This window comes from Anguilla anguilla, chromosome 9 (assembly GCF_013347855.1).
Source record: "Anguilla anguilla isolate fAngAng1 chromosome 9, fAngAng1.pri, whole genome shotgun sequence".
Classification (NCBI taxonomy): Eukaryota; Metazoa; Chordata; class Actinopteri; order Anguilliformes; family Anguillidae; genus Anguilla; species Anguilla anguilla.
Window position 1 is genome coordinate 21,995,629 of NC_049209.1, and position 576,716 is coordinate 22,572,344.

The window sequence follows — 576,716 nt, forward strand, 5'->3', positions numbered from 1 at the left end:
AAAAAACATTTTTCAGCCGCTCGCCCTCCAACTACTTTGGCTGTAGCATGGAGGTTGAACGGGTGAGTATGATGCCCAGACAGGCATCTAGCGTGACCAGCGCAATCTCGCTGCTCATTCTCTTTACTCTCCCTATGTTCATCCTCCCGTTAAATAAAGTTAGTAGAAAAAACATTTTCACCCGCTCGCCCTCCAACTACTTAGGCTGTAGCATGGAGGTTGAACGGGTGAGTATGATGCCCAGACAGGCATCTAGCGTGACCAGCGCAATCTCGCTGCTCATTCTCTTTACTCTCCCTATGTTCATCCTCCCGTTAAATGGTTAATCAAACCATAATATTTATGGTAGCATAGAGGTTGACTGGTGGAGTGCAGTGTCCAGTCGGGTGTCTTATCGTCCGGTCTGCCGTTCGTCCTTTCGTCCGTCAGTTCGTGTCTTTGAGTCGGTTTGTCTGGTCGCATGTTCGGCCATTCACCCGTCCAATTGCCCGCCTGTTCGGTCGATCGGTTGTCTGTGCTTTCGGCCGTTCGCCTACTTCCATTCGATTGCTCGGCTGTTCGATTGTCCGTTCGTTCGTTCGTCGGTCCGGGCTTTTGAGAGCGTTCGTCTGGTTGCCAGATTGACCATGCGTTTGTGCAATCGCCCGGCCGCTCGTTCGTTCGATCGGTCTTTCGCCGGCTCGTGCGTTCGTTGGGGGAACTATTTGGACATCTGGAACGTGGCCGACGCAATCTCGCGGCTCATGATTCCTATTGTGCTCACCATAATCACCCTCTCGTTAAAACATAAAATCGTGTACATGGTAGCATGGATGTGGACTGGTCGAGTATGTTGTCCAGGGACAACGGAAAGTAGCAGCGCAATCTCGCTGTGAAAGACTCCTCTTTTGCTCACCAGAACATACTCCCGTTAAATTAGCAAACCTTCATCCCGGATTATGGCCACGATTGAGAGTTGTGCTCGACAGGCGTAGGCCCGTGCATGCCCTTGGTCTCCCCCGACCAACCACGCAGTCTATGTACTGTGATGGGGGGAGCCATTGTAATATTCTACGCCCTAACCCTAACCGTTGCTGTAACCATAACCCTAACCATAAGCCTAGCTGTAACACTAACCCTAACCCTAAGCCTAACCCTAGCTGTAACCCTAACCCTAACCCTAGCTATAACCCTAACCCTAGTTGTAACCCTAACCCTAACCCTAGCTGTAACCCTAACCCTAACCGTTGCTGTAACCATAACCCTAACCCTAAGCCAAGCTGTAACACTAACCCTAACCCTAAGCCTAACCCTAGCTGTAACCCTAACCCAATCCCTAGCTGTAACCCTAACCCTAACCCTAACCCTAGCTGTACGCCTAACCCTAATCCTAGCTGTAACCCTAACCCTAACCCTAAATGAAACCCTAACCCTAACACTAGCTGTAACCGTAACCCTAACCCTAGCTGTAACCATAACCCTAACCCTAAGCCTAATCCTAGCTGTAACCCTAACCCTAACCCTAGCTGTAACCATAACCCTAACATAGCTCTAACCCTCACCCTAACCCTAGCAATAACCTTAACCCTAACCCTAAGCCTATCTGTAACCCTAACCCTAACCCTTGCTGTACCCCTAACCCTAACCCAAAATGTAACCCTAACCCTAACCCTAGCTATAACCTTAACCCTAACCCTAAGCCTATCTGTAACCCTAACCCTAACCCTAGTTGTAACCCTAACCCTAACCATCTCTGTAACCATAACCCTAACCCTAACCCTAACCCTAACCCTAACCCTAGCTGTAACCGTAACCCTAACCCTAAATGTAACCCTAACCCTAACCCTAGCTATAACCCTAACCCTAGTTGTAACCCTAAGCCTAACCCTAGCTGTAACCATAACCCTAACCCTAAGCCTAGCTGTAACACTAACCCTAACCCTTGCTGTACCCCTAACCCTAACCCTAAATGTAACCCTAACCCTAACCCTAGCTATAACCTTAACCCGAACCCTAAGCCTATCTGTAACCCTAACTCTAACCCTAGCTCTACCCCTAACCCTAACCGTTGCTGTAACCATAACCCTAACCCTAAGCCTAGCTGTAACACTAACCCAAACCCTAAGCCTAACCCTAGCTATAACCCTAACCCTTGCTGTACCCCTAACCCTAACCCTAAATGGAACCCTAACCCTAACCCTAGCAGTAATTCTAACCCTTCCCTTAACCCTAGCTGTATCCCTAACCCTAACCCTAGCTGTATCCCTAACCCTAACCCTAACCCTAGCTGTAGCCCTAACCCTAACTCGAGCTGTAACCCTTACCCTAACTCTATTTGTAACCCTAACCCTAACCCTAGCTCTAACCCTAACACCAACCCAAACCCTAGCTGTTACACTAACCCTTACCCTAACCCTAGCTGTAGCCCTATCCCTAACCCTAGCTGTAACCCTTACCCTAACCCTATTTGTAACCCTGACCCTAACCCTTGCTCTAACCCTAACACCAACCCGAACCCTAGCTGTTACACTAACCCTAACCCTAACCCTAGCTGTAACCCTAACCCTATCCCTTGCTGTAACCCTAACCCTAATCCAAACCCTAGCTGTAACACTAATATTATCCCTAGATGTAACCCTAATCCTAACCATAGCTGTAACCCTAACCCTATCCCTAGCTGTAACCCTAACCCTAACCCTAACTCTAGCTGTAACCCTAAACCTAACCCTAACCCTAGTTGTAACCCTAACCTTAACCTTAGCAGTAACCCTAACCCTAACCCTAGCGGTAACCTTAACCCTAAACCTAGCTGTAACCCTAACCTTAACCCTACCCCTAACCCTATCTGTAACTCTAACCCTAACCCTAGCTGTAACCCTAACCCTAAACATAACCCTAGCTGTAACCCTGACCCTAACCCTACCTACAACCCTAATCCTAGCTGTAACCTCAACCCTAACCCTAACTGCAACACTAACCCTATCCCATGCTGTAACCCTAACCCTAACCCTAAACCTAGCTGTTGCCCTAACCCTTACCCTAACTGCAACCCTAACCCTATCCCTATCTGTATCCCTAACCCTAGCTGTACCCTTTCCCTAACGCTAACCCTACCTACAACCCTAACCCTAACCCCAGCTGTAACCCTACCCATAACCGTAACGCTATCCATAATCCTAACCCTTACCCTAGCTCTAAACCTTGCCCGAACCCTAGCTGTAACCATAATCCTAACTCTAACCCTATCCCTATCCTCCACTGTAACTCTTACCTGAACCCGTGCCCTAAGCCTAGCTGTAACCCTAACGCTATCCCTATGCCTAACTCTAATCACAGATATTTCCCTAAGCCTATTTGTAACCCTAACCCTTTCACTAGCTGTTACACTAACCCTAACCCTGCCTGTAACCCTACCCTTAACTCTACACGTATCCCTAACCCTATCCTTAGCTGTAACCTTAACCCTTAACCCTAGCTGTAACCCTAATCCTAAGCCTAGCTGTAACTCTAACACTAACCCTAACCCTAGCTGTAAACAAAACCCTATCCTTAGGGTTAGGGTTACAGTTACAGCTAGGTTTAGATTTAGGTTTGCAGCTAAGGTTTGGGTTACGGTTACAGCTAGGTTTAGGGTTAGGGTTAGAGCTAGCATTAGGGTTAGGGTTACAGCTGGTGTTAGGGTTAGGTTTACAGCTTAGGTCAGTGATAGGTTTCCAGCTAGGGTTACGATAAAAGTTAGGGTTACAGCTACCATTAGGGTTAGGGTTATGGTTATGGCTAGGGTTAGGGTTAAGGCTAGGGTTCGGACTTCGGCTATGGTTAAGGTTACGGCTAGGGTTAGGGTTAGATAAATTGTGCTAGGGCCAAAATTAGTTTAGTTTTGTTTTCAGCTGCTTTAGAAATGATTAGTACAAAGGTTACTCTTTGATTTTGGATTATCAAAAATATTTCACTAGTGAGGTGTAACACAATTGTTTTTCATCAATTTTAGTTGATCTGGTTCACAATTGTAACTCTAATCCTCCCCTTAATCCCAACCCCCAACCCTAACCCCAACCTCAACCTTAATTAATAACTCTAAGAATGTCCAGGCACCAATATTGAAAATGTTTAATCATCTAAATCAAGGGATAACCACCATGTTAGTACGTTCATCTGAGTATATCCATCCTGCTTTGCCTTGCAGAGTGTTTTTTCTCACTCACCATGCCTAACCTATAAAGGATGATATGCAGAACTAGAGAATAAGCATAACTATAATGAATAATAACACTTTCCTGGTATGGAAAGAGATACTGGGAATAGATGACTGCTTACAACAGTATTTTGTAATAGCGAGCGATGCTCACAGAAAGGATATTTATGATCAACCATCCATGAACCATAGTCAACCGCCCGGGTAATTTTAGGCTCACATGGGCTATTCTCGATTTGGATTTCACAGTTAGCCAAGGACAAAGCACAGGTAAATCACATCTGAATTCAAACTGCTGTGTTAGTGCCCATGCTGTTGAATACTTGAGAGACAAAAGTCATTCTATGGCACAAAACTAATACAATATTCCTGCTATACACAATACTCCCAAAACAACATATATAATGCTAGGCAGCCATTTATAGTGCAGCTTTAGAATTTTTTTTCCAGAGAGCTGCTGAAGGCATCCATTTTATAAAAATAAAAGGATTTGTCATCCACTATGATTGTGAAACAGTTCTAAAGGGTATGGCTACATTAATTGAATGGTTCAGAACTGCCCTATATACATAGTGGGCATGCCTTGAATGCAAAAGGTGGTTAAATGAAGGCAAAAAGCTCCGTGTTGACGGTCGTCCCTTTCCTTTAAAGACCTCTCAAGACTGTAATTAAAAAGAGAGATGTGCCGTAGCTGTCCACAGTGCAAACAAGTCTCCTGAAATCTCCCTGAATATTTATAACCCTGGTCAACCGACTTCTAAATGATGTGTGCCTTTACTTCAGTGAGCTGTCAGGATACAAATGAGTACCACAGCATTCCACTCTCTCATGCACATCCACCGCATAATAAACCCATTTCACCCAACAGGAAATAAAAAAGCACTTGCAAGTTTAATGTGGAGATTCATAAAAATACATGCAAACCCACAGATACAGACACACACACACTCTCACACACACACACACACACACAGAAAAGCACACACATTTATTCATGCATAATTACAAAAGATACACAAAACAAATGCACACAAGACCTGCAAACAAAAATATTATCACATACACACACACACCATACACATACAGACAAAAACATATACAAAAACTAAATATACACTCGTGAACAGAAATTCTGTTGGCATACACGTAGATAAACACATAGACAAAAAGAAAACACACCACACATAGAAATCACACAAAAAAGACACAAACATACACTCACACACACACATGCACAAAGACACCTGTTTGAAATGGACTACTTTTGCATGTTTAAATGCAAGTCATGATCATAAGTCAAGGTAAGGATTGAGCCATACAGGAAAAGGGCAGCATTCAAGCTGAAATTAAATTAAAACTCAATCTCTAACCTGCCCTTTCTTTAGTTCAAGCAAACCATCACACAATAAAAAAGCTGAGTTTCCATGTACATGAACACTGACTCATCTGTCCTGGAGTATAAATCTGAAGCATCGACAGAAAACAAAATAAAATAAAACAGTGACAATTTTCTTGTCAACAGAATAAAACGGGAAGTAAATCTACCATTGTGGAATATAAAGAAATCACTAGTTTTATTTAAAATAACCCAGAACCTTCTGTTACCTTGAGACCAGAGATTTCAAAAATAAAAACATTGCTTACGATATGGCAGGTCAGTATTCTCTTGCAGAAACAGTGCCTTGATCTCATATTGAATATAGAAATGGTACTATAGTACACTATATTCATGGACAAAATGACAGACAACAATAAGTACCTTCGTTTTAGCTTTGTTGCCGACTGGGTTACAGTGATGCCCAGCAGGGTGGCACAAGAGCAGTTAGAGTTTGCCCCCTTGCTGGGGGGTGAGCAGTGCTGTTGTGGTCCATTCAGATATTTGACATTTCAGTTTCTGCAGGACCCTGGACAGTGCCAGTCCCAGGTCGCAGGCACGGTAGCCACTGCTGCACATCAGTGAGTGGTGGGTTTATTTAAGACATGCAGTACTCCACGTGTTCTTGAAAGGAGAGAGTTTACTCTGACAAGGGCTTTCCTTACGGGCCACTTTCCTGGTATGCTCACACTGGCGGTGATGCCAAGAGCAAAGGTCCAACTCGCTTTTAATGGGTTTTACTGTTGGTTGAGCTCGTTTAGGCAAGCCTTTGTCATCTCTTTGACTGTTTTTACAGTTTGTTATATTTAGAGGTGAAACACCCAGTGGTGTAAGGCCACTGAAAGGCCCCTTGATAAATGCAGTAGCCAATGCATCCTTGCCTTTCTTTACATTACACCTTTCACGTTTCTTTAAATCTGCTCATTTTATAAGCACGCCAAGTGGCCAAAAAAAAGGCCCAGGGCTCAATTCTCAGCACGTTTTATACGACCTGAAGTTCAGCTATCAGCCATGTCAGACTGTATACTTATCTTATCTGTCATCCTCTTTTCCTTCAAAATGCGAGAGGAGACACTGATTAGGCATTTTTGCGGCAGGGGTAACGGTGGAAATACTTCAGCTGCAAAATGTAGGGTCACCAAGGTAACAAAAGGGTCTTTTTTATCTTAAAACATCTGAACGGAAGTAGACTGGATGAAAGGAGGCTGAGAGAGCTCAGAAGCCTCTCAGATCACAAGACAAAGACAGATAAAAGAACGGAGTGAAAGAAACATGTTTGTGGAGAGAAGCGGAAAACAGACCAGAAGGCAGAGAGCATGGCTGCCCTTCTCTTCGGCACTCGCGTTTCCATCGTCTTCTTTTCACAAGCAAAGATGAAAAAGGTTGGACCCTGAGAGACACCTGTTCGTTCATTCAATGATTGTTTTGTTCATTAATTCTGTTAAAGGTTCTCTCAATGGCAGAGCTATGCCATCATTAGGATGGCTGGTACCATAGAGACAAATTAATTATGGGAGTGGTAGTTCTGAAACATGACATGACATTTTTACAAGCTAGCAAATTTCACAAAATTTTACAAAAAAATGGCAAAAACTCCTTAAGCGAGCGCAGGCCTAAGAAAGTATTTTATCAGAAAAGGCTTTGTAGCACCAAGCAGTCATATAAACTGAGATTGACCACAAACCTAGTCCATTTTACTTTTAGGGTCTGAGATACAATAATGTAAAACAAACTCTGGCCCTGTTGTTGACAGGGCTGCAAAATGCACAGTCTTTTTTTTTTTTTTGATCATGTCAGTTGTATTACCTTGGGTGAACTGCAAGGACCACATTTCACAACTGAGCCTCCTTGCATTCATTTCCCCATTTGTATACGAGTCTCGTGTATAAACAATACAAAAAGATGGCATTTATAAAAGATTAACAAAATTTGACAATATAAAAAATACCTCTCTGGCCTTGTCAGCGCTTAGGATTGTCATTGATTTATAGAATTATGTCACAACACTGAACAAATGATTCAGTCACAAGGAAAACTTCACCCCCAGATGATTGAAGATCCATCAGGCACTGCCTGACTGAAGTGTCACAGCTTGCACACTCATTAAAAACTGCAGGACTACCATAGCTTCCAATAGCATATGTGATATATATGTCCAGTAACATTGCCCAGCTGCTTCAACACACAGCTGCACAACAATAGTGCCCTGAACTTAGCCATTGTACTTATTTTTCTCCCTTGTAATCACAATGTATTCAAAGAGTATGACAGAATCTCACTAGGTTAAAATACAAATTCTACATAGATTTAATCAGTACAAATGTGCATTAATGCTATGAGGAAGGTATATTATGTGGGCAGAATAGGCCCACTCTGACCTACTGTATTTCCAAAAGAAGTTTTCTTAAATGCTTGCAGCGCCCTCTGCTGCACAATATAAAAACAACTCAGCAATGTTTGCTGCGTCATTCTAAAACATGTTCCAACAGGAATTTTCTTAACTTACTCCTTAACATGCTCAATGGGTCCACTGGACACTAATTCAGCATTCCAAGCTCAAAATATTAACCGGCCCCTTCAGTACATTACAGGCATTTAGCAGACGCTCTTATCCAGAGCGACTTACACAACTTTCACATATCATTTACATAGCATCCATCATACAGCTGGACACATACTGAAGCAATGCAGGTTAAGTACCTTGCTCAAGGGTACAATGACAGTGTCCTACCCAGTAATCGAACCTGTGATCTTTAGGTTACAAGACCAGCTCCTTACCCATTATACTACACTGCCCCTTCAAAGTTTTGCTATTTTAGAGTGCGCTTCTATATATGTCATTTTAAGTGTGCATCCAATGAGTCGTTAGAAAGGTAGCTAATGTTAAACTCGGTCAAAATGCAGAAACTGGAACTTTCTAAAGCGTGTGTGTATTTTATTATTTTAGTGCTTATTAATTTCACCGCTGTCTGCAGTACTAATGTTATGCAGTTGGTCTGTCATGTCTTTAGCAAGGTAGCTAACATTAAACTTGGTTAAAATGCTGAAAGCGGAACAGTCTAAAGCGTGGGTGCATTCTATTTCTATTTCAGAAATATAAATGACTTTCCCACAAAGAGTACAGATGTAAAAGCAATGGTTTAAATGTTTTATTTTTAGTTACCCAGGAAGGCAGTGTAATGAAAGATTTTCATGAGTCCGAGGGGGGTTCAAACTTATCCTGTCAGTCATACAAACGTGTCACAGGCAGACGTGCTACCAAAGTTTTGCTGTTTTAAATGAGTGCACTTCTATATATGTAATTTTGCGTGTGCATCCAATGATTTTATTGTGGGCATAAAGCATTTGTGATAATGTAATGCGGGGGGGGGGGGGGGGGCGGTTAGGGCTTGTGAATTCTGTCAGTCAATGAGATCAGAATGTACAGAAATGAATGTTTTTAAGAACTGAGATCCTGTGGTCATTACGGTAATTTCTGAAGGGTACCTTGAAAAGAATTAGAAGAGGAAGAATCAAAAGAACCCTGAAAAGTGCCAACTACACATCAGTGCAATTAAATGCAAAAACACCCATTTAGATTCACAAGCACATATAAGCAGATATGCTCTTCTCTAAGCATTTCAGTGGTTTTACATGTAGGTTAAACATATTAAATATGAGCATATATTTCATATTTAATCTAAAATAATAAAAGAAAGGCAACTTATTTCTAAATTGCACTGAAATGAAGTTAAGAGTATAAGCTTTCACATTACACATTCACAGATGGTAGTTTATCTAGGGTACATTTCATTTGGCATCTTCCCAGCTCTGTGGCATTTGAGAAGGTGTATTTAGCTTGCCTTAATTGCTCATTAACTAAGTAACAGTAAGACACTGTTTTTTTTCTTTTCTTTTGGATTTATTTGACAGAAAATACCATAAAAAACATTCAAGGGGATGTGGCTACAATACTTTTTACAGCAGCTCAGTCACATTTGTGCAGTTAAAAGCAAAAACAATCATCAAATGAAAATCAGTTGAAGCATGTACAAACATCAACCTTAAAAATCCTTTTAGAATGCACGTTCCGCTTTTTTCAAGTAATGAAAAAAAGGCTTCCATACTCTGTCCCATTTTTGTCATTTCAAATGACAACTTGGTGCCATACAAGTTAGTGTTAAAATCGTCACATCACAGCAACTCACCACAGCTTTGCCTTCAGCTTGTCCCCATAAATGCTGCGTGCGGTTTAATTTGCATGCGGTTTAATTTGCATCGAAGTTCTCATTAACATTAGATAAACAGGCAATTGTGACACCCTATGGAAAAAAGACCCAGCACGTGAATATTGCACCTTTGATCACCATCTGGCATTTACAGCCGCAGAAGAGTTGTAGCGCACCTGTTCAAAATGATCACATTTACACTGGACTACGCATTTTCCCCCCATATTAGTTCACTTTTAAAGTCTATAATCAAACCATCACAATATTGGCATTTCAATCACAAGCAAGGAATGGAGCCAGTCATAAACAAGCAAGGATTGTTTCCCAGGCGTCAATGCCCCTCCAGCAAGGCCAACAGTAAGACGACAGGCGACCTGAGTCACCCTGTAGTCTCTCGTTTAGGTCCATCTGTTTTTGCATTTGGCTCATCGTTAGAAGAGTGTGATTATGGATGGTGATGACTGCTACTGTTATCAAGACAATCTGAGGGAAATTGCTTTTGTCAAAGAAGCTTGGAAAAGAGGGAGGGAGAAAATGAACAAGGGCAATGCAATCTTAATATGAAATGATATTTGGCAAACAAGAAAACTGCAACCATTTCAAAGTATATATTGACCAGGCTGATATATTCTAAAAGGCTGTGTCATTATTCTGAAATATTTTTGCTTCTCGGTTCTGTGTACAATGTTTGCTCTCTTTCTTAATAATATCCATTTATCGACCCTGACATTCACGCAAACACACGGCAGAGAAACAACAGAGCAGAAGTAGAACTATTCTACTTGGTAATTAATTTCTCGCAGTATAAAGGCAAACAAATTACTTGTGTGGGTCTTACGAACATGAGGTGTCCTTCATGGCCGCATGAAAACTAGGAAACTACTCATGCTTCTGGGCTTTGTCGCTGTTGTCCATGTGACCATTGGTGCCGTTGCTAAGCTTTCCCTGCGCAAGAAGCTTCCTGATGCAGTCGTGGGGTCCCTTGCCCTGGAGAGCCGAGGGGTACCTGTAGGAGCCCCCAATTCGATCCCACAGGGTGAAGTACTGCCCATAGTTGTAGTCAAAGAAGAGGTGGTGGTCCGTGTGGTGGGCGGAGCCATTGATGACCTCCACCAGCTGGCTGGGGACCCGGTAGTCACCGTCGTGGATGGACACGGTCCAGATATTGACAAAGACGTACAGACCCAGGTAGAGAACTTTGTGCAGGGGGAAAAGGAAGGGGTAGACGTGGTAGGGAAGGCCCTGCAGGAAGCCATCCACCGGGTGGAAAGCATGGCTGGCAAACGGTGTTGGGATTTTCCACACGTGGTGGGGCTTGTGGAAGTACTGCAGAAGAAAGTAATAAACAACTTCAACAAGATGAAGCAAAACACAAATGCTGAACTATACTGAAATACTGGCATCTCACTGCCGATCTAGGCTTTTCATTTTTTCTACAGTCCAAACAGTACATAGCCAACATCTTGCACCAAGGCAAGACAGTTCTTGAAAACCCCAAGTGGCTTCAATGCAACTAAGAGTCCTGGTACCCTATTCCATGCACTACTAAAACTTTACCAAAATGAAAAGCAAATGGGCCTATACATTTCTTCAGGTAGCCAAAAAAAACAGTTTAATATGGTGATAATCACTTTTCAAAAAAGCAGTGATCATGATGCGGAAGATAACATGCATGTTATTGGGGAGAAAAAAAAATGTAAATCTACGGAGGATTTTAAAAATCTGGGCAATGCAATTCAAATAACCCCTTAATCCACTTAAGTGTGAATGCGTAATTTGATTTCTGCCCCACTATGGGCAGTTATTTTATTTATAAATTGATCATTTTATGATAATTTTATAGACATGCCAGACATACACTGACTTCTGAATGCTTTGTATTTTCAACCAGAAACTTTCCCAACATTTTATTTTCTGATATAACCACCCTAGGAGCCATATAAATAGAGCTTTGAGGGAGTATCTTTCTTCTGTGGGAATAAAGATTCCTTGCCAAACCAATCTCTCAAATCTGAAAGGGATTCACCTTGTAAATCAGCCTGTGATGGAGAAAACGGTGGATCCAATAGATGCACATGTCAGTAAAAAACAAGAAGGAGACCATACTGAGAATCAATCCAGGCCAACCTAAAAAGAAGTAAGAACAGAAATGAATAAAGCCCTCTAAATCTTACGCTCTGACTGTGGTGTCTGACTGTGCCAACACCACACACACACAAAAAAAGTGCCAGACGGACTCCTGAGGACCTACCAAGCGCAAAGTCGTCGACACGGTCATAAAGTTTGCTGTATCCTCTGACCTCAGCAAAGAACAGGGCCACCGTGGGTATGCTGATACAGGGCAAAGAACTCATGGCATACTTAATCTCTCTTCGTACCTGGTTCTGCAGAGCAACAAAACCCACATCATACAACCACTTCATTCATATAGGCATTTCACTACGTTTCATTAAACATTTTGAAGACAACAAAAAAGGTTGTAAACTCTTAAATCCTGGTGTTATATGTATGACTGCATAGATTACACATTGACACACACATGCATAAATGTATAAGTTCAGTTTCACTTCAAGTGTCCCTCAAAAAAATTAAGACAAAATTAGACAAATGGTGAACAGCACTCAAATAATAGAAATAGAAAAATGCACCAACCGGCAAAAACTGAGGGTGTTTCATCAAGTTATGGTCAAAGATAAAGTAGTAGCTGAGACAGCCCAGGCCCAGGTATAAAACAGCTGCCCCAATGTTGGTTACCACCAGCAGGCCAAGGATCTGCCTTAAAGCCTCATCCTCTGGCCAGGAGGCAGGGTACACATAAGGAGTAAAGAAGTACTGGTCCGCAACATTCAGGACAAGATCCATCCTTGTACCTTTTGGGACAGAAAATGAGCAAGGTTCACAGCTATCTGGTCAAAAACATTAAATTAACAAACATATTTGACGTCTACACAAAGTTTGCTGAAAACGTTTTAAGTAATTCCGTAGAAACCACGCAATAAAGGCCATTTTTGGTCCATCGAGATGTTGATTTATTCATCATCTTGTGACCTCAGCATGAAAACGTTGTTTGTATGATCAGGAGACAACCACTGCCATCTGAATGCACAGCGACTTACTGTGATGGACTGGGCTGGGGATAGTTGCCATACTACGGATGAGGGCATTCGATTTTTATTTGACTCAAGAAAATCGTGTCAAGCCCATCCGTCGCACACAATCACTGTGCATGCTTTATATTCATTCATTTTTGCTTGTCCAGAAGTCCGAAACGTGCACAGTAAATTAAGGACAATAACAATACATTACTGATTTGTTGGAAAATTGATATACAGCTGCCTGCACAAGCAGGGCCAATTATGCACTGAGAGTTTTTTAATTTTTTTAAATGCTTTAATTTTCACGGTTCTTTACTGCTTGCCTTGTACGGTGAATTCGGTTTGATATTGCAAAAGCACAAACCACACCCATCTGGCACTTCAGACAGGCTAAATCTTGCATCAAAGTATTTGGAAAGATTTAAATAGGCTATATCTGAGATAGGACTGTGTAAATGCAATTACTAACGTTACAACTACAAATTCGGAGTAATGCTGTGCATAGTTGTGTGTGTGTTGGGTAAACAATGCTATTGGGATTACGCATCACAATAATAGACAACTTGAAAGTTTACTTTGACCTGGGAATAGTTATCCGTTACATTACGCATTTAGCAGACGCTCTTATTGAGAGCGACTTTTTACATAGCATATACATTACTGAAGCAAAGCAGGTTAAGTACTTTGCTCAAGGATACAAGGACAGTGCACAGTGCAATCGAACCTGCGACCTTTAAGTTACCAACTCCTTATCCATTAGCCTACACTACACTGCCACCTCATTACTGATAAACGCAACGCGATCAAAGTAAAATCGAATGCGCTCATGGAAGGGCAACGTAGCACGATATTTGCCATTTACAGTCCGTCGTACACAATCATTGTGCTTTCAAAAACTATTTTTTATGTCGAGATCCCGAGATAAATCGAGATAACTGAACCGACACATAATATAGCATGGTCTCTCCAATGACTTCTGAAACATGTCCTATTTATTTTTTACATAATACATTAACTGACAAGCCAGAAAAATGTTTTCTTTAACCGCCGGTAGAAATATTTGTGCCCGATCATATGTATCGTAACGTCTCAAATTGAAAACCTTACTCCAGCCAACTGATCAAAGTTGGCAACCCAGGAATCCACTTTACTGGCCCCGTTTGTCTACAGGATTACAAAATAGTGCCAGTGTGTAGTTCCAATACCATGCATTGCCCGCTAACGATTTCCTAAATATAAAGTAAAATGTGCTATATTGCTAGCCACATCTTCCCCGCAATTCGTGTATTCAATCAGCAAACTGCACGCCTTCCTAGGTAGCAAGCTTGGAAACTAGTTAACGTTGGCGTAATAATGCATCTAGTTGTACGGCTACTTGATAGCGAACGACAGCCTGCGGTCGTAATTAACCAGACAGAATACCCTAACTACATATCCAAAATATCAGCATACAGTGTTATGCTAATAGAAACAACAAACACAAGAATTCGATTCTTTCAAGTGAAGTAAAATACAATTTTCCTGCGCCATACCTGGTCCGATTTACCTAACTAGTTAGGCAGGTGGCTTGATCTCTCTCCCAACACAATCACATAGACCGAGCGTAGCCAATTACGTTTATTCTAGCGTTAAACCATGACGTATTATACATACAGCCAATAGAAATGCAGGGCGACCTACCGAAAGGTTGTTTCTTTTCATTTGATTGGACAGTAGCCTGGTCTGATCATGGTGCAAGGGCTTGCTAAACATTTAAAGACACATAACTACCACATTGGTTACGAATAGTAGTATCACAGTTCAGAAAAGACAAAAATAACACTTATTTAATCGGTGTATAATTATTCATTCAACAGAACACAAGCCATTGTAAACTAGTTAGCAAACATAAATTATTTTGAAGCACGGGTAATTTCGTTCTTTTTCCCGGATTTATTTTGAAGGGCTCAAACGAGCGGAAATGCTTAGTGACGTACAACTTCAGCGACCAGTTCGATCATGTGAAAACGCGCAGTGTGTTAACCCGATATCCCCACTACTAGGCTGCCTAGATTTCTGGGTTTAAGCTAAATCGGAGGTCCTGTGGAGTGTTTAAGTCCAGTATTAACAGCGAAATCTTCACATTGGTGTATGATTGGTTTCTGCCGTGCCAGCTTAGGATGGACAGCGAAGTTCAGAGAGATGGAAGGGTCCTTGATCTCACCGATGATGCCTGGAGAGAGGACCGCTTGCCTTACGAGGATGTCACGATCCCACTGGTAAGTGGCGTTAGCTAGGCAATAGGTGTCTCTTTAACCTATTTACCGTTAATTCTTCTTTGCTCACACATATATAGCGTGCTGGCTTGGCTGGTTCATTTACACAGAGCTAATCTAGAAACCAAAGTTGCTAGGTAGCTAGTCAAGTAACAGTAGCTGTTGATTTGACCAAAAGCCGACTTAGACAACTCTAGGAAATCCTTTAGCTCGCTAGCTAACCGATTATTTATCTGCTTGCGTTCGCTAGGTGCTGAAATAAGTCATATCATGTCAACTACAAACGCCATTTATCACGTCTAATTCCGGAACCTGTGGGTCGTACGGTACCTAAGAAGCGACTTATACAATAACCAACTGTGTAGATTTGTACATATCACGGCTGCCCAACATTGTTCCTGGAGATCTACCGTCCTGTAGTTTTTCACTCCAACCCTAACAAAGCACATCTCATTCAAGAGTTATAGATCCCAAATTAGGATTGAAATGGAAACCTACAGGATGGTAGATCTTCAGGAACAGGGTTCGGCAGCACTGTAGTATAGTAACGTTAATCGTAAATTGACAAACTTAACCAGAGAGGAGGGAACCAATTTGACATCAGCAGGTGAAGCGCTGAAGGCATATAAAGGAAAACCTGCATATTCTTGGCCCTCCATGGCACATGATTGGGCACCACTGGTCTAGCGCATTGTATAGGCCAGCCCTCTTCCTGGAGATCTGCAGTCCTGTAGGTTTTCACTCCAACCTTAATTTGGCACACCTAATTTTACTCAAGACTGGTGAATGAAGTGTGCTTTGTGAGGGTTGGAGTGAAAATCTACAGGACGGTAGATCCCCAGGAACAGGGTTGGCCAGCCCTGGTATAGGGCATGTTAAGTTGCTGTTAACATGCCCTAGGGGCCTAAAACTGAAATAATTAAATTGCAGATATAGTTCTCTACTCACATTGACCAATGTTAATGCTGTTCCATTCTCGTTTTAGAGTGAACTCCCTGAAGCAGAGCAAGACAATGGTGGATCCACGGAATCAGTGAAAGAACAGGAAATGAAATGGTCGGATTTAGCGCTACAAAGTCTCCATGAAAATACTCCAAATTCCGGAAACTAACAAATCAAATAAATCCACGACACTTTACCACCGAGACCCTGAGTTACTATGCCATACGAGATGATGTCCGACAACTTGACATTTCGAGCTGCATGACATGGTACGCGCTGTAATCACCTAAGGAACAGAATGACTTTTATGTTTCCGTAAACTTCTCAATGATCTGCACATATATTAAAATACGAATTGAATTGACATAGGGTCATGAACTGAATGCTCTTATGGAGAATCTCATACTTAGTGCCAGAATCTTTATGCACATTAGATTACATTAAAGTTACTCACTTGGTCTCAAAAGATGTTCATCGCCTTGCTGCAGATTTGTGTTCTGTTTCCATGCAGTTTTGAGTGGCTTCCAGTAAGCAGAACCTAAAAGCCACTGGTGTGTGGGATATGTACATTCATACTGGTTGACCACCAAGGAAAATATAATTGTTTACATTTTATTTGTGGGTAAAAAAACAATTACCATTAAGTTAAATTACCATAAAATTTTGTGTCTAATATGTATCTGTATTTGTTTTTTATGTGTTTTGGTTTTCAGCAGATAAGGAGTGCTGAATCTAATGTCCATATTAATGCCTAATTTGGATGTGTGTCTGATGTACTTCAAAAAATAAAAAGGGGGACTACATGCATAAAACTGCAGTACGAATTGAGGGTTAACAAAATGGGGTTACAATAGACACGGCCAAACGCATGAAACCAATCCATTTGTTTACATAGCTAGTCTATTTATGGTTTGGTATCAAAGTGTGGATATATCGTGGACTGTTTTAGCACCACTTACATTTTTTGTTAACTCTTAAGTTTCTAGGAAATAGCTTTGTGGAGAACATCTTAGCTGCAGGTGATGCAGCAGTGGGTTTTCACCCACCCCTTTACATTATACTTCAGGTTTCTTACCAGTAACTGAGGAGTTTTTGCATTTGACAGAAAGGTGGCTCAACTTTCAGTTGCAAATTTTATCAAGTTGTGGGGCATTCATTGGTTGGGTTTTCAAATTGTTTAGACAAATTATGGGAAGACGATAACTTGGGGGACTATGTATTAAAAGGACTAATTCCTACATTGCGTTATCAATATGGATGCAAATACCCTTAATTAAAACTGACAGTCTGCACTTTAACCTCATGTTCATGATTTAATTTGATATCACAATGTGCTGAAGTACAGAGCCAAAACAAAAAATGTGTCACTGTCCAAATACTTACGGACTGCACTGGATGTCAGCAGAAAAGTTTTACTTATATTAAATATGGTTAATAATTTGAAGTCAGTTGTGAAGAAGGAATTAAATTCAGTTTCATTTTAGGGGTTACATTTATTCAATATTTATTTAGTTTCGAGTCCATTCAAGTCCTTTGAAAAAAGGTAATTGCCCTGAAATAAAACTAAATATTCAGCACAGTTTTTTTTTTAGAACTATTCTTTAACATCTGTGGTTAATACTCTCTCCCTCCCTCAAATGCTCAAGCAAAAGCTTCACAACGAGTGTTTGGTCCTCCTTGCAGTAAAGTGAACCAATTATTACCCAAGGCATTGCAATTTTAAAATTAGACTGGACAGAAACACAAGTTTTATTCCAAAATTACAACGGAGATTCAAAACTGCATTAAGTCACTGAGTAAACAGGTTAAGTTACACCTAAGTGGTGACTGTGCCACCTTAAAGAACTACGTCAGTCCAGTTGTGTACTGATTAATATGCTCCTGAACCCAATGCGGCAGTGATTTACTGATGGTGAGCCATTGGGACTGGTCATGTACACACACAAAATGGGAGAGGCATGATGACATACACAGGTCTCCCTTGACAACGTGTAACATCCAGGAAGTACACACCGGAAATCAACGTACACAGAACTGTTCTGCAAGAAATGATGTGCATGCATTTCTGAAATGCGAAAATTTTAATCCCCATTACCCCACCCAAAACCCTCCCAAAAAAAATTTGAAAACTAAAAATCCCTTATAGCCAGTAGTTTTTTTTATAACATACATTTTGTTTTCCATTTGCTGTACCCTTTTGTTATACACATACATACACTACAAATATACATACATATATGTATATACACACTCACACACACATACACACAATTATATATGATCACCCATTATTCATAAGTCACAGCTGTGTGGCATTTTAGACAATGGAAGAAATTTATGGTACATTCACTTCAGTAAAAAGTCTGCAATATATATTTTTTCCCCATTTTCTTTACATTTCATTAAAAATACAAAAAAATGAACATAAATGATCAGGAGACAGTCAGTCCACTGTCCTGCAGAGGCTGCTGCGTTTTATTCCCAATTTCCTGTGACCTTTTAATCTCTGTAGCGCCCTCTTGTGGCCCATCACTCTGCGCGTACCTCTGCCTCAGGCCTCTGCATGGACAGCTCTGCTGCAACAAAAGCCCCCTGCCCCAGCGCGGTGGAGTACGCTCTGTTGTTGTTGGGGGGCGGGGGGAACGTGCTGGCACCCCCTCGGGCGGGCGCGGGAGTCGGCGTCTGAGTTTGCGGGGGCTGAGGTGTGGCTTGGTAGTCGTCCAGGTTGTCGTAGTGGGACATCACGGTCATGGTGCTGTGTCTCTGGTTGTGGGCGTGGCACGGGTAGGCCCCGCCGTGCTCTCCCCGCTCTGGGTTGTCCGGCAGGTGCGGGTGGGGCTGGGGGTTGGGCGGGTGGTAGAGCGGTCGCTCTCGGGCGGCGTGCGAGCGCTCAGGTTTGGGGGGAGCGGCCGGCTTGGCGGACGGCACGGCCGGTGGCGGCTCTTCGTCGGTGTAGCCGCTCGAGGGTTTGGGCCTGCCGGCATGCCGCTCTGGCCAGTGCCGGCCGTCGGCGGCGTCGCTCTTGGGTTCGGGGCGGAGCGGCTCAGGCTGCTGAGGGAGGTGCCGTGGGGGGGGAGGGGGCGCGGCCTGGGCCGAGGGCTGGGCCGGGTGGTCCCGCCCGCCCATCCTGGAGCTCCTCTCCTTCGAGGGCAGGGCCGACCTGTCCCCCGTCCCGTTGCCCTGGCAGTGCTTCTCCGTCTCCATGTACACCAGGGCCTCGGGGTCGGAGTGCATGTGCCGGGGGGCGTAGCGGCCCTCCTTCCCCTCGGCGCCGGGGGCCATGAGCACCACTTTCCCGGGGTCCGACTTGCTGCGCAGGTGCAGGACCTCCAGGCTCCCCAGCTCGGCGGGCCCCGGGAAGGGTCCCACGTTGTCGTACTGGGACATGACGGGCCCCTTGGCCTTCTGCCGGGCCCTGCTCTCCCGCCGGATGGAGTGCACGCGCAGCCGGTCCGCCTCCTCCGGGTCCCAGGCCAGGTAGAAGGCGGCCCCCTTCGTCCCGCCGTGGGACGGGGGCATGTCGCGGCTCACGAAGCTGTGCTCCTTGCCCGCCGGCAGCACGTGGCGGGACAGGTAGTGGTAGCCGCCCGTCTTGCCGCCCGCTCGGCCGAGGTGCGGCGCCAGGTCGCGGGCGCTGAAGGAGTGGAAGTGGCGCAGGCGGATGGTCCCGTAGGGGTCCACGTCGTAGTAGGGCGCGTCCAGGGGGCCGGCGCCCGAGTAGGGGCTGTAGCGGTACTGCACGCGCCCGTTCTCGAAGTACGGCTGCAGCTGGGTGACGTGGTAGTCGGCCTGCGGCGCCGGCGCGTAGGGCTTGCACTGGTGCGCGGGCCGCTGGTAGTAGAAGAGCTCGTCGTCCGGGGGCACCTCGGTGCGCGAGATGGGGACCGAGCGGATGGCGGCGCTGGGGGGCACGTGCAGGGAGTGCACCCGGCGGATGGTGGGGTACACGGTGGCCCCGTCCATGGGGCCGTACCCCTGCGGGTGGTGCCCCGGGTGCCCGGCGTGCCCGTGGACGTACTCCCCCCCCCGGTGAGGGGTCCGGGACTTCATGGAGTGGTGGAAGGACCTGGGCCCCAGCGTGGCGTAGCGGCTGTCCACGCGGGCGCTGTAGGGGATCTGCGGCTCAGACTTGGACACGTAGGACGCGTGCGGGGGCACGCTGTCCGGCCGGTAGTGGTGGTACCCCAGAGTGCCCTGCCCAGCCGGGACGGCCCTCTGGTGGTAGTAGGGCTCACCCGCGGCCTCCATCATGGGCTCCGGGTGGTACAGGTAGGCCGGCTGGTGGGTGGAGGACTTGCGCGGGGGCGGGTGAGGGAGGGCCTCTTCCACCGAGGCCGGCATGGAGGCCTCCGCCAGGATGGCGTGGAAGTTGGAGGCGTTGGCGGCCTCGGCGCGCGACAGGGCGGCGGTTGCCAGCTTGCTTTCGATGGAACGAACCGGCGGGGCAGGGGGCGTGGTCCCGTGGGTGTGGTAGAGCAGGACCGGCTCCGCCTGCCGGTGGTCTGGCTGTATGGCCTCCCACGGCTTCTCAGCAGGGTCCGAGGGAGCGGGAGTGACCGGGGTCCCCCAGGAAATGGGCTCGGGCTGCGCGGCTGTGATTGGCTGTTCTGGGATAGGCTTCTGGAGCGTTGGCAGCAGCACGGTTCCACTCTCCTGAATCTGGAATGGAACAGACGCAAGGCAGGCTGTCAGCTGAACTGCAAAATTCACTTTCTAAATCTAAATGGCCTCAAATTAAATAAGATGCCACTCAGTTTCCTCTAAACCAGGTTGGGAAAGGCCAAAAATCAAGTCTACAGCTGTCTTCAAAAATTAGTAAGTAAACACTAAAAATGTTTAATTTAGCTACATTCTATGTCAACTCAGTCTAACGCAAAAAGTTTTGGCGATTCATGATTCTGGGTAACATCTTTACGCCCTGCTAATAATCTGTCACTTACTTCTGTGCCCCTCTGTAATGCAGGCCCAGCCTCCTTGCAGGTGGCTGCAGGGGGTCCACTGCTGGGGACCTGGCCTGCAGCAGGCTGTGGCCTCTCTGGGCTCCTCTGGGGGGGGGACGCGCAGGCTGGGGGGCTGGTGGGGGTGGCGGTACACTGGCTGGGCGGTGCCGTTGTGACACCGATACCGTCGAAGCCGCTGAACTCTTGGCTGGCACAGGCGGTGGCGGTGGTGGGTGACCTGTCTTTGGTGACTGGTGCCTGGCTCTCTATGTGCGTGGAGACAACCGGGGCCGGAGGGGCGTCCGTGGTGGCGGGGGCCGGCTCCTCGGGGGTTGTGGGGGGCTGGACGGGGGGTGGGGGCGGCCACTCCAGGAAGTCCAGCGGGCCCTCGGGCCTGAGGGGGGAGACGGGTGTCGGGGGCGCGGAGGGTCTCCTCTGGGACAAGATGGCCGCCTGCTGCGCGGACTCGGCCAGAGCCAGGGCCAGCATGCGGGCGGCGTTTTTCGGAGGGGGAGGAGGAGGGAGGAGGGACACTGAGCTGACGGGGGCAAGGCCCTGTGGAGAGTCCAGAACTACGGCTCCTGAGGAGGGACAAAACAGGGGGAACGGAAGTTGGCGGTGGGCAATCGGCAAGGCAGAGCAGGAAGGGGGGTGGGGAGGAGAGGAGGGGGAGCTAAGAACGTGAAGGTTCCCTGTTCTTTTCCTGAGCTCACCTGCACCAGGGACCCTGCGAACAACGAACGCTCCCATGCATAGCGTTTAAGAACCAGAGCAAAAGCAAAAGGGGGGAGAAAAAAAAGTACTCTGCCCTGCTGAAGGACACCGGCGCCCAACAGAAACGAAACACCTTCACAGCGACACACTTATCCAAAGATGCTTTTTTGTTTGTTTTGTTTAGTTTTTTTGCTGAAAGAAATGTACTGATAGACAATGCGGCTGCTCACTGGGGCACAGCAGAGCCCACTAACCTGGCTGCTTCTGACCGCAGGCGGGGCGGCTGGGCTCGGGGAGGCCGGGCTCGGGGCGGTCGGCGCCGGCTGGGTCCCGGCTCTCTGGGCCACCGGCGCTGGAGAGCTGGTAGAGCAGCTGGTACTGGCAGCCGTCGCTCCCCGGCTCCGAGGGCGCGGGGCGGCAGCACCCCCCCCCTCCCGTGGGGTCCCAGGACCCCGGCCGCCCGGCGTCCCATGTCGGCCCCGCGCCCTCGGAGGCGGCCTCCGAAACGACGGGCTTTCGGCTAGATTTGGGGGACGGGGCTCGCGCCGGCTTCCTGGCCATGGAGGAGGAGGAGGAGGAGGCGGCGGCCCCCTTCTCCCCCAGCGCCGGGCTGAGGTCGGGGGACAGGAAGGGGCAGGCAAACTTCTCCGGGGAGGGGGAGGCGGGCTCCGAGCCCCTGGCCCCGCCCCCTGCGGGCGATTCGGGCGCGGGGAAGGCGGGCTCGGCCGCGGGCAGGCTGCACTGGAAGGACATGGGGTCGAAGTCCAGCGAGGCCATGCCGATGTCCGGGGGGCTCAGGTCCACCTCCTCGCTGGAGCGGGGGGGGCGAGATGAGAGCAGGCACGCGGAGGGGGCCCTCGTCCCCGTCACTCTCGCCCTGGGTCAGGTTGTCGTAGGAGTTGCACTGCTGCCTGTCCAGCAGCTCCCCGTTAAAGGAGGCGGACAGGGCGTCGCTGCTAGACCGGGGCCTCCGCGGCCTGTACACCTTGGATTCGCCTGCAAGGGACACAAATACCAGTAAATACAAAGTAAACACACAATACAGTTACATACAAGTCTGTAACTTAGCTAATCTTTCTCATCTGTCAGACAAAGACAGGACCAGTGCCACTACAAAATGAGTTTGCATCTCAAAGTGTGTGAAAATACAAACGTGTCTGCTCACCATCCACATTGTGTAGAGAGCTGAGAGACTCTTCGCTTTTGGCTGATCTTAGAGTTCCTGTGTCCCCTCTGCCACCTGGGAAACAAGGAGAGAGAGGGGCTCTGGCATCACAAGAATGGCACTCCTGGCAGAGGAAGCCTGGTGCGTGACGACTGGTCGGTTGGCCGGGGGGGCGGGGCGAGAGCTCACCGCTGAGGGCCATGGCTTTGAGCTCGTTGGGCTCGCTGGGGTTGCGCTGCAGCTTGCGCTTGGACATGGACGAGGACTTGCCCAGGTTGAAGAAGGAGCGCCAGCTGCCCACCGGAGACTTCTTGGCCTTCACTGGGGGCCTTTTCCTGTGAGGAGCCCGAGAGATTCAGCATCCACACCACAACGCACCCATGCAGTAACTCGCAGGCTGTGCCATGATTGGATGAAAGTCCTGGCTGTTGCCATGATTGGCACTGACTGTACAGCTGGAACAATTATCCCTCACCTCTGCAGCAAGCTAGTACTTCACATTTAATAAAACAGCCCTTTTAGTTTACTGGATTCTATAAAACAACTTAATTATGCCGGGAACAGCAGCTCGTATTAGTAATAGGGGCGACATAGCTCAGGAGGTAAGAGCGGTTGTCTGGCAGTCGGAGGGTTGCCGGTTCGATCCCCCACCCTGGGGCATGTCGAAGTGTCCCTGAGCAAGACACCTAACCCCTAATTGCTCTGGTGAATGCGAGGCATCAATTGTAAAGATCTTTGGATAAAAGCGCTATATAAATGCAGTCCATTTACCATTTAATTAACAGTGAAATATCACTCCAAAATAGAAGGGAAGTACCTCTCCATGGGGAACTCGATGACGGTGTGGAACTTCCCCTGCAGGGCGGCTGGCCCCTCCCCCACCTCGATGTACTTGCTGTCGGCGGTGACGGGGGAGTTGATCTGGGCCTGGGTTCGAGCCTGGGCCTCCTCCAGGGTCAGAAGCTTGGTGGAGGGCGAGGACACCAGCAGGGACTTGGGCCGGGACAAAGAGTTGTGACCTGTGGAGGGGAAGGGAGAGAGAGAGAAAAGGAAAGGCGATAGTAAAAGATAGAAAGAGGGTGAGAAAAAGCAATGAGAAAGAAAAGAAAGGAGTACTATAACACTATGACTGCATGCGTGGAGAACTGTTGTGTGAAAGACGTCATCAGGGAAGGCTACTTCCACTCTGTTGTTCTGTATTATCTTTTGTTCAATCTTGGCTTCACCACATTGCCTACAGCGTTCCAAGAAAAGCTGCATTAGCTACGTTTAATTTTATTTTAAATTAGTCACCACCATATAATGCATTAACCTTCGGCTTCTCTGTTTTTTTTTCGGGAGGGGAGGGGGGTGGCTTAAAAACATTTCCAATTACTGAAGGGGGGCCTGACCAAAAAACTTTGGGAACCACTGCACTAGCCTGAGGCTTGTCTTGATTATTTACATTGTGAAGAAGGCCTTAATACCATTTCATGAACTTTCCATTTCACATACACATCATACAGGAAATCAGAGGTGCCAGACAGGTGACCCAGGGTCTCCATACATCCCTCCCCGTGCACTCCCCACCCACCCACCCGGCCCAACCCTCGCCCCCCAGCGCTCCGTCACCCACCTGCCCCCTCCCGGATCAGCGAGCTGAGCTTGGGGCTGAAGAGCACGTCCACGTGGTTGAGGATGAACTCCACCACCACCGACTGGATGCGCACCTCCATGAAGGCCGCCGTGCCGCTGAAACAGGCCGACTCGATCTGCTTGGACCTGCGTGGCGGGAAAGAGCGGGGCGTAAGGGCAGGGGCATCAGAGCGGGGCGTAAGGGCAGGGGCGTCAGAGCGGGGCATAAGGGCAGGGAGTAAGAGCGGGGCGTCAGAGCGGGGGCGTCAGGGCGGGGCGTAAGGGCAGGGAGAAAGAGCGGGGCGTCAGAGCGGGGTGTAAGGGCCGGGGCGTCAGAGCGGGGGCGTCAGGGCGGGGTGTAAGGGCAGGGCGTCAGAGCGGGGTGTAAGGGCGGGGCGTAAGGGCGGGGGCGTCAGGGCGGGGCGTAAGGGCAGGGAGTAAGAGCGGGGCGTCAGAGCGGGGTGTAAGGGCCGGGGCGTCAGAGCGGGGGCGTCAGGGCGGGGTGTAAGGGCAGGGCGTCAGAGCGGGGTGTAAGGGCGGGGCGTAAGGGCAGGGGCGTCAGAGTGGGGCGTAAGGGCGGGGTGTAAGGGCAGGGCGTCAGAGCGGGGTGTAAGGGCGGGGTGTAAGGGCAGGGGCGTCAGAGCGGGGGCGTCAGGGTGGGGTGTAAGGGCAGGGGCGTCAGAGCGGGGGTGTCAGGGTGGGGTGTAAGGGCAGGGCGTCAGAGCGGGGTGTAAGGGCGGGGCGTAAGGGCGGGGCGTATGGGCAGGGGCGTCAGAGCGGGGCGTAAGGGCAGGGAGTAAGAGCGGGGCGTCAGAGCGGGGGCGTCAGGGCGGGGTGTAAGGGCGGGGTGTAAGGGCGGGGGCGTCAGAGCGGGGGCGTCAGAGCGGGATGTAAGGGCAGGGGCGTCAGAGCGGGGGCGTCAGAGCGGGGTGTAAGGGCAGGGCGTCAGAGCGGGGTGTAAGGGCGGGGCGTAAGGGCGGGGCGTAAGGGCAGGGAGTAAGAGCGGGGCGTCAGAGCGGGGTGTAAGGGCAGGGGCGTCAGAGCGGGGGCGTCAGAGCGGGGTGTAAGGGCAGGGCGTCAGAGCGGGGTGTAAGGGCGGGGCGTAAGGGCAGGGGCGTCAGAGTGGGGCGTAAGGGCGGGGTGTAAGGGCAGGGCGTCAGAGCGGGGTGTAAGGGCGGGGTGTAAGGGCAGGGGCGTCAGAGCGGGGGCGTCAGGGTGGGGTGTAAGGGCAGGGGCGTCAGAGCGGGGGCGTCAGGGTGGGGTGTAAGGGCAGGGGCGTCAGAGCGGGGGTGTCAGGGTGGGGTGTAAGGGCAGGGGCGTCAGAGCGGGGTGTAAGGGCGGGGCGTAAGGGCGGGGCGTATGGGCAGGGGCGTCAGAGCGGGGCGTAAGGGCAGGGAGTAAGAGCGGGGCGTCAGAGCGGGGGCGTCAGGGCGGGGCGTAAGGGCGGGGTGTAAGGGCAGGGGCGTCAGAGCGGGGGCGTCAGGGCGGGGTGTAAGGGCAGGGGCGTCAGAGCGGGGGCGTCAGGGCGGGGTGTAAGGGCAGGGCGTCAGAGCGGGGTGTAAGGGCGGGGCGTAAGGGCAGGGGCGTCAGAGTGGGGCGTAAGGGCGGGGTGTAAGGGCAGGGCGTCAGAGCGGGGTGTAAGGGCGGGGAGTAAGAGCGGGGTGTAAGGGCGGGGAGTAAGAGCGGGGCGTCAGAGCGGGGGCGTCAGAGTGGGGGCGTCAGGGCGGGGAGTAAGAGCGAGGAAGGTCACGCTGGCTCACCTCAGCAGGTTCGGGGCCCAGACGATGGCCAGGTTTTTGCTGTGCATGTTCGTGACGTAGCTGAAGGTCGCCAGATGGGACAGGTGCCGCATGAGGAACTCAAGTGTCCTGGAACGAGGAAGAAAGTTAATTAAGCTTTGTGCTCTGAATTCAGCTTTGTGTTCTTGTTTATATATTACACCACTAAGGTCTGCTGTGACAACAAAGTTCCAATGTTTTTATTTTTATTTTCCAAGCCAATGGAGTTCCAGCGATTTATTTTTCTTCAGAAGTTTGCAGTGTAACTGGTTATTCATGTCTAGAGCCACCAGAAGGAGCTGCTTCATTAGCCTGTTTACATCTAACGGCTTAACTGGCTGGATGCTGCCAACAGGAAAACATCATCAATCATCAATTTTGTAATGACTGTTAGATTGCAGTATGACATAGACACACAAATATTTTCTAAAAAGAATGCTTGGCAATGATTAACTTCATAATGCATGAGAAATTTTGGGATTTCACACAGCGTAGTCACAAAGCATATACATGTACAGATAAAGAATATGTAAGCTCAGATCCACCGCTCGCAGTACTCCCTTTCAGCCAGGAGAGGGCACTGTGGGCTGCACTGACCGGTAATGCGGTGGAGGGAGCTGCTGGATGACATCATGGATTTTGATCAGGCGCTCCTCATCTGTGGCTGCTGACACTGCCTCCTGCAGAGAGCGGGGGGGAGAGGGGGGGGACGGACGACACGCATCAGCACCCGTCTCTGAAAAGTGCTTACCGCTCGCAGGGGGACCCCCCGGCGGGGGACAGGAGGACGACGCAGATGGGAGAACACACTCACACCTCCTCCACCCACCCGTTTCCATAACGACCAGCAAACACTGGCAACTCAACGACTCCTCTTATTCACTTAAATGGCGCTTTTCCCCCACGCGCCACAGCCTGGTGTTCCGTGCGTTCCCAGCAGCCTCTACTGGCGGTGGAGAGACGGACAGAGAGGTCGCGTGTGCTAGCACAGCCCTGCGTGTGCTGCGGTCACCTTCCCAAAATGACCTGCCCCGTTTGCGTTCAACAATGTGGCAATGTACAGCAAAGCCAAACGCGCAGTCAGGGGCAGAAACAGATTAAGAAATTATGGAAATTGTACCGCAAAATATTCAAACTCGTCTATTTTGCATGGCTTGTATAAGTCTTCCCATAGAATGATCTTATTTATATAACCCTCTTGATATGTCATATCGTGTGCGTGTACGTGCGTGTACGTGCGTGTGCGAGTGTGCGTGGGCGCGTGCGCAAGAGTGTGGGCGGCTGAGAAGGGGAAGCCTCATTCCTGCAGGACTAAAGGCATTACCTAAGACTCTCAGCTTTCTCTGATCCCTGCACCTCGACAATGCTCCCGTTGCCGGGATACGGGTCGCCACGGGCTGGTTTCTGCGAGAACGGGGTGGTGCTTTTGAGCGCTGGAACTTACGGAGAATTTCTCGTAGAGCTGGTATGTGAGGAGGGGGTTGGGCAGCTCGCGGAAGTAGAGCTTGCACAGTGACCCCACGCAGTGAATGTCCTGAATGTACACGTCCTTCGTCAGGTCTGGGATCTGCTCCGAGTCAAACTCATGCCTGGGGGGGTGGGGTGTGGGGGGGAAAGAGGGAGAGAGGAGGAGTGGGGGGGGGGGGGGAGTAGAAAAAGGGAGAGGGTAAGCATGAGGAATGGAGAAAGGAGGGGAGGGAAAGGTTGAGTGAAGGCATGATTGAGAATGAGTGAGCAACAAGAAGAGTGGGAGGCAGAGGAGAGTGAGTAACAGAAGCAGGGATGGAGGAAAAAGACAGAGAGAAAGGGAAAGATCCATCATCTATAAAAGGGCACCGTCTAAAAGATAAGACGTCCCAGTAATATGCATTTTAAATCATTCATTTTTCATGCCAGTACTATATATGTCATCTTAAAGGGCTACTGAACTGTAAACAGTGTGAACACACTTTCCTGCCCAGAACGTCAGAGGCTGCCCGAACAGACAGCCCTGATAATCCACATAAGCAATATGCTCTGACCCTAACCCTAACCCTGTGAAAGCTGAGAAAAGGGGGTCAAAACAAGAACGAAACGTCTGAAGGCAGCTCCTTTACCACCTGAAAGGTTAACCTGGGGACGATGTGCGGCGTGCTGGAATTCCACACAGCGGTGGGAACAAGGAGGATGCTTTTGCAAGTCTCAGCCAGTCAAGAAAATAGTTGAGGACTGCCCCCTTCCACCCGCAGAGTGCGAACTCTGCTCGAGCGCTAGCGCTACGCGCCGCTGATAGCGGGCAGTCTGCCGCAGATAAGCAGCTCTGAACAGAGAGCTCTTCTCTCCAGTCTGATAAGAGCGGTGGGCGGCGGTGAGTCATGGCCGCATTACGGACTCTCTTCTCCTTCTTCGGCTCCAGGATGCAACATGCTCTGTTACCCTCCCGCTTCGTGCGGGTGAAAGCCGACTGACAGCGCGGCCCGTTCCCCTGCCGGTGTTACGCTGGGGCGGCGGGGCGGCAGGGCGAGGGCCGCTTCTGGCCCGCGGCTCGCCTCAGTTAAGGCGCGGCCGGCGCGATCGCGCGTGTCGCCGTCCGCTGCGCTGGCTTCCTATCGCCAGCAGGCCTAAAAGGCAGCCTGCCCTGAAGGTGCGTGTTCTCTGCTGAGCAGAGCTGACAGCAGGAGCTGTGCACCTGTGCTGATGGTCCTCCTGCCCACGCTTAGTGTTCAGGCTCCTAAAGGAAGGACACTGAGTCTGTGCTGATGGTCCTCCTGCCCACGCTTAGTGTTCAGGCTCCTAAAGGAAGGACACTGTGTCTGTGCTGATGGTCCTCCTGCCCACGCTTAGTGTTCAGGCTCCTAAAGGAAGGACACTGAGTCTGTGCTGATGGTCCTCCTGCCCACGCTTAGTGTTCAGGCTCCTAAAGGAAGGACACTGTGTCTGTGCTGATGGTCCTCCTGCCCACGCTTAGTGTTCAGGCTCCTAAAGGAAGGACACTGAGTCTGTGCTGATGGTCCTCCTGCCCACGCTTAGTGTTCAGGCTCCTAAAGGAAGGACACTGAGTCTGTGCTGATGGTCCTCCTGCCCACGCTTAGTGTTCAGGCTCCTAAAGGAAGGACACTGAGTCTGTGCTGATGGTCCTCCTGCCCACGCTTAGTGTTCAGGCTCCTAAAGGAAGGACACTGTGTCTGTGCTGATGGTCCTCCTGCCCACGCTTAGTGTTCAGGCTCCTAAAGGAAGGACACTGTGTCTGTGCTGATGGTCCTCCTGACCACTCTTAGTGTTCAGGCTTCTAAAGGAAGGACACTGTGTCTGTGCTGATGGTCCTCCTGCCCACCCTTAAGTGTTCAGGCTCCTAAAGGAAGGACACTGTGTCTGTGCTGATGGTCCTCCTGCCCACCGTTAGTGTTCAGGCTTCTAAAGGAAGGACACTGTGTCTGTGCTGATGGTCCTCCTGACCACTCTTAGTGTTCAGGCTTCTAAAGGAAGGACACTGAGTCTGTGCTGATGGTCCTCCTGCCCACCCTTAAGTGTTCAGGCTCCTAAAGGAAGGACACTGTGTCTGTGCTGATGGTCCTCCTGCCCACCCTTAAGTGTTCAGGCTTCTAAAGGAAGGACACTGTGTCTGTGCTGATGGTCCTCCTGCCCACCCTTAAGTGTTCAGGCTCCTAAAGGAAGCCCCCTGCTGAGGAAAGCAAAGACTTCCCTGCTAAAAGTGCTCAGTGGCAGATTCTTAGGATTGAGGCTAGGGTGGGGACTCGAGGAGGACGTTGAGCTCAGATGAGATAATGTTGGGGGTGGCTGGCAGGGCTTATATAAAGCACAGATTTCTGCTGAAACTATGGCCTTGCTTGAGCTCATTTGCGTATGGAAGAATTTCCAGCTCAGTGTTAAGGGCCCTTGAATCAGGAATCACATGCTGACAAAATACAGAGCAGTGACAGTGAGATCAGAGGAGCTGAGACCTTTAATATATACAGTACTGTGCAAAAGTCTTAGGCACCTGTAAAACAAATGGTGTGCAGCTAAGATGCTTTCAAAAATAATGAAATGAAAGGTTATAAATATCGAAAAAATAATATAAAGAGCAGTAAATAGTTAAAAACGAAATAAAATCAATGTTTGGTGTGACCACCCTTCACCTTTAAAACTACATCAATTCTCTTAGGTACACTGTCCGGCAGTTTTATAAGAAAATCGGCTGGTAGGTTGTTCCAAGCATTTTGGAGAACTTGCCACAGTTCTTCTGCAGATTTTGGCTGTTTCGCTTGCTTCTGGCTCTCCAGGTAATCCCAGAGACCGTAGATCAAGTTTTTATCTGAAAAGTAGTCTATTACTTAAAATATTACTTTATTTAACAAAATACAAAAATGTTTTCATTTTTTGGAAAATTCATGTTTGGAAATCTCAAATTTGCTCTTTTCTACTGACACACTAATGCAGAAAACAAAAAATAAACATCTAAGACCAAATATATACTATATATTATATTTAAAAATCTAGGGTGCCTAAGACTTTTGCACAGTACTGTATGTGTGTGCGCACAGTGTGTGTGCGTGTGCGTGCGTGTTTGTGCGTGTATGCAGGTGAGTACAACCGTGTGAGCTCACATTTGTGTGCGAGTGCATGCATTTGTGCGTATACACATGTGAGTGCATATATACATAACTGTTTCTGTATGTAGGTACATATACAAGTGTGTGTTTGTATGTATGAACACTGAGTATGTACACACATACACATGAATGTGAATATGCAAGTGTGCATTTGTGTGTATTTGCCACAGAGTGAACTTCAAATGCACCATAAGATGGGTAGTACAGAGCGGACAACTTCAAAGGCACTGAGCGTTTATATCTTGAATTGTTCCAGTGCCGTTAGAGCATGTTAGCTCAGTGTTAGAAAGTTTACATTTTGACTTTATCACTTTTTTTCTCTTCAGTTCTCTTGTGAAACATTTTGAGGAATGCCGGTTTTCCACGCGTGCAAGCAGATGCCAACGTTATCACTGGAGAGCTGATCAAGCAGCATTTTTCCCCATGTCCGTATCACAACCTCACTCGATTGTCAAAACGGACACCAGATTAACACACCCTAGGGCACACTATAGGACACTGCAGGAGGAGATGGTTAAACATTTTACTAACATCGGAGCTTAAAAACATGCTTAATCATTCAGAGATGTTCCTTAACGTTTTAGCATTTTTGCTAACGATTAGCAAACGTTTAGAAGTCACTCCCCTAGCGCATACGCAGCGCGTCTTACCGCAGCTTCTGGATATTGGAGGCGATTCCTGACAGGCGGTACATCCCGTCCACGATGCCATGCTTCTCTATGAACTCGGTGCAGCTCTTCAGGACCTGGGGAACTGGAGCAGAGATGCAGAGCTGTGAGGAGTTTGTAATGGGAGCCATTCTTACCTGGGAGTGAGGTGCTGGGCCCTCGGGGTGATGGGAAAATGGCACAGACAGAAAAGGCGTAGAGCCAGTCGCTAGATAAGGGTCCCTGCGAACGCAGGCGCAGCAGCAGGGCGTTGAGCCGCCGCCTGGGGCAGACGCCCGTCTCCGCTGGCTCGATCTGTGCTGAGCGAGGCCTTTAATTTCCTCCTCTCTGCTCCAGTCCCCCGCTCTGGGGCATTGGTTACGCACGTGCTTTCGTCCGCAGGAAGACCTTCAATCCATCATCAACAACTTCCTTTTCCAGTCAGGAAGACAAATGCAAATGGGTTTGTAAAGGAGGGGGGGATCCTGTTTTTAGTGGACAATGGTTGCTATCAAGGAAACAAGGTAGTGCTGCTGGCCTTATCTGGACAAGATTATCAGATAAGACAACATTGTACTGTCCACAAGGAACAACTCAATGGCCACATTACTGATTCATAGCCGCTTGTTTTTTTAACCATTCCTCTGAACCACATTCACACTTCAACAGTGTGCTTCCCCTATCACACGCAAGTGCGACTGCTGACCTGCCCAGTTCTCCCAGTTAGAAGTGTGTGTGTGTGTGTGTGTGTGTGTGTGTGTGTGTGTGCGTGTGCGTATGTACGTTTGTGTGTGTGTGCGTGTGTGCCTGTGTACATACGTTTGTGTGTGTATGTGTGTGTGCGTGCGTGTGTGCGCTCACCCACCCTCCCCAGATCACAACAGAGACCCAGACCCTCAGAGAAGCAGCTGTTCCCCAAATTCCACACATAACACAAGAGGAGGAGTGGATATGGGGGGGAGAGGGGGCAAGCAAAGAGGTCATCCCTCCAACAGGAGAGGGGGAAAAACTCAGCCCAAACTAAAACCCACTCACACTTTTCAACGCTTTCTACAGTGCCAAGCAACTAGGGGCAGAGGCACAGGATTCCGAGGCTAAGAGGTGCAGCTGTTCACTTCACTTCAACTTAGTAACTCTGCATGTTTACGAATCTGCAAATGAGTTCAAGTGAAGAGTGTACATTGATACATTAGACAAAAAAGAACAACCACAATCTAAAAAATGTATTTAGTTTAATCTTATTTCATTAGTAAGCCATTTAAGTAAAATTTAAAGAAAAGCAATGGAGACTGGAAAGTGACAGAAGGTTAAAGAGTTGTGGTCTTTACGATGGTGAGTGACCTGTGGGCTCTGGACATGCCTCTAAATTTACACCATTTCCTGCCTTTATCAGGTTACTGTGGGCATGCAGGGCTCTGCTGTGTTACTGGTAAAGTCGTGCTCTGGAGACATCCATTCTGAGATCACACAGCTCTGGGGACAGAGTGGACTCCAGGCCAGTGTGCTGCCTTTATGTGGGGCATAAAATGTACAACACGAACTCAAACCTCAACCTAAAAACGACCATCGCAAATGGAAAGGGTGCGCAATCCGGTTCTGTGAATCTGGCACACTGTACCCCTGAGCCGGACCCCTCTTCTCCACTGTGAACACTGCGTGGCTAGCTCTCCAGCACAAAATGGCTGCCGCGCCTCTCTCATGAGAAAGGTGCTACACACTTCTTGGTGAAACTATACACTCCAAACACCGCACGGCTTAGTCAGAGCACCTGAGAAGACCCTGAGCCGGGTAGTCCCTGCTGGCTTACGGGCGCGGCCGAGAGACCTGCTCTCAACACAGGTTTTCATAAACAAACTGAACCTCCGCCCTGCCTTGCCTCTCCCTGGTCTCTTACGCACACACAGAGGATGTCAGCAGTTCCTATTTTCCAGTTTCAGCTGCGCTGGTGTGGAGATGTTGATGTGTGTATGGTAGCGATCAGGATCAGTGTGTATGGGAACAGTCTAAATGACTGACAGGCCAGACCCAATGGGAGCTGTCAGTTACAGAACGGGTGGTGAAGGAGTGCAGAGTGCCTGACCTGAGTGAGTGAGCTACGTGAGGAAAAGCAGGCCTAATGTGTGCTGTTTGTGGGTTGTGTACGGAAGGCTAACCTGGGTTTTGTTCATGTTCAGCAGTACTACACTGGAGTATCTAAAGGGCTGCTCCTTACTCCTGGCTGCAACAGTTAACATCCCTCAGAGGAAAGGCTCAGAGCCAAAGGCTGATCCCTGAGCAGACGTTTCTCATGTGTTGGGCTACTCCAGCTCATCAGTGACACACATGAAGACATGCAGACTCTGCAGTGGACGAGGCCCAGGCCTGTTTCATGCAAAGTCTGTCAGAAAGGTCAGGGGGAGAGGAGGGCAGTGCCCTGGAATACCTCACAGAGAAACTGATGTGTTAAACTAAACAGCCAGAGAGGGGGGAGAGGAAGAGAAAGGATCGACAGAGAGAGAATACCTTCCAATTGTACAACATTTAGACCGTTGACATGCCTTTTACAGTGCTACACTGCCTTCTATCATGAACCCAAATCAATCACACATGCTTGAAAACGCGAAAGGGAAAAAGAACAAGAACAAACAAAAAAACCAAGACAGTGGCTAAACCAGACAACAGAGTGCAAGTGTGAAAGTAAGTGAGAGAAAGTTAGGGAGAGAAAAAGTGAGAAAAAAAAACAGAGAATGCAAGGTGTCTGTGATCAGTGGAGGGGAAATCTTCCAACACAGCATTCTTAACCATTCCAAACCAACTTTAAGCCCTTTGATGCTCATAGGTTGCCCTGGCAACATGGTGTGGGGCCCACCGGGGGGTGTGTCCAGTCCTGGCATTAGTGGGTGGTCGCCACGACGCTCTCTGCTTCAGAGACCAGCATACCAGCATGTTGGGGGGCGTACACAAAGAGAGGAGCGCTTTAATGGAGATAAAACTACACTCGTGGCGTGAATTACACCGCAGAGCGCAGAACCCCTTGTGAGCAGTAAACATTTACCTATGCGCCTGCTCCACACGGGCTCTGGAAACCACTCACACATCACTCTAGTGGATCTTAAAAGAATCCCCAAGGATCCAAAGGCCCATTCTCTCTTGCAAAAATAACACTAACACCAACTCAGAGACACATTACAAATTTCAGCTTCATCATCTACTGAGCTCAAGACCAACCGTGAATAGTGAATGTCCTGCCATAGTGCAGGAAATACAACAAATGAATACAATGCCTACAGGCACGCTGTCAACATAGCATGAATTTGAGTTCTAATTTAACTGAGCTCAATATGTATAATAATTATGGCCGGGTCTTCATTATGGAAGTCACGGGCATCACAGATTTGGAGTTTTTTTTGTTGCCATTTTTCGTCAGTGCTATCTGTGACTTTTCAGCACTTTTTAATGGTAACTGCGAAGCTTAACAAATCACACTTGAGCTTAACAGTCTCCAGGGTGATTTGCATAGCCTAAGCATCTGAACCATATTGCCGGACTGCGCTGGGATCAAGATTCCTGTCCTAGTCGGTTGTTGCACTGAGATGTTTCATGGCCCCTGTCAACGGCGTAGATGCCAAGATCTCATTCCTCGTCACAGTAACGTTGCCAGTGACAACAGGCACTCCATCAAAGACTCAAACCTTGCAGCGTACAACATGTTACACCAAAACAAACTTTACAGAAATAAAAACAGACACGGTAACCCTACTTAATTATATTAGCAATGCATTTTTAGCATGCTCCATTTCTAACAACAATCTTCTAAATTAAAGGCAAAAACATGCTCTTTCTTTCTCTGATTGGCCGAAGCAATTAAGTGCACCAGCCTATCAACGAATCAAACTTGCAACTGAATGGATATTTTTTAAAATAAATTCAGGCACGTGTTACTGTTGCAACAGTTATTCATGTTATTTCAATTGTTTCCCACTGCAGCACATGAGATCTATTAATTTAATAATGTTTTCTTTTTTTAAGCACTGTGATTTCTGGCACTTCTTTCAGTACTCAGTGGTTTTCAACAAATTGACCGTGACTGCACCGTGACTTTAGCCAATATTTTCCATGACAGACATCCAGCCTTAATAATAACAACACTCTAATCTGTTATAGACCAAACTGTCATCATTCATGTGTGTGTGTGTGTGTGTGTGTGTTTGCTGATGGCAAAATGCGGGACCAAAAACAAAGGTCCAAATTCTCAAATTTAAGTTTGAACTTTGGGGGAAAAAAGTAAGCTCAAACAGTTTCACAGCTCTCTAAACCACCTGGATGGCAGAACATGAATGAGAAGAGGGCTTCATCAACCCTGATCTATCACGTGATGTCAGTCCTCAGCTCACCTTTCAGCCTCCACAGAAAAGCACTACGATTGGTTCAGATTAGTTCATTGTGGGCATTCCTGTAGCCTCAATCTCCCATCACCCCCTCATTCCCATGTCAGCACGAAAGACTTGCAGGATTATTTATTCTGGGCTATATCCTTCTGTTTTTAGACCTGCGCTGCACAGACACACTGCAAGTTTCACAGATCATTACATCATGTGGACTGCCTGTTGAAAGCAGCGTCTGCGAGCAGATTTAAGCCACCCAGATTGCGTACGCATCGGCGAGCGCGCGCACCGTTAGCCCCGGCGCGTGTGCCAGAGCTGCGCGGCGGCGGCGCTCACCGTCGTGGCCCGAGTTGAGGAGGTGCTCGCCGAGGTCGCAGCCGAACACGCGCTCCCGCAGGATCCCCCGCTGCTTCAGCTTCTGCTTGGTCGGCCGGGACTTCATGAAGGTGCGCAGGAACGTGATCAGCTTCCCGTGCTTCCTGGATACTGCAAACCAAATGCACAAATTCCCCGTTATTCCACAGGACAGCCTACAGGGTGGCGCAAAAAAGGCGTCCTGCTGCTCCATCTGTGCAACCAGCGGTAAGGGGGCTGTGTAGATTCAAGTAACATCCGCCCTAAACCTTGGCTCTCAACTAACTGCAAGTATGTTTTTTTTCCTCTCCAAAAACACGGTTTGGGAGAGTTTAAGGATCACCACAATTAATGAAAATAAGTTTTTTTTTTTTGCAAATGTATCACTTTTTTGACAGTGCAAAAGACTATAGACATAATTTTAGCTAGCGAGTAGTGATGGGAGAGAACTGCAAAATGAGCTGAGCTATCATGTTGAGGCATCAACGATTTGCTGATTTTAACCAATCACAGTTTTGAGATGAAGAGGAGTGTCCTTCTGATTAATTCCAACAAGTCAGTGACTGACAGCACACAGTAGACCCACCCACTATGGGGCTCATAAAGCCTCAGTTTCCCCATCACCAGTGGGTTGCCAGAGAGATGGAATGCTTCTGTGGAAAACACTGGATCAATGGAACAAAGAGGTTCTATCAATATTCCCCATTTTAAGGCTTTAAATCCATGTCTTGAATTTAGAAAACAACCCAGAGGATCAGATGAGCTGGCTGGGGAAATAGATTATTCACAGCAAAGAACAGCCTTTTGATTTAAAGCCTTTAAGTACTTTAAATCAAAAATCTGAGGCTTAAATAAAAAACCGAGGTAGTCTGTACTTTCAGAGCAGTCTAAGAAAAGAAAAAAAAAACTTTTCCTTTAAGAGAACGGAAGTAGGATCAGGCATGTCTGCTTTGCATAAGCTTTTGTTATTCTGCTGGGAAGAGGAATTTCTTAAATCCACTACATCGAATCGTAAGTCACACAGCAAAACATTTCCCTGAATCTGAAATTTGCATCTTCAACTGTAGCAGAAAATGTGTCTGCCATTGAGGTTTCAGTAGACTACCATCTCTCCCTGGAGACACAGAAAGTGGTTATTTGAAATCAAATGCCTGCCGTGCCAAGAAAGTGATTAATGATGGTAAAAGTTCACCCGAGGGCCAACAACTGCCCTTCAGTTTTGCTTATTTTTTTCCTGTTAGAAAAATTTTAAATGATACTAAAAAAATCTGTTGAGAATGTATTATTTTGACAAGTTTTCATAGGTATGTACATTAAACATGCAACCAAGATAATTCCGCAAAATTAGCCAAAACTGAACCAAAGGCTTTTATGGATCAAACGAACAGTCTGCAACTGCAGCCAAGAGCTAAAAACTTTATTGGTCTCATTGGCTCATTCCCATCACACCAAAACTCTGATGCAATTGTTCAAGAAAAGACTGGGTTTGGGAGGGACAGAGCAGCAGATAATTATTAGAGATGAGAGCATAACTTTCTTGGCAATTTGGCATGCATCGATACAGCAATTTAGGAGGGCCTACTGACCTACATACAATTTACCTACAGGCGGTGACAACCTGAGATATCAGTATGTCTTAAAGGATAAATCCGTCCACTCTCAAAACAACAGGTCATGATAAAAGGTCAGTGACTGCGCAGGTTGGGCAGGCAAAGCAATCAGCTTCAAAGGGATGAACAGAAACATTAATGATGTAGAATGCATCATGCCAAACATACCACACCCACCCATGTCAAGTCAGTTACAAACTTAAAATCCCTCCATTCCCCTTATTGTCCTCACTTCAATTAGCAGTGGGCACAGGACAGGGAAGCTCACAAGTACTTTTTTGTCAGATTTAATGAACAATGAAAAGAGAATTAAAATAATAAATAAAGGGAGGGTCGGTCAGTTCTCCTTCCAGCTTTGTTACGGCCCATGTGCTGCTTCTGGTCGGGCCAGTGCTGACAGACACAGTCACGCAAATTACATCCAGCAGCCTCGCCCTGGAATTTGCATGCAGGGCTCTTGGACACAAGGAAAAAAAAACGGCAAGAGATGGGCTCGGAGAGTGAGCGGTGCATTCTGGCAAACTCACGTTACAATACCAATGATAAGCCAGCCTCAAGCTTGTGCTGTTATTCAGAGCAGAGGCCAAGCAGTCACAATGAGCATTTATCGTTTTTGACATTTCTTTCACTCGTTTATTTACAAGGAAAAGGGACCTTGTGAATGAATGAGCGAGCCAAAACGCTTGACGTCACTGTTAAACTGCGTGCAGCCTTCGGAAAAATGAAGACGATGGAAAATGTACACAGACATGGCATTGAAAAATTCTCCACATGGAACGGAAAATGAAAACAAATGTTGTGCACAAACAAAGCATGCACTGCTGCTGTCATTGCACACATGCGCGCACTCACACGCTCACACACTTTTTGCTGTTCTCAGAGTGTCATTTCCACGAGCACTACTGCAACTAATCCATCACTGACAGGAATATGCTGCTGTAAGCAAAGTTCCTGATTTCAATCTTCAAGTTGCATTACACACCTATAGAATCCTGTCCAGTTTTTTAAGGCCACTAAACACTGAACCCTCTACCCGGCCAGACGGCCACTTGCATTTGCTTTGTTTTAAATATTGAAGCCACTGCAGGGATTATACAGACAGCTTTTGATTTTGGGTAGGAAAATCTGGGAGATGTGCTGGCCTTTTCTTTCTTTCTTTAATGGGGGGAAAAAGGGAGAATTCCACACACTCCAAGTCATTACAGCTGTTGCTGGACAGCGTCACACTTCAGTCGGAGGCCAATGGTGAACTCTGGGACAGTGAGCTATCAAAACTGTTGTGATTAGCGTAGCCCAAAACTTGCATAGGAGAAAATGAGCGCTGGATGAAGTCACAGCAAAGCCAGCTACCACAGTAATTGCAAACATCACGCTCTCTATCTCCAGATGACCCTGAGTGTTCCATTGCATCAGGCAAGACCTATCCAAAGGATCTGTTCTGGACTCCTTCAAGGACAAACCTCCAAGTGCATGGGGAATTGATTTTCCCCATAAACCCCACATTTCCAGAAGATTCCCCATATCAGCCACAACCAAAACACACTGGGTAAAAACTGGGTATTCTCTCTCAGGGTTCTACCTTTCCACACATCAGCCTGACCATCCAGAGGGTACATTTCTTTTAGGTATGTATGTGGGCACACCCCATTCTCCCAAGGAAATGCAACTGGAAACAACGGCAAAACCTAACCTGGACATTCAATCTAACGTGGGTGTCGAGGTGAATCAGTTCAAAATAAGTAGCAACAATAACCATCCATATAAATGCAAATGAGTTCAGCATTCCTCGCTGTACAGCAATGCCGGTAACAAAGCGAACCGTGGGTACCGGGGGGGATTCAATGACACCAATTTCATGCAGATGACAAATGTGGGAAGCACATCTGCCGGCTGCAACGTGGCTGAGAGAGACTGACCTCCATCTGTGTCTGGGAGAGCGAGCCTGTGTCATAAACAGGGCAGAATGAATGATTGTTCCAGGCCTCAGTTACTGAGGAAGCAGCGCCCGAGGCCAAGGGAGAGAAGAGGGCCAGCGTCCATCATGAATGTGTTTTCAGTGCTCAACAATGCAAATAGTATTCAGAAGGAGGCTATAAGAACATGTGTGTTGGGGGGGGGGGGGGGGGGGGGGGGGCAAAGGCATGATTATTCCCGTTTATCTGGTGCTCCACTTACAATCAACCATCTTAGCCTGATACTAACCAAGTACCCTGGGTGAGTGCATATACTGTCACACACCCACACCCACACACACCCTCCAGTAGTATTTTTCAGTGAGAGTGCTGTCCTCTCGGTGAGGAAAACCAACTACATAAAACCAAACAAAACCAGAACAAATCTAAATTGCTGAATCAGCTAACCAAAACAGAATTCCTTTCTCTGGACTGACTTGTGCGGATGACTTACCTGAGAGAAATACCACCAGAAATACCAAACCTACCACAGTACGCTCCTGCTATGGACAGAGAAAAACGGTGGCGCGTTTTGTCTTCATACACTCTCAACTCAACTGTTTTCAGAAGGCTACTATAAAAATATACAAAAGATTAACAAGAATCAGATGATCCCCATCAATTTTGAGCCTTGATTTTCACAGGGGTTTTACTATAAAAATCTAAAATGTGCTTTGTTCATCATTTCATGATTTAATGGCTCCGGCCCCTGCCCTAACTGCAGGTCAACTCGTATCTTCCACATGTGGACTCACTGGTGAGGATGACCACAGTAGCTGACTGATACTAGCACCAGTGCTGCTTGGGCTTAGTATGAAGTTGTGCAGGCGCCATTTCTCCAAGAGAACACTCCTCCGGAGAGACCTGCGAGAATGTGGAGCGTGAAGCCTGGGAAATATCAAAGGCTTCATGTTCACAAGAAAGATTTGGTAATAGTGGCTAAAAGTAGCTTTGGTGACCCATACAGTGTGTGGCTTTTGTTAATATTTGGACATGGCATTGTGCTTTCATGAGGGCAAGAGTGGAATAATCATAAATGAACTGAAATAGGATTTCAGTGTGATGTGTCAACTATCTGGTTGGAATATTATTTCATTTTTGTTACTGGATGATTCCCCTAACGTTAATAAATTGGAGGCCTATTGCCGCCTAAGTGCTAGATAGGCAACACAAATATATCATGCAACATTTTTGTATTAAACTAAATTATGCATTCTAAAGATTGCTTGCCAAACAGCTATTGCAAAGACCTTATCTTCAGAAACTAACATTCAGGAATGTTACAAAAGGAGAGGGAAAAAAAACTATTCATAAAGTGTCCAGACTTGGGTTAATAATTCACAGGACTTCAGACTACTAGCCTTGAAAAGTTCACGTAGAACTCCTTAAAACTTCAGACATTTAAAATATAGCTTGACCTACCTTTAAAAATCATATAAAGAATTAATGATGACCATAGCCAGCGATTGTGCAACCACTAGCACCTCTATTAAAATGTATCCAGCAAATAAATGTCACAATCTATGTAAATCACAACAGTATTTATCGTATTTTATTCTCCACGAGTTTAATCATCTTAATGCTTTAGTCTCTGTGGCAAATAAAACGCATTCACGAGCCACTCAATTGACTATTGTATGAGGCCAATTCACCGAACGAAGCCGAGGGAAAACTCCATGGGAGGCCAATTACTGCTCTTATGGTAAGAGGTTTGGTTAAGGCTTTAGCCAACTACATAACGTAATATCTGATAATACCATAACGTAATATATGTATAATGTTTTTTTTACGTTATATCAAACAATAATACAACAATATCCCTCATATCATAACAGGAAGCACAGCTGACCGTGTGTATAATGTATTTGACTTTGCATGAAAGCAAAATACCAAGAACAGCTAATAAAAGCAGAAGCGCGCATGCACATATACACGCATATATTTAACACGCACACACCATTATTGATGTAGACATGAAAGTAAAAATTACCTAATGATAAAACGAAAAATTGACCACTTTAAGGAGAAATTTAACCAACTGTCAATAGCAATAGTTCTTTATCAAAACCAGCACTAATTAAGCAGAAGATGAATATGTCGAAAACAACCCTTAACAGAACTTTCGGAATAAACTTCCACGATCAAATAAAAACAGTGAGTTTAGTTCACTAACTAGCTCACTAATATAACGCCGCCTAACGGCATAACTCTATATAAATTAATCTAGAAATTAACAACGAACCAAAACAGTGTCCTTCTTACCTGGATTCCTAATTGTAAATCAGTTTCAGATCCTCAGTTTACTCCAAAACGGTTGCTAGCAAGAGGTCAGTTACTCGACAAATATGCACCCGTCCGAGAACCAGCTCAAGAGAAATGACAGTGATTCAAGATTCAACGGGATCCCCGTGTTGTTTCAAAAGGCTAACACCACTTTTAACCAATGGGAACTCCACCGGTCGAGCCTACAAATGCAGCGCAACCTGAAGTGATTTTCATTGTGCCAGACAAGCCTCGCTCTCACGACGCATGTCTTAAACTGTCATCCACCAAAGAGCATAAGCTAGAAAACTTTATCCTTTGTTAAACTTTTGAGTCTTCCCTCTGTGCTGCTGAGTCCGACCTCCGGAGTCTCACTGCAACTGGCTTCCCCTCATCTCCACCCCGCTCAAAGCCAGAAAACGCACCGCCCCCGTTCCACGTCTGAGCTGAGTATTCCAGCTACAACAGGACGAAGCCATTATCCAATCAGAAAGCAAATAACGCCTCTAAAACATATTTATAAATTATCTCCGATTACGCGTAGTGCGCGATACAACGGTTGCTTCTTGAATGTAAACTCATTTTGTTTTGTTTATTACCCCTCAACAAACTGGCAGTACTTGCACTCACAATACGTCAACTAAAATTAAGCACAGCCCGTCTTTCGTAAAAGCAGAGGGCGCAAGGCGCATGAAGGATGCAGACTAATCATAGAATGATAGACCAATTATTTTATATTAAAAAAAGAAGAAAGTTTCAAGACCGACCTCTCCAGCACCGCTTTGCCCTGAACAGACCACTCCATAAACCACTAAATGGTCATTGACAATGCAGCCGCTGTACATCTTAGTGTGGAAATTGTAGCGTAAACGGTCGATTACTGTTAAAGTTCAAATACCATCCTCGAGCCAAATGATTGCACAAATGTCATTAGCTACCCCAGACAATCACAAATAGTTCCGCCTGGATTCTTCAATAGAATACCATTTCAAGTAGTCCATGCACTATTACTGATATCTACAGCAGTACACCATCTATCGGAGGAAAAAATACTTGGACATGGATTTGGTTGCTGTTATCTCGCAGTTGCTCAAAGACTATATATGCCTAATATAAAAGGTCGGTTATTTACTGTAACACTCGCAAATTGCTAAAGTGCTTAAGTAAATGCATATACGGCTGAGCAGTTGGGAAAATAAGGTTAATCCTTTCTTTTTAAGTTTGGGAACATCTTAACTGGGTAATTTAATACAATCTCTCTTGTATCAAGGTAGTTAACAAGATTCCTTTCTTGCTGCTTGAACTGATGCTTGATGGAAATGATTAGGTATTTGATGTTGCTGAGTTTTTGTCTCTGGAACTTGCTTGGCACCCTGCCCAAAGAGGCTGTCATCCGCACGAACTCGATTTTCTCTGGTCGCAAACTGTATTGAGACCAACAACAGGCAGTTCTCTATTTACTATGAAGAAACTTCCTCTGTCACACAGCCAAGCTCCGTTCAATGGGGTACTGAGAGTGGAGTAAGACCAGGCTGCCATCACAGTGTTGTATGGACAAGGAACGCCTTGTTCCTACTGATCAACAATGGAGTATATGAAAATATGAATGTTACATAATATACAATTATTGTGGTCTTCTATGCATAACCAGGCAACACATGGGTCCTGATGTGCACATGGCCCAAGATACACCACGCCACAGGTTCATCCAAGGCTCCCAAAAACATCTGAGGTACAGCATTCTCTTATGTGGTCCAATATTGAAAAAATAATTAATTAATTTAATAAGGCAGAGTAAACTCTGAAAAAGTACAGGGAGTTAGAATTCCTTACATAAAACAAATTTGAATAATGATCGGGTAGATAAGAGGAAATTACTAAATGTGCAGGAGATCCACATCAACAAACCTGTTGTATTTCTTCAATTTCTCAAGTTATTTAAACTTGTGTACTAAAGAATGAGAACCACTGAGATCAATTTAATCTTAACAGCATTATATCATTCTGAAACTTTAAATGAGCAGCATCCGTTTAGAAAGGGATTTCTGAGAAACCAATTTATTAATTTCTTATTTCCTCTGCTGCAATTAACTATCAAGTAAGCCATCATTAATGAGTAAAAACAGTACTATTAGCAATGACATAAGGATTCCAAGATCAACGTTTGTCATAGTACTTGTTGCAAACGTTCACACAGCTAGGTAAAGGAAAGAGAAAATGAACAGACCCCTTTTGCATAAGCACAAGTATGATCCCATCACAAAATAAACTCAGGTGTCATTTGGATAACACTCCTGGCAGCTTGCTCAGCCTTACTCCCCTTTTCTGACACCGCCAGTTTCTAACCATCCAACCCTGTGCCAGATCTCTGCAGCACAGACAGCGAAACCCCTCGACTTGATTAAACAGGAAACGTACAGGAACCCCCTGGGACAGCTGGACGGAGATCCAGCTGTTTCACTCGCACCTCTCTCTCCCTCTCAGACGTGTCCAAACGTCCCAGCCCGTTCAAAGACACAGCTGCCCCGTGTTCTCCAGACCGGACGGCTGCTCTGCCTGGGGAGGAAGTGGGGGATTGGGGGAGAAGTAGGGCGGCTACATCTGGACTCACACCTGCCACAGCGGGCCGGAGGAGAGAGGGCTGTGTCCCACAATCAAGGGCTTGTGTGTGTGTGTGTGTGTGTGTGTGTGTGTGTGCGCACGTGCATGATGGTGCATACTTGCACAAAATTAGGTTTTATTTTTTTTGTAATTTCCTTGTTTCCAATATTTTTTCTTTTTCTCCCACAATTTGGAATGGCCAGTAAATTGTGTCAACTAGAATGCTTAACAACAACCTTTATTTTCCTTCTCCACCAGCTTAGCTGTGTAGCAACTGCGCTGAAGGACTGCACAACTGGTGCTGCTGGTGCAGGCAGCTCACAGCTGCCATACTTCCTTGACTGGCACAGTTACTTCCTGAACCATTAAAGTAGCATTGTAGCAATTTGCTTCACAGAAGTATTCAAAATTTAACATTAATGATGTCCACTGTCTTACAAAAGCAAATGGGACAGGATTTGTTTAGCTAAATTATGTTGGATGACAGCTTTAAAAAAATTTTTTTAAATGGTGGTCTGTGTTTGTAAAAGGGATCATAGACCAACATGCCAGTTGGGTAGACAGACAGCTAGTTAAATTGGCTGGCGGATGGCTAGCTTGCTTAGTGAGATGGCATAACATTTTGCATCCTTATATTTGAAAAGCTTATGTTTACAAAGACGAGTCAGCTACCATAACGGTGTGTTTCTTAATTCTGATATAAGAATATCCTGCAGTATGACATCCTTATGCCCTCAGCACCATTATAGCCTGTGTCACTACTAACCAGTCTACACTAGCATTCTGGACCCAGGGGGGCAAGTCATTAAGCAGTATATGGATATAAGCTTATTTTACAGTATCCAAATAACTCCTCAGAGGCAGGTTTTGCCATTATTCTGGATTTGGACCACCCTTTTAAGCAACAGACTTAATCAAAGACCCCCTAAGCTTATTAACTCTGTGTGGGGGAACGGAACTCGCATTTTTCACAACTTAGAACCTGGAGGAGGGACTTAAGTATTCAAGACCAGTAATGGCAGTCTAAATGACTTCATTATTGAACTTTCATATATTCATAAATTGTGAGTGAACAACATCATAAAACAACCAAAGGTAACTTGGACAGACCTAAAGGGACGATGATCCCTATTGAGAGGATTGCATTTGCCCTTTTCCCATTTAAAAATGTCTGTTTAAGTGTAGCTAAACCTCCATGAGCACTGCAGAATCCAGGCCACAGAGGTCATATTTGAGCACATCTGGGTATCTATAAGGAGTGCGTCATTTCATTCACTGTGGAGAAACTACATCATGCGTTCTGAGGACAAAGCTCACACCCACAGGATCATTTTACAGCCCTCTACTTACAGCTTTGAATAAATCACCAGAGTAGGTTTTTGCTGTTTATCCCTCCCCCACCCAAGTTAAGCCAAACACGGATACATCTTGAGAAGGTTTTCTGATCTACAGCAATGGATTAATGAGGACCTTTCAGCACCATGACAAACTACTCTGTCACTCTGCACAATCAGAACTGGAAACAGAAAATCATCTGCTGCTGTGTGTCAGGAACTGTGAATAAAGAATTTAAACAAGTGCTGTTCCGCCCCAGTGTCCTTCTAAAACCCCACAAAAACAAATATAAAAATAGAAACAATCCACAATTTACTTACTGTATATTCCACGAAGTTAATGGGGCAAACAGAGAAAATCTTCAGAAGTTTTTGCAGTCATGAAAAGCAAGCCCACCTCTTTGTGTTTGCACTCTCAGGTGGGAAGAGACAAAGTTGTGTCTTCATTGTGAAGGTTTGAAAATAGTCTCAGCTAACACAAAATGTTCTCACAATGTTACTGGAATGTTTTCTCAATGTTATAACATTGTCACTACATGGCAACAACTTTGTGAGAACGTTCTGTGTTAACTGGGGAGTGAGAGGAGAGAGGAACCAGGAAGGGCGTAGCAGGCTCCGCCCCACACAAACGAGGCTACTCCACACAACCTGTGCTGCACCTCTCCTCACTCCATTCAACTAAAGCACATCTAACGAGCACTGAGGTCTAAACCCATTAGTGAACTTAAAGAACACCCACTGTCCTTTAAATGCATGGGTAAGCTTTTTGGTTGGATGAGCATGTATGGCTGGATAATGTATGTTTGGTTGGATAAGCCTTTTGCCTTGAAAAGGCAGCTTACTTTTGTGCACAGTAAGGCCAACCGTTTCCCTTGGATTGCCGATTTCATGGTACAAATTTCTAAAGGAAAGGAGCTGCTCATATATGAATATGAAACGGTGACAGCAAGATGAGCTACCTATGTGAACTGGAGTATGTGATTTAATGTTAGTATACTGTAAAAGAGATGATCCTCTCTAAAGTTTTACTAGCTCAGTTACATTTCTTTTCCTCTTTATGGCTTCAGATTTTCAGGGTTTATTTTCCCCTGACACATAAGGACAGCAGAACTCTGTGACAACACAAATCTAACCTGCATGAGTTTGTGCCAATGGGGAGTAGTTAAGGCGTTGGGGGCCCAATAATGGATGGAAGAAATCAGGCTGTCAATCTCTGACTTGCCCAAACCAATCAAAAGTCACTGGTCTAAAAATCTAAACAATATGTATGATTGGTTCAGGAGTGATCACTCATAAAGGCTTCAATCCATTTTGAGGAGTAATGAAGCTTTACTTTCCACATTTTACAGCTTCACATTTCATAACAAAATATGGTATTTTAAAATCACAGAATATGCCCTGAAAGGGAACCATTATAAATAAGAGGACAGAAATGTAACTGAACGCTGATTCCATGCGGGCCTCAGCTCTGATGGCTGAACGCAGCGGTGTTAGGAGGAGAGAGACGGCGACCGGCGAAGCGTGTTAGTGACGTACTGACTACGAGGTTAGCTCTAGTTTACAGTAACACTGGCAAACCAAGGAACCGACTTCTACCTGAGCTTATCCTGTAGTGGTTGAGAGGGTCGGGAACCCATGCATTATCCTGCTTAACACTCTCCATTTCCAAATCTGCATGCAGTCAGGGCCCGGAAGGGAGGGGAGGGGGGTACAGGGGAGTTGGGGGTGCCAGGGGGGTACAAAAAGGGAGAAAATGATTTAATTTGATTAGAGATCACATCAGGAGGGATAGCAGGTCTAGCAGTCATATCCTGTCAGTCACATTTTTATACAGAAGGTTCTATTTTTTTGACTAAGGTTTTGTAAAAGTTACATAAATGATATTAAAAAATCTCCAGGGTTTAAATAAACTATGAAAAATTTGGAAACTGCGTTACATGTTAAGACCGCATTGAGAGACATTAACTTCACAAATAAAATAATACAAACTGAAGGACTGCTATGCTGAAGGTGCTGTGCTTTAACTTTTATCATTTATGAATTGGTTAAATAAATTCTCAGGGCAACAATGGGATGTTCTTAAAAAGGGGGACTAAAGTGAGTGTGTGATTGCGTATGTGTGAGTGTGCCTGTGCCTGTGTTTGTGTGCCTGTGCGTGTGTGCTTGTGTGTGTGTGTGTGTGTGCGCGTGTGTCTCTGCCTGTGTGCCTGTGCCTGTGAGGGAAAGTGTGAGATATACCAGCACGTACAGGGAGGGAAGAAACTCCAGGATGCAGGCCGCAGACCAGAGCTGGGGGAGGCTGGCGGGAGGGGACACAGCGAGACAACAGCATTAAACATGCGGTCGGGGACGTGGGTGGGGCCACAGGCGCGTCAGGTCCAGGGGGACGTGTGGAGAGGCGGCGGCGCGGTGTAGAGGGACATGCTAACCCCAAATTCTCTTAACCACTGCGCAAATTAAGAGCCTTTCCCCCCCTTCATTTGCTGGAATGCCGGCATGTTCCAGCAGTCCCGGAGGTCCGATCTGAAAGACGAAGGTCTTGTGACCACCGCAGGGTTATTTACTCGTGATCTTGGTTCTCGCTGCTATGGACACTGCAAGTAGTACTGCTGCTACCTGGCGTAGGTAGGCTGCGGGGCTCTTCTTATTAAAAAGCTAAACACCTTATACAATTTCCTCCCCTCGGCTCTAGCCAATGAAGTCCTCTTTAAGTCTGTCTTACACGGGCTTGTGGCTTTCTCACTCTGGCAAAATTAACAACAGCGCTCACATCCTCCGGCATTTCCCTCTTACGCGCAGACCACACCAAATGATTACAGCATGACTCGCGGGGATTCGCCCACTCGAGGTCAGTGACAGCCCGTTTTACGCGTTTTGGGTCTAACGTGCAGAGAACTTTACGATGTTTTGAGAATGCCAAATATGACGTAAGCTGGCTTTTGGAAAGTTCTTGTGCTACCCAAGAAGAGGCCTAAAAGAAGAATGCTCGCTTCACATTCTGCTTATAAGCTCCGTTTCAGTTACCTGTCAGTTTGTTTACTTCTGACACGTTGCTTCAGTCCCTGGCAGTGTATTTTACTTGGTTTTCTAAACTTTTCCCCTGAGTGAACAGAAATGTCATTTTGGCCGCAATTTTTTTGTTTGTTCATCCAGAAGCGAGCTCCTTCCAATTTTAAAAGAACGCCACTGTGCACACAGAAGTTCCACTCTCTAGGGAATAGTGAAGGATTGTCAGGTAGCGGTAATTCCAATGTGTGGATGCCGTTTAAGTAAAAGCATTATGGGTAAATGATGAAACAGGTAAACAGTTCAAGAATTTTCAGGCAATTGTGTGTAATACGCAGTCACCAATTAAATGGCCTGTTCCATTTTAAATTCCTTTTTTACAAGGAGCATGGACCTGATTTGACTGAAAAAGCTGCTTTTAAAGGGAAACCAAATCCCTGTCAACTGGGTACAGGTCCTCCCTCCTACAGCTGGTTAAAGTGGTCTCTGAGCAATACAATGTTCTTGCAGGCAGGATTTGTGTGGTTCACCAGCGATACAGATACAGGCTCCAGTGGAGTCTATTTTTATCAAACAGTACATCCAAGTAATCCCCATAGAAACAGTTACAGTGATACCGAATGATACCAAACACTGCAGCGTCTATATGCTTTATTTCATTCATGTTAATGTCCTTGGAAGGCCAGCTAGGACACTCTCTTCAAACCCACCAAGACCAGTCACACCATCATATGGCTTAGTAGCAGTCTACTTCTACATTCTGTGCTCCCACAGGACAACTCACCATCTAAAACACATCAATACATGAAACCCTCTTGCATCACTTATGGCTTTCAGCCTGTACGTGTAATGTGTGTACTTTCACTCATAATTAAGACACTGAAATGTATCACAGGGAACAGCAGTGCATCTGTGAGCCACGACCAATTCCTTCAAACCCAACAGTCACAGCCTCTGTTTGGCATCATCATGTGACATTTTGGGAGGAGCACAGTACCTGGTTTTGGCACAGAGTTGGTGACAGACTGGGGAAGCTTGTCATTGATCAGCTCCACACACTCGCTGGGAAAGAAGCCAACCTACAGAAAGATGGAGAGATAAAAAGAGAGAGAGAAAAAAGACAGTCAGGGTGACATTCTCCACTTAACACTAGTAATAAAACACCATCGCACTTGAATCATTTTCTCAGGCATAATTACGAGCCACATCCTCCATAGGGCTTTTGGTGATGGGGTCAGTGTAAGCATAACGGCAGCACGTCTCTATGCGGCTTCTGGAGCCTCTCTCTGGGCAAGAGGCCGTGCGGGAAAGCGGGTTCCGCTTTGGGGCATGCCAGCTAGCGCGAGGGTGTCTGGATGAGCCCTGGCAGCTGTCTAGCCCTGGTTCTGGTTTAATCTGTGCCATGCGCCCCGGGGCCCGCCGGGTACGGCCGGGTCAGGATGCCGCCGCGGCACGAGCGCTGCCGAGACCCGCGGCCAGACCTGTCAGTATGTCATTTCCTGTGTGGACGCCATTTCCACATCTGCCATGAAAAATAATACGCATACGAAGCTATTTTTAAAGCAGGTTTTATGTGGTTTTCAGATTCCTTTCCAAATAAAAGAACACAAAGTAAAAACAAGACAGAATACAGACAGATTTTTAAAAAAGAAAAAAGAAAAAAAAAACATTAACCTGGAACCAGTGTTTGTTTTAACATTAGTGTTGAAGGTTAGGGGAAAATATCACATCATGCCGAAATGTGATTTAATGCTGAAACTGCTTAGCTGTCCCTTAGTCACCTCAGAATAAACGCCTAAATTTCACTGATTAAGAAAACAAGATGAAGCAAAGTGGCAAACTTCATTTCTGCTCAGGCCAATTTCATCGGCTTCTGAGCAATGGCTGTGCTTCTGCAATTCAGTGAGCTAGACTTAAGATGAAATTCATAAAACTCCTTTAATCCACAAAATGATGGTCAAAAGTAAAAAATAAGTTAAAATGTCAAAATCTGAGATGCAGAGTAGGCTGTAATCAGTCTCTCAGAGCTCCTATAATGTCAGCCCATTTACCTTCCTGAAGAACGGTTAGCAAACATTAGCCACCCGATTCTTACTTGTGAAAGGCTCTCTTTCTGTACGGGAAATGAGCTGAGGGGGTCAGTGAGCAGGGCTGGGAGGACACGTGGATCTCGGGAGCTGGGAAAGATGCGTGATTACGAGACTCAAGAGGTCAGCATTTGGCCTAGCAAGCTTTAAACCACATTAGCAGCTTAAAAAGGTACACTGCTTCATAAAATTAACTTTCTATCCCAAAAACATGCCAGCCAAGAACATGACTAGGGCTCTTTCAGAAACAATCAGAGGGGATAGCAAATAACTCTAACTGAATCTGTGACATGACCTGGCCAATAATGGACCATGAAGCAGGGAGGCAGGCAAGTGTCCACAGGTATTCATATTTCATCTTCATGCAGCATGAAAAGGCGACTACTTGTCACCAGCATCAATGAAAAATGAAGGAGGCAGTGAACAGCTTTACCAGTCAGGGGGGATAAAAAAAGATAAGGATAAATCCATCCATACAATTCCACCTGATTTTCCGCTGAATACTACACTCTGGTTGGCCACAGCTGCTGTGTCACTTCCTGACTCGATCAGTGACATAGGCAGTATTCCTGCGTGGGTTTGGCCCCGCCCCCCAAACAATTCTATTGTGGATGCAACGTTGCCCACCAACCCCGGGATAAACCTGACGACACTGAGGGGGACAGAACAAGACATTGCAGTTTCTCCATGCACTGGGAAACTGCACTAAAAGGACTCGTCTTGTTCTTGCTCAAACTCCAGTCGTCTTCAAGGATGTCATAAATCTTGTAGATAAAATGTTGTAATCTCAAGGCTTCAAGGTTCAGTGCCCTTAGCAAAGAGGCACAATGTTAGTACTACCCAAGCAACACCCACACAGCCCACAAGGTCTGCAGTCCTATTGACAGCTGGGGAGGGGGGGGGGGGTGACAGAGCTCAACCTGGCTCCGCCTTCGCCAGAATCAGTCCTGCGCAGCACTGTTACAGATTCACATTCAGAGCCATACATGAACTGAATGGGCTCAATGTATCCTCACTACTTATTTCAAGCCTCTCAGCATGATATAGATATCAGGTGCTACACACATACCAACATGTGGGCATACATAAGCTCACACTGAGCATAACCGTTTAGTTTTCTGAATTACTGTTCAATATTTGCTCCCCATTGCCCAGTTCAAAACACCACCATTCTGCTGAGAATACATGGTAAGCATGACTTCCAAAATACATGCCTTAAGTGTATGTTCTCGTTTTCGTTTCCTCAATGTAAGTGAGGAATGTTCTCGTTTTCATTAATTTGTCTCTTGATCCAAGGGCTCTCACTGAATGGTTCAAATTTTCTCAGATGATTGGTGTGTTGATTACTAGGGGTGTGCAGAGACGTCATTATCTGTATCTGTTCAACCAACAAAATGATCTGTCTGTGTATCTGTATTCGGATAGAAGACCAGAAGTGGGCATTGTTTATACCGGAAGTCACGTTAAATCGGGCAAATGTTGTATTTTCTAACCTAATATTCATTGGCAATGCAACTGTTGTGCCTTCAAAGCATCAAATTGATTTAATATTGGCATATAATTAATTATGAAATATATTTCCACATCCTCATACTGTACTTTTCATCTCTCTCTCTCTCTTTTATTTTTAACTAAACTAAGTTTTACAAACTGTCTGATGACTGTTTCATGCAGGCTATATAAACGTGGACAACCTGGGGAAAAATATTACTTCATTACCAAGGTTGGAATTGAAATAAAAAAAGGAATATAGGCTACCAGTCACAAAAGTGAAACGAAATGGTTGTCACGTTGAGAATGGTTGCTCACGCTCACCCTCCTGTCCACTCATATTTATTGACATGAATCCCATACAAGTATGATTGCGTGAAAATAATTGTTAAATTTAATGCAAGATTAGGCCTACAAATCTGCTACTGTACATATCATCATTCTTAAGTTTCAAACATGCTGAATTAAAAACATCATCTGGCTAAAAACATCTCATATCCCTTTTTCTTGAAAGACAGATTTCTGTTTTATGGTTAATATGCTGATTATGATCTGATTATAAGCCTATGCATATAATAGCTCATGAACCACCACACAAGTTGATCGTTTGTTTTCGTGAACGGCCGAATGGTGCATCGTTTTAAATGTTGCTGCCGCAAGGAATTGTGGGACGGCATTATCTCCTTTCCTTTCGAAAAGGACGGTCCAGTGTGCCATATGCTAAAGAAGATAAGAAAGCACTGAAGCACCTTTCCTTAGTATTTAGAGAATTCGACCAGCTCTTATCATGGCTGCCACTTAGATACTACCGGGTCATTTCACTCAGTTAGGAACCTTCCTAAGCAAAAAAGACTATTCAGACGCAGCCAAAATTTTGTAGCGCATTGATTTTAGAATTGTTAAAAGCCCGAGGTGTCTCTTTACTGAGAAATAACTTATGGCGAGGTATAAAAAAAAAATAAAAAAAATAAAAAACCTGGACTGGAAGAAAAAAACTGGACTGGAAGAAAAAAAACCTGGACTGGAAGAAAAAAAACTGGACTGGATGGAAAAAAAACCTGGACTGGAAGAAAAAAAACCTGGACTGGAAGAAAAAAAATTGGACTGGATGAAAAAAATACGGAATCCCCTAAAGGTCATGGTGGGGATTTATTTATTTATTTTTAGCTACTTTTGCATTCCCTCGCAATGCTTTTACATTACCCCGCAACGTTTGACATTCACAACAGTTACACGCAGGCTACCTTTCCTTGCAACTCTGGTAATGCATCTTGCCCTGGCTCTACATTTTGGACGGTGTAGTGGCATGCGCCCTTTTGTACTGTCTAATGTTGATAAAAACGGAATGTCATCGCTCGCAGTGATTTCTTAATGTCGTTTTGTTATGGGTGTTATGTAAAGAATAAACACGCCGAACTGTCCCGTTATTGGAAATTATACAACCGCTTGGCTGAATACTCCATTCTGATTGGTCCAAGGGTGGGCATTATTTAAGCAATAGATCACAACAGGCCGTGGTATATGGTTATATCACGGCCTGACGCAAAGCGGAGTCTCAGTAAAGGGACACCTCAGCTTTTTAACAGTTCTAAAATCAATGCGCTACAAAATCCAGCATTCTAAAGCAGTTTAAACAGCAACATTATTCTTTCGCTTTTGAATTGTTGTTACATCCCCTCCCCTTTTCAATGTCCAATTCACAATTGATGGCAACGTTGGATCACATTTCTAGTTATTGTTGCTAGCTTTATTTATGCATTCCGCAAATCGGAATCGTCCCTTATTTGGACAATAGAACAGGCGTTGCGCATTTAACTCATGGCTACGGGACACATTTTCATCCGTATTTTTGTGAACGATTGCGTTTATGGTAACCACTGTTTTGAAGACAAAGAACTAAGAAGTGTACCTGAGCTTCATCCTCATTTCAAATAACTTTTGCTGGAAGGAAGGCTGCCCTTTGAGTGGCAAGGCTAAATGGTGATGGAGGGAAGCCTAGTTCAACCGCCACTGTTGTTTAAAACTCATAATTTTCCCCAGAATTCTCACCACATATCCGCTGACATGATGCTGAACCAAGGAATCTCAGAGACTGACTAAGACTTAGAGCCAAGCTGAAGACCAGAGACTCACCGACTATGTGCTGACTACGGGCAACTCAACTTAGAAATCTTGATGAGTCCTGGACTCTCCAACAAAGAACCGCGGTTCAGCGCAGTGCAAACAGCTGTGATGGTCAGCAAAACGACCTCAGAGAAGAAAAACAACAACAACCGTTTCACTGACTGCCCGGTTGTGCGACCGCGTTCTCCGCGATTCCCCTCTGTCCGGTGCAGCTTTCAGTCCCTCCCCCGGTGCTCCTGGCTGACTAGGTCAAAGGAAGATCCGCCTTTGTGTCTTCCGACGGAAGCGGCTAACGTGAGCCAAACACTGTGGAATCCAAACGGGTCAGCAGAACTGCTGTGGGACAAAGACGCTTCTCACGCATGCTGCCTGTGAGTGAATGAAGCCCTCACCAGGCTAACGAACTGTCCCATTCACAGCCTCAGCTGAGGACTGTGCTGAGGTGGAGAGAGAATGACGTGGTACAGGGGTGGAAAGCCTGGCGGGAGACTCACCTGAAAACCGTGCTTCCCTCGCCACCAGGTGGTGTCCTCTTTGGGGGGCATGTCGATCACCGAAACGATGTCTCCGACCTGGGACGGGGGCACAGAAGGGAAAAGGGTCAGCCCACCCATAAACAACACAAAACAGCCCGTTATGCAGCACACATGCAAACAGCGACTCCACCCCCAGCCCTGTCCGTCTGCCCGGACTCCAACCTCAAAGGACAGCTCGTCCGCTGCCTGGGCGATGTAGCGCTTGATCACATGGGCGGCGGCGATGGCCGGAACATTGATGGAGGATTCCTCGTGTACCAGCAAGTGGTTCCCCTTGTTATCAATCTTCAGAAGGGAGAAAAAAAAAACAGGGAAATTATGATAATTGAGATTAATCTCCAAAGGGCCTGTGATTCCTCCTTTCTTATTAAACAGTCAATGTTTAATCAGCCATCAGGGCACAGCTTTGAGTGCCTCTAGCTTTCACCTGTCAGCTTCAGCTGCAAGCTAAAAGGCTCATGAGCTCTGAGAAGCACAGAGCTGCATCCTCACAAAGGCACACCTTTACAGTGGTTCTCTCCTGAACTCAAACTCACTCCTCTGTGACCACTCCCCTTTAACCCTTTAGCTCCACTCCTCCCTTTTTGTGTGGGATCATTCAGTTGGAAGAGGCAGGCTGCCTTTACCACAGCACAAAAAAACTACCCCTCTCTAGTAAGAGAATGAGCAGGGCAAGGACACTGAGAGAAAGTGCGAGGAGAGCAGGAGGAAAATCAACAGGAAAAGAAAAAAGACAGGGAGGTCAAAAAGGGTTGGAGGATAGAGGGGAGGTGGAGAAAGATGTCGGAAAAATAAAAAGAGGACAAAGCAGGTGGAGAAAGACAGGAGTCAAAAACTGGAAGGAAGAGAGGGCCAGAAGAGTGAGAGAGAGTAAGTGAGGAGACGACGAATACCTCCATCCATGTGAGGGCAGGCCCACAGTTTATTTTGTTGTCAGCGATGGCTGACAAGCGGGAGAGGTAAGCCATCAGCATCTGGGAAACTGTCTGTGAGGACACAGGGTGAGAGAGAGAATCAAATTAATACCAATCACAGTACTTTTCCTCAGGAGAGAAATGTCATGTCAGTGACTGACAGTACATAAAGCCCCACCCTCTCTCATCACAGCCTCAGTCTAACACAAAGTGAGAAAGGCTCTGAGGTTCTTCTGGAGGGATACGTTTTTTTAGACAAGTGATGCGCAAGGTAATATATTTTACTGTGAAGTCCTTCGATCTAAAATCAACAATCCACAAGAGGATCTGCAAGTGAGGTGGAAAAAGCAATAAAGTGACTTTTCACTCAAGGGGCTGTCTTCCATCCCATCAACAAGCAGGATAAAGACGGGAGTGTACAGAAAACTGATACTGCAGCGAAAGCTATGTGAACTCCCCCTCCTCTGACACGCAATCTCATCAACACAAATTCATGCGCTACACCGGCCGAAGCCGCTCAGGGACCCGCCCGCTGGAAAGGACGTCGGACAGCGTGCGAAAAGCGGGCAGTGTGCGAAAGCACGCGAGTGGAGTGGGAGGGAGAGCGGCATGCGCGGACGAACACGCGGACTCCTCACCGGCGCGTCAAATCTTAACGGAGAGGCCCTCTGGCGCCTGCCCCCGCTCCTTCCGGCAATTACCGACGGGGATCCCCCCGCCCGCCAGGCACGCCTGTGGACGGGGGGGTGGGTGAGATCCAGGTGCAATCATCCCAAAGGACTCGCTGGTTTCTGAAACACGGCTCTAATAAAGGGGAGCGGCAACGTGGGAGTAGCGCCGCAGTCCGCCGCGCGCGTTTGAGGGGATATTACCGCCGTAATGTTTCATGTCTGTGTCTGCCCGTGAGACTGCTTTATGGCGTACAAAATGGGCCCTACCCGTTCATCAAAATGCCTCGCGGCGAGGCTGTGGAGCTTGATGATATTTTGTCCTAAGGAGAAAAGCAGTCAGGTGCAGCAATTAATGAGCTTAACTTTGTTAGCAAAAGACTGCAAACTGTAATCCCAGCTAGAGATGGTGCATGTGCAGAGGTAGAGGTATCAAAGGCAGCAGGAGATCCACCACCATCCATCCCCCTTACTAAAAGACCCAAGCCAGCAAAAACCAGCATGCCTCTGCAATACAGAGGGTATAGTTTTTATAAAGGCAGGTTGAATTTGCTAATAATTTCGTATTTACTCATTAAAGTCAAACAATACAAATGTGTTGTACTGGCTGAAGAACAAAGACATTATTTGTCTAAATAATGGGAACCAAATGGTAAAAAAAACCCCATAATCTCAAAGCCCATAGTGGAAAATGGTAAAATTATCCACCAACTCCCTGGAAGCAGCAGCCAAGAGACAGTCTTGTGGCGTAAAGTACAGGTGTTCGACAATGATTTTTCCCCAGCCGAAACGGTGTTAGTATCATGCCAATTACTCAGAGGCTTTGGGTCAAGAAAATAGCCCTGTAACACCCTTCCACTTCTGTCAGCTGTGTGATGTTTGTGGCAAATCTGGAGTCTGGGGGACTGAGAGGGGATCCATTTGAGCTGACTGCTCCAGCAAGCATCCCCACGCAATAATTTGAGCTGACAGGCAGGCGGATCCCAGAGGTTCGGTTTCCTTTTAACCTTCGCAAACGAACGTAAGGGAGCGGGGATTTGAACGTAGGCTGGAGAAGGCCTGCCTCTATTTATACTGTTTATGTGTCCCCATCGCCAGGGCGATCACCCGTTCCCACAAACATGGCCAAGCTCCGCTGCCACAGAGCGCTGGGACAGGGTGGGGTGGGGGGCAAGAGAGGCTCTGAGGCACAACGCGCCCCCAAACCTGCCAGTCGTCCCCGGAATGACGAACAGCCCTGTAACGGCTCCAGATGGCCCCCTTGGAGTCATCGGCAAGCGGAGAGGTGCTGAAAGAGGAGCCGTCTGAAGCTTTTCAGCGCCAGCACATCAATATTTTCAAAGCAACAAGTTTGGCAGATCAGCCAAGCCAAAGGGAATGCTATTCATGGTCCAACAATGTTGCACACTTATGAAAAGGGACTCCAAAGAACTTTCGGGTGAAACAGAAAAGAAAAAGCACATTTATGCAGAGGAAAAAAGTAAATAAAAAAAGACTACTGTCATCGGCCATAAGAGACTGGAACGAACAACATCTGGCACATCTTCCCATTCCGGCAGCCACTGAGATCAGTATTTTCTCAATATTTCGCAATTTCTCATTACACGGTGGGTAAAACTTTGTGACAACATACTATGACTGATGTCCTGATCCTGGCGCATAGCTGCCTGAGAGTTATGGTTCCCTAGATGAGACTGATGTTGCAACCTGGTGCACATATAAATTCCTTAAATTCTCCAGTAAAATCCTTGCAATACAAAGGAATTTCCTAATATATTGCATGCAAAATGAACTTGCTCTAAGAAGAGCCCCCTGGATAAAGGTCACATGTGCACACATTGTGGCAGGACAACAGATCAGCTCTCAGCTGACCAGCCTCAAGCTAGCCAGCCCTGACGGTGACCCTGAGAAAAATGGCCGCCCTTCAAGCCCCGCTGGGCCGGACAGAGCCGACACGCAGTCCTGAAAGAGCCGTGTTATCCCCGCTGCGCCGGATCGGAAAAGGCCCCGGCCGTGGCACCAGCCTGGAGAAATTAAACGCTCCGCTGGAGGCCAATCGGAGAGCGCTGGTGCTGGTTTGGAGCTGGTCCAGATGGCCTCGCGCCCCGGGCCTCCTGGCCTGTGGCCACACACTCTTCCCGGGACGTGAGCTGCCGCTTACAGCAGTCGAGAGCATTCGGGCCGTAATGCCCGGGGTAGGCACAGCCTGCTCAGCCAGGTGAGAGGACTGCACCGCTGTGATGCGATTCTAACGTTGGGCTAATGCCTGGGAAACATTTGTTGCATTTTAAAGCAGAGGTCATTTCAAAGACCACACATGCAAAGCAGAAAGGAGACAGGAAGAGAAGGACATTTTGGGGAAATAGCTGAGGACCTGGCCTAAAAGCCCTGCTGGCTGTGTTCCCATAGCACTTTTGCAATTCATCTTTGTAAATCCAGACCAGGGCCAAGCCACTCTGTATTATGAACAAAGGGCTAGTGAACTCATAACCAGAAGGTGCAGTAGTCAAGGATCTGGGTCACCTCACAATTTCAGGCTATACTGTAGTTCCAGGTACAGGTACTGGAGGGAGGACTGCATAGCTAATATCATATGTGCTCTTCATTTAAACGACAGGACATTTACTGCCGTTTAAATAGAGTGTCTCAAGGGCACAAGGGCTGCGCAAGGGAACTGAACCTGCATCCTCTTGACTACAAAAATGGCTCCTTCACCACCACATCACACCACCTTTTTACTGAAAGAGCCAAGCCTTGGGTGAGCACACAGATGACTCCTCTTCCCAAAAAAAACACCTTAAGCAAACAACTTGACCAACAGGACAATGTGTTCACAACAATCACTGTCCAGAGGGAGGATGGTGGCTGTTTTGAAAATACCTGTTTTACAGGTCTTACAAAGCTAAGAAGAAGGTTTAAGAAGCTGGTAAAGCAGTATAGATAGTGGTGATAGATCGTGGTTGGGTGCTTTTTTTGGTTTCTCGGCTGCCTAATGTGGCGAATACCGTGGCGGTTTCCCTATTGCGGGTGGGGAATGGGGGGGTGTGAGCCCTGGTTCAGCGTAGCGAGAGGCTTCCATTACCCCACGCCCGCAGTGGCTGACATTAACAGCCGCCGCATCATGGATGTGCCCATATTCACTGGGAAAATGAGCCAGAGGGGTCAAGCGCACTTCACTGAGCATAAAAGATGAAATTCCAGCACCGGGGAGGCTGATCGAATGCTTAAACACCGGAGGTACGTTTGCGAGGACCTGCCACACGCTCTACAACACTGCATTTAAACAGTCTGAAAACAAACCGCTGAACCACGCCATATAAAGTAACTTCCCTGAAGTCAGATACTTGCTTGAGGTAGTGTAAGGTTTACAGCATATTTAAAGGCTCAGAATCAAAGGAGGAATGTGGGTCATGATAGCCCAGTGTTTGTGCTTCCCAGCCATGCACACAAGTGTGAATGGATGATTCAAATCATTAAACAGCAGTAAAAAAATGCAAAGTATCCCAGATATTCACAACAGGGCTTTGCTCATTCATGCACGGATCAGTGATACAGACGCCAGGATGAATGCCCATCTGAAAGGAGGAGGGATCCGATTGGGCGGGGCTTCTTACCTCAGCTCGGTCCCTCAGGCTGTCGAAACGGGGAAGCTCAGGGAGCTGGGAGAAGCGTCGGTCGTAGATACACAGGTGGAGGTGCTTGTCAAGGACGCGAAAGTCTTCATAGCTGCGCCTCACAATCCAGCTACGGCCCTGCGGCAGAGAAAGAGAGAGAGAGACAAGAGAGAGAGAGGAGAGAGAGAGAGAGAGAGAGAGAGAGAGGAGAGAGAGAGAGAGAGAGAGAGAGAGAGGAGAGAGAGAGAGAGAGAGAGAGAGAGAGAAGTGAGAGATGGTCATTTTGGGACAAGACAAGTCAGATACTTTCTTTTACATAAAATTAATAAAACACGTTGTCACACGCCAGCATGACACCGTTGGTTGCCGCATGGAGAGAGAGAGAGCGCACCCACACAAACATGAAATAAAATAAACTCAGTCTTCACCCTTCCGCCTCACGGGTTCCAGGCAAAAACAATTAACTAAAACAACAAACTAAAATAACAAAGACAAAAGAAAGTAAAACCGAGCAGCAACTTTTCAGTTCCCCGCTTGTAGCTGGCCAGATTTTCACCTGGCCAGCTTCTCCAACTTTTCAGCAGCAGTTCACTTTTCCCCATCTTGTTAAAAGAAACAAAACAGAATTGAAACACAAATAAAGAGACACACTCTTGGTGTGAGCTCCTGGTCTCGGCCCCGAACTGTGGAGAGCTACACACCTTTAAGCACCTGGGCTGATTAGCCAACACAACCCAGGCGCGTGTGCTCTCTCCACCAGCCGGCGCAGCCGAGACCAATCCGCCTCTCCGGCGGACCGAATGCCACACACATCATTGACAAAGATGGTCAGTTTCACTCTGACATCTACAAAGGGCACAGCCCCAATGTGTTACTGCTTACCATGGCCTGAGAATTCCCTTGATTGCAAGGCACTGCACGTCCATTCAGTTATTTAAAACATTAGTTGCATAACATTTTGTTATCCATATTGCAACCTCTTTCCCTTTGTTTCAATGTTACTGTTCATTCATTGTTATTGCTGGCATTTTTGCAACCAGCAGCAGGTGCCAAGTTCACATTTGTGCCAGTCCAACGATTCCTGGGCACTCCCTCCCCCCTCCCTGTGGCTGCTGGGAAAACCTTGCTAGCCAACCACAGCAGGGGCAGTATATGACATCTGTGGAATTTCCATATGCCAGCAATGGGACATTGGACACATAACACATGAGACAGTTAATTAGAATGGGAGAGACAGAAAATCATAATATAATAATATAATTATAATATAAGCATAAATTGCCAGTAAAAACAGCCAGTGAGGCCAGTGATTGGTGGTCTTTCTTTCATTTTAAGCATACGTATTTTCATTTTAAACTTGAATTAATACATACACAAAACATTCCTTCCTTTAACCCCCCTTTAAAAAGCTGAATTCTAGTCCCTTTAATTTCTTTAAATTGTGTTTTTTAAACCATTATAACAGACGTTAATGTTATTATCTTTGTTTTTATTATTATTGTTGTTAAGAAGCCATGAGCCAAATATTTTTGCCTCTTAATGAACACCACACGGAATTCCTTCTCCTTCGTCTGCTGTGCGCACGCACACACAAAGCACACGCACGCACACACAAAGCACATTCTTTGCCTGACATACAGCTTACGGTCATATTACCTAATGAAAAAAGATACATACATGGGTGCTGTTTCTGGACTGATTTAGAGTTATAGCTGGCCGCCACAGAAACAGTCAGCGGCACAAAATCATTCATATTACATATCCAAGCCGACTAAACAACTCTGCTGTCTGGCTATTTTAAAAGAGGCATGTTTCACACTGAACAGCCAAGTCTTCAAGTCTGCCCCCAATCTTAAGTTTGAAAAACAACTTCCACCCCTCCATCTGTGATTTTAAAAATGGTTTCCCCCGTCGTAAAACCCGGGACGGCCAAAATTAAGCAGCCACACTGCACTCTTTAACTTTCCTTGTAATGCTTAAATAAACATGAACTCTCACACAGGCGTTTACCTTCTCTAAGCCAGCGTGGAGCTAGGCCTTCAGTGTTTTGACAACATTTTCCATTATCTGGCTGAGCAGACAAAACAAATAGAATTGATTCTCTTTTGGCTATTTATGAAGCTTACAGCACAGAAAACAAGCCCTTAGCAACCACAGAACGTTGCCACTCCTCTATTGGGCGCATGTCCTTTAGTCCACTAGTGTAGCATTTGTACAAATTAATATTACAGGCTGTCTAACATATTGCATTCCTTTACATTCAGCAAAAATGGATTTACAGTGAGTGAACCCCTGGACTCTGAAACTCCACCACATCACACTGAACAATATATAAATCACTGCAATCGATTTCTACGTTCACGCTTTTCTTTTTTTTGCCTTTTTCTCCCATTTTCTCCCCAATTTAGTTGTTATACAAAATTCCCTGTGTGTATCACAGTCCTGGTCGATGTGCTGTCCTCTGTCGGTCTGAGGAGGGCGTAGACTACCACATGCCACCTCCGATACATGTGGAGTCGCCAGCTGCTTCTTTTCACCTGACAGCGAGGAGTTTCACTGGGAGAGCGTAAGGTCTCCCCCAGATCCCCTCCCTGCTGAACAGGCACCCCGACTAACCAGTAGGAGTCGCTAATGCAACGACGAGGATTCATACCCTCACCGGCTTCCCACTCATGTGCCTGTGTGTGTTTGCGGGGAGGAACGTCTGACGGAAGTAGCGCTGCCGGCGACTGAACCCAGGTCTCTGCGGTGGTAGGCGAGTGCTTATACCTCTACACTACCCAGACGGCCCTTTCTACGTTCACTCTTGATAAACAAAAACACCTTAGAGTCAGCTCTTGGTCCAGGATTTTAATCTGAATAAAAGGATCTTTAATCAAATGGAAAAGCAACACAAATTGCCTCTGGGTCCTAAAGGGAGACACGTATGCTATGCTAGTATGACATGGCTCACGCAGCCTGACCAGGTTGGTGCTGAACTTCCCCTTCAGCAGCACTAAAATGTGGCAATGTTGATTTCAACCTTTTTTGTTACAGTGATCCTTTTGTCAGCTGTTTTATGAATACTGGCAGTATATCTAACGTTTAGCATTCGCTAAATGAGCATGCAAGCTCTGAAGCCTTTCTGCTCGGGTGCTCTGCCAGTCCTGTCCTGATGAGAGGGCTTAGATAACACATGCACCCACAATACTGACGATCTCTTTTACTTTCAGCGTTTAAATTGAAAGTCACATTCCAATACAGCCAACAATGTAGTCTGATGTCACCAAACCCCCCTCCCTCATTAAGGTGAATTTTTCCCCTTTCTGCACAATCACATATTGATTTGGTGCAGTTTCTAAAACCGGAAATGCGCCCGTGACACTCACTGCTATTTTAAATTAACTGCAGAAGATATTTAGATAAGTCTGACTGCAGGGGCGTGGTTATGTCAGTGCGTTCTTGTCCCAGCTCTGGAGCTGGTGGCTTTAACAGAGTACACCCCCCCCCCCCACACTCCCCACCCCCACCCTTTCCCAACTCCAGCAGCGTCCCCCTGGTACAGCCCCGAGCGTGATGCCAGCTCAGGGACACTGTGTCCCTCTGTGATAGCACGTGGCTCCAGGCCCACACCCCAGCCCGTCCCGCAGTGCGCTCCGAAATCTCTGTCCTCGCAGTGACCTTCCTTCATAATCATAAAGAACAACCCCTGCGGGCACGCCGACGAGCCATTATCAGGCTGTAAAGCACAGTTCATAAAGAAGGGCTCCTAGATCCAATTTAAAAAGCGCAGAACATGGTGAACTTCGGGGGCCTGTGGGGTCAGTCCACTGGTGCGGCTAATGACCTCGGGTCCTCCGCCATCTCCTCCTGATTTGAACTCGGCGGCTTGAGGCGCCGTCTCTGCTCAACGTTTCTTTCATTTTCCCCATCACAATCATTTTCTAGCCCGAAACTAGTTCAAAAGACATGAAAGACCTCAGTGGGTTTGGGTTCACAAAAAATGGAGTAAGAAGCCTCTTATCGGTGGACAGGGTACACGGACGGAGCGGTACTCCATCCTCATTACTCTCTCTCTCTCTCTCTGAGACACCAGCTCTGGGCGTTCCAGCTTCGTTGATTCCCTGCCCCACTTTAAAACTCTGTTTTGTTTCGTTTTATTTTGGAGTCTCTGGAACTAAAGCGATCTTTCCTGTGTGCTAGGCCTTCTCCCTGCACAGGGCATTCAGCCAGCATTTCAAAAGTTTTTTTTTTTTTTTTTTTTTTAAAGGGGGAAAAAAAAAAAAGAACAGCCCTGTGGATTGGGTCTCCCCTGAAACAGAGAGCCAGACTGTTCAAATTTCCAAGGACAAAGCCAGGCTTTCCCTCGCCATTCCCAAGGTCATTCGCATGGATATAGTGGGAAAAACCAGGCACAAAAAAAACACAGGAAATGGGGGGGGGGTCTTTAAGCATACCCGGCTGGTTGAGGTATAACCAGACCCCCTTTACTGCTTCAGTGTTATTAGTCATTGCAGAGACAGCTGCCACAACAGGCAGTACTGTGAAAAGTGAGACGCGGAAATCCATCAAATTAGCCCCGCTGCAGTATACTACATACCTCATTTCAGGGGTACAAAATACTGAGCGGAGGTGCCAAAATGAGGCAAAGCTTTGTGTGTCACGGCTTGCTGACATCATGTGAACTCTCTCAACGTGGTCAAACAGTGATCTCACCAAGGCTCCTCTCGTCACTGTGCAATTCTTAAAGGGCCGAGCCTTTATTTCCTCTATGGCTACCATTTCTACATTTTTACCCTGTCCAGTCTCCTGACCAGCTCTTCGCATATACAGGAGCTGCGAGTCGTGTCTCGTAATATAACAAACAAGTGTGTCAACGGACACTGTGAAATGAGTTTAAGTGCTAAAACGTAGCAGAACTGCAAATGGTCAGTGGACTGACTGACTCAATACGACCAGTAATTCTGATGAACTGGACGTGAGTGCCACAGTGAGTGAGAGATTGTGTATGAGTTAATGCGCGAGTGGACAGTTGAGTGTGTGTGAATGTCACACTGCAGCAGACAGCTGTCCTACCTGACAGCAGATCTGGACCAGGTATACCAGCTCCTTCAGCTCAAAGCCATTCCTCGTCACTTCATTCTGCTCATCCGCCAGAGCCAGCTGTAGAGACAGAGTGAGAGAAAATATAAATATAAACAGAAAATATAAATTTGCAGAATATCTAGTCACTATTAAAAACACAAAACAGAAGCATATCCCAACCAAATATCATGTCAGTGACCACAGCCCGGCCATTTAAAAGGGCCAGCACAGGCAAACCTGGCTAGCCAGGAAGGACAAGCTATGCGATCAGTGTACAAGCAACAAGCTCAAGAAATACTAGGAGAAGGGGCAAGAGCCCCACAAGCAGCCAGATATCTAGCCATGAGTCACAGGACGAGGGGCACAAAGGGGACAGTCTTTGCATTAACTCATTAAAATGTTAATCTATTGACAAGTTATTTTGTTTACACGTTTAAAAAAGGGTAAGTTACCATAATCGGTCCTTTTTCACCTGTACTACACTTGTTTACATGTTTATATGTTTATAGAGAGATAGACACTAGCAGACAGTTGTGTGAAGTTGAAACAAGCATCATAAACACTCAGACAGGGGCTGAGAGGGGTTAATGCTAAGTAAAACAACGCTGCCCTGGGACTCCAGCACACTGGCATGCTTTAGGGAAGAGAAGTGCAGCTGCCAGGTTAAACGCATCATCCTGACTCCATCTTTTCATCTCGGCTCGCTCAGAGAAACAGGGAAAACGAGGCTTGAGGAGACAGAGATGGAAAGAGAAACAGAGAGAGAGGGAGAGAGATCGAGAGGAAGAGTGCATGAGAGAGAAAGCTAGAGACAGTGTAGACTATACACAGAGAACAAGAGAGAGAGAGAGAGAGAGAGAGAGAGAAAGCGGTCTCCAGCTGAGTGAAAGGGTCATGTGTAAGAGCCATAAAATATAAATGAGAAAAAAAGATCATTCCATTCGCCGAGGGCTCAACTCAGCAGGAGAGAAAGTGTTTCTGGAGAACAATTATCTCCATAGACTCCAGTACTCGCAACACACACCATGGGCACTTCTCTGGAAAAAGGAATGCTAGTTCAGATGTCCTTACATTCACTCATTATTAGAAGGTGGGATAGTGTGCTATTATGCATAAAATAAGTGAACAAGTACTATGAAACAGCCTGGGGAAATTTCTGCTGAGCTGAGCAGAAAAGACCCATCAAAACCGGGGAGTTCTGGTCACAGTATATAATTGGGTGCGCTTTATGAAGTGCTATGAAAGCGAGCCTTGCATGTTCCAACACACAGCATGTACTGAAGCTCTGGCACCAGCTTGCAGCTCCTGATGAGGGTCATTAGCACTCTCCGTGCCTTGCTGGGAGTCAATCACTCCTTTTGTGGGAAATCTTGAAACACTTCCTGCCATTACCCTCCTCCTTGGAATGTTTTTTTTGTTTGTTTTCATTTCTTTTATTCACCTTTTTTCCCCCCTCCAGTTAGAAATTGTGCCAATTTTGGGTGCTGTGTGTGTGTGTGTAGGTGGGGGGATGGGAAAGGGGGGCACTTCCAACATCACGTGGTCCAAGCCCTGAACTGGAACCCCCAAGTGAAAAGGAAGAGAGGGTGGCCAAGACACACCTGACAACATGAGCTAGAAACAGAGCTGAAGACGGCCAAGATGGAGTGAATGAGCTGCAGAGGACTGCCCTGATTAAGAAGTGATGGAGAACAGTTGTTGATGGCATAATATGCTCCATGGGAAGAGACAGGCCTAAGCAAGTAAGTAAGCGGGGGATGGTTTCAGGATTTAAGTCAGGCATGTTAAGAGGTAAAGAACTTCTTCTTTTTCACTGTAAAAAATGGGGATTAGATGCCTTTATGACCCCCAAGACAAAGCCAAAATTTCCCCGAAGGAATGCATCACATTTTGTTGGCTTGTAACTTAGCCTAACTCAAACCCGTCGCATCCTTGCACAACTTGTACTTGTACTAGCATTAAGCTGCTTTATGGACTAAGCCACTAGGGAGCCCAAGGCAGAACTTTCTGTACCCTGGTGAGCCTACAGTATTAATTCCACATTACCAACTAGTCACCAATGAGCAGTGAGAGACACACTCATTACATTACTCCACTGGCATTTAGCAGACCCTCTTATCTAGAGTGACTTATGTGAATTAAAATTTTATTTATTTATTTATTTATTTATTTTTTTAAAACATGGTATTCATTCGTACAGCTGGATACATACTGAATCAGTTCAGGTAAAGTACCTTGCTCAAGGTTCCAAGGACAAGCCCAGCTCTCTAACCATTATACTACACTATCACTCGATACACTTATTACAATTCTACTTAAGTCTACTGGTCACAAACAGTAATTTCTGTACTTCCAAAAAATCAGTATCTTCTGGCAGGATACATAAGGTATCTATTTCTATCTATCTATTACAAGCGCTACTCTGCACAAGGTCTTGGTTTTGCTAAGTAAAAAAGGAAGGTATGGCATTCAACGGTAAGAAACTACATATTTACTTAATATTAAAACTATAATATCTCTAATAAAATATTAGCAACTCCATTAATATCATTTTATTTCCATTAAAGGTATTTGATTACACTATCATTCATGCACTGCCCTGCTCCTCATACAGAACACAGCCATACAGTTCGTCTGCAATCTTTCCTAGCATGCTCATGTCGCACCCCTCCTCATTTCACTTCACTGGCAGCCCCGTTGCAGCTTGCATCAAATGTATAACCTTGGTACCAGTCTATAGGACAGAAGCTCCACCACACCACCAATCAATCTTCAAAACCAATGCCTCTCGATTCCACAGCCTTAAGGGAACTGGCTCTTCCCTCCTGGCGCAGTCATTTCTCCCAGTCATGCCCATCTGTACTGGCCCCACAGTGGCGGAACAAACTTCCCAGTGGACAGTTCAGCAGAAACTGAATTGGCCACCTTCTAATGCAGAGGGAAAACCTGCGTCTTTTGTACCGATTCAGAATACTGTACTTTTATGGTTTGAGGTAATATTTTATGGCTTCATATTTCTCTTTTTATGGCTTGTTAAGGAAGAAGTCTATATATATATATATATATATATATATATATATATATATATATATATAGGCCTATATAGAATTTGTACTTTGCTTCTTGGTTAGAAAACTTGCACTTGTGCTTTACTGCATTTTTACTTGCTGGTCTGGGAATGTTAGCCAGTCCTGGCTTTACTGCTCATATCAATCAGGTGAGTGCACTTATGTCTCCTATGTTGTAAGTCGATTTGGATAGCAGCGTCTGCTAAATAAATTTAATTTAACAATTAAGTAATTTGTCAACACAAGCGAGTGTCCTAACTCTCTTTTTGGCAAGAAGGAGTATCATTTTTTTAAGGCAGCGCCCCAGCTTGAGCATGTTTTTCAATGTAGCATTTTTCTATTGATCCTGTATGAGGCTGGTCATTACCATGAAGCCCCACAGGAGAGGACTGTGCAGCACTAAACCACAGCTGCCAGCGAGCCTCCCTCCCCCCACCCCCCCCATTCCCCTAACTGGCCTTCAGTCCCGATGCCTCATCAATACTCCGTGACGTGACTGGTGTGTGACAGCACTACAGCGTCCAGCTGCACTGGCCGGTGGCCAGCGGCTGAGCTTCCTCTCTCAGGACGCCCGCAGGCAGCCCGAGCGCTGGCGGTACGGAGTCGCTAACGGCACACGTCTCCCCCAGCCGTCCTCGCTGCACGTCATCACGCCGCTCTGCGTTTCGCCCCGGCGAGACGTCCGCGTAGCGGCGCCTTGTCGATGTCTCTTCCAGGGGGCGAGTCATCGACCGCGACGGGCGCTGACCTCATCAAAAAAAATCCATCTCCATAGCGGCTGTAAATGCGCATGACCCCAGCAGGTTATGAACAGAAAAGTACACCCCCCCCCCCCCCAAAATGGTCCTCCCAGTGAGAGTTGGCGAGTTCATCCCTTCACCAGCCACGCATCCCACAAAGCGCTAATTTCACATAAGGAGCAGCACTTTGACAGGCAGGGCACGCTTCCTTTGCTAGACGTTGTTTTAATTTAAAATTTGAACAATACACGTCCGCACCGCCGATCCCCGAACACCGCGCCGTTTTCAATCAGCGCTCTGACAATGGCTTCCCGGAATCTCATAACGTCCCCGCAGACGGGGCAAATGACAGGACCGTGGCCAGCCAAGCGTGACCGCGTGTTGTGAGGGATTAGGATAATGAGCGGCAAATACAGGGATATCGCATGGGGTTCAACTTAATAGGTCTGGTGGCAGAGTTCCAAAAAAAATGGTGTGATCTCACACAAGTCAATAAGCTCCGTGGTCTCAATCGAGCCACCTTCCCCCTGCCGGTTTACCAGCTGTCCCCATTGCCTCCAAGATTTAAGCCATCTGAAAAAAATACAACGACCAAATAAATCAACAATAAAACAAAGACCTAAAAACAACCGACTAAATTCAATGCAAACAACATTTTGCTGATGAAATAAATGGCAATAAAGAAACTGATCAAAAATTTAAAGCATTGCAGCCCTTCTTGCCCCAATCTGAACAGAAGAAAAAAAAACAAAAAAACAAAACAAAACATGGCATTTCCAGGTAATGCACTTGACTCACCAGCTGGTTTTGGATTTGAATCAAGGGGAAGACATGGGAAGCAAAGCATGTATACTGCTGGGGCTCGGTGTCCAATGTCTCACTTCATTGGTACATGCTCCAATTAGCCCCTCAGTGTACCACTTTTCATAAACCCTTAGAGAAATTAACTACTACACACATATATTTTAAATTTGTGAAAAGGGGAGAAAAAACAACAACCGAAAATAGCAAGCATCTAAAAATAGCCTCATTGACCATCCCCAAAACATGTATCAGAGACGTGACGGTAGAGACGGGGGAGTGCATGCAACACCAGGACCAACACTAAAAAAAACAGACTTTTTGGTCAGCTTGAGTATTTTCCTTTTCAAAAGTGACACAGCCCTACTGCTAAAGACCTTCCGGTCAAGGGACACTTGTGCTGGAACCAAAACCAACTGTACGCGATTAGTATTGTCTTTGGAGCTGCGCATGTTATTATCCGTTTATAGCCCAGAAGAACCCAAATAGATATCTCAAGGCAGCACATCTGTCCCAAAAAACGATGGCTAAAGACAAAGAAGTGCTTGTTAGAGCTTACAAATTAAGAGACAGAGAGAGCCACTGTTAAAATGAGGACACACATGGAATGCTTTGTTTCCCATTAGCGTTCACTTCATTAAGGAAATGGCAGGGTCTGGGAATAGTGCTGCAGTAATCACCTTCCTGTTTACATCGGCAGCACAGCTCTGAAAACACCGAAAATCCGGCAAAAAGGACCCAGTTATTCACCCCGGTTTGATCCGGCCACAGCAACCACAGCTTCCCGATCGACTAGCCTACAAAACAAGCTCCGAGAGGCAGCCGCTTCTGAGTGGCAGAGCTGTTTTAGAAAACGAAACGGGGCTCTTGGGTGGTGGGGTGGTGGAGGGGGTACACATGCACAAGATTGGAAATGCTTTCCCGGTTACCTTTCGGGAGTCGAGTTCAAAAAACTGTCCGCGCATCTGATGCCGGAAACGCACTCCCAAGCCTGCTGTTCCACATGACATGCTGCCATCCATCCACACACACACACACACACACACACACACACACACACACACATAAACACACACACAACCCATCAGCAGCTGGGCTCACTCAGTAACGGCAAAACCACCAAGGAGAAAGACGGACACGCATCTTCCTTTGTTGAAGTGAAGAACCAGGAGCAAGACAGCACACAAACTCGCTTCATCTTAAAACCTCAGCAGGTTGCAAACTGAGGCAGCTTTGTTAACACTTTATTCAAGCACTGCTTCTCTGTGGCAGTGTTTTATATGTTTGCATTTTATTCCGCTGTGTTAAGAGCATTAGGGCAGACGGGAATGTTTTTGCACGAGCGAGGGTTTGTGCAGCGCTGCTGTCCTGCCTACATAAGAGAAGCCCCAGAGAGAGTAAACAATGCGCGCACAGGACCCAAGCCTCTAAATCAGAGCTGCACAGTTGTCCCCACTTTAAGATTCCCCTGCTCTGATACTCTCTGCACAGGGCTACAAATTCCCCCCCCCCCCCCCCCTTCCGACTGTCAAGTCTTTTTGGATCGCTTGGACCTACGGTTTTAGCCGTCGGAGGTTTATCAGATTTCAAGTGCTCGTACAATGAGAGAGCGAGCGAGAGAAAGGGGGGCCGAGAGAGAGAGGGAGAGAGAGGAGGCGATCGATACTCACGGAAGCAGAGCCCGTCTCCTGCTGTTAGCGCGACCGGCCTTTTGTTCACGCTGGGACGCTCATTCCGAGTTGGGGGTTGAGTAAAGAGCTGTACTCCCGACCGTCTGGATCTTTTTACTCCCACAGTCAGCCCGAGAGCAGGGCACGGTACCTTTCCATCCTTGACTGTGTGTGTGTGTGTGTGTGTGTGTGTGTGTGGGGGGAGTACGCTTCTTGCAGAAAGCCCCCTGCTCCCCTCCAGACAAATCCACACGCTGGAACACAGATGTCAACCTCCCGCGCTCCAGAGTACCCCCTCTGTTCCCCCCCCCCCCCTAGTCTGTGCTTCCCTCGCTCCCTCCCTCCCCCTGCAAAAAAAAAAAAAAAACACACCGAGTGGAATCCCTTCCACTGCTGGATTTGAAGCAAGACAGGCTGCAAGCAAAAGAGGATGCAACCAAATCGTGGAGGATTTTAAACAGGTTTCAGGTTTTCCTTTATTTACTTTTTGCTCCTGCTACTGTGATGCTCTTCTCTATCTGCCTCCCTCTCTCTCACTCCCAAACTCTCCTTATGGCCAGCTTTGTTCCCTAAGACACGGCTGTATGCTCGATTTGCTGTGACCGGACAGATGATGAAGAGGAGACAGAACAGAGAGAAGATGACAAAAGCAGCCTTTCCTCTCCCCCCTTGAACTCGGGTCTTTCTCTCTCATACATGCTCCTGTTTTCTCTATCCTGTCTCTCCTCTCTCACACAAAACACACACAAGCGGACACATACATAAAAACACATGCACGCACACACACACACACACACACACACAAACACAAAACCCCCTTTCCCTCCCTCCCTCTACAATGGTACAGTCCCCCAGGACAAAGCAGGGATAGCTACACAAGCCAAACTGAGCTGTGGAAAGCAGCAGTTGAAAGACCCCCTCGTGGTCCTTCTCTCCTTCAGCACAACCCTGACCCGTCCCTCCCCAAACCCCACAGGATGCTGTAATAGCGGGCATCCAGCATGTGTCTAACCCATGCTATCATTGACAGAATATCAACCCAACTTGCCCAGTGCATGCTTAAAATTAAGCTCTCATAGCAAACCCCCAACCCAACAACCCACTCCCCCCCACCCCCCCCCCCCCCCCCCCCCCCTCCCCCCCCCCACATTCCCTGCCCCCCAGCATCCTACCATAGCCGTAGCTCTAGTCCAGTCACAATTCCACGTGCGAAAAACATTTTGTCTCAGTTTCCCCTCTGTTTTGTCTGGGAGGCTTGGCTTTGTTTGTTTTCACGTCTGTGTAATGACTTAAACACAGTGTGTCTGCGATTCCAAGGGGCGGGCGGGGCGGTTTGGAGTAAGCATGAAAACAAACACAGCGGGCCACACATCGGATCAGAGGCCAGAATCCTTCCTGAAAACCTCCACGTGCCAAAGGTCAATATCATTGCAGATTGCAGCACCTGCAGGCAGACTGGCCATCGTCACAATGCCCACAGTGTCAACTCAGACTGTTGCCACCGGTTACAGCCAATTACAGTCAAGTAAACTGAGAAACAGGAAACTGAGAGGCTTTTGCTCTTATCCTGACAAATAATAGTTTGTTTCAAGAAAGCCCAAATAAAAGGTGCTGGGTCCATTACATGAGGGCCTGTGTTGTTTCCGCTGCTGGGCGAACACTGTGGTTGTAGGCAGTTTGGAACCCAGCCCCACACCAGGTAACCAGGCTACAGAACCTTAAAATCTTTCGTTTGAGAAAATGATCGCTCACCCTAGAGAACAAAGACGGCACAGTGAAGTCAAAGATGGAACACTGGATTCCAAAGCTGCTCATGCAGGAGCCAAAAGTCACTAGTCAGAGACGGCTCGCGCTGGAGTGAAAGGAAACCCGCTCACACTCTAGTCCCAGAAAATCGGCACCTTGCTTGCACTCAAAGGCTGAGTAACAGACTCCTCATGCTGGAGTCAATAACTATTCATGCACATGTCAAGGACAGGTCACTGTCATTCACACAAAGCAGTCAAAGCAAACCAGCTCAAGCTGTTGCCAATAGTCAAAGAAAGCCAGCACTTTTTGGAGTCAAAGCCAATGGCTTCAGCATTAATGACATCATCTGTGCCATCACATCTGAGGATGATTACAGCACGTTCCAGGGAAATGGAGAAGAGGAGGAGAAAGCCACATGTGATGTGAACAGCCAAAATGCACGGGTCTCTGCAGGCCTTGCCAAAATGAAAAATATCCCCCCGATGGCTGGTTTGACCACTGAAACACCATTAAAGAAGCATGTTTGTTTACTGCTGGTATGACAGTTTACAAGTGTGCGTGCATGAGAGATTTTTGCGTGAAAGAATATTTATGCACATGTTTGAACTGAATGAAAAACACTGTGCCTGTGGGAGTGGGGATATGTTTATGTGCTGAGGAGAAGTGAAAAGGCTGAATATTACAAGCTACACTGAAAGAAATACCAGGGCTCGGTGCAGGTGTGACATTTCAGTCCAAACCCAGCGCAGGCTTGACACATTTAAACCTGACCCTACCCAAGCCTAAAGGCTACTGACAATTATGAAGACCGGGCCACCCCAAAGACAAAGTCTACAAAAACAGTGTCACTGCCCCAAGCCCAGACAAACAATTCTGAGTGTTGCACAGGGACAGTGCTCAAGCATAAACCTACAAAACAGTGAAAATCAAAACCCTAAGGTAAACATTACAATGACAGAGCAAAACATGCTAGCGAGCCAGCTGACTTGTGTGTGCACAGCAGAAACACTACAAAACAGAAGAATCGATGACCAAACACGTAGTAAAAGCTGACTATCTTGTGTCCCAGAAACTAAATAAATACACATAAATTGCTCGCTACACAGTTATGATTCCATCAGTGATAACATTTAAGTTTGTTAAACTCCTTGCTTACATTGTACATAGTATCATAAGTTAGGGTATCTTGCAATACACTCGCTTACAAGACAGAGCAGTATTTGTATTTCAAGCAGAGCCATACATTTACATTATACTGACTTACATTTGCCGCAAGAACAATCCACCTTCCACAAAATCTTACTTCAAAAAGCACGTTCTTGTTGTAAGCAACTGGCCATACGCCGAGATTGTTGGCCATATGCCGAGATTGTCCAGTGAGTGCGTCCTGACAGGAACATTAAACAGATTTCCAGTTATAGGTCTGCAGAGCCACAGCTGGCAAGTAGCTATCAACGCAGCTACTCTAACTGTAGCTAGCTCGGTACTACACTAGTCTAGATCAGGTTTTTGGTACAGACTTCAGTCCAGTCCTCCTCTGGACTCATGTATTTAATGATCAAAAACAAATGAAATGGCTCCAAATTATCAATGAGCGACGGGTGAATTTTATAGTATTTGACTCACAGATAAAGTAATAATACCTTACCAGAACCAGGCACAAACCACAGATGCTAAAACTGGCCAGACATATAGCAACAGAGCCTTACAGGCTCGGGTCAGGTAGAAGTAAACTATAGCCTACCTCTTGGCCTACTCTCTTTACTACCTTCTCATAGAAGTTTGTTAGATTCATCAAGAAGAAACTTCCCCTTAATCTCAGCCAGACGACCAAAACAAATAATGGATTTACAATCTCAGGGATTGCTGCTGACACATCAACCTTGTGATATAAATCGTTGATATAAAGACAGTGGAATTACAGGCGAGACATGACGTGCGAGCTAATAAAATGCATCCGTGCAAATAAAATGTAAAGACCTGATGTTGTGAGTGCTGTCCTTCTCACTGGAATACAGTACAATGGAGAGGAAGACCATGATGTGAGTGCAGGTTGACAACAGCACGCGGGGTTGGAAATGCAAGAGGGCACAGCTCAGTCTCAGTCACTCGGCCAGGTTTAATGGAGACAGTCAGCGGTGAAAGACTGCAAAGACAGAGAAGCTGAGAAGCTCAACCTGAGTGAGCATGCCTTGCTGGAAAACAGACGAAGGGCCCTTTTTTCACTTTTCCATGATAATTCAACGGGACAAGCCCGGAAAGTTCCACATGCGGAGACTTATGACTATAACGCACCACGTATCTTGGAAAGAATGATGTGGAGAGGAATGCTGCAAGAAAGAAAGACTGGGAAAGGGGAGGGGAAAAAAGACGAGAGAGGAGTCAGGTTTCCGAAGCGAAAGTCACTGGGGGTATCCTTAGGGTTACACAATGGCCTGCAATCTTCAGGCAGTGAGAGAGGAGCCAAAGATTCACCCACATTTTTAGTATTATGTCTGTGCGTTTGAGGGCGTATATGAGACGGAGGAATTTCAAGTGCTTAACCTGCTGTGTAGCAAAAGGAGACACTAAAGGGCACTTGAACATCACTCGATCTTGACAGAAATATCAGATAGAATTCCAAGATACTGTATATTCCTATAGGCCATATCATACAACCACACAAATCACAAAGGGGACAACACAGATCCCATTTCCACTGCATGAATGAAGATGAAGTTCGGGTGCCATGTCATCAGTATGATCTGATATCCACTGAGGTTCCACGCACAGCCAAAAATATCATTTGAAATATCATAATCCAAGGGTGACCTAGTTTACAAAGGAAGACTTTTATGCCTTACGGTAACAAATTACTCTTGTACAGAAGAAAAAACATTCAGCTCAGAGGGTGATAGATTACCACGTGTGATAGCAGTTGACAGCTTGGTTGTAGTTACTTTTATTATCATAAAGCAGATTGTCGGGAAACTGAAAACACTGTAAATATACTCGTGCAGTAGAGGCTGTAGAGAACATGCCATATAGGTTGCAGGTAAAATTCTGTTTGGCTCAACTCAGACTGCCTTTTCGAACTAAAGGATGTCACGGTAAATAAGTGTCAGCGTTTCAGTGGATTCATCTGCAATAGAACTACACTACACTTCAGAGGTTGAAGGGGAAGATTCTGAATGAATGCCCCAGAAACACAAACAGGCACACAGACACAAACTCAGGATTTAACACAGCGGTATTGTTAGGAGGCTACAGAATAACGCGAGTGTTCAAATATCCCCAAATTATGCCCCCAGGGAGAGAATGCTGTCCTTCAGTGCTTCCAGAAGAATCTCTTTTAAAATTCTCATGCACTACAGAGGAGGAAAGGAAATAAAGACTGCTTTTCAACACAGCTGAGGGGAGGGGGGAGGAGTAACTAGATGAGATTAACACACATAGGCGAGAGGAATGATTTATAAAGACCATTATGAAATAAATCTCTTTAAAAAAATAAAATAAATCACAAGCACGCACACATGCACGCACACACGTGCATGCGTGCAGTGTGTTGCAACTGGACTCTCAATGTCTAACTGGAAGAGGACTTGCAGCTGGACAGAACCAGAATATTTGCCTTGGTTGCTGTGACCGATTCATGTCATTGAATCACGTTTCAATCCAATCAACAAAATCTTATTGAATCAAACTCTCTGTCCAATATTCATCAATACTGTCATTAACTTTGATTTACAAGTAAACACAAGTGTTAAATTTTTTCTTCAAACTCTTCAGTTTTAGCATTAGCTCAGCTTGCAAACCTGTGACTGAAAAAAAAAAAAAATCATGGCTTTAAATTTAGTCAAAGTTGAGTACTAATGTGGACTGAATCCCAAACCTCTCTGTACAGAGTCATAGGAGCTCTGCATCCTATAGAAAGCCTTTCAGAATGGAGAGCAGTGGTGTTGTGATGCTGATGTGTTCTGCCCTTTGAACAACGTGGTGTTGTCATTGGTTCATATCAGCCACCAGCTGTGTGACTGACAGCGAAACACTCTCCTGCAGTTGATGAAACCTTCTCCAAATACTTTGGTGCTGCCTGAAAACTTCAACCAGGCCACGGTTAATTGACAGTGGCAGGCTCTTGCTGGGGCTAAAACTGGACATCACACAGGAGACTGGGGAGCTTCTATCTCTGTACCCACGCACAGCTCTCTGGGTCCTGGGTCAGTATTGATGTGCAACTGACACGGTTGGCTTGGACCAGCTGGGCTGCTTCCTTAAGGGATGGGCATGTAGCATGCTCATTGGCTATGCACCTGACCCAAGACATATAGGACAGTCACTTTGCCTTTGTGAGTGAAACCTAAAAGCAGGGCAAAGGCTCCCACGGCAACGTCCTTAACCCACTGCTCTGTAAGCACACCTGCACAGACTGACAGCAAAAAGTGGCCCAGGTGTGAGAGAAATGGCTGGTGCTTAGCAACAACACCCTTGGCAATGCTGGAACCCATTTAACATTCGCTGGAATTTGTTTTCTTTCATCTTCTTTCTGAATAGGGAAAATGGATACTGGATGGATATTAATCAGTTTAATTGAACTAAAGCTTGTAAATTGACGATGCAGTAAGATTCCCACCCATACCTGAGAAAACAGTAAAGATACGGGACTGAAACATTGCTTCGTTGTCTTCTTGACAAAGCCCAACATCTGGAAGAAATTCTGAGACCAGAGATGGGGTCAAAGTTCAAAATAGTGTGGATCGCATGGGCAATGACGTCCCCCCCATAGCCACCATGATTGCCCGGCACAATTGTAACTTATTCGTTTTAAATTATCCCAACACTACAGCCAAGACCGATTACGACAGCAGAAGGCCTCTTCATGTTATGAGGTAATAGTTTAGTTGGATATAAATGTGCGGGGTGGGGGGATGTGTGGATCTAATACACGTGCGCTTCAGGTGACCATGTCAGTGTAGCAGTAGGCCAGTAAGTGGGGGCTGACGGGTCCTGTATACCCTGCTTGGCTGCTTGGAGCTCGCTTGGCCTGTAGACTGTCTGCAGGAGGTGGTGAGGAGACCCACAGGGCTGTTTCCTGCCCCCCACCCTAAGTCCCACAGGGGTAGGGCACGGGTGAAAAATAACCCACCGCTGAGTCTAAACAGAACCCCTACACCCCTCCCCCCAAAACCTATGAAAGGTAACCCCTCTCAGCCCCGCATTCCTGCACTTTCTCACAGTCTCTAAGAAGCAGGACGGCTGGATCAGCAGAAAGACAAGTCAGAGGAGGAGGAGGGACAGAAACAAAAAGAGAAAGGGTTGGGGGGGGGGGGGTAATCCAAGCCCAAGGCCCACTTGTGACTTCTGACCTCCTCACAGGAAAGCAGACAGCAGGACAGGGGGCAAAAACATGCACTCCCAGAAGAGCCGATATAAAAACAATTATAAACAGTCTTAATAGAACAGCTACTCTAACAAGTCAGTCACACGGGCAATAATTTGAATAAGCCAGAAGTGGTGGAGCTGCTTTCAGGTTCTGGCTGGTGTTGGAGCAGACAGAAGTGGTGGAGCTGCTTTCAGGTTCTGGCTGGTGTTGGAGCAGACAGAAGTGGTGGAGCTGCTTTCAGGTTCTGGCTGGTGTTGGAGCAGACAGAAGTGGTGGAGCTGCTTTCAGGTTCTGGCTGGTGTTGGAGCAGACAGAAGTGGTGGAGCTGCTTTCAGGTTCTGGCTGGTGTTGGAGCAGACAGAAGTGATGGAGCTGCTTTCAGGTTCTGGCTGGTGTTGGAGCAGACAGAAGTGGTGGAGCTGCTTTCAGGTTCTGGCTGGTGTTGGAGCAGACAGAAGTGGTGGAGCTGCTTTCAGGTTCTGGCTGGTGTTGGAGCAGACAGAAGTGATGGAGCTGCTTTCAGGTTCTGGCTGGTGTTGGAGCAGACAGAAGCGTGCCGTGCGGTTTCACGAGCGATGCCTGTGCTCGGAATAGCAGCCGCGGCGGCTCACCTTTCCCGCGTGAGCAAAGCCGAGGGGAAGGCGCTCTCATGAATTAAGCCTTTATTTTATTCCTGGGATAATCTGGGGAAATTGGGCAGCGGCGGCGGCACGGGCCGCGGAGCAGACGCCGGCTGACGGGGAGGAGTATCGGTAACACGAGGCTTCTTCCACCCCCGAGGGCTTCTCTGAGCCGCCTGGGATCTGCTGCTCGCACACAGCCGCTGGCAGCTGCACAGTGTGTCTGTGCGTGTGTGTGTGTGAGTGTAGTGTGTGTGTGTGTGTGTGTGTGTGTGCACTGGGGCACCGGCCCCCTAAATGCGAAATAATTATAAAATAAAAATTGTTTACTCGTACAATGCGCCTGGTAGTCTGTCAGTGCCTGTCAGTATTCATAAAAAATTGGTTCCAAAATCAAATTGTATTTGGTTAATTTCTGTGTGATTATAGCCTACTTCCTGGGTGAAGGGCGCCGGCCAAATGAGTGTGTATGTAATTCCTTCAACTTTTGGCAAGCAGGTGACCTGAGGCTGCTCTCTAAATGGCTGCTTCAGATTTTCCACGGGGCGCAGCTCTCTGCGCCCCAGACACTCCCACTTTTATTGGCAGCGAATTGGTATTGTTTTTTGTTTTTTGATCTAATGTGATCGGACAATTCTCGACGCTATCTTTCATGTTCACGCCAGCCATTAATATAACTACGGATGCGTGACTGTCACTCCTGCTCCTTAGCTAGCTGACCAGTACTTTGGAACACAGGAGATGGCAACTTCAAGTAGAACCGCGGAAATCAAAGAAAATTGGAGAAAGAAGTTAAACAAACTAAGCAGAGTAAGTAATTTATGTTGTTTTAGGCTACAGGAATTAGCTGTTTGAATAGTTTTTGTGTTAAGAAATAAACAGGGACTTCCTATAAACAATCATTTCCCGATGATTAATAAATGCCGATGTGTGGCAAATTGCATCCACGTGAAAGTGCTTTCTTCATTTGCGCATTAGGCTATAGAAACTGCAGGGGGCTCATTTATAAAATGAACTTGCGTGCATACGTCAAGTGATGACCTGACGTAGAGCGACGACCGTTTCCACGGTCAAATGTTGAAATTTTTTAAATCACTACTTTCACGTGATTTTCTATGCACGCGCCACACAGTTGATCTGAAATACGTTTTGTAAATGAGGCCCCAGATGTAGTAACCTAGTATTGAAGTTCACCGATGTCCTCTATTCTACTGCCCGCTCGTGGAAAATAACGCGTAGGACAGTTTAGAGGGAGAGTCACGTGCATATTGTGCCCGATAATAAGCGGCTTATTTTCTTGAATTATAGGCAAATGATATTCGAATATATTCGAACTCTAACTAATTACAAAAGCTAATATTCAAACTCAATTTCATGGCACTTTTGACAGCCTTAATGTACGCGCATGCACATAAATGTGTGAGAGCGTGTCTGCGTATTCCAAACGGAGCATCATCACTAAGCAAAAAACAAACTAAAGGCCATAAAATAAACAAATAATCAAGGTGCTAATAAGTAGAGGCTTTCTTCCAAAGCACACTTCAGCTCTGTGCAAACTGAACCTGATAATGACGAGAAAACATAATGTACTAGAACACTGAGGGGGCTCAGGGACCTCCATTAATCATAGAGAGCGCGTGCTACCGCTTTATCACTGTCTGATGGATGGAGGGAAAGCAAGAGAACAAGGAAGTGGGGAGATGACACAAAGGAACAAAGAACTCTGCCAGTGACCCCCCCCCCCCCCCCTCCTTTGCGTTAGACGGAGCGGTGCACTTGAGGCCCCTCCCCGTTTTAATTTCACAGGCCACTTCCCACCCTTGCTGAAGCAGCTGAGACGGGGGGGCATTATTGCAGCGCATTCGTTCACCTGCCGCACGCTGACCGGGATAATGGATTCAGGCGGACTCGTTTAACTGAGCCGCAGAGACCGCGCTGAGCCCCGGAGAGCAGCAGCCGAGAGCAGCCCACATCTGCACATGCTCAGTGGCTCGCAGGGTCTGGAGAGAGACTTAATTCAAAACATTTTTTTCTCAAGACGCTCGCATGCATCGCCACAAAGGGGACAAAACTCAGTCAGAGGGCTGCTGTTTTGGGTTGTATTTCATGCGGCTTGGGGAGTGGGAAGTCTAGATGAGAGGCAGATTAAAAAAAAAATATATTAAAATTTAAAACAAAAAACAAAAAAACTCTTCCCGACAGTTCCATGGCCACTGTGCGGGGTGGTGCCCTGGAAATGTGCCTCTCGTGGGGACCAATCAGGAGAAGCAGTAGCTGAACTAGATGTACAAGCGGACATGCCAACATTTTATATAGATACACACATATATTATTCATAAAGGAAACCACTTTAACAGCCTATCATGCATTTAAATCATCTGGAGATGCTTCTTGTATCTATTATTGAGCCAGTGCCTACATTAAAGGCAGAACTAAAGACCGATGTGATCTCTTTCCATGGTATTAAATTAACCTTTCACACACCTCGATTTGTGGGTTATTGTCTTCATCCCTTAAACATGATGAGACACAAAGGGGGAGGGCGGCTGTGGTTGAAACGGCTCCCCTGGCCAAGCGTACCTGTGAACGCTCCCTTTATGGCAGACCAGATTTTTATATTTTATTTGTTCGCACCAGAAGCAAGTTGTCCCAGGTGACTCCAGGGCAGGTCTGAGTGAACGCTAACTGGAACCAAGTGGGTTTCCACAAAAGACACTGGCAGGAGATGTGTCAGAAGCTGAACCGCGTTGGGACCGCAGGGACAGTGCTGGAAACAACCCTGATAGCAAATGACTACAAACAATCCATTTCATTTACATTCCTGACACAGTAAAATGGTCTGTTTGTGCACAAACCCTATGAGGGACAAATGCCTTTTAATAGGGCCGTCCTGCCCATGTATGCACAAACATGTGCAAATCCTACTGTCCAAACTCACTTTTATTGTTAGGGGTGTATGACCACTTGGGACAGGTAGGGAATAGATCGCTGCCAAAACCTAGCCCCCTGCCAAATGCCCAGACGGACAATGTTTTTGGCTCAGTTGCAGCTCACTATGAGACATCTCCAATCGATGAGGCCTACGGCACAACAGTAATGGACTTCAGATGGGACTCCTCTGCTCATCTCTTTGGGTAATAATAGTCTAATGGCTCCATACTGTGGATGGGTTACCAACAAATCCTGAACTGGCCTTTGTGCATACAAAATATGTTGAGTTGTAGTAGAACATCTTAAATATGTAGGCTACATATATAATTGGCACCTGCTTGTGCAATGCCAACTCTTAACTCGTAATTGGTTAAAGTCTCCGAGGCCATGAAATTGTATGGCTCTTCCTTAAATGCCTCAAACACTTTGGGAATACTGTCCAAGCTAGCTTCTAGGTTTGGCCAACACAGATCCCCAACCAAAGTAGTTTCCATTCACATAAAAAGAAAACATCCCACCAAAAAGTAACAACATACCAAAAAAAATGCAAAAACAAATATTATCAATTCAACACCGTGAAGGAATTAGTCACCCAATGGCTGAAAGTCTGACAGAAAACTACATGTCAATCAATCAATCAATCAATCAATTTTATTTGAATAGCGCTTTTAACAAAGGAGCTTTGTCACAAAGCAGCTTTACAGAGAACCGGCCCCCAAAGAGTAAGCCTAGGGCAACAGTGGCAAGGAAAAACTCCCTGACTGATAGCAGGAAGAAACGTTGAGCAGAACCGGACTCAGAGGGGGAACCCATCTGCCGCGGGCAGGCACCGGTTTGTAATGGCATGTCATTCCTGGCCCACGGTCAGGGTGTGACATTTTGCAGTGAGCTGGGCAGATCACCTCGTACAGGTAAGCTGTTCAAAGGTCCACTGTCCGCCCTGGCCTCTCTCAGTCTCCTGAGCCTGGGGAACAAGCACTGCTCACAGCGGCCTCTCCTGCGGGCCTGCGGGCTGTTCAATCGCTAATGTTCCGAGGTGCTACTTTCTACCAGACCAGAGCCTGGAAGTGCTTCACTTTTTCCAAAGCCTCCTGGAAATTACCGAGGCATGCCAGACTGAAATGTGGAGAGAGGGCGAGAGAGGGACAGGAGAGGGAGGAGGCCAGAGAAGAGGAGAAAGAGGGAATAAATGACATGGTGAAAATGTGCACGTTGTTGTCGCATTTTTAGAATGTGACTAGAACCCAACTGAGTGTGAACCATGCAGCTCCAGACTGAGAGCGGAAGACTCCAGAAGCACTCCGCTCTGAAGAAAAAACAAAAAAAAATCTGATTTAGAGTTGGATTGATGTGACGTTAAACTGAGGCATTCTTACATGCTGCAAGTGTCAGACAAAGACAAAGTCTCCATTCCGTGATGGCATTGCAAAAGAGATGCAGAAAAAGCAAAAGCTTGATCAAAAGGATCACAGGACAAAGCAGCTATTTGGATAATAGCCAAATATTAAATTAGCACAGCATATACAGTACAGTAGGAAGAGATTCCAAATCATCCATGCACTTGACATTGAGCTAAGTGTACGTCAATAATGAATTCAAAGAGGAAAACCAGTAAAAAGAGAGGAAATATTTATAGAGGTAGTCATTTGTAGGGATGAGATGAGAAGGGTCTGCTCTGCAATGCTTCAGCTGAAACCTTGAACTCGTGTGGGTCACATGACAAGAGCGCCACTGCACTCTCGGGACAGCAGAGAATCGTTAAAGGAAGGTGAGGTGGGGGCCAGGCACCAGCCAATCAGAGAGCGGCCCCCTTCATTGTGATGGATGAGCACTCCCTGTGGACGGAGATGGCTGTCCGTCAGAAGCCAAGACGCACGCGAGGGGGTGGCCCTTGTGGCCACTCCTCTGGGATGCCGTCTAGACCCACCAGTGTGGTAACAAAGACTGGCTTAGTCCATATAGTATGTGTGCACAAGCAGGGCTGCTGTTGTTAAAATGGTAAACCAAACTGCAATTCAGTGAATTCATATTATACACTGTATATATAGTGCCATAATCAGGTTGACACACAGTGCTGCACAGTGGACGATTTTCCACATGGAGTTAAAAAAAAACAAAAAAAACAATATATTAGATCAAATACTGTAAACTCTTACTTAGCCCAAATATGCAAAATAGGTATACACACATATAGAAAGAGGAACAGCACATGAAGACACGGAACAAAAAGGAGGTCAGCATGTTACTTAAACCTCTGTCAATGCCTGTACTTTAGGCCTGACAACCATTACAGCTCCCCATTTTAATTCCACAGCACGAAGGCCGAATCAATCTCCCCAATGGAGTCTGTCCTTCAATGGGAGTACAAATTCACCTAAGTGTCACAACCAGACTTAAATCCAATATTTCAGAATATAATGAAATAATTCAGTAAAGGTAACACTATTTTTTAAGTGTAAAACAACCCCTGCTTAGATGTGTTAGTTCAAGTATAAGTAGCAAACACACAGCAGTAGGACTGAATGGGGGCTTGGAAAAAAGTGCATTAATCAAAGCACTCACTAGAGGGCGCAGATATTTTAGAGGTAGACTTCAGTGGTACTTTATACTGTTACAGTGAGATCTTTCATTCAGATACAAAAAGATCTGTCCATTAGTTACCAAGTGAGTGAGATCTCCTTTAGTTACTGAGTGACAGTAAGATCTCCTTTAGTTACTGAGTGACAGTAAGATCTCCTTTAGTTGCTGAGAGACAGTAAGGTCTCCTTTAGTTGCTGAGAGACAGTAAGGTCTCCTTTAGTTGCTGAGAGACAGTAAGGTCTCTCTTAGTGAGTGACAGTGAGCTATGCTTTAGTTACTGAATGACAGCGAGATCTCTTAGCTACTCAGTGACAGTGTGATCTCATTCCTTCAGATGCTGAGTGGCAGAGAGATGTCAGCCCTTTTAACGTGTGACAGTGATGTGACAGATCTCATAATCTGAAGAGGAGACGGGGCTAGGGGATGAGTGCTGGAGAGGAAAGTGTGTTTGGACAGCCTGACAGGAATTCACATCAAGAGGACTGATCTGCGAGCACGACTAACGCTCACTCTTCCAGTGGCCACTTCTGGCTAACCATTTCTCTCACTAGTGCTAGCACGCTTCTTTGGCATGACAATAAAAAAAAAAACATTTCTGTTGCCAAAGTACAATGAAATCCTCATTCTACACCAGAGAAATCAAAGGGTTCCTCAACCACACTGTCAAGCAATGGAGAAAAATAATGATTCATTTAAATGTGCAAATGTGTCACGATGCATTCTGTTCCCTGCAACGTTTTCTCTCTTCTTCCTCCTCAATAAGTGCATTCATTTTGTTTTGAACAGAAATAAGCCATAATGATGCCCCATTTTCGCTCGCACACTGTAAAGAGAATAATTAATGTTTCAGCTGCCGTCATGTCCTGGGGGGAGGGGAAGCCGTTCCTGCAGTGCAGGGCCAAGCGACTGCTGCCCTCCACTGGAGTACATGTGCAATTACAGTGCACTGCAAATAAGATGGGGGGGGGGGGGGGGGGGGGGGGGATGCAAACAGCTTTAACTCCACTTAGACATAACAGCCTCCCTTAAATCTTGTTTGAGCACACGGTATAGATTGGCGACACTGGTTTGTTTTCAGCAACAGAACGGGAACTTGACCGGCGGTTCTGTCGTGATTACGGTGAGCCTGAGGTGAGTGCCGCCGAGCGCTCTCCCTGACTGAGCCCCGACCCCCGGTGCTCCGTCCCTCCTCATTAGGGGGATCAGTATTCAGAGCACGGCCTGCTCTGGACACCGCGAAGGTCTGATCGCTCACGATTTTCCACATCCCCGTATGACTTCAAAACGGGGATTTTCTGCACTCGGCGTGTCTGCACTCCGAGTGTTTTTCTCTACTGGCTGCTCCTCCCACACAGCCAGCCTGGTGGCCAGTTCTCCCTGTAGCACCGCAGGACTCTCAATCTCCCAGGCTTGGATCACCTTATATCCCTCGAGGGGCTTCTGTAGTATACTAGATATACTTTCAAGAAGACATACCTTCAAGAAGGGAGCAAGAAATGACACTGCGGGAGGCATTTGACAAAAACAAAAAAGGGCCATTTAATGGCAGGCACTGAGGAATCTGATGAAACACGAAGCACTGCATTCACGCTGTCTGTAATTACCGCAATTAGCACTGGCACTCATCATCTGCATGGGTAATACATCCTTCAGACTGAGCTCCTCACTCCTGAAACAATTCAGGAATATCTGCCTTAAGCCCATTTACCTATTTACATTTACATATTTTTGAGTCTACCATCACTATTCAAATCCACATAGGCATGTGATAACTGGACTCCAATTAACCAATGGAAACAGAAGTAAAATGCTAATCAAACTGAACGTTCCATCAACAGAACTGTAATACCAAGAATACTCTTCTGGAAAATGCACCTACAAAGACAGTTTGGTAGCTTATTGTAAGATAATCTTATAAAATCAGATGGAAAATAAGTGTTATATATTGAGAGATCTCAGAAACAGACTCAAAACTGAGCACAAGTGCTGCATGTTCATCTGCGGTGGAAGAGGGAGGAGGTAAGACTCGTTTCATTCTATTTTATTCCCAGGAACAGAGAATGCAGGGAAAAAAGGGAACAGCAGGTGGAGCCCCAAGTTGGCGCTTGAAGGCCACGCCCAATTCTGGGGCTGATCGGTCCCCGCATCGCACCGGCGCTACCTCCGTTTAAACAGCTTGCTAATAAACCTAGCTACCAAGCCAGCATTTCATTACAAGAAGGTTAAACGGTTAAAGTGGCTATCGTCATACCTTGAGCTCTCAGTGCAGTATATTCCAAGACAAATGAGAATCTGCAAGCATTGCCTTCAACACAAGCCACTGCACCAACGCAAGCCATTTCCTCCAAACCGTGTGACATCAACTCCCACAATCCCTTACCTGTATTGTTCCGAAGTCAACGTTCTCGTAGTGGAAGTGGGCGCATTCTGCCAGCTTAGGAAAGTGGCCCTTGGTGAAAGACAACCTGAGGAGGAGACCAGCGGAGTGGACAGTCAGTGAGGCTGGAAGGTGGGGCGTCGGGCGGAGGGGTGTCAGTCAGGGCGGGCCGGAGGGTGGAGGGGTGTCAGTCAGGGCAGGGCGAAGGGCGGAGGGGTGTCAGTCAGGGCGGGCCGGAGGGTGGAGGGGTGTCAGTCAGGGCGGGGGCGAAGGGGGGTCAGTCCGGGCGGGGCAGGGGTGCGGCGGCGCACATACTTTTTGACGTTCTTGACCTTCATGCTGGCGGTGCTGCTGCAGGATCGCAGGAGAGGCTCGGCACCGAGCTCAGGGACCTCTGCGCTGCGGGCCTGTCAGCATGGAGACAATCAGACAGCACTAATCAATCCATAGTCCCCCGCAACACTCAGCCATTCACACGAGCAGCAGTCAGGCAGCACTAATCAATCTACTGCTCGCCGATCCTCCCGCTCAGAGCTCGCCAAACTAGTGAATAACACGGGGAAAGGGTGGGGTACCCATTACATCAATATATTACATCATATCTAGAGAAAAGCTGGGAAAACAATCCACTACCCTCTGACCAATGGGCGCATACACAAAATGCAGCGTGTGTGTGTGAGAGTGAGTGTGTGTGTGTGCGCGCGCGTGTATGTGAGTGTGTGTGTATGTGAGAGAGACAGAGAGAAAAATCGGAAAAACGCCGTAACACACAGAAAAATAAATGAGTGAAAGCCAGACGAGCAGGACTTGGGTGATGACCTTCACAGGGAAAAGTAGCAGATTCATTGTGAAGCCACACATCATCACATCATGTACTTAAGCAGCATATCAAAATGCACACCCAGGGTCAAGTCAAGCTGGACCTAGGAGATCCCTGATAAGGCGCTGCTTTGAGTCGTGCTGACATTCAACTCAAGGAGAGAAAGACCAGAGTAAAACAGCCCTGTGGTTCAGCTGTCCTTATAAAATATTCACACTGTTTTCTTAAGTAGCTGTTTTTTCCCCCCTGTCTGGTGGTAAAGCGCTGCACCTTCCACCACAGCAGTGAATATTTCTCAAGTGGTAGATCCAGAAACTCGCACTCCTCTCCCACGGTAGAGCTGGAACCAGGCTGGCATATTAGACCACATTTCCACTGCACAGCTGCAACCACCCTGGCTCATTATATCACTTTCCACTACAGAGCTGGAGCTAGGCTGGCTCCATACAACCCTTTGCCACTGTACAACTTGAACCAGCAAACCGCATTTCTAGTTAAGACCAGTAAACAGGATGGGTCACAATCATTGGTGCAGTGTTGGGAAGCAGTCTACATACTTGGGCTACGTGCACATAATATTTGAAATGAGAGCACGACACGACAAATTGACAAAGTCTAATATGCATGAAATCAACATTTTCTGAAAATATCAAAAGCTGGATTTTATACTCACCAAATATTCCTAATTTATTATCTTTTATAAGGGAACTTTAAACAAGATATGCAAAAATGAATTTACATATTCGGTAAATAATATGTTTCCATCCCTATCAAACTCATTAGCCCACAAAACTCCTTTCCACAGCCAGTTTGACTGTGCATTTCTGAACCAAACGAGACAACGGCAGTGTTTCCATGGAGACGGATTCCTTCTTTTAATACCTGAATACTGACAACATGAAGCTGAATTCGTAAAATCATCATTACTTCAACTTATTCAACAGCTCCGAATCAGGGCAAAAGATAATTACAATACATTAGTGATAGTAGACTCGGGAACATCTTATCGAAGACAAGCTAATGTCTTACGTGGGACTGTCGAAAACTTATCTTTGAGAACACTCCATTTCATCAATCACAAAAGAGATTAACAACACATTATCTTTTAATGAAAACTCGGTCTGCTCAACATTTTTATTCTTTTTATGCAGATTCAATCCCAGCACAATGCGCATGAATAAAACGCTAAATGGACAGATTGAAAATGTGATAACACTGCAGCTGGCTGCTTTTCACAGACAGAATGCCATCTTTATTTACGTTTATTTGCTAATTCAGGGATCTGTGCGATTTCATGTGTGACTGGATACATGTGTTCAAGAGAAAGAGAGCGTGTGCGAGTGAGAGCCTAGCGTGTGTGAGTGAGAGCCTAGCGTGTGCGAGTGAGAGCCTAGCGTGTGTGAGTGAGAGTCTAGCGTGTGAGAGTGAGAGCCTAGCGTGTGTGAGTGAGAGCCTAGCGTGTGCGAGTGAGAGCCTAGCGTTTGTGAGTGAGAGCCTAGCGTGTGCGAGTGAGAGCCTAGCGTGTGAGAGTGAGAGCCTAGCGTGTGTGAATGAGAGTCTAGCGTGTGTGAGTGAGTCTAGCGTGTGTGAGTGAGAGCCTAGCGTGTGTTAGTGAGAGCCTAGCGGGTACGAGTGAGAGCCTAGCGTGTGCGAGCCTAGCGTGTGTGAGTGAGAGCCTAGCGTGTGTGAGTGAGAGCCTAGAGTGTGCGAATGAGAGCCTAGCGTGTGCGAGTGAGAGCCTAGCGTGTGCGAGCCTAGCGTGTGTGAGTGAGAGCCTAGCGTGTGCGAGTGAGAGCCTAGCGTGTGCGAGCCTAGCGTGTGCGAGTGAGAGCCTAGCGTGTGCGAGCCTAGCGTGTGTAAGTGAGAGCCTAGAGTGTGTGAGTGAGAGCGTAGCGTGTGCGAGCGAGAGCCTAGAGTGTGTGAGTGAGAGCCTAGCGTGTGTGAGTGAGAGCGTAGCGTGTGCGAGTGAGAGCCTAGCGTGTGTGAGTGAAAGCTTAGAGTGTGCGAGTGAGAGCGTAGCGTGTGCGAGTGAGAGCCTAGCGTGTGTGAGAGAGAGCCTAGCGTGTGTGAGTGAGAGCCTAGCGTGTGTGAGTGAGAGTCTAGCGTGTGTGAGTGAGAGCCTAGCGTGTGTGAGTGAGAGCCTAGCGTGTGTGAGTGAGAGCGTAGCGAGTGTGAGTGAGAGCCTAGCGTGTGTGTGAGAGCCTAGCGTGTGTGAGTGAGAGCCTAGCGTGTGCGAGTGAGAGCCTAGCGTGTGCGAGTGAGAGCCTAGAGTGTGTGAGTGAGAGCGTAGCGTGTGCGAGCGAGAGCCTAGCGTGTGTGAGTGAGAGCCTAGCGTGTGTGAGTGAGAGCCTAGCGTGTGTGAGTGAGAGCCTAGCGTGTGAGAGAGAGAGCCTAGCGTGTGCGAGTGAGAGCGTAGCGTGTGCGAGTGAGAGCCTAGCGTGTGTGAGTGAGAGCCTAGCGTGTGTGAGTGAGAGCCTAGCGAGTGTGAGTGAGAGCCTAGCGTGTGCGAGTGAGAGCCTAGCGTGTGTGAGTGAGAGCCTAGCGTGTGTGAGTGAGAGTCTAGCGTGTGTGAGTGAGAGCCTAGCGTGTGTGAGTGAGAGTCTAGCGTGTGTGAGTGAGAGCGTAGCGAGTGCGAGTGAGAGCCTAGCGTGTGTGTGAGAGCCTAGCGTGTGTGAGTGAGAGCCTAGCGTGTGCGAGTGAGAGCCTAGCGTGTGCGAGTGAGAGCCTAGCGTGTGTGAGTGAGAGCCTAGCGTGTGCGAGTGAGAGCCTAGCGTGTGCGAGTGAGAGCCTAGCGTGTGTGAGTGAGAGCCTAGCGCGTGTGAGTGAGAGCCTAGCGTGTGTGAGTGAGAGTCTAGCGTGTGTGAGTGAGAGCCTAGCGTGTGTGAGTGAGAGCCTAGCGTGTGCGAGTGAGAGCCTAGCGTGCGCGAGTGTGAGCCTAGCGTGTGCGAGTGGGAGCCTAGCGTGTGTGAGTGGGAGCCTAGCGTGTGTGAGTGAGAGCCTAGCGTGTGTGAGTGAGAGTCTAGCGTGCGGGCGTACCATGGCGCTGATGGTCTCCTCCCAGTCGGGTCTCTCGCGGGGGTGCATGCTCCGGGCCAGCTCTGGCACCATGTCGTCCTCCTCAGGGTGTCGGCCAAGCCTCAGGCCCCTGGGGGGGTAAGAGAAGTCGGGTCAGGGTCGGGCACTGACACTGCTACGTCACTCTCCAGTGTGTTAAATGGCCTAATGTATGCGCGACTGAGGCTATGCAGCTGAATACAAGCATTACAATGCTAATGCTGTAAAATCTAAATACTTTTTTCCAAGCTGCTATTTTTATTTGCATTTCATAAAAATTAAGGCTTTCATTTTCCGTATTGGCATTAAACTGAGCCTTTGAATAATGTTCACTATAACTGGAAACTGCAACCCCCCCAGGAACATAATTCTGAACTGGAATGGGCCTGGCAATTTGGCAGTCTTCAAATGGAAGCTGTATTGACGCATCGATCTCTACGCAACAATGGATGCACTCAGCTATTCATGAAATAGGGGGAGAAAAACTAAGACGTGGGCATATTGCAGTGTGCTCTACTTCTCCTTCTGCTAAGATGACAACACACTGCACTGTAATACAGAGGCTTCTGCTGATGGCGTGTACTGCGAGCTGCATAACCCCCAGCAGGAATAGAAATCTCTACATGCACACACGCACGAACACACACACACCCGCACATGCGCTCTCTATCGCTCTCTCAAACAGATTTCACACACACATTCCCTTTCTCATACTCACCTCCTTCCAAACATAAACAAGGTGTTTATCAAGCTGAAATGCAGAGGGCTGCACAAACACTGACATAATGAAACACAAGCACTAAGCTAACAATAAGCTCAAATGGGTATGACATTTTAGGATACTGATGATTGTCACTGGCAGAGTGTGCGACTATGCGGCATGTTGGAAGCTGTGCAAGAAAAACAAAGGCATAAAAAAACAGAAAGAACAGAATGGGCGGGGGGGGGGGGGGGGGGGGGGTTTCTGCTACCTGATCCTCACGCACACACACGCTCCTTTGGTCTCAATCTCCACCCACTTCTTAAGGATACTGCTGGGCAAGCAGGTTGAATAAACTCAATAATAGTCTCTTTGGTACCTGCAGTTTGGGGGGGGGGGGGGGGTCATTAGCATGCTGTTCAGTTCGGGGATAATGTCAGGAAGTAGGACCTCGCTGGCGCACACAGCTGGCGAGTCTCTTCCTCGCTGCTCTTTTAACTTACTATCGCCTTCTCATCAACGGTTCAATGGCGAACACCGATGTACACGTGACTCGTGACAGAGCAATAAAATACATTGTGGCGATGGAAATGTGATGCACCAATCCCGCTTCTTCCCAATACTAGTTCCGTGCAGACAGGAGGGCACAAACGACATGCGTCATTTTAATACCCTTGGGCTTATCAGTACGTGGATTTCGTTTTTTGCGGAATGTTTAAGAGCAAATGAAACGTTCATCGCGTGCAATCTCTGCTCAAAACGGGAGGTTCAGTCCTGCTCAGTGTGTCAAATTCAGTTCTGCACGCGCAACAAACATGTGCTCCTGAAAACCTTCTCTTTTCCATTTTTTCATGGAAATTTACAGTCCAAAAAATAGAAGACACAGTACAGTTTCTGGTCCTTTCAGGGGAACATGGTGAGCCCCCGCACAGAAGAACCCCCCACCGGAGTATCACAGCAGCGGCAGCAGCCGGCCTAAGGGCCGGGGGCTCAGGCTGCTCTGAGGGAAGGGGGCTCAGGCTGCTCTGAGGGAAGGGGGCTCAGGAAGCGCTGCCCACACGCGTGCGTGCAGAGAGAGGCGGCACAGCTCCGGGGTCCCTCCGGCCAAACCCAGCATCATTTCAGAGGGGTGCGTATGCCATTAGTCAGGCCGTACGGATGTGTCGCGCTCTCTTTAAACGAGCTAGAACTGACCCCAGTGAGGTCACATGAGCGCAGCGGATGAGGTCCCGTCCCATACTGGCGGGTCGATAGCCTCTGTCGTTCTCACGCTGGGCTGTGCCTCGCACATGAGCGAATATAAAATCGAAGAGAACAAACCGGCATGCAGCGGATTGATCCTCCTCCATCAGAGAGGACAATTTTAGTTCGACAAGCAAGAGAGAGGGGGGCACAGGCTTTTCAGGACAAACAGAGAAGGGCAGCCATCGAGAGGACACGGTGGACATAGCTCAGTAACATGTAGAGCTCAGGGTCAGGGACGGAGGCGGGAGTCTGCAGAAGGACGGGGGGGGTAAACTCTCACCCTGCCGCCGTGGGCCAGGGTGGAGGGCCCTGCTGGCTGCATCTGAGCACGCTCACGCCAGGGGCAGGGGAGGGGACGGGGGAACGCAGGCCCAGTTTGGGCTTGCCAGCGAAAGCACAGATGTTTCGCGCCTCAGGCTTCTTCCACAGTCTGTCCTGGCCAACGGCCTGCTGGGAGTTTTGGACGCCGGGTGTTGACACAGGTAGGGCAGGCAGCTGGATGTGAATGTAAGGAATCTCCTCTCCGACACAGTGGAAAACTTGATTTTACAGATCAAAGGAGCGGGGATGTTTGCAGGAGACGGGCTCTTGCTAATGCGGAGCTCCAACAGTCTGTTTCTGGCACCTTTACAGAGATATATCCACCGCATTTATATTTCCCTTTTATCTCACGACGGCCATCTTGATTAAAAGATCTGAATTATTTGGTCATTCAAGCTGTTAACAGACCCTTTAAAGGGTGCTGTAAGGTAGAAAACAAATGTGTAAACTTCACTGAAACGCTTAGACAAGTATCAACATGCGAATACTAAGGAGTAGAGTAGTGCTGGAGATGAAGTAAAGGGAGGGGGGAGGAACCTGTGCACTAATAAAGGTCAGCTCCCCAGTGGGATGCTAAGGCCACATTAATATTTCATGAAAATACAGTTTTACACTAAGCAACGTGACACTTTAAAAAGCATCTGATACTCTGTTGATCATACAGAAAAACATCCAAAATGTGACACATCGGAACTAGATCATGCCGTGCATTGATGTACTCATCAGCGCAGATGAAAATCCCTTTGGATTCAGCCTTTTTAAAGTCTACAGATATATGACAGCTTGAAACCCATCAGTGTGCATTAAAACTAGCTAAATATTTCATGAAAACACTCCCCCTTCAAATCAACAGATGGTTAATGTGGTTGAATGCTGACAAAAAAAAAGTTAGGCTGAGCTGTTTTTTCACATGGTCAATCAAACTAATTAGTGACTCCAAATGTGAGAGGTGGGCCTACCTGACTTATTGGGACACACTAGCAGGTGATAGCAGCTAGAGGGCGCTGTAGCGCTGAGCTGCTTTAGCCAAAGGGACTGGTGAGCACTTGTTCCCACAACTGCAAGCGCCAAAAACCAGACAATTTCCCCATAGTACGCATTAATACAAGATGCCTGCCCGCACATTCATTCAGCAACCGATATGACTACACTGAAAGAGTGTGAAAGTCAAGCTCATGAAAAAAGGAGTGTTTTTGTTTTTCGTTTTCTGTGCGTGTGCATTCATGATCAGTAATACAGTATGCATGCTTCATCAGGCACCAGGTCTGATGTAATACTGTTTGCACAGACAGAGAAGCTTACTGGCTGCAACAGACTGATGGAATGACCCGTAGGCTTGTTTACAGCCTACAGTAAAATCCAATTAACTTTAGTTTACATTTTGACCGCTGCTGGTCTTTGACTAGTCCAGGAGATTTAAAAAGGAAAGACCAGAGTGAGAATCGTGCACGGGCCCGATGACGGACGAACAATGGCCCGGCTGCTTTTCCGTCACGGCGGGCGAACAAAGCCGGCGCTTTGGCAAACCTAATCCCCTGCGCCATAATGGCAGCGAGAACACTGGCACCTGAAACGCGAGCAGCCGCTAACGTGGGAACGGGAGGGCCGGCTCCGCGGCTCCGCGGCTCCGCGGCGCGGGAAGGCTTTCGGCGCGAGCGTCACACGGGCACAAAGGCACTCCGCCCACATCTGCCCCCGCAGGATCAGCGGAGGTGGAGGGATCGGGTTGCCCCGGCGATACCCCCCCCGGGAGCCTCCGCTCAGGATCTGATCTCAGATCAGGCCTGAGGCAGACTAGAGAACGGAGTGAGATGTTCCAAAGGCAGGGGAGGGGGGGGGGGGAGAGGGAGAGGGAGGCGAGAGAAGAGAGAGAAAGAGAGAGAGAAGCGAGAGAAGAGAGAGGGGGTGGGGAGAGAAAGAAAAAGAGCCAGCAGCTAGAAGACAGAATGGAGAGGGAGAGAGACAGGGAGAAGGGGGAGAGAGAGAAGGTAGAGGTAAGAGGGGGTGGGGACAGAAAGAAAGAGAACCAGGAGCTAGCAGGGAGAGAGAGAGAGAGAGAGAGGGAGTATTGGAGCAGTCAGACACCATTTGGGTGTCTCAAGCTGAACAGGGGCAAGGGTACCCCTCCTCTGTGCTGGGCGGACGGCTTCCTGAAAACAGAAACAGTTTTTTGCTTTCTTTCCCTCTCGGTGAATGCCGTGCTAACGCCTAATGTATGCTAAGCTGGTGCTGCCATGGCAACCCCGAGCGTATAGCGATGCGGAGCCGGTTCAGCCAAAGGAGGGGGGACTTGAATGGGCCGGACGGCAATCCTGAAAGGAAGGGACCGCTCTGAGCCCAGCCCATGGGCCAGGGGTTATCCTCTCTAATGCACTCCCACAGCATTCTGAGGAAGTCAATGTGAACACACCACCACTGGGTTGCCTGTCAACACAGACCAGCACTTCTGGTTATGTGATTTCAAAAAAATAAATGTGAATTCATAAATTACCACATAATCTTGAAACAATTATATAATAAGAAAGTATTACATTGTTTGAGAACCCCTAGGGGAGAGATTAGCAGTAGAACATAAATCAAGTACTTCAATCAAACACTGCAGCACCTGTAAGCATTCTCAGAATATTTTTTGATTAAAATAAACAAATCTCCGAAACAGTCTCTCACTGACCTCACTCTCTCTCACAGTCTGCCTTAAATCTGTACTGTGGAGAAAAAAAGTGTGTGGACGCACCCAACACAGACACACGCACACACACAGACCTCACTGACCCCATCCCCCACCCACACGCACACACGTGCATACAAAACCAAAAGAATGCACGACCTGCCCCCACGCGCAGACACAATCGCTCCAACTTCGCTCAGCCGGTCCTGCCCTCCGCACGCATGCCGCATGAACATAAACACAAACGCGCGGCGCTGACGCGGACCCACAGAGACGCGCGCGCGGCGCACAGCCGTGCCGGAGACGTGACGGGAGGAGGCGCGCGCGCTGTACCTGTCAGCGGAGTCGGGGGTCCCAGCAGCCCCCAGCAGTCCCGCGCCCGCGCTCCCCAGAGCAGCAGCCCCGCTGCCTGCCTCCATTACACCGGCTCACTGCTGGAGCTGCCTGTCAGAGAGGGGAGGGGAGGGGAGGGGTGACACCAGAGAGACAGGAGAGAGGGACAATCACAGAGGGGATGAGTTAGAGACAGAGAAAGAACATGGGGAGGGAGAGGGAGAAAGGGAGGGAGGAGAGGACGAAGAGGGAATTTAGGGAGGACATGAAGGAGAGGATAAGTGGAAATTGCAGCAGAGTGAATGGAAGGACAGGAAAGAAAAATGGAAAGGAAGAAGAGAAGAAAGATGAGAGGGGGAAAGTGAAGAAGAGAAAGAGAAGATGAGTGATCAGAATTACATGTGGGTGTTGGTAATCTGAGCTGCGTGCATACTAAAGCAGAGGTTTAACCCTTTCATTGGCCACTTCATAACTTCAGCCAGTGGGTACAAATGCTATTGACAGCTTCCAACAGACTTTCAGAAATGACCGTTCCTGAAAGAAACTTTACACCTTGCAAAATAGACACTGCTTAACACTGTTCGTCCTGTACGTTTCCATTTTAATTAACTGCTTTATTTCATCGCAAGCTAGAAAATTTAATCTTGAATAAACAGCATATTGACACGGCCATTTCAACAAGATGGAAGATTTAAACATCCTGTTCAAAGTTCACCATCTGCACAGGTCAATACAAAATCCCAGCAACACATTTTAGTAACATAGGTCATTTGCAGTCGTGAACCACATGAACACATCTCATACTAATCAAATTCAGGCTAGCCAATTAAAATTTTAACAACTGCAAGGTGTATCTTTAAATTGCTGTCACCATAGAAACCATGTCCTATATTCTAGTCTACATCTTGAATTTCTGTTTAAATGAAATGACTCCTGGGTGAATCCTTATGCTATGCAGAAAACAGTAAAATTTGTTAAGATGTAAAGTATGCCAATGTTAAGTGAGTGGAAAAAAGGAAGTCACATCTTAATCATAATATGAGGAAAGCCTTTTTTTGTTAATTGTTCATGATAAACATGCATTTAAGCCAGCCTTTACGCAACAAATCTTTGTTACACGTCACTGCTATTGAAGTATATATGTATGTGTGTATATATATATATATATATATAGAGAGAGAGAGAGAGAGAGAGAGAACTGGTACTGTGGGCATCAATAAATGAAGGATAGCTGTCCTTGCTGGTTGACGTAAAATACGTCCTTTAATAAATTCCTTTGCCTGGCGTGGCACTGTACGAGATTAAATAACCGAGTCAGAAGAATGGGGCGAATGGGAACAGGAATGATAAATCATGCCTCATCAATTTAAGACAAAATATAAACCCCCGCACACAGCAGGTATTCTGACTATTGCCAGTGAGAATTCACAATGCTCAGTGGCAGAGCGACAATTTTATCAGAGGAAGGCAGCCCGAGAAATTTCAGAAGCCATAAAACACCCACACACGGCATCCGAAGCAGCTTTCTCTTGATTGAGAGACGGATTATTTTTCCGGAGCTACGCTAGCTAATTCCACTGCCGTTCAGGATCGCTTCATTCAAATCGTCCAATCAGCATGACGTTAGGTCCCTTTGAAATCAAGCTATTCTTTACTAGAAGCGCTTAATCACCTAGGAAACGATACGCATCGAATCCCTTCCTCTTAATGTTGCTGTGTCACGGCTCTGCGTGTTGGGCCTGCTCAATGTACAATTCATGCTATTATTTTCATTACTTAGTTTCCCTCACGAAGCTTACGCTTGCACAGGGCGAACAAGCTCACTGCTAAAGAAGCGAATCAACTTTTACAACATTAATATGCGTCAAAAAAACGATTTTACGCATAACCAATTGTCTACGTCGCAGATAATTAAGGCAAACAACTTCAGCTTCTCTCAGCCGAAGCGCATTTGTCGAAAACGCGCAATACACAGGCAGGTATCTAGCACATTGAAGACTTAACAGCTGTAACTAATATTGCTACCAAGAGTATCATTGTCAAGAAAGACTGGTCTTTTTGTTCTGCTCAGCTTCATTTTATCTGCAAGAGCACTGTGGCATTCAGAAGAGTGAGTGAGTGACCTACCAAAAAACCTACAACCGTTCGGCAAAGGGCTGACCTAGCTGGCGGTAGCGTCATTTTCATTCTCTAATAACAGTTAACTTCAAGAATAAAAGGTGACATTCAGACAGCAACGCTACTGTCAAAGAACAGCATCTCCTGGGACTGCTTTGAACCTGGCCTTTTAAAAACTCTGAATTATGCATGAGTGGCATCAGTAAACAATGTGTGGAGGACATTCAATACAAAATCAATAGCAGGGGAAAAAGGGAGAAATTTTGACCTTTATTGATTTTAACTGAAATGCTGATTGCTTGTAGGAAATATAGGGGGAAACGGTCACTGCATGAGAGCTTGACCTGTCAGATTAGGTCACAGTAACAGCTCTGAAAATTCCCCCAACTGCACCTTTAGAACACATCAACAACTAGCCTGAGCGGTCCGCAATTTATTAAAGCAGCCGTAATGACCTATCATCACTGTCATCCTGTGTCTGCAACCGTTGCTTAACTCCAGGGTGTTCCTTTTCACTTGGTGATTAGTCATACCTCACACTCACATCATTCAAAGGACAAATGAGATCACAATCGCCCCAGTTTCATTTGCTTAATTTAGGCCTACGCGCCAGACAAGGTTCCCTGCTCTCTCAAACTTTTTTCAAACCCTCTTTGCACTCAAGAATACGTGTGCTGTGTGTGTGCTTAAGTGTCACTGGTAGTTGGTACGGTTACGCAATTAATTTCAACATATTTCAGGTGACAGATGCGTCAGTCAAAGGCAAAAGTCAAAGTGCTGAAGAAAATAACATGGTTTACAGTGCCACCAATCACACCAGACAGACACTTCACACTAAATATACCTTCCCCCTAAGCCACGTCAGAATAAGCACTTACCGCTTACATCACATACAGCTAGCTGTGATAGGTGAATTTACTATCTACACTGAACGCTGATCAGAACAATATAAATAAATAAACGCTATGTACCCTATAAAATGTCATATGGTGTGAATACAGCCTCAGGCCTATTCACAGTACCCGCCAAGTGTTGGATACCAAAAAGCATTCTGGAACACTGCAATGTACAAAACCCCCAGGAATGAGAACAACACTTAAAATGCAGAGCAGTTTGACCCATTAATTTACAAGAAGCAGGTTTAGTGTACTGTGTGAAAGACATCTGTTGGTGGTACATTACATCCTAATGGCTGGAATAGCTGTGCTATGCCTCAGTGCAGCCATTTCTATTCTATTCGCTATCTTAGTCGAGAATAGAGGAAAGTTTGCTCGTAAAAGTTATTGTATTATTGGGTTCATGCTTTTAATTTACCATTTTTAGAATAGAAACATGCAGTCTAGTAACCCATTTGCAAAATCATGCATAATGCATGAAAAAATAGACCAATGTGAAGTAAGAAAAAAAAAAGATCACAACTGCGTTCAGCCATTTGAAATGTACAACTCATTTGTTGCTACAGGGAAGGTTTGCTTTAAGGGCTATCACTCACCAATATAAACATTCACAAACTTAATTCAGCAAACATCTATCCACAAAACAGTACAATAGTCAAAACAATGGCTTCTCTGAGCTTTTGACAGGCTGAACTTTTGAAACCTCGACCTAGAATGGTATTCCACCTCGTGTTCACCTGCGTGGAGGGAAGTGCACGCCATTTCTTTCTGTACAGCTGTGGGGGAGGGTAGGTGTCGTTATTTGGGATTTGATCTCATCAAAATTTGACTGGATTTCTTTGGCCAGATGTCGCTCCCCTCCACCACCATCCCTCCCCCAAAATGTATAAAATGCAGGATCAGGTTAACAGGATTACCTGACACACATGCATGCAGGCTAACGATGACATCATCTCAAGTGGAGTAACAGGAGGTTACCACAAGCCAGCAGATTCACTGTCTGTTACTCCACAAGACCAAAAATCTTTTCAACTGCAACAGAGTGTAAATCTTAAGCAAATATTTTCAAAAAGGTCGAGTCTTAAAGTGATACAATGTACACAAACAGACGACACTGGACAGTAAGTTCAAGCTAAATTTAAGGATGGCTGCAGACTTCAGCTGATATTGTTTGTGATTAAGCACAAATGTTCAACACATAGCAGCAGTTGTACAGGCCACAGCAATATCCTCAACAATGCCCATCTTCCCTGATCAAGTTACTTAGCGTTCCAACAGCATTAGCAGACAATGTTCTTTGTGGTACTGTGCAAATGCACGCAGAGCACAGGAATGCGACTACTGCCGCAGACTATTTATTTCCTCAGAACAGGTGCTGCAGGCCTCTCTTTCAGATGGTGAAAGTTAAATCTAGTCAGCAAACTTAAAACAGAGCAAATAAGCAATTAGTGGAATGCAAGAGAGGAGAGGGGTGAGCAGCTAACTGCGTGCTAATGCTATGGGAAGCCAGGTCTGCGGAACAGAGCGAGCAGGAGTCTCGGGTTCGGGAGAGGAAGTGAAACCAAAAAAAAAAGAAAACAAGAGGCATGATAACGCTCTGCCTCGGTAAATTACACGCTCTGAACACGCTGGCTTTGATAGGATTTAGAGAGATAATTTGTATTCGGGTGTGGTTGCAGAGCCCCGTTGCAAATACACGAGCACACTAGCGCAAACCTTTCATCCCGGCTACGTCAGTAGGGCTGCGTTTCTGGTATCAGACCATGGTCAAGATCCTCTTTTTTTCCCCTCTCTGGGGGGTGCAAAATGAACCACACGAGAATAGTTTCACTAAAAACAGGGCCCGCTGCTGTCAGTGGGACACAGGAGTCCAGATACCACAGAGGCAGTCATCCTGAGCAACAGCTCTGTATGATAAACACCCGTGTTTCTCCTGCATGTCACGAGAGGGGCTAAATCAGAAAAGATAATGTCTGTTCGGTCTTCGGGCTTCCCACAAATGTGTTCTTCAAGGATATTAGCGAGTGTTTGCCAAAAAGTCAGACTCATTCATAGTCCAACATGGTACCTCAAGTAAATTAATTTCCAACCAAGAACACCAAATCCACCTCCTATTCTGACACTGACCAATTCACATCACTTCTCACCTTGTTATAATACAGGAGCTTTGATTTGATGTTTTAATATAAATGCCCTGACAGGTATTTCTCAACAGACAGGATTGTGAGGAGTGAGTCAGCAATTCTGAGCTTTGTGTGAGACAGGAAGGACATTTATTTATTCCTGGCCAAGTTCCTGTCCGGGCACCTGCTGTTACCTCTGTGTGCCCCAAAGCAGCCATTGCCAGGGAATGTTTAAAGTGCTTCTTTTCTGCCATAGAGGCAAAGAATATAAACTGAATATCAACTGACACTGAGCAAGACAAAAACATGTTCGATATACACAGAATTTAAAAAAAGAATCTTACTTTCATTTTAACTTTCAATGTAAATTTACTTCAGACACACTGAAAATGCACTTAAATAAACCCCTACCCACAAGCCCTGGCCATTAATATAATGTTGGCAGCTCATCCTTCCACCATTCGTTTTGCTTAGATATTCTCTCAGCCCCGTACCTTTGTGCATTCTGGTCCCGTTTCACACTACCGTGAGGAGAAAGGCATTCTGATTTACAGGGACTAGGCTTCTCTGTATCTGCCACAGGCCTATAATGAGCTGGAAACTTCCACAGCGTTCCGCGAGCCTGTCGCCGCTAAGATCGAACGCGGTTCAAAAGATTTGCTGCCAATCCCAAGGGTGAGTCCATTAGAACACAGTTGGTGCTTCATCAGCCTCAGCGAAGCAGAGGGACTTTTTATTATTTTTATTTTTGTAGCCTGCTGCTCACTGCGCACAGCTGGGACTGCTTAACATATCTCTGGGTAGCGTGCCAGTCCCCGAAGGGCACTGCATGTTATTTGGAGAATGTTAGCAGAATCAAGGATGAAGACTGCAAAGAGGAAGACTGCTCCAGAACCCAAATATGACAAACTTTGCTTTGGGAAAGGAGGATTCTGGGAGAGGCATGCAGATCTGTGTATTCGGCATGCCTGAAGAAGAACAGAGGCTAGGGACGTGTTGGGGCTTTGTTTACATGCCTGGTAAAGAGAAGCTATTGATTTAAACATTTTACACACTGATGCTTTTAGATTTTGTGAGCTTGGCTGAGACACAGAAAATGCCCTGTACTGGAAGATAGGCTAATGTTCCACATTCCACTTAAGCGCTTATATGGGAGTTGAGGGCATTACAGTTCCCAAAAGGGCCATTTAAAGGATCCATTTTCGAAGTTGAGAGCTTTCTTTTACTCATTTTGGTTTTACTTTTGATTATAACAACTGAAACATAAAAGAAAATCCACATCAGCCACTGTTTTATTTACAAACCCTCAGCAACGTAATCTCTCTGCTGGTGTCAGCTCAGATGGAAAATTTCAAAATAAATACATACTCAGTGTTTGAAGCATGGCAGCAGTCGAGATTAATTCAAAAGTTAGGGTGCTATAAATCATTTAAAAAACATTTTATATTCTGCCGCATTCGAAACACCCCGCACTGCAGACCCTAGATGAATTGAAATAGGAGCACAATGCACAATGTTTCATTTCAAAAACATTTGAATGCTTTTGTTTAATATTTAATAAAAAGCTAATGACCCTACATGTTTGGAATTGTTGTCAAGCCTGAACCTTAGAAACAACTGAAAAGAATTTGAAACGTCCAAGGGATGCACCTCTGACAGCGGAACATGCCCGTGCTGCAACCGGGCGGGTGCTGACAGGGGTGTGTGTTCACGGCTGATAGAGGAGAGATTCTGAGTCCGGGGTCGTGTCCGTCAAAACGTCACTCATCGATCAGCTGGCGGTGGGAACGAGACCCTGTATACAAGGGGTGAGGGGGGTGGGCGTTGTGATGAATGGAACCGGGTTCTCTGTGCTGCCGCGATGATTCGGGGGGGAAGCGGACGGCCCGTGGAATGAATACGGGTGGGGAATCCTGTCCTGGAGTCTCCCAGACCTGCACAAAGGCCCCGGGCTCAATGGATTAACAAAGAGGGCTTTCCACTCAAAACAAGGCATCCGGGACCCGGGGGCCGGGGGATGGGATGTGTACACAGTAGCGTCTGAAGAGGTCGATGGACGGGCGGCGTCCCATCGCTGGCCCGCAGGCTCTCGAAGAGCAGCCCAATCAGACGGCTCCGCACACACAGTTGTTCTAACGACAAAATCTCATCTTTCTTTTTAAAGTTTTGCTTTTTTTCTACTAGTTTTCTTCACAATTAAATCTATTGCTTTGACACTGGACTTGTGTTAATATTTTCCCTTCAGTATTGTGTCTGTGTGTGACAATGTTTATAAAACCTTTGTTTGTAGGTTTTTTTTCAGCGATAGTTTGTATGGCGTTATGCCTGTTGACCAAGGTCAGGTTAACAGAACAGGTTAACCTCAGGTCGAAGACTGCAGGTTAAGGGAGTCGAAGGCAATAAGGCCAATTCGGCACCTTCTGTGTCATAAAATATTAAGGCAGAACAGAGGTGAAAAGAAGTCTGCATGCTCAGTACAGTTCTTCTGAAGGGAAACACCGACATGTAGGCGTTTTGTCTAAATGTCTTCACAGAAAGACATTTGTTTCTCCAAGGTTTATGACTAACTAGCGCCACTTTGCAAAACTCCCCGTGCCCACCCGGTCTCAAGGTGTTTATACTGTAACAGGGCCATTTGAAATCCGTCTCGGCATTGTGCTGTTCAAAAGCAATGGAGGGGAAAAACTCAAACAGTGATAAATCTGGTGAACAGGCCTGCTGCTACCAGATTAAAACTCCATCCTGAATACTCCATCAGAGAGCAAGTGCTGTAATCGTAAGCTCCATTCGTCAACCGCCCCGAGTGAAAAAGACAGGTTGTTAACTTCATTTTGGGGCGGAAATAGCACTTTCAATACCTAGCAGTTTGAGTCATTCCAGGTTCTGACAAGAAACAAGTTGGTGGAGTGGCCTGCAGATGGCCTCCATTAGGTTCTGAAGCCTGTATCCAGTAAGGCCTGGAAGGCTCACAGTGCCGTTACCACCTGTCTTATTCATTCCCTTCATGGCCCAGTGCATTGGAGTGCGTATAATGAGTCTCAGGATTGGAATGACCACGGGCTGCGGTGAGTCCTGTAGAGCTTCGACCCCCCCCCCCCCGCCCCCCGCACGCCCCTTTTCATTCCTCTTCTTCGTGTCAAAAGCTATGCACCCTTCAGCCTGTCAGTCACTGTGAGGAATTATCTGGAAATGACTCATCCAAGATAATTCCCATAGTCCTACGCCGCCACAGACAGGCTCAGGGTGCAAACATGCCTGTCCACTCGCCTATTATTCTGCTTCGACCTCCCGGCAACAATCTCTGACCTGTACCCTCGCTCGTCGACTTTGATTAATGCTCCGTTTTCTTTTGTTTTCCTCCCCACCAAAAAGCAAAGAAAGACTGATTGAGTGACTCAAGACAACAGAAAGTTTAGCTGTGGCAATAAAATGATCACACGTAAATCTTGCAAATAGGTGAAGCAGGTTTCATGTTCTGTTTTTGAATCCCCAGGTTAGAGCTTTCCTAGCTCGTACCATGCTACTCGTAGCCTGGCATCACTGCTGGAAAGGCTTGGCTCAAATACTTCAAATACTGTTAGTGTTAATCAGTTTAACCACCAGGGTCCAGGTTGAACTATGCGGTTGTTCCCTGTACTTGGACCGGTACTTCTCTCTAGGGGTTTCGTCATACTTGTTCCTGGTTATGGTTATACACTTTGTTGTACGTCGCTCTGGATAAGAGCGTCTGCCAAATGCCTGTAATGTAATGTAATGTAATGTACTTCAGTTTTATGCAAGTTTAATATATCAATTTGGTTCAGGAAATGAATAATACAAAAGTAGTATGAAAACAATGAAAATAGGCCTTTGCTGAAATGAGTCCTTCTCGTTAATCTGTACCTTACTTGTTGACAACAGCCCAACGCACGCGGAGAGTTCCGGAAATAGCATACCTGTTTACGATCATGCCTTCCCCCTGCCACGAGAGGCTCAGGAGGAGCCCGCACAAATCTCCCCACGCAAAGGTTGCATCATGAAATCAAGCCCACTCTCTTATCGCAGCCAGCATTAAACAAGCGAGGAAAGTAGGGCAGCCAGCATGCAGCACATATATGGAGCCCGTTTTAATATTCATGGCGAGAGGGAGGGAGAGCGAGAGCGTGCCGGGTTAGCGGGAACCGGCAGACGTCACCACGCTCTGGCTTTAATGCCGAATCCCTCCCCTGGGAATCTGAGGAACGGCTGCGTGTGGGGACCTTCTGCTGCGGTGAGCCCACTTCCTCACCCTGATTCGCGAAGGGTGTGGGGACAGCCTGGCACCAGCGGTGGCGGTGAGAACAGCTGCGGCAGGCCTTATGTGGGGAGCTGGGAATCGGAGCACTACATCATCAGCATGCGGGGGTGCAGCTGAGCAAAGGGAACCATACGGACTCACTGGCAAACTGCACACACACACAAACCAACAGAGACAAAGACACACAGACACACACACCTACAAGGTGCTTCGGCCTCACCCAGCCACACACAAACTGCACACACACGCACAAACCAACAGAGACAAAGACACACAGACACACACACACCTACAAGGTGCTTCAGCCTCACCCAGCCACACACAAACAAGCACACACGCACAAACCAACAGAGACAAAGACACACAGACACACGCACCTACAAGGTGCTTCAGCCTCACCCAGCCACACACAAACTGCACACACGCACAAACCAACAGAGACAAAGACACACAGACACACGCACCTACAAGGTGCTTCGGCCTCACCCAGCCACACACAAACAAGCACACACGCATGTGCAAGCACGTGTTTTACCCAGTTTGAGCCAGCCAAACACACACATATACACACACACACACACACACACACACACACACAAGAGCAAACACACGCATGTGCAAAACACACACAGAAAAACACAAGGCGTTTCAAAAGTGAGTCGATAAATTATTTTTTCTCCCTTTTCGGAGAGGCAAACCCATTACCACATCAGAGGACAGCTCGGAACTCGGCTGAGAACTTTCGGGGCCTTCAATCAAGAGGAGGGAAGAAAAAAGGCAGCCGACGCTGATTATTTCCCAGGTGCTTGAGACGTTATTGCCTGATCCTCTCTTAGCCCCTGTCTTCCCTGGGAGACGCTTCCACTGCCATCCTGTGCCTCTGAAGAAATTGGAAATGATAAAGCACTGCAGCCTGCCGCTGAGCACCTCCCCTTCCTGATCAAAGTGAAGAGGCACAGATGGTGGGAAATAATAGGAAATCTAAAAGATGCCGGCTTATCAGTAGATGAGATGTGCTACAAACCTATTTAGAGGACGCGTCTCAGACAGAAGCAGAATTGTGTAAAAACTTTTTTCCATGTACCTGATTAATGTAAATTGTTCCCGAGTAGGTGAGAGGGACGCGGTCACACAAGTTTTGGAGACCGGCTGGCCTTCCCCATTAAGGGCCGATTATCGATTACAAATTGGCAAATTAACATGAACTGTACTGCACTGTATCTGTGCTTGTCTGCGATCAACTACATGGCCATCACGGTGTCATGTTCACCACGCCATGTGATGGTAGAAATCCAGCCATTACTCAGGGACAGAAGCACGGATTAGCCATGGAGCCCTGGGGACACGCGGCTCCGGCACGGGAGCCTAATGCGATGGCCACGGCTGCCAGAAGACACGGCCGTTTGGTAAAACGTCGATTCAGAAGCCCTGCGGCACCGGCGTAAACCTCCACACTACCAGGCCATTTTCCATTCCATCTCCCTAAAACTAGATTTTACCATATGGACTAAAATGAAAAGGTTATTTGATCGCTGACTCTCTCTAGGAGGAGTTTCACAACTGCCACGGCCTTTGCTTGCATGGGATGAACAGAAAAAGACTCTTAGCGGGTGAGAAAATCACTGGAAAACAAAAGGAGGAGGATCTGCTGTCCGCTTCCGGTGGTTTGGGGTTTTAATCCAATGCATGGAAGCATGGAAGCCAGGGGGCAGACTGCAGGAGCAGTTAATCTGCATGCTACATGAAGAGACCCTTAATTAGACTACACTGTACAAAATTAGTTAAAAAACAACACAAAAAAGCAAGACTTTATACAGCCTTCAGCTTTCAGAGATAAAATAAAAATAGCTACATAACATTTACTTTTTTAAAAATGTTCTCAAAATGCTATGAGCAAGGCTTGACAGTCTGCAGCGACAGAGAAATGGGAGTTTAATTTCATTTTCATGACGGAATCCTAACTGAAAAATCTCTTTATATTTTGTATGTGTATGTATGCAGGTATCAGTGACCACTTAATTAGGTCACCTGCCCGTTAACATAGGCTGCACCTCCAATCAGAGGGTGACTCAAGCCTAACAGAACAGGAGTGCAAAGCCCCGTTTCCCATAATCCACTACGGCTCAGTTTGTGCATATGCTCACCGGTGCTGATGAAGTTTAATTACTCACTTGTAACAAGCCGGCATTCGAGCACGCACACAGACCCATTAGAGAAAAGCCCACCGTTGTCTGCCACCGTTGGTAAGCTGGTAAAGGCCACCCCCCGAAGCCCTGATAAACACAGGGGCACAGACTGGCTGAGGGTGAGAAGGGTCATACACCAGTCAGTGGCACAAGGACTCAGGGATGAGGAGGCGCACACTGTCAGTCTAGCAGAAGACTGTGATTATGAGTCAATGAGGAACCGTCCCAGTGGTGGGGATGAAAATGCAAAAAAAATCAAATACTAATTAAAAGAAAACTGGTTCAAAAGGCAAAAGCAATCAATCATCAATCTCAGGTACATGACAGGCTACCCAGTCTGGCACGTGCAAGAGGAGGAATACTTGCATTGGGGGGAGACTGCCCAGCTCCCCACTTTCTCAGCTACAGAGGCACAATCATTTCCTTACACTGGGATTAAAATTTTTTCTGCTCCCCTTCCATGAGCGAGTGTGCTTGATCCATTTCTCTGAAAAGCGCTGACCCTAATTCTGGGGGTGGTGCATATCCATTGGGTAATTTACAGCTGGGCTGAGGAGGAGGGAAAATAGAGCATAGCCCACAGGACTGCAGCTCGTTTGAGTCACAGCCGTAATGCAGAGCAGCAGGGCATGGCATCAGAGTCCAGCAACCAAGCATGCAGCCCCGTTTAAGAGCGACAAACACAGACCTGTACTCCTGCAGAGCCTACAGCATTCACACAAACACGCACGCACGCAAGCACACATACATACAAGTGCACACACAAACACACACGCACGCACGCAAACATTCCCGTATAGACATCACATGCCGCTAAAGAGCCAACAACAAAACGATCCCTTCTCACAACAAGCTAAATCCCCCCGGCAGCCTTCCTGAAGCACCAGTGAAGCCACAGAAGAGACAGCGTGCTAACCCCCAGCATGCAAGACAATCAGCTCAGCACAGCTGTCATGTAATTTAAGACTAAATCAATACAGGGGTAAGTACGAGACCCCCCCTCCCTCCCTTCCAGAAACTTCCTTCCCCTCCCTCGAGCTATCCCACCATAGTCTCGGTCTCGGTACGGCTGCCGCTGACGCCGCTGAGCCGGCTCGGTGGCCGAGGCGGGCAGGTGGAGCCGGGCTCAGTAAACAGAGCCGCGTCGCGCTCCCCCGAGCGCCCCGCAGCCGGCAGCCAGCAGGCAGAGGGGTAAAAACACATCTCCATCCGGCGCGGGCCCGCTCCGCTCGAGTGCGTCCACGAGCTGGGAGGGCGCCCAAAAAGCCAGGCATGAATGCTCCTGCTGTTCGGAGACGCTCCGCGGACCAGGAGGTCACACAGAAACCGAGCTCTACTCTTTCAAAGAGCCCATCTGCGGGGAAGACGGGGGTGCGGGGCAGGGAGGGGGGGGCTTCGTTTATGAGAGCGTGGCCCTGACATTTCCGCCCCGGCCGCGGTTCACACGGGGCTGCTGCCAGCCCCCGCTGTGGGAATACTCCAGCCACGCTGTGGTCAAGTGCACTCCACCGCTACGGCCCTGCAATTAGGGTGTGCTGAGGCGTACACACTAGGAGTACATGCTCCTGCAACAACTGCAGGGGACTTATTTACAAAAACAACAAAAACACAACTATCCTGAAGAAACAATGAAAATCCACCAGCAAATGAGATTAACTGCAAAACCCAAGGGAACCAGAGTCATGAGCCTCCAAAGCAGACAGCCCAGCAGCTCTCGCGACAGAGAGGAAGCTGCTCTCAAAACGCAGGCCAGCTGCTCCTGAGGGAACGTCACATCTGAGGCCCGGAGTGCAGCAATGCATCCTGGAAGGGTGCGCGTGGACGGGGGCGAGCATGGCGCGTAGCATTACCTTTTCTCTGCGCGATCTTCAGAAAGGCTTGAGGAAGGGAACTTCGGAAATCCCGCAGTGTGCTCCTGGCAGTCTGTCCATTTCAGTACGCCATCTCCTGTAGGGGAGAGCGCGCGTCAGCCGAGGACAGAGCAGACGCAGGCGCAGAGTCCTCTCTGTAATCACGGCGGCCGTACGAGCCCTTTATTGACAGGGCTCACGCCTGAAGGCTTTCAGCCCATCCGGCTGCTGCATATCCGCTCTCCCTGTGTGCATGAGCACAAGTGGAGCACTGTACCGAGCTCACAGTGGAACAATGTGTGACGAACACGCATTAAAATTATTTAATTGCTGCCTCGACTATTCTCTCTCCGTCCCTGCATGCACACATAAACAGGGAGGCAGACAGGCAGGCACACACATACATAAAAATACGCACTCACAAACTGAAGCAGAAGAACAAGAGCCAGAATTGCTTTTCTGAACCATCTTTTGCCAGCAGAGCTTGTGAACAGCATCAGAGGAGTGGGTGGCAGGTTTATGACTGAGCGACAGCAGTGGATTAATAATACAGGATAAAACTCAGATGAGAGACAAACAAAGGCACAGGAAAGCTGCCAATGGCCACCTGTACCACTCTGTGTGTGTGCGTATGTGTGTCTGTGTATGTGTGTGTGTGCGTGTATGTTTCTATGTGTATATACTATACTCCTGGAGAAAGAAGAGCTGGTCTATGAGAACCTGATCAGGTCACTTTCCCTTTCAAAAGAAGAGAGCTGGTTTGAAGCTGCTGGCGAAGTACCTTACCCTACATGAGGGATGGCGCTGGACGAGAATATGGTTTGGATCAACCACTCACAGATGGTGATGCCGGGTTACTCCCACAGTGCCTCTCCACAAAACTGATGAATCAGAATGCTAAATCCCTACAATGAGGTGTTCTCCGAGTAGCATATACACTGCTCTCAAGCAAATTACAACCGTCCAGTAGCCCCACTACCTGAAGCGTTGCTTCATGCTTCAGTGGCTGATGCAAAGCAGTACTTTGATGGGAGACAAATGGCAAACAGGGGCAGTCTTCCCACTTAAACTGAGCAGAAAAATCAACACCCCATTGAGGTGATGGGAACACTGTGCTCTGGGAGATGCTGTATTTCACGAGATGGTAAGCAAAGTCTCATCCTGGTCAATAAAAAACTCCATAGCAACTTTCACAAAGATTATGAGGTCCCCTGGTGTCCTGAAAGAACTCCCAATCGGGCCCATTGATTTATCGCCCAGTTAAATGAAAGGAACTCTTTTTCCTGATGTGGTGAGTATTCTTCCACGAAATGTCTGCTGTGCATCACAAATGTTCAGTCTATTTGCATCTGGTGCACAAATGGCGTACGTGAAAATTTACGCTGTATGGCGCCACAGACTGCACCATTAACAAGTTTTAGTCGACACATGCAAAAAATGTGCTTGCCAGTATTTCCAACGCACCAATATTTCTGTCCTGGAACTACAATAGCAACACAGCCTTTCTAACTGGTTCTCCATCACAGAAGCTTCTAGAACCCATTTCTAAGGCTCTGTAACGGAACTAAAATCCTGAAAGTCCATGTTGTCACAAGACTTGTTGGCCGTGAGTTTAAGCGAGCGGAAGCGACCTGCAAGCAGCAGCGAGGGCACGAGCTGCATCACAGAGCATTAACCAAATCTGTGGACCTATGAGGAAAATGACAGGCAGGACGTAGGAGGAAAATGACAGGGCTGCCTTTGGCTGATGACACGCACTCAGGGAGGTCCTCACCTAGGAATAAACAAGCACGTGTTTTCAGGGTCACGTGCCTCGTAATGGGTTCACCAGCACGTCTCGTTAGCAACGCCGAACAGAAAAATGCTTGCTTGATTGATAGCTACCCTTGTCCCTCTCACTTGATTGCCTCCAGATTACTGGAGTGAAGTTAAGTGCTTGTGAGGCAGAAAAGATGATGTACAATCGAATACTACAGCATTTCATTCGGAATAACACTGAACCGCTGTTCCCATCAACAGTACCTCAGTAATAATTCAGTTCAGTTTCTTATCCATAAAGCCTAAATCTTTATTCACTTCAGTTCTATGACCAAGAGCTTTTGCTCACATTTCATTCACATGTTGATGCAATTTTTTCTTCTTTTTTTTTTGTCTTTGCTCAGGTATGTTTTAAAACATGAACTGACAAGCTGCTTGGGCATTCATTTTCCACCTGGCATAGTGTGAACTATATGATCTCAGAATGATGTACAGTCAGGCAGAGTAACATGACCACACTGCCAAGGCTGGGCCCTATACCCACAGGCAAGAACCTCAGCCTTGGCTATGAGATCTGTTGACTGACTAAAGGCATTCAGTAGCAAAATGCCTTGCCCCACCACAAGGTGTAGGGTAGTTTTAAATCTGCCAGGACTAAATTAGAAATCTTTCCCATTAAATTAATCCTCTCAAAGGCTTACACAGGTACTTAAAAAAATAAAAATAAAAAAATAAATATACACACACACACATATTTCCAGCTGGATATTTTCTATTGAAGAAATTTTGGGGTATTTTGCCGAAGGGCACAACACCAGTGCCTTTCGGTCACAATCCCTGTTGCCGAACCACATACACACTGCCAGACTTCTTTCTCTCACTGCTCTGAAGGCAGGCACTCTGGGCCATTGAGAAGGAAAAGAGGGATGGTCAGGAGGCAATAAAAAAGGAAAGGTGACTTGGAAGTTTTGAGTAATGCCAGAGAGCAATGGACCAGACAGCAGAGTGGTAAAGGGAGATTCCCGGGGATCGTCCGTTTGCCCACTGGGTGAGGAAGATGCACCAAGCAGACGGGATGGCCCGACATGCTGATTTCCGGCTGACACTGGAAGATCCATGGAGTGGCGAGGAGAACAGGAGCGCTCCGATGAGTGTCCCCTCGGCCAGGATGTCCGTCTGGCTGGCGCGGGCCCAGAGACAAAACGGCAAGCGCCAGCTCCTGGACAGAGAGCAGAAGGCAACCTGTGGCCTCGGGACCTCCGCCAGCGAGGACCGACTGAAACCAGTCCTCCAAACAGCAGGTGGGGCACGTTCAGTGGTGGCGTACGGGAAGTGGTGAGACATGGGAAGCGGCAAATCGGTTTCACAAGAGCAGTCAGTCCACGCACAGGAGAACAACACTCCAACGCCAACACCCAGCATGACTGCGCAACAGAACAGTTGTTCCCTAACCAGCCAACGATACCAGGCAACACAGCGTAGGCCTATGCTCCTGGCAACAAGTAATAGCCTATAACTTTCTAAGTAGGGCTGGGTAATGTTAGGAGCCTCGAGATACAATATGTAGCAGACACACGTGAATTTGGAAAACCTTTTAAAAACCAAATCGGATATGGAGGAGAACATATTGTTGAGGACAACGTTAGTTTATTGTGAATAGTAAAAGTGTTGTAAAGAAACAATATAAAGCCAGCCAAGAAAAAAAACATAAGCCTTTTAAGTTCAATGAGCCCCCACACAATTTATTAGGCCCATGTACACAGAAATAGTAATGAATGCATGGGCAGTCATTTACAGAGGGCCATGGTGTTTGAAATCAGAAAGCTGGTGCTCAAAAGCAACTTTCACATCAGCAGAATCATTACAGGACAAACTGGTCAAGTACAAACTCATTCATGTGATGCAAAACGTGGTTAAAAATTATTTCCAAATGGAGTTTTTGCAAGGTTTTCAAAAATAAAATTAAAATGCGGATACATGCTGTGGGTATTGGGTGGATGGATGTTACTGTGAACAACCCTTTTAGCTGCAAAGGGCTCAGAATTTTTGTACTTTATATAGCCTAATCTTACAAGCACTGTGCCAATTTTGAACAGCTGTGAGGAAAAATCACACACAAAGGAAGCCACCATGCTTTCAGCATGCGAATGAAAAATGTTAAAAAAGCACGGTCCTACCCAGTTTGAAAGGGTACATTTAGGCATTTCAGTGGTAACACAATACAGTAACCCATCAGACCATTTGCCTCAAATCTACTGAGAAAGGATCTAAAAAGTTGCTCAATACACCAACGCAACCCCTCCAAAACTTACCCCTCATCTTTAAGTCACCAGTTAAAGTAAACGAACAGTAAACTGCAATATTAGCCATGACTCGTCAGCTAAATAAAGAGGAATCTTGCCACTCATCTGCCATTCCTCTCTTGCCCTTTCCCACTTGTTTGGTGCACAGCGTGGCCCAATTCGGTCGGATTAAGTTTCTCACAAAATTTATACCAAATCTGAAATTTTTCCATTAAAAACACTACTGGAAACCTGCTTTGGTGCAGCTAACATTCGGTTTTGACTGATGAAGTTCCATGGGGATGGAGCCAAAATTGTCCCAGTCCCACTTCTTGATAGCCTCAGGCTCACTTGGGTCTTGGTCTCACTAGGAACTGTGAATGTTCTTGGTCACGGGATTAGTCTTTCCCATCTGAACATTTGTTGTCTTATTTGTAGTCCTTTGGAGGCCACCACTGGACAAAAGTAAGTTTTGTTTAAAAGGAAAATAGACATGCTGACTAAAATTTTTAATTTCTTAAAACAGTCTACATAAATGACAAACTATCTGTTCTAAAATGCGTAGATTAAAGGTTAAAAAAGCGTGATCCAGGGAAACATTACGGCTTGTCTGCAAATCGGAAACAAACACAGAAATACATTACAGACCGGCAAATGTACAGATGCACCAAGATAAATAATTTAAAAAAGAGTTCAAAAATAAACAAAAGCAAACTTGAGTCAGTGTTTAAAAAAAAAGTTTGAAGGAGACAAAAATGGAACTGAAATAGACACAGTCATCTTTCAGCGCGGGATATGTATCAAGGACGACTTTGCCCTTTTCCATCTTTTCCCATCTTTTATCAGACCATGCAGCTTTTTAATAAATGGACTTTACAGTAGAAACGAACAGTTCCAGCACTCAGCCAGATAGACACATAGATGATAGACAGCTGATACGGTCTCCTGGACACATGGATTTAGACCACAATTAAGTACCAGATGAAGTGAACTGCAGCCAAACAATAATGCAGCATCATCTCTGTCAGTACGCAAGTGCTGTCCTGGGTACAGTTGACTCTTGGCTAGTACAGCACAGTGTGGCAGGGATAACTGATTTCAATGACATCCTTTTCTTTCTATCCGCAGTGGAAGACAATCTAAAAAGAATCTTTGAACAGCTCTTCAGGAAAACACAGAAGAAAAATGATAAGAAAGTGGAGGAACAGAGGAATCAGGTTCTTCAAATCCCGCCATCACAACGGTCTTCCCGGTCTGCCGAGGGTACCTCCCAGAGCAGGAGGATGAGCAGAGGTTTAGCCACACTGCACTGGTCGCCCACGTTCTTACACCATTTGGCATAAGGGATTTCTGGTCAGAACTCACAAGCGGGTCCAAGGAGGATTCCCGATGGTCGATCGAGAATGGCATCACATGGCGGATAAGGCGGCATAATGAGAGAGGGGCATAATCCCTCCACACACGAACCAGCCGAAGGGTCATTAATGCTCTACTTGTCTTATCAATAATTAAACAACTCTAATTAATGCAGCAGCAGTATCCCCGACTTCTTTGGTTGCAAGATATTCACGAAAGTTGCCTTCCTTCTCAAAATCCCTGAAAAATACACCCAGCTAATTCGCACTTCAGCTCATTCAGTTCTGAGCCAATTTGCTTTTTACAGTCACACCCAACTGGGTTTTCAATAACAAAGGTGCTTTCTTCGCCTATACTAATGAATGACAAACTGGACTTCCAGAATGGAAATGTGTATGAAACATAGTGAAATTGGCAATGTTTTATATAATCAAATAAATTCACAATAGCACGCATCATTTGATCCAATCCTGCTTAAACTGAATAGAGTAAGTGCTACAGTAAATGCAGGAATTTTGAATAGGTTTTTTTTCCCAAAATCCAAGCTCTAGCTCACCTACCCTGAAATGAATCCAAACCCAGACCTAAAATGGTGAGCTTTTCCCCAGCAAGCAGATTAATCAAGATGGGATTTAATTTCTGCATGCATGTAGCAACGGCTTCAAAGCTCGCAGAAGCTACAGCACCAGCAGCTGCGCAAGGCCTCTAGGCCATGGCTCAGCTGAAATGTCCCAGCGCAAACTGAACCTTTCCTGGAGACCCAGGCAAACAGGTGCCTTCAAGTAAGCCAATGCAGGCCCACTGAAATCCTATCTAAAAGGACCACAGACACAAGTCAGCGCCAGAGGTGGGTTTTGAGACCTCATGCATTCTCTGTCAGAAATGCGCAATGCATTTTTAATCAGGCAACCGTAGCAAATATCTACCGAAAATATTGAAAACATGACCACCAGGGACAGTGGTTGGTTGGTCATATCAGGGACTAATAATTCAGTCCCATGAGAGCCTTAGCCTTAGTACACTCCAGGCATGTTTAATCATCCAAAACACTTATCGGCATTTCATTTCTGAAAAATGGAACTTCCCATACCAATTAGACATACACAACCCAACATGTTAAATGGGATAAGGCACTATTAATGTTTCAAAGAACAGCCCTGGGGACCCTTGAAGGAGAGCTCTTCATAAAATCAAGGAGCCTGAAATTGAGGGTAAAGGAGGTCAAGGTACTGCTTCCTTCTTCTTGAGGAGTCCTGCCATGTTTGCAGGCTAAAATCCAAATCTGACACATGGGACTACCATGAAACAAACACATATTGCTCTGTGTGCATGCTAGTTTGATGTATGAGCTCTATGCAGCTCCAAAGGAATATTATTTAGCACTTTAATAATGTAATTCTAACATTTATTTGCAGAAACAAGTCTGCCTCTGTGTTATTTATTCATTATAAGAACTGTGTTGCTGCCAGTTCTGGGCACATGTTCCCATCCTTTCTGGTACTCGTGTGACGTGCATTTAACCTCCACGGCCATAATGGCCTCTTAAGTCACAGTGGATAACAGCATCCACACCAAATAAATAAATAATGCGAGTAAATATCCCCCCATTTAAGATTTTAACCATTAGCCTGATCCCATGGTAGTAAAACAGATACCCGCGCTGAAATGCAAGTGCTCATGGACCCACCAGAGCACATCATCATTCGCCTGACATCATTCATGTGAAAAAAAAAGATAAAAACTGCTAGCTTGCATAATTGGTATTTAAGCTAGACCTGGCTGAGAGCACCCCGCCTCCTCCTTGTTCAATGTGCTCCAACTCTCACATGTAGGGCCACTACCTCATAGCTCAACCTTTAACAGAAAGGTTAAAGAACAAGAGTAAACCAAGCTGCATTCAAAACAAAGTAGCGTTTAAAAATACTGACGTCTTTCACACACAAAAAAAAGAACCTGCATGGTGGGCCACATGGAAGACAACATCCCCACAAAAAAGAAAATAAAAGTTTTGTTTTATAGTAACCATGAAATAATCGAATATGACTATGATTGGCAGCTCTGTTTCAGGCATCACCGAGCAGGTCAATATGGCATCAGACCTTATCAAACAAGAAAACATAGCTTTTGCTGAAATTACTTTGCTGGTACATGAAAGGTCTTTGAATCAATGCGTTCCCACTGCCATATCAACTAATGCCTGCCTATCCTCGTCATCATTCATTATTATCTCATAACTTTGCTCCATTTTTCCGATGAATATTTATCACTTCTGCTGAAATTCGTGCCCCGACTGGGAGGACATATTTATTTTATTTGTATTAATGGAGAGGGGAGAGGAGAAAGCATTTTGTGCTCATACATAAGAGATGGAGGTCATTTATTGTCTACATTTTCCATACCTATGAGGTAAGTGGATGGCTAACAGGTAGCTGAAGCGCTGTTCTATGTACAGATATGATTAGATACTTAAAAAAACAAGACTTGCATTATCATCACTGCCACAGTGAAGCTCTTGGCGAGAAAGACAAAACGAGAGCCTCAAAAAAAAAAAAAAAAAAAAAAAAAAAAAAAAAAAAAAAAAAACCTTTTTTGTCTCATGGGTTAGCGGATATAAATACGAACGCCACCTTGGGTGACCTAGTGTGCACATTCTGATCTAGATATAAACGTACGTGATTATCTCACCCGTTATAATCCACACTGATCCATGCGGGAGTCAAAGCTGCCCTCTCACAACGGCATGACAGAGATCTAGGGCAAGGCAGAGCAGACACAAAACCTGGAAGAGTACAGGGACGAACGTTACAAACAGATGGCGTGCAGTTCCAACTCTGTCGCAAATGGAAAAATGCTGTTTTCACTGCAGCAGACACATGCGAATGATGTGCAAAGCGGTAACGGCTCCACTAAATACAAATCATTAAGGAGACATGAGCTAGATTTATTGGTGTTAATTATGTTTACATTTTCCATCACAGAGAAACGGGCAGATCTAATCCATGTTTTCATTAGCCTACAGGGTGCAAAGCTATATTACCTGGGATCCATCAGATTTAACAGGTTTAATTTCTGCAAGCTTTTACACAAGCATAAGGCAATGGTTGAGTGGAGCTGTAAGTCCAGATGCCTTAATTCATTTTCCTCTGGCTGTCAGCCTATATGCGAGAAACATGTCAGAAAATGTGACATATTATGAGACTATCTGGACTAAACCATGGCCTTTCTTTGGGAGGAGAGAGAACTGGACAGACACTGGGGCAGTTATGCGTGCAACTTAATGATGTGCAGCAACAGAGACACTGCCAGGCTGGCCCTGTCCGATGGTGACCGCTCCTTCCGGAGTCTATGCATGCTGGATCCCCAGCTGGTCTCTGATTACTGTGGTTACCCAGTGCCATCCGAGTGGACTTTAAAGGAGACACTCTGATGCAGCCAGAGGCGTCTCATTGATCCCACACACTGTCTGATGTGGTTACAACCAAACATGGGAAAGAAAGGCCGCAGGAAAGCGTGCACGCGTTACTTTTGCATTTGAATGATTTGAAACTTTGGCTTTGTTATAAGAACAAAAAAAGATACAAACACAATTAAATAGTTTAATTCAATTAAACTTTCTCAACTGAATTTAAATAACGACAATGATATAGCCTAGTAGCCGATTACAAGAGCACACACTTTAGCCTACCTGTGAATATTCAGCACTCAATAAGGAGAGGTTTAGCTTGCTAGTTTATCTTGCTTATTTCCGAGACATTTTTTGGACTACATGCAAATTGACTATAAGACTTGGTTAGTCAGACATTGGAAGCTATTTAGGCTTCATCTGTGTGGCTGCACATTTTAAATTTGAAACTAACGGAATTGGTATTAGAAGATACAAATGAAAAAAATATAATTGGCCTGGAATGTCTTGTTTACCTAAAAAAAATAAGTTGACCTACACATTAATAAACGGATATAGGCAAGAAATCACTTCACAAATCGTTCTAGAACCATATGCCAGATTCCAGAACCACGACAGCTGTTTGGGCCAAAGCTCTTGTACATCTCTGCTCTACTCTTCTTCTTCTTTAGGAACTTGCCTTGCGGGAACATTCGAGTGAAATAACTTCACATTATCATGGCTCTTCTTACAGGGAGCATATACGCATATTTGGAGTTATGTGAACCACCCACACAGATGAGTAAGATGTTCTCTTCCTGGTTCTAGCCTTCCAAGGTACTCTCCAACAACGGGAGAGGCTAAGATGACTCACAGGCAGTGAAGGGCAGTAAGACTTATAAATTTCGAATGAATAAACCTTGAATTTGAGCAAGTTCACTGGGGAACCAAAATGAGCAACCCCTGAACAGCATGTAGGCTATACTAATCAAAGCAAAGGGTTGTGACCTGAATTCCCCTGGCTTAACCTCTGATAAACTGATTTAAGCTGAAAAGCCTGAGCCCAATATACACTAGCGATGAGGTGTCAGGAAACCACAAGCAGTCAGATGTTGAATCAAACTGTATCAAACATTGTGCTTTGCAGCAGAGTGTCTAGCTTTCGACCGGTTCAAACCAGTCAATGATAGACAACTCGTTGTAGCTCCGTCCATTTCAGGGTATATGAAATCTTGCATTCTCATCATTAATATACACACAAAAAAATCTGTTAAATTCTGAATTTGCCCCAGTAGGAAGGCTCACGTGCCCATTTCCTTTTCTCCCCTCTGCGGTCCAAAGGCTGAGGTGGTAGTGCACAGCACCTCGCATCTTCCCCGAGTTGCGGTGTGTGGGCTGACACATTAGCAGACCCTCCATCCCCACCATTTGCATCTCCGACAAATTGGAAGCAGCAGAAAAAACAATAATCCAGAGCGGTTAGGGCTCCCGCTCTCTGACAGCTCTTAGCCGATGACTCATCGCTCGTTTGCCGCTTGCCGCAGACCAGCCATTGAGCACCGGGAACGTTTAGAGCCACGCTGCCTCGGAGAAGACCTCCTGAAATTATGGCCGAGCAGTAGCCTTCTTCAAATAATGCATTATTATTTTGATTTAAAAAAACTCCAGTTAGTACACAGTTATTTCAGCAAATAATCTTAAATTGGCAATTATTTGTACTTTTACCAATACGCAATACAACGTGGAGGTGGAGTGTTGCAATATATCAACAGATTTTTAAATGTAATATCAATAAGGAATGTTGGTACTTATGTTTCGTTTGACCTTTCGCTTATAAACCTACTCATCTTAGGAGAAAGCGGAAGCGGAATGTAGGTTCAGCTTTCTCTTTTACATTTACACATGAAGAACGTTTCCTCTGTTGTAAATAGTCTTCTGTCTGATCTGATGTTACATCAGAAGCCACAGAGAGTGGCCTACCACCTGGACTTCAGAGTACACTCTCTGTATCCTCTGATGTAACATCAGAATAAAGACGATTTACATACAACAACAAAGGAAATGTTCTCCAAACGTAAATGCAAAAGGGAAAGCTGAACCTACATTTTGCTTGTATCCAGAGTAACCATTTAGACAAATTTTAAATCACAGTCCTTTCTTTGACCTTTTTGCTGCGTGCCAATATTGCAACAATCTATCTCAATTCTCATAACCCTATTCGTCAGTGCTGTCCTCGGTTAATCAGCATTTCTGATGGCACCACCTGATGACTGCAGAAACAGTCTCTGGACATCTGTCACCGAGTGCCCGCTTGCCGATAGGCGCATAATTAAATGACAAATCTCAGGAACTCAATTTCTTTCCAATTACCGAATCCTCCTGCCGTCCTGCACCTCGGCTTGTGTACAAGAGGGTGCGCGGAGACGAGGGACCCGGGCAGGCAGGGAGGAGACGCCTGAATAATTCACGAGGACACGCGAGGAGATAAACGCCGAGCCCTGTTCTTCGCCGCATAACGGCCAAACAAACGCAATCGACAGGAACAAACAGCTTCAGATGGACTGTCCGATACAAAAAGAAGAGGAGGTTTCTCTCTAAGCTCCTCTCAGTAACGCGGCGGCCCATGAAGTCTAAAAACACGGACAGCGCGCGACTAAACCCTAACATTAATTCCCCGCACGCAGCGGGTCTTCTCATCTACGTCAAAGCAGACGGTCAACTCGGCTATAGCTGCAGCCATGCCACTTGAACTTGTTGTCAAACAGGCTTCCTAATTTTAGTCCCTGACAGTATGCAGACACATCACTAGTGAAAATGCGGTCACGAATACTACCTCTGGACATTCATAACTGGAGATTGGCTGAGACAGCTGCCAAATCATGCAGGCCATGGCATTCCCATGGTCAAGCGCTCCAGCTTTAAATGAAAGTATCATGTGCATGCTTAAAATACTCCGGGAGGCTAACCGATGTGCCTGTGATTCACAGCGTCAGAACAAACGATCTGGGTTTCCTATATTTGACCCACATCGTACCCCAGGAAATTGACACTTATCGCCACCTGACTCGCTTAGGCTATACTGTCTGCCATGGTCTCTCCTGCAGAGGCTGCGGGCTGTGGGGAGCCGCTAAGCTGTAGTCTCCAACTCTTTGATTTGAACAAATCGCACTGTTCCGCGGTAGAAAGCAAAATGTTCTGATTGGCCCTTACAAGTAAGTCATTGAAAGCATGTTGGTCCAACCAGCTATGGGGTTCATGAAGCTTCAATGTTCACATTGCTGTTAACACACTTCTTGGCTGTGAACTCCAGTTATAGATAAAATCCAGATTCATGAAAGACATGTATGAATCCCCCAGCAGCAGAAACAATAGTCCACTGTGGTGGGTTCCTCACATAGCCCTTGTGCAAACAGAAACACAGTTAGCTAGCTTCCTCTACCAACTACCTGATATGAGCTCATATCAGATACTTTGGCTCAACTGGGTTTATGTTGAGGAAGCACTGGACCCTTTTAAATAAGGACAACATGGTTGTTCCAGACTGAAAAGGTGAGAAATCCACAGCAAACCTGCCATGATCCTTGGCATGCACAACAACATGGCCCAAAGAGTAAAGATTTACACATTCACTGATATGGAAAATAAATGCATTGCATGAAATGCATTGCTTGGAATTTCTGTCTACTTGTTACAGCGAGCTCAGACACAAAGGTCTCTCCCTGTCCTCTGGTTTTGGCTCTGGGCTAGGTGGGATGACATCATTTTCTGTAGCATATTCATACATTCCAGTTCCTGGTTGAGTTCCACAGAATTTCACACATGTGATTTCAGAATGACAATGCTATTGAAATTGGGATTGACATCCACCTACCTGGGCTGAAGCAAAGGAAGAGACTGGTGTATTTGACAGCTCTGGTAGAAAAAGCTGGTCAGCGTCTTTCCCCTTGTTCTGCCAGAGTGCCCCCTCCTTCTCTCCATGCCCAGCCAAGAGAGCTCTTCATGGGGGTGTGGGGATTTGGAGAAGTGTGTGTGGGAACCGGCACATCAACATTCTATGCTTTCCATCTCATTCTCTCAGTCCAACTCTCTACTGGAGTTTAATTAATGAGTAACTGTCATCTATGGCTGGATAGGCAGACTTTTTGAGGGTTTTGCAACTGTGTGTACCCTATTAAACTCGAACACAAAGTTAGTTTTCTTCCTATTACATCTTGAGAAAGTCATTCTTAGTCACTCTTACTCATCATAAGTTATGAACTCAGCCCACCCCCATGTGTGCGTGCACACACACACACACACACACACACGCACGTACGTACGTACACACAAATGGCAGGGCATCTATTAAGTAATTTTCACTGACAGTCCACACACTCAAGACTGTGTGGGAATGGGAGTGAATACTAAAAAGAGCAACTTGCAGAAGAGACCAGACAGATGCCATGATGCATTAAACATTAACTGGAGCTAAAATCCAATTAGTATCAGGTGTTGCTTTACTGACAACAAAATGCATCACCAGCTTGTCTCATGCTTCTGGTGTTAGTGGAGTACAATGGTGAATTAATATCACTTAGATCAGTCAAATAAAGGTTTTTTTTTTGAGGATTCATTTTCCGTGGTGCAGGCGATGGTTTGAACTGAATGCTGACCATGTCAACGTTGCCTGCGGCAGCTATACAGGCCGTAATCGCCAATAGCAGCACCCACGAAGGCATGCACAATCGCCACACCTCATCACGCGGGAGTGACCGCTCAGCTGGGGGACTGCAGAGGGAAAGGAAATGGGGGCTGGCTGCACAAGTTTCAGACACTCATGCCAAGCTGGACCCTCCCCAACTGACTAAGGACTTTTCAGTGCAGTGACAACTGGGAATTCTGAACTGGAATAAGATGACACACGAAGGTTAAAAAATAAAAATATAAAATTTTAAGACATTTTTCGGGGTGTCTCGTGACGTGGCCTGTAGAGCACTGTCCACATGCTCATTAAGAGAGGCCGGCGGTTTGAATCAGACTGCGCGACCTTCGTCCTGTCCAATAAAGCTGAAAAGCCTACAAAGATATATTTTAATAAAAAATAAATGATGTTTTCCAAAAAAAAGTCAAGTAGATTTTTGGCTGAAATAGAATAAGCTGAGAGAGATCTCCAAAGAAGATTCTGATGTATAAATGAACATTGATGCAACAATGCTGTAACAGATCTGAGCATCTAGCATTATGAAAAATTCAGGCAACATCTGGTTGCTGGTAAGAGGGAAAGATACTTTGGAATCTGAATGTGCATCTGAATTCTCCTCCCGTCAGTCATCTGTAGAGCAAGCATAGAGCCGAAAGCTCTGTTCCCTTCCCTTGGAACACAAGGGCCGCATCTGTGCGAGTGTTCGTGGGAGACCCCTTCCAGGTGCCTGTGCCGCGCTGCCTCGTGTTCTCCGTCACCCGCCTCTCCAGTCCCGAATCCAAATCCCCTTTGTGAAAATGCTCCCTCATTATCCTCATCCAGGAATGCCCTGGAACCTTTCCAGCCTCCACATGGGAACCCTATGCGGGAAAGAGGAATCTGCAGGAATATTTTTTTATGGGGGGGGGGGGGGGGGGGGGGGGGGGGGCTTTTCCAGCTCTGTGCGATATGTCGGGCCTTCATCACCGAAGGGGACTGGGGGGGGGGGGGGGGGGGTTGGTATTGTGTGCAATCCCAGTAATTAATGAACATGCGGGAGGGGAGGGGGGGCCATAATGCCCGCTTTGCCGTAGCACAATGCGCTCCCCGTCTCCGGGGCTGGGGTCAAAGTTCACCTTTGCGCCTCCAATAGCCGTAGACAAACAAGGAGCCCTTTGATAGAGGCTCCGCTCTCACGCAAGCTGAAAGAAAGTAGCTTAGCTGAATGAAAGCATGCTGCAGAATATGAAAAAGGGATGTTTTGCAATGTTTTTCCTCATACTGCTAGGCATCATTGTTACTTTTTTAAGAAACACCTCAACACAAAAAAGAAGTTTCCTTGGTTTGCAATGTACTCTTGAAAACCTCAACTTTTTAAGGGCAAAAAGATTGAAGTTCAGTCCTTGCAGCCCTCAGTAACAGAGCACACGACTGCATTCAGGCAACAGAGGACACACAGGAGACCGCTGCCCTTGCACGATCCCATTTTCAGCTGCCGCGTCTCAAACTTCTGTGAAAAACTGCACTGTAAGACGCGTCAGGACTGCTGCGCTTGTACTGAAGCAGAAGGGGAAAAAGATGAGTATAACTACCGCTACTAAAAAAAAAATAAACAAAAAAAACCATACACAGCAAGACAGTGAAAGGAAAGTGCTGACTAAGACCAGCAGCCGAACAGCTGGGGTGCATGAGAGTTGCGAGAGGTGCAGCCCACTTTTTTTTTTTTTTTGTCTGTGTCAGTTTCAAGGTGAGATGTTCCTCCCAGTTTAGTGCAGTTCAGCATCCATGTCCATATCGTTGTCTGTCCATCTTTACTTCCTCCTCCTCTCACTCTCCCGTCATCCAGTCATCCTACACTCCCCCCCCCCCAACCTCTCCCTTCTTCCTCCCACTCGTTCTCTCTCCCTCTGTCCCTCCCTGCCTGCCTCGGTGGTGAGAGGGCTGGGTTAGGCTGCAATGCGACAGGCTAACTAGGTCCTTCCCGATTCCTCACTGACCCCAGAAAGCTCCTCATAACTTCCATCACAAGCTTGCAAGATGCAGAAGACATGTAAATGCTGAACACTGAAGCCTCAAAACACAGCCCCACCACTCATCTCATCTCTCACTGACCTGCAGGCTAAAAGGGAAAAGAAAAAGCACAACAGCTTTGCTATTAAATAATGCATTTCTGTGCTGTACAACCTGCGTGCGGCTGACGGTGGCCTTTTTTGTGATCAATATTTTTTATTCACAAAAATAACAACGTCAAGCTGCTTTTAAAATTAGGTTCTTATTCTTACAATGGTCTCAGGGGCTGTACTTGATAATGTCATCATGACCCAGCTCGCCACAGCTGGTGCTCAAGAAATGAACTTTGAGGGAAGTCCGTAATTTCGCTCCATGTCCTCTCACTCAATTTCTTTCACAGGAGAACACTGAACTACCAAATCAATGTTGGTGCTGATTGTACTGAACATTTCGCCCTGGAATGAACCAATGCCAGAAGGAAAAGAGTCACTTTGTGGCAATTAGCCTAATCTTTGAGGTGTTCGTTTTTCTTTCTTTATCGTGATGGACTGAACAGCGTTTTCTCTTCAGATGACTTGGCACTTTTGATTGAATCTTGGGGTTTGTGCCGTTGTGGCTTGGTAAGGTAATATAGCAATGTGAGGAGGCTCGCTGTTAAGCTGTTCTTGCATAAATAAAATGTCAAACCCTTCCCACTGGGCTGGTGGGTGGTGCTGGAAAGAGAAAATCCTGGGGTTTCAAAATGTAATAAAAATGATGTCATCAGAGGAGGCTGAGGGACAAATCCTCACACGGTACACAGCCTCATACAAAATCCATTCACTTCATTTAAAAGTGATTTCTTAAGAGCTACAAATGACTCAACCGTCAAATTTGATTATTTAAACAATTCACGACTTTCAACTTTCAAGTCGCATTCAGATTATGTGCTGCTGTCTGTATTAATCACAATGACACTACTGGCAAACAGCTGCCTTTTGTTTCACATTAAATCTGCAAGTCACACTGTATTAATTTCAGAAGAAACTGTTTGCACTGAGCTAAAACATTAATTTCTTCTCAAGCTGCAAGGATCCTTGTGTTGTCTCTTTTTTGAATGGTCTATAATGTCATTCTTGCAAAAGCGATTTGCATGAATTGTTAAATGCCTATCTCGGCATTTACACAGTGCTACATGGTTCAGACACATTTACTAGATACACGGCTAAAGATCTGAATTAGGGCTGTCCCAGTAGGGTAGGGTATCAAGACCAAAATCAGCTAGAACTGGGAATTTGTGCGCTTCAAATCCGTTTATCTAATCCTGAGAATTTATTTTAAATGGCATTTGCAATGAGCTAAATGTAAAGAATTCTACTCAACTGCCAGGACCTGTTGCGCTTAAGTCTACGTCGCTGGTTACGTAGCTTATGTAGCGACGTGCCTGTAGAGCAGCGTTGCCATATTGGGTGGATTCCCGCCCAACTGGGGCATTTTCATGTTATTGTGCAGGGAAAATTAATTTGGGCAATGTCATAATTTGAGCTATTTTTTGGTATATTGGGCAGTATATTGGTATATCTTCCTCTGTCAGCTCATCATTTACATTCGTTGGTGCAGTTTGTTCCTCCTCCACCTATTCCTCATTTGGTATTCTACCTGAAGCCAGCCAATTGACCTTGAATGAATGATTAACAATGTAGTCCACCAACAATGGTTGCTATGTACTACTCCCTCCAACATCTAACTCTGACACTGTCTGCAACAATATAGCTGGGGGTGGGGCGGTTCATTTTATTCCATTCCCCAAGCCGAAGACAAGAGCCTGTTGTGGATAAAACTGGAGCGACAGCGTGCTGTGGTGACCTGCAGGAGTGACAGCGTGCTGTGGTGACGTGCAGGAGTGACAGCGTGCTGTGGTGACGTGCAGGAGTGACAGCGTGCTGTGGTGACGTGCAGGACTGACAGCGTGCTGTGGTGACGTGCAGGAGTGACAGCGTGCTGTGGTGACGTGCAGGAGTGACAGCGTGCTGTGGTGACGTGCAGGAGTGACAGCGTGCTGTGGTGACGTGCAGGACTGACAGCGTGCTGTGGTGACGTGCAGGACTGACAGCGTGCTGTGGTGAGCTGCAGGAGTGACAGCGTGCTGTGGTGAGCTGCAGGAGTGACAGCGTGCTGTGGTGACGTGCAGGAGTGACAGCGTGCTGTGGTGACGTGCAGGAGTGACAGCGTGCTGTGGTGACGTGCAGGACTGACAGCGTGCTGTGGTGACGTGCAGGAGTGACAGCGTGCTGTGGTGACGTGCAGGAGTGACAGCGTGCTGTGGTGACGTGCAGGACTGACAGCGTGCTGTGGTGACGTGCAGGACTGACAGCGTGCTGTGGTGAGCTGCAGGAGTGACAGCGTGCTGTGGTGAGCTGCAGGAGTGACAGCGTGCTGTGGTGAGCTGCAGGACTGACAGCGTGCTGTGGTGATGTGCAGGAGTGACAGCGTGCTGTGGTGATGTGCAGGAGTGACAGCGTGCTGTGGTGACCTGCAGGAGTGACAGCGTGCTGTGGTGACGTGCAGGAGTGACAGCGTGCTGTGGTGACCTGCAAGACTGACAGCGTGCTGTGGTGACCTGCAAGACTGACAGCGTGCTGTGGTGACGTGCAGGACTGACAGCGTGCTGTGGTGACGTGCAGGACTGACAGCGTGCTGTGGTGAGCTGCAGGAGTGACAGCGTGCTGTGGTGATGTGCAGGAGTGACAGCGTGCTATGGTGAGCTGCAGGAGTGACAGCGTGCTGTGGTGAGCTGCAGGAGTGACAGCGTGCTATGGTGAGCTGGAGGACTGACAGCGTGCTGTGGTGATGTGCAGGAGTGACAGCGTGCTGTGGTGAGCTGCAGGAGTGACAGCGTGCTGTGGTGAGCTGCAGGAGTGACAGCGTGCTGTGGTGAGCTGCAGGAGTGACAGCGTGCTGTGGTGAGCTGCAGGAGTGACAGCGTGCTGTGGTGAGCTGCAGGAGTGACAGCGTGCTGTGGTGACCTGCAGGACTGACAGCGTGCTGTGGTAAGGCAGCTCACACAACACAATAGTGCTGCACAGAGGCTGAAGGAAGGCTCCAAACAGATGATGACATCATTGTTGACATCATGGAAGCCTGCCACCATTTGGGGAAAGTGACAGAAGTTTTCTGAGGACACCTCAAAGAACACGCGCCTTTCACAGCGTGGCGTCGAATCTGCTGGCATTCCTCAGGCACGCGGCAAAAACTTCAAACAACTGCGAAAACACACGGGTGCATATGGGATGCACAGGGCCATCTGAATCAATCTGGAACATTCATCTCATAAAAACAGTCCCTACTGATCTAAAGACAAAAATAAAATTAGCAAGCTGATATTTCTGTCCTCGCTGCTAAAATATTCTTGCAGGTCTTCTGTGGCATGGAGGACATCAACTTTCATTTTCCCCACAATTTGAATAGTAAATAGAATAGAATAGAAAAATTCAGTTCCCACAGAAAATCAACACTTGTGCAATAATTCAACGTGTAACTTCACTTGCATGAAAACAGCTACGCGGCAGGATGAAGAATGCAGTTCATTTCGGAAGGACAACACCAAAGCTATTTCACACAGAGGAGAGTTTAGGCTAAGTGTTTTGAGCTCAAAACAGGAAGAGCATTTCTATTTGGTTTGCATGGGAAGTTCCTTCCCTGCACAAAGGTGGGAACCCATAACCTTCTCAAAGCAATCGCATCCTGTGAATTCACTATGGACTAGAGATCCCACTTGTTGCCATGGTTGCATTATCTGATCAGTCAGAGGTCTGGAGAATGACTTAAATTAAAAGTGCGCAGCAAGAGATTTCTCTTCCCTCAACTTCCTTTAAGGAAAATACTGGGGAAGTCAAAGAAAAATACATTTTGTTGAATGCATTAGAAAAAAAATATGGGAGTAAATTAAGCTTGTGAGCTGCTCCTTGCCTGATGTAACATTTGAAGATACCTGGTGCACTAAGCCTGGCAAGAGGCACTTGAATAATTGAATATACCTTTTGGAATGACAGCTCAGGGAAAACTGAATGTTGTCGTGGCATTTTGAGAAAAGGACGGAGGATGAGCTGCTGATATCTGTCATTTCTGTAGACTAGCTGCGTTCCTCAGCAGCTGCATTCTTTTTCTCTTATTTTTAAAAATGCCCTTTTCCCATTTTGGAACGGAAATTATTGCCACAACCTGACAATTCCGGAAAGAACGGTCAAGCAGGTAACCCTTCTCTGATGTCACTTGCTGCTTTTCATCACATTGCAGTCTACAGGTCAAATGAACCCTCCCATTCCCTGGGCGACGCTAGAACCAATCGTGCATGGCCCTGTGGGGAGGCCGGTTGGTCGACACTGGCACGGTTCAGATTCATCACCAGACCGCGAAGCCCATCTGTGTGCTGGAACAGCGCCTTAACAGGATGAGCCACCCGGCAGCCCCCGACAGCTGCGTTCTTAAAGGGACATTTCATACCCCATTGGCCTCGCTTGTGTTCATTGTTAGCAGAGGCCAAGTATTTGCCAATTACAACGCATTTTGAAATTCATTAAATACTGACACAGTTCATTTATAAACGCAAAATGGCCTGTTTCTTTTTCTTTGTTTCAGCATTGTTTGTTCACTCATGCCTTCCAAATCCCTGGTACTTGGGGAAACAGTAATTGCAAATAACTTTTGCGTACAATTAAACCTCATTTCCATCACTGTCTGAGAGAGCAGATAAGCGGGCATTTGGTGAGAATGGGGTAATTACCTTGAGTCCCAAAGCAAGATGCATTTTCTTTATTTGCTATTTTTTGGCATAGCTAATTTCAGAATGTTCCACTCATAGTGGCGGTGGGGGTGGCCCGTCCCAGATGAGTAATTCAGCGGTGTGGTGCTCACCCTGCTTACACTTAGCTGCACCCCCCCCCCCACCCCGACCCCTATGCATTTACCCCCTCAAGTCTTTTAGAGGTCTTGTGGCCTTCAAAAGGTAGGTGCGGGGCTGGTTCAGTTTTCCAATTATAAGAGCCCGAAAGGCCAAGTGGCAGACATTACCCCAACATCACGCCACTGTCAGCACCCCCTCAGCCTGCCCGCCACCCTTCAGCACCTTCCCCCTCACCCTGGAGATCAAAACCCTCTCCACACGTTCCAGGGAGGCGAGGGAGGAGTGTGAAGAGTCGCATTCTCACCGCCGCTTATCGCGCGGACAGAAAATCAAATGCCAATCACAGCGATGTGCTGAGAGCAAAAGGACATACAGTTCAGGACAAACAGCCTTTGGGGGGGGAGGGGGAGATTCATTGGCCACAGGGGTAAACTAAACACAGAGCCTACAGTGTGAATGAAAGGCTGAAGAGCACAGCCTAAATGGATGGGGGGGGGGGGGGGGGCAAGGTGCCACCGTGCCAGATTCCGCATCCACCAATTAGGGAGCTGGGCATGGCCAACAGTGCTAATCACAGGAGGAGAAAAGCAGGCCCTGCTGTCCCAGTCTCCGTGGAAACAAGCTTCTATTTTCATTCAGTAAAAAATAAGACTTTATAATGATGGAAAAACTTGCATGTATCATCTATACAAGTGGTACCTCCCAGCCAAGATGCGTTCTAAAAATAGATTCTTCCCAGCGCTAGGGATCCATTTGGAATAGAGCACATTGTACGATCACTCGATCTGTGAAATAACTGAAAATCGCCATCCCTACTAAAAAGCTTACTTAATTAAAGCAGATATTTTTTTAAAAGTGCGCTGGAATAAAGCATTTCTTTTAAATGTTATTGTTCCTCCACAGACAAGGTCTGACAAAATAAGAACAGATGGCTCAGTCTAATTCCACATCGAACTGAAGAGACCATTAGGGTTGAAGATGAGAAGTGGCTTTGATCTTCCAGCCTTTCTCAAAAGAAAAAAAAAAACTCTTCTGCCACTGTGAGCAATCATTTTAGAATCCAGGGAAAAAACACCATAGCATTTCTTATACTCCGGTGAGGGACTTGCAAATGCAGTGTTCTCAAAGCTCTTTGAAGGACTCCGAGTCTGAGGAGACTGCATTCGATATGTATCTGCATATCACCAGAGACGTATCGATTGAATAGAGGGCATAAAGCAGCCCCCTGGTGGGCTTCTGAGACGCTCAGTCTGCATGAACACACACTGCCAGAACGGGATGTTCCCAGCAGCCTCGGTTCCAAGCCTCAGCCGTCATTAACTGACAACAACCGCGTCCAGTGGTGGGTCACAGCGGATGTCAGCTCACCACGGAGGTGGGTTTAAGTCAGGCTTCCTCAGGCCACGGATTTAGGGCTCCATGGTTTTGAGAAATGCAGATGGGACCTCAAAATGCAGTATGGAACATGGACTCCACTAATTCATATGGAGCCCGGCAAATCTTGAAAATACCAGAGCATTTCAATGGAATGTGTTTACTAAGGAATCCACTACGTGAAACCGAAAATTATGATGTTCTGAAACACAAAGTAGTAATGTAGTCCACAGATGCACGCAAAACACCCTCAACTACAGGAAATTCTGCCTCCTAGCGGAGTCGAGCTATAGCCAACACGGCCAATCGCCTGCCTGTTGCGACTGCTGCAACAGCCTCAAAAAAATGTAGAACTACCAATCCCAAGGTGTCAAAGAAGGCACAAAGTCGATTCATTTTGCTGCAATTCAGTTCTCGGTTGTTGAAGCATGGCTATTAAAATTGCTTTTGAAAGCTGTGGGAGAACTATGAACTACAATCATGCATTCAAAGGACACCTCCAAATGTGGGCCAGAGAAAAAATTGAACTGTATTCAGGAAAACATGGGGCCCTAAAAGTAGTCAGTGAAAGATGCACTTCTTTGACTGGTACCAGCTTTCTTGTAGTTCCGTGAGGTCTGTGGGTTGTGAAATCAAGCAATACCTCACAGAGGTAAAAATGTTTCTAGAAACAATGTGCTTTTTACATGAGGTAAAAAAAATTTATGACTTCTAAGCTCTTTGTAGCACACATTAAATGAGAGGAGGCAGTTGTACACTGCCTCACTAACTTGATCTGAATAAGGAGAGACTGTAATATACATAATGTAGTCTAGTTTAGTGCAAATTCAGTTTAGTCTAATCAGCCAGTTTCAGCCACCAGTCCTTATATATAGTTTAATCTTTGAGGCAATGGACCTGGTTCTTCTTTTTAACAACTAAAGGAGAACAGTGACTCAACCCTGAACAGTCTGCATCATGAAAAATCAGGTCCATGCTCCATGATGGGAATAGCTACATGGGCACTATTCACTGCAGGTTAGACACAAACAGACGCGTCCTACTGGACACCTAAAAATACATCACATCAAAATGCATCTCACATTTTAAAATATTTTGTATAACAATGTGAAAAAGACAAAGGCTTAGAGCTCAATGATAAACAAGCAAATGTTTTCCATTGCAGGCCACATCCAAAGACACTTTCTGTCAGATATTTTAATACCCTTATCAGTCTTTTGCAAGACAGAGGGTAGATACAAAACAACCACTTCAACTGACTCACTGTAAAACCGTTCCCTGCATTATGGCAATGTTTATCATTCTAAACAACACCCTAAAGAAATGAAAATATGGAACATTTTCAAATGGAATGTCTGGTTGTAACTTTTTGAAACAGCAGTAGTCTACAGAAAAAGAAAGTCCATATGAAGAAAGCAAGCAAAACGGCCGGGATATCTACAGAAAACTAAATACTTGACTCTATTAAATATGCAAATTATGACATGGGACTCATGGTGACTAAATTGACATAAAAAGAAAAAAAATGATAAGCAAGTTATCATTACATTAAAAAACTGAATAATATAACAATTTGGAATGTACAAAAATATAATATCAAATTAGGCCTACAGCCTGACCAATTTGGTAATTTTATTTGGGCTGATGTCAACATGGCCAAGTCTGCCAACTACCAATTAGCTAAAACTTACTATTAGCATGACCAGCATCATCAAAATGCGAAATAAATGCAGAAATCAAATGCAAAAAATGTGAAATACTGCACAAATATGCTTGAAAATGAAACTCAAGTAAATGTTAATAAAACCTGCTTGTTAAATGAAGTGGGGGAGTGAGCATAAAACTGTTTTTTTTCCCCCCAAACATTCCAGCAAGTGAGCACTTTTCTTGTCAAAACAGGCTTCAACAAAGGCATTTCAGTACAAAACTTACTGCTAATGTTTTTATCAACTCCAACCCACGTTAGGCCTAATTGCACTTCTCTGGTGCAATGGCTCGTGTAACTCTCTCGGTGGAGTGCAGAGTGAACAGAAGCAGTGGCTTGGCTGTATGGGCCCGAGGTAATTATTCAGCATTCATCCAAAATGAATAGAGGACGTTGCAGCAATGGGATGGGCCAACAGATATGACTGGGCATTCCACGCTAGGGAGAGAAAACTAAAAAAATTCCGAACGCCATGTCAGCCCATGGGAAATCTGAGGCCAGTTCATGTTTGACAAATCATTCTCACTTTACCGGTGTTACCCTGCAGCACTCAAATTCAAAAACCGTAGTGCAATATCCATGGCGGGCTATGACAGGGAGTACCACATTTGCATTCCAATACATCTGAACCACGTATTCGTGTTACGTGTTCACTTGAATAAATGACAGCGCACTGAAGCTGTCGCAGTTCTCAATAGCCATTGTGCTCGGCAGAGCACACGCTGAGCGGGGGGACTCAGAATTCCCCCCGCTCGCATCAAATCCGTCAGCTGCGTGAATGGGAGCTACCAGGCTAGCGCGTTTTAAATAAGCTGCCGGACCAGCGAGCTTATAAATAAATAAATAAATAAAGCGTGCGATCGGCCGCTCGCGGTTCACAGGGGCCGTTTATATCCGCGGTGCAGACTTCCTCCGCTCGGCAAAAGTGCAACGGGATCCCTCTATAAACGAGACCGGATCGGAGATGCACCTCCGGCTCATTTTAACCAAGCTAACCAAGTGGAATTCTGCATTTAGCCGACCCAAACAAGACTACCATCTGATTATAAATGCTGTGATTAAACACGATCTAGACAGGGGCATGTGTGCAATCATGTGAAGGCCACAGTGCAGCATTCGATAAACAGATTCACATGTTTAATACCTAGCAAGTCAAGTGTTTAATACATGGAGTCACTTAACAGAGGGCAAACAGAACAGGCAGAATGAGTGGTAATGGACAAGCTGACCTGCCAGTCCTTGCTTAAGAGGAAAGGCACAACGCACAGATTTGGGCATCAGACATCGTTTGAATTTGCTTTGAGTGGATGCCATTACAAAAACATTTAAAATACCTATTTGGCATTACATAGATGTAAATGCTATTAGATGGGTCAACCAAACTGTCTCACCTTCCTAGTTGCTTACCATACATTACAGAAACAGAGCCATTTTTGCCTGATATCCATACCTTTTAGAAGCAGCACAATAAAAAGCATTAACTGCAGAGCAGCTGTGACTCATTTCGGCTAGGCCTGGCATAGTTCAGGGTAAGGCCAACAGGAATTGGAAAGTGAGCCTCCCTTGTTTTCATGATTGGAGAGGAAATTCCCTTATCGCATGGGCAGCATTAATAATGGGACAGGGTATGAAACTACTTAAGACAACAGGAAACATTTTATATTGGATCAGTTTCCACACAATTCTGCATATTTTTATTTCTTTTATGACTTCAGGGCCCAGAGTCTTCTTGTTTCACACATAGTATTTGCAGTGCATAACATGTATGAAATTACCAAGGCCTGTTTTCAATGACATTACAAATATAAAAAACATTAAAAATATTATATTAAATATAAAAAAATATTTAAAATATTAAAAAATGAGAACGCAAGCAGTTCTGAAAAATTCACAAAATTAACTGGATCCCCAAACACAGGCACAGATTACCACCCTAAAGAGAGTCTGCCTGATGCATCGTGGTCACTAAGAAAGGCTACTCACACACTGACCTCTCCCACTGCCAGTAGTGCAGTCACTCGTATTATTATTGCTGAGCTGTACAACATTAGTTTATGTAATTTACCTTAACGACTATTGATCACTCATTTGTTAATTTGTTAACATTAAAATAAATCGATCAAAGGAATTATTGTACATTTGCCTCCCTAGTGAGAGTCGTAACAAGATAACTGAATAGTTCCAGCATTAACTAATGGTTACACTGAAGTGTTACACCAGCTCAGCCTACCTTCGAAAATATTTTCAGAACACTTGTCATTTGTCAATAATGTGCTGTTGACATTTCCCAATAATTATAATTTATCTTTGAGTATAGAGGTGAGGTTCCATTAATTTCAGTCTTGTTAAAGATATCTTTACATGAACATGTTAGCTTGTACGGAATACGACTGACTCATATTAAGGCGCATGTACAGTATGTGTATACCTGCAGAATAAACCATATATACCTTATAAAATGAGATTTGCAAATACCAGTTGTGAAGAATTTACTACCTTCGAAAGAGCATTCCCTGCAATACCTGACTGTACTGTGTCGGTGCTGTATAGCCTACATTGTATGGCTCTCTTTTAATTTAAAAAGAATCTTTCCAGTTGTGCTGGGGTGGAATGGTTAGGGAACTGGGCTAGTAACTGCGGCTGTTAGTTTGATTCCCAAGTGGGGCACTGCTGTTGTACCTTTGAGGAAGGTACTTAACCAAGCCTACATTTTATCACCAAATATCCAGTTATGTATATTGACTGTATGTAAAGAATGCAAACTTTTCAGTCACTCTGGAGGACAGCATCTGTGTAAATTGATCATCGTTAGGGTTTTTTTAATCCATTTTAAGCTGCTTAAATTAGAACTTTAAGTTTAATGTCATATCCACAGAGCCACCACCAGAAACCTTAAAGAACTAAACTGGACTTCAGATGAATCCCCAGAGAAGAAAATGAATTATAAATAGAAAAAAACACCTTCTTTACATGCACTAAAAGGCTAGGTTGAAAACCCCCTGGTTGCACGTGCTCATGTCATCGAATTTCCTTTCAAAACTGCAGCCTGTGGCAGCTTTTAGGAGTGAGAATGAGGTGCCTAGGGCTAAAGACCTCTCGTGGACAATGAGACCAAGCTATGGTTAACATTTTACAGATATGTCACGCCACAACGTAATGAACGTACAAACACTTATGGTGCCTTTGACGCAGTTTCGTCTTCACGTAAATTATTTATTTGATGCTAAAACATAAAATATAAGTGTAGCTTGAGGCTAATTCAAATCCAGGCACTTGCACTAAACCGGCCTTTCTGGCTCAGAAAAAGGGGGCGGGGTTCAGACCAACTAGCGAGCCTTTTGGACGTTTCTGCCCCTAACTCTATCCATATCCCGTTCTGCGCACCAAAGCTCAGTCAGAAAACAAATCAAACATTAGTGTGGAAAGTACCCAGAAATCAAAGTAAAAATAATAATACTAAAAAAGGGACCCGTTTATGATCTGCTTCACTCAGAAGTATCACGCAACCCCCGTCTATACTGCAAATGTACACTATTCTGAAAGACAGGGTGAGATTATGGCACTTCCAAGCAAAGTAACGATAACCACAATCCGAATTTACATATAAACTACTTTCATAAACTAGCTAACGTTACTCTTGGAATTAGAGTTTCCTCAAGCAATCAGATAACGTTAGCTGGTAAATAGGCTTCATTTTACTGCACTAGTCATATGCAGCTGATTTAGCAAAGAACAAGGCCATTTCAGCACCACGTCAAACGGTGATCACACATCTGAAAATAGCTAGCTACATAGCTAGTCTAATATAGTTGAAAGCATGGCCATTATAGACGTTTGTGAATGCTGTTCGCAAATGGCTAACGTTAAGTTAGTTAAGAAACACGGGGTTTAATAACGCTAACGTAACTTATATTGCCTGCTATTCGTGGACTTGCCACTGACGTAGCTTGCTAACATTGGTTAGCTAACATAGCTTCTTAAACAGTACTTTAACTAATTTGAACAGTCATCAATTAATGTTAACAGATTAACGTTAACACTTCAAACGTTAAAAGTGAGAAAATCTTTCGTTCTGTTTTATGTCTGTGCCCAGCGAGTTACGAGCCATTTCCAATATATATTTCAACGATTCGCTGACCGGGCGCAAACGAGGATGTGTTGCATGTTTTCCCATTCAGAGCTAGTCAGGTCGCTAGGAATCACAAACAGCACGCGGGCAATAGTTTGTCAAATAAAAAACTGCAATCATAGGCAAGTTCGTTGGTTAACTATTTAGTTATCACTGTAACGCACCCTCTTTCAGCTATTGCTAGCAGTAACACTAGGCACCTAAATTGGCACACCCTCTGAATCCATGCGGTATTCAGTTAAAATAGCAAACATTACGAATAAACGCAAACTTTTTCACAGAAATGACCAATTTTTTATTAAACATCACCACGCCACTGTCGTTACGTAAGATAACCGTTAGCCCACGTTACTTACCTAAGTTAGGTACATTTGTATAGGTGTTAGCTAACATAAGTAAAGATAGCTTCCTATACACGCGAAGCGAGCTAACGTTAGCTAACCAGCCTAGTCCAACGTTCACCACAAAAAACGCAAAACCAACAAGGTAACGAAACACAAGGAGCGCGGTTTGCCATCTTACCTGTGAGTGGTGAAAAGCTGTTTTTCTGACTCGCTTTAGCAGTGTTTTTTCTTATGTTCTTCCACGACAGCTGCAAAAGCACAGCTTGACCCTCCACCGCCAAAAAGCCGCATTATAATAAAACGAATGGCAAAACGACCAATTTCACCTTACGCTAGACACGGTCAAAAAAGAGCATTCCTGAGTCGACGGTTCAGATAAGCGGTATGATAAATCCGTGGTAAAATTCCAATCGTGAGAAGTCGATTCAGACTAGTCAAGGAAGGTAACGTAGGTTGCTAGCTAAAAGCGCCCTCCTGGCTTTAAAACCAGCTGATTTAACGTTGTGTTCTCACTCCAGTGTGAGCAAAATGAGTGACGACACGTGATTCTTTCATCTGACCCGTCCGCAATGAGTTTATCTCCTTCTATGTTCAGTCAGTGAAGGGCAGCTAACCGGCTAGTTATCCAGTCACCTAAACGTTACCCAGCTAACGTTTTCCGCTGTGAAGCTGCCTCTTCGATGCGGACCTTCTGCTCTGCGTCCGAAAGTGTGTGCGCGCAGACCAGTTTCTGAACGCGCAGGACTGTGAGTACGCGCCTCCATGAGAGCGAGCAGAAGTTGCGGAGGTTGAGTGCGGTTTACTCGACAAGGTTATGATGACATTATTATTGTTGTCTTTGTAAATCAATTAGTATAGTCGTAGTACTACTACTACCAGTAGTAGTAGTAGTAGTAGTAATAATAATAATAATAATAATAATAATAATAATAATAATAATAATAATGTGCCATTTCTAATTAACTTGTCATTTATTGAACATTTATTTGCAATAACATGTATTTCACAGATCATTAATGTACATGCACATGAGTTTTTGCCGGAGGTTAGTCCATGGAGGGGTCTTTTTTAAAAAAAAGAATCAGGTACTGATTCTCAGATGTGACAATGCCTACAGTAACTTCAATCTGACAGTGCTAGTTCAAGTTTTATTTATTTATTTATTTATTTATTTATTTATTTATTTTAATCAAGGTAATATGTATGTTGAAAATCGTTGGTGGATCTCTCTATTTATTGGTTTGTCAGACTATCTATCAATCTATCTGTGGCTAGGTTGGTGATCTGTCAGATTTTTTTTCAGATAAGTTTTTAAGGTTAATTCTCAAAAAACAGAACTTTTTGAATACAAGTACTGCACGTATACATAGACTCCTTTTGTAAGTGAATCACCAAAGAACATTGCTGGGAAAAGATTCTGACCAGTGACAAAACAATAGTTTCAGATTTGTTAGACTTTAAGAACGAATTGTATGTTTATACAACAGTCCCATCGTGTGGAATTATTCTGTAACTACATCACACATTTGTAGTAAAACTGTCCATGGAAGTTTTCTTCAGCTTGACACTAAGTGACTTTCAAAACTAATTGAAGGTCCTTTGAAAAGATAACATCAAATACTTCATTATATTGTCATCCTTTGGGGGCTTAGAAAGGCAAACATTTAAACCTCTTTATCATTTCCAATAACTATATATTAATAAACAAACATAAACAAGTTTTTTTGTAAAATTTTATTATATCAAAATACAAAACATTTCTTGAGCAGAGTAAATGTTACATGGGACTTAAGCATCTGAAAATGTCAACTCAGTAATTTCTGCCCAGATTGCATGGCATGGTGGGGCAGAGGCTTGCGACATCATCAATGCAACACTGCCTTCATTGGCAGGGCAAACGTCTCCATGGAAATAGAATGTTAATGTCCTACAGCCTCTCTCTGGTACTCAGCAAGACCTTGAACACACCAAGAAACTGGTATAGAGAATCTCCCATCCTGCTTCACTTTATAGGTCAAACAGGAAGACCGCTGTCCTTAATTTGGTGTTACAATTTGTTGTTTTACATCCACAAAATGAAATAGGGCAGTAGAATGTTATAACAGTTCATGGACAGAACCAGCAACCAGAAGGTTGCATGCTTAAATCATGGGTGGAGTACTGTTGTTAACCCTAGAGGAAAGAAAGTAAGCTGAACTGTTTAATTGATTAACAAGCTGTTTAAATGGATAGTATGTCAATGTAAGCATTATATGTTCCCCAGGTCAGGGGCACATGTTATGTAAACAAATAAGGAAAATGGTAATTCCATGTTAGTAATAGATGTCAGCCCAGCTAAAGCATTTTCTTCTATTTCAACACAAGCATGAAACTGCTGTGAAACCAAAAACATAAAGGAGGCCTATTAACTCATCCATGGGAACCTTGATGACTGGATACACTGGAAGCTCACTTCTTATTTCCAATTAATCATATGTATGTATGTATGTATGTGTGTGTGTATGTGTGTATGTGTGTGTGAGAGAGAGAGAGAAAGAGAGAGAGGGACAGACAGACAGACAGACAGACAGACAGATAGATAGATAGATAGATAGATAGATAGATAGATAGATAGATAGATAGATAGATAGATAGATAGATAGATAGATAGATAGAGTACAACTTGCAGTAAACTTTCCTTTCTGGCAAGTGTAAAGTTATCTCCATTATCAGAAATCATCATTTTGAAAAGACTTGGGAAGAGGTCAGGGATCTGTGGAAAGACTATGTCCAGATTTCAACATTGGCTGAGAGTCGGGATGTCTGAGATGATGTCAGATGAAGGGTAGCCATTTGCTTCTCAACATGTATAAGAGACATTCTCAGGTGGGGTGTGTTCAACCTCCTGCTGAGCAGAGACCAAAACATGCAAAAACAATACAGCAAAATATTATGTTACATAAGGCTTTGGTACAGCACCATATATACGTTTTTCCTCTCTTTAACAGAAAAAATGTATCTGGGGAAAAATAAAAGGTACCTGAAATGGTAAACATTAACCCTCTGGCTGCCTCGACTTTATTTTAAATTATTAGTAATGACGTGAATTAACCCACTAAACAGAAATAACCAAAGTATGTGAAATCAACCCACATTTTGGATTTGAAAGTGTTTTTGGGGCAAACAAGTACATGAAATATACAAAAAAAGTGGTCCTTCAAAGTGGTACAAAAAAAATAAATAAATACATCGCACGATAAAAATCAAAACAGTAGCCTATAGGCTAATCAGCGTTTGTTGGAAGCACGATCAAGAACAGACATACAGTAATCATACAATTTTAACCAACAATATGTTTTAACATCTGTTAAACTTAAAATGTTATTTTTGTACGCATTAGTAGTTAACGATGCATGATAAAAATATATATAAAGGCAAAACATGACGTGTATAAAGCGACATTACATTCTCATGTGTTCAGTGCTGGTAAACTTTGAAAGTGTACAACATAATCCTTGTGTATTTCTTACAGAATAATAGGCTATGTAACAATGTTTTAATATTCATGGCGAATGTGTTGTTAATGAATGCCAACATGAGAGGCTACCTCAAAAAGTTACCAAATCAGATAACGCGTACAATAAAAGCATAATATAGGCTATGTAATCTAACTGGTTAAAGTTGAGCTTACGGTTATAATGCGTCTCCCTCGTTTATGCACAACAGGTAGACCATGAAACATAACAACCAACGACAGTTAAACGGAAGCCAATGATAGTGGCAAGTCCCCCTTTCCGTCAAAATGAACACAGCGTGGACTGTGATAGGAATATTTGGGGGAGACAGGGCTAACAGTGCATTAGACATCTGTATTGCATTCACTGGAGCTTCCGTTTCATCAAACGCTGAGCGGACAGAAAACGGAAAGTACGAATAAATAAAGCCAAATTACGGTGAAGTCTAGAGGACACCAGAAGGGTAATATCACTGCAGTTGTGTGCTTGTAAACAGTGTTCAGACAATTTTTGTATTTATAAACCTGTAAAAAGTATGTGAACGCGTGTCGTTACCACCAGTACCGGCACTGGAAAAATCTGAGCTTGGAAGGAACTTGGTTTTATTTAGACAAATAATCCAGTGTCAAACAATGACAGTAATAATATTTATAATAAAAAGCATGCTTATAACCTCTTTAAGTCATTGCTTATCGGGTGCTAAGAAACCCTTCAAATAATACAGTAAATATGTTTCCAATCTATGACTCATCCCTTTGCTCTTTTCATTTTTGAAAGGGACAATTTCCAAATTCATTTAAATTTCAATGCCTAAATAGGTAAAGCGGGCATTTGGTTTCCTTGTGATTCTGGGGATTTTTATCCTCGCCTTTAGAGGCTTCGCACTTTTTGATGATACGGTTCGTAGTTGTAATACATCTAACCCCCAGTTTGCCCAGCCTCTTTGCATGATTAATCTAATGTCACTCTGCTTGTCCCACATCCATAGTAAATACAATGAACACTCAGCACAACACTAAGATTAAACGTATTGCCTGCACAACTACTGACTCTGTATCTTTTACGGAAAGTACCATATTACTACTTTCTCTGTTAATTAAAACAGTGCTTACGATGTGAGTGAAGCAAAGTGTTTGACTGTGATCAAGAGCACCACAAAACAGTTTGAAAATAGCACCAGGTGATAATGTGTAGGCCTACAACGCAACTGCAAAGTCGACACGCGCCAACAAAATGTTTCAAGACAATGTTAATATGACACGTCCAGTTTGGAAGAGACCGACTTCTGCAACGTAATACACTGTTTTTTTCTACCAGAAAGCAGGCATGTATTTGTTTGCTGCTCCTCTATCCAACAGACTTCTGCAACCCTGAACCTCTAGAGGCAGGATACATAACCTACCATTTCATAACAAAGAGCCTAAATTGGAAACACACTTGTAGATTTTTTTTTTTTTTGTTCATTTTGTTTCGTTTCTTTAAAAATGTGTAGGACCCCCGATTCTGTCTATTTTCTTTTTCTTTTTCAGAGCAGCTTTAAATAGTATTGTTTACGTACACATACGCAATAAAATATTAACTACCAGTACAGTCTGTTGACTAGAGGAATATTGACTACACATTTGTTGTACTGTGCTGCTGTACAGATCGTGAAGGGGGGTCCATGTTAAGAAAATGTTCCCCAAAAGTCACAAAGAGTTTGAGATATAAGATACAGGGTTCAGGCGCCAATCAGAACGCTCCTGCACCGCGACTGGTAAACTTGGCCCTCAAGCTCTGATAGTCATCTTGGCCATCGACTTGGACAATAGAAGAGACTTGCACAATGTGGGCTACAAACCATACCATGACACGTCAGATGAAATGGCCAAGTAAACCATCATGCCAGGTCCAAGTTTTTTGGAGTTGCAGTCTTGTTTCCTCCACAATTTCCACTGGTTATGATTATCTTTGTTTGTCAGCTTTCAGAAGAGGAGAAAGAAAATGATCCATGATTGCCCATTTAAATTTTCTCTTCTTACAACTTTGGCTAAAACACTATAGCTGTATGGGTACTTAGGCGAGTTAAAGTTGGAGTGACGCAAGGGCCTTTCAAGGTCGTAACAAATTAATTCAACTTAAAAGTTGTTAATAATATCGAATACTACAAATCAGAGGTAAGAAATCCATTACAATCGAAGGTAATCATAACCAGTAATAAAAACAAGTCATCATCCGTCAAGAGATTGTTTGAAAAGACGCACTGCATGGATCAGATTTTGACAACCCAGATCTTGTTATTAAATATGGATTTGATCAAAACCCTGTATCTGCCTCGCACTCTTTACGGACAATTTATATATGTCACTCAGAAAATGTATGGTGTACAATCTGTATTTATTCATTAAATTTTATACAGAACTGAAATTCTGTGCTTCTAAGAAGCCTATGCGTGAATAAAATATCAATATTTATTTAATGTTACAGTATTGCTTAAAGCAGCAATGGATATAAAAATAAAATAAAGTAACTTTCTTATATCTCAAAAAATGACACACTAAACAAACAAAAATAACCCTTTCCCCAAGTGCGGATAAAAATATCCGCAATGGTTACTAACGTTACATTTTGTTATATAATTATATTTAATAATATGAAGTCTTAAACCTAAATTCATTTGTAGCATTTAGCAAAATTTGATTATTCACATTGTAGATATCTATAATAGAGGTCTGCTACATGTCAAGTCACACCTTTCCAATGAAGCAGATTTTAAACAATATATTCCCATTCAACCATAAGCTTCCTTTGTGTGCGCCATTTTAAATTTATACAAAAAATATATTGCCAGACCTTGCTTATATTTACAACGTGAGACAAAAGTGTGTGTCTGAGTGTGCGTCAGTGGTAGACCATGACAGCATATTTCATACTTTTCTCCCTCAACTGTGACCAGGTCCCGGTTTCGCTAGCAAGGCCAAACTGTCTAACTGTTGCCAATCAGCTTCCGCTTCTCTTTCTCTAGATTTGCACCAAATCGCCATGTGCAATGCCATCATTAATATTATGCACCATATTTTTTTGGAAAACGACCTATATAATTGCGCAGTGGCCCCAAACGAATAAACTGGAGAGGGATGAAACATTATTGACTGAACATTTCAAGGATCTGCGAGATTCCTATTAATTTCAGTATATTCTCTTGATCTAGTGAGCACAGGCTAGTAGAGTGGTGAATGGCAACTCTCCAGCTTCGTAGTGCGTTGGTTAGTGATACTGTTTTGAAATAATAATAAAAAATCGGGCAACCTGCGGAGTCAGGCTCTACAGTTTTATGGAACCGAGTAGAATGCCCAATGTTAATTAAATTCTAACAGAGTAGGCTACATATGAGTATAATAGGGACCATAGCCTATATAATCTGTAAGAGTTTATTTAAAACTGAACATTTTACTGTGAAGAATATTGAATGGAGTCCGGATGATGCCATATATGCCTAATTATTTTTCGTAGGCTACAACTATTGCGAAAAAGCTAGTGTTTTACACGCTGAACAACAGTGAAAGACTTGGACTCTATTCTTACTCCAGTTATTTCTGGCGTCATCTCATTAAACGCATGAAATGAAATATTCGAGCTTCAGTATGAAAACATGCACGCGCACGCATGTTGGCCACTTACACACGCATTTACTCAAGGTATACTATAGTCTATGTCATATGTACCTCAGTGTTTAGCAACATAATTGCTAAAAATAGAAATTATTTAAATTAAGACTTACATTTAAACATTAGGCCTACATCTTCAACGCGCCAGACACACAGCACATTCTACCGCGTAGCCTACTTTATTGTCTATTTTTCTCCGTGGCATAAATAAGAAACAGTAACCGTCTTGTCTTTTCTGAATCTGTTACAAAAATATCTTCTGATAAATAGCAACGATGCCCATCTACCTTACCTAACAAGGATAGGTCTCTAGCGACACATATTGGCCGTCAGCAGACGCCGAACACGACCGAATTATACCGCGCGGTCTAGTCTATTATTCTTGTACCATCAGACGCAAACGCGCATGCAAAGGACAGCCATTCTCTCACTCGATATTTATAGCAGTAAATATTATATAGAATCTCATACGTACACACAGTTTCGACATAAAAAAAATGTTTTAAAAAAATCCCACAAAGAATGTATAAGTCTGTCGGCAAAGCATATCCACAATCTAAAGCAATATTTTTAAATGCACGTCCGAACACCTCGCAGTTATGTTTAGGAAAATGTATAAATCGCTGCCACTTTCATAGATGAAATGCACCACATATACTGCATCTTGAATTATATTTAAAAAGCACATATATTTTGTAAATAAACTTCACAATACACGATGAATTGCACGTATGAGTGGCAATGATTGATATGTTGGCCAACTGAAATAAATAGCCTAAAGAAAACCAGTCACTGTGAATTTTAGAGAAAACTTATAATGAACAATAATACGCACGTTATATGCAAATACGTTATATGTAGCACACATCAAGGCCGTGCGGAGACTCTCTCAGGGCCGATGATCAAAGTGAGAAAAGGGCAAAGAAACCTAGAACCTAGTTATTTCACAGAATATATTTTGTCAAAACAAATGAATACAAATGTATGACAGCAACAATAATAATACTTTTTTAAAAATCAAATCAATGGGGCACATCGGGCACTTGGGGCAAAAAGGGCAGGTGCTCTGGTTACCCGAAGCCCTCCCTGCATGAGCCTGCCACACATTAACTTTTACTACACAGGGACTGATTTAGTAATGCTAAGTTTAAACGTTGGTGAACGTATGCAGTGAAATAATTGCCATGGCATAACAATAATTACGCTATGTGAACAGATCTTATTAGTTGAAAGATCATTGCACACAACCAAGCTTGTTATAAAAATAAACAAGAAAGATTGATTGGTGTCATATTACAAATGCATGTGTGGACCTTATAGTGGTTCCATAATGTTTGTTTGTGTGAGGAATGTACGTTTATTGATGTGATTACAGTGATTATACACTGAATATGGACGATTCAGCATTTTAAGAAAAATGGTACTGCAATCATGAGTGAAATTTAAAAAAAATGATTTGCTAACATGATGACAAACCTGACCTGAACACCACACTACACCCTATCAACAATTAATTAATTAATTAATTAATTCAGATAACAGAGCTGCATCCTGACTGTCCAAGCACTGTAGGCAGGTATATGTTCATAAGACCTTCCTGAAAAACCAGGCCCATTCAATCTATCCACTCCCCTGCATGTTACCATATATTGATATTTCCTATTTGCTTATACACTCTTGTCTTAGAATCTTATACATAAGATCTATATGTATACATTTTCCATCATATATATTATCTATGTCTTTTAAAATACATATTCTACAGTGGATGACTGGAATAAATTGACATCAAATAAAGTTAGCTTACTTTTGAGTAATGTTTTTTAAGTTTAGATACTGTCCCTAGCTAGTATTAGCCCAGCATTAGGACAACTTAATTTAGCCTATAGCTTAGGCGACACTATATCAATGAGCACTAAGCAATAATCTGAAAATTAAGTCCTGATCGGGAGAAAATATGTGTGTCAGCCAATGACTGGGTAGGTATTTATTTTGATTTACAGGCATACTATGCAGGATTTCTTTTCTTGCTTTTCTCCTGTGTTTACAATCAAAAGTATCTCCTCCATTCTCGATCCTGCCTACAACCCCATGGTAGTGACGAAGCTCACACACTAACAAAACAACAAGATATTTTCCTCTGGCTAGCAATGTCGTTAGATTTGTAACATCATATTGCAGACTGCTGGAATATAGCGATAGCTACATTCATACCAGTTAGGCAGCCACAAGTATGCCAAAATGTTCGACTGACATCTGATAGCAAAAACATTCACTTCGCTGTCACAGCTAACTTTAGCTTAGTGGTGATGGAACTGACCTACGCTAGCCACTACTAGCACAGCACCAGTGGGTTCCAATCTACCCCAGCCTGCCTGGAAGAACGGCAAAATTCTGTAACATTAGCACATATTCATAAACACATCATTTCATTGTCGCTTTTATTTTTATTGATTTATTATTATAATTTTCTTTTGCATCTTTTCATAGTCTAACTTTGTGTGTCAGACTGAGTTATATAGCAGCAAAGTTATATTGCTCTCCCGCTTTGTAGCTCAATGGAAGGCCACCTTCCCCCAAATCGGTGAAGAAGCCTAAAAGACCTCCAACTTGCTGCCTAGTACAAGCCAACCCCTATAGCAACAAAGGCATAAGACCGCACATTCACCTAAAATGTGAATTTAGTGAAAAATGCAATGTGTCTCTCTGACCACTGTCTGTTGTAATCAAACTGCAGCCGTATCCAGAAAAAATACATAACTTATACGCAATAGTAGGATTTGCCGACTGGTAGACTCACCCCTATTTCCCAGCTAATGATAGCCAGCCAGCCCATATAAGCCGAGAGAAGTGGATTGGAATATAATTTTGTTATTCTTATTCTATTGTTACTTAGTAAAAAATGTAACCCACTACAAATTCACAGGCCATCATGGCCAGCCAGCTAACAATGCAAAACATACCTGAATTTAGTTATCTAATAACGACAGCTACCTAACATTAGCGAACGCTCACCAGCCACTTGGTTAGCGTTAGGATAGCTACCAAGGTGGCCTTATCTCTCCAACACTAACCCAGCTGAATAGGCACCACTGTAGTAGCCAATCCATACACTTTTCAGAATAACAAATGCAGGCAAGCAAGAACTGAACAGAAGTAAACACAGAAACAGAATGCCAGTGCATCATAGTAATGACTGAGCATGGTTGTTTTATAATATTTTCAAGGTGAAAAATCCTGCATAGTATGCCTTAAAACAAAAAAACAGAGAGGAGGAAAAAGAAAACAGCAGTTTTAAGCCGAGCACTAATATGTGTTAATTTTGCCCTCAAAACATATACAAATGCTCCTTTTATACATTTCTTAATTATTTCATATAGCTATTTTCTGTAGTCATCCACATCTTCCTGGCATTCTCTGCCTTGCATTCAGCAAAGTCATGTACTGTGTCAATGTATAAAATATATCAACAAATGTGTGTTTAATATTTGTAAAAGATTCAGTGGCATCTGCCTTCAAAATGAATTAAAATATATTTCACCAATTTGCGGAGTAAATTCACTGACCAAACATTACTCTGAAAAAACCACACAAATGTCTAATGTCTGTAATTCATATTTTTAGATTTAAAAGTAAGCCATTATTTGGGGTCTGTAAAAATAACACATTGATTAATGATGGATAGATTTTCCACATCCAATCAGCACAGCTTAACGTACATGGTAGCCCTTGGGAAACAGTTGGAACAATCGGCACAGGATGCAGGCTTATAAAAGGCAAATGCTATGTTCTGCAGTGTACATATCTGTCCTACTCTCAATAGTCCTTTCCAATCCAAGCTCCACTGAATGTTTTTTTCAAGCTCACTATTACAGATCACTATGCCATGTAGTCACAGACTTTTCACTATTTTCAGTAAGGTTTGCCTGGTATTCTCCACCAAGCTTACAGCTTAGCAAAACTGGAAAGGGCTTTTTAAAGATTCAATTCCAAAGGCCCAGTGTCAATTTCACTGCTACGTTCTTTTGTCCTTAGAAACACATTCTTACACCACATAGGCTGTATTGTCAACCAGGGATGGGAAGTTTCAATTGACTTGGATTACAGGGCCTCATCATTCATTTGCAATTCCCACACTTTGATTGTGCCAGTGATGTAACTGTACTTCCATACGTCTGACTGGTGCACACACAGACTCATGTCTATGTGAGCCTGACTTGTGAACTGCGGTGTGATATTAAGTGGTTGTATGTTTGTCTGCGCTCTCCCAAACAGAGAAGAATTGCAGCAGTGAGCACTCTTATGAAGCAATACAGCACAAGAGCCTTTGCTGTATCATGAATAGAGTCACTGCTACAGGGGTATTATTAGGCACAACGCAAAGCAGAGTGCCGGCAACCCCCTGTAGTCATGACTGTATTCAAGATGCAGCATGACCTCTCATAAAATGGTTACAATATATAGAAGCAATTAATTGTTGACGCACTATTATTTGTTTTGTAATATTAGTTTTAAGTAAGGATTTGTATGTGGAGTGATCCTGTTTACATCTACATCGACATTTACATCCATATCAGGTGATCTGTGTAGTAGTTACAGCCAACAGAAATAAACAGGAACTTAAGATCAGAACTTAAGATAGCCACAGTACAGGCCTGGGAGAGCATCACCAGGGAACAGTCTGGTGATGTCTATGGGTCACAGACTTCCGCAGTCATCAGATGCAATCACGGCTTTAGTGCAGATTATGCTAATTATGTTAATTAGTCTAATTACCTTTGCTCACCTAAAATGGGGGGACTATGTATAAAAAATAATTTCTACAGTGATCACCCAATATGGATGTAAATACCCTCAAATTAAACCACACATTCTGAACTTTAACTTCACATTCATTGTTTCATTTCAAATACAATGTGCTGGAGTACGGAGCCAAAACAACAAAAATAGTGTCACTGTCCCAATACTCCTGCATTTACCTATATATACAATTAGGCATTCCAAATTGAGGAGAAAAGAAATTAAGATTAATTTCCATAAATTATTTGCATTTAAGTGAAATAGATATATATCTGATGTAATATTATGATCTGTCAGATCAAATTTTCCATTTTGTTGCATGAAGTTCAGACGATTCTACCTTGGCTGACCCCCAGAGGTAAAGCGTAAAATTATTACATCAAGAAATGTGGTTTTAGCCAAAGTTTCTACCTGATTAAATTAACCAAAATCCTAAATGAATGACAAAATGAATTATGTCAGTACTGAAACAAAAATAAACGAATGAGACACGGCAAAAAATTGACCACTTTCATAAATTGCTGGCATTTCTAAATTGGAATTAATATTGCAATATAACAGTCAACCTCATGGATATACTTTACATTCTAGAATAGTGTATGGTACCAACAGACACAGGATCAATAGTTAGTTTTTTTTTGTTTTTTTTTTTGTTTTTGATAATGTAGTCGATAAGCTTTTTTGAGTATGAAAGTGAGGAAAACAGCAAATGCATTTACTCTTACTTTTCATTGTTTTAAAAATTATATAAAAGCAAAGTAAGACACTTAACTCTTTTTCAACTGCATTGTATTCAACTTAACTTAACACAGCAAGTGTCTATTTGGCTATCCAATGGAAAACAATTGTCAATGCATTACATTTGTTGGTCTAAAACCAAATCATTCCTATACAAAAGGAAAGTATTTATTGCAAGTTCTACCCCCATTGTTTCCATTTGATAACCGGCAGATTTTCACAATAATGAAGCGTCCTTCTCTCAAAGAAGACCAGGGGTTTGATGAAAAGGTGTCTCTATTCACAAGATGGAAATCACATCTACTGATACTGCTTATCAAAAGACTATGGAATACTCACAGAAAACTTATTTTAGATTTTTATGCTATGGTATAGTACACCAACTTCAATGCTGAAGTCTGGTTTTGCAGTACTACAAGTCAAAAACCCAATCGAAACCTAAATAATGGCTAATTTGACCAAAAACGAAACAAGTAGTAGTAAGTTTTCTCATAAAGTTGTACAACTATTTTCCTTATGCACAGCAACCACAGAGCTTCAATATTAAAGAAAAAAAGTGCCGCCTGTTTAAATGAGTTTATTTAAGGGGAAATTATATTTTAGCTAGACTGAATCTGTCCATACTATTCCTCCATTATAAAATGCTGCTGTCCTTATTTCTCCATGTCAACATGCTGTTATCCTATGCTTAGCCAAAATGTCTGCACACACAGTAAGTTTCGGGGAAGGAATAAAGATTCCTCACCCATCCTCCAGTTAAACAAAATCTGTATGAAATGAAAATTATCACAACCATGTAAACAGATCGAGTTCAAAGTACTTTTTTGTTGCTACAAAATGTTAATGTGTATACATAGCACCTCCTTTGATGTCACATTTTAAAAAATAAATAAACCACCAAGAAGTGGACTACAAATACTTCTGCACCTTCCACTTTAAATTTCCTTGGCTAAAACAACAGAAAAAAAAGTATTTTTAGTGTTCTTGAAATATATTTAAAGTGGAAGCTTCAAACTGTGACTAAAGATTCCTGCCAACTACACAAATGTAACCTCTTCAACCCTTTATCCTTTGAAGCCTACATGATATTAATTTCAGGAGCACACTGCCTTGACAAAAGCTTAGGGGTGTGTCATTTATCACTAAAAGAACAAAATTTTGTCTTCCGCCACATCAAGTGCCAGGCCAAATGTTAGTCATTGACTTTCTGCAGCATGTGAACGATTTGCAAATGTGTATTTTTGTTTCATTTAAGCTACTTAGTCCATTAAAATGAAACTAAGACATGGATAATATGAAGGGACTTAATTAAAGTTTCAAGAGACTTCCCAGCCTTTAGTAACCTAAGGTAACCATCGTTCCACAACTACATAATGTATTTAGTGTGCCCAGCAGTAAGAGCGTAACATGCCACCAGTGGCCCAGCAACCACACACATCTCAGCCCTACAACCTCAGAGTCCTCCGAGCGGGTCAAACGCTCACACTATCCTGACATCGCCCTGCTGCCCATATATAATCATAATATTACAACATCTATGTCAAATAATCAACATTAGATCGCACCAGTAATAAATGAAATGTTTAGAAAAATCACTGTTGTGGAAAAGCACCAATTTGAGCCTTGAGAGATGTTGTGCAGTGGGTGTTAAAAAGCTTGCAGCAGACAGACCTTAAATCAGACCTTAAATCACAAATACTGTTGAGTCACTGTTTCATTTAATGGCAATTTGATCACGGCCCTTTAATGTAGTGCCCTGGATTTGGAAATTTTAAATTATGAGTCTCAAAGCTTTCTACACATTTGCAACGGAAAGGTAGTTTTTAGAACCTTTGTCCAGGGAAGTGGTCTCCAGTTCAGCTACTAACCAATCTGTTGCACATTTCACATAGAAATGCTCATTTTGGGAGAAGTAGAGCCACTTGTTAAACCATTGCAATTAAGGTCATTGTCTACTGACTATATATAATTTAATGATGATTCCCATGAGTTGATTTTGGTTTGTTTGGTTGTATTTACCAGTTCCTTAGGCAGAATTTAATCGCACATTCTGATGCCATTTACACATTTTAGTGCACTACTGACCAGCCTGAGAGTCAGTGATGGACATCTGGCTCCGTTCATGTGACCTGACATTGGTTGTGCTGCTCTTCTTTTTGCATACTATGTATGCACATTTCTGTGACTGGCCCAGGTCTGTCACATGGGCAGCTTCAAACTGTCAGGGAAAAGTACACACTGTGTGCAATGAGAAAAGCAACACAGCCAGAAGCAGGAACAAAGATCACTGATCTGGGATGCGACCCCTGCCCAGGAAGGAGAAACGGACTGGGAGGAACCCGCCCTATTGACACTCACTCCAGCCAAGTTTAGGCCTTGGCTTCTTTTGGTATCTCTCAGGGCCAGCTTTAACTTTAGCCCAGCTGTGTATACTGAGATACAGGGGTGTGATGGCTCTGACCACATGATGATGCAAACATTTGCTAGACTGAATTGCTCTCATCTGAGAAATGGATGGTCACAAATAGGTCAACAGGACTGTACTCATGACATCCCACAGGAGTCATAGTATCAGACCAGAAAAACCTTGGTACAAACACACCTCTGGTCAGGTTGACTTCTGTGAGTGGGGGAGGCGGACGCCTGCGGCAATGGGTTGTGACAGCAGAACCCCCATGCAGCATTACCACCACCGCCCCACTGCAGCAAATACGCAATGGTTCAGTCCAGACCAGTCCATGTCCATTCCTACTGGAGAATACACACAAACATGTACAGATTAAGCACCCTTTGATGTTGAGAATCTAAAATAAACACTTCAGCTGCAATAGATGGCCTCTTGTAGCCCCGCTATCCCACAATTGTGTTTGTCCCATCAGTGAGTTTGAGGCCTCTTCATGGTACAGAATGCAGACGTGAGGACTTTGGAGGTGCCTGTAGGCCACAGCTGGGCAACTACACAAAGTAACAACAAACAGCAACAACTTATATGACCCAATGGATGTCAAGGCTACAAATATGGCCAACAAAGACAGTTAATTTAGTTTTACAAATAAAAATAAAAAACAGGCAACTAGATGCATTATGAGCCCTAGAGAGGCCCATAAGAAGCCTTCTATATATTTAAGTTAGAGCTCTCCCCAACATGAAATAAAAAATACTATAGTATCTTATGGCACAAAATCCTATCCTCCTCACAGTACAGTACATGTGTTGTTTTTATTGATTAAGGAAGTGGTAGTATTTTTGGCATTACTATAGTACTTTTTGTGTCTAGGGATAGGAGCCCTCTAAACCAAACATACTGGCAAGAGTGCAAGGAATATGAATAAAATGTGACGACAAATGTATATAGCCACTGAGCACCATAACCAAGATTTTGCTCCAGTGCAATTTTGTTTTTATTTTTTTTGGCTTTTTCAGAAGAGAATAAGCCAAAACCTAATAGTGAAAACACACATGAAAAACTCAAGGCTTCGGTTATAATGATAGCACTTAAATGCTCAACAAGTATTTTTTTAAATCTACAAATATAAAATCTCCCTTTATATTTGACATTCTATTTAGGGTTACATTTGTGTTTGGCTGCAGCGAAGAAAACAACCCTCTGTTCAAAACAGGCGCATCTCTGATTGTGCTTTACATTAGAAAGCCTTTCCTGTGGTTTGACAATATGAAACATTCAAAGGAACCAAGCGGTGCTTCTGAAATTTTAACTAAGGTTTAAGAATTTATCATGGTCCACGAATAGTGAAAGAAGAGAACCAAGGACACCCCGCCTATGACTGAAGTGTGAATTTTACAAAACATGCTTTTGCTATTTTACAGGAATCTTGTGTGTTTAAGTGGAAAATCAACACAGCAAATTATCTACAGGAACATGATAACAGCTTACTGCGAAAAGTTCAATGTTAACTGTTGTTGTTAACATCGTTAACTGTTAATTAACAGATTAAATAAAGAATTCTGCTTTAAATAGAAATACAAATAAATCTGTCTAAGGGAAGGTGTAAGTCCATGTGTTGTTACTAAACCCTTGTCTGTGGTAAACTGTTCAGTATTCTGAGGTATATATTGTAGAAGCAAAAACCCTGTGTTCTACAAATGAGGTGACTGTCCCTAAGGAAGGGAACACCGGCAGACTAAAGCATATGACGGAATGTGAGCAGTGTGATTGGTTGCTGTAAACGACTGTGACCCACTAGACTTTAGGTTGCAAAATCTTTTGATGGTCTGTTAAGTTGCAGGAACACTGAGCAAAGTTTCTCAACAAAATGTCATAATAATACTGTAATAGATTTTTGAAAAAGGTTTGACATACATTTTTAAATGACTAAACATTAAAATAAACGTTTTACCATCTAAATCTTTATACATTCCTAGTGATCTGGTCCCTTGTAAATTAGGCAACCTTTTGAAAGCTACGCCTTCCCCTCTAATTTTCTGTTTTGTTTTGCACTGGAGTAAAACTTTGGAAAAAAAAAATGAATAAAGCACTCTTCATTCAATTAATAAAACAACAACAGTACAACCCCAAAGGGTAAAACCATTGGTTCTGGATGCGGATGGCAATCAGTGATTTGCTGGGCCAAATCAGGTGATATTCAGTGGAGAAGGTTGCAAGGTGAGATGGAAAGGGGTAGAGACATGGTTTTAGCTGGGCGGTCTCAGAGAAGCGTGGCGTGGTCTGGGTCCCCTGTATCCATGCTGGCCAGAATGGCTTTCTGGTCCTCCCGGGGCGGGCGGCGGTACAGCAGAGCGGAGAAGCGGGCGTACGGGTCCTGTCTGGCCGGCCTTTTCTTCTTCTTGCGGAGGTAGAGAGCTTCTTCGGGCTGGAGTACCTGAGAGGCGTGGAGCTGCTGGGTCTGAGAGGGGGCCACACCTGGGAAGGGTGATGACGGGCAGTCAGAGAACCAGCAAAGATGGGCTGGCATGAACATGCGCTAAGCAAAGAGTCAAAATGGCCAAAGACAAAAACTGGGAACACCACACCATTTGGGTTCAAATAACCAGCCCAATATCAATGGTGTAGTAAGCCATTGTTTTATTTTGCATTATACCTAAACATTAAACTTCTTTTGAAAAACAACAACAAAGCATTGAGACTCCTGAGAAGTTGTGGGACTGTTGTGGCTATGAGTCATAGCACTTTCAAGACACTAATCAACATCAAAATTGAATTCTCTAAAAAAGTTATATCCATTGAAATTCAATAAATGTATAAAACTTTTTATTTGGAGCTTAATATTGCATACAGTCACAAGCAAATAAAAAATAGGGGAGTCTATTTTCCTGCACGATATGGTTTCTAGTAGGTTTTTCCCCGGTGTCTCTAGTATTAAATAGTGGGAATTCTTCTTGTCCAGAAAGACAAATGCACCAGCTCCTTTGGGATAATTCCTGTTGCCTCCTTTTGCATTTATGCCCTCCAGCAACCTCTTGGTGACTATCACCATAATATGCTTTCATTAACATTTATGAAGATTAGATAGCCATGAGTACGAAGATGAGTAAGTGATTCGTCACATGGTTGAGAGAGCGAATGGTTTCCGGTGGGTACAGTTGAGGTTGAGTATTATTCATGACAAAGGTTAGCATCCAGGTGAGGTTTTTTAGGAGAGTGAACAGTACAGAAGCCATGATAACCACTTGTCTGGAGTGGCTACAGCTACTGCAGAAGTGATTTACAATAATACCTTCTCACACCTCAGTGGAGGGATGCTGGGTAGTCTGAATCACCTGCTGCATAAGCATAACCTGACTGAAGCCTGCAAGACAGGAAGTGTCCCATTAATCCCTGCCTGACCACAGTGACTGCAGGTCTGCAGCACAAATGGCCAAGGATACATTTTACCAGTATGCAGTTAAACCAATTTGAACTCCAATTTTTACTTTTGCTCCAAATTTCGGATAGTATCCAAAGGCTTGTCTCATCATTATGGTATCCTCCTGTGAATGTTAAAGGGTCCAGGGAAGCAATTTTCCGCCTCCAAAGCAAGGTTTCCAGTCACTCCTTCTATTCAATCTGTAGTCCACCACCTAGGCTCTGCGTAAAGGGAGTGCACGTCTGATATAGCTGGTCCAAGTAGACTGCAGGTGACCAATTGATTGCAGAAGTTTCTTGGAAACAATCCTACTGACTTCTCACACCGTTGATAATGCTATAACCAATTATACCCTTCCCATTGGGGCTACAGTGGCAACAATCAGAACTGGAACCAGGAATGGTCAGGATGTCATATCAGACTGTGTGGCAGGTAGGATGAGCCACCAAGGAGTCTGAAATATATAGCATACACTATACCATTCTCATGTGCTTTTTCTGTGCTCTACCTAGTCGTCATAATAAAATGAATATTACTGCTGTTACTACTACAACCACCACTACTACTACTACTCCTACTAATAATACTATAGAACACTTAGACAGAAGACAAAACATGTTGAGTTCTAAGATTACAACTTCAGATTGTACAATAGACTGGATTATAGTTTTCTGAGGCAAGAGGTAATGGATTTAAAACTTCCATCAAATAGCGTGCAATCACCTGTTTTTCTTCTAGATTTAGAATTGTTGTTGTTGATGACAACCTTCTTGGCTTTTTTTATGCGTTGATATCTCAGTGCGTCCATCCTCTCAGACCCTGCAGTGGCACTCGATGCACCTAGACGTTTTCTGGGAAGAGAACAGGGAAAAATGCCAAATCAGTTTGGGGCAGACCTCATTCTGGACGTCCTGATGTCCGCTATTTGTGTTTCCAGCACCCTCTCCTCAAGTCAAGTGGTGCCAGTGTCAGTGCCATGCTATAGGCAGCCATTGGCAACCTACAAATCAACTCCAGTTACATCCTCTGATTCATCCAAATAATCTGGAATTATTGTTGTTGTTACCATTATAACTATTATTATCATTACTATTATTATTATTGTTGTTGTTGCAAATTTCTTGTGTGACAGAAACAAAGATAATACCCTGTCATACAACATTTTGTGATGTAAAATTGTGCTAAGATTTGATTATGATCATCAAGTGATTTGAAGCCTATATGAGTAATGGCACTTTTCTCAGTGCCAAATCAGCAGATCTATGTGAAGTGCACTTTTCCCATTCATCTATTTTTTGCAATATATTTTATCAACATGGCCAGGTCTAAGAGTGTGTGTGTGTGTGTGTGTGTGCGAGCTGTTGTCTTCCTGTCAAGACTTTGGCACTCTTTTGTTTATTGACACCCTGCAGATGCTTGCAAATACACACACAGGGTTTTCACGAGGCACAGAAACAAGGGAAACAGCGTTATAGGGAGGCTGTCCTTCTGCCGCTGCTGTGGAGAGAGAGATTGGAGGCCATTAGCAGGGGGGGAAAACACAGCTGAGCGACAAAAGCATCATCGATACTGTATGCGTTCATAGACATGGATACTGTCTACAATGGGCTTCACCATGCTGACAGGGGGAGAGATGGCGGGAGGGGGAAATGGCTACTTGGGAACAGTCACAGAAAGAAAATAAACCAAAACACTTGGACGACAAATGTAACAACTTTATTAAGAGACTGGTTCTCTTTTTTTCTCTCTTTTTTTGGAACTGAAGAGCAATATTTAGCGATGGCATGCATGGCATTTTGCACATGGAACATGACTTTAAAGGGGAATACACTCAAAAGCACTTCATGGTGCAGTCAACCACAAATTCAGCAGCAACCAAGCTGCCGTACATCCCATTCTAACGGGCATTTCCCCACTTTTAACACATTTCATCAATACATGTTTATATTTTTGAAGGACACTTGCTTCTCATGGATTTTTGGAAAAAAAGAAAAGAAAATTGAGGCTGTTCTGCAGTCCAAAATATCATTTACAAGTACATGCTTCAAGTATCTGAGCAGATCATTTGCTACACATTAATCACAAGAATGAACACAAGAATGTACTATTACTGGTCAAGTGCTTTGTATTTTCCAGTACTGTAAAAATCCATTTTTGGCACATATGTAAGCATCCAAAAATTGGTGACAATATTTTTTGTGTGTATTATGAATAACTGAAATGTACAGCTTTCAGTTATGCGCATTTCTGTTAAAGTGCAAATACAGTGAAAAATGTACATTCTTTTTCTCTTTCACTTTTATCACCAAGCAGGATAAAAGGTCACCTGTTTAATATCACTCAAAACTGATGAAATGTAAAAAAAGACTCCTTTCAGGTAATGGCTGACTGTCAGTGTGAAATGGCTGGAAGAAAGGAGGGGTGTGTTAAGTGACAGCAATTAAGACCCCGTGGGAGTGAACAGGGAAGTGGACATCCGAGAGAAAGCGAAGGGAAAACAGTTACTCACCTATATGTTCTCATGGTATTTTTTGAGGAAGCCACACTTTCACACAATCATTCTTTTACCCAGATCAAAGTACAAAACTTATTCAAGCTGTCAGTGATCTACTTCTCACCAAGGCTATGCCCCCTCCCCCAAATAAAAGACTAGCTGACTGAGTGAGGGATGTTTTATTGTGGTTCTGGTAAGCAATCAGGCAAGATGAGATTATCATGAGACTTTCAACTCAGTGATATTACATGAAGCAACACACCCCTATTTTTCAATACTGCAGAATTAAAGGCTTTCCATCAAAGAAGTGAGGAAAAGACATCAATGCTTTTGGCACCTCAAGGCTGGCAACCCAACCTGTAAGTCCACAATCAATCAATCAAACAATCAAAATTCAAGTGAAAATGCTTTCATTGAAAATTATGAAATGACTTGTGAGTCAATATTTTCTTCCACCTTATTAAAATCCAATCTCTTTAGCCTTTCTTATCAGTAAAACAATATTCTCCACCCCAAAGCATGCTGTCACAATTTAACCATTGTCAAGTATTCCACTATAGTACAACCATCATCCACATATTACATGGGGCTACAAGGATCCCTTCTATTTTGTAATTCTCATCCACATGTACCCTGAGTATTGTTGAGACCCACACTTTCACTTCAGCACCAATAATGTAGATCTCTAAAAGGCTCCTCAACCCCAGAAAGCACAGTAAATGTTTTCTACTAGAATCTTCTGTTTCAGCTGTTAATAGTTCAGCTGATATTGCTGTAAGCTGTGTACCTCAACTGCAACTTTGCTTCTATTTAGGGCAGCGTAATTCCATGAAAAAAAACATGGAAAAAACACTCAAAAAATTCCCTCAAAAGTAATTTATATGTATGAAACCTTGTTATATGTGGCTATGTTATATGGTCCAATTGGACAGCTCTCCAAAAACATACCAGCATAGGCTATCCATCACCTTTTATGTCCCATGTTATAAATCACAGTTTCAATTTCATGTAATTTCTTAAGAGAATTAGTGCACACCTGGTTAAATAAATTCCAAACCATCTTTCTTTCTTTTCTGTAGCTATACCCACAAAAGCACATTGAGAGGTGTTGTCAGAGCCTATTGTGGCATCATCAAGCAAAGGTGTCGAAGGTCATTTTTACACCTTTAACTCAACAATCTGTTACAAAATTTTACATCGTTGGTTAGCTCATTACACAATAAATTATAAAAAAATCACTGTATTTGATCTTTAAAGCACATTCTCCAATAACCTAACATAAAATCTGTTTCTGTACTAACATACTGTATGGACACCTAATTATTCTGCAATTAGTACAGCGAGAGTACGCAAATTATTTAAGACTGCAGAACTCATATACAAAACTTGAAAGGAGAAAATAAAATACGACCTCTTAAGTTGGCACGGGTATATAGTTGGAGCGAATTAAAGAAAGCAAGACCCGTAGACTCGTATTCCCCTTTAAAGGAAGAGGTGATCATAAGCCCCACCTGCTGCCCCCCCCCTTTCAGACATGGATCCAACCCTTACCTATTGCGATGGAGAAGACCTGGTCACAACAACGCTGCCCAGATAGCTGAGATCAATCAAAAAACAAAGCAGGTCAGACTCCCGAGGCCATTACAATGACCAAACTGTCCCTAATTGAGAATGATGGAGACATTGCAACAAGATGAGAGCGGACAATCGAGCTGCAACATGGTTTTTTTTTTGGGCTGAGTAAGCCTTCCACCTCCCCCCTTGGCAGTTAAACCTGGGGCTCCCTAGGGCAGGGGGTGGGAGAGAGGGGTAGGGGAACAGGCGATCATGCGGTCAGGCCACTATAGAAGAGGATATTCCCCACCACCCCTCGCCTCCACCCTGGTTCCACCCCTCGGTTTGCTATGTTGTTCAGCACACTGCTTACTGTAAGCACTCTCCACATTGCATCACAAACAGCGGGGGTTCCTAAAAAGCCTGAAGTTAGTCACAACAAGAAGTTTGTTTTGCCTCAATTGAGATGGTAATGTAGGGCGGTGGGGGTGGGTTAAGGCGTTGGGTGGGGTCTTGTTGCTGGGTGAAAGAGAGGTAAAGCCATGAAACAAACCAAAAAAAATAAAAATAAAGCACGAACAAAAGGGAAATTGGGATCAGCAAGTGGTTGTCAAATCAGAAATGCAAGTTCAAGTAATTAACTACACAGTGAAAGAATTTGAAGATTTGAAAGGTTGAATTCTCCAGAATTTGATTATGAAAAAAGGTGGCACTTGCTTCACAGCAAAAAAGATAAGAATCCTTAAAGTTTATCTAGTTAAAGTTAAACTAGTGTTCAGAGGATGAAATGTGGATAAAAAATAGATTTTCTTTAAATATGTCAAATAATTTTAATTGGGAAGGGAGGGAAGCCAGAATTTTAGGATTTTAAAGATGGCACTTCATGGATGAGTGATAAAATTAGACACTACACACACAGACACAATAAGCAGCTGAGTGAAATGGGAGCTATTCCTCATGAACTATTCAGATGAACAGAGTGACTTCAGAATAAGAAAGGACATATTTTCTAAATGGAAATGATTTTCACCTTAATATGCAGCTGTTTGTTAAGCGGTTATAGTACAAGAACAGTGAAGTCCTGAGAGCTGTTCTTGATAAAAAATATATCGATCACAGATAATCTTTTGAAAACCTTTCAATATTTTTGGATGTTGAGGTTAGGCATGTGATGCAGTGAAACACAACAACTTATTAATATTTCTGAGAATTGAAGTCTCAGTGCATCTGAAAAATGAGAAAACCTGACTTGGGGGGTTGCAGGGACAGGGACGGCAATCCTTTTCTGCAGATTTGGCGGGAAGGTGAAAGCTACTTCCCCCTGACGGCCTAGTGCACCTACCCAGAAGCTGACAACTGAGGTGGAGAGGGCTCTGATGGAAGCATCTCCTCGTCTGTCCTCCTCTGGGATGGCATCTGCCCAAAAACGTCGCTGCTTTCCATGGGGGGTGATGGGGATTGGGATGGATAGCTTGTGGCGGTGGTGGCAAAGGCCATGTGGGAGCGGTAGCTGGGGCTTGCCCGCCTGCTACCCTGGCCCTGGGCGGGCGAGGAAGAGGGAGACGACCTCCGGGAGAAGCTGGCCGCAGCTGGGGGCTGCAGGGTGATCTCAGACAACTCCGGAGGTATGGAGGGCTGGACAATGCCGGGGCGGGGCCGGGGCCGGACTACAATCTCCGGGGAGCCCTCGTGAGAGCTCAGGGGGCTCTGGGTCAGCGGGGAGAGTCGTGATGGCTGGAGGACCACCTGGTGCATGCTGGGCTCCATTCTGCGAGGGGCCCTGGGACTGAGTCGGGGCCCAGGATCGTACCAGCGTGTGTCCAGGCTACCAAGTGTGCTTGGGCTGCCAATGTAGGCTGCCGGGTCAGGGTAAGGCAATACCGGTACACCCATACCGTGGCTCGTGTGTCTTAGCTGCCCTAAACTCTGTGCCCCTTGCATAGTTAAACGCTTGGCTGGAGGGCCCTGAGGCTTAACCTTGCTGGGAGACTTGCCCGGGCGGCTCTTTGGGGCCTCCAATGGCAGGATGCCAGGGTAAGAGGTGACCTGGAGGGAGGAGGGCTGGAGGCTGCTGGGTGGAAAGAAGTGGGGAGGAGGCATGGTAGGGTCTCGGTGAAGATACAAAGGGTGATGAGGCGGGAGGATGAAGTGGGGCCCCTCCAGACCGGAGAAAGAAAAATCAGGGTGTTGCCAGATGTCCGGAGAGTGGGAGGAAGGAACGTGTGTCAAGGGGAGGGTGCTGCCAGAGGAAGCATAGTGCTGGATCTCCCCTTCCCCCATCTCTTCTGGGATGGTGGGGTGACCAAAGGGCCCCTCAATGGGAAGGTAAGGGGGTGAGGACATAACAGAGCTAAGCGGGCTGGTTTCAGGCATGTAGAAGGGAGGCAGGGGGTCAGGATCCCCGGGGCTGCCAAGGTAGCCGTAGTACTGGCTATGGGTATAGATCCTGTGGTGCGGCGGGGCTCTGATTTGCCCTGTAGCTTGAAGCCGACTGCTCTCCATGATGGTCATACCTTCCATGGGTCTGTGGAACCGGGGACTGTAGGCTGGGGGCTGCATGTAGGATTCCTGGCTGGAGGAAATTGGGGAGATCTGTTGGGGCCTGAGCGTAGCCATTACAGGGGGCATGGGCCCGGGATCATCATTCTCTTCATCCGACTGACGGAACTCAGGGTACAGGTCAGACTCCTCCACGAAGGGGAAGCCCTCGATGCGCCGCAGCTTGACAGAGGTCTCCATTTCGGAGGGGTCCATAACAAAGCGGCCATCGGGGCCTCGGCTGATCAGCTCAATGGGTGTGGTGGCCTCTGCTTCATGTTTGGACACGCTGTACTTCTTGCTTATTATGGCCCTCTTGGTCTTCTTATAGAGGGACAGCTCCTTTTCCTTGCCAGGGCTCTGAGGAACCTTCTTCGCAGGGGGGCCCCGCCCATCTTCTGAAGACTCGGATGGGGGTCCGAGGGAGCGGATGCTCTCAGGGCTCACTTTCCCAGAGGACCTGAGGGAGAGACAGAGTACAGAAGTTCATTCAGTGCAGTACTCCCACTCTCATGGGTCACAGAGGTCAAGAGGAAAGCAGCAAGCTTCTACATTCTCTGGGAAAAAAAGTTCACAGCCAGCCAAATTGAAAATGGATAAGAGTAGCTTAAACCTTCTGCTACAGACACTAATATTGTGAACCACCTTTCAAAAAAACAAGGAACCTGTACATCACCTACACATGGGGATAAGCACCATCAGCACAATAACTCAATGCAATCAACTATTTGTATACACCCAACCACAGACAGGAAACCTCTATTTCATATTCAGTATACGAATAGGTTCCCCATTCAAAAAATGATTTCACAAATTTGAAAGATCAATAAAATATCAATTATGTATCTACTGTTTATGAATGCTGAGTGTTTTTTTTATGAACTTCCAGATGTCTAAGTCCCATTACTTTAGCCACTGAGTAACTGAATGGCAATTCACATTCTTCGACAGCAGACTGGGCAAGAGAATTGTTGTGGTGAGTGGCTCAACCATTTTTCCTATTAACAAAAACAGCACTATGAGGTCTATGGTTGCAGACACACTATTCCAAGTCATGTGACTTTACTGGTCAACCATGGAGTCACACAACTCCTTGTAACACCCCACTCTGCAGTATTGTTTGTGTCAGAGGTGTTCAACAGTCGTTTCAGTGTTTTTCAGTTGCATCACGTCAAGAAGAGGGTCATATCTCATCTGATCAGAAAAAATGGGTGGGGCAAGTGACCTCATCATCAGTGTCACATTCCCTCACCTTATGCTCCCACCATTAATCATGATCTTGTCTTGTCAGGTTAGGCAATGCTCACCAAATAACCTGCTGTGCTGGCTGTACACAGGCTAATGCTCCTTTATTATTTGTGTCAGAGTGTGCTGTATTTAATTTGGAGGGCCACATCCCCAGCCGAGAGGTTTACCTAGAATTGACTGTATCCTGGTTTCACCCTTATGAAAAACCATATGAAATGTGCCTTTTCATGTGTGCAAATCATAAATTCACAAATGAATTAAAATATTCACATATTTTAATTCAAGAAATTCACTTTTCAAGTGAAAAGAAAATGTCACATATGAATTGAACATTTTCGCTTACTTGGCTTTTTTTACGTGAATGAAAATTTAAACTTGCAAAAACAAGATGTGACATGAAATCACGTGACTGAATAGTTCAAACGTGAACTACAATTTTCACATGTAAAACAAAACATGTAACTTGAAATAGCATAAGTTACTTTTTCCTGCTTTCATCTTAAAATTGGCATTATTTATATAGTTCAAGAGTATTCTTCACGTTGGGTGTTCACATGTGGTTTTTGAACATGTGATTTTTTCATAAGGGCAGCCAGTCCAGATAAGACCAATATATAATCAGTAACACACATCCTTACTGTCCCAGTGACCCCTGACCTCCATGCATCAGTTGCATTGTTGGTCAACACACTCACTGCTGGTCTGCATTTCTCTTATTTATTTCTGGATATGTCTTGTCATTACTCAACCTTCCTTGGGACACATACTCTCCAGTCAAAGTGATCTTTACACTTTCACCATTGGTCTCTGAAACAATGTCAGTTTTCACCCACATATTAATGTATTTTTAATTGTTCTAATTTGTCAGTTTTGATGTAAAAATATGTAATTCTGGTATAAAATATCAGAAGGTATCAACATAAGTGAGACTATTCACTCACTGTATAGCTTAAAGTTTGTAATGAAAAAGTGCGCACTTAGAATATATTACATTCTAAGTTGATTTGTAAATTTCAATGTTTCTGTGTGTACCAGTATGTGAATCAAGAGAGTATTCATTAAGAACTGAGGAATAACAAGCATGTTCCAGAAAATAAAAAGAGAAATTAACACCATTGTTTTCATTCCATAACAATTTATTGACAGTAGCAAAAATACAGCTTGTGTTTGAATGTTCATAGATGATCACTTTTTTCCTCCTGAAATGTTGGGTTGAACAACTAGGTTTGTGCACATGACAGTGGTGGTGAAGGAGCTGTACTTCCATGACAATCAACTTTTGAAGCAATGTTGTTCCTTCTGTTACTTCCAGTCCTCCTTCACAATGTCTTCTGAAACCGACTGAAGTGCAGTGTGTGACAGAATTACAGTCTACTGACCATGGATGTACAGCTGAGGGTACAAAGACATGACCGCCATTGGCCAGGCAGCGTCCATAAAGATCCATCTACAATGACTAAAGTAACAGCTAACACTTTAAAGAGATTCAAATTAAATTGAATCACCAAAATTTAAATACAGAATGTGACTTCATACAAAACAATCAAAATACTGCAGATAATAACTCACACTACGTGAGGGATATATTTTGGGAAAGCAGAGTATTATGTTTTCTTTTATACTTTGATGTTGATTTTGGGAAAATAATCTAAATAGTTTTCATATTTCAGTTCACTTAACTGCATTAAACGCACCTCAACTTACTGATTGTCGCTGCAATGGTGATCCCTGTATTGAACCACACCCATGACTTAGTTGAAGAGTTAATTTGTCACAGGATATCGATGCAGATAAAAATGCAAACATAATTTTAACGTCCTGTATTCACAATGAAAACATAACCATAGGTGTCCAGTAAGTATGACCTGTCCTGTTCATAATGCTGGGGGGTTTTGTGCTTCTCAATAATAATAATAATCACTGATGTATGACTTATATATCTATATAATGAATACTGCATGACACTGGAAGACAAAATGCAGCTGCTAACTGAAACACACTATAATTTTGACCACTGTACATAAGCTTACAGTCAATATAAAATTATTAATGAACTAACTTTTAAGTGATATTACGAAACAGAATCTCAGAATAAATAAAATGAAAGACAACTGTAGAGGCACTGGCCGAGAAAAAAACACACTATGAACTCATAATATAACTAAATTTTATGTCACCATTCATTGCAAACTCATTAAAAACAAAAAACAAGTCAGCAGGTGGGCTAGCATCGGCACCCAGCAGAATGACTGGCATGGTGCGGTCAAGCTCGGGTGTGCAGTAGCGTGTTCGTCACAATGAGGCAGTGATTCAGGGGCCGTTTCCCTGTGAAAAATCTGGAAAGATACGAGGCACATTGAGAGGATCATTCTCTGACAGAGTCTCGGGGGCACTCACTGGCACCCCCTGGCATCACATGCTATTTGACCGTGACAAGAAGCCATTTTGGTGATCATGACCACTAGACAGTGAAAACTGTATCTGTTTCCTATAAGAGTTAATGTCAGTTTGAAGATGACAGTGTCACTTCACCACAATTTGCAGCAGGGAGAGAATTTACTGAATCTGTGAAAACATAGTTTTTAAAATAAAAGTTTTACTTATTGTTCGAGATTCGGCAACAGCAAATATCAAGAGGCTACAGGTTGTGATAGGGTCCTTTCTTGGTATCTTCAGCTTTCTCACCCTAAACTGTGCTTTATCCAGTGAGGAATATATACATAGACCTTTCAATTACAATCCTTATGTCATTTCTATTTGCCAAGTCCCAGAAAAAATGTGTTTCACTTTTTTTTAAAGAAAGCATTAGTATTGGTAATACATTCTATGAAAGGTCCTTCATAAGACCCACATAAGTCCACCACAAGCAACACATAAACACTGATAAATTGTTATGTCAACAACCACAAATAGGCATACAGCGTGTTATAGTATGATATGGTGTTATGTGGTATTAAGGACCATTCATAGAAAGCTTTGCCATAAACTTTACTGTGATGTTAAGTTCTGACATATAGATGATTTTTCTGCAGATGAAAAGGTGCTCTTTGTTTTCTGACAGAAACATTTTGTCAGTCACAGGCTCCACACTTGTATAAGTCTATATAACTAGATTGAATAATCACAGTCGTCACCCCTTAATAACCGTGACTTGTTACTCTGGGATATACAGCCTGCCTATGCTTTTGAGGCAGTTGCCAATTTTCACTAAAGGGAGATATTCACCAACATGTGATGCATTTAGCGAAGATGCATTCTCTGAAATGTGGTGAGGGTTAGAAGTGAAACTTGGATTTGCTTTTACAGAAATCACCACACCGTGCCACTATCCTGAAAGTGTAGATAAAAAGTATTTATCAGGGTCAGAAAATGTAACATTGAAGTGAATAATCATTTTATGTCTGTGAATGTAGTGTAGTTGTTGCCAATGAAATTATAACATACAAATCTGTCTTCAATCTATCACAGTAAAAGAAATACTGTAGGAATCTTCTAAAGAGCACGATGTTGGTAGTTAGTAGGCACAAAAAGTACACACACAAAGGGGCAAATCACAACCAAATCAATGAACAAAAAGAATAAAGTGGGGAGTCTTCTCTGGGCTTTGCTAAATCCCATACACTGCAAACCCACAACCACATGTCAAATCCCATCATTACAAGATCAATTCATGAGATCGGTTAAAATATATGGTAAGGACGCCTTTCATTGTTAGACTTGCCTGGACCTTCCAGATGATAAGGACAGCTAAAACTGTACATGGTCTGATTAACAATGACAAGGTCACACACAGTGGCACCCACTGTTACCCGAAGCTTAGCTTCTCAGCACCCGTATTGGCAGGAGGAGTAGAAGGGGGCAGGAGGGTTGTAGGGAGAGGGCATAGCTGGGACCTGTAGGAATAAGTTTGCCATGGTGCAGGAATACAAGGTTGCCACGGTGCAGAGAAGATGAAAAGCAGTAGCAGGGGAAAGGGGGGGAGAGATACCCATGGAATGGGAGGAGTCTGGCCAAAGGGGGGGGGGGGGGGGGGGGAGGAGCCAGCGGTTCAATGCTGCCAAGGCAATGGCCAGTGAGACAGGCCTCTATAGACGCACAGGAAAGTCAAATCTACCTCGACCCCAATACATTTTCAGCATCTGAGCTGTAAGGGTCTTATGTGCCCAGCAGCTGTCAAGCATAAATTAATTTAAAAAACAGCTGATAATTATTGAAAAAAGCTGTGCATGTGCATGATGGATTCTCATAAAGCCATGGCTAATACTGCATTGCTGTACCTGGATTATAATGCCGGCACAGCAGGCACAGTAGTTTAATGTAAAGGGAACTGCTGGCAATGAGAATAATGTCCAAAGCAGGGGTTATATTCTACTCTTCCTTTATCAAATATCTACCTCACGCGTTAAGTGGCTTTATGCCTCTTTGACCTTTACGAGAGAAATGTCCTCACCTGCTGGCCACCTAAGACAGACTATCGCAGAGAGCCAAATGCAGGGACAGCCTCTGTTGGTCATACGGAAATGTAAAGTGCCTTGTTTTTTTTAAAATTAGTCTGTTTTGGCATTGCCTGCGAGTGGACTGTGCCTAGCACCACACATGGAACATGCCGCCAAGCCAGCGCACACTGCTGAATGAGGTGCGGGCACTCACTGAGGACTGGCGGGTGGGGGCCTGTAGCTGCTCCCTTCTGGCCCCTCCCAGTAGGGCTCAATACCAGGCAAGGGGGTAAGAGGAGTCCTGTGGAGGGGGAGACACAATAGAGATGGGAGGGGAAAGTTGGCCATCAATTAGGCTGCACGCTTCCACAGACCAAAAGAGCAGGAGGCGAAAAGAGAGAGAGAGGAAAGGCTGCATGAGAGAGGGAAGAGAGGAAAAGGAGGACAACTGGGTAAGTACTACAGTGAGATGTCACTGATTATAGAGAGACAGTGAGACAGGGAGGGAAGGAGAGAAAGGATGAAGGGAACAAGAGAAAAAGAAAGAAAAGGAGAATGAGAGAGCAAGAGACACAAGAAGAGATGTGGCCGCTGCACTTCAAAGTCTCTGTTTATTAGTCACAATGATTCATACATCATACAGTTCAAAGCCCAGGCATGCTAAGAATATATAATCATCTCATGCAATTTTAAATTAACATCCCTCAGTAGTCTTGGCTTGACACAATAATTTTGCAACTGTATGATTTTTGGCAGACGTTTGATATACTTATAGATTCAGTCGCTAAGCCAGTACATGCTATTAAAACTAAGGTGATGGCATTACATTATAAGTATAAAAGCTACAGTTTGCTGAACAGGCTGGTTCAATTTTGTAGTCAAGAAAACTGCAGCACACAAAACAATCTGATCCTAGATCAGGCGAGACAGCTGAAATAAGGCATTGGCACTTCAACCACACTCCATCATCCACGTAGGGCACCATAAGAGTCGAAGGCAGTAGTTCACAAAAGGGAAGCTCATTATTCTTATTATTAGGCTTGCCAGGATTCAGTGAAGTAGATAGAAATGATGGCTACTACTGACATTTGTTTGTGTTTATTTTCTGGATATCACATAATCAGCCCCAGGAACATCATTCTAAAATGGACAACAAAGACCTAAGTAGCAAATTTGAAAATGATGATTGAGGAATGTTCTCTCTATGCAAAAAGGTGTCCATAAAATCCAGGTAGGTGCTACATGCCAATCTCAGTAAGGTCACTATGAAAAGATCCTGAGATAAGATGAAAAGGGCTAAATAATAATAAAAATAGTAATAATAGATGGTTTTCAATTACATCCCCCGGTCTCACATGTGATTTTGAAACCGTCCTTCTGTCTGTATTCCAGGTCTTATAAATGGGAATGGGAATAGGAATATTTAGGAATGTCAATCAGACAGAGTTGTATGAATCGATATTTACCAGTTTAGTTTAAAGATGATGATAGAATGTTGGCAAGCCCAGTCATACTGCAATTCATCACTGCTGTTACTTTAAGATGCCAGCATTAATAGGCAGATATAAGTGGCACAATAGGTTTACATTATTAGGACCTAAGAGAAGTCAACAGACATCTGGCTACTGTTGCAATGCTTTTCAAATTCAGAATGTTGGTAAGGACTGCTGTGTTGTAAACTATGAGGTAAAATTTATTGCCAACAGTTTGAAATCCTGTAAAATTTTAAATGCCTTGTAAAATAAAGTGTGGAGGTACAGTGTACGGGGTAAAAGTGGATGTTCTCAGGAGTTTGGTTCCAATATACTTAATGTGAAGCACCATAGAGAGAAGCGGTACACTGCTTGTCTTATGAAATAATTCAGAAGCTTTGATAAAATACTGGCAAACATTAGTACACAATTCACTGGTTTTCTCAAGATAACTGTCCACAGACCTCATTAGCTGAATAATAGACAATATCTAGAAGAAACTGGAAACACATCTTGAGGTTTGGAGTGTTTGCAAAATGATGCCACAATTAAGGTATACATTTAACTCTGTAATGGAGAAAAAGCTCAACAACAAATTCCTGTACTGACAATGGGTCTCAGAGTTACAATGATGTACAATTCTAACCATAGCATCAAATACACAGAGGAACTCGTTTATATAATCCAAACATAAGCCAAATCCATAAGTCATCAAAGGTCGAAGTTATTATAACTGGAAGAAGAAAAACACACACAAAAAGTAGGGTTAATAAAAAGAAAAAAAATGCTTTCCTCATTATTCCAATGCAGAATCATTTTTGCTTTGTTTTGCAGCTCATTTTATTCATTTTATAAAATATTGTATAATCAGGAAAATACACAAAGCATTGCAAAAATTCTACCAGAGCTGGCTTTCACATGAGTTTACCATGGTAAAAAAAACCCTTAAAGAAGAAGGTCAAAGTATGGAAAAGCCAAGGCCAAGCATGGTAGGAAGGCGTGTCAAACAGTAAAAGCGGAACACCACAACATGCACATTTACCATGGTAAACTTAGGCAGAAAATTACTGCATGGTTGCCAGACATACATATACGATATACGTGTGTGTGTGTACAGGTACTCTCAACACTGGAAGCATTCTCTGACAGAAACACGATTTTGGACACTGATGCAGGAAATAATATGGTACCTCTTGTTAATAGCCTTCATTTTAAAACACACTTGTCCAACACCGAGACAAATTCATGAAAGTCACCAAAATCTTGTCTATTGCTATTACCGAACCAATTAAGTTTCTCTGAAAGACTTCTGGACTTCCTGATTCATAAATCTGTCAGGTTTTGGACCAGATCATTGTATGAAAGTGTGTGTATATGTACACTTCAGCACAGAGGCATGTATCACGATAAAGGCAAGGAGTCCCCTTCACCAGTTTGTGAATTGTTAAAAAAAAAAAAAACAACTCACATGTACTGTTTGTAATGCGATAATGCACCACTTTTCAACCACTGCTTTTCGGTCAATGTCTCTGAGGTCCTGATCACACAGCAGCATGCAGACAGAAGAGAAACTCAGACTGAAAACCAGTGACAGTGTGACCGTGCTATGCGGCCACTCCAGTTTCAAACTGAATCCCAGTGACACTGTAAATTCTGTTTCCACCCCAATTTCTGACGGCAACCTGCTGACAATGTGAACTCTGTTTCAAACAAGTTTCTGAACCTTTGTTTCGGAGTATGGACACACTACAATATGAGGGTGCTAATGTGACCATTTAAAGCACTGCACTTAGCTGGTCAATCACATTATGGCTAGGGTAATAAAAGCTTAAATATAGAGACACACATGCCCGCACACTCATTCTACTTAAAATTATGTTGTTAAATAAATGCAGAAGTAATTAAATAAACTGTGACAAGCTCTCCAAGATGGACAGCATATAAATTTAGCAGTTACATTTGACATGAACATGTGTAATACAAACATATTCAACTTCATCAAAGTTCCTGGAAAGTGAACAACAAAAATGTTAATTTGGCCGTGCAGTGAAAGTGTGCTGTTTGTTTCCTATTAAAGCAAAGATCAAGACCTCAAATTTAGATGAAGGAACCCAATGTTGCCTGCACACTGCTAGATTCGGTCTGCAAACGAGATCATTCGTACTTCTTATGTCAGAAGTGTGGGCAGGGCTGATCGTGTTAGTATCAAAGTGCTAACTGTCCACTGATCATGCCTACACACCACCCACAACTTTTATCACTGATTATGACACCCTCTTAACTCCAGGTCAAACTCTCTGAACTAAGTGTGCCTTTTATTTACTCTGCCAGTAGTGATAAATTGTATGGTTGATTTGTTGCTGTTAATGAAGCAGTATTCCAAAACAACTAACAAGGGGCTAATGCAGCAAAGCCAGGAGAACAGAGTGAGTGACAAGCAAATCCAGCACACAAAACACTGGAGCCAGAACCACTATAGACACCAGTCCATTAGGCAGCAATGGGAACAGTGAAAAAAGATTGCTCCATTATAGTTCCATTACGTTACCAAGCTTTCATGAATTACAGAAAACCTGGGGACTGGTATCCCCCTCATAATTTAAAACAGTATTTTTCACATTTCATTGGAAGGAAAAGACAGCACGTACAGTATACAGACAGCAAAACACAATATGTGCATATCAATTTATTCCTTTCAAATATATAAATCTCCTTACTGAGTTACCTTTTTTCAAATAAATTCATACGAAAATGAAGCTCTCGACAAACAAATAGCAAAAGGTAGCATACTTTTCACAAAATGAAACAAAATCTAAAATTATAATGTGATGTAACTAATTTAGGAAATCATTGCCTGTATTGTGGATGTGTTATTTTCATTATTTAATCTAGAATGAAAAATAAAAAAGAATATGAAATGAAGCATTTTTAAAATATTCAAAAATAAACGTCTCATTTGAATGAACTAATTCTACCAATGTGCGTACACTATTGCTGGTATTTAAATTAGGCAATGGTTTACTAAAGATTGCTTATATGCCAGGCATGAAATTCTGAGCAAGCCAGTACTTTATACTTTATATTTTGGAAAACTAAAAAGAAAATGTGAGCCAATCAAAATAACTGAATTTGAAATATTAATTAGATAAATTCAATCAATATGCCCAGATGGTAGGAGGTGGAATGTGACAGCAGCTGACATTGATCAATCACTGGAAACCAGAAACTGACATGGTCAGCACTAGCCAGTAAGAGTTTATTATCTTTTGTCTGTAGCTTCAAAATGGCCAAAGCTGTGCAAAACCACCTGCCAGGTATCTTTACTGATATGAACTAAAGCCCATAACACAGCGCTGTCATATGCTTTATTACTTACGGAGTCTCAACGCTTTTTCTGCAGTGTGTGATCGAAAGAGGGGGATCTAGAAGAGAAAATAGAGGGAGGAAAACTGAAGATGAGTTTATTAATGTCTGATCAAACATTTGGAAGGACAGCAACAAGTAAACACTTTCAGCAGGGGCCTGTATGACAAAGCAGGATTACAGAGTTGGATAACTGCACTAAGTTAAACCTGGAACAGCTCTTTTTACTTCAGTTCATGTTCCAGATTTGGGAGTGTTCTAGGTTTTTACTTCTTGCAGTTGTGTAGCGAACTCAGTAATCCTGCTTTCAGATACAGGCCCCCGGGGCTCTCAAATCGACACTGCTCCTGGTTCTGCTGCTTTTGGTTCTTACTTGGCACTGAATTTATCGATTAAATCAACCCAGTTAACTCATGTCACCAGGTTTTTTGGGCCAGGTTACTGAGTTTATGGTGAACACAAAAACCAGCAGAGGCTGCAGCCCCCTAGGATGTATAAGGCTAGAGTAGTCCTGATGCAAAGCATTGGGCACAATCTGGGGGGCAGGTTGGGACAAACTGGGAGAGTGTGAGCGAAATTCCTAAGATCATACTGTACATGCGATAAGTCAGTAGAGCTGAAAATTTACTTAAGGCGTCAAGATAAAGACCCTCAATAGGCTATATCATCGGGGCCTCATATGGTATTTCTGGCTGCAAGTCCATTTCTCTGCAGGTCCATTGCGATGCACTTGTACTGGTGTAGGGCCATTATTGCTGCTCTCTAATTCAATGGCTTGAAAGATTTATGAGCCCATAACCCACTTAATGAGAGAATATATGGTCTATGACTCACCCTTATTAAAAGTTAGCCCTGACATGTGTTCCGGCATATGTTAAAATATGGAATTATTATGTTTTAAATGTATGTCGAAACAACAGTTCATGTGAACTCTACCTAGTGCAAATCATACAATGGGTGTCATATTTGATCTGACGTAGTTGAATGTCAATGAAAAAGTGTTGCATACAGCAAGTTAATTGTGAGTCCTGTATTATTCTGCAAACTGTTTCAAATCCTCCCATGAACCACTATGGGGTCTCCCACAGTTTTGGAACCACTTCTATAGAAAGCCCAGACACACACTGTATACGTTAGTAATTGGAAAATGAGATATCCTGAAACCAAAAAAAAAAAGGAGAAGCAATATGTTTCATCAGTTACATTCCGAATTGAACCAATCAACGTGTTCTGCAGTGGAGAGCAAGATCCTGTGATTGGTTCAAACAAGTTCATTGTTGCTCCACCCATTATAGGGTCCAGGAAACCGCACTCTCCAATCACTAGTCGTCTGGTTCCTATATAACTGCACCCGAGGACAAATCTTTCAATGGGCAGCAGGCGACACTCACCTCGCCTTCTCTTGAGCTTGCGGCGGCGCTGCTTGTTGACAAAGCAGGCTGCCAGCGTGCTGAACAGGATGGCGGCCGCCAGGAAGCAGATGGTGGCCACGATGCCAGCCACCACGGGCCTCGCCAGACCCTCGTCCACTATGTCTGGGGGAGGAAAAAAATCTGAGGGAGACAGAGGGGCACACCTCCAGGGTCAGACACTGGTGTGGTATCACCAGAGATACTGTACAGTTCCAACATGGCAGACCTCACAGGCCTTATGTCCCACGTGTTGCTGAAGCTTTTGTTCCAGCAGTAGATTGTCTAGCGGCTCTAAGTCTCCAGTATCATTTTGTGATATTAGTCAATTTGTGTTAGAATATTTGCACAATATTTACAAAGAACGACTCATACTCCCACAAAGCCACAAACTGTCAATATTATGAAGAATTGTTAACTTGGTATTAACATAAATCAAATGAATCACAGTTTTTAAATCAATGACATTTTAACACATTTTCCAGACACTTTTACAAAACAAAAAGCTGAAAACAAGAACATCCTGATAAGTACAGTCAGGTGTCACAAATGGCCAATGGCCCAGTTTGTATTGAGTGTGAACACACTGACACTCAATATGTTAGTGGTTAAAGGGGCAGTTCACCCAAAAATTAAATTAAGGTATGTTTCCAATTACCCGGATTAGTGTCTGTCCATCCATAGAGTTTAGTTGAAATGTGACACGTTTTCTCGATATAGGCCGCCACTCAAACTGAAAAAAAAGGGCCTCGCGTTTCCATCTTCATGTGGCCTAAAAGCTCCAGAGCTTAATTTGTGCACGGTTTCAACAACGTCTTCTACCGAAGTATGTCAATAATATCCGTCCAAGTCCGATGCAGGCGGACTAGTATAAAATTTAAGTGGTGGGGTCGTGACTTTGAGAAAAGCGACAGTTCGTTCGTTGCAGATTCAATATAGCAACTTTTTAACAACGTACTTTATTAAAGCACAGAACAGATTATAAATTCATGGTTTAGATATTAACGGGTGTACAATTTAGGCTTTGTTGTAAAACATAACATGAAACTCGCTTAGGCTTATGTTAAATACAGACCTTATTTTTTTGCATAAATTGAAAACACTTTGGAAAAACAAACCTTGGAAACCTGTAGAGGGAATCCATCACTAAAAAATACTAACCCACTTCTGGGTATTGAGACTACAAACTGCAACCCTTGGCGTGGTTTGTTTGAAACTATGCAGATAGGCCTATCTGGAGAACTGGTCACATTTCAGCAAACCTATTGATCTGGATGGACAGATACTCCGGGTAAGTGGAAACATACCTTAATTTCATTTTTGAAGATTATACATACAAACTGTACAGCAATGCTGCCTCAAAGCTCCCACATAGGGGTTAAATATTGCAAGTTTTTTTTAAAGGATGTCCATATATTGTACACAACAACTGCAGTCATCAGCATTTAAACTTGGCTTCGATATCTGGCTGCCACACTGGAATGTGGATCTTGATTTTAACACTAAAAGTACTAAAAAGAGAAGCCTATGCCTATATCTTGTATATACGTGGACATTTTCTTATATTTATTATGTAAGTGTATGTGATCGTGCATACATCTTTCTTATTTAAGCTTGTCCATTCTAGTGCAAACTTATATTAAAATATACCTCAAAGATTGTTCAGCACCACAACATTCTTTTGCAATATCAATATTCACTAAATAATGTTCTCGCTTAATTCCAAAAACAAACCATATAAAGACATGTAAAACTACATTTAAAAAATAAAGCTTACAACCCTTTCAGAACAAAAGCTTAGAATAATATAAGCAGGGTCACCATTTTTTCCCAAAGGAGTTTTTGCCTTTGCATTTCAGTCATCCCTCAGCAGTAGCCATCTTTGATTGCATAGAATTGTTAGAAATTAAGCACATTACACCTCCCCAGCCATCCACGTTGGTAAGTCAATTGCCACTTAATTGTGATTGACAGAAATGTTACCACACTATCACACTCCACATTCAGTGTGGTTATTGGAACCACAGACACACGACAGTAGCACATTATAGCGTTCTGCGACATAATTGTCTTTTTAAAAGAAGAAAAAATATGAAATGCTACTCATAATAATGAAAAGGTCTGGAACAGGGGTGGGCTAAAAAGAATATGAATTTGATTAAAACAGACAGACATTAAATTAAAATATAAGGTTTAAAATTAGTGATTAAATTAAATCATAGTTAATTTTTAAACAGTGTCCTCTGTCTTTACTTAGTGTAAACTTAATGTAAACCATTTGAAGAGACAGATCTTTCTGAATTGACGGAGTTGGCTGGAAGTATGGTTTTGCTTTCTGTGCAATCTTTGGAATTAGTTTTTTGCCTGTCCCAGAACACCCCCGGTGACACTGCAGTGCTGTTTTCTCATGCAAATAATTTGTAATAGAGGAGTTTGGAAGAATTGCTCTCATCAAATCCATGAATCTAGACCAAAGGGAGTTTTGTCAAGTCAAATCTGCACACTTGCTTCAGGTTAAAAACCATAATAACCTTAAGGAACTTGAGAGCTGGTTGAAAGAAAAGCAATTTCTTTTGGAGTGCATCTATGCTGTAAAATGTCAGTATCTCAGCAACTTCTCAGATTGTTTTGACGCATTGCATATTTATTGTTCCGACTGAGCTGTGCATCTGCTGAGCCAGTGTTTGGTATTTATTTTTCTGTTTCATGTAGTCTGATATCTCTACTCTCAAATCAGCAGATCATTTCAGAAAGGATTTTGCCATGTTCTACATTTAATGCAAGCTGTGCCCCAAAATTCTTGTTGCACAACAACTCCATAAGCTGCTGCTGCCAGCACAGTAGGATTTAGTGAGATGTTTATTTCCAGGTCCACAAATCTGGAACTGAAACTAGGACTTTATCCAAAAGAGCACAGTACATTTGCCTACTACTGAGTATACTCAATAGTAGGTTTCAGACTCACCCTGGGAATGTTAGGACACAGCAGAATAGCACCTGACCAATCCTGTTTTGCTCGGATCAGGTGGGGGTTTTTATTGGTACGTCAGAACCTTGCTCCATTATTGCATTTCTTAGAAGAGATTTGTAGTGCAACTTTGCAATGTTTAAAAAACTATTTTTTAGCAACTCCCAATACATTATCAACTTTGGTGCAATCTGATGCAACAGTTTTTCCTTGCAATACACATACAGCAATGTGAAAACAAAAGTACACCCGGTCAATACCTCAAATCCATCGGTATATAAGTCTGACTCTAAACTTGGTTGCTCAAAGACATTTTATTGTCTGTCCATGTTCACTTCTTCTCCATGTGCTGGTAAACGAAAGTGCTTTTATGAAGGTCACAATTAACTACTAACTGTATGATTAATCAAGTGATTGTGCTAATCCAGTGCCTAGGGGGATCCTGAGGATATTGATTTTAAAACCAGGTTAAATCTGCGAGTCATGTGCTTTAAAAAATGAGGACACATATTACAAGTGTCAAATCCAAGAGAAACTTATGAATCATTCTCCATGATAAAAGTAGTTCATACACCACACTGCATTTCCTGAGGAAAGGATTTTGCTGGATAAGTTATTTTTTTCCAAGAACGGCTTTGCATGTTGAAAGTGGGTCTGTTCATTTATCCAACAGGGGGCAGCAATGCACTTTCAATTGAGAGACCTAGCAGAACTGGACTAAAAAAGCAAAGAATGCGGCATTGCTCATACAGCATGCCTTGGTTGCTGGAAACCAAATGACGTAATCTCCGTTTCCTAATAATACAGTTTAACCACCTGCTCCCTTACAAAGGATGCACTACACCATGGCACCATTAAATTATGGCTACTCAACTCCAGGTCCTGTGGGCCTCAATGTCTACAGGTTTTTGCGCCAACCATGTACTACACCACCTGATTTCACTAATGAGCTTACTGTACTTCCTGAACCAAAGAGGTGTAGTAATTAGTGAAAACAGGTGGTGCAACCCATGATTGGAGCAAAAACCTGTGGACAACGTGGCCCGCGGCAGCAGGATTTGAGTAGCGCTGCCTTAGGATGCTGCTTTTACTAATTTTGGACAAGCTGCACTTCCATCTCAAACGTCATTTCTCACCACATTGATCTCATTAATTGTGCTCTTGGTTGCGGTATAGTAACGGTCAGCATTTTGCACACAGGTCTTCCTTTTCACTCACCTGTACTCGAGACTCCCACTACGTTACTGGGCTCACTTGTCAGGTCCTCCATCACGGCCATTACACGAAACTCATACCAAGAGTCCTGCAGCAAAAAGAACCAGCTCGTGAAATTGTGCTTAAACCTGGTTTGCCTCTGTGGACGGCTGATGGTGAACTGCTAAATGCTTTCCTGCATTTTTGATGCGAAGACGCCTCGTGTTTTTTTTATCCAGCTGTGGTCCGACTTTCTTGTAATGTAGAGGCATTCCGTCAAAATATACAACTTCTGGTCTGTTGTGTGACAGCAGCCCACGATCAGACTTGGGTGTAGCACAGCGAGTTAGCCGGAACATTCTGGCCATTTTCAATAATGGTGAGACAGGAGGCCCCTTGTCTTGTGCGCCCAATAATGTAGCAAATGGCTCAACATCAACATCCTCCCACGTCTGGTGTCACACTTCTCATCGCTCTTCAGCCCCCAACACCTCAACACTGAGGTCACACACAGAGACCGCCGCACAGGTTCCAGAATATTCTGCTGCTGTCATAGCAACCGCTCCCTCACACATGCACACACACAGACACATGCACTCACACACACACAGACACACACACACAGTAATACAGGTCTGCAGGGGTTGTAACTAGTGCCCTCTGTGAACAACCATGCTAATCAATACTCCAGGGGAGGGAAAGAAAATGTAACTTTCTGAAAATAAAGCTAGAAATGAGACATTAACCATAATTCAAACAAAGCTGAGAAGCAAAGTGCAATCTCTATTTACCGAGTAACAGTGAGAAGCACAGTCTCCACACAGCTACCAAAATTGGTTTGCTGCTTTGGATAGGGACATCTCCTAAGCGCACACAATCGTAAGACGTATGAATTGTGATGCATTCAGGTTCACCGCTTGGAAAAAGAACAACAAAGTGCTGGTGCTGTAAAGATCGTATGGGCAATTACATACATGGGCAAAGGACCCTTAAACAGGACAGCAGCTCTAATGCCACTGGGGGGCGATAATGTCAAAAGAGACCAGAAGAAAACTGGCAGTTTATTCTGAACAGACTTTTTATTTCTGACCTGAACCCATCGGGAACTGTTTGGGTGAGGTCGGACTTATTTTATCAAATACATACTTCAGGTCAGTTTCAGAACGCATTGCCACATTTGCATTTCTATATCCCTAAATAGCACAGGCCAGTGTGTACACAGTAAAATGTCCAATGTTAATTCAACTCTAACAGTGTTAATTTGACTGTTATCTGTTAAATGTTATTAACAGATAACATTTGGCCCACATTCCAGAGTGGGACCGAATGTTACCTGACAAATGTTGAATTAACACTGGACATTTTACTGTGTACATGCTCCCAACATTTTTATTTAATTAGGCAATAATGCACACTATTGCTTGCAATGCTTGGTTTAATTTGGTAATGATGCAACAAGCCTATTTGGATGTACTTAATTTTGTTTGCATAATAAAATGTACTAGCTGAAAATGTTTAATTAAGTCGCATTTGTGGCGTTGCTTGGACAGAAGGCAAGAATGCACTCCATTTTGTTAAGATCTTTTAAACAGAACAGAGTATTAGGCTATTCAATTTGTTGCTTTTGAGAACATGGTTAAATGAAGCAGAGAAATGGGATTTGGGCTTTGCCTGAGAGGTAACATATAGCCTACAAATTCAACAATTTGGGAATTAGCCTATTAGCTGACATTCATTTCATTTACTCAATTTTAGAAATTGAAAGGCCAAAAAGCAATATATTATGCAGCCTACATAACTTTTCCTTAATTATTTTTGGATGCCTATTTAACTATATTTCTTATGTTGTGTTATATTGTGGTTAAACATATGTATTTTATTTTTTTCATCCAATAAGCCAAATCTTACTATGACAGCACTATGGGGGAAAATGGAAATTCTTGTTGTGACTGAAGATATATTTCAGCATTATTTCAGTTGGATCAGGTCAGGCCATTACTGTATATTCAAATTTAAATTTCAGGCCCAATCAAAACTCTACCTGTACTCAAAATCAGAAACATTTTTAAGAACAACATGTTTTGTTGTACATTATAAAGAAAAATGCGTACGGAAAAAACTGCTTTACGGGGGAAAAAAATCATAGTGTCTTTCTGTCACAGTAATGGGGGGCAATTCACCTGAGAAGCACAGACTGTAGTTGAATGTGATTAGCTCAAAAGCTCCCAGACTGAACATGCTGAGTGTTTGCTAAATCTAGACCTTCACCAAACTCTAGGGTTGTTGAAAGGGTACAGTACCTGCTGCTTATAAACATCACTCTGCTGGCTGCTAGGCTCTTTAAACCAGCCGAAGAACAGGTTTCATCCACACACTAGAAAAACTCAAAGCTATTTACTCAATTTTTTCTCTGAAAACTAAATGTCAACTTAAAATGGGTTGCACCATTAAACTTCTGTAACGGTGACAATAGCAATGTTGCTGACAATAATACTAATGCTAATAATACAGAAGCTTCAACACGGTCACGGGTGGGTGGGTATGTATGTATGTGCAGGTGTGTGTGTGTAAGTGCGTGTCTATCTTCAGCTGACTGCATGTCTATAATTATATTTGTCTGCAGTCTTAAGTGTTAAATCTTTTGTCTTGGTGTAACTTAGTCTTATATTTGTTTTCATTGCACAAAATTCCAACATTCAGTTTCCTTCACCAAGCCACTTCTTTTCTCTCCGACCCCCTTTTCTCTCTGTGCTGTCCCTAAGCCCGATGTACACAGAAGGACATCTGCGAGCCTAATTAGTATTCTAAAAACATTATGTTTACACTTTCAATGGAGGGTCCTAAATTAGAACTATGCCACCATGGCATTAATATTTCATACACAAGGACAGTATATGAGAGGGAAAAATGGGCATTTGGGTTACTGTATTGCTCACATAGGCATGATATAGTTTTACAAAAGACTGTATGCAGTTGCCATATTAGACCTGCTACTAACAGTCTTGCTAGTCTCAATAGTCTCTGTCTAAGTATAAATGGCAAGATAACTGTACTGAGCATAATAGGGTGTTACTGTGCACTAGGTTTGGATATGGCTGCAGGCACTGCAGGAATGCGTTCAAAACAATCTGATCTGCACACATTCACCCTGCTCTTTCACTTTATATTTCATTAAAAGTAAAGTTCAAATGTCCACCCCAACTTGCGCCATTGATTTGAAGTTATTTCTATCCCGTTTCCAAAACAAAAGGCTAACCTAAGAATTCCAAAGGTGATTTAACAATATACACACTACTGTGGCAGCATTTTTTCCCCTTTACTCACGGTACTTTAACTAATTAAATGCATTTGTTTTCTGTAGTAAGTGCAGCACCTTAAGAGCCTGCATTGAACATGCCTGCATTAATTATTATAAATATCATTAAGGCAGCGAATGCCAGAGGATGGAAGTTAAAAGGTGTTCAATTATTCAAAAGGAATTTTATTTGAAATAAAGTGTTGGTAAACAGCGTAGCCGGGTCTCCGGTTGCCGGGCGCGGGCGCGCCGTGGAAACGGCGTGGAACGCACCTGGACCAGGTCTCTCGCCAGCAGCTCCGTCTCTCCGGCTGCGATGGCGTCGTCCAGGACGTCCCACCTCTCCCCGAGGCGGAACTCCATGATGTAGCGATCGATTGGCGACGTGTGATTGGCTGGAGGGATCCATGTCAATAGGACTCCCTGCTGTGTCCGATTGGCTGTGAGGCACCTCGGTGGGGTAAGCAGCACCAATGGTTCAGGGGTACTTATAGGAAATACTGAGGAAGAGAGAGAGAGAAACAAGGAGGAGTTTGGAATATTTCTATTGACATAAATATATAGATGAACGACAGCATACTCAAGCCATATCTTTTCAATAGTTCTTTTTCAAATGCTTGGATGGTACACAATACGTATCACTGTATTTTTTGTTAACAAGCAATATGTTTTAAAATGAAGTAACCATCATAACATGACTTATAAACGATGGTTGTTCCTTGTTCATTTTTTCAATTTCTCTAACTACACTGAGAAAGTCCACAGCTTGAGTAACATTATTGCATAAACAGGAAATCATTGGGAAAAATCATTTCAAAGGTGTGTATTTAAATGCAAAAATTGATTTTTCTATGAATTTACAACAGTACATTTGTGCTAACTCATTGATACTGTGAAACTGTGATGACTGGAGTATTTTTCAGGATGGTTATTATGCAAACACATGCACATATCATCACAAACACAAGTCAAGACATGCCTAGCAGTGAGTGATTATTGGAGGCTAAAAAATGTAATGGGGACAATATTATGCAGGGCTACTTCAATATAGCAACACAATCAGTCACCACAAGTATCACTACAGCTAACTGAGGCTTTTCAAAGCAAGTAACACTGGTTAAGCATTTCCAGAACAATTTGAAGGACAATCTCCGCAATTTCGTGAAAAGGCCTATCGTGACTGATATAAAATCACATCACCCACCCCTCGTTCCTTTAGTGCTGAATTAATATCATTTGTACCTGATGAGAAACTAAGGAAGACCTTGCTTACGTTATACAGAAAAAATCATACAGTTGCATTACATATAGTGTACATACATCTACATACATAGAAAAAAATCTGAAATATAAAATATACCTGTACCTATACCACATACAAAGACAGACAGACAGGCAGATATATCAGACGGGTAGATATATAGACGGGCAGACGTACATATAGTGCAGACATACAGCCTGAGCACTATGCCTTCTGTCACTCACCTAGCGTGTTCACAGTGACGACCTCACTGAAAGGCCCTGTGCCCAGCTTGTTCTGAGCCAGGACGCTGAACTGGTACGCCGTCTCGGGCTCCAGCCCCTGCACCAGCAGCCAGTTCTGAGTGCCAGTCACGGGCGTGGAGAGCCAGTCGTGGGGCCCCAGCTGTGCCCTCTTCACCCTGCACCAAGACAAGCGGGCACAAGCGCCCCGCACGGTCATTTCACGCCCTTCATCCGTCGAGACGTTTGGAACTTACACCACACATACTTAGGCACCCGGCTCTCCCATGGGAAAAAATCTGACCCGTCAGACTATTCACCAGAGCCAATTCATGTCAGCCCACGGTGCTGGGTTTGCTTGAATTCAAAAACATTTTTTAAGGTTATTCTCCTCCGTGACCAAATAATGCAGTTTTGGGGTTGGTACAGATGAAAGGACTAGAACTTCCCCGGTTTTCAACAGGCAGAGTGACAGCCACCTGCATGCTCATCTCTCAGTGGTTACCATTAGCGTTCACCTCCTGAGCACTGAACAGGTGACCCATTTCCTTTGCTTTCCAGCTGCATAGAGCCCCGATTGGAGTGTAGGGCTGGACCATGGCCTGGAGGTATGGGGGTGCACCTCCGTTAGCAGCCTTGTATGCCAACATCAGTTTTGAATTCGTAACCGTGCCTATGCACATAGTTTATTACTCTGAATAAGTGTATCACTCAGATTTGATTTGTCCTTATAATAACAGGCATTAAAAGACATTTGGAAGCATACAACTTAAATGAAGATGTGTCCACAAAGGTTAAATTCATCAGCGGACGGAGCACAGAACACAGATCATCTCACATAAGTACCTCTTTAAAAGGTGTCATGTTCCCTATGATTTGTATTAAAATATTCATTGATGGTGAGTAAAAAGGGGTATAATTTCAGCTGACAGAGTGCCTGAATGTGGGGGGGGGGGTTGGATGAAACAGGAGGGCCAGCGCTTGTACTAAATCACAGAAAGCGTACAGCGCATTTACCGTTGACACATATAATGGGGATAAAGGGGGTAAAGAAGCTCACGCACGCATTAGAGAGTGGGACGCGTCTCCCCCCCCGTGCTAACTACAGGTCCGAGGGGCACGAGGCTGTGCTGGGGTTGAGCGACGCGTTCCCTCCGCCCATCAATGTGCGCGCATACGGCCTGGCCTGTCTGTCAGCGAGGCTTCGGGGGGGAAATCTTCATCTCTGAAAGGCGCATCGAAGGGCAGCTCCGGTGACGGATGAAACGCTGTCGTGGCGGGCAGGCGCTAGACGGCCACACGCGCGCGCACACTGAAGCCTAATGCCGTTATTAGCCCTGACAAGAACACAATGTTTTACGACTCCCTGGCAGGGAGGAGAAGAGCACAGACAACTTAATTACGGGTGCCGCTTTCCTGTCAAGATGTTTGAGAGGCTTTTGGAACCAAAACAAGGGCCACTCCTCCCCGGACAATAACTACGGGAGATTTAGATGGATGAACTGAAAAGGACAAACTGAAGGGGAGCGGAGGACGCGTGGACCATACAAACAACGTCCAGATGGTGAACTCTTAATCTAGGGACTTTTTTTCAGTTCAGGGACATAGAGAGATCTGAACTTGGCCATCTCAACTCACAGCAGTGTGGGAGGGAGGTCTTCAACTACTGACCATTTACATCTCAGAGCAGTGTGGGAGGGCGATCTTCAACTACTGACCATTTACATCCCGAGCAGTGTGGGGGGGGTCTTCAACCACTGACCATTTACATCCAGAGCAGTGTGGGAGGGGGGGTCTTCAACCACTGACCATTTACACATCTCAGAGCAGTGTGGCAGGGGTGTCTTCAACCACTGACCATGTACATCTCAGAGCAGTGTAGGAGGGGGGTCTTCAACCACTGACTATTTACACCCAGAGCAGTGTGGGAGGGGGGTCTTCAACCACTGACCATTTACATCCAGAGCAGTGTAGGAGGGGGGTCTTCAACCACTGACCATTTACATCCAGAGCAGTGTGGGAGGGGGGTCTTCAACCACTGACCATTTACATCTCAGAGCAGTGTGGCAGGGGGGTCTTCAACCACTGACCATTTACATCCAGAGCAGTGTGGGAGGGGAGTCTTCAACCACTGACCATTTACATCTCAGAGCAGTGTGGCAGGGGGGTATTCAACCACTGACCATTTACATCCAGAGCAGTGTGGGAGGGGGGTCTTCAACCACTGACCATTTACATCCAGAGCAGTGTAGGAGGGGGGTCTTCAACCACGGACCATTTACATCCAGAGCAGTGTGGCAGGGGGGTCTTCAACCACTGACCATTTACATCTCAGAGCAGTGTGGGAGGGGGGTATTCAACCACTGACCATTTACATCCAGAGCAGTGTGGGAGGGGGGTCTTCAACCACTGACCATTTACATCCAGAGCAGTGTAGGAGGGGGGTCTTCAACCACGGACCATTTACATCCAGAGCAGTGTAGGAGGGGGGTCTTCAACCACTGACCATTTACATCCAGAGCAGTATGGGAGGGGGTCTTCAACCACTGACCATTTAGATCTCAGAGCAGTGTGGCAGGGGGGTCTTCAACCACTGACCATTTAGATCTCAGAGCAGTGTGGCAGGGGGGTCTTCAACCACTGACCATTTAGATCTCAGAGCAGTGTGGGAGGGAGGTCTTCAACCACTGACCACCCACATCTCAGTACAGTGTGGGGCCTTCAACCACTTTCCACGTATATCTCGGAGCTTCTGGATTACACCCCTGAGTTGAAGGCAGAGGGGCAGGAAAAGATCTGCCCTGTGTTCACATGCGCATTAGCATCTGCTGTATGCCTGCGGTGACAGCCTGCCTCAGCAGGAGCGCATCTGTATTCTAATCAGGCCCGTGCTGTCCTTAAAGGATACAGTCCCGGTCCACTTAGCACAGACTGCAAAGAACAGATCCTACAGTACACAGGGAGACTATGCCTTACACTGCATTGACCTTACCCAGGCTACATATGATGACAGGACATGTGTACTGTTCCCAGAGCAGAGACTGGAAAGTGCCAGTTCTGAACCACCATAGTGTAAATGTATGTGTGTGTGCATATGAATATTTATATAATTATACATTATATATTAAATATATACATGCTCTATGTATGTATGTATATATGCATGGATGTGCATGGAGTGTGTGTTTGTCAGTTTTTGAGCATGGGTGTGGGTAAGCATGCTGCTTTTGCCAAAGGACCTTGAAATTACAGCGCCGGTTCATGTTAATCTCCCCAGCACCACGGGCCTCTCAGCATACTGAAGCTGTCCTCTTCTGCCAGCCCTGCCGCTCAAAGTCAGGAACGTGAGCTGCTTGTTCCACTCTGCCCCTCTCACGTCCATCCCTCTAACACCCCCCCCCCCCCCCCCCCTCCTCACTCCCTGCTAAAGCCCCACCCGTCCCATCTCCGTCCCTGTTTGCACATCGTGGAGAGCAAGGTTACCCTCACGTCCTGCCTTCTCTCAGACTGCTGCACTGGGACAGTCACAGAACATAAAGATGTCACGTTGGAACACTTACAATAGATGTGCAGAGGTTGCCTATTCACCCCCTAAGGAGAGGGAGACTGGGAGGACATCAGCGCTAAAATGGGAGAACCCATCGGCTGAACATTTGCGAGATTGAGCATCTGAAAGATGCCCAGTGATGGCATAGAATGACATAGTGTGGATGATAACACGTACATAAACAATCTCAACAGATATAAATTCGGTATAAATCAGCCAAGCGAAAAACAGTGGAGCACACATTCCCACCCCCCCATCATCCGTTATCCACCCCTCCCCCCCACCAACCCACCACCACAAAACAGAGCAGAGCTGCGAAGCAGGCTTCCATTCTATAGGAGCGCAAGCAGAGGGGTCTATAGAATGCGGATATTCAGCGGGAATATCGGCAGTATGGGATTGGCGGAGGGGGAGCGCAGCTGCGCAGGCGTGCGTTATCCGTTCTGCTCCGAGCCAGCGCACACAGAAAAAGCAGATGCTTCACATGACACATAACAGTCCCACACATTCTCAGAACGCTGTCTTCCAAGCTACGACCTTCAACCTTTCACCCTTCACCTTCACAAGACTCACTTTGGTCCTCACTGACTGTCGTCTGGTCGTTTTTAGAACAGTTTTTGCCTCACATGACACCACCTTAATGGAGAGAGGGAGGGCTCTGCGATGACCATGGCTCTTTGACCTTTCCCCCAGGGACAAGACTGTAAAACTACACAGAGCCTTCCTCCTCCATATGAAGGACTACGTTCCGCTGGCTAACAGCTGTAGCTCTGAAGCGGCAAGCTTTGCACATCACCATCTTTGTCTGGAATCAGTCACTTGCAATTCAATATTATTTGGTCGAAATGGTCAATAAATATAAAACATGCTTAGGGGGCTGTGATATATTTTTAGCACTACAATATAAAACGTGTAGACGGCACAGCTGTTGCTGCGACTGAGTATTCTAGTGACATTCTGAATCGTGCTTCATCAGAATAGTGTCAGTGCAGACGGCATCAATCCCTGCATGGCAAGCAGGGTTTGAGTTCTATCACTGCAATGAGCAGTGCCTCAGTTAGCAGACACTACAGAATACAAACACAGCACAATCTCCTTCTTCATGGAGAAGCAAACTAAAATTAACTGTTTTTAACATATAAAAAGGCTAATGAAAACCCACAAATATACTACAGACAAGTCTATGAAAAACAGGCTGTTTCTATTTATGGCGTCTAAAATGAGTGTCAAATGTTATTAAAAAGAAGGCGAAGGTGAATTCATTTCCTCGGCATAGTGTGACCCAGTTTATCATGTGTCTACTGGTGCGGCATATGGCAAGGGTTGCATGTCATTAGCCTTTAAAGCACGTTCCCTTATTTCTTTTCACAGTGATGGAGTGTTTGAAGGCCAGGCTAATTACACACAGCAGTGCTATGTGATTGTCTTTATGGTCTTATTAAAGCGTTCCATATAGGCCATCGTTCATTAGGATTCAGTCCCCAGGACGGTTATGGCCTGATGATTTTGCCCTGATTATATTTGTATACCCAACGGTCAGGGGGCCACGTGTTGTGGATGACCAGTCGGTGTGCTTTACTGTCCTATATGATTACTGTGAGTAGATGTCTCTGCTGCAGGAAACAGAATTCAATAAGACCCACGTCTCTCTCTTGATCTCGGTCTAGCTCAGTCTCTCTCCTGCAACAGCTCTGAAAATTCTTCCTCCAGTAACAGTTGTGCATTGACCTCAAGAAATTAGCTTCAGAATACCTGTAACCTGCCTGTTAGTGGTTAAAATATGACCGGACTGGATACTGAGACACTGACCATGAGCATATAATTAATGAAACCGTGCAAATCCATACTCCGAAACTATCATGTGCCCTGATTCCAGACAAAATCCTGTCTTTCAGGGGGAGTTTGGTTCATGCTGGCAGCAGATGACTGATTCCTTAAAGACCAACTGGCTGCACAGTCAATGCACAGTAAAATGTTCATTGTTAAATCTAAATTTACCCTATTGGACTAATATGTACTCTGTAAGAGTTCAGTTAACACTGGACATTTTACTATGTACAACAGACTGCACCCATGTACTCTCTTCCTGCTCTTCCTGTTCTTCCTCACCTCCCCCCCCCACCCCCATCCCCATCCCACACCCCTCCCAACACTGCAGCAGCCGAGTCTCGCTGGCCATGCCCCACCCCCCCCACGCACCCCCTTGGTGTCACAGCTTCTCACAAGCAGGGTAGAGCTCAGGTACAAATGAGAAGGAAAGAAGCAGAAGCAAAGCATGCAGGGATGACTCACACATGGCCGTACCAGACTGAGAATGTCTGTTCATATCCGCCATCATATCCAGGCTCCCAGGAGACATTCGCCAAGGTCGTCGAGGCCGAAACATGGACATTGGTTGGGGGGTGTGGGCTTGTGCCTGGGGAGACACACAACAGTTTCATCAGCGCATTCATGTCCGTCCTATTCTGGAGATGTGACGGCACGATGAACACAGGTACAGATCTCAGGTCAGTCCAATTCTGGAGATTTCACAGCACTATGAACACAGGTATAGATCCCAGGTCAGTACTATTCTGGAGATTTCACGGCACTATGAACACAGGTACAGATCCCAGGTCAGTACTATTCTGGATATTTCAAAGCGCTATACACACTAGTTCATCCAGCTGAAAACATGGGGCTTGTATAGGCCATGTCTATGGCCACAGACTATTCAAGAGTGATCTTCCCTGTACAGAAACAGGTACCTATCACTGTCTGTCTCTCAGAAACACACACACGCACACACGCACACACTCGTGAATGCACGTGCACACACATATACACTGTTGCACACATTCATACATAACCACAACAATATACTCTTGGCAACACCCACCCAGTCTGAACACAAAAGGCTTAAAATACCACTACATATTTCAAAAGTAAATTCATTTAGGGTCGAGAAAAGTATGCATTGAAAAGATATTTGCATACCTGGCAGAGCCTTTATACAACTTACAAGGCATTAGATAAAATAACATAACCTTTGCTTCATGCCAAGAACATCCGTTTCCATGACAACACTGGCACTTTACCCAGATTTTCCTGTAAGTAAACACATGAGCAATTTTCTAAGCTGTGAATTTCAGTTACATTCAATTTAAATGTAGGAATAGCTTTGCAATAGATAGGCTTCAGTATTACTCATTACTCATAAAGCCTACAAGCAGCACAGATTTACTTTGGTAGAGATTTTGTTCCAGAGCTGAGGACATCGGGCCTGATTCTGACTACGCTGGACAGCTGTTGGGAATTTAACTGGTAAGCAGAGAGGAAGAGATCTGTATTCTGGGAGTGGTAGCGCTCAAGTGAGTTACTTACCTTGAAAGGCTTCTGTAAGCATCCTGCTGTGTACCTGGTTAGCACCCACTGTGTGAGTCATCGGGCAGAAAGATGTCTGCTTAGCACACGAACAGTGTCATGCAATGCAGAATATGGGATGGCTCCACTAACAGGAGATATTGCAGGAAGGAGCATGGGGGCCGGTTCAGGTCTGGGATAGTGGTAATGGAGGTCACCTACATACTCCTTAAAATATTCACATAATCTCCACAGAGCAGCCACACTCCACCTTTGACTGCTTAAGGGGGGGGGGGGGGGGGGGGGGGAGTGGGTGGTAGGTGGGGGCGGGGGTAGAGGTTGTCATAAAGGTCTGCAGATTTCCACATAAAATCGTTAAAGCTTAGCTCCTGGCTGGCATCCCCTCACCTCCAGGGCTGCTGGGAGTTTTTGATAATGATGTCAATTTGATGTGTCTGCTGGCAGGAGGTCATAGGTCAAAGCCATTTAATTTAGAGCCAGGTTTCACCTCAGCCAGGCACATGGATGGGACTGCATCCCATCCAAACCGTGCTCTCCTAAGCATCTTTCCAGGCTAAGAATGAAACCTCATAAAAATGATTGACCATATACCAAGAGTATACGTATCAATTTGTTAGCTTTTAAATCATCTTCTGAGATTCAGTAGCATTCATGTGACTCAGTGAAGAAGCTGGCAATACAACACAACAAAATGTTCTTTCAACCCCCTCGATTTACATGCACTATGTACATCTCACACCTTACTTTGTCAAGAATGTAGGAAATCAGAGTGGAAATGGAAACGAGATAAACTGGAAGTTTACTATGAGATTTTTAAAGATAGCCTGGCCACTTTCCAAGAAGCTGTCACAAAGAGTGGACAAGGGCAAAATATAATTTCCAAAAACTGCCATAGACCTAAAATTCTCTTTAGCAGCATTAATTCTATACTTAACTCCCCTGTTTACTTTGGTGTAGATGCCTCCACTGAATTTCAGACTTTCTGAAATTTTTTGTGAGGTTGCGGTTGAGAACATTAGATCAAACATCACTCCCTCTGATTCTGACTCCTCTTCATATGTGGCATGTCCATGGAATTAAAGTTTGAACCATTTTCTCTCCCCTCCTTATCAGATCTTGTACCTCACATGAAGTCCACGGCCTCTCCGCTTGACGTTATCCCTTCCCGTCTCAATAAAGAGTCATTTAATGTGAAGGTGCCGGTATTCTCTGTATTATTAACACCTGTTTACCCACTGGTATTGTCCCTGCCTGTTTCAAACACACAGTTGTTCAACCCCATCGTAAGAAGCCCACCCTTGACTCCAGAACGCTTAGCAATTTTCATCCTATTTCTAAACTGTTTTTCCTTTCCAAAATCCTGGAAAATGTAGTCCATTTCCAGTCAGTTTTAAAATCCATTTTAAGGTTTTACTTTTTGTGTTTAAAGCTCTTAATGGGCTGGCTCCCTCTTGTATTACTGACCTGCTCTGCCCATACGCCACTCCTAGGCCACTGAAGTAATTCAACCAGTTGCTTCTGTCTGTTCCACAGCCCCGGCTAAAGCTCAAGGGTGACCATACTTTTGCAGTCTTTGCTCCAAGACTGTGGAACAGCTTACCACTCAATATCAGGTCTGCCCATCCATCTGTTTTTAAATCGACTTAAAACACACCTATATGCCCTAGCATTTCCAAATGCCTTATGTTAAGATTTTCATTTTTTTCCCTGTGTGTTCACATTTGTATATATGTGTATTTATTTGGTTCAACAGTTGTTCTTTTAAATGTGATTTAGAAATAAAATGTACTTAGTAATTTACTCACTGTACATAATAGTAAGGTATCAATCAGACACCTCTCAAAAAGCAAATTCAGGAGAAAAAATATGTTAATTCTATCACCATTCTATTAGTCCTCCTAACATGCTTTAAATGTGCATTGGCTGTCTTTAATGCACTCTGTGAGGCATTATGTTAGACTGCTACTGTATATGCAATAGTCTTTTATTGAGTGGCTAATTGATTTGTTGAATTTGCCATTTGCTTCCTTGTTTAACTAGCCTATCCCCAGTATGGATGGGAATTGACTTGTTAACACTGGCTGTAAAACTGTTCAGAGGTGATTTGAAAAGGCGATATCAGGAAAAAATAATGTATTAAAAAAACAGCACAAAACTGAAAATTCTGCAAAGCAGGCATTTATTCCTGTCAACACTTCCTCACCACACTTCCTTTTTTGTCCCACCAGGGAGAATGGAGGATGCGAGGATATGTTTTTTTTAGCCACAATCGAGCAGAGCAGCAGCCAATTACACAACAGGGATTTAACAGGCCTGGAAAACAACTACCCAACACCTGGTTATTGGCAGGAGGTGATGGCTGCTTGGTTGCTATTCAGAGACTGTGAGTGCACAGATCTCTCTAAAGAGTACCCAATTACAGCGCAGCGACAGACTTCAACAACCCCACAAAACAAGACCCACTCAGGCAATGTCAGCATAGTAAACCAACTCATACGGTACAGCCTGACCACTCAGAAATGGGATGAATTATTGGACACAAATCTCTCTTTTTTATTTTTTAAACCTGACATCTACAAAAAGCGTCTGTGATTCCCTGGAGGTTGTAATGCATGATAACTATTTCCATATTCATTTGCCTTAATTTCAAGTGTCACTTTAGCACTTTAGTAAACTGCTGCACATCTGTGGTCAACAGTTTTTGCATTTTTACAGCAGTTAGCTTTTAACACTCCCTTTTACCTTTTATATGTACATGTTTCTTTCACTTCCTTTCATGTAAAATATTTATAATCAGACCTGCAGGATTTACCAGCAAGCAACAGGGCAGTGGTGTTAGTAGAAAGAACCCAGCCATCTACTCAGAAGGTTACAGGCTTGATGCATAGGTCCTGTTTTGTTATGCCTTTGATAATTGCTTCAGCAAGCATCTAGCCAAATAAATGTTAAGTGGGCTATATACTTTTAAGTATTTATTAGTGCACAGTCTCAACTGCACTTAAAACTACACTGAAATTACGATGTTTACCACTTATTTTGATACTAATATGCAACCTGTGGTGCTACCTATGAGAAAACGACAGTTTCTGAAGGGGTTTGGTTGGGTGTGCCAAGGACGCATAAATCTGCTTTGCCGTGGCCATTGGCTCAATGATCTGGCACGTCCAACTAATGACTTTTCCAAGGGTTCATTTCCCATCAAACACTGACATTTTTTCCTTTTTTTTTAAAGAAAATAAATTTTATTCACCGATTACACAGGCAGCTAAAAGGCAACAAGGACATCACTACATGCAGCAGCTCTGGCTGACTGAAGCCCACCCTATCCATGCCCGAATGAGGCCAGCAGTGCCCTGGCTCCCCTCAGTCATGCTCAATGATGCCCAGCCTGAGCTCCATCTTACTTAATGAGCCACGCGGGGGTCTTTTTTAAGCATTGTGTGTCCGCGTTAAGCTGTAACTGTAAGACAGAATGGGTGAAGTGCCTTGAGCTGGCGGCTGAGGGGGACTCGTACCGATCACAAGGAGGTGCGTGCTGGCAGTGATGCTTGTGGCCACGTTGGTAGCGACACACTCCCACTCCCCATGGTCCTCCTTGCTGAGGGATTTGAACTGTAAGCTGCCTCTCGGTAGGACGTTGTGCTTGCTCCTGCTGGGCTTTCCTACCTTTACACAGGAGGAGAACAACGAAGGCATCAGCAGAGAGAGACAGGCAGACTGAAACAGTCAAGGGCAGTCAGACAGACAGACAGACAAACATACAGCTGTAGACACAGACTGCACCAGTTAAAGACAGGCAGAAAAACAGACAGATAGGGAAGCAGATATAGATGTGCAAGCAAGGAAGATACAAAGACATACAGGCAAAGACAGATTACATACAGATATACATACAGACACAAAAATACCCACAAGCCTATACAGACAGACAAGTGAAGACACAGAGAGACAGTGGTGCCACAATAAACACTCTCAGAAACTAAAACAGCAAAGACAGATGGATACTGGCAAAGACAAACAAACAGAAACAGATATGCAAAGACTTACAGAGAGGCAAACGGACTGACAGATAAGAACCAAACAGTCAGAAATATGGGGTCACAACATCATTTGAAAATGCAACAAAGAAAATATCTTGTTGCATAAAAAATTAGCCATAGAAAGCCCAACTAAAGCCTTTCACGAGGGTTCAATCATAAATGCACATTGACCTCCTTCAGTGGCGCACTGACTAGAAGAGCCAGATCCACATGAGTATGTTGAATGTAACTGTGCCAGTGTTCCAGTCATGGGTCTACAGGAGACATTTGCGAGTGGGCTGGGAGAGGAGGCAGACTGCAAGCACAAACAGGGGGGGCCTTTGATTTTTATGTGTACCAATCAAAAACTGGGCGTGCCTTGGACACCCAGTACACAGTGTGCTGGCGCTAGTGCACCGTACGGTAAAATAACAGTAATTCAGGGCCCTTCAGCTGTTGACAAAAACAGTGAACGTTATTAGCCAGGATAGCGGAGGATGTTCAGCGTGCACGGAGGGATCGGAGGTGACCTGCCTTTCTCCATGTGATGTTTGGAAATGGGTCTCCCTCCGCCTCACAAGGGATCACCAGCTCTCTCCCTGCCTCCTGCCGGTATTCTCCTCCCGGTACCACCGAGAATTTAGGGGGATCCTGTGGGACACGGGGAAGAACGCCGTCTCAGCTGCGGCCCAACGCACGGTGCCACGCCCACTGGGCTCTTTTGGGTGGAGCAGTACCCTACTGTACCTTTAGCACCAGGGGGGCCGGGGGGGATTGTCCCATGGTACCCAGGGCGTTGTAAGGCACACAGGTGTAGGTGCCAAGGGAATCCTCTGTCACCTCCGCCACACGAATGCTCCCATCTTCCATTTGGCTCCAACCAGGGTACTGGGACAGAGGAGGACCACAAAGATGTCACAGTGAAAAATCACTTAAAACAAATAAGCTTTTCGTATTACAGCCTCATTAATAATGTAACTAACTCCCCACCTTAGACAGTGAACTCACCGACTGACAGGTTTGGAATTTTACATTTTGACTGAACTTGTCAGCTTCATCAACAGGCACATTTGTAATGTTGTAGTACAGACTGACATTTTGACTGACTGTAGCACTTAGTTACAATGTCATTGGTTCTTTTGTGCCCACTTTACAATGACACTGACATTAGCATTAGTAATTCATTATTTTCACACCCCAACAGTAGCACTTTTAACCATGTATTAGTACTGTCAGAAATGTATGAAAGGACTGAGGGTGGAACCTGTATCCTTTGACTGAGAGCCAAAAGGGGAGGGTGAGAATGTGAAAATGAAGTGTAAAAGCTTATCTCCAGGAGTGTGCAGAAGCTAACCCTTCTGCAAACGAAGCAAAACTCAAAATACGCCATTTCATTAAAATTGTCATATTCTCTACCGTACTGATTGCCTATTGTGAATGGCCTTGATTTTGAATATGGAGGATCTGTGGAGAAATTAGAGGGTAGAGTTGTGTCTGTTTCTGGTACTACCGAATGCTAGGGAGTTCTAAAGATAGCAGGAATATTCTCCAGCAGCGAGGCTGCTGACTGTGCTGTGGTCTTACGTTTAGTGTGCAAGTGTGTGGTGCCTGAACACACGTTTTCCCTTTTCCACTGCCGCAGTTAAACGTGCAGTTTAATCTCGCAATCCCTTTTTATATAAACGGCAGGCAGTTGCTTCAGATATAGCCAATATACTGCGGTTGTTTTTTTCGCAATCTGAAGGCATTTATAGCCTAATGTCTTTTTCAATTAAGGCTGCTTTGTCCTGGAATAAATAGCAGCATTTTTTCCCATTAACTCCACTGAGATTACAACTTAAAAAAGTGATATTCTGAAGCTGCCTGAGTGGGAGTTATTGTTTTTTAATGGCTGTGAAGTGAGGAAGAATGCAAAAGCCATGTGTATTCTTCTTCTTCTTCAGGTCGGCAGGCATTGGGGGCTTAGGTGTGTGGACTCTATTCTGTTCTTTGTGATCTATACGCCTGTCAAGCACATCTGAACCAGATTGCTTGCTCCCTGTCTTGTAATGAGAAAGCAGTGGTAAAATAGTTATGATTTATAAATTCTGAAAAAATTGGTAATACAGAGAACCGTGATATTTTAGGTCATTCAGTCCTAAAAACCGGTACTGGAACAATGCTACTAGAGCACCCTGTCAACCTTTTTTTGTTCACTTTTTCTTGACACTTTAAAACCTTTCATATTGCTCCAACACGCTAAGAGATGCTCATCTATGTCAAGAATATTGCAGTTAGATCAGCTGGGTTTCTCCTATGCGTCCGCCAATCATGTTAGGCCGACTGGATGTGCAGCCAATATGAGGGCAACGTTAGAGTGATTCACCTTCTCCACTCTCAGAGGGAGGCCATCTTTCCTCCACTTGACCATCGTCACGGGCGGGTTGGCATCCACAGGGCACCGAATGAATCCTGGCAGGCCAATGGCCACATAGATGACTGGCGGCATGTTCACGACTCTCGCAGGATCTGGGATAAGGCAGAACCCACAGACACAGACACACACACACACACACACACACACACACACACACACACACACACACACACACACACACACACACACACACACACACACACACACACACACACACGCACGCACACACACGCACACACGCACACACACACACACGAGTGTGTCAGCTAAGGCTGAATAAAAAAACATAATTTAAAGTAGTTTAGGTACTGTGTTGCACAAATGTGAACTGTGTTCCTGTGGAAAATGTTTACATGGGTATACTTTTTTTCTCTGTGGTTACGTTTGTTTAAGTTAATCATCACTACAGATACTCAAATGGCCTGCCACTGGTTGAACAGATGCCCCTTTAGATGACATTAAAAGCAGGCTGAATGTACAGTCCCTTGAAAAAAAGGTCAACCCATTTAAACAGCCTCTCTCTCTCTCTCTCTCTCTCTCATATATTTGTACAGTATACATACACACTATTTGTAGCTCACACGAAGAGGATAAAATGGCACCTAAACAAAATGAGATGGTGCTTCAGCGAAAGCACATCAGTTAAGTCTATTTGTGAATGAAGGACAGTAATAAACCAGTACATGTATGTCAGTCAGATCACATGAGGCTCTCTATGTTGCCACCGGACTCTTTACGGAAAAGTTTCACAGCCCTGTCAAAAATCTAAAATCTAAAATCGGGCCAACGTCATTAGAAATTACACTGGGTGCTTAAGCTGAGCAGACAGACTAAAACTCCATCAAGTAATTAGTTTGTGCAACACAATGAAAATACACTGGATAGACAGTATAGAGTATGGCTTGGATTGAAATTCGTGGTTGAACCCCCTTGATGACATCTATGTATGACCACTTGCACCTCTAATTATATGGCCTTGCGCACCTTATGGAAATATGCGAAAATACCAATTTATTTCAGGATGCGTTTGATCATTATTATTCCAACCGTCAGCATGGCCCTGATAACCTTGTTTTGAATACTCAAACCATGATTATCCCGCTGGTCCCTCAAAAAGAGACAGGATGATGGCTGGTCTGGGTAGGCGGATGTGCTTTTTAAAAAAGGCAGAGCAGAAGCTGAGATGTGCAAAGGAGAAACCTGTCAACGACATCTTACAGTGACACCAGCATGAAGGACACTGACGTTAGCACTGAGAAGACATGAGCACTGCGACTGACTGTGAGGCGTCATCATTAATCGTCGTTTTCTCAGCTGCGTGTGCTTTCATTAAGGACAAGAGGGGGGAAGCCACAGCCGTCTTCACAGGCGAAGAGTAACTAATCAACGGCCAAATTTCAATTTCACTGCTATTTTTCTCTCCATTTTTTTAGCCAGCTGATAAAAATTATCTTTCCATTTAGCTTTTATCACTGATCCCCTGTGATGGAATTCTGTCCTTAAAGAAGATTTGGTGATTACGGCTGTCGTCTTGTCGACTCATTGACAGCAGACATCCGCAGCACATCACACGGTAAGAGGCGCGGGCAGCGGAGCTAGGGCACGCGTGGAGATGCTCGGGAATAAAAGCTGAGTGAAATCCATCTCGCCGTTGCTCAGCGAGGTAGCCCGCGCTATTTTTAGCTGCAGCGGCGCTCTGGGAGTGCAGACAGACGCGGAGCTCTTGTGTTCCCCCCCCCCCTCCACCACCCCCTCCTCCCGCCATTCTGCTGTTCGCCTCTCTGTGGCGCTGTGGTGTCGCGATACCGTCGCGCGTCTCCGGGGGCCCACCGGGTGTCTATGGAGGCCACCTGCCAAGTGTCTGCAGGTGACGTCATTGCAGAAGCGAGGGCTTCCGCTGTGCTGGAGCGATGATGTCACCTCTTCTAACACACCCCCCCCCCCCTCCTGCTCCCCATCCAACACTACAGCAGATAATTATCTCTTTCTGGCATATAGCCACCTCACCTGCATACCCAGCCTCCTCTACCCCCCCTCCCCCTTGACTCAACCCTCCAGGGACTGCAGGAAAGGCCTGCTGTCATTAGATGTCCCCAGAATAATCACAGAAATCACAGAGAGGGGTTTTAATAATGTGGTGTGCCAGGCTCCAGTGTGCTGCAGAGGTATATCCATGCACTTGTCTCTCTCCCTCTCTCTTCCTCCCTCTGTTTCCCTCTCTCTCTGTCGTCTAAAATCCTGAAAAAATCCTTGTTTTCCACCCAGTAAGACATCTTGACTGTCAAAGCAATGTGCGGCTTCAGAGAGGTGCATATGTGGCAGAGGAGGCAAGCGTTACGCTGTTTTAAGGACTATGATGTCACTAGCACAAACCATTGTTATTGGTAGATTGTGGAAGGTTTATTGCAGTATCTGCTTAGAGCTGCCCTCCACAGCTTGCCTCTGCTGTGATGTCATAATCCTCCCTGCTGCACTGCTGGCTCCTCAGGGCTAAACCTTACTCAAACAAAACAGAATTTCAGGTTGGGAGCAATAAAGTCCACCTGCCTGTTGCCCTGGATACCTATTTTTGGGTACGGTATGTTTCATACGCGTCAACCGCACGCCAACTTCTGCACGCTCTGCTTAGCCCTTTGTATCTATCGTAAACAGCCTAACCAATCTTCAAAAAATGTTTTACACATTTGGAAGAAAAAAATTCACTAAACTAAAATTGTTATTGGGGGGGGAAAAAAAATAAAGTAATTTGACAGATCTCCTTCTGGGCACAAGGCTGATGTGATATACAACGGGCTTGCAGCCAGGAAGAAAACATCTGGATTGCCAGCAGACTCAAGGTCAACGATTGTGGGAATAAAGGAGCGCTACAATATGCAGGCTCTCATAAAAGCGAGCCAGTGTTCCAGGGATCAGAGCTGGGGCTAATGTGCCTTGACTTCCAGCAGTCGGGAATTTGCTCAGAGACTGAAGAAAGCCCCTCCTCAATTAAAAGCGATGTGGATGCAGAGTCTGATCCTTAGTCTGATCCCAGTTTAAAAACCCACAGCAGGCTGTTGTAGGCCTAAAAGAAGCTTGCCACTGTTGCACTGCATTGCATTCCATCCCATGTATAGGGCATCTGTAAATGCGTACATTTTATTAATTTATCCACCCCAATGAACAGCGTGCTATGTGTTAGATACAGTAGTAAAGGCTCCCACCAACATTATAAAACTTAACCTTTTCCTTAGAAGGCCACTACCTTCTTCACTAGTTGTAAAAAGCGAATCACAGCACTTCAGCAAAATATTTGCAAGTAATATTAGCAAAATCGATAATTAGGGGGCCAGGGCAGACAGACAGACATCCTCCCATCTGGTGTCCGTCTGTACCGACTCCTGAATGGTGGAACAAATGACCCAGCGTCTCAGAACCTGAGAATAAATGTCCATCTTCAGACACAAAATGAATCCTGGTTCCCCTCTCCTCCCCACTCTAACACTTTTCATCACATTGCATTTTTCTTCTTAGGGCTTGTTATGGATATAATCTTTAGGGTTTTAGCCAGGTCTGGGACCATTGCTCATGTAAATCAGGTGAATGCACTTATGTTCTTCTGTAGTTACTATGGATAAAAGCTTTTTCTAAATTAGTGCAAAGCCTGTCAGAACTATATATACATCATGGTGAAATATATATACTATGTTACAACTCAGCAAGAATCGGATCTTCATGGCATGTAAACAGTGCGTTTTTTCTCATTGATAAGTAGTAATGAATGTCTTTCTGCACATCACTGCATATAGATAATTGTATATAGATTGTACATCATTGTATATAGATACATATAGATATAGATACATATAGTTACAGAACTAGAGACCTATATAATGAATAGAAAAATATATACTGACCCTAAAAATGACTGGTTTCTCTAAAGCATACAGCCAAAGGACCAGGAGCGCTAACGTATAGCCAATGAAATACTCATACTCACATTGCACCGTCAGGTATGCTGAAGCAGACGGTGGGCGGCCAAGGCTGTTACTGGGGCTACAAGTGTATTTCCCAGCATCCTCTGGTTTCACTTGGGAGATGATGAGTGACCCGTCAACCAAAATTCTCACCCTGCGCTTCAAATCACTAGATGGGTAGAAAATAAAGATAGTGCAAACATTAGCAAACTGAACATGGACAGGGAAGGCAAGTATTCAGTTGTCAAAGGTGGACAATGGAAAATGGTCACAGTGATGCTATGTAGCTATTAATTAGTTGCTTACACTATGGAACCAACACAAGGGCTAAAAAGAAAGTGTTAAAATGGCAGCACAGAGAAGTAACTGTCCCATCTTTCTGAAATGCACCAAAATGGCCTCACAGAACGATTTGATCTACAGCATGTGATGCACAGCATATGCTGACGTGAAACTACGAAGTTTCTTTTCATTATGAACTCGGCTGACATACTGTAGTCAATGAACATCTCCCGCATTTCAGCGGGGGTCGGCCCAACTTCTCTGAAATGTCCAGGGGGAAAGTGTAAGCATGAACTGCTTGATGCAGACCAGCATGTAATCAATGGAGGACCTAGGGGAAGTAATGTTTCTCTGACTTCAGCAGATGGTGCATACAGATACAGCTCAAAGCACATCTTCATCACCTCAGCAAGGTACTTCAGATGAAAATCATGGGGAAGACTAATGTGATATCAAAGAACCAGTGTACTGTACTGGGCTGTGGTGTGTAAACTTCCAGATTAGTATAAAAACTGCATTATATCAAAGTACTGTATATGCAAGGACATCGTGGTTCTGGTTTGCTAGGGCATATGTGAGGATGGTGTGGTTCTGGATTAGTACAGTGCATGAGGAAATGGTGTGGTGCTAGATTAGTACAAGAATACATGAATTTGAATAATGTGTGTTATTTTTGAGATTATCTACTAGCTGTATTTATAGGATGTTGTTTTCTCTATTTTTTCCTCAAAAATCGATGATCTGAAGGGAAACTTCCATTTAAAACAGAACCTAGAGTCGCTCAATGAGAACGCTAAACCCCAGGGACAGCGTTAAGTAAGAAATACCAAGCATTTATAGAATGTACTTACTGTGAGCTGAGTACAACCAAATGAACTCTTTCCTTTGGGTTTATTTCTCTCTCTTAATTAACTGTAAGCTTCAATTAGGTAAAAAAAAAAAGTTGTGTGACCATTTTAAGGGGTAACCTACTTACATTTTGTGAACACTTGGTGCTATTCAATTTTGATTTATGTATGGTTTAGAAAACCAGTGAAACAAACTGGTGTGAAAAAAGTGAAATTATAACTGTACATTACAGATAAGCGAGCTCTCTCAAGTCTCGACAACTGAAAATGCCTTCTCTGACAAAATGGCGCCACAGCAACTTTTGCAGCTACAATTGTACCCTCCTCACACTGTTTCCACATGTCAGGGAAGCCTGGAAAATACTGTAGACAGAGAGAAGAACTTCTCTCTGGAGTCTATAGGTCACGCACGAGGAGCTCTGGAATACCTCAAGGCTACACTTTCTTTATAATCAGCTTTAGCCAAGCGTGTGATCACACAAGCACCATGTCACAAGTTATCCTTGTCATGGACAGAAAACCTGCAGTATTTGCACCACAGTGGACCTTGGCCCTGCCCTGCAGGCACAGGACCCTGTGGTTGGCAACAGGACCCAGCCCAACTGAGAATTCTACAACTACTGTAAAAACAAGTCTGCCAACAGGTCGGAACCTGAACTTCTGCACTGTTCAACCCACAACAGTTTTCCAGACTCATACAGTAAGTGAATATGTCAGCCTTGTGAGGCCCGTGCCATCGGAGAAAAAACAAAGCTACGCAAAGGACATGTCAGAGCAGAGGTCATGTTTGAGAGAGTCATGTGGTGGTGGTGGCAACATGCTGTTGGGAGGTACTGATCTGCACACCATCTGGATGGGACATCCCCTGTCCACTACGATATCAGCCCATCCACAAGATTTGTGTAATTATTGAGGGAAACAGGGCTTAAAAGATTTGTAGCCCTTAAAGGGCATGTCTATCAAACAGAAAGAAAAGACTATAATATTTCTACAGTTCCAGTATAACAAACTCCCCCATGGCTGTAAAAACATTTCCTGGAACCTTGGAAATGCATGGCTACTTCACAGCAAGAGCAAACACAGCAACATTTACGCTTTTTGAATTCAAATAAGCCAACATATGTGGAAGTGCTGTCAGATGAACCCCAGAATGCATCTCTCCCCCTCTCCTTATCCCCCCCTTCCCTTACCCCCAGTGACCTTGGACTTGTTTAAATGATGCACTCAGTGATACACTGTGACCTACTGCACATGGGAGAGAGAATTTGACAGAATTGATACGAGGATGATACGGAATGTCTTTTCACATCACCAGTGGCCAAGAGTAGTGAAAAAGAGGGCTACAATTCCGCCAGACCGGAATAAAAAATGGAGAAAAAAACAGACAGGATCCAACCAGCCTGTGCTTATTCATTCAAACACTAAATAATGTGAGTCACATCTAATGCTGTAAAGAGATGATACTTGCATTGACAAAGCTCTATGTGACAGAAACGCTGCAATCAATAAATGTTTTTTTGGCAAACATCACACAGTGTGCAGGAGTTCTCTTTATTCACTTAAGTTTTTGTTTCTCCTGTGCACCTGTGACAAGCCTGTTTTCAGGCGCGCATTTAGCTCTTCACGGACACATCTAATGCCTGCCTTCCATGCAGGGTGCATTCAGCCACATTGCACATCTACAATTATTTTTCCATAGACAGCATGCAGGATTCATAATTAACATAAGGGCTCATTTTGGGGTTACCAAGCTCACAACACTTTCATTCTGAGCTATGCTGCTGTGCTGCTTTGTGTCTAAATGCATTGCGGGAATGAGGATGCTTGAAATATAACTTGTGGTCATTACGCCAAATTAAAGGTCACAAATGGCTGACACACTAAGCATTTTCCTTCACCAAGATCTTTGACTGTAATTTGTTGAACTGAATACATATGCTTACAGTGTGCCGTTGCCATGACAACATTCGGAGAAAGCATGTCCCAGGGTGACATGATCACATGATTGGGATGCCATTAAGCATGACTGTCTGTTTTTCTACTCTAATGTAAGATCAGTTGTGATGTCATAAGGCGTCAACAAACAGAGAAACTAGGAATAAAGAAATGTAGAATGACAAATACAACCAACAGAAACATTGCAGTGCTGAGATGAGCAGACTTCTCAGGACCTATCCTGCGCAATAAAAATGAATTAGCGACGCATTCACCTATATATACATAACTGTCAACCAACTTCACACAAATTTAATTTAAGAGGTCATTCGCTCACCATGAAATAGCAGCAGAGCATGCTATAAGCAACATTCAGTACTGCACAGACTACACCCTAAGCATGTGTCACAAACCTATAATCACAGAGCTCAGACAGTGAGAATGGTACAGTAATGAACCCGATCATAACTTTACTTCTTGAAGTAGACATTATCTTCCTCCCAGAACCAGGTATATGTCAGGTTGCCAGGATACGCCTCAGCTTGGCAGGTGAAGAATGCATCCTGGGATATGTTTACTGTTATGTTCTCCGGTGGCGACACAATAAATGGTGGTCCTGGAAGAAAATAAAAAGTAAAGAGTCAAAAGTCATTTAAAGTCATGGAAACAGGTCACAAAGGCATCAAAGAGTCCACGATAGACAGGCCGTGAATCATTTGGGGGGGTGGGCTAGGTAGAGACAGTTCTAACAGATCATCATCTTTTGAAAAAAAAGTGCTACATTATGAACATAATTGATTGATCACCCAAGTTTTTCTCATCACAAATAACAAAACGAAATTCTCACAGGAAAGTTTTTTCTGACCGATGTTTGCACAAGCTGTACTGATGGAACTGGGTCTCCCAGTCGGCACTGTGGGTCAAAATCCGATCCGGATCACGGGGCACATCGCTGCACAGATAGCTTGGGTCTGAAATGATTGTGTCTGCAACGTGAGAGGCCACTCGGTCCCGCTGCCATTTGTTGTGGCAGGCGTTCATTATGAATTAATAATGAGCACACAAATTTTAAATGTTTGTGATCACAACAGCGTTCAACACTGGTGGTGCCTCCCTAAGTATGACTGGGCTAATCACCAAATTGTGATTATAATATTTCTACCAACAAATCATGGTGAACATAATATACACTAATATTCCATAACTTCTACATAAAAGTATCAGCTGAGCTGGGTCTGAAAAGAGCCTTGTGAAGTTCGGACAGATGCACCACGTACATCTTTTCTGTTTATGTTACAACATGTTGTACAAGGAGCAGATTTGCGCATATAGAGAACATGCCATGAGCATGCCCGGCAACGGCCTTTTTCTTGAGGGTGCAGTGCAGGGAAACAAAAGAAGCATGTTTCCTTTGTACTGCGTGTACTGTAGTGTATTACATAACGTTTGCTTATGTGAAATGAACCCTTCCCCCGTTTCAGGCTTCACCCAAGCCAATGCAAGACTCCAACTTCATGTTTCTCCAGCTGTGTAATGGCTTTTCTCTGTTCCCACTGTCCCCTGTGGCACCAAGTTTTGTTGAGATCACTACAAAAGAAGAGCCATCCTGCTTTACTCAAAGCAGAGCTTTCTGCGGAAGAAAACCAACACCGGAAGGAGAGTCCGTATTTTCAGACAAAGCTCCAAGAAGCATGATGGATCAGATCACATAAAAGGCAGCAAAGTGTATGGGCAGTTCTATGAGGTACATGTTCAGTGATACCGACAAGAAGAGCCAGTTTGTCATTGGTATTATTATCGGAAATACAGAAATACTGATTGTTTTCTGGCCAGTGTTAATGTGTTTTTGTGGTCTGTGTGTTTGGAACTTCCTAAATGTTTTGCCAGAGAACAGACCGCAGGCGACCTTTAAAGTAAGGTGACTCAGTCAGCAGCCATAAACAACCCGGCACTGGCAGCCAAGTTAGATTAGAGGAAATTGTGAGACCGTAACAAGCGTAAGAGGCGATCTCGCTCCCCCCCCGCCCGGGGGAAGGGAGCGGGGAATGAGTCAGCGTTCCCCTCGCCGCCGTCTGAGCAGACGTCTGGGTGCTCGTAAAGCAGCGGGGGCTTCTGGGAGCGCGGCGGCCCAGATGGACGCGGCGCTCCCGTTCGCCGGGTGATGAAGTGCGGGCGAGCGGCGCCGGTTAATCTCCTGGCCCCGCGCCGTCCCCCCCGGGCGACTCGCCGGTTATACGGGCGCCTGTGCCGGAGGGGGGGGGGGGGGGGGGGGGGGGGGGGGGGCCGTGTTCCAGATGCTCGCCGTTACTTAAGCCAGACGGCGCGGCTCGGTCACGGCGCAGGGGGGATCACCGTCACGGATTTTAATCAAGGAGCCGATTCCTCCCCGCCTGACTTTACACTAATGGTGCATGAAATGCTCTCTCAATATGCATTCTGGGAGAGGAGGAGGGGAAAACGAAGAGAAAAAAAAAGCTCAGATACAGAGAGAGGAGAAAAGTAAAAGGGAGAGAAAGAGGGAATATGAGAGACAGGCCTTGAAAACAAGGTGTGTGGATTTCCAAGCCAATCAATGACTTAAATGAACCACTGGTGCTGAGAACACCCCAAAAGCCAGCATACACTACGGGCCTCCAGAACTGGAGTTCTGTGCTCAAATACATGCCCTGGTCCCATTCTCTTAAATTTCTAATTCCCTAAGTCAAACAGAGGAGGGTGGGGTCAGGGTGTGGCATATTGTCAAAAATAGTGAGTCTTGCACAAAAAAATGTCACATTGCAATTTTTTAAAAATGATTAAGAACTGTAATTACAAATGTATTTTAAAAAAAAACCAATGTGTACATATTACATCGTTATGATTGTCTGAGATGTGGAATTTGATTAAACAGATATTTTAATAGTCTACGGCTCCCAAGACTACATTCAAGTAATTGAACCAGACTTATTTTTCTTCTCAAGGCACTGCATGAGAATAGTTTTCTGCATAAATAATCACACTGCAAACAGATCTACACAAACTTACACTTTCAGGCATGACATACTACTATCAATTATTAATGAATTACCTGTTATTTTTGGTAGTGTTCATGAATATTGAATGAGAAAATGAGGTTTGAACAGCATGATCATTGTATTAATGAAAACTTCAAAACAGGTGAAAGAGAGTGATTGTGCGTGTGTGTGTGTGTGTGTGTGTGTGTGTGTGTGTGTGTGTGTGTGTGTGTGTGTGTGTGTGTGTGTGTGTGTGTGTGTGTATGTGTGTGTGCGTGTGTGTGTGTGTGTGTGTGTGTGTGTACACGTGTGCCGGTGTAGCCAGCTGCCAGATCTGGCCTCTCAGAAGCTTCACAGGAAAGTGTGGATCATATTAGTAAATCAGCTGTGAGCAGTGTATGGACAGGACTAGGCTGGGAGAAAAATCCAATGGTGGAGATGTGCTCGAGATGATCCTTTTCTGGATTTTTCATTTGCCTGGAGTTTAGAGTGATCCCCAGGAGAAAGGATACAGCACAGTGCAGTACATTAGGGGGCGTACCTGCGTGTTCTACTCTGATTGACGTCTGGTACAAGAGACTGAACATGAATGTTAAAACTCAAAACAGCCTGGGAATTGATTTGGTCTAGAATTTGCTCCATTAATTCCGTGCTCTCCAGTTGTCCTTGTTCCCCTGTGGAAATCGCTTGTCCGTTTCCGATGTGTTGTGAGCGCAGTCAATACGGCCCATTGCAGGATCAAGTACACACACGCGTGGACGCACACAGTTGGCGCGCTTACCTTGGACAAGCAGGCGTGTGGTGTGGACAGCCTCTCCCTGCACGCTGTAGGCCCGGCAGGTGTAAGCCCCTCTGTCCTCCCGGCTGATCGACATCACCGTCAGACTTCCATCGCTCACCTGTGCGTACGGAGGCATGGTTAGCAACAGACATGAGATTACTGCACATTCGCACCTGCTGTCCAGTAATAATTCCATCCCCCATCACACAGTGAAACAGAATTTCAACAAGGGCGACTGCAATGATACATCAGCACATTGTACTGCTGTTACATTACATCTTGCAAAAGCGACTATGGGGCTGTAGTTTTGTGACAATGTAACCGTAAACGCACCTGGGCGCAAATGGAATGGCTAGTTTCATCTCGCACAAATGGAATATTTTTTGCCTGTGCCAGGTTTGGTAGCTTCGTGGTCAGCAGTAAACCCGTTGGAATCAAGATGGGTTTGGCGCCACGATAGGGGGCATGTCATTGGAAACATCTGTCGCTGTGTTAAGTTTGGTGGTCAGTAAAGCGTTTGCATTTTAAACCAACTCAGACCAGGTTTACTGTGATGTTGTTATGAATGCGCCTCACAAAACCAGGGTCAGAAATGAACTCCCGCCAAGCGCTGAATGTGGGTAAAAAGTTTGGTCTTTGGTGGATGAATAAATTGAGGTCTCCTGCCAAGCGGGCTGGTATCTTTTTCTGAAACCGTTTGACTTTAACCGCTATGTTTATGGGGCTGAGATGATGTGGGAATGATGATATGACCCTCACTGTCCACTGCACCCACTCACAGATATAACAGGCCTGTCGTTGGCTGTTTGACATTGCAGTTTCTCTCTTGAATTTTTCATCAGTTACACTCCATCAATCCTCACTCGTGTGACGCGTAGTTCATTTTTAGCATCTAGCCTTACACATGTGGTAACACATTGAAGGAGTTAAGCCTCCAAAAAAAGAAAATTAAGACGGAAAAAACAGGAAGTTTTTGCAAAACTGACGTTATAATGACATATCAGAGTATGATCCTCACTCTGCTGTTGAGTTGTGGCACACTGACAGAAGCCTAATTTTCTGAAATTACAGGGCAGAGAGGTGTGTAAGGGCACAGAAGAAGGAGATTTCTATGCAAAGACACACACTCATTCACTTAGCATTAGCATGACTGTGAGATTGTATAGTACCCGCAGATTGTTGTAGACTGTACACAAGTTTTGGTACTGGTGGAGTGAAACAGGTAACAACTGGAGTCCTGTCGGGCCAGTATCTATGGCTCTTAATAGCATGTGCTCTGTTCACTGCAATATTAAACATGTACTTAAACATGCCACTGCATGTGAATGCTCAGGTTTGCTGTTCTGTGCCGTGTTGAGGTACTCTCATGGTTGTGTGCACCCCTCTCTGCACATCTTTTAGGTATGTTGCCATAGCATAGTGCCCTGGAGCTTTCCATATTACACTCTGACCTCTAACTTCGTAATATTTTTGTAAATATTTTTGGCTGGATAAAACTAAATTCTGGCTGGTAAATTTTGTGTGTTTCAACACACAACAGAGATGTGAGAAATATTTTGTTTATTTCAATTTGACGATGATATGCAAACTGTGTTCAGATATGCAGCCCACTGTTGGCTAGACATTGCACCTGTATGGAGTTAATCAATGTAAGCTACTTGAATGAAAGACACAAAGAACGTGGGAGACAAGCACCTTCGGCTAGCATTTGGTTGTTAAAATAGGGCCCACCAAGTCCATGGATATTATGACTATTTCTATGTGTCAACATCAATTACATACTACATTTTTGCCATAATTTAGCTTTTTCTACTCTCTTGATATCATTCCTTTGATGTTTTCCAGAGGGGAAAATATGTGTAAAAACATTAGCTTCACCGATTCGATAGGCAAGATGTTCAAGGGCTGATCATGTCTCAGTGTTAAATTAAAAATGTGTGTGAGTTAGTGAATGCGTATGAAGGCAGTATGTTTTGAATGCAACAGAATAAACCTCCACTACATCAAACATCACAGTCTCTGAGTGTCTTTAAACATGGTCCAAGTCTGTTTGCAACATCTTACAGATATATTGTCAAAATGTCTGCCGTGCAGGAAGAGTTTTTTTTCTCTCTTTGCCTTGAGCAGTATCCTGGCAGGAGCCAATTACATGTTACACGTAGGATCCCCGGGGTTATGGAACGGTGCATCTGCATTTCAGAATGTTGTGTACATATTCCAGCCAATCAGAAGCATCAGCACTTTAACATGTGCCACACCGCCAGCCGCCAACAGAATCAGAGGTAGCATTCCCAGCAATATGCAACTGAAGCATGACTGCAGATTTTAAATAAACATGACGGTAACAATGCCAATACTTAACAGTGAGGGCGCACATAAAATCTTGGCAAGTGTATACTCATAACAGTGATGTCATTGCCATTGTGCTTAATGAGTATGTGCAATAAGCAGATCTGTAAAACTTGCCAAAAGTAATTACAGGAATAATTAGAGGATCTAACATTACATAAATACTAATCTGTAATTTAAACAGCCATTATGTCTTGCTCTATGCAGAAAATGTTCAAGAGCAAACGAGGCTATACGGTGTATCATCCAACAGAAGCAAGATGCAAGCCACAATGAAATATGAATTAATTATGAAATCATATGAAAAATCAAATTTCTATGAAATCGAGAGATCAAAAAAGAACTCCCCATTTAAGTAGAGCAACTACAATGTTGAGACAAATGAGGAGGCATGCTAATTAAATGTTAATTAAGATGTACACCTGAACACATGTAAAGGTTCTGATGTTATTGAAGATCTGTGGTAGCATACCCACCCACACAAAGTTATTTTTCTCCACATTCAGACTTTAATTTGTCGCATAAAAATGGATCAATGCACATGTTGTTTAGAAATTAAATGAATGTAAAGGATGTCCACAAATTAGTATACTTAAGTGTATTAAAAATATGATTTTTATACAGTATATTTTGCAACAACAAGGCAAAACCACAATATAATTAAACATAGCAACAGAGATCTACAGTGGATATAGCCTGAATAAGTGTTTGAAAAAAATGTAATAGTAGTACATCTTTTGGGGATGGAAACAAAGTTCTTAAAGTACACTTACAGAAAGTATATTTTCATTTCATTAATGTACATGCATTTTAGTATCCTTCTTGAAAATATACATTAAATATGTATTATTATAAACAGGTTCGGCAATGGATGGACAAGTTCTATACTCAATATAGCATCTCATCTGTGTTATGATATCATTCTACTTCATGTGCTATTTTGATATAATATATAATATATAATTGTATAGATTGTCATGTTACTGCACACAATTTGTACAGTTCATACAAAATTAGTGAATATTTATTAAAAATGTACATTAAAAAAAGTATACTTACAGTATAATATTTTTTGCTTGGGTAGTTATTTTGTTACAATTTCAGTATTACTGATTGCAAATGTGCACATCATCAATTTTTTTTCCAATGTGCATGCATAGAAATCCCCTTTCTCAAAGAAATGACATCCAAACCCAGTTTAACTTAACTCAGCTAAATTAGCCACATTTCCAGCTACTGCATGCCAATGCAGTTGGCATGGTTGGCTGGGAACCCAGCCTCCTTTCCCCCAATTTGGATCGCCTAATTGTGTTTTCAGGCCCACCTCATCATTGCAACATCTCTCACCAATTTAGGAGAGCGCAGACAAGCTGGTGCTCTGGTGTTCTGGTCTGCCTGGGTGCAAATTCTCTGGCTGTCCCATTTTAAAACCCATCTAATTGCAGAGGCTGGCCAAGTCAAGCGTGATATCTACTGCTTCGACCCTTCACCAAGACTTCACCCACAGTAGCCCGTCACCGGTAATGATGACATCCGTCAAGACTCTGGACAAGAACTCCTTTATTTAAATCCACAGAGATCCACTCTGCTTCTTTAACCAGCTTATCTCTGTATTTTGCATGAGATGTCAAACCAAGGTCCTGACTCACTGTGGTCATTAAAGGTTCCATAATTCTAAACAGCAATAATAATCATAATAACAATAATAAAATTAAATGCCAGTTATAAAACCATCAAGTCTAACTCTAAAAGATACCCCAGGTAGTTATTTCTTTGAAAAAATAAAATAAAATGGGGGAACAAAGGGATGCAGATGACTGCTCAGTATACATTAGCTGGCATTCAGGGCTATGTTGATGCCTTAAGCTGACAAGAACTGACATTCTTTTCAATTATTGATTCTTTGAAGATATTAAGCCAGGTATAGAGGATGGAGTGGAAGACTCTCAAAAATGATAGTAAATAAAAAATAGTAGTCCTTTTTTATGGTATCATTGAGTACACGTTACACACACAACTGCTCAGAAAATGAAAATCGTAACAGCACTAGACAAGCGGGCGTACATCCTCTCATAGAAACGCTTATTTCTACTTTTTCCATTTTTTGCAGGTGGCATTAAGATTTCACTGAGCCCCGTGAAAAATGCATAAGGTCGCTTTTCTACCGGGAGATCCGCGGGTAGGTTACGACACGGAGGCCAGCCATTTACCAGACGCGGAAATGTGGAGAGACGTATCACACGATCCCGCCAGTCGCCTACGATGGGTATTGAAGAGAGTGGAGGCTTTGGCCGGTAAATAATTCAGGTTCTCCATCAGCTTTGCTCCGTTACATCAGTAGCAGCTGAGCTGCCTTGTAAGGATCACAGAGCGCGTTTGACTGTAAGATGAAGAGAGGCTGCTCCCCTCCGCCTCCTACGCAACTTCTCCTCTTTAGCGCGGCTCGGCGCACCTGCAGCTGCGCGCAGAGAGTACCGCTCAAATGCTGCTGGCCCAATGGAGTGCGTCCACATCTCCTCCCAGCATTACTGCGCAGACCTGCGATTATGATACGCTGAAACTGGGCTGCTATGCTACAGGTGAAATGTGTGCACACACTGCTGGACTGATACCTCTGGAACCATGCCACTAAAAATTACCTAAAACCTTGCCAGTTCCTTAGTGGAGGGAGGCATTATCAAACGATAGCCCAACTGGCATGAGGGAAACATTGGCTCATTAAATAGAATTAAATGGTTAGGGTAAAAGTATGAGGACGGTAGCCTTACAATGAATGAGAAAGTCTTTTCAGTCAAAAAAATATATTTGTGCCCAATCAGTAAAACCCCTGAAGATTAAAAAGTCAAGATGCTTTTTGCCTGACAAGCGCAAGTGGCACAGACCATAATCTAAACTTCTACAGGCAGATTGCCATGGAGACTGATGGGTGCCTGCAGACTCTAGAGCGGTTACACCACATGTCTATTCCCTGCTCTTCACTTAAAACTGGCATTTCCTCCTGTGTTCCAAATGGATAGAGGATAGACGGATGGACAGAAGGAGACAAAGAGACTCGGAAGACTGCTACGGAGAAGAGGATATGTAGTAGATACATCAGATAATGCAATGGCTAGTGACAAGAGGAGGAGAAGAGGAGGCTTGACCCGCTGCTTGTGAACATTCGCGCACACACTGCAATGCAACCCCGTCACAAATGTGAGCTGATGGCACAAGAGATGACATGGAAATGCTGATTCCATCACATACACTGTTTGTACTGCAACTAAAGAACACTCAGAAACGCTCTGCACAGCATATATTCTGAACTGAAGAAATTCTGAAATTTATGGACTTCCGTAATTACATTTTGTGGCCTGGTCTGATATGCAATCTTTTTTCTTGTACTTCTAAGCAGTACACTGTAATGGAACTATTGACAGGAGACAGAGAGGTGGAGTTTGATCAACAGCTATGGCTAGTCATGAATGGTTATGTCAATAAATGGCTATGGCTACTGTAAGTAATTAATAATGAGTTACCACACTAAAACTTTCCGTTAAGGTTAAGTGTATTACATCAACAGTTTTCAGAAGTGAATTGTTTAAATGAATTTGCTACAGTACATATTTTACATATTAAAAAATAAATCCATATTGCACATTATTCTATAATTGTAATTCAAGTCTAACACCCAAAACCTATACCATGGCCATCTAAGCACACAGTATAAAACTACAGTACCCTGTACAGCTGTACAACTTCTCACATACACACACGTATTCCCATGCACACAAGCACACAAACTCCTAAATGAGTGCATAAAATAACAATATGAATAGAAATGTACCTAAACCTAATATACCTAAACCTTAAGTGTGGGCATTGTGCAGACCTAGAGGAGAGAACCAGCACTGCTAAGCTTACATCTCATGGCATGGTGATTAACTGATTATATAGACAGGCTGTAACATGTAGTGCTACTCCTAATACAGAATACACACCTGCAGATGAACTGTCAGGTACAGTAGCAAAAATAAATAAATAAATAAAAATCTTTTAGCACTCCTCAAGACAAGAGATTATTGTGATTATGATGACGATGGTGCCAAATAGAAGTCGTAACAAATTACTCATAGCCTACTTGCGCTTAAATTAAATACATTTGTACATAAATTTAAAAATTGAGACCAATAAATTCTCCATTCTAAACTGCTCCATGAAACCCTGGCAGGGGAAAAAAACTCATATTGGAAAAAAGATGATTGGTTTAATGAATAGTCGTGCTCCTTCTGGTGCAGAGGGAAGATGGATGTGTAATTGGCCTGTCATTCTCAGCCATGACCTCCGTTGTTTGAAATAGAGCTCAGCACCCAGCTGAAGCAACACACTCGAATCAGCCACTTCACTTTAGAATCATAAACTGTGCCATTAAGGACTGCCAGATCTTATTTCTGTCTTTGGCAGTTCACATGCAATGCCATCAGTCAGACCAGTGCTGTTTGTTTCAAGGGTCTTAATTAACTATTTTTAAAAATAAAAATGCATTTCAGCCGTAAGAACCCATGGGTGCTTATCCGTATCTAAGCCCAGTAAGACACTGTGATACAAATACACCCTGTAAAAAATGTATGGATTTTACAGTACAAGTCTGTAAGACAGCAAAGAAATGAAATTCTAAATGGCTGAAATGTAAATAACTGTATTATTTATGGTGAAACACCGTAATAAATTGAACATTTGTCGGGTATACAGGCTCCCACCATATGCTTAACACATTGTTATTGTGTTAATATAAAATTAAATTTTTTTTTTACTGTGCTCTCAGACATTTCAAACTGGGAAAACAAAACTAACTGCACTCAAAGTCCACAATAGCAGTTAAGTTTGAAACGTTCCATATGGATAAAAATACTTCCAATGAAAGACTGTGACCTGCTGCTGCACCCCATGCACAATGTCTCCTAATTGGACAAGATGGCAGGGCTCTCCAGACACAGCTGCAATTTGAGCGCATGCTTTCCCAGTCTAATTAAAATAATAAATTATTTAGCACAGCATAAAAATTAACAGTGTTATGCTAAAAAAAAAAAACTTTTATTGAGGCAGAATTAAAAAAATAATCAGTCAAACCCGCAGACAGTTTAATATGTTTCAGCAATTATTATCAAGCACAGCCACACAAGAGTGTGCACTGTCCAGAAAGCCATTTCAAAAAACACTCCAGGCATACAAACGCCAGTGTCACAAAGCCTTTCACAGAGAGTATGACGGGATGTGCAGTCAGAACCCTGAAGTGTGCTTGACAATGTCTGGACTCCACTTCCCATCAGCCCTTTTGTGAAACACTCTGTGGTGCCCCAGATTTAGGAAAATGCTGAATCTGCTTTGACTGCCCCCAACTGTGCTCATAACTGTGACAGATGTCTCATGTCTCCTGGCAGAAAATTGATCTACCGAGCTGCCGGGTCATTGTGTTTAACGTGATGTTTCAATTAAGTCACTGAGATATGAGGCCTTTCAGCTTCTTTTAAGGTATTCTCCCATGTGGTGCTGTAAATGTGACTGGCAGGGCTACTCCATAGTAGTTTTAAACAGGGGAGTTACACTTACGACTTAAGGACCAGAAAAATAAAATCTATTTCAATCTTCACATCAAAAAAATGATGTGCTTTTTATTTCAGTTACATACCTCGATTTGTAGCCATGTTGAGTGGACTGAGATATTCTGGACCAACTGATTTCAAGAACAAAATTGGCTCACAGCTAGTACTTAGACTGAGTGTAATAGTAGCATGAATTTTAAGTGAAGCAAAAATAGAGTTAATCAGCCACTCAGAAACAATACGATCACTCACTCTAGTGAGCCTGTTAAATGTGACAGTGCCTCCCTGGTGACCTCCCATTGGCCCGTGGCAGGGGCAGGCAGCGAGGTGGGCAGAGAGGCAGAGGCTGGGAGACAGGGCCCGGGTGGGGATTTGGCCCGTGGCAGGGGCAGGCAGCGAGGTGGGCAGAGAGGCAGAGGCTGGGAGACAGGGCCCGGATGGGGATTTGGCCCATGGCAGGGGCAGGCAGCGAGGTGGGCAGAGAGGCAGAGGCTGGGAGACGGGGCCCGGGTGGGGATTATTGGGAACAGGGAGAGAAAGAGAAAGCCGCTGAGGCCTGTCACTTCCGTTCCATCACAGACCAGGGAGCGCGAGCGGGAGCCTCAGTCCGGCCAGACCAGGGAGCGCGAGCGGGAGTCTCAGTCCGGCCAGACCAGGGAGCGCGAGCGGGAGTCTCAGTCCGGCCAGACCAGGGAGCGCGAGCGGGAGCCTCAGTCCGGCCAGACCAGGGAGCGCGAGCGGGAGCCTCAGGCGTTCGGTGGAAGGGAAATGTCAATCGCTGCACCGCGCACAAACGTTAGGTATGGCCGTCAGTGTGAGGACCGATATACACCGAGCTGAGGGGGTGGGGGGGTCACTGAGGAGAACAGTGAGGAACAGAGGGTGGGGGGGTCATCATTTATGACACAGTTCAAAAGGCTCCTGGGACCCTTCTTCAGCTGGCAGAGGAAGAGTACACGCCATTACTGAGTACACAATAGTACAAGCACCTCCCTGTGGCTTTTTACTTTCTATAGCCATGCCAATAGCTTCTTCTTGTACCAATTACCAACACCCCCGGCACGCAATCTGGCCATGGGACACATAGTGCACAGGCAACACACCGCTCAACAACTGAAACAGGGAGGTGCTTGTACTTTTGTGTACTCAGTAATGGTGTGTACTCTTGTACACGGTTTCAGCTGTGAGATGTACAGGGAGCGCTGTACGCTGCACAGTGCATTGACTGACAGTGGGAGAGAGCTGGGATTCAGACAAAATAACTAAAATGAAATGATAAAATAATTCCTTTGAGCTCAACAGCGTGTTACATAAAAACAAGAATCTGAATGAATGATTCACTTTTCCAGGCTACTGGAGAACTGTAATTAGAGAAATGAAACAATGGAACTGTGACCTACGCTTTGGGGCTTCCCTCAGGAACAGTAAACACACATTTTAAAATGCTTTAAATTAGCTTCTAATTTCAGTTTCAAATGAACGCATGACCATAAATCATTAGAACTGATTCATGGTCATGCATTCATAGACAACAGAACACTGAATGCAGAATAGAGTTAAGAACACCACAGCTAAGTATCATTCAATCAGATGAAGGTCACAAAATCTCAAGTCCAGTCAAGCACGGCCTACGGTCTGTGCCCTACAGTAGTTCCTGTCAGGAAGTGTGGCTATTGAATTAATCTTGTCGGCATGGGTGCCCAGGATAAAAAGAGTAGCCCAGACACCCAGATAAGGTCAGTGGAAAAGGAGGGATGTCATAGGTGGCTTACCTTGTACTTCCTGCTGTTCCCCAGTAGTTCCCCCTCTCTCAACCAGCTCACCACAGGTTTCGGGTTCCCAAAGGCAGTGCAGCTCAGAGTTATGCTGCCCCCTTCCTTGGCCTCCACATACTGCGGGGGCGTGTCTGTGAAAGTGGGAGGGGCTACAGAAAAGAGAAGGAGAGAAAATGTAGTGTAAAACTTGTTTCAGACTCATAAGATTCCACTTCTTTTTATAACAAATACTTTTGAGACTTACAGAGTATGCATTTCACCAACCATACAGAGACAATGAGTAAATATAAACAAAACAAAAACGGCAAGCAAAATGGCCCACCAAATAAAATGAACAAAACAAATCAATTCTAGATACCTCTACCCTCCTGACCCCTCAACACTAAACCATTTTTGCCCAAAACCATTCCCATCTCACATCTGCCCCAGACCAACCCAAACCCACCCCAAAGACCCAGTGGGGGGCATTCTATTCTAGGAGTGTGTGTGGTTTTTGTTTTAGTTCAGCACTAAGACACCTGATTCTACTTACCAAGGTCTTAATTGAAGGTGTCCTTGTGCTGGGCTAAAACAAAAACCTGCGCCCACATTGGCCCCTTTCAGATGAGACTGCACACCCTTGTGCTCCACCATGGCCGAACATACAAAGGGAGAATGCTGAAGCCGTTTGAGTTTAGGTACCCGTCGATGCTGTTCTGAGCACAATCGAGAGGTGACCCACAGCAATTAATCCTGCAGGTGCACCTCAGCGAGACATTTACGGCCACCTACGATATACGAGCTGACTCCGGTAGGTGCTTTCGCAGTCACCTCAAACCGCATTCCCTGTGAACCATTTCCCCTTCTTTCCCTCTGTTTGCATATCTCTGGAGACTTCTGCCTTCCAGGCTCTTGATTTAAGAGTAACACCGTGACCGTGACCGTGACCGCACACACATACACGCATACACGCACGCACGCACGCATGCACTCCCTTTCAGTAGCACACAGAATGAGAAGGTCGTGGGTCTCTGTGCGGGCACCAGGTTTGAGTACTCGGCTTTATTTTCCGCCTCAGTGCATTTGTGCCACGTACTATGTCGGTTTTTCAGAATTTTTTGTTAGTTATATTGTGGGGCGACCTAGCTCAGGAGGTTGTCTGGCACTCGGAGGGTTGCCGGTTCGATCCCCTGCCCAGGGCGTGTCGAAGTGTCCCTGAGCAAGACACCTAACCCCTAATTGCTCCCAACGAGCTGATTGGTACCTTGCATGGCAGCCTTTCACCATTGGTGTGGGAATGGGTGAATGAGAAGCATCAATTGTAAAGCGCTTTGGATAAAAGCGCTACATAAATGCAGTCCATTTACCATTTATGTGGAATATCGACAAAAGCATTACATGTTTCAGCTCTTAATATGTGATTTTAGAAGTCTGCGGAACAGGGAACTAATTGCCCCTCTCGTTGAACCCCACAGACCTTTATAAAAGATTTCCTGTTGTTCTACTGGATTGCTGCAAGCACATTATTGGATCTGGATATTTCCGTGAATTAATTTCATTTGCTGATAATCCACGTCAAACAGGAGTTTATAGACACATATATATCGAAAATCCCATTTGCAAGATGTTATTAAGTACAGTCACTTCAGTTTCTCTTCTAATAAAATAGTTTGCTAATCATTCCAATCATCTGAGATATACCAACTTTCCAAAGTGTTCACTCTCGAAAAGGATGTGTTAATATCCAACACACGTTTGCGTTACTACATACCACATAACCTTCAAAAAATTTTCTGTCAAAGTTACTACTTTTGCTTTACTGTACAAATGTACATTTTATGTGTTACAAAGGGAAAGTTTCTAAAACAGGCCAATGTTGAAAGTAACACAAAATGTGTTCTCCTTACAGTAACTAGACACGGAGGTGTGTTAGAAAATGACACATGATGTGATTATCTGTTATCTTCTTTGCAAGTGTTCAGGGAAAGGTTCTCAGTGCTCTTCTATGTTTAGATCCGAGTGTGGACTGCATTATTAGCATTATTATAAATAAGCTCCAACTCGAAGCAGTGAAATGAGGGGAAAGATTCTCTGATTTCTCAAGCGTGGATCTGAGGCAGGATGTTGGGGAAAGGGAGAGTTTAGCCCAGCTCACCCTTCATTATTTCACTCACGGTGGAGGCATATTCCACTGTCCCCACTGTCCTCCGATTAACATGACCATCTGCCAGCCTCTGCATTTACATACCACAATATCTTAGTCACTCTTTACTTGCCCTTGCAGCTATGATTTACCATACAGTATACAGAGAAGAACAAAACTCAGCAAAGTTAAATGCTTGCAAAATAAAGCAAAGGGAATATTAAACATTAAGAGTTTAAAAAATACACTTCAAGTCACATTTATTCACAATTAAATACAAATATCAATTTTATAGTATGCTAATACTTCTCTCCTTGAGTGCAACCATCTCTGTTACATGTGCCTGTCAAGGCAGTTTTTTTTTTTTTTTTTTTTTTTTGCTTTAAGGCACAAACCCACAAATGCCCCTAAAACATATCTAAAATATCCTAAATTGCACATGAAAACTGTCTGGGCCATTACTAAAACAGCAGAACTGAAATTATGCTTTTAGAACTCCACAAAGTGAACTATTCCTTAAAGTTTACTCTACAAGAATCATTCAGCTGAGCTGGTGGACTGCACAGAGAAAAAAAGGAGAGCATGTCCACTTGTGAAACACCGCGTGAAATGGACCTAAGAATCTAATTGGACGTTTTCTTTTAATGTTTCTGGGAGACAATAAAAGAAATTGGTTTTATAAAAAAAAAAAAAAAAAAACAACCTACTGCATATGCAAATGGAAATTTCAGCGATATCGGTGGGACCAGGGGGAAGCTGGGTGTCCCCATCTGTAGGTACAAACGCAAGAAGGCTTAAGGGCAGGGTTTTACGATAACGCTGGTGGAAAAAAAATCCCGGATTTGGCCCGAGCGTTTGCGAAAAGCCGCAGCAGCAGCTGGGAGGGGGGAGAGCGGCACTCCGGCTCTCGTCGGGACTGACGGCGTATCGCTCGGCCCGGGAAGCGGAAGAGGGCCGCAGTGCTGCAGCAGAGCCCAGGAGCCGCTCCAGCGCGCGCGGCTGCGCGACTCCCAATGACGCGCAGGCTGGACCGGAGGTCATGCTTGGGTGAGCTACACTCAAGGCTCAGGAGGGCGGCAGTGAACTATGATGGTGGCGCTGTGATGGTGCTTTATGAGGACGAGACAATGGAATCTGCAGGTCCAGAGAAGCACACACTCACATGCAGAGGTGTACGGTACACACACACACACACACACACACACACTCTCTCTCACTCACTCATGCAAGCACATCCACACTTGCATACACATTAAAAACATAAAAACACAGCCACAATTTCACAGGCTTACACACACACACACACACACACACACACACACACACGCACACACGCACACACGCACAGTATGTATTTAATGAAAGGTGTTGAACATAATAGATCAATTGTAATGTAATGTAATGTAATGTAATTGGCCAATTTAAGACTGACCTAAGCATGAGGTGAGTGAGTGAGTAAGAGGCTGTTAGCTGAAGGACCTGCGTGTGCATGGGCGGTGTGTGACGTGAGTGAGTCGGAGTCATCAATGAGAGTTTGCTCCCAAGAGCACTGCCTACTGCAGCAGCCTAGCCCTCCCTGTCCTACATTCTGCCTCATTCTGAATGTGGTGATATCATCCCTGAGAATGAAGCAATGCTACACTCCTCTTTGCAGTGTGTCATGTCTCAGCTGAGTTTTTCCCCAGGTGGCCTTGGAGTGTCAGGGTAGGAGAGAGAGGGAGAGAGGGAGGGAGAGAGAGAGTGAAAGAGAGAGAGACCAAGAGAGAGGAAAGGCAAGTTTTCAACTGTATTGCCAAAATATTAACATTCTATATATTTCACACTAAGCTGGTTTATCCGAGGGCAAACTAAAGATAAGATAAGAAGTAAAGAAGGAACACCCCACACAGCATAAACTACTATCAAAAAAATACTTCATGTATACGGACATAGGTCTGTGTGAATGACATAAATGAAAAGCCAGAATGACAGAGTCAGCGAAAGAGAGGAAGGCAAAAAAGCAGAAAGCAAGAAAGTAAGAGGGAAAACACTACAGACAGACCGTCAGTCAGACAGACAGACAGACTGAGGGAGGCTTGGCTGACTCTCAGACAGTCACCCCCAGATGATGAGGCGGTTTTGGTGCTGAATAGAAGCAGTCTTCACAATCCCTTCACTGTCCCCAGGTGGGGAGGAGCAGGAGGGGGGAGGGAGGGGGGACACCTGCAGAAGGAGGGCAGGCCCGGATCCAGCGGCGGCCCTCTCTCTCCGCTTGGCGGGCCGCCCGGCGCGGCCGGCGGGAATCAAAGCGCCAGTGTAGAGCGCGCCTGGGCCGCGGGCACAGGGGCCGCTGTGTGCCGCGGGACACCTGCGTTTGCGCTAAAAGAGCCCATTCGCCGCGGCCGAGGGGGGATTCAGTCTGAATGCCGGCTCTATCACGGCTCCCCTTCCTAAAAAAGCACCGGCTTTCTGGACCTTTCTCTGCCTCTTTATTCCCTCCAGCGCCTCGGGGCAGCTGGAACAGGCGCAGAAAACGAAGGCCTGATTTAGGCAGACTTATTTTTCTTCCTGTGGCCAGTTGCATCTGCATCCCAGAGTGATCAAGTGCGCGACTGAGAGTCATGTAATGGGCAGAGGCCATCTGTGCATTGCGCCTATATGCCAGGGCTGAATATATAAGTGTATTCAGGCAATCACTCACTCACACACACACACACACACACACACACACACGCATGCATGCATAAGGCATTTATACGCACACTTGTAAGCACACATTAGATACACACCCGTGCACACAGACACAATGAACACATTCAAACACGTGCTAACACACAGAGATATATATACGCACACGGTAAATGAAAATGCACACACTGAACACACACTGAACACACACTGAACGCACACTGAACGCACACACAGACATACACACACACACACACACACACACAAGCAAGCGCACACACAAATCACTATCCCTCATCCGCACTACATAATCGTTATTCTGGAGATTTAAAACTGGAGCAGGGGACAGATTACATCATCGGTGTGTGAAGAAATGACACCACTGTGAGCGCGTATCGCGAGCGCAGATTAAAACAGTGCGAAAAGCGGCTAGCTATAACAAGCCCTGGAGGCAGCTGGCAGCAAGGTGCCGAAAATGCACGCAGATGTTCCTGCTCCCCCTCCCCCCTACTCCCCCTGCCACACCCGCAGCAGCACAGGTGAGATCTGATTGGCAAAAACCTATGAAGACCAGGAGCGGTGACAAGGAGTTGGTAGTTTTTAGTGATGTGGTGTTAAATTCTAAACTGCTGCTTCTCATGTAATCTACAAGGTCTTCTTCATGTCATTTCCCTTCCACATCTTCCTCCACTGGCTACCTATACCAGCTTGGATCCAATTCAAAACCATGGTCCTAGCCTGGCAGGAGCTGTCTGAAAGGACTGCTTCATTATATCTTCAAAGATCCTCAGACCCTGCACACTAGACCAGAGGTGGGCAACGAGGGCCATATCTGTTTCTGGTTTTCATGCCAACTTCTGGCCTTAACTATGCAATTAGCCCTAACATTTACGCCGTCTGACATTTTTGCTTCACTCCTTGATAAGCATGTGAATGACAGCCGAAGACTGTTCTTGTGTCCCTGTATGAAACATTTTTCTGTGATCTAATTTACAAGTGAACCAGTGTTGGTTTACACAGTCAATCAGCTCATTTACCCAGGGCAATTGGTGGAAGCAAAAACCTGCATGCACACCGGCCCTCCAGGACCGAAACTGCCCACCCCTGCACTAGACAGACCTCTCTGTTCTGCAAGCTCAGGTCATCTGGCCCCGCCCCCCTGCACTGCCATGTCACGTCTCATGTCTGTTCTGGCCCCGCCCCCTGCACTGCCATGTCACGTCTCCTGTCTGTTCTGGCCCCGCCCCCTGCACTGCCATGTCACGTCTCCTGTCTGTTCTGGCCCCGCCCCCTGCACTGCCATGTCACGTCTCCTGTCTGTTCTGGCCCCCCTGGCGGTAGAATGAGCTTCCCACCACTGTCTGAACAGCAGAAACCCTGCCCAACGTCTGACACGGACTGAAGACCCACTTCTTCAGACTGCACCATGGCTCTCCTGGCTCTTTAGCAATCTGTTTCTTTCTTTTTGCATTTCCCTTTGAGATAATGCTCTAGGTATGGCTGTGTAGAGATGGTCATCTGTATAGTGGTATTTAGTTTTGTTTGTTTGTTTGCAATTCTAATTGTTGGTTTGTTCAGCAAACTTTTCTAATGTAATGTTATTTTATGCTTTGGTCTGAAATTTCCTCAACCCCTACCCTCACTCCCCTGAAACAAAGTTTCAAAGTGAAATCGACTTATAGAGCACATTTTAATTATGTTCAACTCAAATTGAATTATATTGCATGCGTTTTATACACTGCGATAGATTGGCAGCCTGTCCCGGGTGTATTCCTGCCTCTCATCCAATGCATGCTGGGATAGGCTCCAGCACCCCCCGTGACCCTGCTCAGGATAAGCGGGTATAGATAATGGATAGATGGATGTGTTTTATACATTTTACTGTAGACACTAAACCTAACCTCCACCTTCCCCCAACCCACAGGAGAGTGTGAGATAACGGACTCATGCAAAGCTTTTGTTCATTTTATTCTTTGTAAAATTCATGAGCAACACTCAACAAGAATATTTTCATGGAAGAAAAGTCAGTGTGTTTCTGCACACAGAAAACTGCAGGCTCTAATGACAATATTCCACCTAGGAGTTCCAAATGATGTTTTGGAGAGTTAAATGGCACCACATAACAAACAGCTCACACTGACATTTTGCAAACAGGGACATTTGATGTCTTTTATTGCAACTGTGACTATTACTGTACATAGAAGATCCAGACTGACAATAAACAGAAAATAATGGCTAAGACGGTAAATAGAAAAGGCATTTCGTGGAATACATTTTCCTATACTTACAGTAAGGCCATGCCCTGTGCACTATGCATCCATCATGCTGTATTTCAAACGACATTATCACCACACCATAATTCTCATCTGTGGCATGAAATATAAGTATAAAACTGGAGCTTCACTAAGACATAGGGATGAGGCACACAGACCCACACAAATGCATAAACATGCATGAATACATGCACATACACAGGCTCACACACACACATACACACACAGATGCAACTACATGCAAGCACAAAAACGCACACACCAAACACACATACACATGCACACACGTATGCACATACAAACACAAACATACAGACACCAGTAAGCTGAGTTTAGGTTTATGTTTCATGACATAAATCTTAAATATTTATTTTCCAGATGCATTGGCTGGATTGCTGTACACTGCAACATTAAGTAATCTAAGATCACACCTACAGTTTACAAATTATGTTAAATCACAGGAACACATGAAAAGATCTAATAGATCAAATATTAAAATAAATACAAACTCAGAAAACAATTTCTAGATTAAATATGATACCGCTTTCCTAATGCTCTGGCTTGCTCTATGTTTAGAAAAAAGTGAGAATTTATTAAGGACATATTACCACTCACAATTTTCAGCTGAATATATAAACCATACTTGCACCCAATAACGTATACAGTTGTGTAAAACCTTGCCTGCAATATTATGTGTAAATGTTTCAGATTTTCCTTTGGGAAAAAGAACCAAAAATTCCCACATTCAAATCCAGAAAACTGTGACAAATATCAGGAAAGCACTGTGCATGAAATTTGATGTGACTTTCCATGTCTGGGGTAGTAAGGAGAATTTTATGTCAAACAAAGCTGCCAACTTTTTCATGAGTTATCAAGAGAATTTTACCTTGCATACACAACAACACATAGTGAAGGTCAGTGAGCTTTAATTAGGGGACACTAACATGAACCCAGAGACTGTCCTGACTCAAATGTGTGATTTTTAAATGTGTGATCGCCCTGCAGGTGCTGACGTCCTTTTTAATTGTCTGGATGGGCTAGGATGTAGTTGGACTATGTCTGTAAGTTTGAGTACTTAGTAGTACTGTGTCTGTGTATGGTTGCGTAGATAGTAGGACTATGTCTGTGTAAGGTTGTGTACTTAGTAGAACTTAGTAGATCTTTCTATAAGATTGTGTATTGCTCTGTATGAACTTGTATTATTGCAAAGAGATTTGTTATATTAAATTATTTTGATTTACAAAGCTTAACTTATTTTAGTTTAACTATTTGTAATTACCTTACAATATTAGACAAATATCATATTTTCTATTCAAATATTGTGGAAATTCAACACAGAATTAGATGCTAATAATAAAAAGTAATTCGTTTTGATTGGTTATCTTATGTATGTAACATTAAATACACATAACAATTGAAAAGTGGTTTGGTAAAAATAAAAACAAAACAACACAGATCATGGGTTGGAAAAGAAAGCAGGATTGGGTGAGGGGGGAGGGGGGAGGGGGATTCATAACCCATTCACTTGGTGAAGGCAATCAGTGAAAAAAACACATTTTCTTATTAAGGGAGACGCTTTCTTGCCAGAGATAAATTGCATGTGATCAGAAGCGTACTGAAGCATACCCCCCCCCCCCCCCCGCAGAGACGTGCTTCCCCATACTTCCAAACCACTGGGAAGCTACAAAATGCACATCCTATGGCAGAAAGCAGCAATGTACAAAGGTATTAACCAACAGGGTTTTGTAATCTCCATTCAAAATTGAATTTAGTCTAGGACTTTCCAATGGCAAAAAACAGAAAGCATCTTGTTCTCTGGATTACTATGCCAGCATACACACAACTAACACTAGCCAGCTAGCTAGTTCATGTTAGCTAGCTTTAGTTAAGGTAGTTAAACGTAGTTTATGTTGTCTTAACAATCATAAAACAATTAAATACAATTATAAAAACTTAACTTTGTATCAAATATTTCAAATGTATTTATTTTATAAATATGGCTACTTGATTCTACTTGACTACTTCAGAAATTCAAAGCACATGCATGGCACCTGCTCAAAATGAAAAGCAGAAACATATAACAGTTACAAAGTGATTGTAACTGTTTATAATTGATGCTTGTTATTATCTCTTTTATTTTTTGTATTTCTTATACCTCTTGTAATCTCGGCACATTGAGAAAGAGGGTTCCTACCCTCAACTGTCACCGGGAATTTTAAATAAAGGTTGAATGAATGAATAACAAGCAGGAACATATCAAACCACACTGGCTTCAGGTTGTCAACATGTGCAGCTGGAAGCATGATGGTGAACGAAATTGGAAGCTGTCAGACTAAGTGGTGGGGGGGGGAGGGCTCAAGACTGGTCCGGCTGGGGCGAAACCAACGTAGGTCCAGGGGGCCGTTCAGTCAAACTAGGAAGTCATTCATACAGAATTCATTACAAAATACCGGTAAATTTCTTCCATGAATTCCTTGGAATCACAAACTGGACCTGTACAAATTATTTGAAAACTGGACATTGTGGATAAGTGGAAGTGGAAGTGGGGGGTATCTATATGATCTCATTGCAAGCAATGTGTGACATTGGCTCCAGTCTAGAATTTGCCAACTCTTTTTATTATTATTCCTGTATGTATGTTTTTCCCACACCTGTACATACTTGTTTTTTCATTTTATCATCTGTATTTGTGGTCTGCTGGTACTCATACTCATTACACCATGTAAGGTGACCTTGAGCGTGCAGACAGGCATGTTTTGTGGAACTTGAAAGCTCAAGTCAAAATGTCTCAGATACTGTAGATCAGACACAGTGACCTATCAAGCCATATGTAATCTCTCTTCCATGAAATGGGAGAGTATGCAGTTTGCACAGGGTGCTGTTGCAACGCAGGCATTATTCTGTGTCGCGCAGTAAATCTTCACCCATGTACAGTGGCATGCTTTTATGTGACCTAGCAGCAGTTTTGCTTTTAACATATTTTAATATGCTTTCAACATATCAGATGAATATTACTATAAATTCATTACATAATGACCTCATCCTTACACTGCAGAAGAAAAAAGCAAAGCATGAGAGAAATGTGTTAACCATCAACATAAAATCTGGGAAAATATCATGCAAAGGGGGCTATAATGCTAGATAAAAATGCTATAATAGAAGCTAAATGACTAGACTGAGGGTCTGTTAGGAGCTCATTTGGGAAACTCAAAGCAGTTGACATTCAAAGCAGGCTGCTGAAAGGGAAGGATTGAAATGGAAAACCGAGAAGATTCAATAGAAGAAAGAGGGTAAGAAAACTCTGATGTGCGGATATGCGGCGCTAATTAAGAAAAGAGGAGCAAAGGAGAAACAAAGCGGCGGGTTCTGTTACGTGACATTCGGAGACGAATGCAAATCCCGTCTCAAGATCCTCCTAGTTTTCAGCTGATTACGATCTGGAAATCATCCACAGAGACAATTGATGCTGGGGGCCTGCCAGAAAATTCTGCTCCCAGATACCCCCCCTCAAAAAAAATGTCTAACGCACAACAATGACAGCTCACAAGACATAGCCAATGTGCCATGCATATTTTTTGCTTTTTAATTCCTTTCTTTTTTATATAATACACATACGTAATCACCTTAAGAGACCTGATCTGCTTACACATGTAATCCCTCTGCTTTGTCCTTCTCGCTCTGCTCTCCTGAAATTATGGCTGCAGGCTAATTTCACGCAGTCGGGGTTAAAAAAAAAAAGTAGCGACGCAACACTTATCGTTATGCATAATCGACTTAGGGGCTGGCGACAGCGACCATGGATGGTAATGCAGTCTCACTCAAACTGTCCTTTTCCATTCAGTATTTTCCCACACTGGCCCCCCTGCGGTGGCATAGACACAGCAAGCTTTTCTTCAGGACAAACAGATGAAATGGAGCAGATGGGCTCCTTGGAGTCAGGCTCGGTGCTGTATTCATCAACATGGTGCCCACTGTCATTAAGAGTGGCCAAGTTTTAATTATAATGCAATTATCAGACAAAGAGATCAGCGTGTGCTACCAAAATAAAGGCATTATATTGCTAGACAGCACAAAGAACGCTGGTAACTGCACATTCATCCACATTAATTTTGAGTGTAATACAGCATTCTGGGCCTTATAATGTGGTGTATCCAGTTGAGGCACCTAAGCTAAGTGCAGTGATATGATTTATGGTTCAGCTTGAATCTAGATAATGGCATCCAAAATATGGGCAGGGTGACAGTGACCATGCAGCCATCCAACATCGCAGATATACAGAAGCAATAACTTCTTCACAAAAAAGAACCCCGCAAATGCTGGCACTTTATGACACCCCCAATGATATGCATCAACCGCAGAAACCGCATCCCAACAGGAGTGTGAAGGAACAGACTATATTGACGAGAAGTTAAAAAAAAGGTAGGACACAGCCAATCAAGAAGGCTCTTAAAACTGTGATAGTGGGCCAGACCAATGAGTGAACTAAGCTGAGAGCACTGGTTTAAATCAGAGCTTGTCGAAACTAGAATTGTGTGAACATTCAGTTCATTGATACCACGATTCACATAATAAGCAAGTACAGTAACTGCGGTTTTAGGAGGAAGTAGCTGTAGTGTCAAAGACCTTCAGAAGCAGTTTCAGTGAAGAGGCCATCTTTCAGGAATACAGACAGCTACCATCGGCGCCTGGACACTAGATGGGAGAGTGAGGTTCCTCGAGCCACAGTAGGCATGGGCACAGACACAATGAGCTGTCCATCACTGATATGCTTGAACCAACCAGAAGGCCAAATCAATGGGTCACTAATAGCATGTGACAGCTGCACCTGCTTTTGGTTTCATGAGACATTATATTTCCACCACTGCAGGAGAATCAGCCTGCTTTCAGTACCATGGACAGTTACCCAAGATTCAGGGAGACGCAGGGCCTTCAGGACCAGGGACAGCGACCGCCTTCAGCCTTGCATGCTGCATGCTACACTTGCAGTCCCAAATTAGCACGGCTGAAATGCAGTCCCTCATAAAAAGCGGGACTGAGTAAAAGGGGTTCTGCTCTGAAGAAAATCAGACTAGACCCATTGTTTTACCAAAAATCTATTTAAATATGACTTAGTGCACTGTACAGTATATACACTGCGTTTGCGCTGTCCACTGGAATAATATACAGCCTCCTGAGACTCAGCAATTCATTTTTGTCTGTTGTAGGAGACATGAGTCTCTGGTCTTAATCTCAAGAACCATATATCCTACATCACAAGGCTTTCAATAAAAAACTTTTTTTGAAAATATTTTCACTGCAAGACGTTTTTATCATCCAAGACATTTGTATTATGTCAAAAAAGTAAAACATTTTTTTTCTGCCAGGTGTTAGGATATCTCGCAGTGAAAGAGAGTAATGGAACTATAGATGGCTATTTCACTGTTAACTGTGACTCTTCAAACTGCTGTTCAGACAGCACAGAGCAAGAGCTGAACAGAATGTACAAACTGCAGCAGGCTTACAGCATTTGTCTAAACGCTGGAAAAACTGAAAAGAGAATCAAAGGAGTGCTGAGCCGGTTAATCAAGGGCTGAGGATGATGTCATCTTGTGGGATTAAAACACTGGATCCTCAATATGCCATAGTAAGAGTAGCTCATTATTCCCTTCCCTTAAAGAGGCATCAACACACATTGTCACAAGCCTCTACTCCCAGGCACAGTTTCTTAATTAAACACAGAGCCGTCTACCATCTAATTAGCACCTGGCAGACCTGGTGATGATGATGTCATGAGCCAGGCTGGGTAAGGAGTGGAGGAGTGTGATTTTTATCTTGTTCTATTTCCTGTGGCAGAATTTCAGACACACGACCGTGACGGACACCGAAAACACCATTTTGCAAAGTTTGGCAACTTCAAGCACCTCGACGGTAACTCTCCTTTAGAGAAGTAGACCAACTGTCAGTCTTTTGCTCGCAGGATAGTAGATCTGGGACCAGGAATGCTTCACATAATGACATGGCTGAGGCGTCATGTTGGACTGTCTTGCACCATAAATACTGAAAGGCTTTAAAAAAAAATCAATTTGATGGATTTGTGCTTGTTTTTTTAGATTAGCCTTTTGCTTTTTGTGTGTTCAGTGGCTAATTCACATAGAGTACGGAACTGTACCTATTTACTTATTCATCTGTAAGCCGACCAGGGAAATACTGTCACTGTCAGTTTTCTGCTAAAACCCAGCCTCACAAGCCATCTCACAAACCAACCAGAGCAAAGAAAATCACTCAGTGGTAAATAAAAGAAAAAACAAACAGGAAATAAAGATGTAAATTCCTTCCCTCTGTGGGTATTCTGCTAAATCTCTGAGGATTAGTGGTGACCTGGAGTCACGCAAAAATAATTTCACCAAGGTCATCCTGCCAGGATTTGCAGCAGATTTTTGATACCGAGTCTCAAAGGTAGCTTGTGCGCGAGAGCATGCGAGCCGTCTTCTCCACCTGAGCACGCCTCGCTTTGAGTGGCAGGGCTTGTGTGGGCGGGCGACCACGGGGCACCAATACACTGCCCCCGTTTAAGTATTCCCCAGCTGGAATTCAATTACTAAGCCACTGATTGGCAGCCTTGTGGTTTGAGCGTCCGCCACAAATGTGTGGTACACCAAAGATTTTTTAATGGCGCCTTGGCACTGAACGAGACGTGAATGGACAGTAAACCCCTGAAATGAAATACACCCGGGAAGGATTGTAGAACTGCTCGACTGTCAGGATTTACAGCCATTTTCACATACCTACAGAACCGTACCAGGGAGGTAAATTGATTAAATCGAGATTGTCATTGGATTCAGATGATTTAAGTGACAGAAAATGATTGTGTGAACTAGAGGTACAAGCCTGCATCCTGAGCTCTGTGACATCAGGTCAGATTGGCTATGGGCCTGCTGCTAACACGGAAGTTTGTGAATATTAGCATAGCAATACTTCTTCCAGCTGTTAAAAACTATTGACAACAGGGGCGCAAAGCTTCCAGATATTGTCGTGTACCATTATGCTCAGCTAGCTTAAAACAGCTGTATTTGACAGCACGGGAGAGGCTTAAGTTACTCAGAATCATTCTCAGGACTAGGTAAGTTACTCTGAGCCACAGTGACCCCCAGCACTCAGAGTATGATTTACTCTGAGTAACTCAATAGACTACTAAAAGCCTAGCCAGCAGTGCTGCTTTTTATATGAATTAAGGTCTGGCATATATTTAAACGTGAAGGTATCATCTTTCAAATCATAAATCACTTTAATTACTTAAGATCATTGGACCTTTCAATAATTTAATTAACTCACGTATTTCCATAGAGCTGAAGAGTTACTCAGGAAGAGTGCTCAGATATGCAAGTCAGATATGAGATATAATGCTACACTTTGGATGTATCCTTCCACAGGATTAGTTCCCTTTGGCTGATGACCTTATGCATTTGCTCAGCAGGCTAACCATACCTCTTGTATTGCGGAGTGACCGGTGAGAGCAGACCTACTCCCGTTACAGATGCACTTAGTTGCTCTGGATAGATAAATATGCCTACTAAATAATACATGTGAATGTAAAGGTAAAGACACAATGGGATGCAGTGATACAAGGAAAAAACCATCTAGCTTCAGCGCAGCATCCAGCCCATGGGCATTTAGAGCACGGCTACAAATCAGGTGAAAGGGTCAGATTGGTTTATCACTGTAACACTTCCAACCAGAAAGAAAACAACCAGAAAAATGTTGGGGATTAAAACCGCCAATGTGGACCACGCATAAGATGCACTGATATCACATTAACCTGGGGATGCGCTGAAAGCAGCCCCTGGAAAGGCTGAGATTACGCTTCTCCGCACACCATTACCATCGTCCTGAGAAGCCAGCTACCCAACGCAGACACATGGCCAAGCCTCAGTAGCAGAGTCAGCGATGGAAGAGGTCAGTGAAGAGGGTAACAACAGCTAAGCCACAGGGTTTTCCTATAGGGTCTGGCCAGTATAGGAGCCAGAACAGCAAGGCAGGATCTCTAACCTGTTGGTATATATGTGAATATGAATCCTCTGTAGCAACTGACGTCATTGCAACACCCTCCAAAACCTTCAGACACATCCAGAATTTCAAAGAGAAAAATTAATAATGGAAGCAGCACTTCCTGCAAACTTCTACTGCAAGTGCATGACATGATTGACACGTTTGATTTCTTCCGCATCCAGTGTGCTGAAACAATGACATCACGCCCAGGCGAAACGCACCGCCACCGGAGAACGCGTTCACTTGCAAATGAACCATTCCCTTTGACGGCTGAACTGCAAAGCGTTGCTAAAAATAATGGTGGCAAATATTAGCGGTAGCTGCTTGTGTAATGTCGCGCACCGCTGTGTTCTGACGGAGACAGATCTGGGGCCAGGCCTCGTCTATGTGGCGGCGTGTCACCTTCAGGTGGACCCAACGCCATTTGCTCCCACACCCATGATTCAGCTCAACAGGGAGGCTTTGGGAGCCATGAACGCACATCGTTTGGGTCTCTTTGCTCACTGCTCTTACTCATGAACAGGGTGAGCCATGACTATAGGTCATATATAATAAACTCATTTCCAGGAATGGCAGGTAGGATTTTTCCATAAGATTTTCTTTTTTAAACGCTGACATTGTCCTGAGTTCAGCACAAAAAGTAGGTTTGCAAGTACCAACTGATGAATTAACACATTTGCAGTGCGTGGTGAAGATCGAAGGTTTTGCTGAACAATAAAGATTGAGAGGTAGGAGTTTGACTGTTACCTAACTTTACAGCACCTATAAATGCTGCACCTATTTTCCATGTAACTTGTTCCTTTTACTGTCTTACTCAAAAGGTCATCTTGAAACTGTCTGGTTTGGCAAGACCTTAGATAATAAAAGAACATCCAAGAACATCATTCATTGCTTCCCAAACCACAAATGGTTCTTATAACCGTTTCCATTGTCAGTTTTTCATCAAACTCATGCAGTGCAGCCTGGTACTCCTGCCAATATAACCCTGCCTCCCAGCTACACAGAGCTCACTGCATCATCTCCTCGCGGGCCCCGCCCCCTTTTTCCTTAACTGGCGTGACATGTTCCTCACGGCACCCTAGGCAGGCTGCCGACGTGTAAGGGTGCTGAATATCACAGGAACACAGCATTGCCGCGGTGGGCGGGGTGTTCTGGGGGGGGTGAGGTGGGGTGAGGGGGGGTAATCAACTCACTGACAGCCCCAGAAAAGCTCTGCCCTCTTATCACGCCACCAGCAGCTTCTAGCAGCTCGAATGACAGGCTGCGGAAACGGCAGCTTCATCCATCATAATTACATGCGGTGTGCCAGCCTTGGGGAATCTGTGAATATCCAGCAACAGAAATACATTCTTGGACGAGCGCAAGGCGTCTGGTTTTTTTTGGGTTAAAGGCGGTCGCCGGTGACATCATATGATGGGAAAAGGGATGGTGATGTAATTTCAGCTCTTTCGCAGCTCCTAACCTCTCAACACCACCACTAAGGTCCAGCAGTCGAAAGGGTGTTCGCATCTTAAGACTGTCCTTGACCTCAGTGCATGTGACCATACTAACACACTAAATCAGCATAAAGCAATATAGCCAAGAAACATATTTACTGTATCATCCTAGGCACATTAATATGTGGCAACATAGTCATTAATGAGGGGCAAAAATGTTTTGACAAAAACTCAATATTTATCATTATTCTATTCTTAATACAGTACTGTCATAAGATGTAAAAATTGGGCTAAATAATATGTGAGTTATTGCTTACTAGTCAGTAACATAGAAAATTGCTGAATTATCAGGAGATTAACAATACAAAGGCTGCCTGCTTAAAGTTGCAAAGCAAGAAGACCTCTTAATGTACAGCAGTCCACCGAAACATCAACAGTGAAGACAAACTGGTTCAAGCTTTCCCATTACTCACATTTATCACTGTATGTTATCGCTCCGAGCAGCAGAAGTACAGGGCTATTCCTTTTTAATGTAATGAGGGATGCGGCTTTATTAAGGAGATCCGCCTTCGCAGCGAAGCACAGCAAATGGCGATGAGTTCGCCAGCTCTGGCTCCAGGGCACGGCCTTGATAAACTGGCCTGTCACCGCTCCACCTTGTCGGCGATGAGCGGTTCGATTAAAGAGCGCCCGGCCGGACGCGGCATTTTACCGCCTCCCCGTTCTGTATCTCTTCATCAGCCCCCTCTCCCCCGTTGCCTCGCCCCGCTCCACGACCCTGCTCCTGCCCTGTCCCCGGTCGGGCCGGCCGACGATAAGTCGCCTGCCCCCGGCTTTGGGTCCCGCCGGGCCCTCTTTTCCGGATGAGCCGAGCAGCGTCGGAACTCAGGGAAAGATTTAGATGCTATCACAGCTCGCCCTGCTTCCATCTGAACAAGTTGTAATATAACAGTACACGGTGTAACTTCTGTGGCTGGGTTTTCGAAAGGACATTAAAAAGAACAGTGAAGAACAGTGCCTGGCCCAAGGTACCCACAACGCATTTTGCTACACTACGTTGCTGTAAATACAGCAACAGCAAATAAATAAATAAGTAAATAAATAAATAAATAAATAAAAGATGCCAAGGCTGTCATCTTAAGTACCCCTGTAGCAGGCTGCAGAAATAGCAGTCGGCTTGTTCATCAGCAGAGAGCAGGGCTACGGAGGCGTGCTAGGCAGCGTTTCAGGAGAACAGGCCTGTGTGTGAGTGCCGCACTCGGCGACGGTCGTTCCCCGGTCGGCGAAATACCCTCACAGACGGGCGACTGCTTCCGCTCGTAGCGTGCACATGCAAAAATCACCACTGGTGACGAATTACAAAAGGCTTAACATCCTGCATTGCGTTCAGCGCTCACTAGTGAGATTCTTTGGTCACGCAGTGAGGACGATGACGTTCGGAGGGCTTGCTCACCGTTCACCGTGAGGTGCACCCAGCTGCCATTGTGGAAGGTGTCGTACTGCTGCTCCAGCATCAGGACCTTGCACTCGTACCAGCCCTGGTCGTCAGAGCGCACCTGCTCGATCCGCAACGAGGACTTGCCGTACAGGCTGGCTCTACCTGCGCAGGGGAGAGAACAGAACTAGGGGTCAGGAACGGTCACCTTCCAATGACCGAGTCGATGGCCCACAGACCTCAACAAAGCTACTGTGGTGGACAAGACAAATGGCTGAGTCCTGTGATGTTAAGAAATAAAAAAAATAATAATAATTTTAAACAGCATGCAGGCGTTCAGCTTAATTCTTCCACATAAGTTCTAAAATAATGTTTTATCTGCATATGCACCAGCTGATTCTGTTTCAAAAGTAAGAAACTGCAGGAAGGTCTCCCTGAACATGGAGCATTGGCAACATAAATACTGGATGGAAATTCAATAATGCACTGAGTAAATAATGTTCCCCAAGTCCAGGGAAATGTAGCAGACATGCTTAGACATGGGAATGATTGTGGTCAACCTCTTCCAGGCAGAGAAGCAAGGACGGAGGACTGAGGTAACAGAATGGCAAGAAAGGTGTTGAACAGCTTCGCTAACATCAGGTGCATTATTCTGAGAGAGATACGGGTACCCGATGCAAAAAATCAGACAGATATGGACAACAGACGCAAGAAAATCCACCACTGTGGGCGTAAGGCTGGCAATAATGTCAAAAGTGACATTGTCTATTCTTTTTTTTGAGGGGTGTGTGAGTGGGGGGTGAGGGGGGGCGACGGGGGGGGGGGGGGGAGCAGAGAAAGGCAAATTTGACTGTCTGAGATCGCTCTGGCAGGCTTCACAGCAGATGGCAGCCAACAGCATCAGATAAACAAAGAGCTTTCAGAAGTACTCCAGCTGAAATTGGTAGCTCCATAGTGACACTCTCAGCTCTGTTTATTTTTTCTCCATGCCCTTGGAATAAATCTCTTAGCCATGAATGAATGAACTCTAATTTTGCTGAAAGCTACACAGTTGGACCGATATACACATCTCACTACTTTCCCTGCCACTCTAGTCAAGTATTTCCTAATGAAAGAAAAGTCACTACATTGCTGTATGGACATCTTTAAGCAGACCCAAAAGCATATATGGTCACATATCCCAATTAAACCATCAGTATCATAACCGGTGTCAGCACTCCTGCATAAGCGGCCTACTGGATAATCCATTACAATGTTAATTTATAATGGAAACTGTTGAGCTTGGTGAAGCGCTAACCATTACGCAAGTGCAGGACATTAAAGGTACACCCATACTAGGACAATTGGACCTCCACCACTGTATGTGATTGATTTTTACATACCATCAAACTGTGAGTGAATTTTTCCAGAATCCCAAATTCAGAGGTGCAAGAACTAATTCACCTCACATACTGTAGTGAAATGAATGTGTGTATTTTACATTATTAGATTTATTGTTGCCCACTGTTCATGTTATGGCAGTTTTAGTATTTAAAACCAGTTAAATCCAATGATTTTTAATTCATCAATTCACATTCTGAAATGGTATGAGCTGCCAAAACTTGGATGCATCCACCAAAACTCTAGTCTTATTTAGGTTAGTTGGACAAGACTTTTTCAATATCAACCCATATCATCCAGGCATGTACATGTAAAATGTCAACCAGAAAGTTTCTCACACAAAAAAAAAAGCATATCAAAATTTTTTCTGTCTGCATCACACCTGGGCAGGATACTGGGGGATGCTGGGTATTCCTTAAAGATGAATAATGTACCAGGTGACCATTGGTTATAACTATATCTTCTAGTCCATATGTACAGAAGGCATCGTTATGTGCAGACCACCTCTTTTCAAACTCAAAATTCTTACACACTGGCATGAAAAGGATCAGGAATCATCCGCATTCAAGGAAGAATAGAAAAGGCTTTAGAATGCCTCATATGCGGGAAGTGCAAAATAATAGAACATAATGAATTGCTCCAAATCAAGCCTCAGCGCAAATGCCATCCTGTTTTTAATCAACTTCAGAGTGCTGTCCCCCTGGCAGGTGTGGCTCTGTTTATGACAGGTCTCAGGTCTACCATAGAGACCTGGCAGGTGTGGCTCTGTTTATGACAGGTCTCAGGTCTACCATAGAGACCTGGGGGAGGAAGCAAGCGTCAGTTTTTTTTTTTAATGTATATTTTTTCAGGGTTTTTTTTTTTTGGTTGAAGTGCTGAAAATCAATACCGCGGGAGGAGAAATAGGCCACGGCCTGGCGGTAACAAAGGAGAGCTTTAAAAGTCAAGTCTATTTTTATACGGCCGATAAAGATTGGATTGGAGTGGAGAAAAAAAAAAAGACAGAAAAAAACCGAATGGTTGCGGGGGCCGCAGTTTGTCCAGCGGGCCGCTTCTTACCGCAGCAGGGGGGCTAACCGCGCCGTACGAGTCGCTCCTGCGCTCCGGTCACCGTGGCGATCAGCCTCAGCTTCGCCTGGCCCAGGGTATCAGCCTCAGCTCCTGCTGCACACGGGCCTCTGCTCAAGCTGTGCAGCGGCTGAGGCTGAACACAAACCCCGCTTTTCCTGTGCGCGCGAGCACAGGACCGCGGCTCTGCGGCTGCCGTTCTGCTAGCATACAGAGTTAGCGCGGCGGGGCGCCGAGGGGTTGCGGTTAGGGTGGCTGCAGGCCAATCAGCGGTCGAGTAAACGCAAATCAAATCAGGTGGTCGAGGTTGCAGGACTACAATGGGAAAGGCCTGAGAGAGCTTAACTTGCACCATGGCACTGCCCCTTTTTAACAGCCCCCCACCCCCCACCCCCCCCCGCCATTTCCCCAGTTTTGAATCTCTGTCCCACACATGCCACTGCAGCTACAGCACTACAATGACTTTTTCACAATACAGGCCACACAATGCAGCAGGATAGATATAGCTCTTTAATTTGGGTGAAGCTGCACACCCCCTATGCCAGACAAAAAGTATTTTTGGTGCCTGGCAGATTCCCTGAAACCCCGGCAACCCTAGAGGATTGTGTCTCTCCACTGTGAATACTGTATATGGTCATATTCAGCTAATAGGGCTGGGCATATATACTGTATCAAGTTTGTCAATCACTTACAGTAAAAGCTACAAGGCTTGAGGCTGATTGGCTGTCTTGACAACACCCACTCTATATCAGTGCTGATGTTTTTACCCTGGAAGCATTTCACATGCCCTCTGGAGTGTGGATGCTTACTACCGCATCAGGTATGATTAAAGAAAAAGATGAAAGAAAGCCAATATTCTGTGTGGCAGTGATGATTGTTAATACACTTCAAAAACATTTCATAATTGTTACGTTTTAGCACCTAGCCCTATCAGTTAATGATCTAGTCCAGGTTCAAATCTACAAAGCCAGTGCTACGGGACTCACCTCCACTGATTGAGCCAGTTGATGGCATTGACGGCTTAACTCTATAATGGTTACATTTCCTAAATGTGCAGCCGTTGATCCGCACAGACACAAATGATCCTTATTAATAATTGTGCATAGAGGACACTCAGGATGGAAGGTCTTTCTCAATTCAACACAACATTTGGTTTTGGTAATCCATGTCTGTCAATCTCTCAAGCAATGTGGACCGAGTGGCTAGAGTGACGCCCATGGAAAAATAAGGTTATGAAGGTTCAAAGAAGCATTTAGAACACAATCACTTTTCTCTTAGCATTCAGAGATTGGAAAAAAATAAGCAAGACAGTCATACAATCTATCTATCTGACTCAACTTCCTGTGAGGCACATGAATTGGCACAAATGTAAGGAGCATCAATGTCATCATCACTACAGCCTCCAGTGCCCCATTAACCGCCCACGACCAGCCCACTGCCCCCTGCTTCAGCTCTAGCCTGATAATCAGACCATTGTGTGGATGAGGTGGGGCAGGTCAAAGCCGGTGCTGGATGTGGAGCAGGCCAATGGGAGCGCGACTCCTCTCTCACAGCCAGGCTCTCCCTGCCCACTGTCTCCCGTGCCCCGTTCAGCGCCCCCCAAGACAAAGAGCCGCTGTGGCAAGCCCCCGCAACCCGCCGCCCGCTCACAGCCTTGGTGCCCAGCATCCAGCGGGTGAGGGAATCTCTGATGGAACAAAACAGATTCCTCCATGTTCACAGGAAATCGGGGTCATGCAATAAAAAGAGGGGAAATTTTCACGCTGCTCATTTAATACTGCTCGCGTGTGCGGGGGCTGCTGCGTGCTGGGCTGTGGCGAGGGGGCGCCACAACGCGGACGGACATTTAAAGTTTGCCCCAGATGGACGGCAGCAGGAAAGCAGACCTCTTGACAGGCTCCTTGTCTTGCGTCTTGCTACAGCTCACAAGGGAGAGATTGTCTCACACATGAATGTGCTATTGATTCAGAAACAGGGAAAATGCACGACTGTATTTAATGCTGATATACAGTAAGGCAGTCAACGTTCTGAGGCGTAACTAAGCATCGAGATGCCGGAAAAGAGCATGTAGTTATGTATAGTACACCCAGAATAACGCTAGTGTTATTTGGGTAATGGCTGTGGGAGTCAGGCCTCCTCATGTGGGCTTGAAATTGATTTCTGTTCAGAGTTTGAAATTCGAGACACTTTTGATAATGAAAATGTTTTTAGAGCAAACAGACTCCTGATAATTGCAGATGTTCCTTGTGGTGTTCTGCCCTTAACCAGACTGAGTTGACGACAGTAAATGAAGTCGGCTGAAATAACTATGTATAGTGGTGTCTCAATTGTACATTTCAGACCTAAACTACTTTATTTAAGCTAACTTAATGAGGGAACCTGATCTGCTGGTAAAAAAGGGAAGGAAATTTTGAAGGACAAAGATGCAGGTTAAACAGACAGATGCACTCTGCTCTGTCAGCAGTATTAAAACAGACAAGCTCATTCACATTCCCTGAGAGAACCGGACATTAAAAGCACGCTCCCCGTCTGTAGCGACTACTTAAGAACCATCACCACTTCTTTGGTTTTCTAAAATTGCCATGGTTTTACATTTGACATTGTCTCTGCTTCAAATCACTGGAGTACATTTTATGATTTAACATACATACATACATTCATAGAAAACACAATTTCCCCGTTTTTCTTCTATTCACGGCAGAGAACTCTAATCGGCTGCCCAGCTATCATTAGCTTGCAGTCTGTCTACAGACACCAGATTATGCCAACAAGTACAGTATAATCATTTCATTAGCCCTATTATTTTCACAGCTATTATGTCTCCCTTTGTTGATGTGGCTGTGGCTTCAGCTTCACAGATTTCGCAGCTACCCAGGAATTACTGGATTGCTATATGTTGTGTAAGGAGGGAAGTGAAGCCACGTTCAGAAGCAAGGCCCTTCCTCCACTTCAAAATACTCATTTAATGCTCTTAATCAGACATCCAGGGGCAGTGGAGAATGCCTTTTTCCTGTGCTTAAAATGTGCCTACTCTTTGAAATTAGGGGGGGAAGCTCATTCTAATGATCCCTATTTGTAAAAAATTATATTAAAATGCAAAAATAAAATTATCATAAAGTAAATAAAACACATAGCTATATATTTCATGAATGTGCTAAAAACAAAAACAATGCACTTTCATGGCATCTGGTAGCATTCTGTAATACATTTGCACAGTATTATCTTTTATTTCATTTATTCCTAATTTGTCTTTAGGGAAAGAGGGGCACTGAGCTGGAGAGAAACATAAATATTAACATGCAAAAAATATTAAAAGTGACAGTGTCATTTAAAAAATTATCAAACTGGAAACAGGTTTGCTCCTCCGTTATTGTTCTGTGTATAATGCCTTTTAAACTCAATTAAAAAGTATTATCAGGTTCGATTTTATCCGATCCAGTAAAATCTTCCGATACCAAGATGCATGATAATTAAAGCCAAATCCGGAACACAGGCCAGATACCATAAAGTCACAGCTTGTTTGAGCTGAGCTGATATTTCAAGGCAATCGAGGAATAAGCACTTTTCCCATAAAAACTGTCGCCGCTCAGGATGTGACCCAACGACCTGCAGGTGCAGGAGTTCAGTGCTCCAACCTCTCGAGGAGGGTTCTGAAAGGGGTTCCAACACCCCTTTCAAAAGGGCTGCCTTTCATGTTGACAATAGTGAAAGCGCGGGGTTTGATGTGACAAACAGGGTGAGCAGTGTTTCAGCACTCTGTCCCAGTGGGCTCGGTCTTTATCTGATGCAGACGGCCTCTAATCTATGGCCCCCCAAATCAAATGGGATTATTGTTCCCTAATTGCACGTGGCACATCAACTGTAAAATGCCTCTAGCTAAAGGGACAGGGCGAGTGTATTTCCATGGGAGGGCATTGTAATTAACGCACATGCATATGAACTGGCACAATTTAAATTTAAATTAACACTACACTGCTCTTGGACTATTTCCCATGGACACTCATTTTAAATTGTGGTTTGTTTTTGGTTCTCTGCAAAAACCAAAAAAATTTTGGTATTAATCTGACGGCATGTGCATTGGTTTGAGCGTGAACTAAGTGAAATGCCCTTACGGGGTGGATTAGCACATAAAACCATTTTTTCTTGATGCTGTTAATTTCTTGGAAAGTGAATGTCTTGGAAAGCCTTTATTGCAATATTTTACAAAATGGTTGATATTTTAAATCTGCTGCGAAGCATTCGTTAGCATTGATCCTTGATGGCAGAAAGTAGATTCATAGGATTAAACTCCATTGGCAGAGAGAGCTAAACGTTTAACAGCTTCAAGTATCAGGCCTCCATCTACATCTGAGAATATATTCCAAACAAGAGCTCTTTTAAAATTTGCACGTGCCCCAGGGAATGGGAGCAGGAGGTGGGGAGTCAGTGTGAATCATGCAATTCTGAACGCTGAGACTGCCTGCCAACAGAGAGAAGTTCAGAGCCTCTTACCAGCATACTCTGGGTCCACATGGGGAGGGTAGAAGCGGAAGTTGATGAAGAAGGGGATGGGAACTCCAAACTTGAACCACTCCACCACATAGGGCTGGCCGTTCAGGGGGTGGGCCACGTCACATCCCAGGATCACGCTCTCTCCAGCGCGCGCCGTCACAAACTGGGGCTCCTCTCTGTTTCCGTGGGCACCTGGAATGGGGGCATCAAGGAGGACTGCATTGAGCAAAGTGATGATGATGTCAGCGTCTTTACATTTCAGCCCGTTTTATATGCTTCACAGAAATGTGACGTGCATAGATAGTTTCCCATGTCTGAACACTGAAAACTGAAAATGCTCCAAATGCTTGTTTGACATTATTTAAAAATAACCTTCTGACTTATGGCCTCTTTGGACGTTTTTAGTTGTTACTTTCTCATAGATTGGAACTGGGAAGCTAGCTCATTGCAGATTCCCAATCCATCAAAAAAAGGGAATTAAACCCTGTGAGATATCTAGTGTTTAGTTTATGGCCTTAGAGTGAGAAACAATGTAATTGGACAGGACAAACTTGTTTGAGGCCTATAGAATATAATATTGTTACTAAGAATGTCGCCAATGAAAGTCACACTGATACACTCTATGGGTCACACCTCCGGCAAAGTTGTCCCTGAAGACACCAGAACACAAAGCTATTTATGGGGTGTCCGGGTCTGGATTGTCATAAGGATTGTAGTTTCCTTTTTCCCATTGTAAGTTTGAATTCCAATCCACGATATTCGATTGAAATCAACTGAAAGTCCTAATGTCTATGTAAAATTGGTTGTTGAGGCATGCGAGTTGTAATTTACAAACATCACATCTGTTGTTAAAAGCAGGAACACATTTCCATCTTGTAGAGGTATTCATTAGCTGAGCTGAATTACCTCCTAACATTTTCCCGTTTGGTCTTGTTAGAAAGTGGCTAAAAAATCTTTCGATAATAAAATCATGGTGCTCTGCCCTGCTTTCAACAACATAATTAATAAGTATTTTAATTAATAAGTACACTGACAGTTTTTAGATATGCCAGTCCTTGTCATAAATTAAAGGTACCTAACCCCCTTTCCACACCTTAACTCAGCATCACCTAATCAAGCACCCTCAATCCCTGCTGGGCTAGGCATTTAAGATGGGCACAAGAAAAACTTGTGTCTTGCGGTTGGTGAAGAAGGGTTTTCCTCTTTTCATTGTTATTCTAATTGACTGCTTCTTACTGAAATTACTTAATCTGATATCGACTTTATATATAAGTTTGTTTTGACTTACTGGTTGATTCCACCAGGTTACTGTACACTGGCCTACCAACAACAAATTTGGAGATTTAATTTATCATTGTCATTTTCAATGATAATTATTTAATTAAATCACGTCAAATATATTTTATATGTAGGTTGTGAAGGGTTTTAGCATGCAATACCACTTGTGTTCAGTATTCAGAGTCCTAAACATTTTAACAAGGGCACTGACTGTTGGAACCACTGGATTCAGAAAACAAACATATTTTTTACTCAATCCTCACCCCTCAGACAACCCATAGCCGTCCATTGTCAGGGATGTCACTTTAGCCATTGGACCAGGCCCACATTGTTTGACTGAAGGATGTTAAAATTTTACTGATGCATGCAAACTGGTTGAAATACACCTTTTCACTTGTCACTTCTTGAGTTACTTTAGCATGCAATTCAGATGAGGCCAGCACATGGGTGAAAAGATTTACTCTGTGAAACAAAAATACTGTGTTTAATTACAGAAGCACCTAATAAGTGTTCTCTTGAGAAACACTAGTCATTGTACAGGAGTCGAGAGCTAAACAAGCCTGACAGGACATTTGCGCAACAGCCAGGGTTCTGATTAAATTACCAGAAACCACTCTTCTATCTCTTTCCTGACAGTGTATGGAAAATGTAAAGTGCATTAGTGTGCAAAGTGTGAAGTTTGATGCTTTTTTAATGGTGTTTTATTGCTGCCGATGCCAGAGCATCAACACGACACCAGGCTGGTCATTTAACAAGCCCAATGACCCAAGGGTGATTTTTTTGTTCCGAAAGGTTTTATAACAAGAAACTCACTGGTAGTTAGTCCACACACAAACACACACGGCCTACCTAAAGCTGACCTATCGGAATGTTAAAGGTCAATCTTTCTGCCTCAACAGATAAAGGATGTCTTTTGGTTCACATTCTGGTGAATATTGACTTGTGTTGCATACTGTCCGTTCCCACCAATCAGAATTAGGAGAGCAAGGAAGAAACCAATCAGACATGCTCATAAAGCACAATGGGGGGCAAATCATTGCCCCCTGAAAACATGTCCATTGCCCATTATATTAGTGGGGTAGGATCAGGGTGCATTAAAAAGCTGCCCGTGCTACACTGGATCAATAACAACCTTTCGCGCTAAAGGATGACTAAGAAAGGCAGACCATATAAACAATGTGCTGAGACTGTAGTGCAGTGAAGGAAACAGGTTTTCACCGGTTTCAGAAGGTTGCAGGTTTGGCTCCTAGGTGGGGAACTGCCAATGATTGCAGCTGAGCTATTGGACTGCAGAGTGAAATAAATCGATGGTTGGCTGCATGCACTTTGGAGGATTTCCAACTCACCTATAGTCAGTCTGAGCTTTGTAACACATTTTAACATATCACTCAATTGGATTTCATTTTGTTTTCACCATATATTGTTTGATGCATTGTGGAGACCTGAATTCTGACACTAAACAATTATAATTTAAAAACAGTCCTCAGTGATGTAGGTCTACTAGAGCATAGCTTGCTTCAGTGATTACTTGTAGTAGAGTTCATTCTGTGATCCAAAGATGCATTCAACTACAAATGAATAGAGAGGGAAGATCCCATTCAGATGAGTGTTCATTTAATCAAACTCTGTATGTTTTGACCACAAACATGAAATCTTTGATAAATCAGGATAAATTTTCTTAAGCCTGAAAATATTACAGAGGCCCTTGTAACAAGGTTACAGCCAAATAGTGAAAAGAATAACAACTTTTTTTTATAACAACCATATGAAATGACCTGGAAAGGGTTCATTTATGGGGAATAAAGATAAAGATAATTCATTGCGGTATAGGCCTAGCTGACTACTACAATCAAAAACAAAGCATTTAATTTTTCCTCAGCAGGCTCATTTACACTTTACACACATAGCAATCCTACCCTGATACACAGTGAAGTACACTCTAAATGCATCCCATAAGTCAGAAAACATAAATTATTGCCACCTGTAATTCCATGCAATTCAGAGAAATTAATTAAGAGAAGAAAGAAACCATTTAAATATTTTCCACAATTTACAAATAAACATACATGCATTTTCCAAGGAAACACACAATCAGAAATTAATCAATGGTATCATTATTATTATTATTATATTATTATTATTATTATTACCCATCCATCCATCCATCCATCATCTATACCCGCTTATTCCAGTTCAGAGTCACGGGGGGAGGTTGCCGGAGCCTATCCCAGCATGCAATGTGTGAGAGGTAGGAATACAGCCTGGACAGGTTGCCACCAATCTACAGCAGATTATTATTATTATTATTATTATTATTGCTGTTTAAAAATAATAATAATAATGATTATGATGATGACAGGAGAACGATGCAACCAGACATGTCTCCCTCAAGTGTATACCCAAAGTCTCCCCCTTCTCATGCTACCTATTGCAGTATCATGTGGTGATTGGCTGCTGGTGACATCATAAGCTGGAAAAACAAGCCCTGGAAGGGATGACCTCATTGTTTATATCAGGGAGAGCAACAAGCAGTAACGAGCGGGGCCCAAGTCTCTTCCTCAAGAGATTCCGCGAGGTTTACGATGAAAGACACCGGGGAAAGGAGGGGGGCAGTCAACAGCCCGCTCAGCGAAATGGCAGGACGAGGGACAGGCTGAAACCTCTCTCAGCCGACGTCGTGTCGAATATACTGTATCGCCCGTCGTCCCATAGAGGGGGCTCAAACATGCTTTCTGTTGCCATGACAGCAGGCTGGCTGGTCCTGGTGTCTGTTGCATCGCTGCATCTGACTGAACGTGTGCTGCGGCTCGCCGAGGCGACAGCAACAAATGGAGGAGAGAGTCACCCTTGATCTGAGGTCGCAGTGTTGCATAAGTCGCACTGCGTCTGCATCGCTCACAGCATGTTACAATGCGCCACAGTTTACACATCTCCACACAGACAGCGGGCCATCCGTATTTTTAATGAACAAAACAAACAGAACTGATTAAATTTACTCTGTGTTGTGCTCTGCAACATCCAGGGGTTTAAACTGAAGGGTGGGACTGATAAGCTGTCCAGGAATCACTCCCTCATCAGTGGAGGCCAGAGTGCAGTCCGATCAGAGCAGACGGAGGTAAGCTCAGTGACTCGAGACAGAATTCCGGGTGGTAGCCCTAGCGCTAACCCGGGAGATAGCATTGACGTCTCTCAGCCAGATGTAGAAAAGATCCAGACCCAAGAGTGTTCTCTCTAACATGCAGAGGGAAGGAGGGGGGGGGGCAAAGCAAGTAGGTTAGTAGGCTTCCTGTCTTAGAGCTCAGGATGTGTCCGAAAAGACACAGTATAATCGGACAATACACTGAGGATAGATACAGGTGTACAGGGGTATAGGGGTGCACGGTCACCGCAGGGCACTGCTTTTATTGCTCAGCTGGTGTGGAGCAGGGAGGTAATGAAGGAGCAGGTCCCTTTTCTATCCCTAAGAGTAAACCCCATACAACATGTGCAAGGTGGAGAAGCGGATTCACTGTGTGGAGGACCTTGGAACACCTGCAGTTTGAGAACCCTGGACAAAACTAATTTATCTATGGTGGCTGAAACTGCTGCACAAGGAACAGCTGGGAGGGTTGCAGGATACAAAGTGGAGGGCATCTCCCTCTGTGCCCATGACTTTGGCCCCATTCTGGAGGCTGTTTTATAAACCCCACTCTTCAAATTGCTGGAGATGTCCAATGGAAGATTTTACATGGGTGTACACTATTTCCTCCAAACACATGGCAAGGAAATTCAAGTTGAATGTGTCGATTTTGTGAGTAAGAGTAGGGAAAGGTGCGATAAAAGCATGATGCACCCAGAGATAACCTGATGAGTATGCGTTGGTGCTAGGCACAGAGTCCATGCCTGGCACCAGCACCCACATCTGGCTGAGTCCCAGAGGTCAGGGGGACTTGTCTTTAACTTACAGTATGAGAATCTCAAAGGTCTTCAGACTTGTTATCTGGGTTGGTACTCAGAGGTCTTGCGACTTAGAATCGATTGCTAGAGACTCAGAGGTACTTAAACCTGTTACCTAACTCAGTACTCAGAAGTCTTTCACTTAAAAACTGCTGCTAGAAACTCAGAGGTCTCTTGAGACTTGTTACCTGACACGGTACTCCGAGGTCCCTTATGACTTAGAATCTAGCACTGTCTGTGCACCTAGCTCTGAGTGAGATATGGGGGCTGATTCCGAAATTCAAGCATACATGCCACATTGCCCAGGACACCGTCTCACCAAAGAACACACACACCAGCTCTCTTGGGGTTCATAGCGGGGTTCTATGTATTTTCAAAGCGGTAATAGAGCTGGAAAGGAGGATGCAGATAAGGTGAAAGTATGATGGTTTATTAATGCACATAATCGTCAGTTAAGTCAGCTATGTTAATTATGGAAATCAGATTCACATAGCTGAGGTGAACACACTGCTTCAATGTATTTAGGATTTTTTTCTTTGTTTTTCATTATTTATATATTTATTTGTCTTTTTATTTTTGGTACATTTAGGCAGATGGGAATTGATCTGTAAATAAATAAACAGTTCTTTTTCCATAGTTGCTTAAACAGTGCTTTGGAAAGTCTCTCTCTCTACAATTTACTGATTCCTTTGGGGCACTGGGAGACTGGCCCCATTCTTACACTGAGTTGGGCTGTTAACCTCTCTTCTGTTTCTACTGTGGAGCTGGCTCACGCAGGAGCTCACTTACTACCTTTAAGATTACTTCCCCCTTGCATTGCCTGCAGCCAGAGCTGAAAAGTACTGCAAAACTGCTATTTTTAACAGCAAACGATATGCAATTAAAAATTCACACTTGCCACACACTTTTTTTAAACACCTGGTAAATACCAAGTCAGTCATCTGTTTGCTGATTTGGTCAAACCTTTCATTTTCAATGACTGAGACGAGAACTCTGCCCAGATCCAAGATGACCCCCTGGACTTTATCTGTAGGCCACAGCTGAAGCTTTCCCCAAACACTTCATTTCATTACAAAAGTAATAAGTTTATTTCTTCTTTAATTCTGCTTTTCCTGCTGTAACTACCTCGTATTTCCTGTTTGTTGAGCACCTTTCACATCATTGATCCGTATTGTACTCGGATAAACTCAGTTTACTTAACACTGAATAACAGTGTTGTCTGTGGCACAGTTGAAGTGCAATGCAGTTACAAAGCTAATCTGGCCGAGTTATTGTCCAGTTATTGTCGAGCTTGCACAGAAAAGCACCTAAACATGAACAAAGCAAGCCAGTGTGGTTCCAGCTGCGTGGTGGTACAAGAATATCAGTTCCCCTGTTTGACATTTATTGTTGTAATTCAAATTAAGTACCTTGCTCAAAGCGTAGAATCATAGTGTCCCCCCTGGGGTTTAAACCCACACTGTCTATGCTAGAATCCCAATTCCTTAACCACTCCACTAACGGTGGAAACCAACTTAAATGCAGCTGAAAGAGCTTCCTGTTCGTTCCTTCCTGCTAGCTGTCTAAGTGATGTTGCACAGGCTCTTTAAAGTCAGGAGCGTTGCAGCTCGAGAGCTATTTATTCCTCCTTCTCCAGTTCTCCAGTGTCCCTCTCTGTTGTATTTTCTGACAGCCTTGCTTTTGTAACCGCGCCATGCAGCAGTCTCTGTTTCTCTGAACTCTTTGTTTCCAGGCTGAACCAGCGTTTAATCTCTCTCCTGTTTCTCGTTTCCTCCCTGGGCCTGTGAACGCTCCACTCTGGTGTACCCTTCTCCCTTCCCGGTGGATTTCTCTGAGTGCGTTCTTACGTCCTGCCTGCTTTAGCCATGCGGTTCTTTTCCTCGTGGTGCACTGGAACCTGTCCCACACTGAGATCAGCGAGGCTTATTAAACGTGCTGTTTCATCCCCGAGAGCCTCTCTCCACACCCTGCTAGCAGGCTTAATCACTGCTGCTAGCTTCATCCTTAATTCTTCCACTGTGAGGTAGTGGCTACACATGCATACAAAAATACACACAGACACACACATACACACACACACGTACGCAGATACACACACACATGCACACACACATACACACAAACATAGCTCATTGCTTTGACAAGCACAGAAAAATCATTCCTCACCATTTCATGGTGACAACTACGTGAAATCAAATATTTTCAGAGATACACATGGATCAATTTGTGTGTGAGTATGCGCGTGGGTGGTTGTGTTTGTGTGTATGTACATATAGGTCTGCTAGTTTTGTGCACAGAAATTCATATGACCTCTTACCTGTCTTATGCAGTTATACTTCCTGCTTGTAGAGCCTATATTATCACTGGCACTGGCTCCTGACAACACTGATTAAGAGCTGACTTTCAGTTCTAGAAGGCACCGGCTGTAAAAGCTGCTACGATAATTGGCTCTAGAACTCAGTGGCTGCTGAAGACTGTATAACTGTTAAGATATTACTAGATATTCAACAAGTTTTTTAGTGGTTCATTCCGATGGACCACGTTATCACTATAGCAAACCACAACACGGCATATCTTGACAGAGTCCCCTTTAAAAAATAAGAGATTTGAGACAACAGTTCTGCCTTTTTTAGGTAATCAGGGGTAAAACATCGTCTAGCTCTCAATGAAAAGAATAAAACAGCAAGATTGTCTGTGTGAGTAATGTGCGCGCTCTCAAGCAGTGTGCTTACACAGCCGCCTGCAGTGATTCCAATTGAGCTGCTGTCCAGGTAATTCCGCGCACAGTATGACAAGTCTTGCGAGACTTACAGAGGAAACTGTTCTTTAAAAGTAGAAGCACGCTTCTTTAGGACCTTCTTTGGGGCATTTCAATTCAACAACGTCTTCAGAATAGTACTCAGCTACCAACCTGTATCTTGGTGCCATATGACAAGACAACGATATCAATATCAATATTGTTTTATGCCAACATTCAGCACCCACAGGTCATATATACTGGAGTGTGACGGTTGAAAATCTGGCTTATCTTCACAACTGAAAGTATTTTTTGGTCATCCGCTACAGTGGTCTTTTGCTATTGCTGAGCTCGCCAGTGCATTTTTGCTTCCCAACAATGTATCTAATAGTTGATTTTTATGCACCCAATATTTTGGCAATGTCTCTGATTAATTTATTCAGATTATGAAACCTCGTGGCCTGTTTTACTGGCATTGGCACTTTTTCGGATCTCATGTTGAGAGACATCAGCACCAGACTCTAAATATAAATTCCACACCTAGACACATCAAGACCTTTTGTTAGCTTTCCTGTGAATGAACTAATGATGCAAAGACACACAGTTGGCCAAGAAACAGCTCAGCAGCCAAGTAGCCAATTACTTTTACTCCACTAAAATAGGGGACATTTGTGTTAAAAGGGCTTTATTTCCTACACGGATCACCTGATATGAATACCCTAAAATTAGAGCTGACAGTCTGCACTTTATCCTCATATGCATTGTTTTATTTGAAATCCAGAGCACTGGAGCACAAAACTTGTGTCACTGACCCACTACTTTTGCATTTTACTGTAGTAATGTGTTGCAATATGTTATCATCTGTATATACTGCAATGAATTAAAAAATAACAATGCAACATATCTCACACAAAAATTCATTAATAGAATTGTAGAAATTAAAGTGGAAAGAATGGACATATTTTGTCAATATGGTTTCCATTATGGAGATTACAATTAACACTTTTTAATGTTGGTATTTAGTATTACTGATACATGATACACACAGTTTAGGCTCTCATACATCCATGACAGCTCTCTATAAAATACAATAAAAGTTTACAAAAAAATATCTAATATAGCAAATATTTCAATTATCCACTGGAATCCATATTGTCAGGGGTGAAATTCCTGATTTTGAGAACCTAATGTAGCTAGATCACCAGGCAATATCTCCACATGACAGTCCAAATATTTGCTGAGAAAAGTGTACAGTGTACAGCAAACCTGTAGGTGCTTGGCTAAATTAAGCCATCCAATTAAACTGCAGCAGCATATTCACTACAAGTCTCTTTCAATTATAGTTTGCAGTGGAAAGTACAACTGCTAAACAATAGTAATACTGTTAATGAACCACAAGTATTCTAAAAATAGCAGGGGTTGAAACAGCTACTGTGTTTTTTATTTTTATTTCGCTCTGCAGGGAATACTCTTGCTCCAAACACTGTATGATGTTGTTTCATAGCAATAGATGAACGATACTGTGTGTACAACCTGAATCTATTATTATCCAACAGTCAGCAACATGACCTGTAACTGACTGTTAGTGAATGAAAAAGATTGACTGGGAAGTGAGAAGGAGATCTATTGTATATCTGTAGTTTTATATTTGACCAGATGTGAAACAAATGGTTTTCAAGAGCAAATGGATCTAATTAAATTACTTCCTTTTGATCACCACCATACTTGCAGCCCATATTGCCGGCTTCAGATTTACTGCTTATAACAAAAATTCTGTGATGATTTTAGAGGCTAATAAAATAGCAAACTGCAGAAAGAATCTGACCTACTTCAACTCACATTCCACCAACCCCATCTCTCCAACAGCACTACCCCCGAGGATCACCGATTCTGCCGTATAAATCCTCTTTAAAAATTAATCCTGAAAGAGACCGCTTACAGATCCCTTTCTTTCTAATCATTTGTTTTGCTTTCTTATCCCGCTCTTTCGTTTTGCTTCGTTGCTATCAGATGGGAGGACTTGCTGAAGCACTGGTTTAGTGCATTGATGCATCCCATTGTCTAGTATCAAGTTCTGACCATGCCAGAGGTAACTGTGGCTGGCAGTCCTGCAGGCCTGTATGTAAGTGGTCATGGAAGGGTTAAGCAGTAATGGAGGGTTTCATCGCCATAGCGACTAGTTGATCAGTCTTTCTGTCAGACAAGTTTCCTCATATTCATAATGGAATACCATCTTCCTGATTTATCCACAGTTTTTGACATGGTTTACCATAAGATCCTCCTGTCTACTCTCACAGAGCTGGGAGATCTCAGGTACTGATCTTTCCAGAAGGCTGTCAGTACCTCATACACGGTCCCCAGGAGAGTGTACTCAACCAATCCTCAGCCTGTTACACATCTCCAGCTACACCTTGTATTTTTACACTTTATTCAGACAACAGGAAAGAAGAGAGGGTTACAGAGACAGGATCAAAGTGCAGGAAGTGGAATGTTGGGCAATTGAATCCCAGGTCACACGAGGCGAGTGTCTACATATGGATCAAGACTATGAGCTTGTTGCTTTGCGGCATCATGTTTTCATAACTGCACTACAGTTTCCATCTTGCTATCTGTGTTCCACATTTTTTATTATTTAATGCTTCAGTCACCCTGGAGTAGGGCACCTGGCAGAATAAATTAAAACTAATTCAAATAAACAGCACACACAAAAACTGTCATTTACACCGGTTACCGCACAAACCTGGATTGAGCCTGTGGGCATAAGCTGACCCGACGCACCCTACAAAATTGACTAACCAAAATCCCCCCTCAATTAGTCAACAAGCATCGTTTCAATGGAATGAGCTGCTCTGATGACTCGGGACAGATTTCACAGCAGATCGCAACCTGGTCTCTGTGGGAAACCAGCCAAGAGAAGCACATGGCAGGTTAGCTTCATTGCCCCAAAAATTAGGCTCCTCGGAATTGGCCGCGGGGGTTGCCAGCCTCAGCGCCACCTAGTGTTAGGAGGACCTCAGGCTTGTCCAAGAAGGATTCACGGTAGAGGTATGGGTCTTTTGAATAAAAAGCACCTAAGTGCAAATGTGTAGTTGTGGCCATCTCTTCCTTATTTTGAACAGCGACAGGCTCTGGTGCAGCCTGAAAGTGGAACACGGTGTTCCCGTTCCTCTACAGGAAGCGTGACCGATCCTCACCTTGCCGCCGCGACAACTCACGAGCCCCTCCCGCCCCAATCCGCCTCAGTCAGCAACCCCAGCCTCGGCAACCAGCAGCAAGCGCTGTTACAGCGCCACCCTCCATTAAATATTTCATCGGCGTCGTAAATCAGAGCCCGCATGCTTCAATCAGACGGCAGCCCGTGCCTGTGCGGCGCGCTGAGGAGGAGGATGATGATGCAGATCACTGCTCAATGATTTCTTCCATAAAACAGCCCCCGCCTCCGAGATGACATTCAAGGTGAAAGTCGAAACCGAGTCTTATCTGACGATATTAGCCTTTAATAAGCTTAAGGAAGTCCTCGAAAGCGGCCACAGGGCATAATTTTAGAGTAGGGCGGACCGCTAATTTGGGGGGGAGAGTCAGAGGCAGAGAATAACACAACGATTAGGATTTAATGTCCAGTGAATGGCAGTTCTTTTTGCGTAGGTTGATTGCTTTTTACCCTAACTTGCATTCCGCGATTCGGCGAGATCGTCTTGATGGATATTGTATCTGACAGCTCTGCAAATGGTATCGCGACGGCCTCCTCTGATTGGCTCTTCCTTGCAGTCCCCGCACAATGCTATTTCCATTATAATTTCTCATCTGCCGCACAAAAGCGCTCTTATGCTAACCGTAGATGACTGTTGATTCATAGTGGTCAGAACTGCCGAGGGGACCATCAAGCTCTTAAACTCAAGGTAACACTAAATACGTCATTAAAGAAGGGGTAGATAGGAGGAGGTTGCTTTTTTTTGAACAGCCAGAGAACCTCCACGCTTCTCTTGTTTATCTTCAAACTGTGTGTAAAAAATCTAAGCAAGTGGTATTATTATTATTTATTATTTCATCTAAACAGTATAAAAATATAAATGCAAATTGCTTTAAAAATCAAATTAAACGTATAGCATGAAATACATTGGTTAAATTCAAAAGATGCCTTCTAGTAATCAGAAAAGAATATTAATAATCGAAATAGTGTGAGTCAGACAGGATTAACAAGCTACTTTGCTACATATGTCAAACACATTGATTCATGTTCAATTTCAGATAAAGTTAAGTTTATAAGCCAGTTTAAAGTTGGCAGATTTCTCACTGGTGGATGACTTTAAAGAAGACAATAAAGCTGTGTCTGGTTTTCACCCGTTGCTGATTTATTGAGCCTAACTTCAGATGACTGATGATGGGTCGAAACTGCTCTCATCCACTGAGAATATTAATTCTTATCGTACTTTACAACAATAAACAACACCGCTATGTATCTGCTTGACAGCCAATCCAAGCAGTTAATCACCATGACACTTATTGCAAAATTCTAAGAGAATTATGGAATTACATTTTCTTTTTTCTTGCTAATATTCCTCGTTAACTGCAGTATGTTATCCTTCAGATCTCCTTTAAATGTACTGAACGTTTTTTGCTACTTTTTTCCCTACTGTACATTGTGTGCCTTTTCTAAAACCCACTGTTGCAGAAGATTCCAGTAAAACCAACAAGAAATACAATAGGAAGCATCGCTTGTTCAGTTCAGTGTGGGCAAACAGAAATAAAGGTGCAACTGACTGTGAACAGTTTATTGCTGAAAGTATAAAAAAAGAAATTACTTTTAGACAAGCTGCCAAACATAGATCCATAACTAAAGAAAACCCTTTACCAGCTGCACAGGAATCATTCAGTGTGGGCCTAGTGTAGGTATAATGGAAATGTATGGATGAGTCACAGTGCATAAACACAGCTATTGTATTAAAGAAGGAATAGATCCCTTTGGACATCTTTTGTAATTCCCTCCTGTCTTCCTTAATCAATTTTTAATTTTCCACTTTTTTATCTTAAGAAGCTTGTTGTTTCTGCAGTCCTCTCTTTACAAGACCACCATGTCATTTAGAGACCGTGCCTACCACTTTAATCTGCTTTATTCTGCAGAAGAGTTAATCCACTTGGTTTGATTAAGCTTGAACAGTTTTCAGACAGGAAGAGTGTGGATCTAATCAAGTTAAAGTTCAGCGCGTGATGAAAAAGTCTGCTCTTTCCTTCAGTATAGTGCCTTTCTGCTCAAGGTGGTTAAAAAAGTGTGATCAAACTGACTACTGCCCTAAGCCAATCATGAGGCATATACAGTCACAATGGGCCTCATTCACAACTTTTCTTAAATTATTCTTACTTTTGTTCTTAGAAATGTTCCTATGAAAAACCAATATGGAATTCATGACACGTGCATATCTCAGGTGTATGAGATGACGGTTGCTGACGGTTAGTAAATTTCATGCGCAATCCTGTTCATGTGATTAGCATAACGAAACAGCTATGAGCATATAGATAAGAAAAAAATGATGAATGCTGAAATGTTCATGGAAACATTCCTACACGTAGTTTACGATCAAATGTGATCGTATGCATGTTTCGTGAATGAGGCCCATTGTGTGCTGTTCACAACAACAGCTCAAATAACAAGACAAATAAAGGCCAGCCAGGCAGAAGAAAGTTCACAAATACCTCAGCAAGAAAGGACATATCGATGGCAGCTGAGTGATCAAAACTCTCTTGCTCTCTGCCTTAAAGGGCTTCACAGAATGACTGAATATAATTTTACGGTTTTATCACTTCCATTTTGTAGGTGTGGCAATTAGCAATGAGCTGTTTTTCAGATTTATAGCAAAGGTTAAAATGGCCGCTTGCCGTTGAAAGCGGAATGTTAACTGGCCACATTAAAAGCCGTGTGCTTGCAGGATAATGGTCGGAAATCACTTAATTGGGGGCTTCTTGCCGGAGAGGGTGGGGGCTGGGTGTAGAGTCTGCAGTAGTGAGTTTAATTAACACTGTCTGTTCAGTATGTTCTGCATGGTGTGATCACTAGGGCCTTGTGGTCGGGGTGGTATTCGGGGGGCTTGGGGTAGCACTTGCAATCGTGACCCTCAGTGGACGGAAGATCACAAGAGGCATAACAGACCTCGCCAAAGAAGCTCGCGACAGTGAAAGTCAGGGCTGCTTTCAGCACCTAAATCAGGCACTTACTCAAGCCTGCCTGATTTACACAGTGCAAATGAAATCACAGAACCCGCAAATTCAAAATGTATACTTTCAATCACACCGATGAAGGTGACATCCAAAACACACATTAGGTAATGGGGGGTATTTTAGTGCTCCATCAAATGTATACCAATGAAAAAATATATATCAATGTGTTCATATAAAAGAAGGGAGTGTGGGGTCTGGGTATTATGATGTGCTGAGCTGTGCTATAAATTATATAGGGGTGACCTTTTTGAATGAATGTATTTTATTACATGCTTTTCTTAGAAGCAAAAGTGAAGCTTTGCTCAAAGGCAAGAATAAAGTACAGAACTTCCTGGTTCAAAAACTACATCACGCTACAAACCAGGACCCACCGTGGTTTGTCAGGACTGCCAATCAGACATCTAGTGGCAAAGAAGCTGAATCTGACTGAGTGGAGAGAATAAAAGGGGCAGGTTCCAGTGGGACTGCACAGTGCGAAAGCTGTGGTGGCAGGAGTACAGTATTAATTTCAAGCGCCAATGTGTATCAACATCCCAAATGCATTGTGGGAATGATTGAACCAAGGAAAAGTAGATGCACTAGTATTTGGTTAGGGCTCTGTATTCACAAATAGAGGGGTGTGGGCTGGAATCCAGAGGATGTTTCCATTCCCTGCCTGCTGGTTATTCTCTGACCACAGCAGGAATGAAACACAAGGCCCCAGGGGTAACGCTAATCCTCCCTCTGCACCAATCACGTCAGATAGTAAGTTACTGCTTTTTACAGAAACGTGCCATTTTATCGATATATTTACTTACACATTTTTGTTTACGACCTTGTGTTTGTACATGTGTTTGGTATCAAATATACTCTGGATTCATATTTCATCGATAACATAATTCTTAAATATCTGGCAGCTGTAACATTTTTTTTTTCCTATCAGAGGCAGCAAGAGGTTAATCTTCCAGGCAGAAGGAGGATTTATGACTATTGATTGTTATTTATGATTTACAGAATTACTTTTCTCCTATTCCTTCTCTCACTCCCTTCTTTAGAATGATGCCATCGTTTCTCTTGCCGCCACTGTTTCTGTTGTTATTGTTGCTGCTAATGCTACTGAGGTTTTAATGATTCAGTGTGGTTATGTTGGTAATGTAGTTAGGGATGGCTCAATACTCATTCATCCGGGGGAAAAAATATTGGATTTCGCTTATTAAGTTTTAATGGTTGTGTGCCATAATTACACTTTGATTGCTTGCTGGAAAAAAGATATGTCCCTTGTTGAGATAAAAAATTAATCTCAGCGTTCTGTCACAAGGCTCTTTTCTCAAAACCGTGCGACGGAGGTGAAGTATATTTGATGTAAACAACCGCAGCTACAAAACTAAGACAACGCTGTGCATTGCGTTGCTGTGCACAGTATTTCCATCGCCATATAACAGCTGGCTCGCGACAGTCACAATGATGTGGAAGAAACAGCGCTCTGCTCTCTACACTTGTGAAAGTTCAAATTTTAAGCAGTCCAAAATACTGGCAGCAACATGGCAATTTCTGGGCAAAGCTAGGAGAAGAAACCACATTTTTCAGCAAAGTACAATTACAGCTGACTAAAAGAAAAGTATGTTAAGAAAAAAAATCAATAAAATGGCTGTTGGGTGGCTCAGGCCTTAAAGACTCTCTCCTAGGCGCTGCAGATTCTAGCCTGGGCTATCCCGCTAGCTGACCAGTACTACTGTAGGTTTATCCAGCAAGGTTCTTCAGGTTACTGTCACATTAATTCCTCCTAGTGAGGTTCCAGGCCGCCAACACGCTGCCAGACGTTTTCAGATAGAAACGTATCTTCCAGGGACGCGCTAGCTCTCCTGCAGTGCTACAGCATGTGGAGAATGCACACTAGCTAGCGGGCGAGTGCACAGGAGGAGCTTCAGTGGCTGCGCTGCAGACTGTGAGAGTCACAGTCGGCCAGGGCTCTGCGTCTCAGGCTCCCCTGAAAAAGAGATCTCCCTCTCGCCTGGGACTCACCTGGATAAATAAGGCAGAAATAAATAAAAACCTCGAGAGAAAAAATAAATAAATATATGGGAGAGAACGAAAATGTGGCCTACTACAAATTTTCATTAGATTCAGCTCGGTGCTTTTTAACAATTAATCAGCGCATCGTGTAAGATGTTCAGCTGACACAGCAGAAAAGGTTTCTGGATTTAATCAACACTTGTCCCTTTACCTCTGACTTATAATGCAGGCCTAAATCCCAGTAGAAAAAAAAGGCTTACAGCAAAATCCAGCGTAAGCACCCCTTATAACCCAATGCAAATTTGTATCCTATAAACACATTTTATGGGCAAAGAAAGTTCCAACCCCAGGCCATTTTCTGATATATTCTAAAGATTCAAAAATTGGCACTAAAAAGCATCTGGCTGAACAAAGGCAACGTTCGCAGATTTATCCCAGGGGCTGATCTCCAGGGCTGCACGGTGACAGACACTTGACTCCAGCCTTGAACACACACCAGGCACTGGCAGGAGCATGGCTAAATGAGGCAGGGCAATTAGCCCGTGGACCCTGCATAACATACTGCCTGGCTAATAACGGCTGAATGCCTCCGTCAGACGGTAAGTACTGGAAGGTCAGCGCGCTCCAGGTCGTTAACGTTAGTGCTTTCATTTTCCTAATGGAACGCCGCTGACCTCGGATGATCCTGCAGCTTTATAGACGGCTTTTTAATAGGTGTGTATATTTCGGAGCTCAACGGGGTCATGTCAGCCTTGCACTATTACAGGTTCCCAGCTTGGCCACGTTTGTGCCGCTTGCGGTTTGAAACCACGCGTGTCATTACCCGTTTCGACCAGGAAGTCAATAGACAGGAACAAGGGGCCGGGGAAATGCGACATTGAACTTTCGTTTTAAATGAAGCGACACACAAGCATTGCTTTCCCAATAGTGAGTGTTCAGTCTGATGTGGACTTAAGGGTCTGATGTGGACTTAAGCGGACTTGAGACAGTAGCCATAATGACAGAACTCCAGCCAAGTTCCTTTAAGTGTCAGTATTTGCCACACAAATGGAGCCTCCTCTACTCTTCTATTGGTTAGCTTCGACAGCGCTCATCATCCAGTACAGGCTTAAATTCTAAATAAAAATCAACCAGCATGGTCCGAATTTAAACAACGACTTCACCTCACCTCTCAGTCTCCCATGACGCTAAAGCACTTACACCTGGAGACGAGCCTTGTGCTTCGGGGAGACGCCCTCCTGCCTGTTCACCTAATTGCCCCACTCTTTTACCCCAGCCCTTTCACATGTGACACACACGCTGCAGTCTCCTGCTGTCCCCGACGTGCCAAACCCACACCTGCCACCAGCGCTAACGCCGCGCGCTGCTCAGCATCTGGCAGACCGGAATCCATCACCTCAGAAGCGTCGCTGTGATGGGCTCGGGGAGGGAGGGTAAATGAAGAGTAAATGGCCGAGGGCTGAGAAGACAGCAGGGGCCCTTCTACAGAGAAAGGCTATGTTTGTTCTGCACCGAGGCGTCTATTTGTCAGCATCTACATGCCACCATCAAATGGCCGCGTGGCTGAGACACACCGGGAGGTATCTCCACGCCGATGGCCACTGCCCTCACTCTTTTTATCCGCGAAGGGGGCGGGCCCGCCGACAGGGGGCGTAACCACGGCTGACGGAAAGGCGGGCGACCAAAGACGGCATGCTGCATGGGTGGACGGGCCATTGACGGGGGCAGGACCGAAACAGCGACTCCGCACGGCCAAAGGTCGCCTTGGACAGCGTGGTGAGGTCCGCACTGGGGCCAGAGATCTCCACGCAGCCACGCTAACGCTCAGCTGCTCGCTCTGAACCTGAGCTTTCCATTTCAGTTACATTAAAGTGTGGAGAATACAAAGGGGAAATGGGAAAAAAGCTCAATTATTAATGTTCCTCAAGGGACCAATGCAGCTTATCAATAATCGAAAGAGAAAAATGGAAAATATGTGATTAAGTAAATAATTCAAGATTGCTTTATTATGACTACAAAGAACATTTGTTCAGTGTAGTTGAACACTTGTTCAACTATACCGTACACAAAATTTGGATTTCTTACTAAAATTATGCAAAACAAGCATATAATCATTATTTGCCCCATAAACCAATTTTGAATTAAATGAATTATAATCTGCACAAAATGAGGAAACACATCATCAAGTTTACTCTTTATGAAAGAGGGAGCATGAATTGAATAGTACTCAAATAAATGAGATACCAAACGCACAGATCAACACTCTATTGTTGGCCAAATAGCAGTGACAGTATGTCCAGTCTTCTGACTGTGCAACTTTCCTGAATGGCTTGTAGCTTTTGTAATTAACGGAACTCACATTTGGAACTTACATTTGATTTTTCTTGAAGGATGAATGATTCTGAGCTGAACTCAGACTGGAAACGAAGGAGACTGGACCGCACTGAAACCGCACACCATTTCTTTCTCTCATTTCCCCCCTTCTCCTCTTACAGTCTGACACCTGTCACTCAATTACCTCGAGGTTAATCGACGGACGAACAGCTTGGCAGTGAAATGAGCAACCAGCTGCTGCTCCAGAGAACAGATCTTAATGAGACTGAGGGAGGTGCAAAGGGAGAGGGAGAGAGAGAGAGAGGAGGTGGTTCTGCAGCTCCCAAACCTCATCAGTCATCCCTCATCTTGTGGTGGCAAGGATGCTAAGCGGTAGACCACACAGCATCACCACTGCTAAAGCATCTGCGTTTGATACACGGTAGGGACTATGACATTTGAGTCCAGAATGGATGTGGCTCAGATAAGTGATGTGGCTCAAACAACAATGCTAACCTTGCTGGCCAAAAACAGCAGTGCACTTGCTATGGGGAGGCTGATGGTAATGGATGTGGAACTATACTTTATTATGGAGGAATCTCGATGTACTCAGCTGTTATCAATGCTTTGATCAAAGTACAAAATCAACAAGTACAAATCAATAGCATAGGCATTTACATGCGATTTATGGACATGTAAGTACTCAACATAGTCTTACAAAAGTGTAAGTTGATTATTAAAAAGTAGTGCTGAAATAGGGTCTTTTGCTTTGGCCAAATGAGTGAAAAACATGCCTGGTATCTACGTACACACACATATACATGCACACTCACAGAAAAATACATTATATACTCCCACTGCTTTTCAACAGTGGAATATGCTATTTAAAATACAATCAAAATCAAATTGAATATGGGGGCAACCTCATGTAATTTCCTTGAGAACATTACATTGCACTACATTATTTAGGCTTATTTTGCTTGCTTATTCAGAGCAGCTTATATGGTTTACAGTACATTCCTTTATAGAGCAGGATATTTTACTAAAATAATTTAGGTACAACGTCAGACCCCACCTGGGATAGGAACCTGCAACTTAAGTTACAAGTACAATTCCTTGACTACATACTAAGGACAGATGGAGGAACTACACTTTATGTGTTACCTCTGCAGGAGAAAGGGAGTCAGAGAGAGAAAGGAGAGAGAGAGGGGGAGAGAGAGAGAAAGTCAAAGAGAATGAGCTGAAGGGAGAGAGAGGGAAAGTTAGAGAGCAAGAGATGGAGCAGAAGTGAGTAAAGGAGCTTATTAAAGTCACCCAAGGACCTAAATTCGAAGCTCACAGGAAACTAATAGCATGCACTGCCTCTCTTGCACTGCAGCCATGCGGCTGTCACTCAAACAGAAGACATGCCTGAATATTTACAAGGCCCGTGCTTTCCCACAGGCTAATTCCCATGCTAAACAGTCTCCAGTAAGCGTTGCGGGGGAAGGATTTGGGTCTTACAGTAATCTTTATCAGAGCGTGACATTGCCTTCATATCAGTGTGGCGAGGAATGGATTTCTCACCCATTATAACTGCACCCTACAGCATCACCACCGCTCTCTTGCTTTACCAAGGCCTGCAGTAATTATCCAAGACAGCTTTTGTGAATGTGAAGGTAACCTAAGAGTAATAAATCAATGATTAAATTTTGGTAGTATGTAATTCAGATAGCAGTTCATGTACTGTACACAATACATGGTTTGTTACTGGAAAGAAAGGTGAGAATAACTAATAATAGGTAATAATACTGTAGGTAATATGTGAAACAATTGGTTTGCCTATACTGTGGATAATACATTCTCCATACTTATATCAGGCAAGTACAGTATTCCCTGCACTAATCACAGCAAACCAGGTTCGGTCTCATTCAGCGCGGTAAATAATAAATTAAGTCCCGCCTGAGAAAGGGCTGGCTGCCTTTAGCACACGGCACTGGTAAATTAGTGTTAATGGGGTACACTGGCGCGGTCCTCTTCTCATTCTTCACTTTTTATATGCCTCACTTCACCCCCGGGGCATCACTGCTGCTTGACACAGTGTGGAAACAGCGCCTCGCTAGCGTGCTAACTGAAGCGCGGACTCCACCTCGCCGCAAATCTTTGTTTTGCTGTTCTTTAAAAAAAAAAAAAGATGACTGTAAGATGCGCATTTATTCAGAGCTCGGAACTGATTTCGGTTTAGATTTTCCGGAAAACGTCAATAACAACCTCAAAAAGAATGCCGGTTTGGCCGGAACTGCCAAGCAACCACACAATGAGGATTACAGGGCTGATTTCCAAATTTTCACTACTTTCAATGAAGAAGGACTAGGTTACATAAATCCATCAATCGGCTCTTGAGTGGTTTATTCAGTAACGGTGCTCTCCATGATCACATGCACCCGCATTGTGGGATTGATCGTGTGAGTCTGCAGGAGTTGGGCACAGTGAGTTCTCTCCTGAAAATGAGCCTGAACTCCTTCAGGTACCACTACATTAACTTCCAAACAATAGAGCCATGCATCTGCAAGTTACCAGCTGTCATCACTCTTTGGGATTCACCTCTCATCCTATCAGCGCTAGCTCTCCTGAACCGCAGCTAGTGTGTGGCCTGCAGTCTGCAAAATAGCTGTGTGCTCATGGAAAAGAGCGACGGCAGACTGAACACACCTCAGGTCAAATGCTCCTTGCACAGGTGCAGGTGGCACCACGGTGACTCACGCTCCATATTTCCATAATGGCAAGAACACCTTGTGGGTCTTATGAAAGCAACAGCTATTATTCCAACAGTGATAAAAGCAATTCTAAAATGAAAGTAGATAACAATGAACAATTAAAGTGTAACAGAAAAGAAAAAAATTTGAATTGCCCATTCATCGGCTACCAAAAAAGGTAATGTCTCAAGCATAGTGGCACAGGAAATGCTCGTCAGGGAAAGAAGACCGGAGATGAGACCTGGTAGGAAGCACAGGGGAAATGGACTGGGCTAATTTTCATCTCCTGGACTTCCTTTCATTTTTCAGGCAACAAACAGAAGTCGGTCGATTTATAAGCGAGAAAAAAAAGGTTGAGCCAGATGACCTATCCTAACAAGGTCTATGAAGCTTTTTAATTATGAAATTTCCTCCCTGTTTTAATTTCCCGTTAGTAAACAACCTCTCTCAACTTCTCAAATACGGAACAAGTTTTCTGGCTATTTTTTGCCTCTTGAGTTACCACTGTACATCCCAGTCCTGTAGGTCAGGAACACTGCAGCTGACGGGAGTGCACTCCTCCACTGCACTCACCTGCATGTCAGCGCCTGTTCACCTGCACGCCTGTCATGCCACTGAGAGTAAGAAATGTAGCGTAGCCGCAGGAGACCTGACTGCCCATCCCCTACAAGCCCAATTGTGTCCTGCTACAGCTCCTATGCAGCCAGGGCTCAAACCACTGTAACATCCAGCATGTTTTTGTGGGGGAACGCCTTTTCTGGCAGGGCCGCTTTGGATGATGGCTTGCCGTTGGCAGTGATGGCTTCCAAAATCTTTCTTCATTTAATCCCATGTTAAGTGGTACTACAGTTCAATGGGTTAAAGAAAAAAGAAAAACTATGGCAAGCAGGCAGTTTATGCACACGCACGCACACAAACACGCACGCACGCACGCACGCACACACACAAACACAAACACACACACAGAAACACGCAGACATCTTTATCTGGTGCATTACGCACAGACATGAGAGGACTGGCTGACTACAAGGAGAAATTATCCTCATTTCTGATAGTGTTTATCAAAACCTCTCAAGAGACAAACACGGACGCTTGGCTCAATTCTACATCACGGTATCAGTAGGCTTACAAGCCTAACAGACACAAGCTGTAGACCATCCCCCCCCCCCCCAATCCCACCCCAATTCCTCCTCTTTTCCGTGTCGTCCCATTCCGAGAGCTTGTACAAAGTCCCTGTAAACAGCGTGAAATCACGAGCGGGTTCTGTTCCAAGGGCTGCACCGTCAGGGCTCTGTGAGCGCTCCGCGGCGTGACTGAGCGTGACTGAGCGTGACCACGCGCGCTTCCAGCCCGCCGGATCATGCCCGCCCGCGCGTCCAAAGGACTCCTGCCCACTGCCGGGGGCGGCATGTGTGTGCCGCCGTCTGCCAAGTCATGCGTGTGCCGGGGAAAGATAACACAATGAGAGGAGGGAAGGGGGGGGGGTGTGGTGTGTGGCAGGAACTGCAAGACAGACATGCCTAGCACGTTAGGGTTAACGTTTCCTTTTAAAAAGCAGAAAAGGAGAGTGACAGGCAGGGGACACACCACTGCCTGTTAAATGAATTGGGGCTAATTGTTTGTTTTTAATGGCCGTTATTGGCCAGTGGATTGAGAACTCAACAGGTAGCAGGGCTGCCCAGACAATAGGATCCGTGACATTGCTGGGCCGTGAGTTCCTCTCCACCTCCCTCCTGTCTGTGGAATCACAGCAGGTGTGCGACAAGAAGCTGCCAGAGACGTGCTGACTTGCCAGGTTTCTTTAAAAAAAAAAAAAAAAACGCAGGCTTGACACAATGGAATTTTATTGCCGCCCGTGCTTCGTTCTGTTAAACAAGTCAAAAGATAAACTGCTTCAATATCAAAAAGGAGCAACCAACCCACATACACTCTTCCTCAGACTTATTGGCTGAGTGCTGCCTTTTGGGAAACTCTTGGAATCAGTCAGAGAGATATCATAACAGCCAAGAATACTTGGGCCTGCAGGTTGTTTAACCTAATTTGTGTGGCACACGCCACAACAGAAAGTGGTACATATGGTTGCACCATTGTTTTTACAGCAGTTAAACTGGCACGTTCAATGGAACAGAACCTAGAAGAACTGCATACCAATAGAATATTTCATTTCCCTGTTTTTATAGATGTGTATATTAGACAATAGATTATATTATTATATCTCATTGCTGTCTGACATTCGGACATTTCCATAAACCTTTTACAACTATTGGTTTGTCAAGTACGTGCAAGTCCACAGAACAAAGGCTTTGCAATGGGGCTATTCTACAATGACATCAGAGAAGCAATTTCATTACATTTTTGTAAACAGCAAATTATAACAATTAAAGTGACAGACAGCTAATAATCACAATGAGTTGGCTGGTGTACAGAAAGTTTGTGCTGAGTATAATGCTTTGAGGACACAAATGCTACTTTGGATTCACTAAAAGACAGACTCACAGAATGATTCTGTACAGTGGAATGGGCTCATTGAATGGTCCTGCTGTAGACCAGGTTTGTTTAAGTGGTCCAGGTTTCCCCTGGTTACTGCCGCATCACTTCCTCCTAACATTACGCCATGTTCCCACAGGCTACAAGTTGCTGTCAGTAAGAATTCCATCTCTCTTCTGATCAATGCTAGCTCTACTGTAGAACTGTGTAGTTTTTAGTATGGAGAAAAGTCACTGAGTTGTGGGTGAATGCACAGCTACTGAAAGACACCGGGCTAGTTAAAAGGACTCACTTCATGAAAAGACATAAGTCTAATAAAGATTAAAGATGGACTACATATCAGTCACCTACTTGATATCAAATGCCCAGTCAAGGGTGGGGATTTGTGGTAAAATTCCTAATTTAAGCTTTCCACCTTGTAGGAAAATCGGAAACCTTTCCCATGTGACCAAACTGAACTTTTGTCTTTATTGTGGCATAAAATGACAAACTTGGGGACAGGCAAAGGCTAATGGCAGTACTTTACATCCCAGCAAATCAAATCTTACATTCTGAAATGATAAATGACATTAATAACCACTTAGTGTTTTGATAGAATTACCCTGAGTAATGAAATAGTCTGCACAAAAGCTCTCTCTGCATATTTCCCTGTATTACTGAAAGCAGTCTGGCATTTTCACTAGACTTTGATAGAGGGCACAAACTCTATACTCTATGCCTCTGCTATCCTTATGTTGACTGCCCTCCACAAGGAGTGGGGTTCTGCTCACACCACTGCCCTGGCTGGTGGTGGGTGTGGTTTGGTCAAGTTTTCAGCTAAGGCGCAGCATGCGGTCTACGTCGAGCTGAGAGCGCCGCCAGTCGCCTTAGCAGTCAGTAGGGTGAGGGGTGGCGGGGTCACTCAGCGGCAACCTGAACAGGCAGAGCGGCAGCAGTTGGCGGCCGCAGCTTTGTGTGCGTGCGTGCGTGTGGCCGAACGGCAGGCGGGCACACAGAGATGATGCATGCTTTCAGGGCGCCCTCAGACAGATAAAGACTGATAAACTTAATTTCTGCAGATCTATAACGCCGACGGACAGGAAAATGGAGATAGATGAGTGGCTGGAGATGTGGAGATGAATGGGAGGGGGGGGGTGCAGGGTGAGGAGGTGTGTGGGTGAGGGGGGGGGGGGGGAGAGTGGAGGGGGGTGAGTCAGGGCCGTGGGTGGTGAATGAGGGCAGGGTCAGGCATGCATCACGGTGGGGAAGAATGAGATTATTTCCTGGGCAGAAGGCAGGCCAGGGCAGCATGAATATTTAATGTGGGCGGAGGAGACGGGGTGGAGAGAGCAGACTGCGCTGCTGCATCAATGGGAAGAGAGAGGAAGTGGACCAGCCAGGGGGGCGGGAGGGGCACAGTGCAAGGCCTTCTCTCTATGCCAGCTCTCTCTCTCTCTCTCTCTCTCTCTCTCTCTCACTGCCTCCCTCTCTCAGCTGAAAATCACAGACACAGAAAGTATAGCTTTTCCTGTGACAGTACACACACACACACACACACACACACACAGGGCATGTACTGGGCGCACAATACTTATGCAAATACTAGGGCTGTCAACATTCGCATGGAACTGAATTTGAATATATTCAAATATCACTTGCAAAAATATGTATATTGTCGGGTGTAATTATGTATAATAATATGTACTGACACTCCCTCTAAAATAAGGCCTAAGCATCATTGTCCACAAGGGTGTAGTATAGCACAATAGGACATTGCCAACACTGTTCAAAATACAGTGAGCTCCACAGTGTTTCGTGTTTGGGACAAAACACATATTTTTTCTTGATTTGGCTCTGTACTCCATAATTTTAGATTTCTAAACAAACAATTCACATGTAGTTAAAGTGCACATTGTCAGATATTATTAAAAGGTATTCTGAAACATTTAGGTTTCACTATGTAGAAATTACAGCAATCAACACGAGGACCACAGTTGTGCTAATGAGACTCAAGGCCAAACCTTAGGCTTATAAAAATCAACTGTTTAGAACATCATCAAGAAGAATGCACTGGTGAGCTAAGTATGCACAAAGGGCCTGGAAGGCCAAGGACGACCTTTGCAGTTGATGACCAAAGAATTCTCACCATAATGAAGAAAAACCCACAAACACCTGTCCCACAGATCAGAAACACTCTTCAGGAGGCAGGCATGGATGTGTCTGTGAATACTGTATGCAGAAGACTTCACAAACATAACTACAGAGGCTACACTGCAAGATGCAAACCCCTAGTTAGCCACAAAAACAGTATGACCATGTTTCAGTTTGCTAACAAGTACCTAAAAGATTCGGCAGAGTTCTGGAAAAAGGGCCAGTGGACAGATGAGATCAAGATTCACTTGCATCAGAGTGATGGAAAGAGCAAAGTATGCAACACTGTGGTGGGGGTGTCATGGTTTGGGCATGTGTGGCTGCCACAGATACTGGATCACTTGTCTTCATTGATGTAACTAATGATAGCAGCAGCAGAATGAATTCTGAAGCATACAGAAGCATCTTATCTGCTCAAGTTCAAGCAAAAGCCTCCAAATTCTTCGGACTATCGCAAGACTATGATCCCAAACAGAGTTTTTCAAAAATTGGAAAATTCTTGTCTGGCCAAGTCATTCACATAATCTGAATCCAACTGAACATGTGTTTCATATGCTGAAGAGAGAATGTATAGCAACGAGCCCCTGAAACAAGCAGGAGCTGAAGATGGCTGCAGTATAGACCTGTCAGAGCATCACCAGAGAAGATACTCCTCAGCACCTGGTGATGTCTATGGGTCACAGACTTCAAGCAGTCATTGTATGCAAAGGATATGCGACAAAGTACCCAACATGAATAATTACATAAACATAACAATAATTAATATGTCTCAAACATTTTAGTGCCCTGAAATGGGGGGGGGGGGGGGGGGGCTATGTATAAAAAAGTTCTGTAATTTCCACATGGTAAAACCAAAGAGTATAAAAATGCCCTTAAATAAAAGCCGACAATGTGTACGTTAACAACATGTGAACTGCTTCATTACAAATCAAAACCAAATCAAGAAAAAATATGTCTTTATCCCAAACATTATGATGCTCACCACATAATGTTTTTAGTCATTATGCAACAGTTGGGCTACACTGCTATTCAAACAATCGTGTAATTATCTCAAATAACAACAACTAACCAACAAATCAACCCAGAAAATAAAGCACAATGTTTCAGCAATGCAATTTTCCATGGCTCAGCATTTATTAAACACAATAGAAGATGGTACTATAGCGCCCGTGTGTGTTGTTGTTGGTATGGCAGCCATGTGGACCGTTGCTAACGACCGTTGTTTGTTTTCATTTTGTGATGTGACAGGGGACATTATGTCAGACAGCTACCCATGCCACATAAACACTGAAAAGAGACTTGCGTTCATGAATGTGATTTAGTGCTGGAAACACACATGCGTGTGTGCAGATATAAAGATTTAAATTCACATATATACTATCAGTTTGAATGATATTTGAATATTTTTTGACAGCCCTAACATATACTTATTCACAGACTCATGCACGTACATGCATGCACATTCCTGCAAGTTTATGCACTCTACACACACACGCAGATAGGCACGGACTGTGTGCGCTCACATGCGTGCAGGAGGTCACGGGAACGTGTGCGTGCGTGCGTGTGCAGAGAGTAATGACAAAACCCACTTCAATGCCACACGAGCATCATCCTGGTGGAGGTATAGATGGTGTAGGAGCGAGCCGACAGCACCTGCAGAGTGATTCAGAGCCTTAAGGACAGCCCCTCCAAGGCTCTGCACCACTCTAAGCGTTCCCCAGAAGCAGCTCAGAGTGCTTTCCCTAGTACCCAGCCATTACGCAGCAGGTTCCCTTGAAACACCGCATTTCAATCTTGCATTACACACAGGGCAGTTTCTGCTCTAGGGAAGAGAACATACCTTTGGGGCTTGAGGCCTTGCAAGTTTTATGGTTTGGCCCATCTTTTATTATTATTATTATTATTATTATTATTATTATTATTATTATTATTATTATTATTATTATTATTATTAATAATAATAATAATAATAATAATATAAATATAAATATCAATATTAATAATAATAACAATAATAATAATAATATTGCTGGTTTTACATATGCCTAATTTCAGAGATTTTAATGAAACTCATCCACAGTTATAGTAGTAGGTGCTCATTTATACCGAAAACACTGGTGATGGCTTTCATTTCCCGATTGGCATTTCCCATAAAACAAATGAGGAAAACGATGGGGGGGAAAGCTAAACTGAAGGCTGCAGCCATGGACGTGCTCCCTCCATGCTTGCTTATCAGTTATGTGGGTGAACCTCTTTCCCAGTAACTACACAGGATGAACGACAGAAGTAACTGAGCCATCACGTTTAACATGTCTAAATTTAATATACTAAAGGGCGGTGCAGTTGGAAATTTAATTCAGAGAAAGCAATTGGTTGAACATCATGTGTCCATATAAACTTCAGTGTTGAAGTTAATTTTCTCATTTAACTCAATAAAGCAATGATAAACTGATGAGGTGGGTGGCGCTAGTATTAACATCTTTAATAATTTAGCCATCTCTTAACTAGGTCGCCAGCATGAGAACAATTTGCATGATCACCTGGACAAGCAGAAACAGTCCAGTTACGCAATGAAAGTCTAACATTATTTTAAGTGCAGCTGTAAGACAAGCGTGAAGCATACGTAACCTTTTCCGACACATGACAGCACGAGAAAGCGCCAGAATTATTCTTTGTGTTTTATGACGGTTGACGCAAGAGTTATATGTGAAGGATGTAACCATGCATGTTTTATGTACACTGTGGACTCCATAAAGCCAGGCCATAAAGGCAATGCAATGAACTGTAATGCAGCAGCCATGGTCGATCGGGAGGAGCGTCTGGAGAAGAACTGGTTAGCAGTGGATGGTGATGGGGGCTTTAATACAAAGGTCCATTCCAGTCTATTCAGTAACGATAAACTCCATATGCAACCTACATTATATAATACCGTGTTGAATTCACCTGGTCCTTACATGTGGGCATTGAAAGAGCTCAGAAATAATAAAGAGAGGCATTTTTGGGGTACACAAGGTGATGCGTCCACTAATACCTTGATTTAGAGACACCCCCCCCCCACCCCACAGTACAGAATTTAATCGTGACTGTACTAGCACTGGCTGTGTCTGGGAGAGGCACAGTGTAAATATGTAATATTAGTGCTGGCACCCAGCAAGGAAGGGACTCAATTGGCGGAATTTCCTTCACCTAATCACACAAGAAAGTCTCTTCTGTTCAAATAGGTGGCTGCAGCCTGCTTACACCAGCTGAGCACAGAGAGCGGACGTCTGGTGCAGTGGTAGACTGCAGAGTAAAACTATCAACATCAGGTTGTAAAATTGTAAAAATGTTTGTGGGATAAAATGTCATTACGTAATGAACAAAAAAGAACCTATAAATACTGTTCTGCCTCCAGATGCACCTACTGTTTTGGAGCTGAAGGTGGTCGCATGTTTGTTACTGTAAAGAATGTATGATGGTTTGAGAGCTTGCACATTTGCTCGGTTGTACCGTATTTCTTAACGATGTAGTGGCTATGGAAACCATGCTAGTAGCCAGAGGGTGGCATGTTAGCACACTGGTCGTGAAACAGCCGCTGCAACCTTAAGCAAGCTCTCGAAGCTGAACTGCTAGACTAAGTATCTAGCCGTACAAATAGATAATTACATTAAATGTAAACCGCAGCGCGTGCGGCGCTTTACCCTGGATGAGCACGCCGGCCGAGACTGTACATAATGTACTGTAATAATTCAGGAGGAGCCGTAATGCGATTGCTGTGGACTGCAGTTTTTCTCCTCTCTGTCTCCATTCTCTGCAGAGGCCTTGAGCGTAAGCATGAAAATATCTTTAAAAAAACGGTTACCAATCGAGGAGGAAACACAGCCATGAACCTCTTTATGGCAAAAAAAAAACAAGAGAAGCCCTTTCCGTACGGGATAATATGTCTTCATGTACTTAGTCTGCACATGGACAAGCAGTCCAGACTTCGGGTCTGACCCACCGGTCGACCCCGGCCGTGGCATCAGAATGGCATGCTGGGCCAGAGAAGGGGGAGTGTGGGTTACAGGGGAGCTAGGAGCCGCACCGCTTTCCCAGCGGCCATGCTCAAGTGTGCCTGGCCTTGTGCAGCTAATACATGGCCTGCAGCACCAGCAGGAACGGTCAAACATGGCAAAAAAGACACTGGAAATAATGATGCCAGCTCTGCTGTGGCATACGGCAAGAGCGGCAGAATGACAAGAACCCTCAGCAGCTTTAACTGTGCTGGATTGGCCAAAGTGAGCATGCCCACACACTCACACACACAGACACGCACACACACACACACACACACACACACACACACACACACACACACACACACACACACACACACACACACACACACACACACACACACACACACACACACACACACACACACACACACACACACACACACAAACCATCATCTCTCATCATTTGACACTCTCCATCACCACATCTCTCTACAACACGCCCCCTTTCTCGCTATATCAAAGTGCCAAGTGGAAGAACGGGCGTTGTTCATTCTCCCAGCAGCCCTGCAGCCTGACGGACAGAGAGAAGAAACACAGGACTTTCCCCTCGCTCCCCGAGTCCCGCATTACCGCCATCGGCAGATTTAGATTCCGCCTGCATTATCGCCCGTTCCATTACTCCTCTTTGCTCCCATAAAATATTTAGCTTTAATCAGCAGATGTGGCCTGGATGCAGATCGAGTCTAATTTGCCCCGTCCTGTCTTTGCCAGATTCTCCGAGTTCCGTCAGAGACTCTGATTCATTCCACAGCGGGGGCACCGCTGATGGATGGGCCACTCAAATCTATTCTAAGCTGACAAGACAATGATGATGCTTCACTTCTGTAGCTCAAGGCAAGAAAACGATAGCGTCAATATTTCTCTTCTTAATAGCGCAATGAAGGAAAAGAAATCTGGACATTACCTTGAGATGTATGTCTTGAGTCCTTCGGCAAGCATATGCTTGACAATGTCCTACTGTGCAAGGATATTTCATTTGAAGAAAGCGTGTTGTCACAGCGCACACGAATGAGTTCCTCCTCATAACTCTCTGATATAAATGCGATATAGAAATATATACATTTATCTCGCAATCAGTTATTTCTAGCTATTTGTTCAGAGAACCAGGTCAAATCTAGCACCGGCTTCATGCAAGTCAAATGCAAACCGCATTGATTTTAAGGCGCAAATTCTGCATCAATCACACGCAGCGATAGCAATAGGAATCCCATCAATTCAGCTCGTAAATATCACTAACCGCAAGTCCCTTCCCTGGAAGCAGAGCATCCTGACCCAGCAGCTTCTGGGAGAGGAAGCTATAAAAATGCACCGGCTTAAATTCTTTACTCAGGGCTGAACTGATGACTGAACACCCCCGCAGACAGACAAGAGGAAAGTAAAGGAAAAGAGGTGGAGCGATGGATGAGAGAGAGGACACGTAATCATTACCATTCTCGCTATCATTTGCATTAATGCTAATCACGCTCCTGGGAACTTTATGTCTGACTGGGGGCTTACGCACAGTTGCTTATTAAATAGTGTTGCACAGAGCACGAAATGGGTTAACAGCGCACTGTCTCAGATCCAGAGAACTCCAATCACCTTATTCGGTTAATAGCAATTTCACGCTTCTAGCGACAAACTAACTAAAGGAGTGTGATAAAAGTTTCTCTTTTTTTGCTCTCGTCTGCAGAACTGCAGGTAGCCAAATCATTTACATTCACTTAAGGGAAACGGCCAGGCCATTATAACTCAAGCCGCTACGGCCATTTTCTCCCGATGACACGTGTGGTCACGTGACCTCTCACAGCACACCACCTAAGTGAACTGGCAGCACATTCGGATTTGAAGGCCAGGAGAGTGACCTCATGGATTGAATAAGCCAGAAGGCTGCTGAGGCATGGACATCTCAGCCTATTGCTGAGCTAGGGGCCCAGCGGGAGCAGGTTCCAATTGGCCGGGCCAAACCCTGCTCTTCGGGGATACAGGATGTCAGTAGCTTCCATGACATCGTCAATATCCGCTGAGGTGTACACCAATGTGGAAAATTTCTATTTTTAAAATAATAATTTTATTATTTTCAAACAACCATAATACACCCAATACAGTGTATAACCGGACTAAGAAGATAATAAGGAAAAAAATATGCTATTTATTGTGTGTGTGTGAATGTGTGTGAGAAAGAGCATTTTTTGGCATAAAAAATTACTTCATGATTAAAGTCAGGAATGCCATAAGAGAAACTCCTCCAAGAACGTACTTTGAATAAGCAACACTATGCAACACTGTTTCTTTGTTTAATAGTAGAAACTTCCTGCAGCATTTAAGTTTATCTCTCAAGCTTATATCTATTACTGTTATTGTTTGACACAACCGGATATTCAGGCTAAATTGTATTCCTTTATGCATGGGTAAAATCCTGATGACCCGTCTGGGATTCAAACCAACAGCCTCCTGGTAAGAACAGGTCACACCTGCATGTATAGTTATGCGTTAAAGGGAAGAGAACTCCATCCGCTGAGTGCATGCATTGTTCTGTTCATTCCATGGCAGTAAAGCACACTCAGTGCGCGGAAACAGGCTTCCGAGAACAGAGCTAAAAACCGTGCTTTCATCCCAGGACGTTCAATTTCAGCAAAGCATCACTGGTTGTGCATTTCTCCCTTGCTCAGTTCCCCAGCGACCATGCAACCCACAAAAAGATCATAAGTTCTCGCCCCTAGTGTCACCGAGACGTGACGAATATAGGAGGTGTCATGCAGGAAAAAAACACAGAAGAGCAAAGCGACCATTCCCTAGAGGAGGCCACTCCCATGGGCCACGCTCAATCCAATCAAATTTTACCGTGTGCAGATCCACAGAGCTGTGTCCAAATCCTAAGTGTAAAGTAACTAAAATTTATATTTAAAGCTTGTAGATTACTTTGCAGGCACAAGGCTGTTGTTTTGCTGTTTTCTCGTGTGATATACTGGGTATGAAGACACTACACAGTGCAATCGAATCTCCAAGGACACAGGAAAACCGGCCCAACCCCAACCTCCTAGCTGAGGTATAACTTCCTGCTAACAGAAAAGGTGGTTCTTGTATCCTGGTGCTGAGAACTTCCACACATAGACGAACGGACAGACGGACGGACACACACACACACACACACAGAGGGACAGTCTGACATACACACATACAGAAAGAGAGAGAGGGCGCTTGTCTTCCAAGATTCAGAAATTACTTTCAAAGGTTTTTTACTTTTTCAGTTAAAATTGCATGCGCTCATTCATTCCAAGCTGGACTTATATTAATACATTGAACCAACCTCACACTTTACAGAAAATAAAACAACTTACACTTACTGAATATTTGAAGAGCTTGTCAGAGTTGTTAGATTAGACTGCCTGTTTAATAATCACTACAGTTCTAATTATCAGCAAGTGTGATATGGACCATGAAGGAATATCAGAAGAAGAGACATTTGGTATTCATATCGGTAGGCTGTGGATGGCATACATTAATCCAGCCCACATGTCAAATGATGATGGAGCGTTTTTTCCCCCTGTTTTGATAAGACTAAAATAGTTACACATTGACCTTAATGCTGCCAAAAAATGATGCATAATTCATTCACCTCCGCTGCCGCCACCTTTCATCGCACTGCGGTTCCAGGCGACGGCTTTCACCAGCACTTCCTGTCTTGCATCAGTTCATTCCAGATAAGAACCAGAACAACAGGGTCAGTGGTTTTCAGCTCTTACACCAGGGACAGGAAGGGGGGGGGAGGGTGCATACACTCAGTCAGTCCTGGCCCAGATATCCCATTGACTGGCATATGAAGGCTGGCAGCTTTTAAGGAGCTCAGCCGCTCGCCCGCAGCGAGAATCCGGTTATCTCCCATCAGCTCCAATACGGACCCGCTGACGGGTCTCGGTCTGAGTGGCCTGGACTCGGTCCAAACGCACGTCCAATTACCGCGCAGAGACCTGCCACCTCCACAAACGCTGCCATGGTAACCCCCGCATACCAAGACATACATAAATAGCCGCCTTAACACTGGAGATTGAGCGTGTATCTTATTCAGAGAAGCATTCGTGAGATGACCTAAATCTGATCATAAGTGTAGGAGCATGTGTCTTTGCTGTGGATCAGCATCCCATGTGTGATGGGTATTACGTATGAAAGGAACTCCAAAAATTTTCATTTGGGGCTGGCAGGGAGGTGCAGAATCAGCAACAGTGCCTCGCTGCCAGTAAGGTGCCGGCTGGGCTCATAAACGGATGGTTGCGAGTTCAATTCCAGCAATACCACTGAGTAAGGCACAGCATGCTGAAACAGCCCTATCTGCTTCAATAAAGATTGACGGCTGCAATATAGGATTAAAGCCATGTAGATAAGGGCCTCTGCAAAGCAGATAAAATAAAGCAGTTCATAAGCCAAGCCGTTCCATACACTGAGTGCCCTGTCTTACGCCATGTCCAGGCCACGGGGGAATATTGCAAACTGAAGGCTGCGCTGAACAGCCTTTGAGGGGCTGGAGAGTGGGGAATGTCATCTGGGGGAGGCAGGCAGATAAGACTCATAGCCTAGCATCCAACAGTGTAGAGCTTTGACTACAACTACTACCACAGCTGGGCACTTTTAAAAAGGCATATCCCAGAAAGCATGATTATAACAATGAACATTTTTTAATGATAAGATTAATTCACAGTAATAAATGGTGCCCAGCTCCTGTGAAGGACTTGCGAGACTTCCCCATGAGAACTGGGAGCTATGTTTATGTAGTTTTCCCAGAGGAAAACCACACAGGACTTAAGTATGCCATTAAAGTGCATATTGGACATACCTTTCTCTCCTCCCCTTTTGTAACTCCTTAGGTCTGGCTCTCGAGTTGCTGCTGTGCAGCCCTAGACCTGTGTCAGCACCACTGCAGTATTTTAGGGCCTTTCGGGCCATGTAATACTGGAGGTACTGGGCTAGCGACATGACTAGAGAGCTATATCTCTCACTGATGACAACCAGTAGCCTGTGGGCACCTAGCACACTACTGGGAGGAGCTAATGTAGCTTTAACCACAGGAACTCTGCAGGGTTAAATCCACACTACCCTTGGCAGAATGAGGCCAGCATGTATCCCACTCCTGCAGCTAATGACAGATTTGAGATACAAAACATACAGTAACAGTACATCTGCATGGTTTGGCCTATACTTACTCAACATTAAACCGCACCATAAACAACAATTACAAATCTGTATCTTATCAAGCCACCATCTACAAAGCATCTCAGAGTAGGAGCACTAATCCAGGATCAGGTTACTATTGTCCATATCCTAACAATAACCACTATGATTTTGCACGTGAATGCATGTTTCATACTACATAACTGGAACATCTGACAAGCATTTACAGTATGTCATGATGGTTATGGCTTTGAATGGCAGGGTAGGTATATAATAGGTTTCATTACAGAGACAGTTATTGTATATGAGCAATGAGGGCTTTGTCTGTTTCTGGTTTTAATGCCTACTTCTGGCCTTAATCGCTTAATTAGCTCTAACATTTACACCATCTGACATTTTAGCTACATTTAAGCACATGAATGACAGCTGAAAACTGTCCTTTTGTATCTATATGTGATGTTTTCCTGTGATCTAATCTACGAGTGAACTAGTATTGGTGTATACAGCCGATTCGCTCATTTAGCCAGGGTAATTGGTGAAAATAAAAACCTGCATACACACCGGCCCTCCAGGACCAGAATTGCCCATCTCTAGTGGTATAATGTAAACTAGGATCTGTATGAATGTCATCATCAAGTTAGAAAAGGTTTGCAAATATGGTAATAAAGTTGCAATAACATTAATGTAATGATATTTTTAAGTCAAAAATGTTATATTTAATCCATTTTTGGTGTCTGTTGAGTGTTTATTTCTACCGTACATGAACAATTTTTAGAGTTTTTTGTTAATATTAGTAAGCTAGGTTTTGTATACATCACATATGGTAGTAATACAATTTTATTAATGTCCTATATTCGGTCAAATCATAACTGAAAATATGACCATTGTTAAAGTCAGCTTGTCCCAAGGCTAACCTATCGCTGCGAAGGTAAGTGTGGTTCCCAGACGGTACGGTGAGAGTTCCTTGAGATCTCTTGAGATGCTACCGTCTGAGTTCTGAGACTACATTAATGTCAATGTGCCATTCTGCGGTACTCTGGAAAAGTACCAGACAAAATGTTTCTGCACAAATATAAGAACTTGCTCCAACATTCTGAACTCCTGCTCTCTGCTATTTCATCCAGAGCCTGGGTTTTAGGGTCCATGAAGTTACTGTAGGGGGTCCCTGGCCAGTTGGCACATTCACAAATAGAACAACCCCTGCCTAATTCTCCCACACCCACTCCCCCTGGTCCGTGATCACAAATCCTGAACCCAGCCCCCACACCCCAGCCACAATGTCTCCCACCTCCCTCAGGTCCACAATTGCAATCTGAACCTCCTTCTTTTAAAAAACCATTTTATTTTATGATGGAGACCCTCGGATGCCTTCGAGCCTGGGTGAGGGCCCCAGAATCAGAAATGGTTGAAAACCCTGGGTCTAGTGTGAAGTTCCATCTCCAATAACTGCAGCATAAATACCTTTTAAAATGGGAAACTGGGCCTGTTTCGCACACGGAACAACCTGTGGGCATGACGACTGCTTTTCCACGGAGCTGGGCGGCCATTGCGTCAGAGTGAATTTCATGCGCCGTTGGCGCAGGCAGACAGCCAGTCGACTCATTCACCGCGTGATGATATGGGAGACATGAAACCCACCCTGCTCTGGGGATGCTTTGGCTAACTATGTGCAACCCTTTAGGGAGGCAGGCCACTGTTCGCACTGGCATGGTTAGAATCTAAAACCTTACGTACTTTAAATCTGGCTCCTGAGGCCAGTAGTACCGACTGCCGGTTTTCACTCTTTTCCTCCAACGACAAACTGATTTAACCTGGGACACCAGGGGAGTGGACTTCGTGGCCAATCAATCAGTGCCATTGATCGATCAGTTAATTACCAGGTACAACAGAAAGCTAGGAGTACTACTAGCCTTGAGGGGCTGATTTGAGTCTGCCTTGTCACAGCACTAAACACTACTAAAAACCCTCCTGGAAAATATGTTTATTTACTATAAAGTACAAAACTATTTAAACTGTTTAACTATTTTCTGTCACAGACAGTAAAACCAACACAAATTACCCCATTCCTTACCTGTAAATTATGCCAACAAAGGCATACAGAAATGGCCAGAGTATTGCCATTATGTCTGGCAATGGGCAAAGTAGACAGTAAAGCACAAAGTAGCTATATTGTAGTGTTCCCAGTCTCAAGTTTAAAGACTATTCAGGAATCGCTGCAGTAGAGAAGCATGAAAAAGTATGAAGCACAGTCATGCTTACGGAAACAGTGTGTGACTACACGGCCAACACTGTTACTCCCTTTCCTGCTTAGAAACATGGATTGACTGGCACTGGATCTTTTGGACATGTAGGTCTTTGTCTCAGTGGGTCACTTACTTGTAAAGTAATGAAAGACAATGACTTTGGCAGCTTTAAATTACTGCCAACTAGGTTCTGGTGACTTTCATGGATTTCAGTTTCTTAAATGCCATTTATCTCACTAAAATCATTGAATGCGAGATCCATTTTTCAGGGTGATTGACAGAATTCATTTCCTGGGTTCAATGGCACTCAAAGCAATTCCCTAACGTGTTCTGTTAAGGCCAATCACAACATGTCAGCTGACCAATATTAGACATATTATAACATAAGAATAGGAGAAAAATTTATACATGCCAAGCTCTATTATAAGCCTTCACATTATAGGTGGTGTAATACACTATAGGGGGTGAGAGTAGCTGGCCAAAGACTATCCACATATGTTCTAATTAAACAGGTTCCGTTTATTCTCCTGAAGAATTCCAAATTCTCGTAAACCACACTGCAGATCGCAGAAGTACAGCAAACAAAACCACAGCTACTTAAAAAGAACATCACCTACTCGCAACACAAAAGTGATCACGACGAAAGAAAAAACACCAGCGGCAGCTGGCATCCACACGGGCCAAATGCGTGGCACACATTACACACCATCATCTCGTTTTCATTCCAAAACTCCCGCTGACCTAGAAAAGCGAATATGGAGAAGGGTGGCGGTAACCCATCCCCACTCAGAGGATAGGTCTGTCTCGAGCGGTCGCGCTCCCAGATTAGGGCGCTCAGGCGCAGAGGGGGAGGGGCTTGCGGGAGGTGCGAGGGTCCGCAGGGCTGAGGGAACTCAAGGTATCTCTGTCTGCTTCTCGAAGTGAGTGGGCAGATTGCTGCTCTACTAAATCTGCCTCCGACACGGCGACTGCAGGGAGATCTCTCATCAGCCCCCACCTGCTCTGACTGCAGCCTGCACGCGAGTGCACGTGCGCATGAGTGTGTGTGTGTAGGCGTGAGAGGGTGTATGTATGTGTGTATGTGTGCGCATGTACAGGTGTGTATGTGGGTGTGCGTGTGTGTGTGTACATGTAGGTGTGTGAGGGTGTATGCGTGTGCCTGTACAGATGTGAGTGTGGGTGTGTGGGTGTGCATGTGTAGGTGTGTATTCTGTGCCCACATGTGTGAAAAGCACCAGATTAGTCATAATCAGTTGAAATGAGAAAGACATCATTCGGCATATGTTCACATCACGTTTAAAGATGCTACATCTTTCGAGAGTGGGTGCAGAGGAGGTGTAGGTGAATGTGGGTGGCTGTATTCAGACTGAACAATTGCAGCACGGTCTGCTACTGTCCTCCGACCCCCACCCCCACCTCCCCAAGGCCCCCGAACAGATCTCGCCCTAGCTATCCCATAAAGTTCGAGGCACTTTTAGCAGGGAGATTTCCGCTGAGTTTGTGTTGATAGAGAAAAGCAGGGGGACTGGCTCCCGTCCAGTGTAGTGCTGGCAAAAGCAGAGCCATTTGCCAGCTGACAGCTTGAGACGGTGGCAGTACAGCAGTAGGCCTGAGCCTGTGCAGCTCTGAGATTCCAACACTACGCGGATCCACAGTTCCACAGTTCTTGGCCGTGAAGAATGGAGAACAAGGAGCATATGCAGGTGTGTGCACGAGGCCAACAGCCTCGGTTACAAACCCGTGTAACCAAGGCAAGCATAACCATTATGCTACATGCTACAAGCTCATGAGTACAGTAAGCCTTTTGATGGAATAACACATACAGATATGGATATACAGATTTACTGTATCAGTTTCTCTCAACAAAAAAAAAAAAAACTAAGCTAAAAAACAAGACAGTGCAAAAGACCTGGTCTGCTCCTACCTAAAGAAAAAATATGGAGTGCAGACCATTCCTGAATGTTTCACAGGTATTCCGTTCTGTGGCTTATAAAGCCTCAATTGCAATATTAAGTGCACATTGAAAACACACAAAAAGTCACCGATCTCTGCATCCTTTGTAGAAAGGATGACAAAGAGGTCTGAATTTTGAATTAGAATACCAAAAAATCTAGGATCAACACGTATGGCATGGACAAACAGGATAACAGAAAGACAAGTAGTACCACAATACAAACCAAGACAGTACAAAATATCCATTAAAAACCTCGTATCGTTTTACTACATAAAATAGCTCTTTTGGACCTGACCTTAGCGAAGAAATTGCGGTCTATCACAGCAATTACGCACAGGGTCATAAAATGCACTCCCCCTTGTGGACACCGCTGAAAATGCAAGGCTAAGTAAGTCCACCTGGATGAGGTAAACTAGTATACATTATGTTAAGAATAAATAAATATCAGGCTATTTTTTAGATAAATGCGTCTGGAGTTTTGCACATACAGGAAAAACGTGACTAGCATTTATTGCATCCATGGATTTATATAACTAATTGCAAAACAGGTGGAAATTATACATTTTTTGAAAGCAAAAAGCAACGCACAGATAACTACATTAAAATACATTAAAGTACAATTCAAACATTTCAATCATAATCATTCATATCATAAAATAACCCCAAGTACTGCTCTCTCCCTCACACACACACACACATATGCATACGCGAGCGCGCGCGCGCACATTGTAACCCAAAGACACCAACTCTGCAGTCGTAAAGAAACCAGTCTCCAATAGTATATTTTTACAACAGCATTTGGTGTAAGCGGTTACTCATTACTGTTCTACACCACGCTGGGAGCTCGCACGCCCCATTGCAGAACCATCTACCTAGCCTCGTCACAGTCACATTAATCTCCTGACAAAAAGGAATTCACAACGAATGGCTATTTATAGAACGTACAACATACCAATTTGATTACAGCGGTCTGTCTGGCAAGTACTGGGTGCCTTCTTTAATCACCAAAATGTTTGGCTATTAATGCATGACTAAGGAAAATCTCGTTATTCTCTTCCACGAATTTCATTCATATTTTCATCAGCACGCAATATTTTAGTGTGGGGCTTTCCCTTTTTTAACTGTGCAGAATAAGGCATCTATAATTACATCAGTAAATCTTCAACAATCAAAGACTAATCTCTTCTAGAACTATAATTGTAATGCCGTGCGTTTCACCATTTTGGTAGATTTATAGCAGACCGCCTAAAATCCTAAACCGCAAATCGTCTTCGTACCAATCCTTGAGACAAGTGTCCAGCGCTGATTTGGTTAAACTAGAATTAATACAATTGCTTATAATGAAACAGCCCGAACACCTGCAACACTATGAAAATAACTGCTGTGAAATTCAAATAATCACGTATTTATATATAACCTGCATGGCAATTTAAAGTGCATTTGAATAATCTCAGAATAAAACATTTACTGAGCAAAAAAACTTGTGCACGGGAAACATCACACATTGCACTTCAACTCACCTTGAGCTGCCGTTCCGCGGGTGCTGACAACACTTGCTATCAAAGTGGCCACATACCAAATCATAGTACTATTGCCAACCAGAAAGAAACCTCATCATATCTCAAACTGCGCCTTTCAATAAATCTTTCATAGCCGACCCCCCTGAACGGTGAACGCACGATCTGCTTCTGATACCCTTATATTCATGCCCTATACACTTTTTCCTCTGCTCTTTCCTTCATTCTTTCCCTCCCCTTCTCTCCGTTCGCATCCTCTCGTTGAGACGGAGCACCTGCACCAGCGAGACGAAGGCTGACGGAGCTGGCTTGCAAAGCCAACGTGAAACCAAGCATGACAATTTAGCTACTGGATCCGCCTCCGCTACATTTCCATTGGATAGCGTGGGAGGTTTTGGGGCGTGGATTGGTTTCTCCTCCGTCGCTCCTGTGAAAGTACCAGGCGAGCCCTGTTTCAAGGTGAGTTGGAGCGTGAAGTTTCACTGGAACCGCAGTATCATGCGCAATAACAGAGAGCCGAGTTAGCATCTTCTCATCATTTCGCCTTGGCCCTTTTTAACACTGGAATTGCACATGAAGTTCAGCAAAGCGATTCCAGCGGAAAGCTGTAGCCTACACTAGATCCACAATATGTAGAATGACCTCATACAAGTCGGTGCGAGGGAAACATTTACGCTACGCTCGTTGTGTGTTAGGGGCAGCCTCGCCGCAGCCTGCCAATGCCTGAATGACCGTAAACTTGACTTTAAGCTGCAGACTGTTGCTAGCGAGACACGATCCGCAACAAACTGGCGTCTGTCTAAATGCGTAGCATGTTTTAATATATCGATGTCTTACAGTACGAGTAGCATACCAACCGTTTGTCTCCGGAAAATTATGTGATCAGTCAACGTGATAGGCTTTCATTTCCTGCACCTTGCAAATCTTAGCATACTGTTCCAATTGCCCGAGTGTCTCCCCCTGACGTAACATCAAATAAATCTACAATCCAAATTCATTTACATGACGATGTACCGACGCTAGCTGTGCGAATTATTTCCCATTTAAACGCCTGAAAAGCATTTTGTCTCAGGCACGCAGGCACGATGTTGTAGATAGCCTAATAGTTATCAAATATAAATAGACATCTTGCAAAAATCGGTAATCTGTGGTGATTTATCTGCATATTGCCGTAGAAATCGAGCAGCCCATTACAGCCATGAACTCGTGCCATTGCGGTTTGCATTCTTATTCTATTGACGCTTATCTTATATCAACGTTACGGATTTCAAAACGTAACGTTAAAAAGTCAGTTTAATCGCTTCACACTTTATACGGTTTGTAAAGATAATCTAAAATTAAAACGGAGCATTGGACCATGAAGCCAAATACAGCACCAGAAATAGATTCCTTCAGACAGACAGACGGGGGCTGACTCCAGTTCGGACTTACGCAGAACATATTCCTTCTAATGAAAGACACATCAAATTTTTAAAAAAAAGAACCATGTTCTAATTTTTGGCTAATGTGTGTGTGTGTGTGTTGGGGGGGTAACATTCCTCGCCGAAGGGGAAAGTCCATTGTTTAGTCCTACTGTCCAAAGACCATTTGTCAATGGCAATTCAATTTTTGCTCCCTCCTCTAAAATAAAATGGGAATTACTGAGTGCATGATTTAGTAGTAGAAGCAGCAGCAGTAGTAAAAATACTCACATTCATTTTATACTAGAATTCAGTCTAATTACAAATGTGTTTACGAAAGTTTTACAAATATAACCGAAATAACAGTTTAACATTGTGCTAATAACTTCTTGTATTACTCATATTGTAGATTAGATGGAGGAAACCTGGGTGATATCAATCATTAGAAAATGCCCATAGCTCTCAGTAGTAGCTACTAAAAATGGCCTAATTTGGAAATAATAATTTTTATGACCGCTTTTTAGTGTTCATTTCTGTTCTCTCTCTACTGAAGACATTTTTGGGGCCAAATTCACCTAGCAAAGAAATATTAAAGATGAAAATACACAAAACATTTTATTAAAATACAAAACTCTGCCTAACACTTGTAAGAAGACACCCAGCCTATACAGATGTAAAGATGCACTACAGTAAAATATTTACTGTTGCGTAGGGTACCCCAGACTAATTGGGTGATGAGATCAAATGAGCTAAAGCAATCTTTTCATTGTTATTTTTAAAGACTATTTTGTTTTGAACTTTGCCAACTATGAGTCATGTAGTTTTTGTCTGGTATTTTTGGGAATGAACAACAATTATTCGTCATTAGGATCTAAAACTGAAATCTTCCATGTGTAGGCTTTCGTGGCACTCCAAATTCTGTTGTTCCATCTCCCACACCAATTATTTTTCATCATGTGTTATGCAGTGACATAACGTGCATTCATGTCTGTGGAATGTCTTTTAAAACTGATATGATCAATTTAATTTGTATTTCTATCAAGATAAAAGCTGGCTACTTAGCAACAGTTTGTTGCTGCTGTAATAGTATTTCTTATAGTACAGTACATTTTGCCAAATCTTTCCCATTTTTAAACTGATTAAGTCTGTGAAGGGTATAATAGAAGGTAGTGGAACTAATTAAGCCACACAATAATCAGTTATCTAAAAAAAAATAAAAAAAATTTTAGCTGCATTTCAATTTACGAAGTGGAAAATCATATTGTCTGGATTTTTCATTAAATGACCAGATAGACCATCTGCATTAGAATGCAGACTGACTTAATTGTCTCAATTGTGAATATGCTATTACCATCTAAAACAGACATGGAACACGACATAGGGCACATATTTTATATATAATGAGATTATACAGTGCCCACCAGTAGTGATTTATCCAGGGTTTTGGATTTACACCAGGGGACCAACACTCGCTTCACAGCTGAGTGTGTGCCATTCAAACTGTCATATAGAGGCTAAAGCCCTAACTGGCCTACTGTGTGGCTGCCAGCCACTCTCATGGCCCAAGAGAATCACCAGGGATGGAGAGTTCCAGTCAGCAGAGTGTCCCTGGGCTGATTGCTCAATAGTGACACCTCTGGTTGGTCAGAGTCTTGCAAGCCAACATGTACTAAATGACCATGGAGTGTAGGAATGGATGGAAATAAAAAAAATGGTGTTGGTGGGGTGGAGTACAGGACCCTTTCTCTGGCAGTTGGTTGGCCTTGATTGTAAGGTATGTCACCACAAACATTTTTTGGATCTGGCATTCACAAGGCTTATAATAGTGGAGACTGGCCTCATGCCAAGGCGATGAAAGTATTGACTTTTTACTGAGTAAAAAGAAAGGTATCCATCCCAACTGTGTTTCTTTTACATAAAACACAGTTGGTGTGGCAACACAATGTAGATAACTGTTTGCTAATTCCAACTATGGTTGATGTACGACTACCTGCTGAGTCGTTGACTAAGTGTCCGATAAAGTCGACAGACATCTCAGACACCCTCCCTACATACCTCTGTCTCAGGGGTGATTCATATAAACGAGCCTCGAAGTGAGGACTCCAATCTTGTCTTTGAACATGTTTGCCATGAACGCTTTCTTTCAGCCAGCTGCAGATACAACTTTCCTGTCATCTTTACCAAATGTTGTGTCTGCCTCTTAAGGAATATGCAGATTATTCTGCTCCATTGTATTTGCATTTATCGACACCTGAAAGCCACATAAATCATACCAGCCTTTCACCCGGTTTGGGAGGCTGGCTGAGTGGGCAGTTACATAGTGAAATTGCAGTAATCACACAAGATGATGATGGCCCTGATCTAACTTTTCAGCTCTGCATTTGCTTGCACAATCACACACTGCACAGTAGTTCTTTTGTGCAGCCATTCATATACAGTGTTGTTACACATTTTACATTGAAAAGTGAATTACTCCCGAATTACATAAATGCACCTATCCCTCCTATAGGGCATGACTGCATTTACTCTATTTATGGTGAAACAAACAGAACCACCTCCATGATTAGTCACTGCACGGACACTGGTACAGTGTAAATATAAGAAAACTCACGAGGCCTTATCCTTGATGTTCCTACAGGAAAAAATACAACCATAGAACGAGGAGGCACTGATATCAATCAAAGATAACCTTGAGGGAAGCCAATTAGAAATTCTCTTCCATCCATCTGTGCTCAGAGTATGCATTCCATCATATTATCCTTTGTGTTTGATCTCACGTACTTTGCCATTATTAAAGATTGATGGGAAATCTTTGAGAATGTCCTCCTGCTTAGGTGTATATTCTCAGCTTTTATGTAAATCCATTTGGGCTTTTTAAAAATACATTTTGGTTTCACCGTTTAGAAATTACAGCACTTATAAATAGTCTCCCCATTTCAGGGCATCATAATGTTTGGGGAAAATGGCGTCAAAGGGGTTTCTGAGCAGAGATGTTTCTGTACACTTCAAAATTCATCCTGCTGCTGCAGTCAGCAGTCATATCAATATAGACCAGTGAGTCAGTTCTAGTGGCAGTCATACATGCCCAAGCCATAACACTACCTCCACCATGCTTCACAGTGGTGGCATGCTTTGGATCATCAGCAGTTCCTTTCTTTCTCCACACCTCTCTTCTTTTCATCACTTTGATTTTTTAACAGATTTTAGCTAACTTGGCTGTTCTTTTCTTGAGGCTTACCAGTGGTTATTATTCTGGTGTACTGTTGTCTTTATGGTAGTTTTTGATGCATCTATGCCTCTATTCCGGACAGTTTTCTTGATCAATTTAACTGTTAAAAAAGGGTTTTCCTTCACAACTAAAAGCATTCTTCGGTCATCTACTACAGTGGTCTTCCATGGTCTACCAGGGCCTTTGCTATTGCTGAGCTCACCAGTGCATTCTTGCTAATTAAATAATGTGCTATATTTTGACTCACCCAATGTTTTTGATTCATGATGGCCTGCTTTCCTGGCAGTGACACTTCTTTGGTCCCCATGTTGAGAAATGACAACAGACATCAAAATGCAAATTCCATACCTAGAAACAACTCTAGACCCTTTGTTTGCTCTTTTTTGCATGACCTAATGATGCAATAACACACAAATGGCCAGGGAAACAGCTGAGCAACAAATTGTCCAATTCCTTTTGGTCCCTTAGAAAGGGCTCCAATTTGTACGTGGTTCACCTGATATGGATGTTAATAACCCTCAAATTAAAGCTGACAGTCTGTGTTTGAACCTCATGTTCCCTTTTCATTTCAAATCCAATGTGCTGGAGTACAGAGCCAAAACAAAAATATAATAGCACAAAGTAGGAAGATTTTAAACTATTTTCCTCTATGCTGTCCCTTGTTCCCAAAAAACGCATTTTTAAAAAGCCTTTGGAGAGTCATTGGCTTAGTGTGTGTCTTGCATATCAAATAAATCGCTCCCTGGGGTTCAGTTTTGACTTCTCATCTTTTTTTTCTGAGGAACACTGGCATACTGCCAGGCTCTAGTTGGATTCACTTTAAAAACTGTAAGGTAAACTAATAGCAATCAAAATAATTAAGTATTTTTTATAACACTCAAAAGTAAAAGCATTTTACAATAAATGAACATATATTGTGTTTTTACTCTATCATAATGTACTCTAAGACATTTTACAATAACATAGAAAAGCAACACATCACACTAATAAAAACTGCTGATCAGTCTTCAGAGAATAGGCTAATGTGGATTTTAATGACTTGTATAAAGGTTATAAAGGAGCCATTTAATTGAAGAATCACAGAGAACGCTACAGTATGTCATATTCTATCAAAGTAAAGGACTGAGAAAGTATTTCAGAGTGCTCAGTGAAGCAGCACGAGTCCAGTAAAACCCTGTTTGTTCCTGTTAGCTTAGAGGGACAGGGACTCCAAATTCCATTTTGTTCAGGCTGCAGGACATTGCTGGGAATTGAGTGGTAGTTCTACTCTTGCATTGTCCGTCGGAAAACATGGGCTTTACAGCAAGAAAAAAGCTCAGAGAATTTAGAACATCAAAGCGGCTCCATTTTAAATGTAGTTGCTGAATATACGGTCTGAAAAGCACCAAATAGCTAAATGTGTTTGACAAATCTCCCAAGCTCTCTCTTTAAATCCCTGGGTTTGGATCCGCCAATGTAGTTTTGCATTGGCGAATAAAAGGTTTTTGGATTTTTCACTCTCCAAGTATGACTTTCTCTTCGAGAAGTTGCAGAATGATGCGGTGAACCCATCGTTGTGTCATGACGGGATTTGAAGTGGGTTAAAAGAAATGACAAAATAACTTCCTATATGTTATGCATTTTCCATAAACTTTCACAGAAGTCAGATTAACCACAACACAAGCTACATGCAAAGCAATAGTTTCTTAAAATGACAAGACATTCATTTAGCAGATTTAGCAGCTCCTATCCAGAGCAACTTATAAGTGATATATAAGTACATTCACCTGATTCATATAAGCAAGTTACTGACAAATAACTGATCTGGCTAACAACATGACCAGCAAGTAAAGATGTAGCATCAGTAAAGCACTAGCGGAATTTATCTATAATAAGGACCAAAATACTAATTCTATATACATACAGACTACAGAAACCAAATGATGAGAATTCTGCCAATATTGTATCATTGTAAATGGTTATCTGAAGAAAAATATGTTTTCAGTGTACACAAATGCCAAGTTACAAACACATACAAAGATGTTTTTATTAATGTTTTTAGGACTGTGTGTCTGTGGTCATTGTGGTTGTTACTGTGGGAAACCATGGAAAGTGACAACTCTCTGTGCAGTATACTGTAGGTATGGGGCATGCCACCTCACCAAGGCGTAACTTGGTGGGATGCAATACCTGCTATCCCAATTGTCAAACATGTTTGCATTGTTGTTCTTCACTCTGGACTAAAGTGACTGCTAAATGTGAAAATGTAAATAAAATAAAAAAATGTCATTCATTGTAAATTCACGTCTTGTATATATTTATGATACAATGACATCACAATTTACAAATGCTTAGATGCACTAGTGTGCTTAGCCTCTGCATTGCCACTTGCAGCAGATGTTGAAAAAGGAAAAGTTAAGGAATCCCTGTCTTGAAGGTTGAAACTCCATGACTCATGCCAGCACATTCAGTGACTGACTTACCTGCATCTCTAATAAGCTCTGCAGAAACACAAGCTCTCAGCACGCTGCAGTGAGGGAACTAACACACAGGCCTTGGAGCACCATCGCACCTCACAGAGATGACACTCCAGACACCCGTCTATCCCAAATGGTTTCCTTGTGCATCACAGGGAAACCGTGGATGTTAGTCTGTGCTGTGTTTAACTCAAAGGTACAATATTTTGAAACTGCCAAGGGATTGAACTTCACCAGATCCATCAGACGCACAGTGTTACAAAGGGTCCCACAGGCAGTCACAATAGGTGGACAAAGTGGAGGATTTCATTTATACACCATCCACTGCTTGACAACTACGAGCTCGTTCATTCGTGGTCTGCCACCTTGGATGATAAATCTGTGATTGACTGGGTCCTGTTCAAGTGTAGACAACAGAAGGTCCTTGAGTTTGGTGAACAAATCAAACAGCTCATTAAAATTTCAACACCCTTCAAATCTTATCTAGAATCACCATCAGGTACAGTACAGCCTGTCCCACACAATAATGTTGTTTTCACACTAAGTTGTTTAAAGTTAGTAGAAGCTTCCAAAGAAGTCCTTACAGTCTTTAATTGCCGTCTGAATTGCTTCCCTTATTGCAGTGCCCATGGTGTTTGTTCATTCACTCACTGTTGATGATATGAGCAGCACATTTGCTGAAACGTTCTTTGTTCTCCCCAGTCATTCAGCACAGAGACATTAAATTAAACACCAGTTTTACAAATTTGAATCTGATATCAAAATGATTTATGAAACCTGTGTATAGAGCTCAGCCTCCTTCTGTGTGAAACAAATCTGAACCAGTTTAACATTTGTTTTTGTTTTTTTTAATACTGATATTTATTTACTTATTTCCCAAAAACTTTGAGAGGTGGCTCAATAATATTAAATTGATAATGGGAACACAAATTAAAGGATTATTTATGTTCTCTTTGTGGTCCAAAATGTACCAAATACTCTCAGTTTATTCCTCTTGTCTGGATACGTGTCAAGGGGCCTCGATTGTGACATGACCTGGATAATTTCGATGTGCTTTTTTTTGTGTTGGCACAGTGTTGTTGGGGGGATGAGAGGGGGGTATGTCTATCCCATGTGCATTGCACCGACCCCCCCACCCTGGGTGTTGGGATCTACTGACTAGGGAGCAATGAGCCGGCAAGCAACCCCCAATCTCCCTCATCACATCCCCATCCGGTGGCACAAATGACATTAGTCTCAAATACTCTTAAAATCCAATATTTCCTTTGCCTCTCACTGTGCGAAAATGTCCTTCTTTCTCAGTTCAGTGACTCCTGGGTATTATGGTTAGTCAAAACAAGACATGTATTTACGATCCATCTCTGCTTAGAGGCACTGATACAGAATGGAGCGTAGCTTTGAGGTACCAATGCTTCTAAAGACAGAAAACTGACTATATTTTATCTCAACCCTTGTGAAACATTGTTGAAAGATGAAATTTCACTGAATATATTAAAAATTTTACTTTTTCCAGAGCACTGCACACCTAGTGTAGCTATCAGAGACAGACTGTGGGTACTTGACTGACCAGGGGAATAATATAACAAACATTAATATGAGACCTTTTTAAATAATAAAAGTATTATTAAAGTTGGCTGCAGTTGCAACCATGCAGATTGTATTTTTATATATTTTATAGATTCACTTCTCATTACTTTCAAAACATAAAATGTTTTTCAGGCTAATGTGTTTTACCTTTAAATTTGAGTAATATACTGTCAATAAGAAACTGCTTTTGTGAGCCCCACAGAAGATCATTCATGGAATGCAATAATCAAATAAGTATAAACAATTTAAACATTGGACTGTGGTGAGATTGGACCAGAGCCAAAGTTTGTATCTGTATTTTAAAATACAATGAACATAATTGCATTACAGCTGGCTCTCTATTATTTTTGGATCAATAAAACACATAGACTTTTAGAGGCTGGCACATTGGGTGTGCTGTAGGGTTTTTTATTTTATTTTATTTTTTAAAGATTTACAAAAGGGAACACTGTCAGGGGAATCCTTCTAGAATTCATGCATGCTTACACAGACTATGCCCTTTTCACAGTTTCAAGTCTGTCTCATTTCTCCTAATGAAAATCAAATAAAAAATTAAATGACAGAAATAAACATTCAACACTCTGACCTCAATGTTGGCAACATTGTCTAAACTATTTTTTTAACATACCCACAGTAGATACGTAAAAGAAATAGCTACTATGTTTTTCCACATCATTAGATGATTTGTATATTTCAGAACAATAGCAAATATGTCTCAAGGCAACTTGTCTCATCTGTGTTTTTGGGTGCATTTGGGCCTGTTTAATAAAATATCACTTGCAGTAGTGATAGCATTATGTGTGGAATAATGCAATTTATCAGATCACTTCCAGTTTTCTGTTTTGACAAGATGACAGCAATGGCAGATGCTGTACTCAGCATGGCAGAAAACCAGGCCTCGGGACCTAACTCTGTCCATTCAGGGGGGCGTCAAATTTCGGATAATTGGGCCATGTCCTACAGATGCAGCCAATAGGTTATTCCTATAGCCTGTGCACTGACACAGCACAGCCTCGTTCCAAAACTTCCTGCCTCTTAAAAAAAAAACACACTACTTCCCTTTATCTAATCTTTACCCCTCGTAATTATTGTTTTTCTTTATCCACCAGCCCCATTCAACAAAATAAATTACAATTGATCTGACCCTGTTCATGTGGTCAGGGACATTAACCCTGTTAGAATGCAGGCAATATTGAATGCACACATTCAATACACACAATTCATTGTTTATCTTTGTTTTCGTTTTTTTTTTTTTGCTTCAGATTCAGAAAAGAAAATGTGAAGGGCTTTGCGTGAAATATGAAGTTTGCATCATTGCTGTGCCACAGAAAACTCCCTGCAGCTGTCTCAGCCAAGAAGCTTTTGCTTTTATTTTCCAATGCTGTTTGAAATGTTTAGTTCATACTTTATTTCTACTAACAGTGAAGAGAAACTGTACATGTTCCAAATTTAGATTCATTTGTGATGTGTGCTTTAAGCACATCAGAGTAAGTATTCCAAGTGGGATATGCACATAGTTAGTTTGTTATTATTCTTCTATTGCCATCTATGAAACTATATTCAGCTGCACTATCTATCTGAAATCTCCTTATTCATATGACCACACCCACAATATATTTCACAAGAGCTATTCATTCTGAATTAAAAAATGAGAATAGAAGACCAGAGGATTAAAGTGCATATTAATGTGGACATCTAGCCTAAATAATAAATAGCTCTTAGCTCTGGGTTTCATAATTTCTCCCCTAGTCCTGTGCACTCATCCTGCAAAAGACAGTTTAAGAAAAAGGTTTCCCATATTCCTAAGAAATATTTCATGAAGCATAGTATGTTTGCAAGAAATAATATTGTTGTCTGTTTTTTTTATGGTCTTCACTTTGCAAACTCATTGCAGTTTTTTTTAACATAACAGTACTCACATATTTATTTCATGAATTTACATCAATTACTTATAATGTGTATCTTTTTCACATGGGAAAGAACATTGTTCTGAAAGATCTTTTCACAGAGCAATTTAATGTACTCTCATACATTATGAAATTCCATGCATATTGATAGTTCTGTATTAATCTTAGCAACTGAAGTACAATAGTGACAGTGACATTTAATTACAGTGGCACAAGCATGCTCATTTCATTTGCAGCTACATTTGTCATTAATGTGTGAAATTGTTTTCGCCCATGCGCCAAGCCACAAACATGCCACCGATTCAGCATCTTGGTTCTTAATAAATAAACCGAGGACTTGATGAAAATTTATGTTGCTGGGGGTTGCCAAAAATTACAGTACAGTATATGAAAATAGTACTGCATTGGAGAGTGTGGCATTCCCTGATAAGCAATCTTGCTCAACACAGATTTCAACCCTGACCATGTTATTGGCAGCTGTAGTAATGTAGAATGGCTGTAGCATCAGTGAGGCTGGGAAGGACTTACACGGCAAGGTATCCCCCGCTTTATTACGCAAGGGCGATTCTTCAGGTCAATCAAGTGCCTGCAGTCTGCCTCTGCCACCGACGCGAGCTTCGCAGGCCTCTGAACACATATCTGCACAGCAGAGATCAGCCGGTGGACTGCAGAGTGAAAAGAAGCAGAGGCTGGCTGTGGAGAATGACTGGCTGACTGGAGGAGGACGCGAGTGTCGGAGGAGGGGCTGGCTGACGTGTGGCTGGAAAACACCGTGTCAGCGGGACAGGCCGACAAGGCGTGCTTGGACAGTACTTGGAGAAAAGTATTGAGATAAAAAGTACTCACTGTTGTATAAGGATGCATAGGAGAGGGGCACATGGGCTAGGATCGAGTTCACTCACGCTACAGTCCTTTTACACAAAGACCAGGAAGAAAACAAAATGCACCTGAGCCAGTGGCATGAAAATGAGTGGCATGAAAATGAATGCAACATGTTTGACACTGCATTATATTAAACTGAATGTGGTGTCTGCAGGCAGGGGGGAACTCTATAGGAATAGCCTGAATGCCAGACATGGGGGTGTGGGGGTGGGAGAGGAGAAGTACAAGCAAAGTGACCTATCTGGCATTAAACAGATGTATCAGTGAAGCATCCTTGTCCTGAAGACAATAAAAACATGCTGCTGTGAGCCAGAAATAAAAGCTGACAAGGCCATTAATTTCTCAGCTGTAATGCATTGTTATATTCACTCCTCTTTAGGGATAATCGCTCTTCAAAGTTAAATGCCCAAAATTAATGTGAACCAACATTAAACAGTAGGCTTGACAGCAGCAACTAATCATTTCAGTAAGTTCCATCTCACAATAATGTTTAAAAGATGGCTATATGCATACAAACTCTTTGGCCAAGGGCTTTTTTGTTTTTAAATACAAGATGAATTTACATAAATTTGCAGAGCCACCTAAGAGGTTGTGCTGAGAAAACGTACGTTAGCCAAATACTAAGCATTTCAAATAGCCAACTGCACATGGCAAGCTGTAGACTGCTTGTTCGGTATACTCCCTCTGAAACAGGGTTTACACAGGACCAGAAAATGATGCAAAATTGTATCCATTTTATCACTATTATTAGGATGGCAGTGTCATATAATGGGTAAGAAACTGGTCTTTTAACCTAAAGGTCACAGGTTTGATCCCCAGACACTGCTGCTGTATCCTTGAGCAAGGTACTGTACTTAACCTGCATTGCTTCAGTATACAGTACAACCAGCTGTATAAACGAATGCAATGTAATGCTAAGTTGTGTAAGTCGCTGTCTACTAAATGCCTGTAATTAGACTGCAATGTATGAAACAACAAAGCACCACCTACAGTGAGCTCAATAATGTTTTGGAAAGAAATATATTCTTTCTTTGTATTTGGCTCTGTACTCCACAATTTTAGATTTGTAATCAAACAATTCAAAAAAAAAAAAAAAAGTATTTTATACACTTTGGTTTCCATACACACAAGAAATATTCCATATTATATTTGATTTATAATTATATTATTAAATAAGAATACTACATATTTTCCAGATTTAATGTATAAATCTGAACAAACAGGATACTTACTAAATATTTGATGCAGATACAGAGTATCTGTTACCTTTAGTCAATTCAGTTTGTCATAATTATACCTGGTTGCGGCTGTTCCCTGCACTTGGACCGGTACTTCTCTCTAGGGGTTTCGTCATACTTGTTCCTGGTTATGGTTATACACTTTGTTGTACGTTGCTCTGGATAAGAGCGTCTGCCAAATGCCTGTAATGTAATGTAATGTAATGTAATACCTTAATATTTAAATTACTGAAAACACACTAAAATGCATTTTACTTCATGTTTTGGCATGGGTACGCATAACATTAAGGAATGCAATTTATGGAAAATCATGCTTTTGGAGAAACTCATCAGTTTTTCTAATGAAGCTTCATTAAAAACAAATACGCTCATCATATTTAACTGAACATCCCAACCTCAGAGATGTAGTGGAGAACAATATTGATGAAATGCACCATTTAGCTCGAGGGAAAAGGCACAAATCTATTTTTTTTCTACCATTCATGCTCCAGGCAGCCTGACTGAACAGCTCTCAGCCTCACAGCATAGTTCAGTTTTTTTGTCAAAACTCTGACTCAGACAGGACCGATGCAATATAAAAGCAACACACAAAGGTATGCCTATGATTTTAAGGCTAGTATTCATTTCATACCTTGGAAGTGAGCCTAGAAAATTCCTAAATAAAAAACGTGCAACTACCGTTACTCTGCTTGAAAGCGGCTTTGGTGGGTCAGAAGGGGGCAGTCATTCCTCAGGTCAAAGCAGACCGCCAATTCCCAAGTGTACTGGATGGGACAGCTGTCTTTCTGAAAAGACATTGAGCTAATGTCCTAACCTGAACATTAAGAAATCCCACTACGCTCATTTAAAGAGTAGGTGTTAAGTTCACTGTCAGCATTGTTTCAGTCAAACAGACAAATCTCAGTTCCTGGTTGTAATCTGTAATTCAGTCGTATTTTTCTGATTACAACTCTTCTTGTAGAAATGCTCAAGTGTTTCAATTTCATATATTCTGTATCTTATGTCGAAAAATGCAAGTGTTTGATCTGGCCAGAGAGATAGTATTTATAGAAATATTTCTTGAGATTCACTCGAGTATTGCTTATTATGAAATAACTAAATTTAAGCTTACAGGCTGCTCTTATTCTTTTGCTAAAATGTTAAACTTGTACAGCTCAAAGGTATATTGCAAAGCTTTGTTTGAAAAGTAAAAAGAAAGAAGCTTCTCGTGTGAGATGCCTGTTTAATAAAACTTAAGGAATTGGAGGAGCAATTGGATTCTCGTGAAAAATAACCAAAAACTGGTTCAGGGCAATTATAAATTGAACGATACGTATTCCGACTCCCGTGTTGTGCTCACCGGCCCCCAGTGATTATATTGTAGATTTATTCAAAATTATTTTGGAGCAATGAGCTTTTTGAATGATCAAGTTATTTGTACAATTTGCCTGAGCTTAGGTTATCAAGAGAAGAAAAATCAAGATTCTCCTTCACAGAAGCATGAGGGGTCAGTTTGTAAATGCAGAAATATATTTAAATGGAATTTATTCACATATACTGCTGGTGTCCACGTTAAGTATTCTATATACAGCATAATGTGTAAACCTGGAGCTACTTTCCACAGAAATATAGCCTAATGCTATGCTACCACTTTTAAAGACTTGCTATTGTTCCACACTAGCGAGTTGGCAGTTGTTGATGTTCACTATGACGCTCTACCATTTTCACATGCCACGCTCAGAATAAAAGGACACCTTTTCAAACTTTATAAAATGAACAAACCAAGCAAAAGTAATCCCCTCATCATTCTGGTAAGCCAGAGCAAATAATTGCATAGCTGTCGGCAGGCTTTTCTCAGCACTGGCAGGGCTCCATCTCCAGATCCAGGGGTAGCCTGGCATGGAACCCTCGCACTGTGGCACTCCCGATTTTTCGGTGGGAAAGTAGGTCAGCCGGATAGTGGCCAGAGTGCTCTGCGGGTGTTGCTCTAATGCCTACTCCAGTCCAGGGCATTGCTGTGCCTGTCTGACTGACTGCCTGAGAGAAGAGACATAAGGGACTGTATTCTGCTTTCTGTGGTCAGTCTGCAGCCTGAGAGGCCGAGAGATCTGTTTGTCCAGTGTGCACGTCTGCAGGAGTAGACAGGAGTGTGCTGCCGGTGCCCACTGCTACTCTGTAAAACAGAAGAGCCCAACTTTCCTGCATGTCACAACCTTCAAGCAGCATCCCCCACCCCTCCCCACTCCCATGCAAACTTGACTTTGACTAGCCTGCAACACCCTATGAATCAGAAGAGGACTGAGATAATGTCCTCCTCTCAGGTCAAACACAGCTTATGATTTCACATCGCCCAAAGTGTCATCCCTGCACTTCTACAAAAGCAGTTCAGATTATGTGCTGCCTGTGTGAGTTAGCCTGCATGTTTGTGAGCAAAAGAATAGTAAAAATGTAGATATTGAGGAGGACAGCGACTTACAGTTGACACTTGTGAGCTGCCATGATTCATTAGTAGTAAATAATTTCCCCCAAAAACTCTTTCTGTGTTAAATGAATAAAAAAATGTAAACTTACCTACATACCTTCATAGAGGTCTAAAATTCCAAATTCAATATCAAGGGCGATGATGACTTTCTATGTCTCTTCTCTCCGGTGATGCAAATACGCCCTGCACTCTGCAGCTCCGGCTGCATAATCCCTTCCCATGAGCAAGTGAATTTTTACAAAGGCAGCTTTAATATAGAATAACCGTAAGCCCCATTGCCCGAATGTTTATAGCAAAGTTTCACAGACATCTGTTCCCCCAAGATCCGGGGGAAGTCACACAGTAACACCCCTGCATTGATCATAGGATGAGTGAACTAGCACAGATTTAATAGTGTTCTGGCGTTTGACGTCAGAGTGTAAGTGTATAGCATCAAAGGTCAATCGCAGCATTGGCGCAGATGTTGTAAATAATTTGCGCTATATCAACGGAGGAATATTTATAATAAGATGACGCTGGTGCCGTGTGGATGATGCGAGTGGTGACAGCAGCAGCATCTCTGCTGTGATGTAATTTCGGAGATAACACAGTGTTCAAGCTATCATCAACAGATGGCCAACAGTCCACAGGCCTAGAAATCCCCCGTCCTCTGTCAGATAGACAACGTCAGCTGAACGTCACAGCCAGGAGGCAGACAGGGTCCCCGAGTGGTTTGTAGAGGAACGGGGAGCTAGGGTGGGGACGCTCCATGATCGAAATGAGCGAGAACCATTCACACACACAGAGCAGGAAAAGCAAGTCGCTGTCCTGTAGATAGGAAAGGGGCTGTCATATTGACTGCAGTGGAGGCCACAGTGAAGACTTCGAACCTGACCCTGGAACCAACCGGCAACCAGTGGAGTGACCTCAGCAGGAGAGTGACATGAGATGAGAACTCTGGAGGATCGAAGACAAGTCTAGCAGTGGTGTTCTAGCAGAGTTGTAGTGGCTGTATGGCAAATGCTGGTAGGCTTGTGAGAAGGACACATTGAAATACACTGCTTGTTTTCAAAGAGAGGAAAGGAGGAAGGATCACACAAGCAGGCAGTGGCAGGCAAGAGGAATGGGGATTGGGGGTGAGGTGGAGGAGCAATTGGAAGGATAAGAGTTTGTGGAGATCGATGACTTTGGCTGCGATGTATCGTATCATCACTGTAGCTTGGTATTTGTTCACAATTGTCTATCGCGCTTCAGTATCAGAGATCTGATAAGCTGGAGAACTCATTTCAGCTCCGCAGGCTTGAGGTGCATAACGCACAGGTTGAGGCGGTGCATTTGGGCCAGAAATATACGTTTGCCACCCTTCAGCTCCATTATAAATCGCAGCTTCATTGGAGAGCGAGTAAGCCATGCTGCAGGCAATTTTCAATGCAGGTCTAGCAGACACCTGGGATGCCACCCTGCTTTGTAATTAAGCAGCATGTTAGAGACCCTCAGCATGATGTTCTATTCAGTTAAGATGTGGGCCAAATAGGAATATAAGCTGTTGAGTGTGTTTCTTTCAATTGCCTAAAAACACATGTGTAAGTATTCATGTGATTCATGCAAGTATGTTGCATGTCCTGTTCATTTGTGCTTGAGAGAGTGTCTGTTGATGAGCACATGTGTGTGAGCACCTGTGTGCATATGCATTTCCTGTAGAGCGTGAATGTGCTCATGAGTTAGCGATGTCTGGATGTTGGTACAGTATGTTCATAAGACAGCGCCAAGAAGACTGTCAGACTCACTTATGCAGGGTTACGCAAGGGAATGACACTATTTTCGTCCTGGTTTCACATTTGATTCATGCAAGGCTGCTCACGGGCCTGTGCCATTTAGCTACTTTATTAGCTGCTGCACACTGGCAAACAAACAAACGAGCACACACACACACTGAACCTTAAATGTTTTGCTATTTATGGATATTTGTTCTTCAAAGCTGCCTACCAGTGGATTCATCTTTGCTTTGAACAGACCCCATTTCAATTTTAAACAGACTGGCTGGACAAATACATCATTGGTCAAAGAAGAATATTCACCATACATGTAAAAACCAGAACATGAAATAATAAATAAGATCAAATTCTTGTCGTCCTGTTGTGAGGACATGTCCTCTGCGTCTGAAAATTTGAAGGAATAAGAGACATTGCCTAAAAATAATCAGGTTGAATACAAATTGGAAAGCAAGTGACCAGACACATAGCAAAGTTGTTCAAAGGAGATTTAAAATGTCCAAATAAATTAAATTCACTGGACAAAGTTTTGGACTTTTTTCAATTAAATAAACCATTCCGCCTCCTTATCGGGCTATAGATGAAGCAGCTCTTCGGCCAGCTGATTCCTCATCACCAGTGCTGGTGGTGTATCTCAGTTCCTATTGGCATCAGTATATGCAGTTCACTATCACACCTTCTAAAGTCCTATGTGTCCTCATTTATGTCCAAGACATCAATGACCTTCAGCAATGTTATGCAACACACAACTTCTGAGGGCAGTATTGTAATTGTTCCACCTGACTTATGCAAACACGTGAAGTGCATTTTCAGCAGTCCACACTCCTCTCTATTGGGCTACCATGCATGTTTTTTACGTTTTCAATTGAATGACAATTAACACAAAATATATGGACAGCCATTGGTCCCCCAACAGCTACCCCTCCAGGGCTGGATCCCCCTGGAAGACTGCAAGAATGAGTTGACCAATCATGTCTTGCTCTAGAATAATTTGCGAATACGTGCACAACCTTACACGTAACATCATAAATCACTTGGATGTTGATGGGAGTGTGCTCCCTTATGGTTCACATAATATTTATACGGGCAATTTCATTCGTCATCATTACTGCTAATTTGGATCACTATCATGACCATCCATTATGACATGTTGTCTTGTATATTGTATATATATTTTTTATATACATGATAATAATCTTTTACATTGTAATCCTGATATTTTTATGCATGCTTGTACGTCCCCCCGTGTGTGTGAACGATAGGAGGGTGTATGTGCATTCTGCACCCACCAATGTAGGTGCACATTTGTATCTTAATATTGTGCCCTGAAAATAACAATGAAACTGCGATGTTACTTAAGACCATGTGTTTGTTGGTCATAATGCATACGCTTTCAGCTGCATCAAAATAGCAATACGCCACAAATGACCATGACCATTTCAAGGCCAAACCCGCGCTACATGGGCCCAAGGTCGTTTGCTATTTAAACAGCATGGGTGCTGGACGGAAAAATGACAATTGCGCATGTCTGATCCCGGCAAAGACGCTCACGCTGGGCTACTGCTGCATTGTGCCGAGTGTATAATCGAGCTCATAGAATACAAAGCTGCAGTATCAGCAGACATTATTAGCCAGTCAGCCGATATTGATAGTTCGCTAAACAATGATACAATGCTGGATATTAAACAATAGCAACCATTCAAACATAAAATTACTGAAAAGTTGACATTCACTACAGGCCTCAAATCGCTTTACAATGACAATGGTGGGGGAGGGGGAGTTCCATGCCTCGATCACCAGCAATAATATCAAATTGAGCATAACTACTCCCATCAAAACCAAAGTCCAATGCACATCAGCACCTCAGGCCTAGAATTCTGGCATGACCAGCACTTGCAATTATGGAACATTAATACACGATCACTTTATGAATCACCATGAAGTACCACTCAACATATTGGTGACCCCTGTTATCATGTTATATCCCTGCTATCAGACGTGCATGCGTCTGTATTCTTAGAGTGGTATGAAAGCGCAAAATCTCATGAATGCAGTCTCTGTATCCCCAATGGTGTGTCTGGCACCCTAAGCAGTGGCAGGATTCTGCCCTGTCCCTGTTCCCCTTGGCCTGACACCCCTCCTTCTCACCCTTCTCAGGTACCCTGCTCTATTCAGCTGCCGCAGGACACAGCTGGCTGTCTCCACTCAAACGTGAATGGGTGATTCCCACAGTTCTCTGGCCTGTATTTACTGTAGACGCAAACAATAATTGGATTTCATTTAAGGGGGAAAATCCTGGGCAATTGAATAGGTAAAAGGAAGGGGGAGGCGGGGGGCTGGTGAAACACTGACATTACCTAATAAAAGCCTACAACAAATGATTCTGGGGCAAAGTGATTACATCAAGTGACCTCATATGAAAAGAGAAAAATGAAAGTGGGGGGGGGGGAAAAAAAAAAAAAAACCTGCAGTAGAGATGTGTGGGTGCTGCAGTCAAAGGTTATCTCTCCAGTGTCGAGCGAAGAACTAATTACAGAGTTATAGAAAAATCAATGGTAAACACTAACTGAATAAATGTTTGAGAGAGGGTGAGTGGTACTTTACATTCTCCCATATAATAGTGTACACAAATGTGCAACAAGGCCAATTCAACATAAATTCAATACAGAATATATTTTGCCACAACAGGTCCTATTTACTATTCATAAGTGGAGAGATATCAATAATGCGTTTCATGATTTCTAAAACAAACACAAAAGCACAGGCTAGAACACAAGACTGAACTGACTGCTTAAATTTAATTACATTTTTCCATGCCAACATTAACAGGTAACAGTAGCCAACTGGTACAGCTGTAAGGGAACCAGAACCTTGCATGTGTGAATCCTGAGCGAGACTCTAATTTCAGTCACCTCATTGAACCCCGGATTCAACTAAATCTGAAGAGTGGAATAAAAAGTACATGAAAAACTTTAACCCTCACTGTATTACTAAAGTACAAGTCCTTCCTTTAAAATGTATTTGCAGGCCTGAATGAATCCAGGGGTCATTGTATTGCAATATGGGGCTAGTTTAGTCAGCTCTATAGAGCAGCTCTACCATACAGAACTATTTTAGTCCATTGCCAGGAGAAAGAAAAAGCAGTGGTGTTGCTAGCTTGCTAATTATGTTTGTACTGGATGTTGACGTGTCTGTGTGTATGAGTGTGAGTGTAGATGCACCCCCTAAACTAGAACCTCAGAGATACAGTACAAACCCGGGGGGTTATATGAAACTCTGAGATGTTCATAACTTTTAAAGTGTTCAATTAAAATGGTTCAAATGGAATGGTTACTTGCCTTAATATAGCCTTATTTTTAAGCACGCTCTCTCATTACATTACAGGCATGTAATGTAGACGTTCTTATCCAGAGTGACTTACACAACGTTTTTTTTACATTTACATTTTACATTGTATCCAATTATGCAGCTGGATATATACTGAAGCAATGCTGGTTAAGTACCTTGCTCAAGGGTACAACAACAGGGGAACCGAACCTGTGACCTACAAGTCCAACTAATAATCAAATAAGCTGCAAAGGGATATCCCTCAAATAGACGTTTTTAAATGCATATAATTTTTACAGATTTTTTGTGCAACTCTCTAGACATGACCACAAATCAGAGAAAACAACATGCAAATATTTCCCATAGAAGAAGGAATGGCCCTAGACAGACCAGAAAGCCCAAAAAGTAAATGTCCACGCAGCCCTGTGGAAAGTGATATTAGCAAGGCTCTGAATGTTTGCTGCAGATTATTGGGAGCCCCTCATCTGCAGGATCATGGAGGTTACGACAGGCTTGGCGTGATCTCTCACTTGGCAAATAATTGGTTGTCATCAAAGGCTTTGAAAGTCGTCCAAATACGAAAATGCCACATTGGCACTAAGACCAGGCTGTGTGATTTGATGGCGCGCAGCCATCTCGGTCGAAACTTTGACCCAGCAGATTCGGGCATCAAACAGGGTGTGTTGCTGCAACCACTGGAATTCTCAGCCAGTTAAAGATGAACGTGCGTGGCCTGCACAGATGAGCGCAGAACCCTACCTTCCTGCCAGAGAGAAAAGGTTCACTCCACCAATATCAACAGCCTTCCTCAACAGACCCACAGACATCCAAACCGGTAAACGTAATATGCTACTGTACATTATGGGGAGAGCACAGTATGTGTTCATGATTAAACAAATACCTGCAGCATTAATAACATTGATTTCACCTCTTTCAGTGATATCAGTGGGAGAGGAGGATCTTCACTGGGTGCCCAACCCCCTTGCCCCCCAGATTCCACAGTTTACAAATGAGAACTATAAGGGACCATGTGTAAACTGTGTCCATTTTAGCATAATGCTAGTAAATAACACACCGTGAGCTCCATAATATTTGGGACAGACGTATGTTTTCATGATTTGGCTCTGTACTACACAATTTTAGATTTGTAATTTTAAAAAATTCATGTGATTAAAGTGCAGAATTTTAGCATTTAGTAAATGGCATTTTTATACACTTTAGTTTCACCATGTAAAAATGACAGCACTTTTCATGTATAGCCCCCCATTTCACAGATGGCTATACAGGTATTTGGTCAGGTGTGTTCAATTGCTACCTTTTTGCAGGTATACGAGAGCTTTTAATATCTAGTCTTTAATCTAGGCAGTTGATTGCTTTTGGAGTTTGTTATTGGCATTTGGCAACGTGAGGAGCAAAGCTGCGCCAATGAAAGTGAAGAAAGCCATTATGAGGCTGAAAAATAAAAAATAAACTGTCAAAGACATTGGGCAAACCGTAGGCTTACCTAAATCAATTGTTTGGAAACTTGTTAAGAAGAGAGTACTGGTGAGCTGAATAGACCACAAAGTGCATGGAAGGGCAAGGATGGCCTCTACAGTTGATGACTAAAGAATTCTCAGCATAATGAAGAAAAACACCTGTCTGACAAATCAGAAACACTCTTCAGGTAGTAGGTGTGAATGTGTCAGTGACTACTGTTCACAGAAGACTTCATGAACAGAACAACAGAGGCTACACTGCAAGATGCAAACCACTAGTTAGTCACAAAAACAGTATGGCCATGTTAGAGTTTGATGGTAAGTACCTAAAAGAGTCAGCAGAGTCCTGGAAAAAGTTCTTGCGGGCAGATGTGTGATAATGATGCGGGCGCATATTATCAGGAGCACGCCTTTATGAGCTGAAGCGCATATTATCATGAGCGCGCTTTTAAGCATCGAAGCGCTCAAACCCGCCACGTCCGCATGTTTCACTCCCGGACAATTTCCCACCTTAAAAATACACTTTCGCGAACTCTCATAATTCACCATACATATTTTATCTCATGGCTGTTCCATGGATATGTGAATTAATAAGTGCACAATTATTTCGCATGGCATGGATCAGCAGAGAGATTTTTTATAAGCGCTGTTTAAATGTGAAGTGCTTTTCATTCACTACTCACGCCCAGCTTCATCTCCGCTTCTGGTTTCGCACTCGCAAACGGCGCGCCAGGGCACGCGCATTGTTAAAGGAATAACCGCACCTATTGTGTTTAGCGAGGAAAGGGGTAGGAATGTAAACTTCGCTACAATGAAGTTTGTGTATTTAGTAATGTTGTACTGGCAATCTGTGCTTGGTTTACAATGTATTGAAGTATGAAAATATTCCGGTTTTCTACAAATATATTTGTATTCCTTTTGAACTGCAGAGACATGTACATGTAGTTTCTGTGAATTGTTTAACTAATTGCCCCGCGGGAATTTGAATTTGGTTTGTCCCTCCACTTTAGCAGGAGGCTGAAGAGGATAAAATCCAGTCTGTGCCGGACTGCGTGGGGGATAGGTCTGTATAATTGCTGTGAGATACATGTTTTGCAGTGAGTGCAACTTGGGAATAGACTAAGTCAAGTCTGAGCACTTGTAAATATTTATTCTTTTCTTTTGTTTTGCTAAAGTCTTTATTTCACTGTAAATATTTAATCACTATACCACCAGCTGCTCAAAGAAAAATAAAAAATATCTGTTTTTGCTGAATCCCTGCCTCCTGAGCCTTCCTACAACCTCCCTTGACTGTGAGACGTTTTACCGCACAACAAAGATGAGACCAAGATTCACTTGCATCAGAGTGATGGCAAGAGCAAAGTATGAAGGGTGAAAGAAACTGCCCAAGATCCAAAGCAAATCTGCTCCCCATTTGTGAAACATGGCGGAGGGCATGGTTTGGGCATGTAAGGCTGCCACTGGTACTGGTACTCACTTGTCTTCATAGATGATGTAACTAACTACAGATAGCAGCAGCTGAATTAATTCTTAAGTGTACAGAAATATCTGCTCAAGTTCAAGCAAATGCCTCCAAACCATTTGGATGGTGCTTCATTCAATGATCCCAAACATACTGCTAAAGCAACAAAGGAGTATTTCAAAGTAAAAAAAAACTGCAAAGGATATGACACAGAGTAGTAAAGATGACTACTTTCATTTACATAAAATGTAAATTTCCCAAACAATATGATGCCCTGAAAAGGGGGGAGGAAGGGGGCTATGACTAAATAGATCTGGAATTTCTACATGGTGAAACCAAAGTGTATAAATATACCTTAAATATAAAGCTGAGAATGTGCACTTTAACCACATGTGAATATTCTGTTTTGTACATTATGTCCCAACAGCTTAAGATAAAATAGCCAATGGGAATACTGATTGGAAAGCCAGAAGAGCACCTTTGGGCTTTAGTTTTTAAGCTGGAACAAGAAAACTGGTAAATACTTCATACTTTTCTTTTTAAATACATGGTTGCTAAATTAAGAATTATTTTGAAAAGATATTTGAATAATTTACATTTTGTGTAAAGCTGTCCGCAAGCTGTATGGCAAGCAATACTTTGCTTCTTTGTACAGGAAATGTAAAATATTTAAAATGATTCAGCTGTGATGATAAAATTGATATCCTTTCAACACATTCAACTGTGGCTTAACAACTGTGACTTATATAGCACCTTTCAGGTCATGATCTCAAAAGACTTTACTGTGTATGGCAAAAAAAAGGGAACTTAGCTCAGTTAGCTACCCAGACTCATCATCACCTCCCCCTTTTTCATTTATTTATTCATTCATTTTTTTGATACCCAAACGCAGGGAGATGACATCCTCCCTACAGCCCGGTGTAATTTCTGCCCCAAGTCCAATAAACTCAAGCATATGAGAGGGTATCAGATGTGATGTATCAGGTGTATCAGCTCTATTACAATTATACTATACACTCAACTCTTTCTAAATAATAATAATAATAATAATAATAATAATAATAATAATAATAATAATACATATTATTTATGGAAATGGTTCCTATGTTTCTTTGTTAATTCCCAGTTGACTCGAAAGACTACCTCCTCAACTCCATGAATACACCTCCTGTTAAATCATGTTATAACATGTATTTGCCAGCAGAGGGTGTGCTGAAATTCCACATCTTTTCATTGTTGACACATACATGAATCACCACCTGTCACTATCAGGTAGGCTGCAAGCACAGAGTGGTTCAGTTCTTTCAAATAATTCTCCCAGTAGCTTCATGCATTGTACCAAAAGAATGCTTACAGCATTTCAAGGTTCTTTCATATATTTAAATGGTATGAATTACCAGAGCATTTATAGGAGATAGCCAGTAATCGGTGCCTCATTGAACTGAGAACTTGGCTGCTGGACAAGCAGAAGAAGTATACGACAGAAGTCATTATTCTGAATCCTCAATAAAATAAATGCTCATTGTGTAACAATGATAAAACTTGTTACCTTCGGTCTTGTTTCTAGTTGTCCCAATTACTTGTTTAGACATACTGTACCATACATGCTCATTAACTGCCCTTTTGCAGAATAGTTACAAAGCCCTAATTTAAATTCTTGATGTGTTTGTGGTAATGATAGCATAATATTGCACCAAAAGAACTGCACACTGGAACACAGCTACAGGAACCATTTTTGGACTGTCGCTGTTAATGTTAGGTCATCTGGTCTATACACAATACATACAAAATAACTCTTGGCCTCATAGAATATATTACACATATACAATACATTTTTCAGTTACACCCACACTCTGCAAGTATTGTATCACCTCTGTTTGAGTTGATTTTATACCATTAATATTCACTGGGCACTGTTATCGACATTCAGGTGAACAGGCAAGAGCACAAGTTAGCGTAAACCCACTGCACCCAATATCACAGGGTACAGGGGCACCACCTCAACTACGGCTTAAAAGCTATTAAATAATCAATTACATAATCCCGCTCCAGCCTCCCACATCCCCTCAGGTTACGGGGTGCACGTCTGCAACGGAGAAGATAAGGAGACATTCTCCTGCTCTTCATGTCAAGTGGGAGTGGTTCAATAGTCACATGGTACAAGGAAATTAAACCATGAAGACACTTTTTTTCCATGCGCACAAATGAGATTTCCCAATAAAAATCGCTCCAATCTCTTGCAGGCCCCAATGTCCCGTCCAATCATACTTTGTGATTTTATTCCCCCAGTGGAATTTCAAAGTGCAACAATATCTGTAGATGACCCCCAGCCCTAATGAAATGCTTTGGGTGGATTAAACTGAATTAGTGCACATAAGAATGTGGTGGCAGTTAAAGCATTACAATTAGAGCCTGTGATGGCTGTCTTTGGGTTTGATTTCCTGGTGAGACACTGCGATGTGCCCTTGAACAAGGTGTTATTTTTACCTTAGTTAATGCCATTACATTGTTACATTCATAGTAGACACTGTTATCCAGAATGACTTCCATGACCTAACATTTTTTACATGTTATCAATCATCTAAATTAAAACTTTTACAGAGAACAATGCAGTTTTAAGGTGCCTTGCCCAAACGGCAGAACAGTTGAATCTCACCTGGCATTCAAACCCCTCCTGTTTACAATCCCAATTCTGGAGCTCTACATTGTGCCACTGTGCTGTTACCTCATAATCTAAGCCACTCTAGAACAGAAGGCAATGCATGTTTTCAGTCTTAATGCCAACTTCTGCTCTAAATGATTTAATCAACCCAATCATTAAAACAAGTTACATGTTTTGACAAGCTCACACAACACAGCTGTAGACTGTTCTTGTATCCCTAAATAAAACAGCTTACTGTGATGTACGTAATCTACGAGTGAGCTGGCATTGGAGTTCACCAACCCTGCTCTGTGCATTCAAAGGCCGATATTTGGGTGTGAGTAGTGGTGCGGAATAAGCAGCTATTCTGTGGCTGAAAGTGTTTTCCCTCTTATCTTCACCCATTGCCAGATAAACAGGGCAAAACATTCCACTGTACATATAGCTCTATCCTGATGGTATTTCTCAGATATCCTTGAAACGATTAACAATGAACTCCTGCGCTTCTGACCAGCAGAAATCTTTGGAGAAGCAATGTAGCCGTGCAAGCAACTGCCAACAGCAACACAATGCATGCATTAGATTAGTTTCTCACTTCCTAATCTGGTGTCCTGAGATGCACAAAGAAGAATGGTAGTGCAAATGGAGCTCAGAGCAAGAAAATCACAGCTGGTCACATGCCAATAAATTACCACTAGTGGAACAGGAAGCAAGAGCAAGATACACGCAGCATGCCACACAGTTTAAAATCTGGCTTGTATTGGCTATTTACTAATAATGCGTTCATTAACTTCAATTAAATCCTGTTGCAGGGTTATTTAAAAACCCATTTTTATTCGTTTTTATAAGGCCCTCATCTACATTCCATCAATAAGATTAGAACGTTTTACTGTATACAGTGACACCAGTAAAAATAAACATACACGTAGGCCTATATTTTGCACAGAAAACCCCAAATGTTTCCCTTCAATGGAATTTCTGTCTTGCCACTAGAAGCCCAAATGTGAGCATAGTCATACTGTTATTTTACTCTCAGTCATACTGTTAATGCCTAATACCCTCAATTGTACTGTTAATGTCTTATTCTCATGATTACATCTCACTGATCAAAGTAAATTTTCAGTGAGGATTAGCTCATTTTCAGTGCAGACACTCGATGGAAACAGAAAGCACATTTACTGAGTTTGAATGTTTCTTTGTCTTTGAATATAACGTTTGGGGGTGAAATAAAAAGAATTCTGGCCAATTGTTACAATGACAATACAGCTGAATAATTCATCTGGTTTGGCGGAAATTGTGCTGACTATGCTCTCGGTTTAATGGCAGCTGGTCATAACTTATTCCACTTTGCGTTTGTTCTTTTCCTTTACTGTGTTTTATCACTGTGGAACAGTTAACAGTCTCCACTGTAAGAAATCTCCCTCTTCGCTACAGATGCAAGCCTTGTAATTGGGAAACAGATGTCACATGCCCCTTTCTTTCCCGCTTTGAGCTGCTATGTTTTTTTAGAAATTTATTAGTTCTTCTTTGGAAAATGTGTGGATCCCTGTGGGGCACAGTTGCTTGTTTTTGTTGTTGTTTTCTGCCATTTTCACTGTTGATGAACTAGACAGATTCGTTTTCAATCAACTACAGAATGTCGAATGAGTGTCAGCTTCCAGTTCGCTGATTTGTTTCCAGGTTACCTGGAAAGTGAATTGGATTTAAGATATTAGATGAGCTACAAAGTGGTTTTTGTTTACTAAATCCAAGCTAAACAGTTATTTGTATCACAGAAGGATAATAGAATATGGGGTTTGCACAATTATTAATATGTGGTACTGACATGGATATCATGACTAATTCACCAGATGATTGAATGGTGTCAAAGGAAAACACTTCAGAGTCAGACCCTCTCAAAATCTAACATTCAACAATTATCGTTTAGGCAAATTCACAACTCTTCCATCTGATACAATGACTTCACAGCTCAAATTAGGTAGAACATGTAGCATGCTACCTGCTTCCTAATCTGATAGAAGGCATCGAGGCAGGCCGACAGATACGATTGGGCATTTTCAAATCCGGGAGATAAACTTACGCTATCATCCCTCCTCCTGCAAGTATGACTTCTCCTGTAGAAATTGGTCAAAATCTGTGCCCCATCACCGTAACACAAACCTTTTCCATGAACATTTATCATTTTGGCATTTTCCGCAACAAGCAGTAGAAACATTTTTCCACACACCGTCATTAACCCCAGCCACATGTCTTGCTATGTTGCACGCGCAAAAAAAAAAAAAAGAATAACTCAATATGGCAGTACTTTCAGTCAAAGTCGCTAATTGGTGCTGATGCTTCAGATTATGCAATTGATATTTACCGACGTGAGACACGCAGATTCATCACACATGGCTGCCTTGTTTGTTTGTGTGTGCCAAAGCTAAAGGTTAACAGAGCTTGTGTGACTAGCATACTGCTGATAGGCAGCATCATGTGAAGTGCCAATGACATCACCAGCACGTTTTCCCTCCAGTCGCCTTCTTGTCCAACAAACAACACAAATTAAAAATACTGCAAGAGATGAGTCTCTTGCAACACAATCATACATAAAAAGTTAATGACATTCGCTGTTGTTCTCTTATGTATTCGATGAATATGTTTTTTTAAATTTTATACCTAGTTGTGCCAGCTAGCTAATTAAATGACTGACTGGAATAAATTCAGCAGCATAATCTGATCTTCTCTCTCAAGAACATTCAGTAATAATCAGAGCTTTACTGCATGACACACCTACAGTATGTTCATATTGCCAAAGTATTTAACATTTCTAAAGTACACACACAACACACATACATATTTACAGCTAAATGTAAAAGTACTAGGACAGAGGCACAATATTTCTTGCTTTGGCTCACTCCAGCACATTGAATTTGAAATAAAAGAATGAACAGAACAAGAGATTAAAATGCAGACTGCCAGCTTAATTTGATGGCATTTACATCAATATCTGGCCACCCCCCCCCCCCCTTTTTAGTCATGGGACAAATTAACATAATCTGAAATAAAGTCATATTCAGTACTTGGTTGCAAATCCTTTGCATTCATTGACTGCCTGAATTCTGTGACCCGCAGTGCTCACCAGACACTGGGTATCTTCCCTGGTGACGCTCTGCCAGTACTGCAGCCATCTTCAGTTCCCGTTTGTTTCTGGGGCATTTTTCCGTTAGTCTTGTCTTTAGCAAGTGAAACGTATGTTCATTCCTGAAATGGGGAGCTGTGTAGAAATTTTTTTACATTTTAACCAAGATGTATTCAAATATAATTCAATAAAAGCTGATGATCTGCACTGTAACCACATGTGCACTGTTTGTGTGTGTGTGTGTGTGTGTGTTTGATTTATACGTACAGGTACAATAACACAAACATTTACTTAAAAATTATATTTATATATACACATATTTATACATATATGCATACATACATACATATACACATACACATAGACATACACACATTCAGACAAAGAAAGGCCACTATGTGATACACTATTACTCTGTTACCTGGGTTTGAACTGCCAGCCATTTCCAGATCACTAACCACTTCACCTTACAGTTCATTTAAGCTCTCATGTATAAATGCTCAGATGACTAATTTTAACACAAGTATCTTGTGTTAAAAATAGTCATCTGCATATCTTTGAAAGGTTTTGTTTAAAAAAAAAAAGATAGCCTGGATTAGAGTATGCATTTGGACACTCAAAGTTGCGGAAATCTCCTATTCCAACAGTTTTTTAATCCCATTCCTGCTTGTCTACAGGGTACTGTACATCAGAATTATTTGAAGGTAACTTTCTGTGACTTGACCATCTCTTTCTTGCACCAACTCTTTCACACCTTTCTTCAAACACCAGTGTGTGACATTGTGACATCTAAATTGGTGATGCACGGATGGCCTTTTGTACCAGAAAGGGTTGAGAAGGGAGAGAATTTATTTGAAAAAGCCACTTTTATTTTTCTCGTATGCTTCCGTTTCCCCTCTCAAACATCCTGAGTGGCACTGAAGAGGATTCAAAATGAATGCTTGGGAGGGGGGAAAAAAGTTCACTGGGTGACATCAGCAACAAAGAGTTGGTTTGAGTGGCATGGTAGGACATGTCCAATGACATGGCCGATCTCAGGAGACCACTGGAACCATTTTGGCTTTGGTAACATCTCAGCCAAACAGACAGGAACACGACAGGGGATGAGCTCAGACATACAGGCATCAACGCAAGAAATTTCATTCGGAAACTGTTTTGCAGGTGACCTTTCCAAATCAGATTTTCAAATCCTGCCAACTCATGATACAAATACATTGAAGCTGGGTCACTGAGTCGGCCAGTAAAACCATATAATCTCAAACCACAAAGAGTCAAATAGCCAACTTCATTTAAAGCCCTTTAGACGATACATTTATGGTTAAGGGTTTTAAATATGAATATGCAATAAATGAATGCATAAAATGAAATTACAGTGTGACTTCCAAGTACAACCCTCTTGTTTTTAAGGCTAGGCAATAAATAGGGGTTCTCAATGAATCTCTGAATGCCTATGAATGCCGCACTACATTGCAGAAAGTATTCTACCGCTTCCATTCTTCTTCATAGATGTGTCAGCTCTCTGGCACGACAGCTGCATTATCTGCCAGCATCAACCACCTCCTGCATGGCTTCAAAAATCACATCAGGCTTACCAGTGTGATTGAATTACAAGTTCATAACTTTTAATATGCTATAGTTGGTGCTGTACGTCACCATAGTGATTTCAAAAGGAAGCATCTTTGTCGATGCAACAGCGGCAATGCATAACGGACAGCTTAATGCGCACATCTGAACATGCAATAAAGTTAATACAGCTCACTGGCCTACTACTTTACTCCACCTCCACCAAAAAGGGATGGTTGCTTGACCTCTGAAACAAAATGTTTCCTTATTAGTGTACGCAGTGCACAGACTCAATACATGCATCCCCACTGTATGTTTGCATCGCACGCCAATGTTCAAAAGTAAGGAAATTATTCTGCGGCCACAGAAAAATAATAAAAATTGAAGTAATAAATAATGAAATGTAACTGCTCATTTTGTAGTGGAAGATCAGTTAAAGGGTGCAATCATTGGGAATTACAATCCAACTCAAATCTAATATTCAATAAGTCAATGCATACGTAGGAATACCAGCTGCGATATAACTAAAGGGACTGGCTGGAACTTGTGTAACGACAGGGGTGGACGTTGGATCTGAGTGGTCTGAATTGAGCAGCTGCAACACGTCTGGCATTTTCTGGGTCTCTATCAGTGGCCACACCTCAGTCTGCAGACAAATCACACCATTAATCTTGGTATTATTTTTACAGGAAAGAGCAATGCTCCATTTGTTCTTTCTTGAATATCACATCAGTGTGTTTATCACTTGTCCCTTCAGCAGACTGTAGAAAATAAAGAAGTGAATAATTTATTGCTTCATTCACATACCCTAACAACATAAACATCGCTGCTCGTAAAAAGGCTCTCCAAGCATAAGATCTTTCAACGGCAATATTATCTGCAACATATAACATTATAATGTCAATGCACATCATGCAGATTCAAAATTCCCAAAGGTATTGACACCAAACAGTCATGGACTTTTTAAAACTTCATGTTGTTTAAATAAAATTAAAAAAATTAAAAACAATTATTTGAAATAATGGAAATAATAAGAATAACACGTACAAGAATAAGAAATCAAAGGATTGTACTGTTCCTGAGATTTGTTTTTGTAATGTAGTGGTAAAATGGAAAGGGAAAGGCAGAGAGAATTTTAATTGATTTCTTGTTGAGCAGGGGAAAAGGCAAGGACAAATTTTCAGTTCATCTACTTCCAATAACATGGATGAGCAGCCACTGGGGAGGGCACGGAAGATTGCTCAACATGAAGACAATGCATTCAGCATGAGGATAATAATATTTTTACTGGTTTTGCTTTTTTTTACCTTTGTGTGAGCACACAACACAATCTGTGTTCTTACAGAATTTATTATATCAGATTGATTGGATGCAAAAGGTATATTTGTGTGTGAATATACACAGTAAATAAAGAGAATATGACTGAGAACCGATTCAAAGAAATTCAATCAAAATGACTAGAACTTCACTGTACCGCAACTGTTAAGTTGTGACATAACTGTCGAAACAGAATACTAAGAATATTTTCAACTGGGATCATACTTGCAATAATTATGAACAAAAGTTGTTGTACATTTCGATGTACATTAATGGCTTTCAAATAATCAGTTTGTTCATGAATATATATGAGGCCAACAACAGTTCATCCTCAGCACCATACTTGGGGATACTGCTTATATTATATCTACTATGATATAATGAAATCACTACAAAAGAAGAAGATGAAGAAGAGTTCTTTTTGTACAGTCAGTGGTGTGCGATCTGGCTTAGAGGTCTCTAGCATACCCCTGGGCAGGCTGATGTCAATCATGTGACGTCATGCACACAGGTGAAAAACAGAAATACTCCAGTGACATGGGGTTTGAGAGGCATCAGAAAACCAAACAGAGTGTGAAATGGAGAAGGCAATGAAACTAAACCATAGGGGCGAACAGGAAAAAAAACTCACAATGGACTCACACAAGATAATCCTTTGAATTCTTTATCTGAATATAAACTGCGCAACATTCATGCAGTGCATTATAATGCAAGCAGTTTGTAGTAGTGGCTTGGTTGGAACTACTGAATGAGCACAACAGTTGGAACAACAGTCAGTATTTTCACCACTGTTACCAAGTGACCCACATATACCATGTATATATTTCAAAATAGAATAATAAAAATGTAATATTGTAAATGTAATGTAATATTGCTTAGAGTCAGGGCTCAAAAGCATGCTGCCATTACAGGTAAAGGCACTGCTCCCTTGGTATAGTCACATCTGTGGTGGCAGACTTTCTGACAGGGAGCCATTACACTGTGAATCAGTGTGAATGAAGAAGCTGCAAAGAATTTTGTACCATCTGAGATTCTGATTTCCACTGGATCAGACAGCTGGAAAAGTATGGCCCTTAAGTAACTTTATCAAGATTTTATTACTTTGTTTTCTTTTGAGTGAAACAGGCACTCAATCTTCAACTCCCAGTTGGCTATCTAAATAACGATCATTACTTGCATTCCACAAATAAATCACTATTAAAACACAGTGACACTCCAGTGTTCTGTAAGACAGAACTGAAACCTTCAGTTCTGCGGTAGGACTAAGGGACTAAGGTTTGTAATTGGACTTAACCATACAGTTTCTTGGTCCTGAAAAATTATTGAGATATCCAAAATAGTCACCAAATCATTTAATTAAATGTCACTTTTAATAGTACTCTGCTGAAAGTTTTCTGTACAAAACATTGTCAGATGTAATGTGCTTCTGATACCATAATGCAGTTGGATAATTTAATAATTAGGCTTGTATTTCAGAATTTAGAGTGAACAACTTACTTTACATTCGTACATCTCTCTCTCTCTCTCTTTTCTCTATTTCAAGCAGTATTGAGATTGAAGAGGACAATGTGTTCTCACAAAAATCAATATCAGTCAATAAACATGCTGGAGGCTGCAAGTTTGTAAAAGGATTCTAGGGGTAGTAATGGACTCTTCTCACTCTTGATGAATATTTACCAAGAACAAGTAAGAATTTATCAACTGTAATAGAACATTTTTTTTTTTTAAATAAAGTGAATAAATATGCTGACTCTTGCCATCTAAATGATTATTCCATATACACTGTATGTGCTTGAATATCCTTAACATATCTAGTCAATTAATCGATTCCATTTCAATTAAACTGTTGCTGGAAAGTCCAGCAATATACAAGAATGGAGCCATCATTTTAATTAATAACATGACGAGTGATGGGATTGGGGGGGGGGGGGGGGGGGGGGGGGGGTTTGTGGGACAAATGATAATTAATATGACTTGCTGATGCTTTGCATGAAAAAAATAGTGCTTCAAGGTAATTGGGAAATCTGCAAATGTCTTGTCCCCTCCCTTGCGCGAGCCGTAGTTGGCGCATAGCAGTCCATTAGTCATCCGACAGCTGGGCCAAACAAGCCAGAAAAGCTCCTCCTACGGCCATCTCCAACTGACCTTTAGCGATGATGAGCGGGACCGCTCTCCCAGAGTGCGGCTAGCTTCACCTGCTGCGCTCAGCGGCCTCGTTAGCCACCCAGTCACCTCAGGTGCTCAAAAGCAATGAAATTTATAGTAAGTTGCCCTGTGGTTCTTCTTTCTTTAACCCTGACATCTTCAACTCTATATCGGCACCTTTGCAAAGTGGTAGGACACCTGAGGGAGAAGCCTTTCCAAAATACCCTCACCCCTCGCCTTCTCCAAATGGATTGAATCACTGAAAAGCCAGAGCAATTAAGAAAGGTCCTAACTTTTCAAGAGCAGATCTGTTCTGCTCTGCAGCCTATTACACAATGTTAACATACAGACCATGGCACATACTTAAGAGTCACATCTCCATTGTTCTCTAAGGCAGGGGTGTCCAATCTCGTCCGAAAAGGGCCTGTGTTGGTGCAGGTTTTTGTAAAAGCCCAGCGTTATCACACCTGATTCTAGAACAAAAAGCCGGCACCCACACCGGCCATTTTTGTATAAGATTGGATACCCCAGCTCTAAGGCCTTATTACACTAAATAAATATATAAATAAATAGGCATTCCTTTTTATGTCAGAAAATGTATAGGCCTAATGTATCCTGGTACAGTTAAAGACCACCAGCAGGATAAGAGATGCAGGTGGGTGTTAGAAATGTTTATTTTGTTTATTTTCTATACTGTCTTGCACCATGTCAAAATTAGTATAAATAGGACACTAGCTGTATGACACTTGCCTATTTTACCACTACTTAAGCACCATAGTGGCCAAGGTGAACATCACTTTAAGCCAGAAAGGAAAACATTTTGTGCTTAAATGAGCAGTCTGCAAATAAACGCTCAGTGGTAACAGAAAACAACCACATATTGGCCACATGCATTGAATTTGTATTGACAGGGAAAGGAACAGTAATTCTCACAATCTGGTTCTCTTTGGAAAATGTACTCCAAATCGTGGAACACAAAACAGTACATATACTTGGCACTTAGCGAAACTAAGTGATATATTACCATTTTTCACCATTATTGGTGATTTTATATGACCCCACTATTTATAAGTAATAAACTAATTCAGAAGAACAATTCAGTTTTGTCTCAGAAAAAGAACAAAAAGACATGGTAACAACAGCATTGCATTCAACACCTCATTGTTTCAGTTCATGCTTTTCTGAGGTTTTTACTGGACCACATCGATTCCAATTTCTCTGATGACGAAAAAAGACAGACAAGCCATAATGGCCACGCATACCCATGCATCCATAACATTCGTCATCGGGGGAGATGGGTGCGATGGCGTTTGATCCCGGCAGCTGAAACACACACCTCTTCTCCCCCTATGCCTGTTACTCATCTGATAATGATGAGCAGCTTAGCCTACATGTGAACAGCATCTGATTTGCTCCACCTCCACAGCAGCTGTTTTCATGTACACAGCCTGGCCATGCCTTCAGATGCGTGACAGAGATTACAGCAGCTCTCCTCAGTGTTCCTGAACACACAGTTCTGCATGTGATGCGTAACTAGGAGGCTTTGATTCTTCTAAAACAGTAATAATGTGTGCACAAACAAGTAAATGAACTGCATTTTTCAGAGAAAAGCATGATTGTAATCTCCAACATTGTCTTCGCTGTCTTGATGTTCCTTAGCCGATGTTATTCGGTATTAGTCATTCGTTTATCACTAACTACATGCATTGAGCAATGCTATTTCAACACTTACGCTTTTCCCACCAGGAAAGTGTTAGGCCCACACAAGACACTGCCGCAATGAAGTCAATGCCACGTCTTGATGTTTGCGGTTGTTATTATTAGTAGTATTATACATCACCTGCATTTTATTTATATGCCACTTTTCATTCCAACAGAATCATAGTGTATTCAACAGTCAAGAAATAAAATGAAATGGAATTTAAATTTTTTTTGCTGAAACCACCTTGGTTGAGATTCACCGATGAGAATATGTTAGCCCATCAAGGCCATTCAGTCCAGTATTATGGGAATCAGGAGCCCATGTAAGACGGTTCTGAGCAGCGGGGATATGCAGCGGGTGTGGGCCCTCTCTCAGGGCCAGTGATGGTAATGAGGCGAGCGCATGTGTGGCAGCAGCAGTGTTTCACGGAGATGAGCTCGTAACCCCTGCAGAAAATGCTGAGGTGTGCCACAGTTTGAGTATGGGTACATCAACAATGCATGTTTGCATATTGCAGAGATTTATGCTCCAACCCATAACATACTGCTTCTTCTACTCCCTGCACTAAAGGTTGGTGCATTATGACGTTCCTTTTTTACAATTACTTCTTTATATTATGCTGGAAACAGCATGTGATGTTTTTGGCATGAATTATGTGACATAAGAGGGTTATGAACATTAATGTGTAACTTGACAAGAGGCTGTAATAAGAATTAAAACTACAAGTCTTATAAATCATTGATATTAATATGTTAGTGTCTTTACAAAAATTGGTAATTGGTATGAGTCTAGGCAGACAGAAAAACAGTTGCAGGCAGGTGTTACATTTTGGTTAGATGCTACGCTTAACCTCAATTAATGACATTACCCTTTCTGCACTGTATGTTTTAATATACAGTAGGTCTACCCAAACTATGTCAACTATGCATGCCCTATGTATGCCTCATTTTAAAAAGACAGTGGCTATTTTTGTGCATGACAAAAAAACAAGAAAACGTGTTTGTATTAAGGCTCGGACAGAATATTTGAAAAACAAAAAAGAAAAACCAAGAATGAGCAGAGTTCCTCACAATCCAATCTAGGGCAGTACTTCCAGAAAACAAGTAGGTCAGTGTGCCTCCTCTCCTCTCTCCTGTAACCTAGTACTTTCCCGTTTCACACGTTCCACGGCCATCTACTGTCTGTCTTCAATTATTTACAGAGACAAAGAAAATGTGGGAAAAAAAAAGAAGCTGCAAACATAGAATATAGACCGACTGAGAGCGCTTCTCTTTTCTTCTCTTATACCTCTTTTTTGCCTCATCAACAGCAGTTTGTCCTCCATGCTCAGCGATTTCTGCAGCGGCTTTCCAGGATGTGGGGGCCATTGTCTGGGCTGAAATAAATGCACAGAATAATAACTACGCCTCGAGAGGCATTGTTACAACATATAGATCCCTCAGCAGAAATACCGGTAAAGAGAGCAGCATGAATGCACCAGGCAAAGCAATAAGGAACATGCATGAATGCAAATATAGAGATAAACAGACAATCATCTTGAGATGATTAGATAAAACTTAAAAACCAAAACTTTGATTTAAAAAAAAACAAAAAAAAAACAGTGGCATCAAAGCAAATGTGTGTTAATGATTTCGTTTAGGCAGGACGCACGCTCCATTCTCCGTCTCGGAAAGAGAGAGAGAGAGGCCCGATTAATCAAGCGCTTATCTAAAAGAGTGATGTGAGGACGCTCGGACAGAGATGCATGGGGAATTTTAAAAGGACCCAGTCAATGGAAATTCAGAGCTGCGCAGCGCTTTCATTGCCCCGTCCGACCCACCCCACCGGGCCTGGGGGGGATTACTGTTTAGTAGTCTGTCCCATGATGCACTGCAGCATTTCACCTGAGCGGGGCGAGAGAAAATACCACCGACCTTTCCGCGCCGATTCTTCACTCGGCCCGCGCTCAGTTTATTGATATCGGCATCGCGCCCCGGAGTTGCTACGGCGCCTGCCTCATTTGCATACAAGGTCAAGTTCGCTTCCTGTTAGGAAGTGCTCTCAATGGCATTTTCTCCCGTGTCCTACGGGTCACCTGATCAATCCTAATTTGCTAACAAGTGAAAAATAAAACAAGCACACTTTCATATGCTCCTGAAGCATATAGCACTCTGTGTAGGAAGTATGGCTGGAATGATGCATGGATTTAGACTGCAGTATTGGAACTTTGGCTCCATTTCTTCCTTTGCTCTATGGGCTGACTGCAAATTTGCTTGTGTCTAGCTCTTGTGGAGTTTGCTTACCATGTTAAATGCACTTGTTGTAAGGTGCTTTGGATAAAAGCCTCTGCCAAATGACTATAGTGTAACTGTATTTCTATTTTGTTCAATTTAGATTGCACTGCTTTCAGATCAGGCAATGGATGAATGCTTTTTATGTTCTTACGAACAATGTCTTCAGTTAAGCAGACTAGTGCCATTTTAAAACCACCTGTGTAAAATATATCTAAGAGTATATCAGTATATCCATACCTTCTCAAACACCTCTTATTACCAGTACATGGTTGCAGGCCAACCCTGGCTCCACCAACATTCATTTTGGGAAAACAACCAAGTGAACATTTTCATTTTGCTTCAACAGATATCACAATGGTGAGTGAATGGTGGGTGTGCTGCGATAGACTGCTGGCTTGTCCAGGGTGTATTCCTGCCTCTCCCCCAATGCACCCTGGGATAGGCTGCAGCACCCTCCACAACCCTGCCCAGGATAAGTGGGTATAGATAATGGATGGATGGAAAGAGATATCACTCTCAGTAGATTGCGGTGATATTAAAGAAACCCTCATTATTTTTAAATGCCATCGAGGGTAATTTTGCAGATATCCTACATGAATAAAGACATATTATGGCCCACTGAAAATGCAGGCATATGACATTTCTAGTCAAATGTGTAATTCATTCACATTAGTATGAAAAAGTGGGGCTCTGCGTGTTAAAGGCAGCTGATTTAGGTGCTGATGTGTGAATGAGAGTCAATGTCTACAGAGACCATTAAAAATTTTACCCTAGTATTTATCACCTAGTGTAGAATGTTTTAGCCATCAAACATACTATTTTATATTACTTTAGCAGACCCATTTTCAGAAGTGGTTTGTTCATTTGCCAATTGTTTTTGTTTACAGCACAGTTTGCAGGTTTTATTAAAAGGGCAATTCATTCTTCATAGCATCTCATTTGTATTTTCTGCAGATTCTGTCTTCATACAGAACGTTTTGCATTTCAAGCGTGGCATTTTGATGGCATTTATTAATGAAGTTTAAACACTACTCCATTTATTTTGTAATTGAAATGTGGACCTATCATAAACCACAGTCTGATTGCGTTTCAGTGATAAACACTCAGACCAGGTGTCTAATAAAAAAACATGGAATTAGGTATAGCACACTCTGTACTAAATAGACAGAGGTGATGCTGCCATTTTCTTTCCTTACAGCAGGGGTCTGTATAAGAGAGGTATCGACAGGGACTGTGTAACAGGTTGCACTTGAAGCCTTTACATAATAAATTCGGAAGTGAATAAGCCTCTGGGAGATTCCCCTCTATTGTTAATGGGAACCTTCCTGCTGTCTGCTGATGCTGGCCGTACTGTGGGGCCAAATTGGATTTCTGTTTATTAGAAAATGGAAGGCTGTCACCACAGACTGTTAATGGTGAAGCTGTGAGAAATTAATTGAGCCAACTAAGCTCAGACTTGTGGGAGAAACTAAATCAGAGTGTCTTCCACGGTCCTCTTTCAGATGGCAGGCAGTCAGTGACTCGACCAGTGATCTGCCTCTGAACAGCCACAAGTGGTGCTACTGGGTGTGCTGGACACACAGCCTACTGATATAGTTGGTGCATGGCTACCTATCAAACTCTCTGCTTTGCAAAGACACAATCTAAGACTGTGCAGCTGACATTAATGACAGCAAACTTAAATTTGCTGATGGATGCTGGAGGACCATATACAGGCCCACTGATTGTGTTCAGGGGTATGGTACCAGCCATGACAAGTGTCAGCTGTACGGTAAGTGTCAGAGTATCAACAGTACAGGCACAAAGTTGTTAACTGCACAAAAGTCTGATTTAATCAACATCCCCGCCCACAGCATCTTGTTTGTTTCTTTTCTTGTGGCAATCCTTAAATTCTAGTGTGCTAACTAGAGCATCTGTTGTTGACTGTCTTAGCCTGAATCATCCAGGCTGTCTTAGGCCTAACTTCTGTCTCTTTCTTGCAGCATCTGGCCATTGCCAAACTGTCCACCTATTTTAAAAGCAAAAATATAAATGTACGCACTACAGCGCGTGGGTGGCTATGATTGGACAAGCAGGTCGGCAGTGGCCTCTCTCACATACAGTTAATTAATACATAAAGTACATTTGCATTCACTTAGCAAGAACATAATGTTTTTTCTGGGGCCTTCGAAATTTTTAATGGCTATAACTCATTCATTGATAAAAAACAAATAAATAAGAAAAAGCCATTTGTTTTACATCAGTTTTAAGGAGAGGCTTTTTGTAATTTAAGAAGATACAGGCTACTGTATTAATCAGCAAGTCTACATAGCAGTGAATGCAATTAGTACAAAATCCAGCAGCCCCAAGTGCTTGCCTCAGGAGTATTGTGCCACACCAAGAATTTCAGTCCTGATCTTCGGTCATTGCTAAACTAAAAACCATTCCATGGCCTTATGCCCCATACATATAGTGCCTGGACCTTACCGTATGCTCCAGGATGCAGTCTTGCTCAGCAAGTGCCGATTTATTTGGTGACCCAGCCAGTCTTCCGAAACCTGGGAAGACCTAAACTATCACCTGACCGGAGGAATGCGGTCGGGACATCCGGACACACATCGGCTTCCTCCCAGTCCTCCCTCCTTAATGCCTCAGGCCAACGAATCCCCCATTGCATCCTTCACTTATATCCAATCTAGAAGGATATGAACTGGATATCAGGACAACTTCCAAGCAGCACCGCGATGCCCTTTGTCACAGTGTTTGTTTTTTATTCATGCAGGCCCCGCTAATGAAGCTGTCTGCCTGTGTGAGTGATTACCCCTGGAGCGCAGTGCGCAGAGACGCAACATGCCTCATCCAAACTTTATTTTTCCCGCACTCAGCGCATAATTACAGTGTAATGGAGTGTCGTTCTTGCTGTAGCCTTTTTAACACGTTCCTTCACTAATTTATTTGTTTTTTTCCCCCCGCAAAGTGCAAATTTCACTCATGGGTGAAAATTCAATTTAGGCGCACTGCTGTAAGTCCCGGCACACACAAGAGTGCGCATTAATAAAACATACAGCCGTAACGCGATACAGATTGGCCATCAGAGGGGATCAAAACAAAAACTTGTTTCTGTATAGAAGTGCACCATGAATTCTTTTATATTTAAATTTTATTCATTATTATTATTTAGACACAGACCTGGGGGGCAGGGGTTGGGAGGACTGCTACAGGGGTGGGAGGTAGGTGGTGGTAATTGACAATTGTATTGCAATGTTTTAATAATGTGAGAATATTGGCAAAACAAAAAGTTCACCATAAGCACGGGAGCAGACATTTGCTACCAGTGCAAAAACCTTCTGTAGACAGAACAGCGGGGACACCTGCGGGCTTTTCTTTGCTTGTGCGATGCTTAAGGAACGCACCACACGATCACCTAATCGTGCTTCATTTCACACCCACAAAAACAATGAAGGCATACAGTGCTGAAAGGCTGGCTGTATTCTGTCAAAGAAATTACGGAGCAGAGAGAATGTAAATGGACTGCATTTATATAGCGCTTTTATCCAAAGCACTTTACAATTGATGCCTCTCATTCACCAGAGCAGTTAGGGGTTAGGTGTCTTGCTCAGCGACACTTCGACACGCCCAGGGCGGGGATCGAACCGGCAACCCTCCGACTGCCAGACAACCGCTCTTACCTCCTGAGCTATGCTGCCCCTTTCTTTTGAATGCTTATCCTCTGTTGGTCTGCACGTTGCCAACACTTTTGCATACTATGTGCATCTTCTCTTTTACAAACATACCACACAAAGCAATATCACTTCTGAAAGAGCACACTTTTCCCTTACTTCCCTCATGAAACCTCTAATGATGTTGACCAACAGTGAACATTTTCAGAGCACAGGAATTATTTGTGTGTTTTATATAGCTTTATATAGGCTTCCAGCGAGAAAGGAACTACATTTACAGTAGTAGAAAATCAGGCCTACAGTAGGTAAAGGTGTAACGGCTTCTTACACTTATACACTCTGAGCAGCGAGTCCCACAGTTCAGTCCCCTCATAGGCCTTCCAAGCCCACCTGTTTTTCTGGCTTATTCACTTTGTCACTAATTACAGTGCCCCCCCCCCCCCCCCCCCCCAAGAGAGCAGTGCACTCTTCTCAGAAGCACCACAGCAGAGAAGAGCAACACTCAACCTGCTGTTGTCTCTTTATCCCTCTCAATCCTTTCAGGCAAGCACTTGCCAAAATGTGCAAAATGTGATCAAAAATGCAGGATTCTATACAGTATGTTATTTTACAGGGTAACCATCCACACACAAAACTACAGTCTTAAATTATGGTATACTCTGTTTACATACAGGTTAAATTGGGACTTGGGAACCCTAAAATGGGATGTATCCTGAGAAATGTGTGGCAGCAGCAGTGATGGTGATGGGGTGGTGGCAGAGGGCAATGGGTAATGAATGAGCCATCTGTCATAGCTGAAAAAAGCTGCCACATTGGATGTTATGATAAGCTCTGAAATATATAGGCTACTCTCTGCAATATACTGAGCAAATGCTAGAATGAGCTGCCTGCTAAGCCTTGACCCCATCATTAATAAAAATAAAAATAAAGTACAATACGTATCAGCCTAAAATGTCTCTAATGCACCATGCATACATTTTCACTCAAGAAAAGCAATGTTCTAAACAGTATTTATTCTATTGATGCTTTGGCAATACGTACAGTGTTTTTAATTCCGCAAGCGTCATGAATGATGAGTAAAGCTGGGTTTTTGTCATGGTTGGAAGTGTCTTGGATTCTGTTATTTTTGCCTTTATTTCGCCGGTCCGAGACTGCCCCCATTTTTTGTTATTTCCGCATTTTGTTTTTAGTGCTTTCCATGATTTTCCGGCAGTTTTGGATGGTAAGTGTGAGCCATAACTATAGAGTCTATAGAGTTATTTGTAGGCATATTATGTCTACGAATTGTAAAAATGATGAGAAATCAGTTGTTACCCTCTAAAATAATGTCCGTTCCCTCTTTCGTCCACCTGCTTCTTTACCAATATTTCTTATACAGTCGAATTAAAACGCAGTATAATGTACTTTCAAACAAGGGAAAATTCAATCAACGATCGCATTTTCTTTGCTCTTTGCATTCATCAGACGGCCGTTTGCTCGTAAGCCACCTCATTTCTTTTTAAAATGCGTAAACAAGCCGGCAAGCAATGTAGTAGCTGCCTACGTTCTCTTAAGTTAAATGATTTCGCTTTAAAACGTCAACCAGTAAAACGCCGGCCAGTAACACAAATTCGCTTATAAGAAATCGTAGCTAACTTTGAAGGGAAGTAAAGTTTTCTAAAAGTTCTAAAATACAACTGATAAATAACTTACTGCTTCTCAACAGGCGCTCTGTTTTGTTCGTTCTGCCCGCACTGGGTTTCCGCCGCCTCTGTGAATTCATTCAAGAGACCTTGATTTTTTCATCCTTTTTTCTGATTGGTTGAGTGTGGAAACTAGCTTGTTCGATTCAAGAAAACTTCATTTTTATCCCTAAAGGTGCATGGACGTCAATAACCATCGTCCCAGTCCAATTTAACCCCTCTGCACATAGTCAGTTTCTTGTATATTTTCTATATTATGCAGTCGAGTAAAATTTTATCTGCTGCTGATAGGTGACCTTTCTTTATATGCAAACGCTCATGACAAAAAAAGGCACGCCGTCTGAAAAGCCCTCTTAGGAAGACAGATCACAATCAATCTTTATTAATTAACTTTCGGTAGATTTTGATTGACATTGTAGGAAGGGACACGTTCTGCCTTTGTTGTCTGCACAGATTACAGTATGTGTTTTTGAACGTGTGTGTACATAGATGTGTATGTGTTCGCATGTGTACATGAGTGTGTATGTGTCTGAATACATTATGTTCACACATCTGTATTTGTTTATATGTGTATGCATGTGTGCGTGTAAATATGTTTGTGTATGAATTGTGTGTGGATGTGCACACATACTAATTGTCTACGCTTGCATATGTGAATGGGAGCGCACCATATTAATGTACCTATACATGTATTTGTGAAGTGCTTACATGTGCACACAGCTGAGTCTTGTTTCAGGCTTAATGTAGTCTCTGCATACATTTCACACCCTGAGAAGTGAGCGTTTTCATTATCAACATTGGCTTAAGAGGTCACTAGTGCTTCCATCATTGCCTTGATCTTAGCCGGTGCTCACACAAATCTATTCTCATTTTCTCAATGGTCGCAAAGTTGTAAATCGCCCCCGCCCCCACTCCCTGCTTTGCCCGGCTGATATTTTATTGAGGTGCTTCAGCTTAATTATTATCATGAGAAAATGGAGTGGCTGCCTTGTTCACAGACGATTCTTTATTCCAGGTGGACGGGGGAGTTGGGCATGACTAACAGGAGAAAATCATTGCTGATGGACCATCGCAATAAAAAGAGCCATGAGTCGGGGGATAATGAAAGGATCAAGCTGGCACATTTACATTGGTTACACTGGTTTCCTCAGTCTACCTAGGACTTCTAATGGTCAGTCCACAGCACTCAGAGGTGCACAGTAAGAAAAAAAGAGAGGAACCCGATCTTGATGTATGGCAATGATATACAGTCTCAAGGGCGGGCGACACTGTACACCCTGGGGATTCAGTGGAGTTTTCCTGAACAGCTGATTGAATATGTACACACATTCCTCTGGCTATCCTAAAGCTTTTCCTCTCACAAAGGTTCACAAGTTCACTTCAGATACGGACCCTGTCCCTCATCAATGACCATCTGCTGTTTGCAGGGTGGCTTACATAAGCATGGAGGACTAGTAGGATGTTTTCACCGACTCTGAATCTCTAACCCTTTGCTCCTATCATCCTTTGCTCACTCCAAGAGACCAATTGCATATCCTGTCACACTTATGTTAGACTGGAGAGTCAGCACACCCCCTTTCCCACACTTCAAGCTTACTATGCTTTAAAATCATGCATAAAATAGTACCGCCTGTAAGTGTGGGCCATTTTAATTGTTTGTGATTTATTTTTTGTTATTTAGTTATACACACGAGGGGAGACAATAACACTTTCCTTTCATGTCAATTATTCATGCATTATGCAAGCACTTCAGTGTGCCTGCATCTGGTCTGTTTAACATAGTTATTATGTCTGTTTAAAAATTAACACTGTGTTATTCTAATGGGAGGTGTGAGCGAGAGAGAGCAAGTTCTCTGTTGGAGGCGAGACCTGACAGTCAAGAGTTCAAGTCCAGGGTCACTGTCGGCACCTGGAATGATGATTTCTCTAAATATGTTACACAAAACTTCATAATTTATAGTGGCTATGCTTAATTTTTCAGTTTTGGTACATTTGGCGACATCTGTGGTGACTGGTGGACTCAGAAGTTGGCTTTCATACTCCAAATGCCAGAGTTCATTCCAAACTAAGCTATTAGCTACTAGGAGCACACTGAGTGTTTATTTTTCTTGAAAGATAATCCAGCGGTACTGTATTTTGGAGAAAAAAGACTGCCTAGAAACAACCAATATGAAAAATGAAGGATTGCCACCTTTTAAAAAAAGAAAAGAAGCCCTGGAAGAAGTTGTGAAAGAAGCCCTGGAAGGTCATGTACATCCACTGAAAAACCCCTTGCTCCACAAGGAAATCCATCTTTTTTTACATTTTTGAAATGCCAAAAAGTAACATGGACAAATGGTGAAGCCGCCCTTTGATGTAATAATGCTGTGCAGGAACATCTTACATGATTCGGTCTCGATGTCTGACTTTAGCTGCTGATCACCCTCTCTGCTGACATCACCCAACATGTTCTAAGATGCTGTGCCTGTCCCACAGTGGAGACACCAGCCCACCCTTTATGGCCAGAGGGAGAGATCGAGGCAACTTTTACTGATTCACTTGAATGCCTGAGCCTTGGAAAATCCTCCCAGGGGAGCCTGGAGAATGTGAAGCTGTCAGCACGCTGGGCTCCTGAGAATGAGCAGGGGGGACCAGCTGTATTTGCATACCTTAGTGCGGCACTTGTTGTGTATGCTCAGCTGTTGTGGCAGGTGACTGAGAGTGACAGCTGGCTTGTGAGTCAAGAGACAGAGGAGGCCCATTAATAATCAATGGAATTCATTTAGAAAGCGATAACCGTTTGTTTGATGTAATTTCCATGACGGGCACTGACGACTGAGGAGGCCGCTCTCTGGCTCTTCAGTAATAAAAATGAATTTGGCTCGTAATGTGAAACAGAGCACTCACCCTGGCGGGTGATTGGTTTAGACTGTAAAAGGGTCCCAGTATATTGCAGGTTTTTTGTTTTGCAAAGTTCACAAATTGTCATTTAAAAGCATTTTTCAAGTCCACCTTAAAAGCTGTTCCTTTATCTTAATTTGCTAGCCGGGATTGTTTTTCCACAGGCAAGACCGAGAGGTTTTGTCATGTTCCGTACAGTAGTGGTAGTCTATGTTTTATCCCTAAAGGAGGGCTGGCTGTTAGCAGTTTCTGGCAATTACTGCTGCAGCTTATCAGCTAGCAGCTGACATGGAGTGCATATGAGCTGTATCTACCATGCAGCTGGGCCAAAGAAAGGCCTATGGATTTGGGCTTTGAGATGCAGGCTAAGCTTAGTGACAAACAAATAATGTTCACACATAATTGAATTTCCCCTTGTCACTGTGGGAATCACACTGAGGCAGTAAAACCATCCCAGTAGACCAGGAATAACTAAATATTTCAATAGCTAACCAAGGCTTGCCATTGATTAAGTTCTGTGAATCCAGGCAGTCACCAGATGCTTACTGCTTTAAAACAAATACCTCAGACAAATACAAAAAATGTATAAGTATAACAAAGTCTCAGGCAGTGTGTCTATCCCGTAGCTAGTGGACTGAGGGTGGAATTAACATAAATGAGCTTGGAAATGCAGTTAATAAGCTCTTTGTAAGTGCTTTGGAATTATAGGGCTCAGAACAGCACAGACTGTCGCACTTTACAAAAAAACAATTTAGCGAGGCCCTCAAAATGGGTCAAGGTTAATTTCATACATTTTTTTATTGTTGTTTTATTTTTTACATTTAAAACATTGCTTGCAAATTGTACACACAAGCTAAAGCTTGTACACGTAAGTAGTTTAAGTGCAGTTTAGTGAATTGCTGAAGAACTGCACATCCCTGTGGTGTTTTAAAATAAGTCACATTACCACTTACTGCCAATGGGAGTGGGATGTAAGGTCTGGGAAGTTGTTTGTGGCTATATTCAAAAATACATGCCAAAATATAACTGCTTCTTGCAGACAATGAACCTTGAAGATCCATAACTGATTACAACTAAAATGCAATCTAGGATCTTTTTAGTTTGTGTGAGTTTTTCTGCGGTGAGTTGAAAGGGCAGGCTAAAATCAGAAGTGATGACTTGACTCTGCCTGACTCCGAGGTGTGAGATGATATCTGAACAACGATGGGTTCAGAATCTCTGTAGTGGGCTGAGAAATGATGCTGGTGCACTATGACACCACTGAGAGCTGTAACAATTATGCTTTTTGTCAGAGAAATTACAACTAATACTGTTCTGTCAGACAAATGTCATAAAAACTTTTTGGTTTAAGGTAAGAAGACGAATTGAATTATAAGGCATGGTTGATACCGTAAATTCTGGTGAATGATAGCTTTTCAGCTAAAATTTGATGATGTGTGTGACATTGGATTCTGAAGATCAAAGTGTTCCATACCTTGGCAGTTTAGAGAGGTAGTGCTGGAATGTAAATTTTTCCAGAGATAATTTCAGTTGTCCCTGGTTTTTCTACTCCTTATGGGAGTTTTTTTTCATTGGACATCCACGTGGAGAAAGAGTTGTCATGGTGATTGTTAAAGTTCTTACACAAGTTGACAAGTGAAAAGAGGGAATTGTAAGATTTTTTGAATTAGACATTAAACTGAGGCACTGATTAACTGTGTCCATTTACAGATCCAGTCATACCTATTGAAAGAGTAAGACTGTTATCTCCTCTGTCCTGAGCACATTATGGTTTACAGTCTGACACTCAATCTGGTTGGCTGATCATCCAGTTTATAGTTTAATAATTTACAATATACTTGTAGCTGTGTACTAAAATGCTTTAAAGATGACAATAAAATATAAATGTTGATTCATATTCAGAACACATTTAATTCCTCTTACAGAAACTAAATGTGAATTTATGTTCTAAATCACATCTGATTTTAAAATAGCTATTTATACAATAAAAAAACGTAGCCCTTGGCTTTTCAAGTGAAACGATACATTCAATTTGCCCAAGCAGTACCATTTTACTTTTACTGTGCCCTCTGGGGTATTTTCATTTGATTGAATGAAAAGTCAATGTACCACCTTTTATGTTTAAATACAGCATACATTCTTCAGGTTGGAAATTTGTACAATCAAATCAAATGTGTCATTACCACAGACAATTGCTGGATTCTGTAAATTAACCCTCAAATGCAGATCTTGTAAATTTTAGGATTGATTTCTTTTGGATTTATGTCAAAGGTTTATTTGAATTAATGAAAGCATTAGTTTTATTCTGGACAGCTGCTGTAGCTGGCCTTAATCCAGCACATTCCCCTTTAGCAAGGGAGCTGTGTCAGTGCTTTTGCTGTAAATATGGAAATGCTTCTTTTATCCGTCCCTGTGTGCATATTTGACTTGTGATTAATCTAGTTTTATATGTTTTGACAACTGCTAAATGTATTATTATTGTGGCTACTATGTTCTGCTTTACTAAAACAATGATCTGCACAGACCTTTTTACTGTCCAATTAGCAAGGCTCAGCCAAAGGGAATTTTGCTATTCCACACATTTATCAGTGTGACTGCTGTATTTAAATCTGGCTTAAACCCAATAACTTGGGAAATCATTGACTGTCTGTGGCTTTGTTTTCTGAAAATTGAAAAAAAAAAAATCTGAATACCTTTGGTAAAAGCATGGTTTTATTGCCTACTGACAGTGTTGACAGACCTGATTCATTAACACAGCTAAAGACAGCCTTAACATGCAGGTAACCATGAAGAGCCATGAACACCATGAAAAAGTATCAGAAATGTATGCTAATTGACGCACTTCTTATGATAAGAGACAATCTACAGCAAACACATTTTGGGACATCAGCAAATGTTCCCTGTTAATCACTGTTATTTGTCCTGTTGTGACCAACTCATGAAAGTCCATAAAACTAAGTGTCACACACTCCCCTAGGCATTACGTGTTTGCATTATGGCACAGGGCCTCTGCGGTTGCCTGAGTAGGTTTAAATGTAAACCAGTTGTTCAACTCCAATTAGCACAATGCAAAATGTTTTTGTTAATACAACTTCTAATGTACTGCCCAACCCAACCCATGATGAAATTAACAACTTCACTACCACCCAGGTATGTTTTCATTCCTGTTGTGACCAAAATAGGCCCCAGTGAGTGTTTTATGCCGGGTATGCACTGCGCTACAGCAATACCATTTAATTAAGCCTTTCATAATTCATCAGTTTACCCTTTAAATGGCAACACACTGTGGCATTGTTCTCTTGCACTACTCTTTGTGTCTATTCTGATTGAATTCTTGGGCAAACAGACCAAGGTAAGGTTCAGCATTATGAGCTTCATCTTCATCTCAATTTTTTCACTGCCTAGGAGGCAGATTTAAGTGTCTTTTCTGAGACCTTGATAATTTAAAAATAACAGATTGTTTTGTTTTGTAGTTGATTATGAATTGCCATGTGGCATTTGATATTAAATGATGTCCATTCAGTCATCAAAAGGTATCACTACTCATTACTGGCAAATCTGCCATTTATTTATTTAAATTTTAAATAATATTTTTCTTTTTTGTGCGAACAGCTAAAAGTTCAAATGTGGTGACTATAGCATTTCATTTTTGGATTGTTTACTTTGACAATTAAGGAAGTAAATGGAATATGAGTCTTGGTTATTTTACTTGCTTATTTACATTTTCTTTATTTCATTTTACCATTGGTCACAACGGACCGTAAAAGAGGTGTATCCTGAATTATAAAGCCCATCTCATTGTTCTTAGACATTTGACATTTGCAGAAATAATAACAGTAATCACAGCTAGAAATCAAAAAGACATTTAGCACCTCTTGTACAAGCACTATAGCCCATTTCAATTATCCTTCAGCATTTCCCATGAAATGACACATCTAATGATGCTATTATTACTCTCTGTTCTCTATTCTTCTGTTTTCTGTTATTGTTACACAATCAGTCCTCTATATATACATATATATATATATATAGATAGATAGATAGATAGATAGATAGATAGATAGATAGATACATCATATATATGGATATAGATATGCTGCGTAAATTACATAATTCAGTGTTAGGCATAAAACATAAAATACATGTCATCAGAGCAAAGGGTGTTTACGGTAACCTGTGGGGGTGTACTGTAATGGGGTGAATCGTACTTGCAGAGCAGGAGAAGCTGTACAGTGCCAGAGGGGAGGGGACGGCAGGGGTGGGACACCCAGCCAGATGACTGTATGCTGCGCAGGATAACTGTCTCGCTGAGAGCTAGAGCTCACTATTGGACCATGGCTGTGCTTAACTGTGCATAAAACAAACAATGCTTAAAGGATTATCCTGAACCGCAGCAGGCAGCTGTTAATGTCAGGTCACAGCTTTCCGTATTCCACATGCACAAGCAAAGCTGTCTACTCCCACTCAGACAAGCACTGCAGGGGAAGCCCAGTACAAAGGCTCTGTTTTAAAGGAGTTCATCTGTTTTTCATTTTGGAAAAGAAGCACATATATACAGTAATGTCTTACTTAACCTTTTAACCTTCGTAATTCAAAAATACTGCTACTCCTAATAATAACAATAATAATAATAATAATTATGCATTCATTTATGGCGTACCTTTCCAAGTTCTGTACAATCAGTTCTGACACATTTATTCAAGATTATTGTTGCCATTTTTGGTGCCAGTCGGATAGCATGGCCTTTACTCCGATAGAATATATTCAATCCCTCTTGAACTGATGTTCAAGCAACTGATGTAAGCCTACCTACCTCCAAAATAGCAGAGCGCGGGGTCCCCCGCGCAGCGCCGAGGTGCTGATTTGTGGCCTGAGCGCTCTCAGCGGGCGGCGGTAATGGAACCACGCGCCCGGAGTGATTACCCTCCTCCTGCATTAATGCGCCTTTAATAAAGGGGGAGGGCCCCGTCGCCGTGGGATCCACGCCGAAATGGATAATGCGTCTGGATGTGTTATTGACCCCCCTGTCCCCCCCTGTGCCCCCCTGTCCCCCCCTGTCAGCGGCACGCCAGGCTTGCTGCTCACAAGGGGTCTCATTAAGTGACAGGTCACCTGGAACACTTGAGAGGCTCATGCCTAAATCAAGAGTTCACACATGGCACAGAGGGGACAGCCTAGTTAATTCAAAAACAATTGTATATATATATATATATATATATATATATATATATATATATATATATATATATATATATATACAGTGCGCTCCATAATGTTTGGGACAAAGGCTCTTTTTTTTTGATTTAGCTCTGAAAAGGAACTGCCCAAAAGAACAAAAGCACTTCCACCGCATCAGTGAAACATGGTGGGGAAGAGGGGTTAGGGTTTGGGCATGTATGTCTACCACAGGTACTGACTCACTTGTCTTAATTGATGATGTAACTGATAGCAGTAGCAGAATGAATTCTGAAATGTACAGAAGCATTTCATCTGCTCAAGTTCAACCAAAACCCTTAGACGATGCTTCATCCTACAGCAAGACAATGATCCCAAACATACTGTTAATGCAACAAAGGCATTTCTCAAACCCAAAAACTGGAAAATTCTTGATTGGCCAAGTCAGTCACCCTATCAGAATCCAATTGAATGTGCGTTTTATTTGCTGAAGAGAAAACCTGAGGGAACTAGCCCCTGAAACAAGCAGGAGTTGAAGCTGGCTGCAGTACAGGCCTGGTAGAGAAGATATTCAGCACCTGGTGATGTCCATGGGTCACAGACTACAGGTAGTCCTTGCATACAAAGTATATGTGACAAAGTAAATGCGGGCTTCTGACCAGATCAGTGCTTCCAATGGGGTATTCACCATCTTGTTTGAGATTGCATTGCCTAGCAATCTCAACACTATTTTGCACAGTGAAGAATGGATCTTGAATCTTGGAATAATTATTTGTCTATATTGTGGAGAAACTGACCTGCAGTAATTTCATAAGTGCACCATGCAGTGAGGAGAAAGTGAATTAATCGTGGGCAATTAAATCAGACAAATGATAATTTCACTGTGCTTTATTGGAGTCAAACATTAGGCAAACATCACGCAGAGTAAGAACAGCAAAATAATCAATTATTTCAAATTCTTTGCCACAACTTAACTAGTTTGTCTTTTTATTCCCTTGCTCACAAATGTTTTGAAGCCATACTTGTACAGTAACATTACAGGCCAGATACAGTTGGAAAAGCACCGCAGGAAAAACGTCAAACGAAGCCACCTCCTAATTGGTCAAAGGGAGTTAAACACAGAATCCGCTCACATGACCTCTCACACCTGATAAATTCAAGCCGACAGCGCCCAAATTAGTTTGACATGTCAAAAATCAATCAGGGGACTGCATGTTGCGACGTAAAACCTAACATTGTTCTGATGATTTGGTTCCAATCTAAAAAAAAATTGGAAGCCCGCAACTTGTATAATGTTTGCCCACCGTTAGCCATTTCTGTTCCAATCTTCACTGAAATTGTGGATCTTCTCTAACCAGGTGGCCACAGTCTCCTCGCCAGCCACACAGATTCAGGGCCGCCACTGTGTGTGGATGTTGCCCATTCTGTGGTTGTGCGGGGGGACTGTGTGACACTTTGTACATGCAAATGGGGGCAGAAATGACACATAAAAACCCCCCTCCATTTTGGCGATCCATGACAGAGACAGGAACTGAGCAGGTGACTGACTGTCAGGGCTGTGAATGAATCTTTATTACAAATACTCCATGTTTAACAAACCAGCTGGAAACAGAATTTTGTCAGCAAGAGAACATTTTTCAGAAACAGGTGTGATTTGCCTTTGTCTTAGATTTTTCTCCATATACAGAGCTTGGTGAGGAGTCCAGTAGACAGTCTGTTGTACATGACAAAACAAGGTGAACAGGTCCACTGTTGTGTTGTACAGTATACTGGTGTTTTTCGCATCAGGGAGAACTGCGGTGTGACTCTTCCTTCCATACCTGTTGTGGCTGAAGAGCCCCACATTTGCATTTGACAAGTGCCTTTACAGGTTACAAGTTACATCTCCACTGAACAACAATATGAAAGTTTTATCAATAGTAGTAGTTTAATCAATAGGACTGTTTTCATAGTGAGCGGAGCTCACATTGTCGAGATAATAAAGGTCTTGGTCTAAAATTTGAATAGCCATTAATCTCATCTCAAAGAATCCATCCCAGGGTCTATTCAAGGCAGTATGAGTTTGTGAGTTCATGGAGGAGCTTGAATCTTATGTGTTTACACTGAGCGGTGCACTTAGTCTGTTTTTGTGTATTGTGTGTGAGTGTCATTTAGTTGAATAATCTGTTCACACAGGAAGGTAACTCCATTTCTCTTAATTATATCTTGTGGTAACAGGCTTTTTTCCCCACACCAAATTAGGGTATTGAAATTATAAGATACGCGGCCAGTCTACTAAAATCAATTTAACTATTACAAAGACAATGCTTTTAACTTAAATTGGCCTGTAATTGCAAGCAAAGAACGTCAATTCAGATAATGAGGGTAAATTTGTGTGAATTTAAATCCCGCAGGGTCTGTACACATTTGCCATCAGTTTTTGATCATCGGATGCATTAAATAAAAAGCCACATATTCAAAAAATTGGCAAATTTGTGCAAATGCTGTCCTATTTTGTGACTTTAAGAAAAGGAATGCCATCATGCAATGCAAGTATTACATTATTCAGCTAATTAACTGCTTGATTGTCATTCAGGGAACACAACCAGAAACAGGTTGAGAAAAACTATCAATTTGAAGACCAGCTTTCCGTCACCCCTAATGTCAATTTAATTAAATTAGATTTTATTTGAACAGCAGTTTTTACAGTGGCACTAGCACAATGGCGCTTTTTTGAGAAACAAGAAATCGTAAAAATTAGACTCGGTTCAGTTTCCTGATAATGACACTGACATGTATGAGATATTTCAAATACTTCTTCATGATATGTCATTAAAATTTGGCAGTGCTTTCCAAAAGCATGTCTTGAAGACATCGACCTCAGTACATGCTTCAAGATACACATAGGGAACCCCACTTTCACCCAGGGTACCCAAAACAACTACTGGACTAATCAAGTTTATTATTTCCCACAAAATAAAAAAGAACTTAATCTAGACTTAATCTAAAGTCAATGTTGCAGTTTGCAGAGCCGGTCCCACTGTTATAGCATTTATAGTCTAAGCTTTTTATTTTGTAATTACACCTTCATACTCTTCTGGCTGAATGGAAGCAAATCCCAGCAGCAATGCTCCAACATCTAATATGAATCCTTCCCAGAAGAGTGGAGGTTGTTATAGCAGCAAAGGGTGGACCAACTCCATATTAATGCCCATAAATTGGGATGAGATGTGGGATGTCAGGTGTCCACATACCTTTGGCCATGTAGTGTAGCTGGTAAACTAAGAAGTCCAGACAAAGATGCATACACAGATCAGGAGGAGTGAGGCAATGCTGTGGAATGCTCTGTGAGCACAGAGTGCGGAAAAGGGGAGGAGGCTTCTGGGAGGAGAACAGAAATGTAAATGCATTAGGAACTAGGTAATTACTGTATGATGTAATGAAGTACAGCACATGTAGAACTGTGAGTGGTAATTTGGAAAAATCCTATAAAGTGCTATGGCAACATAATGGCAACATATCTGAAAGACTTTCAGACAGGGGGTACACACAACCATGAGAGTGATCCTGGGTTGACAGGAGCTCAGTGCAGCAAAGAACAGCAATCTAGAGCATTCACATGCAGTGAATGGGCTCAGGGGCCTTCAGTGATTCAAGGTCAGTTCAGAGTTGCAAGCAGTGACTAGGTAGTAAGAGGTAGACATCATATGATGTCAGGTGATTCTGGTGAGAGTTTAACCAATCATAATTGTGCTGAGAGCAACAACATGGTCTGAGTTTACACAAATCAGTGGTTTATGCCATATGGTAGGTCCAGAAATCAAGGGTGAACAAAGCCATGCTCTATCATCATTGCTTGTAGGCTGTGGTAGAACATGCTTATAGGTCAAAAACTCTCCAACAAAACCTTGAGCTCATAACCGAATGCACTGTTTTCCCTCCTGTTTGTCAATTAGTCAGATAAACCCTTGAATCAAATTTTGGCAATGACCTGTCCCACTATTCCAAGTCACAATATGGCAGTGTGAAACTAGCGCTGTTTCTGCGCACGTCCCATGATGCCATACTCTTACATCCACATAATGCATCTGGCATGAAGCACGCATTTGAGTTAGTAAAATGTTTTACTACTGTATGTCATAACTGAAATTAATAGCCATATATTAGTAGGCTATAGGGAGTATTGAAGTTTTATATTTGCAGAATATACGTCAAGAATATTTACAAAACCGAATATAACTGAAATTGATTTTTTTTTTTGGTAATGATGTCATATTTTGTTTCACAGTACATTCTCCGTACGCACATTGTGTTATTTTCCACCTAGAAATAATCATCATTCCTCCTCTCTCTTGTTCGTAGCCCAAGGAATGTGGGAAAGTGTTGAATGAGTAATGCTAGATACTGACCGCATCGAAGATCGGCAGATACCACCCTGACTATTATGGCCTCCTGCAAGATGCAGATTAGATCGGGAATGATGTAATGTTTTACACCATTGGGAAGAGGGATTTGGGGGAGGTACAAGTAACACTGGCAGGCCTGAAATTGAAAACATCCAGACCTTTGCTTTCTACAGAAGCTTTGATACCTTCAGCCCAGCACCACCCTATCTCAAATAGAATCAGGAAAGGCAATTGGCTCACTCTAAAAAATCTGGCTGATCAGGGTATGCCTCACGGGGGCATGAACAGAGATCCACATCACTGAAGTCGCAGAGTGACCTTTATCTAATTAAACTGAAGATGGGGAAAATTTTATTTTATTTCTTTTCACCCCTGTTTACATATACTGCAATATACAGTCAATAAACAAAACCGAGACTTCACCTTGTATCACAATCCAAACCAAAACATTTTGTTTTCATATTTATTTCACCACACAGAATCAATAACAGCTGTGTTCCATTTGTAATGTATAATGCGACCGTTGCTTTGAGCAAAAACTTCTTAATCCTCAAACCACTCCTCTAGCTCAATAAAACATTCTTTAACCCATATTCATGTCTGAATCAACATCACTAGTGTATTTTTAATGATTTATAATATGGTTATTCATGATTTATTAAGAATTTATAAGCAGACAGTGTATTTTTAAAGGATTCATAGTGTACTTACTAATGTTTTATTAAACATCATGGCAGACAGCATTCTAAAGTGTTATTTTATTAATGATTTATGAATGCCTTGCAATACTAATCTTTGTATATATATATATATATATATATATTGCAGTATTGCAGATTTGTTTAAAATCTCCAACATACCTAACAAAATTAAATAGAATGACCATGCTTAATTTAAGTTCTTCATACCTTAATTCTTCATAACTTGTATAATAACATAATCTTCCTGCAATGTTATTTGGCGATGAGGCTCAAGTGACAGCCAAGGAATAGGAATAATGTTCCTCCTGAAAACATATACCTTATGTTCTGGCAAGAACAAAAAAATCATCAGAGAAGCCAGCTCTGAATAAGACATGGCAACTTCCCTCTGGAGCTAGATGGCACTGGTGACAGAATTCTACTCATCATCATTTCCTGAGGCTTTCTTGGAAAAAGTTAACTTGGAGCTGTTGGAGAAAAAAAATGACCCTATATTTCTTCTTGAAAAAGAAGGAGGGGGTCACATACACAAAAGAGGATTTGGCAGTGGCAACCGGTGAGCTGGAGACAAACCTAACCTTTAAACAAATTATTGCTCGCAACCTGTCTTTGCTTGTTTCCCTATCAAAATATGAATTTGCGTAATGATCAATGCCAGTGGGTGTATTGATTACCAGTTTCATTTCATGATACACTTGTTCTTAATATCACAATAAATGAATAAATAAATACATTTCCTTATATCTACAGATTGCAGAACACTTGGATGAATGCCAAAATTGTATAGGCTTACTCACTGGCATTGACCATTCAGCTAATGAATTGCCTGACTTAATGAAGGAAAGGTGAAACAGTTTGAGGACAATCAAAGGTGTACATTTCAGCCTCTTCTATTTCAAGCCGACAAATCACTTCTGCTTCAGAGATGAGCTTTCTAGATTCCAGCCTGGAAACTGGGTGATGTTCATTTTCACAGTCACCCACAGTCACCTCTCCTGTGATCCCTTCCAGACCAAAAACATCCCTCCGAATATTACTGAGCTTGTGGGCTTTTTATATTTTTTTACCAGCCAAATGGGACATGCTGCTGTGGTAGACCAGATGGGATATTCTTCAGTCACCATTTTCAATGAATTAGAAGGGAATAAAGATCAGACGCATGTACGTCATGGAAAGGACTCACGTTTTCACCCCTCACTTTCTCATATTTTTAAAATAAATTCAACTGCAAGAAACTGTGCATTTGAAGAAGGCTTTAAAATGCAACCATTTTGCTGCCGACACGTATTTCTGAATGAGAGCTGTGAGAAAATCAAGCTGTTGGAGGACAGGTGAACTGTGAAATACTGATTGTAGATTGTTGCTTTGACTGTTGCCCTTCCAGGGCTTTAGGTGTTATCAGGCAGGTAGTCAGCAAGTTCAGCATCTGTTGATTACTGTAGCTCTGAAGGGACAGGCACTGCAATGCTTCCAGCTTGAGACCTGCAGCATGGAAAATAAATTAGCAAAAATGATTATCGTTCAGGGATCAGTTTCAAGACAAAGGGTTGTTGGTTGATTTTTTTGGTGCTCTTTTGGTTTCTGTCCTGATATGTATGCCTAACTGCCTGTCGCAGTAAACATGGGATGTTCTCTGATGCTTAATGAACAGTCACTCAGGCGTATACTCAGCAATCAATACAAGTCCCCATACTTTTTAGTAACAATCACACATGTACAGAGTGGTCAGTCAATATTTAAATGGTTTATTGTTATGATTTAGTCCCAAGTCAATCTAACTGCAATACTGTGTGCTCTTCATTAACAGTGAGCATGGATTTATTGGTATGTTTTCATATTATATGTATATATTTTATGTGTTTTACATTTCAGTCAAGTTTTATTCACCTTTTTTATTGATTATTGATTAGTGCATATAATTTCTAGGATAGTAAGAATGAATGAGTTGGAGAAGATGTGGGACTAGACGGGGGATGGAGAGAGCCTCTCCTTCTCCCATTCACACACACACCAACGGCGAGGCAGCCATGCAAAGTACCAACCAGCTCATTGGGATCAATTGGGGGTTTGGTGTCTTGCTCAAGGACACTTCGACACACACTCAAAAGACCTGGGATTGAACCGACAACCTTCCAGCTGCCAGATGACTGCTCCGACCGCACTGAAATAAAAATGAATTATACCAAGATATGAGCAAGCATCACCATGTTTTTTTTTATTTTCATAATGCCATGACTTCTAAAGATCAAAGAAATTAACATTAAGATCACAAAACAGAATCTAATAACTAAGAAATGAATTACTTTGTTAAGCACAAAGCACATTGTGGTTTGACAGAATCTGGACCACATAACTCTTTTCAAATTGTAAACCATATGGATTGTTTTGACCAGCAAAGTCTAAATAATGGACTGATATTGTATCATTAACATTTCCCACACTGCAGGCTTGCATTGACCAAATGTCAAAATAATTTCCACAGAAATTACAGTCAGTTCATTTATAAGAAGAATTCCAATGCCAAAGTCTGCCTAATATCTGAATATTCCTCAGCAGAGCTGCGACTGTTGCTGATCTAAATGTATCAATCAGACGGGGAAAAGAGCAGCACATCAGAAAAATGTATTTCGTTTTCCTTCAGACGTCTTTATTACACACAGAAAGGAGGATTCCGTGTATCGGAATGTCCTGACATGCTGACAACCTAAAATACATTGAGTGTGCTCTCCCTCTCCCAGGGGCAACACTCATTACCATATAGAGCAGAGGAATTAATGTTCTCTCACACTCTTGATCGGGGAGCTTTCTTTGGAAGGTATCAATATCTCAAAAAAGTTTGCCAAAGTCAGCACTTCCGCTCTCCGAGAATAAACACATAAATAAATCACACCCAACTCAATGAGGGTGAATAAACAGTAAACAGGTAGCACTCCCGCAAGTGGCATTAAACAGAGAGGGAGCTGCAGCCACTGTGAAGGAACTGAGAGAACGGAGAGAACAGGGAACCCTATGGGAAAAGCTAATGACGTATTTGCTATTCAATAAATTACGTAATATACGTGCATTTATTGAATAACAAACCAAAGCGTAAACATGTCTTTTTGGTTTCTACCTACAACAACGCAATAATACTTTAAAAATTATCTTAGACACGACTTTCCTCAAAAATAGCCTGCTTTGCCTTTATTTAAAATGAATACAAATGACTGAAAGTCTATACAATCATTTTGAAAATGGGGGGTGTTAGGAAGGTGCAGGGGTAGTTAAATTAGCTGAAATCTTATCTACCTTTATTAAACCACGTTTTTTTTTAAAACCACGGTTAGTCTAATACCATCCTTTTAGTCCAACAGCTCATAGTTGCCATTTCTCTCTAGCTGCATTGAGTTCTTCCTGTGGTTGTGGTGCAATTTTAGCAGTGGTTTATTTTGCTAGACACAAGATATTTGTCGACTGCCTCTTGATCTTCCTGGTCTTCTCCTGTTAACATCACGGCCCATCAGCTGGACCCTTCTGAGTGTGTGCTGAACGCTGCACCTGGAAACCTTAAGCTTCTTTGCAATTTCTCACAGGGAATAACCTAGCCAAAATATAGTATGTGTACTTGGCCGTACACATCTAAGCTTTCATGCCTGTTTTACTGGCTCTACAGGCTGAAGGTATTAGGCTACTTGGGGTTTAAAAAAGAAAACCTAAGCTAGATAACATATAAGTCTGTTGTTGATCCACCGATATCTGCCAAGATTTTTGTAATTTCAAATTTGAAAGAACTCATCGACCTTCATTCACATTCATATTCATTTACAGCGACTGCTTATCAGGAAATCTTATACAGCACCACTACCTCTACAGCTTGCAGGTCACAGACTGCACTCAAACAACTGTATATTTATTGAGTAAGTTACCTTGCTTAAGTGTGTTATGGCAGTCCCTTGCCTGGGATCCAATCTGCAGCCTTCTGGCTTCACCGGAATACCCATAATCTCAAACAAAACAATCAGATTCTCCCAAATACAATTAGGCCTTATGTCCAGAAGTTGAGCTGTATGAAATTACAGTTGATAGCAGCTGATTCACAGCCAGAAAGGCAATACAAAGGCTATACAGTTACAGGGCTGGGCTGGTTCAGCGAAAATATGAAACCGTGTCAGTGTGTACGAGGTTTGTGCATTTAATGCATTATTTGTGACATTTCTGCCCATTGACACTTCACTTCACCCCCATCACACACACTCACACACACACTCTCTCTTTCTCTCTCTCTCTCTCTCTCTCTGTATCGATCTAACAGGCTGTGGTTTGACACGGTCACGGTCATTAATTCCACTATTGCCCCTGTCGTTTTTTTGGCGCAGTCATTTGTCTTTCTGTCCAATCAGGTGACAGCTGGCAGTTCCTCTGGAGGGGTCTGGCTGGGGCCATAGGGGGGATTGGGAGTGAGTGCAGTGGCCTTACTTCAACCCAGTTTCTCCTGTCTGCCTGCATGTCTGAGCCTGCATCTTTGGCTCAGATTTTATTCTAAATTGTAGTATTGGGAGGGTAAATAATGTGATCACTCTGTTCTCCTGCACTGCCACACCCCCACAACTCCCTCACACCATCCCACTCCCAAATGTGAAATAAGGGCAATACTACTGTACAGTTGAGTTACAACCTGTCATCCCACCTGTGTGGGAAGACAGCTTGCGGGGGAGGTCCTGGTCATCAACAGCTATACATCATGTAGGCGTCTGATGAACCAACTAAACCAATGTGATAAATTGTAATTCTAGTAGCACTGCATGGCACATACAAGCCAGACTCTTAAACATTAAGACATACTGTATTTAAGGATCATTGTCAAAATGAAAATCTCCCTGCAGCACACTAATAAAATTTTCAACAACTTTTGACCCACACACCGGAAAACACACCTCGCAAATCCGCCCTTAATAACGTGAAAACTGGCTGGCTGTGACGCTTGCTGTTAGTTGCATTTAAATGTGTCAGAGGGGTGGCAGAAAGTCTTCAAAGAGCTGGGAAATGAAAACCTCTCAGGTGGACTGCATTGTTTTTTTTGTTTTTTTGTCAGTGGACAGCATGGGGTGGAGGAGGATGGAGGCCCTATTCAGTCTGAGAGAGCCTGAGTGCTGAAGGACCCTTGAAGAGGGGGTGGAGTGGCCTATCCTCTCTAACCACTCACTCCTTACAAGTCACTGCTGTGTGACTCACTGAGCACCAATACTGAACCTTCCAGACCACATAAGCCCACAGAACCCCCCACATCCATCTTGGAACACTCATGCTAAGCAACTTACCGTGGCATTATTGTATATAACAGTTTAGAAGACTGAACAAATAAATCTCAGGCATGAGTCAGCTCCATGTCCAGTGTAGCATTTTCTCCTGCTTCGTTTATCAATATTTAAAGATCCAAAGTTAGAAAAATTGAAAGTTCTTCTGTCTAAGATAATGATTTCTGATTTGCAGGCCACCACTCAGACTGTTACTTTCAATTGATTTTTTTTTCACCCTATATGAAAAATCAATTCATTTTATTTTATCCAAACAAAGTGTTAGCCAAATAGATTGTGGCATATGCACATTCCATTTTAAGCAATATGGTGCTTATTTACAAAACAAAGAAGATGGCACATTCTTTATGTTCATTAATTTATTCAACAAAATACAACAAACTTTGTCAGTGTTTACTAGCACATATTAGCATATTTTGCCTATGGCCTTCAACTAGGCCGATCATGAGATTGAAATGATATATTAATGATGTATTTTAAAGAAGTCAAACATACAATAACACAACTCAATGTAAGCGTTTAAAATGACTTCATCAGACAAATCTAGTTATCGGGAGGGTAAGCTGGGGTTATTGTCAGGTCGGCCATGGAAACGGATGATCACAGTGGATTTAAGGTCGCATGCTGAGGCGAATGGGAGGAAGCTGGGGAAAGGCTTCCGTTTCTAATTGCACAGTAAAAGCATGAACGGAGAGCTGCTGAAACCCTGTACCAGTCTCTCAAAACCAGAGCCGCCTGTCTGCCGTCTCAGTTCCCCCCACTCGCCAATCCGCGATGGCAATCTCCCCCATCCCTCCCTTCCTTGAAACAGGTTCAGCCCGTGAGACTCTGTCAGAAATACGCTCCATTTTTTCAGACGCCAATTTAAAAATAAAATTCTGCTGTCCTCCTCCAGGCATGATGGCACGATGGGATATAGTATCTGAGTAGTTCACAGTTTTCATACCAAATTTTTCTGTGAATTTTTCTGCATGACAGGCACGTCCTCTTAGTGTACTATATTTTTGAATACTATTTTTTTTTTCATACATTCGGGCCCTGCATACAGGAACAATACAGTGATGAAAGCTATTATGCCAACGCCTGGAACTGTGTTAAAATATGTGATGACCCCACGGTCGTTCTTCGCAATCCAGACCTTTCCGGAGCCCTCTAAAGCAAAGCTGACGGACTGCCGCTAAGAGAGAGGGCTGGCTGGCAGCTTGTGCTTCCAAAGAGAGCGTATGCTCATCCGGGCTCCCCCAAATTAACAGACGAAGCTGCCCAAATGAGACGGGCATACGAAGGCGATCCGGGATTCCAAACTCTCATTTAAAAAACTGAGGATAAAAATTAGCAATCAGAAGGACGCCGCACTTAATTTTCACACTGCGGTTGTCCTTCTTCCTGGAGTTTCAGTGACAGAAATAAACGTTTTCCAAAACACTTTGTTTTGAGGAAGTTTCCCTTAAAAGTTTCCAAGGTTTCCGAGCCATGGGTCTGCTATGCCTACACAGCCAGCGCACGTGTTTAAATGGCATGCCTTCTCCACACTAAAACAGTCATTCCACACATGAAGGTCAGTCAGACCTTAGGGATATTTCACAATTTTGCTAAATAATATAGCATGAACAAATACGGGTTTGTTCTTCGCAGCCCACAAACCCTCCTGCCCCCCCCCCCCCCCCCCCCCCACACCTAATGATGCAAATGTGAAATGCTTCATACCCCTTGAGCAATGTGAGTGTCTCATCTTGTTCAGATCTGGCACAAGCTGTACTGTACCTGACATTTGTTGGCGTGAGTCACCTATGTCCATCTGCACAGATTAGTAATTTGTCTCTGATTGAAAGAAATAATAATAAAAATAAAAAAACAGGAAGGGGGGGGGGGGTGCGGGCTGGGGGGACTTTTTCCTCCTACTGGAAGTATTACACATGAAGCATGAGTCATCAAGCCCCCAACCTCGCCTCCCACCAGACCCCTGTTCGTCATGCAGACTGGCGCAGTTTGGACAAAGGGCTAATTGCAAAAACAGAAAAGAGTACTTGCAACAAATCCGTTGGCAAACCTACCTATTGCGCTCGGCTGCTTTTGCTGTCATCCTATGAAATCCGCTTGAGAATGGCGGCACTTTGTTCCCCGGCGTTGCTATGGTTTCCAGCCTGTTCGTCACACAAGCGTACTATAGCCCCCCCCCACCCACCCTACTCCACAATCACGGTACTTCAGGAAAAGGATGAGAGAGGTGACTCATTTCTCTGAGAGGAGGCATTTGCTGCAGGTATACTGACCAAGAGCCTTGTATTCGCATTGCATAGTTGTTAATTATTGATATCTTGCAGGAAAGATTTTTCATTGTTCTATTTCCTTACTGATGCCATGCACATTTCTCAGGGCGCTTGGACCAATTAAGAGTGATGAATTAAATTCTCCTGTTTTGAAAAATGAATTCACTTTATTTTCAAATGTAATTTCAAATTAGCTTGCTTCTAAAATGTATTAATAATAACCAAAAACGTAATAATTTTTTATGTTGTTATTTAAACGTGCAATCCAAAAAATAAATATAACAATGCTGTGCAAATGTTCCGATTCCAGTGTGTGATGGACAGCAAAATATGGGATCAATGCAACATTAAAGCTTTCTGAGTTTTCCAGCAGTCTTCTGAACACTGAGCCTGGTTGACAGGAAGGGGCACTACAGTGCTGGGAAGTGGAGCCGGATCAAAGCCCCTCAATCTGCCATCCAGCACACACGTTCCAAATCCACTGCCGCGTGCGTGCGCTTGTGCACAGAGGAAAGGCGGGAGCCGCAGAATGCAGTGAGCATGTCAGTTAAACGAGGCAGACGAGGAAGCCTGCCTTGGGTGTCCATCATTCTGAAAACCACACTCTTTTATTTCTTTTTTTTATTATCAATGAGACATGGATGTAACTCTGCACACCCTGTTATGGTTGAGAGACAAAGGAAAAAGAAATTATGCGAAAAGAACAATCGCCTGTAGCTGTGATTGTCAAGGAAATATTAAAATGATATTCCAGTAATTTGTCAGTCTTGAGAATGCTGGATTTATCCCAATCGATAAGTTCATAAGAACATTGACAGAAATCAAGAGGGCATTATTTAAATTGTTTTTTCTTTTCCCATGGATAAATAAAGTACATGAATTGACATAACACATACCAGCTGCAATACCTGGGCAATGACGACTGGCTTGAACTCATGTGTTATAAGCCGGCGGCAGTGTGGTATGTTAGACTATTGTACTGTTTAATGTATCGACTAATACTGTTACTGGCAGCTTGCAGGTTTGAATCCCAGCTGGGGTAATGCTATATTGCTGGGATAATACTGTTGTATTCTGGAGTCACATCAACATTCCAACCAATTTGGAAAATTGATGGTAATTGCATTGGTACATAGGCCTTATATGTCCACCTGTTTATTCAAGTGATATGCAAAACATATTCAACAAGTGCTATAGAGAAAGGGACATTTTCTAAGCAATTTGATTATTTCATTACACAACTACATTTTGTTTTGTTCCTTCACCAGTGGATTGAATATTTCCCCCTGAATTGAGCCACAGTGCACTTACAGAATCCACTGTAAATTTGGCAGAACATCCTAAAAAGACCCTATGCAGTGTTCTTCAAATAATATAATACACATGAAATCAGCCTCAGTGTATGTGTGGTAGGAGTTGTCAAGGTTTGTGATGAATTTGGAATGTCCAACTAAACTTTCCTTGGATTTCATTAAGTGCTGATCTTCCAACCTATTTCAAGATCTGGCCTAACCATCTAAAAATGTGTTAAAACAAGGAAACTGCCTGACAACCTACAACTTACAACCTACAACCTACAACGGACAACACACAAAAAGTCTTAAAAGGGGTCTGAGTCAAAAAGTCCATTTAACTGAGGCATCTTCAGGCTTTATCCACTTGGCTGTTAAGTGGACACAGGTGCGCATCGTCAGCAATCAAGCCCTAATCAGCAACTCCTACAGGATTGAGACATGCACGCAGATTCAAAGAGCAAAGGAACGTAACACTACGGATATAAAAGAGTTAAGTGTTCATTAAGATGTTGGGGAGAAATACATGCTGATTTTTGTAACTTTAACTAGAGAGAATGGAAAAAAACATGAAATAAATGTGGAATTTGTATACCACATATGTCACTCGATAGTGTTATAAATAAAATAATATCTTTTTTCACACTTCAGTACTTCAGTAGTTTTCTGACCAGATACTTTTTCACTCTTACTCAAGTAATGTTTAGGAGGTCTACTCCTACTTAAACTAAAATACATGTTCTTTCAAGAAACAATACTTGGGCCCAGGTTGTCAGTACTTTACAAACCTCTGGTAGAAAGTTAAAGAGAGTTCGCCTGTAACCATTGGGGGTGAAATAATTGTATTGGAATAGCAAGATCTATCTGAGGTGTTTCCAGGACAGATCAGAAGACATTTATAAACTTTCATTTGACCAGTTGCAGGTTTTGAGGGGGAATCTTATTGGCTTGTGCTCAGGTGGGTGTCTGACACTTTTTTTTGTATCCGCGGTTCAGGAGGCAGGACATAATGTTTTGTGTTGAATGTTCTGGCTCTCGAACAGGAAGTTCGAACCAAACGGTTTTTCACATTTTACAACACTCCTCATGTGGTGTTCCGTGGGTGTGTTATGTGGAACGTTGGCACCACTAGGTTGATGGGAGCCTGGGAGGGTAGCATACTGCAAGAATGCTGCAGTTGGCCACCGTATAATGTGCACTGTTTCATAGCATTGCTCTCTCAGCTGCCATGCCTGCAACTTTCTGGAACCCGATGTTTAATTCAGTCCCGTTTCAGTTTTTAAAATTAGTCTTACAATTTGGTGCTCTTGAATATGTCTCTAGTTTATCCCATCACCAAGTTAACCTGCAATGCCATGCTCCAAGGACAAACAAACATCTATAATTCATGCCAAACCTAGATCAATTATCACTTACTTGAGAAGTGATTGTCATTATCTGGGACTCACTTAAGATGCAGTGTTGTACACATTGTGTAACTCATTTATATAGCCGGGTATCTACCACAGTTTATGTAACTTATGTAATGTGCCCCAGGGTGCAACAGCATTTGACCACCCATAAAACTGAACCCAGGATCCCCTCACATGGACAGTGCTCAGGCACTCTCTCTTATGATCTTAATGGTAAATTAGCAACAACGTTAAAATGAACCATTGCCTCATGATACAAATTTAACGAATGCTTTCAGAAGAAACATGCCCTCTCCTCTGTGAGAGCCATGGAAGAGATCTCTCCCGCAGTTAGCGGATGAGTGAGTCCTGCTGTACTTCACACTAACTTCACACTGTCATATCCACATGCTTTCACATTCAATTAAGTCATAAGGTACTTATTGTTGACAGGAACAAGAAAGTAAATGGTGGAGGAGGAGGGATGTGCAAATCACAGCACAGAAGGAGGATGGGTCAGTAATTACATCCATTATATACTTGCATTCATTTGTAATAGGAAGGTGTGATGGTGTAATCCTTCCTCCAAAACTTAAGTTTTCAAACTTAATTTAGATAGTATAAATATAAATAGTTTAAGAAAGGGATCTGTTGAGTGGTTCATCTTGCTAAGACAGTGTCCTTGTCAATGGGTGTGCCCCACTGTCTGATACGGCATTCTCGCCTGTACCGACTGCGGCTGGGATGAGTGGCCACGTCATAACCCAGGGAGGATGGGGGTTCATTCCATTCGCTTATTTTATCTGCCCTTGCCTCCTCGGTCCTTCGATTAAGGCCTGCCATCTTCAAGGAGATTCCAACTTGTTACTGTAAATGCTGCTTCAAAGAGCAAGGCTCGAGTAGCTAGGAGAAAGGGAACATGAGAAGGGAACGCAAGACTTATAAATGATAAATCAGTGGATCAACCTCTCCCCATCTGCCACTTCTGCAATTGACATGGCTTCAAACTGATGCTTGAATAATACCCCAATACTGTTTCTTTGATTCGTCTGTCTCCATGTCCTTCCCTTTCTTCCTTTCCTTGCTTCCTCCAATGGGTGGAGGACTCAAGGAAAGGAAGCAAGTAAGTTCAAATTAGCGATTGAAGTGAGCCCAACGTTTCAGCATTCTCTCACCTCAGCGCTCACCAGTGACCTCCCCTGGCCAGTCAGGTAACTGCAGTCTGCTTGGGAGGGGTTGTCGACGCTGTCTTGAATTCATGGAGATTATGCCGCGAGGCAGTCGAAACTAGGAGAAAAAAGCAAAAATCTGGTTATAGATTCACCTCAGTCTCGGTCAAAGGAAAACTGACATTGGATAAAAAGCTGATGCTGGAACCCCAGGGACAAACACTGTTTGCCTGTGATTCACCCAGAGGGCTTGACCTCAAAGATGTTAGTGCTCGTGTGACACATACGGGTTGTGAGTGTTGCAGAGGCCCAGTATGGGGGCTGCTGTGATGCTGCTGCATCTCCAGCAGGAATGACGTATTCTTTTAAAGACAATTTACCCACCTGCTGAGTTTGATAGTTCATGCCAGTACAGTTGCGTGTTTGTTTGTCTTTTTCTTTTCCAAATATATTTCAGGGAAGATTTAACAGTGCTTTTTTCAACAGAACATTTCTTCCTTAAAATCCCCAAGAAGGTACTTGTGTAGGAATACAGCCTTTGATGAGACCATACAATACATACAGTACAAAATCATAACAATAATTATATTTCATAATGGATAAATATTAAATCATGCTTCTCCCTGTCAAGTAAAATAAACAATGAATTTGTATATTTTTGGGAATGACAGGCTTTCACTGAGTTGGTGTTTCTTCTTTGTGAATTTCTCTGTATGTGCCTCCATTTTACTCACAGCAGGGCATGCTGCCATCAGCCTGTCATGCCTTTAGAAATCCCGTGCCACGCCGAGGGAATGCAGGTTCATTTCACTGAGTCAGAGGGACCTGGTGCTGTACAGTGTAATGAATCTGTCATTCAGACTGGAGTACCAAGAGAACTGCTTGTTCTCTCCTCCAGCTTGTATCATTTCGGATTTAAAAAAACGCAAGCATTGGTCTATAAAAAACGTTTGGAGGAGTGATCACGCACTACAGCTGTACCCCTGAATCACTTCACTAAAAATCCAATAATATAATTCATTTAGATGATGATAATAATAATAATAATAATAATAATAATAATAATAATAATAATAATAATAATAATAATAATAATAATAATACTTATTATCACAGTGATGGCAAAAGCAAAGTATGGAGGCTGAAAAGAACTGCGCAAGATTCAAAGCATCCTTCCTAATCTGTGAAACATGGTGGTGGGGTGTTACCATTTGGGTATACATGGCTGTTACATGTCTTCATTGGCTCACTTGTCTTCATTGATGATGTAATTTCTGATAGGAGCAGCAGAATGAATAGGGCAGGTTGGGGATTTTTCTTCATTATGGTGAGAATTCTTCGGTGATTAACAGTAGAGGTCTTCCTTGGCCTATCAGGCCCTTTGTGATTACTGGGCTCACCAGTGCTCTTTCTTCTCAATGATGTTCCAAACAGTTGATTTTGATAAGCTTAAGGTTTGGCCTATGTCTCTGTTTTTCTTATAGTTATCAGCCTCATAATGGCTTCCTTGACTTTCATTTCACTGGTCCTTATGCCAATTACGCCAGAACAAACTCCAAAGGCAAACAAAAGCTTAGAATCAAGACTAGACAGTGAAAGCTCTCTTATACTTGCAGTAAAGAAGCAACTGAGCACACCTGACTAATCAGAAACACCTGTGAAGCCAGGTGTTATTTACAAATAAAAAGTTATTTCTACATGGTGAATCCAAAATGTATAAAAACACCCTTGAATAAAAATTGAAAATCTGCACTTAACTGCACATCTAACCACATATGAATTGTTTAAATACCAAATTAAATTGTTGAGTACAGAACCAAATTAAGAAAAAATACAGGTTTGTCCCAAACGTTATGTAGCTCATTGCACACACACACACACACATATATATATATATATATATATATACCTTGAAATAAATTGGATAACATGCGTTCTGGCATACATCAGTGTAATCTGGCTCCTTTCTGCTAATAGAGAGAGAATAAACAGTTGTGTGCATACGTGGAGCTGATGTACGTTGTACCCCCAGAGCCAAGGTGTGCAGCAGAGGAAAAAAAAAAAGAAGAATGGTTACCTATGGAGGTTGATTCTTAGTGACTCAATGGTAAGGTTGAGCTCATGCTGGTGACTCAAGATCCCAGGAGACATACTACAAGGTTCTAATTCATAACAGTGAACCCAACAGGATTGGATTGCCAGGCAACACGCGTCAGCAATGGCAACTCTAAAGTGGAAGAAAGGAGTGTTAGTCCCCTTCATATGAGAAATGACCAAGAAAGCTTTGATGAGAGTCATGAACATATGTGTGCTCGTGAGCAGATGTACTGTATGTGTGCAGGTGCATGTGATTTACTTAATACTACTGAGGTAATACAGAATGCAGGACAGATTAAGAACATACTATTTGTATTATTTAGTTGAGGTAATAATGTTGGTATAAAATGTGTGGTTCCTGAGTCAATTAAGCAACCAGCATCCCACAATACCAAGATCTCAGAGACATTGGAAGATGCATGGTTTGTGGGACAGGTTTGGCAGGAGACTCAGTGATGATGGCAGCTCAATTTGCTGAAGCTCCATGAAGAACCGTGTCTTCGAGTGATGTCGACATGGAACTCTGAGGGAAACAATCAGCAAAGGGCAACTGTGGTCAGAATTGTTGACTCCTGGATCGTGATTCAGTCCATTTGTTCGAAGTGTTAGGCTAAACAGGTGAGCAACTCTAAATCAATTGACTGCCATTTTCAATATAGGGCACGAGCAGGCAGTTTCATTAAGAACAGCAGGATACCATCAGGTTTCAGTGCACAAACCTACACAGACATCATTACATCTGCCAGTGCCCTTTTGCAAACACACTGGTGCAAAGAGCACAGGCAGCTGACTGCTGAGCACTGAAGCTAAAGTCAGATGAATCATCCTTCACCGTGTTTTTGACAGACGAGTGAATGCATGTGTGGCTCACACCTAAAGCGTGAATGCTTTGTCCCAGCATTGAAGGGCTCTGGTGGTTCTGTAATGTGTGGGATGCAAATTCAATCCTGATCATTACCTAATGAATTGGAGTGATCACTTTCATCCCATTTATTAGCCTGTTGGGCATGGCCAGAATTCCCGGTACTGGTAGATTCTATCCCGTGATGGATACAAACTGTTCTGGCAGCCCTTGGTAACCCAACACCCTATTTATGTTGGCGTTTCCACCTTTTGGCCACTACCTGGCTGTTCTCAATGCACATTCAACATGCACACATCCACAAGCAAAAAAAGCACTCACTACTGGAATACAATTTAATTTATAGGCGATTATATTTTGGTTTTAAAAAAATTGATTATTTTGTATAAGCTTGGAAGGCCGGCACACTTCTATTGATAAACAAAGCGGAAGGCAAAGTTTCCATTGTTCCTAAAAAATCAGTATATACAAAAGTATATTTTCTCGGCGGAGTGTTTTCATTGTATTGCCAGGAAAGTGAAGACCTTAAAAAACGACAATTATGCTGAAATGAGTTAACCGCACAATAATTTTAAAATCTTGGAGATGCCTCCAGAGACAGGCTAAGATGGTGCCCTTGTGCATAATTTGGGCTGCATTCATACCTGAATGGTGGTAAATTGGCTGCACTTCAGCAGGGTCTAATGGGAGATTAAATGGCTGTTGTGTTGACCATTATTCATGAAAGAAAACTGATGACACGGCAGCTTTGCCTCTTTAGTGAATTTCACTAAATTTCACTAAATTCACCCAATACAATCCTGCTATTACTCACTATATAAATGCCTGCATTCCTGTCATTGGCCATGATTAAAGCCACTGTGTGTCTGACTTTGAGTTTTAATTATCAGACCTGCACTAATCAGATGCATGTATATAATAGGCCTACTCCCCCCTGCTCAAAATGGCGTAACCTTGAGGATGACCTCAGTATAGAATGGCTGAAGTCACACCATGAGGCCTCTGCGAAGAAAAGAGAATTCAGAAGAATAAAGAGACAGATAGCAGATGGAAATGAGAGGACATAGTGTAGGCTGAGATTTTGGGTACACACTAACCCCTAATAATGTCATCCAAGTAACTGAGTGCAAAAGAGGGTGAGAGAGAGAGAGAGAGAGAGAGAAAGAGAAAGAGTTAAAATCAGCTGCATCTGGGTTGACTGTAATAGTCTAGCAGTGAGGAAAGCGATGCCGCGCTGTTCTCACACCACTCTTAGGCTTAAATATCGGGCCTCACACCCCGTTTTTCCACGAGGAATGTGATCGCTGGCGTAATGAAAAATCTGCGCTTGCATATCGCACATTGGACTTATTTTTAGTTGCAGCCTTCAAAATGAAAATGATCTCACATTACACCTTATTAACGTTGATTTTCACTTCTCACCAGGCGAGGCACCGAAAGCTTGGCTGGAGCGTAGGAAAAAAGGTCACTGTCGTTCACTTACGACTAGCTAAAATGTCACAACAGCCCTGCTTCCAGAGACATCTAAAGAAATGATTTATGGGTTGCTAATGCCCAGCTAACAGTCTCCAGGTTTCAAAATTCCAAATAGATACAGAGTTTCACAGCTCTGATTATAATGCAGGCACTGGCTTCTGTTGATACAGAAATGAGAAGATAGAAAAAGTAATAACTTTTTAAAATTATGATGTAATGTCATGTACTTAGCGAATGGTTCAGAAAGAACTACTGCTTCTTTTTCAGTCTGATTTCAAATCCATTGTGATCAGCTGGTGTTGTTTTATGATGCTTTTATGACTCTTAAACACACTCCAGGGAAAAGTTTAATGTAAATCTTGTGCACAGTGGAAATGGTAGGAATAGGTACGTTCATACAGATTCTACCCCGCATAACTAACTCAATGTCACATACAGTTTGGCCTTTACTAAACAGATCCATGAAGTCTCCTAAATGAATTATGTTCATTTAGATATATGCATTCAAAGCCAACCCAGATAAATGGTGCAGACATTTGAAAAACCCAACTTTCTGATTTTAGTGAATTAGATTTACCATTTATCCTCAGGAAACAATTTGTCCTATAAAGCTACACATTATAAAAATTATCCGCAAGAATGTGACGATATTTCAAGCCTGTCTATGCAGCATCAGCAGTAACTCCAGGGGTTGCTGATTTATCAAATATTGCCCTCTAGTGTATACCTGCAGAGCAAATCAGACCCACACACTCCCAGAGTAATCGCTTCAGGTCTGTGAGGGTGAAGAGACATCGTCTGCCACTTATGAAAGCAGGCATACAGCTCAGTAGAGAGATCAGTATCTTCAGCCACTATGACCTCGGCTGATATGAGCTGAAATTAACCATCCAGGACTGAAGGAACATACGTCAGGTCTTCTGCAAAAGCAGGCATTCAAATACTGTATGGGATGGCTTTACTGCAGACAGGGTGTGCATGTGGGAATGCTCAGTTGACATCAGACCGTTTGGCAGTGCTTATGGAGAGTTTATGGTTTTGGTGGTTTTAGGGAGATTTCCATCTTTTCTATATAAAGGACATTGCAGCATGGCCTAGTGTTAGGTCAGCAATTAGAGTAGATAATGGTAGCTCTTTTATATGGAATGTCAGAACATGGTCTGGATGTATGTCTTTCATAGATCTTATATGTCATGAGTCAGGATAATTAAATAGCAGCCTGTTTGGATGCTGGAGATTTCAAGGTCTGGTTACACAAAGCTACTTCACATGCTGTTGGCCAGAATGGTTAAGAAGCTGCACATTCATATACAGCCTTTGGTTGGATTAGGACAGGATGCAGAGGATGCAATACATTCACTGTTCTGAGAATGAACTTGATTAAACAGGTGTGTCACATATAAAAGCGTATACAAATGAAAGTGGCATCAAATCAGACTGCAAAAGTCTATATACATGAGAGTGGCATTGAATGAGACTCTGCTGTGCCAGCCAGATGCTTTTACTTTTCTCCTTCACTAGATGGAGACCTTTAGACAGAAACATTAATGGGCCATAATGGAAGGGAAATGGAAGGACTGTCCCTCAGGTGCCTTGTTTTATGAAAAACATGTTGATTATTGAAAATAAATAGGGTCAGTACGTTAGTCACTGGACCTTACTTGTGAGAAGATGCAGACAATTAAAAGTACTGTTTTCAAAATTCTTCATATGAAAAGTATTTCAGAAAAAAAGTGTTGATTCTATTGTACAAATGTTTTTTTTATTTTAAATGAAAAAATGAAGACTTTTTTTAATCAATGAGAAAGGTAAGATTGACATCATATACCAACAGTCATTCTTTTATCATAATTATTTATTTATGCTGTATTCTTATAATTTATTTCAATCTATAAAACAGCTGCGGATGTGCATGGTGGATAATATTTAATAAATAATGAATATATTTTGGCATTACAGAATAATGGGTAGGGAACTGTTTTTGTTCAGGTTCAATTCCCAGGTAGGTTGCTGTCGTTTATACCCTTGAGCAAGGTACTTAACCTGCATTGCTTCGGTATATATCCAGCTGTATAAATGGATGCAATGTAAATGCGATGTAAAAAGCTGTGTAAGTCACTCTGGATAAGAGCGTCTGCTGAAGGCCTGTGATGATGGGCAAAACACTGCAGTCTAGTCATCCCAGCAAATGCAGGGCATCTTTCAGAACTCCTCAAGAAAAATAATTCTAGGCCTGTTAGGACTGTTTTTACTGAGAACTGCTTTTAGAGTACTTGTAAACAGTCCTGTATGTATGTACTGTATCTGGTCATTTTTTGTACATTTTGTATTGTGCCTTAAAATGTTTTACTTTCTTTCTATTTGTTTCTGCTATATGCACAGAAAAGTCAAATTTATTCTTTTTAACATGACTAATAAAGAAATCTGAATCATCAACAACATTCAACACCTTGCTAAAATGGAAACTGCGCATACAACAGAACCGGCTGCTGGCATATACACTCAAGGCCATTGTTTAGGGCCACATGGTCCTGGACCACATAATAGCTGTTAAGTGGTGGGTGTGATTTATGTTTGAACACATTGGGGCCACAACAACCTACTTGTTTTGAGCCACCAAAACTCCAGGGTCAGCTCTGCCATACACTTATGTAGAATAAAATAGTTAAAATGCAGAAAAACAGTACTCTGCCACACAAAACACATCAGAAAGATAAGAACATTGTTTTGTATATTGAATTTAAAATAGATTAAACACAAATGGTATATATTCAAAAGAATGGTATATATTTATTATTACATTATTACTTTATAAAAATAAAGCAACAATGACTGGAAACAAAGATGAGGATTATTAATTACATCTAAGAATGCTTTACACCCGGCCAAACAGGGCAATGCGGAACTTTCTTGCCGTCTCCTTGAAAGGAAACATTCTCAGTATGAAAGGAAATGTCATGGTTCTGTGTTTTCCTGTCTGTGTTTCCCTTGTTGGGCCGCCAGATGGCGGCACTTCTGTTTTGTGTCCTGTTCCCCCCTGTTAATTGTATTGTTGTCTCGTTATTCTATCATTGTTCCCACCTGTGTCTTGTTATCCCCTCCTTTTCTGGGTTGATTGTTTTTTGAGTTCACCTGTGTCTTGTTACCCCGTCTATTTAAGTTCTTTGTTCCCTTGACTCGGGTGCTGGTTCCTTGTGTTTGTTTCCTACTTGTGTTTGATATGTTTGAAATGTATCTGCCCTTGTACTCTGCCTGCCTGTGTTCTGCCCTGCCTGTGTTTTTGAGTTCCTGTTGTTTTCTGTTTTATTAGATATTTTTTGAGTTTGTGTTTTTGCCCATCGTGGCCTTTTCTGTTCCCTGCTTGTTTGCCTGTCGTGTAAGTAAAGTCTTTGTTAATTTTCCCTTTTTGAGTTTGTGTTTTTTTTTTTCCTCTGCGTTTGGGTCCCCCCTACCCGTTACGTGACAGGAAAGACCAGTACTGTAAGTATAATTGGCTCTGCAGTGCGACTGTCGGGAAAAGCGCTTCTTGGCCATGCCAACCTGTCAGGCCAGGTTATCTGTGGCTGGGCCAAGTTTGTTTTTGATTGAAAAATTGACCATTTTTGGAGAGCTGATTTTGAGCGACTCTGCAAACAGGTATGAATCGAGCCTCCAGAAGAGGTGACGGGACATTAATAATTATAAAAATAAAAATAACAATGATTTATATTTATATAGCACCTTTCCAAGATTACTTGACAAAGTTTAAAAACACACACTTTTAAATCATTCCACACACCTTCCTCCAGGCAGACCTGCCAATGAAACATTGAAATATCAGAAAGTACTCTATTTAACAGTTGGGAAAGTAGGATCTAATATTCATTTAGGGTGTGGCAGCTCTGAATCCAGTCCAGCCTATTAATATTTATCTCCTTTAACAGGTTAACAATAACTGATAATAATGATATTCCAAGGGAAGGCATACAACAGAAGAGCCCTAAACACTTTACATACAGTGTATGTCAGTATACGTATATTAAAATATTATACAATTGCATGTGACACTCCCTTTGTTGCTGGTAGTTTTAACATAATTACAACCAATTAATTACTGTAATTATACTTCAGGCTCTTTTTTACAGTGTAAATCCCATCAGGAAGTAAAAACAAATCTATGTGTAGCCTGGTGTTATTTTAAGCTCAGGGGATCTTTAGACTACGTGGCGGAAGGAAGATGTACAAATATCTGCAAGCAAGAGGTCAGGATTCAAAAAGCACTGAGAGTCTTCAAGAGAGCACATTACAGTGAGTGCAAGCCTTTTTTCTGAGGACTGCAATCAATATCTTAATTTGTGCTCACAATTGTCACACATCGTGCTATTTTTATGCAGAAATTTCCTTATGGGACCAGAAAGGTTTCTATCTATCCAGCAAACAATCACTTATTTCAAGAATGAATTAATAACTGTCACGAGACCAACATTTTGAGTCTAACTGCAAGGCACCTTGAATAGCATATTTAGTGCCAGATAAAAGTCAGAATTCTTACTGCGAATGTAAGCTTTCTGGTCATTTTCCCATTTAACCTGGTCAAAGTGCTGTGAAATTTTATATCTTGCTCAATGATTGAGCCATTAGCCTGCCCAACCCCTACACACAGTTCTACAGATGGAAACACCTGCCAGTGTGTCAATCATACATACATTTTACAGCAGGTTCTATCTTCCATCTCAGAAACAAGATGTCTGCCTGGTAAGGTCTGTTCACTAAATCCATCCACTTCTCATGCTGACATCCACATCTGATAATTTTTAAAAATCTCATTTTTAAATTCTTACTTAATTCTTCAGTTAGAGAAACAAGATTAAATAATTTTGAAGAAGACGACACCATTAAAATTAATTCTGATTATAAATCAGGACAAATAATCAGCACTTCAATTTATTTCATGCATATTCCATGAAAAAAAACTGTACATGTTGATATTCCAGTCAATGCTTTATTATAATACACATGCGAACACTACAGATTTGAGTATATGAAAGTGGGTATTTAACAAAGTGGTTTGCAACTGGAGATTGAATTACACACAGCAGCAGTGTAGCATAATGGTTAGGGAACAGGGTTTATAATTTCAAAGATGAATATTCAATCCCCATGTGGGGTATTGCTGTTGTACCCTTGAGCAAGGTACTTAATCAGAATTGCTTATGTAAATATTAAAATCCATAAATGGATTGTAGGAATAAGAATAAAAAAATGTATCAGATGGCGATGACATAGCTGATTGATGTAGTAGCTGAGCAGACATCCTTAACCTGTGAAACTATATAAATCTCTAAGTTTTTAACCAATAATACTAAATATTTCTCTCAGTGGAAGGACCTTTGTGATTCAGTGGACCTGTGAGATTATCACTTGGGAAACAGAACCCCATGGTCTGCAGAACCCACTGCTGAACAGTCTACACCTTCCGCAAGATTATGAATATTTACACTGCAAGCATAAGCACAAAATATAGGCTATGTAATGTCATCCACATAATGGCATAAATGAACAATGGTAGTAAACCGACTTTTAATGAGGAATGTATTAGAGCTGCTTATTCACACACACACAAGCATGCACACACACACACACACACACCTAGAAGTGCTTGAATATAGCTTCAGTATGTAGTATATTAATTCTATATAGTACAGAATATTAATGTTAGGACATTTCCCATTAAATGCATGTGACTGCTCTTGGCAAAACAGCTGAACCTAAAGTGGGGCGATATTTTCTTGTCCGGTTGAATCTATGGTGCTCTGTTAAAACATCAATGACACTGCTGAGCTTTGTACAGTCACTTCGGCTAGCATAAGGGTGCAATTTGACTGGTGGAATTCACACTGTCCCTGTAGCTATTTCATTCTGTTACTCGTGGCACCTCCCAGTGACGTTTCAATCAGGCAAAATCAGGCATCTTAACAAAGGTAATGCTCTGACATACAAGTCAGGCTACCTTGTACATTTTATGCATGACACATTTTATGGTGCTTACATTTTTTAAAGCTTTGTAACAAAACAGAACTGATGAGCAAAAAGGCAGTACGCTTTTGCAAATAGGAAAATTTAAGATTCATTGGGTATTTTTGTTCTGCTCATTTCATTTTCTTACCTTTTCCTGGAAATTTGTATTCACCTACATAGAACTGTGTCTAATTTAATCTGATGCAATAATGGGATTTTTTTTCTTTCTTTGCTCTGTAATTTTGTTTGAAACGTTCAAAGCAAATCAAGTGACAGTAAATTACTTTCTTTATTATGAGTATGTCTAATATGAAATAACAGCACAGACACTGATGCACATGTGGACAGCGTAACAGGATTCATGTATTTCTGTAAACACATACCCAAAGCAACTACACATGTCAATTAATTAGCACAATTATGAAAACGAAATTTAATATGTGATCGTCTTTGTTTTATTTTTGTTTTGTTTTTTGGAGTTTTTTTTTTAACATTTTATCTGAAACAATTCATTAATCATTTCATATTTAAGAAAAATGTGAAGTCTCATGATTTATATTATGTCTGATTTATATTTAACTTCAAAGGGCAAATCTATTCAATTGGAAGTTATGAATCTAACATTCAAATGGTAAATAGGAAACCAACTACACATATAATTAACACTACATTAAATTGCTCTATTTTTTATTCAATACATATTACCATAAAAACCAATTAGATAAAAAAAAAAATAATAATATAAAGTGAAATAATAAAATAACAAATGACTGTATTATACAATGCATTCTCTAATATAATTGGTCCTTGATTACCGGCAGACATAACATAATATATAGGCTAAGTATAATAACAATGATGATTGGGATTATGAAGATGCCTTGCAAAAGAGTTGTGAGAGGTATGGAGCATCGGCCTCATTTTCCGAAAGTGAGTAGCCTGTCGACGGCCTTATTTTTCAGTCAGACTGATGAAATCAGAGTCGAAAATTAATTAACAATGCAATAAAGTACTTAGCCTACTGATAAAACTGAAAAACAACAACAACTATGCAAATAATTAGAAAAACGTAAAATCGACAGCACACGAGGAAACACAAAATACACCAATACGGAGTAGGCTATAAATACGGGTAGGCCTACCTTTCAGTTGATTCTACAGCAGACTATTTGTATTAAACTGTGCGCCCACTAGATGGAGCACGGTTTCTTGTGAAGTCTTTAGTCCCTTCACCTCCCTCCTTTCATCGTTTTCGCGTTTCAGTAGTACAGTCACGACGTTTTATCTCCTGCTGTGAAGACCGAAAGTGTAACCGTTGAGTACAGAAAATAAGCCACCCCTGTTGCCAGGTAACCAGGTGCAAGTTCAGCCATGTGATGCGACTACATTAGGAACACTACACAGTAGCCTATCATATGGCATCATTGAATTGTGTAGCATATTTATAATCTGATGGGGAACACCCTTAGCAGATAATCGCAACACCGTGTTGTGTGGTTTGTTCATTTGTCATGTACAAGAGAGACATGGGTCTGTGTCACATGAAGTAGACCAAGTGTTCTTGAGATGTCAGCTGTGCGGTATCTCATCTGACAAGTGGCCCCATTATCATGCAGCCTGAATCTGCCACAACGTCGCCTGTCATCAATATTCAATCAATTTAAAGCCTAATACCACACTGCTAATTTCACAAACCACAAAGGCTACGTGCTCTTAATATCCGTCCCTTGCGACAAAGTAGAAATGAGAAAAAAGAACACTGCGCAGTAAAATGTTCTTTCATAGCAGGTTGGTATGCCATCTCCTCTTGTAAGTGAATAGTTAAGAGGGGTGAGTGGAATTAACAAAAAAATATTAAACGCTGAATCTATTAACCTATATTAGTAGCCTACAATGTAAATGGCAGTTAAATCGAATAAAATGCAAACTAATTAAATATTGCATCAAATAAAATGCTATTTAATTATATATTGCATCAAGTAAAATGCAATTACATTAAATATCGAAGTGTAAAAAAAGCTATAAAATTAATCATGTGAATCAATAAATATACAGGCACGTAAAATTACGTTCATGAAACGTCTATCCATGTGAAAACATGACCGAAGGATAATAATCAGTAGGCTAGCTATACTTTTGCTGACTGTATGCATTTGTCTTTTGTTTTGGTAATGTTGTGTTTTTATGTCAGGCCCCCTTGTAAGTAAGCGTATAGGCCTACTCAAGAAGCGGGTTAAATATAGCTTCAAGTTTTACGCTTTGGGGCACAGCTATCGGTCCAAAGTGTAGTGCCCTGAAACTTTCAGATGGGCAGCGCTAGGACAAACTTGACTTGGGGTTTTCACATTAAGCAGCAGGAATGTCCCCTCACAGCTTGTTCCTCATCGCTGTCATCCCCAGTCCAGTTGACACCGCGTGACGCAGACATGCTTTGAAGTGCACTGCAAAAATGGATGGGATTTTTACTCTTTTATTTATTTTTAAAAATTAAAACACAGGCCTATGTGGTGCATGGAGAAGTAACTTTATATGACAGGCCCGGTGGTAAGTAGCCTACAGTCGGCTACACCTGCGAGTTCGATTTATAAGCGCTTGAGCGTTCAGAGAAAAGAATGTCGGGATCACTCTTGCCTTGTAGCGTTCAAATGTCGTGGTCGCACAAGCTAAAAATTGAGCACAAATCCTATACTAGTCCGTAGTGGCTCCAGAGCGTCATGATCGCCATTCCTGTCGCCTGTTGGGCTGGACTTCAGCATTCCACTTCACTTTCACATGCCTCTCCATTAGCTCTGTCATCGGCTGGAGAGCGTGAGGTCACATTTTCAATGCATTTTACTTGCAAAAGAAATGTCTTTTTTTTTTCTTTTTTTTCTTTTTGTTAACTTATAGCCTACAGGAGAACAAATGCGATACTTCCGAAAACTCTGCTTGTAAGACCTGAAATGTTTAACTTGCGACATTAAAAGACGCATGCAATAGACAGTCACAAAAAGAGAAAACAAAATTCCAGATATTGTGTCCCTGCAATGACCACAGAATGAATCACGAGTAAATTCTTGGTTATATCATCCAAAGTAGCCAGGGCAAATTTTCTGAAAAATACAAGTCTCCTTTCCTTTTATAGATAAATGAAGATTGAGCCGGACATTTTAATACTCTCCTCGAAGCTTTTTGTGAATTGTCCATATTGCTTCCAACGCAACCCAGACGATACTCTCAATTCTAGCAAGACAGTCGAGGCTTAAATAATTCACCGCAACAGACGACGATAAAGTCTGCCAATAGTTTCTTTTGCACTCATTTCATTCGAGCAACACAACAAATTGAATGTAGAGCATTCAGTTATATGCAGCGACTGGCAAATTTAGAGAATCCACTCGTCTCGTTTTAACTACAAACTAAAAATGTCAATATTATGGATTGTTATTAGAATCATAGTGATACGGTGGTCACATATGCTAAAAAAAAAAGGGGTTCGTTAGGGTTATATAGCGTGTATAACAATTTCCCCTAAGAGTACAACAACTGCAACAAAAATAAAGCCTGGGAAAAATATGTTGAAATATAGAAAACAAATCAAATCTTAAAATAAATAATGCTAATTACTGGGGAATTAAAGGGTAATGAGTTCTGATGTCTTGGAGAGATGAAAGCCTTAATTATGAATGTTATACATTTGGGGACTGTTGTATAGGCCTATCTGTAGCATAACTTGACTCTATATCATCAGTGACTAGCTGCCTTTGATGTAGCCTTTAATAGGTCCAATGCCTGATACCATCGCACAGAAAACTGAGATGCTCTTTTGGAAAAAAGGGAAATGCCTCCCAGAACCTCTGACAGAATATAGTCACAAAATACGCCTCTGGGAAATATTCTGTTTTTGTCTAGTACAATGAGATGACTAATGCCTCAATGTACAAAGCAAAGATACAGTATACAGTAGGCTATATCATTGTTGATTTTCCAGTGACAATTCATGAGACAGATCTTTTCACTGAACATCCAGGAGATATGCAGTGCTGGTGATTTAACAGAGAATCAAAACTGACCACTCTAATATGACATCAGATCACTCTACAGTACAGCAGTCATACCCTCGGTTTGAAAGCCTTCAACTTTAAGAGGAAGCATCAGCCTTTGAACCGATAGCATCAATATGCAGTAAGATAGCACTTCAAAAAAATGAAGCTGCACTTCATAAAATTCAAACAGTACCAAACAATATGATGTCATTTTCAACTTCAGTCTGTCTCTAGAGTAGAAAAAGACCTATAAATGTCCCAGCTCCACAAAGCATGTTTTTTTTATTAATGTGTTGCTCCAAAGGTTTAAAAAAACACACGATTCAGCTCTGAACACTGTGAAAAGTACTGTAACCATCCAATCATTTTATGCTTAACAATTCTGCCTTAAATCAAGTAATGAGCCCGTCTTCATAATTTGTGGGGTTAGTATTGACTGGTCATAGTCATCAGAACAAATTGTTGCGCTGCACATGAAACATAGAAAAAAGTGTACAGTGTCAGCACCTGCCTCAGTGAGTCTAAATGGAGAGCAATGTTCCCTTGAAACAATAGAAACCCTTTGAAGTTCACTTAAATATCTTTGGACAGGCTGTGTGATTTGTGCCAAGTAACAGCTGTAGCTTATAAATTCACTCTCATCAGTATTTGCGTTTAATCAGGTAGTAAAGGAACTCTCCCAGCATTAAGTGCTAAAGTGGAAAAGGGATGTAAAATTGTGTAAATATGGGCTTAAAAAAAGATTTTTACTCCAACTTTCCCTCAGTTTGGAATGCTCAATTTGTCTGTTCATCGCTGCAACTTCCTGCAAGTTCAGAACAGCACAAGTAATGCATGCAGTCCTCTGAGACTAATGATGTCAGAACCCCACATCCTCCAGTTTAACTGGCACAGAAACTGCGTTTCAGGAGGACAGCATGTGTAGCTTGTGCAAGCAGATTGTGAGCACTCGATGGACCAGATTGGCTGACTGGTGTGCAATGAGACATGGACGTCCCACTGACTGATATCCTCCCTCCATATATATGGCCAGTTACTGCTGGTCCAGATTCTATACTGGACCACAGGGCCTATCCAAAAACTAGAACAGCAGCTTTACAGGATGAGCCACCCACCAACCACCCACCAATCACCCTCATGTTTCTTTCTTTGAGTAACAATACTTGGTCACTGAAATTAAAAGAGCATTTCTGTCGAAGAATCAACAAAATATAATAAATGTTTACTGTATGTTCATTACTCAAAGTTACAAACAAATTACCACTGCAGTTACATACATTTCCTTCTTATGGCCTGAATTCTGTGATTGTCTGTCCACAACATCTGTCTGTAAACAATTGATTTTCTTTGTAAGTCAAAGATGAGGACACATGTCAGTGAAACCCAGACCTATATTTATATCTATTTGGCGATCCTGCTTATTGCAGAGAGCTAATCTTAACTCATAGTTACCATACGAATGGAGAGTTTTTATTTCTCTAACAGAGTCTGAGGACTGAGAGGGGAACCTCCAGGAGAAGAGGTGAGAGTGTTGTTGATTTTGAGGAGAGATGGCAAGCGAATCACGTTTTGCCATCTGGAGCCCAGGTTTTCAGGCCAGTTCTGAGAATTCTGCCTTGGGGTAAAGCATGTGGCTTCAAATGTAAAGCAAGTTATACCTGAGCTGTGCCACCTGCTCTGATCACTAAGATGTAATGCTTCAAAAATGAAAAACCACCTCTGTTTAAATTCATGAAGAAGAGCACTCAAACACATTTGCTTGGAGTGATAAACTACATTTCCAAAATTATGTGGCCACGTGGACTGAGGCTGTTTTTCATGATTTAGGCTAGGCCCCTTAGTTCCAGTGAAGGGAAATCGTAATGTTACAGCATACAGTGACATTCTGGAGAATTGTGTGCTTCCAACTTTATGGCAACTGTTTGGGGAAGGCCCTGTCCTGTTTCAGCATGTCAATGCCCCCGTGCACAAAGCAAGGTCCATAAAGAAATGGTTTGCTGAGTTTGGTGGGGAAGAACTTGACTGGCCTGCATAGAGCCCAGGCCTCTATCCCATCAAACACCTTTGGGATGAATTGGAATGCCGACTGTGAGCCAGGCCTTACACCCAACATCAGTGCCCAACCTCGCTAATGCTCTTGTGGCTGAATGGAAAGCTTTCCCATAAGAGTGGAGACTTTTACAGCAGCAAAGGGCGGTCCATATTAATGCCCATGGTTTTGGTATGAGATGTTCAACAAGTACATATTGGTGTGATTTTCAGGTGTCCACATACTTTTGGAAGATGCAGCTGTGCAATAATGACTAGGGAACTGGGCTTGTAAATGTCCAACTGTATAAATGGATTGTATTAAAAAAGAAGGTAATCTCTGAGTAAGTCTTTCTGGATAACAGTGTCTGCTAAATGCCGAAATGGAATGCAATGCAATAGTACAGCAGGAGCCATAAGCAATATAAATATACAGCAGCATGACTGGATGTTTGCAAAAGTGTTTCCAGAGCAACTCCTACATAGAATTCTACCTTTGATCAAAGAGGTACTGCACCGGAATGTGCAATAGTACATGTAGATTCCACCAGTAGATCTCCTTGGTTTAGAGACAAATATCTACAACTGCATGTTCTCCACTGAGAGGTGAAGTGCTGTGTAGTCCTCGCTTTAGAACTAGCAGATCTCTCTGAACAGAGAACACAGCCTGTCAAGTTCAACAAAATATATCAGTCACTGGGGAGTAAATAACTGTGAATCTTCAAACAGACACACCCAAATGTATATAACTAATCTACAGAGTAGAGAGAGTTGGCTTTTCAGTGAGAGAGGTGGGCTTGCCAGGAGGAAGTATGCTTCAGGACTGTTGTTTGTAGCACAGGAGGGAAAAGAGTGGCATGGCACACTCAGGTGCTACACAGCATCTGTCAGCCTGGCAGGCTTCCAGGGCATGCGCTCCTTCGCCCAGCCCACCAGCCCACTCCCTGCAGATGTTCCCCACACGCTACCCCGAGACCCAGCCCTGGCTCCATGCTGTGAAAAACTGGAGTCGCCATCTCTTCATCTGTGCCCCGCCCAGCCCAGCCCAGCGTGTCATGCACGCCTGGCATGCGGGGGACAGCGACAGCTGTGCCCAGGATGGGAGCCACTTGGCCAGGCCACGCAGGGGCCGGTTGGACAGGTGGGCGGGTTTCATCCTGCCGCACCCGCCCACTGTGTAAGGGGTCGCCAGGGCAACCTGTTCTGAAGCCCGTCTGCCTGTCTCTCTTAACACCGCACACCAGAAATCCCAGGCTTGGCTGCCCTGGCTACTTTTTAATCCACTCACGGCTAATTCCTGAAAGCAAAAGACAGCTTTTAGGGGGAATGGGGGTGGGGGGGGGGGGGGCATGAAGCTTGTTCTTATAGCCCGACAAAAATTATTTCTCACCCAGAGAAACCATTCTCGCTGGACAGCTCTCACCACACTTCTGAAACATAATACACCAATAACAGGAATCTGCCACAGAACCATGAAATTGGTGCCTGCAGCAAAAGACATCAATCTTATTGGAGGAATGGTAAGGAATGCAAAAAACACACAAAACGCCATGAGTCTCTTTGCATGAAGAAGTAGGGAAGAATAATACAGATAGGGGCATCAATGCTAAAGTTCTAACACCTTCCCTGTATGTAACTGAGAAAAAAACTTGAGAAAGACTGCAGGGAGATAGCCAATCTCAATTAGTTAGTCACATGAAAAAAAATCCCAACACACAATCCTACTTCACATTAAGAGCTTTAAAAGAAAGGTGTAAGAGGTTTAGCGCTTTTAAATCGCTTCGGAACTGCTCCGCTCATGTTCTCCAGTATCAGCGCCTAAGAGCTTCTGTGGCTTCGCAGCCACACAGAACCCTGATCCAGACATAATCAGCCGCTCCCTAATCCGTTTCAAATTAGACTCCTGTAAAGCAAAGGGAGCTCATCGTCCCTGTGACCCTTCCGGGCCGACCTTCAAACTGATTCCACTGTGACACCTAGCCTCTGAATGTTAGATGAGGGGGAGGCACAAGACGTCAACTCACACTCTCCCTCCATCCATTTTTGATGCCCGCTGCGACGTGCACACATCTTACCTCTGACTTCTCCCCCCTCCCCAAGACAGACCGGAGGTATCAGGCTCCAGATGCAGGCCCTTGTCTGTCTTCTGGTTTGTCTCTTTATGCCAGGGCACTGTCAGCTCCCATTACATAATTGAAATTGAGATTCAACTGGACAGGGTTTTTCTTTTTTTTCTTCTTTTTCATCTGAACTGCACTCCTGGCTTAGGAACCACTCGCATACCCCCTCCAGTGCAGCCCCACGCGTCAGTCTTGACCCATTCACTCGCTCACCTTCCTTACCCACTGGTTCTCTGTCCTCCCGTGATCTTTCGGTCTCCCCGAAGCCGTCGCACTTGGCAAGGTGCGGATCCACAGTTTAAGCACATTCTGCGCAGAGAGAAATCTGACTCTCCCCTCAACACATCTCCAGCAATGCGGCTACTCCTTAACACTGGCTGGAGAATTTAAGCAGGTGCTGGGTTTCTCAAGTGCTCGCACTACATTTTGAGGTTAACGGTTCGCCGACGTTGAGCAAACAGCAATGTAAGGGGAGGGCGAGCCACTGCCTGCCATTTTAACCATTCCCCCAATGTCTCATCAGCAGCAGACAATCTGATTGCTATTCTCTGATTGGATAGCCTTTGTTTTTTAAAATAGCCATACATCTGTGCTACATTACAGGACATTACTGGCATTTGGCAGAACCTATCCAGAGCGACTTACAATAAGAATACAAGTGCATATATCGGGGTTAAGAGGAATAGTAACCCTAGAGGTGGGTGGTAAATACTCAGAGACCATGAATATGAAAACCTAGGATCGACTGTGAACTAGTTAAGCCTGTTAGGAAAAATACAAAAGGATTACACAAACGTAAGATGTACAACTCACCAAAATAACAAGATGGCAATTCAAAAAATACCAATAAAGCTGTAAAAGCAAAATAGAAGCACAATCAATTGAAGTGTAATTACTCACGACCGCATTAGTCATGCTCTTGGCAGAAGTGCTATAGAAAAACTAAAAAATGTTTTGTTTTTTGGTGTAGATGAATACGGGGGTATACTGTTGCTTGGTGGTAGGAGAGAAGCTGGTGTCCAACATCTTCGTCAAATATGTGCGGGGGACTCGCTCTAAACGTGGGAAGGATATTTGCACCCTACACTCCCTCACTGACTACAGCCATTAGAGGTTCTGCTGGGAGACTAATTACCCCATAATGGGACACTAACATTTTTGAGTGTTTAATTATGGGAAAGCAAGCACAATAGCATGAGAATAGACAGATAAACAGTTCAAGGCCAGCTGCAACAGATAAGCTTGCTGCTTTGTTGTGTCCACAGGGACCTGTCTCTGTCATCTAACCCCCGAGATGGGATGCAGTCTCCGTGTGAGCCTCAGGCGAGTGATTCACAGTTGTGTCCGTTACACAGAATGAGAAATGCTACGTGGTTGCCGGTGATCGTTTCCACTGTCCACTCAAAGCTTTCACTCAACCCCTGCCCCAGGCTTTTACTTCCCCTCCCAAACTGCACAGAGCTTTAAATATAGAAATGATAGACGGCACTGCATCATGCTGTAATAATTCAAACAAAAACAGTGAACAAATTAACCCCACCCCAAGGAAGGTGAACTGACGGCGAAACTGATCAAGTTTTTCCTTGAAGTACAGTATATCATCAAAACATTGAACATTACATAAAACATTAAACTGGATTTTTTTTTACTATTTTCAATTAATTATACAGAGTGGATAACCTGCCAGTGACAATGTTGCAGCTCCACTGGCATTTTCTGTAAAATATGATTTACGAAGCCATCAGTTTGGAAGAAATTCCCATCAGATCTGTGATAAACAGCTGTGCTGTCTCTGCAGTCACAATTCAGAAACAACCTGGGATTACTCACAGGGACAACTAACCCACATTTAATACAGAGACAATACAGGGCAGCAGCTTAGTCTGTGTTTTGTTGGTGATAACAAGGGGATACTTGACCCTTACTAATTTACTGACAAAGAAAGCACCACTGCTCGTAAAACACAGGTGCAGTTTTGGGTTGCACACAGATGTTTAAGAGGTCTGTAATCACACAGCTTTTTTGAGGCTCCTTTACAGTCGAAATCTGCCTTTGATATCTAGGTAGCGTTTGTTATATCTATCTCCACACTCACATTTGGTGCACCTAACAGTCTGACTGAGGTGAAGTTATATGGCCACCCCAGCCAGGTTTGTGACTGAGTTTTTCTCATGAGTGAAGAACACAGTTGCCGGAGCACAGGATTCGGTTTGTCAATGTTACCAATTGACCTTGCCACAGGCCGGTGCGACACCCCTGGGGGGAAGAGACAGCAGTTCTGGGTGTGCACCATCATTCGCCGTGTGGAGAGACAGAGAGTGCACCAACACAAACACAAACTAAAATAACCAAGACAAAAATGTACAATACAGCAACAACTTTTCAGCTCCCGCTGTCTCAGCTGGCCAACTTTGTAGTTTCCAGTTTCTGCGCTGGAAAAAAAACACAAACGCAAACTCAAAACTAGACTTGCACTCTCTCAGTCTCGGTCTCATACCATAGAGAAGAACACACCTTTAAGCACCTGGGCTGATTAGTTAGCACAACCCAGGCGTGTGTCTTCTGTCCACCAGTAGGCATGGCCGAGACAAATCCAGTTTTCCGTCGGACCGAATGCCACAGACCTACTTCATTTTCCTCTGTTAAAAATAAAAATGCAAACACTTCCTTTCCTTAAACAGGAAAAGAGTGCATCATGCTGATGGCTCGGACAGATGGAAGTCACACATCTGGAGGAAAGGGAAGTGATTGTTCTTACCATGTAAAAACATTTTAAAAAAACGTATTAACCCCACATGCATAGGGTTAATATGTGCTGATGGAACTTTGTAAAGTTTTAGCTATGGTGTTGTACTTTTTACAAATTAAGGTGGAAAGCATGCTTTTTCTTCACTTCATCTTGCCTTGATCCCTCTTGCTTACTCAATAAAACATTCCAAAGCTGAACTGTTGAGTAGCAGTCCTCAGTCTCATGCATTTCGAATTAAAGTAAACAATATGATATGAAACAGTTTTTGGGAGTTTCCTAATAATACATTGCAAATTATTTGTAGGCGTTTTACTCTAGTTATAAGGATTCAGAGGCTGAAGTTTCACCATAAACGTCAGATGTTGGAGCACATCCTACCTCATATCTAAACACTAGCTTCCTGTGGAAAGTGAGTAATTACTTGTTATGTTGCAGTGGGGAAGCGGGAGTCATCGGTAGTGCCAGTGAGGAAGGAGTAGTCATTGCCATCCGCAAGTTGGTGTTCCATAGAGAATAGCAGGAAGACAGCAGGATGATGAATGTGCCAAAAAACTGCTTCTGGGCACAGGGACTGGACTGCATAAAGATGGCCAGACAGGAAATGCAAGATGCAGCAAAACAAGCCATGCATATTTCTGGAGAAGTATCCCAATTCATTATATAGTCAAACTTCTGAATCAGCACAAAGAATATAGATCAACTTTATATATGCTGGAGAGCATCTATTGATGATTGGCACCACTCAATGAATAGATCTGCAAAAACCGATTAAGCAGCAATGTCAGAAGTCAGCAAGGTCTCTTTGGAATAGACGCCTTTTAAAAAGATGTTCAGCTAATACACTGTATTAATACACTGAATTGGCATGTTACTATGACCAGGGTGGTAAAATCAAACTGCTGTGAGTCAATCCTTACCTAAAAAGTGACTTACACAACATTTTACTCAGTTATGGTCACCATCAAAGTCATGTTTGATCATCTAACTGCCACTGAACTTTCATTCCAGGACAACGGTCTGACACTGTGACTTTGCCTGTTTTGGATATTGGATATCATTTTTGGCATATTTGGCAGCATGGAACTGTAATCCTTCAGACCTAACTTTGTGCCTCCCTTTAGGAATAAGTTGCCCCATGGCCCAGAAAACAGGAAGCATGTGCCCATAATCTCTGAATTTTCTCAGGATATACTAAAATGAATTATGATTGTGACACATGATTATAGAAATGACATACACACATTGTGTCCCTTGTTCCCTCTCTCTCTCTCTTTTATTATAAAGTATTTTATGTTGTTTTCCTTTCTTCTTTCCTCATGAAATTTTAAATATATTTCGTAAATTTATAGTGATGTGTTAAGTTCCTTGGAAAAGTAAATATATTCATCAAATAAAATGCATTTGATTTTAAGTACACATGAGAAAGGTTTAGTCATTTACTCAGGGGTATGCAGAGAAATTTCAGTATTTGTATCTATATCGATATCTGTCCAACCAACAAAATATTATCTATCTGTATTCAGAATGCCTGTTTAATTTGCGCACAAAATAGTTGTTCTTTCATTTTTCCTTTCAAGCTCACTTTTCCCACTAATCTCATTATCTCAGATGTCACTGGTCCAACTGTGGAAAGACAAAGTATGCATATAACGCATTACTGTGCATTTTCAAATGCATCCTCATACATGCAACCTCACACACCCTCCAGAAGAATGGACATGGAGAAAATAAGGAAGTGATGCAAAGGAAAAAAAGAAAGAAATCTTCACACAAGCCATATGGCACCATCAAAGAAGAACAATATCCAACTGAATGTTTTGTCATCTACTGCATGTTTGAGATCATTGTTGTTAGCCTCAGTCCCTCCTCATTGTTTTTCATGTTGATGCTTTTTGTATTTATGTGTTATTTATGAGAGATACATTTATTGGAGATTTCTCTGCTGTCAAATAGAACTGGAGGGCCATCTGGAGCAAGCATTAATGATGGCAGCATCTATTTATCTTATGACAGATTACCGTGTGTCTCAAGCGATTGCAAGAGATGTATGTGGTCCTCTCGGAACAAAATTAACTATTTAATTTAATTTGACTGTCCTGTTTCTTATACAGTACTTGTCATTTTTCTTTGCTTGATCCAACTGGGTTCCAAAAAGAAAACATAAATATTGAATTATGTAAAAATTGCTATTTATTCATTCATTTGTTTGTTTGCACAAAGAAATCCCACTCAAACAGGTTTAAAGAATTTCATCCAAAAGACAAACACCCACAAGTACATGAGGAGGCTGTCTTACCTCGGGTAATCTATTTGTAAAACAGCGATATAAATACACTGGTTTGACGCCCTTGTCTTCAACATTCATCCAATTAGCTTGGCCTTTATACCTCCATACAAATCCATGCAGTGCTGTAAAGAGCCGTTTGCTTGGAGGACTTGTGCGGGTCTGACTGAGTCACGTGAACACCATGCTAAACTTCAGACTCATGGCTGTCCTTGAGACTGATAAACACATCACAGTTGCTGTGTTCTTGTTATGGACTGAGGATCAGTAATGAGCACTTTCCATTTCTGGGGAGCGTCCTACACAGCCTGTCTGGACCAGACAGACACAACAGAAAGCATTATCTAGATTGTTTTCTTCCCTTTATATACTTGTGATATAAATTCACTTGAATTACGATAATAACATTAACACCTAGCAAAAAAGGAACTTGTATTTTATTGTCCAAGTTAGGGACGAACTCACTTGTTGGAATATTTTGGTTCTGAGTTAAAATGTAGGCTGAGAAGATAAGATGGGTTGTCATCATAGTTTCTAACATTTTTACACAATAAATGCAGTGACCAGCTTGCCCAAGGCTAAATAATACCAAATGTCATGGTAAATGATGGTCTGGTGGTACATATCTCTGGCCATAAAACTGAGTCCAGAGATTTAAACCTTTTTAAAGTGCTATCAAGGTCATACCCAGGCACAGAGCAGCTCAAGGCTATAGCACCGGTGGTGAAGTAAATCCCTGAGACAGCCACAGTGAAACCGCACTGAAGCTAAATGCTAAAGATGACCCCTGTTCGTTTAGCCAAGTAACTTACAGCACATGAACAAAAACGACAACAACTGGTTGACAAATGCTGGTATAGTGCTAGGGTAGGCTAGCTTTCATCAGTGGCATCATGGATTTCATGCCTAGTACATTAAAATATTTGACCGTGGGATACAATTTCAGTGTGCCACTTGAACTAGAATATGTAGAGAGAGCAGTATTGTTTTCAATTTGTGTAACAACTTTGTCTAGATTTTTGTGTCATTGCATTTACATGAGATAAACAATGATACCTGTCATTAAATCCATGTTTTATATGCATTTAATTCATGTAATTTGTATGCTTAATAACCAATTATTTCTTTGACATAATTCATTAACAGAGCATTGAGTTGATAAATTAATACAGTATTTGTTTCTGTATGCATTTGTGAACCTACTGTATGCATTAACATCGTAAAACTTTTTTTTTTTTTTTTTAAACAATTGGTTGGTAATGGCCCAAAATGGAACACTGTGCATACAGCTTCGTTGGACACACGATGGGGTCTATAAAACCTGGTGGAGTGCATTTACTTTCTCATGAGCTCACTGACCATCCACCTTCCTGGACCTTGCTGCAAGGAGTTCTGCTTTGAATGTGACTCAGAACATTGCAGTTGCATATTTATAAACAAAAACAGTTCAAGCAGGGAGAGTGGGAGATATGTAAAACAGACTTGAGGGCAAAACCCTAATATATATATATATTTTCAACCATGAAAGTCAACTTTTTTCCATGACCCCTTCTGTCTCATTCTAAGCACAGTCTAAAAGACACATTTCACATCCACCCATGTAAACTGGATGTGATGGCCATGACTGCAAAGCAGGCTGTGGGGCCAGATGATAAGGCTTTGTATTATTTTAAAAGCGGGATTGTTCTGGAACCATTTTATACCTTTGATCCAGAAATTCAGTTCGAAAGCTTTAGATGGTTAGATAATTAGCAAGCATTATTGCAGTGTTTTCTATTGTACATTATTTTAAACAAGCAATATGAGTATTGGACTCTAAAGTAAAATTGTATTACATTATCATCCCATTCCAATGTGTGCTACCAGAAACACGCATTAACTAAATTTGCAAAATGTAAACAAACACAACCTTATTATTGTCTGGCATTTTAATCCAGAAATCCACCACTAGAACATAAGAAAACTAAAGCTGTTTATTATAGCAACCAGCTGCCACACGAGGCATGAAAATCTTATGATGTTAAATTTGAGAATTTTTTTTAACCAAGGCAGTTGGAACAATTTTCATAGTAAAATGTAGATTATAGATGCTATATGAATATAATGTGCTTCAAAGCCACAGAATGCAAAAAACAAATTGCTCAATGTTCTGTATATATGATTGCATGTTTATGAGCACAATCTTAGGCTTCTTTCAATTTATATACACCATATTTATTTCATTTTCATCTTCTCAGTTGAATCATTTTTACTTTGGAAGTGATGCCAGATTAAGGAATGAATGAATGAATACTCCAAACTTCACTCACCACAAAACTCAGATCATGAACAGAAATACTTGGCTAAAGGCAACACCTCCAATAGATCAGTAATACCTCAGCGAAAATTTTGTAAACGCCCAAATAAAAAGTAGAGTGCTTACTTACTATGAGCCCTAATCGGTGAGCCCCCCCCCCCCCCCCCCCCCCCGCACCCCAAACAAAATTTTAAAGAAATACAATGTGAACTGGATATTCAAATAAATTGGTTGGCTAATACATTGTCAAGACAAATATTCATCCACACATTAATCTCCACAGAAACGTAAACGGTGCTCTTTTGTTTTGAACCCAAACCGCTGTCATTTTCATAGAAAAGATGCTCACTGTAGCCATGGAAACTCGGTACAACAGCTTGATCTCCACCTCTCTCCCTGGCCTGTCCTACCCATCCTCACAAAGCGCTGTAATTTGCGCATGTACATTCAGACAGAACATTCACTGGCTCCAAGATGGCGATAACACGACTGGCTGGGTTTCTGGTCCTCCTCTCTACTCACTGTGAGTCAATCTAACATTGCACTATTTACGCGTTACAGTTCTCTTATTTTTGCAATCAATAGCGCTTGATTTAGGCCTATTTCTCTTTTTCTATGAGATAGCAAAATATCCGCTTGACTTAATCGATGTGGTAGGAGAGAACCTTGCCGCTTTGAATCAACCAGCTAAACTTAGCTTGCTTAGGAGGGATGCTTACTGATCGCAAAAAGTCGCGTTAGTCCGAAAGATGGCTGGATAGTTACTACACGTAGTAAGTGACCGGTTTTCTTCCAGAATGTACAAAAACTTTTAATATTTTTTTACGGTCATCTAAATAAACAGAAGGCTGACACATGTCTAGTAAGTGCGCTTGATGCCACAGTCGTACCGGACATCGTAGGCTGCTAGCAAGCGAGCTAGCGAACTGTTTTGGTCTACTTAGAAATAAATCTCAGAATTCCCTAATTTATAAATCCGATAACCAGTTATCGATAGGCAGTTACATGCTTGTTTGTTGACCATATTTTTGAACACAAAGCCGGAGAGATTTCATAACTCTCGTTTATAAATGTAGGGTATAATTAATTGGTATCTGAGAGGAGTCCGTTTCTTTGTTCGGAATCCAGCGCTAAATAGCATACTCCAAAAAGTTTTTTAATGTTACAAATAATTTAGTTAGCAGGAACCGTGGCTATGAATACTTTGTGCTTATAATGTATGGATGCCAGCTACTCTATTTCTTTGTTTTTTCTTAAAAGCCATTAAGCAGTTCAGAACGAATAGGGAAAAGTTAGAATTCAGCGTAAGCGAGATAGTGGTTTTATCATGTGGGAATTGGACGCTGGTGAAGAGGATTGGAGTCGTCAGCGGACAGGCGGGCGAAAGGCAGCATGCGTCTGCCGCTGAGGTTAGCGAGGCTGTCACACTTAGAAGTTCTAGTCATGTTTGTTCATTGACTTGGATGTTGTATAAATGTTTACAGTTCGCACATTTTAAAAGTTTAGGTCAGTTAGCCTATATAATAATAGCGCTTATTGTGCACTTATTTAAAGCCTTTTAAATGCGCGATCTAAATGATGTTGATAGACAAAAAATGCTAAAACGGTCATAAACCTTAACTGTTGTTAGCCACATTAACAAATTGTATTGTGTCGTTTACTCACAGGCTCATAATTAATTCGGTACATGTAAAATTAGGCAATATAGCTATATAATGTATTTTGCAATATTTTACTATTCAAATGAAATGAGTTGGTTTTTATATTAATTTATTGTATAGGCTATTGATTTAAAAATTAAAAACAATTTGAAAATGTTTAAGGCATTCAAATGGCCTATTTTGAAATTAAACCATTTGCAAGATGACAAGAACAAAAATAATAAAGCCGAAATAAATCGGCTTCTTTAAAATCGGATTGGCACAAAGTCTTTTTAAAGCCAATTAGAAGTTTAGTTAAAATGTAGCCATTTTTGTGTTTACTGTCGTTTTTGATACCATGTGCGATCGTGCATGCTAAATAAAATTTTATTCGGCCCCCTAAACCTAAGTTAAATTAATATGCGCACAGGAAAATCATTAACACCCCGGACCCACACGAATAAATCTAAACAGGATCAAATTCGTGGAATAAAGGTTGGCGTTTACCCAGAACTAACTTGTAGCTTGTAATGCAAATGAAGACAGACTGCAGAACAAAAGAAGGCATAGCCGTCGGATACAGTGCCCACAGTCCTTCTGATCAGTCAAGTGTACCAGCAGGCTTTCACCGCGGGCTTAATTAGCGTTTGCAGTGGTTTAAAACGCTTTTCTTCCATCTTGGCTGGCCTATATATAACTTTTTTTTAACCAATATATATAACCAGCTATATAACGCACAAATGCGGTTAGTTATGCGAAAATAGTCTAATACATTAGGTGGTCTACTGTGGTTATCAGTACAATTTTAAAAGTAACTGTGATGGATATTTCTGACTTAAAAAAAGCATAGATAAATGACAAGTTTACAGTTTAAAATAAACAGAAATAATCTTTATAGAGAGATAGATGGATTTGCCATTTAAGATGATTTTTAAAATTTGAGGCGTTTTCCCGTGTTAATTGTGATTCTGCAGAGTAGTGCCGCAAGTGAAATGTCAAACGTGTTTGCTCATGTTCGGCTATCCTTTCATGCGTTCGAAGGTTTTGGTGGTGAACTTTCTGTTTTTGGTTAACAGGAATGTCAGATCTTGATAGAAGAAATCAGTGTTTTTTTTCTTCGCAGTGGAAGAATTTAACCGCAAATGAATGTAATTAGACTACACGCAATTGATTTTAATCAAAGACTAAAATGAATCATTTAGTATTATTGGTGTGCCACATTTTAAGCCAACAACGTATTTGAACCACCTATGAACCTAAATTCAATGAACTGGTTAAGCTCCCTGAGGCTGTTCTGTATTACATACTCTACAGTATGTAGCCTACATTCTCCCTGTTTCCATTCCGAAGCCTTTGTTGTAGACACTTTCCTTAGTCTACTTCATATAACACAAATTGATATACATAGGCCTATATATATATATATATATATAGAGAGAGAGAGAGAGAGAGAGAGAGGGAGAGGGAGAGAGATGAAGAAACCAAATAGCAGTAAACAACCTTTTTTTTTAAACTTCCATTCCTTTATCCAATGGGAGGGAAATGCTTATTTACCAACTAAAGAATATTTCTGCCAAAGCCAAAGTGATGTTGTGCCAGAAATATTTTGGTTCTGTATGATTCAAAATATGGAAAATTTCCAAGTTTGTAGAAACATACAAATTTATAGTCTCAGAAGAAGCATCTGGACAAGCATGTGTCCCTGAAACTTCAGTTCAGTTTTTTGCTGTCGAAGTTCAAGTTTTCAGCTCTGTTTTCCTCAGCTGTATCCAAATTTGGTTGCTAAGGGTGTAAAGCTGCCACTCAAAAATAACAGCAGTATGATTTGCAAATGAGAACAGCTGGTAATAAAAGAACACTGCATGGCTGGCAGATTTTTCTGTCATTTTTTCTACTGAATGTTTTATAGGTAGAAACGCTGTTGGTTAACCAGGAGTGCTTCCATTGGATAACGTGTTGTGTGCTCAGTTCAGCATCACATCAGGGTTTGTTATATTTACAAACACTGGAGTCATACGAAAGAAAGAGGAGGGTTTTGTGTAGCTGTGGGCCAGCTGCTGTACAATGGTAAATATTTGCTCATGCAGTGCTGCCCAAATGTTGGAGCAAACAGAAGAGGAGGCCTCGGGAAAGCCTTACGCTGAGGCCAGTGGCATCATTACCGTCACATATGGGAATCACAGATGGCACCAACATGGTTACCTGCAGATGTAGACCTCGGGCTTTGAAATCAGACAGTCAGGAAAGACTGTGACACATTTTTGAATGGTTCATTTGTTTAATCTGTGGTTGAGACACACTTCATCAAGTGGTTTTCTCTTTGCCAGTCATTCGCGGTGTAACGAGCCCTGTCTGGGCAGCGTCTCCGGTCGGCCTTTGGGAAGCAGCGGTGGCATGCCTGTGGGACGTGCGTGCCATTGAGACGCCTTCCGCCCCTTCCAGGGCTCGCGAGCAAACGGAGGGGTCAGGGTGAAAGGCCCGCCGCGGGCCCGTAGGATCCGGGTGGCACTTTTACGGCGGGCTCAATAAAAAAAACTTCAAGAAAACCGCACACGGAACACGGAGGGAGGGCGGCTCGGCTCCCCTGTTATTCACGCAGCTCAGCACGGGAAAAGATTCCGTGCACGAAAAATATTTTGTGTGTTTAAACCGCCGAGGAATTTTAGATGAAGTTGTCAGCTGCCTACTGTATGCTTGGGTTTTGAGGTCGAGACGTTTATGGGTTTTGTAGAAGGTATGGCAGATTTCTTCCCTGGGGAAAACCTGTTGTTGACATGCAGTAGGAAAGGGAGGTGGTGGTGGTGGTGGTGGTGGTGGAGGGAGGGGGTGGGGTGCAAAGCTGGCAAATCGAAATGATCTCAGTGTTTTTGTGGATAAAGATGACTCTGCATCGAGACTTAGATTTCAGTAATCCACTTGCGCACAGATTTGGAATGTATGCATGATGAAACAGTCGGAGGCTTTGGGTAACACTGAGCCACAGAGGCTCTTGTAGGGCAGTGGTCAGAAACAGTTGAGCAGAGATGCGTGGAAGTGACCATAGAGGAGGCGGGTGCAATCTGAGGGCGTGCCCTGGATCTGTATGTCAAGAGCTAAGGTGACATTTGGCCCCATGCATTCCTTTAAATATGAGAACCTTTCAACAAAATATGGTGCCTCCTGTCTGGAGATGGAACGGTTCTGTTTATTTAAAAATGTATATTTATTCTTTCTTTTTTGCAAAGTTAAGATTTAAAAAAACAATTTGAAGACATTTCTCATGTTTTATGAAAGCTCAAAAGTGCTTAACTGTAATGATCTAATGTTGTTTCAGTGGGAGCTGAATTTTTTTTTTTCTCAACATGTCCTAAACATATTTAAATTTGCAGAGAAATGAGCACTTCTCAAGATAAAGGTCACAAACACATTAGCTGTAGGACTTACGAAGAGAGTTTTAATGAGCTTTCATGAGATGGAATCTTGATAAATTCCTCCTCAGTAACTTGAAAGTCTGGGATTCATTCAAAGCTTTCCTGCTTTCGTGAATTTTTTTTTATTCGTGGCAAACAGTAGCAGATGCAGCGGGAAAGGCCTAAAGACTGAAGAGGTGGCATTTGTGGAATGGAAAACATGTGCATTCCCTGAATGTCAAATAGACTTCCATGTGCAAGATGGGCATATTAAAATAGTGTGTGACCACTGTTCCGAAAATACTGGCCAGAGACTTTCAGCTGTGACTGATTCACCAGAGGAAAATGTAGTCTTGTGGATCATAGGAATTTAATTGGAGCCTGATCCGAGGAGTTTTATTTTAGTCTTTTTTATTGTTGCCATAAGTCCATAAGTATGCTGGTAAAAGAAGGTAGCCTACGTCTAATAGATAATAACAAGTAACGGTTAGGATAAGTAGAACAAACTGCTATTTCCTGGTCCTATGCAAATGAAAATTAGTTTTGCTTGGAAATTGTAACACGATGTTTACTCAGGGTGTCAGGATGGCAGTTTGTAAAAATGCAGTTTTATCATCAGGATCAGTTGAGGAACACGCTGTGGTTGCATCCTGTCCGTTATCCATTTCCTCTGTCATTTGACCGGGTTGGAAGGCAGAGATGGATCTATATTACCTCCGATAGTTTCTGCCTGATATGGCAGCTGAAATTTAGAGAGAACGCGGATAGTTCAGTGAGGGACGGCCATTGATCCAGAGTATCAAAATACAATAATTAGAATTAGTCATACGGGAGCTCTGTGTGTGCCTGCCATGTGGCTATATTGAGTGAACATTAGTGAAACCCGAAAAGGGGAGAGCCTGCAAAATTCCTGTTTCATGCTCCATGGCAGAGCAAGATAATTTCTCAGACTAAAAGAGCATTATTTTTAGAGCCCAGTCACTGTGGCATTTGCTCTTTCATATGACAGAAATGCACAACTATTATCCGATTGGCCGTCGTGCCCAAGTCCCATTTGTTTTAAATTAGCACTTAGCTTTAAATAAAGTGCCAGTAAGTAAACAAGCCAGCTCACATTCACAGGCAATGAATTGGAATTAAATGCAACTTATTACCATGCTGGATGTGGTGTGCCAAACCCAAAGTTGGCAAGTTGACAAGGGCACAGAAAAATGCTGGCTGTTGGGAGTGTGCCCTTCATCCATTTTTGCTCCAGTTCTCATCTTGCTTGCTGTGGCGATGAAGGACTTATATCTTAAATCCATTTTTCATAATCCTTACTGGTGGAATTCTCCACCTCCTCATCCTGGCCAGCTGTTAAAAAAGTAGAGGGCCAGTTAAGCTTGATGCACACCATGCGTCCATCATGTCTTGCCTCCCTAAAAGGATTATTTAGGCAGTTTCTGGAGCTTCTGGAGTTCATCCTGGAAATACTCATGAACAATTACAGCTGACAGTCTACTGCTTAATTTTTGCTTCCTGCCTTTAGTCCCTTCCATTACACCTTTTTATATTATAGTCATTTGACAAACAGTTGTGATGAACTGTCCCTCCATATGTGTATGTGTTCACTTGAGCATAGGTATGTACCCAGGCTACTTGCCTGTATACATTAATGCAAACAAACCAGGGGATTTTTTCATGAAGGACTGTTTTGTACATACATTACTATGTATTTCATATATTTTTCTCCTTGACATTTATTTCATGTCTATTTATGAAGGGATGATACATGTGTTGTTGGAATCTGTAGTTGGATTAAACTGGAGTTTTATTTAAAGTGGGGAACAGAGAAGTGAAGAGTAAGCAGGTGGGCTGGGGGAGGGTTGCACCACTCTGGATTTCATCATTCCTCCATTTGACACCAGTGGTGTGACTAAGTAAGGACTGGAACACCTCTGTTTTTATTACCAGTGCAGGAAACCTCTGTATCATTACTCATCTAAAGGAAAGATAACTTTGTGCAGATCCTCCCTTCACACTCTTAATCTCTGATGTTTATACCTTTATTCTTTTTTAAAAAACACTTTGGTTTGTGGAAAGATGAGTGAGCAACGATTAAGTACATTATTACACAGTGCAGGAAGCATCTTTTCTGTGAGAAGACTTGAGTTTGCTGCTGATGTAATGTATCCCTGCTGTAACAATTGTTTTTGTTTTTTATGTAACAATAGATTTGGTTATTTTTATTAAGAGTTATTGGTGTATATAAAAAACAAAAACATTGACAGACCTGTATAGCTGTTCAAGTTGTATGCCTTGGTCAAAGGGTTCAACAGCTGTGTAAAACACCAGATTGAAGCTGGCAACCACCTGGTTACTGTAAGTATAGTTCCCTAACCTCTACTCCACACTCGTACTGGAGGTCACAGTTTCTGCTTCTTACTTTAGTTATCATTGGGCTTAAATGTACTCATCCAGCCTCTGCCTCACAAAGCCATTATTGCAAAGATTCTAAGACTGAGCATAGAACAGCTACACAAGGGGTAAGCAACCTTGGTCCTGGACTGCCAGAACTGTTCTTGCTCCATCCAAGCATTTACCTGCATAATTGTGTTAATTATTTGGCTTAATGAATGCAAGTGACCATATGCTGGAATTACACAGAAGTTCACAATTCTGACTCTGAACAATCAGGCTTAGAAGCTTAATAAACCATCAAACTCTTGTGATTAAACTCGGATGGAACCGAAACCAAAACGTTATTAAAACTACAGAAACCAGGGCTGCCTACCCATGAGTGAGAACTTCCTGGGCTGGCTTCAGTACACACTTTGGCCCACCTGCAGGTGCCAGGAGGCAGATTGCGCACTGAAGGCAGCTCCGCTCTGGGGCTGAACCTGGAGCCCCATGACAGTGTGAAACCCACCATGTGTGTCAGATGTGCAATGTGCATTTAGCTGAATGGTTTTACACCGACCAATCAGATAGCAGTGAGACCATCTGGCAGTCCGTGGTTTGAGCAAAACAGACCGTGCTAAATACCGGTGGCTGAGATTGCATGGTACATGGTAGGAAAAGTAATATCCTCCTAATACCCAGCAGTTAATTTGTCACATTTTTGTCCCCTGTAGGGGACATGAGTCTCTAGTCTTAATCTCAAGAAACCTACCTACTGAAAGACTCAATCAGTTAAAATAAGTAATTTTTCAAAATATTTTCACTTTATGTAATCCAATCTTTCAAGAAACTTAGTATTATAACTTTAGAAATCTAAATAAACTTTTTTATGCTGGGTCTCAGGAGGACATTGCTTCGCTGGAAATTGAGCTGAATTTTAAACAAGGCTCGATATTTTTCCAGCTCAATAAATTAAATGCTTGCTTGAATAAGCAGGTTTACATGCCAACATGGCGAGGACCTCCCCCCTCTTTCGAAACGAAAGACAAAAGATGAAGATGGAGTAATTTAGTCGCTGACTAACCTGTTGACGCGGAGAGCTTTAGCCGCCTTCTCGAGCAAATTTAGAAATGAGGAGAGCCTAGCGAAGAGAATGCAGAAAAGGTCAAACGTCTACCACGGGTACAGGCCTGCACTGCTCTGCCATTAAAAGCGTTACGTAAGAAAATTAAATGTCTGTCGGAGAGGCTCGCTCACGGAGCCGAGACCGAATATAAATATTTGTATTTTTTATTGAGAATCTGGAGACACCTGTGGTGCCTCCCTACCTTGGACAGGCACAGTGCGCTTGGGCTTGGATAAATAAAATGTGAAAGTTGTTTTTATAATCGTGTGTCATGCACGCATGTGACTCTCGGGGTGTGCGGGCTGCGCAGCTGCCTCTGGCCGGAGTGCGTGCCCGGGTAAGAGCATGCTTGGCATTTTTTCGTCGGGGTGCTGCCGGTAGCGTGTGGCTAATAGAGAAGAGCGACGCCGTTTCCCCTTCCATTTCCTCCAGCAAAACAAAAGTAGCGCGCAAACCGTTTAATAGCGTTTCCGTAGATTCCGGATTCTTCCGCGGCATGCGACGGTGACTAGGGGTTTTGTAAGAAGATTCCTCCGTGTTCTAAAGCGGGAGAAAGGCACAGGGTTAGCTTGCTTGGCTCGTGGAGGGATGAGGGTAATTTTAGTAGCACAGCCTTGTGCGGGGGTACTGTCGGGACGCTGCATGAACAGATGACAAGGCCAGATTTTTCTTTCCTGAAAAGGCCAAAGTGAGGAAGTGCGTTGTTTCGGGAATACAGTTTCGTAAACAGTGCAGCGTCAGCTGGGCAGCTGTGGAGTGAACGTAACGTTAGCACGAGGAGAAATGGAAAACAAACAGGGGACTCTTCTTTTACCCACATCAGGATTTTTCCTCTCATCTATATGTTAAAGTTATTTAGCTTGCTAGTTCTTATGTTCCCAGAGGCCCCTCAGTTTGATTTAAAATGAGGTAAAAATACGGGGTGGTGAGGATGTAATCTTATCCCCCCTCCAGTTAAATATGTTTACACAATGGCTGTTATCAGGGCTAAAAAAAATTACCTTAAAAGGAGCCGCTAAGGCCTACGAGATGTCTCATTTGGCACCAGTAGGTCCTAATTCCAGTAGGAGCTTGGAAGTTCTCAGATCACTATCAGATCAATTACCATTATAGGCAGAAAAAATATTTCTCATGGTGTTTGCAGAAATGGGATTTTGATGTTCCAGGCCTTTTGAACTTTTTGCTGGCTTTTATCAAACTTGGCCGTAGATAGGGCTTCCCCAATGACAAATGTGCTCAACCTCTTGTTGTTGTTGCCAACTCCCGACATGTTCATTGTAGAGCAGCTGTGTGGATGTCGTAGCATTGCGGATATGACTTTCTGAGGTAATGGGGTGTGTTCTGGGGTAGCAGAAATGCTTTCCTTTGCTACTGCTCATGGACATCATGAATGTAATTGGCAGCGCGAGCGCTTGAGCAAGGAGAAGCAAAATGCAAAGGTAAATTTGTGGTCCTGAGAATGATCCCTTCATGGAGCACGCATAACATGGCAACAACAGAGATTAAGATGAAGATGGATTAATGCTGACTTTAAAACCTATGTAATCCTGACTGAAGGAACAATGTTTCTGAAGTCAGGATTACCGTAGGTTGTGTCAGAAAATGGGTTTCTGCTCCTTTTCAAATTTCCAGTGTGGGACAGTTCCAGATCCAATGCTTCTGCAGTTTCACTGCTTTTTCCAATATTTTGCTCCTTTCTATTAAACATTTAGAATTTATTCATTACAAATTAATCTTTCCCAGTTGTGTACAAGCAACAGAGCCATATCCTCTTTTCCCACCACTTGGATTTTATGTTTGACCTCTTTATCAAACACATAGACTGTGCATGACTTCTATGCAAAGTAACCTTAGGGATGCTTTGCTTTTATAACTGTGTTTTTTCAAATGGCCTGTGAGGATTTGTACTGCTAAAATAAATCATTTTGGCTGTATGCGTCAAATGGCATATCAAAAACGGAATTTAATTTGCAATGAAAACATGAGCCTTGTGGGGCGTTCCAGTGCAACATTATCGCCTTGAGGTTATGTGGATCCTCATGGATTAAGGCATAGATTAATTTAGAACTCTGACCCGCCCACTAATGCCAAACATGATATTGACAGCAGATTGTTCTGAGTTGGAATGCAGCTGTGTTACTGGAGAACCATCATGTATGTTGGATTCAGATGCGTTTCTGCTCAAAACATTGTACAGTTTTGAATAAAATGGAAACCTGCTTCAGCTTTATGCCATTGTTCAGGTCTTAGTTTTTAGTTTGAGCCAGAAAGAAAGCTGAGGAATAGAAACAAAGCTTTCTGAGATAACGCTATTTGTGCTGATAGAAAAAAAAAAAGAGTAAAATGGGATTGAGTCATCCGGATCACGCGCTGACAACCCTGTGAAATCAGGCCTCTACAATCGTAATGGTGAAGCAAATCTGCACCCGCCTTACAAATGGAGAATTTTCCACGCTCAGGGAAGTCCGGACTTAGAGAACCTTTTTAGAAACAAGAGTCTCCTGTTTGGCATGGACGTGTCCACTTCTCTACCACACCGTGAAAATGTGACTTGTAGCTGTTGAGGATTTTAAGACAAAGAGAGCACAGATGTGTAGAGAATGAAATATTAAAAACCGAAAACACCAGAGACATAAGGCAGGCAACAAATAATTTATTGGGAAAATAAATCAATCCAACTTGAAGAACTCAAGAAGAAAGGCTTTTTACTTGAGACCACCTAAGTTTAGGGCGGTTGCTTCCCAGAGGAACTGGGATTGTGTAGCCTGGAGGGTTCATAACAGGAACAAAGAGAAAAGTTTGCCTGAGGCCAGAGCTTTTTGAGGGTGCCTTCAATGTAGGCTCCTTTTTTTCTGCCTCTTTCCAGTTTTGGCAGGAAAGCTAATCTTAAAGGCTCTCCGCACATCCATGGCTCCTTCCCAGTGAATCTGCAGTACCTGGAAAAAGGCGAGTGGCGGGAAATCATCCGGGCGCTTGGCGGTGAACCTGCGTGCCTGAAGAGTTGTTCATGCAGAAGTGCCCAACCATGCAGTTCTGTTTCATATCGGCCTCATTCCACACTCCGCATCAGCCTCCATATGTCTGTGGGCAAGATCCCGGGGCTCTGGGGGCAGGGGTGGGGTTGGAGGGGCAATGCTGGGCCTTTGCCCCGTTTGCATCTGCATGTCCACGGGCCCAGATGTGTTTGGCGAAGGTAGCGTATTTAGGTTAAAACCAGCGAAGCCGCCTTGAATTGGCATCTCTCCAGCATCAAATTGGACCATTTTCAGAAAATCAGACGAGCAATTAGCCAATGAGCTGGAGCCAGAGCCGTTACTGACTGTGCCGCTCATCAGGGGTGGGGCTAATTGCTCTGCGCAGCTGCGTGGGTTCCATCAGGATCTGGGCATTCCGTAAGTGGGGCAGTGGCTGGGTTCTGATTTGCCATGTGAGGCTACTCTCATTTTAGCTTTATCACAGTAGATGTATCAAAGCAGCACCATTTTAACCACCATTTGTGGTTGAGTATCATGAGATTTTCGTGTGTCTCTGCAGATAAAGAACTCTTAAATTACTATCTCAGAAGAAGCAGATATGGGCGAACGACTGGGCTGTGAATTAAGAACAGGAATTAAGAAGCAAAACTGGTTTCTGGAGATCTGAATTTGTCTTATGGTTTAAACTCCAGACGTGTGCTTTTTTATTGTGATTGCAACTTAGTATGCAGTAATTTAATGTCTGTTAAATGAAATGCGACTGATCTGTAATGCAAATCTCTTCAACTGTCTTGAAGGACAGAGAGAAACAATTTTGAAATGTCCTTGGCTTGCAGTCTCAGTGGAATTGAAAAATAAATTCAGTGTGAAGCACCCTATTGTTATTAAAATGAATAATTAATTTCTTGCCTGTAGAAATATTCAGAGTGAAATGAGAATTTAAAAAAAAATTTCTTCAACTACAGAAGATAAGACTCTCTTAAAGCTCAGATCTTAATTAAAACACAGGCCACCTCATAAGGGAACAATGATTGTCAAAGTGGATTTGGGGCAAATCTTGGAAACGTTTTTCCTTCTGGAATACATCGGGGACAAAAAAAAAGGTAGACAGCCGGAACAGTAATAAGGTTAACAGCTGCCTCCTATTCCTGTCACGCAGAGGACTTCCGGTAATTTGCCATTGTTCTCCCGTGGAACGGGGCCCACACTCGGTGGGTGACGAGACGGCCCGTGCTGGCGAAAAAAAGCCCACGGCACGGTTGGAATGGAGCGCTCATCGCTTTTTCGGAAGTGTTGTCAGAAGGAAGCCGGTGTTTCCCACACCACGGAGTTCCTTCTGGAGCAGGTGACCGCAGAATGCTCTCCCGGGGAGGTCAGTCCCAGCACTGGGCTCAGTGCCCTCCCCCCCACCACCCCCACCCCACCTGTTACCCGGCAACATTCCCCTCAGGGGGGTGCTCAGACGACCAATGCAAACTATTTGAGTCTGGAGTATGCCTGCGTGCCCATTTGTTGTTTGGGAGGGATGTTGAGGGGGTCACTTTTTCCTGGCCAGTCTTATTGAGGGAAGGAACCTGCCATCTTCACTGGTACATGAAAAGCATTTTCCTTGTCATTTAGTTAGCTATGCCTGTCAGACAGTATCTTATTATTGTCCTTCTGAAATAGTCTCTTCATTCATTTAACACTGTATATTGTGTAAGTGGAATGCTTTCCTCCCAGGAGGCTATTCAGATTAAAAGCTCTCCTCTCTTAATGTTGGTCTAGCCAGGACTCCTTTAGCAAAGCCACTGCCAACTTTGTAACAAGGAGATCTTTAAAAATGCATGAGTTGGAATTTACTGCAGAGCCAATGTTAAACCCACTCGGACAGAGTACGGTTTACTCTGAGAACATTTGATCCCTGTTGGACTCATATAGCCAAAACTGTTAGAGTTGAATCACCGATGAAGATTTTACTGTATTACTATTTTCAGGCATTCTGTTTTTTGATAAATGACACCACATTATGTCAGTGAAATGAAACAGCTTATGAAACAGAAGGGCAGAGCTTGTACAGCAGCAGGGCAGAAGGCAGATGAAGAGGCGAGGCCGCGAGTGCCGCGGTAACCCGATCTTCCCCCGAAGGTGCCGCTTTCTCCAGGCGAGAACGGCTTCCGAGTGACAGCGGCAAGCTTGGAAAGCTACCCTTTCCCCTCCGGTGGCCCGACAAAACTCCACATCACCTGTGACCCACTGACCATCCGAGGGACTCTCGCTTTCAGAAGCCCCTGTGGCGTCATCGCGGTGCCCGGAGGGGCACCCCGCACTGCTGCTCGCGTACGGAGTCGCGGTGGGGGGTGGGGGGGGGACGGGGTGCAGGGAGGACAAAAATAACCATGAATTTCAAGCCTGCCGCTCATCTGGAACTCTTGGATGTCCTTCTGTCAGAGCGAGCCGTTTGTTGAAGGATACGCCCCGGTGAGCGGATGACTGCCCCCACTCCTGTACCCCACCCCCGCCCCACTATGTGAGGACAGTCTGAAGCATGCAGCAGCCTGTGGCCCCCACCCTCTGGAGGAATGACTCAGGACCGTGGCCGTTTTTCATGAAATTAGTTAATTTTAAGATGTTTTAAGACCGTTTTTGTGAATGCATGTAGGCTACATCTCAACAGCATATGTATGAGGTTGCCTAGGATGCTGTTATTGCTGTGGAGGTTACTGTACTGTATGAAGCCGTCATGTATGAAAAGCATTTATGGCTGACTTCCGCATAATCAAAACAATTGCAATTACGTAATGCATATTCTACACTGTGTGAAACATTAAATACAGTTTCCAGTCAAAAATGTTGAATTGCTTTCATTCTAAAGAGCTTGGCTGCTGACCTAAGAGGGGAGACTCGTTGAACAGACTTATTCCACAGACAAGTCCCCTGCATTTCAATTTTCTACTTACAACATGAGTTTTGTCCACTAGTGCAAACAATGGGCAATTAATGGAATCTGTTATTGCGAAAGGGGGGGGGGGGTTGTCATACACAGGACAATGGAAGTGGCATAGTCTCTGCCTGGCCTGCTATTCCCCTGCACTGATACGATCTCCATGTGAACACAGACGGCTGCGAGGTGAATTATGGACTGTTTCATGAGCTTCCTACTTCTGATTTTCTGATGGGTTCCAGGCAGCGTATGCTACAGGAAATAAAGGGACTTATTGTGGGCACGTGAGCCCATTAATCACATTTTTAAACCTCGTCACAACCAAGGCTCGGGCCGCTCAGTTGTAGTTTAGCGATGGCTGTACTCGAGCAGCCTCACTCCCCCTCGTCTGATGCGAGGAGGTAAACACAGATTGTTTGTATAATTGGCAGCAATCGAAGACGTCTGCGACTGTCTTGTTGTGACTGTCCCAGTTTTTATTTATGTAAATATTTATTTAACCTTTATTTAACCAGGGGTCACATTGAGATTGGCATCTCTTTTGCAAGCCAGCCCTGGAGCCTACATGTCTTTGGACTGTGAGGCGAAACCAGAGTACCGGGAGGAAACTTGCATGCGCACGGGGAGAACATGCTACCTCCACATGGAGAGAATCTGGCCGGCCAGGACTTAATCCCAGAACTGCCATTTTATGAGGCAGCATGCTAACCACTGCACCACCGTGCAGCCCAGGTAGCGAAAAAAACCTTGAGTGTGAATGGCGGAAGTCAAAAAAGCAGCACTCCTCACAAAAAAAAACACACCCAAAAGTGTTGATGGCTATGAGATATGGCAGTGACCTCTTCCACTCAGCTCTTTCCATTGTAGAGTATCATTTGGAGCAGGAAGTGAGACGGATTACTGCTCTGCCCCTGGCTAAACTAACAGTCCCCTCTGGCTGTGCAAGGCTGCATTATTCAGCTGTCAGTTGAGAGTTACCTCACCGGTGTCTACCACACCATCAGTGCTTTCAACGGGATGCTTATCAGAGGACAACATATCAGCACTACGGACTCAAAAAGATGGCAAGCTTTGTGCCGCCACCCCAGACCACTGAAAAGGCTGCGGGAGAAAAGCTATCCCCGAGTTGGCAGGGGCGGGGCCACAGCGCTTGAATGTACACACATGAAGAATTACTCTGGATTGGAATTGCATAGGAAAACGGATTTATGAAAGAGTTAACATCGGCCGCTCTACATGTCCTAGGACCACGTTGGGGGTGAGCGGGGGATTACATGCTCACGTTCTCCAGACTTTAGCTCTCACTCGCAAACCCACACATGGATTTGACCCATATAATGTGTGATATTATTGTATCACTTTGTTGCCATGAGCACTGATCTCAGGTTTATACATGGCTAACATCCCCTCCATCAAATTAACTCTAAACCATGAATACTTTGTAACCTCTGACAGAAAGATGTAATCAAAAATAGAATGGCCATCCCATAATATTTCGCTGAGAGAATCCAATTAAAGCCACAAAAGGCTTTTTTCCTCAAAGGGAGGAAGCCATTTTTTCACACACTTGGAAAAAGCGCTCATCAAAATTGCACTCCTAATTAGGATTAAAGAAGATCTCAGTCTGCCTGGACTAGAATGTGAGGCATTTGCAGTGAGCAGAGCTGAAGCCATCTGTGCCGCTAGCCTAGAGCAGCTAATTCTGGCACCAAGTACAACACGATTTACAGATTTTCCTAGCGCCGGCTTCAGCCAAGAATATAGGGCTTCTCTTGCAGCTAAAAACACTGCAGCAAGTCAAGTTAGGCCTCGCATCTTCTTACGCTCAACACGGGAAACGTACTTAGTTTTTTCAGGGGCCAAAAGTAAAATGGATGAAAATGGACTGATATGCGCTAAAGATCATGGTGAAAACGGTGCCTGCCGTCCCCTTGTAGTTTATTTTCTTTAAGAAGAGACCCTCTGACTTCCTGAGGTAAGTGAGTTGAAAAATGAGGTAGAAACAGATCTCGTTAACGCAGACGGGTTCACGACCCTCCTGTGACCACAAATGACAGGAGGCGCGGGACCCGCGACTCCTACGTGGAAAGGGAGCCAATTAGCGTGGTCTGTGGTCGAGGGCCAGCGCTGAAGGGGCCTATAAATAACTGGTGCTCAACACTAACCTGTTCTCACCATCCTGAAGGATAACCCAGCGATGGATCCGCTGTCTCCATTTGTCTCCCACTCCATTCCACTGACACAAGCCCAAGTTTCTATATCAACACAAAGGTCTGGTTGGGTCTAACGATTACTGTAACCTTCTTAAAGATTGCCTTATTAGAGCTGCTTGAGCTCATCACAACTTTTAAAAAGTTACAATACGCATTGTACACTACAGTATGCTCATGAACCATATTTACCTACAGATGGTGCTCGCTGTTTATTGGTTCAATCTCATTTAGTCTACTGAGACAGTATCATACAGTGTAAGCTTTGGACAGTATGAGCTATTAGATGATGGCAACTTCATCCAGGAATGCAGGCAATCAAACCAAAACCTTTGATATTAGAAGCTGGTGGTGTTCTGAATGCAGTCCCAAGGGTATATTACCAATGCTGAACAAAAAATGTCAACAAAATTGAATGAACCTGCCCAGAAAGAAGCTTTATTTGCTTCTGACTTTATATGTACATAACTGAATATTATCTTGATTGTGCATTCAGTTTGCACATTCTTTTTATTATTGCAGGTGATTTTTACTTGTTACTATACAGTTCAATACTCCAGTTGTTCATTCGATATTTTAAGCTGCTGGTGATTTTCATTATTCTTGTTGATGTGCTCAGTACTTCAGTTGTTTATCTCATATTTTAAAGTACAAAACAAAAATAGTCATTGAGCTAAAACTGTGGGTGTACAGATGCACTGATAAGTGAACCCACAACAAAACAGAACTCTTAATGTTGCAGTTTCTCCGTTAAAGAGAGGGAACACAGTTCCACCCTCGTAGCCCGTGAACCTCTCGATCATTTGACCAAATAGGATGCGAGGGTGGGGTCTGCCGTTCCACGCGGCATGAATCTGGAATGCTTTTATTTGAAAAAACACAATAGCCCTCCGCTATTGTTCTTTCAATTTAGCATTCATTCACTCCCACACTCTGGAAACTGTGTCACCTAACAAAGGTCTCGATTGACAGACACGGAGGCCAGGGCTTCACAAGCCCAGCAACGGCACACCAGATAGAACGCTGTTTTCATCAAGGGAAAACCAGATGTCAATGAACCAACAGTTCCCTCCGATGGATGTGCTAACTTGTGCCCTGATGTTCTGTTCTCCCTGTCCTCCCCCAGGCCCCCTGACCTTTTCCCCCCATCAAATCCCACTCATTTTGTTTTAATGCTCTTTTTTTCCAAATCTTTCTGAACTGAAAACCCGGACACGCTGAACATGGATTGACTGTGAGCTGATGTACCGTTGCCAAAATCTGTGCGGCGTGTCCGTAGCACGCGGTCCTGCGGTGGGCTCTGGCGAGTCGAGTCTCATGAGTTGGAAGCCCGCTGGCGGACTGGCAGACAGAGCGGGCCCAGCGCACACACTGACGCTGACGCAGAGTGACATTTTCCCAGGCGCTCCGTGACACAGCCCCCTCTCTCGCTCCCATTGGTCAGGAGGGGCTCAGGCTTCGACCTGCATGGAAACCAGGAAGCGCTCGCTCCCCGTGCTCTAGCTGCCGGGGATCCGCGGTGTTGCTCAGTCAGGCCCGTTTGCAGTCACTTATTCAGCATAAATGAATTAAACATACCTCTTGGGGATGATAGAACCATGCTGGGTGAGCCCTGGAATAAGTGCAGAGCAAATTAAATCGCGTCCCTCCGGATTCCGTTATAATTGAATTTTATACATCACGCAACCCATGGAGCGGTTCTATTAATTGTGCAATCAGCTTTGTGTGCATCTGTTAAGGAGCAGGCCATTTTAAGTCTGGTTGAAGTCACTGCACGTTAGATGGTGATCCCCATCTTCTGCACTTAACTTTAAGATTAAGTCTGGTGACGTTTACTCTGCTGCTACAGGAATATCCCAGTTATTTTCATTTAGAGCCTTGAGTTATCTCAACGGGTTGACTATATTTAGACGAGTCAGAGGACTGAATACAAAAGCACTTATATATTCCTCAGTCCTGTCAGTATAAAGATGTATTTTTGTGTTGCCAAACTAAAAAGGACTAAACTTTTAACACACGTGAAACACTGAAGATGTGGAAAGTGAAAAAATATATTTTTTCTAAAAGGTTCCAAGTCAGACCCTAAACTTCAGGAGAGATGGGAGAACAGGAGCCAGAAAACATGTTTTCCATAACCTCAGAGGCCACGTTCTTCTGACCTCTGGTCGCGTGAGTAGTGGGATCATGAGAGCTGAGAAGCTCCCAGACATGAAAGCTTCTCAGTTTCCCTGGAGCGGCAGTCTTCCTAAAGCTGCCTGAAAACACCCTGAGACTTCACTGCAGTGGCCTGAAAGGAAGGACAGAGGCAAAGCCTGCATGTAGAGCGTAAAGAAGGCTATGGGAAGGACATGAGGGCCACATTGTAAAAGGGTTCAGATGGGCTTCCAGCATTTCTGTGACCATAATCTTTTGCAAAGAAGCTTGGTGAATCCTGTCTCCCTCCACTACTCCCCCCAAGGGAATAGAGCTGGATGTAAAAATAGCGCAAGATTGTAGGGTGAAAGAGTTGAGTAGTTCGATCAGCTGTATGGGCGGGAGGGGACCGGAGAACTGGAAGTCAACAACTCTCGCTGCCGTCGGCAGCTGCGATAACTGAACCTGCGGTTCCTCAGGCCCGGCAGGTCTCCTGACAGGCTGCTGCCGCCACCGCCGCCGTTATTTTTACCGAAGGCGTGTGAACCCCGTTCAGAGAGGCCCGAAACAGGTGAGGCCCAATGTCCGCGGGCGAACGAGGGGCCGGAGCTTCCCCGGCGGTGTCTTCGCACCGCTGTGAGGATTGTGGGTGGGATTTGTTTCCGGCGCACAGTGTGGTTGTTGTTGTTGTTTTTTCAGTGGTACTGAGAGCTTGGTGAAGAGTTTGGTAAATTTGATCTGATTTGAAAGGGCCATATTGTGTGTGGTGTTCTCATTGCTTCCTTTTTCGGGTGGGATGCATGATTATTCAGGCCTGGTTAGAGAGTCTATAACAAAGCCTTTTTTGTCAGAAGAAAGAATTGGACTATGCAAAGGATAAAGACACTGTCAACCTTTGTTTCAGTTCCGGATGCAGAACAGTATTATAAACCATTAAATGAATAAACAGATTTTAAGTTTGGCATTATACACTATTTTTGTGGTTACTATGAATTTGATTAATGCTTCCCCTTCCCTCCACTCCCTTTTTAATGACCCCCATTGATTTCCTGCCACTAAAACAGCAAATATTACTGAATTGCTCAATTTTAGCCGGCAACATGCAGCAAAGATGTATTTCTTACAGTAAGCAATTTAACATCCAGTACAGGCTATTAGTGGCACGGAAGGCATTATTGGGTGGCAGGCAGTGCTTGTGTGAACACAGATGAGCGTGATATCTGATGCCTCGATTTATTCCCAGATAACACGCTCCTACCGTTTCCCTCAGCCAAGTACAATAACAACACGTTTAGCCAATCCACATGGGACGCATCAAGGAGTGCCTACCCCAGTACTTATGGGGAATATGTCCCTTTGCCAAAGTGAATGGTTCACAGGAATAAGGAAGCGGACTCTCTTAAGGCAGTCTAAGAGGGCTTGAGTTTGGGAGAAAGCCAGCCCTGGCAAATGGGGGCCCTTTGGTCAACTGTGGCGTGCAGATGGCTCACAGAGGGACCTGTAGGACACATCCAATCCAATGTGATCCGATCCGATCCAATCCCATCCAAGCTGCTGACAGGGAATAATGGATTTCTCTATGGTCACCAGTTCATCAGCAAGTGCATGGTCCTTTCTCTTCCAGAGGAACCGAATCAATGCAGCGGTTTAAAAATAACACGGAATATTATCCGCTTGGTGTGTTCACTGTAGTGGATACTGTGAATGTACCCTGGCCAGTTGTGATCAATCAGATTCTATTCCTGTTCACTGCTCCCCCTTCCCACCAGCCCATTCTGTTGATTGCAGGTCATGTGTTGACACAAGAGAAGGGTGTGGGACGTATTCAAAGGCCTTGCTGAACCAGTGGACTTTCAATAGCTTTCAACTGCAATAAAGTCTTGTATCAAAGGATTTGGGATCCCTTATTTCTCATGATTCTGGCCTATTTGCCCATCCCACAGAAGGCCATTTTATGGGAAAAAGGTGTTTGCCCGCAGTCCATGGTAAAGGCCTTTGTGCAGGCATTTTACCTGCATTATTTGGGAATGTAACACACATGGGTTTTATCTTGGCAATACAGTGAGATTAGCAGCGAGAGCGGGAGACGGGAACTTCATCCAGATCGGCAGATTTTGCGCACAGCTGCTGCTCGGGGCAGGAAGAGAGGAGAGATGTAGGTCGGCGAACACCTGCACTGCTCCAGGGATCGGGCAACCCCACAGACAGCCCTGAACCCTTCACACCCCGCGTCGGGGGGCAGCCAGGCCTGTAAAGACAGTGGAAAGCACGCAGACCGCCTGGCCTGTCCGTCCGGACGAATCGCCTGGACGGGAGGGGAAACCCGTGCCGCCGGGCACGCCGCGCTCCGCCCGGCTCCCCGCGGGACGGCAGGACGTGGCGGTCGCCAGCGACGCGGAGGGGAAGCGAGACGGCGGAATCCTGCTGTGCTCAGCGCCCTCCTCTCTTCCTGCTACTTTACTAAACTCGTCCCTGCTGACAGATTCTCTAAAAATCGCAGCTGTCGCGCCGCCAAACACCGAGGAGGCTGCGATTATTTTGATTCATTCTACAACGGTGATGTAGAAATCTTCCCCAGCTTTGGTCTATGACTGCCAACCGTGCCAGGTTACTGTGGCTTTCAACAGGCTGTCACCTATTAAAAGAAAGACTTTTCAGACACAGTGTTTTCATGGCCATAATAATTATTATTATTTTATTCAAATCCCAGATGAGGCATTGCCATGAGTAAGAGATGTGCAGAGATGACACATCTGTATTTGTTCAAACAAAATTATTTGTACCTGTATTTGGATAGAAAATCAGAAGTGGGCATAGCTTAAAGCGGAATTTATGTAATGCAAATTTACATTTATATTTCATAATGGTCTCTTTTATAAGGCAACACTAGTGCTCTCCCTAGACTAGCCAGAGACTGCAGGTGTTGTGAGAGCAGGCAGCAAAGTCAAGTCTCTATCAACCTCAACTATTTTATCTTCTGAGTCCATTGCTAACAGTGAAAAAAGCAATATTGAGCTATGGATAGTTCTATTATGGATAGTAACAGATCATTGTTGGTTAGTTAGTCAATCACACAGGCTGGCTAGTACCGCTAGTTTCCTCCAATAGATTATGTTAGTGCTATGCATGGATGTTTCAAGATAAGAGTAACTCTGTGTAACTAAAAGTAGAAAGGAGAACTCTACTGATGTTAGAGTTGCTAACACCTGCCTATTTTATATTTGGTAGCAATCAAACTGTCAAAGATGTATCAATGGAACTATGCTATGTGTATGTGTCCACAAAAGACCCATCCCTTGGTCCCCTACCTCAGTGGAATCTCTGATACAAATAGCGACTATTATGGAACTCTGAAATGCCATAACTTTGAAAGTGAAATCACACAATTTTAAATTTGAAACACTTATTGCAGTTGTTTTGTGCATTACTCTAGCCTCATTTTTTAAAAACATTTTAACCTATAAATAATTGTATACGTTGATAAGTAATAAATTGACATGATCTCATAAGAACATCCTTTTTTCTACCTGAGCATCGTAAAAGATTAAACATAAGATGCAGTGTAGCCAAACATCCTGTCCAGCCTTTAGATGACAACTGCTCACAAAAAAATGCAACCCTTTACTTATTCTCAATAATGAAAACATTAGATTTAGTTAATATCAAAGAATGTAATCTGTGTTTCTGTAACAAAACCTGAAAGCTATTAACTTAGAAAACCACTGGAAGGACACAGTTGGTAAACTGTTAGTTCAAAGCAAGCTTGGATGGGTTTTGCTTGCCATAAAGACATAAAAGACACTGTGTTGGCATGGGCATGTTTTATTGTGCACATGAAATTTCTATTGTTTTCTTTTTATCATGCCGCTCCTTCGAAACCGTCTGATTTATATGGACTCACATGAGCTATACATGCATTGCCAGGTTTTCTCCATCGTTGGAAAATGTGGCTCAGAGCTTTTTATTGCTTACCTTTTGTGTTTTCTAGTAACAGGATTTTTACGTTACTATAGAAACTTACCAATCAATAACAAAATGTTTCAAATATCATTAGTCAGCTTTTGTTAGGAAAAAAATATCTGCACGCAGTGCATTATTTGTGACATTTTAAATAGGGTTGGGATACTGCCCTAGGAAGAGACTTAACCGGGTATAGGATAATAGGACAATATTGACCGTCACCCTTTAAGGGAACCAGATGCATTAAGTTAATAACAGTGGTAGCAATACATTTTTATTGTTACCACTTAATCTCTAAGGAATAGAAGATCAGTATAAATTTAAACACAGTGAGGTTTAGACATTTGAGGCATTAAAAAAAGGACTACAGCACTTCCACAGTAACTGTAGAAAGTGAAGGCAAGCTGCACGGCAACATGTAAGTTGTGCAACGTGCTATGACAAAACTATGTACATGCACAACAATTTTTCATTTTTTTTTTTTTTTTTAATAAAACACTCCTAACTTTTAAATGAATGGCTGCCTTCTAAACAGGGTCTGGCTACAAAGAAAAAGCACCCCCCCCGTTATCTCCCTGTCTTTCTGAGGTGTGCGGGTTTAACACTGATAGGTTCTGAGGTATTTTTTGACCTAGCTGGGTTTTTTTTAATGGTTTTTGTTTTCCTCGAGCTGTCCTGGAGTAGTGCTGTTTCCGGAATGGTCTTCACAGCTTTTTAGCGCAGGGTCAAACCCGCTCAAGCACCAGTCCTACAGTAGCGCTGTCCGAGTCGGAGGGGGGGAATGTAGGGCAGAGGTTTGCCTGGCCACTGAGTAGCCCCACTCCTTCAACCAAAATACATTTCGACAATATATGTGACACTTGGCTATTATTAGGCTGCATATTTTGCGATTGGCTAAGCATTTAGGGAATGTGTGAAAAACTGAACTTGGGGTAAGATACGAGACCTTTGGCTGGTAACTTAAGAGACCGGAGTAAGACTTACTTGGTATGAATTTTCTCTGTGCTCAGAGAGTATGTGTACATGCATGTGCGTATATCGCCCATGTGTATATGTACACAAATAACCCTGATGTAGATGAATAACTGCAGAATGGAATTGTTTCTATTTAAATGCGTTTTGGATACTGCGCTTGTAACAAAGCACTTAATTTCAATGAGTGATTTTTGCCTCTCATAAAATGTTCATGGACTGCACATTGATTAAAGCCATGTAATAATTTTTCCAGACACAAATATACTTGGTTCAATTTATTTGAACACATTCCGCCTAACAAAATATTGTATTTAGGTATAAAATCATCCAGGAGAGATTCTATTTAAAATGTTTTTTTAAAAAGAGAACCATTTAAAAATGTTTGGTTCAATTTATGACTTACATGTGGAGAAATATAGAAAAGTGAGTGCTTGTCAGAGGGCATGAAGAAAGACCATTGCTCAGAAAAACAATGATTCTTCAAATGGCTGCCTGAAATAGTCGGTCTCAATAGAATGTGATTATAATTAATTGTGGATCAGACGAAATATGCTTCAGCGAGACACTTTGCATAATATTTATAATGCTAGTTAGAAACTTGTCAGAGGAATGGAGTCATAAAATATGATTTATGATTTCATCTTGTTAATCGGAACAGGCTGTCCACTGTGTTTGTTGCTTCCAGCATGCCGTCACCTTCTGTTGTCTGGTTGCTTGGCAACAGTGAACCCAGATCTTGGATTGATACGCTCGGTAAAAGATTATTCTTCTTAGCTGACTTTTTTAATCAAGTGGATGCGGTTGACATTTGGACAAGATGTTCTGTCACACGGCCGCTGTTACGAGGCCCTGTCAGAAGCATTAAGTGGTTGCTAAATTTGGGAAGAAAAAAAAAAAAAAACCCCTGTCAAACTGTATTTCTTTTACCGTTACACTCTTGCTTTTATTTCCAGCTCAACACCTTCCCTTGGGGGTTTCTCAACAGCTTCATGCCGAGTGTGTAGCAAACCTGAAAATATTTTGCGGGGTTTAGCGAGACAGCTCGAGGTGCTAGCATAGCTTTGAATGTCAAGCGCCGTTATAGCAGCTGAGGGCAGAAAACCGGCATTCCTCAGAGACGCGCGGCTTTTCCACAGACAGCACTTTGTGAACTGCCTGCGAATGCATTCAACTTAAAGGTACAAGGATTTCAGATTTCGGGCCTTCACAAGTTTCAAAGGAGCATGCAACAGAGCCAGATCTGAGGTGTCACTGACATCTTTCACTGTAGAAAGTAAGGCTTGGTCTGTTGAGCATGTAGAACACACTACAAACACAAAAGGAAGAAAGAAAATGCCCTTTTAGTATATTTAATATTTTAGTATTTAACCAGTTTGTACATTATTCTTAATGTTCAATGTTGTCTATACGTAAGTAAATAGATTTTTTATATTTAATGATGTTGCAATCCAGCAACAATATTAAATATGAATCACAACATAAATTAACCAAAAAAATATAGATATAAAATATTAAGTATAAAGACACATTTGCTATTTAATTTAACATGAGCCATTAAAATAAAAAGCAACAGGATAAGTAGATAAAATTACAGCATACAATTTATCATAATTCAACAAATCTTCAGTCTGATAAATAAAATAAATTCAAACATGTTTAAAAGTGAGGAATTGTATCATTTTTTTCCTCCATTGTAAATTGAATTGCAGACAAATTAATGGTTAATGTTAATTTTAAAACTGGGTACTACAGGCAGATGGAAGCATGGAACTTGATGTTTAAAAATAAAATAATCTTCCAGAACAGTTTCTTTTAGAATATCTTGCAAATCAGTGTGAATTACACATCTCAAGTCAGACATTGATGGATTTTAATCCTAATAATACTGTCAACGACAGTGTGAATCAGAGTGGATTTAAAGCATTTGTTTCTGTTAATATTTAGCCTACTGAGCTGTAAGTGTAAGCATATTTTTATATATTTAAGCATGTTCCTTTGATTTGGGAAGGTGTCTGATAAGGAGTTTCCTGATGAGAATGGCAGGTGTTTGTGAAACTACAGATCACGACTGCCATCATTTAAGCCTTCCAGCTCGAGTCGGTTAATGTCAAAGATAAATAAATAGTCTGAAAGACATCAAAATTATGAACGTCAGAGATAAAAAATGCCCTGCAATCTCTTTTTAATTTACAAGGAGAGCAACGGAGATTACAATATGTAAGCTGAATCTAAATCTACGTTAAATACCTTAAAGGTTTTTAAATGTTCTTTACATTATTAAAAATGTTCACTGACCCTTTAATCTGGTCTCCAACCTGGCAACGATTCACAATATAAAACTACGCGGTCCCGACAGATGCACACAGGTTTTTCAGTTTGTCCGGAGACAGCTTTATTCGTTCAGACTGGGGGCTTTTTGCTGGTCTTAGTGACTAGTTCTTATCAGAACATCAGCATTAGGTGGACAGTGATTTTGTGCATTTTATTTTTATCTTTGATAAATTTTTTGGTTATGGAAGCATTTCTCTTAAAGATACAAAGAAGTGAACAGCTACCAGTCAAGGTCACGGTAATGTTTTCGGCGAAGCAGCTGGAAATAGTCAATTCCAGTAGCGAGGCACGTGCCCGGATGAATTTTCTTTCGGGGGGGGGCGGCTAATTTAAGGGCCCGGCCTCAGTACGGGGAGGAGGCGGCGAGGGGGGCTGGAGGCCCGGCAGGTGTTAAAACCGAAATGACGGCGGAGTTAAGACCGCGCTGTGAAAACACAGAGCGCGCTAGCCGAGAGGCCCGCCAGCCGAGAGGCCCGCGATGATACGGGCTCCTCAGATTAAGCGGATTACACTGTTTACTTCCACCGCGCCTCGGAGCGACCCCGCTGAACTTCCACTACCGTCCCCGCCGCGGACAGACAGGGAGCAGGACTGACCCTTCTGGCCTGCTGAGAGGAGGGGCGGGGCTTATGCGGTTGAAGAGACCAGACCACATTAGCCACAGCTCAGACTTCTTCCTGTCTAACCCTGGTCTGGGTATTAGGAACAGAACAAGGAAAAAATACACCCGCCAAAATACAATTTGCTGGACAGACAGATTATGCGCTCTAGATAGTCTCCTTGTGCAACTTTGAAGTCTTTCATTGGCTATGGTTTTAAACCACAATGGCCCCTGGGACACTAATACCTTTTCTTTTAAAAAAGAATGAATGTGTGAATTTTTAATGGGTCTGATGAAAAAGGGTTTTGACAGTTGAGGGAGATGTTATACCAGGAGATTACTGATACAGTCACATGATTTTGGCATGTCTGTCTGGGCGGGCCCCTGATCAGCCTGCATGATGTCCGACCTCCTGAGTCTCTGACTTCTGGGAAGCGCATGGGGCGTGGCTGGGGCCCGGCTGGCTGATGGGACTGAGGACTCTTATTGCACAATCACGCTCTGTTAAATTTAACCCGCTGCCCTGTCTGTGCAGCCGGGTGGCAGGGAGGCCAGGGCCTCGCGAGTGTGTGGAGAGACCGGACTCGCTCAGCCGCCCGCGGGTGCCAAAGGCGACGGCGGATACGCAGCGGTGGCACCTCGCCCTGCCTCGCGCCCACTCACCGCCGCGCGGGCCTCCCGCCTCCGCTTCCCAGAAAAAGGGGCCGACGTGCCTTTCGGCAGTTATTCACCGCTCGGGAAGACCGGGCCGCTTACGCAACCGCACATTGGTATTCAGAAACAGGCTAAAAATGGATGGCAGGAGATCCTGCCAGCAGTACAGAAAGAGCAGAAGAATGTGTCCCGGGTGGGGGATTCCAGCACGATCGCGCTGTGCTTTTTCTTCTTCTTTCGGTTTCCGAAACAACGGGGCTGCTGTCGTGACGCGCATTAACACTGTGGTGCAGACGTCATGTGACTAACCCATCTTAAGGAACATCAGCCCTCATTACTAAACGGTGCTGTGGTTTGTAGTTCACTATAACTAATGTTGTTTCTTTATCTTCCTCATGCAGGCTACATCACCACCTTGGCAGTGATACTCAAAAGTGCAAACAAGTCGCCGTGGGCCAATGAGTTTGAATGTAAGGGCCAATAAAGATAATGTGCCTCAGTAAAGCACTCAGGTGCCATTCCATATGGGGTTTACGTGAGGAATACATGCCATGTGTAGAGTTAGCTTGAAATGAAACCTACCCATGATCCTCTGCAGTGCTTACCAAATCTCTCATTCCTTTTACCTTTTCAGCCATTGAGTTATCCTGTTTGATAGAGTCCATCACCACGAGCAACCCCAGAATCGAGTGGAAGAAAATAAAGAATGGCGAACTCAGTTATGTTTACTTTGAGAAAAAGATTTCAGGTGAGCCCAGGTTTCAAAATCTGTTATTCTAACTTCAGCTCTACGTTTGAAAAACAACTCTGTATTTTGCTCATAACAAAATGATCAATCAATTTCATAAGAAGAAACAAGATGTAAACATACATTTTTTTGTGTTAATTAGGTCATAAATCTTTTTGTTTTTCAAAACCGCTAACTACAAGATAATAATTGGTTTGTGTTTTGCCTGTTAAATGTTTTGAAATGTGTTTTTCTCCAACAGGGGACTTGGAAAATAGAGCAAAAATCAGGGAGCCGGCGACTTTAGTGATATTCAATACGACCAGATCTGACACTGCTCAGTACCGCTGTGAGGTCACCGCTCCGTACGACCCAAAGTCCTTCGACGAGATTTTAATAGACCTTGTTGTACGAGGTACGCTCACACTCCCGATATCATTACACATCTACATTACAGATCAGATAATCAAGTCAAGCTAATTCACCGTCTTTCACTTCACTGATCACATCGCGTTCTTTGTTTATGCCATCTTGTTGAGGACTATGCGATGTGATCTGTACTGTGGGATATAAACCACGAGCTTTCATGCAACAAGCATTCTGCTGGACTGGAAAAGCTGCGCCTCACAGTGCCCAGCCCTGGAACTGCAGGCAGTTGCATGAAATTCCGTTGAAGGGAAAGCCAGTGTCATAGATGCCTGTTCTCATGCCAGGCACAAATATAAATGTGCTTTTGTGGTAAATTACTCAAAGTGTCATAATAGATTTCAATTTGGCCTCAATTCTGAAAGCTAGCATGCTAGGAGAAAGGGTTCACACCTGAAATTAGCGAGAAGCCACACAGCCGGTACAGACAAACTGGGTAACCCCAGCCTAGTTTACTCAGGCTTGTTTTTGATTTCTGTCCTTACACACTTGTGCTAACCATCCCCATCTGGGAAGCCGTAAGCTGAAACTGTGTTGCATGTCACGGCAATTCCTGGCTCATGCCTATGGCGCGTTCAGAAGGACCTCAGCCAGAGGCCTGTTCTGGGCTATATGGGGAAAATCTCTGAAACAGCATCCGAGTTTAATCGGGGGGCTAAAGTTGGAAAGCGCGAGCACGTCGGGCTGGCAGGGATAGGTGTGGGTAACAGCGAGAGCGCATTCCCTAGCCGCCCTAACCACGCTCGTGTTTACCAGTCTGGCTTCCTGGAGGGTGCCCTTTAAAGACCGAAGGGTTACGAACCGGCGAGTCGATCCGAGCCGTGCTTTTGTCCCGCCCCCGCAGTGAAGCCCGTGGTGCCCAGGTGCAGCGTGCCCAAGTCGGTGCCCGTGGGGAAGGCGGCCGAGCTGCGCTGTGTGGAGGACGAGGGCTTCCCCCGGTCCAAGTACCAGTGGTTCCGCAACAAAGAGGAGATCCCCGAGGACCCGAAGAGCAGCCCCAAGTTCTTCAACTCCACGTACACTCTCAACATCAACAGTGGAACGCTGGTGAGGAGAGAGCACGTGGATGCGGGCGCGGCGAGGCGGGGCGGGGCGGGGCGGGGTGGGGGGGGGGTTGGCGTGGCCCTGAGATTGGAGAGGAGGGGAGTGGAAGGGGAAGGGAGGGCAGAGGAATGGGGATATTTGGATATTTTGGGAAGACAGTTGATGTGTTAGGGCTCGGGCCACATGGGGAATCTGCTGTCCTCGTTTTCACATTCCAGAGCCCTCACACCGCCCCGCCTGTCACCCTCGGCGGTGACACGGCCCTTGCGCCCGCCTCTTAAGGCTGCAGTTACCGCCGCTACCTTCCAGCCCGTCCCAAAGAGGACGGGGGGTAACACTACGCTGTCAGGCTCCCCACATAGAACGTTCCGGGCGTGTTCCGAGCGTCTTATTTGCACGTCGAGCGCTCCTCTATATTCGACCCGAACCCCGTTTGAACCGAAATGGAAAGCAAGGCCGCGGCGCGGGGCTGGAGCAGAAATAACCAGATCCCGCCGGCCGTAACGGGAGACGGCGGCACTGACTGGCACTTTCTGTCCGCCGTGTTCCATTCGTAGAAGTTCAGCGCGGTCAGGAAGGAGGATGCGGGGGAGTACTACTGCAAGGCGAGGAACGAGGCCGGCCAATCGCAGTGCGGCCCGCAGATGATGGAAGTCTGTAAGTCCGAGCCCGCGAGCACGTGTCGGTCCACCCATCAGCCCTCACGTGGCGTCTCTCATGAAAACTCAAACGCCTTTAAACCCTGTTACCTCAAAGCTTTACTTTCCTCCTCTGTAAATAACTTCCCAACTTTATATACTTTATATATACTTCCCAAGTTCATATATCGATATACACATTATAAGGAAGTATAGATTGATGCGTGTGTTCATGTCTACAATATATAAAGTTTATGTCAACCCTCATTTAAAAATTTCAACATAATATGATGGTTAAAAACGGTTTATCAAAACAAAAAAAAACATTTGTTCAGCCTATTTGGAGACACTATCCCCAACTCACCTCCAAATTGCGCCCTTTCCCATCTCTTCCCTCCAGATGACATCAACGTTGCCGGGATCATCTTGGGAGTGCTGGTGGTGGTGGTGGTTCTCCTGTGTATAACAGTGGGGATATGTTGTGCGTATAAACGGGGCTACTTCGCCAGCCAGAAACAAACAGGAAACAAGTGAGTGTGCAATCGAGAAAACCCAGTGAGTCAACTTCTGGGGCTCAGGAAAATCATTTGTGGATAATAAAATTAAATGCTTTTCAACACAGATAAAACATCTACACGAGAACACATTTAACACCTGAAATACTTTCCTATTAATGAACAGTACGTAATGTCTGTAGAGTCAATTGCTTTTTTGGGGGGGGTTTTATACTGTGTGTATGTATATATTGTATAATGTCATTTGTTTTGGAGAGGAAAGCATTTATGGTGATCATGAGTATAGTTTGCTGTACCATAGTAGTGATGAAATGAAGAGCACTCAGTTAAAATGGCTCCTTTGATTATTCTTTTGTGACCCAGCATGCATTTATTTGAGGTAAAAATGTATTTTTCCAAGTGCAGTGCCCACAGTATATTTGTATGTTGCTCCAGCAGAAAAATGTAAATATTCCTTTTTCACTTTTTCTGTCCAATCAGCTACAAAGCTCCTGCGAAAGGAGATGGGGTTGACTACGATAGGCCAGAGGACGAGGTGAGGCCCTAGCGCTTTCTCAGCTGTGTAAACAGTGTTAGCCGAGCCTTCCATTTCGTTTTGCGAAGTTCGGCTCGTCACGTGCAAGTAGCACGCCAAACAAAAAACCAACATTAAATCGATTCAAATTTTGACACAAAATGAAAACACAGAATGATACTGCAGGCTGAATGAACACAGCATAAAAACATTTTTCCCATGGCTCACCCGTCTTAAATCCTCTCCTTTCGTAGGGCGACTTCCGACACAAATCCTCATTCGTCATTTGAAGAAGACAAAAAAAAAAAGGAAGATGGGAGTGAATCCAAGTCGAAGGCGTGCTACCTTCCGGCTGAACTTCCGAGCTTACGAGACAACCGACGAGCTGCCGCAGCGTGAGCCTGGCTCCCAGGCACGTCTGCAACGAAATCATTTGAGTTTGCCAAAGGTTACAACAGTTATTACACGATACATAATAATAATAGCAGCAGTAAAACAAAAATGTTTCATATGGAACCCAGTTTAATAATATAAACTTGGTTTTCCTTGTCCCTTTGAATATAATTTTCATGTCCTCACCAAACAAAACACCATGTTTTTTACGTCACGGAGTTTCATTTTACAGGAAAATGCATGTTATTAATAAGGATCGAACTGACCGAAAACCGGAATAGGCTTTCGACAGGACAAAAAAAAAAATGTAATCGAAGGCTGGCCATTATACTCAACAGACTGTATTACGGCTTACAAGACGTGCATTGCTACTGTAAACATCTCGATCCAAACCTATTGTTGACATTTCTATAACTCACCATTTTTTGTACCAACAAAATTTGTCAAGATATTTTTGATGGAATATATTTTGAAATGCCTATAGATAAAGGTTTACTTTTTTAAATATTTGTAATATACTAACATGAAAGCCAATTTTTTTTTTTTTGGTTTTGAAAAATAGTTAACATTTTTAACCGCACAGTATTCAGTTACAATTACATCCCCCTCCAAAAACCTTTTCCATTACTAAATTATTTGCATCAGCATATCAAGGTTTTCCCCCATAATTTTGGTCTTATTTTATTTACTGCTGGGATTTAAAAATGTTACTATTCAAAAGAAAGTTATGTAGATAGTTTTAGTAATGGTATTGACTACAGCAAAAGGCTGGTGGACACTATAAAATCTGTCAGTGCAGTGTGCTATTGATTTAAGTGACCTTCTGTTTATCTTGTAAATACTGGATATACTGTCCAAGTTGGCTTTTTTAGTTTTGAAGCTGAGAATACTTTCGGTAATTAGGAAAGTTTTTAATAATAACACAGGGTTTTTATGTTAGCTAACAATTGTATTGTATTGGTTGTATATAGATGAGATGTGCGAATAAAAAGCTTTTTCTCAAAAAGGCAATGTACAATGAAGACTTGGTAAATTAAAGTGATAAGCATTGGAAGAGGCAAAATGAAACTCTTTACGTAGTATTATGTGAAAATAAATTCCACACTTGCACTTGGTAGAGAGAGGATATGCCTTAGTTGGTGCACTGTGCTGTGTGCAAGAATTTCCATTACTTAGGAAAGTTATGATTTTTGGCGAAACTGAATTCGACTGCAAAAATAAAAATGAAGTGCAGCAACATTTAGGAAATTGTTTTTATTTCCAGTGCTTATGGATAAAGTTTCAAGACTTCAGTGTTATCAGACGACAGAAAGAACTTACATATTTTTGTTCTGTTCAGATGCAGGGGAGAAAATTTAAAAAAGAGAACCACTTCTGATGTTTTTGTATTTATTTTCTGTATACAATTTTGATTTTAAAAAAATTATAATAATTCAGTTTTAGAGTTTGTTTTCAATTGGCTCACAGCTTGTGTGGTATATTTAAAGATGTGTCCAGAAGTTTCTGATGATCTGCCAGTTTTGCAGTGGCTGGTGTAAGGGCACAAACAAGATGGTGATTTAAAGCATTATCGGATATATCCTTTGCCCGAGCAAAAGGCGTGTGTGGGCCAATCGAGAACATACACCGACATTGAAATAATAACCAATAAATCCAGAAATGTGAACTAGCCCTTCAAGACATTCAGTAAAACGGAAGCCACAGGATGTTTTTTCTGTTCTGGTATGAGATGTATTGATTGTAACAGAAATTAAACAATCAGCTCCTGCTTGTAGCGCACCATTGCAAATTATGAAAGCCAAGAGCATTACTTCAGAATATGCAAAGTGTGGTTTTGAATTTTCTTCCCTGATGTTAGCCAAATGTAGATCATTCCTCTCAAGTGCCTTATAGCCTTAAGTTGAGGGGGGAAAAATCTCAGGAGTTCTATAGATAAAAATGGTAAACATATTAATGGATATATAGCTCTGCCCTAAAACCATTATTGCTTTAGTTTCAGAGGTTGTTGATGCAAAGTTTATAGTCTTTGTCTTCAACAGTCAATCATCGTGTCAAATGTGTGCATATTCGTTTTATACTTAAGCAAGCAGAAATCTTTGATCATCTTTCTGGAAAATGTGTAACCTTGGACAGTGTTAGAAAATACTGTCCAGGCTTTGTATTTCATTGGGAAAACAAGGTTAGGTGTTTGAGAGGAATTTTTCAGCATGTGACCGTTCGTATTTATGCTTAACTCAGTGTAACTAATCTTTCCCTTCAAATTGCTACATTGTCAATCAGGAGAGTTAGGTTCATAAAAATTGAAATCATGGGTCAAGCCATCTGAAGATAAATACATTTTTCCTTTTGCCTCCAATAACCATTTCAGCATATATCAAAAACTTTTTTGTAAATAATTTTATTTTTCTTTGCAAATTAAGACTTGTTCATTTGAAGTAGAGGTAGATATTTTTATTATGTATTAGTGCCTAAACCTAGTGTAAAATATTTTCGTAAAGATGCACAGCACTAGTATCCACAGAAACACTTGGGCATATACTCTGTTCATTAAAACTTTCACAATACACAATTCAGCACTTGGCATCTGCAGTGAACCTGATGAGGACTACGCCACGTGCCAAACTAGATTTCACAAAAACATCCAGCTTAATTATGAAGGATTCTTCCACTTCCACAATATAGCCGTGTTTTCAGAGTGCCGTTGTCATTAATGCTTTGATAAGTTTTCATTTGGTGCACATCTACGACACAAATCTGCAACACTGAGGAGCCGTGTTCGGTAATTTGAGATTAGTTCACAAACTGTTTTAACTTGAGGGTTTACTATATAAATATGTGAACATAAAATTCCAATTTGTCAGCAGAATCCATGTAATGACCCTTGGACAGAGGGGTCTGGTGAAAATCCTGTGTGACTTCTTGAGCTGTATGTTTGTGATTAATAAAACTCACTTCTAATACACTGTCATTTTTTATTTTATTTACACAAGCGTTAACAATGGCATGCAATATTCAGAAACGTGATACAAAGTGCAGAGGAAATGACTGAAGGTGGTATACAAACAAAGGACAGGCAGAGAAGAGACAGGACAGACTTTTGGGAAAGCACAGAAAGAACACAGGCATTTTTAAAGTCGTTTTATTTTTAAACTACAGTCTTTGCCTTCTTGATCCTCTTCGACAGAGAGGAGATTCCACGTTCCACTGTCTGGGTGGGGGAGTGCTGAAATAGATTGGGAGTAGCAGAGATCTCTGTTGACTACAGACTTACTCGTCCAGCCACCAAGTGTGATACTGAGCATTTCCTCTGTGTAGTCACTGAAGAACTGAATAGGTGGCGCTAACCTGAATATATGCTTTGTGCCTTCATAGTGTTTTCTAGATTTGCTTTTCACATAACATCATATCAGATGGCAAGAGGAATTAGAATATTATTGTGAGTGGCTGTGAAGGGTTCTCACGATTGCTTTTAAATAACTTCCTACTATACACTATGAAACTAAACATACTATGAAGTATTTTATTTGATTAAACTATCATTCATCAAAATAAAAGTTTCCTATTCTACATGTATTGTATGCTATACAGCAGACCTCAAATGATGGCTTCAGAAAAGGGAAACAATAATATGTTTAAAAAGCAGCTACATGTTCTAAAAGAACATGAGGTAATGCCAGTGCTTCCTCCAGACATTCCTCAAGTAATTTCCAGTAATTCTCGGCCAAAGGAAGGCAATTTCTTGAGTGCCACCATGACAACACATGGGTCACTGGAGGAAACCTTGAGTTGAACTCTCCAACTATATTTACACCAGACAGCATACTTCAATCACGGCAAGACTTTGATTGTTGAAACTTCAAGGGAACAGGACAGAATTTCGCTTCTTACTGATACAGCTAAAGCAATATGAGCAGTTTCAGTCTATTGGCTGAAAATCATTAAGGAAAGACGGATGTTCCTCACACGTATTGTGCACCTGTTCCCTGGCATCTTAATAGACAGTTAAAATCCACTTCAAAAGAATGTTAAAATATTCAAATCTAAAAATAGCTTATAGAAGTTGTAATTGGATTCCATGAAGCGTCATTCTGCTTCGACTGTAGCTTTGGCTGCATGGCAATATGACAATATGATGAATTAGCGGCTAGTGAACTATCAGATTAGGTCTGCACTTTCTAGAAGAAAGGATGCATCTCATTTGTGCTTGGGGGGGAAAATCCATTTGTGCAGTATATTTAACTTTTGCATAGGAAACTTGAATGACCCTTTGTTGTCACAGTTCAATCTGAAATTTCATGTCAGCAGAAGCCAGATTGAGACTGAACCAATTTACCTGAATATTATGATAAATTTAAAATATTCAAATATATAAATATATTTACAAAAGCCTTAAATAATGAATAAAGGTTTATTCCAAACTATTTCAATGTGGGGTTTCAGAGGCTTTTTCAAACCTATTTTACCAGCCTTTCTGAGCAGAAGAGCTTTCTCAGAAACTACCTACCAACCAACATACCAGTACTAATAGAGCAAATTACTCACGGCTTATCTGGTGAAATCATGTAGAGGACATTGTCATCTTCCTTCCCAGCATTCTTTGGTTCTGTGAAGAGGTAATGCACGTCAGGACAGATCCCCTGACCGAGAAAAGGCTGGTACGTTGCTATTTTAAGCTAGCGATAGCACAACTTGTTCACGTGACTGGTCCGCTTGTCAACACGGCAAACACACATGCCAAGCACTGGAAATTTGCTCAGCTGTGTTGAGCACATCTCCTAGTTTTTTTCGGTGAGGCATGTTTATCGGAACATTTGGGAGTTTATATTTGATTGATTTTCAGTGCCTGAATCTGGTTCAGGGATCTCACCTTAAAATGCCACAAATTTGAACAAGAGTCATTTTTTATGTAGACCATACTATGGTCCTTGTGCATTTCACTGAGTGCAGCACAAAAGCCATCCAAGTATTTAGGCAACTGCTGCACTTGCAGTGCATGGAACGGGGAGATACCTGTTCTGCAGGTGCTGAAAATGGCGCTGACTCCCTCTCCAAACGTCAGCTCATTCATGCTCCCTGAAGGGACACAGTAAGCAGGGTCAGGACAGGAACCGGGAGGAAAACAGCCATTTCTCTACATTCTCTTCATTTGAACACATTAAAATGACAAAACTTGGGTTTTCCTTTGACTTGCCAATAGTAGCGAACAATACGATTCCCCAGTGCAACAGGAATGAGCAACACACAGGAATATCTAATCACAGAAGCAAAGAAGTGTTTCAAGAACAGCAGCTCTAAAAAGGTATTCCATGTTGGTGAGTGATGCCATTGAAGCCTCTTATCTGCTGTCAATCACTGATGTGCTCTAAACACTGATCTCTGCAAGACAAAGTATTCAAAGCTGCACGCGTCTGACAGCACGTGATAGCTCCGCCCATCTGGGATCCCCGACGCCTCATTGGCTCTGACCGTGTGCAGGCGGTCCACTTACCACATTACCCGCACGACGGGAAAAAAGCGAGAATAAGAGAGTGTTGGGACTTACGCTGTGGGGTGCTGATGGCCCGATTTTCAAGGGCTGACCCTACCCCAGTGGAGCCCAGACGAAGCAGGTGCTTGGGGACAGCTGTGGACAACAAGAAAGGCTCATTGGTCAACAGCATTGCCATTTAAAACTTAAACTGCCATGAAAAAATGAAAATTTTACCGCCAGGTTTTTGTTTTCACTGGAAAACAAAAACCTGGCTTCATAGACCCAACATCACCATGCATATAAATGGCAGTTTGAGGGGTATAAAGAAAGGAATTGGAGTAGCTGTGTTCATTAACTAGAATTATACATATAAATTTTAAGTTCCTAACTTCAGGTAAGAAATCCAGCGGACCGCACTTTTATTATAACTGGTGTAGACTGAGCAGTGTTCATTCAAATAGTTTCAAACTCAATCCAACGCAGGGCCTCTGTCTCCATGCAGTTTGTGGGGGCGGGGGGGAGGGAGCACCTGATGGATTGAGGGGCGTGGCGTTCTCGCTGCTGGCCGACACCCTGCGGTTCCCGCGCAGTCCGCTTCTCTCCACGGCTTTGCGGGCCCTAGTCAGAACCTCCGAGGTGCTCATTGGCCGTTGCCTGGGAGACAGAGAGGGCGCGGGGCATTCAGAATCCCCCTTCCTGTCGGACACCCAAAACCCCGCTCCGGAAACAGGAGCTCCACGTCACCCGGCCCTTTAGTGTGTGTCGCACACTTCACATTGAAATACCTCGTATGGCTGATGTACAGATGCTGGGAACATCCCAACACCACCTGGGGTTTACTCTATAATGTAAAACACTGCACAGAGACGGTGCAGACCTGGCACTGAAAGAGCACTCGCGAATGAGGAGTGAGAGCAGTGTCTGGCTCTACGAAGGGCAGGCTTACTTGACCGCGCTTGTGGGCCTAGGGGTGATGAAGCGGGGGGCGGAGCCAGGCGGCAGGGGCGTGGCCTGGGCGGAGCGTTCACTCTGGCCTGCCGTGGGCACTGGTGATGCGCGAGCGGAGTTCTGCAGCAGAGAAGGGGGGGTGGGGTGGGGGGGGAGTTTTTGTAAACAATGTTGAGTGCCTGTGGGCAAATGTTATTCATTTTCACATGCATATTTTCACTACCATTGCCAGTTTAATAAATACAGCTCCTAAAAGACACTCTGAAAACAAATGCTGGATCAAATGACATTACGAAAGGCTGCCATTCCATAGCTGACCGGATAGTATGTTTGTGAACCACAGTGCAGGAATGAGCTTCAGTGGTTTACAAGCAAACATCAACATCATAACAATTTGAAAGTGAGTCATCTGCGTTCTGTGAGAATGGCTTTTTATAAAGCTTTAATTAGTTTTGATTTGTCTATTGGTTCCATCAATTTTGCCACCAAAAACGGTCCATGCAAAGCACTTCGACATTTCGACCATAAAACGAAATGCACTCCATAAATAAAATATGCTCTTATTCAATATGGAAACCGCATACGTTAAGAAAGTGTTTAGAGGATGGGGAACCCATCCGGCTCAGGTGATTTCTCACTTCTGAATGAAATGTATATCTGCATAACCACCTCAGGATTTCCCCCCAAGAAAGGTTTTTTTTTAAAGATTCGGTAAATTTAGGTAAATTCACTTTAGGAAGAAGAAGTTTTCTTCAGTGGCAGAGTTACTACACAAGTATATTTATTTGGGCGAAAATGCTTAACTGACCACCTTGTCACCAAAATGCCTCCTCCGTCCGTCTTTAATATCAGGTGTTAGAACCTAAACGGTTTAAACCCATTTTGGCATGATTTTTAATTCTGATAAAAGAAACTGCCATAGTGACATATGAAATACGTACATGAGTTTTGCATTCTCACCCATTTTGCTTGCTATTTTACTCCAAAATGCAGGGACGTACGTATTAGATACCCATATCTCCCATACTGAACCGTACGGCATTTCGCCACTGCACCTGACAGAGAGTAGTTAAGAAGGCCACTCCCTTCCTGTTTGATGGGCAGGTGGAGTAGCAGACGTCAGTCAGTCTCTCCTCAGTTTCACGCGCACACGATCATTTCAATGCATTACCTGCCGTACTGCAGTGGACACCCTCATCTTTCAAAAACAGTTTTCCTTTGCGTAGGGTCACAGACCCCGTGGACATTCAGTGAGAGCACATTGAACAAATGAGCTTCAGTCATGTCTTACCCCACGTATGAGATAAGATGTGAAAGAGGGGACAGAGCGAGCCAGCGGTGATGGTCATGGACAAACCATGTGATCAAAATTACCGAACGAGCGATATGTTAAAATATGTTGCAGTCCAGCCAAAAAGAATTCATGTACATGAAAGGGGCTCGAGAAGGTTAGACAGCCCTTCCCTGCTTCCCACTGATTTAATCTGTTCTTTGTTTCTTATCCAAAGAAACTCCTCAGGAATCAATGAGGCATGCACTTATTTGGGACAGCAGCGTTTGAACATTGTAGGCTCTCTCCCTAGTCATTTTATCGCTGTCAGAGGTCTTGTTTGTCTGTACAGGTTTTCTCCTCCTTCAATTTCAGTCTCGGAGTCCTTTTTGAACCTGCACATTCCAACCACAAATCAGCAAGACACTGGCAGCCCACCGTTCAAAAATACCCGGCAAAGGTCTTTAAGAGCGATAATTCTGTGAATACCTGTGCCTACTCACCTTTTTAAATATAAAAAATAAATATCTAAATATATAAGCCAGAGCAGTGTTTAGTTTGATTAACTCTAGCAGGTGCATAAGGGATACACATGTTTTCCTGTGCAAAAAATGCAATTTATAAGGTATTTTTATATTTCTTAAATAATAATCAAGTCAAACTTGCGTTGCAAACATAAATAATATTCACATTAAATATTCTCATTTAAAACTGACTTGTCAGTTCTTTTAAATATATTAAATATTATATAAATAATAAATAATCACTTCTATGGATTTCCCTTCAAACAGCAAATATGCAGCACTGATTTTTTTTCTTCATTTGTTTTTGTTGGAGTCCGTTTTTGTCTATACTGACATTCACCTTGACTCACTGTATGCGGTATATTATAAATCATTATGAGCATGAGTATCTGCAGCATAAATAACTGAATGAAACTTTGCAGGGGCCAGTGTGCTTGAATGGGAGGGGCCCAGGGGGCCCGGGTTACCGTGGCAGCCCTCGGGGTGGTGATGACGGCGGGCGAGCTGGCGGAGGCGCTGTCCGTCACGGAGCAGGCGGCCAGCTGCCGCTCCATCTCCTGCTCCTTCTCGAAGCGCTGCAGGTCGTACTCCAGCTCGGCGGCCAGCTGCTCGTCCGCCGCGAAGAAGTCCTTCACCTCGCTGCGGTAGCTCTGCATCATCACCTGCCGCAGAGCACCCGCCAGTCAGCCGTACGGCAGGGCCCCGCCCACCCACAGGACTCAGAGGCAATGTGCCACGCCACACTCTGCATACAACTTTCCCTCATTACCATTTTTTCCCCCATTGCAAACTGTAAATTTTTTTCTTTCTTCAAGTGACACTGTACTGACAAATGAGCCTGGGCCCAACAAGTCAGTTCCGCGAACTAATAAACAATTAATGCAAAAATGAGTCGCTGTAGTTAATAAAACATACTCATTAATAACGTCTTATATTTTTTTCAATATTTGGCCACTAAACTATATCTGTTATTGCTCCTGAGTGTAACAGGAAAGTTCAGGCCTGTGTGCACGAGGGCATATGTGTGCACATGTATGTGCGCATGTATGTATGTATGTGTGTGTGTGTGTGTGTGTGTGCATGTTCTACCACACCTGCAGATATCCCATCAGGTCTTTCAGCACAGGAAAATGCTTTTTCTCCAGTCTGGCCTTCAGGCAAATGATGATGGGAATCACGTTCTCAATGAAATTCTTCTTCTGGACCTGGGTCGCAAAACACCATGGAGCAAAGTTAACAAACAGCTCCCTCTGGTGGACACATTTAAAAAGCTCACCAAACTCTCATTCACAGTGCTTTAATAAATGGTTGCAGTGTTTTCCAACAATTCCAATGTGAGTGAAGCACATGTCAGGCCTTATGAAACTAGCTTGGGGCAAATCTGGACCGTGCCAGAGCCGACTGTGGCCGGTAGCTCCATAGGGTAGCGCTGGCGAGTGAATCACCCAGGGGGTGACAGCAATCAGTTGGATAGGTTTCACATTTATCACTATCTAGCAACCCCTGCAGGTTGACTAGACGCCCGTAGATTACAGTCAAAGCCGCATATGAAAAGGTCTTCCTCTGACTCCGCTCTACGCAAGCTTAGCTAGTCCGCGGTATGAAAAGAAGCAGCAGTCCATGCTCTCCTAAATCAGCAATGGGGTTTGCAGCATGATCGTGGTGGCGGCTGCAGATGATTGGCTAATCCAAATTGGGGTGGGAATCGGATATTATCAGCCCCCCGTTGGGTGCCTTGATTAAGCCCAGCCCAGGCGGAAGCGAGCTCACCTGCGAGATGAGCTTCTTCTGGGCCACCTGTATGACGGCGTTGGCCATGGCCATCTCGTCTCCCTCCTCCAGCTCGTCGCGCTCTGCGGAGCCGTGCATGGCCGACAGCTTTATCTCCCTCAGGCTCAGCACCTCGAAGGTGTCCGACAGCAGCTCGCAGCCCTCAGAGTCCAGGGGCAGGACGTCCTCCACAAAGCACGCTGCAGCGGGGAGAGGGTGGGAGGGCGTGGTCAGAGAGGGAACACGGTCAGAGAACGGCTGCTAACGGGGAGAAAGCGCGCTGCAGCGGGGAGAGGGTGGGAGGGCGTGGTCAGAGAGGGAACACGGTCAGAGAGGGAACACGGTCAAGGAAGGACCGCAAACACAGAAATGAATGAAAAAGAGAAAGCACTGGGGAAAGAGCAATGAACATGGGAAGCCTTTGAGAAAGTGAGTGACAAAGGAAGATGAAGTGACAGGGCAAATGATCGAGAGGAAGCAAGTGAGGGAAAGAAAATGAAAGAATGAGAGCAAGCAAAAGACGGCAAACTCCACAAATAGAGCAGAAAAGGGAAAAGAGCAAAGGGAGCGATAAAGAAAGACAGCAACTGTCAGGGAAAAGGGTCAGCAGAAAAAGCACTGAGAATTAAAAGGGCAGTTCACCCAAAAATAAAATAAAGCTATCTGTCCTCTTACCCGAAATGCTATCAATCCATCCAGATAGTTTGCTGAGATTTGACATGTTTTCCAGATATCCACTGCAAATCACCCTAATACAACAGAGCAAACGGGGTCTCAACGGGGCAGTGTTTTTTTGGCACTCAGATCGCCAGAGGTTTACATTCGAAAAACTCAACAGCAATTTCTCTTTCCAAATATAGTGACAGCCTTGCTCAAAAACATCCAGACCTTGTTGAGCACAGATTCATTGATTCATCACTTTCTATTGAAGTATGCCACCTGTGCATATCCGTATCAAGTCTCAACCAAAGCAAAACCAATGCTGAAACATGCTTTAAAACAATGCTGACACTGTACTCCAGAATACTGGTGTGCTTCAGGTTCAGACTTGGCTTAAATATACAGTTTGTGTACTTTGGTAGAAAGTAGTTTTTGATGAAACCGTGCACAACAAGGTCTGGATGCTTGTGAACAACCACCTCGTTATATATTTGGAAAGAGACACTGATGTTGACTTTTCCAAATGTACATTTTTGGTGTTTTGAGTACCACAAACATAGTCTCTGTGGAGGTGCGTTGTAACAGGGTGAGCTGCAGCGAATATCTGTAAAACTCGTCAAATCCCAGCCGAACTATGTGGAGTGTTATCCCACTCTGAATGAAGTGGAAATGCAGCTTTCTTACTTTTGGGTGAACTGCCCCTTCAGAAAAAAGTGAATTATGGAGAATGTGAACAACATAAGAGGGATCAAAGCAAGTAGAGAGCCAGAGCGAGGAACAGAGAAAGTGTGGCAGGATGGAGGAGGTGAAGCGAGCGGCAGGATGGAGGAGGTGAAGCGAGGGGTGGAATGGAGGAGGTGAAGCGAGCGGCAGGATGGAGGAGGTGAAGCGAGGGGTGGAATGGAGGAGGAGAAGCGAGCGGCAGGATGGAGAAGGTGAAGCGAGGGGTGGAATGGAGGAGGAGAAGCGAGCGGCAGAATGGAGGAGGAGAAGCGAGCGGCAGGATGGAGGAGGTGAAGCGAGCGGTGGAATGGAGGAGGAGAAGCGAGCGGCAGAATGGAGGAGAAGCGAGCGGCAGGATGGAGGAGGTGAAGCGAGGGGTGGAATGGAGGAGGAGAAGCGAGCGGCAGAATGGAGGAGAAGCGAGCGGCAGGATGGAGGAGGTGAAGCGAGGGGTGGAATGGAGGAGGTGAAGCGAGCGGCAGGATGGAGGAGGTGAAGCGAGGGTATGGAATGGAGGAGAAGCGAGCGGCAGGATGGAGGAGGAGAAGCGAGCGGCAGGATGGAGGACGTGAGCGGCAGAAGGCGCAGGCACGGGGGCCCCTCCTACCCAGGACGCTCTGGCTGATTTTAGTGGTGATGCTGAAGCGCTGCTCGTCTGTGAAGTGCTTCAGCAGAAACCTGTAGATCCTCATTCGCCTCTCTTTGTTTTCGGAACCCCTCAGGGAGAACTTGGCCTTCTCGCTGGAGGGACGCAGACAGCAGGCCGAGGTGAGAACGCCATTATGTCAATAACACTTCACTTCACTCATCACCATGTGCTCCTAAGGCACAGCAATTCGCTTCTGTCCCCTGTGGGGGACACGAGTCTCCGGCCTTAATCTCAAGAACCAAATATTTCATTCTGCTGAAACCTACACAAGGGACATTCATTAAAAATGAACAATACTTTTGAAAACATTTTCAGCGCAACATTTTTTGTCATCAAAGACAAAACATTTTGTCAGAAAATGTAAATACTTATTTGCCTACTGAGTCTCAAGATTGATATAGCTTTAAACTGCATAAAAATGAATTAATTCATTAAGAAACTGTGCCCAGCACCACACCTGTCTGTTTGGGGAAACTTGTTGTACTTCTCATGCTTCTCGTAGCAGTTGAAGTGGAAAATGCACTCGATGAAGTGCTGGGAGAACATTATGGGGTTCCTCTTCAGGAGCAGGTGAACCAAGCAGAATTCACAAAGGCTAAATGTGGAAAAACAAAATAACAAATGCACTTCCACTGAATAATCACAGCTGCAAGTTCAATATCCACTATCTGCAAACAAATCAGTAAATGAGAAAAGGAAGAGAAAGAAAATGAATGTGTGAGAAAGAGTGAGAGAAAGAGAGTGAGTTGAGAGGGTACCTGGCGATGCGGGGTTCTGGGTCCACAAGCAAACTGACAAAGCGGAAAAAGAGGGATCCTTTCCATTTGACAAACTCCTCCTGCAGACAGAAACACAGATGCACTCACGGTGAATGGAAACAGCTTCGCATGCATCTTCTAAAATAATGTAAACCTATCCAGCAGGGGGCGCTACGGGGGCACTTCTCTGATTATAAGAGTTCCAAAGTGGCACAGGCCAAGGGAGAAAGGCTACCACTGATCTTCTCATTAGGATTTCAAAATTTTTATTTTACCGTCACTATTAAAAATTGTTTGATATATGCTGTGGAGAATCTGGGGCAGGATTTGTGACATGATTCTACATCTACCAACACAGCATTACAATAAATTAAATTCTAATTGAAATATTTAAAATCATGATGTACCCAGTTTTACAGTTGAAAGTAGACTGAATTTAAACAGGTGGCATGATTTCAATGTTACTCTGTAGATAATGCTGGACCTTGAACATTTGACATTTTCTGAAGAAGAATGTGGCTCTTTGTTAAAGCAGAACAGACACATTGTACCTTATCTAAATTTACATAAAGTTATTGGCAAGATCAATTTGATTGATGGTCATTTTTGTTGCAATGACACACAAACCAAAACCATTTGTTTTTATTTTTTCAGAGGTCTAATATTAAAGCCAATTCATGATGAAAATGTGTAAGGGGAAATCAATATACTCGACCTTTCATTTAACATAAGCCACATAAAAACTGGAATAAAAAAAAAATGATTTCATTCATTAAAAAAAATTATTTATCAAAGCATTTATTGATTCATCTATATCTGCATTTTTTCACACATGTATTTATTTATATTGCACATACTGTATATTTACTTATTCCATCATCATCATCATGTTCAGCTATATAGAACTCAACAGATCAATTTCTTCAGGAGCCTGAGAGGCTTGGCGATGATGACATCACTTCCCCATTTCATGCAGTATTTATATTCCCTCTTTAATTTTGCAAGCCATTGCACATTACTGCCATAAGGCACCACTGTCTCCATGAGCTGCATGATACATGGGGGTAAGAAATGACATGAGAATGACCGCTGGTAGAAATCAATCATTACAGATCCTGCATTCCCAACAACAGTTGCAACACAGAAGCTGAGATACATTTGATGTATTGTGTTTAAAGCAACATATTTCATCACAGGATTTCACAGGGTTTCACAGTAAAGAGGGGAAGGTCACCTCAAACTCCACCATGTGTAGCACCCATCTGGCCATTTTGCAGAAACCAGTTTGAGCCAGAATGGCTATCGCACATCAGCTGAGATGTATGTACAGAAACCAGTCTGACCCAGAATGGCCACCACACATCAGCTGAGATGTATGTACAGAAACCAGTCTGACCCAGAATGGCCACCACACATCAGCTGAGATGTATGTACAGAAACCAGTCTGACCCAGGATGGCCACCACACATCAGCTGAGATGTATGTACAGAAACCAGTCTGACCCAGGATGGCCACCACACATCAGCTGAGATGTATGTACAGAAACCAGTCTGACCCAGGATGGCCACCACACATCAGCTGAGATGTATGTACAGAAACCAGTCTGACCCAGAATGGCCACCGCACAACAGCTGAGATGTATGTACAGAAACCAGTCTGACCCAGAATGGCCACCGCACAACAGCTGAGATGTATGTACAGAAACCAGTCTGACCCAGAATGGCCACCACACATCAGCTGAGATGTATGTACAGAAACCAGTCTGACCCAGAATGGCCGCCACACATCAGCTGAGAGGGAGGGATAAGGCCACAGCACGTCCTCAGCGCTGCTATCTGGGCGTCTCCCCATAATAACCACCGGACTTGAGCTCCCTGATAAAGCCTCAGCAGTTAAACGGCTCTGTGTAGTCTGGTAATGGCAGCCTTACTAACACCCATGGGCCACCTGGCAGAATTTGCTTATCACTGTGGTTAAAAGAAGGAAAGCCAATGTCAGTTATGAAGAGACAACACAACACAGCCAACCAGGACTAAGAGCAAAGGGGGGAGGGGGTGGGGGTTACACCTGTAGCAGATTATACAGGGCAGTGAGGGGGGGCGGGGCTATACCTGTAGCAGACTGTACAGGACAGTGGGGGGGGGGGGGGGCAGGGCTATACCTGTAGCAGACTGTACAGGACAGTGGGGGGGGCAGGGCTATACCTGTACAGGGTTCATACACTTTTTCATCAATGATTTTCAATGACTTTTCCCATGACTTCTCCACAACATTTAACTGAATTTCCATGACCAAAACAAATGACTTCATCTCAGCGGGACGATTTAAAATTATTTATTGTAACACTAAGGAAAATTAGGTCTGCATCTGAAACATATGGTGCCTCTCTAAAACAAATGAACACCAGACAGACACACATAGATAGATTCTCTCATATTTTAATTCGAATAGTTTAACATTTTTGTCAATGTCTCAAACAGGGCTCGAAAATGCGACCATTTTGGTCGCATATGCTCCCGAAATTTAATCTGTTCGACCTCGAAATTTAATCGGAGCATTTGTGCGAGTGCAAATAATTGGCCTGGTGCCACCTTTTTTTTTTTTTTTTTTTCTTTTTCCAGTCGAATGTCTCTTTCTCTGTACATTCACTAGCTAGTACACTCAGTATGTGCCTTTTGAGCTGACGGTGACTCCTCTAACCTATCGTGAGCTTGACATTCTTACCTTTAATGCTGATTTTAAATTGGTTAATATTAGCCTTCAATCTCCCCCTTTCGCTGCACTCCACTGTCACGCGACACAGAGAGCTAACACGTTAACTAATGTTACCTGAAGACAAAAGTTTATGTGTAGCGTTATCGAAAGCTGAAAAGTTGAAGCGAATGATTACGGCATTTTTTTTAAACGTTAACGTAGTGTTTTGTGTAGCGACCCGGTGGAAACAGCTAATTTCTCCGATGCAGTTTACTAGCGGTTGATTTAATTAGCGGTATTAATGTGACGAGAAACCCTTTGTCGTTTGAATGCATAACACGCAATTCCTTGAAGAGTCGACACATTTCAGGCGTGACAGTTTAAAAAATCTATTGCATATATTGCTGCTGCTCCTTACATTTTGGTGGGTGCTCCTAACTTTTTGAAGTTGGGAGCACCAGTGCTACCAAGTAAAAAGTTAACTTTGAGCCCTGATATATTATTGAAGCTGCACTTCCCTGGCATATTGTCGGAATAGTAGGGCCTACGTTTACTAACTGCTACATCAGCAGAAGCGTGCCTGTTGGGCGTGCCTGTAAACAGACTGAGCCGGACCGAATTAACTTCTCACACCACCAAAATACCGCGAAGGTTACGTGCCAATTACCGTTTTATTACTATACATACTATTTTTATGATTGGATTAATTAGTAATTATATTTGATGCAACTTTAGCTATATTTCCATTACTTTTCAAAAAATATTATTTTACATAACTTTTCCAGGGCCTGGAAATTGCATTTTAAATTTCAATGACTTTTCCAGGTTTTTCATGACCGTACGAACCCTGCCTGTAGCAGATTATACAGGACAGTGAGGGGGGCGGGGCTATACCTGCAGCAAATTGTACAGGACAGTGAGGGGGCGGGGCTATACCTGCAGCAGATTGTACAGGACAGTGAGGGGGGGCAGGGCTATACCTGTAGCAGACTGTACAGGACAGTGAGGGGGGCAGGGCTATACCTGCAGCAGATTGTACAGGACAGTGAGGGGCGGCAGGGCTATACCTGTAGCAGATTGTACGGGACAGTGAGGGGGGCAGGGCTATACCTGTAGCAGATTATACAGGACAGTGAGGGGGGGCAGGGCTATACATGTAGCAGATTATACAGGACAGTGAGGGGGGGGCGGGGCTATACCTGTAGCAGATTATACAGGACAGTGAGGGGGGGCAGGGCTATACCTGTAGCAGATTATACAGGACAGTGAGGGGGGGCGGGGCTATACCTGTAGCAGATTATACAGGACAGTGAGAGGGGGGTGGTGTTACACCTACGGCAGATTGCACAGCACAGTGTGGGGACATTCATACCTGCAGCAGGTTGGTGAGCAGGATCAGGGTCTGCTCGCGGATGAGGGGCTCCGGGTCCTTCAGGCAGGCGGAGATGTTGGGGATGTAGAGGTCCACCATGGTGGTGTAGCGCACGCACAGGTCGCACATGACCACCACCACGTTGTTGCGCACGGCCACCTCCTCGCTGACCTCCAGCTCGCGGGCGAAGGCCGGGATGCAGCGCTTGGCCAGGTCCTCGTTCTGCAGGCAGAGCTTACCTGCCAGTCCAGTGACAACAAGGTCAGAAGCATGCAAGCAGTCACCACACCCAAAGCACCGCCTTCTCAAGGTCCAGTACATAAGATACACAGTTCACCCTTTTTAGCAGTGAAAATGTTCAATGGTGGGGCTTTGTGTGGCACATTCAGCTGAAGCCCTAGCTCTGTCTACACCAGGGCTGCCCAACGAGTTCCTTGATATCAACCATCCTGTAGGTTTTCATTTCTACCCTGATTTGGCACACCTCACTTCACAAATTAGCAGCTCAATGAGATCTCTAACTGGTGAATGAAGCGTGCTTTGTGAGGGCTGGAGTGAAAACCTGCAGGACAGTAGATCTTTAGGAGCAGGGCTAGGCAGCCTGGGCATACAGCGATGCAGCCCCACAACAGCTGAGCCGTGAGAGGCTCCGAGTCACACAGGGCTACGGGCATATGGCTCCAACACTGGCCAGAGCAGGGAGGACCGTGCTTAGCTGGGTGTTCCCTGACCCACAGTGCAGCAGATTCTGTGGAGCACCGAGTGCACAGTTCAGCTGGGCTCCAGAAAAGAGCGGGCAGGCTGGCTGTCTGCATGTGTCTGCACACTTAAAAAACTAGAGGAAGATTTGGCAGCAATGGGACAGGGCCAACAAATCTGACCGCCACTGACAAATTTGGAAAGTAGATAAACTGTGGATAAAATGCACATACACCGCGGCCCCTCAGGACTGGGGTTTAACACCCCTGATTTAATGTGATCAAAAACCATTACAAACCATAACTGTGATGGATTATACTTAGCAATCTTTGGTGTCTGATGCTGAAAGTGTGTGCGTGTGTGTTAGTGTGCATGTGTGTCTGTGGCTGTGTGTGTGTGTGCTGCCGACCAGTCAGTGTTAATGAACCATTGACTTACTCAGCCATACTTGTGCTCGGTTCCACTCAGGAAACTGTGCCCATTTCCCTCTTAAGCTGCTAATAACAGATAGCACTGATAACTCTGTGACATCTGCTGCAGTCAAGATTCTTTCCAACTGAGCTCAATTATTTCTGCATCCCTTTTTACCATTCTTTCAAGAGCAATCGAATCTCACTATATATAACTATACATTAAGGCTAGCAGCAATAGCATTCTGTAACATTGTCATGTGAAACAGCTGAAGCTAAGCTGGGCTGGGATGAGCTTGCTTAGTGCTTGGATTGGAGACAACCCAGGAAAAAGGAGTTGCTGATGGAAACGTTGTTTGTGGGCCAGTAGGGGGTACTTTTCACACAGGAAAAAATAAACAAATCAAAGGTCCCAGCAGAGTGATGTGTTCCTTGGGTAAGACATTAAATCCAAGGCCATAGATAGGCCACTGTGGCCAGTAAAGACACCGTGCCATTTTATTAAAAGGGATGTTAACCTGTGTGCTGGTCAAATACCCATAAAAATGACATCTGGTAGCCTAATTGCCTCACTGCTTCTGATTGGCATCAGGATGTACCGCATTCCCAGCACGCTTTGATTCCCCAAGTCCTCACAAAATGAGAACTGAGTTCTCAGTCAACACTCCTGCTTAAATAAAGGTCAACGATAAATAAATTCCATTTGATTCCAAGTTCTATTTTATCATGAGCTTAATAACTTGACTTTAGACGACTTGTGTTGCCATAGCAGCATTGAACTTCCAGTGTGCATTACAGATGAGACCCGTACAGATTCTATGAAACGTGAAAAGGGCTTCATGACCTTTCCCTTGAATGTTGTGTTTAATAAAACTCAGACCAACTCTCTTTAGGATTGGCCATAGCACTACCAGTGATTAGCAGTGTGAGCCATCGCTAGTCTAGGTTTTGGTAGTGAGTGTGATTCACCAGCAGGGGGCTTCTGCTCAGGATGTTCACCTGCACCCATTAAAACCTGGAACGGCTGAAACCCCTGTGGATTAGGAGGGCTCTGCTGTAGTGAGACGGTGAGACGGGGCGTTCCCCGGGGGGGCCGTACCCAGAGTGATGAAGGCGTGGGCTCGCACCAGCGTGGGCATGGAGGACGGCTTGAACTGAGACAGGGGCTGAGTGGCAGGGAGCTCATCCGACCCATCGACTGTGCGAAACAAAACAGAAACGACAACGCCACAAAATCAGACTTTTACCAGCGATGCAAATGGATCCCAATTTAAGGTGTAAGACATCGTGCCACATAACCTCTTAATAATAAAATACTAATTATAATAACAATACATGATACTAAAAATAGTAAGAAATAACACATAGCATGGATATAGACACAACATCAAAAGTAAGTTACTAATAACATCTCCACATGATTACCTGCAAACTACATCCCCCCAGCCATTATGGAAATTTTATATTATTGCATCGCTTATTTTCATGGAAAAGCAGACTGCAGGAGAGGAATTTCCATGCAATGGACTGACTGACAGCGGAGGAAGTAGTGCAGGCTGCATCCCTTCTTAAGGAGCCACATTGACTAGGGATGTGAAAAGCACTAATGGAATGTACGATTTCTGTACCAAAGAAATCTTCTCTATTCAAACAGATCCCATAAGGCCATGCAGTGGTAACCAACCCTGTTTATGGAGATACACCATCCTGTAGGATTTCATTTCTACCATAATTTGGCACATATAACTGTACTAATTAGCAGCTCAGCAAGACCTCTAGCTGTTGAAAGAGGATTGCTTTGTTCAGGTTAAAGACGAAACCAACAGGACTGTAGATCTCCAGGAATATGGTTAGTTATAATTTTACTACATAATATGGTTTAAACACCAGAACGCTGAATTTGAACTTACCCAACTGCAGCTCCTCGTTTGAAGCCAGAATGGACTGAACGAGGAGGAAGATCCGTTTGCCCACTCTAGCAGGGCACTGCAGGGCAGCGACCCCCAGAGTGAACAGGTGCTTCACCTGCCAAAGAACAGTATTAGAAATGAAGTAGGCTGGATAATCAGTCACGTGACTAAACTCTACCTTCGTATTAAATTCAGGCTATAAATTAAATGGAATATGGAATATTAAATGTAATTAAATATGTTGAAATAATAGTGATATACAACTGATATAATTCTGGTTATTACACATAACCAGAAAATGATTCAAAGTGAACTGTTGGCTAGCTGTGAATTTAGGTCATTTCTTTGGCGTGGCCCAAATTACGCACTCCTCTCACAAAACCAGAGGCTGGAGACCTTACTTTCCGGATAATTATCATATGTCTGCACATAAGAGAAAAAGTATTTAAGGTCCTTATTTTCATGTGCAAACTCATTTAAAGAGAAGGGAAGCCATTACATTACATTTATTTGGCAGACGCTTTTGTCCAAAGAAACAATAAGTGCATACCAAAGGTCATTGGAACTCAGGCCCAATAGGGTACAATACTAATTATGTAACAGTTATCTATAGCCATTAACGCATAGACTCGTACCACAAGGTCTTCGTTTAAGTTCAGAGCTCCATCTTGGCTCAGCATGATGCCGGAGAGGTAGGCCTCACAGATGGACACCAGCTCTCCACAGTGCTGGTTCAGGAACCTCTGCGTGAGCACAGCATACTGTATTTCACCTCGCGGCAAGTTATGGCAAAAGCCAGAGCTTCCGTAGAATGTACAAGATAAACATGTCCAGCATTTCCTTAGAGACATACAGGGCACAGATAGGGGAAGGCAGTATGGACTTAAATTCATGCACAATATTTTTAAGCCACTAGGGTGATATTCAATCGCAGTATTTCTTTACATTTTACTAGTATGATGTAAAAAGGGGGTGACCCAGCTATCAAACACACTGAAAATAAGAATACAGTGACAATCCATCTGTGTGTTCCATTAATCCAGCATACACAGGAACACAGCTAAGGAAAGCGGATAAAGTAAATAGTCAATAAAGCATTGCTTTAGCGTAGGTAAAGAAAAAATAACTCGCACAAAAACTATACCGGCATTTCAGACCGCTGACCTGTACATATCCCAATATAAACAGCGTCCTTGAATATTTTGCATACAATTATGTACAAGGACTATTTTAACTGCTGATCCAAAGTTATTCAAATGAAGCTAAGGGTTCTGCTTTTAAAAGGGTTGTGGGCTGCTCACTATAACACCATAAGCATAGAGGCTCAGTGGCCCTCAGAATGGGAACAGAAATCACATTAGCAGTGATTGATTTCTCTGAACAGCGTACAGGTGCTCTGAGTAAAGCGTTTTAATTATTTCACACAACTGAGCTACAGACAGCATATAATCATCAAGGGATTCATAAACCTCGCTCTCCTCACGCGTGTCCAACTGCAGCTCAGCATTTAAGGCTTGTCAGTTGTGTTAAAAATAAAGAGCCGCAGGGAGAGTAAGTGGTAAGATGCAGTGAGCACAGGCCAGATCTGTAGTCCTTGAGCGGCAGCCAGAAACGCTCAGCCTATACAACAGCAGCCTCTCCCTGGAACCCATCCCACGGGCTAACCTGCGTGTCCTCCACCTTCTCCTCCCGCCCCAGCTGGTACAGCGCATCCACGCAGGCGCTGACCACCTCCAGGGGTATGTCAAAGCTCTTCAGCCACTTCATGATGTCCTCTGCGGGAAGAGACGCGCAATGGATTAAGACAGCGCCCCAAAGGCCTGGAAGACCAATATGATTTAGGGGACCGAGCCAAAAGGAAATGTTGTGGCCTTTCCCCGTCACCCTAAGCACAGCAGCAACGCACCCACGATCCTGCTCTTGGTATCCTCGTTGAGGTGCTTGGCAATGTCCCCGATCACACACAGGATGTGGCAGGATGTCGCCACGGTGACGTTGCTGTCCCTAAAGGAACAAAAAAAGAAGCAAATGTCCTTATTTTTACCTTGAAAGGGTGCTATATAAATATATTTATAATTATTATTAACATTATCATAATAATAATAATAACAACAATAATAATAATAATTATTATTATTATTATTAAAATGAGCTTGAACAAACAGACGACAATGCGAGCGGTACCCAACCCTAACAGTCGGGCGAGGGAATGTAAGCAGCCCGCTGCGCTAGGCGTAAGAGGACAGGGTTCGGGCAGCAGAGCCGCGGCGCTGACCTGACCGTCTCGTCCCAGGCGTCCAGGATCCTGCTGTAGTCCAGCCGGGGAGAGGAGCCGGCCACCTTGGACAGCAGGAGCCAGGCCGCGGGGGCGTGCTCGGCCCCCGTGTGGGAGATCAGGCTGTTGACGAAGGAGGAGGAGAACTTCTTCTGCTTGGACCAGATGGCAAAGGCCTTGTTCAAGTAACGGCTGAAAGACGGACGTAAAAACAGAAACGGAATGGATTAAAACACGCGGCGGAACGTACGGCCTGCGTGTACTGGCGACGGTTGACACCATTTCAGACCCCGAAGGCCCTGCGATGTTTCTTGGCTATGAGAGCTTAAGAACATCTGGCCCATTTCTGCAAAAATAATCCATCACCCTTTCATCTCAAAGTGTGTGCTTCAGAGCCACTCGTTACTATGTGCCTCAATACAGCAGCTTTCAGTTTTAAATCAGATCAAATTCATGTGCAACATGGTTATAGCTTACTTACTTACTAAACAATTATAGCTGACCATCCCACTAGAGACAAGTAGCAAAACTATTTGGCATGCCAGATTGCATCGTGAGAAAGTGCACTTAAATTTTTAAAAAATTTTGCCCCCCAGGGACTCCATGGACACTAGTTTGGGAAGCTGTGCTCTCGGCTCCCTCTGAGGCAGTGAAGGGGTGCAGCTACACTGGCGTACCCCAGGTCCTGGTTCTCCCTGCATAGCAGCCCCAGCAGGTCCCAGGCCAGCTTCTGGGGGATGTCCTGTGAGCTGTAGTCTCTGTGGTTCCTGATGTTGGCGAGAATGGTGAGGTCCAGGCACTCCAGAGCCTTCTCCTGCACCGAATTCTCCGAGTCCCAGATCGCGGGCACCACACCCATCAGCCAGGTCTTCTGGACCACGCTGTCCTCCGGCTGGGCCTGTGTGTGTGTGCGTGCATGTGTGGTGTGCGTGTGTATGTGTGTGGTGTGTGCGCGTGTGTTTGTGTGTGCATGTGTGGTGTGTGTGTGCGTGTTTGCACGTGTGGTGTGTGTGCGCACGTGCGCGTGTGTGTGTGTATACGCAGGGTAAAAAGAGGAAAGCCTAAATGATTCACCAAGAACATATTGCGCTGGGAAGAACACAGTAAGAAATGTTCAGGTATGTATTGAGATGTAATGAGGGTGTAAAATGACTCACTTTGCTGCAACTAAGCACTTCTGTTCCTCACTGAATGAGTGGCTCTTGCAAGGTAATGTTATGCTTTCATGTAACAGCTAGATAATGGAATGGCACTAAAGTCAATGTATTCAGCCACAGCCCCAGAAAGGTCGGCCATTAAAAAACACTATTCTGAATAAGGTAAGAAGCCAGGTGGCATTCATCACCATGGACTGAGTTATGAATTTATAGTAGCACAGCATATTTACAATTCACAACATTATTCATTTCAGTGACCGCAAACTATCGAAGGTCAACTGATACAAAAAGCTGAAATAACATTACACAAGCAGAAAACATCAGCAAAAAATCTAAAAAGGATCTCCAACACCTCCTAAAAACCATTTAAGAATCCATTAACATGTGAGTATGTGTGTGTGGGGGGGTTGGGCCAGGGGAAGGGCGCGGTAAAGCGCTCACAGTGAGGAGGTCCATGAGGCACTGCAGGGCCTTCTTCTTCACGGACACTGCGGGGTCTCTGCAGCGGCCCGACAGGATGGACAGGTTCTCCTGGCTGCAGGGGATCACCCTGTGCTTCAGGAGACTCATCAGAGCCTGGACACACAACGGAACAAACAGGTCTACGGATCCGGCTAAGGGCAATACTACACAAAATAAACACATACACCAGGAAGTGGCTTCAAATGACAAACAAAGTCACGCGTGTTAGGGGGATGGGTCATCCATAGCTCAAATGCAGAAGGGCACAGATGAGTGTGCTTCTCCCATCTAGCCTCTCACCAAGCAAATGGAGCCCATTTCTATCAAATCTCATTACTTCACATGCAACAGGTTGTTGTCTTATTTCCACGACAGATCAGTTCCGGTCTCTCATCTCATCGTGTGTATGGGGCCGTTTTGTATTTAACACTGATGACGGGCGGCTGTGGAAGCTAATACCTGCAGGGCAGACTTCCTCACGTTGGTCTTTTCATCACTGACTCGCCGCATAAGCAAAGCCATCGTCTCTTTAGCTGCATTTAAGAACATACCCTTATAAACCGACTTACATTGCCATGAGATGAGTAATAATAGTAGTCAATAATAATATCTATGGTATTGTGAACGCTTAGAACAATACACCTAGTTTTTTTCTTCTTTACAACATAAAGGAAGAGGAACAGTTCACAGGAAATAAAACAAGAAATAAAAACAAAGTAAGAGCTAAAATCAATAACACATATAGTGATATGTAATAAGATGGTAAAAGATCATTTTACAACAATACCAAAACTGCACAAACCATTTTAGCGTGAAAACAAGGTGAGTCATAATCCACATAAAGTATCCACACTTACTATCAAAGGTGCTGATATCTGCTTTGTTGGTCATTTCAATAGTTTTAAAGTTCAAGGCAGTTTTTTGTATGTTTGATTCTTGGATGGTGGGCAAACCTGAAAGAGAGGGACAGCACAGGAATGCAAAGTGTTCTTATATTTAATATTTCTTCATTTTAATTTCGTTTTACAAGGCGCTTGTACCATACACTAAATTTAGAATTCCGTTTTTTTAATGCAATGGAGAATTGCATTTTCAATACTTTCCACCACTTTAAACAAATAAAAACATTTATACATTTCATAGTACTGACAAATATATACTTTATTTTTAGACACATGCACTAGTGAAGGCAAAAGCAAACATTCTGCATCCTGACAGTGAAGACGGGGCAAACTTACCAACAGATCTCCCTCCTTCCAGAATGGTCTGTGCAGAAGCTGAAACACCAATCACAAATAATCAAATCCTGCACTGCAGTTAACACTCCACCCAAGAGTACACCCTTTCTTATGCAAGGACTGTGCAAGCATGCCTGCATTTCAGTTTGCAGCAACCTCATTTGTAGTTTCTTTTGTATATACGTATCTGCGCATATCTATTATTTGTGCTGCTCAGTTCATGGTCGAAATAAAAAAAAGCTGCAGAATTTCTGTGTTTTTCTAACAGAGGTCAAGACTGAAGGAGGGGCTCACTGAAGGAGAAGAGCTCCTGGACGCTCTCGGTGGCGTTGGGCGACTGCAGCTCCAGGCACTGGCCGAGGTAGGTGAGGGCGTGGCTGCGCACGGTGGGGGCGCGGTCCGAGCGCCGCCCAAACACCATCACCTGGACCAGGAACTTGTGCGGGAGGAAGGAAGCCAGCTCGGCCGACAGCGAGGCGTCCGCCTCCCGCTCGGGCCGCTCCACCAGGGCCATGGCAACGTCCAGCGCAAACATGCGGTACGCCACCTGCCAAAGACCCCCCCACCAACAGGCACTGCTAAAGGGGGTTCCGCCTCTTCTTCGCATTGTCTTCTAAAACTTGAGGACAGCTTTTTCAATTTCATTTTACTGCTGCAAAAATTTTATTCATACAAAATTGGTCTGCTTTGAAGATGGTATTGCAAAGGGGGTGGATACATTTTGTCAAACGTTACTTTACAAATATTCCGTGTCAGCAAGAACAACCACTTTCGGATGGCAGTAAACACCATTCATCGGTGATTTTGGTAAGGTGGGAAAGCTAATTTGACAGAAACACCAACACACAGTTGGTTTAAAAGCTGATAATATATCACAACAAGCCAGCCAGCTGGCTGGAATGGCGGGTAAATTTCACGCCTAAAAGGTCACCCCGTTTCATTATTAGACCGGGGCCCATTTTAAATGGCTTTTGAAGGAAAGTGAGAAAAGACAATGTTTCCATGACGTCCTGGATGGAAATGTTTCCAAAGACACTGTTTAAAAACCTGTGGAATGCCCGAAGCAGACACGCTGCGGCCAATCCCAGTGCGGGGCCGCCATGTGGGGCTCACCTTGGAGTGCAGGGAATACGAGTACAGCCACTGGATGAAGGACGCGTACTCGGCACAGGGCATCTTGGCCAACAGTTTCACCACAGTCTGCGCCCCGCTGGTGCGATACTCCGCCTTGTCCACCATCTGCAGTCCAAGTCAAACCAGCCAATAAAATTAGCGGAGGACACGATTACCTTCAGACCTCCCAATGTACAAAAAAGACAAGAGGTCTTAACTCATCAGCTTGCGACAAAGTGAGCATTTTGACATGTAATGTTGCAGAGCATTGTGGGGAGTTTCTGTCCTCACAAAGAGGGACCAACATGATATTTGGATGCTTTTCGACAACCGCCATTATCCCAAAGAAAGCCAGTTTGTTCACATTGGCATATCATCAATACTAAAGTAGCTCCCACTGTTTAAGTGTGCACACCCCCCTTGAGGGCCTCATTTCCACTTACCTGGACGCAAATGTGCTGGAGAAGGATTCGGAGAATCGGCAGCGCGGTTTCCTTCAGCTCATCAACTATGTGACTAAGAGAAAGGAGACACAGGACTCGAGTTCCTCAACCTGTAATGTTGTGCTTCAAACATCACCAGAAACGTGCCGTAGATATATCCAAGCCTCTCTGTTACAGCATGTTTGGGTTTCATTTTCCCCAATACTGGGACGTGCTAAATAAGCCACTGTCGCTTGCAAATCAAATACAACTATCATAATGTGGTTTGAACTGGGAAAAAATATTTAAAGTGAAACTACTTCCATACTGAAGGAGAATTTTACCATTCTTCAATTTTTTTAGGATACAGTCTGTCATTCTTACTGCAGTGCGACTTCTAAAGCATATACCTTTTTTAACAGATACACAAATTATTCAAGCTAAAATGAACATATTTTCCTCTGCAACTTCCCCTTCAGCTTACAAATCTAAATTCTCTCTTGAGCAATGCCTTCAAAGACTTACCCATCAACACAGCACCCTTGTTCATTTCAATGAGCACCAAACTCACTACTGTTTCATTAACATTTGGAACAAAGGACAAACACAATGTGACCAAGATAAATTTCACACAGTAAAGACAGTCACGTGCACATCCAAACGTATTGCTGTACGTGCAGGGCCAAATGGAGTGATTAACCCAAGAAAGAAATCAAGTCCAGAATATGCTTTTGCATACTCATGCAAAAATGTTACTTTTTATAGGCATCTACAGGTACAACATTAAAGTGCTCAAGGATTGCACCATTACTGTAACACTGCTGTGTCCTGTGTGTGCATGCACTTAATCAGGGCGAGAATAGTGAAGAGTTCGTTCTATTTACATTATAGCCATTCGCCAGGCTAGAAGGATGCTGGGCAGAGCCTTACCTCACAAACTGGATGGCCTGCTCTCTGGAGGCCTGATTGGCCTGCGTGGCTGCCAAGAGGGAGGGCTTGGCGCAGTCTTCATTGCTCATCATCAGGATCACATACAGGAGCCGGTGGAACACTTGCCGCACAGACTGCAGCCACACCAGAGAAACGCAATGGCGCTTTAAAAAAATCATAACCAAGGCTACGGAGAGGCATCAGAACATTTCATTATCTGGCCAATCATATGCCCTCACAGAGCAGGAACAGGGTGAACGGACACGCGTGCGGTGCGCGAAACGGTACCGGGCCGCAGCACGGAGGCAGCCGCTGCTCACCTCGCTTCCCTCCCCGTGCTTGGGAGAGCAGAGGAGCCGCAGGCCGTGATAGGCCAGCTCTGGCAGGGACTTCATAGCATCAGGGTCCCTGGAGAGACAGAAGCATCTTACTGTAACGTGTATCAGGGCTGCATTCAAAAAGAACGACAAAAACAAAAGCTATACAACCGAGTAAAGTACAACAAAGATGAGACACAAACACTTACGATCCCTCTGCAAATGTTAGTACGCCGATCACTGGTTCAAATCTGGTGAGATCAGTGAAAACCTTGAAAAGAAACACATGACACCGTTATGAACAAAGTAGGTAGGCCCATTTCATGCATTTTGAAATGTTTGTTGGCTTGAGAATTTATACAAAATCCTGACAGCGTTGGTGGGAAACATTTTGATGAACAAAATGGTTCCTTTTCACTCAAAGGCTAAAAGACAGTGGGAATGACAATATAGTAATCCTTAAAATATTCTTGCAGTATGCAACTGGTGATGAACACCAAGGTCAACATCTGAACCATATTGTGATAAGCAAATATAAAAAACATTTTAACCCTTCTATAGACCATCTAATTTATGAGTGCACTGCCCATATATGTTGAATACATATTTGAAAATGATCTTTTTTGAGCATATATCAGGCTACATTTGAATATGCAGCAGATTGCTGTACATTTGTTTACTCCTGTTAGTTCTGGACCACAAAAATCTGGAATGCCCTGTTGTAGGCAGTGAGGCATACCTACCTGTGCACAGTTTTGAACACTGTGGGACTTGTCCTTCAATGGTAACTTTGTCAGGAGTCTAAGCAAGGTTTTGACAAGACAGATAATTCCTTCCCTGATGTACATGAGATCCTTTGCAGAAAAAAACATCTCCTCCTCCAGGTCCTCATCGTCAAACTCATCCACCTCCATCTGTAAGGATTAAAAAGACACTCAACAACATCTTCTCGACCAGTAACATATGCATGCTGTCAATAAGGAAGACCACGCTTTACGATAAAACCAATTACTCCAACAAATGGTGACTCCAGATGAGATTTGGTCAAAGTTCAAACAATGAAGCTGTTCACCCAATACATATACTTCCTCTTTAAAAACAGAACCGATCCCAAAGACGTTTGAAGAATTTTCAAGGGCCCTGGTGTAAAAATAATGGCTGTACTACAAGCTATAAAGGCATATAAGAAAACAAAGAGAATTCCTCAACCGCTTCATTGTCCTTCCTGTTGGGTTTCCCTCTTTTTTTGCTCTTGGGGTCTGACTGGGAGCTCCTGAATGTGTCCTTCTTGCGCTTCTTGCCTGTATCCTGGGGCCAGCATGTCTTCACCAAGTCCAGGCATGCGTCAAACAGAACTGGGTGAAACACTTTGTTGGCTATGCTGCCTTCAGTGGGAAACACACAAGACAATAAAACCATCACCTATAACACCCAAAATAAACAAGCCCCCCCCCCCCTTTATTTATTCATTCATAATTAAATGAATGAATAAATTAAGAAATTAATAAATAAACAAATACATAAAGAAAGAAAACAAATAAATACATAAAGAAATAAATAAATAAATAAGTAAAAAATTAAAGAAAGAAAGAAATAAATAAATAAAAATACAAATTATATAAATATAATGCACAAAGGAAGGCCAAGTCAGTATGGTTTATTAGTAAGGCTTGAAAAGAATTTTAAACTATTGCAATTATTGAACATCTAAAAAATGCATTGATTTCAACTGCCATTTACAAAAAAAAGTGTATTTAATTTGTGGTAGTCATTCCTTTTGAGTCCATCTGAAGAAACCCCTGGTAAAAGCAGCAGTCACAATCAAATCAACCAATAAAAAGAGTAATTTAAGTGGCACAGAAGTGGAGACTTGCCTGGTATTCCCAGGAGCAGCAAGTAGACAGATCCTGCACGCAAAGCGTTCAGCCTCCGAGAGAGGCTGGCTGTTCTGGCTTTCACGCCAAGGAAGAAATGAGAGAGCACTGCTACGACTGCGTTGACAGAAACTCCGTTTTCTGCGAATGTGGTCCAGACATTCTGCGACAGTGAACAATGAGTAAATTATCGAACGTTAACGTTGCGACGCTATAGCAAATTAGCGATATATTCACCTAATGTAATTAAATGCATGTCTTATCAGGTGGTTGACACATAATTCTTCTGTCGCGTTGGGACGGCAGAACTTACATCAGTGCTACCTGCAGCATCTGTTGCAAAAGGCAGCAGGCCTTTGTAAACTGCTTTGAACGCATCCAAGCCATTTCCAATGATCTCTTCTTCAATGACAGGGTCTAATGGCTCCGCCTCGTAGAACTCAAAATCCCAGACTGTGTCCACCCACACTGTACAAGGGCACAACGTACCAGAAATATTGGGCCGGTTTCACAGACACAGATCAAGCTTAGTCCTGGACTAAATAGAATTTTATAAGGAGAATATCTAGGACTAGGCGTAATCGGTGTCTGCACTGCGAAACCGGCCCATAGTTAGCGAACCTGCGAGCGCAAACAATGTCAAGAGAGCGCAAACAATGTCAAGAAAGCACAAATGCCAGTTCAACTTATAAGTTAATGTATAAAATAACATACGTTTGCACCGATATGTAAAGTTTAGCTAGCAATTTTTCGCTTGAAACGACTGGCATTACTTTAGATACATAGCTAACACTTTATTTGGGTAACGTTAGACATCTAGTAATGCATGCTGCAGCTAACATTTATAGCTAATGTCATAAAAGGCATTATTCAGTTGCTACTGTCGGTAGGTAATGCTAGGAGCAAGTTGTTGGCTAGACTAGCTAGTAATACGTACAAGTAAATTCGGCTTACAATTATCTCGTATGTTTTTAACCGTTAACGTTAAATAACAAGCTTACTTAACATTATTTAGCCCATACGTATAGTTTAACTAACGCTAAAGTTACGCAGCTAAGTTAAATTAACTAACCTGACAAATTTAACTAGTTAACGTTAGGTAGCTACTAACTAGGCTAGTTACACATGCCGTAATGTTTCTCTTACAGCACATTCACATCCCTGACATTGAGGTGTCTCTTGTAAAATAATTTGGTAGCTGCTAATTAGCTAGCTAGAAACTGAAAACCGACAATAACTTACCCCCATTTACAGTTTTTATTTTTAGCAATTCCAATGCGTTCAACAACTCCATGTTTCTCTTTGAATCCACGCGCCAAAATCCAAACAATTGTCTACACGCATGCGCATGTGTGAACTACTGACATATTACCTGTATTTCAACGAACGTCACTTGACGCAAACATAATTGGACAAAAGGATAGCTAGTGAACACTTGTTTTTATTATCTGTGTGAACAACGCATAATGCACATTTTAAATAAATTCCTGCGATATCTGAGAAGCGTCAGAAAAGTTCACAGGTCATAGGCTGCATGTGAGGCAACATGGTGGGTAATTTTGTTTTTCTCATCTATCACAGCGCGTCTGAATGTGATTGGTCCAAACGCACTGCAGGGTCTCTAGGGTTGGACTCGCTAGCCATCTGACTTTACCGCTTCTGGGTATTTTCTGTCACAATAAATGTTGCAGGTTCTGCAGACAATAGCCATCACTACTGTGGCTTCAAATCGATTACAGTGTTTTCAGAATTGTCTTTTGTACTGGAATCTTGTCAAAAACCAACTTTAAAAAATGTAGGTACTTATGCATTTGAAAGGCATGGTGTAATCATAAATACAGGATGCAAGTAAACTCATGCATTAAACAGAATACTGTATCTTATTGTAAAAATACTGATGCAAGGGCTTAAATGGAAAAGCTGTTACCTCGATATCAAACTGATCTTTATCTGAGCCATTACATTTCCGGTCCTTGAATGCTGATCTGTAATGCAATTTGTAAATACAATATACATTAATGCACAGAATTTCCTTTAAGAAAACGGATTAATTATAATCATCATTTTTTATGTTTAAATAATATATTTTACCCAATACCATCATATCCTTTCAATAGAACATCAAGTTACAATTGAATAATTTACACGTTTATCTGAAGAAAAAAGCAAATATAACCAGTCTTCATTTACGTTTTATTTAATTCTACGTTATTTATTAAATGATAGCCATTTTTTTATTTTTCGTGAAAACTTTTATTTTGAAAACGCGTTAAGTTGAATGTTCCAGCCTCTTAACAGGAAGTTATTCAAAAATAGAGGGCAAAAACAGTTCGAATGTACTTTCTTTTATCTATAAAAGTAGTGCGTCTTCATCAGGTCGGAATTTATTCGTGTCGCTATCGCTTTTCAGTGTCATGATCCCTTAAAAAGAAATGCATAATTCCAAGGGCCAATATGGTAGGCTATATAGTCGATATAAACGTAACCACCGAATAATGCACCTGATGTGGTCGTGTGACTGTGTTGTTTTCTTCAAATAGCGGTCACGTATTTTACATTTAAATAAACTGCATGGCTGGCTGAGAATAAAAATGAATGATGCCACTGTTCCTGAACGATGTGGACAGCCTCCCATATTTGTGGCACTGTGACTCTTGTATGCTGCGCATGCGCATAATATAGTGAGCTGTTCGGAAGTGCTACCTAGAACGTTGTCACAGTCTTGCAGTCTTAAAACAATATTCATTTGTAACAAGTTGAGCGAGTTTATTCAAAAAAGAGAAGCTTGACGCAAGTGAGACCCAGATTCCACACAAAGAAGAAACACTCTTAATGAGTGATTGAACTGGGATTTGTAACAAGGGGGAAGCAGACCAGGGTGCAGTGATGAGCTTCTTTAGTTTTGGTCAAAGTGCAGAAATTGATATAGTCCTGAATGACGCTGAAACGAGGAAGAAAGTCGAACACAAGACAGAAGATGGGAAGAAAGACAAATATTTTCTGTTCTACGATGGTGAGACGGTTTGTGGGAAAGTAAACGTAACCCTGAAGAACCCAGGCAAAAGACTCGAGCACCAGGGCATCAAAATCGAATTTATTGGACAGATCGGTAAGTGGCAGTCATATACACAGGCCCATTCTAAGAATGTAGCTCGTATGGAGACACGTTTTATGGAGAAATGGTGCATTGTATTGCAATTTGGAATAACCTGATTTCAGTGGAAACGAAAGGGAAATTGGGCAGTGAACCCTTGTATAATCAACGACCATACAATTAGCATAGTCACATGAAGAATCAATTGCTGACACATTCTTGCCTCATTTGAGTAACAAAATGCACAGCTCTTAATTGCTATTGGAGACGACAAGGAAACCAGGATTCCAGTCTCATGACAGCAGAGCTGAGCTGCACGCGCCCTGAGAAAAACAGGATGTCTTTGTTTTCTACAACTATTACATTCATATCAGTGTGACAACGAATTACAAATAATAAAGAAATATGTACATCTGCACTGATAAGAAGGAGTTGTTTATAGACCCGTTGACGTGCATTTATAAATGAAACCGCGTAAAACGTGGCAGGAAACGAAAGCAGGGTCGAGTGCCTAATAAACGTATTTGCTTGAACCACATCGCGATCAGCCTGCGTGCACCTGCACTGTTTAGATCTATTTGCCAGCCTGTTGTTCAGTGGAGCTGTTACATTAATAACCGTTTATAAGCATTGATCATTAGGCTACCGTTGTAGTTTTCTCTTGCGAATTTATCAAAATGCAGGGCCTGCCACCATCCTCTTCGCTGCGGGTTTCACAATTTTGTATCGTACTGAACAAAATACCCCAAGTGTTATAATTGCCGCTGCTATGCTTTCGCATGCTGACATATTGGTGGTTATAAGACAAGCCAGTTCTCCCTGACATTGGTTTGCCAAATGTGGTGTCTCGCAGTAATAATATTTGCGTTACAGTTGCCCTTATGCTATAAGCCGCACAAAACCAAAAATAAAAATAATACAATTTATTAATAACGACAACAGGTCTTTGTGTTTGCCTGATGCAGCAGATAAAATTCCAGTGAAGGAGTGAACCTCTTTGGGAAACCTGATGAAATGGTGTTTCTTTCCTGGTGATTTGTAGTTTTTAACACGACTGCTTAGGCAACTGCCTATCATAATGCTTGAAATTCCAGATTTCAGTTGCAACAGGACCCAGAAGTCTTGAGGTATTTGATCAAGTGGACATGAAATGACATGAAACTGCAAAGTTGTGTTTCAAAACAACAAAATAATAAGAAGACTGGCATAACATTTCAGAGCAAAAGGCATCAGGTTTTAAAGGACAGGCAACACAATACCAGGACATTTGTTAGAACCAGTGTCAGAGACATGCTGGCATTTTTTTGTACTTATTGCTTGGCATTATGCTTTCCGATATACAAGATAAATTGAACCCATTGTGATGTCACTACAGAAGTAGGTCCTGTCGGGCACAGGCTGTGTGGTTGAACATGCTTGGAGGAAAAGTTAAATGTTATTTTCCAAACAAAACGACATGACACCCTACTTTTAAATGCTGAAAGGAAAGTAGTAAATGCCTTTGCATTTGATCAAGAAAAGCAAAGCCCATACATTTTAACCCCAAGAGAGCGGAAAGTGCCAGTTAACCACAGCAGTGTTATTGTATACCTGTGCTAATTTGCTCTCATTTTTGCTGACACTGGGAAAAAACTGCACATCTTGCTAGTGCTGGTGTGCAGTTCACTCAACAAGCATGACATCTCAGGTTTATTTTCCACTTTCTTATCATGACACAAAGTCAGAAAAACAACCAAAAAATATACATGATTTCAACTGCAAGTATTTTCCTTTAACCAGTTTATAAACCTTTTCTACTATTATTTTATTTTATTGAGAAAAATGCAGTATTTAGTGTTCAATATACAGAATATGCATGCACAGCAATTACAGCCAGTGGAGGGTCAACTAAAAAATACACGATCAATGAGGTTGACAATAATGCGTACAGTGGCCAACAACTATTAAGTAACACTACTGGCCCTGTGCAGCCCTGCCATCAGTTTCCCCTAAAGCTAAAGTAGATATGTGATGATCTATTTAAATTGAATACAGGTTTCTGCCCATTCCTTCCTTGATTCCTTGATTTCTTAGAAAAAGTCAAGCCTGCCAATGGAGGATATTTGTTCTTTAAATTTAATTTGGGAGCCAGTCCATTAGAAAATGGCAGCACATGGTAAATGTCACAAAGAGTAAACAGGAAAAGCCAAGCAATAAGCCCTTTCCATGAGTTTGGTCATTCATATCAACAAACCTTCATCACGACTCTGATCTCTAATGAGAATTGAGTCTCTTAAATATGCAAAGCTTGCATTTGAAGCTTTTCACAAAACTGCACTTCTGTTTCCTCAGAGCTTTACTATGACAGAGGGAACCACCACGAGTTTGTGTCTCTGGTGAAGGACTTGGCACGGCCTGGTGAGCTCACGCAGTCCCAGACCTTTGACTTTGAGTTCACTCATGTGGAGAAACCGTACGAGTCTTACACTGGACAGAATGTGAAGCTGAGGTAAGGGAGCAGCCCCTTGTAGGCACACTGGAATGAAAACAATATAACCAATCAGTTGGTTTGTTGCGTGTTTTTTTACCAGTGCCCTGTCCCTCTGTACAGCATGCCAAGAGAGACAGTTACTTGGCTAAACTTAAGGCCAAAGATCCCTCGATTTGGGAACAGTTTCAGCTCTTAATCAGGCTATAGGGGCTGACATCATCTTCTGGAGAACAAGTCTACAGTACATGATGTCTGATATATGCATGTACATTGCCTGTTAAACATAATATTCTACAGCTATTTTTTCTTTTGTTCTGGTGTATCTTTTTCTCTCCAGATACTTTCTGCGAGCAACTATCAGCCGGAGACTGAATGACGTCAGCAAGGAGATGGACATTGTTGTGCACACGCTCAGCACTTACCCTGAACTCAACTCCTCCATCAAGATGGAAGTGGGAATTGAAGACTGCTTGCACATTGAGTTTGAATACAACAAGTCCAAGTAAAGCTGTTACACATACCCTGTTTATGTTTGCTTGTTTGTGTCGGTTATTTGGGTGCTAAGGGAGTTCAGTTTTACAGTATGTTCATGCAGAACTTTAAAAGGAATTGCCAGTATGTTTCTGATAATATTTTTCATTTGGTTTAATGCCATAAACGTTTCCTCATTCATTCATTCATTCATTGCTTAGGTTGTTGAAAGTGAGACCTATCTGAAAGCTAAAGTTTTTAGTTTCATAGTGAAGCACTTCATGTTATCTAACATTGCTGAATTCATAAAAAAAATATTTATTGTCGCCAAAAGTTAGAAGTGATAAATATGTGAAGCCAGTACTATTTACAGTTTAAGTTTTAACAACCTTCACTTGTGTTTTATGTTTATTTAAGGTGCAGTGGACATTTCCTGTGTGAAAAGTGAGAGAACCTTAACATTACAAAAGTCCTTCCTGTCCTGACCGAGCCCTCTTTCATTCTTGTAGGTACCACTTAAAAGACGTAATTGTGGGGAAGATATATTTTCTGTTGGTGCGGATTAAGGTCAAACACATGGAGATTGACATCATCAAACGGGAAACCACGGGTACAGGTCCCAACGTGTATCACGAAAACGACACCATCGCAAAGTATGAGATCATGGACGGGGCACCAGTGCGAGGTAACAAGACAGACACTGTACCTACAAGTAGGGCTGGGCAAACATACCACAACGATAACTATCAAATGCAGTAACAGTCTTCATCACCATATGGTGAATTACCTTTCTTTTTGTCTTTTTCTTTTTAATTATATTAGAAGCAGTAGTAAACAAGCAATGTAAAGAGGCTGTGAAATGCTTCCGGAGAAGTTGATAAGACAAGCAATCAGCAGCAAGGTCATACAGCTTCCATGTGATCATGTGATGTGTCTTTGTCAATCAGATGGATGCTCCAAGGCCTTGCTGCTGATTGGCTGTCTTATGGTCACCCAAAAGATAACGGTGATGTTTTTTTTTTTCCGGAAGCATTTCACACAGTCTCTGAAGAGTGGCTGTTTACTACTGCATCAGGTCTATAGTTAAAGAGAAAAAGAGGAAAAGAAAGGCACTACGCCACAGGGTGGTGAGGGCCGTTATTGCATTTGATAATTATCGTTGCAATATTTCGCCCAGCCATACCCACAGTAATGGCTTTCAGGGGGCCAGCAGCACTAACCAGCGAGGAGGTCTTTAGTGCTGCACTTCACAAAACACTGTTTTCATAAATTATTTATACCAGTATGCAAATTTGCCCATTTGGAATTTCTGAAATGTGTTCACGAGCACGCTCTAGACTTTGCACTTCTTGGGGTGACCGCTGTGTGTGGTATATACTAAAAAGTTTCCAGTAAGATGTCTATGGAAACATTGGGCCCGAATCATTTGCTGAAATTGTAGGTTAAAGATTAATTGAAATGACTCATTGAAATGGCTCATGTATTATGTGCCTTGCTTCAGCGCAGGCGAGGATGAAAGCACGCTGTTGTGTGAACGCTCGACCGTTGATCGCAGAGTGAATGCGGTGTCAGGGTAGGCACAGGGAAGGGGTGCTGTCTCAATCCCTCACGCAGAGTTCCATTTGTAGGGGAGTCCATTCCCATCCGTCTGTTCCTGGCTGGGTATGAGATGACCCCCACCATGCGCGACATCAATAAAAAGTTCTCGGTGCGCTACTACCTCAACCTGGTGCTCATCGACGAGGAGGAGAGGCGCTACTTCAAACAGCAGGTAAAAGGTGTCCTTTCACTGAGAGCTAGCTTGTAGCTATGGGTGTTTTTTTTTGTATTTATGTTTAAATTACACTTCATTTAGCTGTTGCACTGTGCATATCTGTACATATCTTGTACATGTATGTAAATGTATTAAATTGTTTTCCCTTTGATTTATTTCCATATTGTAATTTCTGTGTTGTTAGACTAGTTGTATACTTTGGATGAAAGTACACAATCAGCATAATAGTATGAAGTGCATTTATTGGCATTATTATTATTATTATTATTATTATTATTATTATTATTATAACAGCTGAAGCACAGGCATGTTTTCTGGTGAATTATCAGAATGATGTCAGGGAAAGGACCTGGTATCTGGTATCTGTCAGTGTGACTAAATCTTATACCCCCCCGTCCCCTCCAGGAGATCACACTCTGGCGGAAAGGGGACATCGTGAGGAAGAGCATGTCCCACCAAGCAGTAATTGCATCGCAGCGCTTCGAGGGCTCGTCCAGTGCCGAAAAAGCACAAGCCCAGGCCAAGGAGGACAGCAACTGAGTCCTGTCAGAACCATCCGAGCCAGCCTCTGCAGGAAAGAGACTCTAAGCTACGTATGTGTTAAGGGTGGTGGGGGGTTGGTGGTGTGGGCAAGGATTGGTGTGAATGTGTGTAAGAGGAGCAGTGGGGGCACAGTGCTCCACCCTCCCCGCAAAAAGCCCTTCCAGCCCCAAAACACACTGTCAAACACCGGAAAGGGAAACCTCTCTTTTAATCACAGCTATTAAATAAAGGGATCAGGGAGCTAGAGACAATGCTGTGGGATTCAATGTGATATAATGCATTTTAATGGAAAGAGAGAAACCACAGTTCTATCATGTGCTTTTCATACAAATCTGCACCCAGTGGGTCATTTGTACTTAGCCATCTTGCAAAATGGTAATATACATCAATATATGGATTTGGAGTTTTTAAAAATGAATACTCATGTTGTAAAATATATACATTATTGCCACATATTAAGTTTGTGAATATTGAATATATTCTCATTTTTAATTCCTGAATATAAAAAAAAATCTAAACAGTGGCAATAATTAATATATTTTGCTATAAATTAAATGTTTTGAAGTAGAAATATGTCTTTCAGTCCTCTTTTTTGTCATATATTGATGTATATTGCCTTTCCTAAGGGGTCTTCCTCATTACCTGCTTGGTTGCATTTACTGAAATCAATGCAGGCATTACTAATCCCGCTGGTTAATGTAGCCTTTGTGTGTATCACCATTTCACACACATGCTGTCCCATGTTCACTTAAGAATTTATGCCAGAACATGAGAGAAACAACAGCGAACACATTTGTTTTAAATTTATGTTTCAAAAAAATGTTTTGTAAACATTTTTATACTTTGTATTACACAAGCTGAAAATAGTGTACACATGCAAGCAACCAACAGTTTGAAAGTGCTCACATGGTGAGGTCATTGTTCAGTATTTAGACATTAAACATTCCGTGACTACAAAATGTCACGCCCTTAGCATTCCTGCCTCCCTACACTAACCGCTCATTTGTTCCTAAAACAGTGACTCCTTTCCATGTGGAATATGTTGTTCTTTTTGTTTGTTTGTTTTTCATTACAAAGTTTGGGCCCAAAATAACACATTTTCCAAGGATATTACAGTATGGCAGAAACCTGTATTTTAGGGATGCAGATCAGATGTAATTTTGTCAGAAGAAAATGGATGCGTTCAGCCTTGGTTGTTATTGAATGTAAATATCTAATTACCTTACAAATAAATTTAGAAAGTCACCATAAGAGGACCCAATATGGGATGGGACAAGCTAAAAATGATTTGGAATCCCTTGCAGGAAACATGGAAGATGAGAGCTCTGATTGTATTGCACTGGGTGGCATTTCCTCCACAGTTCAACTGCTTTGTTGCCAGTTCTACAACATCAGAGAAAAATGCCACTGAAGTTATTTTTATTTGAAATGGAAGGAAAGTGTAATGAAGACAAAATCATTTAAGATGAAATCATTTAATTTGTTTTTCATTAGTGTAGTTTTTGTTTTGTTTTATAAAAGACTAACTATAACAGTAACAGGTAGACAAAATCTCATCAGTTTTAAAAATGTAAGCAGTGTTTCAACTGGAATGCATCTATAAATGAAAGAAAACAGCAGAAATACTCAGATCACTTAACTAGTCTCTTCTGCCACTTAGCAGGTCTTACAACAGTTTTGTCCTTTACATCCTGCATCCAGTCTAGTATTGTGAACAAGGAAAACTCAAGTCATGTAATTTTTCTTTATCTCCTCTAAACCTCTCTAATTTTGTAAGGTTTTTCCTCCTTCCATTGGCCACCAAATTTACTAGCATTTTATTGAATACTTTCTCTCAAAACCATCGTGACATTGTACTTAACTGTGAGCATCTGCCAAAAACACATTTTTAGACAAGACTGTCTGTCTTATTTTTATCTTATCAACACACCGTCCGAACCTGAATGGGATGTTGTGCGCAATGATCTCGTAAAGGTTCTAGGGACAGTAAGGATACTATTGAGGCTGATGTCACCTTAAGCTTTGTCACTATCAGTGATGGTAGAGAAGCAGATATCACAATGTTGGGTGTCTTTGTGCAAGATGCTGTAATCATGGGCATAGCAGCTTCTGCCCTTCAGCAATTCCTTGGTCTGTGCTAATACCGTAAATGAACAAATGTGTCCAATCTTGTTTTTGTTTTCATTCATCCGTTTGTGTGAATTAAGATCCAGAAAAGCTGATATTCAATCAAAAACGCAATGCATTTTGTCTTTAACTTTTGACTTACAAAACAGTCGGGCGATTCCACAATATTATTTTAAGTTTGGTGCTTGATGAGTGTAATGAAGAACATTTAGTAAGTAACAGGGAAAGAATGTAACATAATTTTGAGTCACTGTTTATTAATTCTCCATGGTTGAGTACAAAGTGCATTACTATTTGTTTAGTCCCCAGGCCTTTAAGCTTTGACAGTATGACCTTTTATTTATTTTTTATTTTTTACATCCAAAAACCCCTCACCTGCTCTTGAAATCTCTGATATTTAGGGCTTTGTGCATTGAGTGGAAGTGGTTTGATCCCAGTATAATTCAGAAATGCCTTAGTTTGTGGGGTGATGTAATGTACTAGACCTCTCTTCTCTACTCCTGAACTTGAACGGGACGCACGGAGGTGTGAACAGCAGCTAACCAGCTCGCCTGTCGAATAGAACAGCCATGACCTCAGCTTATAAACTGCTGTTGGTCCCTGGGCTGGAAATACTGGAAATATAATGTGATTCAAAGTACTCATATGTACATTTTTCAGTGCATCACTTACTATCTGAAAAGCTAAATTTTATATTTTTTATTTCTTTGCTTGGCCATATGATTTATTTCCGACTCCTAACACAATACGTGTATCATTGTGCTAAAATGAAATACTGCTTTATCATGGCATTAGAGACATACCTTTTGCAATTATATTCCCATATTGTATACTATATATTTACAGATTGTAGGTATATATTATTGAAAAAAGTTTAATTAAGCTTTAAGGTACTAGCAAGTTCATGAAAGGGAATTTCAGCACACGAGAGTATATTAAAATGACTATAGATGTTAATACAGGATATAAGTACACTGTTTACTTGTTCCTTAAATAGTTGTATTTTATGTTTCTGTATTTTAAAATTGTTTTTAATCCTATTTCTCTGATTAAAAAGAGTGCTATCTACAAGACTTTTTAGTTATCTTTTTTTTTTATTAGTTTGTTCAGTTTTTAGTTGTTGAAAGCATTATGTGTTTTTTAATGCTTCAGAAAAATGAACTTTAGACTTGATGTCTCATTTTAATTGGTTTGGATATTTATAAATCTGTCATTGCAAATATTATGCAATATCCATCTGGTTGAAGGAAAAAATATATATATATGAGATGTTATTTTGTCTATATATATATATATATATATATAGACAAAATAACATCTCATTTCATGTTATTTTGAAATCCCCAATTCTAAAGGCTGACCTGTCTTTCTCCAGCTGCAGGTGGCCCAATCACCCAGCAATCGTTTAAATCCGTGGGCAAAAAAGAGGAAGTCCTCTCTGGGCTGTGGTGTCACTTTCCTTACGTCCTTCCCTCTTTAGAATATGCTGATCAGTAAACATTTTAGTTCCCTTTATAAGACAATGGTTCATAGAATCACTTGACTGGCAACTGGACAAAAACATAAACATACAGGAACAGGTTTCTCTGTTTGTCCGATCAGTAATCTTTTCATTTTGAATTAGGGGCTTACACGCTTTCCTTCTTAATTTGAAATTAATATGGCAGATTAGGGAATGGCCTTAATTCGGTTCCTGTAATAATACATCCCGTAGCACATTCATTATCATTCATCAAATAAAAGACGAAACGATTTCAGTTTTTCTAGAACCTCTGGAAGACAATCGCCTCAGATGACCTGTTCAGTTACACCCTTCCTGAACCTAAAACACATAATTTGACTTCACTGATGATTTCATCATATTTCCTTTAGTGGTGGCTGATGTTGATCTGCAGATTATTGCTCTTTGCCCTGCCTCTGGCTTTGCTGACCATTGATTAAAGAATTACTTAAATTAGTACCAGAAATCAGTAGAACTTTATTGTTTTGCTTTTAGCTTCAGACCAGATACGCTTTTTATCCAAGAACATCATACCAGCAGACAAACAACATGGTGATAGTGTGGGGATACTTTGCTGCCTCAGGACCTGGACGACTTGCTATTATTGAAGGAACCATGAATTCTGCTCTGCACCATAAAATTCTTAAAGAGAATGTTCAGTCATCTGTCTATGAGCTGAAGCTGAAGCATAATTTGGTTATGCACCAAGACAATAATCCAAAACACAAGTAAGTCCACATCTGAATGGCTGAAACGAAACAAAAAATTACAGCTGGCATGACCTCGTCAAAGTCCTGACTAGATGCTGTGGTAGGACCTGAAATGAGAAGTTCATGCTGAAAACCATGAACTTACCAAATTGTCTGAAGAAAAAGCAGTTCTGCAAATTATAGTGGACTAAAATTCCTCCATAGCAATGTGAAAGATGTGTTTGGTTGCAGTTATTGCTGCTAAAGGTGGTGTGACCAGGTAACTTTAAGGGGGCAACAACTTTTTCACACGGGTGATGTGTGTGTTAAACTTTTTTCATTAAATAAATTATATCATTTAAAAATGTTTCATTTACTCAGGTTCACTCAGGAAAATACTTTTTTACTCAGGCAAATACTTTTTTATGGCACTGTATGAATCTATATCAGATCTGCATTGAGGCTTTTCCATTTTGGTGAGGACCCTCGTCACTCCTTAGTGGACCCCAGTTTGGTAACCCCTGTCCCAAACCAAGAGTTCCAACACACTGCACGAGAACACTACACCCACCACTGTGAAATGCCTGTATGTAGCAAGTGTACATAATGTGGTATAAGTAATGGTTCATACATTATCTATAATCTGCAGCCAAATACTCTTTCCCCCAAAGGTGCATTAACTTAAGTCACAATTTGGTACTAAGAAATTCTCCTGCATACTGCCTCTCATCAGCAAATTTTATTGCTGATGTTTTGGTCCAACCAAGACCTTCATTGGAGCAACACATTTACAAGCACAAAATAATACAATTTGCTTAAAGTACATTGTTATTTCTAAACATAACAGGTCGAGGTCTGACACAATATCTGTTCTGTAAGGATATTCACTTAAAGTTCACTTTGATTGGCAGCCCACTACGCAGTCATGCAACTGATTGGTTAAAATATAAACGGAAAGTTACTTATCCAAGGTTGCCAAATGACCAATACCAAATCATCCTGTAGTGGGCAGTATAAGAACTTTGTGTCTTTCAGGGTAAAAACTAATTTGCAATATAAGCTGAATAAAATGGGCTTAATATGAGTGTTCTTTTTGTTCTTTATGTATAATGTATGTATTAAACTTATGCTTTTGATGCCGCAGCGGGATCTAGACAATCAAACATATGTATCAAACATGGATTCTGAAGCAATGTGTGTGCAGTCTTGTTTTTCTTAGGTATCTTATTTACATAAATTGTTCAGTAATTTACTCAGATCAACATTTTTCTGCATTTCTCCAAATGGCAAATCACAGTCAATTAATGTGCTTTCACTGTACATGCAATACATACTGTCTACAGAAGTGTATTATGGGAAATGCATACTGCTAATTGAGATGTGGACCCTCTGGGAACAGAAGAGCTCTATAAAGCGACCTCTTAATATTTTATCATCTGTATCGCATGCTCTCAGTATCGCATTTCCAGTTATACTACTCAGTTATATTGCATTCTCATTTATATTACATTCTAAAATGCCAGTGTTTCAGGTAAAATTTATTTATACATTTAGAGGCAACCCCACCCCCTCCAAAACAGAGAAAAATCTTTTTTAAATGAGCGGCTGGATGTGTCTGGCACTCTTGAAGTGCATGGATGGGCCCCACTAGAGCTGGTGTGGAATCTGGACCGTGCCTTTGCTGACCGTGCCTGTGCCGACCGCGGTCTGCGGTTTGGTGCATCCCTGTACCGGTCTAACCTCACCCAGGGACTGCAGGCTCTCAGCCAGGCGGGATGAGCGTCTCTTTACACCGCAGTGACCCTCGCTGGTCAATCGAGTGTCTGCAATTCCACCTATTAAACGGCAGATGACGTGTCTTCCACCAACTCATGTCTATGCTCTGACTTACAAACTGCAGTGTGATAATTGACAGCTAATTTTGCATGCTTAGGAATTGAGCATTCGGTTGTCTATGGTCCCAATACAACAGTGGAGATTACAGCAATGAATACTGATAAATGCAACAAAAAAAAAATCAACATGGGCCCATGGGACAAAAAAGTGGAGGAAATCATTAATAAATATAAGTAGTGTGAGAATGCATCCACCAGGAGGCAGACTTTTCTTCAGAGAGATTAAAATCATCCTGTAAGCAATGAGAGAATCGTGTATTTTACATTGTTTTTTACTGAAACAGATAGGCTGGAAGAGTTTGTGAACAGAAATGTGGCACAGTGGTTGAATAAATGCAGCCATGACCAGAAAGCTACAGATTTATATCTCGGTTGGCCGACTGCTGTTGTGAGACTAAACACAGTACTTATCCTCAATTACTTCAGAAAATATCAAGCAACTGAAATTGCTCTAGATAAAGATGTTTTTTTTTCTATGAATGATCTAGTAAATGAAGTCAAATGCTTCCTATTAACTCCTATATTTGCATTCTGTTTTAATGTTGGAAGAGATCATGTTCAATGTACTGCAATCTCTAATGTAAGAAGATTCCTCACTATGCACCTAATCCTTATCTTATGAAGAAACCGGTTTAATTAAAATGTCAATTCTTTTTGGTTAGACACAATGAATTCTTTTCCTGGAGGAAAGTGTAAGCATTTATCATTTTCTGTGAAAGACTCCCCCTTCTATTTATACCTCAAAATGAGATTTTATACTTTTTGCTCTCATCTCACATATCGTTAATCACTCAGGGAAACTTTAAATCATATAATAACATGGTCTTGCCCACTAGATGTTTTTTTTTAAAGGACAGGAAGGATTACATTCTATTGGGAGTTAAGGGTTATGGGTATTGATTGCCAGTAAATTGTGATGACTGCAGCACTCTATTATTGGAAATGAAGAAATGCTACCTTAGTTGATATTGATTATTTTCAACATAGAAGTTCACTATCAGCTAGTTTCTATCACATACAAGCAAATTCACACCATCCCAACCCTTGTAAACTTGAGCTTAAATTATCAGTAACCTCCAGGAATCAAACCAGCATCCTAATGGTTAGAAACACTGTTCCTTAATCAGTATGTCACTTCAATGTTTTAAGTATTCCAGGGAAGTAACTGATAAGTCTTTCCATGAGGAGGTTCTGTATGGTAAAGAGACAGAAGCCAGGACTAGAGCACAATTTGTCCTTTAATTTCAGGAACTATTTAATGTATACATTTTTTGTCTTCAAAAATGCAGTTTAGAGCTCACCCTCAGAATTAAAGTCATTTTAGAAAGTGTATGTTCTGAAGGAGGCCACACTTCCATTTATGTATAAGAATAAATTACAGTATTAACACATTCTGTCCAGTTCATAGGTAATTGTTCAGAAAGGCCTGCATGACAGGATTCCATTGAAGGAACACCAGACCAGAGAACATTTTTCAATTAGAGCTGACCAGGATGACCAGGATATTACAAGGATGATAGGATGACAGGATAAATCTGAGTGAGATTAGTATTTGGAGTCTGCCAGGTCCGTATCGAACACAAACATACAAGATCAGAGCGAGGAAGGGGAAGAAATTACCTCTCCCCTTTAAATTATAACCACGGCAACCACCTCCAGTGTGACATTCTGCTGTGCAGGCCAAATCGCCATGGAAACGAGGCCCCTCAGTCACTTGAAGTCCTCTTCCACCATGCTGTGGTTTCAAGAAGTGGGGGGGATGGTGGTATGGGGGGTGGGTTGAGCTTACTGACAACAATCAGGTCATTCCAGTTATTTCCTACAAACGCCATGGGAACTTCAGGCTGAATTTAACGGACAAACCGCAGCTGATAACCGCTAACAACAGAAAAAAGTGAATAAATAATTAATACAAACAAGCGCCTATAACAGGTCTGCATCGTCGTTTGCCATTGACACATGCCTGAGCAGAGGGTTTTCAATTAATCTCGACAAAATTCAACTTGCTTCTTTACATAAACAAAAGACCAGTATGCTTGGGCAAGCAGTCAATAGCGTCTCTGATTGGGTCCCTTTCCGCTTATTCTCATTTTGCCCAGCAGGTGAATTGGGGGAGTTCTGTGCGATGATGTCATTTTTGGCAGTCAGTTTGGTGGTGAGAACTTCCCCCTACCAGTCAGATTATTGGCTCACTCTCTGGTCTCATTCATTCTCACGCCCATTTGTTGAGGGACAAAGTGCTGTTCTGAATGCCAGCGCAGAAATAAGGACACCGACAATTTTACTGAGGAATCGGCACATGGATGTAGCGCTAGCCCAGCACTGCAGGCCAAAACCAACAAAGGTTATGCACATGACTCACGTTTATATATTTTCTAATAGTTTCTGTTAAAAAAACATAGGAGCAAAACACCACGTTATGATTCCACCTAATAGATACTTTACACTGCCTTTTCTGTCCAGGTATGTATGTATGTATGTATGTAGGTAAGTAAAAATGTATGCACACATCAAATTTGATCAGATCTGTATGTAGCAGCAGCTCAGTATGCATATCACAGTTGGATATATCGTCTCCTGTGTGTCACATGAGGAAGCATGTCATTACGCCTACACTGCTGTGGCTGTGCAGTCACATCGACCTCCTTCATTCAAACAGAAGGCTGCTAGGCTGAACACTCATTACGGTGAAGCTGGGGCCAACCATATAAGGAAATTAGGGAAATTAGGGAACAACTTGTGCTAGATATTTTATCAAATGCACACGCGCAAACGTGCGATAGGCTGAAATGTGTTAGGGGTAGCTCGATCCACCATGGTTCTATAAATGCTGTTGCTTGCATAAAAGGCCCTCTCTCTACATCACAGATTAACTCCAGACAGGGATTAAGGACGTCGCTGCGATTGGCTAAGTTAAAAGAGGACACAGCAGTGCAGCGCATTATGATGTGTAATGGAGGAGATGCAGCCGGTGAGTGATGACTCAATGGACGGCAAAAGCAGGCTGGCAGCTCCTCGCCTCCCTTTCGCTCCATATTGAATCCCTTTGTTTCTCCAGCAAAGGAGTAGCTTGAGGATTTTTTAAAGGGAAAACTGTTTTCAGAAGCACACCCATCAAAGCTTTCCAAGGCATTTTTACAGAAGAGGAGAAACAGGATTGCAAAGTCAAGGTCATCAAGGGAATTTTTTTTTTGGAATGGATCAGAGATTCCCGTTGCTATCCTGCTTGTGCTGTACTGTGAAGGAACCCAACAACCCCCCCAAGCCCCGCCCCCTCACCCTGCCCCCCTCACTTCCTCTCCCTTCAATTCAATTATTCATTCACGCTGCAGTTTCCCTGGCAGATGCTAATAACCTCCTGAAAACGTATTTCAAAGCCTGCCAGAAAAGGGAAAAGGAAGCAGGAACAGAGAAAGGCCTGCTCGCCACAGAACCCCAAACGCAAGCCCCTCAAAGGCTAACGTCACGGACGGGGAGAGCTTCAGCGTCACAGCGCTCCGCTCAACCTCCACACGTCCTCCGCTCTGCCAATCATGAATATTCAGAGGACTGGGCCGTGGTAGGAGAGGGGGAGGGGGAGGGGGGCGTGGCCAGAGGGAAAAGAGAAGGAGAGGGAGGAGGAGGAGGGGCAGAGGGGGATGATTCTGACAGTCGCCGTAGTGATGTGCAGGCTCTCTATGTAGGTCTGCTGATTTGATGCAAAAACAACAGTCTCTCGCTCGGTGGGCTCAGACAGGGGAAAGCGGGGTCTAGAAAATACACGGGAGCGTGTCGCGAGACGGAGAGAAGGCGAGAGAGGAAGGGAGGTAAAGAACAAATAAGGAGCAGGGTCGCTGTTGTCTACCTCTCCCTCTCCATCCCTGCAAAGGGGATGCTCGCTGCTACCACTGTTTTGCCAGTGCTGGGCTTTTCAGATGAAGGAGGTGTAGAAGACATCTGAGCCACACAGAAGAGGCTCTCCCCATCGCTGCAGCAGAGAAAGGCAAAGCGCATTCGTCCTCCTCAGGTAACGGTCACCCCTCTTCTCTCTTTCTCTATCTGCACCCATTGTTTTTCATTCATTTATCTATTTCCCACATCTGTACCCATCCATCCGGTCTCCCTCTCTCTCAGGCAGAAATGGTATGTTTTAGTTATCCATTTTCGCTGAACTGTGTATATTGATACAAAAACCAGTTGTACAATGAAGTATACCTACCAAAAAACCTTTTTATAATAATAATAATAATAATGATAATAATAATAATAATAATAATAAACGAACATTTCTCATGTAGGTCTTTGTCATTGTGCACGTGTACTTCATTGTAAAATAATAATAATAATAATGTGAACATACCATCTCTTCTGATTTACCTTGTGTGTTTTTATCATACTGCGGCTTAGGTAAGTGACAGGCGTACACTCTTTGAAGCTAATGGATGTAAACATATTCATGTTCAGCAGGGGAGGTCACGCCAGGCTTGCAATCATTTGAATATAAACAGCAGATACCATGTGTTCATACAAGACGCCCTAATCCAATTAATCCAGCTCCATTTAGGATTCTCAGCAGCTCAAGGTGTTCATGCACTGAATATCTTTTGCATTCATATGCATTGTGCTATAAAACATTGTTGGAAATCTAAAGCTTTTGCATCGCTGCAGAACAAAGAGTATTAATTTCTGGATACAGATGCAATTTATTGTCCAATCCCTGCCCTGTGATTTTTTCATTCTTTGTCCAATGTAAAATGTGGGCAGTGGTTCGTTGCTGTTACTTTGCCGGGAGTCTCCTGTTAGCACCCCTTCAGTTTCTGCAGGTTTTTTTTACATGGATCTGGCAGCAAAGTAGGAAACAGTGACAGGCCAGGGGCACGTTAGCGATGAACAGGGCGGGTTCAGGTGAAGGTTACGCTTAATCCTTGATCCTGGGAATGCTAACTGACACACACACACACACACAACCACACACCTACCCTCCCCTGCACACACTCAGTAACCCCCCCTCAACCCCCCCACAGTCTCACGCCAGTGCCTTGAACAACAAAAGACTAAGAATTTTCTTCTGGCTCATTCAGACTCTCTGCCTATGTCCGTTTTCAGTTTTATTGCTGAAAATGATCAGTAGGGCTTTAAAACAGATGCAGCAACATGATACAGGCTGTAAGCTACATGCAAACATAAAACAAATGAACACATACAGCATTAGCCCCCTTGCTCTGATTTAATTTGTCAGCTGGAGGCTAAGAAACCGTAGAATCCACATTTGAGCTAGAGCCCTTTCACTTGCTGACACACACACGAAGTTGGACAACGTCTCATGGAGGCACGCATTGCAGAGCAGACGAAATACATCCTCCTCTGGCCTGTTTTAAAAGGGTCCAACAGATTGTGACCTACCGCTGTATTCCCAGTCTACCTATTTGTCTGGGACAAACCCACATTAGTTTGACCACAATGTCAAATCAGGCTGGCATGAAAACAAAACAAGGGAGAGTGAGGGTGAGGGTCGGTAAGTGAGTAAGTGATTGAGAGATACTTTGATTTCCTCTGCTGAGTAATAATATTGATAAAAGAACAGGCTTACAGAAGCCTCTTGGAGTGAATTAAGTCTACATCTCTTCCTCTGGAGAGGACAGGGATAAGCTTCCAAAAATGGCATTTGTATCATAATCAAGTCACCTGATGGAGCAGAAGGCTTTTAAATCCATTTGAGCTGCGATCTTTGGCATGCAGAGGTTATATTAGAATTATGAAATATAGGCTACTTACACAATACCATCTGCAAACTGATTGGTCAACAGGGCCCTCACAATCCAACTGAGCAACTCTTTGATCCCCTCTAATTGAAAAAGGCATCAAAGCATCAATGAAGCACCAAATAGGTTTTTTTTATTTTTTATGAAACACTAATTTTCCATCCAAGACAGGACAGTGTTTCAGAAGGTATTTTACTGTGAGTGTTGATTCCGGAAAGCATGTGCCACTGCTAATGACTACTGAGATAATGCCCCTGATAATAACTGTAATGTACAGTAGTAGCCTGCCAATTTTGTAATCTTTCCCTTTCAAGGCTCTGTCCCCAAGTCCCAAACTTCATCAGCAAAAAAGAAAATCTCTGCCATCCGAAATACAATTCAACCACATTTCCAAAGGAATCTGAATGGATATATCAGTCCTCTGTTTTTCTTTCATTCTTTTTGCATGATTGAATTGCCTATTCATTATGAAGAAAATAAACTACCAGAATGCAATGCATATGTAATATATACTATACAGTTATACATGTTGAAGTGCATATCTTTGAGTTTTCTGAAAGAATTATGGCTTATATATATATTAGTAATTCTTTCAGATTCTTTTGAAGTACCAGTCAGGGTGACCTCTTTGATATCATTACTGACTTAACTCTAAAGAAATACGCAAAATGACAAACGGCAGGTTAAGTATTGTCACTTCCTCGCTCCAAACAGACTTACAAGCGAGAAGGGCAGGATGGAGGCCCCACTGGTGTGCCTAGATGAGGAGTTTGATGACCTGCGGCCCTGTAGGGCGGAAGAACAGGAGCAGGAGCCACTGCGTCCCTACGGCACCGTCCCGCTCACCCGGGAGGACTTCTCCGAGCTGGAGAACTTCTCAGAGATGATCAGCTTCAAGTCCATGGAGGACCTGGTCAACGAGTTCGATGAGAAGCTCGACGTGTGTTTCCACAACTACGACACCAAGACAGAGGGGCTGGCGCCAGTGCGCAACCAGTCCCACACAGAGGAGGATGAGGAACGGCTGCAGGACGAAGAGTGAGTGTCATCAGTGCCCCTTTCCTACAAACTCTCAGATGGGTCAATGTAAATGATGCAATAATATACTGTTAGCATTCACTGCAGACATTGGTTATTTCTGTTGTATGAAGAACCAAAAACTGTCAACTGTCCGCACGCTGCAGTTGGCCGGTCTTTTTTCCAGATTCATGTAGAGGACATTCAGTGTTTAAACTGCTGCTCCTTCTGGCTAGAAGGCGTAGCCTAAATCAAATGATAATTTTGGCTGTGAACCTGAACCAAGCAGGGAAATGTGTCTTACGCAACCTCACAGCTGAGCGCAAAACGCAGAGGACAGTGAAATACTATAAAGCCGACTACGCCTCATAATTGCGCTTTTCTTCATTGGCTCTGAATTATTAATCGTACCTTCATACGCCTCGGTTGCTCTTGCAGCGTGTGTCTGCTGCACCAGCAGGTAGTCCCCAAAGAGATGAGCCGACAGCTTGGAAGCAGAAACCATGCCTTTTCCACACTCACTGTCTAAAAATAGTAGGCTACTCTTTGTTAGAAATAGCACCGATTGTTTTGTTTTTTCCCCTCGCGACTATATTGATCTACGCTCACTAAAATGCCAGTCTACGACTAGGTTAACGCGAATAGCCTACAACTAGCTAATTTCAACAATGCTGACGTTTAAAAATAATTTTACGCTGACCGGGCGTCCTGTTTTCCCCGTAGCCTACATTTCTTTTTGGAACAGTAAGTAGCCTACCGTTCAGACAGGATTTCTAAATTCATAAAATGTCCGGGGAATTGCTCGTTCCATCGAACGTATATAGGCTATAAACAAAGAGGTTAGCATTATGTTAATAACGCCCACCCGCCCCTGTTCTCTACTTGTAGGCGCAGTGTAGACAGCATTTGTTCCTTTCTAATGACACAACAACATGACAGCTGACATGAGCCATAAATGTTGTCCTTAACATTAGCCTACGCTACTTCCAAGCAATTAAAACAAAACAGTACGCTTATTCAACCAGAAAGCACGGCAGGGTAACTGTTCGTCGTGTATCTTGGACCATAAAATTGTTATTGGTAAACTAGTGGAACTAAATATATTTTGTCGTTCTTTCATTCTGTTAACGTACAGTAGTTGAGCTCCTGTTGTTGAGTGTGTGTTATTAGATAGAAAGCTGCTGAGAAGTCAGGGGTGCTGGCGAATATGCACTTGTTCCCCCTATTGTTGGGCGGGAGAACAAAGGGATGTCCCGAGACTCCGTGGTTAAAGCTCATGTCCCCCAGAAGGATTAAGCCATGTATAGTGCTCAAGAACAAGACCAGCCTGGAATTATCTTAGTTCTAATTATCAAACCTAAATCTGCATTTAGAATTTCTGATACGAATAAATAATTCCCTGATATTAATGTAACCATCAGTGCTTAAAAAAGCACACAAAGCATTTTGACCAAAGTAACTGAAAAGGAAAGATTTTTCAGTACAGCACCTGTCCAATACTTGAAGGAAAGATGTGGCTGGTAGGGAGGAGTTGGGTAGGGTAGGGTGTGTGTGGAGGTAATTATTGAAAATTAAAAATGTTAGAAATGCAAATGGTTAAACGAGGCAATATCTATCTTCTGATCAATGAAAGGCAAAGTGACTAATTGTTATGGAGCAGCTCCCTCCTCTTCCTTAATCCACCAATATTTTTTCTTCAGATGTGCTAAAAAAACATCTATATGTGCTTCCCATTCAAACCTGAAATCATGAAAAACACCAAATTATAGAAAGCAGAACATCTTTATGTTTTATTACCACATTTGAAAACAGGACCTCCCACGCAATGCTTCTTCAAAGGTACTGGCACACATTTTTATAAAGAACATTGGTCAAAGGGTCTCTCACAAGGCTGAAGAAGATGGTTTCATCTAAATGAGGTGGGGGGGGGGGGGGGGCATGAAATAATTTGAGGATGTTTTGTATGGTGGGCAGTGCTGCAGTGAATGAAACACTATTTCTGTGAACCAAATGTTTAAAATGTAAAGTCTTTGTATTATAACCTGCGGCTAATCCTTGTCTGAAAACCCTTCCTTTGTGTTTCTAGTGTGTGGGATGCTCTGACCGATAACTACCTGCCCTCCTCTGGATCCAGCTGGGACAGTCCAAACTCAGAGGTGCTGAACGGAAATTTGTCCGATCAGGAGGTACCGTGTCTAATCCAAAATAATTTTGTTTCCCCGTGCTGAACATTTACATCATATTTTTTCCAGTGTTTGCTGGTCTTTCCTATTATACAGACTTTCATATTTTTCTCTCACAATGAATGTTTGGAAAATCACATAGGGCCATAAAGTAAATTTTAAAAAACTAAGTTGGTGGCTCACTTTTTTATGTGTTATCAGTATTAACATAAAAATAAACGGTGTCTTTATGTGATTTGTGCTTGGGAGCTCACAGTAGCTGTTGAAGTAGAAGTTTCACAGAAAGGCTGTGGACGTTGTGCGGGGGTTGGGGGGGGGGGGGGGGTAATCGTTTCTCTGGCAGCCAGCTGCAGCTTCACTCCCTGTCTGCTGTCAGATTACAGGGCAGGCAGCCGGAGTCTAATTGTCTCCTCACAAAAATCCTGCCAGAAACTTCCTGCGCTCTGCATTACACACACACGCACACACACACACACACGCACACACTCTCTTGCCCCCTTTCCAATTAGTTCTAGCAATCTGAAGCTCTTACTCAGGAGTTGAGAATACAATAGACCAATATGAAACACATTTGCACTTGAAACATGGAATATAATTAGCTTCCCGTCATTTGTTTTTCAAATGACGGGAAGTTCAAAAAAGTCCTTCTTTCATTTGCTTGAGTTTGACAAAATCACTGCAAAGTCTGATGCTTGTTAAGAGTTTCTATCTTTCCCTTCAAGGGGGACAAAACCAGACAGCGGTGGCCAGTTTTGCGTACTTTGCATTTTCAGCCATCCTGATGATTCCTTTCTTCCAGGATCTGACTGATTTTCTGGAAAAAATGGGAATTTCTGTCTGGGTGGAACTGATTTTATTTTTCATATTACTGAGGATAATCAGTGTCATAATACATTGTACACATGAACACCATCTGGTCTCTAGCCTCCTGACAGACTGGGGTCTTCAAAGAGTGGGTATTGCACATATAGAACCCAGCTCACATATGAAGCTAAGGTGACGTTATACCCTTATATTATTTGAATTGAGACATCTGCATTAAGGAATGCTACAAAATAACGGTTTCTTTTGGGATTATCCTTCAGAAGAACTGTAGCAAAATTTAAAAGTAAATGAATATTAAATTTTGGTGATATTTCTTTGGATATTTCTTTGTAGTCTTTTAAACTGTGGTAGTTGTGGTTCAATAGTCCATCATACACCGAACCCATTGGGAGCCAGCCTATTCTAAACCACCAAGCTGAAAGGCTGCCCCCCACTGCAGACTTTTGAAATGAGATCTACACCACAGCCCGATAGGATCGGAAGTCTAACTGCTAATTAGTCTGACTGCTAATTGACAATCTTTTATGCAGTACAAGTAAGAGTTATTATCTGTTAATCTCTTCAAGAGCTTTGATGCTAGTTTACAAGAATGCAGTGCAAATCTAAAAACAACTGAAAGGTTTAAGTGTCATTTAAACCCCACAACTACTTAACAAAGTCACATTACACTACGTGACAAAAGGAGACAACGTCATCTGCAAATCTCTTACAAATCACTAGTACCATCAAACACGTCCCTAACAGATGACTCCCTGAGATAGGGTTGCACCTGTTTTATTTGAGATGTGAAAATGCGCCACGTGGCCAGGAGGGATTTGAGCATTCAGTTAAAGTTTCAATGGCCATATTTTACAATGACAGCTGAAGTGGCCCCCTGGGGAGAGGGAAGGAGTGGAGTGCGCAAGAAGCAGGGCGCGGAGGCTGACATGTTGCTGGAGGCGTGCGGCAGCGAGCCGGTAGAGAGAAAATAGGGCCCCGGAAAATCTTTCAGACGGAGCTGTCACATACGTGAGCGGGAGGAGGGGAGGGGAGAGCAGTGGACTAATGACCAGCCATTAGCCCACTGACACGCTTCCAGCTGTGACCTCCTCGTTTCTCGACAGCAGACGCTGCCAACGAGCACAGCTAGTGATCTGTTATCGCCCCCACCCCCCTGCCCCCTTCTCATTCCAGATCCACGAAAAGGAAGAGGAGGAAATGAACGAGAGGAACGAGAACGCAAACTGCCTGAACGAGGAGCCGCTCGTAACGGCTGATCAGGTGACTGTGAAAAGGCATTGGCCACTGCAGCCAAGAGGGCATTTTTGCTCTCTCAGGACAGGGGCACATGCTTCAGAATTTGTTAGTGTCTTATCTATGTTTCTCTTTTGCCAAAAAAAAATCTTTTTTGTAAAAACAGATATAAAACATTTTCAATTGAGAGAGAGAGAGAGAGAGAGAGAGAGAGAAGATCTGAGTGAATGTCCTCACTTCCAGGTGATCGAGGAGATTGTGGAGATGATGGAGAATTCTCCGGACCCGGGGGAGACGGAGGAGGAAGAAGAAGAGGTGGACAGCGGGCACTCCTCACCCCAGTCCAACCCTTCCCTGCTGGAGGAGATCCGCGCCCTATCCCAGGCTTCAAACAACAACTGCTCCTACGAAGGTATTGTACGGCCCTCTCTCTGGGGCTGCTCCTTCTGCTGATGCATGCATTGGCACCCACCCCAGACCCAGCTTCCTGTTAATGTAGGATGCTGGGAAAACTCCCTAGCTCTGGGAAAAAGGGTGATACTTTTCTATCAATAGAGGACAAATAAGATTTGTCTTTCGGTTAGAATGAAGTCATCTTGTTAGAGCTGAGGTGGAAAATGAATTATGGCAGTTGTGGATGGACATAAGGCATAATGGAGAGCTTCTGCTTCACAATCTGGCCCCTCTGCATGGGTGTAAATCATGTGATGTGTATGTGTGTGTGTGCATGTGTGTTGCACGTGTGTGTGTTTGTTTGTATGTGTGTGTGTGTGTGTGTGTGTGCCTGTGTGTATGTGTGTGAGTGTGTGTGGGTGTCCGTGTGTGTGTGTGTGTGTGTGTGTGTGTATTTGTGTGTTTGCCTGTGTGTGTGTGTGCATGCGTACGTTTACCATCTGTGCCCTGCCCGCAGGCCTGAGCCTGATGCCCAGCTCGGCGCTGGCGGAGCTGCTGTGCCGGGTGGAGGCTGCTATCCGCCAGCACTCAGAGGAGCTGGTGACACAGCTGGCCCGGCGCGATGAGCTGGAGTTCGAGAAGGAGGTGAAGAACACCTTCATCACAGCGCTGATGGAGGTGCAGAACAGGCAGAAGGAGCAGAGGGAGCTCAGCAAACGCCGCCGCCGGGACAAGGGCCTGAGCCTGCAGGGGCCCGTTCGCCCTGAGAAGCCCGGCACCATGCCTCTGAAGGTCTGCGCTCGCTTTCCCACATTCCCTCTGAAACCACAGAGATGCACCCTCTCATAAAGTCATGGACAATTTCCTTTTATGAGCTTCAAATATCCCACAGTGCTTGACATTTTTAAAATACTGTATTATCTTCCTGGAAAATTCATGGGGAGGTTATGGAAAGTTTCCAGTTCTAATCCCCAAAATGTCCATCCACTGTCCAAGAAAACTGTATTTCTTAGACTGGGTCTTTTTTAAAGTTGTTTAAAAGCTATCGAGAAACAATATGTCTCAGAATAGATTTCTCCCTGCAGTTCTCTCCTCAAAGTAGCTTGCGGTCCCAGAAGTTATGTTACTTCCAGAAAACAGAAAAAAAACTGAAAATATGTTTTATCCTTTCATAGTCCTTCGACAAACATCTTCCAAAGTAGTGGATATTTCTGTGGAAAACCTGGCAGGTTGGGGTGAAGGTTTAGGGTTGGGGAATATAGCATTGGCCATTAGCATCAAGCTGACGCCTTTGCAAAGGTGAATTCTGCAGACAGTCTGTGCCATTGGCTTGGATAATGGATCTAGAAACCATTAGCCTTCGAGTGCACTTACAGGAAGAGCTGACCGTCGAAGAGAGGGAGGCACTTTTCGCATTATGATGTATATGTGAGAAATTCCAGGAACTGACAAGCTGCTCTGACAATTTGCTTTTACACAACAGCATATTTTGTTCCAGACAATTCATAAATTCACATTTCCTTCATTGCATGTGTTTAACTTACCCCCAATTGCCGTACATTTCCTCTAAAACTAACATTTCTGTAACCATGCAGTTTTAACCAAACTATTTTGTATTTGTTTATTGTTTCTTCTAAAAAAATTAATTTAAAAGTTTTTCAGTAATTTAGGCATTCTGTTTTGCTCTCCATGTGTTCGATTCATTGTGTTTTATATTCTTAATTAGTCCTGTCGCATGTATGTTCTATTGTCATATGTTCCATTCCTTGTGTTAAGTGTCTCATTCTGTTCCTGGTTCTGTTCTGTATGGTTTGTGTACTTAACATGTTCTGTTCTTAATGCGTCAAACTCCCATTCTGTTCAAAATTATCATGTTTTGTGTGCTTAATATTTTCTGTTCTTGTGTATTCTGTTCTGTATGTTTTGTGTGCAGTACTTAATGTGCTACGTTCTTGTGTATTCTGTTCTGTTTTGCATACTTAATGTATTCGATTACCCACATGCTCTGTATTCTCTTCTGAATTTATGTCCCTTATGCTCTTCTCTTGATGTGCCCTGTTAATTGCATGTTGTGTCAGGGCCGGCCCAAGGTTTTTGGGGGCCCTAAACAAAAAGTCTATATGGGGCCCTCTGTTTCGGTCGAAAACCACCCCCCAAGCCCCAGCCAGCAAGATATGCTACAATTATTTATTAAAAATATATACAGTATATTAAAACAACATAATGTAGCAGATTTGAACAAAGTGCAAAAACAACAGGCTATAAATCAAATTTTTGGAGGGAGGGGGCCCCGAACCAATCGCGGGGTCCTAAACAAATGTTTATTGGGTCGGGCCGGCCCTGTGTTGTGTTCTTCATTTAACCTGTTCCTTCAGTTTTCTGTTTCTCGTCTGTTTCCTCTTGTAGCGCTTCAGTATGGAGGGTCTTTCCAACATTCTGCAGACAGGGATCAGACAGACGTTTGGTAACTCAGGGACAGACAAACAGGTGAGGACTTTATTGCATCAGAAATTTCACACCTTAAAATAATAGTCATCTTGAAATTGTAAAACTACACTATTATGACTAAAAGTATCTGGATACCCCTTGGTCTTTGGGCTGTTTTTCATGGTTTTGGTTAGGCCCCCTAACTTAAGTGAAGGCAAATATTAATGCCACTGCATGCAATCATATTCTAGATGATTCTGTGCTTCCCCAACAGTTGGGGAAGGCCCTTTCCTGTTTCTGAATTGCAATGCCCCCAGGCACACAGCAGGATCCATATAGAAATGATTTTGTCGAGAACGGTGTGGAAGCACTTGACTGGCCTGCATAAACCCTGACCTCAAACCCATCCAACACCTTTGGGATCAATTGGAACGCCAACTGCAAGCCAGGGCTAATCACCTAATCGGTGTCCAACCTCACTAATGCTTTTCTGGCTGAATAGGAGCAAATCCCTGCAGCAATGCTCAAACATCTTATATAAAGCCTTCCCAGAAGAGTGGAGGTTGTTATAGCAGCAACTGGTGGACCAACTCCATATTAATGCCCATTATTTTGGATGAAATGTCAGATGTCAGGTGTAGACATGCTTTTGGCCATATAGTTTATATTTCAAAGTACATTTCTGGGGGGGGGGGGGGGGGGGGCTAGTATGGTGGTATAGTCAGGAGAACTTTTGCCTCACTGCAAGAGAGTGTTCCTCCAGGTAACCTGGTTGTCCTTGGGGTTTGAGTGTGTGAGTGAAAGGTGTATGGGCTCTACACTTGATTGATGACCTGTCAAGAGTGTATTCCTGTCCTTCACCCAATGTCCAAGTGGCAAGCGGTTTAGAAAATTAATGGTTGGATAGATGGATGAATAGATGGTTTGATGGGTGAATTTTTGAAGGGTTCTTTACATCTCTCAAATTGACTGTTTTCTATTGTTCTTTTTATGCACAGTGGCTGTACTTCCATTGTCTGATTACATCTGATACTTCTCACTATATGATTTGAAATTAGTAATATGCTGTGAGGAGTGAGTCATTTGTGTTAATCATATTAATTGGGGACTTATTAGACACATACATTAGACACAGTCTTATGAGTGCAATAGACAATATGTGATTCATTAAATACATTGTTGCTCGCATTTCAATGCCATTTTTTCTGTGTTTCATACATTTCCATTGTCTGTTTCTTTGCAGTATCTGAACACAGTGATTCCATTTGAAAAGAAAGGAACCCCTCCCACTGTGGAGGACCTTCAGATGCTGACAAAAAGTAAGGTCATGTCATGTACTCAACCACAGCAATCTGTCACAATCTGATCACAATGCACACTGTACAGTTATGAATAAACTACTGTCTTTTGCTTTCAAGACCTACTTCTACAGAACAAATACAGAATGTATGTTGGTAATGCTATTTTGGTAACCATGAGTATAAAAAGTTGTTTGTCATCCCATCTTGAGTATTGAATCATAGATCTCTCTTTGTGGCTATTATACTTTGTCTGGAACAATATTTGGATTTTGTGTCTCAAAAGAGCCTCACATCTGCTTTAAGTGCTTATATTTTCTTCCTGTTCCTCAGTTCTTTATGCAATGAAAGAAAACAGTGAGAAGGTGCCAACATTGCTAACTGACTACATTTTGAAAGGTAAAAAAAAAACAAATTCTCTTTTCTTACTCCGAAATAACCAAGAACATTGAGGGTTGCAAAGTTGGTGCTGATGACGATGACGATGATGATTATGTTGGTGGGTATTGCACAGTCATGATCATGGTTGTGGATTATGGTCAGTTATGGTTATTATTATTAGAATATTATCACTGAAAACATAGAGTACATATTTTTTGGCCATATAAATACCAGTAGCAACCAACAAGATATGTGGTTCAGAAAGCACTGGATAAGACACACCCGTAAATACAGAGAGGTTCTGTATCTTTCCTTTAACCCTTTCCATAGTATTTTCTTTTGTTTCTGTGCATTTGAATGAGTGAAATCATGTGACTTCAGAATCACCTTCTAAAGTCACCTGACTTCACTGAGTGTTGATGATGATGTTAATGATCCCCCTCGTAATGCTGTGTTTCTGCAGTGCTCTGTCCTACCTAAGCGTGTGTGAAGGGGCTACTGAGTGAGTTTGAGGTGAGGGGCGTGGCGATTCCAGGCGGCTCAGAGTGCCTCCCCTCCACCCCGAGTCAAAGCTGCATGAGTTCCCATCCATTGATAATGATGGACCATTACATCTATCCATTGTACCTGACCCATTCAGACCCCCAATAAATGTCTGCCTTTGCTGAACTCTCCTTGTCTTTCTACCTGAGCTACCTGAGGTCCCAACTGCACTGCTCACGTTGGACATTCATGTACAGTAGCTGTCTCACACAGGTTAGATTTTAGTGGGTTGGTACGACCTTTTACAGAAAGATGAGCTTTTAACACCTTCACTGTTAGAACATCATCATAACTATGAGGGCTGCTTCTGAGGGTCCAGAAACCATGACTACAGGAAGAAAGTCCATCACTTATTGACTGACTGACTGGCTGACTGGCTGGCTGATTGACTAACTCACCTATTCATTAGTTGCTAACTCTAGTTAAAATCTAGTAATTACATAGATTTTACTGGTGCGGTTTATTTGTGCCTGTTCGGTTCTGTTTTTATGGACACTTTCATCCAAGATGTCCTCTGTCCTGAAGGACTATCAAACAGCACATCCCACTCTGTTCCCCTACAGGTCTGTTAGAGGTCAATCATATCTCATACCACAGATGCAGCAGGTATTGTTGTTTGATGGGTCACCACTGACTATACAAAAAGATGACAGGGGATTCTAAATATGTCATAGTTTCAGAAACTGTTGTGATAGTTACTCACCAATCACTTTCATTCAGTAATACATGCAGTTGTCAATGTGAAATAATGGCAATAAATATATATTGCTTCATATATTTAGAACCATTTCACTGAGAACAAAAGCTGCAAAGACAGGCCGTTTGGCTGTGGCTGTTTAATGCGTTTTCTTTTATTGGATATAACTCTAGTGGTGAATGTGTTTACTGCAGTTGCCGCTCCATCAGTCAGACAGAGAATGAGAGACACTAAAAATTCATGGGACGCTCCTTCACCACAGAAAAATACATTAACCATGCAACTGTAAAACACAGGTGCTGTAACTGCATTGGTATGGATTTTCTCCCAATTTTCTGACTTGCTGGAAGCTCCAAAGCAACATGCTAGTTTCGCTGATTGACACTACTGTTGTCACAAAAACTCATTCAGTGTTGGTAAAATTACACACGATGGTGGAAAATCTAGAGAGCAAAGTGTAAATTTAGTTAAATGAACAACTGAACAAATTGACCTATGCTTGAAATAAGCTTGCTGTAGTTCAGGTGTCTATTCTCAAGGGTACTAAGGGTAACGAGGTCTGTATTCAAAGTTGATGGATGTTTCAATCTCACCTGCAAAGTATCCACTGAAATCCACTACCAGAAACAGGAAACATTTGTATGAAAGAGAGGGTAATAGCAGGTTGATAAATAACTCAGGAATTTACAGTCTGAACATGTGATGGCTTTTACGGGGAAGTAAAATAAAGATCCAAAGCACACTTCAGTTTCACTGTGCTATGGTGACACCTAGTGGACATATATGGTTTAAAATATATTTCAGACAAATCCATCAAAATATAATTGACATTTTCACATACAGGCATTTTGAAATAGAATTTTTTATTAAAATATTGGTACAAGGTATAACTGAAGCTTTTTAAAGCCATATACATAAAAGTTAAAAAATCTCAGAACAGTGCACATGAACATATTTTCAGCAGCAATAATTATATACATCAATTACTACTGTCATGTATTTATAGATTTTCATCATATCTAGGGATGTAAGCTGAAATACAATTTTATAGCATTTTAAGGGAATGTCAGATCAAGAATGAAATAGATATATATGTCAATATATATTTCATGCTAATATCATATGAAAAACTGCTGCAATCTACCCAAGTGAATAACAATGAAAATAACTCTTTTCCCACAACTCCTCTTTTGTTATAGAACACACATTAGCATTTTGTGCCAAAGCAATTGTCAACAAGAAAGCAAAATAATAAATGTTCTCAAAAGAATTTGTACCAATTTGCTGATGAAACTAGGTTACACAGATTATTTTCTTCTGGCATAAGCTCAGTGGCAAAACTCTTTTTGTCTGGTTGCTTTTTTTAAAAATCTATACAACATGGTGATTGTACTGAATCACTGCTTTTCAAGGAAGTCTGGGCCTGGACAATTCTCTATTATGTTGTGTGAAAATATATCAGTGTTTTGACCATTCCAGATTTTCCAAAAAATATATAAAAATGTAAAACAAATGTAAGAGTCCAGATTAATTTTAATCTTACAGCTTAACACAAAAAATTAGGAAACCCCACAAGCCGAACTATTTATTGACCTGATGGTGCTCCAAATTACATTTCTATTTAAACAATATTGCACTGAATGAAAGTAGCTCAGGCTTTCAAAGTGAGAAAAATAAATATATACTGTGTTTTAAAAAACTGTTATCTTGCTTTCTCAGTTATCTATATATGTAAACAAACAAAAAACATAAGGCCTGATTAAATTAAATTCCATCCACAAAGGAATTACTGTAATTACATACAGTTACATTATATCGTGTTTTATACCTATCTGAAGCTTGTGCTGTGACAAATATGCCCCAGCCAACTACTTATGTATGAACAAATGCATAACAAGAAAGAGTAGTCAGACATGACTTATTAGGAGCACTTAATGTATAATGGGACCTGTAGCAGTTTGGATTTTGGATAGAACTAACATTACTCCAATAAGTCAATGAAGTTCTGTCAACACTAGTCATTTTAAGCAGTTGGGTTAGCATTGTAACAACATCCAAATCTGTAGCTGATAATAGAAAGAAACAATCTCTTTGGTTTTGTAACCCATATTTGTTCTACATTAACAATCTTCAGTTCACATACAAACAATCCATCTGGTTTATGGTATTAATGTACATAGGAGAAACAGATACTCATTCCCATTAAATAAAAAAAGTCACGCAGATTATTAATGATAAGTTATTATTTTTGCTCCTCAATAATTATATCAAATCAGCAACAAAGGCCTTAAAACACTATTGGTATTGATAACCGATGAATGAAAGTGATGACTTCCCAAAAATCACATGGAATGTAATGAAACAGTGTTGCTTAAAAAAACAGTTCTCTGACTAGTATTTTAATGCAGTCAGATAATTTGGCCAGTGTTCATAAAGGCAAACAAATGGCACTTTATTGGTCTTCTAACTTCTGTAAGACAACCTATATAATGATTCTGTCCCCATTTGAACTTCTCTGGGTCTAACTAAAGAATTTGAAAAATAACTATTTACAAAAATGAACTCGACATTTGCAATCTGATCTCAGTCAGATTCTTCTGCATTCTAATGACATAAATGTAGTTTGGTTTACAAGGAAACATAACAAATTGTGTATTATAACATAGCTGCTCCAGATTCATCCTGGTGTCACTCAACTCATATGAATTGATTTTACATGTGTGTCTGCTGATCTTGGACTCTAAAGCACACATGTGATCTCAATTCTGCGTGGCACAGTTTCCAGTGTTGATACAAGCAGTACATTTCAATGGACAAAATAATGTCGTGTGCTGTATGGGTTGTCTCTATTTAAAATAAAATAAAATCTGAAATGTAACATCCAAATCAAAATGAAATCAGGCCACTGTTAACAGTACCATGCAAAGCCACTGCACCATTTTTCCTGTTGTGTAATTGTCTGTGAAACATGCTACCGCTGACAGTAAGGAAAGGCATTATACCTTATGTGAAATAAATGAAATTCAGCTTTAAAGAATACAAAGTAATAAAAAAACATCCTGCAGTAAAGCATTACAATTATATCTGTACATATCTGAATATACCATGAATATAAAAAACGGTAACACTTTACATTGAGTTTCAGCTCCACCTGGGTAGTTAAATGGTATCTAATTTGGTAACAAGAAGTTATTATCGAGCAACTCCAACCAAGGTAACATGGAGCAACAGTTAGCAAGTCGTATTCTTAATAACACACACTTAAGTACAATACAATATTTTAAAATGTCGTATTTACACTCTCAGGTCATATCTTCATGATACATAAGAAATAAACCTGACCTCTTAGTTTCTCAATGTGCCATCATGATAGGGAATGATTTCATTTTAGAAGGAGCGATGTGACAGGGCTGGCATTGTTTCATATGCACATTTAACAATACTGCTTGTTCCATGTTACCTACGTTGGAGTGACTCAGTAATGACCAGTAACGTTAGCAAATTAGTTACAGTTTAACTGTACAGGTAAAGCTGCAACTAACCAAAACTATTACCAAAGTGTTACCAAAAAACTAAATATAAAACTCAGTGAATTCATTGTACACTTAAATGAATTAAATTACATCATGTGACACATCTGCACTGTATGTTTCACCGATACACCTTAAGAGCAAACAACCAGTTATTTCCAAAATCAAAAACACATTTTTCCTCATCACTAATTAAATTCAATCGAAGCATTGTACTGTGTATTTTTTTTTTTTTTTTAGAATCTGTACAATAGTTTACAGGGCATGAGCCCGAGCCAGCCGCCACGCTACACCAGAGAGCCGGCCTGGTTTTGGGCGGGCACCATTATGGGCACTCCGCCCATGCGGGCGATGTTGGCGGAGGTGACGTTGGTGGGCACCAGGGGTGGTCTCGGGGCCTGGGGATGGGCCTGATCAGGTCTGTGCAGGGAGCTGCCGTTGATGCTGGGGGGCCCTGGGGGGCCGCGGGGAAGGCTGGCGCTGGGGTTGTAGCCCGGCAGGCCCTGCAGAGGGTTGGCCTCTCCCCCCGGGCGTGGCCGGTACCCCATGGTGCTGCCCGTGGCGGTGATGATGGAGGCGGTGTCGGAGGCCGGGTGGTGGGGGTAGAGATGGTCCCGTGGGTGGGGGTTGGTGACGATGGAAGACAGGGTGCCGTTTTTGGAGATGATGTCAGAGCCCGTGCCGCTCTTGGCCCACGACACGCGCTTGGGAGCCTGAGCGTCCTCCCTGGATGGGGGGGGGGGGGGGAGAGAGAGAGAGAGAGAGAGAAAGTGAGAGAGAGAGCTACATGATATATACAAGCATCTCCCCCATACACAACAAAGCACATAAAATGAATAGCCCCCTGCACACATACTCATTCATCCACCCACCAAACAAACACATGCAAACATCCAACACCCCACCACAAATGCACTCACTCACAGACACACGCATGCACGCTCGCACGCACACACACACACACACACACACACACACACAAACAGCTTCAGGCAAGCGCCCCGTGCACCATGTAGTACAATCTCACTTGATGTCATTGGCTATGTCGTCCTCACTGTCCTTCCTTCTCTTGAGAAAGAAGATGAGGATGAGGAGGAGGGCGAGAAACACCAGCACTGAGCCCACCGTCGCCCCGGCGATCACCCCCGCACTGGAGGCTGCACGGAAACCAGAGAAATGTTCTCAATGTGAACTCCATCTCAGTGCACACACATACAAACATCCACTCACCCACTCACCCACATTATCTACAGATGCAGCATCTTTACAAATGCTTTCCTCATTACCCATTCATACACTCACCCACTCATTAACACATCCACATATCCTTTTATTCAAACACTTCCACATCCACTACATACAGGTGTTGATACACCGGGTAAAGTATGTATAGCTGTTGTTACAGAGAGCGATATGGTGTTGATTAACAAATTTCTGCAAGGATCAATAAAGCATTTGTTCATTCATACAGAGATTGACATGTGTGTACAGGTGTTCATACAGAGAGTAAGATGTTTGTACAGGTGTTCATACAGAGAGTGTGATATACATACAGGTGTTCATACAGAGAGTGTGATATACGTACAGGTGTTCATACAGAGAGTGTGATATATGTACAGGTGTTCATACAGAGAGTGTGATATACATACAGGTGTTCATACAGAGAGTGTGATATACGTACAGGTGTTGATCTCAAGATTAATGTAACAGGTCTCTGAGCCTGCGGTGTTGCTTGCTTTGCACACGTATTTCCCCGACATGTTCTTGGTCAGATTGCTCAGTTTGAGTGTGCCCAGGTTCTCATCTGTAGGACAAAAATAGTCACACACAGTCACACACGGTCACAAATGTGGAATTCTGGGTAACCATCTACAATGACAAGGACAGATGTTAACTGTGGCAGGTACAGAGAAATGAAACAGGGAGGCAAGGGTTAAATTAGAATAAGGTTCTACTCTTCTTCTTCAGAGAACTGACTGGGCTGGGGCTTGTTTTGGTACGTTTTACAAAGTTTAATTAATGAAAAATTGAAAATAAGAAATGTTATAAATGGACAGGACTCACTCTGCATAGGAGCGAAGAAGACCTCGGACACTGGGGAGGTCTTGGTCCACCGGTACAGTGGGACCGGTTTGCCAGCTTCGGATTTGCAGCTCAAGGTAACATTCCCCTTCAGCACAGGCTTTCCCACCATTTTACACACTGGTGGTGATGGAGGAACTGCGGAGGACAGGGAGAGCCACAAAACATATTACACTCAGTTTAATATCAATGAAATGTCTTGCAGTATATATCGTGTCTCAAAATCAAGTGAAATTTTAAGGTAAAGCATTTTTTCATTTTAGATGGTAAATTTTATACTCCAATTTATACAATTGTTGCTCATTTCCACATTTCCTCGCGCCCAGCCTTTGGACCGGCTCTTACCTTTTACGTCGAGCGTGAGCTCCCCTTTGATGGCCGTGCCACCTGGGATGATGACCTGGCAGACGTACAGCCCCGAGTCGGACTCCCTCGTGTGGTTGATGAAGATGGACACGTTGGAGTTGGGCATGGTCTGAGTGAACCCCACCCGCCCAATGAACTGGGGGCTACCGTGACTCGGCACGCCCGCCGTGTTGGAAATGACCTGTGCCCAAAACAAAACACCGTGCTGAAAACCCCGAGGCAAACATTCTGCAGTGGAAATACATTAAGCTTTCAAATGAAACAAAAAAAACAAAAAAAAAAAAACATTCTTTATGATTAATCTTTGACAGATTCCTAAGAGAAGCTTTCCGGCTTCACCGCGACACAGAAGCAGGCCTTTGAAAAGATTATGCAGAAAATGATGTGCACAGATGGCACTGTGGTGCTGGAAGACTTCCGGCAGTGATAAGCTTTCAAGCAATGGCAAATGAGACTACAGGGATGATCACAGTCATTACAAGGACTCAAGTGGCAATGCAGGTGCCGCAGGAATGCAGTAAGTGCACCGTCTTGCCTACCGTTATATTTACACAGAGAAGAGAGCCTCACACAGTAAAATGTCCAGTGTTAAGTCAACACTAACAGTGGGACCAACTGTTGAGTTGAATTAACACCGGAATACAGCACTGAGCTTTATAGCAGCTGTTTAAGAACCTTGATGGAGATTCCACACCTTTTCCCCATGTGGTTATACACCTGCCCAATGTACTGCATGAGAGACAGCTTGAAATATACAGCATATTTGCTCTGATTGTACCTTGCCCTTTCTTTGTATAATACATATGTTATGACATTGTACAGTAAAAAATGATTGTGGGTCTACAGTAAAACTCCTGGTCAACATCAGACTCACCAATGTATTACTGGAATGCTGGTGCAAGCCAAGTCAATGTTTTAAGAGAATTAGCATGTTATTAGCAGGAAAAGCAAGATATTTTTTGCTTTTACTCCTTGTAAAATCAATGGGATTTTACTTTTTGATATTCAAAGTTTTTTTCCTATCCTTTGATCAATTGAAATGTGCATATTTTGGTCTTGATATATTTATTACTTGACCTGAAGTAATAAATATATCAAATATATGGCCTACTTTGCATTGCATTTGTCTAAAATGTGTTCTGGGAGCTAATGCAATGCAACATTTTCCTGGCTTGTACAGCTTTTTTATCTCTAACTCTGAGGATGCTGGAAGGGGTGAGAGAGATGATGGTGGACAGCAGACATCTGTCGACGTTCTTCAGGTTTTGGATGGATAGTTGTAATGAGGGGGCGCAGGAGGGTGTTCGAGGGGGGGATGGGGGGCGGGGGGGGGGGGGGCAGTGGGCTGCGTGTTCGTGCCTCGGCCTTGTCTTTCTGATTATGACCGAGGCAGGGACAGGTTTGATTGTGTCAGACAGACAGCTCCAGTGCGTTCTGCCTCCACCTCCCCTGGCTGCTCGTCTCCCCTGACACTCGGCATATTAAATCTCACAGTTCAGCTTAGACCAAGCCTTTCTTCCATCCGCGGATGTACTTTTAACAGCACGACACAAAAACAGGTCTTCCGAAATGAGGAGTGTGGAATGAAGTCCCAAGTAGCCACAGCATATTTACAGGGAGGAAGTGAGGTGGTAAGAAAACAACACAATGTATATTTGGAGTGAGAAAACAGATACTCACCAGCGTGGAAGAATTTCCCACCATGTTCCAGATGACCGTGTTCTTGTTGATATCTGACGTGGGGCTATACCAGGCCTGTAGAACCACCATTTGACCATTTATGACCTCGATGCGATTGCGCGGTATCGCCACCTGTGCGTCTCCTGTAGAGGGCACCACAGAGCACAGCTGTTAAGGCGCAGGACTCCCGAGTCAAATGAAAGCTCACAGAAAAGCCTACGGTTGCGTGACACAATTACACATCAAATTATGCAGCCTGTTTCTAATGTCAGAAAGTCTAACATATAAATATGTACGTTTATAATCTGAGCAAATACAGACCCGTGACAGAGCAAAGGTTCCCAAGATGAGAAAAACAGGTATAAACATTCTAATACAATATGAGGCACCTAGCTAAGCACAAAAAAAGAACAATTAAGATAATTTTTCAAGCATTTTCAGTGTTTTACATTGGCTACATTGACAGTTTCTCAAAATGACATTTTCCTGATGCCTGGCATTGGACGTTATTAATATTTACACAAAGTGGTACACCGGGATATAGTACATCTATGACTGTCCATTAAAAGATGTAGAACATTTCACAGAGGGAACACACTAGGACAGATAAATGCACCACAACAGATAAAACTATCTGAATAATGCAACATGCAAATCATACCAGTACAATTTGCTCAAACCCATACCCTACATTATCAATTATCAATTATCATCATGTCTGCTCACTCAGGACATAAAGACGTTTAATTACATGAATCAATACTTTCCACAGATTGTAATAGTGATGGACGTCATTTTATTTGGTTTAATCCAAAATACAAACCTTAAATTATTAAATTTATTAATGATTAAAAATCCTGATTTTGGATTATGACTTATATCACCAATGATTAAATAAATATTTGACCGATGGAAGAAAAAGATAACAGTTCCAATGGTGTGCCTACAGAGATGGATGTCTACTGTTGAAGCACCACCATAATTTAGTGGGTCATAAAGAAAGACAGTGAGAGTATGACAAATAATAAAGAATGCGGAGCACAAACAACCCTCCCCATGTCAGCATGCGAGATGCTCCCAGCACAGGCTCCTGTCTTACCCAGCCAGTTTGGAGCTAAATCTTTGCAGTCATGTCACAGAAAAGAATCCCACTTTAACTGCAGCATATTCTTTTTTCCTGTCTGTATATGTTTTTCTCACGTTGCATTCATAGAATATACATAGTGTCTAGTACACTCAGCTGAGGGTCTACTGCAGGGGTTTCAGACTTCTGAGGGGCCACAGTGTCTGATGCCTTTTGGGCACTTCAACACATAAGTCACTGATTGGCTAAAGAGTCGATGAACCTTGTTTTCAAGGACTAAATCGGCTACTGATTGAAATGTGGGAAAAGCCCACAGCTACTGTATTCTTCCAGGGCTGGAGTTTTGCAGCCACACAACACTGTAGATGTCCTGGTCATTCATACACAATGATTCACAATATATTCATATCATTTCCTACATGTAGAATTTCATAGAATAATACAGGCACATCAGAGTACAGGGAATCTGAAACAGTGTGGCAATGACAGCATTTAAAAAATAAAAATAAATAAAAAAACCTTGGACGTTAGTTCTATTGACAAATTGCCATGATATTATCCGTGCAGAATTTGAATCTGCTCATGTTCCTGGCCAGGATACTTGTTTGTCTCGCTAATCTTTTTATTGTAAATCTTTAATTCTGTTTTTCATCAGCAGGGCCCGGAAGTGAGTGAAGAGGGGAAAATAGGGCAGGCGGTGATGTGTGACAGCGGGTCTCTGGGCAGGGAGGTGTGGAGGCGGAGTGAAGAGGGTCGGTTTGGGGCCCATGTTTCCTTGTGCAGGTTTATCTCTGGCACTGTCATTTTCGATTGTTTATCAAAGGGAGGGGAAATCTTCCATAATCCTGAGCTCCACTCTGCCACCCATCTGTGCTGTACAAATGCTGGGGGGTTGGTGGGTGGGGTGGGGGCAGTTCTCTCCTTCCGGAGGAGCGGGAATGAGGAGGCGCACCGATTGGCCAGGGCATGCACTCAGCCGTGGAACTAATGCATGCTGGTCAGAGAGGTGAAATCAGGGCAGTGGTATGCTTCATTCCACAGAATCATACTCAATGGCCTGACGGCAACCGCTGTTCACCATGATTCAATGTAAAATCCACACTGATGGAGTATGTTTAACTCTGACAGAGCATTTTTGATTCCTCTGGGCAAACACATTTTTCTGGGCTCTGAACATTTTACAGTGCTACCCATAGCTCCCTTAAAACACCTTTCCCTAGATATAAATAAAATATCATTGATATAGCCTTAAAATATTGGATACATTACTTTATTGTCATGCTAGCTAACACATGATGCTAATTTATAGCCAGCAATCAAAATGCAAGAACTTAAAGGTCCATTTGTTAACTCAACTAATTTGAAACCTTGCCTTATTCGCTACTCCCAATGAAAATGTGCACCTTACAGGTCGCAAGTCAGCTGCGCCTGCCACATGCTAGGAATGTGTGGGCAAGCTGGGTTTGTGTGCTGTGCGTATTACTTTGTGTTGTGTGTTTTTAATCTGAAGTAATCACTACGTCTAATTTAGAACCAAAACAACTCTGGGGATATTGTAATAGAAGGATAAGTGGTCTTAAAACAGCTTACTTGTGATAATCTGCATTGAATAATCAACAAACATTACTTGGCAGCTGTAGCCGAACAGAGATTTGCAAATGAGAAACATATGCCCGGAGGATGGGTGCAGTGCCCCAGGCCCTCCAAATGGGGGCAGCAAAATGTCAAGAGTGCTGCTGTAAATGAGCCAAATCTTTGATCTCAAAACTCTAAAATCGCGAAATGGTACAGCACCAACCAAAGGCAACTGGCTGTCAGAGTCAGAGAATTTACCAAGACCAAACACAATGCAGTGTGTGTACACTCCAAATGTTAACTCACTGCTGTTAACTTTATGTATTTAAGTGACATATACTGCAATTTGAAGTGTGTACTGAAAAATATGTGTTTTGCAGTAATGTGAAATGTAATTGTTAAAGCAGGTGAATGTAGGTCTGTTGCAATTGGCTAAAGCACAATGGCTCCTCACTACTCTGAATTCCGGCTTTTTTGAGCCCTTAAGTTTCCAGCTCTCCCAGAGCATCCTCGTCTCATCCAGGGATTCGCTATCAGATGCCTGGGTAACCAATAAGCCGGTGAGTGATGTTCTGTGGGGAACCTGTGTCAATGTGGGCTTGCTCTTATTAAATGGAGCTGCCCTTTCTAATAATCTTTCTGCTCACATATCCTCCTCTTGCCAAGATCTTAGCTCTGATTCTGCCTTTCATCAGACAATCTCCCCTAGGAACAGGACTCCAAATCACGGGGGCTCACCTGCTCTGACAGCCAGACAAGACTCGGGGCACAGAAACGGATTTTCTGTTCTTTGTTCATATTTTTATCGATGATTGTGTGGTTTGTATTCATGTCTGTTTTGGATTGAGATCATGGACTGAGATAATAACAAATTATATTATTATGAAATTAACAGAAACCTTTGACTGGAAAATAGTTGTGGTACAGCATTTTTACATTTTACATTTTTTATTTATCTCAGTACAACAAGAAACATGAGGCTTAGGGTTGTTAGGCTACCAAGGTCTAACAGCCATAAAGACACATCTCTGCGACATACATCCACGCTCTCACCATAACATACCGAGACATGCCTCAACTTCATCTACATTTTCAGCCTCTAAAACTGCCGTCTTTCTCCTTCGTTCGCATTTAAGACCTGGGATTTGTGCATAACCCACGTACTGTATTTAACAAGAGCTTATGCATGCTAATAAACCCTAATATCATTTCAGCAAAAAACACTATTCTACTCTTGACAGTTCCTTCAATGTTAATATTCAGACTCGGTTTCAGTATGAAATTGTGTGTTTTTGCTTTATGCCACATCATTTCCTGTATTCAGAGTGTTCAGAGAGGTAGCAGAAAGAAGATCTGTATATTGGTGTCAAGGTGACGAGGGCTGTGATATTTCTCAGAATGAGGAGCGGTGCTCCCCCCACAGACACCCCCCCCCCCCCCCCCCAATAAATATTTGCAGGATGCTCTGTAAAATTGGATTTGTGTAAAGCCCCTGGTGCTATTTCTAGCAGTTTTGAGGAGCTCTGTCTCATCTGACCAGCCTTCAATGGCTCTTAGGTTCTGAGTGACTTTAATTAATACTTTAATGAGAACTCCCTGGCAACAGTGTTACAGTGAAGCACACAGCGTGCGTAGTTAAAACACTCCCTTGAGTGCCCGCTCACACACACGCACACATGCACAGACACAAGCAAACCGAGCCTAAAACCGCGCCCCGAAAGATTTTTTTAGACCTTACTTGAAATGATACCACAGCTGAACGTGCAACATAGCAATTAGGGTTGAAAAATATTCTTATCAAAAAAATGTTCCCAAGGAAGAAGGGTGAAGTGCGTAAGCGAACAAAAAAGGAAGAGAGTGAAAGATAGATGAGGCAAGGCAGAGAGGAGAGTTGAGCCCCATGTTCTGTAACAAAGGAGCCAGATAATTAATGTGCATTGAACATCCTTTTACACTTAAGTAATCTCCTTCATAATGACCCGGGGAGAGCTCTCTCTGCTGGGCTCTGTAGGTTTTAGAGGGGAGCATGCCGCTGCATACTGACAATAGCGCTGCCTCGGAGCTACCTTCACTCCGCCCATCTGCGACATACGGACACCGCCTCGCCATTTCGGATCTGCTCCAGAACTAATAATCTACTTACAGCACCTGATTGGATTTTAATTATGAATCATGAATCTCAAGGAGGTGGAACACGACGCAGTGTTTTAAATAAATGATTCTCTCTGGCCTGCCCCAACCCATTTTCGATTTCCCATTGAAGTTCTTATCAAAACCAAAACAGAGCCGCTGAAGAGAACCATGCTGAATATTCAAGTGCAACTTTGCATCGATGGATCATTGACAGAATCTATCCGTCCATCATCTAGCCCGCTTATTGTTGGTGAGGGTCATTGGGCGGAGGAGGGGGGGGAGGCAGGAATACACCCTGGACAGGTGTATCTATCGAAGGGCACACACACCATTCACTCACACACATACATACCTACGGGCAATACAGAGTCTCCAATTAGCCTAATCTGCATATTTTTGGACTGTGGGAGGGTAACTGGAGTTGCCGGAGGAAATTCACACGGACACAGGGAGAACAGGTAATTTTCCCTGGGAAAGATACATATTTAAATTTCCTTGATTTTGGACTTCTCAAAGACAGAGCACTGGATTCAACCTGTGCCTACGACAATTACACAGCAGCATAAAACGAAGAAGTGAATCTGACTGGCGGGAAACATCCACAAAAATTTAAATCAAATTCACTGGAGGATTTCTCTAACAGTGTGAGGTCTCTGGACTGGTAGGCACCATTATCCATGAGGTTGTGGTTTTGGGTGGGTTGTGGGTGATGTGTATCTGTGGTTTTCGTGTTGGGAGGGTGAACGGGTGGGGGGGGGGTGATGGGGCAGGGGGCTGTGTGGAGCAGGACCCATGGGAGTTGTGCTCTCGAGGGGGACAATGCAATGCGGACAAGGCTCACGTAAGCGAACCTAATGACAGGAAGTGTGTAGATTGCACCGTTTACCCTCCTCTACATCCTCTCTTTAAGATGCCTCCCCGATAGAAAAAAGCGCGTTATGTTAAGGCTGACCCCAGACCTTTGAAGGATGAAGCTAATTTGTTTATCAAAAAGGCCCCCACATCAGTCTCTCCGACAGTTAGGAGTTAAACTAACATTATTGTAAAAGTCCCATAGCGACACAATAGCCCACGACCTTTGCTCCATTCTGTTTGCTTACCCCAGCCCTAAAACGGTCGGCCTTTGAAGGGCGGGCATGTAAACGACAGCGCAAACTGACACGCAATTTCAAAGTCCTGGCATCTGATCGCAATCGCGTTGCGAACGAGCCCCAGTTCAAAACGACGCCGACAGGAATGGCGGCGGACATCCTGGCATCAGAGGAGCACAGATGAGTGCGGCCGATGTTCGGACTGTTTATCACCGATGGGGTTCTAAGGCCGTTTGAAGAGCCACGTTTGATACACAACAAGGAACGCGGAGCGTTTCGCCCAGCACATTCCATCATGACCAAAGTGAAACGTTCCAGGATACGAATGGAGCACATCGACTCGGCTTCAACATGTTGTCTTGTCAAAGAAGAAAAAGCTCACCATCAGATAACCAGCGCGGCTCCGTTCCCAAACTGCCATCTCGGAGAGCGATTAGCATAAAAAACGTGTTGGCGGTATCGCGCCATGGTTCCAACCCCTCCTAGGCCTCCCTCCCACTTCATCTGGGGCTTTGAAAGAGATATTTATAAATCATTAGTTTAATTGCAAGGCGACGACGGTCCTTTCATCTCCGGGATCTGTCTCATTTCGGCGGCGTGGAGCGGACGGCGGTGACGATGCTGAGGCAGATAAAGTCTGGGAGAGCTCGGGCTTCGAAGTTATTTGCTGGAGGTTAATTGAAGTTGTAATGACGAGGCTCTGTGATCTGGTGCTGGATTTTAGCTGGGCCGAGCGGCGTGGAATTATCGCATGGTTATAATAGCCATTTAAAGAAAGAAATCCCATTTAAGCTCGCAGAGCTTAGAATGTGGAACATGTCGCACAGCTTCTACTGGGTTTAAAGGACCCTTCTTCCATAGAAGAAACAAATGCGTCCAACAACAACAAAAATGAATATAATAATGAAACTGTATGAGCCATGCTAAAGATAGTATCATTATATACTTCCAGCAATATCCATAATGACATGATTTCAAAAAGCAGTAGGCTATATAAAATACAGTATTTGAATATGCCTTGAAGGTTGTTCCCCCCCCCCCCCCCCTTAATTCAGTTACGAACATTCTAATCACATCCTGTATTTGTGGTCTTACATATTAAAAGTTTAGCCCATACATTTCTAAATGCCTGGTACCAAGCCACCCTCGTGGCCTTTAAAGTGTAGCAGAGCCAGGGTGATAACGCACTGTTGATAACTTAGTTCTGGCAATGAGGAACAAACCGCAGACAGAGGTGAACTTGCACAATCTGTTCCACTCCAAGATGTCCAGAATCCCAAAACAAAACAAACATTTCTCTCACTTCTCACCCTAAACATGCAGAGTTTCCTCTGCATTGTGCAGATAGAGCAGGGCAGGAAAAGCCCGGGCCTGCTGATAACACAGATTGGGCCACGACCCAAAATTAGCAAGGCCTTTTACACAGAAGCAGAGGTCAGGACCGAGGGCAGGAAAGCAGCAGAGTCGCCCCGCGGCCTCACGTACTGCGCACACCTGGACACAAACACACATCCTTGGCAACCCCTTCCTCCGGAAAGCGTCCTGCCTTCACGAATGCCTTTTGCCTCCTTAGGAAGTTAGCAACTGTCGGCAAGGGAATGACGACAAAGGGTAGACGAGAATGAGTCAATGAGTCGAGATTTCTGGAAATTGGTCATTTCAGTCTCACAAGGAAAGCCTACAGTGCAGGAATGAGCGTGCACACACACACACACACACACACACACACACACACACACACGCACACGCACACACACACACACACACACACAGGCGGATGCATTACTATACTGTACAAAATCAGCCCATAAGAAGTACTTGTTAGAAATGGGCTTCAGTGGCAGAAAGGCCTCATTTTGATCAGGTCTTTGAAGCAGAAAGCAGGGAGATCAGTCTGAACAATACTGAGAGGTGGCAGGTGACAGAATCCTCTCACTCCTGTCAGATTACCAAGGTGCAAAGACTCATTCTTGTGGATTGGATAAACAAGATGAATCCTCTAGGATTAACCCAGATATGTATGTTAAAACAGTTCCACGGTGTGCTCATGTGCAACCCCACATCCCGCTGTTGTAGTCTGGCAGTTATTTAAGCTAATATTTTGTATTTCAGCGAAAGTCATTAGTCTTATCACATCATCAGGAGGGCGCCACTGTTTCCTCAAGAACTGCAGCCTGTATTTTTCGTGACAAACAGGAACTTGTCTGAGAGACGACTGAGAGCACAAGTGTAGCGAGCTGCGGTTTGGTATCGCAAATGGAAATTCAGTGGAAAATATAGCTATGGTTTAGTAGTTTGTGTAATTTAGTTTGTGTAGTTTAAGTTCAATAAAGTGGGCTATAGTTTTCTGTAGGGGGCTCTTGTTTAGCTCTTTTAATATAAGTTCAGTAACGTGCTATTCGATCAACAACAAAATGCAATATTAAACAAATGGAACCATTAAATAAATATAATAATCATTTTAAAAAATGTGTTTTGTGTTTACTCAGGATCCCTTTGTCTAATATTACATTTTGACTACAGATCTGAAACCATTCAGTGTGACAAATATGCAATAACAGAGGAAATCTGGAAGGGGGCAAATAATTTTCATGGCACTGTAGATGCTCTTTTGAATGATCAGAGCATGGATAGGTGGGATCGGGATGGAAGCATATTCATGGGTGAGATGGCTGTGGTGATCAATGTCAGCAGAGAGGTCGTCGGTGGTTGAGGCATCGCAGAGGACAGTGGGATAGCTTGTTTTGTGAGAGTTGACAGAGCATCTAATGGCAGGGTCAGCGGGGGAGGCGCTGTGATTGTGCTCAAAGCAAACTCATGCTGCTCTGGGCCTTCTGGAGGCATGAGATGGCCTCAGTGATAGACCTGGATGGTCTGCTCCCCAGATAATTTCACTGTGCCCTTGCAGACCTCACCAGACTGGCCCACTGTTACCCTCCACTTCCACTCAGATTAAGCTGTAAGCAATGCAGATTCCCTGGACTTCTATTTGGTAACTATTTATTCTAACTGCCTTTCTGGCTGGCACTGGGCCCGTCTAGTATTTTAGTGAGCATACAAAAGCCTCCATTAACACCTTCCAAAAATAATAACAGATATGAATACAAATGAAGTCATGAGGTGATCTGTATGGTTTACCTGAGAAAGGTGTAAAGTATTAACGCTGCAGATCAACATTAGTGTTGTTAGTGTCATAAAAACTGAATAAAAAAAAGAATCCCACAGATGCAATCTCAATAAGCACTTGGGCCCAATGTACCTGTGCTAGGACATTCTGGCTGAAGGGGAAACTTGGTTGCTCTTAACACTTCTGGCCTAGAGAGTAACTTCTGTGCCACAGAGATGAAAGTGTTTTTGTGTGTCAAATTAAAACAAGTGTGGAAAGTGTGAAGCCTAAAATATACTTTCAATGATTCTGCCCAGAACAAAATTAGAACCGCCTCAATTCGCAATACAGGGGGTGCATTATGGGAATGGATTATGTTCCTCTGAGGACTCAGCATAAGCCACTGCCTGTCACATCTGTTTAGTGATGCCCCTCTGTCAGCATAGTGCCAGGATCTCAGAAAAAGAAGTCTCTCGCTCACCCTGGGTTAACTTACTGGCTGCAACATCAATGTGCAAAGAGTTGCACATTGTTTTTCAAAGACTAAATTCAAACCTGAGTTTAAAAAAAGAAAAGAATTTAATTTTGATTTGTGTTATTGAAAAGCATTAAGGACACAGAACAGTGAAATATTTCACATACAATTTGACACAGTGCAATATGCACAGTACGTAATGTCACTTTGAACAGCTTGTTGTTTTTTAGAAGCTATACTATAAATACAGCTCAGCTTGTTTGTGTGGGCATGGCCATCTAACAGGTGAGAGACAAATCACTAGAGCAATTTGAGATCCTTACAGCAGTGGGTGGAATGATCTCCAAGTAGATATACTATGCGCACATTAGGACTGCTTCTGCCAATAATTCAAATGTTAACATCCTTGTTTACACCCACATGGAACAAAGTGATGCCACTGCATTCTTTCCCCTTTCTCTCGACCTTGACAAAGGGATATTCTGGCATTTTGGCTAGTTACATCAGATTACATTACATTTGTTTAGCAGACACTCTTATCCAGTGAAACTCACCACCCAAAGTTCAGTAATGCATTGAAGAGCAGCGGTGACTACAGAAACAGAAAAGGTAACTAAAACTCTTAGATCCAACAACAGTGAAAATTAGAAATGTTGGAATCATGCACACTATTGCTGTTTTGCATTAGGTTAGTAAAGGGAAATATAAATAATATTTGCGTTCTAAAACGTAATGTGCCAATACATAGTGTATATCATATTTGGCGTTGGCTTGAGAGGTCTGGTTACGCTGTTCTGTTCACAGTGACACTGAAGTTAATCAGGCCAGCAGCCAATCGGAGGCACCGAGGGTCCCAAAGGCCACTGTAAACAGACATAGGGGCCTCGAAGGCACTGGTCATGCAGCACGTCTTTCACACGCTCTTCCTGGAACCACAGACTCACTTCCTCCAGGAAGGGGTCAACACACAGAAGCTGGGAACATTCCCACTCTGGTATTCCATAGCCTTGTGGAAAAAATATCCTTTCATGCTAGAAAGTTCTCTTTATTATTTTTATTTGTTTGGAGGGAATGGAGGATGTGTGATGGCTATTCTGAGATGTAGAACCATCTGAAAAGCTTAGAGTATGCTGAACACTCAGCTGGGTTTTAGGCTTGAGACCTTTGTTATCTTTAGTCCCAATTCAAAGTGAAACAAAGCAAAGCCAAGCTACTAATGGAGCTTAAAAGAAAAGACCCAATAGAACAATCAAATATTTTGTGTTAGCTTATTTCGGGGCCCATCCATCTATGACAATATAATCTTGGGATAACAGCTCCAATATGTTTATGGAAAAATGCTGATTTACTCTGTGTCACCATTTTTGGCTCTGACCCTAAGATTACATCAGTTGAGGAGAAAAATCTCCCAAGCTCTGCCCTGCAAAAAAAAAAAAAAATCCAAAAATAAAATGCAGCGTGGAATTCTCTCATAGCTGCAGACAACATCTGGCTGCATTCCAATGTTTCCATGCATGAGAACCTCAAAGGACATGCATACTATTTTACATACCCAGAAGGAAAACAAAGTCACTCAATTCCTGAATGAAATAAACATTTGTCCTTGTGTTAATTTTCATCTATGAAAACTGTTTATGTCTGAACTCTGTCAATAAAACAGAGATGGTACAGGCAAAGACTGCAGAGGCAAAAGCAAAGAGGCAAACAAGCAAAGAGTGAGCAGATTAAGTCATAATTTTATCTCAAAAATGTATAAAGTATATAGATTTTAGAAGTAATACCAAAGTTTGAAGCACATTCAGGAGTACTCTTTTATTTAATTACATTATTAAATCTCATGTAAAAGCTAGGCCAATGGCCTCTGCACTTGATCCCATAGAAATATTTTGTGCAGAGTTGAATAATTTCATTTGGCAAAGGTTTTCATTTAGTAAACAAAGTAAAAAATAAAAAAAAGTCTCAGTTACATGTGAAAAACAGAAAATGACCCTGATCTCCATCTCAAAATGACAAAAGTCACTATTTTCCATGGTGATGAGTCAGAATACATTTACAAGCACAACTTTCTGCCGGTACCATTTCCCTCCCCGCAAACAGAGCCGTTCTCAGGTCGAGTTTCAATGAACAATGTTTAATGCACGGCACATCGCACTCCTTAAACACACAACACAATATTTTACACTTCCATTCCCACACCTTGCAGGTCAGGATCACCTTGCCATGCACATCAGCAGGGGGAAAATGATATATTTGCACATTAATACATACCTCACCCTGAACAGCTGCCGATCAGCAGAAACCCCTGGGTGCAAGACTGCCAAGAGAGCCCTGCCAGCATTTATTTCCCCGCACCGAACATAGCTGCTGAGGATTTGGCCTTACAGAATGGGAACACATGTCGAATTAACGTCCCCTAACAGCATGCAGGCGCTAGTATTTCTTATTTTCGCATTAACACATGGCATGCTGTGAACAACCAGTTTTGAAGAAGAGGAGACAGGGGATAGAATGAACTGTAACTGCGAGGTATTATGTACACTAGAGAATCAAATATATATGATTCATCTTTATTTTCCTTTGGTGAACAAAGTTTTATTACATTGTTGCCTACATAAAGCATAGGTACTGAAGCAACAAAACCAGAAGAGAGCCAGTACTGAGAGCCAATGGCAGCACAGAAAAGTCTGTCTCACTGCACCTGTGTGCACAGAGCAATAAAGGTCTGAAATCTGCTAGGAATAGCCTCACATCTGCAGTAACCATACGCTAACACTGTATCTGAATGCATGCGTGCTGCATGGCTGCAGTGCTGGCACGAGACTGGGCTTTAAATGAAGGTAAAGGAGGACTCGTGGGAAAGTATCTGGGTCACAGCCCTGTGGCGTGGCCTGACTGGCTCGGTGTGGAAGGGAGAAGCTGGGGGAGAGGAAGGCCCCATAGGCTGTGAGGGGACCTCCAGGGTTGAGGGGAGGGGCAGAGCTGGGGGCATTTGGAGCGACCACACTGTCTGGCTGCACCCCCCGAGCACATCCCACGTTGCATCTGGGTTTCCCCGGCGAGACAGGAAATCCACGAATAAGACCCACCTGACAGCCACCACAGCTCATTGGCTCTCCATTGGCTATGACCACCTCATCCTCATGTTAAGTGGTGTGACAAATGGATCTGCATGCCTTTCAAAGTGTGTTACAGCTTTCATTTCCAAACAAGCCTACCGTTTGGAATGGTTACCCTGAAGACTAACCAATGGTACTTGCTGTCAGAAAATGAATAAATGTAATCGCAGTGTTTGAGTGCATGGTGGGGTCTAAGCTCATATACAGAGAGTCGGCAAGTGCAGTTGAGTCAAATGTAAATGCAAACTGTGAAGTCAGAGCTGCAGGATGAATTCATGGTTCCCATGGGAACTGCAGAGTCCCAAATCATTTTAAAAACAGCCACGCGGAAACACAAACATGGAGGGAGCATGGAAAATGGAGCACATTTTGGACTTCCTTTTCTACTCTTCACCAGTAGCACAAGTGACACGCATTTCCCTACGGGTCAGGGAATCACTTCCAAACTTTTCCTCCCAACAGGCTTAGAGGTCTCCAGTTTTGTCATTGCCCCAGAAAAGGCCCAACGATTAGTGACAGTGTAAATGTTTAAAAAATGCGGTATAACAAATACAATTTAATTTACTACCTGAAATTCCATTGGAACCTACATTTCACAAAAGTAATCTTGAAAAAGTGTCAAAGTTTAGCCCACAGAAAGAGGAAACCTAAAAGGGAGCTCACATGGCTAATCAAGACTGTTCTGTATGCCAAATGAAAATGTAACACCAGCTACTCAGAGAACTTAAACAACACAGCATCCTCCTGTAACAGATAAAGCAGTCTCTCATGAAATGGGTCAGGGTTTGTTAAATTAATTTCCCCCTTCTCCATAGCTGTGGGTGGGAGGTCTAGAGGGGATGTGTCTGAGCTCAGGTTTAAAAATGGAAATAATGCTTTTGTTTCTTTAGACAGGTCTTTGCAGGGTCACACAGCTGTTGACGTGCAGAGACTTAGCTGGCACCATTTAAGAACACAGAAAGCAGGGCACAGATGAGAAAAAATGAAACTGAGAGAAAAAAAAGAAATCGAAAGGGGGAATGAAAAACACTTGAGCTCTGGAGAGATGTTCCGTGCTGTCCTTGTAAAACCGTGAGGCTGGTAATGGGCAAAAAAAATCACTGCTCAGACCACTGGTGCTTAAATGGACCAAGACTAAGTCTGCAGTCTTGTTTGAGTGGCCTTGTGACACTGTCATCAAAAGAATCATCAAGGGGCCCAAGAATAAGAGGTACTGCGGAGAAAAGCTCTGGTATGGAATGGCCATTCCTCTCATTCCTTAGCATCGCCTCAGTCAAAACCTGACAGATGCTGCAAAAGAGGGGGTGGGGGTGTGTATGAACATGGGAAGGAACAGCATGGAGGTGTTCTGGATGTATGGGGGTGGGGACAGTGGAGCATTTAAGGACACATCATGATTATGCGTGAGATTATTTGTACAAATTTAGATGCAGGTGTTCCGATTTCGTGAAAGATTATTTATTCAAAGTGAGGCAGGGCAATGGAGGGAGACAATCCTTGCTTCGCCCCCCCCCCCCCCCCCCCCCCCCCGACCCCACTGCATCCCATTGCCCTCTATAAGATTAGGCCAGATTTCTTCTGGCAGGTGGCTAAGCTGTCGCCCTACACTATTTATCTTATCAGCTTTCAAAGCGGTCTTTAACGTGACTTAGGAGCTGGGGACAGACGGATTGTAAGCCATGTGAAGAATGAGTCTGTGAACCAGGACTCACACAAGTCGCCAAATGTCAATAAATATCAAGACCTAAACATTAATGCAGCAGTTTCATAAATCCTTACAACAGTGTACGGATGCTGGATACAGTTGTAACACACATATACACACACACTCATACACACACACCTACACACACACACTCACACACACACACACACACACACACACACACACACACACACCCACGCACAAACACACACACACACACACACAAACCTATGTCATTCAATTTAAAAAAACAAAGCCATTCTATATTGGCAGATCACAGAAAGTGGCCTATGTCAGACCACATGCCAGAATGGTGTTGACCAACAAACACGATCAGTCTCTCCCCTCCGTTATTCCTTTCCCAGAATCCTTAGAGACAATAAACAATTGATACTGAGGGAGGGGAGAGGGGTGCTTTGGTTACCCGCTTTAAATGTTTTCTTTTTTCTTCTGCGCCACACAATGATCCAATTGCAGGAAGGATGGGTGGAGACTGCAGAGCCTTTCAGTGCTATTAAAATTGTTTCCCTTTAACTCTTCATGGATTGGCATTCAGACAGAACAATGCGGGAATTCTGACGTGGTTTTAATTCTGGAAGAGTTTTTAAAGAAACAACCTAAATAATAAATGAGTGAAACAGAAGATACTATAAGTTACACTAACAATGGTAAGACCACTAAAAAGGGTTTAGTTATTTCCTAGCCCTCAAATGTTGCTCTCTCCTGTAGAATAGACAAAGGAAAACATCAAGCCGTCTTTCAACAGCGATCATGAGAGCACTGGTATGGTTTCTTGAATCTATTCCACAGCATAAGACAGTAGTTGGGGGGCTTGGAAATAACTGACTTTTTTCAACAGAGAGGCTCCAATCTCAAAAAAAGAGGCATGAGGAAAATCTCTTTCAACAACACCCATAATGCACAATGTCTTTCTACACCTACTCATCAGACCACCGGGCCTTGAAAATTCATAGTGGCTTCACGGTTTGCCGTCCACCGCATTCGCGTTTTTCCTGGAGCGCACCGCAGGGCTCCTATTGAAATGCAGAATGAGAGACTTATTTATTTATTTATTTTGGCGGTGTTATCGTGGCCATCGGAGCGCGGAGCGATAGCTTGACGGTGGAATGTGGCGCTTATCTGGGAGTGCCAGGCAGCTGGGAGGGAAGCGGACCGTCAGAGAGAGGAAGGGCCCAGAAACAGCCCCTTTCCTGCTGATAGACGGCCCAAGGGAACCAGTGCAGGAACAAAGTATTAACTCTCTCTCTCTTTCTCTATACTGTATATATATATATATATATATATATATATACATACACACACACACACACACACACACACAAAAGAACAAAAGAGTGGAGAAAGGCAAATGTATAAATATGGGACACAAGAATAGGACAGGCCACTGTTACCTTGTTGCCTCTGATGTTAGAGAGCAGTGTTCTTACAGTGGGGGAGGTGCTCAGTCAGTTTGCGAGTAAGTGAACATGTCTGATGTGAGCGAATGAATGAGTGAGCGAGTGATTAATATGACTGAATGACAAGACAGTTAATGAGTAACATTAATGATTAATGTGAGTGAGTGACTAAGTGAACATCAATTAAGTGGTTTGAGAGAATGAGTAAGCAAATAAGTAATGCAATGTGCAAAATAGTGACCTAGCATGTATGAAAACATCATAAAGTAAGCAAGGGAGTTCACTGCTGGTACAAGGAACATTTCCTACTGGTCACAATAATAAAAAAAGCAGCTAATGAGGACACAACTGACCATATTCAAACTGTAATAAAGAAGGTTGAAGATTACCAGCATGACCCTTAGTTTTCTGACACTTTGATGCAATGTTAACACTTTTTTTTACCCTCTGACAAAAATATTTCTGACACTGTAATGAAACCCTGTGCTCATTATTAACTGTGAGCGGTACAGATTTGAATCCCTGACAAGTATAATGCGGAGAGACAAAAGTGCACAGTTCTCATTTACAGTGATGAGGCTGATTCCCAGTCCATACACTGCCGCAGTCCATCACTTTTATAATAATAATAATAATAATAATAATAATAATAATAATAATAATAATAAAAGTAGCGGTCTATGTATATGTACAAATGAACCAATAAAACACACAATAGGTGAATAGTGATAAGACCAAAGGTGCCAAAATGTGGCTGTTGGAGTGCTCAGCAGCATAGTTGGCAGGCGCAGAACAATGCTTGCCACTTGCGTGCGCACACTGGCTCTTTGTGTGCCATGCAAACACACACACACACACACACACACACACACACACACACCTGAATGATGCCTCGCCTCTAACCCCCAGTGCGAAAAAAGAATACACAAACGCGTCCAAATATGGACACGACCTTAAGTGAACCAATGAGTGTATTCGTCTCTAAGAGCTGTGTTAATAACAAGACTTTTAGGTGTTAATTGTAGTTATATGGTTACATGAATTCATTAAAAACATTTGCTTTTTTTACCCACTGTTATGCACAAATGGATGATTGCTGTCCAACAGGAGAAGTTCAGATGGCTATTTGACACACAGTAGAATTATTTATTCTGAAGAGATCTCAAAGAGCTCATAGACCTACAGTTTTCACAAGTCATATCCACTCTGATCATGTAGCAAGCCCTCTCTGACACACCATACTCTGCTGAAGTGCTATTTTTGAGTAGATTTACGGTGAACTGATTCCATTTTATTACTTTCTAGAATGCTCTCCCATGCACAGTGCATTATCCTCCTGAGACCAAGTAGAAAAAAGTATTTTCATTTCTTGACATAATACAAAAGTGTCTTAGATGGAAAAACATATTGCTATGAAAAAGATAAATAAAAGTAAATAATAATCATATTTATTATTATTATTATTATTATTATTATTATTATTATTATTATTATTATTATTATTATTATTATTGAATGTATGTTGTAGTGTAAGTTTCAGTATAATAGAATATATGGGGGTGGGTAGATTAGACCGGTTTGTCTGCATTGGGTTTTTAATCCTGCCTGGTTCTGGGAGTATTACTGCACCAGAAACCCACCTCCCCGTACAGTATGGGTACAATATGCAGCAGCATTATCTCTGCATCGCTCCAGTCAATGCTCAACATGTTTACACTTTTCCTGATTTGGGAGTTGCGAGTTAGTTTCATAAATTCAATGGCTTACAAAATTCCCCCTGCGTATTACATCAATTCGTTAAAATTGGCTGCAGAAACAACTGGGTTTAAATTATTCTCAATGGCGCTCTGCATCCTGGCCGAGGTTACACATAATATCCATCGCACTGGAAGAACGCTGCCCAGTTTGAGGGCTGTACTTACGACAAGGTTCAGGAAGCAGGCAGACAGGGAAGCCTCTTCCCACAGAACAGATCACGTCACGGGTGGGATGGCATGAGCAGGGAAAGGATGAGACAGTGAATGGCACTGACTGGGAGACAGGCATGTACGGATACCTCCTTTTTGATGTAGGTCATTCAAGCGTTTCTTTATAAACTAGAAAAATGTGTAATGGGGTCAAACATGAAGCCCTTGGGGACTCCGGCACTGACGTGTAGGCACCTGATAAATCGTACTCATGCTCATTGGAAATTTGCATTTATATGGAGAACCTTTGATGGCAGAAACATTCTTTTAGCCACAAAGTTATGAATGAGTTCCTTATGGCAGAGTTTCACTGGCACCATGAAATATGTCCTGGCCACAAGCAGTTTCTTTACCACAGCAGTCTCAGGCACAATTCTCAGTGATTAATTAGGCTATGGAAAATCGTCAGTAGAAACGAAGAAATCCAAAGCACACATAAAACGCATGTTAGGAGGCTGGCGCCTTACAGGTGAGCTGTAAGCTGACAACTAACGCGGGCATTCCACGAAATGACAGACAAGTGCTTTGAAGACAAATCTCCAAGAAGATGAAGCCAACAGTGGCAAATTCCCTGTCAGCCAGCCGAAAATCCGGTGTTAATGTTTAGGTCAGGATGGCGCTACTTTTCAACTCAGATGAGAAATTCAACACTAGATCCGGCGGCGCTTCCCTTGAATAATTATGAGCTCTCTGGCGTCGCAGCAGAAAAATGTTCACTGCTTGTGTGAACACGGCAGGTCCTTACTCACACCCACACCTATCTAAGTGATGCCTGAACTGTGCTCCCCCCTCACGGCTGACCCACATTGGTCGAGATTTGTACAGCATTGTCAGTTCACCTATGAAATAATCTATGGGCTCTCCAACAGCTATTGTTTTATTTTGTACCTTATATGTTTGCCGTACCTAGCCCTTGGCCAAGTCTTTTGTGGATACATCATCGGTGACATAGTGCCACACACTGCTTTCAATAAGCATAATAGGATTTATTTATTTTTTACATAATAAATGTTGCAATGCAAACCAATTACAAAAATGAATCTACATCACACACGAGTCTCAGGTTCACCATACATCTGCACTGACAATATTTTTAACCTTTTTCTAATTTGTCAACTCTTCATCCCACAAAAACCCTTGCACTACAGAATATCCAGTTTTATAAACACTTCATTAGAAATTATGATAATGGTAATTATGATGATAATAATCCACAGTGTTGACAGTAGACTCCATTACCCAGAGGGCCTGGAGACCTGTTGTAAATGCAAAGAGACAAGGTGGGTAAAAATAGACTAAATGAAATTTATCTAGCCTTAAGGGTTTGAACACCATTAACTTCACCTTGAGGGTGGGAGACATTCTGAACAAATGAAGGGCCACAAAGTTCACAAATTGCAAATGACAAACAGAATCATTTGATTTCAGAGCATGCGGGCAAGGGGAAAAAAAGGTATTCTCAACCATTTCCAGGAATTTATGCAGTCTGGAGGAATGTATGGAGGGACTGGAATCCAAATGCCATGAATTTCCATTTGGATCCAATTTCATACATCCTGCATTTTTCAGGGAAAAGGATGAAAACAAACAGGCATAAAAGGCTCCTACCATGACTACATTTCAATTAGTAGTAAGCGAGAAAAGTGTTGCATGCCTTGACAGTTCTTATACGCTCCAAGCACCACAGTAATGTGGTATGGGGAGTGTATAAATGCAAAGTGATTTCTTATACAACGAGTGCACAAAGAGCAGTATCCTTCCAGTACCTCAGGAAAAAGGTTTATGCTTATTTTGCAGAGGGCTCCCTGATTTCAACAAGAAGAAAAAATTAATTAATCTTGGTACCATGATAAATGAAGCTAGGTAACCAACTTCTTCAAACACCTCTTTGTGCCATGAATAAATAATGCTCCAGATGTTTTTTGTGGGTTGTTTTTTTTTCTGCAGAGGTGTGCGTTCAGCCATATGAATTGAGTGGCAGGAGACCACAGCCATCAGGGTTTAGTGAATATGCAAAAGAGCAGCCGGACCCTTCACCACGCAGGCATGCATGGCTTATCCGCTCCCAGCAGCTTGCACCGGGCCCTTGGTGCGCACTTTTGCCTTAACCACGGAAAGTCTACCAGCACTAAAGCAGACCGGGGGGGAGACGGAGAGGAGAAAAATCTTATGAGAGGGATATGAGAGGTAGGTCATGTGACTGCTCATGGTGAACCGATATTGGAACCGATCACATGGCTAGGAAGCCATGGAAGGCTATTTCCACAGGAACCATCCATTATCATTCAATTTTGAACATTTATTGATTTTCCAAAGTGACTGGATTACACATTCTCAATATCAACAGATCACTAATTATATGTTTCTAAGGCCTTGCTTATTCTAACTGGGTACAAGAGGGCACATCACCTCAGCTGAATGATGTGAAGCAAGGGTCTGCTTAACATGAAGAAATAAATGTGACATAATTAATTCTAATATAGCCAATATTATAGTTAGTGTGTTAAAACAATACCAACAAAAACATATAATTCAATGATGGCAACACATTTTTGGCATAATGACAATGACAGCAGATAAATTATTGTTGAATTTATAATGACTATTATCAACCGACACAATAGGGCAAGCGGCACGGATTGGATCAGTGGGAGAAGGAGCCATTTTCCTTGTTATCTTTCCTGAACTTTCATTTCCGCTGGTTGTATGAGAGGAACCTACGGCTTGCTGTGAAAAATTGGAATCTTATTATATCCTGTAATATTTCATGGACGTCTTGCAGAAGAAAAAAAACATGCGCAGCTACAAATGTTCAGCACTAATATGGAGATATCGGATTAAGCTGCTCTTTCCCTGCTGCTTTACACGGTCGCGGATGTGGGGGTGGGGGCCAATATGTCTGTCAGACAGGTCCCCCGCCCTTCATCTCTCTCTCCTGTGGGTGCAGGAGCTCACTCACGCAACACTCCCATCCCTCCAGATTAAACACCAGGAGCTAATTTTGTTGCTACTTCGCAATTCCAGCCGTAATCCCATCCTAATCCTCGCAGGCTCAAATAAAACTGGAAAGATCTCCCACCAGGTATCTCCTGGATGCTTCGTGTCAGCGTACGCAGGCACACACACACGCACACACACACACACACACACACACACGCACACACACACACCACACACACACATTGTGTTGCTCACCAGTGTGGCTCTCTCCAGCATACTGCCTAATTTACAGCATGCCCACGGGACAGCTTACTTTGACTTGCACATGTCTGGGCTCAGTAAATTCATTACTGTGGAGCAGGCTCCTGACAGCAGAATGAGGCAGGAGGCAGGGGTGGGGGGGGGGGGGGGGGGGTGAGGACAGTGGATGGTGCGGCACTGAACCATTGATGGATTCCCCAGTGCAGAGCATCTAGTGGGGCAGTCACCTTAGATCCCCTTTAAAGACAGACTGACAGTCAGGAAGTTCCTCTGTGCTCACCTGTCATGTGTTGACTGCGAGGCAGTCACTCAGAAATACAGTTCCAATTATTCTTGCTGAGAAATATGTCTGTGAATTAACAGGAAACAGTTCTTGTTTTCATCACTGGTCTGAAACATTTGTTTGAATGTTTCCAGTGTAAAAAAAGACTAGACAATTTGGTGACATGTGTTATGTGCAAAATGATTAAACCCTTCATTGGCCTGCTTTATGTGCTAAATAACTAAACCCATCATTGGTATATTTTATGTGATAAATAACTAAACCTTCATTGGTATATTTTTTGTGCTATATAACTAAACTCTTCATTGGCAGATTTTAGATGCTAAGTAACTAAACCCTTCATGGGCATGTTTTATGTGTAAGAGGACTAGCGGGGACCGGGGAGGTCAGTTGGATAATCACAGATCTCCAGCACGTACTCAATAATGTATTACATTGTGACTAGGACCTGAATTACCACTGGATTATGAAAGAGCAGGCTGCCCTTGACAGCTGGGCTGTTTTTTTTTTCTATACTGAAAATTCAATTCCCTGTGCCATTTCGATCACACCATTTCTCTGCAGGTACTGACAGACTTCTGGATTACCTTAGCTTTGACTGATTTGATTCACATGAGCAAAATCACATTCTTGTTCAGTTCCATTACTTGGAAATAGCTCTGAACACGGCAACATAGTGAATCTGACGTGATTGTTCCAATAGCAATTTCTTCCAATTTCTGACGAGGCAAGAAAATTGGAAAAAACTATATTTGAGGATGAATGTAATTATGGAGATGATTAGAGTTTGTGGAAAAAGTATGTCCCCTTGTGTACAGAGAATCTGTAAAAATCTGCAATTTTTGCACAAAAATGAACACATATTGTTCATGTCCTTGTGCAATTTGTACGGTTAGAAAGAATGGCTTTCTAACAAAATACAAATAACTACTGAACATCAGAAAAATTCAAAGCTCCAGTTTAAGCTCCAATTTAGCTATACATGTAAAATAAAAACCCCACTGGAGTGCTGCTTTGCTTTGGAAGTAAGGGTTCACATTGGGAGCAGAGCACTTTCAAAATGTCAAAAAGAAATCAGTCAATGGCTCACTTTTTGGACCACAGCACATAGGTTTTGCTTTCTAACCTTTTTCATATCTTTCTCAACCTAATGAGGACTTCTTAGTTTTCAAAAAAGAAGTATCTTTGCACTTACATGTGAATGAAAATCTGAATATATTTCCAAAGAGAACACAAGGCATACCTGCAATTTAGGCCTGAAAATTTCAGTCAAGAACGACAAAATAAAAATCAAAAGAAAACAACAGGGACCACGGACGGCGTTAATGGAAAGGACTGCTCCCTCAGTGGGAAGTGGACAACCACCAGGAGCCCATGCTAAGTGCAGTCAGTAATTTCACAGGCACAGTGTTCACTGTTTGCAGGGCAGTTTGTCTGGCTGCCAGGCTCAAGCAGTCCTGGCTGGCGGCCTTCCTTATGCTCACACGATCACATCACTTCCACCCTCATGGGAGATTTTTGGTTTAAGATTTTATTTTTTATTTTTTCACACTGACCCCTGCTGTCACCACCGCAACTTTTCCCCTTCTGCCAGATTGCCCAGTTTGGTGTGATTCCTGTCTTGTTGCTTTGCGACGCAAACCCCACCACATAAGGCATGCATTCCGTCAACTCGCAAACCAACCCACGGAACCGCTGCTCTGGTTTGGAGTCACAAAGTGACAATCGCGGCTATCACATATGAATCCACTTTGAAAAGTGTGTGCTGGGGACACCCTGGCAGAAAATCGTCTCTTCAGTGTGGACACACCCTGAGGTAAAGCAGATGAGCAAGAGAGAGCTATGGATTAAGCTACATTTGGGTCAGCATGATGACAAGTTCACGGTCAATGCGATTTCAGGACTACGTGTTTAGGCTTTGCAATGGTGACCCAGACCATGTGCTTTTCTGGCCTTAAATTCCTGATTTCTTCCACAGAAGTATTTTTACCCTGAGATGATCAGGGTAAAAAGAAAAACACTTGAAACAATAAGCCCAACCAAAGATCAATAAACCACTGTCCTTTTGTGTGCAAATATTCAGAAAACGGAAACAGAATGAACGTCCTCTTTAGCAACCACTGCTTTCACACACCTCCAGCCCTGAAAAAATCAATAGTTCTAATGATCAGTCACTAATTAATCTGAAGAGCAGGGTTTCAAACTGTCAATGAAAACCCTGGATCAAAGCTGTTAACAGTCGGCAGCTGACTAAAAGCAGGACATGCCTAAATGTAAAAAGTCAGGAAATACTGAACTGAAATACACAGCAACAATTAATGAGGAACAGTCACCATTTACTGAAAACAAACCTTCATAGTCCAAATGGCCCACAACGAAGGAGCTACTTGCTATCTGATTATCTGTGATTGCAAACTGATGACATAAGATGGCTCTGCGGTCACTGGATGGCACAATTGCCTACAATTTAATTTGTTTACTTTTTGTGGAGAACTACAATAAAAGAATAAAAACAATAACACTTCTAATTACAAAAACAATGTAAAAAAAAAACACAATGCAGGGGCAAGATGTGTGGTGCAGCCCGTAGGGCAGTGTGGGATTTGATCTCCACAATAGCACTTTTCCCCCTTTGATCCCTGCTATCCTTAAAAAAAAGAAAAAAATAATACAGGACAACAGGTAGCAGAATGAGACCTATGCGTTGGTGACCAATAAAGGGCAAGATATCAATCACTGGGTTACATATGCAAACTAGCTTATTTGCTAGCCTATGCCAGGGCTGCATATGTTTTTGAAGGTCCAAGATGAAGTCGGCAGTCAGTTTACCAGAAGGGTTCACAACAAGGGCAGATCGCGTTTGAGATTTCATGCCAGCTTCTGTTCTTAATTATTTAACGAGCCCAATCATTTATTTGATATGACATTTGTGACAAAGTCACAAGCTCTGGCCGCTGACTGCACATGTATCTTTGGTGAAAACGTTGAACGGCGGTGCCATACAGGACTGAACCAGCCTCAGTATACAGCCATCTAGAGAACTAAGACAGAATCATTAGTCAGAAATAGAACCAGCGTACACACCAGCCAAGAATGGAGCTGTGCACCCCAAGTTTACTGTGCCTGTGCCACAGTCTCCACACGGTACAGGGCAACTCTCCCTGTGAAAGCATCCTCATGGCCCTCAGACAGCAGGACTCTCCAGGACAGTGAAGGATGACTGACAAAAAACACATTTTTGTCCTGTAGCAAATGGAAGTTGAATGGTGCACCACCCCCCCCCCCCCCCCCCCCCCCCCCCCCCGCCCGCCACCGCCCCACCGAAAAAAACCGAAGCTCAGCCGAATGGCCTCAAATCCACAGTTAATCCATAAAGATCCAGTTTATCATTCACTTCAAAAAAAAAAAAAAAAAAACATATATTCCTGCTTCCTCAAAAACTTTCAGGGTCGCTGCGGTGGCTGTCCTTAGACAGACGGCTCGCAGCCCCTGCACAAACAGGGAGGAAACTTGAAAGGCTGTGTGCCGGGAATATCCGGATCAGTGGAGTCTAGGGACAGGACAGGGAGGAGGTGTGGGACTGGCCAGAGCCACCATTTCAGATACAAAGGGAATAATCTTTTCACACTGTTTTTGGAGGTTTTGTTTTAACCTGTTGTTGAACTCCATTTGGCTCATCCTACATTGCCCTGCAGACAAGAGCCTGACCACGCCCGCAGGGAGTGAACCCAGTCTTTCTGAGTATTCCGGTTCACCTTGGGAGCGAAACGTCACCCGCTCATCTGATCCAAAGCGATTGCGCTGTGACCTCAGTGCGGTCATTCCACACCGCTGACAGAGACCCGATTCATCAGAGCCATTAGCACTAACAGCTCAAGGAAGAAAAAAAAAAAAAACTTGAGAGAAGAGAATGCCAGAAGGGGTCGGATGTTCTGATCGAAAGGCTGTTAAAGGCCTTTTCCTGTTTGTGAGGCCCTGGCCACTGGAGGGACAGGGATGATTAAAAAACTATTTACCAAAAAAAGAAAGACCATACTCCTCTGTTGACAGGGACTTTGGGAAGTGCATTGTCCTTGGAAACTGTATTTCTTAATGAAATATCAGACAAATGTCAAAAACAAGCCACCCACTTGAGATTTCAAATTTAATTACTGTACGCCTGTTCTCACTGAGCTGCAATGTCTGACACATTGCGGATCTGATTAACTTATGTTTATGTTTCACAGATATGCCAGCGAATCTGAAACCATGACAACATGCTGTCAAATTGAAGAGGACCTTCCCATCTTGTTTCTTTGTTATTGTGCGCGGAACCGTATATTTCTGGAGTACCCCAAAGACACAACGACAAGACAATGAGACAGTTCCCGCTGCACCCCAAAGCTATCATTAAAAGGATTAAGGCACTATACTGTTACAGAACGAGGTGGCTATAACATCACCCTGGAAGTGATCTGGTAATTACATGGGCTGGGAGAACTGGAAAATAAACAAATGTGCGTGGGAGGTCCACGCATTCCCAGTAGTCCTCAAGTATGGTGCCAAGCATCCCCCAAGTATCCCACAATACATTGGGTGCAGGGACTATAGGGCATTTCACCCTGTTTTTGCCATAATTTGGACCCAATACTTTCTCCTCTACAACCCTGAAATATGCTAATGAGATGCCTGAGCGCCAGCCAATCATTGCACAGCTGCAGAGATTTGCTGACAGGCAGACTCAGCCTGCAGAGTAAACCCTGCTGGCTGGGTGTTACAAGTGTGTGCATGCCCACCCTGATGTCTGTGAGAGAGCAGGGCATTCTGGGAAAGAGAAGCTGGGGAAAGAGCTGGGCAGTGTTCCGCAGCCCTAAGGGTGACAGGGGGAGAGGTGGGTAGTTTTTTTTTGGAGGGGGGGACTCCTCTTAACCCGCACCACTGAAGCAACTGCAGCACCAATAGATGAAGACCAGCATTAAATCATACATGTGGGTATTTGTAGAGCACATTGGAAATACATTTTTTCTACAGGGATGGCTGCTGAAAAGGATGAATATATAATCACTGATTACCACTATAATCATTGACACTTTACTTTAAATATCTCTCTCTCTTTGTCTTTCTCTCTCTGCCATCTCCTTCCTTCCCTCTCTCTCTGCCTCCCTCTCCCACCCTAACCTAATGCACCGGCTTTCTGTGAGATATGACACATAGATCCAAACACCAGTCCTCCGTATCTCAGATCAGGCCTAAAGGTCTAATTTGCTCACCCAGAATTCTCCGCATGTGAGACGTGGAAGCGCATGCTTATTACTAAGCAACGTGTCTGTACCTCTACGCCTCAAATGACCGCAGAGGTGGCAGGAGTAACAGCAGGCTACTAGGTTTTACCATAGAGGTTATTTTCTCTAAGATAACCCAGGAGCTTCAGCTATGTACTCTTAAACAGCTACCCTTATAACCTCTCCACAGCGTACACAGTATAAAGGTCAGTGCTAAATCAACTCAGAGTAAAATGAATTAACACTGAACATTTTACTGTGCTTAAATGGGCACTGAACATTAAACGATGTTCAGTACTAAAAATCTAAATGTCAGTGCAGTCATGTGGTGGTGAGGTGACAAATTGAAAATGGAAAAAGTACTCATACATGAAGTGCTATTTTCATCATACATGATTTGCATTTAGGACACGATTATTCGGAGAGGGGGAGAAAAACAGAGTATCAAGCTGGTTGCAGCTGTGTTCAGCAGGACCTGAACACTATAATTAAAACTGAAAGGTATTTTTTATTCCCCAGAACCCACTATTAAGGCAATTACTGTAGTGAAACAAACAGCTTTGTGGCCATTATCAGATTTGCTAAATGAGTGGTTTGCGTCTAATGGCTCTAGAGTGCTCGGTGCTTCTCGTTTCAGGGAAGTTTGGTGTGCCTATAAGCTGCCAGGCTGGTGGCTGCAAAAGACGAAGAGATGGGCGCATCATCAGATGTGAGAGATTTTTGGCTTGCTACAATGAGCCAAATTGACAATTCATTTGCATGGAAGCTCAAGTAGACTCATCTGTTCAATGACAGCTAAGAGTGCTCCATGAAGGGTTCAGCTAAGAGTGGACTGGAGTGTTCCGGATACTGGCCGGCCAATATTTTACTTCTGCAAATCCGAAGATTGTTTTGTTTATTTTATTTTTTGCATGTGATATTGATGGAATTAACACTTCATGATAGCAGGAAAAAGAAGACTATCGAAGTCATTATATAATTTACATTAAAAATGCAAAAAAAAAAGTTGTGATCAAGTTCAAACATACCAACACTGAAGAGCAGATTTATCTGTTGTATAATAGTATATCTGTCCTTGCACATCTACTGTTACGTATTGTGTATTTGGTATACCAAGTATCTCACCTAGGACACTAAGACAGTACATTATTAACATGATCACTATACATACTGAAATAGCAAAAACAATATTTAGGACCACATTGTGTCCCGGCAACAGTTAGTATATACTGTAGGCCAGCTATCATATGAGACACATGAGAAATAATGTATGCCTAAACTTGTGAAACCAAGCCCAGTGCCATATAGGATACATGAATGGATGCATTGCAAAAGGATGAATTTCAGTGCACATTTATTTTAGACAATGTTGTGATATTATCATCGGTTAGCAAATCCTCTGGAGCAATTCATGCATTCTGAATAGCCTCTCTATCTATTATCAAGTTCAAAGGCTTTGTATCTGCGATCTATAAATTATAGAACATTAACATTTTTACATGATCTATTTATTATTTATTTGACTGCACAAATAGCAAGCGACCCCGGATTGGATCTGCACGCTAACTTCGAGCCAGAATCAGCCCAGATCCCAGAGTCGCCTGTAGTCTGGGTTGAATGTCCAGGGCTGCTAACACTGTTAGCATACATCCTAAATTCAGTTTTTCTACATACTGTAGCTGTAGATTATTCAAGTGTAATACCTTACTAGAAGGTACAATGGCAATGCCCCACCTGGGACTTAAACCTGAAACCTTGCTATGAAAGAATGGTACACAACCTACTTGCTACTCCAGTTGACCCCAGCTGTGAATGTTATCTTTTCATGACTGGGCCATGCTAGCAATATGAAGGACAGTTCAATATAACTGGAGAATATGATTTCTATGTACCATCTAACACTCATCTTAAACTCATAACACCGTGTAAAAAAAAAGTGTGACATGTTCTTAGATGAGCTTCTCAAGACATACTGAATAGGTGTTAATTTAGACATCAGTGATTACAGTATCATCAATGTATATTATCGTATAGATTATATGTATATGTATATATTGTTATGGTATACATATCAATGATTCAGTATAGTACAGTACTGTCAGAGTATCATTAAAGTCTGTGTTCTGTGCATGCCAAGCTGCTTTCTTGGCCAAATTTTCCTTGTAAAGGATATTCGATATCTCACTGGGGCTGTCTGGTTAAATAAAAGTTAATTTAAAAAATGAAAATTACAAAGGAACCATAATATTACATTCATAACCTTAACTTATCTATATGACAGAGTGTGCTGAAAGAAATTATTAAATGAATCCCATTGTGCTGAAGGGACAGTATTGGCCAGACAGGCTGTGTAGAATCATCAGTGCAAAAGAGGATTGTGGATTGAGAATCCGGAGCCAGTTACATATACCCGCATCACTCCACCTTCAGCATGAAGGGATTCCTTTAATAGTTTCGCTCTCTTTGCTTAAGCTCCCGCATAATGAACAGAAGCGCATCAAGTCGAGCGCCCGCTGTCGTCACCGCATTCTGCCCGTCTGCCGGCTGAGTGGTGACGAGCGAACGCCCCTGCCCCACACACCACGCAGTCATGCTTTATGAAAGACGATCTCTCCCGCAGAAAGGCACAGAACAGTGGCCCAGCGTCTCAGCGGTCCACCATTACGTCTGACAGCAGAGTAAACAAGAAGATCATGACACAGTAAATAAGACTGCTATTTCCCTCCAATCCATCCAGTGTACATCCTGCCTGTTCACGATGACTGCGCTTTTTTGAAAAAGCATGACCCCCCCCCAACAAAATAACAATAAATAACATCAGTAACTGTCACAAACTTCACAGTAATGCTTTGAATTATAAATAGAATATTTATTTAGACAAACATAATCTCACCATCTGAATCCGTTAAACAGCAGTGTGCATTATATCGCGTGGCACACATATTTTAGAAAAGTTACAAGTAATGCTATTTCTTCCAAAACTCATACAAGGTTTGTTGACATTATTTTTAATCTAACTGCAGGACTCGTGCTTGACCGCACGTGCTTCATTTTTGACTCCAGGAGAACGCAATGTAACAGCATAAACAACCGTCACAGTTGGTCTAACGGAAAACAAGCCCTTAATCTCTGTCCTCATGGAAACTCATCTGTTCTTCGCATATATTCACAATATTATCTATTTGCACAGCTAGCTATTCGCTAAAGACGATCATACGGAACGTATTTTCACGTCACACCGATGGGGTTTGAACGCGTAACCTTATGAGTACAGGCCCAGGTCGTTGCCCACCGTGCCACGCGGGGCATTGCCCTCGGCTCGGGGGCATTTCCTTTGAAAGGGGGAGGATGAGTGGGAGTGGCGTGCCTCTTTAAGAGAGTCCGCCGGCCAGGCGGAGAGTTGGGAAAGTCGCCCGCTGACTTTCTCATGACCCCCAGGCCAGCTCGGAGACCCGCTCCTCTTGGGACGACGCTGCTGAGCGGGAGGGAGGGAGTGACATTCGTCTGGACCATCCACCCGTACAACAACACTGTCACAATGTGGGGACCCCAGCGAGGACACACTGGATCAACGCAGGGGCTAGTCCATCCAGGGCGGTTATATAGCACAAGTGTTTTCAAAGAGCAGAAAGGAATGTGGAGCAGGTAATAGACCCAGTAGAGTGCCCACCATTCATTTATTTCAGTTTGGTCCAAGAGGCTTACGGAATTAGAAAAAGTTTCTCGCACGTAAAACAGGATTACATGAAACTTTTATTTTGGTAATAATACAGATTATACAATTGTCATGTCGCCAAACTTCAGATTACAGATATTTAATGTTCAATGTATTGCTGTTATTATTTTTAATGCTGTTATTATTCATGTTATTATTTGATAAATAAACAATATTCATATCTCACAACTGTTGTTAAAACAACTATTACTAATAATAATGGTCCTAATATATTAATAAGTCTAATAGTCAGAGGAGAAACACATTGACCAAACAAACGAGAGGGTGAGGAACTCAAACTCCAAACTGGTCTGGAGATCTGGCAAGCGTCCACTGCCTGTTATTTTAAGAAATTAGCCATTGGAGATAAGGAGAAACTGATGTAAATTTGATTGATTGCATTCTTTCTGTCCTGCCCTCTCTAGATATTCTGAATATTTAGGGGATTTGGGGGATAGATGGAGGGACAGCAAGACAAAATTGAATAGAGAGAAGAGGGCATTGACAAATGTCAGCATTGTTAGCCAATGAGAAAGACATGCTACATATCCAGGCCTTATTTTCTGATGACAGTGAGGAAGCTTTTACTCTCGAGAAGGAAAACTGTCACATTCTACCACGTTGAGTGGTTCAATTATGAATAGAAACAAGTGAACAGCAGTGGCTTGCTCTCCTTTTTACCCAGTTCCTTGCAGTAGTCGTAGACTCCAGCAAGGCTCCATAAAACAAAAAAAATGGGTTGACGTATCATATGTTATCACTGACCCACCAATCTGAATGAATCACAGTGTTCTCATATGGAGAACATAAATCATTTTGATTGGCTGGCATTGGCCAGTGATAGCACACGGTAGCTGCAGCCATTATGGGGTTTATGGGGTTACATTGCAGGTCACAGTCTCACCAGGTTGTGGATGGCAGTTGGCGTCTGACAGTTCCTCATTCTCATGTCACATTTGCCCTTTCTCTCTCCTACCTCCAGTCGTCCTTCAGTCTCAGCCTGGCACCTCTGACACTGCTTTGCCTCGCTCTCTCTCTCCATCTCTCTCTCTCTTTCTCCCTCTCTTTCATCACCTTACAGTTGCCATCCATTCTGTACATAATCTTTCACCAGCAGTGCCTATAAAAAACTTCAACTGTGGTAACAGTTGCACTTCATCTGATGACAACAGGCTTTGAAAGGTATTGCCTTCTCAGGCAAATGCAGTTGCTCCGTGTTTTCCATTTGATCAGGTTACAATGCCATGAGAATACATTCTCCAGAAAATCAAAGGTGAAGCATGCAATCAAACAACAAAGCAAATAAATACACAAAGAGAACCAACAACAAGTCCTGCAATGTGACTGAAACATGTCACACTAAAACTGAACTGGGTGCACAGACTGTTGCAATATGAGATACTGACTTTGGGGACAGTTTATTATTTGGTGCTTATTGAGATGGGGTGCTCCAGGGTATTGGTGCTCCCCCCAGGTCTACATATTGTTTTGTAAATGATGTGCTATTTCATGCCTCACAGTTGGACTGACAGGAGGCTAATGGGACCCAGACTACGCCATAGACTGCTATCACCCCAGACATCCCCTCAGCTTCACTCCACCATCATTGGACACCTGCATGGGACAATTTTGGTCTTACAACATGAATGGATAAATGGTTGTGTGCAATGTGCTTGAATGAGAGTATTGTACACCCCGCAACACCTACAGAATAAAGAAGAAAAGAATAAAGACCTTCTTTTTCTCATTTGTGTGCCCAGAAGAGAAGATTAATTGTAGGTTAAAGCTCAGATAAGGTGTATTCCACAGGACATGCTAGATAAGGAGCCAGCTCATTCTGCTTATCGACTATGAGCAGACCATAACCCCTACTCATCACCACTCCACCACTCACAATTTATCCTTAAAGCAACAAATGTATCATTTTAATTTCTTGTATAACCTTTAATAGCTAATTTCAGAAACTACACACTAATAAAGTTGTGTAACACATGCACGCACGCACATGCACACGCACACACACGCACACACACACACACACACACACACCAGACTGAACAGAGATCAGATATTCAGTAATGGGCTATCTTGTTGATTAATTAGGCATTGTATACATAGTGCATCAAACTGAAAGGTTCGGTGAATTGCACAGTCATTTCACGGTTGATTCACTGTCGTTGTCAGTGTAAGGCCATTCCAATTAACATCCATACAATTAACATTAATGAGGAGATAAGCCCCAAGAGGCTGATATGAACCAGCGGAAGACAATTAGTTTACTAAAACATCCGGTTAATGGACATCACGTTTGGCAAACCAATACATATCATGCTACATATAGGAAACACACAGCACACAACATGGAACTCTCCATGCTAACTCACACATCGCCATTTTAAACCTCACTCATTCCTGGACAGGCTACATGCTACAAAAATACTGGTAATTCTTATTGCCTCAATTGAGATACCAAGATACCAAGGGTTAATGACTAGTTCACAGGTAAATTGGTCAGGATGAACACTGACAGCGACAAATTGTATTTCATAAGCCAAAGATGTACATAAGATGCCCTTTTCACAATGGGCAGGAAACAGAATGGGGGGGGAAAGCATTAATATTTATTTACTTATTTTTGTGTAGTGCTTACATGCCACTGGAATCCTTCATTAGCCTTTTACTAAAATCCTTAAGGTCCATTTACACAAATGTTTTGAGCAGACAATGGGCTAATAACAATACTCCGATTTTATTTATGCTTTGAGTATGTGTAGAAATGTGCTTCTATTATATATAGACTGGAAGAGTACTCAAAAAGAGACATCTGAAAATATATAGTGTACACTTTCTACAGAATGCTGAACTACGGCGCTCACTGTTAAGAAAATAGACTGCACGGTGACAGGTTCTGTGATGTCATGTTCTCTATATGGACTCCATTGTGTTACATCCTTTACTAGGACACAGACATGCACACATGCCCGCCCACACACACACACACACACACGGGTAACCTGTAAGATAGAAAACAAAGTGCAATCATTCTATCCTGTTATGTTATGAAGCCATGGGAATCTAATTTCCTATTATGTCTAATTGCTGAGTGGCTTGGTGACAGCAGACCCGCAGACTTAACATCTTCCCGTTTACAATAGTCTATTCTTCTCTAGCTTCCTTCACATCCACGACGCAGTATCTTAGGACACACCTGGAGCCTGAGGTCGTAGAGTCCCCCCCTCCCCCAACCTAAGGAACAGCAGGCCACATCCGTTCGCGTAATGCGTTTTCACAACGAACCTCTTTTAGAAATTCAGTTTTATCAATTACAAGAACAAAGTGTTCCCGTTCACGAACTGAGAAATTCCACTTGTAAATGTCGTTACGTAGAGCACTCCTTAGAATTCCATGCGGGTGTTGCGTCTCCCGGTTGCGAAGCAGAGGTGAGACACAAGAGCTGCTGATAAATTGCGCGCCTCAGCATTTTTGACTGCTTTGGTAACAAGCACACATGAGGGCACAGCTTGGATACTCATCGCATGAAACAAAGATAACAGGGCAGAAAAAAATCTTACTATATCTAAGTAAACATAAGATAAATGTTAAGTCAAATATACATTCGTTTAGCAGCTGTTCATATAGATCACCTGTGTATTTCTTGTATTTTTTTAAAAAAGACCTTAGCGTTAACAGGTAGACACGTGTGTTTTGGTAGTTTTGCAATTATCTGAAATATTGTCCTCCAAGAAGGGGCTTAACTTTCCCGTACCAAGTCACTTTTTCGTTTTGAAGTAAGTGCAAATGTTTATATTCATATAGGCAGTAGCTTACTAGCAATGCTGGTGTCACTGTGCATGTCCTGTTATTTTCAACCAACCGAAGGGATATAACCACAAACTTGCATCACAGCAAGATAAACACAAATGTTCGTTCAAAGCCCTCTTAAATAAGTTACATAGAAATAGTGCAGGCTATCCACACTGTCCCCACTGACCATGGATTAGTTCATTATTTGTGTGAGAGATGTTCTTTGCCCTATATACACTACACCTTAACACCATGACTACTCGAAAGTCTGACTTTGGCCATTCTACTGAAAATGCCATGCTGACCTCTGAATTTCATGTCATTCACATATATACGAGTTAATTTCGTATTTGTGACAGTAGGACGGGGGTTATAAGCGAACAGGTTACTTTAAAGCCGCCCAAATTAAACAACCCTTTTACTGACAACCGGGTCAGAACCCCGTTCCCATGAGGTTAAAAGATCACAACACTGCGTAAAATGAACAACTAAAAACGAAAAGGTCAAGTCAAGGTAGCAGTCTATGCCGAACATTTGTTTTCGCTGGCAAACAATTCGAGTAATAACAAAAGTTATTACGCACCACAACCCACCTGTTCTTCTTAAGAAAATAACAAGTGCTTAAGGATAAAATCTCAACGAATAAAAAACAAACACTCTCGCCAATCTCGCTGTGTATACATGTATCATTTCCACATTGAATCGGGTAAAACTATTTTCCGTCGCGAAATACGCGTTGTTTCGCAATGTTTCTCTCTTTGGGACAACAATTTAAGAACAGATTCACCTCGATCCGAATAAAGAAGCTGTTGTTTCTTGGACAGTTATGCCAGATAAAAATAGACACCTTCCAATGCACAATAGCAAAGTGCGCCTTCAACAAATAAACAGAATACTTTGCTATTTGGACAATAAGCAATAATAATATTTAAAGAGAACAGTTTTCTAGAAAATCAATAAATACGCAAAAATAAAATGGTTCTTAACTTACCTGGAAATATCCATAGAAATGTCAGTGACAGCAAGGTACCAAGTTTCCTCGAAGTCGCGATCTCCATCGTCCAACATACGCTGTCTGTGTGCCACAACCCAAAAGTATACAATCCCTCAAGTATTCCCGTTATCTCTACGTAATTTGCCCGTGGCACAGTGGAACACGTCTCACAGTCACAAGCCTCCTATGGAACAGTCGAAGAGAATACACAATGGGAAATATTTGTCAGAGCAGAGCTAGTGAAATTGTGCGCGAGTTACAAATCATCTCTGGTTTGCCATCCGTCGCGCCAGGCTGCTACTGTCTGATTAACTGAGCGCCCAGGTTAACGCGCTGTACGCGTTCAAGAAGGGCAGAAAGCGTGAGACGTTCCTGGTAACGTGCGAGTTTCCCGCTGCACCGTCTTCCTTGCTGTCTGTTCTTGGACGCGGTTCGTTGAGACTTGCACTGCTACTGGATGATATTATGGAGCATTGTATGCCCACCTCGCCCGCACCTGTGCGTACGGACAACGCCCTCAGAGAAGATTGGGCACACCTCCCGTCGGAACTACAAGAGAAAGGAGACTTCCCCATATGCATACACTGGGAAAGATTGGTGTTAACTTTCGCAGGCAGTAACCATAGTCTAAAAAATAATAAAGAGAATACGATCGACTCCAATGGACCTGAACTTGAAAATACGTTGAATTCCATGACTTGTACGAACAGCAATGCTTTAAACATTTTCGAAACTATTTAACAAAAATAAAAAAAATTAAGTTGAACTCTAATGACAATGCAATTTTAAATGTAAAAGTTTACATTTAAATAAAAAAATGTAAATTGTCAGTTGTACTAGTTTACCTCAATTAAATGGAATTCAGTGAACACCAGAACAGATGTCTTTATCAATTAGTTTTATTTTGCCATTCAAAGTAATATTTTCTGCTACCTCATTTACAATTGATCCCAAAGGTGTTGAATGGGGTTGAGGTCAGAGCTCTTTGCTGACCAGTCCAGTTCTTCCACACCGTTCTTGACACAAAACCATATATATATATATAGCTAAAAATACACACAAATATACAAGACTTCAAACATCAAAGTTTGCCGACTATGAATTGGTAATAGGTAATAGCCCCTAGCCTGGAAACAGTGCTTTGAAATAGATTGATGCTCACAGTCATAGAAAGTAGCTACCAGGAATGAATCCCAGGTATTACTTCATGTGTGAAAATTCAAGCTTCTCTGATGTGAGTCTCGGATGAATCCACAATTTCTGTGTTTCTTTCCTTGGGGGGAGACTGTCTTGTCAGGACCAGTAAATGACAGAGATTAAAGCATTTTTGGATCCTAGACTGTGAAACACCAATTGTAGATTTGATATGCTTTTTTTGTTTGGAAAAAGGTCAAATTGATATATATGTATAACACCAGTTCCTCTTGTTAGAATGCAAAAAGGGAATTGCGCGCACATTCCAATAAACCAACCCCAAGCGCAGATGCATCTACTGTGAAACCCTCACTGTGCGATTGTCCACTCAAGTTTATGGCAGTCCTCCCTGTACTGTACAGAACTTCATGTTATGTTGGTCCTTTGCGTTTCTCAGATGGTTAATTCAAGCAAACAGTCAGGGCGGCTTGTCAGAGTGCAGTAGTACCTCCAGCACTTAGCTGCAGTGCTGAGCAGTGAGCGCAGACAAGCTCGGCCTCAGAGGTGAATACCTCTCGACTCCTGCTTCCCAGAGCCAGCCAGTTGCCATAGAAACAGCACTGAAGTTAATGCAGCAAGACTGCTCAATTATTAGAGGTGGATGGGCTAGCTTGTGTGATTAAATCTAGCTCAGTCTCATCACATAGACATAATGCTTTACAGTAGCTTATATTTATAAGTTTAGTTAGAAATTATGAGTTTCGACCATGGCCACGGTCTTCCATCACACAAAAACCCTGAAAAAGAGTTTAAAATGCAAAGTATTGCTGGTCATTTCAGAGACTCAAACTTTCAATACATACTGTGATGGTCCCTTGGTTCTTTCTGTTAATACTATTCCAATTTTTCTACCGTTGTGCTTTCTTGGATCATGATTTTGACCACAGTCTCAATATCATTTACTGTTTTCAGTGGTTTCTATTTGTTTTAAAAGACAATCAAGCCTTAAAGACGAGAAAGATTGTTGTAATTTTGAAGAGAAAGCTGTAATTATTTCCATAAGTACATATCCCCTTGAACTGCAGGTGGATATGTATAGCTATGTTGTATCTACCAAGCTAATATTAAGTAAGTACTATAACATACACTAGCTCTAAGATGTAAATTTCTGGTAGAATATCAGGTCCTTTCACATTTCATGTAACAGGCTTGCTGATATTTTGGGGTCCCCTTTATGCCAACAGGCAATTTGTAAGGTTTGCCAGAAAAGCCTTCATTGAGAACAACCAACAAACCTAAGTGCCATGGAGTTTTCTGTATTCTCTGGCACTTTGATTTGAATGGGTTGCTTTGGTCAGTTTTGCTTCCACTGGTCCTGAGGCTCTTGTTATGGTCAGTGAAATTATCAACTAACACAACATTTTAGCAAAAATCTGGCTGCCTCTGCCAAGAGGCTGAAACTTGGCCGTGAATGAATCTTCCAGCAAGACAATGACCCCAAACACATATCAAGATCTATGAAATGGCTACCACAAAATCAACATTTTACAATGGCCATCTTAGTCTCTGGACTTGCACCCAACGGAAAACTTGTAGTTTCAGTCGAAGAGGGTAGTCTATAAGTGCTGACTGAAGGATATCAAGGATCTTGGAAAGGATCTTCAGAGGAATGGTTGAAGATCCCTCCCAAAGCCTTCTCCAATCTCAGAAGACATTTGGGAAAAAGGCTCAGTGTCAGCTCCTGGCAAAATGAGGTCCTGAAATCAGGGCTGCCAATAATAGCAGCACAAATCTTTTTGTGAATAAAATTTCAATTTGAGGAATGTGTCATTTTCTTTAAATCCACTGACTGATTAATTATACATTTAATTATATTCCAGTTATCGGAAAAGTTGGGAAATGAAATTCGGTCAAAACCGGACACTTTTTGTACAGTTCTATCAATGGTGGCACAAAGATGTTTCCAATAGTGACCATAACAGTAGCAGAAGCAGTATTAGTGGGATGCACTTACTGTACATTACATAGCATAAAAGCATCTACCAAACAAATGCAATGTAATGTAATGGTAATTTTAGTAGCATCTTTGAGGTTTAATTATTAATTATCAGTAATAATCACGAATGTACTGTTTTTTTTTTTCCTATCCTATTTAAAATATTTTAAATCCAGCACTCAGTGTTACTCTTAAGGGCTACAGCCCATTGCAGACATTTTCACCCCACAGAACGCTGAGAAGCCACTTCCCCACACCTGCGATTCATGAGCAAAGCCGATATGCCGGGCTTTCTCACGGGGCCAGAATACTAAGTTAATAATTGAACGGCAAACTGTTGAATTTTTTATCCCCGCCATTTTAATATTTTCTGACTATTTGAGAGAAACAGAGGCTCGAGTCACACCATTTCAATAGTCCTACATTTATGCAAAATTGGTTTCTAAGGTTCAACAAATGCATATTCATTTACAGTGTCCCTTGGATATCTACACAGCAAGAGACATTGAATTTGAGTATTCCAAGTAAAGCTATACAGCAATAATAATATTTGTATGTTCTATATAATCCTATATATTGAAACTGTGTAAGCATATAATCTGGACATCAATTTGATGTGTGTACATGCTTCTCCAGAGTCTTCTATGACACGCAAATATTAGAAGTAATACCAACCCTCCTGTAATCTGTCCAAATGTGCTGTTTGAAGGATTTCCTATACAAGCCAACCATTTTACAACTACAACAAAGGCATGGAAGATGAATGAGCGTGTAATGAAGTATGCATATATTAATGAGAATGTAATATGTATTAACATATATAAATTATTAATTGTTCTTTTGGTTAATATTTCTTTATGTTGATAAAAAAGTCAAATAATATTTGTGTACAAATCAGAACCCATAACTTTATTTTTTTTTGACTGAGAAAAAAAAAAACAGTACTGTTGGTTTTCCAGTTGGTGCCAAGCTATTATACCCAAACTGGATAAGAAATCATAAAGTGATGGATGACTGAATTATTAATTGTGCCTAGAGGATGTTGAACATACCATGATGATACCAGACTGATATGGCCAACATTTTAGTTAGTTTATGTGGAACAAAACCACTTATTAGCAATAGATCTGACAGCGTAACATATATTGTGGATTCCTTTAGAAACTGAGAAGTTAAAATTTAATTTAAATTGATTTAACGATCAAAAAATGTACTCTGAGATAATATTTGTGTAGCACACCATCTATTGATATTCACAGGGCAGTTACAAAGAAACTTGATATTTGGATGTGAAACCTTTTGATAAATGATCATGTTCATTCCAATAAAACATTTTCCATTCTAGCCTTTTGTTCTATATCAATATTTTAACTAAATATATGGTGAAAACAGACCACAAACAGCAAACCAATACCCATAATGTGAATGTGCATTTTCCTATTAAGCGTTGCTTTTGCTTAGCTTTGTGGAACACTACTGCCATCTGGTGGCTAAGTACTATTATGTCTCCCTGTGAATCACTTGTACTTCAATGGGAAGACCTCCAAGCTGATCTAATATATCACACTGTATGTGTGACATCTCTGTCAGCCTGGGACAGAAGTGAAAGCAACAACCTATGCATGTGCTGGTCTCCATTTCTGGAAGATCAAGGTCCTCGTGTAAACTTACCATAAGACACATCTGTACCATATGCTGTATGTCTTGATTGCAAAAAAACTGAAGATAACTATTGAATTAGGAAGCTTGGATGGTCATGACTGAAATTAGTCTCCCTGCGAGCCACAAATGCGAGTTCAGGATATGTAGGAGCCCATAAATAAGTTTCATTTACGTGAAGCGCCACAGCACCCATTGAAGAAAACTGGGAGCAAATGAACACATCATCCTGTTTGTTTATTTTACAACTATAAGCCTCTTGATTACACATTCAGCTGTGCTTCTGTAAACATGACTCTCTCTGGCGTGTTATCTGGCATCCGTTACGAACTGGAAAACCTCATATGATGAAGAACTATTTAGTACCCGAGACCATGAACGTTTCATTATTTTTCTGTTCATTCCACAACACATTATGTTAATCACTAGAATGACCTCAACATTTAGCACCTTAATCTTTTTGCTGTAATTTTTGGTATGTAGTAAGTACAGAACACCTGCAGTTGGTCACCTGCATCAGACAGTATAATTTAATGGTAAAAATCTATTCAAATGTATCTGGAAAATCAAAGACAAATCATTGGTGTTTAGTGAATGGCAGATGAATGGACAGTGGCCTGTTTATTGTTTTACCAATAATGTAAACATACAAGAAGGTGATCTGGAAACCATAATACTAAAAGACACCCCGTGTTCACAAATTAAAAATAAAACTAATTACAACAAAAATAAAATATTTTTCTTCTTCTTCAAAAGACAAGTTTGGAAATGCTGGAATGCTTGACGACATCTATATATATATTCTTAAATATATTTATATATATATATTTATATATAGATAAAATTTATATTTAAATCATTATAGAATTCCCACAGGTCATTAAATGCTCACTTCTTCTCTCTGATTCCCAACTTCGCCTTACCTAGAGGTCTGATCTGGCACATCGGTTGAAGTCATACTTCAAAAACAAGGGCGATAAAAAGGCAGTTTTAAGATCAGCTGACAGCACCCTCCAGCTGCCCCCCCAACCCGATTAACACCCCCCCCCCCAACCAACCCCCGGCAGAGGTCCCGCCCCGGGTTTAGCATCCCGTCTGAGCGATACAGACGGACTCCCTGATAAGAGTGTAGCTGCAATAAGAAGGGGGCGGGGCGGTGGGGGGGTGGAAATAAAAACGTGTCCCGCGCCGCCGGGCCGCTAAGCGTCATTAGTCATTTCGCACGTGGCGTCGAGTCACTGGAAAAGACCAGAGGGGAGCATTACAACGTTTCCCTCTTGTTGAACTTTAAAGAGTAGCCGATGGCTATCTCTAGACATTCCACCAAGGAGCCGGCTGACAGGAAGTCCAGCTCCACCTCGATGAACTTGATGTAAATGGCCACGGGGGGCGAGCCCCCTTCCTTGGCCCGGACGCTGCAGTTCCCCAGCAGGAACTTGGTGACGGCGGACGGCTCGCCGCGGCTGTAGTACTTGCCCGAGCTCTGAAAGTGCTGGAACAGGCACTGCTGGAGGGTCCGTTCCTCCGCAATGCCCAGGTAGCAGTACGTCACTTTGGCCGAGGCCGCGTCCTCCTCCTCATCATCCTCGTCCTCCTCCTCCTCCTCCTCCTTCGCCGCCGGTTCCGACTGCGTCGGGCCGGGGTCGGGCTCGCTGGGCTCCGGCGACGAGGGCCCCTCCCCCCGGCCGGACGGGCCCGGGGCGGCCTCCACCTCCTCGTAGCCGATGGCGTAGAGGCCGTAGGTTTTGGGGATGCCGCCGGGCAGCAGGTACTGGGAGCCGTTGCTGCAGCCGGCGGCGCGGGACTGCGCCACGGGGATCCAGTCCACCTCCATGTGCAGCTCCAGGCAGCGCGCCTCGCTGATGGTGATGTCCAGGAACTTGTAGTAGACGTTCTTCCAGTTCATCTTCTGCACCTTGGTCATGATGACGCGGCCCTCGGCCTTCTCCGGGTTGAAGTACTCGCGCAGCCGCTTGCCCAGGGGCACCTGGGAGCTGATCTCGGCGTAGTGGTAGCGGATCTCCTCCCGCCAGCGCGTGTTGTAGCCCACGCCGAAGATGGCCAGCTTGTTGGAGAGGTGCAGGCGCGAGAAGTCCGTCCACGTCTGGAAGTGCTCCCACTTGACGTCCACCGACTCCAGGATGCGCACCACGTTCTGCATCACTTCCTGTTTCCTGTGGGGGAGAGGCAGAGAGAGAAAGAAAGAGTTATTCAGAGAGAGAGAGAGCGAGAGAAAGATAGAGATGTAGTAATAGGAACACCATTGCCACTGCTTGCACTTAACAAATGGACTGTTGTTTAAAAAAAAATGGTCTCATCATCATAAATATAAGATTTGTTTTTAAATACTCCCGTTTATCCTGGTCACTCTCTCCCTCTCTGTCTCTCTCCCTCTCCCCCCATCTCTCTAAGTGTGCTTACTCCGTTCAGACACACAACAAAGTGACGGGCTGAATGGAAACCTCCACAAACTGCTTTTCTTGTGATAAAACAAACATTGGCAACCCGTAATTAAGTGAGTGGTCAGAGAAGGATGAATGGAAAGGGGATCAATAAATAAAAGAGTAAAGGTGACTCAGGCCAAATGTCCAATGGAAGGATTTAATTGATGGCAACATGCGCAAAAGGGAAAGTTCATACATTGGGCCAGAGCCATTCTGAAGAGCAAATACACACCCAGCTCACTTGTGAATGATTCGCAAATCCAGATTAACTTTAAAATGAACACTTTCTGTTTAAGTTTCAGACCAGGAAAATTCAATATAACTTGAATTCACAGCAAATTGGAGCTATTAAGTTCTCTTGCCACATTCCACTGGTCTGAAACTGCGACTTCCCATTCGTGCTGTTTGCAGGGCGCCCTGGAAAAGTGTCTATGGAAAACGCAGTCGTTTCCAAAGCCAGCCACAAGCAACATATGGAGAACACAAAGCAGTTAAAGCAAAGGCAGGTACTGCATTTTGTGAGGTGTTTCCTTATTTAGTTGAGAGCACTTGCTGTTATACTGCACACATTTCAGGTGGACCAAAATGAAAAGCACCACGTACACTTCCAAGTGGTCGAAGGCCATTGATTGGTTCTTTTGCCTCGGTTGTGTGATTACATCACTGTTAGCAGTCTTGCACTCAGTTGCTAGTGAGCAGAGCCGCACAACCAGGTGTTTAAAAGTGCATTTATTAATTAGCACTTACTGCAGGTCATTTGACGATTCCTGTCGTATCTGCAGTACTCTGTTCTTTGGAGGCTGGATTTCCTCTGAAAAACACAAAAGCCACAGTTATCATTAGCAGCACTTTAAAAATGCCAGAAATATGTTATACGCATGCACACGATACATTCTCACAAACTTTTCTGAGCCTAGATCCAAAGTTATTTTAACCCTCAAACTGAGGAAGACCACTGGCCAAACATATGGAAGGGGACACCAGGACAAATGACGTTTGGTAAGTAAATGCATTCAACTGTTCATTTGTGCATTGTTTTTTAAAATCATAATTAAAAATGTACAGAAGGAAACCTGAGCTTGCCCAAAGAACTCTCCATTACTCTCGGCAAAAGGCTGACAGATCACAGGCATGAATTTAAAAAATAAATAAATTCAAACTAATTCAACGGTTCTCCAAAAAAAAAAAAACAGATGACCTTCAACAACTTGCATACTGGGCCATGGGGAGTGCATGCAATATATATACTACTGTGGCTGTTTTTTTTTTTTGTAGTTGATGCATCTATGGCACTCCAGGACTAGGGTGGCCTACCCCTGCTCTAGAGCTAGAACAGCAGCGTAGTGTCACGCAGGCCGACCCAGCCAGACCACTACCCACCAGCCTCCATGTCCCTCTCCGGAAAGGCCGACAGCTCCTGGTTGCACCAGTCTTCCTGCGAGTAGTCTTCCATCGTGCTGCCGTCGGACTCCATCTCCTGGTAGAGGCCGCTGCTGTTGATGAGGACGGGCTGGCAGGTCTGGGAATCCCACCCCCCCTGACCGAACACCTTCTCCAGCTGCTCGATGGAGTAGCTGCTCTTCCGTTTGCCTATGCCATGCTCCTTTACCCGGCTGTAGCATCGCCGCAGAGTCTGTCGCCAAACAGAGCGACAACACACAAGTCAGGCTGCCGCTGTGAACTCCTTCACCAGCATCAACCGACCACAAGACTTTACATCAGTCTGTCATTTGTTTCATTGCTTGCAAAAAATTAAACACGACATTGCAGATAAGAAGCTTTAGCCATTCATAGTTCCCAACTACTCCGCAAAGTTACAAACTTGAAGTATAATGCCAAGTACCAATGTAAACCACTGGATAACATCAAGAGCATCAGAGAAGACAAACCACTCAAAACATTTACCAGTCCATCAATATAAGTACTAGCAATAGTTGTAAATGTGGACCATTCACTAAATACACCTGACAAAATACAGTCAGTAAACTGTTGGTTGGCACCCATCTTTCAGACAACACACTAACTCAAGTAGCCCATACATTTAACATAACTAAATTGGCTAACGTAGTATAGATCTTTTAAGTATTAAATCGAGGCACACTAAGAATTATTAATCAAACGGAAAATCAAGATAGATAGACCGAATAAACTGTGAGCTGCGTTAGCGCTACCTAGCAAGCTAGTTCGTGACGTCCACAACTTCACCCGCGCAACTACAAAATTAACGTTACACGTAGAATGCAGACAGGAACAGAAGTAACGCTACTTACATTACACTAACGTAAACATAAATCTGGGTAAGTTACATCTGCCAAGAACACTAAATCCAAATAGCATCACTGTACTGGCAACAATTCAGTGCACACCATCCACTAACGATAGCTAGCACTAACCAGAAAGCTAGTTCGCCCGGTTGTTGTTAACCTTTTCACTAGCTAGGTTAAACGAACACTACTCTAACGTCAGCTACCTTTGCTGGCTAGCTAGTTGTGGTTGTGACTGTTTACCTTCATCCTCTCCCGGCATTGAGAAGGGGTCCTTTCATAGCCCAGCTCCGCTAAGGCTCTGGATACCCGTTCGTACATAGCTGGCCCCGGCGCCTTTCCAGAAAACACAGTCCCTGCAACCTCAAGCTGTTGCATCCGTGCTTCGGTTAGCCTTTCGTTGCCCCATACGGCAATCAAGGCATTTGTTTCGGACGGAGTCCACGACATGCCCCTGCAGGCGGTAAAGCTATTGGAAGCTGAGGCCGTTCCACTTCGGCCTGCGCCTCCAGAAACAGAGATACCTACGTTGAGTGGTGAAAAGCGATTGGGTGTAGACGGGTTGGAATGATATTGGTTGCTGTCGCTCAGATCCTCCGATTCTGGAGATGGAACTTCAGTTTTAGGGATCTTTAACGGCGTAGGTGTTTCGGTCGACTGATCAATGTTACTGGGCGCCGCCATCTTGGTTCTGTTGCTAAGGGGAGGGGGAGGGGCGTTGACCAGCTGACGTCTAATGTGGATCGGGTGCATTTCGGGATAGTGGCATACAGGCAATGAGGCGACAGCAGAGGGCAAAATCATTGGTGTTTGTAACAACAAACCTTGCACGTTGTCCGTGGTTGAAGCGGTAAGTGTTTGTACCATGGCCAAGCGGCGTATTGAAATTACATTCAGGTCAATTCTGCTCGGCACTCTTGTTCTGTTTTGTTTTTGAAATCCATTTAACAACTTTAACAAAAATGCTAGCTTTTTAAATTGCTCTAAATCAGTGGTTTTCAAAGTCGGCCCTAGGGACCCCTGCGCACGCTGCTTTTTGTTCGAAGCACAACTGCAATCCCACCGTTTTAACAAAATGTTAATTTGTCTTAATTACACTTTTCCTGTTTTGTGGGATTATTTTGCATAAACCGTATCATCCCAGCGATAGTTTTGGATGCCATAAATAATAAAAGTCCCACAACTGCTAATGATAACGAAGAGAAGTAATTTTGTTAACTCTTCAAATTAAAGACAGGCGAATCAACAGGCTTCTGGTTTGTGAAAGTGTGGACACATGCTACTAAAACTATCCATTTGGTTGATAATGAATGATTCGAAGACAAAGAAAATGATAACAAATGTTAACACAATGCAGGTTTTACTCGTTATCATTTGCAAAGCAATTATCAGCCATTTGATTCACCTCACTCTAGTCTGATCATCTTTGTCATCATTTGCAATTTAGCACTATGCGAATATGGGTTTTACATTCTTCATGGTATGCATAGCTATTTCTGACATAATGTGGCTAAAAATTGTAAATAATCCATGAAAAAAGGAAAAGTGAAATTAAGACAAATTAACAATTTGTTAAACTATGCATTTGTGGTTGGAACAAAAACCAGCATACGCATGGGTCCCCAGGATTTTGAAAACCACTGCTCTAGATCCAGTCAAGCCCAAACTGGGTCTCACAAACTGGCACAATAACAACAACTGGTTATCAGCTAACCTGTGCTTGCTCTCTGTACCAGGAGTTATCAGTGGAGTAGATTGACAGTCTACCACAGGCCTGCGTATGTCCAAGGGCAATGGCAGTTTGTATTCTGTCATTATGATCAGTGGAGGAGTCTTGTGTGCTGAGGTTTGATGGCCAGGGGCTGTCCATTTCACGCAACAGAAGGAAGTGACCAACAGCATTACAGCTGTTAGGAGGAAATACAGTCCCAAAAAGCTCACAAAGTACATAGCCTACAACACTGTGGTGAACAGAAAGACCTGGAGCCATAATGCACAGCCACAGTTATAGTGGTCTAAAATCAAGAATCAAAGGTAAAAGGCCATTTCTGTTCAGTTAGAGTGGGTGAGGCAGGACATTAAGGTCATGTAGTATACCACACTACGTGGAATAAAATGTTAATTAAAATCTGACAGAGTCAAATATGGATTTGTGTTATATCGGTTCTTTAGGGATAAAATGCAGTCTTCCAGAGTAAAATTTAGTCTCATAGTTAATTTAACACTCAATAATTTGCTGTGTGAATAGGGATATCTTGGCACTAGTGAATAGGAGCTGGGGAATACGCATCGCTCCCTGCAAGATTATGGCAGATTTTAAATCGGCTCCATGTACGTAATTACAGGGGTCGGTCAAGAAACAGGAGCTGCTGTGGCTCAGCTGTGGGGGCAAAGTGGCACTGCTTCACAGTGTTTGAGTTTGAGATGGTTGAAGGCTTTCTTGGCACGCCCAGAGCTGTGGTGTCTGCTGTACGAGGAGGTGGGGGTATGTATCAAAATCCACACGGGAGTATGTTCTTCTGTCTTGTTCCAGCATGGACCTCTTCTTCATATGTTAGGACAGGCTGCCAGAAACGTAACTTCCTTCACATTATCTGTTGCTTTTGTATATTTTTCCTTCTTTTTCCACCATCTCTTCTTGTCCTCCTCAACTTCTTTTGCAGCTTCTCCGTTCATATTTTGCTTTTACTTTAAGTTCTCCTGCATTTAGCTGAATTCATGAACTCGTTTTCAAAATTTCTTTCTCCTCAATTGTACACTTTGACTATCCTCTCTTTCATTGTTTTGCTTCTTTGAGTTTTTCTCACCTGTCTCTGTCCATCTTGCTTACTTCCTTCAGTATTTTTTCTCTCTTTCTGTTCATCTCCTACACAGGTATCTTTATCTTCCTACTCCTACCCCTTTTATATTCACCTTTTCCTTTCCCTCTCCATTTGAACAAGGAAGCAGAGGCTTGAGAGAGGCTGGAAAGCTTGACTGTGCTGCTCAATTTCTGGCTCAGGAAAACAGTTTCCTTTTTCAGAGGTATAGGCTAATGTTGAACTTGTTTAGCAACTGTCTGGCTTTGAAGTATTAGGAGTGTTTTGTTTACTGCATGCCTGTGTTGGTGTATGTTTATTTTAATAGCTAAAAGAAGTGAGCCGTTAGCTGATAGCCCTTAGCTGATATGACCACAGCAGTAAAACTGTGATAGTGGGCCTAATTGCGTTCATTGTCAGGGCCCCTGGTGAACAGCTGTGTTGAAAGGATAACTCCCTTGCTTTGTTCTTCTCTTAATTAGAGGTCCGGCCTTAATTAAAGGTCAGTTTGACACCGTACAGCTGCGTGGTGCAGATAGGCCTGCATGTTCTTCGCTCGTTTAAGTGGTCCTGGTGGAGCGGGAGATTCTCGGTGTCAAGGGCCCACTTTCCTTTTGGGCAGCCTTTCATTCGGAGCCTTCGGGGAGCGCGGCTCTTGATTTACACGCGGCCGGCTCGGCCAGCTGTCGGCCCAGCGCCGGTCAGTTTCCTCCTCTGCGGCCTGAGGTCGTGACCTGGCCGGAGGGGAAGAAGAGAGATGTCCTCGCCCTCTTTTCTCCCGTTTGGCACGGTTTTTGACATGTCCATACGTTAGGTGTCGGATGAAAGGTCAGTGAGCGGAAAGGTGGTGAACAACTTCACTTTTAATGACACTGGGCAGTGTCCTCCGGACAGTTATTGATGAAGGAGGACTGCAGACCCTGGAGAATAGTCTTTTATACCGTCACGCAAATCAAATCAAGGAATTGTTAATGACAGTTTGAATTATGATAAACAAAATTATACTTCTGCATATTTAGAGGCACTTGTTAGACATTGTTCAGACATAAGCATCTTGTAATTGCTGCAGTGTAGTATAATGGTTAAGACAGTGGCCTTATATAGGCTAATGGGTTGCAGGTTTGATTCCCAGGTAGGACCCTGCCATTGTACCCATGAGAGCAAGGCACTAAACCTGCATTGCTTCAGTATATATCCTGCTGTATAAACGGACACTATGTAGAAAATAAAATGCAATAGCTGTGTAAGTCACACTGGATAAGAGTATCTGCTGAATGCCTATCATGTAAATGTAATGTAATGTGTGTAACCTATCTGCTTCTTATTTTTATGCTTGATTTATTTTGTCTTATTTATGTATATATTAAGCATTTGCCAGACTGTATTGGCTATTATGCTGGATCCATGGACCCTTGAGGTGGTATGTAATTTCATGCAGTTTTGCTTTATTAGGTACAAAAATGTAAAGTTTGCCTTCAAATTCAAATAAGCACATCTTCCAGTGTCATGGAACTGTATAATGATGACATCGTGGAGACAGAATAATTCCCCTTAAATTGGACGGCTTCATGTCTCATGGCAAATAAATAAGTAATCTTCGCATATGATATTATAATCCCTGAATGCAAATTAGGACAAAATACCAGGATCTGTTTTAATGTATGTTCTATTTGAACAGGATCCATTATACCCCATGGAAATGCACAGACATTACTGGGATTAATGTGGGGCAAACTGTGTTTGTATTGGTGCAGTATAAAAACCTGATGTATCCTCGTTATGACAACTCTTTGATTCCAAAGCAAAGCCCACACCTATGCTTTTGCACTGGCTGTGGTTTTCAAAATGGCTGTATTCATTGTCAGTGCTTTTATCATTGTAAATGCAGAATTCATATTGCTTCACTGGCGTGTGTGCCACCAGTGATTTCTGAAGCCTCAGGAGGGTGATAATTGACAGAGATTTGGTGGAAATTTCTTACCAAGTAATCCCTTTTTTTAGTATTTTAATAATTAGGTAGATTTAGGCTAATAGTACTGTGAAGGAATCAGCTTGGAAATGTCAGCGTGCTGCTGGAAAGATTTCCACAGTGTACCAGTCCAAACCCTTCACTGTCTTTTTTTCCCCGCTCTGAAAAAGGCAATTAAAAAAAATAAATGGCTTGGTTTTGATTTGCATAATGACTAAATTGACACAGATTTTCAGTTTTATTTATCAAAACATAAACAAAAAAAGTCCTTTCTATTCACAGCCAATTATGGGAAATTGTGATCTGGGCACGTGCGAGGGAGACATTTGAAAAGCGCCTTGGCTTGCGTCGTGCACGGACCGCGAGCAATTTTCTGCGCCGTTCGCGCCAGGCTGACGACGGGGCCACGCGATTCGTTGCGACCCCACCCCGCCAGCCCGCCGATGCATCCGCGTGCATACGCTGGCACCGAGGGCAGCGTCAGCGGCATCCTGGGGCCAGTGTCCCCGAATGGCACGCTAGCCTTTCTCACACAAATGTGACCCTGCTTTCTGTCATACTGCACTTTGCCCAATGACGCTTAAACTGAAATTCGAACAAATGGAAAAGGGAAAATATCTGAAGAAATGGGTTAAATGCTGATTGAGCACATTTCTTTGCACTTGCTCTTACGGTACACAACTTCAGACGGGTGTTTCCCCCACAGTAGCCGTGTGGATGGAACAGTGCGTGAGAGCTGTTGGCGTTAGCTGCTGTTTGCACACACACACACTCCACTTCAGCTTCCTCCCATAGCGCTGGGCTGTGCCTGCTCCATCAGATCATTATCACGGCATTGCGAATGAACGCCGGGCTCGCTCGGCGGCAGTAATTTGCGGAGCACCTGCAACGCGCCCATTTGGGGCTGAGTGCACTTTTAGATGGAGCACCTCTGAGCCTCCGTCCGGTCTGTGTGCTTTCAGAGACGGCTAATGCCACTTCACAAAAACACAAACACAAAACCACACACGCTCAAACCGTTACCTACACAACAGCGCCACACTTTGTGTAGTTTTGTAGCTGTGCGCACGGCACAATCTTAGATAGTTTGTTTGATAGAGTCTGTCTTACTCTGATGGCATGTATTTTTATCCTGTTTTTACCACGGTATAGTCCACTGTGCAGTGTTTTGATTATAAACATAAGTTAGGCTACTTGATTGGCCAGACAATGCTTTAGATGGCGCGATATAGTCTGCCATGTTTGCCGAAATTCTAGTCATCAGCATGGGAAATTGATGTCTTAGTCCTGGGGAGAAGATAAGAGAATAGCACATCACACTTTTCTCAGAGAAAACAATCTTGCAGATTGAGCGCTGTCAAGGTTCTGTCTTCCTCGGAGGGGGCCGGCTGATTTAAGCCTCAGGAGTGCGCCGGGTGCGGCGAATGAATACGTAAACAGCTAAATTAGACCGGCACCTCGCGGGAGATAAATTCCTACTCCGAGCCGGCTTTGGCCAATTAGACGGGGCCACCGTGCCGAATTCTCCCACATCTCTTCAAACAATGGACCCCCTGCCCGCTCGCCCCGGCCACGGCGGGAGGCTCGGCATATCCATACTGTCCCAGGGAGCGCTTACCTTACCGCCCTCCCAGCTGAGTCCCCGTCTCCCGGCCCCGGGGGACCCCCCGCACGCCCCCGTTAACCTCCCCCGAGCGACGGAGGACCAGGTGCCGTCCCGCAGTCAGACGGCGAGGTAATTCGCCGCCGCCCCCCGAAACACACGCGGCCCCCTCATCTGCGGTCCCCCGCGGGGGGGCCGCATCTTTACATTAAACACTGTCTCATTAGCCGGGCGCGGGCGGGGCCGGGGCCCCTAATGAGAGCCGCTGTAATGACTCAGAACATCTGATCTCGGCGCTAATGACGACGGTCGGGTACCCGGGTCAGGGCCAGAGCCGCCCCGCGCCCACGGGTCCGCCGGTGGCGAGAGAGTCCCAGGTTCAAGGGTTTCGCCGGCGTTTGGGTCTCCGGCGCCAGCTTTGAGGATTCGGGCCTGCGGAAGAAGCATAATTGACTTTCCTTTCAGTATTCAAGATTGTGCGTCTGAGGAATACTCCACACTGGGGAGCAGAGCTCATGGAAACATTGCCTTTTTGAGTTAGTGTGCTGGGCTGCATGTTGTATCCGTTAGGCACCTGGACTCAAACCCCAGACGTTTCCGGTTTGAAACTGTGAGGGACAGTTCTGTGTTCAGTGCTCTTCTGCTCTCTTATGTGTGACTGTATGTAATGTAAATTTCCCGGCTATGAAACTTAATGTATTTTAGTTTAGTTATTGTTTGTTTACATTTATATATGAGATGCCCGGTCATTAGTATATTCTAAATTCGGAAGGTTGTTTATATAACCATGTTACAGTGTGTTTAATGATGGAGCCGAGTGGCATTGTGAATCTGTCGTAGACAACTTTTCATTAACGTCTCATTAACGTAACATTAGGCAGGAGTTAATAGGCTGCAATGTAATTACAAAGCTGCCAGAGAGCAATTCATTTTCACTCTGCATTAAGTCCAAAATAAAACAGAGGCTTTGTTGTGAAAAATAATAGATGGACTTACAGTCCGACAAAGAATATTTATTAATGAAACAATTGATTACTCTTTGTCAGAAATCCCCTGATGACAAATGTTCAATTTTAAGATGTCTAAATAACCTAAAGGCCATTTGAAAGTGAATATGGTGTTACTCATCAATTCATGTAACTTCTGCATACATTAATTTCCACAACATACTTAAATAAGTACTTAATATAATAAAACTTAAACTTAAATAGTTAAAATACCATGTAGAGTACAGAAACAATATAGTGAACAACACACAAAATATCCATTGTGTTTTTGACTGAAAAACTATACGTATCTGTTTTTCCTAAGCATTAGTGAAAATTTGCATGTCTGGATGTTTGCCTATAAACAGAGGAAACGCAGTGGTTCATATTTCACAGAAACACAGAAGTCTTCGGACAAAGTCTGGATGCTGCATCCAATGGTGACATAAAAGATTTGGTGAACCATTGTTGGCAAATAAATTTATCTGAATCAATGCAATAGACTAGATTATTATGACAACATAAAATTTATTGCCTTGTTTAAAATTTCCTGCTCTCTCGATGCTCTTTGTTGGGTGTTTAAGCTTATTTACATGCACACAGTGCACAAGTGCAATCACAGCACACTATCTGGATATACTACTCAGAAATAACAGTGAATAATCTAGTACATTTTGATAAAGATTAAAATAATTTACTTATGTGGCAACTCTTTCTCATATTTTTAGTGACCCCTTACAATTTAATGCACTCAGCAAGAGATCCTTGTGCCACAACCGGAGACAGAGAAAGAGAAATAAATGTAATGAGGAATCCATAATTCCCATTCCTTTGATGCATGGGCCCACTTAAGAGATTCAACGCCCATCCTCCTCCTCCCCCCCCAACCCTCACCCGCCCCAATTGATGCGCTGTGTGAAGGCTGATGCCTGAGTGATGAACTGGCCACTTCATTACGTGGGTGGCTGGAGGTCCCGGGGCAGCCCGGCCTCGGCCCCTGCGGACCCAGGTGCGGGACAGCTGGGCCCCGGGCCCCCGGACTGGGAAAAGCCCCTGACCCGCCCGATGTCCAGAACTCAATACGCCATTACCTCCCCTCCTGGGACAGCTGGACTGACCACCGCCCCCTTTCTCCTGGTAGCCTGGAAAAGAGCAGAGGATGAGGGGGACATCATTTCCTGTGGCACTTCCACCCCTAATTAGCATGTGACCTAATTGTAATGGATAGCACGTTTTCTTTGAAATTAAATAGAAATGTACATTTTCTTTGTCCCGCTGTTTTCCTTCTAATTAAGATTTGTCGTGAAGTACAATGCTTCAGAGGGAGAAGATGATTTCCATGTTGGATAGAGATAGAGGTCTTTCGGTCAAGTTCTCTTGACAGTTGGACGCCTTTTGTTTGACATGCACTTCTACTTTTTATTATTTATTTATTTTATAATACCCAAATTTCTAAAGACTTTTGAATGATGTGTGTTCCAGGCAACATCGACACATCGGACCATTTTTGATCGGTTAATGAAAAAAGGATTTTATGGTCCGTTAATCGAAAAGAGATTTAAGCTTGCCTAAACTTTCAGTGCCAATATAACATATGAATATAGTCCGCTAGTTAGTTCTTATCAAAACCTTTTAGCGTAGGTAAATGGATATGAATAGACCACACTGACTTTATTAAAATGAATTAAATGATTTTTAGGAGACTAATAAGAACTAATGAAAGAATCTCTGGTGCACACACATCGCACACCTCAGACCAGTGGTCAAGTCCCTTCACTCAGAATATAATTCAGGAGTTGAGAGGAAGCTTATTTAATTACAATTCAATTCCTTTTTTAAATTCTTGGGAGGTGGGGGAGGGCACACTTCTTTAGTGTCTGAAGCCTATGAAATTGACTAGAACAGGCCATTTTAAACACTATCTCACTGAATGGTGGAATTATAATTCATTGTGGACGCCTTTCAACTTTCCTGTAATGAGCCTGCTTCATGTGTGAACACAGGCCTAGCTGCTGTCTCTTCACTTTGTGTGGAAGTGATTGATAATGGTAATAAAGACCAGAGCAGCTCCACGTTGTGCTAATTCCAGGCCAAGCCTTATCTACGCCTGCCTGGCATCCACCTTGAATTTGGTGCTGGGACTTTGGAAACTGCATCAAAATGATCGCTTTTGACAGTGAATTGTTTTAGACCGTAGTGCCATGCTGATTGTGTGATCGCCTGGCCGGAAGGGAGCAAAGTTTTCCACAACAAAATGGCTGGTTTGGATTTAGGTGTGTGACGGCCATTGGACTGAGGTCCCTGGTCAGTGTAACAGAAGTTGCATTGTGCGGGGTTTCATTGAGTCCTAAGCAATGAATCACGCGTATTTGTCACCGTAAGCTCTCCCTGTCAGGTCGGGTCTGTCCGCATCCTCTGGGGTTTCGGGCTCTTTGTGTTCGGGGTGAAATTCGGCGCCCTGACATTTTGGGGGTGAGGTGAAGGGCCGTAACCCCGGCGTCAGCGCTTTAAGGGTGCAGGGCAGATGGTCAGCAGCTTCTCTCTGCGGCCCGCAGAGCTGTGAGATCCGGACAGACTCCGTGGATGTCCGTGTCCTTCACCTGACCGTGACGAAGAAACGCGCGCGCCGAGGTCCATTTCACCTGCGCGGCGAGACGGGGGCGTCGCCGCGTCGGTCACGTTTTAGACTGGAGCGTTTCAGCGGCGCCGTCTCGACCGCAGGAAATCCCCATCCTGGCACCCTGACGGAGACGCAGGAGAGCGCGCGTCCAGCTAATAGAGTCCACTCTGACAACCGACTGGACTGTACGGGACAGGGAGGCCTCCCCGGACATCTCAATCCCCCCCCCCCCGCCCCTCGGCTGGGTCGCGACCCCTCTGGCCGAAGGACTGCAGCTCTCAAGCTGGCACAGAGGGACACGGGGCGGACTGCACGGGAGCGTGACAGAGATTGACAGAGAGGGAGATAGAGCGAGAGAGAGAGAAAAGGAGTGAAACGTGGGTCAGGGAAGTACCCCGCTGTGACTCTAATTAAAAGAGGCTGGGGAGAGGGAGGATGGTTTAGACACACAGCGGGGCTGGCGGCTCCGCCTCCCTTTGATTAACGGTGCGGGGTAATTCCCCGGAATATGGCGCACGTGCGCCCTGGACTCTGGGGGGGGGGGGGAGGGATTGGTTTGGGTGGTGGGGTGGGGGGGGAGGGGGCAGTACCTCCCACCGAACATCACTTCAGAGAGGCGGCGAGGTCCACCTCCGGCAGCCCGGCAGCACGGGGAGCAGGTGCCGTGGACGGGTCTGTGCAGAGAGCCTCCTCGCAGGGCTGGTTTTCTCCCCGTGTGGAGTGGGGCTGTAATCCTCTCGGTGATTGTGCGCAGCGTCAGGCAGGCCCGACGCCGCCGCGCTGCTTCTGAAGGGCTTTACCTCCGCTGCGTGGAGGGAAGAAAGAAAAAACAGGTCAGGGACTGCTCGTTTCCTGGCCCGGTCACTTGTTTCAGTTTGCAATCCACCCATCCTCTTAATATGAAATGAAATATGCAAATTATGATTGCTTCAAGGTTTCTGAGTTGATTTGCTTCCAATATTCAAATGCGGCGCAGCCGCAAATTGACGGTTGGCTCTCTGGGTCTCTCGGCGCCAAACAGCTGTGCACAGACTGCGGAGACAGAGGAGAGCTGTGCAGGAGACAGTGTGTGCATCTGTGCACTCACCACAACTCTAATGGCTTCTGTGCAAGGAGTCAAATCAACATTCTTTACATATTTAAGTGGTATGTAAAGGTCCAGATGGATGATGTGTAAATATTTAAAGTTATTAGTATGCCACTGTGTAACGCTTGATTGCAGGAGATAGCTCAAGGAGAGGAGAGGAGAGGAGAGAGGGCTCAAACTGTGGTCTCCCCTTCAGGTCCAGTGCCTTCACTGCCCGCTGGGTGTCTTTTAGATAAAATCAGATAGTGACCTGCATCCCAGCTGCTTTATTCATTTTATTATGTCGTGTGTGTGTGTGTGTGTGTGTGTGTGTGTGTGTGTGTGTGTGTGTGTGTGTGTGTGTGTGTGTGTGTGTGTGTGTGTGTGTGTGTGTGTGTGTGTGTGTGTGTGTGTGTGTGTGTGTGTGTGTGTGTGTGTGTGTGTGTGTGTGTGTGTGTGTGTGTGTGTGTGTATGTATCTGTGTGTTTGTGTGTGCTTGTGTCTGTGTTTGTGTGTGCGCATGTGGCTGAGAGTGTGTGTGTGTGTGTGTGTGTGTGTGTGTGTGTGTGCGCGCGCATGCATGTGTCTGAGAGAGATTGTGTGTGCGTGCCTGTGTGTGTGCGCGTGTGTGTGTGTATGAGACAAAGGCAGGAGTGATGGCTGTGCATTAGATTTGGAGATTGGGAAGAGATGAGAGATGGATTGAGCAGTCATGCACTAAACCAATGATGCAAAGCCATATTAGTCTTCTTTGGACCTGTCAGTCAGTCAGTCAGTCAGTCTCCCCATCTTTCTGTGATTTCACTTTTCTCTTGGAGTTCCTTGTGCTTCCTGGCCAGTCTCTGAGTATGTGGTCTGAGGGTGAAGGGGTTGAGGTTGGAATTTGGTCCTGCTATCCCATATCAGAAGCAAAGCATAGTATTGTATAGTATCATAGTATCTTATTTCTGCTCAGCCTCTCGCCTAATGCACACTGGGATAGGATCCAGCACCCCCTCCCCCCCCCCCCTTGTGACCCTGACCAGGATAAGCGGGTATAGGTAATGGATGGATGGATGGATGATATTTATGCTCAGATTTTAGACTCAAAACAAAAGGAATACCGTTTCTGACATGAAAATATACAGGGTATGTTTCAGCAGTTGATTTTCCCAGTTTTATGCTGGTCGGATTTTTTGCATATGTATTTTTTCGATTGATCTAATTATGCAGTGTGTTATGTTCTGTAATATAGTCCACATATTTATAAACTGTAGCAATAGATGAATGTTCTTTTTCAGGGCATATTACCACCTTTAGTTCTAACTCATTCATCTATTTCGTAAATTACGTGTGTGTAACTGTAAATGGGTCGAGGGTGCAGATTGTCTCCAGTCCAGATAGCTGCTCTCCTATCTTTAAGTTTGTTACGCACATTGCGCTTCACACGCCGGGGTCCTGTGCTGGATTTTGGGGTGCCATCCCTCTGTCGCTGTGCCGTCAGTGCTGGCATGTCCCCCCCATTTGCGCTGGGCCGTCATTACCTCCTCTTAAAGCGCGGTGCGTGGGGGGGGAGACGGCCCCTTTGTTAGGGGGGGACCCCCAGATGATGCCCGAGCCCGTCGTACATCAGGCTGTCACCGCTGGCGCTCGGCAACCCCATGCATATTCAAGGGGGCCCCTCCGGCCCCCCAAAGCCGAATAAAACGCGCCCCCGGTAAGGAAATGCCGTATTCGCCCAACGCGGTTTTTTTGCCCCATATTAAAATTGGCTAATAAAGAATATAAAGATGTCCCGTGGTAATGTCTCCCTGGAGACGGAAAGGGTAATTAAAGGTCTTTCTCTTTATGTGGGCCGCAGTCTCTCACGGCCAGCACGGACACGTTAACGCATGAATTATTTCACGTTTGTCCGTAAACTCTGTTAAGATCGTGCCTGTTAAAAAAGCCCACGTATTTAAGAAGTAAGTATGCGTATTGGAATAGTCCTTACCAGAACCTAATGCCACTCTTCTACTATCTTTACAGGGTCATAGTTCATGAAATTCATGACATTTGGTGAGTTGAGGCATATTATTTCAGTATTTCTTAACATGGTTTACCTCAGGAGAACTTCTTATACTTAGTTCAGTTTGTGTTGATTATTGATCTTAGTTGAAGCTACTTTCTCCGTGTGTTAAAACGTGGTCCTGGCCCTATCTATTGTTTCAGTCTGTGATTGACAGTTGTACTGTATGTAAAAACAGCAGACCAGAGAAAGGAGTCCCATAAAACCAGTACATGGCACGTCCCTCTCGATACAAAGTACTATCAGTTGTGCTCCGTTTTTCATAGTTTAACAGCCTAAGATTGCAAATACAGTAGCTGTTTTTCAAGGGTATTCCAGGTGCTGCAGTTTGGTCCAAAAAAAGTTAGAATAGCCATAAAATTTGTGTGTCACCATTACTGACATGCAGTTACGTGCTTATCTGAATGGGAGGTACAGTCTTCTAGTATACCACTAAACACAGTATAAATTATCTCCTTCGGCATTCAGCTTGAAATTGGAGATGTCACGCTCAGAGACGGGATAGATACCCTTAGATATTTAGCTCTGATTACGACTGCGTGTGCTGTATCTGCTTTGCTATTTTCATTCAGTATATGTTTCTTTGCAGCTAGTGTGTCCTTGTAGTTAATGTGTTCATGAACCAGTTTGCCTGTACTGTACTTTGTTTCCAGAATGAATAAAAATGTGAGCACACTTCTTTACCCTGCTTTGAGGGTTGATTAAGCATCAAATCGTGACACAGGCGTCATAATGAGCTCAATGAAATGATCTTGCACCTAATTAGAAAGGCTTCCTTATTGTTCGCGGACGTGTGAGTGAGTTAGCGGCGTGTTTTGGGCGGGGTGCGCGGGGTCCTTCGGGGGCATGTGACAGGGGGAGTAAGAGGCGTCTTGTCCTGCTCTTTGTGCTGTAATCAGCCTGTCAGACACCCCCCTGTGTGTGTGTGTGTGTGTGTGTGTACGTACACACATGCCTGGCAGCAGTGCACCTCGCTCTGCCCCTGCCATTACCCCGACAGGGTTCTCATTGTAAAATGCACAATACCGTTGTCAAACCGCATTAGCACAAATGGGACAACCATATTCCCTCTAAACAAGCAATATTGCGCCCCAGCATGCCGCCTGCGCTGAATAACTTTTTCCCCCCATCATGCCCTGGGTTCATCCTCAGGCCATTTAAGTGGCCCACACATGTCCACTGCTACTACACACATAGTCACACTTGATAGTATCAGGGCCAAATCGGTATTGGCTAATAGCTTAATATGACCTTGCCGCTATCGCTGTTTGCTAAGATTATGGCTGATGGTTTTCTCCAAAAGTAGCCTAATCATTGCCATCCGAGCCTCTTTTATTTGTCATTTATTTTTAATTAATCACATTTACCAGCCAAGCTCACAAGCAAAGCTATACAGTCTTAGAAGCTCTGTAGACTCATGCTCTATGCTTAAGAATAATTAAGAATAAGTAAGTACATTCAAATATTTTGTTATGCATGCAAAATTTGTTTCCTTCATATGGTGAGGTCTCTGCTCACTTTCCCTGTGACTGTGGACCGGAGAGGCATTGGGATTGGCCAACATGGCCTGGCAAATGCTGGATATTGATATTGGCCCAGAAAATTGCAACATCTCAGTAAGACTAAGATGCCCATGACTCACCAGCATGATGTCACTTCCCATGAGGTCTTGAAACATCTGTGTGTTGATGATGCTGTAGTAACTTTTTAGACAGCTCACTGGTTTGTACCCCGATTACACTACCAAGAATCATTGATCTGTGGAGAGTGAGTTGTGTAGACACAAAACATTTTGAAATGAGTGTACTTCAAGATGTATTTCCTCCTCCCAAAAGTAACCGTGAACACAGAAGAGTTACTATTCTTAAAAATAGCAAATGTTGACAGTTGTATCAAAATATACATATCTTTGAACATTCATTTATCCTTAAAACATCCTGGAAATGTCATGGAGGAGATACTGTACATTTGATCTGAATAGGAAGCCTGCACTACAAAATGGGAGAAGTCATTCACATTAAACAAATTTGCTTTGTCTTAAACCAGAAATGAACCCAGAAGACTGTGACTGCACCTAGTGCTCCCAGAGACGGCAGTTCATCTATGAACGGGTCATGGCGTGGCGTGCCCTCCTGTGCTGAAATACGTCAAATTAAGGTAAGGGACTCCTGGACAGTTAGCGACTCCGGCGCCATCGGCTTTGTGTTGTTAATGAGCACCCGGCCTGTTCATTTTCCCCTGGCCAGACATCCAGTAAACCAGGCGGGCCTCAGACCTGCAGACTGAGAGCAGGGGCGGGAGGAAAGTGTCATGACTGGCCTGTCATTTCCTGAGTGCGGTTATACCAGGACGGCGGGCCCGGGGAGTAAGCGGCTCGGCGTGGCGGACGCCCGCCGGGGCCGATGGCGGGTTTCGGCATTAACCGCGCCGGGGCCAGCGGGGGTGACGGGCCCCGACCGACCGGCCTCTTCATTCATCCGGCCAATAAAAAGCAGGCGCCCGCCTTTTCCCTGCTAATTGCCGCATAACTCCGTCTCGCGGGGACGTCGGGGGAGGTGGCGGGAGGTCGGCCGCCTTTTGAAGGGCTTTTGTTGAGCCGGGCCTTCTGCAGTATCCCCGAGGAGCCCCAAGCTGAGAAATGGCCCTCGTACCCAGGAAACGGGACAGGAAGTTGTGCTCTCCTAGTAAAACTGGCCCTCTCATTTTGGCTCCAAGTACGACCCTCATTTTACTCATTATTTTCGGAGCCTCTCCCTTGGGCTTCATCGCATCCGCAATAGCTAAAGCTCATGGGGATAGAGAAGGGCTGTGCGTTGTCATAGGCAAAACTGATGAACTTAATGTCTTCTTAATCCAATCGTTGCAGAGGATTTATATTGTCTAACATTAAATTTTCACATTTAAACTGCCTAGAGTATAATTTTTTGGAGCCTCTTCAGAGAATAACTTGAGTGATGGTTTAATCATTTCTGTGGGGCTTTCCGCTAAGATTTTATTTAAGTTTTTTAAGTGCGTTTTACTGCAAAACATAGGGTAAGTACGTCTTAACTGCCTGCCAATGAACACTCACAAAGCTGTTTCACATTTCAAACAACTTTTGGTTGTTGATGAAAAGTTTTTTTTGGAGCTGTTATAAAAGATGAAATTTAACTGTAGTCGCTTATTTCACTCTTTGTTGCGGTGCGTTATTATTTAAAGTGGTATGTGTATATTTCGAAACTCAAATGCAAACAGAAATAAATGGCCCCACGCCCCCAACCGTGCCCCCACCCGTGCACCTAAAATGAAATCAGGTGTTGACAATATCTGCGCTATGACTTGTAATTTCCACTGGTCTCATCACCTGAGACGTGGCTAACTGAGCGCAGCGCAAGCATTTGCGATCGGGGGCAAAATATTTATCAAAATAAATTTAGAGGGATAGGAGCGTGGTCCCCTTATTGAGCCGCCTGCTAATTATTCCCAAGGCCCTCCAGCTTCAATAAGGCAACACAAAAGAGTATAAAAGAACAATTTGGGCTGCCCCAGCTGTGAATGCCCGGCCTATCAGACAGACAATGGCCACGGCTCCGCCACAGTAATTCAGCGTGTGATCGCGGACACGCCCCCTCTCCCCCCCGCCTTTGTTTAAGCCGTCCGTCAGAGCATCTCCCCTCGCCCGGCCAGATGGGTAAATCCATAATGCACGAGTAAAATTAGGGAACCCCCCCTCCCGCACCCCCCTCCCTCCCAATAGCGCAGGCTCTCATAACGCCCCATTAAGGCCAACGGGAGCCCCCTCGCTCCTAATTAAGCTCAGCTTTGCGAGCGGGCCGGGCGCTGGTTTGCCGGAGCCCGATGGGACGGCTGCACCTGGGGAAGCTACCTGTTACTCGCCCTGCTCGTCATCCCCCCGGCCCAGCTGTCCGCCCGGCGCTGGGGGAGGGGGGGGGGGGTGGCACTGCGCAGGGTGGCACATGCCCGTGTGTGTTCATGGCTGGTGTCTGCCGGTCCCTGTTGTTCTAGAGTCTTCTGTGTCACTCATCACCTCCCTGTGCAACTGTCCCTCCCACACAGTTCACCATTGTTACCTCAGTCAATCAAATATACATCTTTCTCCTCTCTCCATTTATCTTTCACTCTCCTTCCTTCTTTCTCTACCATTCCTTTACCCACAGCTCACTGTTTCTCTTTTTCTCTCTCTATCTTGATATTAATGCATTCTTCCCCAGTGACCATGTCGGTGTAAAAGCCGAAAGTCATTTTTCTCTGGACGGACGGTGAAATTGGAAGGCGTCGCGTCTCCTGGCGTGCGCGCCGTGGAGGGCCTGGTGTCACCTCTCACACCTGATTCGTGTCAGGTTTGTGCCTCTCCGCCGCTTTCCCATCTCCGATAAGTGCGGTCTAAATGCGACCCGCGGCCTCTTCAGTCCCATCTTCTCCCGTTCGACGGCCCGCCCAGAGCCCTTGGGTCACTGCCAGGCTCTCCGCGAGGCCATCGTTTGATCATGTCTGCTGGAAGACGGCGTGGAAATTTCTTTGAGAGCCGATCGCCCGTCCATGTGCCTGACATCTAAAGCACTGGAGAAGGAAATTGGAAACTACGGTTTGAACAGCGCTGCAAAAAACCGAGCTGCAGTCTTTCTTATTTTCTGTTGACTGAAGATGCTAGTGAAGGTGTGGTGTTCCTGGGCTTTGAGAGCTCCAGCTGTCCTTATTTCAGGCTAGAACCTGTGAAGTAGTCTGGTTAAGGATCCTGCTGCATGTTCCTTGGCCTGTCCTGGATGTGAATCGCCTATTTAGTCCTGTTTTATTGGCCGTGCTGAAGCACGTCTGGTGTTATATATATTTTTTTTTTACAGCCACAGTTGTATTTGTTCCTAATCTGTAATAAAGTTCAAATGACTTTTTTTTAACAGACTTCGGATGCTTTGGCGGCAGATGGGGTTCGCCAGTGCGTCCGTCCGGGCGTAATTTATGACTTCACAGATGACTGCTTAGCAACACACATCACGGCGCGGAGGCGCTCGCCAGAATCGTCTCTTCTCCCGGTCTCTTGAAATCGCGGAGATAACGTATACTTCATCCTCCTTCCAATCAATAGCACGCAGACCTCCTCACCCCAGCAGTGCAGTTCCACCTCTTTATAGTGGTGATTGGAATGGACTCCAATCTATTCAAGCCTCGATGCATTGATTTGAAGAAAGCGAACTATTCTTGCAAGTGAATCACGTCTTTTCAAGTCAGACCTGTTAAAGCAAGTCTGCTGAATTCAGAGGCCATCTGTCTTAGGATTCAAACACCGAGTGCGTTCGGAGGATACGAAACGTTGGTGTATGGCAGACCAAGTGAGACAGACATGGTCTGCGGATTGTATGAATTACGGCTGGGGTTTAAGGGGGTGTCGAAATGCATATTTAAATGAGCGTTTAGCATTTTTCACAGATGAGCTTTTGTGGGGGCAGCAAAAAAAAAAAATTAAAAAGTGTTAGCGCGGCGAAAAAATTCATGAAAATGCAAATGTCCGTAGGGTGGGAATGACAGGGGCGTGTTCTCCCTGGTTAATATCCAGCGGGTCGCAGCTAATTGTCCTTTTGTTGAGCGATTACGGCGAGTTTGCTCAGGGTTTACTGGGAGGCGGCGGCTGGCTGGAGAACGCCGTTTGTTTAACTTCTTGCCCCCCCCCCCCCCCCGGTGCGGCTCGGGGTCCTCGTGGGTCCCAGGTCCCTGGAAAGCAGCTAATCCCCACGGCGAACTCTGGCACTGTGGCCCGGTCCCCCCCCCCCCCCCCGTCCATCATCCCAGCCTGAGCACCGCACCCTTACACCCCATTCACCTGCTCTGTTCCCTTACCCTGCCTCTCTCACAGCCTGTTGACTGCCGCCCTGTGCGCTCTGTTTTTGGTTGAGCGTGGAGAGAGCAGAGCAGCGTGCTGCTTGAGTGTCTTTTGGTGGACTCCAACCTGGGTTTCATTCCGCAGCTTTCCTGGCCTCCGGTCTTTCCCAGATTCCTTTGCACATGGTTTTCCAGTGCAAATACGTTGGTTGCTATGACATAATCCTGTCAGAATTTGGAGTATCTTCTTTTATTGTGAGTACCTTGCAGAACAAACAGTAAGTCGTTTCTGAACCTGTTGATATTTCTAATTTATGTTGCTTTGACCTGGCGGAATTTACAGAGAGGGCTGTGAATGACCAATGCAACAAGGAGAGCTGTGAATGACCAATGCAACAAGGAGAGCTGTGAATGACCAATACAACAAGGAGAGCTGTGAATGACCAATGCAACAAGGAGAGCTGTGAATGACCAATACAACAAGGAGAGCTGTGAATGACCAATGCAACAAGGAGAGCTGTGAATGACCAATACAACAAGGAGAGCTGTGAATGACCAATGCAACAAGGAGAGCTGTGAATGACCAATGCAACAATTCTGGGCATTATTGATATTGTGGTTTGTTCTGTAAACTCTTCACAGTGCAGTTACAAGCAGGTTTCTGTGGAACTGGAGAACTCTGTGGCAGTGTTGCAAAGCAACGTATTGCAGTCCTCTCCAAAGCTTATTCTTATTCATACATTCCAGGATACATGATTCTTATCGTTTTATTGCAGGTATTATACATGTTATGTTTCATTTGTGTTTATATCTGGGGTATACTATATAGTTTTTCCACAAACTTATGGCTGTATGAGGGACAAATCTGAATTACATTTATATATATATTTTATCCCAAAGTTAAGGAAGACAAAACAAAACAGATTAACCTTTTTTGCTTGCAAATAACCATGCTATTGTGTTGGCAAGATACCCAGTTGACTAGCAGCAGATGAATACGTCAATCCCAGAGTTTGGAAGTTAAGGGGGCTTTAAGCTGGACCGGAACTGAGTCGTGGCACCTGTCCTCAGGAGACTGTGGGCATTCAGCTGTGGGGCACTCCTGCGTCTCAGCTGAGCACCACCAGGGAAATGCCAATTATGCCCGCCAGCATATGGGCAGCGCACCCCGGTTGGCGCCTAATGACGGGGGATGCCAAATGCTGGGGGGCAGAGGTCAGCGGCGCCTTGGCGCGGCTGCCAGAAAGCGGCCCAATTACGGGCGGCCCCTCGGCGGCGCCGGCGCCCGCTCCAGCTGCAGGGGCCGGGCCCGCGGCGCCACGGGGACGGGAGCTAGCGGGCCGGCGGTACGAGGCGCACCTGCAGCCCCGCCGCGCCGGGACTGGCTGCCTGCCCGTCGCCGCGCCTCCCCGCCCAGCTGGGACGCCTCCGCGCGGCCCCTCTCCCCCACCCCGCCCCGCCCCGCCCTCTCCACTGCGGCCCAGAGGTGCTGGAACAGACCCCGCCCCAGCTGCTGTGGCCTCCTGCAGCTGTTCCGCTCTCGGTTCCTCCTCTTCAGGCTAAATGTCCTCCCTCCTCCTTCATAACTCCTCTCTCAAGCCCTGGTACCCAACCCGGCCTCACGGTGAGAGCCTGGCGGTCTAGAGGTCTGGAGCACTGTCTCCTAGCTCATGTTCCCGCTAGCTCAGAGCCTGCTTCCCCCCCAGCATGTCCTCATGGTCTTCACCGCACGTAGTGGAAGTCTCTCTGCCTTCGGAGCTCAGCGTTAATTGATGCTGCTCGCGTATCCTCCTCATGGCTCGTTAATATGGCGGGGACGTCTCGTCCTCAGACGGGGCTGTGATATTCGCGTGAGGCGCACCCCCGCACACACACACACACACACACACACACACACACACACACACACACACACACACACACACACACACACACACTCCCAACTCCCCTCCCCGCCGTGTGATCAGACGCACTCCTTGATGAGAGGAGAGAGATGAAGGTGCCGCACGCGAGCAGTTGAGAACATCCAGAATTCAATCCCATCGATCCCTGAAACAAAGCGCTCCTTCCTGTCCTTGGCAGCTTCATTACACACAACAGGTAAAAAAGCCGTGGGAAGAGAGGGAAAAAGAGCAGCGGCACTTTCTCTCCCCCGCCAGAGCGTTTCGGAGAGTAAACTTTCATCGACAGCCTGCTGCTCCCTGCGCGTTCGGCTTAATTGAGTTGGGGGGGGGGGGGGGGGGTAATGGTATTGCGGGGCTGTCTGGGGAGGGGACAGAGGAGTTGATGTTAATGAGAGATCGACTGGGCTGATTTTTCTCCTGGAGGTGAGAGGACGCTTCGGACTCCCAGACCGAGGCTCCGCATCGATTTGCGTACGTGCTCCCGCTGCGATGCGCGAAGGATCCAGCTCCCTCTTCACCGGGGTCCGAGAGAGAGGAGACCTCCTCCGTCCGGGAGGCTCGGGCACATTTTGAGAAAAATCTTAGAGAAACCACTCTGAAAACCAACTCCAAGAACACCCACTCTAATAACCCACTCTGATAACTTACTCCAAGTACTCACCCCGAGAATCAACTTTGAAAACCCACTCAGAAACCCCTCTGTGATAACCCCCTCTGGAAACCCACTATGATAACCCACTCCGGAAACCCACTTTGATAAGCCACTGATAACCAACTTTGAGCATCCACTCCAATAATCCTCTCCAATAACCCACTCCGAGAACCAGCTCTGACAACCCATTCCGATAACCCTTTCCAATAACCCACTCCGGAAACCCCACAGTGGTAATCAGCTGTGAGCGCCCACTCCGAGGGGGTCTGAGACTGTGGAGGCGGCAGTGGCAGACCTTGCGGTGGCTTTGTCAGTCCCGGTCAATGGTCTCTGCTTTGGTGACAGATGCCATGACAAAGGCACAGACGGTCCGTGTCTATTTCTGAAGGGTGCCGCCCTGACACTCACCAGGACATATGCATGTACGTCCCACCCCCCCAAAAAAAGCACTTGTCTCCTTAGTGCGCCCTCCCCAATGTCACTTCACTGCCCTTCATTGCCTCATTGTCACTTCTGTAGGGGGGGGGGGGGGGTGTTAGGGAGTCCTTAGCACAGTTTGTGAAAATGTAAAGAATAAGCACAATAGATACAATGCAAAGTAGACCTTATGAATGCGGTGATCTCACTGGCCGTGTCAGTGAGCTGGGCGGAGATGGGCAGTGATGACATCATGTGCCGCGTCATATCATTGTTACATTCATCTGTTCTCCAGTGTTTAACTTTGGATTTACTATTGTCTGTGAATAGGTACCTTTTTGGCAAAGACCACCTCAGTCTCATACATGGTTGTAGCAATCATGGAATCTGCTCAGCTCTCCTTGCTAGGTTGTGAGTCTCTTGAAGCTCATTCTTGTCGGATAATGTGGAATTGGTGACCTTCGCGATACCTCAGGAAAGTGCTTGCGATTCCATCTCTCTCTCTCTCTCCCTCTCCCTCTCTCTCTCTCTCTCCCTCTCTCAGAAAATGAGTTCTGAGATTGTGAAAGTCTCGCCTCGGAAGCCGAGGATGGCAGAAAAACGTGGTGGCGTGCCATCGAGAGGAAGACCACCGGCTCTGCGAGAGATTGCGGCGAGCCTGAAGAGCGGCGTCGGCTCGGTGTAATCACACGCGGCTCGTTTGGGCGAGGGGGAGGGGGGGGGGGGGGGGGGGGCGAGTGTTCCTTCAAAGTCTCTCACCTCTGCTGATAATGAATGCATGGCTTTCCGTCTCACAGCCTGTTCTGAACACAGACAAAACCTTCATGGGTCTGCATAAGGCACTGAGCTTCTGTTACGGGGTGGGGGGTGGAGGTGGGGAGCGCGCCTAAATATCGATCGATTGATCGGGGGCGGGGGAGCCCCCGTACCGCCGTGCTGGTGTCGGGACGTTAGCGCGGGACGGTCCCGCGCTGAATTTACGGGCTCAGCTGCCTCATGAATGTAAGACCCCCGAAAATGAAGCGGGGCGCAGAACGTGCTCCCCGAGCGCATGACGCCAGGGTCGTCACGCCGGCTTTGCGGGCGGGGACGACCCCCATTGTCCCAAAACATCCCGGGACGCCGCGCTAATGGCTGTCACGCTGAGCCCGTCAGACGGGCTTCCCAAAAGCGCACGTGATTGCTCGGAAGCCCCGCCTCACGTGCACGCGTGCGTGCACACGCGCCACACACAAACACGCACGTGCACGTGCGCCTTCCACACACCCCGTCCCGAAATATTTAAACGTGCCGTCAGAATGACATCACTGACCTGGTCCATAGATCAAGGGCTGTTCGTCTTTTTCGGGGGACAATTAAAACAAATCCCTGCATTAGACATACTATAATTCTCAGTTTAAAATGTTTGCCAAGTTTATTCTTGCTGGTCACGAGACTAAACCAAACTTTGTTTGTTTAATTAGAGCCCACCTACCATGCTAACAATAATATTGAGGAGCAAAATTGTAACACTTCTGATTCAGTCCACGTTGAAAATAACAAAAAACCTCAAAGCATCAAAGTAAATATGGCATGATGCAGAAACAGCGAGGAAAAGTTGCAATGGATGAAGAACTTGAAGTTTTTTTTTCTGAAGTTGACTGCTATTTTTATCGCCTTGAAGAGAAGTTTATTGCCTTGTTCTTTGATTTATCCTTGCGCCCCTATTAAGAACTGACTTTTGTAGCTGACTGGCCAGTCTCCACCACGGACCTCCATTTATGGTCTGTATATCAGCCTGGAAGACACAGATGCCAAATGAAATATTAATCATAACAAATATAAGACTTAGGGTGGTATGGTGTCAGTCATTAAAGTTGATCGAGAAGCTGCAAGAAAAATCAATTTGTCTCAAGGAGTTGTTTTAAAACTGAGGCCTTTCATAAATATTTCACACACGATCCGCTGCAGGATTGATTATTTTTGAGCATTTCTGACCGCGGTGCACTAGTGCAGGATTCCGGCACCTTGGACGTTATTGAAACATCTTCGGCTGAGGCGGTAGCTGATGACAGCCGTTTGTACCGCTTCATGTTTGTGTGTGTAAGGGCATGCACGCGTGCGTGAGCCCGTGTGTACGCGTGTCCGTGCGCCGTCTGATCATGTGTCTGCGTGCGTGCGTGTGATAGACAGCGACAGTGTACATCTCCTCTCCTGCCTGCCTCCAGGGATGATTATTAATCCAATAATTAAACATTTATTGCCAACAGCACCTGCTCTCTCTCTCTCTGCTCAAGCCCTTGGGGACCCCATCACACGATTCCAGGAAGCTTGAGTATGGAGAGAGAGGAGGGAGGGAGGGAGGGAGGGAGCGAGAGAGAGAGAGAGAGAGAGGGTGACAGAGTGAGGGAGGGAGGGAGGGGGAAAAAAAGAGCAGCGATTCCAAAGGGTCATCAGATAGCTGGATTCTTTCACACCAGCTAGGTGTTTTGTGTGGATGGCGTGTGAAGTTATGTGAGCTCAGGACAATAGGAGGAGAAGGAGAAGAATCGCTCACGTTCTGGGGGCGAGAAGGATAGAAGAACACAAGACTGCATCCCCCCTGCTTCCCCTGAAACCACACCCCCCCCCCCCCCGGCAAGACCCCGTGGAGCCTGACCATCAATGGGAGAAAAAACCAAAAAGTTTCCGCTGTCTTTTACCTCTTATCCTGGGACTTTCAGATTTTTCCCCCAGTTTTTTCATTTTATTTACACACAAAAAATCAGGACGGAACTGCGCTGAATTGCCTGTGATTCCAGCTCTGGATCGGACGATCAAAATCTATTGCAAGTGGACAGCCCTGCAGATCTTTGAGAGAGGAAGTGAGAGAGCCAGCAAGTCGGAGAGAGAGAGAGAGAGAGAGAGAGAGAGAGAGAGAGAGAGACGGAGAGGGACGGCAGGGCTGCAGAGGCGGCGTACTCTGGGGCGAGATGTTGCGCTACCTGATCAAAACTCTGCTCCAGATGAACCTCTTCACCGACTCCATGGGCAGGGATGTCTCCAACGGCACAGACCTGCTCTTCAACTTCACCTCCCTGCCCTCCTTCAACGCCTCCTTCCTGGACCTGGGCAACTTCACCAGCTTTAACGGTGAGTGGCGTCTTTGTGCTTGTCTTCATCTTTGTGCTCGATGTTTGAGTTTGTGTTGATCTTTGTGTTTGCATTTGAGTTTGTGTTTTTATTTGTGGGTTCAGCCCAGAGTTCATTCTTGTTTCTCCTGCCAGTTGGGTCTTTAATACTCTTTTTGGGGGGAAAAAAATATATTCTTTTTGACATTTCCAAAAAAAATGACAAAAAAAAAAAAAAAAACAGTGTCCTGTGTCTGTTTCAGCCTTAAAACGTCCTTGTGACTCTGAAAAGTTGTCTTTTCAGTGGGCATAAATGTCAGAGATGCTTTCCAAAAGTTTTCACTGGTTTATTTGTGTCGTTGGTTTTCTGTTCTGCTGCGTGTTGTGTTTGCTGCCATTTTCCTGGAATCCGTTCAACTGCTTCCCTGTTATCTGGGGAAAATCATTTGTGTTTTTCATTCATTCACTTAGTGTGCTCTGATTTTTCCATTTCTTTCTGGAAGGCATACTTCGCTCAAAACACTTTGTTATAGGCTAGTTAAATCATAAAAATGACCAATGGCGCATATGTTTTGATTGATTGAACAACAGAACGTCATCGTTAAACTGTGCCTTCTTGCATGTAATGATTCTTTATACTTTTTTGTGTTGAGCTGCTCAGTCAGGAAATTGATTTGTGTAAAGACTGCAGTCTGTGCCAGTCTCAGGAGGGGTGCCTACCGACTCAATCAAAGAGCGCCCCTCAAACGCTTGAGCTCCCGTCCTTCACACAAGCGTTTATTAATGTAAATAATGAGAAGTATGTTTCACCCCCACTATTTTGCAGTGAATTTTTTTTTTTCAAAAGGCCAGAAAACTGACATATCCATCTTAACTTTTGATAAGATAAATTGTTTTATATTAGAGAGAGTGGATTGTAAGGTCAACTAATTAAAATATTGCTCGGGCATTATCTTGAGTGGCCCTAGTAGACGCTATTGTGGAAGCTGAATCATTCTGTGATTTGTGTGTTTGCTCGTGTGTGTCTGTGGTACGTGCATCTCGAGGAAACGTGTGAAAAGCTTCCCTGGACAGTCAGCTGATGAATAGACAGACTGCTGTGTTGTTTAGAAGCTGTTGGAAGAGGAGAGAAAGCTATACGCCAGGTTAGCGATGTGAGAATGCTGCTGAATATTTGCTCAAGTCTTCTTTTTGCTTGCGTTCCAATAAGTGTGTTTTTGGCTGCTTTGAGGGAGAGAGAGTGAGATTGTGTGTGTGTGTGTGTGTGTGTGTGTGTGTGCGTGTGTGTATGCTTACATGCACGCATGTATCAGTGGTGTGTTTTTTTTTCTTGAGTGTGTGTGTATATATATGCATGTGAGCATATCCGTGTGCATACTGTATGTATGTGTGCATATTGTACGTGTGTGTGTGAGTATGTCCGTGTGTGTGCGAATATGTTCGTGTGCATATGTGTGTGTGTGTGTGTGTGTGTGTGTGCGTGTGCATGTGTATGTGTATGTGTATGTGAGCGCACAGCAGCCAGTTTGGCAGTGTGTATAATGGAAGCACCATGTTGTGCTCTCCTCCTCACGCTGGGTAAGGATGACAGCATAGGGATATTGGGTAGGGGGTGTAATGTGAGGGAGATTATTTCACCTGCATGCCATTTAATGAGCTCTCATGCTCTTTCTGTATGTCATAGAGCTCAAATCAATGCTCCATGCTCTCAAAGAAGAGGCGTTCATATTCAGACATTCAAGGATACAATCTCTTTGGTTATTGACCCTCTTTCTATTTTTATATTCATTTTTCAACTAATATAATCCAGCGTTGCAGAGTTCAAGAGGATGTTTTACATTTTATTATGCATGAGTAGATTATCACTTTTTCATTGTGACGCCCTGACGTGATTACTGCACGGACATAAATGTGCTCCGTTCTTTCTGCACTACCTGTCTGCCCTTCATTCTTTCTGTTCTTTTCCTTCTTCTCTTTCATTCTTTTCTTCTCTCGCCAGCATGAGAGATCTGATTGTTTAATTCTGGGCGGACCCTTTTGAAGCGGCCTGGATTCACAGCTTGTCATTGGCGATGTATGGAGCTGCACAGTCAGGGAGAAAAGTTGTGCGGCCGTTCAGGGAGGGAGGGGGGAGTCGAGGCTCTCTTTGAAAGGACGGCACGTGGGAGGTTAATTTGCTTTGGAAACGCGGGGCAGATAAGCTGCTTATCTCGGCGGTGGGACGGTATTGATGATGCTGACGCCGAAGATCTTGGCGAGCTCTTTCCCTTTCGTCAACGGGGGCTGCCGATGCTGCACCATGGGGGCGGGGCGGGGTGGGGTGGGGGGTGGGGGGGGGGGGCGCAGGTTTTACGCCACGCCAGGGGTACGTGTTCGCGTTTATTCGACGAGGCCCGTCCAGGTAGAGCGTTACGATCCTTACCTTGGGATCGCTGTCAGATCAGGGCACATTCACCGATTATCACGTCTGTAATCACACGCGCGCGTCCCGTTGTTGTATTTTTTATTATTGACCTTTGAGCCTGTGAAATGAAGACAGATGGACTATTGATTGCAGCGGGCTGAGCTGATTTTAGCCTGATTGCGGGCTGCAGACGGGAAACGCCGGAGAGGGCAGACCGTCCGCAGGCTGGCAGCTCTGCGGCGTCAGAGAATCTCCGCAGAGCCAGTAACAGAGAGCGGGGCCGATGGCCTTTCTCCAGGGGACAGGCGCAGGAGTCTCTCTGGGTCCTGCTCCTGTGTCCTGGGTCTTTTTTCTGCGTCCGCTCCGAGCGCTGCGGAGATCGAGCGCTTCGGGTCAGTCCGCAGAAGTGCCGGTGTCAAGCTCCATACTTTTGAAATAAGCGACTGGCTACCGGGGTCCCCACTGGGAACCAATCAAATGGTGTGAGTGTGTGTGTCTTTGGAGGAGGAGGAGGGGGGGAGGGGGTTGAGAGTAAATCTATGAAATAACTAATCCATGAAGTGAGAGATAATTCACACTGACAGAGTGAATACAGGGCCTCTGGGAGTTAGGCAGTTAATTCATCTTTTTTTTGTCCGAGGCATCATGCCGGGTGGAGGGTGGAGGTAGCTATAGTTACAATGGAGTGCCGTGAGGTCTGGCTTCGCCGTCACCAGCCGATTACATCTTTCAGTCATTCAGACGCGGGCGGCGGGGGCTTTTCAGCCGCTCCAGTGACATTTTTCACCCTTGGAATTGTCAGTCTTACAATACCATTCGGCAGACCATTGTTGACCTTGATAACCGTCTCCAAGAGCTGAGCGGAGCAAGTGTGCGGTCTCTCCTCGGTCCAGTTCTGCTGAGCTGCGCATTTCTTCAAGAGCAGAGGGGAGCCAATCACAGTCCCCCAAAATTAATTAAAACGGGGACTTCATCTTTACACGGATGGCAGTAGCCGGTTATAATCAGTGCTGCTAGGTGACTAAATGTGACTATGGGGTGTTTGATGGAATCGCTGCAATGTGCCTTTTGAGAATCTTCCACGTATGACTGAAACATGAGGCAGATACGAAATGCACACGGCCGTACTGGCGTGCGATGCGTGAAAATTAAAGGTCTTTATATGTGTGACGTGTTGGCTGGATGAGGGCTGCTTGGATCTGTTCTGTGTGTGTGTGTGTGTGTGCACGGGTGTGTGTGTGTGTGTGCATACATGACTGGGCGAGTGAGATGTCCTCAACCCCAGAATGCGTGAAGCTGTCACATGCTGTCGCTTACTAACAGATCTGAACCAATCATAGTGCTTGTCCAAAATGATTTTCTTTCTTGTTTCTTTCTCATAGTCCCACCCACAGTGGGGCTCGTGAATCCTTGCTCTCTGATATGTGCATTGACATGTATGTGTGTGCATCGTTCAGGGCGGGGCTCGTGTGGCACGGCGGGGCGTGGCAGTGCGTTTGTAATGACCAGGAATTAGGAGCTCCGGTGTCCGTGCTGGGGCTCATTATCGGAGCTCATGCTCAGCTGTTAGCCTGGATGGGGGGAGAGGGGAGGGGGATTTGGGGGACTATTTTTTTAATCCCAGCTCTGTGGGGGCCTAATCCCTTGTTCTCTGTAATTGGCAGTGTTGTTGTTGGGGGCATTGTGTCTATTGTGTGGCGCACGTGCCAAGGGTCTAATCCTTCCCAGCTAATGTGCCTATTTGTCTCCTCATCGAGGTCAAGTGGGCTGCCCGCGCTCTGAATGGCAGCTTTCCTAATGTGTCCTGCGTCGTTCCCCTGGCCCTTTCAAGTCGGGGACCTTATCCCTTTCTCCATTGTTTCTCTTTTTAATAACTTAGCCCAAAATTAGTCAGAAACACTTATTTTTCTACTCCTTTTAGAAGTTCTAACGTGCTGACGAAGCTGGGATCTCCCACAGGTCTTAATTACAGCTCAGCAGACTTATATTGGGGCAAACAAGCAGGCCTTCAGCTGTTATTGTCAGTCTTAATTAGCGCTGAGAGTCAAACATGCCCGCTGGTTTTCTATAGGATAAATTCACATCAGCTTGAGCCACAGTTTAGCCCCACAGTTCAGTGTGTATTTACCTCTTGGCCGGTCTGCCATCGGCTCACTTGGTGAGAGAGACTCTGTCACAGTCATTGCAAGTCCCAGAGGAGCTTACACCTCCACACAGCAAAAGGGTCGCTGTTAATTTAACTCCAACAGAGTTTTTATGAGTCCGACAGGGATCGAATCTACTCTATTAGTCAAATTTACTCCATCGGAGTCGATTTAACACTGAGCGCTTTATTCTGTAGCAGTATGCTCCAAAACAGCCACAGATAATTTAAGGACACAATGTAATTCAGACTGTGTGAATGAATGCCCTGCGCTGTCAGCATCTGTCTTCACGTTACGTTTATTTAGTGAATGCTTTTATCCCAAGCGCCACACAAAAAGTGCGTCTTCTGTCCAGCTCTGTTGCCGTGGTGAGGGGTAGAAACAGGGCAGTGTTTTGCCCCCTCTGCCCCCCTCCTGTGAAGTCCCTGTCCTCCAGGACACTGGGAGCCCTCATTTATTCACTCAAAACGGGAGGCCAGGGATGAATTATTAATGGCACCGTGGAGAGTCTTTCACAAAAACAAAATATGTTTATTCATATGCTGCAGCGCTGCCAGGAAGTGCCCTGTACCCCAATACTGGACCTGCTGGAAAACCTGGCCAGAATCCTGCCCTCTCTCTCTTTCTCTCTTTCCCACTTGCTCTCTCTATTGCCCCCTCTCTTTCGCTTTCTCTCTCTCCTTCTCTTCCCCACTTGCTCTCTCTTGCCCCCTCTCTTTCTCTCTCGCTCTCTCTTTCTCCCCCATTCGCTGTCTCTCTCTCTTTTTCCCTCTTGCCCTCTCTCTCTTTTACTCTCTCTCACCCCCTCTCTCTTTCTTTCACACACACCATCTCTCTCTCACAAACTCTCTTTCAAACACACATACACACACTCTTTTTCTCTCTCACACACACACACACACACACACACACTCTCTCTCTCACACACACACACGCTCTTTCTCTCTCACACACACACACACACACACACACGCTCTTTCTCTCTCACACACACGCGCGCGCACACACACTTCTCACAGACAGCGGCGGTTAGGCGCACGCGGCCATCATTAAAACTGACCTTTTCCAGTATGCGGCCGCCAGCTCTTTAGCGCGGCGGCGCTTTGTAGTGCGTTAGAAAGGGAATGGCTGATTAATAGCGCCGCGCCGCGCGCCGCGGCTCTCCCCGGCTCTCCCCGGCCCTCCCCGGCCCCGGCGCTACGCGACGCGCGGGCTGTCTAAGCCCCCGCCACCTGTGTGCGGCTCTCTCAAAGCCTCTCTCCAGTCTCAGCTCCTCCAGGCTCCTCCACTGCGCCGTGGTCATAGAGCGAAATCGTTGCCCTGTAACGACCTCGCCCGCCAGTCAGGTGACTTGGTCTGACCTGAAGGTTTGCGGGTTTGTGTCCTGTTTGGGGGCATAGCCACTGCACCATTGAGCATTGCATGCAATCCATATGAATTTAGCACATATTCAGCCTTATGAATGTGTGACACTTTATAACTTTGTAACCCAGAGTAGAGAATCTGCAAATAGCATGATATTATTTGTTTTCTCTTTATTAAATCTGGAACAGATCTTGATATTCTACACATGTTTTGCAGTGTGATTTTTTCAGTCTGGGTGGATGATTGGCTTGTTTACATAGCAAGAAAGCCTTGTATCAAGGAAGTAATGTGTGTGTCTAATTTTTTAACAGGACAGTTACTTCTTTGGGGGGGGGGGGGGCACAAACTGCTCTGGAAACTAAAAAAACGTCAAGAAAAGAAACTCAGCTCTGCGTTTCCTTGATCTCCTCTCCTCTCCTTCCTCTTCCTCTTCCTCGCCGGGGCCCATTCCTCGGCACGCTTTCACTGACGGATTCATTCTCCGGCCACTAGGCTATGAATAACATTTCCGAAAAGATATCTGTCGTGTAGCAGCAAATTACTGTCATTTACATTCCTCGCTGTTCGGGGGCCGAGCTTTCCCCCGCTTAATCAGATGGATCGTCTCGTCCCCGCATTCCCCGAGATCCGTCCAGCGCTCGCCGGCTAATCCTGGGTTTTAATATCCCCTCTCCCCGTGATGATATGCAGAATTATGTACATAACAAAATGCGTATGGAAATCAGTATCAATCTGGATCTGCATGTATGACCGTGACTGTCACAAAGGTGAATCTAGGCAGGTGCCAGCGATGGCAGTCTGGCGATGAATTCATATGCAAATGCTTGTTTTTTTTCCCTCCCTTTTTTGTTCCGTCAATGTCTTCAATTTCTCCGAAGATTTACTGTAATACGTATTCCTGGGGATTTGATGGAAGGAGATAATTATTCGTCTCAACTTGTGGCGTCTGTACATCACTCCATGGCAGCCGTGCTTATTTCCACTCCATACACGGGCAGGGGTCTGCAGAGGAAGGGGGTGGGGGTTTGAAAGTTCTTCTTTTGAGGTTGTGTGTTATTATATAGAATTGCGGGATAATCTCCTTTTTATTCCACACTTGCTTTGGGTGCATCCGGAATAAATTAACTGGATTGCTGCTGTGTCCTTCATGCATCACTAAGTAAGGTGTATGTGTGTGTGCATGTATGTGCCTGTAGTTGTGTGTGTGCGTGGGTGCGTGCACGCACATGCGCATGTGTCTGTTTTTGTGTGCATGTGAGTGTGTTTTTGTGTGTGTGAGAGAGAGGGAGAGGGAGACACAGTATCAGAGATAGAAGGCCTCTGGTATGTCAGTGTGATTTTGTGCTCTCTGTAGTCGGACTTATGTATTTTGTTACTCCCTTGCAATGATTTGTAAAGCTGTCAGTCACAGAGACATTCTGATAGAGATCAGGGAAGGAGAGTGTCAGTCTCTCTCTCTCTCCCGAACAGGCACCTGCACGTGCTCATTAACACCAGCGCCACGTTTCTCATCAGCTCCCTCGCGTTAGTGTTGACAGACAGCGCAAAGCCTCGCGCGAGGCAGCGGCGTCTCACCGAAGCCCCGCGTGACGGCCGCGCGCGTCACACGCTCTCCTGCGCGCGGCGCCGTGCCGTCCTCGGCGAACGTGACCTCAGCGCATACCGTTCCGCCGCGCGGGAATCGCTTTAATTGACCTGATTCCGAACGGCCGAACTTCCCGTGTTAAGTCGCGTGTTCCTCCCCGCGGCGCGGTTGGCCCCCGGGGGCCCCAGCAGGGAAATCTGGTAACGAGCGTGAAGTCAATGATCGCCAGGGGTTAAGTGCTCTGATGACGGAGGGGTCAGGGAGCGGGGCGCCGACCCCTGGCCCCAAACGGACACACGCCAGCGGACGCGAGGCCCGCAGTGCGGGGGGAGCGCCTCGGAGCGCCCCCCCCGCGGAGGCCCAGCTCCCCCCCCCCCCCCTATTGTCCACAGCATCTGCTTCCAGCATTGTCATTTTAAACAGCGCTGAGGCTCCTGGCATGTGCACACACGTGTGCACGCATGCATGCCATGGACACGCATACACACGCACGTGCACACATACACACACACACGTGCACACACACGCACACACATACACGCACATGCACACACATACACACTCAATCACATGGCATGCACGTGCATACACATACATGCACACCCAAGCTCACACATGCACAGACACACACACACAAAACTCACTTATGTGCACACACAGACGCATAAATACATACAAATCACAAATACACACAGATACACTCTTGTGGATACATGCACACATTCAAAGACCACATTGAGACATGACTGACTCTTCATTATGTGAGGTCCTCTCTTCTCTTTCTCTGAATTGCTCTTTCTGTCTATTTGTGTCCCTGATAGATTGATTGAATTTATTTCACAAACCCACAATTAATTAAAAACAATTCATTAAACAGAAATAGGACATGAATTTAAAAGAGGGGAATAAGGATAACAGGTTACACAGACCACTTATTTCCATTGTGGTCCTTTGTTGAAGATACATGCAGGTATAAATTCACTTGGGAGCTAAATAATATTGGGGGGGGTGGGGGGGGGGGGTTCTCTACGTCCTTCTATCTCCATGGGCAATCATTTTCATTTTGTCGGCACAATTTTTTTATTCCTTGCGGTTAGCATAGTACTAGCGTTGCCAGAGAATTATCTATGCCCTACCCTAGTCAGGCCATGCATATTCATGCCCACAGTTCTGCACACATGCCTAACAAACCAACCGCTCACTCCATGGCCTTCAGCTGATTTGGAGAGATTGCTTCCTTTGTTCTCACGGCAGATTATCTTTATTGTGTAATACGGACAAAAATATTCATTTATACCCGCGTGTCTACTTTTCTCCTATCGTATTTAGAGCGTAAACTACTTCAGAAATATCCGTATCTCCGTATGTCCGCGCATTGGAACATTAAGCAAAACTAATTCTGCACACACTGAAGATTATGCCATTGTATACCAATGAGGCGCAAAGCTCCGGAACTGTTATTTAATATGTATGTCATTCTCCAGGATTCTAGGCCCCATGACAGAGTTCAGGCGCTTCCTTGATTTATTTAGATTTATTTGGCAGCGATATATTATTGCTGTTCTGGCTGGGGTGTGACGGTCACGGTAGTGTGGCTGTGTGCGAGTATTGATTAATTAGCCCGGACTATTAATGGCTTGCGGACGGCTCGGTGTGGAGTGGCAGTGTGAAAAAGGAGAGGTGGGGAGGGGCTGGAGGCCAGCGCGAACGTGATGAATCACTTTCGCCCTGTGTGCAGTCGAGGGGCCCGTCGAGGAGAACCGCCGGCCAATCAATACGTTTTTCGCAGTTAAAACACTAATTAAGTCATTACAGGGCCAGTCCTGTCAGTCTTGCTACCCAATAACTTACCCCCACCCACCCCACCTCTGGGGAACGAGAGGAGAGCAGGAAATTGCTCCGCGAGTGGCAGCAAAACAGCACTTTTTCACCCCCTTTCAATACTAATGAGGAAAGCGATAACCGTGCCCCGCCATGCAAAGAAACATACGCTGTAATAATAATCTCAATCATAATCACACTCATAATTACAGCGCCGCGGAACGGCAACAACCGTAAACACAGATCGCGGGACAATTCATTATCAAACCATCGACTCGCTGTTTATAGGTGGCGTCACGGGCACTTTATGTCTCCGTGCGCACTCATACTAGATTCCACGTTCAGTCGGAGTTCGAGAAGCAACTGCAGCGTGCTATTCCACTTCCTATTCTTCAGTTGTTTCGAAAAGGTATGGCGCTTTTGGGCATTGAGCCTTAGGAATCGATTTGTTGTAGGAAATCTTGTCTGCTTGCCGGCGGTTTGCTTAAAGGTTAGGATGGCTTCGTTGAGTGAATGCCGAACTGTCTTAATTCTCTCCTGTGAAAAGCCTAACGCCGAACCGGAGTCGGTGGGAAAGGGCACCGTTGCTTCCGCCCTGTAGGTTTGTTACAGGGGCGAGTAGGTACAAAGACCTTTTATTATATTTCTTGACTGCTGACGCTCCTGAGCTGAGTACACGAAGGCTCTAAGTTCCAGACTTCAGACGCTCATTTCTATCACGCTTTGTGTCGTTTTCAGATCGATGGTCTTTTCATTCCCTGCAGGTCTTTAAAAAAAAAGAAAAAGAAAACCTACTCCCGAAAAGGTTGTGCTACGGCTCTGAATTTTAAACCGTTCCCCCAGGCAAAAATGTTTGATCTCTGGGCTGTGCGGTGTAGGCTGTGAAAAAAAGCCCTGTTCCTAATTCCAAGGTGCTGTGATGTATGGAATGAAAGTTCCTAACTGGTGTCAGTGCACTTTTTGACTGACAGCTGGGTTATTATTGCTCTACCAGGCCAATGTTTCCCAATAAGATTAAAAATGGGCGTTCAGTGTTAAAATACAACAGTAATGTAATTAATTGCATAATTCAGTAATGTACCACTTAGCATTACGTTTTATTATTTAAACTATGTCAAATGAATGATGGAACATGGAATATTCAGGAAAGAAATGCACATCTTTTTAGGAATATTGGTTTAGAAAGATCCTTGAAGGTAAAATGACAAGCCAAATGGGCTGAATGGATTACTCTTGCTTATATACTATAATGCACATACTTATATTCTAGATCAGGGCTGCCCTACCCAATTCCTGGAGATCTGCTGTCCTGTAGATTTTCAATCCAGCACTAACAAAACACACCTCATTCAGTAGCTAGAGATCAGCTTTGTGATTCTACGTAGTAGAATCAGGTGTGCCAAATTAGTGTTAAAATTAAAATCTACCGGATGGTTGATCAGCAGGAACAGGGTTTGGTAGCCCTGTTCGAGATGCATCAATGCTAGCTGTTCTCAAGCTGTTTCTAAACTAGCATGAAATTTCCCCAAATATACTATAAATACCATATGAGTTTGCACCCAGCTGCAATCTCTTCATTCTGTGTTATGATGAAGCAAAGCAGCTGTGTTTACTTAGCTGTGTGTGACAACAGGCCATCCATAAAAACACTATTTAAAGTATAACTTTAATGTTACTAAATGATATGATATCATGACAACTGTGGGTGTGCTTGTGACAGGCGGAACAGGCAAGGGGTGGAGACTGCACCCTATCGGATGGTTCATACCGCATTTGGTATGATTCTAGGCAGAGGCATATTGCAGGTTTTCTGTGGATTTATTCTGATGCTAGTACACCCTCGGCCACCAGGTGGTGCAACAAAAAAAATTATCACACAAACAATGGCCACCAGCCACCTGGTGGTGCAACACAAACAATAAGCACATTGGTACAAAATTTATTCTTCCCTCCCATGAACTATTTAAAATAAAATAAAACTAAATAAATAAACCTAAGAGGACAAATTATACTTTTCCATAATACAAGGTGGCATCTGAAGTGAACTTGGAAAACATTACCTTAGGTCAACTGCTGTCACAACAGCACTTTCACCAAACATCACAACATAAATATAAAGTGACAGTTTCACTCTGTATTACACTTAAACAGTTTGTGCAGGGTAGCACATTCAGTTATTTTAAAGGTGGCGCTTGCTCTGTGACTCCTGCGGTACTGGGAAAACCTGGTCCCAGGGAGGTCTTTATTCCAGTGTATAATGGGCAGCGGCCTGCTTGTGTTCAGCTACCACCTGCGTTACCTGCTCCTGTCATGCTAGGGGTGCAGCAATAATAATAATGGCTGGTATTTTATTTATATAGTGCTTTTCTCAAACTCAACGTGCTTTACAATTGGTGGGGGCTTTTTCATCCAGAAGCCTGTTTTCTACAGCACAATGTCCCTATCGCTGCATTTATTTGTTCAAAGGGAAGAGCACCCCCTACTGGCCCACCGACTTTACTTCCAGCAGAACTGAAGTTTTCCCAGGAGGTCTCCTAAATACTAGCCAAGTCCAAACCTGCTTAGCTTCATCCATATAGCAGGAACTGGGTACATGGAGGTATGGCTGCTGGCTTTCCCAGGAGTGGTAGTTTAGGTGGAGAGGACAGGGTATCCAAAGCTGGAAATGGGAGTCCTGGGGGGGTTATTTCACCAGATTTGTGGGGTCAGTTGGCAAACATCCAGAAATACTGCACTTTTAATTTGGGAGTCTGTTGGTTTTCATCCATTTTAGGATTTCGCAATCCTGCTTTGTGAAATAACACCCCACTCTCTCACCAGCCCAGTACAATGTGGTCCAATGTGCTCAGGTCTGAAGTAAGGCCATGTGACATTTCACTGAAATCACCCCAGCACTGCCACCTGCCACCTGCCAATACGATGCAGGCAGGGATCTCCATTAAACAGAAGAGCATGTTTTAGAGCAGGCAGCTGTGCGCTATTCTTTGTTCAAATGGAATGGTCCTTCAAATGTCCTGTCATTTTTGTAATTCATAATTCAGAAAACGTAGCAAATTACCCACGCTCCCACTGATAAAAATTTAAATGCTTTGCGCTGTTGCTTAACCACAGTACCTCTTAATGGTTGCATTTGTTTGCGTAGTAAGTAGTACCCAATGTAAGGATGCTGAGGCATTGGGGCAATTTTTTGCAGTTGGTCTATCACCGGTGATACCGTTATTGCATTTTGAGTGTAAATTGCACAGCCCCAGAGAGAGATAAAGCATGCTAAGATATTACCACTTCTCCAGGTTATACAAAGTGCTTGGTTGTATTTTCATTAGTCCAGTTCTACTTCCAACAGTTAAGTTTCATTTTATATGAATGCAGCAGTCATTTTCTTGCCATAAGCGTAACATACACTGCAGCTATGAAAAATATTGTGTAATTTAGGTTTCCCTTTTGTGCCCATTTGCTTCTCCGTGGTCCTTCCCCTATAGTCTCCTATAATTTAGTTTTAATATCCGTGCTTATTCTATACTACAGACTTGTATTTACTCATTGAAGTAGGTCTGTTTGTGTTTTCAGTGTTATTAACATGATTATCTGTGGCATTCTTCACCACGTTACTTTTTATCTTGTATGTTAAGAGTAAGCTGTAATGTTTGATTGAATATGAGGTAGGAAAGTGGCAGCATAAACCCTCCAAAAAAACAAAACAAAAACAAAAGTGTTTCTGTCATTATACAGCGTGGAAATACTATGTTGATGGTCTACAGAAAAAAATACAAATTCAGACAAACATCGTTCACTTTGTAGAATTCATGCATTTAAATTGACACTAGGCTATCCCTTGTCCACAATGTCTGTCCCGGGTCATCTGTATTCATATACGGTGTATCTCTCCTGAGGTGTGAGGTGGAAGACCTGTGGAGTCTTTGTGTCGAATGAAGCCCATTGCCTCAGCGCGCGTTCTCAGCCGTCTCTGCGGCGTATCGGCCACTGTAGGGGGTGCGGAGAGGATGGCGAAGGGGAAGGCTGTGGGCTCTAAGTGAAAACGCTCAAGTGCAAATAATCTAGAGAACCGCGCGGGTCCAGGGCGCCGCGTGTGCCGGACGAAACCGAATTTTCTCGCCGTTTCTATTCTCCCCGGAGCGCAGGCAGCAGAGCCGCCAATTTGGTGTGATTGCGCCGGCCGCATGGCGGGAGGGTGACAGAGCCGGGTGAGTGCTCCCTCTGTCTCTCTCCCTGATAGAAATTTAATAAGTGTATTAGGATTGGCAGCTACACTCTCCGGTCGCCGGGGCTATTAGCATAAAGCTATTTATTAGTCTGATTTCCCAGGCTGAGAGAGCCGCAGTCCTTTTCAGGAAGGGAAGGGGGTGCTGGGGTGCGGGGGGGCGGTAGTGGCGGGTTGCCATGACAGCGTCGGAGGAAGCGGCCGCTGAGAGCAGAACGTGCTGCGGAATTTCCACTGTCCATTTGCGAATGGGGGAGTCTTTCTGTCCGGCGGATACGCGCTGACAGCTGACATTAAACGCAGAAAAGGACGAAGGTGAGATGTTTAACCCGGTTAGTTTCCCCTCAGACATTCCCGAGAATTCACGTGTTGTTTGCAGAACTGACTAGTTTTGTAAGCCTGCTGGGTACCCAGCTCCATTTAAGGCTGCATTAAACATTGTACACGATTTGGATTATAAATAGATAGTACCCCCCGAATTTAGAAGAATATTTGCCGCAAATGTAACCCAAAGTAAATGAGTTGTTCATTGTATTACTCTAGTCACAACCCCATTATAGCGATAGTAAATTAGAATCTGTGTGCTTGCGCATGCACAGCTACCTCATGACCTGAACATAATAAAATATAACAAGAGACGCAGAGCAGATTCCGCACATGAACCCATAAAGTTCAGTGTGTACAGTAAATCTCTGCACATATGCAAGACATTTTAATGTCTCCAGTCCAGAAAATGTCTTCAGTTCTAATATAAAAGGTAAAACCCTGCACACGCTCACATTTCTGGGTGAGATGGTGAAAAATATAGCACATAACATTTATAGCCATATAGCTCTTGGACAGAAACAGAAACGATATCATCCTCTTGTGCATAAAACACCAGAGGACGTGTGATGTTGCGTTGCTTTTAGAACGACCAGCCGCACAAGCCAGTTCTGAAATGAATATATATATATTTTAAATCCAGAAAAGCAAAGTAGTTTGTTGGCTTGTGGGGATGTGATCTGGCTGCCTTTAATAAGATGATTGGTTTGATTGCACGAAGCCAATGTTACCTGAACTCAAGAGGTCGCAATCACCACACATGCACACACGCTCACGAAAACACGCACGCACCTACACACGCACACATGCACTCTCATGTGCACATGTACACGTGCGCACACACATGCACTCCCACGTGCACACACGCGCGTATACACGCAGTTGCAGTCCCTGGCAGTTCTGAATTGGTGTTCTTATTCCAGCCCAACAGCCCGGTGGCAGGTACGGCGAGGTGGGGGGGGGGTGTGTGTGAACAACTCCTGGGGTCCTTGTGCTGAATGGCATTGGCCCCCAGACCCCACCTCTGACTGCACATGCGTGCGTGCGTGCGTGCGGGTGGGTGAGTGCGTGTGTGTGCGTGCCTGTGTGGTTTTAATTAACCTCTCCTCATTTTATTTCTCTGCTTCTCCATTGGTTGGAACGTCCCTCCCCCCTGCTGCAGCTGGCCGTGAGCTCTGTGCTGCGTGTTGCATGCAGCTGGACTGCCTGTGCAGAACAAAGTCAAGGTGAATGTCCATGCTGCGCTTTCGCGTTATTGCAGTGACACAGCGAAAGCAACACATATACCTTTGACATTTGTGAAACTGTCTCAGGAAAGTGTCAGTGCTTTCAGTTCCTCCAATAAGATGGAAGTGGGGGGTGGGGGGGAGGAGAGGAGAGGAGACAGGAGACAGGTCCCTGCAACTGTTTAATGAAAGGGGGGTTTCTATGAAACACATTTGTTCGGAGGGAGCAATGCATATTTGCTTACTTTGATCTGCAAATCGCTTAGAATCTAATGTCGGTTATTGGTGTGCGCGATTACCAGTATGTAAAATCTGGCTTTATTAATTTACTGTGGGATTTTCATTTTACATTTTGCAGTACCACGGTGTCCTGTCTGTTATTCCGTCCTAAATAATGTATAGAATAAATACTGGCTCACCGTTCATAATGTCACATTTCACATATTCATACATTTTTAATGTTTTGATATGAATACTGCCCTGAATAAATACGACATTCGCAATTACTAGGAATGTGCATGAATTTATTCAGCAACACTATCTGTGAATGGTCCTTTGTGAGAGCTGTGTTACTCCTGATAAGCACTACATAAACATACACGTAAATTCCTATGTCAAGATGCACAGATACGCTGTAGCGCACCATATGCCTATCACCTCTGACCCAGCAAATGACCTTATCATGACCTGCCCTGTGGCTTTCCCCTCCGATGAATCTGTTTCGTTTAATCAAATCCCAGGTGTGTGGAAGTGTATATTTCTGGTGTTCCCATCCTGCCCCTGGTTTGCCACAGTACAGTGCGGTTATGTGACACATGACACGGGGAGGAAGTGCTGAAGCCCCAGCCCTCCCGCCTGTAATTGCCATGCAGTTCGCCGCCTCAGTGTACTCCCCCCTGACTCTTTACTTCTCTCGGCCTCATAAGTTATTTATGGCAATCAATAGCACCTGACCTTTCCCTCAGACGCCATGAGCGGGGAGAGGGGGGGGTTAGTGCGGGGCTCTGGGCCTGGAGTTTCAGGGTTCCCCGCAGCCCCCCAGTCTGTGGGAACCATGCGCCCAGGCTGTCTGTTTGACCGCTGCCAGCTCTGTACGTGGTTCCCATGATCTACACTGCTTTCTGACTGTTAGTGATGGCACCGTGTGCAAACAGAGATGGGCTGAGCTACAGTATGCTACTGACAGTTCACTGTTTTAATGTAATCATCAGTCAGGGATGAATGGCTAATTGTAGCTCCACCTGTTACAGCCTTCATGAAGCCACACTCTCCCCTCAGTACTGACTGCTGTAGGCTCTACCATGCTTTCTGCCCCTCTGGCTGCATTCTGCAAGCTGACCAAACCTTTGAGCCTCTGACCAATGCAGATTCTGCTGTGCTTTCTTACCACTCTTACTGTGTTAAATGTTGTGCCTCTTCTCTTTTCTGCAGGTTTAACTGAATCTTTCTACCTCTTACTGCTGCTGTTTGGACTTTGCTTCATTCATATCCACAGAGTCAGTTCTGTGTGGGAACCACACACTGTGTCCCTGACGGTTCTAAGCTGGTCTGTGTTCCTGGCCGTTGCAGGTTTGACCGTGACTCTGACTGCTGCTGGCTTGACCGTGCCTTTCTGTTCCTTCATCATTTTAGGCTGTTCTTGATTCACTCTGAGAGATGAGGTGTGACTCTAGGGTGCTGCTCTGCCTGACTTTTGAAACCCGTGTAGCTTTTGAAAGAGCAAAAAGCAAGTCATTACATTACATTACATTACAGGCATTTAGCAGACGCTCTTATCCAGAGCGACTTACACAACCTTTACATAGCACTTTACATTGTATCCATTTATACAGCTGGATATATACTGAAGCAATGCAGGTTAAGTACCTTGCTCAAGGGTACAACGGCAGTGTCCTTACCCGGGAATCGAACCTGCGACCTTTTGGTTACAAGCCCAGTTCCTTACCCACTGTGCTACACTCCGTCCACATTAAAGTCCAATTAATTATGCGCTCCCAGGGGCTATTCTCTGACACACAGAAGGTTAGCGTGCAATAATCATTTTAACAAGCAAAGCTCATTAATTTGAGGTTTTCTGGGGGAAGCTGGTAAAAAGAGAGCCGAGATAAGTTAGTTCAGCATACCTGGAGCACACCAAATCAACTGTTGCCATGAGACGGTATGTGTATTTATAAAAGATGCTTTTATTCAGGGCGACTTGTAGAAGTGGAGAACTTCAGTGTTTGTCTCAGGATCACCAAGTCACATATTTGCTATGGTGTGTGGTTTTAGTAGTAAAAGCAGACAGTTTTAATTAGGAGACTCTCTTCTGTGAGTTATGTGATTGGTAGTAGTTTACTAAGGCAAATGTTGTCTCATTACAGGAGATTCTGCTGATAAACCAACCGATTAGAACACATCTAGCAACAGCTATGGCTTTGACAGAATTTAAGTGCAACAAGCTGAATATGAATACTTACAGAATACCTATTCTGTAAGTAGAATGTCTAATTTGGTGGCCCTGCCCAGGAGTGTCTGATATTGCAATGTGTAACTTACCTTCCTGTTGCCTCCTGGGTACTTTCAGTGCCCATCTGTATAGCAAAGCAGGCTAAGTTCATGTTAGGAACAGGCTGGCAGTGCCCATTTGTAGAGTAAAGCAGGCTGGGTTTGTGAGGAACAGGCTGGCAGTGCCCATCTGTAGAGTAAAGCAGGCTGGGTTTGTGAGGAACAGGCTGGCAGTGCCCATCTGTATAGTAAAGCAGGCTGGGTTCGTGAGGAACAGGCTGGCAGTGCCCATCTGTAGAGTAAAGCAGGCTGGGTTTGTGAGGAACAGGCTGGCAGTGCCCATCTGTATAGTAAAGCAGGCTGGGTTTGTGAGGAACAGGCTGGCAGTGCCCATCTGTATAGTAAAGCAGGCTGTGTTTGTGAGGAACAGGCTGGCAGTGCCCATCTGTATAGTAAAGCAGGCTGGGTGTGTGTGGAACAGGCTGGCAGTGCCCATCTGTATAGTAAAGCAGGCTGGGTTTGTGAGGAACAGGCTGGCTAACTCAGGTGGAATGCTGTATTAATTTAGCAGAGACACAATGTGTGGGGAGGGAGAATGAATGTGGCAGTGGAATAGCACAGGAGAGGTTCTGTCTGGACTGCAGTCAATAACATGTCCATCGCACTGACAGGCAGGAGATCAGGGACTCTCTGTCAGTACCGCCCCTTCCTATGGTCTACAACTCTATTCCCACACCAACATTATATGTATATAACATTCTGTATACAGCTGCGTGGTCAGGAAAAGGGAGCCTGATTTTCCTCAGGCAGCTTCTTCCTGTAGTTGCAATGATCCACCACAAGAGGGTAGCAATTACCCACTCCCCAATTCCCGGTGTTGTTTTTTTTTTTTTTTACTTAAGCAATGTGTTTCTTTTCTAAAGGTGCATCCAAACAAAGTGAATCGTTTTTTTTTCTCTTTTCTCATCAGTTTGGAATTCCCAGCTGCATTCCTAACACTCATTGTGGTGACCTCTGTGGTGACCTTGTGTGCTCTCCTCTGAAACTTGTGATGTTTGCAGCCGCTTCTCATGCATGATGTAGTCTTCCCGACTGAGTGAAACTCTCCTTTCCCTGGGTGACATTAATGGCGATTGTACTTCTCCACGCGGGGCTGCCAGCCACAGCTGGCACGGACACGGTCCCTGTTTCAGTAACAGAACCATTGGGCCCATGCGTGCAGTAGAGCAAGAAAGGTCCGTCCTAAATTTTTTTTTAAAAAATGCTGTTTTTTTTACTGACATAGAATATATTACAGAAAAGATTCTCTTGAACCAATAATATTTGCGTGCAAGTGTTCACGCATATGGTTCCGATGATGGAATATTCTGTGTGCTAAAATAGGCTGTTTATGGAGTCTTTATATAATGGGTTCTGCAGCAGTGCTCATGTACTCCACTGTAAGTGTCCTAATCAGGATGTGACAGTGATAATTGCCTGTAGGCTCATTTATTCAGTGTTTTGTAGAATACATGACTATAGGCAAAGGTTAATTGGGCATTTAACATTTTGTCCCGTTTCCTTTGATGGTTTGTTGGTGTTCTTGCCACAGTTAATGGCCCACTGGAACAGGCCTCACACCGTGAGCTGGGTGGTGGTGGTGGTGGTGGTGGTGGGGGGGGGGCTTCAATAAATCTGCTCTGTAAATTTCCAAACGAGCAAACTCGGCCTTGAGAGAGAGTTCGCCGGATTTTCAGGCTTGTGATTATTGTCCTATCAAAAGGCGTAGATAACAATTTACCATTTGCAATTTCGGTACTTCAGTGTACAGGAGGTGCATTTTGCATCGTTAGAAAACCTAGTGGTGGATTTCCAGCCATGTTAAATTCACCTCAGGTAGGTTGCTAAGAGACCACCGCCACAGGACGGTCAGGGAAGCATTTGGAAGAAGAGGAAGACTTAACTTATGCACTAGAGATCAGCTATTGTAAGTGTGGCAAGGGAACTAGTTGTAATACTGAAGGTGCACTGGGCTGAAATGGGTCTTTGTGTCGATTGTGCTCTGTGGACAGTCATCTTCCAAGCTGGGTACAGTATTTAAGAGGATGCAGAGCAGAGCTGGGCTGCTAACTACAGGTAACCTTTCTGGGGAGCCCGTCTCAAAGGACTGGCAGCTTTCTCTGGCAATTAGCTCACAATCAACAACAAAAATCATTTACCCTGCTAATTAGGGGCATGCTGAGAGGGGCGTGGGGAGGCCAGGGGCGTGGGGAGGCCAGGGGTGCGCCCCCCCGCTCTCCCCTCCCCCCCGAGGTTTTGCATTTGAAAGGGTGGCAGCGTATACCAGGCGCTTGAAAGGAAATGTCAGGGTCAGAGGCGTCCTCTGATACCTGCTCATCAAAGCAAGGCGTCGCAGGCTGCCATTTCCCAGAAGCCCCTCCCTCCCTCCCTCCCTCCCTCATATTGCACAGACGGGGGGTGGGGGTGGGGGGGGTGGGGGTAGAGGAGATGAGCGCTGTTTCTGCATCCTGACAGAGGTGTGAGTTTGACTCGGGGTGGAGTGGGTGAGGACACGGCGCCATCTAGAGGTTAAATAGTTTACTTGCTGATCTCAGAGGGACAGAGGGAGTGCAAGGGCGGGGGAGGGTTGAAGTCTCTGGGTCTCCACTCAAATGTGTCTTATGAAATCAATTTGTCTTCACATGCAAATGTCTGATATTCTCTCTCTATGCATGAATGGCTGACATCAACTAGTTAATCTGAACTCTGTCATCAATAAAGATGTGTGAAGACACTATTTTGACATCTACTCAAACAACAATTTTTGTGTCTACTATTGATCAACTTTTATATACTTTCACACCACACGGGACATTGTCAAGTTACTCTAGATGTACACAACAATGCCATATTCATATTTGAAATTCATTCCAAGTACCTGTGTGAAAGAGGCTAATTTATTCCTGCCTGTACATTTCAAGGGTCCTGTAACAGCTCTGCACCCCATTTAAAATACTGCCTCTTATTGTTCCCATTTCACTGTCCAACAGATTTGAATCCACTCCATTGGTAACACTGAGAACTTACACTTCTAAATAACTGAGTGAAAAGTGCAGGGTATAAATTATCAGCAAGGTGTGCATGAACATATTCCCCACTGTGTCACTGGCCTCTTTTATAGCCTCAAGAGAGCAATGTAGGCACTGCGAATTAAATCAGCTACTCTTTATAATATAGACATGTGCTCCATGCTACTAGATGTCCCAGTTTAGCCATGGTCTTAATTTTCCATTTAATATGTCGATGATTGAAGACTGAGCACAATAGCTGCAAATGTTTTAAGCTTTGGTTATACAGGGTAGGTTGACTGGGCATATATACTCATTTGCAGCAATACCCTGCTAACCCCCCCCCCCCCCCTCCTCCTCCAAGTAGCCTAACCTGCATGTATTTGGAATAACTAATCACATAAACATTATCAAAAATATATATTAAATGAACATTTCACAGTGATATACTGTCAGTCATAACAAAAAGAAATAAGAAATAAGGTAAGGACTCCTTCTAGTGGTTGACTTGGGAATAATAAAATAATATTGAATGACTGCTGGGTGATTGGTTTTTACTGAGGAATAATGAAAGCAGTAAAGGGACTTGATGGTGATTATGGGGCTTTTCTCCCATTACCGAGAGCAGTCATGGGAACCCAACGGTCTGTGTGCCGTGTTATTTACAGACTGTCTCAGGCTGGCTGCTGCCCTGATTAGCCAGTGATGCAGTGCAAACATGTACTGTTTAAAATGCAAGTTATTAATGACAACACATTTAACCCTTATGTTACAGATTCCCTCTCTCTCCAAGCCCACAGGGAGATTACACTTGCAACAACAACACCAAACCTTCCCTCTTTGTTTCACTTTCCCCACCAGGTACCATCTACTTACATGACCTCATGACAAGAAACATGTACCCCTGATTCATCAGCAGTTACCCTAAACTAGGGTCATTTTTTCATAGGGGCCAGGTGAAAAAAGCTTTATACTTCCACATACATTTCCACATATGTATGAATACGTAACTGTATCACAGACGCAAAAACAAACAAAAAAAACCAAAACACTATACAAATAAAATTGAAGCAACAGAAAAATAAGGAAATCGGCACACAAAATTAATGGGAATGAAGCTGAAAAAGCATAGCTAAAATATAAGCATATATAATTTTGCTTTAGCATACACATGGTGCCTGAAATGGTCCCCATGAGAAAAGCACATATAGTGTGCTACACATCCTAAAAATGATTTTTTAAAACTACATTTCCAGTGGTTGTACTTTAGTTATTATTTTCATATTATGTTTTTTTTTTCTCAAGTGATGTTGTTCCGTATGAAAACCAGCTCTAGCCCGCAATGTGGTGCAATACAGGATAGCGAATGCATCTCTTACCCACTGCAATTCAGTGTAAAAGTAGACAAGGTCAATTCCATATAATGCCACAGCATTGACACACAGTGGTGCCCAACACCTATTGTAGTCTCAAGTAATTTGGTCACATAGAGCTATGAATGCAGAAGCAGAGGCCACGCTAACCAAATTACACTCAGTTATGCTCTAATAATTGTCATTTACATTTATTTAAATTTCAATTTATATCAGTCATATTTAATTATATATATGAGGGTGTGCCAAATGTTTCAACTGATGAAGTGTATATTAAATTGTACTAATTTGAAATAATATAATTGGGTATTTTGCCTCCATCCTATTGCTGAACATGAATAAGAGCATTAGTAAATCCTTAGTAAATGCAGAGGATTCAGCTCTGCTAGATAAATTAATATGAGTCTGGGTCCAGTACTGTTCTAGTCTTGTTAGGTTCACTGGCTTATAACTTGTTGAGAATAAGGGTGTCTGCTAAGTGTAAATGTAATACGATTTGAGCTTTGTTTAGTACACAGTAAAGTGCTCAATGTTTTTACCTATTTTGATTCTAACATGGCTTTAATGATCACACCTACCTATCATTTAACACATTACATTACAGTTATTTGGCAGACGCTTGTATCCAACAGCAATGTACAATAAGTGCATACCGAAGGTCATTGGAACAACTACAAAACACAGGTCCGATAAGGTACAATACTCATCATGTAACGGTTATTCATAGCCATGAACACGTTAAGTCCAGTTCACACAGTAAGCATAGGCTAGGTCAGAGAGTAATATTAAGTCAAACTAGGAGGCATGATAACACGCTACAACATCAAGATCATGTCAAAATAACACTGAATATGATACTGAGAACAGTTGTCATATTTATTCCAAAGGAAAAAAATAAATATCAAAGGAATTCATTATAAATAGATGCATAAAATAAATCAAGACTGGTGCATTCTAAAACAGATGCATTGAAACTGAAATGCAATTCAACACCCACTTCTGTGATAACCTTATGGAAGAATATTTAATTCCTAATAAACACCTCACAGAAATACAACAGATATGTGGAAATTTGCTATCATGTAATTGTCCAAAGATCACTTTGCTTTTACAACCACCAGATGGCGACTCCAAAGATGAAGGACTCGACCTCACTGCTTTATCAGGTGGCTCGGTAGCTCAATATTTTGTCCAGTATTTTCAGGATGGAATGGTTCCATAAAATGTAATGTATAAAACTTATATACACACATGCACATGCATATTAATTTATTTACTTATTTTTTTGTTCGATTTTTAATTTGTACCAATTGAAAACTTATTTACCATAGAGTCGTTTGGTTAAAAATCTCAAGACAAATCTGGCAGTTTCTGGCAGGTCAGTACCTTCTAAATTTTACTGCAGTACACGTTGCAAAAAAATCATTTTGTAGAATGATTTTTTTTTATTTTGCTCATTTTCCCTCTATTCCCTCTTACTTTATCTTTAAATTACCACCAGGTGGCAGTATTTGTAAGGAAATGTTTCATTTGTTCAAGGTAGGATAGAATATAAATTGGATTTTTTTAAAAACCAGGCACTGTTCAACTTCCTTGCACAATATGTACAAAATGGTTCCAGTTCTGTAATTTATTGCACATTCAGTAAACTATACAAGATAAATGAACTTCTGGTGACTTGACATGCTTGGCCACCTTTAGCCACTAGAGGGCAGAATTACCACATTTTAGAATCAGATTGTCATTCATATCAGAGTAAACATGGCATTGTTTCTTTACAGATGCCCTTATCTTACCAAGGCTTTTAGAGGTTATGTTAAATATTGCCCATTTACAGAGCTGGATAACTTCTGAAGCACTTCTAATTACTTTTCTTGCCCAAGGGTACTACATCAGTTTTTCTGTTTGGGATGTGACACTGGAATCAGCCAATCACAAATCCACTTCCCCAACCACTATTACCTCACTGTAGCTACAAACGACTATTTTTCAATTTGAAAAAACAGAAAAACAAACCAAAATCACTTTAAGCTGGTAACTGGATTCTTTTTTTCAGTTTAATTTTGAAATTTCTATTTTTTTTTTGTCCCAATCACCTGGATTTGTAAATTAGCATAACTCTTTAGCCAGGAGGTAGAACTAATTAGTGAAGTGTAGTCTGCCTGAGTACACGGGTGAAGGAAACACAGGGCAGGACTTTTACTCTCTCACCCCTGGACTTTGCACCTCTTGACGTTTATAGTGGTTTACCCTTGTTTCCTGCCCGCTGCTGCAGGAAACAGAATTTATGTCCCGTGTAGTTTCGGGCGTACCGTAGCCTCGCGCTACGCAGACCAGGGGAGCCATTAGCATGTCGGCTGTGATTTACATTATCATACGGACTCAGGACCCTCACTTGTTTGGGAGAGGGGTTTTTTTTTGTCTGTGGTGATTGAGGCCGCACCCTCAGCCCTGCGGTGCACGGTTCTTTTCTCTGGGGCGGTGGGGGTGTGGGGGTGTGGGGGTGCGGGACCCCCGTTCCTCTCCCAGGGCGCCCATTCCTCTGGCTGCACACAAAGGGGGCAAAAGGGGAGAATTATGGGGAAATGTGATTAGAATTACGGCTCTGGCGACGCGGGGTTTTGTTGGGACGTTGTGACAGGTGTGGGGGCGGTTTTGGGGCTGCTCCCCTTGTCTCGGCTGACGCGCCCCGGCCCTGTCCCTGCGGGGCTGCCGGGACGGCATCTCCCTGCGCCCCCACACGCGGGACTGACCCCTCCGTGCCCCCCCCCTCGTGATCTGTGAGTCAATGGCAGGCTCCTCTGCCAGGCGCTGACAAATTGTTTACCGGCTTATGTGTCCCCTGTCCCTGTCCTATCTCTGAGCTGGGGGGTGTGCATGCAGAAATGCCTGTGTGTGAGCATGTGTTACTGTGTGTGTCCCTGTCTCTGTGTGTGTGTGTGTGTGTGTGTATTCACATACGTGTGCCTGCCTTATGTGTGACTTTATTTCATGAACCTGTCTTTGTGTCTGCTTATGCTTATGTCCACAAGTATGTATGCGTGCGTGTGCGTGTGTGTGTGTGTGTGCCTGTGTGTGTGTGTGTGTGTGTCTGTGTCTGTGCCTGTGCCTGTGTGTGTGTGTGCGTCTGTGCGTCTGTGCGTGTGTGTTTGCCTGTGCGTGTGCCTGTGTGTGTGTGTGTGTCTGTGCCTGTGTGCGTGTGTGTGTGTGATGTGCCTGTGCGTGTGTGTGTGTGTGCCTGTGTGCCTGTGTGTGTGTGTGTGTGTGTGTGTGTGTGTGCCTGTGCCTGTGTGTGTGTGTGCGTCTGTGCGTGTGTGTGTGTGTGTGTTTGCCTGTGCGTGTGCCTGTGTGTGTGTGTGTGTCTGTGCCTGTGTGCGTGTGTGTGTGTGATGTGCCTGTGCGTGCGTGTGTGTGTGTGTGTGTGTGTGTGTTGGGCCTGGAATGACCTACTAGAGCAGTTTCTGTGGTCTTCGTTTTGTCTGCTGCTCTGCGGGGGCAGCCCTTTAATGGCCGCTCTCCCCCCGTTGGACATGCCCGCCCCAGGCCGCCCTCTGTGCGTTTTCCAATGCTAAGCAGAGTCTGTTCCCTGCGCATATGGCCGCCCCAGCCCACAAACTCCTGCGCAGACAGCTTGTGTTTTTACTGCCGCCCAGCCAACCAGGGCAGCAGAAGGTTATGCACTCACTCACATGCTCTAACACATGCACGCGGACACGTACATATTCACACATAAGCACAGATGTGTGCACAAACACACACACAGACACATACAAACACACACACATAAACACATACAAACACACACATAAACACATACAAACACGCACACACACATAAACACATACAAACACACACACACATACAACACACACACGCACACATACATAAAGACTTACAAGCACACACACTTGCACACATACATAAACACATACAAACACACACACACACACAAACACATACAAACACGCACACACACATAAACACATACAAACACACACATATACAACACACACGCGCACACATACATAAATACTTACAAACACACATGCACACATACATAAACACTTACAAACACACACACACACGGACATAAATGCACACATACACAAGCAGGGGCACACACGTGCATGCACACACAGGCGCACATATACTTGCACACGTACACACGTGCACACACACACAAACACACACACACACACGCACACACAGAAGACTGTTGGACCGGGACCAGCTTATAGAGTGTCAGCGTTTTGCCAGTGTTCCATCTTCCCCGTTTGCAGACCCATGCAGCTGAATGTATCAGAGCCCTGCAACCTGTCCTCTCCCACGCACCCTCTGGCCAGCCAGGCTTTAACGTGGTAAACACGTCGTCATGCGCGCGCTCCCTCTGTCGCCTCCCACCGCTTCCTCCTCTCCCTGTATGGACGCGGTGTTCACGGTCCCCGCTGACCGGTCCTCCTCCACCTCAGGCCCTCTGCTTTCTCACAGAAGTAACAAACAGTCGGCTTCCAAGTCCTGACAGATCGCCCTGTCACTCACAGCTAATCTCCGCCAGGCAAAGTAATTACGTGTTTAGGGGAAAGACACCCTTCGACCAGCCTGAACAATTAATGTTTTCATAGTCTGCGGTCTCTCAAGTCCGTATTTCAGGGCTATTTTCTGTGTTTTCAGGGTGGCTGAACTGGTGTTGGGGTTTCTTGTGAAGTACAGGGACTCTCAAGACATCTGATAACCAAGAAATACAGAGAGTACCTCAGTCTCGGGTGTTTTCAGAGCAGGAAAAGAGCTATTATGACCAATAAGTCATTTGCATTCCAGTTTGATTCCTTATCTCTTTCCTGTTGGTCTTCCTGGAGGATTGTTTGCATTGGGTGCATGCATGTGTGTGTGTGTCTATGCATGCCTGTGTGTGTGTGTGTGTCTGTGCTTATGCATGCTTGTTTGTGTGTGTGTTTTTGTGCCTGTCTTTATGCATGCGTGTGTGTATGTGTGTACGTGTGCATGCATACCTGTGTGTATGTCTCTGTGCATGTACATGTGTGTGCATGTGTGTGTCTATAGTCCACCGTGTGGCCCTTCGCCCTCAGCACACTCAGGGTGCATTGTGTGAATATTTCAGTGACAGTATTAAATTGTTCCAGTCCAGTGGGTGAAAAAGATGATGTGAGAAGATGACAAGATGTTGCCCAAATTGGGAACAATTTTCTGTGGTAGTCAGACACATTTACCCTCTACGTTTCCCTGACACAAAACAAACAAAAACAAACAAAAGAACACACAACTGAGTAAAGAAATACCTTTGCCAAAGTCTTGGGCATGTTCAAACGTGTATGATATCACCTTTTTATTTTCATAGAACTGTTTGCCAGCATGCATTCTGTAGGTCGTCGCTGTTAAGGCCCTTGTGTATTATTTGGCGGCTAATGGCGCTGGCTCAAAATAATTGCAGCTGTAGGTGTGTGGAAATCGGGGAAGGCTGTGTGTGGACCACTGGAGGACCGAATTACCCATGGAGAGGGGGAGAGTGGCTCCAGAGCAGCTTCCCCTCGGCCCAGCTTTTCATCACATGCCTGTCTGTGAGCGATCAATGCTCAGGCAGTGCAGTCTCTCACACGTTATTGCCCGTTCTATGTGATTAATGCCCATAGGGGCAGATCTATCGGTGTGCATTGGAAATGTTTTCTTCCCCCCCTTGCTGTTTACTCCCCAATTTGAAACGTCCAGGTGTACATGTAATTGTATATATCAGCGCTCATTGCTGGAACCTCCGCTATTGATCATGGGAGAGCTGCGGTGTCGCCGGTGCTTGTTATCGCACCACGGTTCGCGTGTAAAGCTCCCGCAGACGTGAGTCAGAGGAGGACGCTTCATGTTCGTCTCTTCAGGCAGGCATCCAGGCCCCAGCAGAGCGACCAGCAGGGGTCGCTAGTGAGCAATGAGACGCCCTAATCGCATCCCTGGCAACGATAATGCCAGCTGTGGGTCACCCTGTGGAACCCTGAGGGGCACTAGCACCGACTTAATACCAGATTCAGTGCCTGGCTGTGGGGGGCACAATAACCTCCCTCCCAGCAGCCCCTGCTGCGCAGTTACCCTGGATGACCAGCCACCACGAACCAGGCCAACATGTGTCCATTATTCCACCTATTCAGGACTGATCATTGGAGGACCGAAAGATGGCTATTCTAATGCACATCCAGAGCCAGATTTGGTTCCTTTATGGACTGTGCTTCAAGCACTTCTGAGATCCAGACATGAGATATGAATACTATCAGAGAGAATGATCTGACTCCATTGGTCAGCCACAACGTTAATCTTGATTTCTTTAAGGAACCAGTGGTCAGGTCACACCACCCCCAAGCGGATTAATGAGGATCTTGGATATATTTAGTAATTGCAATTCACAATCACTTTGCATAGGTTCAGTTTTGCATTTGTTCTGCCTGTAGGGCCATAGGCCTAATTGAATTAGCAATGAGCTCTATTGACTGTGTTATTGGATTCTTGGTATAGAAAGTTATTGCTGTACAGGAGGTCAGTATAAACGGAGAAATAACTCAATAAAATGTGATTGATTAACTCTGTTATGCAAATGATGCAAATATAATATCACTTATTAGGGGACAGTTTCTTGCAAGGTTTAGACAAAATGTTTGGACCCTTGGTTTAAGTTTTAAAAAGTTTTTTGTTTGTTTAGTTTGTTTCTCTTGTTTCCGGAACTTATGGTCACGCGAAATCAGGGTTCTAGCAGGCACTGTGCTGGGCAGGATGTGGGAAAGGCCCTTCAGATCTGTGGGTCAGAGGTCGGCTGCAGGGCCCATTGTCACACCTACATATCAGGCTCCATCAGGCCTCTGTACATCCTGGGCCCAGATTAGAAATCCCTGCCTAAATTCAACGCTGCTCAGTGGGTTGGAGCAGAAAGTATTGTCCCCCTGACAACTGACGTCACAGGATGTCACAGCCTTGGTTTACCATATAAGGTGAAAGCCTGGTCAGCAGATGGGACTTTGCCACAGGATGGGAAGTCTAGAGTGGCTTCCTGTTCCCACTGTAATCGCAGACGAACACAGAGTCCCCGCGAGCTGTTCGCGTCTCAAGATCTGTGTCTTTTCAGGAAAGGAGGTTCTATGACGAATCGAACAGTCAGCTCTAATGAAAGCTATTCGTGGTCATTTCGACGCGGAATGAGGTTCTTGAAGGGAGTTAAATTGTGTAATATATTGTCTCTCGCCCCAGCGGTGGGAGCAGGAACCGCAAATAAATCAATACGGCAAACGGGGCAATGCGAGAAGGACGGGCGTCTGAAATATTAACCGAGCGGCATGAAACACAACCAAGGCCCAGCCTATAAAAGACCCCATTATTACTACACCAATACTCTGCCACTGGCTCTCAGGCCAGCCAAATTGAATTTAGCGACAAGAGTGTATCGGTCAATAGTGTATGGAGAACCGGGTGAAAGTGAGAAAGGGCTGAATCAATAAAGTGTACGCTGTGGAGAATGGTTGGGGGAGAGCCGACTGGCAGCGGTATCACTGCTTTTTCATTTCAGTGTGTGGAACCCCGGCAGTGACCAGCCTTACTGGCTCTGTCTGTGGAGAGTGTGTTTGAAGTGTTTGGCCGGGCGAGTGGCACGCCCGGGCTGGTGCACTGCCCTGCGACATCCTCACCTCGCGTGCGGTCCCGCACGTCCGCGAGCAGGATGAAGCATCAGCGCGTTTGGATCCGGGCCCGGCGTCTTCGGAGTCGGGGGTGAGAGGAGGAGGGGAGAGGCTCCAATCTCCGGCCTCATTTCCTGCCGCGGCGTATCCCAGCAGCCACCTGTTGGAGCCGGTAATCGGAGGGGCTTCATCTTCGTGAGCGTTCGCTTCTATTTATCACCATCGCCTATCTCCATCTGCGCGCCTCCTTTTAATGTTGAGCTAGCAGGGAAATAATGAGCCGTTTAAAGGGCCCCCCTCCCCCCCCCCCCCCTTCTCTATTGTGTCTTTTAGGGATGAAGAACGGCATTCTAGACGGTGTTGGTATAATAAGCATCTTCTTAGAAGACGCCATCTGTGAAATACAGCGGTGTGGATCATTAGTCTGCTCTGTAAACTAACGCTTCAGTGCATGTCGTATCTGAGACACATGT

The 576,716-nt window shown here is 43.4% G+C and overlaps 11 protein-coding genes and 2 long non-coding RNA genes across 28 annotated transcripts in view; 6 read left to right on the forward strand and 7 right to left on the reverse strand.

The window, feature by feature from the left end:
- Positions 1-9,428: 9,428 nt before the first annotated feature.
- Positions 9,429-14,486, reverse strand: sc5d (sterol-C5-desaturase). Its single transcript, XM_035432675.1, has 5 exons — positions 14,385-14,486; positions 12,410-12,627; positions 12,009-12,141; positions 11,784-11,884; positions 9,429-11,083 (listed from the first exon to the last, which is right to left on the reverse strand). Exons 2-5 carry the CDS (start codon positions 12,617-12,619, stop codon positions 10,637-10,639), a joined length of 891 nt encoding a protein of 296 aa, XP_035288566.1. The 5' UTR covers positions 12,620-12,627; positions 14,385-14,486; the 3' UTR covers positions 9,429-10,636.
- Positions 14,487-14,649: 163 nt separating this feature from the next.
- Positions 14,650-17,287, forward strand: anapc13 (anaphase promoting complex subunit 13). The gene is made up of 2 exons (XM_035432678.1): positions 14,650-15,110; positions 16,093-17,287. Exons 1-2 carry the CDS (start codon positions 15,012-15,014, stop codon positions 16,216-16,218), a joined length of 225 nt encoding a protein of 74 aa, XP_035288569.1. The 5' UTR covers positions 14,650-15,011; the 3' UTR covers positions 16,219-17,287.
- A 235-nt stretch (positions 17,288-17,522) lies between these two features.
- Positions 17,523-138,591, reverse strand: arhgap32b (Rho GTPase activating protein 32b). Its single transcript, XM_035432677.1, is given in 27 exon segments — positions 17,523-20,708; positions 20,990-21,570; positions 21,958-22,523; positions 22,525-22,699; positions 22,869-22,943; positions 23,058-23,203; positions 23,686-23,887; positions 24,484-24,629; positions 26,243-26,350; positions 26,858-26,940; positions 27,705-27,849; positions 31,503-31,605; positions 36,200-36,349; positions 47,573-47,647; positions 48,225-48,275; positions 49,980-50,061; positions 55,179-55,256; positions 55,383-55,505; positions 56,114-56,206; positions 60,417-60,554; positions 65,472-65,558; positions 87,382-87,466; positions 87,694-87,785; positions 91,235-91,343; positions 96,520-96,630; positions 109,969-110,065; positions 138,029-138,591. Coding segments are annotated over 25 exon segments (5,709 nt in total). The 5' UTR covers positions 96,606-96,630; positions 109,969-110,065; positions 138,029-138,591; the 3' UTR covers positions 17,523-18,578.
- Positions 138,592-150,381: 11,790 nt separating this feature from the next.
- igsf9bb (immunoglobulin superfamily, member 9Bb) lies at positions 150,382-284,666 on the reverse strand. Of its 7 annotated transcripts, XM_035433323.1 has the most exons (23): positions 283,268-284,666; positions 242,548-242,739; positions 235,627-235,773; positions 217,648-217,799; positions 207,945-208,062; positions 204,645-204,786; positions 201,129-201,274; positions 197,102-197,244; positions 195,484-195,624; positions 195,271-195,387; positions 194,233-194,383; positions 189,647-189,770; positions 183,811-183,986; positions 182,599-182,825; positions 179,055-179,139; positions 174,851-175,012; positions 173,473-173,518; positions 171,565-171,633; positions 168,839-168,925; positions 161,745-163,400; positions 157,078-157,205; positions 156,226-156,297; positions 155,282-155,411 (listed from the first exon to the last, which is right to left on the reverse strand). In XM_035433323.1, exons 1-22 carry the CDS (start codon positions 283,329-283,331, stop codon positions 156,230-156,232), a joined length of 4,341 nt encoding a protein of 1,446 aa, XP_035289214.1. In that variant the 5' UTR covers positions 283,332-284,666; the 3' UTR covers positions 155,282-155,411; positions 156,226-156,229. The 7 variants fall into 7 exon arrangements, with proteins under 7 accessions (XP_035289212.1, XP_035289209.1, XP_035289211.1 ...); XM_035433321.1 differs by lacking the exon at positions 156,226-156,297 and having other exon boundaries at positions 150,382-155,411; positions 174,851-174,994; XM_035433318.1 differs by lacking the exon at positions 156,226-156,297 and having other exon boundaries at positions 150,382-155,411.
- A 33,174-nt stretch (positions 284,667-317,840) lies between these two features.
- On the reverse strand, positions 317,841-326,625 carry LOC118235543. Its single transcript, XR_004766875.1, has 3 exons — positions 326,556-326,625; positions 320,219-320,306; positions 317,841-319,389 (listed from the first exon to the last, which is right to left on the reverse strand). It is a non-coding gene; the product is annotated as an uncharacterized LOC118235543 (long non-coding RNA).
- Positions 326,626-377,468: 50,843 nt separating this feature from the next.
- On the forward strand, positions 377,469-411,549 carry jam3b (junctional adhesion molecule 3b). Its single transcript, XM_035432109.1, has 9 exons — positions 377,469-377,559; positions 404,734-404,802; positions 404,967-405,080; positions 405,322-405,474; positions 406,330-406,532; positions 407,087-407,186; positions 407,568-407,697; positions 408,163-408,217; positions 408,451-411,549. The coding sequence occupies exons 1-9, from the start codon at positions 377,511-377,513 to the stop codon at positions 408,484-408,486; spliced, it is 909 nt and encodes a 302-aa protein (XP_035288000.1). The 5' UTR covers positions 377,469-377,510; the 3' UTR covers positions 408,487-411,549.
- On the reverse strand, positions 411,548-439,676 carry ncapd3 (non-SMC condensin II complex, subunit D3). 2 transcript variants are annotated; one of them, XM_035432105.1, is made up of 35 exons: positions 439,477-439,676; positions 438,548-438,702; positions 438,235-438,397; positions 437,564-437,745; positions 437,104-437,274; positions 436,570-436,631; positions 436,364-436,451; positions 436,044-436,177; positions 435,135-435,207; positions 434,692-434,817; positions 433,873-434,125; positions 433,579-433,617; positions 433,198-433,293; positions 432,800-432,873; positions 432,320-432,454; positions 431,399-431,619; positions 430,722-430,913; positions 430,353-430,450; positions 430,112-430,221; positions 429,082-429,189; positions 428,447-428,561; positions 427,636-427,734; positions 425,428-425,666; positions 421,362-421,441; positions 421,061-421,198; positions 420,562-420,695; positions 418,572-418,771; positions 417,896-418,006; positions 417,269-417,463; positions 415,006-415,127; positions 414,589-414,713; positions 414,132-414,212; positions 413,600-413,662; positions 413,132-413,192; positions 411,548-411,812 (listed from the first exon to the last, which is right to left on the reverse strand). In XM_035432105.1, the coding sequence occupies exons 1-35, from the start codon at positions 439,526-439,528 to the stop codon at positions 411,740-411,742; spliced, it is 4,368 nt and encodes a 1,455-aa protein (XP_035287996.1). In that variant the 5' UTR covers positions 439,529-439,676; the 3' UTR covers positions 411,548-411,739. The 2 variants fall into 2 exon arrangements, with proteins under 2 accessions (XP_035287996.1, XP_035287997.1); XM_035432106.1 differs by having other exon boundaries at positions 437,570-437,745; positions 439,477-439,675.
- A 911-nt stretch (positions 439,677-440,587) lies between these two features.
- On the forward strand, positions 440,588-449,786 carry vps26bl (vacuolar protein sorting 26 homolog B, like). Its single transcript, XM_035432108.1, has 6 exons — positions 440,588-441,343; positions 443,660-443,816; positions 444,136-444,300; positions 444,779-444,954; positions 445,898-446,040; positions 446,449-449,786. The coding sequence occupies exons 1-6, from the start codon at positions 441,121-441,123 to the stop codon at positions 446,581-446,583; spliced, it is 999 nt and encodes a 332-aa protein (XP_035287999.1). The 5' UTR covers positions 440,588-441,120; the 3' UTR covers positions 446,584-449,786.
- A 6,626-nt stretch (positions 449,787-456,412) lies between these two features.
- fez1 (fasciculation and elongation protein zeta 1 (zygin I)) lies at positions 456,413-468,965 on the forward strand. The gene is made up of 10 exons (XM_035432183.1): positions 456,413-456,804; positions 459,254-459,577; positions 461,643-461,742; positions 463,738-463,824; positions 464,041-464,209; positions 464,708-464,982; positions 466,597-466,677; positions 467,861-467,936; positions 468,249-468,314; positions 468,760-468,965. The coding sequence occupies exons 2-10, from the start codon at positions 459,276-459,278 to the stop codon at positions 468,774-468,776; spliced, it is 1,173 nt and encodes a 390-aa protein (XP_035288074.1). The 5' UTR covers positions 456,413-456,804; positions 459,254-459,275; the 3' UTR covers positions 468,777-468,965.
- Positions 468,966-470,380: 1,415 nt separating this feature from the next.
- Positions 470,381-512,644, reverse strand: esama (endothelial cell adhesion molecule a). 2 transcript variants are annotated; one of them, XM_035434914.1, is made up of 7 exons: positions 512,120-512,644; positions 477,195-477,337; positions 475,494-475,701; positions 475,131-475,286; positions 474,748-474,870; positions 474,094-474,223; positions 470,381-473,792 (listed from the first exon to the last, which is right to left on the reverse strand). In XM_035434914.1, exons 1-7 carry the CDS (start codon positions 512,184-512,186, stop codon positions 473,354-473,356), a joined length of 1,266 nt encoding a protein of 421 aa, XP_035290805.1. In that variant the 5' UTR covers positions 512,187-512,644; the 3' UTR covers positions 470,381-473,353. The 2 variants fall into 2 exon arrangements, with proteins under 2 accessions (XP_035290805.1, XP_035290806.1); XM_035434915.1 differs by having other exon boundaries at positions 475,494-475,695; positions 512,120-512,642.
- Positions 512,645-517,131: 4,487 nt separating this feature from the next.
- Positions 517,132-522,357, reverse strand: LOC118234956 (myb/SANT-like DNA-binding domain-containing protein 2). The gene is made up of 4 exons (XM_035431849.1): positions 521,863-522,357; positions 520,736-520,988; positions 520,103-520,166; positions 517,132-519,085 (listed from the first exon to the last, which is right to left on the reverse strand). The coding sequence occupies exons 1-4, from the start codon at positions 522,301-522,303 to the stop codon at positions 518,173-518,175; spliced, it is 1,671 nt and encodes a 556-aa protein (XP_035287740.1). The 5' UTR covers positions 522,304-522,357; the 3' UTR covers positions 517,132-518,172.
- Positions 522,358-522,369: 12 nt separating this feature from the next.
- Positions 522,370-537,858, forward strand: LOC118234957. The gene is made up of 3 exons (XR_004766761.1): positions 522,370-522,469; positions 536,755-536,865; positions 536,955-537,858. It is a non-coding gene; the product is annotated as an uncharacterized LOC118234957 (long non-coding RNA).
- Positions 537,859-545,925: 8,067 nt separating this feature from the next.
- robo3 (roundabout, axon guidance receptor, homolog 3 (Drosophila)) overlaps positions 545,926-576,716 on the forward strand; it is a 133,794-nt gene continuing 103,003 nt past the window's right edge. For 4 of the 8 annotated variants that reach the window (XM_035435037.1, XM_035435039.1, XM_035435038.1 and 1 more), the window contains exon 1: positions 545,926-546,606. In XM_035435037.1, the coding sequence (XP_035290928.1) occupies positions 546,447-546,606 (160 nt within the window). In that variant the 5' untranslated portion in view covers positions 545,926-546,446. The remainder of the gene's footprint in view (positions 546,607-576,716) is intronic. The other 4 variants (XM_035435040.1, XM_035435042.1, XM_035435044.1 and 1 more) reach the window with 2 other exon arrangements.

What these genes read in the sequence shown, in the direction of transcription:
- sc5d (XM_035432675.1), bottom strand. Translation starts at nt 12,619, where the DNA reads ATGGATCTTGTCCTGAATGTTGCGGACCAGTACTTCTTTACTCCTTAT. An exon ending in TGTCGACGACTTTGCGCTTG is followed by an intron (nt 11,885 to 12,008) that starts GTAGGTCCTCAG and finishes ACTTCTTTTTAG; the next exon opens with GTTGGCCTGGATTGATTCTC. An exon ending in ATCACAGGCTGATTTACAAG is followed by an intron (nt 11,084 to 11,783) that starts GTGAATCCCTTT and finishes TTTCTTCTGCAG; the next exon opens with TACTTCCACAAGCCCCACCA.
- anapc13 (XM_035432678.1), top strand. Translation starts at nt 15,012, where the DNA reads ATGGACAGCGAAGTTCAGAGAGATGGAAGGGTCCTTGATCTCACCGAT. An exon ending in AGGATGTCACGATCCCACTG is followed by an intron (nt 15,111 to 16,092) that starts GTAAGTGGCGTT and finishes TTCTCGTTTTAG; the next exon opens with AGTGAACTCCCTGAAGCAGA.
- igsf9bb (XM_035433318.1), bottom strand. Translation starts at nt 283,331, where the DNA reads ATGATTTGGTATGTGGCCACTTTGATAGCAAGTGTTGTCAGCACCCGC. An exon ending in CACACGCCTGCTTGTCCAAG is followed by an intron (nt 204,787 to 207,944) that starts GTAAGCGCGCCA and finishes ATTTTCTTCCAG; the next exon opens with GACCACCATTTATTGTGTCG. An exon ending in CACGCACCTCCTTGTGATCG is followed by an intron (nt 189,771 to 194,232) that starts GTACGAGTCCCC and finishes GTGTCTCCCCAG; the next exon opens with GCACAAGCCCACACCCCCCA.
- jam3b (XM_035432109.1), top strand. Translation starts at nt 377,511, where the DNA reads ATGGCGATAACACGACTGGCTGGGTTTCTGGTCCTCCTCTCTACTCAC. An exon ending in GGTCCTCCTCTCTACTCACT is followed by an intron (nt 377,560 to 404,733) that starts GTGAGTCAATCT and finishes TTCCTCATGCAG; the next exon opens with GCTACATCACCACCTTGGCA. An exon ending in CCCGCAGATGATGGAAGTCT is followed by an intron (nt 407,187 to 407,567) that starts GTAAGTCCGAGC and finishes TCTTCCCTCCAG; the next exon opens with ATGACATCAACGTTGCCGGG.
- ncapd3 (XM_035432105.1), bottom strand. Translation starts at nt 439,528, where the DNA reads ATGGAGTTGTTGAACGCATTGGAATTGCTAAAAATAAAAACTGTAAAT. An exon ending in CCACCCCGAGGGCTGCCACG is followed by an intron (nt 415,128 to 417,268) that starts GTAACCCGGGCC and finishes TCTCTGCTGCAG; the next exon opens with AACTCCGCTCGCGCATCACC. An exon ending in ATGATTTCACCAGATAAGCC is followed by an intron (nt 411,813 to 413,131) that starts GTGAGTAATTTG and finishes AATCTATTTCAG; the next exon opens with CACTCCCCCACCCAGACAGT.
- vps26bl (XM_035432108.1), top strand. Translation starts at nt 441,121, where the DNA reads ATGAGCTTCTTTAGTTTTGGTCAAAGTGCAGAAATTGATATAGTCCTG. An exon ending in TTTGAATACAACAAGTCCAA is followed by an intron (nt 444,301 to 444,778) that starts GTAAAGCTGTTA and finishes TCATTCTTGTAG; the next exon opens with GTACCACTTAAAAGACGTAA. An exon ending in GGACGGGGCACCAGTGCGAG is followed by an intron (nt 444,955 to 445,897) that starts GTAACAAGACAG and finishes TTCCATTTGTAG; the next exon opens with GGGAGTCCATTCCCATCCGT.
- fez1 (XM_035432183.1), top strand. Translation starts at nt 459,276, where the DNA reads ATGGAGGCCCCACTGGTGTGCCTAGATGAGGAGTTTGATGACCTGCGG. An exon ending in CCGGCACCATGCCTCTGAAG is followed by an intron (nt 464,983 to 466,596) that starts GTCTGCGCTCGC and finishes TTCCTCTTGTAG; the next exon opens with CGCTTCAGTATGGAGGGTCT. An exon ending in ACTCAGGGACAGACAAACAG is followed by an intron (nt 466,678 to 467,860) that starts GTGAGGACTTTA and finishes GTTTCTTTGCAG; the next exon opens with TATCTGAACACAGTGATTCC.
- esama (XM_035434914.1), bottom strand. Translation starts at nt 512,186, where the DNA reads ATGGAGATCGCGACTTCGAGGAAACTTGGTACCTTGCTGTCACTGACA. An exon ending in TAATCTTGAGATCAACACCT is followed by an intron (nt 474,224 to 474,747) that starts GTACGTATATCA and finishes GTTTCCGTGCAG; the next exon opens with CCTCCAGTGCGGGGGTGATC. An exon ending in GACATAGCCAATGACATCAA is followed by an intron (nt 473,793 to 474,093) that starts GTGAGATTGTAC and finishes CCCCCCATCCAG; the next exon opens with GGAGGACGCTCAGGCTCCCA.
- LOC118234956 (XM_035431849.1), bottom strand. Translation starts at nt 522,303, where the DNA reads ATGGCGGCGCCCAGTAACATTGATCAGTCGACCGAAACACCTACGCCG. An exon ending in AATGCCGGGAGAGGATGAAG is followed by an intron (nt 520,989 to 521,862) that starts GTAAACAGTCAC and finishes GTTTGGCGACAG; the next exon opens with ACTCTGCGGCGATGCTACAG. An exon ending in GAATCGTCAAATGACCTGCA is followed by an intron (nt 519,086 to 520,102) that starts GTAAGTGCTAAT and finishes TCTCCCCCACAG; the next exon opens with GAAACAGGAAGTGATGCAGA.